The 569,291-nt window shown below is 32.2% G+C and overlaps 75 protein-coding genes, 3 long non-coding RNA genes and 10 other non-coding genes across 118 annotated transcripts; 39 read left to right on the forward strand and 49 right to left on the reverse strand.

Annotated features, from left to right (window-relative positions):
- Nucleotides 1-6,609: 6,609 nt before the first annotated feature.
- Nucleotides 6,610-7,148, reverse strand: LOC128388105 (histone-lysine N-methyltransferase SETMAR-like). The gene is made up of 2 exons (XM_053347462.1): nt 7,064-7,148; nt 6,610-7,010 (listed from the first exon to the last, which is right to left on the reverse strand). Exons 1-2 carry the CDS (start codon nt 7,146-7,148, stop codon nt 6,610-6,612), a joined length of 486 nt encoding a protein of 161 aa, XP_053203437.1.
- A 38,852-nt stretch (nt 7,149-46,000) lies between these two features.
- LOC128388002 (uncharacterized) lies at nt 46,001-62,194 on the reverse strand. Its single transcript, XM_053347328.1, has 4 exons — nt 60,932-62,194; nt 52,603-52,816; nt 46,809-47,123; nt 46,001-46,678 (listed from the first exon to the last, which is right to left on the reverse strand). Exons 1-4 carry the CDS (start codon nt 62,021-62,023, stop codon nt 46,404-46,406), a joined length of 1,896 nt encoding a protein of 631 aa, XP_053203303.1. The 5' UTR covers nt 62,024-62,194; the 3' UTR covers nt 46,001-46,403.
- A 3,218-nt stretch (nt 62,195-65,412) lies between these two features.
- Nucleotides 65,413-67,385, forward strand: LOC128387909 (7SK snRNA methylphosphate capping enzyme-like). Its single transcript, XM_053347195.1, has 3 exons — nt 65,413-66,479; nt 66,652-66,778; nt 66,852-67,385. Exons 1-3 carry the CDS (start codon nt 65,538-65,540, stop codon nt 66,899-66,901), a joined length of 1,119 nt encoding a protein of 372 aa, XP_053203170.1. The 5' UTR covers nt 65,413-65,537; the 3' UTR covers nt 66,902-67,385.
- Nucleotides 67,386-68,146: 761 nt separating this feature from the next.
- Nucleotides 68,147-70,027, reverse strand: LOC128387907 (serine--tRNA ligase-like). The gene is made up of 2 exons (XM_053347194.1): nt 69,848-70,027; nt 68,147-69,692 (listed from the first exon to the last, which is right to left on the reverse strand). The coding sequence occupies exon 2, from the start codon at nt 69,603-69,605 to the stop codon at nt 68,316-68,318; it is 1,290 nt and encodes a 429-aa protein (XP_053203169.1). The 5' UTR covers nt 69,606-69,692; nt 69,848-70,027; the 3' UTR covers nt 68,147-68,315.
- A 21-nt stretch (nt 70,028-70,048) lies between these two features.
- LOC128387910 (tRNA methyltransferase 10 homolog A-like) lies at nt 70,049-71,743 on the forward strand. The gene is made up of 2 exons (XM_053347196.1): nt 70,049-70,206; nt 70,393-71,743. The coding sequence occupies exon 2, from the start codon at nt 70,461-70,463 to the stop codon at nt 71,517-71,519; it is 1,059 nt and encodes a 352-aa protein (XP_053203171.1). The 5' UTR covers nt 70,049-70,206; nt 70,393-70,460; the 3' UTR covers nt 71,520-71,743.
- A 969-nt stretch (nt 71,744-72,712) lies between these two features.
- Nucleotides 72,713-74,947, forward strand: LOC128387915 (uncharacterized). Its single transcript, XM_053347204.1, has 3 exons — nt 72,713-73,612; nt 73,775-73,864; nt 74,037-74,947. Exons 1-3 carry the CDS (start codon nt 73,579-73,581, stop codon nt 74,600-74,602), a joined length of 690 nt encoding a protein of 229 aa, XP_053203179.1. The 5' UTR covers nt 72,713-73,578; the 3' UTR covers nt 74,603-74,947.
- Nucleotides 74,948-75,066: 119 nt separating this feature from the next.
- LOC128387914 (chymotrypsinogen A-like) lies at nt 75,067-76,126 on the reverse strand. Its single transcript, XM_053347203.1, has 2 exons — nt 75,780-76,126; nt 75,067-75,703 (listed from the first exon to the last, which is right to left on the reverse strand). The coding sequence occupies exons 1-2, from the start codon at nt 76,076-76,078 to the stop codon at nt 75,136-75,138; spliced, it is 867 nt and encodes a 288-aa protein (XP_053203178.1). The 5' UTR covers nt 76,079-76,126; the 3' UTR covers nt 75,067-75,135.
- Nucleotides 76,127-80,236: 4,110 nt separating this feature from the next.
- On the forward strand, nt 80,237-83,387 carry LOC128387912 (inositol polyphosphate 5-phosphatase K-like). 3 transcript variants are annotated; one of them, XM_053347201.1, is made up of 7 exons: nt 80,237-80,659; nt 80,944-81,437; nt 81,516-81,638; nt 81,765-82,157; nt 82,220-82,364; nt 82,428-82,534; nt 82,618-83,387. In XM_053347201.1, the coding sequence occupies exons 2-7, from the start codon at nt 81,409-81,411 to the stop codon at nt 83,318-83,320; spliced, it is 1,500 nt and encodes a 499-aa protein (XP_053203176.1). In that variant the 5' UTR covers nt 80,237-80,659; nt 80,944-81,408; the 3' UTR covers nt 83,321-83,387. The 3 variants fall into 3 exon arrangements, with proteins under 3 accessions (XP_053203176.1, XP_053203175.1, XP_053203174.1); XM_053347200.1 differs by having other exon boundaries at nt 81,037-81,437; XM_053347199.1 differs by having other exon boundaries at nt 80,238-80,659; nt 81,378-81,437.
- Nucleotides 83,388-83,898: 511 nt separating this feature from the next.
- Nucleotides 83,899-85,802, reverse strand: LOC128387913 (chymotrypsinogen A-like). The gene is made up of 2 exons (XM_053347202.1): nt 85,181-85,802; nt 83,899-85,092 (listed from the first exon to the last, which is right to left on the reverse strand). Exons 1-2 carry the CDS (start codon nt 85,477-85,479, stop codon nt 84,525-84,527), a joined length of 867 nt encoding a protein of 288 aa, XP_053203177.1. The 5' UTR covers nt 85,480-85,802; the 3' UTR covers nt 83,899-84,524.
- Nucleotides 85,803-87,012: 1,210 nt separating this feature from the next.
- LOC128388085 (mediator of RNA polymerase II transcription subunit 13-like) lies at nt 87,013-100,692 on the forward strand. 5 transcript variants are annotated; one of them, XM_053347438.1, is made up of 10 exons: nt 87,013-87,555; nt 88,267-88,335; nt 89,029-90,652; nt 90,836-91,150; nt 91,919-94,046; nt 94,432-94,563; nt 95,541-98,994; nt 99,300-99,458; nt 99,571-99,680; nt 99,804-100,692. In XM_053347438.1, the coding sequence occupies exons 3-10, from the start codon at nt 89,098-89,100 to the stop codon at nt 99,934-99,936; spliced, it is 7,986 nt and encodes a 2,661-aa protein (XP_053203413.1). In that variant the 5' UTR covers nt 87,013-87,555; nt 88,267-88,335; nt 89,029-89,097; the 3' UTR covers nt 99,937-100,692. The 5 variants fall into 5 exon arrangements, with proteins under 5 accessions (XP_053203413.1, XP_053203412.1, XP_053203414.1 ...); XM_053347437.1 differs by lacking the exon at nt 87,013-87,555 and having other exon boundaries at nt 88,028-88,335; XM_053347439.1 differs by lacking the exons at nt 87,013-87,555; nt 88,267-88,335 and having other exon boundaries at nt 88,691-90,453; nt 90,556-90,652.
- LOC128388088 (uncharacterized) lies at nt 100,683-101,858 on the reverse strand. The gene has a single exon (XM_053347442.1). It carries the CDS (start codon nt 101,407-101,409, stop codon nt 100,918-100,920), a length of 492 nt encoding a protein of 163 aa, XP_053203417.1. The 5' UTR covers nt 101,410-101,858; the 3' UTR covers nt 100,683-100,917.
- A 535-nt stretch (nt 101,859-102,393) lies between these two features.
- LOC128388087 (28S ribosomal protein S2, mitochondrial-like) lies at nt 102,394-103,728 on the reverse strand. Its single transcript, XM_053347441.1, has 3 exons — nt 103,556-103,728; nt 103,072-103,463; nt 102,394-102,993 (listed from the first exon to the last, which is right to left on the reverse strand). Exons 1-3 carry the CDS (start codon nt 103,590-103,592, stop codon nt 102,595-102,597), a joined length of 828 nt encoding a protein of 275 aa, XP_053203416.1. The 5' UTR covers nt 103,593-103,728; the 3' UTR covers nt 102,394-102,594.
- Nucleotides 103,729-103,872: 144 nt separating this feature from the next.
- On the forward strand, nt 103,873-106,547 carry LOC128388086 (tryptophan 2,3-dioxygenase-like). Its single transcript, XM_053347440.1, has 5 exons — nt 103,873-104,100; nt 104,741-104,899; nt 105,081-105,146; nt 105,218-105,827; nt 105,926-106,547. The coding sequence occupies exons 1-5, from the start codon at nt 104,032-104,034 to the stop codon at nt 106,156-106,158; spliced, it is 1,137 nt and encodes a 378-aa protein (XP_053203415.1). The 5' UTR covers nt 103,873-104,031; the 3' UTR covers nt 106,159-106,547.
- Nucleotides 106,548-108,724: 2,177 nt separating this feature from the next.
- On the forward strand, nt 108,725-110,265 carry LOC128388071 (synaptosomal-associated protein 25-like). Its single transcript, XM_053347424.1, has 2 exons — nt 108,725-109,284; nt 109,405-110,265. The coding sequence occupies exons 1-2, from the start codon at nt 109,201-109,203 to the stop codon at nt 109,954-109,956; spliced, it is 636 nt and encodes a 211-aa protein (XP_053203399.1). The 5' UTR covers nt 108,725-109,200; the 3' UTR covers nt 109,957-110,265.
- On the reverse strand, nt 110,203-110,989 carry LOC128388073 (protein lin-52 homolog). Its single transcript, XM_053347426.1, has 2 exons — nt 110,740-110,989; nt 110,203-110,567 (listed from the first exon to the last, which is right to left on the reverse strand). The coding sequence occupies exons 1-2, from the start codon at nt 110,867-110,869 to the stop codon at nt 110,293-110,295; spliced, it is 405 nt and encodes a 134-aa protein (XP_053203401.1). The 5' UTR covers nt 110,870-110,989; the 3' UTR covers nt 110,203-110,292.
- Nucleotides 110,990-111,279: 290 nt separating this feature from the next.
- Nucleotides 111,280-113,907, reverse strand: LOC128388079 (formin-2-like). The gene is given in 5 exon segments (XM_053347430.1): nt 111,280-111,853; nt 111,968-112,117; nt 112,191-113,446; nt 113,555-113,689; nt 113,692-113,907. Coding segments are annotated over 5 exon segments (1,884 nt in total). The 3' UTR covers nt 111,280-111,726.
- A 132-nt stretch (nt 113,908-114,039) lies between these two features.
- On the forward strand, nt 114,040-115,525 carry LOC128388067 (alpha-1,3/1,6-mannosyltransferase ALG2-like). Its single transcript, XM_053347418.1, has 2 exons — nt 114,040-114,248; nt 114,317-115,525. The coding sequence occupies exons 1-2, from the start codon at nt 114,182-114,184 to the stop codon at nt 115,501-115,503; spliced, it is 1,254 nt and encodes a 417-aa protein (XP_053203393.1). The 5' UTR covers nt 114,040-114,181; the 3' UTR covers nt 115,504-115,525.
- A 163-nt stretch (nt 115,526-115,688) lies between these two features.
- LOC128388168 (5S ribosomal RNA) lies at nt 115,689-115,807 on the forward strand. The gene has a single exon (XR_008325218.1). It is a non-coding gene; the product is annotated as a 5S ribosomal RNA (ribosomal RNA).
- A 1,970-nt stretch (nt 115,808-117,777) lies between these two features.
- On the reverse strand, nt 117,778-136,233 carry LOC128388078 (titin-like). Its single transcript, XM_053347429.1, is given in 13 exon segments — nt 117,778-119,474; nt 119,565-119,867; nt 119,953-121,096; nt 121,099-122,763; nt 122,831-123,163; nt 123,227-123,562; nt 123,623-123,958; nt 124,022-124,357; nt 124,421-124,759; nt 124,836-125,186; nt 125,270-126,411; nt 127,930-131,450; nt 133,874-136,233. Coding segments are annotated over 13 exon segments (13,536 nt in total). The 5' UTR covers nt 136,096-136,233; the 3' UTR covers nt 117,778-117,966.
- Nucleotides 136,212-148,567, reverse strand: LOC128388058 (titin-like). 4 transcript variants are annotated; one of them, XM_053347408.1, is made up of 2 exons: nt 147,104-148,567; nt 136,212-146,956 (listed from the first exon to the last, which is right to left on the reverse strand). In XM_053347408.1, the coding sequence occupies exons 1-2, from the start codon at nt 148,563-148,565 to the stop codon at nt 136,212-136,214; spliced, it is 12,207 nt and encodes a 4,068-aa protein (XP_053203383.1). In that variant the 5' UTR covers nt 148,566-148,567. The 4 variants fall into 4 exon arrangements, with proteins under 4 accessions (XP_053203383.1, XP_053203382.1, XP_053203381.1 ...); XM_053347407.1 differs by having other exon boundaries at nt 136,212-147,046; XM_053347406.1 differs by having other exon boundaries at nt 136,212-147,049.
- A 1,036-nt stretch (nt 148,568-149,603) lies between these two features.
- On the reverse strand, nt 149,604-156,106 carry LOC128388106 (titin-like). The gene is given in 4 exon segments (XM_053347463.1): nt 149,604-153,255; nt 153,258-155,275; nt 155,334-156,030; nt 156,083-156,106. Coding segments are annotated over 4 exon segments (6,387 nt in total). The 3' UTR covers nt 149,604-149,607.
- Nucleotides 156,107-156,443: 337 nt separating this feature from the next.
- LOC128388064 (uncharacterized) lies at nt 156,444-157,884 on the reverse strand. The gene has a single exon (XM_053347416.1). The coding sequence runs from the start codon at nt 157,869-157,871 to the stop codon at nt 156,444-156,446; it is 1,428 nt and encodes a 475-aa protein (XP_053203391.1). The 5' UTR covers nt 157,872-157,884.
- Nucleotides 157,885-159,300: 1,416 nt separating this feature from the next.
- On the reverse strand, nt 159,301-164,107 carry LOC128388059 (microtubule-associated protein futsch-like). Its single transcript, XM_053347410.1, has one exon. It carries the CDS (start codon nt 163,747-163,749, stop codon nt 159,301-159,303), a length of 4,449 nt encoding a protein of 1,482 aa, XP_053203385.1. The 5' UTR covers nt 163,750-164,107.
- On the reverse strand, nt 163,816-166,236 carry LOC128388107 (titin-like). Its single transcript, XM_053347466.1, has 2 exons — nt 163,931-166,236; nt 163,816-163,823 (listed from the first exon to the last, which is right to left on the reverse strand). The coding sequence occupies exons 1-2, from the start codon at nt 166,221-166,223 to the stop codon at nt 163,816-163,818; spliced, it is 2,301 nt and encodes a 766-aa protein (XP_053203441.1). The 5' UTR covers nt 166,224-166,236.
- A 14,657-nt stretch (nt 166,237-180,893) lies between these two features.
- Nucleotides 180,894-181,012, forward strand: LOC128388173 (5S ribosomal RNA). Its single transcript, XR_008325223.1, has one exon. It is a non-coding gene; the product is annotated as a 5S ribosomal RNA (ribosomal RNA).
- Nucleotides 181,013-181,767: 755 nt separating this feature from the next.
- On the forward strand, nt 181,768-182,823 carry LOC128388069 (laminin-like protein epi-1). Its single transcript, XM_053347421.1, has one exon. It carries the CDS (start codon nt 181,975-181,977, stop codon nt 182,821-182,823), a length of 849 nt encoding a protein of 282 aa, XP_053203396.1. The 5' UTR covers nt 181,768-181,974.
- On the forward strand, nt 182,820-185,471 carry LOC128388060 (laminin subunit alpha-like). The gene has a single exon (XM_053347411.1). The coding sequence runs from the start codon at nt 182,997-182,999 to the stop codon at nt 185,415-185,417; it is 2,421 nt and encodes an 806-aa protein (XP_053203386.1). The 5' UTR covers nt 182,820-182,996; the 3' UTR covers nt 185,418-185,471.
- A 6,480-nt stretch (nt 185,472-191,951) lies between these two features.
- On the forward strand, nt 191,952-193,778 carry LOC128388108 (uncharacterized). The gene is made up of 4 exons (XM_053347467.1): nt 191,952-192,345; nt 192,402-193,120; nt 193,186-193,432; nt 193,495-193,778. Exons 1-4 carry the CDS (start codon nt 191,952-191,954, stop codon nt 193,776-193,778), a joined length of 1,644 nt encoding a protein of 547 aa, XP_053203442.1.
- A 562-nt stretch (nt 193,779-194,340) lies between these two features.
- LOC128388174 (5S ribosomal RNA) lies at nt 194,341-194,459 on the forward strand. The gene has a single exon (XR_008325224.1). It is a non-coding gene; the product is annotated as a 5S ribosomal RNA (ribosomal RNA).
- A 76-nt stretch (nt 194,460-194,535) lies between these two features.
- LOC128388061 (serine/threonine-protein kinase D2-like) lies at nt 194,536-204,458 on the reverse strand. Its single transcript, XM_053347412.1, has 7 exons — nt 204,249-204,458; nt 199,937-200,341; nt 199,726-199,837; nt 198,991-199,653; nt 196,287-196,385; nt 195,678-196,079; nt 194,536-195,165 (listed from the first exon to the last, which is right to left on the reverse strand). Exons 1-7 carry the CDS (start codon nt 204,302-204,304, stop codon nt 194,785-194,787), a joined length of 2,118 nt encoding a protein of 705 aa, XP_053203387.1. The 5' UTR covers nt 204,305-204,458; the 3' UTR covers nt 194,536-194,784.
- Nucleotides 204,459-204,611: 153 nt separating this feature from the next.
- On the forward strand, nt 204,612-205,860 carry LOC128388080 (uncharacterized). The gene is made up of 3 exons (XR_008325213.1): nt 204,612-204,914; nt 205,116-205,539; nt 205,722-205,860. It is a non-coding gene; the product is annotated as an uncharacterized LOC128388080 (long non-coding RNA).
- Nucleotides 205,737-208,890, reverse strand: LOC128388070 (ras-related protein Rab-8A-like). 2 transcript variants are annotated; one of them, XM_053347423.1, is made up of 4 exons: nt 208,478-208,882; nt 207,470-207,759; nt 206,866-206,982; nt 205,737-206,058 (listed from the first exon to the last, which is right to left on the reverse strand). In XM_053347423.1, exons 1-4 carry the CDS (start codon nt 208,602-208,604, stop codon nt 205,969-205,971), a joined length of 624 nt encoding a protein of 207 aa, XP_053203398.1. In that variant the 5' UTR covers nt 208,605-208,882; the 3' UTR covers nt 205,737-205,968. The 2 variants fall into 2 exon arrangements, with proteins under 2 accessions (XP_053203398.1, XP_053203397.1); XM_053347422.1 differs by lacking the exon at nt 205,737-206,058 and adding an exon at nt 206,591-206,710 and having other exon boundaries at nt 208,478-208,890.
- Nucleotides 208,891-209,021: 131 nt separating this feature from the next.
- On the forward strand, nt 209,022-211,842 carry LOC128388068 (uncharacterized). Its single transcript, XM_053347419.1, has 4 exons — nt 209,022-209,929; nt 210,264-210,560; nt 210,664-211,323; nt 211,415-211,842. Exons 1-4 carry the CDS (start codon nt 209,906-209,908, stop codon nt 211,547-211,549), a joined length of 1,116 nt encoding a protein of 371 aa, XP_053203394.1. The 5' UTR covers nt 209,022-209,905; the 3' UTR covers nt 211,550-211,842.
- A 1,211-nt stretch (nt 211,843-213,053) lies between these two features.
- Nucleotides 213,054-213,172, reverse strand: LOC128388175 (5S ribosomal RNA). The gene has a single exon (XR_008325225.1). It is a non-coding gene; the product is annotated as a 5S ribosomal RNA (ribosomal RNA).
- A 1,772-nt stretch (nt 213,173-214,944) lies between these two features.
- Nucleotides 214,945-215,063, reverse strand: LOC128388176 (5S ribosomal RNA). Its single transcript, XR_008325226.1, has one exon. It is a non-coding gene; the product is annotated as a 5S ribosomal RNA (ribosomal RNA).
- A 14,294-nt stretch (nt 215,064-229,357) lies between these two features.
- On the reverse strand, nt 229,358-229,476 carry LOC128388169 (5S ribosomal RNA). The gene has a single exon (XR_008325219.1). It is a non-coding gene; the product is annotated as a 5S ribosomal RNA (ribosomal RNA).
- Nucleotides 229,477-229,557: 81 nt separating this feature from the next.
- On the reverse strand, nt 229,558-232,094 carry LOC128388066 (laminin subunit alpha-like). Its single transcript, XM_053347417.1, has 4 exons — nt 231,367-232,094; nt 230,584-230,820; nt 230,349-230,510; nt 229,558-230,267 (listed from the first exon to the last, which is right to left on the reverse strand). The coding sequence occupies exons 1-4, from the start codon at nt 231,769-231,771 to the stop codon at nt 229,698-229,700; spliced, it is 1,374 nt and encodes a 457-aa protein (XP_053203392.1). The 5' UTR covers nt 231,772-232,094; the 3' UTR covers nt 229,558-229,697.
- Nucleotides 232,095-232,676: 582 nt separating this feature from the next.
- Nucleotides 232,677-232,795, reverse strand: LOC128388170 (5S ribosomal RNA). The gene has a single exon (XR_008325220.1). It is a non-coding gene; the product is annotated as a 5S ribosomal RNA (ribosomal RNA).
- A 735-nt stretch (nt 232,796-233,530) lies between these two features.
- Nucleotides 233,531-234,126, reverse strand: LOC128388075 (uncharacterized). Its single transcript, XM_053347428.1, has 2 exons — nt 233,966-234,126; nt 233,531-233,883 (listed from the first exon to the last, which is right to left on the reverse strand). The coding sequence occupies exons 1-2, from the start codon at nt 234,023-234,025 to the stop codon at nt 233,686-233,688; spliced, it is 258 nt and encodes an 85-aa protein (XP_053203403.1). The 5' UTR covers nt 234,026-234,126; the 3' UTR covers nt 233,531-233,685.
- Nucleotides 234,127-236,028: 1,902 nt separating this feature from the next.
- LOC128388062 (glucose dehydrogenase [FAD, quinone]-like) lies at nt 236,029-246,637 on the forward strand. Its single transcript, XM_053347413.1, has 4 exons — nt 236,029-236,894; nt 237,015-237,407; nt 243,948-244,526; nt 244,792-246,637. Exons 1-4 carry the CDS (start codon nt 236,768-236,770, stop codon nt 245,607-245,609), a joined length of 1,917 nt encoding a protein of 638 aa, XP_053203388.1. The 5' UTR covers nt 236,029-236,767; the 3' UTR covers nt 245,610-246,637.
- Nucleotides 246,638-246,762: 125 nt separating this feature from the next.
- On the forward strand, nt 246,763-247,753 carry LOC128388072 (translocon-associated protein subunit delta-like). Its single transcript, XM_053347425.1, has 3 exons — nt 246,763-246,920; nt 247,056-247,172; nt 247,293-247,753. Exons 1-3 carry the CDS (start codon nt 246,869-246,871, stop codon nt 247,625-247,627), a joined length of 504 nt encoding a protein of 167 aa, XP_053203400.1. The 5' UTR covers nt 246,763-246,868; the 3' UTR covers nt 247,628-247,753.
- A 1,803-nt stretch (nt 247,754-249,556) lies between these two features.
- Nucleotides 249,557-249,675, reverse strand: LOC128388171 (5S ribosomal RNA). Its single transcript, XR_008325221.1, has one exon. It is a non-coding gene; the product is annotated as a 5S ribosomal RNA (ribosomal RNA).
- A 2,573-nt stretch (nt 249,676-252,248) lies between these two features.
- Nucleotides 252,249-252,367, reverse strand: LOC128388172 (5S ribosomal RNA). Its single transcript, XR_008325222.1, has one exon. It is a non-coding gene; the product is annotated as a 5S ribosomal RNA (ribosomal RNA).
- Nucleotides 252,368-252,512: 145 nt separating this feature from the next.
- LOC128388074 (uncharacterized) lies at nt 252,513-253,129 on the reverse strand. The gene is made up of 2 exons (XM_053347427.1): nt 252,955-253,129; nt 252,513-252,865 (listed from the first exon to the last, which is right to left on the reverse strand). The coding sequence occupies exons 1-2, from the start codon at nt 253,012-253,014 to the stop codon at nt 252,668-252,670; spliced, it is 258 nt and encodes an 85-aa protein (XP_053203402.1). The 5' UTR covers nt 253,015-253,129; the 3' UTR covers nt 252,513-252,667.
- Nucleotides 253,130-253,491: 362 nt separating this feature from the next.
- On the forward strand, nt 253,492-260,159 carry LOC128388063 (beta-1,4-glucuronyltransferase 1-like). Of its 2 annotated transcripts, XM_053347414.1 has the most exons (6): nt 253,492-253,510; nt 256,605-256,709; nt 257,212-258,360; nt 258,468-259,377; nt 259,442-259,668; nt 259,745-260,159. In XM_053347414.1, the coding sequence occupies exons 3-6, from the start codon at nt 258,181-258,183 to the stop codon at nt 259,943-259,945; spliced, it is 1,518 nt and encodes a 505-aa protein (XP_053203389.1). In that variant the 5' UTR covers nt 253,492-253,510; nt 256,605-256,709; nt 257,212-258,180; the 3' UTR covers nt 259,946-260,159. The 2 variants fall into 2 exon arrangements, with proteins under 2 accessions (XP_053203389.1, XP_053203390.1); XM_053347415.1 differs by lacking the exons at nt 253,492-253,510; nt 256,605-256,709 and adding an exon at nt 256,786-256,942.
- A 2,158-nt stretch (nt 260,160-262,317) lies between these two features.
- On the forward strand, nt 262,318-265,180 carry LOC128388163 (heat shock protein 83-like). The gene has a single exon (XM_053347539.1). The coding sequence runs from the start codon at nt 262,631-262,633 to the stop codon at nt 264,821-264,823; it is 2,193 nt and encodes a 730-aa protein (XP_053203514.1). The 5' UTR covers nt 262,318-262,630; the 3' UTR covers nt 264,824-265,180.
- A 135-nt stretch (nt 265,181-265,315) lies between these two features.
- LOC128388167 (scale keratin-like) lies at nt 265,316-271,976 on the forward strand. 4 transcript variants are annotated; one of them, XR_008325217.1, is made up of 7 exons: nt 265,316-265,886; nt 266,111-266,336; nt 266,420-266,498; nt 270,621-270,783; nt 271,072-271,262; nt 271,357-271,406; nt 271,493-271,582. XR_008325217.1 is itself a non-coding variant. In XM_053347544.1 (6 exons), the coding sequence occupies exons 2-5, from the start codon at nt 266,120-266,122 to the stop codon at nt 271,387-271,389; spliced, it is 492 nt and encodes a 163-aa protein (XP_053203519.1). In that variant the 5' UTR covers nt 265,316-265,886; nt 266,111-266,119; the 3' UTR covers nt 271,390-271,406; nt 271,493-271,631. The 4 variants fall into 4 exon arrangements, 2 of the variants coding, with proteins under 2 accessions (XP_053203519.1, XP_053203518.1); XR_008325216.1 differs by having other exon boundaries at nt 271,072-271,209; nt 271,493-271,579; XM_053347544.1 differs by lacking the exon at nt 271,072-271,262 and having other exon boundaries at nt 271,493-271,631.
- LOC128388165 (motile sperm domain-containing protein 2-like) lies at nt 268,114-269,455 on the reverse strand. The gene is made up of 2 exons (XM_053347542.1): nt 269,302-269,455; nt 268,114-269,135 (listed from the first exon to the last, which is right to left on the reverse strand). Exons 1-2 carry the CDS (start codon nt 269,343-269,345, stop codon nt 268,313-268,315), a joined length of 867 nt encoding a protein of 288 aa, XP_053203517.1. The 5' UTR covers nt 269,346-269,455; the 3' UTR covers nt 268,114-268,312.
- On the reverse strand, nt 271,973-273,557 carry LOC128388164 (choline/ethanolamine kinase-like). The gene is given in 5 exon segments (XM_053347540.1): nt 271,973-272,127; nt 272,205-272,921; nt 272,997-273,055; nt 273,058-273,221; nt 273,295-273,557. Coding segments are annotated over 5 exon segments (1,125 nt in total). The 5' UTR covers nt 273,402-273,557; the 3' UTR covers nt 271,973-272,049.
- Nucleotides 273,558-273,949: 392 nt separating this feature from the next.
- Nucleotides 273,950-275,400, reverse strand: LOC128388144 (negative elongation factor A-like). Its single transcript, XM_053347512.1, has 4 exons — nt 275,174-275,400; nt 274,822-275,058; nt 274,485-274,637; nt 273,950-274,392 (listed from the first exon to the last, which is right to left on the reverse strand). Exons 1-4 carry the CDS (start codon nt 275,213-275,215, stop codon nt 274,153-274,155), a joined length of 672 nt encoding a protein of 223 aa, XP_053203487.1. The 5' UTR covers nt 275,216-275,400; the 3' UTR covers nt 273,950-274,152.
- A 141-nt stretch (nt 275,401-275,541) lies between these two features.
- Nucleotides 275,542-282,404, reverse strand: LOC128388143 (transcription factor SPT20 homolog). Its single transcript, XM_053347511.1, has 7 exons — nt 282,230-282,404; nt 281,653-282,114; nt 281,315-281,559; nt 281,101-281,230; nt 276,618-276,862; nt 276,395-276,533; nt 275,542-276,304 (listed from the first exon to the last, which is right to left on the reverse strand). Exons 1-7 carry the CDS (start codon nt 282,269-282,271, stop codon nt 276,059-276,061), a joined length of 1,509 nt encoding a protein of 502 aa, XP_053203486.1. The 5' UTR covers nt 282,272-282,404; the 3' UTR covers nt 275,542-276,058.
- Nucleotides 278,450-281,059, reverse strand: LOC128388145 (activating signal cointegrator 1 complex subunit 2 homolog). Of its 2 annotated transcripts, none has more exons than XM_053347515.1 (5): nt 279,881-281,059; nt 279,538-279,765; nt 279,213-279,359; nt 278,877-279,114; nt 278,450-278,777 (listed from the first exon to the last, which is right to left on the reverse strand). In XM_053347515.1, exons 2-5 carry the CDS (start codon nt 279,650-279,652, stop codon nt 278,705-278,707), a joined length of 573 nt encoding a protein of 190 aa, XP_053203490.1. In that variant the 5' UTR covers nt 279,653-279,765; nt 279,881-281,059; the 3' UTR covers nt 278,450-278,704. The 2 variants fall into 2 exon arrangements, with proteins under 2 accessions (XP_053203490.1, XP_053203488.1); XM_053347513.1 differs by having other exon boundaries at nt 278,450-278,793.
- Nucleotides 282,405-283,273: 869 nt separating the features above from the next.
- Nucleotides 283,274-293,500, reverse strand: LOC128388146 (histone acetyltransferase p300-like). Its single transcript, XM_053347516.1, is given in 21 exon segments — nt 283,274-283,867; nt 283,870-283,963; nt 284,053-284,297; nt 284,394-284,558; nt 284,679-285,028; nt 285,099-285,300; nt 285,402-285,913; nt 286,001-286,192; nt 286,272-286,548; nt 286,640-286,866; nt 286,975-287,501; nt 287,605-287,769; nt 287,867-288,313; nt 288,394-288,551; nt 288,644-288,750; nt 288,833-289,583; nt 289,667-289,759; nt 289,853-290,908; nt 291,463-291,641; nt 291,770-292,167; nt 292,345-293,500. Coding segments are annotated over 21 exon segments (7,260 nt in total). The 5' UTR covers nt 293,148-293,500; the 3' UTR covers nt 283,274-283,555.
- Nucleotides 293,501-294,420: 920 nt separating this feature from the next.
- On the forward strand, nt 294,421-295,274 carry LOC128388109 (choline kinase alpha-like). Its single transcript, XM_053347468.1, has 3 exons — nt 294,421-294,479; nt 294,548-294,773; nt 294,849-295,274. The coding sequence occupies exons 1-3, from the start codon at nt 294,421-294,423 to the stop codon at nt 295,257-295,259; spliced, it is 696 nt and encodes a 231-aa protein (XP_053203443.1). The 3' UTR covers nt 295,260-295,274.
- A 105-nt stretch (nt 295,275-295,379) lies between these two features.
- LOC128388009 (guanylate cyclase soluble subunit alpha-1-like) lies at nt 295,380-352,176 on the forward strand. Of its 2 annotated transcripts, none has more exons than XM_053347341.1 (7): nt 295,380-295,720; nt 322,326-323,137; nt 326,246-326,418; nt 327,284-327,769; nt 350,232-350,375; nt 350,516-350,670; nt 351,027-352,176. In XM_053347341.1, exons 2-7 carry the CDS (start codon nt 322,705-322,707, stop codon nt 351,490-351,492), a joined length of 1,857 nt encoding a protein of 618 aa, XP_053203316.1. In that variant the 5' UTR covers nt 295,380-295,720; nt 322,326-322,704; the 3' UTR covers nt 351,493-352,176. The 2 variants fall into 2 exon arrangements, with proteins under 2 accessions (XP_053203316.1, XP_053203317.1); XM_053347342.1 differs by lacking the exon at nt 295,380-295,720 and adding an exon at nt 307,204-307,461.
- A 130-nt stretch (nt 352,177-352,306) lies between these two features.
- On the reverse strand, nt 352,307-357,345 carry LOC128388007 (guanylate cyclase soluble subunit beta-1-like). Of its 2 annotated transcripts, XM_053347339.1 has the most exons (9): nt 357,179-357,345; nt 356,945-357,018; nt 356,314-356,414; nt 355,239-355,400; nt 354,436-354,788; nt 354,079-354,320; nt 353,486-353,990; nt 353,258-353,398; nt 352,307-353,175 (listed from the first exon to the last, which is right to left on the reverse strand). In XM_053347339.1, the coding sequence occupies exons 1-9, from the start codon at nt 357,179-357,181 to the stop codon at nt 352,816-352,818; spliced, it is 1,941 nt and encodes a 646-aa protein (XP_053203314.1). In that variant the 5' UTR covers nt 357,182-357,345; the 3' UTR covers nt 352,307-352,815. The 2 variants fall into 2 exon arrangements, with proteins under 2 accessions (XP_053203314.1, XP_053203315.1); XM_053347340.1 differs by lacking the exons at nt 356,314-356,414; nt 357,179-357,345.
- Nucleotides 357,346-357,512: 167 nt separating this feature from the next.
- Nucleotides 357,513-359,115, reverse strand: LOC128388015 (protein pangolin, isoforms A/H/I/S-like). Its single transcript, XM_053347349.1, has one exon. The coding sequence runs from the start codon at nt 358,911-358,913 to the stop codon at nt 357,927-357,929; it is 987 nt and encodes a 328-aa protein (XP_053203324.1). The 5' UTR covers nt 358,914-359,115; the 3' UTR covers nt 357,513-357,926.
- A 40-nt stretch (nt 359,116-359,155) lies between these two features.
- On the forward strand, nt 359,156-379,863 carry LOC128388014 (G-box-binding factor-like). Its single transcript, XM_053347348.1, has 3 exons — nt 359,156-359,537; nt 359,784-360,694; nt 377,340-379,863. Exons 1-3 carry the CDS (start codon nt 359,459-359,461, stop codon nt 377,586-377,588), a joined length of 1,239 nt encoding a protein of 412 aa, XP_053203323.1. The 5' UTR covers nt 359,156-359,458; the 3' UTR covers nt 377,589-379,863.
- Nucleotides 379,864-379,886: 23 nt separating this feature from the next.
- On the reverse strand, nt 379,887-382,201 carry LOC128388017 (60S ribosome subunit biogenesis protein NIP7 homolog). 2 transcript variants are annotated; one of them, XM_053347355.1, is made up of 4 exons: nt 381,778-382,201; nt 381,534-381,674; nt 380,748-381,435; nt 379,887-380,598 (listed from the first exon to the last, which is right to left on the reverse strand). In XM_053347355.1, exons 1-3 carry the CDS (start codon nt 382,057-382,059, stop codon nt 381,319-381,321), a joined length of 540 nt encoding a protein of 179 aa, XP_053203330.1. In that variant the 5' UTR covers nt 382,060-382,201; the 3' UTR covers nt 379,887-380,598; nt 380,748-381,318. The 2 variants fall into 2 exon arrangements, with proteins under 2 accessions (XP_053203330.1, XP_053203329.1); XM_053347354.1 differs by lacking the exons at nt 381,534-381,674; nt 381,778-382,201 and having other exon boundaries at nt 380,748-381,292.
- Nucleotides 382,202-382,306: 105 nt separating this feature from the next.
- On the forward strand, nt 382,307-386,527 carry LOC128388012 (cholinephosphotransferase 1-like). Its single transcript, XM_053347346.1, has 7 exons — nt 382,307-382,899; nt 383,485-383,859; nt 384,003-384,134; nt 384,259-384,417; nt 384,570-384,695; nt 384,889-385,030; nt 385,656-386,527. Exons 1-7 carry the CDS (start codon nt 382,663-382,665, stop codon nt 385,895-385,897), a joined length of 1,413 nt encoding a protein of 470 aa, XP_053203321.1. The 5' UTR covers nt 382,307-382,662; the 3' UTR covers nt 385,898-386,527.
- Nucleotides 386,528-387,307: 780 nt separating this feature from the next.
- On the reverse strand, nt 387,308-387,380 carry Trnak-uuu (transfer RNA lysine (anticodon UUU)). The gene has a single exon. It is a non-coding gene; the product is annotated as a tRNA-Lys (tRNA).
- Nucleotides 387,381-387,847: 467 nt separating this feature from the next.
- LOC128388011 (uncharacterized) lies at nt 387,848-391,501 on the forward strand. Its single transcript, XM_053347345.1, has 5 exons — nt 387,848-388,427; nt 389,065-389,160; nt 389,229-389,929; nt 390,060-390,203; nt 390,602-391,501. The coding sequence occupies exons 1-5, from the start codon at nt 388,044-388,046 to the stop codon at nt 390,759-390,761; spliced, it is 1,485 nt and encodes a 494-aa protein (XP_053203320.1). The 5' UTR covers nt 387,848-388,043; the 3' UTR covers nt 390,762-391,501.
- Nucleotides 391,502-391,957: 456 nt separating this feature from the next.
- LOC128388016 (macro domain-containing protein CT2219-like) lies at nt 391,958-393,594 on the reverse strand. Of its 2 annotated transcripts, none has more exons than XM_053347350.1 (4): nt 393,356-393,594; nt 392,844-393,126; nt 392,568-392,776; nt 391,958-392,495 (listed from the first exon to the last, which is right to left on the reverse strand). In XM_053347350.1, exons 2-4 carry the CDS (start codon nt 393,077-393,079, stop codon nt 392,155-392,157), a joined length of 786 nt encoding a protein of 261 aa, XP_053203325.1. In that variant the 5' UTR covers nt 393,080-393,126; nt 393,356-393,594; the 3' UTR covers nt 391,958-392,154. The 2 variants fall into 2 exon arrangements, with proteins under 2 accessions (XP_053203325.1, XP_053203328.1); XM_053347353.1 differs by having other exon boundaries at nt 393,240-393,594.
- Nucleotides 393,595-393,730: 136 nt separating this feature from the next.
- On the reverse strand, nt 393,731-395,287 carry LOC128388013 (tyrosinase-like). Its single transcript, XM_053347347.1, is given in 4 exon segments — nt 393,731-394,417; nt 394,498-394,841; nt 394,938-395,029; nt 395,032-395,287. Coding segments are annotated over 4 exon segments (1,248 nt in total). The 5' UTR covers nt 395,279-395,287; the 3' UTR covers nt 393,731-393,852.
- A 204-nt stretch (nt 395,288-395,491) lies between these two features.
- LOC128388010 (ubiquinone biosynthesis monooxygenase COQ6, mitochondrial-like) lies at nt 395,492-397,438 on the reverse strand. Its single transcript, XM_053347344.1, has 2 exons — nt 396,011-397,438; nt 395,492-395,922 (listed from the first exon to the last, which is right to left on the reverse strand). Exons 1-2 carry the CDS (start codon nt 397,284-397,286, stop codon nt 395,600-395,602), a joined length of 1,599 nt encoding a protein of 532 aa, XP_053203319.1. The 5' UTR covers nt 397,287-397,438; the 3' UTR covers nt 395,492-395,599.
- A 300-nt stretch (nt 397,439-397,738) lies between these two features.
- LOC128388006 (putative uncharacterized protein DDB_G0277255) lies at nt 397,739-455,492 on the reverse strand. Of its 3 annotated transcripts, XM_053347336.1 has the most exons (3): nt 455,274-455,492; nt 431,532-432,105; nt 397,739-400,225 (listed from the first exon to the last, which is right to left on the reverse strand). In XM_053347336.1, the coding sequence occupies exons 2-3, from the start codon at nt 431,940-431,942 to the stop codon at nt 398,117-398,119; spliced, it is 2,520 nt and encodes an 839-aa protein (XP_053203311.1). In that variant the 5' UTR covers nt 431,943-432,105; nt 455,274-455,492; the 3' UTR covers nt 397,739-398,116. The 3 variants fall into 3 exon arrangements, with proteins under 3 accessions (XP_053203311.1, XP_053203313.1, XP_053203312.1); XM_053347338.1 differs by lacking the exons at nt 431,532-432,105; nt 455,274-455,492 and adding an exon at nt 400,295-400,420 and having other exon boundaries at nt 397,743-400,225; XM_053347337.1 differs by lacking the exons at nt 431,532-432,105; nt 455,274-455,492 and adding an exon at nt 400,292-400,412 and having other exon boundaries at nt 397,743-400,225.
- LOC128388018 (uncharacterized) lies at nt 400,554-403,835 on the forward strand. 4 transcript variants are annotated; one of them, XR_008325206.1, is made up of 6 exons: nt 400,554-400,691; nt 400,884-401,153; nt 401,469-401,565; nt 401,710-401,773; nt 401,950-402,188; nt 402,492-403,835. It is a non-coding gene; the product is annotated as an uncharacterized LOC128388018 (long non-coding RNA). The 4 variants fall into 4 exon arrangements; XR_008325207.1 differs by lacking the exon at nt 401,950-402,188 and having other exon boundaries at nt 402,492-403,068; nt 403,178-403,832; XR_008325204.1 differs by lacking the exon at nt 401,950-402,188 and having other exon boundaries at nt 402,492-403,831.
- On the reverse strand, nt 438,726-439,585 carry LOC128388110 (histone H3.v1-like). The gene has a single exon (XM_053347469.1). The coding sequence runs from the start codon at nt 439,185-439,187 to the stop codon at nt 438,726-438,728; it is 462 nt and encodes a 153-aa protein (XP_053203444.1). The 5' UTR covers nt 439,188-439,585.
- Nucleotides 455,493-456,374: 882 nt separating the features above from the next.
- Nucleotides 456,375-458,160, reverse strand: LOC128387992 (PCI domain-containing protein 2-like). The gene has a single exon (XM_053347315.1). The coding sequence runs from the start codon at nt 458,027-458,029 to the stop codon at nt 456,809-456,811; it is 1,221 nt and encodes a 406-aa protein (XP_053203290.1). The 5' UTR covers nt 458,030-458,160; the 3' UTR covers nt 456,375-456,808.
- Nucleotides 458,161-458,474: 314 nt separating this feature from the next.
- Nucleotides 458,475-462,706, reverse strand: LOC128387897 (uncharacterized). The gene is given in 3 exon segments (XM_053347182.1): nt 458,475-461,359; nt 461,362-461,679; nt 461,954-462,706. Coding segments are annotated over 2 exon segments (1,950 nt in total). The 5' UTR covers nt 461,621-461,679; nt 461,954-462,706; the 3' UTR covers nt 458,475-459,668.
- Nucleotides 462,707-463,176: 470 nt separating this feature from the next.
- LOC128387900 (zinc finger C3H1 domain-containing protein-like) lies at nt 463,177-465,534 on the forward strand. The gene is made up of 3 exons (XM_053347184.1): nt 463,177-463,314; nt 463,520-464,106; nt 464,157-465,534. The coding sequence occupies exons 2-3, from the start codon at nt 463,543-463,545 to the stop codon at nt 465,159-465,161; spliced, it is 1,569 nt and encodes a 522-aa protein (XP_053203159.1). The 5' UTR covers nt 463,177-463,314; nt 463,520-463,542; the 3' UTR covers nt 465,162-465,534.
- Nucleotides 465,535-465,684: 150 nt separating this feature from the next.
- On the forward strand, nt 465,685-467,457 carry LOC128387899 (uncharacterized). Its single transcript, XM_053347183.1, has 2 exons — nt 465,685-466,817; nt 466,914-467,457. The coding sequence occupies exons 1-2, from the start codon at nt 465,825-465,827 to the stop codon at nt 467,214-467,216; spliced, it is 1,296 nt and encodes a 431-aa protein (XP_053203158.1). The 5' UTR covers nt 465,685-465,824; the 3' UTR covers nt 467,217-467,457.
- Nucleotides 467,458-470,880: 3,423 nt separating this feature from the next.
- On the reverse strand, nt 470,881-474,093 carry LOC128387965 (integrator complex subunit 8-like). The gene has a single exon (XM_053347288.1). The coding sequence runs from the start codon at nt 473,837-473,839 to the stop codon at nt 471,257-471,259; it is 2,583 nt and encodes an 860-aa protein (XP_053203263.1). The 5' UTR covers nt 473,840-474,093; the 3' UTR covers nt 470,881-471,256.
- Nucleotides 474,094-490,149: 16,056 nt separating this feature from the next.
- LOC128387995 (uncharacterized protein DDB_G0271670-like) lies at nt 490,150-500,977 on the forward strand. 3 transcript variants are annotated; one of them, XM_053347320.1, is made up of 5 exons: nt 490,150-491,892; nt 495,549-496,187; nt 497,223-497,358; nt 497,590-497,749; nt 500,495-500,977. In XM_053347320.1, the coding sequence occupies exons 1-5, from the start codon at nt 490,905-490,907 to the stop codon at nt 500,816-500,818; spliced, it is 2,247 nt and encodes a 748-aa protein (XP_053203295.1). In that variant the 5' UTR covers nt 490,150-490,904; the 3' UTR covers nt 500,819-500,977. The 3 variants fall into 3 exon arrangements, with proteins under 3 accessions (XP_053203295.1, XP_053203297.1, XP_053203296.1); XM_053347321.1 differs by lacking the exon at nt 500,495-500,977 and adding an exon at nt 497,836-499,838 and having other exon boundaries at nt 490,166-491,892; XM_053347322.1 differs by lacking the exon at nt 495,549-496,187 and having other exon boundaries at nt 490,156-491,892.
- A 10,348-nt stretch (nt 500,978-511,325) lies between these two features.
- LOC128387983 (uncharacterized) lies at nt 511,326-515,639 on the reverse strand. 2 transcript variants are annotated; one of them, XR_008325202.1, is made up of 4 exons: nt 515,097-515,639; nt 514,669-514,993; nt 514,222-514,501; nt 511,326-512,861 (listed from the first exon to the last, which is right to left on the reverse strand). It is a non-coding gene; the product is annotated as an uncharacterized LOC128387983 (long non-coding RNA). The 2 variants fall into 2 exon arrangements; XR_008325201.1 differs by having other exon boundaries at nt 514,222-514,993.
- Nucleotides 515,640-516,478: 839 nt separating this feature from the next.
- LOC128387981 (U1 small nuclear ribonucleoprotein A-like) lies at nt 516,479-518,280 on the forward strand. Its single transcript, XM_053347306.1, has 3 exons — nt 516,479-516,883; nt 517,086-517,258; nt 517,375-518,280. Exons 1-3 carry the CDS (start codon nt 516,814-516,816, stop codon nt 517,789-517,791), a joined length of 660 nt encoding a protein of 219 aa, XP_053203281.1. The 5' UTR covers nt 516,479-516,813; the 3' UTR covers nt 517,792-518,280.
- A 122-nt stretch (nt 518,281-518,402) lies between these two features.
- On the forward strand, nt 518,403-520,725 carry LOC128387978 (MOB kinase activator 1B). 2 transcript variants are annotated; one of them, XM_053347304.1, is made up of 3 exons: nt 518,403-518,573; nt 519,347-519,741; nt 520,153-520,725. In XM_053347304.1, the coding sequence occupies exons 1-3, from the start codon at nt 518,560-518,562 to the stop codon at nt 520,416-520,418; spliced, it is 675 nt and encodes a 224-aa protein (XP_053203279.1). In that variant the 5' UTR covers nt 518,403-518,559; the 3' UTR covers nt 520,419-520,725. The 2 variants fall into 2 exon arrangements, with proteins under 2 accessions (XP_053203279.1, XP_053203278.1); XM_053347303.1 differs by lacking the exon at nt 518,403-518,573 and having other exon boundaries at nt 518,915-519,741.
- LOC128387979 (protein canopy homolog 4-like) lies at nt 520,654-521,843 on the reverse strand. The gene is made up of 2 exons (XM_053347305.1): nt 521,442-521,843; nt 520,654-521,335 (listed from the first exon to the last, which is right to left on the reverse strand). Exons 1-2 carry the CDS (start codon nt 521,572-521,574, stop codon nt 520,797-520,799), a joined length of 672 nt encoding a protein of 223 aa, XP_053203280.1. The 5' UTR covers nt 521,575-521,843; the 3' UTR covers nt 520,654-520,796.
- Nucleotides 521,844-522,157: 314 nt separating this feature from the next.
- On the forward strand, nt 522,158-524,138 carry LOC128387974 (protein lin-9 homolog). Its single transcript, XM_053347299.1, has 2 exons — nt 522,158-522,357; nt 522,477-524,138. Exon 2 carries the CDS (start codon nt 522,494-522,496, stop codon nt 523,886-523,888), a length of 1,395 nt encoding a protein of 464 aa, XP_053203274.1. The 5' UTR covers nt 522,158-522,357; nt 522,477-522,493; the 3' UTR covers nt 523,889-524,138.
- Nucleotides 524,139-524,283: 145 nt separating this feature from the next.
- On the forward strand, nt 524,284-527,539 carry LOC128387977 (protein odd-skipped-related 1-like). The gene is made up of 2 exons (XM_053347302.1): nt 524,284-526,465; nt 527,399-527,539. The coding sequence occupies exons 1-2, from the start codon at nt 525,792-525,794 to the stop codon at nt 527,511-527,513; spliced, it is 789 nt and encodes a 262-aa protein (XP_053203277.1). The 5' UTR covers nt 524,284-525,791; the 3' UTR covers nt 527,514-527,539.
- LOC128387982 (39S ribosomal protein L42, mitochondrial-like) lies at nt 527,527-528,434 on the reverse strand. Its single transcript, XM_053347307.1, has 4 exons — nt 528,267-528,434; nt 528,073-528,148; nt 527,823-527,989; nt 527,527-527,744 (listed from the first exon to the last, which is right to left on the reverse strand). Exons 1-4 carry the CDS (start codon nt 528,365-528,367, stop codon nt 527,675-527,677), a joined length of 414 nt encoding a protein of 137 aa, XP_053203282.1. The 5' UTR covers nt 528,368-528,434; the 3' UTR covers nt 527,527-527,674.
- A 59-nt stretch (nt 528,435-528,493) lies between these two features.
- Nucleotides 528,494-530,594, forward strand: LOC128387973 (integrator complex subunit 11-like). The gene has a single exon (XM_053347297.1). It carries the CDS (start codon nt 528,603-528,605, stop codon nt 530,424-530,426), a length of 1,824 nt encoding a protein of 607 aa, XP_053203272.1. The 5' UTR covers nt 528,494-528,602; the 3' UTR covers nt 530,427-530,594.
- A 1,600-nt stretch (nt 530,595-532,194) lies between these two features.
- On the forward strand, nt 532,195-533,641 carry LOC128387975 (procathepsin L-like). Its single transcript, XM_053347300.1, has 3 exons — nt 532,195-532,376; nt 532,432-532,584; nt 532,642-533,641. The coding sequence occupies exons 1-3, from the start codon at nt 532,263-532,265 to the stop codon at nt 533,410-533,412; spliced, it is 1,038 nt and encodes a 345-aa protein (XP_053203275.1). The 5' UTR covers nt 532,195-532,262; the 3' UTR covers nt 533,413-533,641.
- A 1,704-nt stretch (nt 533,642-535,345) lies between these two features.
- On the forward strand, nt 535,346-540,541 carry LOC128387969 (uncharacterized). Its single transcript, XM_053347293.1, has 5 exons — nt 535,346-536,493; nt 537,545-537,913; nt 538,244-539,398; nt 539,477-539,599; nt 539,868-540,541. The coding sequence occupies exons 1-5, from the start codon at nt 535,704-535,706 to the stop codon at nt 540,005-540,007; spliced, it is 2,577 nt and encodes an 858-aa protein (XP_053203268.1). The 5' UTR covers nt 535,346-535,703; the 3' UTR covers nt 540,008-540,541.
- A 3,227-nt stretch (nt 540,542-543,768) lies between these two features.
- Nucleotides 543,769-549,250, forward strand: LOC128387968 (E3 ubiquitin-protein ligase NEDD4-like). 2 transcript variants are annotated; one of them, XM_053347291.1, is made up of 11 exons: nt 543,770-543,960; nt 544,174-544,344; nt 544,550-544,749; nt 544,816-544,906; nt 545,044-545,240; nt 545,378-545,507; nt 545,827-545,904; nt 546,016-547,310; nt 547,406-547,634; nt 547,846-548,015; nt 548,099-549,250. In XM_053347291.1, exons 1-11 carry the CDS (start codon nt 543,892-543,894, stop codon nt 548,199-548,201), a joined length of 2,733 nt encoding a protein of 910 aa, XP_053203266.1. In that variant the 5' UTR covers nt 543,770-543,891; the 3' UTR covers nt 548,202-549,250. The 2 variants fall into 2 exon arrangements, with proteins under 2 accessions (XP_053203267.1, XP_053203266.1); XM_053347292.1 differs by lacking the exon at nt 545,827-545,904 and having other exon boundaries at nt 543,769-543,960.
- Nucleotides 549,251-549,764: 514 nt separating this feature from the next.
- Nucleotides 549,765-554,295, forward strand: LOC128387971 (protein Hook homolog 3-like). Its single transcript, XM_053347294.1, is given in 4 exon segments — nt 549,765-550,665; nt 550,668-552,124; nt 552,254-552,405; nt 553,573-554,295. Coding segments are annotated over 4 exon segments (2,364 nt in total). The 5' UTR covers nt 549,765-549,926; the 3' UTR covers nt 553,589-554,295.
- A 105-nt stretch (nt 554,296-554,400) lies between these two features.
- LOC128387976 (sepiapterin reductase-like) lies at nt 554,401-556,165 on the reverse strand. Its single transcript, XM_053347301.1, has 3 exons — nt 556,013-556,165; nt 555,082-555,812; nt 554,401-555,001 (listed from the first exon to the last, which is right to left on the reverse strand). Exons 2-3 carry the CDS (start codon nt 555,746-555,748, stop codon nt 554,745-554,747), a joined length of 924 nt encoding a protein of 307 aa, XP_053203276.1. The 5' UTR covers nt 555,749-555,812; nt 556,013-556,165; the 3' UTR covers nt 554,401-554,744.
- A 1,176-nt stretch (nt 556,166-557,341) lies between these two features.
- On the reverse strand, nt 557,342-563,912 carry LOC128387972 (dual specificity tyrosine-phosphorylation-regulated kinase 2-like). Of its 2 annotated transcripts, none has more exons than XM_053347295.1 (2): nt 563,321-563,912; nt 557,342-561,624 (listed from the first exon to the last, which is right to left on the reverse strand). In XM_053347295.1, the coding sequence occupies exon 2, from the start codon at nt 561,582-561,584 to the stop codon at nt 559,722-559,724; it is 1,863 nt and encodes a 620-aa protein (XP_053203270.1). In that variant the 5' UTR covers nt 561,585-561,624; nt 563,321-563,912; the 3' UTR covers nt 557,342-559,721. The 2 variants fall into 2 exon arrangements, with proteins under 2 accessions (XP_053203270.1, XP_053203271.1); XM_053347296.1 differs by lacking the exon at nt 563,321-563,912 and adding an exon at nt 561,789-562,393.
- Between the last annotated feature and the right edge of the window lie 5,379 nt (nt 563,913-569,291).

A 569,291-nucleotide genomic window follows, 5' to 3' on the forward strand; every position in this document is an offset into this window, starting at 1 on the left:
TTCCAACTTTCGGTAAAGTTAAACAATCTAATGAATTCGAAAAATATTCAAGTGCATTACTAGTTTGTCGTCGAACTCTCTGTAATGAACAGTTTTCTCCGAGCTCATTCTTGAAACATGAAAGTTCTTGCAGAAAAGGTTTAATCAAAGACGATTATGAGTTTCATCTTCATGAACAATTCAAACAGGGTGAAGAAATTAAAACTTTTCTCAATCAACCACCATCATTATCATCACAATTACCATCTCATCTTAAGATTGAAATGTTGAAAAATAAAAAACAACAACAAAATGATTGTCATCTTAAGACTCATGAAAAAAGATTTGAAGATAAATTTCGTGGATATGCTTATGCATTAATAAATCGTGATGAGAATCCCGATGATCCACTTATGGCTCCGAATATGATCAGAAACTTTTGTCCCAATTTGAATAATAACTATTGGACTTCGTATCAACGAGCCATCGATCCACATGCTCCAATATATGAAGGAGAAAAATGGATGCAAGATATTGGCTTCGATCCAGTTATTGGTCAGAAAAGTAAACCTGAAACTTACATTCGACCTTCAACAATCAAATGGATTGATTATACTCGGAAAAATCCAGTTCCAGACTATCTCATTCGAGCTTCAACTGAATGGCTGGAATATGCGAATGGACTGAAACCACCGAATCCAAACAATCAAAAGTTCCCAAGAACTTTTCATCAAGATGATCTTCCATTTGTTAGAATCGATGTGTTTGCTTTGATTTCCGAAGCTAAAGCTAATGAAATAATCTCTTCAATCAAACAAAACTTTCCTTCTATTCGTGGTGTTATTAGACCGAATAACAGTGACAATTTAGTGTCTCATTCCAGCTCGTCAAAGACGATTGAGTTCATCATCAACCTCATCTTCTTCATCATCATCATCATTTAAAATGAGATCATATGCAATGAAGCAAAATGAATCAATGAAAACTTATAACAGAATCACTAGAATTCAATTACCAGCGTTACCAATGATTTACGAACAGAAAATCAAGAGTAATATCAAACATCATCCGAATCCATCGTTAGTGTTTTCCATTAATATGGCATATGTTGGTATCTTTGAAGAGTATGAAAGGCCTGAAGGCTTATTCGAGAAGATCCGTCAACGTCCAGTTTGGATCGTAATTGTCAATGGAAGGCAAGAAATTATCTATGAAACTTTAGTTACATATCCAAATGTAGAATCAATGGAAACTCATCATCATGGTTTAAACCGAAATGATATTCGCTACGCTAAGAACTTACAATCAGTTCGAGACCAAATTGTTCCTTATTTAGTTGTAGCTGAAAAGTTAATTGGTTCCAATTTGATAATGCAACTAACTACCTTAGGGCTTTCTAAGAATGAAATCAATTTACTCCGTCCTAAGATGAGGGAAATAACTCAATATTTCTCGCCTTATAAAGGTAAAGCTTGTGCGCTAAGCTTAATCGCCTTGATCTTCGATCGTTTCACCATTGAGTCTGGTTCTCATTCACCAGCAGTGGAAGCTTATGTTTCCTGTCAACTTTATATGGCCTTTTGGCAAGAAATTGAAACTTTCTGTGAACGTATAAATGATGGAATTCATAATGCTAATGCAGATCTTACCTGTGGAAATCATAAGATGTCAAAGTTATTGAAAATCTTTTCCAAACGGGTTGAACAAAATCAAGCGCAATGGCCAAAAAATTGGCATTATTATGGTAATGAATATTATTCCAGGACAAGAAAACAACCAATATATGATGATCGTTGTGTATCTCCTGAATTGAACGATTCATATCCAGTTCCTGAAATGGACTTTGAGATAAAAGTTGTTTCTGATGATGATATCGAAGCCATGGAAGCACAATTACAATTAGTCCGTTTTAATGAGCCTCAATCAGCTGGATCAAGGAGATATCTTAATCAAGTTCCTGGGCACTGAAGGGAATCAAACTTAAGTTTGATTGTTGATCCTTGATCATCTTAATTTAGTCTCTTCAATATTCAATTATCAACTTTTCACTTTAATTAACTTTAGTTAATCAAATTTTTGTTTCACAATTTAATTATATTTGACTTTAACTTCAATTACAATTAATATTAATCCAGTTATAGAGTTAACTTTATGTTGATTAACTGATTAATTGTTCAATTGTCACTTTTTATTAATAATTTTGTACTTATTTATCAACAGTCTCAATGTCCAGACAAAGACCAAATGGTTAACCATATATGGTATCGTCTAATTACTTGTTTACTCTTATGAGCAATAATGGTTAAAGCTAAAGCTTTTGTCTAATGATGAAAAGTAAAAGTTAACTTTTTGGTTTTTGTTGCTAAGCTTAAAATCTTTCTTTTACTGTCTAAATTTTGTATTCCTTGATGTATAAACATCATCATCTTATTATGTTAATCTTAAGATTATCTTCATCTTCATCTTTATCTCCAATAACAAGAGTTAAAAGAGAAAGGGAAAAGAAATGGATTCTCTTTAATTGTATCCCCAAGTTTCCAATATATGTTAACCATTAACTGAATTCGAGTTGAGTTGAGTTTTGACTTCTTAATATTGTTCATCTTATTAAGATTTTTCTAAATTCTAATTACCACTCAATTCTAATGAATTTAAGTTCTTTTATTCAATGATTAAAGTTAATTACACCAACAATTAGTTAATTTTAAGTATCTTATTCTTTGTGAGTCCTGAATACGAATCTACATTTTGTAATCTGTTACATGTAAGGACAGATTGGAATCTCTTGTGAGAACTTGATTAATAACTAATCATTCAATTGAATTCGTTGTTATTGTTTTTACTTAATTATTAAGTATCCTAAGTAATTTGATTAGTTGGAATAAATTTACAATAACTTGTTTATATCAATTACTATCAATCAGTTAATTTGCTGATCTTTTTATATAACAACCTTCATCTCAATTTCAATCTTGAAATTCATCATTTCTCGGACTTTAAAGTCTTGGTTAATGACTTTAGTCTTAACCATTAATTACTTTTTGTTTATTCAACACTTACACTCAGCTCTTGCAAAGATTAATTATTGATAAAGCTTTAGATCAAGCTTTTTACCACGTACATTGTTAATCCAATATTTATTATTCGAACCATCGTCCAATTCGAGTCCAATAGAAAAGTTTCTAGAAGAAAAATTGGAATCAAAACTTGCGGTCCGATAAATATCATAAAATTTCTTGATTTTGCAGAAATGAGGATATTTCTCTTTATTCTTGGAACAAATCACGGTTGCTTTAGTAATATCTTCAACGAATTGCTTACTCAAAAATAGAGGTACAAAAGTCGGTACAAAAAAGCAATGTCCTCTTATATTAGGTAAGCCGATCACGTATTTCTGCTGATAAATAAAATTATGAAATTAATAATATTAATTAAAGTTTATAAAGTAACAAATAAACTTTCCATTTGAATGAGAAATCCAGTTGATTGTAGCTTTAACAATAAATCATTGGCTGCGAAATACTTCTTTTTACTTGTTGAAGTTCCATGACCAATTATGTTTCGTTTTGGAGTTTTTAGCGATAGTTTATATTCGTATAAAAAATAATTAATCTTGTCCACCTTAATATTATCCGTAGCCATTGATGATTCAGTAAACTGCTTTGGATTTTTGAGAAGAACATTACTAACTAAATGTTTCAACGGTTCTTCGAATAATTGTTCGTTGTGTTGTTGTAGTAATGCATTGACCAAATGGGTTAAATTTTCGTTTTTCAACTTATGCTTTTTTATTATTGTTGACTTGTCCATTTCCTAATATGAAATAATTAAATCGATAAATCTAACTAATTAAGATACTGATGAAATTTAATTTAGTTTGATATATACAACCTATTCTATTTAGAATTGTAATAAATTAAAAAGGTAAGCAATTTCCAAGTAATAAAAAGAGAGAAAGAGAGAAAGAGAGAAAGAGAGAAAGAGAGAAAGAGAGAAAGAGAGAAAGAGAGAAAGAGAGAAAGAGAGAAAGAGAGAAAGAGAGAAAGAGAGAAAGAGAGAAAGAGAGAAAGAGAGAAAGAGAGAAAGAGAGAAAGAGAGAAAGAGAGAAAGATACTACTGACATTGGGTTTGTAGTTGAAGGAAAAGAGAACATCAGTTAGATAGAGAAATAAGAATAGATTTGGTTAGTTTGGGTTCTCTTTTCATTGGAATTACAATTAATTAAGGGACCATTATGATCGATTAGTGATGGCCAATCATAACTGACCAACTAAATCAGCTAATTAGTTGATTAGAAGAAGATAAAAGTTGAAAATGATTCTTATTACAAGCCGATTACTCTCTTTATTATTATCTCTCGATTATTTCTATAGACATCTAATTCAGACCAAACTCTATCTACTATTGTTGGAAAGAATTTTGATTTTTTTCTGATGTTTTCATTTAGCCCTTTGGTTAATTGTATTTTTTTATAATTAACCATCGATAATATTGTGAGGGGATAAAAGTCACACAAAGGTATCATAACCTCCCTTCTCACCCCAATGTTATTATTTTTATTTGGAAGTTTTTCCTCCCAAAAACCTATTAATTTTGATTATCATTGACAAGAGAGGAGAAGTAAATGTATGTAGCTTTACTCCTCCTCTCTCCAGGGAAATTAACTTCTTTATGACTTTACCATTTCTACATTAAGCAGGGAAACTAAATTACTTTTAGGAGGGAGAGAAAGCATCAGGAAAGGTGGACATTATAAATGACCATCTCTCTAGGGAAAAGAAGGAAAAGTTTAAGATCGCATCCAATTAACTTTCGGGCCATAAGAAAGAGACTCTTTCTTTCTCTTTGTTTGGGGGTCAAACCTCTTTCTTTTGCTCTGTCTTTTCTCTTTCGCAATGGGCCGAATTGGCTATAAAAGAGAAAGAGAGAAAGACAGAGGGTTGCGAAGTCATTTACTGTCCAACATTTGCATCAGCAACATCAACACTTTGTTTTTCTTTCTCTCTCTCTCAGTGCTACTCTTCTCTCAAGAAGTTTATTTTAAGAAGTTTTATTTAAATATTTTAAATAAATAGTGTTCGCCACCACCCCAAATTTTGTGTTCCCCAGTTTTCGCCGTTATCACCATCATTGTGTTTCCCTTGTTTTCCCAAATCTGCCATCACCTCCAATCAAGTTTCCCCAGTTTCACCATTACCACAAACACTGTGTTTCCCCAGTTTCACCATTACCACAAACACTGTGTTTCCCCAGTTTCACCATTACCACAAACACTGTGTTTCCCCAGTTTCACCATTACCACAAACACTGTGTTTCCCCAGTTTCGCCGTTACCATCATCGCTGTGTTCACCAGAACCTCCCTTGCTGCCAAGCCATTCTACATGACGATACACCTCCCACAAGTCGAGATATTGTTTTAAATCTTTCTACACCGAACGAAGAGCAAAGGAAATCATCTTAATCAAATTTATCTCCTCACAATATTGACTATCGTTAATTGTTGGAGATATTTTTTCAAGAAGAAAAAGTTCAATATATTAAAAATGGATTGTTGTCCAGAATACTAATTTTATATTAACCAAAGTAAATTCTTTGGATGAAATGAAAAATTTGGCAGAAGTTTTATTATAAAAAGAATGAATTCGACCAACAGCAACAAAAGCATGAGAATAAAACTAGGAAATTTTGATGAACAAGGATAATTCCGAACCCAAAAATTTACTTCTACAATCCAAGAAGATAAATTGGAAACAAAACTCACAAGGTTTTCAAAATTTCAACAAGCAATTTTATTCAAATTAAAATTCTAATCAACTGTTGCAATTCAGACAAATTAAGTCGAACTATTAATTTTTCAATCAATGATGATTATTCTCATTTTTCATTTGTTTTTAAAATGAAAAAGAAAGACGAGGTTTATGATAGGAGGGTCTCCCATTTTCTTAACTTTTTTATCCTTTTTAGTTAAGGAGACAACTTTTTTTGGTAATAGATTTTGACATAGCCTATTCAAAAATATGATTTCTGAACTCAAAAACGGGAGATAGCCAAGGCCAAAGTGCGCAACTTTGCTATATTGTAGTGACCTGGGGATTTTTCAGATTACTACGATATTTGAGATTTAGATAGAACTTTATAAGGTCTACCAAAAAATATACTTAACATTAGTCTGTGATCAATAGATTTGCTTCTATTTTGGTCCGTGATCGTTGAATACTGATCTCAGGCCGATGAAACTTTTTTTATAACATGCTCTAATAAGGGTCTACAAAAATGAATTGAAATATTTGCGATATCTATCATATTATAGAAAAAGTTTTTAAACGATCCGAGGCTCAAAATACATGTAAAATCCCATAGACAAATTCTAAACATGGAAGAACTTTACTTTTCGAACTCTGGTAGGCTACTTATGATATTAAACACTATAAAAATGAGTTTGGAATTTTGATTTACTCATAATCGTAAAGCGTTTTTCTGGAATATCTGTTAAATGAAATACAGAAGTTGAAAAGATATGGTTTATATGATACATTTATGATGTATTAGGTTGTTTCATATGGTTTTGCACCTTTTTATTTCTTTATAACTTTTGTTCTAAAGGTCATATTGACCTGAAATTTTGTGTGTTACAAGTATTGACCTTTAGAATTAATCATGCGTGACCATCTATCGGGTAGCTGTTGAACACCAGTCATGTGACCTTCGCTATTAAGGTCATTTGCCGCTGTTTCCAAAGCTTGTTCGAATTCATCCCAATTTTGATGGTTGATTCCCTTGAGTCGCCTCTTTAATTGGCCGAAACAACAGAAGTCCAAAGGGCTTATATCGGGAGAATAAGGAGGATGAAACCAACATGGAACTTGTTTTTCTGCCAAAAAATCAGTAACTAGAGTTGCCTTATGTGGTCTCGCGTTATCATGAAGTAGAATAGGTCGCTCAAACGGCTTTCCGTCTAACCACTTCGGTATATACTCGTCAAGAAACTGTTTATAGACCTCAGCCGTTACAGTCGTTTTGGCGGGAGGAGCTGCCAGAAGCAAATTCCAAAGTAATCCATGGCCATTATTAGTAATCGTTTACCAGCATGAATATTTTGGGATACCTGAATTTCCGGTTCCTCACCTGAAAGTAGCCAAGATCTTGATTGGTTCCTATCTGGCGCCATGTAAAGTGCGACCCATGACTCATCAATAGTAACTGTTCTTTTTAACAGTGTTTTGTCCTTTGATAATCGCTCTAAATTGGATCTACAAGCTAAAACACGATGTTCCATTTGAGAAAACGACAAATCATGTGGAACCCATTTCTTCAAAATCTTCTTCATCTTAAGGTCATGGACTACAATCCTTTGGACGGTACTCAGTGGTATCTCTTCTCGATTGGAAATCGAGCGAAGACTCCAATGTCTCGATTCTTCGAAACAAACACGAATTTTTTCAATTCGTTCAATTTTTTCTGTTCGTCAACTGATCGACCAGTATTTCTGGATGCGATAACAGGGTAACCTTGTTTAATGGCACACATCCAATTTTGGACTGAACTTTTACTGGCGGCCTTATCTCCTAGCATTTTCTTCAATTGATCATGTGTATATCCCGCTGACCACGTAATAAGACACGCAAACTTACAAAAAACATGATGTTCCTGGTAATTAATTGAATTCACACAAATTTCACGAGTTTCCATTTTGACTATAAACTTAAAATAAATCACTTTGCAATGAAGGTTGAATAAGCTTCAAAATGACCTATCAACGGTTTTTGTAAGTTTCGGCAAACCCAAGATAGAGGGCGCCAAAATAGTGCAAAACCATATGAAACAACCTAATAGTTTGGAAATATCGCGCCAATTTCCAAAGTCCCTCCATTTTGAAAAGATTTTTTTTCTTACCTTCCTCCATCATGTTCTCTGCAATGCAAAATATGAATTAGTGATTATTGTTATAAATTGTGATCATAATTAACTCAATAAAATCTCAATTCTGATTAAAAACGATTGTGCATTCAATAATCTTTATTTACATATCATTCATTAAAGCTCTTATACATGCAATTCATTGAGATAATCAATCTTCTTTTAGCTTAGCTAAGCAAATGGATTCACAAGAGATGAATGATGATTATGATTATGTTTCGGCTACAGAAAGCTATTGGTAAGTATTTAGCGTTTTATGTTTATTATAAAATTGAAAACATTTTCAAACTAATTCCATTTTATTCTGTTCATATTTTAGCGAACACATCATGATCCAAACCAATCGTTTATTTTGTGCAAATTGTGGTGAAAATGGTATCACTAATGCGGTTTCAAAAGAATACTGTGCCAATCAAAATTCCACCATGCATTCATGTGATGAATTCCCACAGGTATCATTCAAAAATTTAACAAAATGCTACATTCACCAATTATGCCAAAATTTTGCAAGATGAAAATGCTCAAAAGGATTCTGTGACGCCTGTCATGTAAAGAATTGTCTCCTTAGTCAAAAAATGAAATGATTTTTCAACCGACCCCCCTATTCATCATTACTACTGACAAAGGTTGTTCTATGTGGAAAAATATTGTTTCAGAATATGGTGTTGATGATCAACCTTCATTATGCCATCGTGGCTACACAAAACGTGGATCTACAGCAAGCATTGGATTGATATCAAACATGCCTCAATTCATCATTCAAATGGATGAACTGACCATTAAAGCTTTAACCGAAACTATTGATCTCAAATTAATGTTAAGTATATCTTTTAGTAGACCTTATAAAGTTCTAACTAAATCTCAAATATCGTAGTAATCTGAAAAATCCCCAGGTCACTACAATATAGCAAAGTTGCGCACTTTGGCCTTGAATATCTCCCGTTTTTGAGTTCAGAAATGAAAACCGATGATATTTTTGAATAGGCTATGTCAAAATCTATTACCAAAAAAGTTGTCTCCTTAACTGAAAGAATAAAAGTTAAGAAAATGGGAGACCCTCCTTAACTAACTTTGTTAACTTACTAATCAGAAGGGTAAGAATATTAAAGCCATAAGAAGTAATGCTGATTAAGAAAATTTGAATGAAAAGGTGAAAAAGTTTTTATCCGATAAGGGGATATAACATTGAAAATCTTGTCCGTATACACCTGAACAAAATGGTAAACAGAACTTTACTTGAGATTACTCGTTGTTAACTATCTCAATAAGATCGAAAATTTTGGGCTGAAGCAATTAGCGCAGCAGACTATTTGTTAAATGGAAGGCCATGTTCAAGTATTGAGTTCAAAACTCCGTTCGATATTTGGTTCGATAAGCAATTTGGTTATTCTCACTTGAAAACTTTTGGGTGTATTTGTTTTGTTCATGTACCAAAATCACAAAGAGATAAGCTTAATTACAGGTCAACAAAGAATATTTTCATGGGATATTCAGATGATCATAGAGGGTATAGAGCTTATGACCCTGAGAAAAATAAATTTTTCGTCTCACGTGATGTCATTTTTGATGAGTACAATTTTCTTGAGAATTCAACTACTGTTGTTAATATTAATATTAGTGATCCAAAGTCTTGAGAAGTGGAATTAAATAAAATGGAAACTGGGGAACTTGTCGAAAGAACAGACATGATAGATATCATCAACTGTCGATGGGTATTTGTTACAAAAATCGTTCTAAATTCACAGTTCTCCTATGGTTAACATCTATTAGGCAGATTAGAATTCGAGTCTGACTTCCTATAGAGCAGTCGATATATCCATGAAACGGAGGGAGTATTTTAGCGTCTGTGGCAGACCTCTGACAAATCCATCACTTTCTCTATTTATAACTATCGAATCACTGATTGTCATTGTAATTGTCTTAAAGGCTGTAAACTGAGTTAGAGGGTATTGTTGTGAGTAGGGGCAAAGCCAACGCCTCTGGCGCAAACCAACTTTGTTCGTCCCCTTTTGCCTGTCCTTTCTCTTTCTTTCCCTCACCTGCTCTATTGCCTTCTCCCTTTCCTGATTTTATCTCTCCTTTATTATCATTTGATTAATTAAGATGATTATTTTGTTTTTCTTTTTTATTGAGCTCATTTTCAACTAATGATGATAACAAAGGAGAGGTTCAATTAAATTATACAAGATAGCAATATAAAAGTTTAATAGAAAAAGAAAGAAAAATTTCATTTGAGTTTTTTCTCTGTTAAGTTGTGCATTAAATATTGTGAATTTTCATAATTGTGTTTGTAATAATAAAAACAACAACAAAACAATCAAAAACAACAATAAAAACAATCAATAAAACAACAACAAATAAAATAACAACAACAATAACAACAATAATAAAAACTACAACAACAACAATTACAACAACAATAACAATAGCAAATAACAACAACAAAATAATAACAACAAGTAAATAAAAGTAAGAATTTGTTTCTCTCTCTCTCAATCTCATCATCTCTCCAGTTACTCTCTCTCTCTCTTAGTTCTATTCACTTTCCAAAGTGAGAGAGAGAGACCAAATTCACAATTTTAAATAAAGGTTTCACTTTGTATTTTAATAGATTCGTACTCTAACCAATACACGATACAAATAAAAACCAGTTGAAATAAGAGATTTGAAAAAATTACAATTATCTCCATCATCTCACTCATGGCTGTTTCCGCTTTTTATTTAACCGTCGTATTCAAATTATACGACGTAATGGCAGTGCTCATCAATGATAGTCCCATTTATCATATTCTTGCGACTCTCGTTAATTATCGATGCTCTCTCACTCCAAGGCTACAACGCATGAGTGAGAACATGATCTCACCAACAGATGGTCAATCCAATGGTTTCCTTTTACTAATCATTTTTTCTTTTCTTTTTTGTATTAGAAATGCAAAGATTGTTGGAGAGGTTGTCTAATGCCCTGGAGGATTTCCTGACGATCGGTCTCGATGAAAATGCCGAGACATTGATGAAGAGGATGTTTGGATTGATCACCAGACTAAAATGGGATAGGTCGACGTTGAGCTTTGTAACAAGCTCTGATGGCGAAGTCCAAGATGAATAATATCATCTTTATACTGATGCAATCACAAAGCCTTAAACGAGCTATGTATTTAGGGAACATAGATGAGACAGATTGTTACCACTCTCTTCAAATTTTCGAAGATCTCATTAATAATAGCTTGAACTCTTTTGATCAATGTGAAGAAATTAATCAACCAAATAAACGTTTCTACTCCTTTAAATCAATTGTCTCTTTTTTATTTATTTTTACTTGCATTTTCAAATATTAATTTTTTTACTTTCTTTTATTTTTTTAGTAATGGAAGCGTTTTATATATCAATCGGAAATAGTTTTACAATGTGGCTCCAAATGTTGCGAAGAGGCAAACCATATCAATCCGTATTCAATGCTGCTCAATAAAAAGAGATTTGGAAGCTGCTGTGGTTTTAATGATGGAGAGTCAAGTTTCATCAACTGATAATGAAAATTTAGAACAAACAGATAATCCTTATATTGTAGCCATAAATGATAATAGCATTGTTTTAAGTTTAAACGATCAAGAAGATTTATCACGAAATTTTTTCATTAGAAAATGTTTAGTTTATCGAATTAGATATACAGGGCTGCCCAATGGGTACTCCCTAAAAGTAAAAGCTTATAGCTTCTGAAGCATGTGGAATTTTTTGAAAATTTTTTTTAATTAATTCAAGTTTATAATTAAGTTAACGATAGAGATGTTCAAAATGAGACCCCTCATCCACAATAACCGTAGTGAGCCTATTACGATAATCTTCTTACTAATAATAACTGACTCAGTAAAGTCTTTTGGGATCTCTTTAATTGTTTCCGTAATGTTGTTTTTAAGGTCCTGTACTGTCTTAGGAGCAAGACTAAACACTTTATCTTTAAGATAGCCCCATAAAAAGAAATCGCATGGGTTGAGATCGGGAGAAAATGGAGGCCATTCTAAACCTGATCCCATCACTCTTGGGTAATCCAAACTGATAATTCAATCGCCAAATTTTTCATTTATGAGTTGGAAAACTTGTTCAACACGATGAGGTCTTGCACCGTCTTGCATAAAAATAGCTGATGACAGTACCCCTCACTTTCTAAAAAAGGAATGAAAGTGTCTTTCAAGATATACAGGTATTTTTGCCCTGTCACTGTACCATCTATGAAAATTGGTCCGAATATCCCTTATGCATTTATGGCACACCAAACTAGCACCTTTTTTGGATGCAAAGGATTAACAATAGTGTAGTCTTCAGGGCGTGACTTTCCCCAATATCGGAAATTTTGTTTGTTAACATAACCATCCAGTTGGAAATAAGCCTCGCCTGTAAACCAGATGTCTCGCAAGTTCCGAGTGTCATTATCAATAATCTCATACAAATCCTGTGCGAATTGGAAGCGCCGTTCAGTGTGGTCCTCATTTAGTGGTTGTGTGAGTTGTATCTTGTAACCAAATAGTTTACACTCTTTCATCATTCGTTGAACGGAACTTCTTGACAATCCCAATCGCTGACATGCCCTAACAACTGATGTTTTTGGCTCAGTAGCGAAAAACTTGTCAACGAGGTCAATATACTCTTCGGTCGTTACAGATTTTTCGTTCGATATCATCGCTTCTTTATTGTCCCAAAACACTTCCAGTGGACTTCCATTTGTCATACAGACTGAAAATTAATTAAAAAAAACACAAAAAACATAATTATTTCACTTTTAAACGTGGCAAGAAAAAAGGGTGTGTCACCTTACCTCTTTATGGTCTTTACATCCGGAGCATTAGAATTGCCATAGGTAGTCCTGTATGCTCTTTGCACTGAGACCCAAGATTGATCACATTTGATCACTTGTTCTACTAAAAAAATTCTTTCCTCTGTTGAGTATCTGAACATGATCAAAAATTCGAAATTTTTTCACCAAACTTTGTCAAACAAAACTTTAGCATATGGCCTAAATATGTACTAAAAATCACGTGACCAACTTCAGTTTGAGGGAAAATATATAAATTTACTTTTAGGGAGCACCCATTGGGCAGCCCTGTATAATCATGTATATGAATTGTTCATGAAAAGTTACATCTAAAAAGTCCGGTGCTTCACGGTGTCCCAAAGAAGTTGCGTTTAATTCCCAAGGGAAAAAAGATTTTTTTATTTTGATCAGATCGTTCATGTCATCGAGAGCTTTCGATTGATACCTATTTCATATAATTATTATTATTAATATTATTAATATAATTAATTACGAAAATCCCACATTTTGGCTATCCTCCTTCCAGGATTCTCTACAGACTAAACAAATTCTGTAGACTAGATGAAACTCATTTATATTGTGGATCATTTTTGGAGTTACCTGTTGTTACCATAATGAAGCTAATTTTCTGTAGAGTAAAATTCATTCAATTCAATGGTTAACATGATAATTCAAACGAAAGTAAACTCATTAATGCTGACCGCTGAGAATTTGAAATTATTTGTTATTTTTGCTTTTACCTTCTTAATAATGAAAATTCGTTATCTATTACGTAGGGTCTTGTCTCAATTAGCCGATCATGATTAAAATGAATCAAAATTTATTGATTATTGGTGAAGTTTAATTAAGTTGAAATCGTCAGGATATTAAAAAAATCATAACTTTGTGTTTACATAAATTTTGTTGGAAAATTGATAATTTGTTTTTTATTGTTCTCTCCGTGATTGTTTCTTGAACTTTCTCATTATCATGATAAAGTTTCAGTGATTTTTCTGCTTGTGGTTAAATTTACATTTTCATCCACATTGTTTCAACCTAGTGGCATCTATTCATGATGAATAATTCTAGGTAATTAATTCACATGTATTATATTCAGTGGGGAGGTTAGAATAATTTTCTAAGGGAAGACAAAAGCCAAGGAGGGAAAAGAAAACAACTTGAAAACATTGCAACGAAAATCATAATAATAAGATAATATTAGCATGAGAATTAAAAGAGAACGATAGAGATAAAGATGAAGGCTAGAAAATAAGGTTGAAAGTATGTTCTTGAAGGGAAATTTCTCATCAACAATATTCAGTTATTTTCTCCATCACCAGAAATACTAATACCAATTCATATTCTACACTCAAGTGATGGAAATAATATAATATGAGAATTGGTTACTGGGAGATGGAAGATAAGAAAGAGAAGTGGAATGAGGAGGAAGAAAATGTGATGGGGATGGAGAATCGTAAGTGCATAAAATTATAACGATTTATTTTTCTCTTCTGGTGGTAAGTTTCTCATCTCATTTTTGGCAAACCAAACGAGATGCAAAATATTGACCTGAAATCGAAATGATATTATCAGTTCTTTTTGTTCATGTTCTCTTAATAACGATTCAATTTCTGTTCATGGTTATTCCTATTAAGTGAACTTCTCACTCTAATCATATATTCATATTCTTTCATCATCATTATCATCTTCACTTCAATTTCCATGCAACTCCTCCTTTTTCCTCTCCTGTCGTAAACATTCATTTCGCTTTACTATTCATCTCTTTTTTTCTTTTCTTTTTTCTTAATATTTGATATTCAGCATCCATTTAAAAAGATGATGATGATAATCATCGATGCAAAATTTTCGAAGGCAAGAAAATGGAAGGTAAAAGATCATAAAATTGATATAATTAGAACTAAGGATAATAAATAATAGCATCAGTGGGTGGAAAAGTTTAAAAGTTATATTTCTACTCCTTTTCCTCTTCACTTTTCGTATTCTTGGAATTTTTTTCTCTCTTTTCATCGTTCTAATATCTTTTTCAATTCAGTACGAAAAGAGAGTCATGAAAGTTTAAAAAAATGACGAGGATGAGCATTAAGATGAAAGTCTCTCAGTTGTAGGTGACAACGATTATGTAATCTAATCGCTTGGAAAGTTAGTAGTTGATTGTATTCATTAAACTGTTTTCAGCAACAATCAATTGGAAAATTTACCTTGATACAGTTTCTTTCCTTTCTAAAAGTCATTAAATCTTTTATCATCACCATCATCATCACTTTCTCAATCTTCTTTTCTCTTCTTTCTCTCATTCTTTATACTTACCCTTTCTCCTTGATTATTTTCATCTTCTTCTACTTTATCACTAACTAATCTTACAGGATTACTGTTGTTTCTTGATTGTTGTTAATAGTCTCCATGTAATAGATTGATTTTAGTTAACTTTAGTTGATTATAATTACTTGAAATTTGATCAGCTAAAAGTTATCGCTAAAGGAAAATAAGGAGAGAGAAAAAAAACCAATAACATGATGTAAATCAATTTCAGTACCAATGAAATCATTCAACGAGTTAGAACATAAATTGAACTGAGAGTAAGGAGAAAATTGTTTATATGATAACAAATTACAAAGTAACAATTTGATTATCTTACACTTTCCTCAATATATCCAGTGATAGTTAATTGTTACTAAATCATAAAGTATACTTGTTACTATTGAACGAAAATAAATAAAAACAATCATTAATCTGAGAGTTTATTTCAAGGTAAATCTTTTGGAAAGTTTCACTTTTTCACCAATAGATTGCATTGTTGACAAAACTTAGAACAGGAATAAAAAAGTTCCTAAACTTTTCCAAGGATTAAGAGTAAGGATTGAATATTTTATCTATGTATTGTAAAAGATTAACACCACAGGAAATTATTGCTGGTTGTTCTGTGGCTGAAGAGGCTCAAATCTTAACATATTAGCAGAAAATATATCAATTTTGATTGAGTATTGAAAAAGATATTGAAAGATTGGACCGTCACTTAAACAAAAAAAAAGTTAATCTCTTGATAATGTTAATCCTTCAATATAATAATATCTTTGGTAACTTTAAGCGAAAGTTATTGCACTTTGAAAATTTCATCCATCATGTTATTACCACTATTATTACATGTTGAAATTGAGTAACTTTCATCATTACAAACATCATCATCATCATTATCATTGTAATTATTATTTCAATCATTACATTCAACAACTCACAAAATATATAATCACTGATACACTTAAATACTTTGCCCTATTTATACACATTTAACAGTGATTTATCATTACATTCATTATTATTATCATTATCAACAACAACAGCAACAACAACATAATCAACTTGATCATTAAAATAATCATCTGCAAATCATCATTAATATAATAAACATAATAATAAGCTATCAACATCATTTCCCTCCCTCAATCAACATCATCATTATGACATCACCTTCATCCTTTTCCTACTCTCATCGATGAGAATATCTTATTTACCTGAAATTATGGTAAAAAAAAACTAAACCATTTTAATCACAAAAATCTATCAACACGCGTTATAACACGAGCCGCAAGCTAAATTTTTTTGATTGATCTGATTAATTTGATTACTAAATTACCAAAACTTTGGGTTTTATGTTTACCAAGAAAACCATCAAATTTTCATAATCTTTCAATGGTTTCACTTTTTAAATCTATCAAACTGTCATGTTGATATCTTTCAGATTAATCAGCTGATAGTAAACATTTTCATAATGATGATGATAATCAGAGTAAACAATGGATCTTGATTTGTTGATAGACTATTTTTTACCATCATTTCCCTCAAATCTCAACAACAATAGGCAAAAACAGCAAACATCACTATCATAATCATCATAATCATCATAATCATCTTACACTCACCCAACCCTCTTCCTCCCTGGTTGCATATCAACTTTCACAGTGAAAAAATCAGCTCATTATCAATAATATTGATTGTGACGATTACATTGATTTCACAACTGCAGAAAAAAAAAGTTTAAAAAGATTCAATTTAGATTGAAATAGATTTAAATTGTTGCAATAATCATCATTTAAGAAGCAAGGAGAAAAAGTAATCAAAATTAAATTATTACATTAACACTAGCAATTAAACCAGCAAGTTCCATTAGGCCTCTGGTGATGATAAAGGTGGGATTACAATCTAATATTGTATTATTACCAACGATCGCAATTAAACTTTTGCAAAGGTATTAAAATGTTTGCAATTAAAAGTCAAGCAATCAACTGAATTACCTATGTGAATGAAAGAAGTGATTATTTCATGTTTACCTTTGCAAAAGTATTATTATCTTTTTTTGAGCCTTAAAAATAAAGGAGTGGCACTTACAAGATGAGAGGATAAAAATGACATAGAAACTCATCATTTTTAGCTTCTTCTCTTACATTATCATCATCATCATCATCATCATTACCTTTATTCATTTTCTCAGATTGTATTCAATGTGTAAGAATGATGATTCTTTGATTAGTTTTTTTTTCTTGTAAAAGTTACACTTCTACCTAGTTTTCTGTAGATATTAAACTAACTCTCAAAGTTTTTTAATTGAGACCCACCTCATGTAAAATAATGAGTCTACATTAAGCAAAGAATCAGATTTAATCTTAATTATTTATAAGCTAATTAGATTTTTCCTTATGATGCTTCAAGATTTACCATCCACTTAATTTTGTAAATTTTATTTCTCTCTCTCTTCCCAAATGATACATACATTTCATTAGTCTATTTATTATGTTAGCCATTTTTTTACCTTCTTTGTGAATATAATGCTCACCCACCATCACCACCACCACCACACCACCAGCTACGTCTCCACCTCTTTACTAATTTAACCTAAATGCACCATATGAATGGTTTATGACAATCAAGGAAACATATACGAAAACAAGAGTAAAACAATTAACTAATCACCTTTGAAAACAACGACTAATTCATAATGCAACTATTGGATTGTTGTTATTGTTTCAATTACAAGGAATCACAATGACAGGAAATAAAAGTGTTACCATGATAATAATTCATGATAAACTGTGAAAAACTTATCCCATTGGTGATACATTATCATTATAACCATTGAACAACAATAATAATGATAATGTTGTAATAATGATCAATAATCAATAATATCAATTGACTTAATCACTTGTTGTTATTACCATTATCATTATTATTAATATATGAGACACAGAAAACTGAATGCTCTTGTTAAGGGTTAAATGTTGATTTATTAATTGTGATAAACTTTTCTCAATGTTTTTAATAAGTTTTTTTTTTACTGTTGATAGAAAAGTTTATATTACAATTAAATGATTTATGGATGAATCAAAATTTCCAATCGATTATTAATATTTCAATCACATTTAAACTGAGCTTATTCATTGGTAAATCAATGAGATCAGATAAATTGATTACAATTAACGATGGAAAACAATCAAAGTAACATTAATAATAATGGGAAAAAGTTTACAAACAAAATTAAAGTTTCATAAGGAATCAACTTAAAAACAAAAAGATAAACGATTAATAATAACAATTAATTATTAATATTGATTTTTAAATTTATCATCAAAATCGTGAGATAATTAATCAACTAATTGTAATCAGTAATGATCAAGGGCAAGGGTAATGCTATTAATGAATTATCATTTGATTTCTTGTAAGTTAATTAATTGATTTTTTCCCATTGTCAAAATTGATTGTTTACTTACCAGGGAGTAAAAGATTTAATTTGATTACAATAATAATAATAGTTTGATTATTTAGTGGCAATTTACTGGTTATAATTAATCATTTAAAATCAATTGTAAACAATGAAAAATCAATATCAATTGTTGTCAATAAATGTCGATGATCAATTATAATAATAACTAACCAACTGATTAAACTAATAACAGTTTACAATAATCAAGTAAACATCATTATCTATTAATAGTATTAATATTATGTTTGATTGACCTTAAATTGTTATTAGTTCAACGATAATAAATTAAATGAATCAGCTGATAATGATTACATTTAGTATATTCATTCATATACACTGTAAATGTTTAATGATTTCAGGTAAAAATGACATTTCGACAAATACAAAATGTTACCTTTAGATTCAAGGTCAATACAATCATTTATTATTGTCAAAGTTGATGGTATTGTAGCTATACATATTAACATTGATTGTTAAAATCTAATGAACAATTGAGACGCAACGTTATAAGGGGTTCGATTGTATTAATAATAATAATAATATGAATGATTGAATCAATGGGGATGAGAATCAGGATGAAAGTAATGAAAGAATTGAAAAGACCCATGAAAATAATCACAAGTCAAGTACACAAGCATTAATAATGATAATCATATTAACTCGTTAACTGTTCCCAATGAAAAGTAATGTTAACAAATACATTTATTATCCAATGGTAGTAAGAGTGAACCTTTTTTTTTTGTTCTCGTCGATTCATTCACTTTCTCCGTGGGTGTATTATCATTAGATTCAAGGTATTACATAGACATGGAAGCAAATTACACACAATTGCTACTAACAAGTAGTCAGTCTATGAGTGTTGTTGTTGTTGTTGTTGTTTCTCTCTCTCTCTCTCTCTTTACATTTGACAAAAGTAAATCCATTGGAAGGTAAAAAAAGAAAATGAGAAAAGCAGATTATTCTGATAGAATCATTGGAATGGTAATATTGTATTACAATGGATTCTTTTCGGTGACTTCTGTAAACTCAGCAGAAAATGTCATCTCTCCTCCAATCTGTCAATGAGAATGCTGTTCAATGTTCATGAGATGCAAAATAAATGATCGTTTATATTGCATCAAGTTTTACTCTGATTTTTTCTTCTTCTACTCTCGAACTTTGTTTATTTATGATAATTTGTTTAACAACAACAAAGAGAAAAAAGTTCAATGATCGACTGATGAGAGTTCGTGATGAAAAGAGAGAGAGAGAGAGGGAGAGAAAAAAAAGTTTGGGAGTAAAAATTTAGTTATCTGAAGAAAATATTATCACTATTCTTTCATCATGTCAGATTATATGATGGAATCAGATTATTTTCAGAAAAATTTTCCTTCCAATTCTAAAACTTAAATACAATTTATTTATTTGTCTCTCTATTTCATTGAAGAGCCTGCTGAATCCTCCATGATCTCAGCTATCTGCTAGTTTATTTAAGCCTTGATCATTATCGATATTGAATTTAAGGTTACATTGTAATCATTTGATAACAGTTCATGTTCACCTTGTAGTATTTATTAACACTTTAAGCTTTACAGGGTATCTTCATTGTTCACAATTGTAAAGGGTCAATTGTAATTGCAATTGTTTCTCCTAAAGTCCAAAGAGTTTGGATAGACTTTTGATTTTAATTATTCTTTAGCTTGATTCATGTTCATGTAGTATTTTCATTTGTTAGCTTGTGATCCTATTCTTATAATCAAGTAAACTGAATTAAATTTTAGGTTAATGGTTAATTTATTATTAATGAGTTGATTAACTTTGAACAATAACTAAATGAAAAGATGATCAAGCTAATGTTAATTATTGTAGAAAATGAATTTCGCTAGATGATGAAAAATATTATAATTCTGAGTTTGATGATCAGTATAATCAATTTAAATTGATAAACAACAGTTAACTTTGAGCATTATCAATAATATTAATGATAATTTTTGATTATCCTTCATCGTGTAACCTAAATTATTATCATTATCTTTGATTACTATTAACCCTTTTTCATTTTTAGGGATTTTTTAACTTCTTTTTTTCCATTAACATTTCACTTTCATGATTCTTATGATTATGAACATTTCCCTTTGCACCAGAGATCATCATGTAATAGTATGTAACAACGGTAGTGTTGGTTACTTTTGGTAGAGATGAAGGTGATGGTGTAGGTACATGAAAGATTGAAGATGATGTAACAATAACTTGAGAATGTAGGATAGAATTCATAATGATAACATGAGAAAATTATGAAAGTAGGAAGAAAACCATGATGATTATGACGAGAGAAAAAGAAGAAGAGAGGAAGAGAAAAAACAAACACTCTATCGTTATTTCATATATATAAGAAAGAAGATCTTCTATCGAGTTCTAACCTCCAACTTCATCTTTATTTTCATCTTTCACTCTCTTCATCTTCTTGGGTTGGAATAGTGTGTCTCTCCATTAGAAGATAATGCATTATATTGGTTTGATACATGCTTTTAAACGGAACCCAACCGAGAAGATGTGGAGAAGGATGAGGATTGAGATGATGATAAGATGGGTAAGAGATGTAATAATTTCCAAGGCAAATCTAATTTAGACTCTATGCAAAGCTCTCTCTCTCTCTCTCTCCTTTTACACTTTTGCTCTTTTATTAATATTATCATTATATTATTTTATTCTGTATTATTATCAGCCCAAAAATACTGATCGTATTTAATATTGATTGTGTGCTTTGTGTTTGATTATAAATGAGCTAAAGATATCAAATAGTTGATGATGATGATGATGATGATGATGATACAGCCAATTGGGACTAAACAAAAGGGGCGAGGGTGGGAGTTGAGGAGGAAATGGGAATTATGGGTTAGTCTAGTTGGACGCGAGGGATAAAGTTTTTATTACAATTTTAGCTCCTCACTCGAAGAAGAGAGAGAATGAGAGATATACAGAAAAGCTCTGGGGATAGTAGAGGGAGAGGGTAGATTAACAATATAAATGAACTATTGATGGGTAGACAAAGAGACAAGGTAAAAGGCAAAGCGAAGACATCCAACCATCATCATCATCATCATCATCATCATAAGGAACATCAAACTCACGCTAATGAAACATTTAATGTTTTCCTTGAGGGCATAAAGATAACGATAAGAAACGTAATCACATGAGGATTTAGTTTTGCTCATACAAACTGAAAACTTGAACAAAAGTAACTCACAATTGACCCAACAAACAATCATGTTTTGATACCCATCATCCCTTACGGTTTGATTACTTTCAAATACTCCTCATGGATGTTTAAAAAAAACACTCAACTAGTAACAAAAATTTAAATATATTCTAATGAATAATTTTTCTTTCTCACAATAATTCACAAATTTCCATGTGTAAAAAATAAAATGTCTATGACATTGAGCACAAAACATTATGAAGAAGCCAATTAACTTACTATTACCATTATACATAACATATTAACATAGACATTTGAATATTTTTTGTTACAGGGAAAACCGTTAATGATGATTAAAGAGTAATTTAAAATGTAATAAATGATTAAATACTGCAAATGATTAACCTAAATATCATTCACATTGATAATGATATTGATTATGAGTATCTGTTAAAGAAAATGTTAACATGTTTCAATGACAATTTTCATAATGAATGGAAGAAAAATGTATAAAAAAAATCCATAGACTCTCATTGATTGTGACAAAACAATGGGCTATACGATAACAAGTAGATGTACCCACTTGACAATTTTTATATATCACAACATTATCATTGATTAAACTAAATGTTACAATCAAATTACGTAATTGATTATCATAATACTCACAGAGTATTGGGAAGGGAGAGACTGAGAGATTTTTAGTTGAAAATCTGAATTTGTGTAAGTCTGATCAATGGAAACTCAGTCAATCACATTGTCGCCTCTTTAATCAATTTAAAATTTTGATGGATTACATTTAGTCCAGTGTAATAATAATCACCGATGTTTAATATAAATAATGATGAGGGGAAAAGCCTCAATGCTACAGCCTAAGAGAGAGCGAATCATCAATGTCGATATTCAATATAATATATCAGCAACAATGTTCCAATATACATAATATTGTATTCGAGTAGAAAATTGAAACATTTTTTCTACGGATTTTGTCCTTTTTTTTTGTTCTATTTGCATTTTAGTTGATATTCTGTAGTCAAGGTTGTTGTTTATTATCATTATCCTCCTTTTCCTATGGCTACTCCTCCCTCACATCCTTCCAGCCGATTCTGTTGGACTTTATCAGATAAACATTATTATCCAAGATTTTACCATTGGATAAGCAAACCAAGGTTAAGGGCAGTTATCACTAGATAATCATACTGATGGACTTTAGAATTTATTACCATCATCATCAATGGGTGAGTCTTGATTAGTAAAATGAGTCATAATTTTTACTATGTACTATTATTATCATTGTTATGATTTTTGTATCCTTGGTGTTTCTGTATTATAATTTGATAAATTGAACATTATTATTAGTCAAGTTGATATTTAAAAGGTTATTATATTGATTGGTCTTGAATTTAGGCAGTAAATTAACTAATCAACTCATCAAAAGTTGGATAAGTTTTTGTTTTCCTCTCGAAAACTTTTTTTTATTTCTCGATTATCATCATTTACTTTATATATTGATTATCTGAGGGTTGATCTTTTGATTGTGATAACAATCAACAAAACAATAACTTGGAGTGATTAACGTAAACAAGTAATCAAAATAAACAATTAAATACTCTGATGAGTTAATTAAAAGCCTCGTTAATTTAGACTCTTCTTGCATTATAAATGCGATTCTCTCTCTCTCTCTCTCTCTATTTGGTTTATTCACATTTTTCCTATCAAATCTAATATATTTTTCTTAATTAATTAAACTACTTTTATCTTCTCTTCTTCAGAATCCTCAGAATCCTCATCTTATTAATATCAACTAAGCTTCCATCTGAAAATTCAATTTGATTTTCTCACAACTTTTCTTTCTTGTATCATTTTCTTATACCACTTGAACACTCAGTTCAATTTCACCATGATCATTATCAAGTGATACTTCAAGTTATTATTATCCATTTTTTTCTGTTAATATTTCAACAATATCGCTTCAAGTGTACATATTAAAGCTTTTTTTCTGCCCTCCTTTAAGATCTAAATCTTGAATCTTACAGATTTTCATCCAATCTTCATGGAGAAAGTAATAATAATCAACCATAATAGAAATATAATGATCATGATGATAAAGGTGGCGGAGGTAAAGGAAGGTGAACAATTTGGCCCTTGGTTAACCAGCGGAAACATTGAACATTGTAACAATCAAATTTCAATTCAGAGACTCATTGTGTTCATATATAAAAGATCAGAAGCCTCATGTATAATACAGGGAACACAATCTACTTTACCTTAAATCCCATTCAAACAAATTACTTTGTAACTATTATTGGCCATATATATGTATCTCCAATAGCCACAATAGTTTTATTATTCGAGCTAATTGTTAATATCATTAGTGACATAATTTATAACATATTCAAGAGGACAAATGTGTTGAAATATATTAATTCAAAATAAATATTGCATATATTTTATTATGAAATATTAATCAAACCATGATGATGATTTCTAATGATAATTTTTTCAAAAAATAAATCTCAATATATTCACATTGAAAAGTATTAATATTTCAATATCAAATGAACAGAGACCACAAATTTACATATGAAACTTTTTATTTAATTAAACTAATCTTATGAACCACAATTAACTTTAGGTTAACCTTTAAATAGGGATAAACTTACAAGGATTAATATACATAAGTATTAATCAACTTTCATCAAGTGCATATGATAATAAGTCTACATCCCAAATGAATATCGGAAATATGTATTTACATGAATATATCCGGAAATGGTTGGTTTTCCTTGAGGATAAATGATCATTATTTCACAATAGAGAGAGAGTAAAAAACAAAGTGACCATGATAATGATACCAAAGTGTTAGCATATGCTAATGATTTCGCAATTGTTGGTAATGGTCAACTGATTAGGATGTGTGCACATCCATAAGTTTGATGGTCAATAGTATTTACAGTAGATAATTGTAATTAAATTGTCCAATTGTTGTCCATTCATTTAATATGCTTACGCTATTATTATGATTATCATCATTCTTATATTAAATTACTGATTATTACTATTATTTACCATATACAACTCGAGTAAATTCAATATTTATATTATTTATATTGTATCTGTTTCTTTCAACGAAAACCCTTAATGAATTACAATTGAATCAACTGTTAATTAAATATAAACCAGAATAGATCCACACACACACACACACACACATAGTATTATCATTGTAATCACATTTTTACCAGAGAAAAAAATTATCTTCATCATAATCATCATTTGTATCACATGATTAGGATGTAGTTTATTACTTATTGGGATGAAACAATAATCATTTGTATTCACATTGACAATCTAATTGTTTTCCCTGGTCAAGTAGTCAGAGAGTGAGAGAGAGAGAGAGAGAGATGATGATGGTCAACAATATCATCTATTATAATTCTGATGCTGTTGTCTCATTAATTTTTTTCCATGATACTTATTATTGTAATGGTTCAATTGCCTACAGGGGTAATTGTCTTTATCATCTAATTAAAGTTGTTATTAGTTATAATTTAATCAATTCAATCGATCAATTATTCATCAAGAACAATCAACTGATTCAACAATTTGTAATATATTTTATTGTCTCAATGAAAAACTTAATAAATGAAATTTTTTTTCTCTCTAAACTAATAATGAATATACTTAAATTGTTGACTATTAATTTTGTTTTCATCCTTAATCATATTGTTCATGGTAAGGAAACACTAGCGGCGGAAATTGAATTAATTTAATTTTCATTGATAAATTGCCAACATGTTAATGTTTATATTTATATATTTGTACTAAATAAATTAATTTGAAGATGATGATTATTAATATTGATCTAATATGTAAAATTTTAATACAAAGTGAGTATTCAAATGTATTCATATATATATATGAACATTTAGATCGTACCATTAATATAATCAAAAGGTTATGATTAAAATTCAAGCAACAATCTTGATTTGATTTAACATTTAATTCATATGCAATCTCATTTCAAGCCAATAAAATGAATCAATTAAACTAATTGCTATGGTTTGATTGCCTGGTAAGATTAATTGTTTTTCATGAATGATTTTCAACTTTTCAACTAATCAATAAAGTTAATGAAAATGAATTAACATGATATTGCAGATTCACAGTTAATTTGACAGTTAAAAGTTGGATAAGAAAAGCAAATCAAACAATAATGTTAAGTTAATTTCTCCTCTAGATTGAGGAAACAATTAAATGTCAAGCCCGTGAAAGTGGATTATCATTTGTAAAGTATTAAATACATTAAATCACGAGGCAAATGATTAAAAGGCCGAAAAAACAATCAATAAGGTTATCAGTATGTGTGTAAAAAGTGTAATGATTATATTGTAATCAGCAGTAACAAACAACACGAATGACAATCCATTTAATAGTTACTATTGGGGAACTCTGAATATCCATCATTATCAGTTCATCATCACCACCACTCTTACACTCACTATTTAGCATCCTCATCCTCATCCTCATCCTCCTCTTCAACAGCCTTGTTGTTTTTTCATCTTTTTGTCAAATCATTTGTCTTACGATGTTTTCACGCTCCTCTGATCCCTCATGGTTTTTTTCTGATCCGATGATCCGTTGATTACTCATATATACTATTGTTATTTTTTTCTTTTCCTCCTCTTATCTTCATATATCGACTCATCCCAAGCTCATCATCATTCTTATCATCATCTTTTTCTCTTTCGTTTTTCCCTCTATTCTCATCATTTCTTGTTGATTATTTGATTCGTATTTTGTATTTCATCGAGTTAAACCTTTCCTTCCTCATCATCCTCCTTCATCCTTTTATCTTCTTACTGTGGTTACCTTTGGGTTGTTACTTTCTCTCCCTTTCTCATCTTCGACATCATTTCCTCTTCTTCTTCTTCTTCTTCTTCTTCTCAATCATCTTCCACCTCTCTATCAATCTATCTTTGGTTTCTTCTTGAAGGTAAAAATGGATAAACATTTTTCTCCTAATGGATTAAGGCTTTAATGCTTATTATTATGTCAAGTAAACATCTTCATCCTCATCAACCAAGTAGCTCTAATGGTCAAATCGTATGATTTGACTAAAAGATTTCAGAGTTTCTCCCAATTAACAAATAATCGTCCAATTATGATTTCCCCTTTCATCTGTTTGTCTCATCTCTCATCATTATCAACCCTTAACCATCAACCAATAAGACCAAAATGTCATCATACAAAATCTATTGTTCAAACAAGATGAAAACAGGATAACGGTAAAAGGGCAAAGGACAGAATCCACCTTATCTTTTCTGGACATTCAATTGTATCATTCGATCAACTGGCCAAATGTCAATCTATCCTTTTTATCCCATCATCATTCACTTTCTCAGCATCATCCTCATCCTTTATCTTTACGACAATTAACAATGCTCAACAATACCTTGTTAGTTAATCACATTAGGCACAAGAACTAACAAGCAACTTTTATCCAAATTGAGTCTCAACAAACAGAATGAAGAAAAGAGAGAAAGATGAAAACAATATAAATAATTCATCAAATTTAATTACAATTAAGAAGCCATGAAATTACAATTGATACATGTATTCATCCTGGTTCATCCTTTATAAAAATGAGCTTTGAAATGTGACACAATCATAATTAGATGAAACTTTGAACAACTGAAAAAACGTCAATAATTAATTATCCATGTTAATTGAACCAATTATTATACAATTAGTAGTGTAAACACAAACAATATAACAATTAAAAGCAATTAATAATTAAGATTTACTATGGAAAATACTTATCACTTTTAAAATAGAGACTAAAATGAGAAGATGAAAATGTTAATATTAATGAAGAGATAATTTTTGCTTTTTGTATCTATGGATTAAAAAAGTGATTAATTAACTTTTGATTTAACTTGAAGCTTTTAAAAAACTTTATTCTGTTAATTATCACATCGGACTAACCCAATTAAATGCTTGTTAATGTCCATAAGTGTATATATTAGGAGTAACACACAATTAGCATACTTTGTTAGTAGGGATGAGATTTTAAATTAACAGCAATTAACTATTATCATGATGATCAGAGTATTAGAAAAGGTTGAAAATTTATTAATAATTAATAGAGAAAATTTTTCCTCATAATTATTGAATTACCATAATAATTGAACTAATCAATCACAATTAATATTGTTCCATGAAAACTATACATATGAATGACAGATGAATTCATATTCCAATTCATGATTTCTCATCATTCTCATTTTTTTTTTAATATCTTGATTATCATTCTTATTCTTGAAAAGTAAAAATGTCACCATTGTCATTATTTTCTGTTCTATTGAAAAAAAGAAGAAGAAAATTCTCAAATGTCTAAAAAAATGAATATAATATTCTAGATAAACAATATTCATAGATAATGATAAAATTTTGGTTCATTCACCATGAGGAAATGTTTCAAATTCATTCATTCACTGAATTCATTAACATGGATCTTCTTGAAAAGTTATAACCGAAAAATATCAACAGAGATAATATTTGATAACTTTTGAATTTTTCAGCTAAAATCTCATGAAACATGAGGAACATAACAACAACTATCATTAAGGAATAAGATTTAAAAGAAAAGGACAATTTTCAAAGTATAGATCATTATATTTTCGAGTTAAGTTTTTAATAGAGAAACTTTTTCGAAAAAGTTTCGAATTGGATTATCTGGTTAAATAAGATAGAGATTGAACAGTTTGAGAAAAAAGTAATTCTCACAAGAAACTTATGATGGTTGGTGCATTATTATAAATTAAATCTCGATAAATTATCTAGAATTTTGATTCATTAATCAAAATGATAGCAGGAAATTTGCCATGTTCACAATTTTTCATCTACGATTTTCTGTTAGACGAGATAAAATTGATACCAATTGTCATTTCATAGTCTCTCTTTTGGATAGAATCTCAATCAATTGTCATGACCATCTTGGTCTGATTGTGTTTCCAGTTCTGCTTCAGTTTGCATCTTTTCAAGTGGACACATGAAATCACATGAAACTCTGGATCAACTCATTTAAAATTTTATCAAATGATCTGCATGTAAAATGCTAATAACTTGGTGAACAAAGTTCATACTCTCTCTCTTTGAAATTTCTCAATTTACTAGAGTTATTGCCTCCCTCAAGTTCATTTTCAACTCTCTTATATTATCTTCAGAATTTCATCTAGATATAAATATATAGAACCATCAATAACTCTTATTGTAAACTGAATAACCCATTACGATGAAAATTGTTTATTTCAAGTGGGAAGAAAAAAGTTTTCATTTCAAAGTATTCATTATATTTTCTATCAGTAAGATATCATCATGAGTCTGATGATTATTGTTATCTAGATGATTTTAGTTATCATGATGTTTTCTATTATCATCATCACTTATCATTGAGATGTTTTCATTTTTTGCTCTCTCATTGACTTGAGATTCGAGCTAATAATCATCATAAATGAATTTTCATCATCAAAACCACCATTACAACTGATCAATGAACTATTTTAAGAGAAAACTAAACTGACCAGTTGTTCATTAATTGTAAAGTATTATATCGGCTGATGTTCATGTTGTTTTTAATGAATAATAAAGTTAATACAATAATGGAAATCGGTTTCTGTGAATATGAATTCATTCAATTTATCACATAAGCTTTTAGTGCTCAGAGAAAACAACTCCTTGCAAAGAGATTCAATGTTCCCGTTGAATCGTTAATTTGATTATTCCATTGAAAAAGGATGAGATGAAAGGAAAGATAAGGAAAAGATAATATTCTGTCTTTTAATCTAATACCCAGAGTATTTTTGATGTTACAGTTACCAGAGAAAGTCTAATAATCTCAATGAGATGATTTAGATGCTGAAGGGAAGGTTAAAGATGATTCAGATATAAAAAGTAAGTTTTTCATTCACTCACTGAATAGATACATGAGATTCATGAATTAGTGTGAAATAAAATGAAGATGAGAAAGTTAACATCCCGATAATTGGATGAGATGACAATGAAAAATTAGCAACATCACGGTGAGCAATTATCAAGAGAGAGAGAGAGAGAGAGAGAGAGATGTTCGGAATACATGATATTCTCAGAAATGATGATGACGATGTATCTTCATCTTCATGATAATTTGAATTCTAGTTTTCAATTTTGTTTTTTCCCTGGTTTTCCAAGTGTTTATTCAGATGCCTACAACTTGGTGTCTAAACTTTTTTCTGACTCTGTTTACTGTTTCCTTTCAACATGATGTATAAGCATGATAATTTTTTTGAATGCTAATATTTAATCAGTCACCAGACAGTTTCTTACTTGACAGTCTGAATAATAATCATGTAATAGTTATCCTGAAGATAATGGTAATAATAATAATTTAACAATCATATTAATACTTCAATGATAATGGTAATTTAATAATAGCTTCTGTACTATCTTTAATATGGTTAATGAGATGATTATTTCTCATGAATTTGAATCATAAAAAAGTTTCTCTTTTTTCTTCATGATGAATCAGATTACTTTGGATAGTTTTGTGTCACTCTTTTGACTACCAAATGGGTAATAGAAAGTTCTGTGGGCCATTCTGAACTTTTTCAGATATAAAAGTTAATCGTCTATTTATCCTTATGGATTAAGACTTAGATTTACATGATACTCTGAGTCTTTGGTGCTTGAAATGAAATACAAAGTAACAGGAAAGGTAATAAGATAGTTCATGTAGATAAATTGATTAACTTTGAGTCAATTTAACAAAAGGTAATTTAGTACAATTAAGATTGTTATACTGCAGAATCAATTTAAAATTCAAAGTCTAACTTTCTGATCTAATTCTATTAAGTCTTGGCCCTTTGATTTCCCGGATTATATTCACTGAAATCAAATTAATCTACACCATTTGCGGAAATCATGTAAACTTATCTGGAGACAAAGTTTTCCTAGGCCATAAAAGTGATCTAACAAGAAGAGTTGTAAACAAAATTAATCGAGAGCAATTCATCATGATTAAGTTCAAAAGCTCATATAATCAAAGTGAATAAATTTACGCAGTTAGCAAATCTCAGATTTTCAGTGATAATAAACAGCTTGATTGCATATAATAGTTAATTGATTTACTTTATTAATTTATTATCAATTTGATTTCTTTCTGGTCGTACCCTAAACAATCAGTATTGCGATCAATGTTGACAATTATTTTAGGATATTATCAATATTTAATTACTATGGTCACATAAATAATCCAATAAAATTTTCATCTCATCTCATCAACATCATACAACTTTACAATATTTCAGCACAAACAAAAAGTCCCATTCAATTAATTACAGTTATCTTGAGGCTCATTCATCATCTTCATTTGAGGCTGAGCTCAGAGACTCTCATATGACACATTTAGTTTTCATAATCTCAGATACTTATTATTGTTACAAACTCATGTCGAAATTTAAAACCTCGGCGTTATTAATTCGTTCCGTTTCAAGTAGATAATATGTTCGGTAGAAAAGTTTTAACGAAAACAAGAATTACAAAAATCGAAAATAAAAAAAATCTTTACTACTTATTTTCTGTTATCATCATTATTTCAAGTCGCTTTTCTTAGTTATTATTGTCGAACAATTTTTTTTCTCTATCATTGTTTTTCATCAACTCAACTTTCATCTTCCCAGTTGAAATCAGCTTTTTTCATCATATTCCTGAGATATTTTCAAGTTTCATGAGGTTGATCATTCATGTATAAAACCAGAGGCAACGAAATTGCATTCACTTTCCAAAGATATTTCATCCGATTTTTTCTTGAGTCTTTTGCTATCATCATCATTGTACACATTCTTATTTTTTTCTCACTGAAAAAAAAAGTTCCAAGAGATAAGTAAAAGAGCAATAGGGAAGCTTTGATGGGTCTCATGGTGACCTCAATATTCTGGTTCAGTTTAATATATTTTAAGTAAGTTAGTTGAGTAGCAATAAAATTTCATGCAACTTAAATGAATTACATGAGAGTTGAGTCTTAAATCAGAGTAAAACAAACAAAAAGGAGGAAGAGTTGAAAGGGGAAAAGATTCAGTAAGATGAAGATAAATTGATGCGCTAACATGATGGTGATTACAGAAAAGGACAGGAGACAAAGATGACAATGATGATCATGATGATGATGATGGTGAGATGGAAAATCAACAATGAAAAAGTTCCAAGTAAGATTGAGAACTGTGTGTGTGTTTGTGAGAGAAGAGGAAACAACAAAAGACTCGAAAGATAATGTCACATATTCAATGGTCACCAGGGAATCCAAATTTTGTTATTTTGTTTAATAAAATTCATTCTTTTTGGACTCTGTCCAAAAATCTCATGAAATCCTTACTTTTCTCGAGTAATAAATTGTCTTTGAGTTTTCCCTCAATGGAAATAATAATATAACAGAAAATAATGATAATAATTTAGCAATTTTCCCTTTCCCCCTTCCACTCATTTCAACTCCGCCAATTCACTAGAATCAATAATTCAATCAGGATCATGATACTTTGCTGAGCAGCTTTTAACCATCTAAAATTGATTCAATGGACAATGTTCAAGGAAGCAAAACTGGTTAACCATATCTTTAGAGCACAATAAACTTTCAATTTCAAACGTTTATTGAATTTCGGGTTTTTCGTAAATTTTTCATTGAGAATCTTTTGGCATTCTCAGGATTGGAAATTGTAACACAGATTATCAGATCTTTTCATATGGTCAATTACAATGTATCCTCTAAGATATAATAGTAAATAATAATCAAAACTATTTAACACAATTTTCTGATCTAAAAGATTCGTTCCAGTTGATTAAAGTTTAGTTATCATGACCATGAACACATTTTCCGATAATATATAAAAGTTTATCATCTACATTAAATATTAAATTGAGCTTAGTTTATCACTTCATCATCAAGATAATATTGAATTTATTAATAATAATGAATCACCTGAGTATTAGATTTGTAGATTATTGATTGTTAATCATGTTAATCAGTTGGAAAGCCCATAAAATTAATCCACACTTTGGATTATCTTTAATAAATACGAATTAAGGTAAAATAATCAATTTCTTTCAATGTGATAATCCGTTTCTTATCTATTAATGTATTAAAATCTGAATACTCTCGAGTGATTAACTCTAATCATCAAGTGGAAAACCTTTACTATCAATTCTTGATTAATTATTCTCATCTACCTGTGTGTGGATTTTTTTTCCTTGTGATTCTGAGTGAAATAATAGAATCACATTGATTGGAAGGTTGATTTTTTGTTTCGAAAGTATTTCAATTGAATGGAAGAAGATGAAATGATTAAGAATACAAGACAAGAAGAGGAAGATTAAGGAGAAGATGAAAAGATGAAGCTGATTCGTTTACCTGGAATCGAAAGTGAATGTACAAAGAAAACCCAAATGATAATAATAAGAAGAGAGATAAGATGAAAGTGGTTGAGATAATCATCATTAACTTGGATAACAATTTAATCTTGATAATATTATAAGGTGATTAGTGTACGATTAATTGTGTCTAATCGATTTTGTTTCAATTAGTTTTGGGAAAAGTGATTCAATCAAATCAGTTTCACTTGAGCCTCATTAGAATAGTAAAACAAGAAGAAAACAAAATTACAATGAAAAGCAAAATACTATTAGAAGGTGGTAAAAGTACAAGAGTGAAAGAGAAGATGAAGATGAAGAGGAAGAGGTTGAGAAGGGTGGAAAAGTTACTCAAGGGTGTAAAAAGCAACTCCAAATCGTTGTTCACTCCATGTATAATGTAATATATTCACATGGTATATAAAAGTTACTGAACACCAACAGCTATTAATGTGAACATGAACATTTACTTAAGTAATATTTTCATATACACTGATTATTACTTTTCATTTGGTTGAACAACATTGATTTTTACATTGGAAATTTTTGCTTTTCTCATTTGTTTCCAAACTTTTTCATATTCTAAAAATCAGCTGATCATCAGATGAGTTTCAAATTGTTTGACAGTTTCTTATTTGCTTTGATAATCTAATATACAGTTGGATGTACATTAGATATCAAAGTTGATTAAATTAGATGTCCAAGTAATAATAATTGAGTAAATGGATGGTTGTGGTCATTATGGTGATCGGGATAATAAAAAGATACATGAATATGATAATGGGATAGTTACATCCGTCTGACCTAATTTACATTGTTTTCAGATTCACAAAAGTCGATGAGTTTTTTTTTCTCAACTTTTTTTTCATCATGAAATGTGTATATATTGTTGATTCAACTCATGGCGGTGATATAATGTATCATGAGATTGTTTTGAATGATTGATTATCACCATGTTGAAAGGACTGAGGATTTGTTTCTCTACCAAAACTGAAAATTGTTTGTTTATCATTACAATCTAGTTGAATGTGTATCAACGGAAGATGAAGATTTTTTTTTTCTTTTTCCATGTCCTTCCCTGAGTATTACTACTGAACTTTTCCTCCACCCACTCTTATAGTAGTGAATCATCATCAGAATCTATTGGACTTTTATTATCCAGGGAAAGGCTGAATTAAGAATTGAATTAAGTTAAGATCATCATGATGGTATAAGACTTATCACTTTAATGGGAAAAACTTGATCTCATCAATCTTAACAATCTCATCTCTTTGAGATGATGATGATGATTATCATTTTGTTGATGATAATCGCAACCCAATCAACAGTTCCGACTCCAAATGGAGTCGGAAAAAACGCCAAAATCACCAAACCGACTCCATTTGGAGTCGGAAGCTGTTTGGATGCGTTCCGATTCATAAAATTAGATTTTTTTTTCTTAAAATGAAAATAAAGTCAAAAATTTATGAATGAAAAATTCGAAAGAATATAAATTTATTGTGATATATATCAATTTTAACTGAAACAAGTTGGATCAAATATCATTGAAACAAGTTCATCTTCACTTTTGTCATTATTATCAGAATTTTTGTCTTTAGTAATATTCTTGTTCTTGTTACAAAGTTCTTTTGTCAATTTTTCTCGAATCTTGAATTCTAATGAATCGTCATATTCCATGATTTTCGATTTTCGAAGAATATGTTCTGTAAGAGAAAGACCTTAATCATTAGAAAAACTGTTTTATTAATTTGATTAAATTCTAATTTTTAAGAATTTTGTTCTTAATATTAGAATATTTTCCAAAATCTACTGACTGATGAGAGCTTTCACACGTTCGTGTCCGCGAATAATATCAAAGTCTCCAGAGAAAGGTCCTCCCAATGGATCTTTGAAACCAAAGATAAATGGGAGTGGGAATTTTTTGTGACTTTTTTCGTCTTTAGATTTCAAAAATTCTTGAATCTTATTCTCATCAATGTGTTTTTTACCTAAAGTAGCATTAGTATAATATTCCTTTGGAAAGCATTTATTTACAATTTGGTAAGCAAACGAGAATGGATTACCTTTAGCACACACAGCGGCAGTGCGATATTTATCAAGAGGAAGTTCTAATTTTCCTTCGATAAATATCTTATTCAAATGTTTCTGCTTGTAAGTTTTATCTTCCTGAGAAACTTTAGTTACAAACTCATCTTTCTGCTCACTTTTTTCTTCAATAACTAAATATAAATCTGCAATGATATCAATAACTGAAGATAGAGTTGAATAAACATCTAAAGGAGTCATCAATTTTTTCTTTTCCAGCAATTGGTTTACGTTTACTTTAAGTCTCTGATACTTTTCACTTGAGTCAGAATTTTGTGAAAATCTTTTCTCATCGATTGGATCATCATTTTTATCAGCATTTTCAATTCTTCTTTTGTCTGAATAATCATCAGACTGGCCTCCGTCACTAGCAACTCTTTCTTTTTCTTCTTGGAGACTTGTTTTCTTTTTGAATCTTTTTCTCTTGATTGGAGCCTCCATCTCTTCTAGATCCATAATGTCATCTTCATCATCACTTGAAGTTATTCCATTTTTTGTTTGCAAGTTTCTTTTAGGTATATTTGAATACTTTTTCTCTTTAACATTTGCAATGAAATTTTTGTATTCTTCTTGGTCCATGACTGTTTGAATTGGAAGCTCAAACTTTCCATCCAATGGCTTGTGCTGGATGAAACAGTTTTCACTAGCACACTTTACCATAGTAAGACAATCTCGCCATTCTGGATTTTCTTTTACTGAACTTTCAAGACTTATTTTTAAATCTATAGGAGTTACTACTCATAAGAATAAATTTTCAATTAGAGAAGATAATTAACGAAACCATTTAATAAGGATACTCACTTCCTGAAGCGATGATTTGACCTTGAATCCATTTACCACCAAGGAAAATTTCAAAAACATTAGCGAGATTATCAAAATAGTCATTAAACGGAAGAGAAAAACCAAATTCAGTGAACTTTGATTCACCAACATTAATGAGCACTGGCTGTTTAATTACTTTATAATTCTTGTCCGAAATATATGGCAGGAAAACAACATGTATATATCCTTGTTTATTGAGCTTTGTAAGATTTATCTCCAACTCTTTTGAATTTGATTCACTTCCTTTAAACAATTCTATTCTGGTTCTTTCAATCCTTTTACTTTTAATTACTGGGAATGATGATGAATGCTGAGGCACTTTTGTTTTTTTTGAATTCACAATTTGAGGAGTAACTGAAAACTGGCGTAAGCTAGAAAGAGACATTTTCACATTTGAACAAAAATTGAAACATTTCTACTAAAGGTAAGATTTAAATAGGTAAATTTGAAAAGTCTAAACTGGAAACGGAAATGATTTCCCAAAAGAATTTTATTCAAAAAAATTAATGACTCTGAAAGTTGAAAAAACCTCTTACATATTTAGGTAATTTTCTAAGTTTTTTCACTCAGCATTTGTGATTGGCTGAAAATTGATTAAACCAAGTTTATACACTTGTTGTTGTCATGTGGGGTTAGTAAAGAAAAGGGGAAAGAATCATTTGGAAAGATCAAACAAGTCTTGACTTGTGAACAAAAGTTGATCAAGTTTTCATTTTGATACACAAAAAATTACGAAACTTTCTTTTTATCTGATGAAAAGTAATGGAAAATGAAAAATTAAAAATTTAACTTGATGTATCAAGATTAAATTCAAATCAACTTTTGTTGAAAAAAAATTCAGATTATTAGAAAAATTCAGAAAATTGTAGAAAAAAATTCGATTTTGTGAAGAAATGATTCGAAATCAAAGGAAATTATTCCGAGGTATCAGGATTAATTCGCTTGATTAGCGAAATGAGATTCGGATTTTCTAGAATCATTTTCAATTGATCTGAAGTTATTCCAGCTAAAGCTAGAGATGATCTCATATCAATTACTTCATGTTCATAGGTAGATTTCTCAGGTGGAACAGATTCGGGTTGTTTTGGTAACGCCTGAGTCAAAGGATAATTTTCAACGGTATTTAAAGTTTTACTTATTTGTTCAGATGAATTTTGTTGAGCTGATGTTGATGGTTGATGAGCCAACTCATTTGATGAATTCGAAGCTTGAGTCTGCTCGTTGTCAATGTCAAGTTTACTTTTTTTCCTTTTTGGATCAATGAACTGCGATAAATATCTTTTTCTTGAAGTAGCTGCATCTTTCCACTTTCACTTGAAGTTCGACTAGCTACTTCGTTTCGGGCTGCAATTTTATTTTGGGATTGTTGTTTTTCAATCTCTACTTGCTGAAGGGCCAATAATCTTTCAGCTCTCTCTTCCTCAGGAGTAACTTTCATTTGTTCCTCAAGCTGGTCCTCGTCTTCTTGTTCTTTCGTTGGCGATTTTTTCGATGAACACGAAGGATTTTGAACTTCCATTGGTTGACTTTTTTCTTCACATGAAGGTTTCACATTTACCGGCTCCAATATTGATTTAACTTTCTCTTTTCTTTTCATTGTATTTTCTTCATCATTGAGCAATTTCTCCTTCTTCTTCTCATTTTCCTTTTCTTTTCTTTTCTTTCTCCTTTTCTTTCTCCTTTTCTTTCTCCTTTTCTTTCTCCTTTTCTTTCTCCTTTTCTTTTCTTTTCTTTCTCCTCTCCTTTTTCTTTTTCTTTCTCCTTTTCTTTCTCCTTTTCTTTCTCCTTCTTTTCATTTCTTTTTATTTCAATTTCATCTGGGAGATCAAGCATTTCGTCATCATTATCGAGATAGTCAATCGGTTCATTAGATGTGTTTGATTTTACTTCAGTCTCATCTTGAGCCTGTTCTTGGTCTTCTCCTTCTCCTTCAGCTTCCTCTTGATCTTCTTCTTGATCTTCGTCTTGATCATCATCGTCATCAGTTAAAGCTTTGTAAGCGTCATCTGCATTACAATCATTATCTTCAACGTTTTCATGAGTGTGTTGGCTCGCATGACTTGGAGCATGAACCAGAATCTTCATAAGCTTGGTAATTTGAATCCTTTCCAGCACTAATATCGACTACTGCAATTGACTTGATACTTGCGTCATCGTCACTAATAGGCTCGCAATATTCATTGTCTTTCTTTACTTTACATGTATCTGATATATCTTCAGAATAATCGTCAATCTCTTGCTTGATTGGCTGTTTTGTTTTTATTCTTGACTTGACGTAACATAGAGCCTTAGCGAGATTGCTTGCAAGCAGCTTCTCCATTGCATTATTGTAAGTCAACTTCCCTGACTTACGGACTACATGATCTGGAAAATAGTCGAAAAATTTAGAAAATGAATCATTTAAAATTCAAATCATTTGAAATATATAAAAATCTATTCAATTTGAAAAACTTACCATACAAAGCTCTTAGTCTAACGTCGCCAAGATTTTGTTCATATGTACCAGTGCATGGATTTGAATTCGGGTCTTGATAGCTCCAAATCGAGATCAAACCTTTGTTATTGCCAGAGCCTCTAATGGTTACACCAACAATCCAATGTTTAGGGAAAGCAAATTTAGTAATATTGTTGAGAATTACCGTTGGTTCCAATGTATCGGCTTGTCTCGCAGCTTTGATTGCCATTCGGTAACGTTTAATAGGTAGAGGTAAACATCCTTCTAGGAAAATAAATTTACCTTTCACAACTGTAGCATCATCAGATGGTATTATTCTCATCTTTTTAGACTCATCATAAACACTGAGCTTATATTCTGAAGAAGATGGTGAGAAAGCAGACGTTTGAAAATTGTTTGTAATTTTCTCGTTCATTGTTTCCAATACTTTGATAATTTCAAGGCCAAAAACCTGAATACTGGCATAGCAAATATTATCCAAAGCTGAATAGAGTTTTTGAAAGTCAACCTCCGAAGGAATCTTTATGTTTAAACTTTCATTTAAGTTGTTGGAAGCTTTCTTTGTCAAATCAAGTGAACACTCTGTGTCTTCGGCGCTTAATGAATCAACTGTTTGGGCTGGTTCTGTTGTAGACTTTGTTGATTTCTTTTCTACCGAACTTGATGAAGCTGCAACACTTGGACTACTTTGAAGTTTTGTCTTACTTTTGAGTTTAGTTTTTTCGCTCTTTTTGTCATTTGATTTCTGAGAAATTTCTTCTTTGTCGCTGAGCTTCAACGCAGTAATTGTGTCAATAACCATGAGAAAATCTTCCTCAGAAACTCTAGGAAGACCTTTACAATCAATCTGTTCCATTTGAAGACAATCGACGTTAAACCAATCAACCAATTTACTTTGGAAATTTTTAAACTGCATTTTTGAAGACATATTGTCAACAAAATATTTATAAGATTGTTTCAAATCTTGAGAATCATCTGAAAAAGAATAAAAATCATTAGAAATTTACCCGTACAATTTAAAGAAAATTACTCACCGGCTATTACAACAGCAAGGGCTGGTAATGGAGGGCAACCCGAAACCAAGACATTGATCAGATTTTTTTTGGAGGTTGAAAGGTTTTTCAGATCTTTTGGAATCATTTCATCTTTTACCTTGAAAACAAATGAAACTGTTTTTTCCTTTAAAATACGATCTCTTACACGAACTATGGCAACAACTAATTTCTCACCCATCATGAGATTAAAAAATGAACCGATGAGTGTACACTGATTGGGAATAACTCTTTTTAGTCGGGGAGTAAAAGGTGTTATAAGTCGAACAGTATATTTTTTTCTTTTAAATTTGTTTTCCATACAAAGTAAGAAGAAAATTAAAACAAAATTTAACAAAATAAAACAATTTATGAGAACAATAAATACAATTTAACAATTTAAAAGTCTTATCAAAAAAGGAAATTGAAAATTGATTAAATTCTACGCTTTTTTAATTGGCTGTTTCAGTTACGTTGCCATGGAGACAAGTTTCCATAGAGAACAAACAAAATATTCTATTCTTTTTCATGTCACGTGACAACAATGTGTTTCCTCTTTAAATATATTTGACTAAGCGCTTAATTTTTAGATTATTTAGTTTTCTATTTAAAGTAAATTGTGTTCATTGATTTATACAAAGTGATTAATTATTTGTTTGTTTATTATTTCAATGAGTAATCAGAGAAACATTCTACGTCGTTTTAAAAGACGAAATGAATACAATCAAGATTTATATTTATTCAATTTGAATGATTCTCAAGATGAGTTTAGTGACTCAAACTCTCAAATAAGTGAAAAGAGTCTGGGATCAACTTCCAGTGAAGATCATTTCTCATCTAGTTCCACAGATGATGATTCTTTTTCTCGCGAAATCGTTAAACCATCAAAGAAAGAATATTGTGAAGTGTTACTAGCCACTCTTCTATCTCATGCTGGCCTCAATTTAACATCATGTGAAATTGCCGTCAATCTATTCAACAGTTTCAGTACTAGATATTCGTCATCCCCTGTTGTCTTACCAAGTGTAAGATACTATTGGGATTCGAAATCTAAACAGAATGAAGTTAACTGTTATATTCTTTGTGAAAGTAATCACTCTCATGGACCATATTCAGGCGAGCCGAAGCTGTATGAATCATTTCAGTGCCATGACCAGCTAATCAAGCCTGATCTAAAGAAACATGACTTTTTTCTCCATTCACCATTGAGAAAGCAGCTTGAAAAAATTCTAACAAATTTACCAGCTAATTGTTGGATGGATGAAGAAAATCTTTCAACCGACGTTTCAAATTCTTCCCAAGCTAGAAACGTTAAGAAAAATTTTCTAGAAAGTGGGATAAAAAGGATGACACTAACAATCCATGCTGATGAAGTTGCTGTTGGTAAAAGTACTAATGTGAAAATTTTTCCAATTTTTTTCACAATTAATGAAATGAAATTCGAATTTCGTAGAAAATTTTTCTTTCTCGTAGGAATATTTATCGGAAAGAAAAAACCTCCTGTTGAGTGTTATTTAGGTCCTATTGTTGAAGATCTTATTGATCTTTCGCAAAAACCAGTGCATTGGAGTAGAAAAATGACGAATAATATTTATGAATCTTTTTCTGCGACATTTCATCTCATTTGTCTCATCGCTGATGCTCCCATGCGAGCATATCTTAGAAACACCAAACAATATAACCATTTGAATGGATGCGACTGGTGTCTCATCACAGCAACTTCAAATAACAGTGGCGCTAGACTCTATAACAATAAGACACAACGAGAGATTATTGACCTAAAAAGGACTAGACAAGATTTTCTCGATTACAAAAATTATCTTCTAAATCCAATACAATCGTCTCAAAGCCCCAGGTTCAATGGTTTGAACGGAGTCTCACCTCTACTTCTATTAGACGATTTTGATATCGTGAATGGTATTTCCGTAGAGCCGATGCATAGCATTTCTAGGAGTCTTCAGAAATTTGTTGATCAAGGGATTCTTCAACAACACCAATCTACGAGAATCTATTACCGGAATGTTGATCGTTCATTGTGTAAAAATGAACTTAGTTCTCGACTAACTTCTATTTCTGTTCCGTCAGAATTTACTCGTGTTCCTAGAGACTTGGATCAAATCAAGAATTGGAAATCTAGTGAATATGATGCTTTTCTTTCTTACTTTTTTTCCTACAACTGCTGGTTTACTGCAATGGAAAATTATCAAACATATGGCAACATTATCCAGAATTTACTTTCTCGCTCACGTTGGTAATGGTTCGGAAAATGAGCTACAAGAGATCAGAAATTTAATTGAAGAGTTTCAATCGGGCGTCTCAAGTTTCTATGGGCCAAATTTTCTATCTTATAACCTCCATATTCTGGCTCACATTTCTGATTCTGTGGCTAATCTTGGACCGAATTCTAATGTGAGTTCATATCCATTGAGGACTACATGGAAAAATCAAGAGAAAAGTTCATAGATATTCTCATATTGGACCATCATTGATTCGTTTTTCATGTGATTTCAAGTATAAAGAATTCAAGGCAACAAGATTAAACAAATGGAGTTTATCTGATAAAGAAAAAGATTTTTGGCTGCTCAGCTGATCTCGTTTCTCTCACAAAATCTTCGATTCAAATACAACTTTTCAACTAGAAGAAAATTGACAGATTTCATCAACGAAAACTTCAATGAATTTCGATACTCTTATGGCTCAAGTTTGAATATATAAGTTCATTCAAATATCAAGGAAAAAGATATTCAACTTCTTACTATTGTGAAAAGAAAATAAGAGATGATTCTCACATCAAAACCAACGACGGAAAGTTCTACGAGATAAAATATATTGTCGACATCGATTCATCTTTATATCTTTTATGTCATCTTATAATCACGAGTCCAGTTAAAATCAACTACGAAGGAGATACTGGAGTTTTCTCGTTCGAATTGAGCAATATTCATGAGATTAGAAAAGAGTGTGGTGATTTAACAATTGTTAAACTCAGTGAAATATCATCAAAGGTCATACTTGTCAAGAGCAAAGATTTTCATTTCACTTACAGATCAAATTATGTCGTTGAAATGTTTCTCGAAAATAAGTGAAAATAAAGCCAAAACTTCAAGCGACTAAATTCGAAAAAATGAGAAAAAAAGCTATTCGTTCATTCTGGACGCTATTAATGTTCTTTGTTTACATTTTGTGGATCAAGTTTTTAAATCAATTCAATTATTTTTGGTGACAATTCTCTATTTCTTTTCAATTATTTGTGATTATAATTCAATTATTTATTATTCTCTGTGAACTGAATAATCAGTGAAAACAATCAACTAATTGTGAATAAAATCAAAGGTAAGTTTGTGACATTTTCAACGTTTATTTGATCAACATCACTAACATCATTTGATCTTCTTAAAGATGGGCAATATTTTGTTATTTTTCTGGTCAAGTGGAAAATCAAAGGATTCAGAATCTAATCAAAGAGAAATTAATCATCATAAAGAAAAAGATTCAAATCGTCATGTTTACATGGATTATGATGAAGAATATCCAGAAATGGAAATAGACGAAAAATATGAGCACATGGATTATACGCTTGAGATTGAAAAGATGGATATTCACTTCACGGATCTTGGAATCTATTGAAAAATTTAACCTTCATCAAGAGATCATTTTCACATCTTATTCAACCGACAAAAGTACAATTACAATGAAAGAAACAATCACCAAAACAAAAATTAATTCTCTCAAAAAAATTTCTCATTTAATCGAATTTTTTCAAATCAGCTTTATTTTACTCTCACTATTTTTCTAATGTCTTTTATAAATTTTCCTAACTGTGTGATTTTCTAAGTGCCAATAATCAATTTCCTAGAATATACAGGGCAATTCAGCTACTTTGTTGGTTTTCTTTTCACGATTTCTCAAAAACTACTAGATTGATAGGGTCCATATTTCATCTATGGAAGTTTGGGTGATACTCACTTGTCATATTTCAAGGTCAAGGTCATAAAGGTTATTCATGAAAGAAGGCACTTGAAGGTCATTTGAAGAACTTTTTGAAAACTGGAAATTTTTTTAAGCCTACCTGTGATGTTTTATCATTCCTGTACTTACAGGGTCTGATGCAATTTGCTTTCTGTAAAAAGTTATCTAAAGTAATCGATTTTGTTTTAGCGCAATACCAACGTTGCTTTGTGATATTATTATTTTTTGACTTCATGACCAAGCTTAAAAAAATTTCTAGTTTTCAAAAAGTTCTTCAAATGACCTTCAAGTGCGTTCTTTCACGAATAACCTTTATGACCTTGACCTTGAAATATGACAATTGAGTATCGGCCAAACTTCCATAGACGAAATATGGACCCTATCGGTCAAGTAGTTTTTGAGAAATCGTGAAAAGAAAACCAACAAATTAGCTGAATTGCCCTGTATATGATCTCTTTTTATAAAATTTCTATGATAAATATCAAATTCTATTGTTGAAAAATTGTCAAATTCTGTGATTAAAAGCTTCATTAAGCTCAAAAGTGTTTTCCAATCTACCAGAATTTTTTCATAATTAGTCTTAAGCACAAGAGTTTTTTCGCTTTTTTTAATAATCGCCATTGTATAAAGATGGATTTTTTTCTCTACTTTTGACTTGTTTGGAGTCCAAAATTTTTCATCTAAAATTTTTCTGATTCAAAATGGAGTCGGATTTACCTCCAAAAGCCTCCAAATTTGTTAGTATGTTGATTGGGAATGACTTTTAAAGTTATTATTGAATTAGATTAACAATCAATCAAATTGTTAAACAATATAACAAAATCCATGTAATAATATATTGTTCATATTCCAATCATCTCTAATCATTGCCTAATTAATTACTCACAAAAAACACGACTACAAATTAAGTCTTTGATTTGTTTACCAATCGATAGTTTTGTTGATTAATTTTCTCAAGTAAAATGAGATCCATGAAATCTCATTGAAGTGAACACTTTATCATGTATTTATATCTTTCATTTTACTATGATGAATTTGATTATAATCGAGTAACTTTTTTTTTCTTCCAAGAAGAAACAAAGAAAAAGTTCTGATGGAAAATCTGTTCTGAATACATGAATGGGTGATAATCTGAATTGAAAATGGACGTGATATCTGTGGTTATTGGTGTAAACACCGATTTGATTGCCAGGATAATAAACGATAATAGTGATTTGTTAGTGATGATTATTAGGAGAATGAGTTTCCAATGATCTCCATTCAATCCAATCAGGATAAATCCCAATGAAAAGAAATTATTATTTTGCTTCTTGCAACCAATATCATCTCAACATCTTTCTGTCATTATCATCATCATCATCATGTAAAGAAAAAAAGTTCCATCAAGATGAAAATGATCAAAACAATATCAGATATCGATGATATTAGTTGCATTTCCTTTTTATTTCATCATTTCTTTCGCAGTTTGTGTACATTTGATACGGTTATTTTTTCATATTATCCCTTTTTTGTCCTCAATCTGATTCTGATGTTTATATGATTCCTTATTGGTTGTAAATAATAGTTGTGAGATGAACAGGAGATAAGCTTTTGAGTAAATGTAGACGAAATTTTATCTCGAACTTTTTTATCGTTTTTTCATCTTTTTTGTACATTCGTGTTTTCTTCGTACACCCCCGCATCTCTCTCTCTCTCTCTCTCTCTCTCTTGTTTTTTGTCTGGATCTTTATTTAGAAACCAAGATTACATTTTAACTTCATCATTGACCATCATCATGTTTCCATTCATTGGGATTTCAAGCGATTCAAGATATTACCTCAGTAGGAATAAGATACACAGCCTCAATCATTATCACATTTATGATTATGATGTTATGAAAGGAGAAGAAGCATTATATCAAAATGAGGCTCAACATTTTGGTTGACATTTACGTTATCAGGACAGGGAATTCTATCAATACAACAAATCACAATCAAATTGATACCATTATCAGTATTATAATCACCATTAGAAACACATTTAATGAAATACTATGAATAAAATGTAGTAAACATTTCAATTCAAGATTAGGAAATACTAGTACATGTATAACAAATTCATAATCCAAACGTTTTCTCAATAATTTAACCGACAATTTGCTCATCTATCGTCCAGTAATTCATTGATTTCCCATGAATTTAAAATGAAATTTCATCAATAACAAAAATATCTTGAGAATAATCTTTACATTAATAGAAACTTATTGGTATTGAATGACCACTTTTGACTGAATTTAACCTCAGAATAGACACTATTATTAACATTGTCTATGGAAGATGAATAAAAATGAATCTATTGATCCAGCAAAAAGTGTATTTCCTTTTCATAACCATCATTATCAACCAATATCATCACCAATTTAAACATGAATGTAAACAATAATAATAATAATATTAGAATAATATTTGAATCAATGACATTCATGAAGTCTTTGTATTCAATGTTGTTCATACTTCAATTGGAAAAATATATAAATTCAGTTGCTATTACATGATTTGTATTATATTATTTCATTTATTTCATCATATTTTTAAAATACAATAAATACATTACCTTTTTTTCATCAGGTTGGTTTTATCATTGGAAAATCAAATTATTCAAATTGAACACATTCTTTTTGTCAGAATTCTTGAAATTCTAGACTTTTCCTTTCAAAGTTGAAAACTGTCTCAACAATCAGCAATTAGCATGGAGAAAGTTTGAAACTGTCAATTTTATGCATAATTAAATTGAATAAAAAAAAGGATGAAAATCAATTTGTGTTTAAATTGTTGTCAATATGAATATCTGATCAAATTATTTGCGATATTTATTATTATTAATACTTCATCAACCATTTATTTTTTTTTATTTTTTTCGTTCTGAGAATTTGAAAAACTGAAACATTTCTGCTATCATTAATACACCTTAATCGGATTTCAGGATATTCTCATGTGATAAAACTGTACATTAATTGGTTATTCAGTATCGCTGCTAATACAAGTATAAAAAACTTAAACATCGTTGTGAAATTAGATGTTACCATGGAACAGGTAGAGATAAATGGAGGTGAAAATGATAAACATGATGATGAAGATGAAGATGATTTGAAAGGGAAAAATTTTGTAAACATTTTATAATTAGATTGCCCGTCATTGGAACTTGTGAATTCTGTTGAGCTTCCTTCGTCATTTTGAGGCCAATTATGGGAAAGTTGCTTCGCACCTAAAGAAAGTTTGTTATTGGGAAGAATTGGAATTAACAATTTAGGTCAAATTTTCATTTGGAAATTTTGTCTTTTCTCTTGAGATCAAAATTCAAATCAGCTGATTGAACAATAAAGATTCAAACTCACCTTGGAGAACGTGTAAAAATATGGAAGAAGGTTCAATATTAAATGGTGCACAGGTATAATTACCTGAACTATTGTAACGAGCATTTCTCAGGGTTAATCGTGAGATTAAGGTATCACTTTGAATAGGATCTTTAATCAGGCTAACCTGACCTAATCCTTCATTATTAAGATCATAGTTAATCATGCGATCATTGTGATACCAGAAAACATATGAAGGTGGATTAGGTGATTGTGATATAATACATGTTAAGTTAATTGTTGATCCAGCTGAAACGATTATATCATTTCCTGATCCGGCAATCCGTGTATAAGGAACTGGATTAAAAGTGATTAGAAAACAAGAATGAGAGAGAGAGAGAGAGAGAGAGAAATTAAATTCAAGATAAAATCAATAGAAATTTCTGTTAATGAGATTGAAAAAAGTTCAATCATATTAATAATCAAATGCTAATTGTAATTCACTTTTCTAGCAGTTTATTCACATATGTATTATTTAGGTAACAATTAACAGTCGTGATCAGAAAAATCAATTAACATTGAACCGTTTAATTAATACATTGAAGGGTTTAGGTAGTAATAAAAGTTTAATTGTAACTAACAATCAACAAGAAAGGAAAAAATTTATTACAGTTAACTAACTATCCTACCATTATGATGATGATTATGATTACTATTATTGTCTATTTCACCATTATGATTAAATCTGAACAATCGTTATTATTTTTGATCATTGTAATTGTTAATTTAGTTTGTGATCTCTATTGTTTTCCAATGATTTATTATCTCATTTCGTTAATTGAGTTGCTTGATTGTGATTTACCTTTTTTTTATATACAGATAAAATGTCACATTGTTTTATCAATGGGTAAGCCTAACTTTTAAGATGATCATTCATTTGAGACTAAATTAATCATTAGCTATCACTTTCATTGTTATGATTAAATTGTTACAATTAGAGATAAAGAGAGGAAAAAATTTGACCTCAATTTGACAGTTAAAAGTGATGCACATCAATCAATTGATTGTTTCCATGTTTACTGTTTATTTTTCATAATTAACTGATTATCATCACAGTTCTGACTCTGTTCAGGGAATTATGATAACGAAAACTTTTTCAGAATCTCTCTCTCTCTCTCTCTCTCTCTCTCTCTCTCTCGTGACTTTTGATTGTGATAATTTATTATTATCATCGTCATAATAATGTATTCATTATCATTGGTTTCAATTTTAATGATTCTTATATTAATGAATCATGAATACAATTTAATCCATTCCAATGAAATCTGAGTATTAATTTTTTTTTGCTTTTCTTTTCCATAAGTTTGATTTATGAACTAATACTATATTTCATGATGAAATAATTTTGACCAGAAAAACTTCAATAGATTTTGAAGTTTCCTCTTATGATATTTGTTTACATTCATGTTGATTTCTAGATGATAAATTGATTAACATGATGATTTTTGATGATGATTGAAAGATGAATAAAATTTATCGTCTTTGTTACTTGTAATGATATAACTGTCGGAAAATTATTTCCTTTGATTCTAATGATAAGTGTTCATCAAATTTAGGTTTTGAATTACAGATTATTATTATTATTATTGTCAGAATCTATTGGCTTTTTCCCCTTTTACTTTCATGGTAAATTTTTAGTTTTCATCATGATCATGATGATGATAGTGTAGAATTTGCAAAATGACAACAAGAATTTGAATTACATAATTCAGATTATTATTATTATTATTGCAGAGGAAAATCAATGAAATGAGAGTTTATACTTGGACTAAAATTCACCATGATTATTATTCAATGAATGAATTTTCTGGTTTTGGAATAAAAATTCTTATTATTATCATAATTCTATTGATCGTTTTCCCCATTCTTTTGGTCATGGACACGTTTCAATGAGAGAAGGTGAAAAAGTTATGTGAGACTTCAACATCAATTAAAGTTCTGGTCACTATGTGGTCACTATCATGATTAACATAATTTGAATTCTGCAAATTATGATGATGAATTTATGAGTTTAATTGTTTTCTATTGAATTTTTTTTTCTCGATTTCTCTTCCAATAAAAGACAAAGAATAGACTTTAACAAAGATTATTATTGGAAAATGTCAATGTTTTTGCTATTTGTTTTGAGGAAAAAGGATGAAAAGAAATGAAGATGCGGAAAGATGAAGAAGATGGTGAAAAATAAAGTCAGTTCTTTGTATTTAATATCAGCTATTTTTGTTCTCATCATCATCATGTTGTTATTTCACTCACTGAGAAGATGAAGTAAAAAGGAAAAGGAAAAGAAGGAGAGAGAAAGATGATAATGATGATAATGCTTTCTTTACTTTTCTTTTCTTCTCTTTTTCTCCATTACTCTTCCCCTTTGTTTTCATTATCTCAGAATGATGAAGCTGATGAAGATAATGACGATGAAAATGGTTCAATTGCATCGAAACTGAATTAGCTTAGATTGAGAAAAATAAGGAAAAGGAATAGAGAGTTAAAAAGGATGAAGATGAAAACAAGGATGAGAATGATAAAGATATGCTGTCATGGAATTGGCTCAACATAACAATATAATGACGAGGACAAAGTTTGTCACCATAAATTGTCTTCGAGCAAATTTACAATAACAAACTATTTAACGTGGAGGGAGTGGTAGAAGTGGTGGTGTTGATGATGACAATTGAGAAGATAAACATTTCGAAGAGAAAGAGAGAGAGAGAGGAAGTTTTATCGAACGAGATTTGGAATTTTTGCTTCTTCTTTGGATAAGGAAGATGAAGTGAGGCAAATGTATTCTAAAGGCTAGTTGTATGTCCTGAGTAGGATTCGAAGTGGGGATATTGATAGAGAAAATGAAAGAAAGTGAAAGTTTAAGTTGAAGGGATTTACACATCTATCAATGTGTAACAGTTATAAATATCCATCCATGAGGATGTATTAAGTGTGAATATGTGAGGTTGAGATAAAGAGAGCAAGGGATTGGATTCATTTTTCCATCTCATCTTATCCTTGGTGTTAATCCTTGTGATGAAATTGCTTATCCCCCTTCTTTTTTTCCTGCATAGTCTTAATCCATTTTCTTATTTCTCTCTCTCTCTCTCTCTCTCTCTCTCTCTCTCTCTCTCTCTCTCTCTCTCTCTCTCTACTTATCATCGCAATATCATCTTTGCCTTTCATTATTTTTATCTCCATCAAAACTTTTGGCTCATCAATAGACCAATTGTTATTTAGTTCCTTTGATTATCATGACAAGTTCAATCTCTCTTTCCCTTTACTACTCATTGAGACATAACAAACAAAAAGACCAATATAATGACAACAACAAGGTAGTCATGATGATCAGACTTTTACCTTATCCTCCTACACTCCGATCTTAGGGTTAATAGTAAAATATTTGACTTAAATTGATAATCGTTGGTACATTTTTTTTACTATTTGATTTGACACATTGTCAATCGACTTGCAATCAATTTGACTTTATCTGTTGACAGGAAGATGAACCTGAAATATGAACGGAAGTGATAGATGTGGGTAGAGTTTGATTGGTTTTATTTACTGAAAGAGGAGGAAAAGGAAAAGGTAAAGATGTAGACAAGAAAATGAATTAAAAAGGATGCTGAGGATAAAGAATCTGTATGATCAATCTAAAGGTAACAAGTAAAAATGATTTATTCAATTAATACGATCGATTGGGATGAAGGAAAATTAAACAATATCGATTAAGTTATCATCGGGATTTTGATAACCTATTGATTTGATACTCTTTTTAAAACAATTCAAAGTTAATCATAAGACGTGAAGTAATCAGACAATTAATTGATTATCTCAATTTCTCAGCTAATTGTATGTTTATCACAATCAACTGTCACATTTCAATTGTTAATCAAAGGAAAGTCAATTAAATCTGTTCATCTCTGTAACTGGCAGATTATTGAATCTGATTGTCGACGAAAAATTTAATCAGCTAATATTCAATCAACTAATCACTTTCTCTCTATTGTTTTAACTGTTACAAGGAAAAAAAAATCTAATCACAACAGTTACATTAAATCAATAATCAATTGGATCAATTAAATCCTGTGTTAACTTTGATTGAGAAAAAAAAAATCTTGTTATGATGATTAACTTGATTGGTCTGATGATGATATTGATTTATCTTCAATACAATTAACACAAAAGCTTTTTTTTTTCATTAACCATTATTGTTTAATCAATTAGGTTTAATTAAAATTAATCGTTATCAATTGTAAACGATTGTTTTACTATTCCGATTGAATATATGATTGAATTGAAAATGAGATTGAAAACTGATGATGAGAAACATTTTTGACAGTTGAATGAATAGATTTCAATTAGGAATTTGAATAATGATGATAATCATGATGATGGTGATGATCAGGGTGATGATGAAGATGATTAAAATGGGAGAGTGAGAAAATTTCATTCTCTTCCTATGGTAATCAAATTGAGAATGAAATGAAATGATGTTGGTAAATCTAGTAGGTTGGATCATTAATCAATTCCAGAGGTAAATGCTATTGACTCAGTAAATTGTTTCAGAAAATGAGTAATTTAAGAAGATTCTGAGAATGAACTTTTCCCTTGAACACCCAGAGCTAAAAATGGATCAACTATTTTCACCATGGTAACTGCTTCTATTATTAGTGTAGTTCCGAGCTGAACTTTCGCTGATCAAGTTGTCAAACTTTTTAGAACTTTTTTTCCCCCAATAAACCAGTTCGATATTTGGCTTCCATTCTAGAAACTATCTTGAATAATTATCGACACTAATGATTTGTAATTAAGTAATTGTTTGGTAATATCAATGAGATGAATAAGAATTAGAAAAAATCATTTTGGTTCCATTTTCAAAGTGATAATCATTGGGATACTTTCTGGTGATAATTGACAATCTTCAACCAATAATTGATAATCAACATGATTGATAGTTAATTGATTAACTATAATCAACCTTTTTTTTTGTCTATGTGTCAGTTAATTGTTAACTTTGATCATTAACTGACAACAATTCACTCGAGAATACTAGTCATTAATTTGCTTGGTGGAATAGCAAGAAATACAAATAAACAACTTGAATTAACTTTGTAATAAATTACAATTAGCATTGATTCATTTCAATTAATGTAATAAATATCCATTAATCGTAAAGTTAATTAATTGAAATTAATCATTTATCTTCAAGTTAATCATCAATATTCAGTAGCTGGAAATAATTAAGTTTTTTCAATAATTAAAATGGTAACATCAAATTAATCAAAAGTAAACCTTAAGAGGATTAACTGATTTACTGATTGTTACAGTAAATTTAATCGATTATCATTGTAACAATTATAATCACATTGAGATAATCTTATCAAGCGAGAAGATGAACAAAAAAAATCAATTCAACAATAACAATCAGTTAATTACACAATTTACCACAAAATTTAAATTTCCTTATTTGAATTAATATCCTTGATCAATGAAGTGAATTGTTTTACTACACTTTACTATTATTATTATATGAGACAATTAATTGACAACAATTGAGAAACAATTTCATGGTTTGTTTAACAATTTGAATTGACAAAAAAAACTGAACATGAGATCAACTAAATCAGATCAATTAGAGTCAATGATTAATTACCAGGTAAACATTTACAATGATTAAAAAAGTAACGGTTGTTATGATTAAGATCATTAATAGTTACATAGCTGTGGATGTTTTTTAGTGATGGTCACTTATATCATTCGAGTAATGGTCAAGATGAAAGGTTTGTATACTCACCAAGAACCTTTAGATAAAAATATTGACTTCGAGGAGGGTCAGTGTTTACTTGGCACTCATAGAGACCTTCGTCTTTGGGTGTGACATGTTTGATCTGTAGCGCCCAATCATTGGCCTGAAGTGTCCCATGTCGAATGATAAATCGTGAATCAGATGAATAGGTGAACAGTCCAACGGTCAGTAAGTGGAAATCACGTAATCTTATCCATGATACCTGAAGAAAAATAATGGAAACGAAAAGAGAGAGAGAAAATCAATCATTAAAAAAAAAGAATACATAACAAAGCAAATCTATTGTTTTCTTTTTTCATGATTAACTGTATCTTTATAATTGTAACATGATTAACAAGAGATCAGAATTGGATTCAATTCGGAAATTTATCCTCATATTACTTTTTTCCTATTCTTAATCATCCTAATCATCTCTGAGTATTTATACTCAGAGGGAAAATATCACTTTCAGGTTTCGTTCAGTTGATCATCATTTCTGTGTCTTTCTTTTGTTTCATTCTTAAAATAAGATGATCATAATGATGATGATAAGCAAGATAATGAAGATGAGGAAATCAGTAAGAGAAAGAGACAGAGACAGATAAAGGAAGATGATAAAGGAAGATGATAATTTAGATTATGAGTTTATTATATGTTACACATAGTTTATTATCTATGTGGCATCATAATCATCAAGGATGAGGATGTGGTTTTTGTTACCTCAGTTCTTAATGATAATTTTTCATCCTCATCCTTTTGTTATCATCATGAAACTTGAATTATTATTGTATTATTTTCATATACAGTGTAACCTTTACCATGGTGTATTTAGCATTCCCTGTTGGTTAATATTTCGCTGTTTTTATCCTAAACAATTTGTAATAACTTGATATCATGATACCCGATGATATTAATCATGCTTATGATTAAGTTTCTTTTAGCAACTTTTAGTTTCTAAACTTATTGAAACAATGCTGATTATATGGTAGCAATAAGCCAAATGGTTAACTCTATCTATAAGTTTTAATCGGCTATTTAATCTTGTGATCAACAAGATGATTGATTGAGTCCAACTTTGGACAATTTATTATTGATTGATTTGATAATGATGTTAATTTGAAACAATTAATATCTAAAAATGATTTTCTTTCAGCTCCCAAGTGATGCTGTTGATGGAAAAAAATTTTCTCCGATTTCTTTTTTTCTTGGCAGCTTATACTCAATAATTTACATCCCAATGAATTTCTCATTGGTGTTTTTGTTAAAGATTTCACCCTGACAAGAGAGGAGAGAGAGAGTCACATGTCACTCAGTGAGAAAAAAGGATATCCGGATGATGGGCTTATGATGAAGGAGAGAGAGAGAGAGAGAGAGGATGCATGGTAGATGGTGAATATGATACTGATGCAGAAACCATGGTAACTTCATCGATGAGATGAATTACTATTCAAGTTTATCAAGTTGATATCATCTTCATCCGATGATGAACTGAACAACAAAAACGTCAGTTGATGGATTCTGTCAATATTTTTTTTCTTCCTCATCATCATCTCTAATCATTTTCATCATCCTTTTTGCTTCCTATGGATCAGAGTAGGAAAAGAGAGATTGAATTATTCAAACTTTAGGAAGATTTTTTCAGCTTATCTCCGAAAGTTATCACAGTAAAGAAAGCGCAAAGAGAATGAGAGAGAGAGAGAAATTTTAAAATTCACTAAAAGTTCTGAACAATATAAGCCATTGATACTGAATGTTAACATACAATGGAAGCAGATTTTTATTCTGTATCATGTTTGTTAGAATAAATTTTATGTAAGATGAAGGAAAGATTTGGTTGAGATGATGATGAAAACTCTCGTGGAAAAGTTAAGCTAATCTAAAATAAACTCTTGTTCATTACAGGTCAATATAAATATTCCAGTTACCCTGTAAAAGAATCATGATTCTAACATGTTTAACAAAAGACATGAACTGAATATATTGGATGAACTTTTCACTTCCACTACAAAGATAACCCAAGCATCTTAAGCATCAGGGTTACAAAGATGATAATGATTAACCTGAATTGAATACAATGTAATCAGAAATGAAAAGTTGAAAATGAAAATTTATCAAGAACAAAAAAAATCAATGAAAATAGACTAGTGATCAATACTAATTGAAGTAATAGTTAATGATGATAACTTGAAAAAAAAGGGATAATGATGATCAGGGTGGAAGAAAAATATTATCAAATCAAAATTCTGAGCCATGATGTTGCTGATTATTGATTATTATTATGAGAAAATAGATTTTGATATCAAAATAATGATGATGATAACAATAATGATGTTGATTCCTTTCCCTAAAGTTAATAATGTTAACTTTGGGCTGTTAATTGCAATTGAGATATTAAACTCAAGAGAATTGATTAATTGAAATAACAGTTGATGGGCAGAAAAAAAAGTTTCCTCTCATATGATATCAATGTTGTATTGTAAAAGTTTGATATCATCAGAATTGTTGATTTATATATATGAATACTATCTGATCAACTCTCAATACCCATGGAAGAAAAAAAATTTTATACTCTTTTCAACCACCAAGAACTTTTTATGATGAAAATCATGATGAGTTGACATGAGATTGAGCTGAAAATGTTAAGGAAAAAAAGGTTTTCGTTGAAAAAAAAATAACATACACACAAACTCCCAAAGCTCAATGAGACACGAGAGTTAAATTGTGATTAACTGAATAATATTTATATAAAAAATGTTATTATAACATAAATATACTTGGAGGGATAAAGATAACGATATGGATGATAAACTGGAAGAGGATGATGGAGGTGGTGATGGTGTATAAATGCTGTGGAGTAAAACGAGATGATAATAATTTTCGAGTGAAAGTACAAAAAGATTGAGATAAGTTTTTTTTTTCTCATTCCATTTGATTCCAAATCGTTATGGAATCATGATTATCAGAAATTCATGGGAGTTAAACTGATAATGATGATCGATTAATCAATGATTTTCTCTACACCACAAAAGTTTCCAGGTCTTGCAAATATCTTTATAATATCTATGTTAATATTACCGTTATTTTTTGTTTCTATTTTTTTCTAACAAAAAAAACCTAATCTATTCAATCATGTGTTTTATTACTATGAGATCGTTTCCTTTTTTTATTATACTCATCAGAACAGTTTCATTATGATATTGATAATGATGATCTAATGAAAAAGTGACCCTGGTCCAGAAAACGGTATCATAATAATCAGATAAATTATCAGTTAAATTACGTGATAATCTGAATAAATAGTCTGAAAAAAAGTCTTTCAGTACAGAAGCCACAATAACAATTTCTATGAAACTTAACCAAGCTTGAAATAGATATTAGCTTAGATATTAGGCAAGAGAGAGAGAGAGAGAGAAAGTGATTCTTTGACAATCAAATAGATTCTGATGATGATGATCAATAGATGAAAATGATCATCATGATATTTGAAAGTCGACCGACAATCAATGAAACATGTTGTTTGTGCTGTTAAAGTGATTGTATTGATGCATAAGAAGATTTGATAAATTCAATAAGAATCATCATGTTCAATGTTCACAAAAAGGACTGAAGAAAATAACATGAGCCGCCATTTAATAACTTATATTGATAATGAAAATGAAAGAGAAGATGAGGATGAGGATGAAAAGGGGAAATGAATGGAAGATAAAAGTTCTATTGCTCTTTTCATCATCTTCCTCCTTCCTCTAGCATTACGAAACTGTTTAAATAATATAACAACAGGAATCAAAAAGTTCAATTGATAATGATAATAATCAACTATTGTATTGATATATATTTCAATGGTGAACAAATAAGTAGTGCAATTAAATTGCTAGTATCATTTTTATTGTTGATTGTTATTAAAACAACAATCAACTCGAAAAAGTCATTGGAAAGTTTTATTGGAAAATTTTACTCAGGTAAAACTGGATCATCATTGACACTCAATTTCTTATGAATTAAAGGTAAAAAAAAGTATATTAAGATATTGGAAAATAGGAAATTGGTTCATCCCGAATCTGTGGATTGAATTTACTTTGACTTAAGGCCAAAAACATGAAACATTGGGATAAATTTACCCGGTGACCTTTCAGACTGACCTGTCAGGTGAATGATATATGTATAAATAAATTGACAAACATGATCAGAGATTCAGAAAATATCATGGAAAAAAATTCTAAGAGGAGTAAAAACCACTCTGATTGAAATGCTTTTTTCTCCCTTCTCTCATGCAAGGTTGAAGTGAAGAAAAAAAGTTCCAACCGAAAATAGTTCAAGATAATCTGTCTTTTTTTTTGGTTAACTTTTTTTTCTTCATGGTTTCAACTACTGTCCAGTTTCAGCTTCTATCATTGTTATGACCATAAAAGAAGAAGAAAAAAAAAACTATATAAAACAGTCCCCATGTCATCATCATCATCATCGATCCACAATTTAACTGTAAGATTGTTTGTTGTTTTTGGTGCATTGATTTGGTGTGTCCAGAGTTAAAACAAACTAGATGACCATCAACATTACATTAGAATCATTGTAAAAGATACTTAGGAAAGCTTATACTGAGACTATGGTACAGTCTCATGGCAAAAGTTTCTGTAACTGCTCTCGAACATGTAAAAGTAAATTAACTTACATGTAGAGACTGAATCTGAGAAAATGGAAACTTTCAAGATTGACCCAATTTACTATAAGTTACATCAACCCTTTAATATTTATCATGTAAACAGGGTGAGAATTCATCGTCAAGAGTAAAAAAAAAGTTCTGGTCATCCCTTTAACTAATTCATGATCATGATAATATATTATCATGAAATTTGTTCCATTGGGAAAACTTTTGATTCCAAAGTTTGATTGGTTATAAATTGAGTTTTAGTGATGAATTTATATTTATTAAGGTTCTTTGGGTAAGTAGAAACGATTGACAATTTAAGATGGATTAAGATTTATCGTAATCCTAATCCATCTTAATTGTTGTCCAATCAATGATCAACTTTAAATTGTCGCCATTTATAGTAACAGACTTCTTTTTTATGTGACTTGATTGTAGAGCAATTAAAACTTATGAGAATCGATCAACAATTAACTAATGCTCTTCAATCAATGTTTTCACTTAATTGTCACTTTTAGTTTATTTGATTTTCTCTATTAAATTTTCTGTTTATTTGTTTGTTAATTTAATTGTTGAATAACTTTCAGTATTTTTGCCCTCAAGTTAAATTGTTGTTTCTTCCTATTAAATTGCTTGCAACTCATTTTAGATTCAATTTGATTGTAATAATATTATAACAATCAAACATCAATGGTATTGGTGTATTATATTAATTGGTAGGTACGTTTATGGTCAGTTAATTAAAGCTAATTAACTGACCTTTTATTTGACTACAGCTTAATTCATTAGGTACAATCACTTGATTATCGAGTTGACCAATTGAACCTTGTTAGCAATTAATGTAACCAATAGTTTATGTTTACTTTATTTGATGTTGATGATGCAATTAAATGCAATATCAATTAGTTTAATTGTCACAAAAATACACATTTGATCACAAGGATAAAACTGAATGACAAGTAATTTAGTTTGGGTTAATATTATCATTACAATTAAAATACAATCCAAATGATTAAAGGTACTATGACTACTTAAAATTTTAGCTTAATCATTTAAAACCAACTACAATTAATACAATTTGATTGGTTAATCAAATCAACGTTAAAATGAATAAGATTCTGGAGCAATTAAATCAATCAAGATTACTAATTATTGTGTCATCACTAAATTTGTTAATCAGATAAAAATGAAACTTAACTGTCAAGGTTAATTGTTAAATTGATTGTATTTATGAATTTAATTAGATGAATGTTGATTATTATGATGAATATTAACAAATTAATGTAATATAATTAATGTCAACATTTATTTTGGCAAAAAAAAAGTTAAATTAGTTTCAACAAATTGAGTTAATTGTTGCCAAAATTTGGTTGCTCTGTGATTATGATTTAGCTGATTAGTGTTATTTTTTTACATAATCACTTTGATTGCTTGATTATTATTATTATTATTATGGTTATAATTAAATTAACTGTCATCATTTGAATTGTGTGGGGAGAGCAAAAAAATTAAATCTTAATCATGTTAATCAAGATGATTTAAAATAATGTATTACAATCAAATAAAAAAAAAGGTAATCATGATTGCTAATAATCAAAATGATAATGGTAATCAAATGGTTATAATAATCATCATCATTTGATACAATTAAGATATTAAATCAATGATAATTGCCATAATCAGATTAAGATGTTAATCTTAATCACTATGAATGTTGATTCATTAATCAATTAGTTTTCACAGGTTAATTATCTGATAATTAGATAACTCTGATATTACTAATAATAAAATTAAATCATGATGATACTAAAGATGATCATCTTGATTGGTTTAATTTAATGTTAATTGTCAAATAAGAAATTAAAATGTTTCCATCAAAGAGGAAAAAGTTAGTCAACCTAAAATCAACTAATCAATATAAGTCTCAGATCAATAATTAATTATAGTAATTAGGAGAGTAGGAGTGAATTTAAAATTTATACTTCTCAAATCTTAATGATGATGATACATGAAGATTAAGATTTTATAATTGTTAGCAATTAGTTAAATTGTTTAAAATTAGAAATGAAAAGTTTTCCATTACATTTTCAGTCAAGTTAACTATTCATTGATGTTGATTTGTAAATCTGTCAACAATAACAGTTAATCTTAAATCATTTGAAACTGTTATGACACACCTTTAATGATGATGATGATGATGATGATCAGTATAATCATGATCATCGTCTGATGAGAGAGACGATGAACATTCAAAAATCAATGTGATGAATATAATTCAGACAAAATATCCCAATGTGATTCATTAATATAATTGAACTGTGTTACTTTCTCATGTCAGAAACTTATCATGATAGTAAATCAAAATTTTCCATAAATGATAAGTTATATTGAACTGAATGAATATACATGAATGTAGTATATTCACAAGAATAATAATTTTTGGGTGTAAACCTGAGAAAAGATAAAAAAAAGATACTGGACAACATGTGAAGAGAAACACAACTGACCAAAGGAAATGATGATGATTTATATTATTAGTTGAATATGATAACATATGATATGAGGATGAACAGAGAGAGAGAGAGAGAGAATTTTTTTTTCGCAAAATTCAGGTCAAATAACATTAATAGTGATCATTACTAATATTAGAATATAATTTATATTAACTGACCATTGGTCATTCCTCTATTTTTTGGTGAAAATTGAAATGAAAAAAAGGTAAATGACCAAGTCAATCAATTCTCATGAAAATATTTCAATGAAAATGTAAAAGTTGATCAATTGTTTCATTTTCCCTGTGAATATATTTTTAGATGTTAATAAGATTTAACTTTCTATTTCTCTTTTAACAAGTTATCATAATTTAAATGGCATCGAATTTGAAATTAAATTAGATTGCCAATTAAATTGCTTTGAAACTAAATGGTTGATAATAATAATAATGATTACTGTTGATCAGATGGTTAAATTGTTGAGGTTGAATGGATTCATGTTGTTTTCTTATGATGATGTAGATTAGAATAGGAAAAAGTGTTTTTTTCTTGCCAAAATGTTTCTAAATATAATGTTAGGTTTTCTTATGAGAAGATAAGTAATGTTACTCTTTGCCAAGAATGTTTTTTGGGAGAAAAAGGATGAGGATGGAGATGGAGATGGAGATGATGATGATGATGAAAGATGATAGAAGGAAACGTTTCGTCTATGGATGGGGTTTAGGTTCTAACCGGCAAGGAGAAGATGATGAAGAAGATGGAGAGAATCTCCTAAATTTTATATTTTTCTTCTGAAGTGAAGAAACTGAAAACTTCTTGTTCTTTTTCTTCTTTTCTCTCTCTTTCTCTTATCATCCTTATCATCTTTTCTTTTGTATTTTTCTGATGATGATCATTTTCTTGTTGTTCTTTTTCTTCTCAGGAAAATGTAAAATGCAATTGATGAGGATGAGAAGAAGAAAAATAAGAATGAGAATTAAGATGCCTTTCGAATTTGTAGAAAAATTTGTTCGCTTTTACTTTTTTTTTGTTCTTATTCAATTTTCTCCATGTTATTTGCTTCTTTCTCTTTGTCTAAATGTAACACTCATCTTCACTCTTCATTTGCATTTTCTCATCATCATCATCATCATTAAGTTGCTCAATTATCATGAACTTTTCGCCTGATTTTTTTTGTTATTTTCTTTCATTCATATCTTACCATTTTGTCACCAATTGGTTCAACTATACAATGAAGATAAACCGGAAGTCCTACTTGGGCTGTGATGTTTTTTGGAATTGCTTTTTCCTCCAGCATCCGCATCTGATTTAAGCTTGTTAGGCTTTCATGGTGATAAGATGATGATGATTGTGATGGTGATGCAGGGGGAGGACGAGGTGGTGATAAATTGTTACCAACTTTTTTATGATTTGATACTGGCGGTGATGCTTCAATTGAAATGGATGATGAGGAAAGTGCAGAAGATACAATTTTTGGTATCTGATGAGAGAGATTACCATCATCATCATTTAATATTATCGATTCTGAATCAGAATTTGAATAAATATCGGAAGATAGAGAAGAAGATGAAGAAGAGTAAGATTCTGTTGAAATTTTATTTTCTCTTGTTGTTTGAGGTATTATTGTAGGTGTAAATGATGAAGATGAAAATGAAGATGATTCAATTGATGGCACTGAGGTTGAAAAAGATGATGAGGATGCTAATGATGGTGTAGGTGGAGATAATTGTGAATAATAAATTTGTTGATTACGCTGAGTATCATAGGAAATATAAGTATTGAGATCTTTTTTCAATCTAACACTTAATTGTTGCTTTTGGGATGTTGGTGGATTATTATCAAGATAATTCCAGGTAAAAGAAGAAATTAAATTATTATTATTATCACTTGGTGATCCTTTTCTTGTCATTGGTAACGATATTGAACCATTATCGTTTTTAATTTCACCATGGACACTACTTGTAGATCCATTAGTAGATTGGCAACTTATTTCACTACAATTATCACTTCCTTTTGCACTTTCATCATTCACACCTTGACCATTACGATTATCATGATTTGAAGGATGAATGGTAAAAGGAGATGGTGAAAGAAATGGAAAATCAGTTGATGATGATGATGATGATGATGAATTAAGATTATTAGTACTACTATCACTTAAACCTCCTCTTCCGGGTGAACCTGAACACATCCCTGAAAGGTAAAGTAAAAGTAATGTTAATATTATCGGTGATGAGGTGAGATGAAACATTAATACACAAAATATATTTTCCAATGATAATTTCCAATGCATTTGATTGATACCATAATCGTAATCAATATTTGCATTCACATAATTTAAATTATTGGTCAACTTTTCCTTCTCAATGAAAGTTTATCATATCTGATCAGTGAGATTGTGATAACACCAATTCTCAGTTATCATGATTTATGATTCTTATTGTTTTCTCGTCGATAACTGGGACAAAACTAACTCTGTTCTACAACTAAAATCCTATTTCAACTCTCACTTCTCATCATTATCATCATCATCTCTCACTCTCTTTCTCTTTCTTTCTCATCATCTTCATCATCCAGGGAGTAAGATTTTCGAGTCCTACCAGCACCACCTATCGATTGTATTAAAGTTTACAAGTCTCTGGGTTTTAATTGTAAACTTTTTTTTTCTTTCGTTATGTTTATGTATCTTAATTAACTTTGTAATTAACTTTTTGTTACATCTCTGTTATGACTTAAATTGATTCTTCCTCAACAATTAATATTTCACTTGATAACTGGCAGAGAAACTGTTAATAACTCTATGGGAATTGATTGGTTTTTTTTTTCTTCACCTCTTGTTTCATTTCCAACCCAAATAGTTAGTTAATTGTTGAGGTAATGATGATAATAAGGTAAGGTAATTGTTTTCTTACCTTCTATTAATTTTTTTACCACTAGATTATTGTTATCGTATTGATTAAATTTTAAGTGTACCTGAGATAATAATTACTTTTAATTGCTTTACGTTATTATTTGAGAGTTTATCTAATTGTATTTTTAAACGAGAGCAAAAGTTTCAATCTAAGTGTTGATAAATTTCTTGTGATAATTTATTGATAATCAATATCTCATTTTCTAATCTGATTGTTAATCAACAGATCCAAATATTCAACTGATTAAAATGATTGTATAATGAAGAGATCTTAATGATTGGAGACGGACTTAGAACTGAACTGACTTGGTCAAGGTCATTTTGGTCAATTCTTGTCGTAGGTCAACTTCGTAGGCAAGAAAAAATTTCAATTCTTCAGAATTTAGAATCAATAATCAAAACTAATATTATTTATCAGAAGCTGAATTTTGATTCATCTTATTTTTCCGATGAAATTATATTGACCATTTATTACATTTGACCTTTTCTTTCAATAACTTTAAACGATCAATGGAGGTCAAGTTCATGTTTATTTATCGACTTGATAATAATAATCAGCTGATCAAAATTCAATCACAAGTTTATATTACAATTTATTTTCATGATCGACAATTTTTTTGTCAGATTATTGAATATATTTTCCAATTGAGTAGCAGAAATGTGAAGCCAAATCAAAGTCTAAACTATTCACTTAATTGTTAATGGAAAACAATGAAAATTAATTGTTTACAATTCTAAATTTATTAGAAGTCACAGTTTTCTTTGGCGAGGACCTTAACGGTTGACCTTAAATATTATTCTATTGTTGACCTAATTGTTAGAGAAAAAGGTCTTTTTGGAACTTGATAGTTGTGAATAGAGAGAATTGAAAATGGAAAGATAATGAATTGGAAATAATTAACATTGATGGAGATTGAAATTTTCAGAATGAAATTAAGTCTCAATGAAATGTGATATCATCATGATTATCGTTGTTCTGTCCGGATAATTTATGGAGAAAAAGTTTTTTTTTTCGATTCATGAAATAAGTTTTCACCCTCGAATGATAATATTCATCTCGAAAAGAGATCATGTTGCAAATTCATCTTGAGAAAAAAAAAAGTTCACAAGAATGGAAACAGAAAAATCTACAAAGAGACGAAAATGATTAAGATGAAAAGTTTTCAATTCTTCTCAATGAATAATAAGTTTTCCTTTCTTCCTTTATCCTGATATCATTTACGTAATTAGTTACACTTTAGTATAATGAGTGATAACGAATTTGTTAATGATGATGCTAATAATGAAAATTACGATACGATGATGGGAATGTGATGCTGGAAATAATAAAGAAAAAGGTAATCAGTGAGTAAATTTAAATCGTAATTGAAAGAGAAAGAGAATAGGGAAAATCTCTGTGTAGCTTATGTGTAACGTATCCATTTTGTTTTCATTCTCATCTTCATCAGTCTCATCATAATCATCTTATTGGCCGTTGAAAATTGCGTTTCAAGAAAAGCATCTTTGTCTTAAAGTGATGAGGATGGAAAAGTATGTCGGTGAAAGAGAAGCTTCTTCTTCATCTTCATCATCTTCTCGGACCAAATGAAATACTGACCTTGGATAATAACTTAAAATAGAGAGAGAGAGAGAGAGAGAGAGAGAGAGAGAGAGAGAGAGAGAGAAATTCGAAATAAAATATTGCCTTTTCCTCTGAGGCTCCCTGACGGTTTTCTGGGAGGATCAGGATGATGGAGATGAAAAAGTAGATGAAGATGAGGAAAAAAAAAGGAGGAAGATGAAGATGAATAAGACAGATATAGATGGATGAAATTGAAGAAGGAGGAGGAGGAGATGATGGAGAAGATGAGGATGATAGAGTATCACTCTTACCACTTTAGATTAAGAAAAGAAAAAGAAAGAGAAAAAAAAAGTTTTTCTCTTGATCAAATCAAATGGAATGAAATTAATTCCAATTTCTATCAATTGATTCAGTAATTCACAGGAGCAAATTTATTTAATTTACAGAATTTGAAGTTTACAATAAACACACAATCGAGATGAATCGTAATTGTAACACTTTGTATCTCTTATAATCAATGTTTACAGTTAGTTGATTGTTTTACTTTTCACCTTAAATCAAATACATTACAATGATTAAGTTGTAATTGATTTTTCTCCAGTCTCGATTAAGACTATCAGATGATATTCAATATTTATTATTGTAAATATCAAATTAGATAATTTAATTTCTGTTACAATAACTCATATGGTTAATGTTAATCATTTAAATTTTGCTATCTAACTGTGACCTTAATTGGTTAATCTAAATTTCCAATGATTAATTAATCATTATAAACTTAATATATTTTGTATCATTTTGTTTTTCGCAAATAAATTGCTTGTGGTTAGAGCAAAAAATAACAAATTAATAATTAGGTGAATTTATTTTTGCTGTTGTCAAAATTGTGACCATTAATTTTAACCTAGAAAATTGTTTACAATTAATTTTAATTGTTACTCTTTTCATACAAATTGTCCACAAAGTAAACACAAGATTCTGTCTATTATCAGCTTAGCAATAGCTCACAAGCAATTAATCATATTTCTAAATTGTACTATTGTTAATATAACAAACGATTAATTATCTTCCCTGAAAGATAATTAATTAAGATGATAATTAATTGGATTTAATTTGATTTCTCTTTTTGTGTCTCCATCTGTTGGCTTCATTGGTAACTACAAGTTCGATTCAATCGATGTATCGAAATGAGTCAAGCTGATTGATGAGAAGCCGAAACAAAAATTTTGGCGAAAATGAAATGTTATGAAAATGACGAAATAATTTCTACTTCTATTTGGTGATTAATTTATATTCTTAATTGTTTATTTTTTGTTTAATTTGTTTGTTTCTATTATGCCAAAGATCAGAGCCAAAGATGGTAATTTTCAATATGGAAATTATAACCGATATTATGGTTATCGGAATCAAAATGTTACCATAGATCCAAGGATAAGCTGCTTTGAGTCTTGTTGGTTTAAGGATCAACATGTTCTGGACATTGGTTGTAATGTTGGTCATGTTACACTGACCATTGCAAGAGATTTTAATCCTTGTAAAATAATTGGTATTGATATAGATGAGAATCTTATTGAAGCTGCCAAACGTAACATTAAAAACTATGTAAAAAGTGATCCGAAAGTTAGAGATTCTCTGAGGAAACGATTGGATATAAATGTGATTAGTAAACATAATTGTGGTCAATCAATTGAACCAATAAATGTCCAGTTGAATGGTGAAGAGAATGGAAAATGTGATGAAATTGATGCTAAAGGCGAGGAGAAAAATTTTCCCAATGGAATGGATCATCTAAATGGTGAAGCAATTAAATTAAACGATCATTCCAAGTCACCAATTGAATCTAATCTGACAACCGTTTCTACAGAATCAACTGAATTTGCTGTTTCAAGTTCATCTCAATCTCTTCCAATCAATTCTTCAACCCAATCTGATCCATCTACTAAAGTAAATCTAATTAGTCAATCTTCATTTGATGACGAATCGCCCACGTCTGTGAAAAGAATTAAATTAGATAACAGTAAACCAGTTGATTTCCCTCGAAATGTCAAATTCTTTTGCGAAAATTATTTCCTCGATTGTGACGATCTTTTGAACGGAGAGAAACCAGAATTTGATTGTATTCTTTGCCTTAGTGTAACCAAATGGATTCATCTGAATTTCGGTGATGAGGGATTGAAAAGAGTCTTCAAACGAATGTATCGTCAATTACGATCTGGTGGAAGATTAATTCTCGAACCTCAACCCTGGTCTTCTTACAAGAAGAAAAAACTCACTTCAGTAAGTAATTTCTTTCTATCATTAACGATTATCAATCAATCGCCGAGAACAACAAACTTGATCAACAATTAGAAAATGATTCTACTCTAATGTTTACACTCTAAATTTCAATTAGTTAATTTAACCTCTTAAATTGCTGATAAACTGACCAATTTATTTTCTCTCTCAATAGGAAATCACATTAAAAAATTACTTGTCAATCAAATTTAAACCCGATGATTTCAATGAATATCTTTTATCCAGTGAAGTTGGTTTCAGCTCTTCGGAACTTTTGAAAACTCCGATTCATGAATCTAAAGGTAATTAACAAGCCGATCAACAATTTATCATTATTAATATGAATTTACTAATTTCTCCCATGAATCTATTCAGGTTTTCAAAGACCGATTTTTCTATTCCTAAAGTCCAAGGAAAGTTCATAATTTTGGGTCATCCATGTTGCCATTTAAATTATCCTGCTAAACCAAAAAGTCATTAATTAATTTAATAAGTCATCATGCTAAAGTCATTATTCCAAATGCTCATGTTAATCATCAATTATTTCTCTCTTTCTCTATTTTTTTTGCATCTTGTTACTCTTGAAATTGAGAAACTTTTTCAAATGTTACATTTTCATTATCAAAAACTATCGAGAAAAAATAATCACATTCACATTTCACTTGTGCCATTGATGAAACAATCAAAAGTGATTAAAAAATTTTCCTAATTTAAGAAAATTTGTTTATTTCATGTAACTGAAATTCACTTTAATCAATACTCGAGACAATTAAGAAAATGATTGATCAGAATTTTTGAATTTCTCTCGGCTGACTGAGCCTATTTTGAGAAAATGAAGCTGATCAATTGACTGTTTACATCCAAAGATAAACAGTGATTGAGAAAAGGCGTTGATTAAGTTAATTAATTTTCTCGGGCAAGTATTAATTCTCTATTAAATTACCTTAATTATTGTCTACATCAACAGCAGATAATCCGATTGTTGTTCTCATTCCAAATGAACAATTTCCATTCGTTTTAATTTTCTCTCTTCTTGTTTTGTTTATCATTTCATTAGAAACCAATTGATGACAGAAAACAATTGACAGTAATTGTGGTTAATTATGATTTACAATTTCTTCATTTTTGGTGGTTCGGGTAATTGTTTGTTCGCCTTGGACAGAGAGAAAGGAGATGAATCATTGTTATTCGGTTTCTTATTCACCATGGTTTCTTTTTCCAATCGTATTGCTCCAGTTCTTATGAAGGAACATAATTTTTTTGTCTGTTCAACATCATCTTATCAACTTGTCTTCATGGAAATGCCAACTTCGGTTAAATTTGTAATAATCTGTAGTAAAGATTCAACCCGAACCAATGAGTATTACAAACAAGTGATCAGAGACCTTTATCGAACCGTTTATGTTGAATATCATGTTAAAAATCCCGTGATTGAGCCTCATGCAACTTCAATCGATTCAGATTTATTTCGGGAGAAAGTCGTCGATTTTTTCACTAAAATGTGACACAATTAATCCTTAGTTAATCTAATCCGTTCATCGCTAACTCATCGCTCTCGTTTTTTCGTGTGTGTATCTGTGGGACAAATGAAACCGAAAGAAAATCAAACTAATTGTTACGTTATGGATTTGTAAATGGTTCTTGTAAAAAACAATCGATAGCAAATATAATTGATCTCGAAAAGAGAAAACCTTTTTTAATCCTTTATAATAAAGACACGATAAATTTCACCGAACAATTTAATCTTGTCATAATCTTATTCTAGGAAAAAAAAATCAATTGTTAAACTACAATTTTCGGCACAGTTACAAATCTACAATCAGAAAATTTCGGTTCATTTCAAAAGCTTTTGGGTACTAATTGTTGCTCGAGTAAATCGGGAATTTTAAATGTTCCATCTTCTTGTTGATTGTTTTCCATTAAAGAGGCAACCAAAACATCACAATTAACTAGTGTTCCTTTAACAATTGAATATCCTTCTCGTCCCAATCTTTTAGTTGTATAATCGCGGTGATTAGCGACATGACCTGATGCCTTCCAGGTCGATGATGACGGCATCCAAACTTGAATCTCATATCTACTTGATTCGTTTGCTTTCAACATTTGACCTGAACATTTGACCAGTCTACAGGGTAGCCCAAGATCTTTGTATAACGACCAAGCAAATGAAACCATTGATTGAGTTTCTTGAGCTGATATTTTGGGCTCGTTCGGTGTTAAAGTGACACAATTTACTGTATGATATTGATTTAATGTCGATGAATAATTTGATCCAATTGATGAGAATCGCAAGGGTAAACGTGATGGATTAATTTCTCGCCTATTCAACAAACCGGCAAATGCTTCAAAAGCAGATTCACCAACCAAATGAATATAATTGTTCACTGCTTCAGCATCATCTCCTTGAGCAATTAACAAAGGATCATTGTAAATATTATCAACTCTCTCGGCATCACAGGCCTGAATTATTGCTGATTTAACAATGTCAAGACCAACAAAGGGAATATAATCAGCTGACAATAGAGATGATGAAAAGTATCGGGTCAAAGCGATAAACAATTTAGCTCCATCAGCTGTTATGAATTGAGATGCCGGTCCAATGATACTTGTATGTTGACCGAAATTGATATAAGCTAATTTAACCGAATCAAGTAGTTTGAATTTTGGTCGAGGTTTGGTCACTTCTTCGATGACGGTGAAATATTGTCCATCAGATCTCTCGGTGTCTTCATCTATTTCATTGGGTAATTTTAGAAGAAAAGAAATAACCTCGTCTTCCAATGGTCTTAATTCTTGTTCGATATTTTCTAAGTCTTTGGTAAGATGAGATAGATCGGGTCGAACATTTGTGAAATAACTATTGGTATCACCTAAATTGTCTTCGATTGTTCCCATAAAAGTGACCAAGTTCTCCCTTTTGGGACGCAATTCCAGAATCTTTCTCATCAAAGGTTGATAACTTTTCAATCGATCGACTTGAGATTTAGCTTCTTCCGGTGATGAACGAATCGAAATACTTTCCTCAATTCTTTTAACATAATCATCAACCAGATATTCATCTAAATTTACAATCACACGGACAGGAAATATATGACCTTTTGGAAGATTGGAGGTTCGGAAAAGAGCCATTGTCTCAATAGATTTTCAATAGAAATATTATTATCCCTATTTACTATTGTTTCTTTATCTTTACCAATCCAATTGCAAGAACTGTCACTGGAAAAGAATACAAAATAAGGTGAGAAAATAGAATAGAACAAAAAAGAAACAAAAAAACAATTACGATTAATCATCAAAATACTAAAAGAATCAACAATTTAGATTCAAATTGAATGGCGAGAAAAAAGTGAAAATGAAAACATAAACATTACCTTTTACCACCGGAAAACTGATGATGAACACACAAGACTAATTGCAGATTTAAAGACTAGAAAGTTAATTGATTTTCAGTTTAAAAGGCACAAAATTAAAAGACAATTAAGAAAATTAGTCAACAAAACAATTAGAATTGAAAATCAATAACAATTAACAGACTTTGATGTTAAGAGCCAAAAGAAATCAACTGATAAAAAATCGGCTTGGAAATGTCAACAAACCTGCTTAACATGTGACTCGGAATTTGATTGTTAACCAACATCATCAACATCGATCTTTGTTTTATCAGTTAATTTAGTTAATTTCCATTTAATTACATTTAATTTTCAACAATTAATTAACATCTTTGCTAAAGGTAAGTGTCTGATCAGTGTTTCATTTATTCAAATATTTACTTTAAGTAATCAGATTGAGTTGGTTTTTTTTTATTTACTCTTTTGTTTTTCTTTATCATGTTTTCTATACATTCACTGTGAGTGTAGTTTAATTAATTGTTATTTGCGTTTTGTTTTTCTTAAATTTGTTTAATTATCGTTTAAAGGTGGACACATTTGTTGGTGGAACAATTTGATTGATTGAGTATTGGTGGTTAATCAGGGTAAGAATAAAATGGGCGATATTGATGCGGTGAACAATGATGTCTCTTGTGATGAAGAGAAGGCGATTGGAAAGGTAAAGGTGATTGCTGAGCAATTGGGGATTTCGCTGGATGAGATTAAAGAGAAGAATATTTCAAAGAAAACATTGAAGAGAATGTTGAAAAATAAGGTTTACAATGAGACCAAAATTGAGAAACGTCGAATTCAAAAGCAGAAGAAAAAAGCTAAAAGAAAAGAGCTAAAGGAAACACTGGGAATCAATTTAAGTGAGAAAAAGAATCGACTGACCATGGATGAGTCACCAAATAAGGTCAATATTGCCATCGATTTAAGTTTTAACTCTATGATGAATGAGAAAGAATTAAGGAAATTGATGAAACAAATTCAACGTTGTTACTCATTAAACCGACGCTCTGATGGTCCATGTCAATTTTATTTAACCTCATTAAAAGACGAAATAGCGAAAGGGTTAATGTCCAAACAACCAGGATTCGATTATTGGGATATTCACCGGAAGGAAGAGCATTTTTCACAAGTTTTCAGTGATTTCAAAGAAAAAGGAACATTAATCTTTCTATCCAGTGATTCACCCAATTTATTACCCGATGTTGATGAGATAAAAAGACGCGGTGGTGACTATGTTTACATAATCGGTGGACTGGTTGACCATAATGTCCACAAAGGATTAACTCTTGGATTGGCCCAAAAATCGGGCATTCAAACAGCTCGACTTCCCATTGACCAGTGTATGGAACTATGTGTTTCCAAAGTTCTTGCAGTTAACCATGTTTTCGAGATCATGTTAAATGCTACCAATGGAATAACTTGGTCCGAATCATTCGAAAAGGTCATTCCCGCTCGAAAAGTAAAACAAAGTAATGCTCTTAAATCTCGAAAAAAACCTAAAAGTGTTGATCAAAAAGAGAATACGGAAAATGAAGAGAGTGACAAAAAATCCACCGCCACCACTTCCTTGCCCTCGAGCAATAACACGATTCCACCTCATCCTCCATCTCCATCATCATCTTTAGCCTCATCTTCACCTTCCTCTGAATCGTCTCCATCTTAATCGACAATTGTCTTAATTTAGTTTAAGACAATTGATTTCGATTGATTTAACTTGATAACTAACAAAAGAAACTGATTAAATTGTTCAACACAGTCGAAGTGCAAAAATTTTCAAAAATAAATTATTACATCAGTTTGGAAAACATTTGATTCGTAATTGTATTATTCATTTGATTGCAATTCTTATACCAACAATTAACAATAAATTAGCATAGTTGATGATAATTATTGATTTTCTTTTCTGTTTAAACAATAATCATAATCCAAATCAATTTTAATTAGTTGATAAGGTCAATACAATAATTTCATTCTTATTAATACAATTAATTTAGAAACTTCCAAACAATAACAATAAATCAGTTGAATCGAATTGTGATTTAAAAAAGTAACTTAATTGTTATGAGAAATTAAATAACTATCTTCATATTTGAAACAATAATAAAGAAACCAAATTAATTTCAATGAAATTATTAATTTAATCACTGATTCTAATTAAGGTCAAGGATAAATAATATTGTTATTTTTTGCCTTTTCATACAAATTTCTAGTTAATTAACGATGATTAAAGTAATCAATTAATTATTTAAACTCAAAATCGACAATCCAACCGGATTAGATTGAATTCAATCAAATTGGACAATTTAATCGTTAATTTGAATCAATTTCTTAATTGTAGCAAAAACTTTTTCGTCCACAATAGTTGTGTAAAACTTACTAACATGGACGAAGATAAATCAACAAGATTCTAAATCGATTGCATAATCTAATTAGAAGGGTAATTGGATTGTAATTAGATGTAATTTAACAGCATATTAACTCACTTTAAGAAAAACGAGAGAGAGAAACAATTAAGACAATTATCATCGTGATTCTATTATCATGATCACACCGGTTTTCTTGATAATCACTGGTAAACCAATAGAACCCAACAGAATCTCCCATATACGTAAACAGAATTTCCCGTTGATAATAATACTTTTTCTCGGCAAATTCATTCAAAAGAATATGATAATAACAAAACTAACAGGGTTTCCCCTGGAGAAGAATAAGAAGAAGCGAAAAAGTTAAGATTATCCAAAATGGCGATTCCACAAAGAGAAACTTATTAATCCGGTTGATAAAAAAGAGAGAATTTTCTTCTCCGTCTCTCTCATCATCAGAATGGATTTACCAACACTTTGTACCTCAATTATTATTCAATTATCGGCACACATCAAATTAAACCTCCACGAAATTTGTTAATTGTTACCATCATTAAATTGTTTACCTCTCTAAACATACAAACTACACATCATACATTTACCCTTTCGTTGATAATGGTTAATATGTTTCTCTTAACTTTTTCTTACGTTATAATTGTTGACGTAATTAAACAATTTCCCAAAATTTGTTGACCATATTCAATAAGAATTGTTTTGTATGTTATCAAATAGAAACAATAATCAACAATTAACAGCAATCATCAAGTTAATTCGGTTTTACCTTAACAATCAACAAAAAAGAGAGGGATAATTGACTAACCCAATGAGCTCCACCACTGAATATGTAACAATAATAATTAGAGAAAAGAAAATGAATTTCCCTCTCCCTCTCTCTCTCACTTGATTTAATTAATTTCGATCACATATATAAATATAACTCTTCTTGATTGTTACTTATTGTAAACTTGGTACCAACTGATCACCAAAAAATTCTTACTTTTAATTAGTAGTCACTAATTAGAATTTCAAATAACCGTTTAAAGAAAACGTAACCGTGAATAGTGATTACCCTTTTTGTTTTATTCTGTTTGGTGTTTTGCTTTTTTTAATTGTTATCGATTCATTTCATTGGATTTATCAACTTTCATTTTTCTTCTTTTTTCCCTTAATTGTGATTTTCGTTAACTGATTATTTCAACAGTTCTAAAGTTAAACTTATCGGTGTAACAACAAATCGTCAAAATTGGTTACGTTTTTTGGATTTTCTTTTACCTTTACTTGTTTGCTCTTCTTCCCTTCGTTACTCTGTTGATCGTTTTGGTTTGGCGATTGAAAACTTGTTCGTTATTCAATTAAATTATGATCTTTGTTGGAATTTGTTTGTTAATTGCCTGTAAGTTCAATCAAATTCTGTGTATAATTAGCAACATCTCTTTCGTGTTCCTTGTCCCAGCTAATGCCTAGTGAACACTTTGTTGTTTGTTGTTAATTGTCAAGTGAATTTGTGATGTTTCTTTTTACTAATTTACGTATTTCAATTGTTCATTGATTATAGTTGCTGGTCAATCAGCGGGTCAATCATGTCACTTACGAGAATTGGATTTATGTGCTGCTACTTTACTTGTCTTTACTCAGAATCCTTCAGGTAAATACATGAATTATCATCAATATGATTACTGGTTAATTCATCATTGAATCGTTAAGATGATCTAGTTGATTTATCTGTTTTTTTACTGTCTATTATTTGAGAAAACAATTGTTTTTATATTCTTTGTTTCCTTTTGTTTCATATTATTGTCTATTGTTATTATCGACAGGAATTGCTACTAACGATGCTGAATTGAATAAACAATGTGGATACCTAAAGGAAGCAGATCAATGTTTGAAAAATTTTACTCGTAAATGTACAACTTCACTTCAACGGGAATTGATCTCCTTTGTCACTGAGGGAAGTGTTCGTTTACTGACTGAATATTGTACCACTGGAAGCCAACTAAGAACTAGTTATCTTAAGCACGCTGATTGTTTGAATCAGGCCACTCAGAGCAATCAGAAAACATGCATCAGGGATTTACAATCGGCTTTGGAAACAGTTACACAAGTTGAATGGGATCAACGTATTCCTGCCGGTTGTTGTGCTTATCGACGATTCCAAGATTGTACCGAATCTCAAGTCGAAGCTAAATGTGGTAAAGAGGCTGTTGAATTTATGGACATTTTACTTCGAATGGCTTTATCTCGATTACCCGATATTGTGTGCCCATCTTATAATCCGCAAACAGAAGAGTGTAAAGCTTTGCTACCCGAATCTGGAGCTACACCCAAAGGAGCCAAAAGTAACAGTGTCCTCTCAAGGCTCTTTTCCGCCTACACTGGACTTTGATGATAATTGTACATGGAAAACTATTAAACTCACCCAATGGCCGACTCAAAGCTCATTTATTGGGATCTACTACACCTACATCTACTAGAGGTGTATCTCACCTCTTCGTTGCAAACAAATGCAACACTCGAATTGGTACTTATTGTTTTGTGCTTAAAGTGTACAGAAACGATCTGATTGTGATTCGTTTACATAAATATGATATTCAACCTTGCAACAGTTACTATTATTAATCTTGTGAAAAAAAGAAAGTTTCATTCATCTAATCAATTTCATCTCCAATTTACTATTAATAAATTTCATTTGTAGAAGTATCTAATTTTTTAATCCATAAATTCATTGCAATTGATTGCTTTTCTTATTGATTATTTTGTACATTTACTTGAATATTTGATCATTAAAACTTATCTATCAACTTATGAAAACTTTCTTGATGAATTATCGATTACAACTTTTGGACATTATGATAATTTTCCACGAAACATTTCTTATATTAATTGGAATTACAATGTTCGATTTCATTTCATCGATTATTATCTGATTTCTCTTGCAATGCTTAACTTTATCCATCGAAGGTAATAAATAATATCGGTAAAAACTGTCGGTTTATTACCACAAATTTCCGATCCCCAAGAAACGATTCCAAATAAAATATCCTTACCTGATTTGGTTCCTTTTCTTAGAATCGCAGGTCCACCCGAGTCCCCGAAACAACTAGCGATTCCATCACCACCGGCACAGATCATTCCTGGATGATACTTATTTCCATGGTGAAATTTACACTCATAATCATCATGACGATTTAAATTTGCTTTCCTCAAATAACCAGCACCGTAATTAACACCCCACCCAATGACTGTCAATCTACTTGGTATATAAACATAATTAATTGATTGATAGGGTAGTCGAACTGTGGTCAGGCCAAGTTTGACCAGTGGTAGATGATTGTGTAAGAAGATTAGAGCTAAATCATTATGATGACCATTCTCATTGTAATTAAAATGAATGACAATTTTGGAGACTCGGTGAAAGTGTTTCAATAGATACGATTTAGTTGATTTAGATGAAAGTGTTACCAAGATTAAATTGTTTGCTTTGATTCTTTGAGAAATGAGAAGCTTTTTTACAATAAAATATGATAATCAAGTTAATTGTTGAGGAAAACGATTTGATTTACCTGGAAACACAATGAGCCGCAGTTAGAACGATATTTGATCTAATTAATGATCCAGCACAATAATGTTTAAATCCATTGGGTGTTGATTTCTGAAGGGAAACCAAATAAGAGAAATGGTTAATTGTTGCTCTTGAGCCACCGACAATTTGTCCATTCATTAATGGTGTTGATTGTCTTACAAAGGAAGAATGATTAACTAATTGTGTTAAACTTGGACTTGACAATTTAACTGATAAATTGATCGATAGGAAAACAATTAAAAGAAAAGATGAGAATAGAAACTTGATCACAATTAACATACTTGATGATCAAAGATTTTCCTCTAATCAAATTAACCAAAGTCAACCTTAATCTAAATCAATCGAAATTGCTAATTGATTGATTTCTGTCTTTACTCATATTTACTGATTAGATCATTTTCACCCAAAAATAATAAGGATTATCGGTTGATCATCATAGGATAGTTTTTTTATTGATTAGCTGATTAACTTTAGTTATCTTAGGATTTAACTGTCAACTGGACATTGGTCACTGATCTTGTATGTCAACAATTTTATTGATCTTTTTGTTTTATCAATCATTATATTCATTGTCTTTAGGTTGTTGCATTTTCTCACAAGGTAAATGATGTTGATTATCATCATCATCATCATCGCCATTTCTGATTAGTGATTAAAAATCAACTGATTGTTAGGGAAGATAAAAAATACTACGTGACTCGAATTGTTTCCTTTGTGAAATAATTTGAGTAAAAAGACAGAGAGCTTGATCACCTTTTCTATAGTTAAAAGAAACTGACATGATAATTAATTAAAGTTAATCTCTCATGCAATTTGAATATTGTTTCATATGGAAGGACAATTAAGGGTCCAAACTGTCTCTCTCGAATGAGACTCATTCACTAAGAGTCGGGACATTGAAGAGAGAGAGAGAGAGAGAGAGAGAGAGAGAGAGAGAGAGAGAGAGAGAGAGAGAGAGAGAGAGAGAGAGAGAAGTTTCTCTTTCAAGATTTGGATCAAGAATCCTAATTCTCTTCATCTTTCGCTCGATAAGAAATGAGATCCTAATCCCACTGTTCCTCTTTCATTGGGCTTACCCAATACCCTGAGAGAAAGAAAGAGAAACAGACAGAAGACTAAAAGTTTCAAGGTGATACTTTGAGACTCCGTCTCATAATCAATACTAACTCGTTACTCTCTTTACTCCAAAAGTGAATGTACCCTTTTCAGGCCATCAACCTGACCTGAAGTAGGAAGGTACGAAAAGAGGAGGGAAAAAGGTAGAAGCAGAAAAAGAAAGAGCCAGAAAGCGTATACAAAAGATTGGATGATGATGATGGAAGAGAGAAGATGAGAGACGATGATTAAGTAAATTGCATGTGAAAGATGGAGAGGAAGGGAGGAGGTGATAAAGTTTCAAAAGTTGTTACAAAACATTGAAAGAGAAAAAGACTAGTGATGAAGATTCGCTAACGAATTCAAATATCATTTGAAATAATTAAACACCGAAAATCAAATGAATAAAACTTGAATAATTGAATCAAACAAATAATGGTTAAGCCTAAATAACCAGAAATGGGAAAGTCTTGCATCGATTCAGTTAATCAGTTAATTGACGATCTTGAGTTCGACGATTACAAAATGATTGATTACTCAGATAATTACACGAAACACGTTTACACGAAAAACAGGGACAATTTGAACACCAATACTTGAAATGATTATTCACAAGTCTCAATAAACCTTTGTTTTCATCTCTCTGAATTTTTTTCTGAATTTTCTCTTTCTTTCTGCTGCCGTAAGGTCACGAGTCGTCTTTGAATTTTCACCTGATTACTAATCATTGATAGCCTCGAGCTCACTTACTCTATGAAATAACCAATCGTTTCCTAGATTATCACCTACTACAAAAAATTCATTTGATTAATTTGAAGATTATATAACTAGACTTACTGCAAGCGGCATTGACGTCTGAGCGTGTTTGACTCAGAAAAGAGAGACTGAGAAGTGCGTGTGAGAAAGAGAGTTAAAGAAGGAGAAAGAGAGAAAAAAAGAGAGAGAGAGAGAGTGTGTATCACCAGTGAAGAGAAATCACTAATTTTTCGGGGTGGGCCAATCACCACCCCAAACTATACCGGTGAGCAGACCCATCATTTAGACCTATCTTGAAAATTTGGTGGAGATCGGGCTGAAATTGCGATCGCTATCGTTTAAGGCGATTTTTTTCGATGTATAGTCTTCGCTCAGATAATTAATAAATGACGGATAATATTAGATCTAATTTTAGGATATATCTTAATTTTAGTCAATTTTTGCAGGTAATTTAAATGCAGTTTTGATGGGAATTAAAAAAATTTCAATTACAGGGCAGTGATAAAATTCTTTGCGAGGCACAGAAGTTAGTCCAACGCATCTGAAGTGGTACCAATTGCAACAACTCTCACAAAAAATGACCTTGAATCCTGATGCCTTATTACAATGACCACAAAGCCATCGCTTTGATTTCAGGCTTGCAACTAGATCTTGCAGTTTGCGAATGCATCAGGTTCAAAATAGGACTCAATGATACCAACATTGATATCTTTGTTTCTGAACATTTAAAGAATGAGCGTTTCCAAGCCGTTTACATCGTCAGTTGTGATCAAGATCTGCTTACCAAGAATCGCTTCAGTATTCCGACTAAGATTGAGCCAATTCAGAACTCGAGTTTTATTTAAAAAGCAAAAAACAGCAAAATGGAAATGAATCAAGAAAGGAATTGTTGAAAGATTGCCATCTATTCAGAATAGGACATTGACACAGTATTGTGTAACAAGTTCGGATTTTGGTGTACGAGTTAAGGTTACTCTAAATGATATTTATACAATTCCTGATATCCAATTCGATTCGCCTTCAAAACTTTTTCATGGAAGATTGATGGGAATTCAACCGTTATCCAAATTCAAATTTACAAAGAAACTTACACCAAATCCATATTTAACACTTCAACAATTAGCTAATACTTGTGATGATTCAGTAATCAACAAGAGATATTTCAGAGAGATTCAGATGTAGCACTTAAGTATTCTGCTCACAATGGCTGTTTCCGTTCAAATGCTAATTATTGTTAAATTTATCACATATTTGGACAATGTAAAAATAGTGCTCGATCAGAATGCCACCGAGTCCACGAATGTCTATATTGTGATAATTCATCAGTTCATAGATTAACAGTTTGTTCAGCTTACCTACAAGCTGAATCTGAATTAGCTAGAAGCAGAATGTAATGACTGAACTCTTATTCACCATAAACTAATAAAAGTTCATTGAAAATTTCATCATCACTGTAATCTATCATAAACTATTCAACAATACGAAAACAAGATTAGAAATCATTTACATGTAAACTCAGTTAATCCTGAGGTGGCTAATCCTAGTCATTAAGGCTTTTAACTAATACCAGAATCGAATCCAACTAACTAAAAAAAAATAAGTCCAATTTAATTAAATGAATTGTCTTCGTATCTAATCACTAAGTTGACCAAATTATCTTTAGAAAAAATGTTTAACGGTTTAAAGCTAAAGTTTTATCTAACAAAGATAAACGTAAACACTTATAGAACCCCTACCCTTAGGGTCTGGGGTAAAGAAACTTGTAATGTTTTGATCCAAAGAGAATAAACTGAAAATTTCATATTCTCAATTTCACTTAATCGAATGAAAATCGTAAAAATTGATCATCAATGAGACCCAGTGCACTATTTCGAAAATCGCAAAAAACCGAGTTGGAGTGAGTCACTTAAGAATCTCTTCAATCTAGAAACTGAATGAAATTGTACTGTTCATATTCTCTATCATGTTAACTTTCGAGAAAAAAAATTGATCAACTTTATTTACGAAAATTGGTCATTATTAGTGTTTCTCTCCACGAGATAGCACCAGCAGAATTTGGGATTTTGTTGCAAAATGTCAATTCGTTTTCTAAATGAGGTTGGTAGCTAACGGAGAGCAATTTACAAGCTAAATTGTTTCAACATTTTAATTCTGTTAATTTAATTTCTTCTTGGTTTCCGACGTTTACCAATTAAACCTTTTCCTCGAATTGTCTGTTTTTATTCTGGTTGATTTTATTTATTAATCCAAAGTGTTTATTGTAACAATTTTCTTTTCTTTTCTTTTCTTTTCTATCCTTTCCTTTTATTTTTGTTTTCTTTCTCTTTCTGTTTTTGTGTTTCTCTTTCGCCATAATAATAATTTGGAAAAGAAAACAACTCAAAAGTATTTCTCCGAAAATTATTTCTATTCTTATTCTTCTTCATCTTAATCGTCAATCAATCGTCTAATTGAGCAGCGAAAAGAAACAAAAACGACAACATTAAAAGTCAACTTGTGTCATATGAAACTTGTTGATTATTCTTTTTAAACTGATTTAATTGTGCAAAATAATCTCAGTCTTCTAATTGATTATAATTCTCCAAAATTTGCCTTAAAGATCGAAGCGAACTAAAATCTCAACAGTACCTTCGATTAACCTTCACAATCACTTCTAACACAATTAAGATAATTGACAAAATCATTCGTGTAAACCTAATCTCCATTTACTTTGATTAGAACTGTGATCAATTGATTTGGAAAAGGCGCCAATATAAATTTTCCTCTATGATGTAATCAGCTGCTATTTGTGGTTCCATTTCAATTGAACATTTCACTTCTTGTTTTCTTTAATCAATTTCTATTCTTAAATCAACTTACTAAATTCATTATCTAATCAATTGGATTGGTCATTTTCCTTTAATTGTTCCTAACCTGTGATTGTGAACTTGAGGTCATTTCGATTTTATTTATTTAAATGACTACCTAAAGGTAACCTTTGTATCAACACTGGTTCCTCTTTGGGTTAATGTGAGTACTTTCATTTTGATTTAACTTCCTTGTTCAGATTTTTGATTTTCATTTCAACACAACAATTAACTATTAATATTACTAATTAGCTAGTTAATCAAGTTATTAATCTCTCTTCTCTATGTCTCTTTATTTAGATGATGACTTTTCTTTTTAACCAATGTTACAATCTAAATCTATGTAATAATTGATGATTGAATTTGTGACTTGATTCACATTGAATCATTCAATTAGAATTTAATTTTTTTTTTGTTCTCTTTAAATTGTTTATTTCTATTCTTTAGATTATCATCAAGTTATAATTAGCTGATCATATCTTTTTCTTGATATTTTATTTGCATGATAACTAATTGTTTATCCATTTTATTACCAAGCAGGATGATTAAGCTGTTATAAATTGTCGCTAGCCTTGAGTAAAGTGATTAAATTGTTACCCTGTCACAATCAAGGAAACACTTTAACTTGAACGTCAAGTTTTCAATTTCTAACCAGTGAAAGTGATCGTGTTAATTGTTTTCCATTGATTCAATCATCGCCTGTTTATTATCCAACTAGAGACACCTATTGATTAACTTACCTTTAATTAGCTCTTTTCGTTAGGCCTAATTATTTATTACGATGGAGGAGTTTTTCCAACTGTGAAAACCTTAGTGATTATAACTAATTCATCTTGCTAACTGTTTATTGTGTTTACATTTTATTTTATTTTTCTGTTTAGAATTATAATTCTACCTGTTTAACTCAACGTAATGAATGTTTTAATCATGGTTGATCTAACGTGAGTATCAACATCTACAATTGAAATGAACCTTTTCGCTTTCTCATTGATAATTTTATTCCGATTCTCTCTCATTAGGTTATTTCTTTTAACTTGGAACGTAAAAGACAGCGGTCCAGATAATGGCGATTATAGTGACCTACTTAATAAAGCATTTAATTCAGTTAATGGTACTAGAGAACCTGATGTAATTGCTATCGGGTATGGTTCGCAATTAATTGTTAATTTGACTCAATCCAATGGAGCAAAAGGTTCAATATGTTATAATCTTTTCATGTATTTCTGATTTTCTCCTTTTTTTTCTGTTGATCATTTCTGTTGATTTAGATTACAAGAAGTGGCTTTCAAGCTCATTGGACCTGATCCTTGGGTTACAAAGACTAAAGAGATATTAGCTGATCGTGATTATGTTCTGATTAAAAAGAATCAACTTGTTGGTATCTTGTTGATGGTTCTTGTCAAAAGAAGTGCAATTTTAGATTTTATTAACATTAAAATCGATTATACGAGAACTGGATTAGGTGGACTTTGGGGTAATAAAGGCGCTGTTTCCGTTAGATTTGACCATAAAGGGGTTGCCACTGTTTTAACAAATTCTCATCTTGCTGCCCATGATTACAATTTGGAAACACGAATCTCCGAGTACAAGAAAATAAATGGAGGTCAAACTTTTGAAATTAAAGATCCAGAATCGCGCTCATTACGAATAGAAGACCATGAGTAAGACTTGTCCCTCGAATCTAATTGAAATTGAATTTTAATTATTTTCTTATTCTCTTAAGTGTATCCTTCTGGTTGGGTGACCTAAATTTCCGTTTAGATGAATTAACTGGACAAGAGATTCTTCAAAAAGTGGTCTATGCTGATTTGACCAAAAACGATGAGGAAAGAAAGAAACAAATTGAAAATCTTTTGGAATATGATCAAGTAAGTTAATTGATTTTTCTCCTCGTTCTCAATTGTTCTGATCTATTATTCTTTCCATTCCAGTTATCAAAAACTCGAAGACTCGATAAAGCGTTTAATGGATACTCAGAGGCTCCTATTAGTTTCTCTCCAACTTATAAGTTTATCGTTTGGTCAAATGAATATGACCTGTAAGTAGAATCAAGAATTAGATGATTGAAATTGATTGTATTGATAACTATTGTTTAATTTACGAATATTTGTATATATTTAGTGGCCGAAAACCCGCTTGGTGCGATCGGATTTTGTATAAAGTTAGAGGATCAAGTGCAATCAAAGTTTCTCCGAATGAATATCGAAGTCATCCCGAGTTTTCTCAAAGTGACCACAAGCCCGTGACCAGTTTTTTCTCGCTGACCAATCCAACCAAATTGAAAGTTAAAAGGGAAATCAGACCCTCACCTAAACTCAAATTCGTTACTCCATCAGATTGGAGGATCCACCATGATGCATCTGCTTTTTACACCATAGATGATTCAGAAAATAGTGGAAAAACTTATTCTTCAAGAGATTCTACTCCAGATAGAGATTTAAATTCAACGCGACTATTGCGACGACAACAAAGATCCAATTCATTAGATTTGTCCTCTAAATTATCCGAATTCGATTGGATTGGATTATATCCAGAAAATTTTACCGATCTTGAAGAGCCCATTAGCTTTGTTTGGTCTAATCCTGAGCCAGTTCAATATTCTGGTACTAATCGACAAGAGCGGCTATCTACTTCTTCATCTTCTTCGTCCTCATCATCATCATTTGATCTTTTGGGCTCAGGTAATAATCTTCCCAATTCACCAATTTTCAAAGTAGATTTTTCCGAATTGGTTTTACTTAAACCAGGACGATTTCGACTTCTCTATTTCAACGAAGATGGACAACTTCGTGCAATGAGCGATCCATTTCCAATAATCAATTAATTCTCTACTCTTTTTTTTTCTATTCTTGACAAATAAAGTTATTTTAGAATTTATTTCAACTCAAAAATCGATACGATAAGATTCAAGTGTAAATCAATTACATTGAGCAATTTGATCGTCAATATATCAATTTCTTAATAGTAGCAAAAACATATTCGTTAACAATAGTTTGTAACACTTACTATTAACATGATCAGAGAATAAGAAAAAGCGGGAAAGGTAAGATTATCGAAAATGGCGATTCTTCAAAGAGAATAATATAAATCCGGTTGATATAAGAGAGAAAATACTTTCTGCCTTATTATGATCATCAAAGCAACACGAAAATTATTAATTGTTACCATCATTAAATCGTTCATCTCGTAACATACTCCATATACACTTATCCTTTTGTTGATAATGTTCAAGCTTTTCTCTTACAATAATTGTTGACGTAATTAAACAATTACCCAAAATGTTTTTATATCAAGTTACTAGAAAAGACAATTGAATTGATCACTGAAGAAAAAAACCAATTGACGAAAGTGAAAATGTCCAAGAGATTATTATAATATCTTAAGATCGAGAAAAGAGTTCTGTTCAACTTGAATCAGAGCTGATTGAAGTTGTAAAATTACCAGAACATGAAATGGTTGGCAAAGTCGCCACCGAAAAGATCCTTTGTACCTGATGTTGAATTGAAACCTGAGATAAACGATTTTGTCGAAGATCATTGAAAGTTGTGATTGATTATAAATCAGTTTTATCAATTTCTTAATAGTAGTAATTTACTCGTTTACAATAGTTTTTAACACTTATAACAAAAAGAGGGATAATTAGCTAACCCAATGAGTACCACCACTGAATATGGATAACGTATTCATGGCGGTTGTTGTGCCTATCGGCGATTCAGAGATTGTGTCGAATCTCTTTAAAAAAGAAAGTTTCATTCATCTAATCAATTTCATCTCCAATTTACTATTAATAAATTTCATTTGTAGAAGTATATAATTTTTTAATCCATAAATTCATTGCAATTGATTGCTTTTCTTATTGATTATTTTGTACATTTACTTGAATATTTGATCATTAAAACTTATCTATCAACTTATGAAAACTTTCTTGATGAATTATCGATTACAACTTTTGGACATTATGATAATTTTCCACGAAACATTTCTTATATTAATTGGAATTACAATGTTCGATTTCATTTCATCGATTATTATCTGATTTCTCTTGCAATGCTTAACTTTATCCATCGAAGGTAATAAATAATATCGGTAAAAACTGTCGGTTTATTACCACAAATTTCCGATCCCCAAGAAACGATTCCAAATAAAATATCCTTACCTGATTTGGTTCCTTTTCTTAGAATCGCAGGTCCACCCGAGTCCCCGAAACAACTAGCGATTCCATCACCACCGGCACAGATCATTCCTGGACGATACTTATTTCCATGGTGAAATTTACACTCATAATCATCATGACGATTTAAATTTGCTTTCCTCAAATAACCAGCACCGTAATTAACACCCCACCCAATGACTGTCAATCTACTTGGTATATAAACATAATTAATTGATTGATAGGGTAGTCGAACTGTGGTCAGGCCAAGTTTGACCAGTGGTAGATGATTGTGTAAGAAGATTAGAGCTAAATCATTATGATGACCATTCTCATTGTAATTAAAATGAATGACAATTTTGGAGACTCGGTGAAAGTGTTTCAATAGATACGATTTAGTTGATTTAGATGAAAGTGTTACCAAGATTAAATTGTTTGCTTTGATTCTTTGAGAAATGAGAAGATTTTTTTTAATCGGAAATAATAATTAATATGACAATCAAGTTAATTGTTGAGGAAAATGATTTGATTTACCTGGAAACACAATGAGCCGCAGTTAGAACGATATTTGATCTAATTAATGATCCAGCACAATAATGTTTAAATCCATTGGGTGTTGATTTCTGAAGGGAAACCAAATAAGAGAAATGGTTAATTGTTGCTCTTGAACCACCGACAATTTGTCCATTGATTAATGGTGTTGATTGTCTTACAAAGGAAGAATGATTAACTAATTGTGTTAAACTTGAACTGGATAGTTTAACTGACAAATTGATCGATAGGAAAACAATTAAAAGAAAAGATGAGAATAGAAACTTGATCACAATTAACATATTTGATGATCAAAGATTTTCCTCTAATCAAATTAACCAAAGTCAACCTTAATCTAAATCAATCGAAATTGCTAATTGATTGATTTCTGTCTTTACTCATATTTACCGATTGAACATTGAACATTCACATTGTATAAAAAATATAATCAGCAAGACTATCGGTTGATCATCACAGGAAAAACTCTTAAGCTTTTATTGATTAGCTGATTAACTTTAGTTATCTTAGGATTTAACTGTCAACTGGACATTGGTCACTGATCTTGTATGTCAACAATTTTATTGATCTTTTTGTTTTATCAATCATTATATTCATTGTCTTTAGGTTGTTGCATTTTCTCACAAGGTAAATGATGTTGATTATCATCATCGCCATTTGTGATTAGTGATTAAAAATCAACTGATTGTTAGGGAAGATAAAAAATACTACGTGACTCGAATTGTTTCCTTTGTGAAATAATTTGAGTAAAAAGACAGAGAGCTTGATCACCTTTTCTATAGTTAAAAGAAACTGACATGATAATTAATTAAAGTTAATCTCTCATGCAATTTGAATATTGTTTCATATGGAAGGACAATTAAGGGTCCAAACTGTCTCTCTCGAATGAGACTCATTCACTAAGAGTCAGGACATTGAAGAGAGAGAGAGAGAGAGAGAGAGAGAGAGAGAGAGAGAGAAAGTTTATCTTTCAAGGTTTGGATCAAGAATCCTAATTCTCTTCATCTATCACCCGATAAGAAATGAGATCCTAATCCCACTGTTCCTCTTTCATTGGGCTTACCCAATACCCTGAGAGAAAGAAAGAGAAACAGACAGAAGACTAAAAGTTTCAAGGTGATACTTTGAGACTCCGTCTCATAATCAATACTAACTCGTTACTCTCTTTACTCCAAAAGTGAATGTACCCTTTTCAGGCCATCAACCTGACCTGAAGTAGGAAGGTACGAAAAGAGGAGGGAAAAAGGTAGAAGCAGAAAAAGAAAGAGCCAGAAAGCGTATACAAAAGATTGGATGATGATGATGGAAGAGAGAAGATGAGAGATGATGATTAAGTAAATTGCATGTGAAAGATGGAGAGGAAGTGGGAGGAGGTGATAAAGTTTCAAAAGTTGTTACAAAACATTGAAAGAGAAAAAGACTAGTGATGAAGATTCGCTAACGAATTCAAATATCATTTGAAATAATTAAACACCGAAAATCAAACGAATAACATTTGAATAATTGAATCAAACAAATAATAATAAAAGAAACATAACATTTTGATCCAAAGAAAATTAACTGAAAATTTCATATTCTCAATTTCACTTAATCGAATGAAAATCGTAAAAATTGATCGTCAATCAAATTTAATTATCTATTTCTAAAATAATAACTAATTTAATTTAGACTGACAATAATAAACTTCCGAATGGAAAATTTGATCAACTTTATTTACGAAAATTGGTCATTATTAGTGTTTCTCTCCACGAGATGGCAGCAGCAGATTCGCTCAAGAGAATTTGGGATTTTGTTGCAAAATGTCAATTCGTTTTCTAAATGAGGTTGGTAGCTAACGGAGAGCAATTTACAAGCTAAATTGTTTCAACATTTTAATTCTGTTAATTTAATTTCTTCTTGGTTTCCGACGTTTACCAATTAAACCTTTTCCTCGAATTGTCTGTTTTTATTCTGGTTGATTTTATTTATTAATCCAAAGTGTTTATTGTAACAATTTTCTTTCTTTTCTATCCTTTCCTTTTATTTTTGTTTTCTTTCTCTTTCTGTTTTTGTGTTTCTCTTTCGCCATAATAATAATCTGGAAAAGAAAACAAGTCAAAAGTATTTCTCCGAAAATAATTTCTATTCTTCTTTTTCTTCATCTTAATCGTCAATCAATCGTCTAATTGAGCAGCGAAAAGAAACAAAAACGACAACATTAAAAGTCAACTTGTGTCATATGAAACTTGTTGATTATTCTTTTTAAAGTGATTTAATTGTGCAAAATAATCTCAATCTTCTAATTGATTATAATTCTCCAAAATTTTGTGATTTAATTTCATCATTTCACCACCAACATCATCATCTCTATTCTTTCTCAGGTTCATTAGCTTAATCAACTTTCATCTTTCTATCTTTTCTTTTCTGCTCTTTCGCTTCTCTCTCTCTCTCTCTCTCTCTCTCTCTCTCTCTCTCTCTATTTCATCTTTTTCTTTTCCTTTCCTATTCTCTTTCTAATTCTCCTTCTCTCTCTTTCAAAATCTTTTTCTGTTTAATGTTCTGTTCTACAATCACCGGTTTGCCTCTTACTCTGTACTGCCATCTACTGAACTGCCATTTTCTTGATCATCATCATCTTTTTGCTTCTCTTTCTCTTTCTCTATCTTCATCTCTGTCTAGAGACTCTTTCTTTTTCATTCATCTTTCTCTTTTCTCTCTCTCTCTCTCTCTCTATTTCATCTTTTTCTTTTCCTTTCCTATTCTCTTTCTAATTCTCCTTCTCTCTCTCTCTCTCTCTCTCTTTCAAAATCTTTTTCTGTTTAATGTTCTGTTCTACAATCACCGGTTTGCCTCTTACTCTGTACTGCCATCTACTGAACTGCCATTTTCTTGATCATCATCATCTTTTTGCTTCTCTTTCTCTTTCTCCTATCTTCATCTCTGTCTAGAGACTCTTTCTTTTTTCATTCATCTTTCTCTTTTCTCTCTCTCTCTCTCTCCCTCCTGCTCCCTCTTGTCTATACTCTGTGTTTTTTTTAATCATTTGTTTTCATTTTTTTGGATGTTAATTGTGATCTTTTCTTCTTAATTAGCCTATTTATGTGGTCGGTAAAATATCGGTTGATAACTTGGAATCAAGTTAATTTAATGGTCCTATCAAGGTAAGATTTCACTTCTCCCCTTTTGTTGATGTGTAAGAGTAACTTTAATATAAATGTATTTATTTTTTTCCATCATAAATGTTTTGAGCAATGTATCTCTCTCTCTCTCTCTCTTTCTATCTTTCTCTTTCTTCTATCTGTCTGTTTCTTCTGTCTTCTAGTCTGTCTATTTGAATGTGTAGCTATAAAGTGAGCTGTGAGCTTCAACATCTTTTTTTCTTCAGTGAGTTCATCTTTTTCTCTCTCTCTCTTCTTTCTCTTATTGGTTGATCTCTTTCCTCTCCTTTTATTTTTTCCTCTTTCTCTTTCTCTTCTTCTCTTCACTTTTCTCTCTCTCTCTCTATCAATTTTTTTTCGTTACCTTTACTGTCTTTTTCTCTTTTTCCTCACATTCACTCCTTTCTATCTTAATTCATCTTCTTCTTCCTCTTTTTTTTTCTCCTTTCTATTAATCTCTTATCATCATCTTCAGCTTCATCATATTTTCATCAACATCTTAGCATGTAAATGGAGTGTAAAATTGTGATTGTGTTGATAGCCTGTCCAGGCCAATTTAATTTATTCCAATCATTTGTTACACTTTTGTAAAAACAATATATTTCTCTCTATTTAATTTATTTCTCTTTTTTCTTTCTGTTGTATATATTTTTCCCCCCTTTCTTTCTGGACGCTCAATTTTCTTTAATGGTTAAGGTTATTCCAGTGATAGCGCGGCCAAGAAATACAGCCAAAGAGCAATTGCTCGCTGCTACAGAGAAAGATATGACCCATCCTAATATCACCAACGGTGCCAGTCTTGAGGATTGTTACACCAATTTTTTCGCTCTGGCTGATCTTTGTGGCATCAAATGGAAAAGGTTAACAACACCCGATACCTGGTTACCTTCGGCAACTGGTGATCCTCTTGATGATCCAGTGCTTAAAGCTTATAGCAAGTGTTTAGCAGCTGAGCTTCTTTGTGTATGGAGACGATTTACCAATAATAAATGTAATAGTGGTCCTCTTGGATCGGCTGATGCATCAATAGTAGGAGGAGGAGGAAATGCTAAAAACAATTCCGGTCAAGGAGATGGACATCCAGCTTATAGTAAAGAATTATGGATCTTCTGGTACAGCGAAGAACCTGATGCTGCTAAAATACCTCCAAATGAATTAATTGAAGCTGAACAGGGCTCATGGGAGAATGGACTTTCCTATGAATGTCGTACTTTACTTTTCAAAGCTTTCCACAATCTAATTGAAAGATGCCTTCTTTCTAGAGGGTTCGCTCGAATAGGTAAATGGTTTTTACAGCCATTCGAGGCCGATATACCTCCCGATAAAGGTTCCAATGCCAGTTTTAACCCTGACCTGGGTCCAGTATCTTCATCAGCTTCAACCTCATCTAGCTCATCATCATCATCTTCATCATCATTACCTTCACCTGATAAGTCCTCTTCAAGTCAACTTTCTTTCGCCTTTAACTTTTTTGTACATGGAGAAAGCACGGTTTGTGCTAGTGTAGATGTTCGAGTACTTCCGCCTGTTTACAGATTGACCCGGCGTAACCTTTTGGCTGCTCAGGGAACTTCGTGTGGCCTTAATGTTGTACTAAGTCCGTATGGTGTGGCTGGTGTACTAACTGGACAAACCTTCAAAGATTCTGACCAAACCACTCAAAGACTATTACAAGAATGGGAAAAGTTTTATCCATTGAATCTTCAAAGTTCTAAGTCTGGACAAAGTATTAGTGGAAATGCTAGTGGCAGTAGTTCAAATGGTCGACCAGCAGCCATGAATGTTACACCTCCTTTTTATGATTGTTATGACGATGTTTCTATTGGTGTTATTAATGAACCTATTTCATCTTCCTCATCTTCGTTCGCATTACCGTCTGTTATTGAAGTGAGTGTTGCCGGTATTAAAATGAAGTATCCATCATCATATGTTTATGTTGTTCCTGAAAATTTTACGAAAAAGACGGATGACAATAATTTAAAAACTTCGAAAGATACTCAACCTCCACAACAAAAGCAACCGGATCAATCACAATCACAATCACAATCCCAACCACAACCACAGACTCAACAAGTAACACAACAAAAGAATCAACAACAATCATCATCACATAATCCAATGGTAAATTTATTAACACCACCGAATACACCACCAGAATTACATCAATCTTACTTAGCAATCAATTCAAATCGTGTTCGAACTCCAATTTTATCACCCATTCAGTTACAAATACCTTCATCGACTTGCCGTATTAGGAATAATGCCTTCCAAGAGATGAATATATCTCATCAATCAAGTAAATCAATTGAACAAAATTCAAGTAAGTTTAACAATCAAAATTTATACATGAACATGTTTGACATTGACTCATTTTCAATTATTACCATTGTCGTAATAACTATTTCTAGTATGAATTTTATTTACGCTTTTGCCTTGTAAGCTCATTGAATTAATAATAATAATATTTTGAATTACAATTTTTTCTCCTTTCTAATTTTTTTAGCATCATCATCATCATCATCATCAACCACCAATGCAGCATCATTATCACCCACAACAACAATAACAACAACAACAACAACATCACCATCTTCTTTATCTACTACAACTGTAACATCAACAATCACCACAAGTACTACAACATCATCACCATCCATTTCAACTTCATCAAATTTAGGAATGACAGGAGTTTCTGGGACATCAACACCAACACCAACACCGAACTCATTGACAGTACCTTCAACTACACCATCGTCTAGTGCAACTAATACATCAAACGGTATCAGTGGTACTACATCAAGTGTTGTATCTGGCAAAGGTACGACTTGGATTATTCATTTTAGTGTCTTCTTTTTTTCTCTCTTGCTTCCTCAATACAATTCAACCATTTCTTTACTTTGCCTTAATTATTCATCCAAACACACATAGTCTGAATGAAGCATAAAACTGGCAACTTAACTTAGGAAACTCTTTTTCTTTTACCACAATTGTATAACATATTCAAGCGATAATATTTACTTTTATTGTTTTTGTTAGTTTCACATTAATCTCAATTAATGTTGAGTATAATTTAAATCTTGTAAAGAAAAAATGATTCTTCATTTGATTTAAATTATCAACGTTTCATGTGCTTTTAATTTATAACTCTTTTTCTTGGTTGTTTTGTCGCATCTAATAAGGCATTCAGTTTATCCTTGAATATTGAACTACTTCTCAATAGTAGACACAAGACTATGATGTGTGTTTGTCTATCTAATGAACAATTTTTTCATTATCTTTCCTAAAACACCATCTAATCTCAGATTTATTATTACACGAAAAGGTGGTTATATTGATACACTTTACTAGACTCTCTCTCTCTCTTTCTCTCTTAAATGTAACAATTGGTAACAATAATTGTAAAACTACCACTTATCACCTTAATAATCAATATACAAATCAATCTCAATTAGGTTTGGTGTTTCCTTTTGGCTCACTATTTTTCTCATGATAAATTTTAGATAAGATTTACAATTACCCTTTTATTTATTTTGTCCAATAGTTAACAACATTCAATTAATTGTTTTCTTTTTTTTCTAATTAATAGCTACTCCAACTACGAGCAGTTCAACGCTTCCAACCTCAGCTCTTTCAACGGCAAGTTCAGTTACAGCCTTAGGAGATGATCTTATCGCTGCTCTTGCTAAATGGGATTTCTGTGACCCTTCAGCTAAAGTATCTTGTTCGTGTCATCGGTGTAAAACGAAAAAGTCCAACAATCAATCCTCTGTTAACTCTAAATCGTCAAACACTTCATCATTTTCTGGTACTTCTGGAACTAACAAGAAGTTTGATAAAACTGACAAAGACAGACTTAATCAAAAAGCATCTAAAAATGTCAACCCTTTCCATCATCGACCAATGTTCTTTGAAGAGTTGGATGTTTCAACCGTTCAGGACAATTTTACTAATAATAACAGTAACAATAACTCTAACAATAATAATGATAATAGTAATAATAATGTTAATTCGTCGTCTACCGGTGCACAATCATCCACTTCGTCTTCTGCTAATAATGCAATTACCCAGCCACCATCAGTTCAACAACCAAAAACACCTAATTATCTGTATAAATCTCCTGGTATGAGTGGATTACCCTCAATACAATCAAATGCAACTACTCCAGGGGGAACTGCCATAGATTCTCCTCGTTCCTGTGCTCCTTTCAGCGATGGACCTGCATCAGGTGGTCCTGCCTTAGATGCGAGTTTATCTTCTATCTCACCTCACCCTGTTCGCGATGATAATAACATTTATTCACAAGAACCACCTTCCAATGATCCCAGCAAAGGAATTAACAAAAATCTTGACGGAATGTCTCCTCATCCAGGATCTGTGAAAGGCTCTGGAACCATTGATTCACCGGCAGTTGCTTGTGTAAATCCATGGACTCCAAGTAGCGGAGGAGTAGGAGGAGGTAGTGGTGGTGGTGGACAGCAACAAGGAAGACTAAATGAAAATGATACTAATCAACAACCAAATAATTCACAGAATGTACTTGATAAAACCGATGTAGCAACAAATGGTTCTAATTCCCTGAAAAGACCAATGCTTCCAGTTGACTCGAATGAAAATGATCTAAGCTGTTCCAAAAAGTTACTTTATGACTTTACTTGTATCGACCACGTAACAAATGTCTGGGATATACCAATGCCAAAAAATCGTAGGGTGATCAAAGGACTGAATAGAGCGGAAATCATGCGGGATACAAGTGATCATATGTTAGACATAAATTGCTATAAATCGAGGAGAGACCCTTATGAATTTAATGATGAAGAATTTCTTGATTTCATGAAGTGTGAAAAAATGGCGGAAGATGAAACAAATAAACCAAGCGATTCTACTTTACCTTCGTCTGGCGTTAATGATACAATTCGATCAAATGAAGCCGTTGTTCCAATATCTTCTGTACCAGTTTCTTGCGCTTCTCAAGATGATCAAACTGTTCCAAAAGAAGGACCAAAAAGTGCTGCTGCTGGTATGGATAATGCATCAATTGCATCTCCCAAAACTCTGAAAGTTTTTACACGAGAGGAAGATCTAAGAGTTAGTGATGCTGATCTGAATAATATTTTCGAATCAGATTCTGATGAAGAAAGTAGTTCAGAATTTTCTACACCAAATGCTCCTAAATCTAATAAAAGTCCAGGATTATCTCAAATGAATGGTAACACTGGATTACTGGCAGGATTAGAAGATTTTTCAAAAGGAAATAGTCGTAACAATGCATCAACCCTTGCAGAATTAACCATGATTTTCCCAACTCCACCCTCAATGGAACACAATACAGCTCCCTCGCCTTGTAACACTCTAGGTGGTACTGATATGACACTTATTGATGACAATGCCCGTGAAAAACTAGACGGTTACCCAAATAGTCCGACAAGCCTCGAAAACGCAAAAGATTGGTCTTATGTTTATAAACCACCAATTCAGTGTAAATTTCTTACTTCTTCCAAATATGCCCCTTTAACTGACGTCGCAAGTCTCACACAATACAAACCTCGCCCTGACTGTGTATATAAACAACAAGAGCCTTCATTGCCTTTTCAGACTGTTAAAAGTCAAACTAAAACTCATCCACATCAACCACAACATCCACCACATCAGATACAACAAAATCAACAGCCACCTCACTCTCATCATCCTCATCACCAACAAAATCATTTATACTCGTGAGTTGATAAAACTAATCTCATTTTGCCTCCAATTTTCATTTCTACATCATCTCTGTTTCAACCAATTCTCTAATTAGTATTTGTATTGCACAACAACGTGTCAACAACACAAGTAGTGACAGTTCATTTGTCAATATTTATCTGTCATTCCTACAAACCTGTTAAAGAGCAAAAATGATACACATTTAGTTTTAGCATTTTTATCCTTGAGTGTAGACACAAATACAATAAGAACACAAGCTGATAATTGAGAGATAATGTCTGTAAACATTTAAATTGTTAATTTTGTCTCGCTTATTTTTCTCAATTCATTGACCTGTTTCTTAAAAATATTCTCATCTTATTTGGAACATTTTTCTTTTCTTTTCTTCCTTTCTCACAGAGATAAACATTCACCGCATCCATCCCAACCAAATTCAGCAATTTCTCATTTAGGACCTTCCACTGGACTTATTCCACCATCTTCGCAACCCAATCAAACAAATAGATCTTCATCTGGCTATTTTCATCAATTGTACGTATTAATCGAATCATTAACTAACCATTTCAAGTGTCTAAGAAAAGAAAGAGCAAAAACAAAGAACAAGCCAAGTAATATTTTCTTCACTAACAAAGTTTATTCGAAACTCATGAAAGTGAACAGTAATCAACGAACTCATCAGCATCTTTTCTCCTTTTTCTTCTTTCTTTTTTTCTGCATCTCTGTTAATTTCTGTCTCTTTCTCTCTCTCTCTCCAATCTATTTTTCTAAAAGTCATTTGAATTTCTTTAAGGGAAAGAACATCTCATGTTCTCATGAATTATTTCTTACATTTAAGCTGAAAAGTCTTCAAGAGGCACAACTAGTGTCATATTTACATTGGATTTGCGCACAAAAATTTTAACAAGAAACCGCGTCAAATATTTCTTGATGAATGGATGAAGTATAAAAAAGATGAGAAGAAAGAAAGAAGAGAAAGAGAAAAATATGATGTTGATGGTGATGAAGATGAAAGAAAAAAAAATATAAGAAGATAGAGGAAAAATATACAGACTTTTTTTCCAGGGAGAAATGTTGGTGAAAAGCTTAGGAACAGATAACCAAGAGATGAATGAAAAGTGAAAGAGATTTTTATCCTGCGCAAGCCTCTCTCTCTCTCTTATTATCTTCCTCTGTCTGTCTCTCTTTCCCTTCAATAGAAGATGAAAGTAAACCTGATTGTGTGAAGTTACTGTTCAGGAACTCATGTTCAATAATTTTGCACGTGAATTCGAATCTTTTTTATGCTAATTTCCACTAAGGAATAATATATCAAGATAATTATCTTTTTCTGGCAATACATTCAAACTTATCATGATAATTTGTTATAACAGCTAATTTAATAATTTTCTGCCTCTCATGTTGAAAACTTTTACTTTTTTTTCCTGCTTGCATTGTATCAATTAAACATTATTATTGGCTCATAATTAATCATCTTTTTTTTTCTCATGTCAATTTGTACTCTTTTATAGCGGTAATAGCCAACAACAAAATTCAATGGTGCATCATCATCATGGTCATCCCGGAATGATGCCTCCTCATCAAATGAATTCTCATTTTCATCCATCACAACAACAACAAAGTCCCCATCATCATCTTAACCATCATCCTCATCATCATCCAGGACAGAATCAAAATATGGCTATGAGTCGTTTAAATTCTGGCCAATTTTCACCTTCACCACAAATTCATCAAAGTCCTCCAATCATGGGTTCAGGCATGAGAATCATGAGACCCGGACATCCATTAAGAGTCAACTATCCACCAAATCCACAAGTTTCCCCTTTCATGCAAGGTCACCAGCAAACACCCAATATGTACATGAATCCTCAATTTTCCAACTCTTACGGCCCTGGTGATCGAATGATGTCAGCAAATCATCCACACTTTTCACCTCTCATGGACAACAATGGTCCACAGCCTCCCTTTGCAAATCATCCTCCATACCACCATCAGATGCCTGGAAATAATTCCCCTCTTCCGGGTCACCATCCATCTCCCGCTATGGGTAACATTAACGGTCCTCTAGGATCACTTCCTTATGATGTTCATTCCCATCAAAATTCATTAATGCCAGGAAGAACGCCTTTACCTGCCACAAGTCCAGCCTTACCTACAATTCCAGATGCTCATTGTATATTGATCAATTTAGTTCTATCCGATTCTATGCTTAATTTGTTTAAAGATCATAATTTTGAAAGTTGTACTCTATGCGCCTGTAATGGTAACATCAAAGGATCTGATGTTGGTATTTACTTACCTGAATCCCTCGTTCCTAGTGAATCAGATGAGCCTCAATACAAGTGTACTTGTGGCTTTAGTGCAGTATCAAATCGTCATCGTAGCTACTTCGCTGGACTTTTCTATGAAGATGAATTTGAAATAACCGGTGTTGCATATGACCCCTTGGAAAGATTAGAAAAGAAACCTGTGATTAAAAGTGAGATTTCTATCAAACAAGAACAAAATGTTGATGGTAAAGAAATGGTTAATACAAGTACAAATCTATATGAAAATGACCAATTAGATGCAAGTTTAGTGGACCTTTTAAGGAGTCAATGCTCAACTCTATTTCCATCAAGCTCTTTATTAGCTAAAGCGGCGATCTTTGAAACTTTAAGGAATAGAGATGATGCTGATATGGTCAACATGGATTCATCATTATCCATCCCGGTTTTATTAAATTCCATGAAAGTGGTCACAAAGAAAGCTTTTCTCCTTCGTTCAAATGCACTCCAAAGATCGGATGGTTGTGAAATTGCTTATATAGCTTTAATTGCCCCCAAACAAGTTATGAACGGTATTCTCCCGAAAATGGCTATTCAACAACTCAATACCCCAGAAAGGTTGAATCGTAAAGCATCATGTTTACATGAATGGTCTTTTAACAATGGATATGTCGCTTCAAACAATATCGATGTCGTCAGGTTATTACGTAATTTGACTCCTCTCCTTCAAAAATCTGTCCAAAAGAAACCTCAGGCCATGTGGGAAGTAACTTACACAGTTTCTGGTCCATTGACGTGGAGGCAATTCCATCGTTTAGCTGGAAGAGGAACTGAAGATCAATGTGAACCTCAACCTATTCCATCATTATTGGTTGGTCATGACAATGATTGGGTAGCCCTGTCACCATTTGCCCTCAAATATTGGGAAAAGTTAATGTTAGAACCTTATTCAGTCACTCGAGATGTGGCCTACCTCGTGCTAGCACCAGATGACAGTTACATTTTATCTCATGTTAAAACTTACTTTAAAGAGTTGAGCACAACTTATGAGATGTTGAGACTGGGTAGACATTGTCCAATAGCTAAAGTGATGAGAGATGGTATCATGAGAGTGGGTAAAACTGTCGTTAAAAATATCGCCAATGAGCCGATCGATGATTGGTTCAATCAAATTGGCGATGGAAGTGTCGCTTCAAAGATAAAACTTTATGCAAGAGCCTGTAGATATTATGTTGCTCCTTATTTAAGTTCTCAGAATTTGGACAAATCTCTATTCGACAATTCAATACCTAAACCAGAATTTACTCCTGGAATCGCCAATGCTAATCGTCCACCAACAGCTTCACCACATCATCCACCTGATTCAATGAATACAAATGATTCCAAAGTTAACGATGACCTCAATGAAGGAATAGGCCAAGGTTCTAGTTACACAGCGTCACATCTTCAAGATTCATCTGAATTAGACGATGATCCCAACAAACAACCAGTAATTGTGATTTATATTGTTGAACCATTTACATTTGCTAATATGGACGAGGAAGTTTATCGACTCTCATGCCTTGGATTACTCAGATGTTATGCACAAATGTTGAACTTTTTACCGGAACATCTTCACAATAGTATTAATCTACAATTAGTTTCATTAGATTCTATTCTTGGTGTTGGTGCTGATTTCCATGGTTCCAGACGTCAAGATCAAATGAAAGCTTTAGCCTTTTCCGTTTTCAATCAATGTCGCAAAGTTCTGGTCCAACATTCTGTATCTAAATCTCTCACTGGTTTCGGTCCAGCGGCTTCATTAGACATGTTCCTTAAGTCCAAAGATCCAACATTATCAATAACTCGAGTTTACACTCCACCTTACATTTTAGCTCCTCTAAAGGATAAGCAAACTGAACTTGGAGAAATGTTTGGTGATGGAAGGGAAAAATCTCAAATCCTTTATTGTGCTTATTGTCTAACCGAAGATCAAAAATGGTTGGTGGTAACTTGTTCTAATGATAAAGGAGATTTACTTGAATCGACCTTGATTAACATTGAAATACCAAATAGGACGAAGAGGAAAAAAGCATCTGCAAAGAAATTTGGTCTGTACAAAATATTAGAATTCATTTTCTCGGTTATGACTGAAACAATTCAACCTTGGCGACTGGTTATCGGTAGAGTTGGACGTGTGGGTCATGGTGAATTACGTGAATGGAACGCGTTACTTAGTAAAAAGTCACTTCTTCGTTATAGTCGTTTACTTCGTGATAAATGTCGCCAATGTTCAATGATGACTCCATATGAGATTCCGTCAATTCTTTCAGCGTGTCTTGTTTCATTAGAAGCTGATACTGCTCTAAGAGTTTTCCCTGATCATTTTACACCAGATGATCGATACACTTCTTCATCTAGCAATTGTCACCTTAGTACACCTGAAGAAGCCTCATGTACTCATATCCTGGTCTTTCCAACTTCCGCTGCTTCCTCATCATCTCAAGCGGGTTTCGGTATTGGCGATGGAGGTATTGGCGGTATAAATGAAGATGATTTACTTCAAGCATTAGGAGCCGACGGTGGTACTGAAGATCTTCCGGTTGACGATGATCTCGATCTATTCCAATGGCCTGAAAGTCCCAACGATCCATCTCGAGATCCAGTTTTAAATCACCCAGACAGCCCAAGGCAATCAGGTTTTGATATGAATATGAAGGTGAGAAGAAAGCAAAAAATCAATCTAATCAAAAGTTTATTATCTAAAAAATCAGAAGCTAATCAATTATTATGATAAAATTTACTGTTGAAAGTAATTAATTACAATGTTTTCTTAACCATCGTCTGAACCTGAAGAAAAAGATAAAAACAATTACAACTAATCTTTACCTGTATATGTAATCATAAAAATCAGAAGATAGATTAATCTATAACAATTTAGAAAGTAGAGTTTCCGATAAAAGTTGATCAACTTTTTCCTTTAAGATAATTAACCACAATTATGTTTCAATCTCTTGTTTCCAGAGCTCATTCGGAGGTGATCTTGGCGATGATCCGACTAATTTACTGCAACAACCTTTAGCTTTAGGTTACTACGTGTCAACTGCTCAAACCGGTCCGTTACCCAAATGGTTCTGGTCATCATGCCCGCACCTCGCTCAAGTCAATCCCGCCTTCTTAAAAGTGAGCGATGTTTACTTGTTTCCGAAACTTTATTTTCCCTCTCATTTTGATGACCTCATTTATCATTCACTGTTACATTTAAATTAATATTCTCTTTTTCTCTCATCATTAGTCTGCATTACTTATTCACACACCATCAGTTCAACAAAATACCGACGACTTTAGCATGAACAACAGAAACTGTCATCCACTAGACTCTAATCTGACCACAGATGTATTGAGGTGAGTGAAAGTTGAAACTTTTAATTTCTTTTTTGTTTCATTTTAATCAACATGTCGCCTAATTAAATTATTTATTTATTTTTTATCTCTCTCTCCCTCTCTCTTTCTTTTACATCTATTTAGATATGTTCTCGAGGGTTACAACTCGCTATCTTGGGTGTCCTTGGATCCTGCCACTCACGATCGTTTATCATGTTTACCAACACACATTCAAATCTTAATGCAACTTTATCATACGGTCCAAGCATTAGTTTGAAATTAATTGAGGATTAGGAATTAATTCATTTTTTTCGCAATCATCATTATCCATTCTCCATTTGTATCATCATCATCATCATCTTCACTTTCACCTATTACGATACCTTTTGTTTTTCCTCTCCTTCTCTCTCTCTCTCTCTCTCTCTCTCTTTCTGGTCTTATTTTTTTCCCTTCTCATGCATCTATCAACATAAAATCCACAAAACAATATATCTTTCTCTCTCTCTCACACACACACTCTCTCTCTCCCTTTTCATTGGTCAACGTTACGATTATTATTTGATAAATGTAAATATATAAATATGTAAAATTAATTAATATATTGGTCCAAACAAAAATAAGATGAGAGTTTCTACCATGAAGGGTCTTGTTAAATGCCGATTACATGAGAAGCATAAATGGCCCTCGAATATTATTAAACTTTACACCTTCAACTCTCCCTCTTTCCTTTTCCGCTTCCTTTCTCACTCTTTCTATCCCGAAATCTTTTTTCATAATATTAACAATTCTAAACAATGAGTCATATCAGCCATACGAAATTGAAAGCATACAAATGGAAAACATTTCTCCCGCTGAACTATGATGATTAATCTTCTCAACAGGTCAATTCTACGACTAATCGAAAATCTTGTAAAATGTTCTAATTGACTCCCAAGTTTTCTCTCCCTTTTTTTCAAATTCTCCCAAAAATTATTGGGCGAATGCAATTGTGAAATAACGATAATATTAATAATAATACAACTATTTCATTTTATGCCAATAGCTTACAATTTATTAAATGATTACAAATTAATCATAATTTTTGAATGTTATGATAATGGATTTAACACCGATGATTATAATTTGAATGGTTTTTTTTGTTTTGTTTTGTGATTGATTCTCTGGAAATTGGATAAAGATTGTTATGATTAAAAGGTATTTTGGTTTTGTTTAAGGTAAAGGCTATGAATACATTATTTATATTTGGGATGAATTGGGTTTACCGGATTGGACGAGAACCAAGAAGAAATATTTCACCACGAATTCTGAGAGCTAAAGCAATATCTCGAGGGAAAATGGTCACTCTTTTAGCGTGAATGGCACAAAGTTGTGTATCCTCGAAAAGTCTTACCAGAAAGGCTTCGGCCGCTTCTTGTAGTGCAGTTAATGCAGCTGATTGGAATCTCAACTGAGCGAGAGAATAGTCCATGGCAATCTCTTTGACCAAACGTAAGAATGGATTTCTCGGGATGAGAAGATCAGTTCGTTTCTGTAATTTCCTTATCTCTCGGAGAGCAACAACACCAGGATGATATCGACGAGGTTTAAATTTAATCATGTCACGTATATCTTTCTTTCCTTTACCAATGGTTTTACCACGTTTAGCGGCCAATTTGGTTGCCAATGGAGTACCACTAAAACCAACACCAGTTGATTTTCTGGCCTTTTGTACTTTACTTGCATTTGATGAGAATTGTTTTGTCCGAGCCATATTAAATTATGGATGATGGGTGATGCCCAATGTCAGAAATAAATGAGAGTCACAAAAATCACGGATAGAGTTACACAAGACCAGAAACACTATGGTCTTAAAGAATTAAATGAAACTCGGGTAAACAAATTACCGAGGGAAATTTTACAAAGAATAAACAATTTAAAACAATATTATAGAAACTGGTTGATATGAGAAGAGAAAAAAAAATGAAAACAGTGAAAGATAATTTAATGGAAAAAGATAAATGAGAAACCGCGATCTTCGAAACAAATTGTCAATGAAAATACCAAAGTATCTCTGATAACTACACAAGAGTTTAGTCGAATTACGAATCAAAGTTTATTTAATTAAACTCGAACAATAATTACAATTAAAAAATAAGAACGTTAACTCATTTAAATAGAAAAGATAATTAAAGGTAAGTGAAGATTAGGTTTATAGAGAAAGAGAACAAAAGTTAACCATCACTAACCAGCCAATCGCAATTCGGCGCAGACTCAGTCGAATTTCTATGCGAGCGACATCTGTTGGTCGACCTTCGTCTCCGTTAATTGTCTCTTAATTTTATTTCTGTTTTTTATTGATTATAAAAGTGTTTCAATTATTAATAATTATTCAGTTAATTATATTTGAGTTGTTTAAGTTAAGGATCACGGAAATTTGAGACTAAAACAGCCGTAAACGAACAATGGAATCAACCTTTTCAAAGCGACTTTTCCTTTGTGAATCAAAACCAAGAAAATCAAATCAATCAAATTAAATCTTTAGGTTTAGAGAAATCAACCAGACAAAGAAAATCACGTTAATCAAAAAATATAAATTTAAACATTTTCGATGTTTCAATGGTTTATTTTCTCTCTTTACCTGAATAATGTTCCTATGAAATGGAATTAATCATCGATCCTCAACTTGAAGCATTAGCCATTCGGACTGAATGAGCGTAAATGTCATTACATTTGGACTTTTATTGAGTCCAATTGATTTTGATTAACTTTCATTTATTTTGTCTTCTTGATGATGATACAAACTGATAGATATTTACATTAAATGTTAAATTAATTGTTCTACTATTTAGATTTAGATTTGGGTTTTACTTATTTTCTCTTGGGGTTTTGAGACTGTGAAGGAAGTTGTTTTGTGTTATGTTGTTTTTTTTAATTTAATTGTCTCGCTGATGGTTTTCTATTCATCACCAAATGATTCCTTGCTTTCTGCTGATATTTCTTTCAAAATTTCTTCTCTCCTTGCTTTGCCTCTGAGAATTGCTTCTTTAAATAAGTCACAGTAAAGGTGAATTGCCATTGGTGTATCATCATTACCAGGTACTGGATAGGTAACTAATCTTGGATCACTATTGGAATCACAAATTGCTACACTTGGGATAAACATTTTGGCACAATCTCTGATTCCATCATGCTCAAGGAAAACATTATTAAAAGTAGACAAGAAAATGCATAAATCAGGTAACCTCATAACTTTACCAAAAAAATTTCTCGATCTTGTTAAGGTTGAAGTTTGATAATGACGACAATGAGCATATTCATTACACTCTTTGGCTACTTTTTCAACATATTGACCAGTCTAAGAAACAGGACAAACAGATTAAAGGAATAAAATGAATATCAGATGATTAAGAAATTGATTATAACTCTAATTTACCTCTTTATGATTAGAAACAAACAGTATAACACCTCCTCTAAATGCTATGTGAGCAGTGAAATTCAATGCATCCTTTAGACGGGCAACCGTTTGGTTTAAATCAATGATTGTAACACCTAATCGTGAACCATACAAGTAACTGGTCATATACTCATTAGTTGAACCATCTTTATGTCCAAGGTGAGCTCGAGAATCAAAAAGTTTCCTCAATGAAACCAGTGAATGAACATCAAAATAATCCGGTACATCTAATGGATCAATAATCATCGGCTCTGAATGAGAAACATTTCTCTCTGGGTCAACATTAACCGACAAATTTGGTGAACTAACCGAATCCAATCGATTTGTAGTTGAAAAAGAAACTGAATGAGATAACTTGTTTAATAAAAATCCTAAAAAGAAAAGAAAAATCAAATCAAATCAATTAGATTTTCCAAAACAAAGTCAATGTATTAAAATCAATAGAATTAGAAAAAGAACTTACTATTGAAAGCAAATGGCCGCCACAAAGAAAAGATCATCCTTAGTGATAAAAATCAGTAGAACATCAAAATCTTAATTGAAATGTCAAAGAAAAAGAATAATTAAAATCACAATTAGTGAAAAGAAATCAAATTAATTAATCCCAATTTGTTGTTTCCATTGTAAACACTTACATATGATTCCAATGTGTTAACATCCGCAACTCCATCTATCGAATTTTATTGTGACTTTTTAATTTTCGAAAATAAAATTAATCGATTATCAATAATTAATCGAATTAATTTCTTTTTCTAATCAAATGACGCAAAACTAATTCTTAGCTCCATCTATTTTAATCACGTTAATCTTTTCAAAACTGTAACTCTGATCAGTTTAACTTGAGTGGTTAATTACTGTTGTTCACTAATTCAGATTAAATTAATTGTCGTTTTGAATAATCAGATTTGTTTTTTTCTTCTATTCTAATTGAAATCCAAGATGAGTGCCGATCAAAATGGAGTACGAAGTGTACCCAAAGGAGGAATGCTCTATGGTGAATATTTAATGGTAAGTTTTCAAATTCTATTCTATTCTTTTTTGTTAATTTAAATTTAATTCTCTTATTTTTTTTGCTCCAAAAAATGTTAAACAATTTAAATTTTAAAGGTTACAGGTTAACAAATCATCAGTTATATTAATTATTCTATTCTCTTTTCATGTTCTTCCATCTTGTTTTGCTCCATCTTCTTCTCTTTCTGATTATGTTATAAAATGGAAGCAAATTTTTCCCCTTTTGGTTAAATATTTCGTTTTTACACCTTATAGTTTAATCTTGATTTTCTTATGAAGTAGAGTCTCAAGGTCTCTGTTTGAGTAATTTTCTCTCTCAAAATTAAAGTGTCTCTTTCTCTAACCCCCAATAACCTTGTAATTTTTCATCATTCGTTGAAAATTTGGATCGCTCATTTTTCCCTTCCCTAATTAAGACAAAAAGAAAACCAGATTGACCAGCCCCAAGTAATTTTGAGCCTACCTCTTAGCCGCCATTGTTTTTTCCCCATTAATTCTCTCTCTCTCTCTCTCTCTCTATCAAATTGGCTCCATGTTAATTTTTTAAATGTGACAATAAATCAACATCTCTCACTCATTTTAACTTTTTATGATCCAGTCGTTTTAACATATTTATTTATTTCTTTTCTGATTCTAGTTGGATCCATTGCTTTCTTGTGTTGAACCAGTAACTCGTTCGCTTGGTAAAGAGGTTCACGATGAGCATCTCTTTATTATTACCCATCAAGCTTATGAACTATGGTTCAAGCAAATTCTATTCGAATTGGACTCAGTCCGAGATCTTCTCAACAAAAAGGTACAGTTACTATTGGACAAAAATTTGACCCTCATTTTATGACACATCTTATGCATTGTCACTCCCTCGTTTAAAATACTTGTTGAACTTTAAAGGTCAAACAAGTACAATAAGTCACTTCCCTAGATGACAGTTTAATTGATGTTCTTTGACATTGTCTCTCTTTTTTGTTTTCTTACAGAATGTCAGTGAATCAAATATGTTGGTTATTACATCCCGCCTAAACCGAGTGGTTCTAATTTTAAAAGTATGTTACTTAACTGTTGATCTTTACGATGGACATTAGATATTAACTTTGACCTTTTTCTTATGTTAAAGTTACTTGTTGACCAAGTTAGCATTCTAGAAACCATGACTCCATTGGAATTTATGGAGTTTCGAAATTATTTGTCTCCTGCTTCAGGATTTCAAAGTGTTCAATTCCGTCTATTGGAAAATAAGTTAGGGGTTAAAAATGAACTCCGTGTTAACTATGGCAAAAACCATTACATCAATATTTTTCAAGATCCGAAGATTATTAATTTAATCAAAAAATCTGAAGAAGAACCTTCTCTATGTGACCTTATTCAAAGGTGGTTAGAGCGAACACCAGGTTTACAAGAAGAAGACTTTAATTTCTGGGAACAATTTAAAAACGTTGTAACTTCAATGTTAAACGAACAGAATAAAAACGCTGAAGCAGAAAATGATCCAAGTATTAGAGAGCAAATGATAAACGATGTCAAGCAAAAGGTCAAAACCTTTGACACGATTTTCGATGAGACCATTCATAATGGGCTAATAACTCGAGGTGAACGTCGCTTTTCCCATAAAGCTCTTCAAGGAGCCTTGATGATTTCATTGTACCGAGATGAACCTCGTTTTAATCAACCTTTCCATGTGCTCACTTCTTTAATGGATATTGATTCCCTAATCACTAAATGGAGATGTAAGTTTCCCCACAATCAGTGTAAAAATTGAAGGAATTTATTCTTTGATTACTTTGTTTTCATTAATTTCTAATCTTGTAATCTAACTTATCTTTAGCAAATCATGTTCAAATGGTACTCAGAATGATTGGATCACATCAAATGGGAACAGGAGGATCAGCTGGTTATCAATATCTTAGATCAACTTTAAGTGATCGATACAAGGTCTTTGTTGATTTATTCAATTTGTCGACTTTCTTAATTTCCAAGGAATATTTACCACTGCTGACTCCAAAAATGAAGAAAAAGTTATCAACTTTAACTCAAAAACAAGATTCTGATGAGGAATAATCCAATGATTATTGCTCGAAATGCTCACCAATCTTGTTATGGTTCTGTTTTTTTTTTTTTGTTACCGAATCAACTTATTTTTCCTCCATGATCAACGGATTAACCAGATCAACTTACAGTTTAAAAAGAAAAGAAAATCAATGGGATCCACTAAAAAAAACAAGCCCGGTTATGGATGCGTAATTTAAACCATCAGAATTTAAAATTTCTACCAATCAAATCAACTTCTAACAAAACATTGATTTAATATTAATCTTAATAACAATCAAATTTTAACCTAAGTAACTTAATCTTTTATTTCTACTTTAAATAATTAACAGGTTATCAACAATAATAATTGTGTAAATTTAAAGATAATAAAATTAAAACAATCAATTTACACAATCTTACCAACACATGATACAGTTAATAGTTTAATTAGCCAATTAATATTGATTGATTACAATATTTTCTAATTAGACTCTCGGTTGACCATAAGAAAATTTTCTCCCAAAAAAAAGGTTCACATGGTTTTCCAATTGTTGATGATAAATTGCTCTTGGAATGAAAAACTTGATTTAATGATGAAATCGAAACGACAACCGTAACCACAACAGCAATTAAACCTGGACCAACACCGAGATTGATTATATAATAATTAAACAATCGAACCCCAATTGGTAATTGTTTAACTCGATCCATAAAAAGAGAAACCTGAAAACAGTAAATTAAAATGAACTTGAATTGATTGAAAACTTACCTCCAATCGGAAGGAATCACTTTGATCCAGTAAAGTTAATCGATAAAGAGATAACCAAATTTGATTGTGATTTAAATTACAAAGTGAAAGAATATAAATTGTCAATTGAACAATTAGAAAATCGAGAAAAATATCAACTATAAAAAACCATTTATGAGCAAATGAACTGAAAAAAAGATCGTAAAAAATTGTAACCGATCTGAATAAATAGGAAATCAAAAGAAAAACAATTAACAAGTGAAAAAGTTTCTCGACAATTGTAATGAGTTGATTAATCGATTCATAGGAACGACGGAGATTTACAATTGAAGAGATCGAAGTTGATTGGTCAACAATCAATTGAATTCTCGACGACGAAATTAACTCTAATTGTTCAACGATATAATCTAATCCAGTTGAGATGAAGACACAAATGATTGATAAATTGTGAAGCAAATAATATAAATTGAAATAAGTTATATGATCTAATTTCAATGATAACTGAAAGATAATTGCTGGTGGATAAATTTTAAGTTCTGTAATAATTAAGAATGTGATGATTAACCAAATTGAGTTAATTGTTGACAATATGATTAAACTTTGGTTGCGAATCAGTTTGGATTTGATTTTGCTGTTTAACTTTGCTGCTTCTTGTTGATTGATTGACTTTTGATTGTTGGTAAATATTTTTAACCAAACTGAATCAATTTCAGGGTAAATTGTTTCGTAATTGAATTTAAATCCAGTGTAAATTATAATCAAATTAGTTGTTGATTTAAATAGTGATGCCATGACTCGGTTACCTTTTTCATCCAATATATTTTCACCAGCAATTAGAACGATCTTAATTAAATCCTTGATTGTTAGGATAACGCGAAGGGTAAAGATAATTAGACAAACTAAACTTGATGTTAAACTGATTAACTTAATTGTTAGTTTACTATTTAAATATTTAAATAAACTTATTGATTTGTATGTTTGAAAAAATGAATACGGTTGAACCCAATTAGATGGTACAGTTAATTGTTGTTCTTGATTAACTTTACAAGTTGAAAAATTTTGATTCAATTCTGATTCCATTTTAATTGTTGTTGTTGTTGTTGTTGTTTGAATCAAGTTTACAATTAAAATGAAATTAATTGTAACAATTTTCCAATAGTTTTCTAAAGATCATTATTAAGATTGATTATAATTGATTAGAGACATTAAATTGTGATCAGAAAATCAACTTTAATTGAAGGAAATTGTTAGAATTAATTATTTATCGATTGAGTCAACAATTAAAAGTAAAATCAATAAAAATTTAATCAATTCTAGTTTTGCTTTTGATTGTAATCAAAGGAAAGATGATTAATAATTTTTGTTGCTTCATTTCCTAAAGTGTAATCATTAAATTAGTTATCATGATTAGTATAAATTAATTGTAACAATTAATAGGATACACAATTGGATTATTAGATCAATTGGTATCAAGGTCACACCACAATTAATTGATCAACAATTTGTTTCAGGTTAACATGATCATAATAATAATTTTCATCTCTATTTGGGTCAAACAACTGATTTTAAACAAAAAGTTAAATTTGATTAATTGTGAGGATCAATTGTGTAACAATTAAGAGAATCAACTAAATTAACAAGAGAAAAACTTGACAAAAGGTGAAATTGTTTATTAACTTTATCTATTTACACCTTTAAACATCTTTCCCGATACTAAAGTGAAAGATTGATTAATAATCAATGATCACAATTCCAATTGTGTTGTTAATTGTTTCGTTTCAAATGATTAACAATCAACAAGGAATCAGGGTAACAACTAAATTTTGAGATGTTCCCCTACGAGGGCGTGTTCAGGTTTCCACTTTGATTGTTGGTGTTTTTTGTTTATCGTTTAATTGTTTTGCTTTTTTTTAGTTTAATTCTCAATTGACAAATAGCCTGGAGATAATTAAAGTGTTATCATGTGTTGATTCACAGAGAAAGCGACATTTTTAATCGTTGATTGTGATTCTAATTGTGTGGCCTTTAATTGTTTCTACTACGAAATTGATAAGTGATCATTTTGGTCTTTACCTGTTGATCATTTTAGTGGAAATTTTTTCTCCATCTTAATCTAATCCTAATTATCTTTACAATTCAAGATTTCGTTTGTGGTTTTTAATCAATTGAGCTGAATTCTTGATGAAATTCTGTGCCTAATTTCTTGGTTTCTTTGGTGTTTTTATCAATCATCTCTAAAGTGTTTGGAGAGTTTCTTTTTTAACTTAACTTATTACTTTTCTTTTTCTATCAATTCTATTTATTGAATATTATAAACAAAGAAAATGTCTTATCCGGTTGATGATCCACCAGCTCCAAGAACGGAAGCCGAAAGGCTACGAATGAGAGCAAATGAGATAACCGATGAGGTGAGTTTGTTTCTAGGCCGTTTTTAAGGTTTTACATTACAAGAAATACTTTTTGATTTCCATCGTTTAGATGATCTAATGATTTTATGATCTTTATTTTTTTTTGTTCTAATTTGTTAGTCACTTGAATCAACTCGTCGTATGTTACAATTAGTCGAAGATAGTAAAGAGGCTGGAATAAAAACTCTGGTCGCTTTGGATGAACAAGGTGAACAATTGAACCGAATTGAGGAGGATATGGATAAGATAAATGCTGATATGAGAGAAGCTGAAAGAGCAATAACTGGTATGGAACAGTGTTGTGGTCTATTCACTTGTCCGTGTGGAAAGAAGTCCGATTTTAAAGCCAATGAATCGACCTGGAAATCATCTGAAGATCGTAAGGTGATAAATGGTCAACCTGCTCGATCCATGGATGTTCGTGATGGAGGTGGACCAGTTCGTAATGGACCTTACATTTCTCGAATAACAAACGATGCTCGAGAAGATGAAATGGAGGAAAATTTAGTTGGTGTATCTTCAGTTCTTGGTAATTTACGTAACATGGCAATCGACATGGGATCAGAAATTGGTTCACAAAATGTTCAATTGGAGAGAATTAACCTTAAAGCCGATTCGAATAAATCAAGAATTCAAGGAGCCGCCGAAAGAACTCAGAAACTTCTCAAATAGATTTAGTTATTTTATCGAAACAATTTGTTGAGTCTCAAAATTAACGATCTATTTTCTTATCTATAAATTCAGTTTTACAGTAACTAATTGTCTTTTCTAATTATTAGTATTTAATCTTAATCATGTTACAATTGGAGTTATTTTTCTAGTTGCAATTTCTCTCCCTCCTTCTCTCTCTCTCTCTCTCTCGCTCACTTGCTCTCATTTCCTCTCTCTTCTTTGGGTTTTTAATGAATGAGAAATGTGTATTTTAAATCTTGTTTTATTGTTTGAAATTAAACAAGAAAATTTTTCTTATTTTCACCCGAATCGCCGTTTAAACATCGAGTTTGTGATTCAATTGTTATCTGTCTCTGGTTGATGATGATTGTCAAAAATATTCAAAATGATTCCACGATTAACTTCCCTCGATTCTTCAAGATCCAATTGATATGCGTAATCATTAATTTCTTGAATTTGCTCCAACAATTGAAGAGGTTTCGACTCACGGAAATAATAAATTGACTCATAATCTTCAGTTTCCAATCTATCCAATTCTGACAGATCCCATTCACATTCACCAAGTTTCCATTCGGGTTCACTTTTCTTGATGAAGTCCAACAAACCGGGAACTAAAATTCACCAGGTTCAAAGAGAGACAGAAAATTTTCAGATCCATTACAGATTTGCGAAAATTAGCAGAAACAAAATATCAGAACATTTGAAAAGAACAAAAAAAAACAATTGGTTAATAGAGAAATCGGTTAACCGAAAAAAATGAGAAAACAAAACAACGATTTTTACCTGGTTGAGGCCATAGAGTAGGTGAAGAACGATCTAGAGTCTCTTGGCAGGATAAAAGTTCCTCTTGTGTTTCACAATTAGTTTGAGGAGTTGGTGAGTTTACAGAGTCCGAATTGTGTGGAGCAGGCATTTTGCAAAAATTTAACAACGAAAAGAAAAATAATTAGGAAACAAAAGAAAAACTAAAACTAAACCACCGACACAATTTGAATCCAGAGAAAAACAAATGCGAGGAAGGAAAAAAGCAGCTGATGAATTTTTCCAAAATTTCAAAAGAACAAAAATTTTCCACCGCCAAGAGATGGCGCCAGATGCGAAACTCTAAGTTGAACTTACAATTAGTTTTCGTATTTAAACTTATTGAACCTTTCGATCATAAACAAAATGGATTAAATGATCAAACCATATTGTTGGAAGATGATGTTATATTTTCAACGAATATTAATCATTGAGAGAGAGAGAGGAAAAATCAATTCAAAAGGAAACATTAAAAGACTAAACTTGAAGCCTTTTCGTTTCTATTGGTAACCAATCAGCTGATTTGATTTAATTTACGTATTTATTGTTATTGATTTGGTCTCAAGTTTTGCAAGTGAATCATTTGATTGTTTTGTTTTGTTTGTTACATTTTGTGCTCCTTAATCATGCAAAGTGATGAAGAAGTTGATTTTCCTTCATATTCTCCAACAACAAACACACCACTTCAATTTCAAAACGATGAAGGAGCCGAACTGTTGAAAAAGTGTTGGTACGCTGGTGTCATGGCTCCGAGAAAAGATGACCACATGATTCTTGGTAATCAAATTTGCGACAATGATTTATTATTACGGAGATGTTTCCTCCATGGTGTCCATGCTTCTTCTTGTGCGTTAAAAAAGGAACCAATACCAAATGCAAGTGGACTATTGGCTAAATGTCTTTCCGTTGGTCTTTTTGTAGATAAAAATAATCAACATCCTAAAAAATTGTAAAAACCATCACATTTTCTCAAGAGATTTTAATTAATCCCTTTTTCGCTAATTTAGCCTTTAATCCTGAAGTTTTCTTCTTTTCCTCTTTGGTCACTTTCTGTCGGTTTTGTTTCTCTTCGACTACTTTCTTCATCTTATCCAACCTGTTAATAGAAAGAGAGAAACAATCAATATCATTATTGGAACATTCACTCAACAACAATCGAATTGATCAAGTTTTATTTAGTAATCAACTAAACAATTATTTTCTCACTTACTCTTGTTTGATTCTTTTCATTATTTCTCTATTGAAAATATCCTTAAAATCGTAACAAAAGGGAATCCAATTAGCGAAAAAATCCTTACACCAATCGGCCTCTTTATTACTTTTCGGTTTCCATCTGAAAAACTCCATGACCTCCGGAAATCTTTATAAAGAATAGAACAAAAGATTAGAATAGAAATTGAAATTTTCTCCAAAATGGTGAAAATTAACTTTACATTTCTCTACATTCTTTTAAATTGTCTTCTTGTTCATTTTGAAGTTTCAATCCTCTTTCAAGGAAACTTTCCATTCGTGATTTAAATGGTTCAATGTGATTTGATTCGGTTTCAGGATCTTCATGACTTATAACCTTCTTTATTTTCACTTTAACTAATTGTAAAGATGTGGCTAATTGTTGAATCTCTTTGGAAATATCTTCAAAATTGATTAAACTTGCTCGCTGTAAATCTTGAGGCTCAGGAACTGGTAGTTGGACCCTTGGACCTTGTTCGTCGAGTAGATCTTCGAGAACGATGTGCTTTTCTATGTACAATCTAATCACATAGTGAAGTAAAGTGATTGAACAATCAGCTGTTGATTTAACTTCTTTCAATTTTGGTAAAATTTCAAGACCAAATCCATCGGCTTGACCACGATCTCGATTACCACCATTCATATAATTACCAAGGGATAAAATGATGGCGAATATATTTTTCAATTCAATGTTGGTCATCAAATAGTCGCAAAGATTTTTAAAGTTAATTAGTCGACCATCTAGACTGGAAATGTTTTCAGCGAATTGTATCTCAAACATTAGACAGAAAACTCTTTCGGCAAAACATGGAATCTGAGATAAATCGTATAAAAATTGTTCGGGCTCTCCTAATGGAATGGAACTGTTACTTTTAAGGTGACCTTCGATTTTCTTTAATTCATCGGCTGTTGCGTAGACTTCGAAAATTTTCTGTAATTGTTCAGTGTCAACTATTGAAGTGTCGAAATTGTAAACAGCACTTTCAATCTCAGAGATTTTTAACTTTAAACTTGTCGTTAAGATGTTTATGTTATGAGCTCTTTTCGAGTCCAATAGATTAGCACGTTCTTTGGCCTTGTTACTGGTTTTCGAGGAATCGGTTGGTTTCTTTTTACGTTCAACTATTTGACGAGAGAAAAGTTTCTCAAATTCTTGCCAATCATCAGGAGATTCTTCTTCGAGATTTTCCCATAAACTTGATAATTTTTTCACATTCGATTCACTTGTCACTGGTGATGGTGAGAATTGATTCTGATGATGAGATGATTGACCTGCTTGTATTTGAATTCGCTGCCAATATAAGGGTTTCATTGCACTTTTAGGATTAATTTGAGGTTTTCGAGCAGTTGAATAGACTTGGTGCCAGCCACCCACAGGCGGTGGAGGCATCAAGATTTGACCACTTTGAGGGGGCGGTGGAGGAGCTGGAATTGACATGTTGCTCCGGTATGGACGAAGCTAAGGAATCATATAAAAGTAAAGAAAGGTAAACATAATTTGAATAAATGTTTACACTTAAGATGGAAATAGAAATGCAAGGTAACACTAATTAGCTAATTAAATTACCTGATTTTGTGACTGAGTATCGAATATTCCTGGAGGAGGTGGTGGTGGAGGAGGAGGTGGAGGTCCACCACCCGACCATGGCAGAGGCGGAGGAGGAGGAGGTGGAGGTGGCGGAGGCCCTGTTCCTGACCAAGGCAAGGAGGAGGAGGAGGAGGAGGAGGAGGTGGTGGTGGTGGTGGTGGTACACATCCGATCGGCCCCGGTGGTAATGGAGGAGGAGGTGGAATGGAAAATGAAGAAAGAGACACAGGAAGAGAGCTAAAAGGCAGTGGCGGTGGAGGTGGAGGAGGAGGTATTGAGCTAAAAGATGAAGAGAAAGGTGGTGGTGGTGGAGGAGGAGGAGGAATAGACATTTTGATTGGATTTTGAAATAAAAAGGCCGAAAATAAGACTAATCATTGATTAGAGCACAAAATCACTAAAAGAAACAAAATAAACAAAAAGACTTGAAGTCTTTTGGTTTCCAATGGAAACCATTTGGAGCCATCAGCTGGTTCACTTATACACGTCTCGGAATTTTCATCTCTTGTCATTTTATTTTCTTAATGTTTCAAATTAACTTAATTCAAGGATTGAAGTGATTTTAAATATTTTCAGATTTAATTGGGAATCTTTGTGAGGATAAAGATGAAAATAGTCTTTATTCATCCCGATCTTGGTATCGGTGGAGCTGAAAGGCTTGTCGTCGATATGGGTAAGAAATTAAAATTTTGTTCTCTTCTTTTTCTTTGTTTTTTTAATTGTTTTTCTTTTTTTCTTTAGGATTATCTCTTCAAAGGAAAGGTCATACTGTCCATTATCTGACAGCTCATCATGATCCAAGCCACTGTTTCTCTGAGATCAAAAATGGAACCTTGAAAGTGACCGAAGTTGGTGGTAGTTTACCTGCTAATATTTTCGGTGTTTTCATGGCGCTTTGTGCTTATCTTCGGATGATTTTCATCGCTTTCTCTCTCTTATTAAGGCCTAAATTTTCCTCTCTTGTAGATTGTGATCTAATCATTTGTGATCAAGTTTCAGCTCAAATACCGTTTCTTAAGATGCTTTATTTGTTTAGGTCTGAAAGACCAAAGATAATTTTCTATTGTCATTTTCCTGATCAACTGTTGACAACCCGAACCAATTTCCTTAAGAAAGTCTACCGAGCACCAATTGATTGGTTCGAGGAGAAAACTACTGGAATGGCCGATTGTATTCTGGTCAATTCTCATTTTACAGCTTCTGTTTTTCGTGATACCTTTAAAAGTTTGGACTCCGTTGAGCTTCAAGTTCTTTATCCAGTTTGTAACTTTTCGGCCTTTGATCGACCTGTCAAAGGTCTTGGGCCATCCGAAAGTTTTCCTCGTCTTTCCAAACAAGTCTCAACCATTTTCCTTTCACTTAATCGGTATGAGGCCAAAAAGAGAGTTGAACTTGCCATTTTAGCCTTTGCCGCTCTCAAGAAAAAACTATCAACTCAAGAAAAGTTTACCGGGACCATTCATCTAATCGTAGCCGGAGGTTATGATCCAAATCAAATTCAAAATGTTGAATATCACCAAGAACTTCAATCATGTGCTAAAGAATTGGAGTTGGAAGATGAGGTCACCTTTTTGAAATCACCTTCGGACGATGATAAACATCTTCTTCTGCACAGTTGTACTGCGGTGCTTTACACCCCAGAGAATGAGCATTTTGGAATAGTTCCACTTGAGGCCATGTACATGGGTCGACCTGTTATCGCTTGCAATTCTGGTGGCCCGTTAGAGACAGTTCGAGATGGTGAAACAGGTTATCTTTGTAGACCAGAGGCATCTCATTTTGCTGAGAAAATGTACAACTTTGTGACGGACAAAAGTTTATCTCGAGAAATGGGTCGAGAGGGTCGTGAACATGTTAAGAAAAATTTCTCGATTCAAAGATTCGATGAACAAATAGCAAGTGTAATAAACAAATTGGTTTGTCAATAAAATTTATGCAAAGAATCCTAAAGATTTAACAAATGGCTGAAACTTTGCACTTTTCGTTGAAGTAAATTTAAAAAATGCCAATAAATCAATTCAATAGAATCGAATGTTAATAAATATAAAGACTGGAAGTGAGTAGATTTTTAATCAATGACCAGTTTATAAAGACATTTATTAGCATCGCTTTCGTCTACGACCATACCAAGCTGAAAGCACCGGATCCCGTCCGATCTCCGAAGTTAAGCAGCTTCGGGCCGGGTTAGTACTTGGGAGGGAGACCACTTGGGAACCCCCGGTGTTGTAGACACTTTTGATTCTTTTACATTTACTTTTCGTTTTGTTGTCAATTGATTTGAAACTTTCAACCCTTTGATTGAATCGATTGTTTCATATTATTGATTTTCTTTAGTCAATCAAGAATATTAATCAATCTAATCAGAGATAATTTTCTTGATGAAACGAGAAACTCATCATATTCAAAATGCTCTTCTTTTCAAGCTTTTCAAAAGAAATTGAGTAAATTTTCTTGTGAACATATCGACTTATTATCGTAACCATGAGTATTATGAGAATTGGAATTTGTAATTTTCCCCCATCTCATTATGTCACAAGTTCAACTACAGTTGATGGCATATTCGCACCGATGATAAGACTCACCATCTCGTCTTTAATGACCGAAGTCAATTTAACGCTAATTAATATTGAAAATTGTAAGAATGAGAAATGCTTTAAGAACGGAACTTGTATTGGACCTTTGAGAGATCTACAGACTGGAAAAGTCGATTATATCTTCCAAACTGGTTACAGTACTCTAAAAGATTTGGGGACCAACAACTTGACCAGCGCTTCTCTATTTTCAGAAAACGCTTGTTACTTGGCTCATAAGCGACAATTAAAGTTGAATCTCGATTATTCAAATTTCTTTGATTTCGTCTATTCCTTTGATTTATATTTCTGGTCCATGTTTATTTCTTCATTTGGTTCACTATTAATTGTCTTGAGTCTCTTAATTAAACTTCATCAAAGGTCAATTTCAATGATCAACATTCTCTGGACTCAATTAATGTACATATTGTGTCAACATCGAGATAAACTTTTCGCTTTAATTACCAAGCGAAATCTAATTGTTTTCATTTTATCTCTTCTACTAATTAGTAAATTGTTTTCAAGTTCACTAGAAACTGGTTTAGTTTCGTATCATGATTGTATAAAACTAAATACACTCGAAGATATAATCGAGCACAATTATCAACCGATCTCTTTCTCGAAGATTGAATGTCGTCACGAGTTTCAAAGAGCTTTGGACTCTTTCAATGGTCGATTCTCGTCACAAATAACGATAAGAAAAATTCCCGATCTTCTGATGAGAGATTTGTATGAATTCATCAAACTTAAAGATCATGTGATCGTTTTAACTCAGGATTGGGTTCAGATGATCAAGAGCTTTGGTTGTTTTACTGATCGAGAATACGAAATGAATGAACCTTTCGAGAAATCCAACTCGCCAATATTCACCTCCCTTAAAGGTGTTCTAATCAACAAATATGGCGATCCAAGAATTAATCGAATAATAATCAGGCGAAGTTACTCATCATTCGAAAACGGACTGAGTAAAAACGACCTTTCGACGAAACTCTATGCGAGATGTTTAGGTGTCGACAGTTCACCGATTTCTTGTCTTGATTACAAAATGGAAGTAAAAGTTTCAGTGATTCCAATTACAATTAATTATCTTATTGCTCCTTTGCTAATTATGATCTCAGGCTATTTGATTGCTCTACTATTCTTATTGGCTAATCACCATTAACAATTAAGGATTAGGACAAGATAATTCGTTTCATGTAATACACTTCATGTACTATTGAACAGCTACTTTTGTTTACGGAAATAAACTTGAAACATTAAACTAATTGTATCGATTTAATAATTATTACAATGTTTCTAATTGTTGTCAAATCAAAATCAAGGTCATAGTTTTTTCAATGCCAAAGGAAAAATATAAAACAATTACTTTAGCTATCTTTCAATCTAAATGTTTAATAATTAATTTAGAGAATATTAAGAATCAATTCAAATAATTTCACATATTAATTGATCAATAAAAATTTAGCATTGTGAGAGTAAATGAGCTATTAGCATCAATCGATCAATATTACGAGTTATAATTGGTTATAATGTCATTTATTTGCATCTCTTTCGTCTACGACCATTTTATCATACGAAAAATATTATCGAGTTTAATTTTCCTGATACTTTTCGAGTGAAGCTTGAAATGAATGATATTGTAAATTGAATTTATTAATGATTTGGTTGGGAAATTACAATATTTATATAATTCGATAAAATTATTCATGAAGCGAACAATTAAAATTAAATGAATAGTGAAGATGATGATAATTGGGGAATGAAGATGATTTTAAATTGATGAATTTTGGATAAATTTTTTTTCTCGTGATTATTATGAATTTATTTTGATCGTGATTCTTTTTTGGGTCTATGCCAAATCTTAAAGAAATACTCATTTCGTCCCATGAGCTTGTGTTTGGTGTAACTTCGGACCACAGGGTCAACTCCAGCTTCTCGCATCCACGATGAAGTTTGCGAAGTTGTTGTAAACGATTGCGAAGTTTGATCTTCCCGTTCACCTTCAGCTCTCTCAAAGTATCTGAAGGTCGGTTCTTCATCGAAAGTTACAGTATGTGTAGTCTCCGATTTTGATTGTTCATCGATCCAATCATCTGAACCTGAGTCCTTACTGGTAATCACTTCAACGGTACAAGTTGATGACTGTTCACCCACCGAGCAGGAATAGACTCCAGCATCTTCGGTTCGAGCCTTGGCAATGATAAATTTTTGTCTCTTTCCGTCAATCTCAAGTCTAACTCGAGAATTGAAAGAAAGCTCTGTTCCATCTTTATACCAACGAACCAGAGCATCTCCTTTGGTCAGTCCAATGGTCAACTCGATTCGTGATCCTCTTGTAACGGTTAAATCTTCCAAACGTTGAGTAATTTCTGGTGGAAGCTCAATGACCACCAAATCAGCTGATGATCTTTCAAAAGTTTCCTCAATAATACAAGAGTATTCACCTTCATCGGCAATATGAGCATCTTTTATCAACAATTTACGATAAGCGGCCTCAATAATGGTACAATATTTAACTTGATTTTCGATGATTCGAACTCCGTCTTTCTCCCAATAGACTGAACCACTTTCTTGCGACAATTTAACCACAAAAAGTGCTTCATCTTTTTCTTTAACATCAACTTCGACCAATTTTTCAACGAAAAATATTTTTCCCGTGCTGATTGTGACCTTGGCGCTGTGGTCAATGCTTCCATTATCGTCTTCTACAATGACCTTAAAGTCTGTTTCGTCTTTTTCACGACTTGTCTTTTCGATTCTGAGGGTATAAACATTTCGAACCTCATCATGAATCATTCGAATCGATTTTGTCTCTTTCAGTTTTTTACCATTTCGATACCAGGTAACTCGAGTTGAACCTTTTGTCTCAACTCGAATTGTTAATTCTAAACTTTCACCCTCAGCTATGGTACAATCGGTGAAACGATCAGTGAAAACTGGTTCAGTTCTTGATTCCGGAGTAACGTCGAGGTTGAAACTAGTCTTAGCAACACCCCGTTCGTTTGAGGCCACAAGCTCATAAGATCCACTCTGTGTAGTCTCGATTGATCTAAAAGTGATCATTATCTTGAAAAGGGTCAACTCTTCATGAATTTCAATATGAATCCGTTTCGAGTCTCGAACAGTTTCTCCATTGAAACGTAAACTAACTGTTGGCATCGGATCAGCGGCCAAACAACAATCAAGTGTTACTGTTGATCCAGACGGAATAGAACGAGATCGAATCGGCTCGGTAAAGAAGGGAATGATTCCGTCCAAACTTAAAGTATTACAGATTGACGATTCACGGGACATACTTTGTCGAGAAATAGTCGTCGAAAAATCGGTTTCTAAAAAGAGAACGAAAAAAGTATTCGATTAATTTTCATCCACTATGAATTCGTTGGTCAGAGTAATTGTCATCTCCAGTAAAACCTCACCTTCAATGGATAGATCGGCCGAACAGGTCGCAAAACCAGCCGGATTCTTAGCGACGACAGTATAAGTGCCCGAATCTTCAAGATACGTTTCCTTAATTATTAATTTACAAACATCTTCTTCATAGACGATCTCAATATCCTCTGATGATTTAATGAAAGAAGTGTGTTTAAACCAGGTCACTGTCGGTCGTGGGTTACCGGCAATTTGACACCGGAAGGTGTAACTTTGTCCCTCTGAACAAGTTCCGGGCTCGATTTTCTTGACAAATGTTGGAGCTTCCAATTCCTCTGGTCTACCCGTTTCTAAAAGGAAAAGAAGAAAAAAATAATGAATCGAGTATTAGAACCAAACAAAAATCTGAACTGAAAGAAGATGAAAAACACTTACTTCCAAAGGTCGGAAGTCGCTGAATTTTTTCGTGAAGTTTTTCTTTAATATTATGAGTGAATTCAGCTGAATCGGTGAGTATGTGAGCGGGCACGAGACCCTCTTCTTTGGTCAATAGTTTTTTAACAAACCACCAATCGGTTGAATATCTTTCAACAAGATAAACTTTCTCACCCTCATAGATGGTCAGTTTATCGGGTGTCTCTGCGATATAAGATTCGGACGCTACAAGACGGACTGTAGCCTCAGACGATTCTTCAGTTATTTTATATTCTCCATGTTCAATTTTATTTGGTAATTTGATTGATTCTGATTCTGATGAATCTTCACTTCTTGTGGTGCGTTTAGAATGTTTTTTGGAGGAACTTTGAACATTAAACGATTCCTCGACTGTGTCACTTGATTGTTTCCTTCGAACTAGATATTCACCTTCAACTGAACTTTCTCCGGTTGAAGATTTTCTCCTGAGTCCAAATCGATATTCCGATTTGGAATCACGTCGTTTACCTTTCATCAATCGTTCGTACTCTTCTTCGGAAACTTCTTTTCGAATCGTTAGTTCGTCGCCATCCTCTTCAATTCGATAGCGTTTTTCATCGTCTTCACGCTCAATTTCTTCTCTATGAATAACCGATTCGATGGAAGAAGTTCTTGAATCAATCGATTTTTTACTTTTCGATCTAAGTGTGAATTCTTCATTTATCGAACTTGTTGACTTGGTTGAATCTCGTCGAAGTGAATGTTCAGCTTCGACTGTTGAATCGCTTGATTTCTTACGAGACAATTTAAATGTCGCTTCATCGTCTTCCGATCTTTTTCTTCCCATAGTCGATTCGTACTCTTCCTCTGAGACAACCTTTTTAAGTGTCATCTCTGCCCCTTCCTCGGTCACTTTATACTCAACCGACTCTTTTCGAGTTGGTAGAATGACCTTTTCCGACTCAGCGTCAAGTTCAACTGAAGGTTTTTTCACTCGAGGCTTTGGTTTACCAGGAAGTGTGAAACTTTCTTCCACTGGAGATCCTGGTTGTGGCGAGGGTTCGGTTTGCTTAAGAGTGAATTCTGATTCTACCGGTGCTTCAGATGATCTACGACGTTTGAATTTAAATTCCGTCTCTTCATCTTCGATTGTCTCTTTTACGATGGTCACTGGTTTTTAATCGTCGCCTCGACACTTTCCTCCGAAATTCTATACTCACTTGGTGCGATTTCACCACTTTCTCTTCTAGTTGATTGAACTGTTTCATTTACTTCGATCGATTTTGTTGAGCTTGATCTTCGAGGCGCTTTTGGAATTTTAAACGATTCGGCAACTGGTGAGGTCTCACGGGATTCCTCCTTTTTCACAGTAAATTCAGATTCTACTGGTTCGCCGGATGATTTTTTCCGTGGTAATTTGAACTTAGCCGATTCATCTTCGTCTTTTTTCTTGGTCTTTTTGACCTTTTTCGATTTTTCAAACTCCTCTTCAGATACTTCTTTCTTAATTGTTATCGAATCTGATTCTTCTTGAATTGAATATTCAGTTTCAGTTGGTGCTGTCGATTCCAATGTAACAGTTTCTTTAATTTGTTCGAGTTTAACTGATGATTTACGACGAGGTTTCGGCTTAGGTGGGATAGTGAAACTTTCTTCGACTGGTGATGTTTCTTTCGGCGATTCTTTAGTCACACTAAACTCGCCCTCAACTGTTGGTTGGTCATCAGATTTTCTTCGACCAAAACGAACAACTGTTTCTTCATCTTCGTCTTTTGGTTTCTCTTTACCAATTGTTATACTTTCTTTACGTCGAATTGGCGGTTTCATGGTTACCTCATCTTTGGCCTTAAATCTTTCATAATCTTCCTCAGATACTTGTTTCTTGATCGTCATTTCGGCAGCTTCTTCGGTAACCTTATACTCCGCTTGTTCTTGTTTAGTTGGTAACACAACAGTATCAGTTTCAGCGTCACTTTCAATAGGTTCGACTTTTGGCTTTGGCTTTTTGGCCAAAGTCAATTCAAATGAACCTTCAACCGGACTGTTGACCGTCGGCTCTGATTGAGGAAGTGTCAGTTCACCTTCAACGGAAACACTTAATGACGGACGTTTCAATTTGAACGATGCGTTTGTTGAAACGTCTTCGACTTTCGTTTCTTTTGGTGTATCTTGAGATGGTCTTCGAATTGTAAAAGCGGCCTCCGTTGGTTTGACTTCTTCTTTTGGAACTGAGGGTTTTCTTAATTTAAATGAGCTTTCGATTTCTTGTGGTTCTTCTTCTGGAGATTCCACTAAAATCGGCTTCTTAATCGTGAGCTCTGTCGATGCAACTTCTTCTTGTGGTTTTACCGTTTCTTGTGTAATATTTGGAATTGTGATCTTCGCTTCTTCAGCGATCATTTCTTTTTCGGCCGGTTTTTTGCTCTTTTTCTTTATTTTTATCTCTGTTGAAATTTCTTCGACATTCTTTGGTTCTACCGTTGCATCAACTTCACTTGGCCTTCGAACAGTGAATTGTGACGTCGATTCATCTTCCGGTTTGGATTCCGATGGTCGACGAAGTTTTATCGTTTCTTCTTCTGGTTGAGCTGATATTATCTCTCCGGGAATTTCGATCTCTTTTCGAATTGTTAATTCATCTGCTTCAACCTCTTCAGGTTTGGCCTGGACTTGTACTGTTGGACTTATGGTAATAGCCTCTTCGACCACTTCCTCGACCTTTTTAGTAACCTTTTTAGGCTTCTTTTTGATAGTTATCTCAGTTGTCGATTCTTCAATTCGCTTCGGCTGGCCAATAATTATGGCCTCCGCTGGTATAGATGGTTTACGAATCTGAATTGAAAAGAAAAAAAAACAAGACTTAGTCAAAACTTACTTGGAGAATTTTGAATCCTCTCACCTTGAATTCGGTTTCTATTTCTTCCTCTTCCGCTGGTTTCGAGCTAAACCTTCGAAGGGAAACTGATGTGGGTTCTTCTTCCTCGACTTCTGGCTTAGCAACCACTAGCTCACTAGGAACTTCGACTTCTTTTCTAATTGTCAGTTCATCAGCTTCTACTTCTCCCGGTTTGGCTTCGATCTGCGGACTAATCGTCACAGCTTCGGTAACAACCTCTTCATTTTTAACTGATTTCTTGGGTTTCTTCTTGATTGTTATTTCTGTTGTGGATTCTTCAACCTCTTTGGGTTTATCAGTTACTGTCGCTTCGACAGGTAATGATGGCTTACGAATCTGCGACAAAAGATAAATTTTCTTGAGAAATTCACAATCTGCAATCGTTTTGAGATTACATACCTTAAACTCAGCTTTAGTCTCTTCGTCCTTCTCCTCTTCCGGCTTAATACTTGGTCGTTTCAGTGAGACTGTGGCTGGAGTTTCTTCAATCTCTGGCTTAGCTGTTACAACTTCTCCAGGTATTTCGACTTCTTGACGAATTGTCAGTTCATCAGCTTCTACTTCTCCTGGTTTGGCTTCGATCTGCGGACTAATCGTCACAGCTTCGGTTACTACTTCTTCCTTTTTAACCGATTTCTTTGGTTTCTTTTTGATTGTTATTTCTGTTGTGGATTCTTCAACCTCTTTGGGCTTATCAGTTACTGTCGCTTCGACGGGTAATGATGGCTTACGAATCTATTGGAAAGAAAGTTTAATCAATTAATCTAATTTAATTGTGTTTAGCAAAAAACTTACCTTAAATTCTGCTTTTGTTTCTTCAGTTTCCAAAGGTTTATCACTTGGTTTTCGCAATGAAACTGCCACTGGTTCTTCTGTTTCTTCAGCTTCTGGTTGAGCTGTGATTAGTTCGGAGGGGATTTCAACTTCCTTACGAATCGTCAGCTCATCTGCTTCGACCTCTGATGGTTTTGCTTCCACTATTGGACTTATCGTCACAGCTTCGGTAACTACTTCTTCTTTTTTCGTAATCTTTTTAGGCTTCTTTTTAACGATGATTTCAGTTGTTGATTCTTCAACTTCTTTTGGTTTACTGACAACCTCCGCTTCGATGGGTTTCGATGGTTTTCGAACCTACAAAAAAATATAATATGAAAATTTACCCTCAAATTGTTGTAACTCACTCAGTCTTCTTACCTTAAACTCAGCTTTAGTTTCTTCGTCCTTCTCTTCTTCCGGCTTAATACTTGGTCGTTTCAGTGAAACTGTGGCTGGTGTTTCTTCATCTTCTGGCTTAGCAGTTACAACTTCTCCAGGTATCTCAACTTCTTGACGAATTGTTAGTTCGTCAGCTTCGACCTCAGATGGTTTAGCTTCAACTATTGGACTTATCGTTACAGCTTCAGTTATAGCTTCTTCTTTTTTAACTACTTTCTTGGGTTTCTTTTTCACTGTTATCTCTGTCGTCGACTCTTCAACCTCTTTGGGTTTATCAGTTACTGTCGCTTCGACAGGTAATGATGGCTTACGAATCTGCGACAAAAGATAAGTTTTCATAAGAAATTTACGATCTGCAATCGTTTTGAGATTACATACCTTAAACTCAGCTTTAGTCTCTTCGTCCTTCTCCTCTTCCGGCTTAATACTTGGTCGTTTCAGTGAAACTGTGGCTGGAGTTTCTTCAATCTCTGGCTTAGCTGAAACTAATTCACCAGGGATATCAACCGCAGTGCTGATCGTTAATTCACTAGCTTCTACTTCTCCTGGTTTGGCCTCGATTTGTGGACTAATCGTCACGGCTTCCGTAACAACTTCTTCCTTTTTAACTACCTTTTTAGGTTTCTTTTTCACTGTTATTTCTGTTGTGGATTCTTCAACCTCTTTGGGTTTCTCTGCGTCGACTTCGACTGAGGCTGGAAGGGATGGCTTACGAATCTGTACGGATAAATAAAATTTCTCAATTAAAATGAGGTAAAAATTGAAAGAATGAAACTTTGGCCTGATAAATTACCTTAAATTCAGCTTTTGTTTCTTCATCTTTTTCATCGGTAGGTTTTAGACTTGGTCTCTTGAACGAAACGGAACTTGGTGTTTCCTCTTCGACTTCAGGTTGAGCTTCTGGTTGAATCGTTACCTTTTCACCAGGAATGTCAATAGCAGTTCGAATGGTAAGTTCTTCATCTTCAATCTCACTTGGCTTAGCTTCAACCACCGAACTGATTGTTACAGCTTCAGCTACAGCTTCTTCTTTCTTTGGTGCCTTTTTAGGTTTCTTCTTGATTGTTATTTCAGTCGTTGATTCTTCGACTTCTTTGGGATGATCGGTTACTTTTACTTCGACAGGTAACGATGGCTTACGAATCTAGAAATGTTGTGAAAGAAACAATTTATTTCAGAAATGATTACAATTCTAATTGACCAGTTCGATCTTAGTAATTTCTTTACCTTAAATTCAGCTCTTGATTCATCTTCTTTGTCATCTTCGAGTTTTGTACTTGGTCTTCTCAATGAGATAGAACTTTTAACATCTTCTTCTGGCTTAGATTCGGGTACTACAACGAAATCAGTCTTTTCATCGACCAGGGAAACAGTTTCAATTTGACTGATTTCTTTTGGCCCTTCAGGCAATTTGAAGACAATCGGTTTGCTGGTTGTTTCGATCGAAACAGTTTCTATGTTAATTTCTGATTTCTTTTTCTTTATTACTTTCTTTTCCTCGACTGGCATTTCGTCCGGTCTTACGAACGATCCTCTTCGATCAGGTACACTCAAAGAGACAATTTCATTCGATTCAATTTGATCTGGAACTTTGAAAGAAATTAGTTTACATGGACTTTCCATTGAAGTAATTTCGATTGGTTTCTCTTTCTTTTCTTTCTTTTCAATTTCTATTGATTGTGAATCTATTGTTGGAGAAGCGAAAGATGACCTTTTACCTGGAATGGTAATCGACATTGAAACATCATCAGATATTGGAACTTGCTCTGGACTGATGAATGATTGTTTTCTTTCGGGTATATTAAAGTCAATGGAAACTGTTGATTCTTCATCAACAACTTTACTAGAAATTTGGAATTCACTTGGAGTGGTCAATGTAATTGATGAGCTGACATCTTCACTTGGTTGACCAATTGAAGGTTTCCTATTACTGTCAACAGTGAAGGAAACAGATCCGCCATCAACTGACTCAGTTTCTTGCAAAATGGGCTCATCTTTAACCATGGAAATTGATACTTCCTCTGTCGGCTGGTCATCAGGCTGTTTACTTAGTTTCAGTTTAACTTGACTAATTGTTTCCTCTTCTGGTACAGGTAATTGGACAACTGTCACTTCGCACGGTAAAGTGACCACAGTGGTCTCCAAGGTTTCCTCGAGTGTCTCTCCAGGCTGTAAAATAGCATCGCCGATAGAGAACCGGACTCTCTTCGGCTTGCTAACGGCTTGAGCAAAGAAAACCTCATCTTCACCCGCCGGTGAAATAATTTCCTCCTCGACCTTAGGTTTAATCTCCTCTACAATAACAACATCATCTTCGGGTACAATTTCCTTTGGCCTTTCATCAACCTCGAGTTCAGTGATCGTAGGACCTAAATTATGAAAGATAAAGTTAATTGTTCAAAGGAAGAAAAACAAAATCAAATTAGTAAATCAGTATAATTAACTTTCCAAGAAATTTTCTTGTTAATTAAACAAAATAAAGACACATAAATAATAATGAATTAAAAACAATGAGCAAAAACATGAAAAGCTTTAAATTGTTAAGGATAATCAAAAGTTATCCCATCATATAAATTGTTGTACCAAAACAATTAATGATCACAAATGGTCAAGGAAATGATTAAATTGGAAACAATTAAGGATTTAGCTTAATTGTTAGATGATTTTGGAAATTGTTCATTTATATCAATTGGAAGTTAAATTTGTTGGGAATGCAATCAAATGAATATGATGTTTGGATTGTCATAGTCATGGAATCAAAAGTTAATTAATTGTTGATTAAAAATTATGCGAGAAGCAGCGGATAAGTGTTATGAATGAAAAGCATTATGATTAAGCGTTGATTGTGCTGATTAGTTGACCATAATTAATATGATTCGGTGATTGTTTGGATTTTTTTTTTCGTTGATAACAATCAAAAAGTTTCATTATGAAAAATTATTATCATGGTGAAAGCGATAACAATTAAAAGCGATTGGTTATTTGAACACGTTAAAAACACACATAGAAAATGGTAACAATTAAGCGACAAGTAAATTTGATTAGCGACAGCAGCAACATGAATAAATCACAGCAATTAACAGTTAATTAATAAGCCAAGCCAAATGTGAACATGAAGCGATGAGCAATTAACATTGATGAATAAAAACCTGGATACAGAAAAATGAACAATCAAGAGAAAGAGAAAAAGTTAATTAAATTAAATTAAGTTAAATTGTTACAATTAAGATCGTTAGGTGCATGTAATGGACATTGGTCAGTATTTGATGAAAGGATTAGGTGGATAAGGGAAAAGGTTGAATTGAAGTAATAATTTTTTGGCGATTTGATTAAAGATCATTAAGATAATTAGGACACAAAGCAATTAAATAAATTATAAAGCGAAACATAAATTATGATATAGCTTAAAACACAGAGAGTTAATTAGCTTTGATTGTCTCAACTAAAGGACAATCAAATGTTTGCTTAATTGTTTCATATCTCAACAACTCTCATATTCACTCAAAACAATCAACAACAACACAACAACAATTTGTCAGCTTAATTGTAAGCAAATTATGATTAGTTAATTATGATGGAACCATAGAGGCAAAAACATGTAAGAGATAAACAGATAATATTGATTTGATGACAACAATTAAAGGACGATGATCAACACAAAATGATTAAAACAGCAACATTAACAGCACAGATAAGAGATAACAATTAGATTATGAAGCCAAGCCAAAGAAACGAAAGCAATCAAATTGATTGTTGATTTATTACAACCTGAAAGAAGAAAGTGATTAGAGTTAATTGTTTGAGTTGATTAACAGCGACATTTGGTTCAAATTAAGACAAATAAAACATGAAGAGTAAAATCTTGATCTAATTTTTCTTGGACTTACCTTCGTTTTGTGATTCGTCAACTTTGAACCGTTCACTGAATCGAGGCTTAGCTTTTGTGTCTTTCAATTGTTCGTTTGGAGACTTAATTTCATCAGGTATGAATTCAAAGGGTTCGATTAATTCTGATTTCTGATCGTCATCATCGTCGTCATTTGGTAGCTCGACACTAACTGAGTCTTGGTCAGTTGATGTTGGTTGTAATGGTTGACCGATTTGCGTTGACATTTCTTCGAAAATTGAATCAATGGATTGTTGTGGCTGAGACGGTGATTGGTCTTCATCTAAGTCCATTGGGATATCGACGATTGAATCATCATATTGAGTAGATTCGATTTGTACTGCTGTGATTTTGTCACCGACGCGTTTGAATGTTTGAATGATTTCCTTTCGTATTGGTTTACGATCTTGAGTAAGTTTTTCGTCAGGTTGCTCATCTATTTCAACGGATTTTTGGATAAAATCTGGTAGTGTGATCTTTTCGACAACTTGGTTTTCATCTGCCGATAGATATTCGGTCGATGTCGCTTTTTTCATGAAATCTCTTTCAGTAAGAGCTTTAGCTTTCTTTTCTGGAATTGGTGCTTCGATTGGATGTAATTTCTCTCGTTCTAATGTTTCGATTTCTTGAGCTTCTAAAGTCTTTTGAGTAACTATTCCAGGAGATGCCGAGGCAATGGAAGGTTGTTCCAGGTCAAGTTCTTCTTCTTTGTCTAACTTTTGATGTCTTTCAATGGACGCTGATCTCGATTTAATTAGAGACTTTTTCGGTTTAATTTTCTTCTTTTCTGGTTTAGCTTGATCACTGTTCAACTGTTCCTCATTCTCAACCAATACATCGATACCAATTGTTATCGCTTGTGTATCGCTGATTGAAGGTTTAATTGTCTCTGGTTGTGATTGTGTTAAAACTAAATCACTTTCAGCTTCAAGTGTTGTACTTATAAGACCAGAAGTCGTGGAAGTTGCGTTCAAATCCTCTGATAAAGATGTTTGAGCGTTGATTTGTTGTGACAACTGATCTGATTTCGGTAAATCAGATGTAGATTCTAATGGTACAGGTCTCTCAATAGAGATTGACCTTTGTTTCTTAAGATCAACTTTTTTCTTGAGTTTCTTTGATTCTGGTTTAGTTGATTGTTGAAGAGTTTCCTCCGATTCTCCAGGTACTGATGAAGTTACAGTTATACTTTGACTCGGAGTAAAATCGACCTTAGGCTTAGCACTTGGTGTCTCTTGAGAATCGATCTCTTGACCACTTTCGATTGGTTGAAATTCTTGTATTGATATTGTCTGTTTTAAATCACTATCTAGCTTTGGAATGACTGATTCGGTTTGTTGTTGATCGGGAAGAGTTAATTGTTCACTTTCAAAAATTTGTTTAGATTCAACTGTTATCGCTGATTGAGTTGAGTTAAACTGTTGAGCTGCACTCTCTTGAATTTCTCCATGAAATTCGCCCTCTTTTTCATATGAATCCTTCTGATTGATACTCACTGGTTGTTTCGATTTCAGTGTTACCTTGGGTTTTATCTTTTTCTTTTGTGGCTTGGACGTCGTTTCGTCGATAAGAGCATCACCCTCTTTCTCGACAATTTGATCAACTCGAGACTCAGCGAGTGTCATAGTTGGAATATCAATCGAAGTAGAAATATCGATACTTTCAGGTTTATCTTTAGAAAGGTCGGTTGGTGTTTCCTTTTCCATAATAACTGGTCTCTCGATAGAAATTGATCTTTGTTTAGTAATCGAAGTTTTCTTTGTTAATTTCTCTCTTCGAGGTTTGGGTACTTCGAATTGTCCTTCTTTCTCCAATGTTTCTTCATTTTCTATCGAAGCCAATTTGATCTCTTGTTCGGATGATCCAGAATCTAAATGGGCTTCATTTGGAATGGGTTGATGTAACTCACTTGTCGATTGATCAGCGATTGATGTGGACACTTGTAACGGGTGATGAACATCAGCCAGCGTTTGAGAGACTTTTTGATGATCTGGAAGATCGACATCTAAGTTTCTTGTTGATTCAATAGATTCGACTGTTGTTACTGCTAATGGTGTTTCCGAATCAACGGATGATGAGGCCAAATCTTTTTCTGTCTCTGGAACTGACAGTTTATCAACTGCTTCCAATGTAACGGGTCGCTCAACAGAAAGCGATCTTTGTTTCTTAAGATCAATTTTTTTCTTGAGTTTCTTTGATTCTGGTTTAGTTAATTGTTCAAGAGTTTCCTCTGATTCTTCAGGTACTGATGATGTTACAGTTAAACTTTGGCTTGGAGTAAAATCGACCTTTGGTTGAACCTTTTCTACTCCCGAATCAGTGATTCTTTCACCAGTTTCTATCGGTTGAGTGGATTGAACAGAAACAGCGACATTTGGACTGAGGTCAATTTGAGTGTTTGCAGTTTCACTTGGAACAGAATCAAAGTCACTTTCCTTTTCGAATGTATCTTTTTGAGCGACAATAAGCGATTGTTTCGATTTAATTGGTGGTTTGGCTTTGATCTTTTTCGTCTTTGGCTTAGAAGTTTCTTCGTCAATTATCATATCACCTTCTTTCTCGACTACTTGATCTACTCGAGATTCGGCAATAGTCATTGTCGGAAGACCGATTGAAGCTGATTGGGGTGATTCTTGTGGTGTTTCTAAGGATTTCGCCATATCGTTCGAAGGTAATTCGCCTGTTGATGCAATCACTTGATCTTTTTCATCTGTTTTATGGACTTCTGGGTGATCTAAATTTTGTTTATCATCTACAGGTAAATGTTCAGTTGATGTCGCTTTTTTCATAAAATCTCTTTCGACGAGAACCTGTGCTCTCTTTTCTGGAATTGGTGCTTCGATTGGATGTAATTTCTCTCGTTCTAATGTTTCGATTTCTTGAGCTTCTAAAGTCTTTTGAGTAACTATTCCAGGAGATGCCGAGGCAATGGAAGGTTGTTCCAGGTCAAGTTCTTCTTCTTTGTCTAACTTTTGATGTCTTTCAATGGACGCTGATCTCGATTTAATTAGAGACTTTTTCGGTTTAATTTTCTTCTTTTCTGGTTTAGCTTGATCACTTAACTGTTCCTCATTCTCAACCAATACATCGATACCAATTGTTATCGCTTGTGTATCGCTGATTGAAGGTTTAATTGTCTCTGGCTTAGTTTCCTTATTAACTTCCAGATCCTTTTCTGACTCGATTGTTGTGCTAATATGACCTGAAGCAGCTTCAGTCTCTGTTAGACCAACAATTGCCTTCGATGGAGTTGGAATTGTTTGGTCTAATGAATCAGGAGCAACATCGGCAGTCGCGGTAGAGACTTGTAATGAATGATGAACAGACTCAGAGATCGATTGGTTAATTGTTTTTGCATCAGGTTGATCAATATCTAATTTAACTGTCGACTCAATTGATTGAATAGTCGATATTGATAATGGTGTCTCAGAATCGATGGATTTAGAAGCGATATCTTTAGTATCAGAAGTCTCGAGTTTAGTTTCTGACTCCATAGTAACTGGACGTTCAATAGAGATTGACCTTTGTTTCTTAAGATCAACTTTTTCTTGAGTCTCTTTGATTCTGGTTTAGTTGATTGTTGAAGAGTTTCCTCCGATTCTCCAGGTACTGATGATGTTACAGTTATACTTTGACTCGGAGTAAAATCGACCTTAGGCTTAGCACTTGGTGTCTCTTGAGAATCGATGTCTTGACCACTTTCGATTGGTTGTGTTTCTTCAATCATTACTGGATGATTAAGATCACTTGCGAATTGTGGTACAACTGATTCAGTTTTCTTTTCCAATGGTAATGTTAATTGTTCACTCTCTTCAATTTTTTGCATATTCACTTCAGCGTTTTTCAGTTTGAGATCACTTTCATCTGAGGTCATCTCCTTTTCCACTTTCGGAATCGATTTCTTTTTGATCTTTTTGGGCTTGGCAATTGCACCATCTTCTTGAGATTCTGATTCTGCCGTTATTGGAATATCATCTTTTTAAGTCTTTCGGAACTTCAGGTATCACTGAATCAGAAATTTCTACGGAATATCTATTGGCTTACTTAATTGTGCTTCTTTCTCTTCTGATGGAGCTTCGTTTAATTTAGTTTTTTCATCTTTATCCACAGAACTTTCTCTTGGAACCTCAATGGCGGACTCATCACTTAATTGAGAGAGAGGCTTCTGATCGATGGCAATCGTTTCATCGACCTCTTCAATGTCCGGTTTACTTAATCTTCTGGGAACTCTGAACACGACTTTGCGTCCAGTGATCTGAATAAAAACTTTTTCTTTTGAATCGCCAACCTCGATTTTCTGTTCTTCAGTAGGTAATGATGGTTTTCGAGGTGTCATCTCAGGAACATTGAAAGAAATAATTTCTCCGGGAATTTTTTTCTTGATGATAACCACTGATTCAAGAGTTTCCATGCCAATTGAATCTTTTCTTTCGATATCTTTAGGAACTTTTTCTTCTGGAGACTCAATTTTCTCAGTTTCTTTTGTCTTTTCGATCTCAATTTGACTCGATCCTTCATCCATCGAAATTTCATCTGGACCTTTAGATTGGATTGTTACATCTTGGGATATTTCGGGCTCAGTTTGTCCCTGTTTATCAGGTTGAGCTTGAGTTATATCAGAAATCGAAGTCTTTTCTGGACTCATTTCCAAAGATTCACTATCTGAATGACTTGTCCTTCGAGATACTCTGAACAATACCTTTCGTCCAGTAATTTTCATGTGAACTTTTTCAATAGAATCTCCTAATTCTACTGGTTTATCTTCAACTGATGTATAGTAAGTTAATGTTTCAGTACATTCACGAATTTCCGGAATCACATCGAACGTTTCAATCTCTGGCTGACTCGCTCTTCGCTGGATCTTGAAAATAATTTTGCGTCCAGTTATTTTAACATGAGATTTTTCACCGAAATCACTGACATCAGTTGGCTGAGTGACAATTTGTTGGTCAGCATCTGATTTATCAATTGATTCACTCGCTTCACTTGATATAACATCAAGAGATGTTTGAGAAACAATTGTGGTTTCAGCCTTTTCTGCCTCTGGAACTTGCAGATCATCATCAACCAATTCAGTCGATTGAATTGATACAAGATCTTTTGGAATGATGTCCATCTTGGAATCTGCAATCTCACTCGGAAAAGGATTTAAATCGCCTTCTCGTTCAAGAGAATCTTTTTCTGATACAACAAGAGATTCTTTGGACTTTATCGGTGGTTTTGTTTTGGTTTTTTTCGTTTTTGTTTTCTGTGAGGGCGAAATCTCTTCATTCTCGAGAATATCATCTTCAGTTGGTTCTTTTGGTACCTGTTCATCTCCAACCGAATCTATTGGCAATGTGATCTTCTCGACAACTTGGTTTTCATCTGCCGATAAATATTCGGTCGATGTCGCTTTTTTCATGAAATCTCTTTCAGTAAGAGCTTTAGCTTTCTTTTCTGGAATTGGTGCTTCGATTGGATGTAATTTCTCTCGTTCTAATGTTTCGATTTCTTGAGCTTCTAAAGTCTTTTGAGTAACTATTCCAGGAGATGCCGAGGCAATGGAAGGTTGTTCCAGGTCAAGTTCTTCTTCTTTGTCTAATTTTTGATGTCTTTCAATGGACGCTGATCTCGATTTAATTAGAGACTTTTTCGGTTTAATTTTCTTCTTTTCTGGTTTAGCTTGATCACTTAACTGTTCCTCATTCTCAACCAATACATCGATACCAATTGTTATCGCTTGTGTATCGCTGATTGAAGGTTTAATTGTCTCTGGTTGTGATTGTGTTAAAACTAAATCACTTTCAGCTTCAAGTGTTGTACTTATAAGACCAGAAGTCGTGGAAGTTGCGTTCAAATCCTCTGATAAAGATGTTTGAGCGTTGATTTGTTGTGACAACTGATCTGATTTCGGTAAATCAGATGTAGATTCTAATGGTACAGGTCTCTCAATAGAGATTGACCTTTGTTTCTTAAGATCAACTTTTTTCTTGAGTTTCTTTGATTCTGGTTTAGTTGATTGTTGAAGAGTTTCCTCCGATTCTCCAGGTACTGATGATGTTACAGTTATACTTTGACTCGGAGTAAAATCGACCTTAGGCTTAGCACTTGGTGTCTCTTGAGAATCGATCTCTTGACCACTTTCGATTGGTTGCAACTCTTGTATTGTAACTGGTTGAGCTAATTCAGCAAATTGCGAAGCATTTTCCGGTATTTCAGTTTGTAAGTCACTTTCTTTTTCAAGAGATATCTTTGAATCTACAATCAATGGTTGCTTTGATTTCATTGTTGGTTTAGCTTTGATTTTCTGCTTTTTAGGTTGTGAAGTGTCTTCATCAATTATCATAACACCTTCTTTCTCGACTAGTTGATCTTCTCGAGATTCGGCAATAGTCATTGTCGGAAGACCAATCGAAGCTGATTGAAGTGTTTCCTGTGGTGTTTCTAAAGGTACTTCGTCTTGAGAAACATCACTTGTTACTACTGAGATCGCTTGTCCAATCGATTCAATCGATTGATCAGCTATTCGAGGTTTAACTTCAACACCATCGAAAATTGTCTCTGCTTCGTATGTTGATTGTTGACTAATTGTAGTCGAATATGTTGATGGTGATTCGACTACAGTGTCTTTAGGTGTTACTCTGATTTCTGGTTGAACTTCTGTTGGTGTTTCCATCTCCATAATAACTGGTCTCTCGATAGAAATTGATCTTTGTTTAGTAATCGAAGTTTTCTTTGTTAATTTCTCTCTTCGAGGTTTTGGTACTTCGAATTGTCCTTCTTTCTCCAATGTTTCCTTGTTTTCTATTGATACTGTTACTTTATTTGTATCAATTGTCTTTGTTGTCGCAGAAGCAGTTGATGGTTGAGGTGTTTCTATTTCTCCTTCTTTATCTCCGATTGTTTGTTGAGATCCTTGAATAGCGTCGAGTGTTGTTATGCTTATGTCACTTTTACCTTTTTCGATTACTGGTAAATCTAATTGAGACTCGGAGTCAATTGGTGTTTCTAAATTCGTTGGAACTATAGCAGGTTTCAGTGAATCGGATGCTTTGTTCTCTGGAATTGATTCGATTTTAGTTCCATCAGACTCTGGTGTCTCAATTGATTGTGTCATTTGTTTATTGAGCGAAGCTTTTTGCTTTCCCTTCTTTCTTTCTGGTGCTTTGGGTTGAGCTGATGACATTTGTTCTAGCTCATTAGAAACAGATTCACGTCTACTAAGAACTTCTTCAGATTCAATTTGCTCGTCCTTTATAAGCTCTGGTTGATCAATTTCTGATTTACTTGATCTTCGAGAAACTCTGAACAAGATTTTCCGTCCAGTAATCTCGACCTTAGCAACTTCGGAAGCAACCTCAATTTTCATTTGATCAGCTATATCATCTATTGTTTCAGGTTTCGACATCTTTTCTGATTCCACTTCAGGTACGATGGAATCTTTTGGTGCTGTTGATTCATCAATTGCACTTCCAGTGATTACAATTAGTTCTTGAGTAACGATACTTGGTTTGGCGATTGATTCTTTTCGTGCCTTTGGTAAGTCTAATGATTCATCAGTTTCCAAAGGTTTTTCTGATTCAGTTACTTGTTCAGCCGAAGTTGTTATCATGAGAGTTTCTGATGAAACTTCGACTTGTTCAGGTTGTTCAATCTTCTTTCGCTTTTCAATCTCGATTGTAACTTTTTCAAGTTTTTCTTCCGTAGGTAATGATGGTTTTCTTAACGGCATCTCAGGGACATTGAATGTTACCATTTCTCCAGGAATTTTCTTCTTAATCACAACAATCAGTCCAATAGATTCGATGACAGTTGAATCTTTTCTTTCGATTTCTTTTGGCGATTCTTCTTCTGGAGACTCAACTGTCTCAGTTTCTTTAGTCTTTTCGACTTCAATCGAACTCGATTCTAAATCAATTGAACTTTTATCTCGACCTTTAGATGTAATAGTTACATCTTGTAACAAATCTTGAGTTTCTGATGTTTTCTCAATTTCAATTTGTTCACTTGTTTCTGGTACAGTCATTTCTTCAGAACTTATTTCAATTTCTTGTTCAGATGATACACTCGATTTTCTTGGTACTCTAAATAAAATCTTTCGTCCAGTTATCTTTACATCGATCTTCTGATTAGCTTCATCAATCACATTTTCATCTTGAATATCATCGATTGGTGTCTCGGTCATTTGATCTGGAACTATTTCTAGCTCTTCGATCTCAGGCTTAGATGATGTTTGTGGAACTCGGAACAATACTTTACGTCCAGTGGTTGTGAGATTGATTGTCTCATCTGAATCAACAGTTATCGTGGTTTCATCATCTGGTTGAATGAAATCTGATTCTGATTGTATTTCTGTTGATTCAGTTTCTTGTTGATCTTTTCATGTGGGACTCTGAATAAGATTTTTCGACCTGCTGTTTTAATTGTTGTTTCAATCCTCGACTCATCAATATCAGTTACTTCCTGTTCTGGTTTTTTCTCAGCTTCGATTTGTTCATGAATATTTTCATACTCTTCGATTTCAGGTTGATCTGTTTTTTGTGGAACTCTGAATAGAACTTTTCGTGATGATGTTTGCACTTCAATTGAACTAGTTGTTTCTAAAAGCGTGTCGGTAGATAACTGGTCATGAAGATCTTCAGTTTCAGGTAACAGTTCTTCCGCCTCAATCTTTGTTTGAGACGATTCGTGTGGTACTCTGAATACGATTTTGCGACCGATTGTCTTGAGATCGACCTTTTCACTAATAAAGTTCTCTAAATTATCATCTGCATCTTCAGTTTCAGGAATCGATTCGAAAGTTTCAATTTCCGGTTGACTGTCTTTTCTTGGAACTCTAAACACAACCTTACGTCCAGAGATCTTCAGTTCAGTTTTTTCTTCTGAATCGATCTCACTTTCCAACGGTTGAGCGGTAGTTTCAGTTTCTAATAATTCTTCTCGTCCCTCTTCAGGATGTGATTCAGTCAATTCTGGTTGACTCAACCTTCTAGGAACTCGGAATAAAATTTTACGTCCCGAGATTTGGACGGTGACTTTCTCAATTGAATCGACGATATCGACGTGTTCTGGTAATTTTTCAACTTCGATCTGTTCTGATTCAAGTTGAATTGAAGTCTTTTCTCGACCTTTCGATGCAATACTAATCTCTTGGACACTTTCACTTTCGTCGGTTTTCTCAATCTCAAGAGTAGATTTATTTTCAGTTTCATCGATTGGTTTTTGATCTTCAGTAATCAATTGAATAGTTTTTGTTGGTATTATGATCTCTTCCAATTGAGTTTCATCGGTTATTTGCTCAGGGATATTTTCATCTGTTTCCACGATTTCTTGACTTGGTCCCTTAGGAACTCGGAACACAACTTTTCTTCCCGTTACTTTGACATTATTCACTTCGATTGATTCATCAATAACGGTCGTTTGTTCATCAAGAATCGATTTCTTTCTTATTGGAATCTCCGATACATCAAAAGTAACAATTTCACCAGGAATTCGTTTCTTGATCAGAACAGTTTCATCAGATTGAACAGTAATCGAATCTTTTCTTTGTACTTGTTCGTCGATTTTTTCTTCCAATTCTAAAGTTTCGACCTCTTGTTGACTTGATCTTCTCGGAGCTCTAAATAAGATCTTACGTCCAGTTATATTCTTAGTTACCATTTCGATGGTATCGTCAATATCCAAGAATTCTTGTTCAGGTTTCTTTTCAACTTCAATTTGTTCTGATTCCAATACAGCAAAAGTCTTTTCACGACCTTTCGATGCAATACTAATCTCTTGGACATTTTCAGTTTTTTGAATCTCGAGAAGCGATTTAACTTGAGTTTCATCCATTGGTTTTTGATCTTCAATGACTAATTCAATAATCTTCTTGGGTATGTTGATCTCTTCTGGTTGAGTTTCATCGATTATTTGCTCAGGAATTATTTCATCGGATTTGACTTCTTCTTGACTTGGTCCTTTGGGAACTCGGAATACTACTTTTCTTCCCGCTATTTTAACACTCATCTTGTCAACTGATTCACCGACCTCGATCGGTTGCACACTTGGCACCGATTCTCTTCGAAGTGAAAATTCAGGTACTTCGAATGAAATAATTTCACCAGGAATTCTTTTCTTGATCAGAACCGTTTCATCGGATTGAGCAGTAATCGAATCTTTTCTCTGTACTTGTTCGTCAAATTGTTCTTCCAATTCTAAAGTTTCGATCTCTTGTTGACTTGATCTTCTTGGAACTCTAAATAAGATCTTACGTCCAGTTATATTCTTAGTTACCATTTCGATGGTATCGTCAATATCAATGAATTCTTGCTCTGGCCTCTTTTCAACTTCAATTTGTTCTGATTCAAGTTTAATTGAAGTCTTTTCTCGACCTTTCGATGCAATACTAATCTCTTGGACATTTTGAGTTGTTTCATCAGGTTTATTAATTTCCAAAGCTGATTGAGCTTCGGTTTCAATAATTGGTTTTTGATCTCCACTGATAAGTCCAACTATTTGTTGATCAAAAGTTATTTCTGGCTTTGTTTCATCGTTGGAAATTTCATCAGTAAGATCTGCGATCTCGCATTTTTCTGCATCAAACTTGTGCGGAATTCTAAACAGTATTTTACGTCCTGAGGTTATCAATTCCGTACTTTCGGGAGATTTTTCCGTAGATTGATCTATCAAGACAAACTCATTTGAATCTCCAGCTGTAGCAACAGTTTCGATAGATTCAACTTCGGCTTGACTGTCTTTTCTTGGAACTCTAAACACAACCTTGCGCCCTGAGATATTAACATCAACTTTTTCATTCGAATCATTAAGAACAACTTCACATGATGGTTGTTCTACTAGTTCGGTTGGTTCTCGAGATTCTGAAATTATTTCAGCTTCTGTATCCATCTGATCAAGTCCTTCTGGAACTCGGAATAAGATCTTGCGACCTTTTAACTTAAAGTCAATTTTCTCAATTGAATCGTCGCTCTCAACTCTTTCTTGTTCTGGTAATTTTTCAACTTCGATCTGTTCTGATTCAAGTTGAATTGAAGTCTTTTCTCGACCTTTCGATGTAATACTAATCTCTTGGACACTTTCACTTTCGTCGGTTTTCTCAATCTCAAGAGTCGATTTCTTTTCAGTTTCATCGATTGGTTTTTGATCTTCAGTAACCAATTCAATTGTTTTTGTTGGTATTATGATCATCTCCAATTGAGTTTCATCGGTTATTTGCTCAGGAATATTTTCATCTGTTTCCACGATTTCTTGACTTGGTCTCTTAGGAACTCGGAATACGACTTTTTTTCCGGTAATTCTAACATTAGTCACATGTACTGATTTGTCAATTTCGATCGATTGCTCATCAGGAATCGATTTCTTTCTTAGTGGAGTCTCTGGTACATCGAAAGAAGACAATTCTCCTGGAATTTTCTTCTTTGTCACAGTTAGTTCATCTTGTTCTGTTTCTTGAATTTCTACTGGACGATCATCGAATATTTCAAAAGTATCTACTGGCGCCTCACTTTGTTCTTCAGTTTCACCGATTTCTGGTTTACTTAATTTTCGAGGTACTCTGAATAGTATTTTACGTCCAGTTATCTTCAGATTAATCTTTTCTATTGAATCGTCGACTTTTTCTGAATCCTCTCTAGCTGATGGATAATCGTTTGAAATTTCATCCACTGATTCTTGTAGTTCTTCATGCAGCTCAGTCTCTGATTGACTTGATCGTCTTGGTAATTTAAAGACAATTTTACGTCCAGCAGTTTTCACTTCGGTAGTTTCAATTGATTCGTCCATTTCGGAAGGTTGATCAAAAGGTAATTTTTCATCAACATCGTGCACAGTTTCTGGCATTGAAGTCAAATCAGTATTTTCCAAAACAGTTTCACCTTTTCTCTTTTTACGTTTTGGTGCTTTCGGGTACGAACTGTCCTCAGCTAATTTTTCAGTTGGAACTTCAATTTTGTCCTGCTCATTACCATCACTTACTTTCTCAGGTGTAAGATCAAATTGTTCAATTTCTGATTGACTTGTATCGCATGGAACCCTGAATAATATTTTTCGATCTGTAATCTTCACATTAACAGTTTCACCGATCTCAATAACTTCTGTTTCAGGCTTCCATTGATCGGTTGTTGCATCAGATTTCAATTCAGTTATTGATTTGATTTCTGATTCAATTTCAGGTCCAATGGAATCTTTTGGTGTTGTTGATTCATCGATTTTACTTCCAGTGATTACAATTAGTTCTTGAGTAATGATACTTGGTTTGGCGATTGATTCTTTTCGTGCCTTTGGTAAGTCTAATGATTCATCAGTTTCCAAAGGTTTTTCTGATTCAGTTACTTGTTCAGCCGAAGTTGTTATCATAAGAGTTTCTGATGAGACTTCGACTTGTTCAGGATGTTCAATTTTCTTTCGCTTTTCAATCTCGATTGTAACTTTTTCAAGTTTTTCTTCCGTAGGTAATGATGGTTTTCTTAACGGCATCTCAGGGACATTGAATGTTACCATTTCTCCAGGAATTTTCTTCTTAATCACGACAATTGGTCCAATAGATTCGATAACAGTTGAATCTTTTCTTTCGATTTCTTTTGGCGATTCTTCTTCTGGAGACTCTATTGTCTCAGTTTCTTTTGTCTTTTCGACTTCAATCGAACTCGATTCTAAATCAATTGAACTTTTATCTCGACCTTTAGATGTAATTGTTACATCTTGAGACAGATCTTGAGGCTCTGATATTTTCACAATTTCAATTTGTTCACTTGTTTCTGGTACAGTCATTTCTTCAGAACTTATTTCAATTTCTTGTTCAGATGATACACTCGATTTTCTTGGTACTCTAAATAAGATCTTTCGTCCAGTTATCTTTACATCGATCTTCTGATTAGCTTCATCAATCACATTTTCATCTTGAATATCATCGATTGGTGTCTCGGTCATTTGATCTGGAACTATTTCTAGCTCTTCGATCTCAGGCTTAGATGATGTTTGTGGAACTCGGAACAATACTTTACGTCCAATGGTTTTGAGATTGATTGTCTCATCTGAATCAACAGTTATCATGGTTTCATCATCTGGTTGAATGAAATCTGATTCTGATTGTATTTCTGTTGATTCAGTTTCTTGTTGATCTTTTTCTTGTGGGACTCTGAATAAGATTTTACGTCCTGCTGTTTTAATTGTTGTTTCAATCCTCGACTCATCAATATCAGTTACTTCCTGTTCTGGTTTTTTCTCAGCTTCAATTTGTTCATGAATATTTTCATACTCTTCGATTTCAGGTTGATCTGTTTTTTGTGGAACTCTGAATAGAACTTTTCGTGATGATGTTTGAACTTCTATTGTATGAGTTGTTTCTGAAAGCTTGTCGATAGATAACTGGTCATGAAGATCTTCAGTTTCAGGTAACAGTTCTTCCGCCTCAATCTTTGTTTGAGACGATTCGTGTGGTACTCTGAATACGATTTTGCGACCGATTGTCTTGAGATCGACCTTTTCACTAATAAAGTTCTCTAAATTATCATCTGCATCTTCAGTTTCAGGAATCGATTCGAAAGTTTCAATTTCCGGTTGACTGTCTTTTCTTGGAACTCTGAACACTACCTTACGTCCAGAGATCTTCAGTTCAGTTTTTTCTTCTGAATCGATCTCGGTTTCTAACGGTTGGTCCGATAGTTCGATCGGTTCTTGAGAATCTGAAATTATTTCAGCTTCTGTATCAATTTTATCTGTTCCTTGCGGAACTTTGAATAAAATCTTGCGACCTTTTATTTTTACTTCAACTTTCTCATCCGAAGCTTCAACTTCTAATCTTATATTTTTCGGTAGTTTTTCAACTTCAATTTTTTCTGATTCGAGTCGAGCTGAGGTTCTCTCACGACCTTTCGATGTTATTGTAATTTCTTGAGTCAGTTCAATGTTTTCAGTTTTCATAAGCGAATCGTCTTCAGTTTTGTCAATTGATTTCTCATCAGAAGTAATCAATTCAATTGTCTGCTGAATACTTGAAGCTTCGATATCCATTTCATCTGGTTCGTCTGGAGCTACTTCGATGTCCGTTTTATCAACCTTCTTTGGAATTCTAAATATTATTCTTCGACCAGAAGTTAATAGTTCTGAAGTTTCAACTGGCTTTTCCAGAGATCCCTCAAATTGTGTAGTTTCTTTTGAATCTTGTATTTCAGGAATCGATTCGAAAGTTTCAATTTCCGATTGACTGTCTTTTCTTGGAACTCTAAACACAACCTTACGTCCAGAGATCTTCAGTTCAGTTTTTTCTTCTGAATCGATCTCACTTTCCAACGGTTGAGCGATAGTTTCAGTTTCTAATAATTCTTCTTCTATTTCCTCTTCAGGGTGTGATTCAGTCAATTCTGGTTGACTCAACCTTCTAGGAACTCGGAATAAAATTTTACGTCCCGAGATTTGGACGGTGACTTTCTCAATTGAATCGACGATATCAACGTGTTCTGGTAATTTTTCAACTTCGATCTGTTCTGATTCAAGTTGAATTGAAGTCTTTTCTCGACCTTTCGATGTAATACTAATCTCTTGGACACTTTCACTTTCGTCGGTTTTCTCAATCTCAAGAGTAGATTTATTTTCAGTTTCATCGATTGGTTTTTGATCTTCAGTAATCAATTCAATAGTTTTTATTGGTATTATGATCTCTTCCAATTGAGTTTCATCGGTTATTTGCTCAGGGATATTTTCATCTGTTTCCACGATTTCTTGACTTGGTCCCTTAGGAACTCGGAACACAACTTTTCTTCCCGTTACTTTGACATGATTCACTTCGATTGATTCATCAATAACGGTTGTTTGCTCATCAGGAATCGATTTCTTTCTTATCGGAATCTCCGATACATTAAAAGTAACAATTTCTCCAGGAATTCGTTTCTTGATCAGAACCGTTTCATCAGATTGAACAGTAATCGAATCTTTTCTCTGTACTTGTTCGTCAAATTGTTCTTCCAATTCTAAAGTTTCGATCTCTTGTTGACTTGATCTTCTCGGAACTCTAAATAAGATCTTACGTCCAGTTATATTCTTAGTTACCATTTCGATGGTATCGTCAATATCCAAGAATTCTTGTTCAGGTTTCTTTTCAACTTCAATTTGTTCTGATTCCAATACAGCAAAAGTCTTTTCACGACCTTTAGATGTGATGCTAATCTCTTGAACATTTTCAGCTTCGTGAATCTCGAGAGCTGATTCGACGTTAGTTTCATCGGTTTGTTTATCTTCAGAAGTTAACTCAATTTCTTGTGTTGTATATTCAGTCGGTTTTTCCAAAAGCATTTCATTAGTTCCTAGTTCTGTCTGACTAGTTCTTCTTTGGACCTTATAGACAACTTTACGTCCTGAAGTTTTTACTTCGACAATTTGGTTTACAATTGAGGGTTCAGTTTCAGTACTCATATCTAAAGTTTCTTCCATAGATTCAATGAAACGTCGAGATACTTTGAACGACACCTTTCGGCCTACGGTTTTAACATGAACTATTTCTACGGTACTGATACTTGAATCATCCTTGTCTGTTATTCTTTCAAACTGATCTGTTACTTCTACAAAATCAGAGTCTGATTCTATTTCTTGAACAGATAATTCGAGAGGTTTCAACTCATCCGTTTCCAAAGGTTTTTCTGATTCAGTTACTTGTTCAGCCGAAGTTGTTATCATAAGAGTTTCTGATGAGACTTCGACTTGTTCAGGATGTTCAATTTTCTTTCGCTTTTCAATCTCGATTGTAACTTTTTCAAGTTTTTCTTCCGTAGGTAATGATGGTTTTCTTAACGGCATCTCAGGGACATTGAATGTTACCATTTCTCCAGGAATTTTCTTCTTAATCACGACAATCGGTCCAATAGATTCGATGACAGTTGAATCTTTTCTTTCGATTTCTTTTGGCGATTCTTCTTCTGGAGACTCAACTGTCTCAGTTTCTTTTGTCTTTTCGACTTCAATCGAACTCGATTCTAAGCCGATTGAACTTTTATCTCGACCTTTAGATGTAATCGTTACATCTTGTGACAGATCTTGAGTTTCTGATATTTTCTCCTTTTCGATTTCTGAACTAAAAGGCTGATCTTTATCCTTTGGTTTCTTCAGTTCGATTGTCGCTTGTACTTCGAGTTCCTTTTCATCAATATCTTCAGTGATATCGACAAACTTGAATTGATCTTTTTCCATCTCTAATTCTGTAGATTCTAATTTAGTTTTAGTTTTCTTTGAGCCTTTGGTCGTTATTCTTATCTCTTGAATAGGCTTGACATTTTCTTCAGTTGTTTCCGTCTTCTGATCAATAGATTTTTTATCAATATCCAATTCATCGGATGTCTCTCTTTCGATTTCATCAGAGCTAATCTCAGAAATTAGAGCTTTTTCAGGGCTTAACTCGAATGTTTCGATCTCTGGTTGACTCGATTTACGTGGAACTCTGAATACAACTTTTCTTCCAGTAACTTTGATACAAGTGACGCATATTGATTCGTCAGTTGTAATCGTTTGCTCATCAGGAATCGATTTCTTTCTTAGTGGAGTCTCTGGTACATCGAAAGAAGACAATTCTCCTGGAATTTTCTTCTTTGTCACAGTTAGTTCATCTTGTTCTGTTTCTTGAATTTCTACTGGACGATCATCGAATATTTCAAAAGTATCTACTGGCGCCTCACTTTGTTCTTCAGTTTCACCGATTTCTGGTTTACTTAATTTTCGAGGTACTCTGAATAGTATTTTACGTCCAGTTATCTTCAGATTAATCTTTTCTATTGAATCGTCTACTTTTCCTGAATCCTCTTTAGCTGATGGATAATCGCTTGAAATTTCATCCACTGATTCTTGCAGTTCTTCAGGAACTTCATGCAGCTCAGTCTCTGATTGACTTGATCGTCTTGGTAATTTAAAGACAATTTTACGTCCAGCAGTTTTCACTTCGGTAGTTTCAATTGATTCGTCCATTTCGGAAGGTTGATCAATAGACACTTGATTTTCTATGTTTTCTTGAATAAGTTCCAAAGTCTCAATCTCTTTTTCGTTACCTTCACACGGAATTCTAAAAACAATCTTGCGGCCAGAAATTTTCACTTTAGATATCACTATTGGTTCTATTACGTCAAGTTGTTGCTCGGTTGAAAATGATCTTTCATCGGATGAAATTTCAATTTGACTTGATTCTGATGTTATTGAGGTTCTTATTCGACCCTTGGACCGAAGTGTTACATCTTGAGATAGTGTTGTTTCTGGCGAAATCTCTGGAAGCTCATCAATTTCAGGTACAATGGAATCTTTTGGTGCTGCTGATTCATCGATTTTACTTCCAGTGATTACAATTAGTTCTTGAGTAACGATACTTGGCTTAGCAATTGATTCTTTTCGTGTCTTTGGTAAGTCTAATGATTCATCAGTTTCCAAAGGTTTTTCTGATTCAGTTACTTGTTCAGCCGAAGTTGTTATCATAAGAGTTTCTGATGAGACTTCGACTTGTTCAGGTTGTTCAATCTTCTTTCGCTTTTCAATCTCGATTGTAACTTTTTCAAGTTTTTCTTCCGTAGGTAATGATGGTTTTCTTAACGGCATCTCAGGGACATTGAATGTTATCATTTCTCCAGGAATTTTCTTCTTAATCACGACAATCGGTCCAATAGATTCGATAAAAGTTGAATCTTTTCTTTCGATTTCTTTTGGCGATTCTTTTTCTGGAGACTCAACTGTCTCAGTTTCTTTTGTCTTTTCGACTTCAATCGAACTCGATTCTAAATCAATTGAACTTTTATCTCGACCTTTAGATGTAATTGTTACATCTTGAGACAGATCTTGAGTTTCTGATATTTTCTCAATTTCAATTTGTTCACTTGTTTCTGGTACATTCATTTCTTCAGAACTTATTTCAATTTCTTGTTCAGATGATACACTCGATTTTCTTGGTACTCTAAATAAGATCTTTCGTCCAGTTATCTTTACATCGATCTTCTGATTAGCTTCATCAATAACATTTTCATCTTGAATATCATCGATTGGTGTCTCGGTCATTTGATCTGGAACTATTTCTAGCTCTTCGATCTCAGGCTTAGATGATGTTTGTGGAACTCGGAACAATACTTTACGTCCAGTGGTTTTGAGATTGACTGTCTCATCTGAATCAACAGTTATCATGGTTTCATCATCTGGTTGAATGAAATCTGATTCTGATTGTATTTCTGTTGATTCAGTTTCTTGTTGATCTTTTTCATGTGGGACTCTGAATAAGATTTTTCGACCTGTTGTTTTCACGCTAACTCTTTCAAGCACATCTAATGATCTTTTATCGTGTTCATCTTCATCAAGCATCAGATTATCTTCGGGTCCTGACTCAACATAGTCCACAATCTCTTGCTCACTGATTTCTGTTTCAGACGCATTTGATGAGACCATCATTCGATGAACTATCCTTCGCCCCGGAATTTTCACCTTAAGTTTTGTTATACTTTCAACATCTTCTTTATCTTTTTCATTTACAGATTCAATTTCTGATATTTTTCTGTCTAAACTTATTTCAATACTCTCTGAGTTCATTTCTATGGATGATCTTGACTTTCCTCTACTTTTTATTGTGAAAGTTTGAACAGAATCGTCTTCTTCTTCTGGCCTTAATTCAGTCTTTTCTTCAGTAAAATCTTGCTGACGAAGATGGATTGTTTCAGTTACAATCTGTTCTCTTTCGTCTTTAGCACGGAAAACTATTCGTTTACCTTTGAGACTAAGATTTACAGTTTGTTCAACAAAAATGTCAGCTGGATGCTCTTCTTTAGTCTGAGACTCTAACACTGTGGTAGTCAACTCAGATTCTACTCGAGAACTTGGTAATTTGAGCTCGAAAGTTTGCTCAGGAATCTCTTCAGTTTGTATTTGAGTCTCTTTCGAATCAGATATACGCTGCAAGCTTCGACCTGATTTTCGAGGAACTTTATAAATAACTCTCGTTCCCGGTATTCTGAGTTTCGCTTTATAAACTTTAACCTTAGCTGGTTCACTGGTTGTTTCGTCAGTAGTAGTGGTCACCTTATCATCCATTGGTTGATCTTCATTATCGGTAATTAAATCCGACATCAATTCATCTTTAATCATTTCCATCAATTCGGGAATCACTTCAGGGACACTTACCAGGGAATCTTCTAATTCATCTACAATTAAATCAACTAATTCTTCATTACGATCGGGTAACTTACCTTCTTCTATTTGTAGATCGTCCGTATTTCGATCAACCTCGAATCGTTCACTGAACTGTGGCTTCTTTTTGGTAACTTTTTTCTTCTTCGAATCTTTTTCTTTTTCTTTTTCTTTTTCTTTTTTCTCCTTCTCTCTACCTTTCGATTCAATGTCGATCTCCATTTCTGGTACAATCTCAATCGATTCATTGGATTCTGGTTTAATTGTGATTTCTTTTTCTTCTTCGTCTGGTAATTCAATAGAAATTGAATCTTGATTGACTTTACTTTGTGTTGGTGATGATGATGATGGAGATGATGGTCCACCGATCTCAGTGGTCATTTCTTCAACAATCAATGATCTTTGTTTCGATTCAATTTCAATCGGTTGTTTATCATCTGATTCTATTGTAATATCAACAATTGAATCTTCATATTGAGTTGATTCTACTTGTATTGATGTTATTTTATCACCGACTTTTTTAAATGTTTGAATGATTTCCTTTCGTATTGGTTTTTGTCCTTTTGATGATATTTCAAATTGTTGATCGATTGATGGTTGATAAGGTTGATCATCAGCAATTAGAGTTGATTGTTGAGTCAATTTAACTTCTTTTTCTAATAGAGTGGCTTCTGTAGTGACTCGAGCTGTAATTTCAATGGGTGTTTGATCAGCACTAATTTCATAGACATTTTCAAGTGCATCGACTTGTTGGTCAACAGGCTCACCACTCAAGTTTACACGTTCAGTGGTCACTGTTTTCATCAAGTCTCTTTCTGTCGTTTCTCTCGCTCTCTTATCAGGAACAGGTATTTCTTTCTGAACGACGATATCGCCCTCAAGAGTGGCCACAGCTTCTGTTTCGGTTGTTCGTTGAGGCACCACAGATGAGATCGCTGTTATCTCGGTTGGCTTTCCTATTTCGAGTTCTTCCTCTTTGTCAAGAGTTTCTGGTCTCTCGATTGAAGCTGATCGGGTTTTCGGTAATGACTTTTTGGGTTTGATCTTTTTTACCTTTGGTTTAACGTCTTCGACTAATTTGTCTTCCACTTCTACTGGTACATCGATTCCAACAGTGATCGCTTGAGTTTCACTTGTGATCTCGAATTGAACTGTTTCCTCTTTCGATGGGATCACATCAAGAGTTTCCTCTTTCTCGTAACTTTGTTTACGTTCAATTGAAATGGATCGAGATTTTTTCTTGGTTAAACTTTTTGTTGGTTTAACAACTTCGGGAATCACTTCAAGGTCCAAATCTTTTTCCGATTCAATTGAAGTACTAAACATCCCTGAGGCTGCTTGTGATTCAGTTAAACCAATAGCAGCTTTCGATGTGGTCGGAGTGGATTGAGAAAGGTCATCGGCTGCAATATCAGCGGTAGATGTTGATACTTGATATGAGTGATGAAGAGAATCTGAGATTGATGTAACGATTGTTTTCTCAGCTGGTATTTCGATATCTAGAGCAACTGTACCTTCCATGGTATCAGTAGTCGAAATGGCCAATGGTGTTTCCGATGGAATCGATTTTGATGCTTGATCTTTTGTGGTCTCACTCACTGGAAGGTCATCAACTGATTCCACGATATTTGTGCCAGTGCCCAATAAAGCTTCAGATTCAGTTAATTTGACATCAGTTCGAGCAGAATCTGGTTTATTTTCATCAATATGCCTGTTGAAATGATTGACTCCTGAATTGTCACTTGTATCGGAGTTTGATTGATCTCTGAAAGTTTTGTCGATGTTGTTTTAACATCGGGTTGATCAATATCGATTGGCGTTAATGTGTCGATAAGCTGGTCTGCGGTTACCGTTACAGAACCTTGAGAATCAATTGACAGTCTGGCCTGTGTAAGATTAGGTTTAATCGATTCCAAATTATCGGTTGATTCGAGTGATGTTGGTTTCTCAATTGAAAGTGATCTCTCTTCCTTAAAGCTGACCCGTTTCTTGATTCTCTTTGATTCGGGTAGATTATCACTTGGAAGGTGAGCTTCGGATTCACTAGGAACGGATGAGGTCACGCTTATGGCCTGAGTTTCGGTGAGTGAGACTTTTGGTTGTTGCGAGTCGATTGAATCAGCTACTAAACTTGATTCAGCCTCTGATGCTATTGTTGTAGTAACGGTCATCGATTTGTTAACCTTTGAATCGGTTTGAGTTTCTAATTGAACAGCTTCTGGACTTTGGTCTATCAATCCAATCGAAACCTCTTCTGATTCGACTCTTTGTTCAACGGTTCGTGGAATTTGTACACTGAGATCACCAATTAGCGTTAATTGTTCGATAGAAGTTGCTTTTTTCATCAGATCACGTTCGATAGTTTCTCTGGCTTTCTTTTCCGGAACTGGTGCTTCTTTTGGACCGAGACTAACACCTTCCATCGTACTGATTGTTTCGGACTCAATTGTTTTCGTCGCAACTAGTCCAGGAGATGCCGAGGCAATGGAAGGTTGTTCCAGGTCAAGTTCTTCTTCTTTGTCTAACTTTTGATGTCTTTCAATGGACGCTGATCTCGATTTAATTAGAGACTTTTTGGTTTAATTTTCTTCTTTTCTGGTTTAGCTTGATCACTTAACTGTTCCTCATTCTCAACCAATACATCGATACCAATTGTTATCGCTTGTGTATCGCTGATTGAAGGTTTAATTGTCTCTGGCTTAGTTTCCTTATTAACTTCCAGATCCTTTTCGGACTCGATTGTTGTGCTGATATGACCTGAAGCAGCTTCAGTCTCTGTTAGACCAACAATTGCCTTCGATGGAGTAGGAATTGTTTGGTCTAATGAATCAGGAGCAACATCGGCAGTCGCGGTAGAGACTTGTAATGAATGATGAACAGACTCAGAGATCGATTGGTTGATTGTCTTTGCATCAGGTTGATCAATGTCTAATTTAACTGTCGACTCAATTGATTGAATAGTCGATATTGATAATGGTGTCTCAGAATCGATCGATTTAGAAGCGATATCTTTAGTATCAGAAGTCTCAAGTTTAGTTTCTGACTCCATAGTAACTGGACGTTCAATAGAGATTGACCTTTGTTTCTTAAGATCAACTTTTTTCTTGAGTCTCTTTGATTCTGGTTTAGTTGATTGTTGAAGAGTTTCCTCCGATTCTTCAGGTACTGATGAAGTTACAGTTATACTTTGACTCGGAGTAAAATCGACCTTAGGCTTAGCACTTGGTGTCTCTTGAGAATCGATGTCTTGACCACTTTCGATCGGTTGTGTTTCTTGCACGATAATTTGCTGCTTTACATCAGTTTCTAATTTCGGAACGATTGATTCAGTATGTTGATCGATCGGTAAAGTTAATTGTTCTCTTTCAAAAACTTGATTAGATGCAACAGTGACAACTAATTGAGTTGTTATATCGATTTTGTGTGAAGATATTTCGATGGTGTCTTCCTTGAGGTCACCTTCCTTTTCGAATGTATCTTTTTGAGCGACAATAAGTGATTGTTTCGATTTAATTGGTGGTTTGGCTTTGATCTTTTTCGTCTTTGGCTTAGAAGTTTCTTCGTCAATTATCATATCACCTTCTTTCTCGACTACTTGATCTACTCGAGATTCGGCAATAGTCATTGTCGGAAGACCAATTGAAGCTGATTGAAGTGTTTCCTGTGGTGTTTCTAAAGGTACTTCGTCTTGAGAAACATCACTTGTTACTACTGAGATCGCTTGTCCAATCGATTCAATCGATTGATCAGCTATTCGAGGTTTAACTTCAACACCATCGAAAATTGTCTCTGCTTCGTATGTTGATTGTTGACTAATTGTAGTCGAATATGTTGATGGTGATTCGACTACAGTGTCTTTAGGTGTTACTCTGATTTCTGGTTGAACCTCTGTTGGTGTTTCCATCTCCATAATAACTGGTCTCTCGATAGAAATTGATCTTTGTTTAGTAATCGAAGTTTTCTTTGTTAACTTTTCTCTTCGAGGTTTGGGTACTTCGAATTGTCCTTCTTTCTCCAATGTTTCCTTGTTTTCTATCGAAGCCAATTTGATCTCTAGTTCGGATGATCCAGAGTCTACATGAGCTCTAGATGCTGACGGAATTGATTGAGGTAACTCAATTGTCGATTGATCAACAGTTGATGTCGATACTTCGTAGGAATGATATACCGATTCGGAAATCGATTGCACTGTTTGCTTCTTATCAGGAATTTCTAGTTCCAAGATGGCTACGTTTTCGATCGGTTGATCACTCGAAATAGCTAATGGAATTTCAGAATCGATAGAGGTCAGCGCTTGATCATTTGTGATCTCCGTTATCAGCAGTTCACCTGTGGCTTCCATAGTAATAGGTCTTTCGATTGACAGAGATCGCTGTTTCTTCAGATCAATTTTCTTTTTCAATTTCTTCGACTCTGGTTGTACCATCTTCGAAAGGGCAAATTCAGACTCTCCTGGTACAGAATCAGTTACAACTATACTTTGATTTAGAGTGAATTCAACTTTAGGTTGAAGTGCTGATGAATCAAATGAGGTTGGTAACGCCGATTCAGTTTCAGTTGCTTCCGTTTCCTGTACTGTTATTGTTTTGTTCAGTTCGTCAGATAATTTTGGTACAATCGATTCAGTTTTACTATCATCAGAAAGAGCTGTTAATTTCTCGCTTTCGAGCAGTTGCTTGAAATCAATTGTCGCTACTGTTTGTGGTAACATAGCTTCGAGTTTAGAAACAGCGGTTTCACTTTGTTCCATTTCGAGGACACCTTCCCGTTCAAACGAATCTTTTTTGGTGACAGTCAACGACTGTTGCGTTGAAGAAGTTGACGTAATCTTCAACTTTCTGACATTTGGAGCGTCGATAAGCACTTCACCTTCACGCTCAACGATTTGGTCGACCGTTGATTCTGCTACTCTTATTTCATTTGGTGTTTCAATCGATGCTGAGTAACTTTGCTCAGCTGGAGTGTCCAACGGCGTCTCACTATGGATCAGATCATTTTCCACGATGGACACTGCGTGTGTCAGTGATTCGATTGCCTCCAAAGCTTGACCCGATTCCATGGTGGGTGAGTGTTGGAAGGGAGATTCGGCTTCCAGAGTTGACTGTTGGCTGATTGTCGTTGAATAAGTTGCTGGTGCATCAACCAAAGTATCTTTGGGCATTACCCGTACTTCGGCCTGAATCTCCGTTGGCATAGCAGCTTCGAATATTATTGGTCTTTCGATCGATATTGATCTTTGTTTGGTGAGTGTATTTTTCTTTGTTAACTTTTCTCGACGCGCTGGTTTTATCGGCAAAGATCCCTCTCTCTCCAAGGTCTCCGGCCTCTCAATCGAAGCTGACCTAGTGCTCACTATCGGTTTCTTTGGTCTGATTTTCTTTGTTTCAGGTTTAATATCTTCGGCAAGATTTTGTTCACTTTCAACGGGAACATCAATTCCAATCGATGCCGTGACAAGGTCACTAGTAATTTCTGGTTGAATAGATTTCAACTTGGCTTCATCAGTTTCGAAATGTTTCTCAGACTCAATGAGAGTACTAATTACACCCGATGCAGCTTCCGCTTGAGCTAAATCGATTTGTGCTATTAATGTAGTTGGTGTGACCTGAATTAAGTCACTCGCTGCGGAATCAGCAGTTGATGTTGATACTTGGTACGAATGATAAACTGTTTCAGAAATTGACTGAGTGATTGTTTTGTGATCTGGAAGCTCGATATCTAATTGACTTGTTGATTCAATAGATTCGACTGTTGTTACTGCTAATGGTGTTTCCGAATCAACGGATGATGAGGCCAAATCTTTTTCTGTCTCTGGAACTGACAGTTTATCAACTGCTTCCAATGTAACGGGTCGTTCAACAGAAAGCGATCTTTGTTTCTTAAGATCAACTTTTTTCTTGAGTTTCTTTGATTCTGGTTTAGTTAATTGTTCAAGAGTTTCCTCTGATTCTTCAGGTACTGATGATGTTACAGTTAAACTTTGGCTTGGAGTAAAATCGACCTTTGGTTGAACCTCTTCTACTCTCGAATCGGTGATTCTTTCGTCAGTTTCTATAGGTTGAGTGGATTGAACAGAAACAGCGACATTTGGACTGAGGTCAATTTGAGTGTTTGCAGTTTCACTTGGAACAGAATCAAAGTCACTTTCCTTTTCGAATGTATCTTTTTGAGCGACAATAAGCGATTGTTTCGATTTAATTGGTGGTTTGGCTTTGATCTTTTTGTCTTTGGCTTAGAAGTTTCTTCGTCAATTATCATATCACCTTCTTTCTCGACTAGTTGATCTACTCGAGATTCGGCAATAGTCATTGTCGGAAGACCAATTGAAGCTGATTGAAGTGTTTCCTGTGGTGTTTCTAAAGGTACTTCGTCTTGAGAAACATCACTTGTTACTACTGAGATCGCTTGTCCAATCGATTCAATCGATTGATCAGCTATTCGAGGTTTAACTTCAACACCATCGAAAATTGTCTCTGCTTCGTATGTTGATTGTTGACTAATTGTAGTCGAATATGTTGATGGTGATTCGACTACAGTGTCTTTAGGTGTTACTCTGATTTCTGGTTGAACCTCTGTTGGTGTTTCCATCTCCATAATAACTGGTCTCTCGATAGAAATTGATCTTTGTTTAGTAATCGAAGTTTTCTTTGTTAATTTCTCTCTTCGAGGTTTGGGTACTTCGAATTGTCCTTCTTTCTCCAATGTTTCCTTGTTTTCTATTGATACTGTTACTTTATTTGTATCAATTGTCTTTGTTGTCGCAGAAGCAGTTGATGGTTGAGGTGTTTCTATTTCTCCTTCTTTATCTCCGATTGTTTGTTGAGATCCTTGAATAGCGTCGAGTGTTGTTATGCTTATGTCACTTTTACCTTTTTCGATTACTGGTAAATCTAATTGAGACTCTGAGTCAACTGGTGTTTCCATTGACACAGTCATTGGAAGATGTGATTGATCAGATAGAACCGAAATTGTTGTTCTAACTGTGGGTGAAGTTAATTGTAGTATTTCAACTTGATCAACGGGTTGAACTTGATCGACAATTACTGACGATTTATCAGGAATTAACGTTGATTTCGCGGAATCGCTCGTCGTTTTTTCTTGTACCGATTCATTTGCAGTCTCAACAAGTTCCAATTTCTCAATTGAAAGTGTTCTTTGTTTCTTAAGGTCAACTTTTTGTTTTCCTTTCTTTCGTTCCGGTGCTTTAGGTTGAATGTAAACAAGTTCGGTTTCACCAGGAATAGACTCAACTATTGATACAGCTCGAGCTTCGATGAAATCGACATTTGGAAGACTCGATGCTTCGGAAATTGGAACTGAGTTTGTTGTCTCAAGTGTTTCTATCGATGATATTGAGATTGATTTTTTCTCAGAATTTACTGTCGTGGACTCGCTTATTACACTCGGTGTTTGTTCAATATCTGCACCAATAGTAGCTTCAAGTGTTTGATTCGACGACATTGTGATAGCTGATCTTGATGTGATTTCTACTGAGCTGAAACCTTTCTGAGATTTCATTTGATGAACGTCAGTCTCTGATGGTCGAGGCTCTAATGATGAACTCATAGAACCTTCAATGGCAATAGAAGTTGGAATCTCAACTCGAGCTACTTCAACACTTGGTCGATCAATTGTCAAGGGTATTTCAAGGTTACCTGTATCAACATTTTCTATTCCAATTGCTTGATTTGGTCTTTTCTCGATAATTGACTCAACTAATTGTGATCCAATTGGTATCGCTTCTTGTACCAATGATTCTGGTTGTTCAACTGTTTCCATCGAACTCACCGAAATCGAACTCATTGGACAAATTGTTTCTTTCGCTTGTTCTTGTCTTGATTGGTCTGGTTTATCAATTCTTTCAACTGATTCAATTGTCTCTTTGGATTCAATTGTGAGTGATTTTTGTTTTTTAAGATCAACTTTTTTCTTCAACTTTTGTTTTTCTGGTTTAATTGTTGGAATCAATTTAGATTCGGTGTCACCGGGAATCGATGAAGTTACTTCAATCGCTTGACTCTCAGTCAAAGTGACATTTGGTTGTTTATCTTGAATATCGGTCAATTGGACGACCTTTTCACTTTCACCAATCTCAACTGAACTAATTGTTAATGCCATTGACGGCGAATCAGCTAATAATTTGGTGGCAGTTTCAGGTACAGAAGAATCAGAAATAGTTGCGGTTTGTTCAGTTGAAAAGAAAGATCCGATGTTTTGAGACCATCGAAACACTGGTTCGATCTAATTCTAGAACCGTACTTGGTAAATCAGTCTCTTTTTCAAGTGAACCTTCCGATTGGACAATAAGTGACCTTTCAGTTTTAACTGTTGATTTAACTGTTACTTTGGACTTCTTTGGTTTCTCAAAACTCTTGGGGAGTTCGGTTTCACAGGTCAAATCAACTCTCGACTCTGGTATTGTCGATGAAATGATTTCGATTGAAGCGGACCCTGGTTTTGTTTGAATTTCCGTTAATTGTTGTGTTTCTTGTGACGGAATCACATCAGATACGAGCAAAGCAGCTGATGGGCTGATCGCTTTGATTGCTTGAGCCTCTTTTGATTCAGTTATTTCCAAGGGAATCGTTTTCTCCTCTGATTTTGTTTCGACAACTTGTACACTTGTTACTGGAATAGAATCAACATCAGCTGGTACTAATGTGTCGACTTTTGGTTCGTCAATGGTTAACGGACCCTCGGTTTCCATCAGTTGTTTCCGTTCAATGGATAACGAACGTTTTTGAGACAAATCTTTCAACGATTTAGCTCGAGTTGTGACTTTGATTGGTTCTTTGAGTTGTGATTCTTTTTCATTGAGCTTTGTTTCATCAACAGTAACTGCTTTCGATTCAGTTATATCAATTGTTGCTTTCAGTTGGGTGACACTTGAATCTAAGGGTTTCGTTGAACCATCAATAGAGCCTCCAGTGATCACAATTGCTTCCGTTGTAACGATACTTGGCTTAGCAATTGATTCTTTTCGTGCCTTTGGTAAGTCTAATGATTCATCAGTTTCAAAGGTTTTCTGATTCAGTTACTTGTTCAGCCGAAGTTGTTATCATGAGAGTTTCTGATGAAACTTCGACTTGTTCAGGTTGTTCAATCTTCTTTCGCTTTTCAATCTCGATTGTAACCTTTCGAGTTTAACATCAGATGGTAATGATGGTTTTCTCAATGGCATCTCAGGGACATTGAATGTTACCATTTCTCCAGGAATTTTCTTCTTAATTACAACAATCGGTCCAATAGATTCGATAACAGTTGAATCTTTTCTTTCGATTTCTTTTGGCGATTCTTCTTCTGGAGACTCAACTGTCTCAGTTTCTTTTGTCTTTTCGACTTCAATTGAACTCGATTCTAAATCAATTGAACTTTTATCTCGACCTTTAGATGTAATTGTTACATCTTGTGACAGATCTTGAGTTCTGATGTTTTCTCCATCTCAATTTCTGAACTAAAAGGCTGATCTTTATCCTTTGGTTTCTTCAGTTCGATTGTCGCTTGTACTTCGAGTTCCTTTTCATCAATATCTTCAGTGATATCGACAAACTTGAATTGATCTTTTTCCATCTCTAATTCAGTAGATTCTAATTTAGTTTTTGTTTTCTTCGAGCCTTTGGTCTTTATTCTTATCTCTTGAATAGGCTTGACATTTTCTTCAGTTGCTTCCGTCTTCTGATCAATATCTTTTTTATCAATATCTAATTCATCGGATGTCTCTCTTTTGATTTCATCAGAGCTAATCTCAGGGATAAGAGCCTTTTCAGGGCTTAACTCGAATGTTTCGATCTCTGGTTGACTCGATTTACGTGGAACTCTAAATACAACTTTTCTTCCAGTAACTTTGATATCAACTCTTTCATTAGAGTCTTCAACTTCTAGGAATTCGTGTTCTGGTAATTTTTCAACTTCGATCCGTTCTGATTCAAGTTGAGTTGAAGTCTTTTCTCGACCTTTAGAGGTAATACTAATCTCTTGGACATTTTCATCATATTGTTCAATCTCAAGAACCGATTTCTTATCAGTTTCATCGATTGGTTTTTGATCTTCAGTAATCAATTGAATTGTTTTTGTTGGTATAATGATCTCTTCCAATTGAGTTTCATCGATTATTTTTTCAGGGATAATTTCATCTGTTTCCACGATTTCTTGACTTGGTCTTTTAGGAACTCTGAATACGACTTTTCTTCCGGTAATTCTAACATTAGTCACATGTACTGATTTGTCAATTTCGATTGATTGCTCATCTGGAATCGATTTCTTTCTTATCGGAATCTCTGGTACATTAAAAGTAACAATTTCTCCAGGAATTCGTTTCTTGATCAGAACTGTTTCATCAGATTGAACAGTAATCGAATCTTTTCTTTGTACTTTTTCGTCGACTTTTTCTTCCAATTCTAAAGTTTCGATCTCTTGTTGACTTGATCTTCTTGGAACTCTAAATAAGATCTTACGTCCAGTTATATTCTTAGTTACCATTTCGATGGTATCGTCAATATCGATAAACTCTTGTTCAGGTTTCTTTTCAACTTCAATTTGTTCTGATTCCAATTGAGCAAAAGTCTTTTCACGACCTTTAGATGTAATACTAATCTCTTGGACATTTTCAGTTTTTTGAATCTCGAGAAGCGATTTAACTTGAGTTTCATCCATTGGTTTTTGATCTTCAATGATTAATTCAATAATCTTCTTGGGTATGTTGATCTCTTCTGGTTGAGTTTCATCGATTATTTGCTCAGGAATTATTTCATCGGATTCGACTTCTTCTTGACTTGGTCCTTTGGGAACTCGGAATACTACTTTTCTTCCCGTTATTTTAACACTCATCTTGTCAACTGATTCACTGACCTCGATCGGTTGCACACTTGGCACCGATTCTCTTCGAAGTGAAAATTCAGGTACTTCGAATGAAATAATTTCTCCAGGAATTCGTTTCTTGATCAGAACTGTTTCATCAGATTGAACAGTAATCGAATCTTTTCTTTGTACTTGTTCGTCGATTTTTCTTCCAATTCTAAAGTTTCGATCTCTTGTTGACTTGATCTTCTTGGAACTCTAAATAAGATCTTACGTCCAGTTATATTCTTAGTGACCATTTCGATGGTATCGTCAATATCAATGAATTCTTGTTCAGGTTTCTTTTCAACTTCAATTTGTTCTGATTCAAGTTGAATTGAAGTCTTTTCTCGACCTTTCGATGCAATACTAATCTCTTGGACACTTTCACTTTCGTCGGTTTTCTCAATCTCAAGAGTCGATTTCTTTCAGTTTCATCGATTGGTTTTCGTCTTTAGTAATTAGTTCACTTGTTTTTGTTGGTACAATGATCTCTTCCAATTCATCGGTTATTTGCTCAGGAATATTTTCATCTGTTTCCACGATTTCTTGACTTGGTCCCTTAGGAACTCGGAACACCACTTTTCTTCCCGTTATTTTAACACTCATTTTGTCGATCGATTCACCGACTTCGATCGGTTGCTCACCAGGAATCGATTTCTTTCGAAGTTGAATCTCAGGTACTTTGAATGAAATAATTTCACCAGGAATTCGTTTCTTGATTACAACCAATACATCAGATTCGATATTCATCGAGTCGCGTTCTAATTCTTCTGCTTCGATTTCTGGTTGGCTTGTTTTTATTGGAACTTTGAATGTGACCTTACGTCCAGTTGGTCTCTTAGTGGCCATTTCAATAGAATCTTCAACTTCTAGGATTTCATGTTCCGGTAATTTTCAATTTCAACTTGTTCTGATTCGAGTTGAGCGGAAGTCTTTTCTCGACCTTTAGATTTTATGGTTATTTCTTGCACATTTTCAATCGTCTTCTCAATTTCAAGCTCTGATGTACCTTCGGGCTCTTCCTTTTGCTTCTGAACAGAAATCAATTCAATTGTCTTTTGAATTTCAATCTCTTCTGGCTGAGTTTCACTGTCAAACACTTGTTCAGGGGTCAATTCAAATTGTTCAATCTCAGGTTGACTGGACCTTCGAGGTACTCTAAAGACAACCTTTCGTCCGGTAATCTTGAGGTTAACTTGCACATCAGAATCTTCAATGTCCACTTGCTGATTATCTCGATCTGATCGTTGATCGGTTTTTATTTCTTCTTCAATGGATTCTGGTAATTCAGGTAAGTCGATGTCTAATTCAATGTCAACTGCCTCATGTCGCTGAAGCGATTTCATCCTTCCTTGTGATTTAATTGTTACCCTTTGGCTTAACCTTTCATTTCTATCAACAACATCATTTTCCTCATTCAAATCACCTTTACTATCAACTCCTTGATCCTCAAATCCTTTATCCAAATCCAATGTTGCTTGTCCAACAGATAATTGAATCTCATCCTCTTCATGGTCACTACCAGGTCTACTACTTCCTCTAGCACGCACACGGAATATGACACGCTTACCAGGAATATTAAGCTTGACCATTGATAACCAGGAATTTCGGTTGACTCGAAAGTTTCAATCCTCGGTGACTTAGCTCGAGGAATTGGAACTTTATAAATAACTCTCGTTCCCGGTATTCTGAGTTTCGCTTTATAAACTTTAACCTTAGCTGGTTCACTGGTTGTTTCGTCAGTAGTAGTGGTCACCTTATCATCCATTGGTTGATCTTCATTATCGGTAATTAAATCCGACATCAATTCATCTTTAATCATTTCCATCAATTCGGGAATCACTTCAGGGACACTTACCAGGGAATCTTCTAATTCATCTACAATTAAATCAACTAATTCTTCATTACGATCGGGTAACTTACCTTCTTCTATCTGTAGATCGTCCGTATTTCGATCAACCTCGAATCGTTCACTGAACTGTGGCTTCTTTTTGGTAACTTTTTTCTTCTTCGAATCTTTTTCTTTTTCTTTTTTCTCCTTCTCTCTACCTTTCGATTCAATGTCGATCTCCATTTCTGGTACAATCTCAATCGATTCATTGGATTCTGGTTTAATTGTGATTTCTTTTTCTTCTTCGTCTGGTAATTCAATAGAAATTGAATCTTGATTGACTTTACTTTGTGTTGGTGATGATGATGATGGAGATGATGGTCCACCGATCTCAGTGGTCATTTCTTCAACAATCAATGATCTTTGTTTCGATTCAATTTCAATCGGTTGTTTATCATCTGATTCTATTGTAATATCAACAATTGAATCTTCATATTGAGTTGATTCTACTTGTATCGATGTTATTTTATCACCGACTTTTTTAAATGTTTGAATGATTTCCTTTCGTATTGGTTTTTGTCCTTTTGATGATATTTCAAATTGTTGATCGATTGATGGTTGATAAGGTTGATCATCAGCAATTAGAGTTGATTGTTGAGTCGATTTAACTTCTTTTTCTAATAGAGTGGCTTCTGTAGTGACTCGAGCTGTAATTTCAATGGGTGTTTGATCTTGGGTAATCATTTCCCTTTCCAATTGAGTGCTAATTGTTTGGGACTCAATTTGTTTCTCGGAGACAATCGATGAAGTCGCAGTAACGGGTTTTGGTGTTTCAACAACGAACTGTAGCTCGGAATCCATCACTTCAGGTCGTTCAACTGAAGTTGATTTAATCCTACTGAGAGTTTCTTTTGGCTTGAGCTTTTTCTTATCAAGTTTAACATCATCAAGAACTTTTTCTGATTCGATTGGTATATCGATTGTACCTGAAACCGATTCAACAACGGACAGATTAACTCCGGCCTGAGTCTCATCTGTTTTCATTATTTCCAAATCGCTTGTAGATTCGAGAGATGTTGGTTTTTCAATAGAGAGAGATTTCTGTTCCTTGAAACTAACGCGTTTCTTGATGGTCTTTTTCTCGGGCACTTTGTCACTCGGCAGTTGAAGCTCTGATTCATTTGTAATCGAAGTAGTTACACTGATTGCCTGAGTCTCGGTCATTGAAACTCTCGGTCTCTGAGAATCGACAGAATCAGGAATCAATCCAGTCTCGGTTTCTTCATCAACTTTAAGCTCTTTCTCGAAAGGCCCACCGATCATTTTCAATTGTTCAGTTGATTGAGCTCTAGATAAGGGTTTCGATTCTGTGGTTATTTTAGCAGTTTTTTGGACCAATGGCACTTCTTCTGGTTGAAGATTTTCAGCTTCTAATGTGCTAATAGTTTGAGATTGGACGATTTTCTGAGGAATCATCGATTGAGTTGCCGATGCGGCTTTAGGTGAATCGATTTCAAGTTGTTCCTCTTTGTCAAGAGTTTCTGGTCTTTCGATTGAAGCTGATCGGGTTTTCGGTAATGACTTTTTGGGTTTGATCTTTTTTACCTTTGGTTTAACGTCTTCGACTAACTTGTCTTCCACTTCTACTGGTACATCGATTCCAACAGTGATCGCTTGAGTTTCACTTGTGATCTCGAATTGAACTGTTTCCTCTTTCGATGGGATCACATCAAGAGTTTCCTCTTTCTCGTAACTTTGTTTACGTTCAATTGAAATGGATCGAGATTTTTTCTTGGTTAAACTTTTTGTTGGTTTAACAACTTCGGGAATCACTTCAAGGTCCAAATCTTTTTCCGATTCAATTGAAGTACTAAACATCCCTGAGGCTGCTTGTGATTCAGTTAAACCAATGGCAGCTTTCGATGTGATCGGAGTGGATTGAGAAAGGTCATCGGCTGCAATATCAGCGGTAGATGTTGATACTTGATATGAGTGATGAAGAGAATCTGAGATTGATGTAACAATTGTTTTCTCAGCTGGTATTTCGATATCTAGAGCAACTGTACCTTCCATGGTATCAGTAGTCGAAATGGCCAATGGTGTTTCCGATGGAATCGATTTTGATGCTTGATCTTTTGTGGTCTCACTCACTGGAAGGTCATCAACTGATTCCATAGTAACTGGACGCTCTACAGATACTGAACGCTGTTTTTTACTAGTAGATTTAGATTTAAGCTTTTTAGCCTCAGGCATAACTTTCGATTCCAGGACTGTCTCTGATTCACCGGTTACCTGAGCTGTAATAATGATGCCTTGGCTTACAGCAAAAGCTATCTGAGATTGAGCCATGGGTTTCAACAAAGGAACCACTTCCTCACCCGTTTCAACAGTCTCTGTTGTTTCAATGGTCAATGTTTTGTTGAGCTCATCTGAAAGTCTTGGATAAACTGATTCGGTCTTGATCATCGGCGTTTCTGTGTTTGTGGTACTTTCGAGTAGCTGTTCTGATTCGATAGTAGCTATGACTTGAGTCGATGTTATATCGACTTTAGAACTTGCAAAATCGTCCTTCACCAATTCGAGGCTACCTTCTTTTTCGAATGAGTCTCTTTGTACAACGACTAATGACTGCTTAGATTTTATCGGTGGTTTTGCTTTAATCTTTTTCGTTTTAGGTTTGGAAATTGATTCATCGATTAAGGTCTCTGTTTCTTTCTCGACTAATTGATCAACCCTACATTCAGCAACAATCATTATCGGAAGCTCAATCGAAGCTGATTGAAGTGTTTCCTGTGGTGTTTCTAAAGGTACTTCGTCTTGAGAAACATCACTTGTTACTACTGAGATCGCTTGTCCAATCGATTCAATCGATTGATCAGCTATTCGAGGTTTAACTTCAACACCATCGAAAATTGTCTCTGCTTCGTATGTTGATTGTTGACTAATTGTAGTCGAATATGTTGATGGTGATTCGACTACAGTGTCTTTAGGTGTTACTCTGATTTCTGGTTGAATCTCTGTTGGTGTTTCCATCTCCATAATAACTGGTCTCTCGATAGAAATTGATCTTTGTTTAGTGATTGAAGTTTTCTTTGTTAACTTTTCTCTTCGAGGTTTGGGTACTTCGAATTGTCCTTCTTTCTCCAATGTTTCCTTGTTTTCTATTGATACTGTTACTTTATTTGTATCAATTGTCTTTGTTGTCGCAGAAGCAGTTGATGGTTGAGGTGTTTCTATTTCTCCTTCTTTATCTCCGATTGTTTGTTGAGATCCTTGAATAGCGTCGAGTGTTGTTATGCTTATGTCACTTTTACCTTTTTCGATTACTGGTAAATCTAATTGAGACTCGGAGTCAACTGGTGTTTCCATTGACACAGTCATTGGAAGATGTGATTGATCAGATAGAACCGAAATTGTTGTTCTAACTGTGGGTGAAGTTAATTGTAGTATTTCGACTTGATCAACGGGTTGAACTTGATCAACAATTACTGACGATTTATCAGGAATTAACGTTGATTTCGCGGAATCGCTCGTCGTTTTTTCTTGCACAGAAGTTGTAATCTCTTCTATGGGCTGACTTGAAGACACAGAAAATGCTACTCTTGTAGTTATCTCCATGGAACTAGTAATAGTTTCGGAGACCATAGTAGTTGGTAGGTCAAGTTCCCGTTCAAATGAGTCGCCTTGGGTCACTTGTATCGGATGCTTAGGTTTAATTGACCGCTTAGGCTTAACCGAAGTCGATTTAGCTTGGACAGATTTCGACTCAATCGGTCCAGATTCAATGAACGAATCAAGTGAGCCTTCAATGGCAATAGAAGTTGGAATCTCAACTCGAGCTACTTCAACATTTGGTCGATCAATTGTCAAGGGTATTTCAAGGTTCCCTGTATCAACATTTTCTATTCCAATTGCTTGATTTGGTCTTTTCTCGATAATTGACTCAACTAATTGTGATCCAATTGGTATCGCTTCTTGTACCAATGATTCTGGTTGTTCAACTGTTTCCATTGAACTCACCGAAATCGAACTCATTGACAAATTGTTTCTTTCGCTTGTTCTTGTCTTGATTGGTCTGGTTTATCAATTCTTTCAACTGATTCAATTGTCTCTTTGGATTCAATTGTGAGTGATTTTTGTTTTTTAAGATCAACTTTTTTCTTCAACTTTTGTTTTTCTGGTTTAATTGTTGGAATCAATTTAGATTCGGTGTCACCGGGAATCGATGAAGTTACTTCAATCGCTTGACTCTCAGTCAAAGTGACATTTGGTTGTTTATCTTGAATATCGGTCAATTGGACGACCTTTTCACTTTCACCGATCTCAACACTGCTTATTGTTAATGCATTTGCTGGGCTTTCCACCGATTGTCCAGCGATTTCGGGACGTGCTAATTTTATTTCCAAAGTTTTTTCTAACGTTTCAAATGTCTCATCAGTTGTAACTGATAATGACGTTGGTGTCGATTCTAAGGTCAGAATAGCACCTTGACTTTTATCTGGTATCGTTTCCGGTATTTCGGTCTCCTTTTCAAAAGACTCTTTCTGTTGGACAACAAGTGAGTGTTTCGTTTTAATTGGCGCTTTCACTTTGACCTTGGAAGTCTTTGGCTTCTCGATAATCTGAGTTTGTTCAATTTCACATGAAAATTCAACTCTAGATTCTGGTACTTGAAGTGAAACGACCTGAATATCTACCAGCTCAGTTCGAGTCGGCTCACTGGTAAAAATGTCAACTTCCTGTGGGGAAGGTTTAACATCAGATATTATCAGTGCCGATCGAGTATCAAGTGAACTGGTCGCTTGGCGTTCAATTACTTCTGGACTTGTTGGTATTGAAGATTCAGTCTCCATGATCGGTGCCATTGTTACCTGGAAGGCTAAAATTGGTGGAGCCAATTCTAACGAAGCTCGACATGTAAGTGGCTCTTCGACTTTTCGAAGCAGCTCTTTTTCCATTAAATCTTTGCGTTCAATGGACAGAGATCGTCGTTTTGGAACCATTTGTTTAACCGATGCTCTTCTAGTCTTCGATTCAATTGGTTCAAAAGTCGAAGTTTTCTCAATTGTCTTTGCTTCAACAACTTCGACACTCGATCTTGGAACTGTGTCAACAGCCACTGGGGCCAATGAATCGATGATTGGTGAATCAACCATAAGTGGAACCTCAGATTCCAACGTTTGACTACCAGCGATTGAAAGTGATCGCTGTTTAGGAATACCTTTCAACGCTCGTGCCTTTTTGATCGGAGGTTTACTTAGTTCTTTGAGTTGTGTCTCTTTTTCACTCGATCCCGTTTCGCCGACCGTAATTGCCTCCCGTGTGACAATACTTGGTCCAGCAATCGATTCTGACCTTGGTCTCGATAGAATTAATTTCTGATCCATTTCCAAAGGTTTTCCAGAATCGGTCATTTGCTCAGCCGAAGTTGTAATCATTAAAGTTTCCGATGAAACCTCGACTTGTTCCGGTTGTTCAATTTTCTTTCGTTTCTCAATCTCGATTACTGTCTTTTCGATTTTAGTTGTTTCCGGAATTGATAATTTACGAGGCAGAACTTCAGGTACATAAAATATAACAGTTTCTCCTGGAATCTTTTTCTTAATCATAATTGGTTTAGTTAATTGGATTTCGGTTGAATCTTTTCGCACCTTTTCAACTGGTTTAATCTCTTCAGGTAGTTCGACCGGAGTTGGTTCAGGCCCTTTTGTTTCTATCTCCAGTTCAGTTGATTCTAAGCGTATTAATGATTTTTCTCGGCCCTTCGATTTGATTGTTACATCTTGAGCTAATGGTGTTGTCGGTTCGGTTGGAATTACTTTAACAGTATCTCGTCTTGAAGGTCGTTCAGGAGGCTTAGGTATTTGTTGTAATTCGAGCGATTTTTGGCCCTTAGTGGGACTTTCGTCTTGAGTTTCTTCGGGAAGTTCGATTGGTAAAGGAATGGGCTTTACGACGTCAATCTCCATCTCTACGGATTCTAATCGTGTTAGAGATCGCTGCCTTCCCTTTGATTTAATAGTCACATCACGAACTGGAAACTCGACCGGCGATTCAATCGGTTTAGCTGCTGGTTCAGGTTTAGGTTCTAATTTTTTGTTTAATTCAATTGATTGTTGACTTAATTTATCATCAATTAAGCTGGTTGGTCGGTCCTCCATGGAAACCATTTCAGTCCAAGGCTCTTGTTTGGGTGAAGTTTCGACTTCGATTTCAGTTGACTCGAGTCGAGTGATTGCTTTCTGTTTTCCTGTAGATTTTAATGTTACTTCTTGAGCCTGGAATTCAATTGAACTTTCAATTGGTTCAATTTCTTGCTTACGAATTATTTTCTTTTCTTTCTTTTGTTTTTCTGTTCGTTTAAGTTGAATAATAGTTCCAGCTGATGAATCTAATGGTTCCGATTCTGGTAAGTCGGTGATGAGTCGAGTGTCTTCACGAGTTCTTGATGCTTCAAGTGTCTCAATATGTATCTCATGTTTTTCGCGACCTCTAGAAGATATTGACATTTCTTGTATCGACTGAAGATCAGATATGAACGGGAATACAAGTTGAGGCAAGGTAATTCCATTTGTACCAATGGTTGTAAAATGTTAGATAAATAACTTCGAGCAGTATCTTTATCTTGGTCAATCAGTTTCTCAGGTAAATCGACTTGTAATGGTACCTTTGTTGGAGCCTTTTCAACAGAGATCGATGATTGTTCAATTTGGACTACACTCGACTTTTGACCTCTACTCGATATTCTAACCTCACGAATTGAAGATTCTTCAGACCTTGATTGTAACGGCGAAGCCTCAGTTCTTACATTCGGAGAAATCGATTGACTTATGGTGATGGCCGCCTGACGACGAACCTCATCCGAAGGTTTTGCTCTTCTGGCGAAATAAACGAAATAGTCATTGGTGTTTCCTGTTCTTGGTGAGTTATTACACTTTTCTCGGTGACAAGGGTCAAACTTTCTTGATGTCGAAGGGACTTTTCTCGACCTTTAGACGATATCGTGAAGTCTTGTGGACCCATTTCTTGAGGTGCTCTCATTTCGGTTTGAATGAACGGTGATTGAGTTGTAACAATTTGATGAGATGAAGTTTGTAGATCACGATAAGTTGATTGTTCAATTAAATTTTGTTCGATTGATATCAATGTTGGTGCTTCTTGAGTTGTTCTCTGAACACTTTTCATCATTTCCATTGAGCTTTTTTCCAAATTTTGTTCAACTTTTGTTCGTCCTCGAGATGTTAATCTAAACTCTTGGTTGAAAGATTGATCGAGTGGTTGGAATGGTACTGATTCCGTGCGAATCAATGGACTGAGGGCTGACGAAATCGTTGCTGCAGCTCGTCTACGTTTCTCAAAGTCAGATTCATGAGTCTCAATGAAGGAAACAATCGACGGGAAAGTTGATTGTTGTTGACTAATCATTGTCATCGATTTCGTCTCATCAATTGGTACTCGGTGTTCAGTGATTAACATTGGTTGTTGAACTTGATGAACGGATGATGTTACCGGTAGCATTTCAATGTAATCGGGAGAGACGGCGGGAATCTCATGATAAGGTGTAACAATTTCAGAGATATATTGCTGATCTCTTTCTTTGGACGAAGTTCGAACTCGAATTTCTTTAATATAGAAAATCCATCGAGGTGATGGAATATCAACCGATGTAATAAATGGACCTAATGCTTTGGTGATCATATCAACAGCCATTTGCTTCCGTTGATCAGAAGCTGTTTTAAAGGTACTAACTGGAGGCATTTCCATAATGGTCACTTCGGGTCGATCAGTTGTTCGGACAATAATTTCTGCAACATTGAATATGTACATTGGATGGGGCAATGTCAGTTCGGCCTTGACCAAAGGCGCTAAAACTTGTTGGATATGTTGAGAGGCCTTTTCTTTTCGAGTCACTGTCTCGAAATCACTAATTGGTGGTTGAAGTACCAAAGGTTCTGGTTGATAAGCCGATGGATGAAATTGATACCGTTGATAAGGAAGGTCAATAGTCGATGATGATCTTGTTTCCAAGGACATTGTTCGAGTTTGTGGTTGATCCAATAGCTTTTGATCTTTAATCAAGCTTGATTGTTGGACTAAATTCGATTGAGCCAATTCTTGTTGACGAATAATTTGTTGATCAAATGTGCTTGTCGATAACAAATCGGGCAAGAATTTAGATTCACCTTGATCTGGATGTAAAACTGTTCTAGTTACAGTTGACTTTTCTAATCGAGTTTCAGATTGACTTCGACCGCTTGATCTTATTGTTACTTCTCTCGGAGTCAATTCTTTAGGTGAAGTAAATTGTTCCTGTTGGTTAGTTAATTGTTCCAATGAAGTTGAAACTTTGGATGCACCAAATTTAAGGGTCGATGTTTTCATGATCGATTCAGGTGATGTCGTTGATGGTTGTTCGGGTACGATTTCAGGTTTGATTGGTGATTTTATCATTTCAATTGTCGACGATTCTAAAGTCAACTCGCTTTGTGATCTTCCCTTTGATGTTAAGTGCACATCTCTTGGTGCCATAGGTAATTGAGGCGCTAATTGTTGCTGATCATCAGATACTCGATAGCTAATGATTGAATATGGAACCATTTTGTCAGCTCTCATTGTTGATTTGATCGCTGCTGAAACAGTTTCTCGAGCCATTTCTTTATCAACCTCAGAGTAATCAACTAATTGTGGACTTGGTTTTATTATTTGTTGACCAAATCTTTTGATTGTTGTTGATTCAGTGGTAAATTGTGGCAAAGCTTTTGAAACAAAATCTATTGGACGTTTTTGTGATTCAATTACATTGATATCGACAATATCATCTGGTGCTGATGTAAATTCAGTTTGCATGGTTGATGATTCACTTGATTGTTGGACAACTTTATCACCTAATTTCTGGCTTGATACTGATGTGATTGAGATTGATGTTGTTCCTTTAATTGTTGACCTTTTAATTGGTTTGGGTGGTACTTTTGGTGGTGATGATTCAGATATCGATGAAATTGTAATTTCTTGTGATGATGATTGTTGATTAAATTGTGAGTCTATTTCAGGTTGGAATGGGTAAGTAATTAAAGGTTGCACTTGAGTTTCCTCTGGTTGTTGAGCAATTAGTTTTGATTGTAATGGTTGCCTTGAGGGCATTTGTTTAACTTTTGACCTTACGGGTGCTATTGGTGAGGATTGATCAATAGTTAACGATTCTAATTGATTAATTGGTTGATCCTCTTGGTAAGGATAAGATACTTGAGGTGATGGCAATTGAATCGTTGAAATATGAGGCCGGAGGGAATCAATGATAACTTGAGCTGCTTCTTGTTTTAATTGTGGTGAATAATCAACTGGTACTGATTGAGGTTCGATCGGTGAAGGTCTTTCTATCGTCACAATTGGACTTGATTCGATTGTCGCTGATTGTAATTTACTATATGGTTGTTCAAATAATGTTCGAGTTAAATCAGTTCGTTCCTTTGGTTGACCATAAGAGCTCAGATGAATATCTTGACGATAATCTGGCCTTTGGGTAACATCGACAATCTCATTGATTGGAATCTCTCTTGATTCCGTTGTTATATCAATTTCTGAAGAATCGGTTAATTGTTTAAATGTTGATGTTCTTGAATCAATAGTTAATTCAATTGGGACACCAAATGGTTGTCGATGAATCGGTTTAATTGGCACTGGTGGTGGTTGGGGTTTTGGTTGAGTTAATTGTGATGGAATCATTTGTAATGAAGATAATTGATTGTCAGGTATTGGTGATGATTCAATAGCTTCACTCCATTGACTTGATGGTTGAACTGTTGAGGGAAAAGGTAAATCACTTGATTGAGTTGGGACAATCGGATAAACTAGTTGACTTGATGGCGTTTCAATTGTTGAAATGAGTTTCGTTTCTGGTTGACCTTTAGGTTGAATGGTCATCGACGGGTGAGTCGGCATTGATCCTTGAATGACCCTTTCAGAAGTGTAAATTGGTTTTACCTTTGATTCAACTTGAATCATTTGTTTATCTTGTTGTTGAGTAACATCAACAATACCTGTTTGTTTGGATGATGTTTTAATTGTGATTATCTCTTGTCTTTTAATTGATTCCTTGATTGTCTTCGGCCTTTCAATTGGTTTAACTCTTTCACTCCTAATTGTGATTAACATTGGTGGTGAACTGTCAACGATATGTGGAGGTCTTTGCCGTTTGATTAACTCAATTTGTGTCACACTTGTTTTTAATTCAACAAAATGTTCACTAATTAGATAATCTTGATTAACTCTAACCGGTAATGGATAATCAATAACTCGTAAATCAGGTAATTGTGTGCTGATTGTAGTGATTGGCGATTTTTCCAAATCTTCGGGTGATCTTTCAACTGTCTCGGTGATCATTATGGAAGATTGTGTTTCCACCTCTTCCGAAGGTTCTAATCGTGAACATGGCACTGATTCGGGTACCATTGATATCGAAATTGGTACATAGAAAACATAAGTTAAAACTGGAATTTCTAAAACAACGATTGTCCATGTGGTGGTCAATTGATTTTCTATCGATTCTCTGGTGAGTTTATCTTCTTTTCTTTTGATTGTGATTGATTTACTTTCTTTGTGCTGTTCTTTGGATGATCGCTTTTGACCACTACTTCGAATGGTCACTTCTCTGAACTCTTCACGAACAGTTGACGAAGGTCCAACCATTGGTTGCGATTGAATCGTCGAAACTGGAAGTGGACCATATTGACGTTCAATAAGAGCCATTGTTTCATATCGATTCAATTGGGTTGAATATTGTTGAGAAATGCTGATCAATTGAGGTGTGGGTTCCCCTGGTTGATTGGCCATTTGAGCGGGTAACATATCCTCGTGAATGGACATTACGATCCTTGGGAAAGGAAGTGAAGTCTCTGAACTAATTGGTGTATCTCTTTGTTGAATTACTTTTACTCCTTTAGGTTGAATTGGTGTTGATTCTTGTGGTGAACTGATCATCTCTTCAGGTCGTTTTGTTTCCAACCTTTGGAAAGGAACTTCGTACTCGGTGATTACAGTCAATTCTTCTGGTTGACCTGAGGTTAGATCTTGATCACCGATCAATGTACTAACTGAAGGTTTCACCGCTTTACCTTGAATTCTAAAGACTATTCGAGTCTCAGGAATCTCGATTGTCGAGATTAAATTTTTAAGATAACCTAAAGCATAAAGAGTATCAATATCGATAACTCCACTTTCACTCCTCGCTAATCCCGAAGGTGAGGGTATCACTGAGCTATAATCAATCATAGAGGTCAAAGGGCGACCGTGTGAATCTACGGGAACCTCTTGGAATCGATACTCATAAATTGGACATGGAACAGTGTAAACAAGAGTAGTTGGTTCAACGATTCGAGTTATATGCAAACTTGCACTTCTCTTGAGTCCTTTCGGCCTTTCTACTTCTTCCAATTCTTGTTCTGATCTTTCAGATAGAACTGAATCAGGTCGAATTATTTCCCCTGAAACTGTTTCAACACCGATTGGTGACAGTGAGACACCATTAATATCACTCATTGATGACCCACTTGGAGCGAATCCATAATAGATGAGAGGAGATGGAATTTCAAATTCAACTGAAAAAAGAGGCTCCTCAGATTTGGGTATTTCCTCGTCAGCATATAAATATGCTGATAGATCAATTAATTCGGGTGATGGAGCAATTAACAAATTGCTCGTTGACGAGAAGTCTTCAAATGTAAATGTAAATCGAGGACAGGATAATTCGAGAGTTGCTCTTTGGTAAGGTTGATAGATCTCTGGTACTCCCGATACCTGAGAAATTGTAGTTTCAGGTTGAAATTGGAATTGGGGTTTAATTTCATCGTTCTCATCATCGGATTTCCATTCCTCGAACAAGAAATTAACGATTGGAGGTTTTAATTCAATGACAACTTTATCCAATTTCTTTGGTACTTGTACACTCTCATCATCTTCAACATCGATTGATCTTCTTGTCATAATCGAAGTGGTTGTTTTCTTGGTTGATGTTGACTCCCAGTAGCTTTTTTTGGTTGATTCAATTGTCATTCGAACATCTTGATTCGGTTTATGGTCAACTGTAACGGGAGAAATTTTTGTCTTGGTGGTTAATTGTGGACTTACCTGTCGCTTTGTCGGTAACAAAGTCATCGAATCTTGAGTTATGAATCCTCGTTCATCCCAAGGTGTTGATTGCTGTTGTGGTGTCACAGGGAAAACTAGAAGCTGAGGTTTCCATTCAAGGTGAACAATTTGTTTCACTGGTGGTTTGGGAAGTCCAGTTGAGGTCAGTGTTTGTCCTGCATCGGCGTCGACCAAACCAACCGGCTTTTTGGGTGAATAGCGCATAAACTGTGATGAGATTGATTTACGTTCGGGTGATGCAGATGAAACTCGAGTTACTTGATACATTGATGATTTAGTTGTTGATGATGTCGTTGGTTCTGACCATGATGATGGTGTATGATGTGTACTTATCTTGGACGCTTGAGTTACAGGCTGTCGCTCACGTTGCCCATAACCATCAAACGGCAAAGTCGTCGTCTGTTGTGGCTGGTATTGTGTACGATCACTTAATGATATTGACGCTTGTGATGAGGGTCGTTGTTGAATTGTATCGTAATCATAAGCTGGTGTTGGTGAACTTTCACCAATTAACCTTTCGGACCAGCCAATTGGAGCAGACGGAGGTCGATTTCGATCTGGACCAGATGGAACACTAGACGTACGACTATGAATAGTATACGGTGTTTCCTTTGGTCCAAGGGATGAAGTTTTCGTCGATTTATAAGAGACAACTTGTTTCGTTGAACGACTCTGGGTGCTAGAAAATTGTTGAATCTCTTTAAGCTTTGACTGGTGCCATTGAGATGACACTATTGGTGGTATTGGTTCTTGTTGTTGGGGTGCATTTATTGGTTGTCGGTTCGAAATGGGAATCGATTCAATCACAATAAGATCACCTAATGTAGTAGCATCACCTAGTGGAGTGCTAATTGTTACCCGATAAGGTCCAACATGTTCTGGACCAACTCGATAAATTGTTAACGATGATCGGTTGTTTGTCGTTTCAATACGAACATTTTCTGATGGAGATATTTGGACTCCATTGTGATACCAATTTACCTGGAATGGAGGTTCAACTGAGTACTCGACGATTATCCTTGCAGGATGACCTGAAGGTATTGTCATTGGACCCAAGGGTCGATAGAAAGTGGGTCGTGAAGAGAAAGTTGCTGATCGAGATAAAAGGTTAGGTAAAACGGTAACAATCGTCGAAGATTCTTCGACACCATAAGGATTTGTGGCTCGACAAGAGTAAACACCCGAATGGTCAACCGTCACTTCTGTGATATTTAAAGTGGCATCTCCTGTTTCTGAGTTGTAGGTCATTGAGGTTCCTTCAGACTGATGAATTGGTGACCCATTGACCAGCCAATCGATTATCGGTGAAGGGAAGCCAACTACTTGGCATTTTAATTTCAAAGGTTGACCTGGACGAAGAGTTAGAACTGTTAGCTCCGATGAGAATCGAGGTTTTTCCCCACTCTCGTAAACATCAATCAATGATGACGCTGTGTTCGAGCCGTGTTTATTTACCGCTCTACAAGTATATCGACCTGAATCATCTGATGTCGTATTGAAAATTTCCAATCGGGAAACTCCTTCTTCGGAATTAGTTGTGATCTGATATTTAACCTTATCCGATGTGATCTTATCATTACCAATATACCAAGTGATCTCTGGTTTAGGTTGACCGATGTAATGTGTTTCTAAGGTCAATGATTGACCTTCGTTAACGGCATAAGAAGGAGGTGGAACTGTAAATTTAGGTTGACTCTCTTTAGGTTCACGTTTTGGTTCGGGTTTAGTTTTGATTGATTTCGGTTGGACTGTTGATTGTTGCAAACTGATTCCCCACTGATATCGTGAACGGACATCGTCGGTATCATCATCAGTCTCCATGATTGCCCTTTGGGGCCAAAGTGGAGGCTCATTTTGTCTCCAAGTTTCTGGTGTTCGAGGAGTTGAAACACCTTTTATTTTAAGCGATGCACTTGAACTCGCTGAGCCTAATTGATTCTTGACGATAACAGTATATTCACCGCTATCTTCAGGTTGAAGGTCAACAATGTCAAGTGTAATGAAGCCAACATCTACTCTTGTGGTGTACCTTTTATTGTCGGGCAATTGTCGCCCGTTACGAAGCCAAGAAACAATCAATTCTGTATCATAAGAAGGTTCAACTCGAGCTTCCAAGTGAACATTTTGCCGTTCAGTCAATTGAACTGTTGGTTGTGTCAAAGGTTGAATAAAATAGGGTTTAACTTGAATGGTACTTGAAGATCGGGAAAGAGAAACGGGTAATTGTGACCCTGATAGAGATAATTGAATTTGATTTTTATTCCTTTCATCATCATCAACATTTGTACCAATTGGAGTGACTAGAATACTTTTAGCGACTTCAGCGCGTTCACCTTGTTTGTTGATCGCAACCACAGTAAATATACCGGAATCGCTTTGTTTAACTGGCCTGATATCGAGAGCAGTGTATCCAAAGTGAGAGATAGCAGAGAATCGTCTATCTCTAATGTCCACTGGTACTCCGTTATGAAGCCAGATGAGTTCGATGTTTGAGCTTTTAGGAGAATATCGAGTCTCTAGATGAACACCTTCACCTTCGGTGACCACTTCAGGTCCAATCAGTGGTGAGGTAAAGGTCGGTTTACGTTGAAGTTCAATCTCTTCGATTTCATTTCTATTATATCGAGTTGTATCTTCTGTTTCCTGATACCTTTCAACCCAAGTTTCCGGTTGATTATCGTCGGTAAACTTGATCGGGCGAATTGGTGTTGGTTGATAATCAGGTGAATCGTATTCAATGAATCGTAATGTGGCCTGTGTAGAATCAGATCCTCGTTTATTAATAGCGACGCATTTATAAACACCAACATCTCGTTCCTCTGTTTTCTCAATGGTCAACGCAACGTAACCAAAATTGAAGAAAGTTTTAATTCGAGACGAAGCTTCCAAAATTTTATCATCTTTGTACCAGAAAACTTTCATTGTCGGATCACCTTGAGGTTCCAAAGTACCTTCGAAATGTACAGTTCGACCTACATGGATTCCATGGACATTGATAAGTTTCTCTAAGAATCGCGGTTCTGTTCGAGGTCCATCTTCCTCTGAAATTGACCATTGATACTTTCGACTATTATACTCAACTGGTGGGGTCAATTTTGACTCTTTACCTCCTCCAGGATAACCAGGTAACGATTCACTGGAAGTGACCTTTAAACGAGCTGTTGAAACGGCCTCTCCGTGTTGATTAAAAACCTTACAAGTGTAGTCCCCCGAGTCTTCAACTCGAAGGTATGAAATGTTCAAAGCAACATAACCAAAATTATAAATGATACTGATTCGTGAGCCGACAGTTAATGGCCTATTATTGAAGAACCATTTTACCGTTAGATGAGGATCGTCAACGGGTGATATTTGAGCCTCGAAATGAGCATAACCGTTTTCATACAATTTCCCTAAATCGATCAGTGGCTTTATAAATGTTGGAGGTGTTGTTGATTGTTGTTCAATTTGCGTTTTCGATGATAAAACACTGGTTGACACTAAAGAAGTGGATGAGAAATAGGATGATGAGGAGGGTGGAATTGGAGTCGTCGAGGGTTTTTCGAAAACATTGAGAGCCGCTGTTGTTGTACTTTCACCTTGACCGTTCCAAGCTCGGCAAACGTAAACACCAGCATCGATCTTTTTAATTCCCAAAATGGTCAGTGTAACATGGCCAAAGTTGTAAGTGGTCATTATCCTTGATGAACTTTCCAAGGGTTGACCATCTCGAGTCCATTCAACCGAAATGGTTGGATCACCTATTGGTACCAGGCGAGCATCAAAATAAGCTCTATCTCCTTGGACTAGGGTCAAGTCTCGAAGGTGGCAGGTAAAGGTCGGTGGAATTTGTCCAGAACGTGTCCAAGGCTCATCAGAATCTAACCTTCGAACTGGAGCAGGTCGAGTTATATGACGAAGATAAATTGTCTCACTAATTGGTTCAGATGATTGTTGATAATAATAATCAACACTTCTTTGTGAATGATGTGAAGACTGAGAGTATTGAGATAATCTTGATTCAGTGTTTGGTGTTCGTCGACCATAAATAGTTTCAGAATTTGGTGTTGGTGATCTACCTATTGATGTATATTCTGAGCTACTTAGAACATGAACTCGAGCTCGAGTTGCAGTACTTCCGGCTGGATTTTGAGCAGTACATTGGTACCAACCATCGTCCGATGGTGTTACCCCGTGAATGATTAAAGTCGATGTACCTCCACGAGTTTCAATCACTACCCTCGGGGGATTGGGATAAATTTGATGAGCATCTTTAAGCCAAGTTAAAGTTGGATATGGTGTACCCAATGAGCGACAATTTAAAACCAAATTGTCACCAGGTCGATGATATTGAACAGTAAATCTTTCGATAAATTTTGGTGGGACACATTTTTGAATCTCAATGACCGTTAGATTGACCTCAAAAGCTTCCTGTCCATGAATATTACGACAAATACACATGTAACGACCTGAATCCCTTTTCTCAACCACCGAGATCATAAGTGAATGTAGTCCATCCTCATTAACGACAATCTTATAATGACCATCATCTACAATTGGACTACCATTATGGTACCAAATGACCTCTGGATTGGGTCGACCAGAGACTCGACAATCAAATCTAATCAATTTACCCTCAGCAACCTGACAATCATCTGGTACTCGAGTGAAATGAGGTTTCAATGAACATTGAGCCATCAACGATGAAGATGATAACGATTCTTGATGTTGTTGTTTTAACGAGCTATCAATAAATACAATCAATTAATCATCTATTAAATCATTCAAGATTCATTAACTTTTCGTTGACGATCAGTTAACAACTAATAACAAACGATGATGATAACTTACCTGCTAATTGTTTGTTGTTGATCTAAATTGATTGGCTGATAATTGGATGTGAAATATTTTAAACGAGTCAATTCATCCATTGGTTCAATGATTAAATGTGATGATGTTACGATATGACCCAAATCATTTTCAATGAGCAAAGTATAATAACCAGAATCCTCTGGTAGAGCCATATGAATGTGTAAAATTGTGATTATCTGTTGATTTAATTGTTGAGATTGATCATCATAATCCTTTTGTTGCCAACAATTAACTCGAGTTGAACAGATCAATGGAGAACCATTTTTAAACCAGTAAACTAATGGTTTAGGATTACCAGTTAACTTCACTTGGAATGTAACATCGGATCCTTCAAGAATAATACCATTTTTAAGTTTACTAATTAATTTAGGAGCCATTAAGGGTTGATGATTAACTGTGGATGATTTAAATTCATCATTGTCTTCATCGATATTCCCATGAAATGTATTCCAAGCTAACTTATTATCATCATTAATCGAGCCGATCAAAGCTTGACGAAATGAGGAATCGTTGATTAAACCATTTTCAAATTGGTCAACATTGAACATGCCCTAAGGGAAGATGAAGATGAAACAACAATTATCAACATTTTCTGTTGTCAATCAAAGACTTTAATACAAAAATACTTACATCTTTATTCATTAGGCTGATATTATTTGAATGTTGAGACATCATTTGAATTGTCGTTGTTGTTGATGTTGTTGCTCTTGTTGATGTTAATTGTTGCTCTTGATTATTTTTAAATATCATCTTTGATGATGATGATTGAGATGAGAAATGTTTCTCAATTTGATTTCGCTTCTCCATCGCATCAAAGTGAGTGTGAAGGTTACCTAATGTCTTGCAATTGAAGAAGATTGGAAAACGGAACAAGAAATAAAGTAAGATGATAATGATGATATTAGAAAGATGATTAAGATTAGAAAGAGTTAATAAGGTTGACAAAGAAGATGTTGAGTAGGAAGCTTTGAAGATGATGATGGTGAATAACGAATACCAGAGAGATGGAGAAAGAAACTTTGGTTATTAATAGTTAACGGTAAAAAAACTTTTCCACTAACCACAGAAAACGACGATAGGGAATCAGCCTAATAGGTTATTGGATCTTTTCCAGGGACATCGTCATCTTATTCACTCTCTCTTTCTCTTTCTCTCTCTCTCTTCAATCTTCTCTTTCTTATCATCTTAATCTTCCAAATACTAATAATGACACAAATTCAGTTTTCAATTTCGTTCGGTGTCTTGGATTACTGCCTTTCGACATGTGTATGTATGTACAATCTTCATCACCAACGCATAAAATACTTTCTATTTCTCATCTTTTCTCTAACTTATCATCCTTATCTTCAATGTTTACTTGCACTAATCAGCATCGTCAACATAACATTTTACTACGAGTACACTTTTCCACCTTATATACATATTGTAACCTCTAAAATATCAATTGGAAAGCAATTGCCACCATTGAATTTTGTTCAAGAAAATGTACACTTTTTGAATTATCTCTCAATCCCAAGCATCCTGTACATCTCTAAGCGTGTAAATCATTACAATTTGTTTACAGTTAATTTACTAAAAAAAACTCTCTAGTTATTTACACCAACACCTAAAATCAAATCTTCACCTCAAATAACATGAACATGGAATCGGGATAATAATAGTAATTGATTAAGATTTTTTTCTCCGAAGTAAAAAAAAAATCCCTTCTAATCAAAGGCTCTTTACTATTACTATTATTATTTACGATTCTTATTGTGATTCTGTAAGAGTTTTCATTCATATTTATTGACAATTACGCTTCAATAACTACAGTATAGTTAATGATTACTAGTGATCAATGTAATCACTTGAAAATGTTGATCTAATTTAACTATTAGTTTAAATTTACTGTTGTAACTTTTATGTGAATCAATAAATCATCAACATGATTATGATTACAAGTTGATTAGTGTTACAACTCATCAAGCTGAATGTTTATTTTTGTAAGAAATTTGTTTTAATTGTAAATTGATTTGATTTGGATTAGGTTTATGTTAATTGAAACATTGTATTAATATAACATGAATCAAATTGAACTAATTTTTATTTCCTTGCTATCAGATGATTAGTTGATCAGCAATCGTGAAACTAAATTAATATTTCATTATTATTGCCAAATTTGGTTAGTCAACCAATTTGCTGATCATTTCTATCATTAATGATTGTGATGATTACGATTCTTTTAACTGCTAAAAATATAAATTGTCTAAATTGATTGTAAAGGATTAGATTAACTTGTTGATCATTTCCTAAGAATAATAATAATTAACAGAGTAAATTAAATCTCAAGGATAATCAAAGCAACACTTTCAGTCTCAACAATAACTTAATCATTTATAATGGTAGACAATTAACACAAGGATTAGTTAATTTTCTTGGGATTGTTTCAATTATCTCGCAATCATATGGATTTCTAAGTTAGGATTAAGGAAGGATTAACTTTAATCTACCACATTTCTAAGTTAATGAGTAATTGTGATTTTTTCGCAAAAAAAATTGATGATCAATTGATTAGATTATCAAAATTTAACTATTGATTTCGATTCCACTCTTCCGACTTTTTATCACCGAAACTAATTCCTTGAAACCGACAATTATATTAGCAATCATTGGACAAGATTATTGTGATTGTCAATTTTGATTATCCTTCGGTAATCAGCTGATTTAAGACTAACAATTAAAATTATTTCGGTCACTTGGTTTACTTACAGTTAGATTTTCAAGATGAATTTAAATGAATCATTGTAATAGTTACAATTAGTATTTCAAATTGATTTCCTTTTTCATTGATAACTTTTTAATCACTTTGTCACAATGAACACTATTTGAATTAATATTAACTCAAATCACAATTTCAAATCTTATATATAAATTTGGATCACCTGAACATTAAACACCTTAGACTTGATTAATCAAGCGAGTTGATTTTGAAACCATTAACTTGGCACCACAATTAACCAAATCACAGAGGGAAGATTAAGGTGTAAACTTGTTGGGAGAAGCAGCAATTAAATTTGTAACAATTTAATAAGCAAGGTAAGGTTTAGACAGAGAATTTAATTGTTGTTGATTTAATGTAAAGTAAATCTATGTCACCGTTTTTACATGATAACTCCAGAGTCGTTTCTCTATTAATGATACATTAGGAACTAATTTAACTTTTAAGTTATTGTGATGATTAAGATTATGAGTAAACATCTCTCTCTCTCTCTCTCTCTCTCTCTCTTTCATCATCTCCATCCTCATCTTTATCTAAGATGCGCCATCGACTAATTATAGCAAATGCTTCCTTCCTCTTTGGTTTTTATCCAAGAATTTTTTTACAAATGAATTTTTTTTTCAAGGAAAAAGATGAGAAGGTGAAAATAGACACTAATCATCATCTTTATCATCCTCTTTCTTTTCCTCTGTCTGCAATTCTTTTGCCTCTCACTTTACTGAGCCTCCCCCTGAACCTAAATATCTTTCTGATTCAGTTGGTTTGAAATTTTCGGGTTAATTTGTTTATTTGTTTCTATCGTTATTTTGTATTAATAGAAATTCACTGATATTGGATAATAATCAGTTATGGTTAACAATTTTATAGTTTAACGAGCATAAGGTTAATTTGTCTTCGTTCTGACAGTTCTTGACATTACAATCAGTTCCAACGATTATCTTTGATTACAGTGGACATTTTTTTTAATAATCAAAGTATAGTTAATTACTCAGACGTTAATCATTAAAAGACACAATTTATGAATTACTGATTGGCAAGATTAACTTTTTGCTGATTTACAGTTTGAGTGTGATTAACATCAGATTATGTCAATCATGTTGATGTTGGCTGATAAAATAGATAATTTGACATATTAAAAAGCTAGAATATCTTATTAAGAATTCAAAATTCGACCTTAAGCCATTTTAACTGGAGTATCACCAGCGATTTCATCTCATTATTAACTAAACTAAACCAAAGCCTTTCTAACAACCGTATTCACAATATAAAAATTAAAGAACTCAAGTCCACATGCTGATGCACGATATGTTGGCATATTGAAACGAATCTTGAAAGAAAAAATTGTAAAAATTCATAGATCATTTCACTTGTCGCAATGGTAAATCGTTTTTTAAGTTTTATAAGGACATTTATTGGCATCTCTTTCGTCTACGACCATACCAAGCTGAAAGCACCGGATCCCGTCCGATCTCCGAAGTTAAGCAGCTTCGGGCCGGGTTAGTACTTGGGAGGGAGACCACTTGGGAACCCCCGGTGTTGTAGACACTTTTTGCTCTTTTACTTTTCATTTATTTGAAACTTTCAACCCTTTGATTGGATCGATTGTTTCATATTATTGATTTTCTTTTGTCAATCAAGAATATTAATCAATCTAATCAGAGATCATATTCAAAATGCCTTTCTTTTCAAGCTTTTCACTAATTTCTCATAAGAGAAATTATAAGTAAACTTTATTTCAATCGTATCGGCTTGTTATCGTCTTTAATGGTCGAAGTCAATTTAACGCTAATTGACATTGAAAATGTACGATACTGGTCTAGTATCTATCATGAAACTAAATATAAAACTAAATACAATCGAATATATAATCGAGCACAATTATCAACCGATCTCTTTCTCGAGGATTGAATGTCGTCACGAGTTTCAAAGAGCTTTGGACTCTTTCAATGATCGATTCTCGTCACAAATAACGATAAGAAAAATTCCCGATCTTCTTATGAGAGATTTGTATGAATTCATCAAACTTAAAGATCATGTAATCGTTTTAACTCAGGATTGGGTTCAGATGATCAAGAGCTTTGGTTGTTTTGCTAATTGAGAATACGGTGTTTCGGTAAGAAGTGTTAAGTGGGTACTACAGTGTACAGGGTGGTAAGAAAGTTCGTGTGAGGGGAAATGGGGTTAGAGATGCGCAGAGAAACATTTACATTTCGAAATTCGGTTCGACCCCCATCCCTTTCACACGAATTTTCTTACCACGGTGTAGTTAATCATTAAAGGAAAATGCTCAAAAAGCAAAAATATATTCATTAGCTTTGTATAACTGAAGCTTACTAACAATTACGTAGAAAGATGATTTTTTTTATTGTTTTTTACGTTCAAAATCAATATCTGATGAATGACTTAGAAATTTATTGACTCTTACAATTGATCTAATTCAAAATTATGGACAACAAGATCTCAATATAAATCGGATTGTGACCAGTGTATCGATTAATGTGAGACCAATGAATTGGAGGATCGGGGTTTTGTTGTCTTTTTTATTCACCTTACAATTAAAAAAATCAGAGGCTATTAATCAAACTTATTCCAATATTGTCAAAGGTCTGGAAATCGGCAACTGTGAACCAGGTTACTATGGTTTTCCCTATTGTACACTTTGTGCCTGTGATCCTGTTGGGTCGGTCAATCAAACCTGTGACTCGAATGGCTGGTGTACATGTGCACCTCGATTCAATGGACCAAAGTGTAATCATTGCAGTGCTGGTTATTACAATTTCCCTAAATGTGAAGCTTGTAATTGTGACCCCGCGGGTTCTTATGGTGTAACCTGTCAAAATGGTGTCTGTCAATGTCGAGATAACTTCGAGGGTATTAAGTGCGACAAGTGTAAGAAAAACTTTTACAATTTCCCGATTTGTGAAAGTTGCTCATGTAATCCCGCTGGAGTTGTTCCCAATTTCACCAGTTCACTTAATGGTCTAGATGCTTGTGATGGTGAATCAGGTCAATGTGCATACGAGGGACCGGAAACTGATGATATCCGTGAAAATGTGCTTATGGTTTTTATGCTTTTGCCGTTGGGAACAATTTCAGCTGTGTTCCATGTGACTGTGATCTTGGAGGCTCTCGGAGTGGTCCTTGTGACCCACGAACGGGTTTATGTCAGTGTAGATTCAGAATTACAGGTATACGATGTGACCGTCCACAAAAAGCTCACTATTATCACACAACTTACCAGTATCTTTATGAACTCGAAGATGGTCATAACGTTCATTATGATTATAATGAGACCGTTTTTCCAGGTTTCTCTTGGAAAGGTTATGCCAAATTCTCTGACCTCCAGAAAAAGGTGATAATCGATTTTCCCATTGGTCGATCATCATTCTATCAGGTTATTCTCAACTATCATAATCCAGGAACAGAACCAATTGTTGGTAATCTAACACTTTTCAATAAAAACGAGCCACCGAAACATATCAATATCACTTTTCCCCCGACGAGTGCACCTAAAAAATACTTGTTATCGATGGATAAAACTTCACCTCTATATCTTTTCGCGGCTCAAAGGCCTTGGAAAGCATCTTTGTCCGCCGACGAGCCACTTTTAGTCGATTACATTGTTTTCTTACCTCAAGCTTACTTCGAGGCCAGTATACTTAGAGAAAATGTGACTGACACTGATCACTCGTTCACTGGTCCACCAGTTGCATTCAACTTTTCAACACATTTGGAACTTCCTATTGTCGACAAGGCAACTGCATTCTTGAAACATTGTGTTCAAGATGCATTTTATATTGACGATTCTTCACCTGAATTCTGTAAACAAGCTCTTTTCACCTTGACGACTGGTCTCAACAACGGTGGTGCTTTTTGTAGCTGTAATGCCGAAGGTTCAAAGGGATACACATGTAATCCACTTGGAGGTCAATGTGACTGTAAACCAAATGTCATTGGACGGACATGTAATGCTTGTCGATCAGATTATTATGCTTTCCCTGATTGTATACCTTGTAACTGTCCCAAAACCGCCGCTTATTGTGACCCAGTTTCTGGTGAATGTGTTTGTGCTAAAAATGTCGTCGGAAGTGATTGTGCCAAATGCGCACCATTAACTTACGGTATTGATCCCAAAATGGGCTGTAAACCTTGTTACTGTCACCCTGCAGGCGTCAAAGATCGTAATATTCATTGTGACCCTCAATTTGGTACCTGTGATTGTAAAGAAAAGTACGATGGTCGAACCTGTGATTCATGTAAAGCGGGATACTTTGACTTTCCTGTTTGTCGTGTTTGCGATTGTCCCTTTGATGGTACAACGGATATTTGTGATCGTAAATCGGGAACCTGTTATTGTAAAGAAAATGTCCTTCGTCCTAATTGTGATGTTTGTCAACGTGGTACCTACAATTTGGAGAAAAATAATCCCAAAGGTTGTACAAAGTGTTTCTGTTTTGGTACAACAGAAAATTGTCGAAGTTCCGAATTTAAAAGTGTTCCAATTAGAGCAACCAATTACACCAATTGGTCAACCGTTAACATCGATTTCACTGAGTCAGGTGAACGAATCAGTTTCTTGGAAATTGAATCAGGACCAAATGAAAGTGAATATAAGATAAATCCAAGATTATTTAGTCGCGGTGACACGTCCGATGTACTACCGAAAGCCGATACTCTGAGTAACATTTACTTTAAGGTGCCCAATGAATTCCTTGGTAATCGTTTGACATCTTATGGTGGATTCATAAATTATACGATTCTTGAAACTTCAAGCTCGAATGCCGAAGATACTGTAATTACACCCGATATAATTTTGATTGGACGAAACTACTCAATCGCACTTACTCGTGATGAACAACCTGGAGCACCAGGAATTAGTTTAAAGATGGAAATTGAACTTCTTGAGAGTAAATTTGTTCACCTTACCGATTCAACCTTAGTTTCTCGACCACAATTTATGACCTTACTTCTTGATTTACAATCGATTTACATTCGAGCGGCTTATTTCAAATCAATGGATTCTGTTACTTTAACCGATTTCACGATTGACTCAGCGCTTGATTTACCAAATATTAACGGATCTTTGGCTTCTCGAGTTGAACAGTGCATCTGTCCTCCCAATTACAAGGGAAGCTCTTGCGAGGAATGTGTCAGTGGCTATTATCGAGTTGCAAATGGACCTTATTTGGGCTCATGTGCTCCTTGTCAATGCAATGGTCACTCAAACGAATGTGATCCTCTAACGGGAAAATGTTTCAACTGTAAACACGAAACGGTCGGTGATCATTGTGAACTGTGCAAATCAGGATTTTACGGTAACGCTACTGTTGGTACACCTCACGATTGTCTCATGTGTCCTTGTCCAATGCCAAACAATTTCGCTGAATCTTGTGAGGTTCGGCAAAATGCTCGAATACAAACAGAAATTGTTTGTAACTGTAAACCAGGTTACAGTGGTCAAAAATGTGAATTATGTTCAGCAGGTCACTTTGGTTATCCTCGTGGAAGTTATTGTCAACCTTGTCAATGTAACGGCAACATCGATCCAAAGGATCCTGGTTCATGTGATATGTTCAGTGGTGAATGTATCAAATGTCTTAATAATACTGCCGGTCGATCGTGTGAATATTGTGCTGATAATTATTATGGTGATGCGATTAACCTTAAAAACTGTAAACCTTGTCAATGTGATCCTGATAATACTACAGCTGTTTGTGACCGTTATTCTGGACAATGTAAATGTCACCCAAATTTTATCGGTCATCAATGTGAATATTGTTCAGCTGGATTCTATAACTATCCCCAGTGTCAATCGTGTGATTGTAATCCCCTTGGAATCACTGATGACATTTGTAACCCCGAAAATGGTCAATGTAAATGTAAAACTGGAGTCGAAGGCGATCGATGTGACAAATGTAAACTGGGTTACTATTGTAGTGTAGAGAGTTAACCCTTCACTTCACTTATCAATTTTATTCATTTAAATTTAACTTTAGTTAATTAATCATTTTCATTTAATCAAAAATTAACTAATTACAATTAACAAACATTACAACTTTAATTAAACTTAACTAATCATTTTCTTTAGAAAAACAAATTAACTCATCTTTGATCTCTGACTTAATTGTCTGTTATCAATTAACAAGATTTACCAACGGATAAAAAAATATTCAATTGAATGGATTAAGTATAAATACAAATCTAATCAACAAATGTATCTTCAGTCTATTAATAGTTAACACTTTCAATCTAGATTCGTTTTCTCACTTAAGTGAATTTTATTCTGTGTTCTTATTAGAATTTCATTCTAATCATTGATATTTTCATTTTCTTCTATTTTAATAAAGTCTTATTCAACCAAGTTTATATCTTAAGACAATTGAAGTGAATTCTGTATACGAACTGTTATTACTTGTAAGTGTGAAGGGCAGGTAAGCATCTTGTGAAAGATCAGCGTAACTGTTGTTACTTTCTAACTAAAAATTACCATTAAGTTATTCTTATCTGGTTTTTGTCTCTATTGATATTGATTATCATCTCTAAAGAGAAGCCAGAATTAAAATTAAATTGATACTTTCAACAGTTGTGACTCTGTTTCAATTGATAGTTGAAAAGGTGATATTAACAAAGTAATAGTGACTTATGTCTTAACTTTACTTATTACTTGACAAAATCCCTTCACTATGGTTTTCCCTACTCTTTGTGCCTGTGATCCTGTTGGGTCGGTCAATCAAACCTGTGACTCGACTGGTCGGTGTACATATGCACCTCGATTCAATGGACCAAAGTGTAATCATTGCAGTGCTGGTTATTACAATTTCCCTAAATGTGAAGCTTGAAAATGTCCTGAAACCGCTCTCTATTGAGAACCAGTTACTGGTGAATGTGTGAATGGTAAAGATCACCCGGTGATCCTTTTAACAAGCAAAAGCAAGCCTTTTTCAAAAGCATGAAATGTTCAGATGGAAAGATTTTTCATCAATTAACAATAATAAGTAAAATATGATTAACAATTGTAAAGATTTTTTCTTATCCATCTAATATTTATCACTTTGTTTCTTTTTCTATTGATTGTGTTGTTTTTGACAAGGGACCTTAACATCAGATTATGGCAATCATGTTGGCTGATAAAACATAATTTGACATATTAAAAGCTAGAATAACTTATTATAAGAATTCAACAATCGACCTTAAGCCATTTTAACTGGAGTGTCACCAGAGTCTCTGGTCCAGAGATTTCATTTCATTATTAGCTAAACTAAACTAACCCAGTCAACCATTAACTTGTTTCATGAAAAGGCGCAAGTGCTCGTGAAATAAACTAAATTTTCAAGCGACAATTTCTGTGCACTTGAAGGCATGATCATGAAAACTTGTTCTCGCTTAGTAAAAATTCACTATTCGAGTTGATTTTTTAAATTTTTTTCGCGATTGAATTTGATGTTCGCGCTAATCTCTTTAAACGTGAATCGCGCGTAATTACAAGACGACCCCTCTTGACAATTTGTTCGATTGTGTTTAATTTGTTCTTCAAGAAGAACGTTTTAAAAGCTTCAATTGCTACCGGTTTTATTCAAATTTTTATTCGTTTTTTTTGTGACAAGAATTTTTTTTTCTTTAATTACTCACTTGATCATCAAGAATCGAGTTACTTGAGGTAAGTTAACTTGTTGGCTCTTGAAACATGTACCATGATAACTAATTAATTTTTTTGTCTCATCTATCTAGATAATCATGACATCATTAAAACGCTTACATGAAAGCGTGTCATTTGACTTTTCATGTACACGATGTAAAAGTGTTTTAAATGAAAGCATATTTATGCATTCATGTGCCAATTTGATGTGTTCGAGCTGTCATGACCATGGACATGAAAAGTGTATCGATTGTGAATTACCACTCAAGCCAGAAGATTTCATCAAGTTGAAAATTGGCCAACGATGTAAATATCATGACCAAGGGTGTGAATATCCTGCTCAATTCGTGTGCCAATGTATTCCTAATGGTCATGTATGTGGTGATCATCTACACATGCTACATTCTCATAGGATCGAGACACCATGTATCGCTAAGCCGATAACACTGGATCGTGATTTTCAAGCTACATGTGATCAATGTAAATCGTTTCTTGCATCTTTCAAAGTCAAGGATCAAGACAAAAAAGTTTGCTTTGAGTGCAGAAACGTTTATCCTGACGCCGAAAAGATAGAACATGATTCATGTAATTGGGACTCGATCATGAACACAGCATATCTCACGAAACGTATTTTAATTTGCAAAGTCAAGAAACTCGAGCTTTTGATCACAAAAAGTGAATTACTCCAACAAGAAGAATCCAAGAAAGAAGCTATTGAGTTTATTCTAGCTAAATGGAAACATGTAAAATCACAGACATTATGAAAGAGAAAGCTTGGTCAAGCTTTTAAACTTCAATAAAAGGTAAGCTTGTTACATGAAAGCATTTATCATGATTTATTGTTACCATATTTATTTTCTTTTCAGCTTTGTGAAAAATTTGAAGCTCCAACCAATAATTATATCTCGATATTGGATTGGATCAAAAAAGGTTTTATCCATGTGAATACCATGAATCAAGTTTCAGGTCTCATGAATAATTATCGTGACAGCATTCCTTCTTATCCAGCTTTGAGAAGTAGATTCACGTTCACAGAACAAGGAAACTCGTTTCTTGTCGGAGAAATAGGAACGTATTTTGAACCAGAATCGCAATCAACTCCACTTAAAGCCGGTAACACTGACAAGACCATCAGCTCTGAAAGTCAACCCAAGACTCCTGTTCAACTTAACACAAGTAATCATGAACCACAAGAACCTACACCATCAACATCCAAGAACACGGAGAGAAGACCTGTACGCGCTTTATTCATTCAGTCAACCACAGTTGCAGCTGATGATTCAATATCTACTGATATTTACCAAGATCGTGTTCCATGGCCGATAGCAGAACAAATGATCGATGTAAGAGACGATGTTTTTCATGGTGTTCAAGTAACTCGAATCTTTGATCCTTTTTATATCATGATGGAAGCACCGGAACTAGTACAAGATAGACTCACGATGCTACAATATATCAAGGAACATGAACATGAATGGGTAAAAGCTGAGAACTACAGGTGCGGAGATAATGTTATCGTTCATGATCAATACGAATCAAGAACTGTTTGTAAACGCGGATCGGTCAGGTTCATCAATACTGAAACAAATACTGTTAGAATTTATCTTCAAGACTATGGATTTGATATCGCGAAGTCCCCAGCTGAAATTGGTCAAATACCATCATTCAAGCCAACTGTTAATGCAACATGTTTCAAGGCCAAGCTCATGGATATCAAGCCATTGTCCAATTTTCTTTTCCCGACTGGAATTCGGAAATGTTCAAAGTTATTCTTGAATAACATGATCAAGAAACATGGCTCAAGAGTATTTGTTCAACGAAGTTACATGTACGCCGATGAAACTTTTGTACGTATCAAGTCAAAGATAGATGGAAAGGAGATAGACTGGGGCCAGGCTTTAATCGAAAATGGTATGGCTCTACCTCATAAGGAAAATTTCAGTTGTTTTGTTCCGACTAGAAACTTTTGTTGGCTTTGGCACGATCAAAAAAAATGCAAGCTCGGTTGCTGGAGAATTCATGATTGCCCTTATTGTACAGAGGATCATTCACTTCAAGATTGTAAAAAGTTTCATGAAGCTCTTGATAAAAATTGAATATCATGAAGCTTGATACACGTAATCAAAATTTCATATCATGATAATCCATCTGTACAAGCGTGTACATGATAAAAATGTTACTCTTTTTTTCAACTTTTTTACAATTCAAAATTTTGACGATTTAGATCACAACATGTTCATCAATAAATACATTCATTCATTCAAATATCATTTATCATTCGTTTATTTTCATGATCTCTTTACAAAGTTTTCAATGTAGGAATCATTAACATGTACTTATCATGTAACTGGAAAGTCATGATTTTACTTGTAATCTGATTTATTCTGAAAAAACAATCCGTTTTATCAACTCTTGTGATTGTTCGTATTGTTTTAACGTTACATTTAATTGTAGTTGTCTGATGGTTTGCACTTATCTCGAGAGAATCACTTTCACAAATTAGTTCAAAACATCTAGACAATATCATGTTATCATGAACTTGAATTAGCTCTGATATCAAATAAAATCTATCGTCAACCATGATACATGAATTCTGTGTTTTCATGTTCAAGTCGTTGTGAGTGGTTGTATAAAGTTTATTATTGTACTTAACCTTCTTATAACTCGTATATTCTGTGAGATCACCATCGATTCCATGTATTTCGAGATAGTTAAGTAAGTTGTAATCCATTATTCTTGATTCTGCTCCATGTACAATTAGTTTCTTTGAATGATCCAAACCAAAGAATATTTTTTCATGCTCATGAAGATCAACCAAATTCTCAAGATCTAGCTTGCAAGCTAATTTTATCGAGAAGAGGTTCATGATATTCTGAGCCGTATTTGAAAAACTTTTTACACGTTTCTTTATATTGCCCATTTCATTTTCCGACATGAAAGCAGAAATGGAGCAAGCTGGACCTAAACAACGTACTGAATCAATTAAATGTAATAAAATATGGCTATTGTAAGTACAAAATTCAAGTCCATATAACGCGTCAATCAGCTTCACGAATTTTGATAGTATCTCATGTGCTTGATCGAGTTCATGAAGAGAAACTGGTATGGTTTGAACAATCAATATTGCTTGAGCGAGTAGACCAAAATGTGCAAGATATTTAGTAGGTAGAATATTCATGAGAACCGGATAAAAATAATAAGCCATAAATGAACCATACTCATTTCCTTTCCAATCGCTCAGTTCAGCAAATGATCTTGGTAATCGTGGATGATCCGCATGAACCTTGATGTTTTGAAATCTTTTGTTCAAGTTTTTCATGTCTCTCGCTGACCCAATATAAAATCCTTTCCCACGATAATCGTTATTTAGCCATGCTCTTGTTATCAAGTCCTTCACCACTCCAAGATAGACTGCATGAAGTATATCAACAGAAAATCCATTTATGGAATCAAATGAATCAAGATCATGTAAGATACTATGAGATTTGATGGATTGGCTAACACTTTCCGCCACATTATTTCCTAAAGAAAAATCAATAAATTCTTGTTTATTTCTTTTGAGTGTTACCAGAATATTATCTTGTATGTGTCGATAACGCATAGAGCCCTTGTAATATACTCCTTCAACTTTGCACCAGTCACATCCAAATCTAGAATTATGTTGCTTGACTGATCTTAAGTATGCACGCATCGGAGCATCTGCGATGATACAAGTCAACTTGAACTTTTTCTTGATGATGATATTAGACTCGTTACATGTCCAAGTTATTCCAGAAGTTTCAAGAACTTTGAAATCATCGATAAACGGTCTTAAAAATGATATCGAGAATTCTGGTTTTTTCTTGCCATAGAATACTCCACATAGAAAAATATTTTGCTTTCGTACATGTTCAGGCAACTCGTTAAGTGTCAAGAATATCGGAAAAGCGTTGAGATGACTTGATTTAGATGTTGGCACTTCGTCGGTAAATAATGTGAATGTATAAGATTCAGTATCAACACGAGCTTGTCTTGATAAACTTCCATCTTGTATACTTTCAAGAATTTCTGTATGATTATTTACTTGAACATGATGATGAAGCTTAGGCATAACGAGTTCAAGTAACTTTATAATAGATATTTTGATGAAATATGAACCAGTCGTTAAAGATGGATGAAACAACCCACCGTCGCAAGAAACAGGCAAAAAGTTTCTCGGTTCATTGTAATAAGAACCATGTACATGTTTTTTGTCACAGATAAAACAATACTCCTTAATCAGGAAGTTAGATTTTCATTCCAGAATCCTCGCAAATTTCGGATTTTTTTCTTGGATCAATTCTTCCAAATAAATATTTATCATGTTAACAACATCATTAGCTTGAGATTTGGTTAATCCACTTTTCCAAATAAGATGACCTAGTAAACATTCACTTAACTTACTTAGATTAATCTCTGATTCATGAAACGTTGAACCAGATGAAGAAATTGAATCTAAGAGTTGACTTGGTCCTTGTTCTTGATGTGGTTCATGGGAATCTACGTGTTCATGAAATGAATGTGAAGATACTTCATCCAATGTTTCACGAAGCACTGAAATAAAATCGTTTCTCGAATTCACAAGAGATCGTTGATACGTTGATGAAGAAACTTGATTCATGCTGATATGATAGCTATTTTTACAAAAATTTAGGTTTAAATTGCTTGTTTACTTGACAATCTAATCTTGTTTCCTGTTATCAATTTCCTTTTCCCACCAAAACTGGTTAACAACACATGTAAATCACGTTTCTATTACTTAATTCTTGTGTGTTGTTTATGTATCATCTAATAAAAAGTGACCTTTCAAGCTTATCTCGTGATAGTTTTATGCTTTCAAGTTCAGTTAAAAGACCAAAAAACTACCGTAACGTTGTTCCAGCTTGGCAAAAAACGTTGGTTGAATTCTTGAACATGAAAGGAGTAAAAACAACCGTGGAAAAAACTACTAGGAAGAATTCAAGAAAGCCCGTTGCCATAAAAAAGAAAAAGGGTAAATCGTTACAACTAATAGATCTTGTAGACTCGCTTCCTGATACTTGTGAAAGTTACAATATTTTCGTTCTTGTGATTTCTGTGAATGCAATTGACGATGGCTTGATTCCATGTATCATCATTGTAGACAAAGAGAAAATTCAATCAATTATGAACGTAAACACAAATGGATTTATCAAGTTCGAGATCAGCGAGAAAAAGTTTTCTGGTAAAGTAGCTGCTATTTCAGGTTAGTTTTGAAACAACCATTCAAATTCATTATTCATGGAAATTCTATCTTTCTAGCATCTAGAACTCAACTTGAAAAGGTGTTAACTGAGTTTATTTCAAAACGTGAAAAGTTGATTGATGTAACATTGATTGAGCAAGATAAATTGATATACTCATGTACCTCGGTGATACCTATCGAACAAGCATTAGAATCAGAGATTCTAGTAATAGCTCTTCAACATCTCTTGAAAGAAAACGAAAACCTTAATCAAGATCTTGGAGACATCGACCAAACGTTGATAGAGCAACAAGAAGAGATGGGAAACACAACGAGAATTTATCATGATAACGGAGAAGCTACTTCATCAAGAACCGAAGAATTCTACGAGGTTGACACTTTAGTCGATCCATGTACAAGTAACAATGATGATACAGGTTTTCTTGATGGTAACCCGATCGTGACCGAGCATCAAACAGATGGAAAAGAGAGAATGAAAACCAGGAAATCTAGAATCAAGAAATACTTTGCTGATAATAAGCTTATGGCTAGAATCAAGAATGCTGCTATAGCGAAGAAAAAACAGAAAGACGATAATCTTAAAACATCGTTAAGTTTCCTTAAGCAAATGATTCCAACAATGAGATCAACAAAGCCTTATAAGCCCGTATTCGAGCACATGTTACAGGCCATCATGAACCTTGATAGTAAAATTGACGCAAATGAGAAAACAAAATCGAGAAATGCTGGTTATACGATTGAAAAGAAAATTGAGGTTAAGAAACTCAAAGATAAGGTACAAGATAAACAACTCTCATGTATGACTTGAATATTCATCCATGATCATGTTCTCTTTTTCAGGATATCGTTTCGATAGATGGAAAGATTGAGGTACCTTTATCCAGTTATGGTTATTGTATTCAAGCCGACACCCCTCATCTCATTGTATCAAGATTCTTTAGAAAATGTATATCTCGAGAATTGAAACAAGGAAGCGAGCTAAGTGATTCATTATCACTAGATAACTTTATTTATAAAATTGGATCTGAAACCTTGACTGGTAAAGAGAGACTCGATGATGGGCAGCAAATCATTGATACAATAATAAGTAAGGCAAATGTAAATTCATCTTTCACAAACTAATCATGGATCTATTTCCATTTCTTCAAGATCATGCTCATCAAGTACTTGAACAAGAATATGTCAACTTCAAGGAGTATCGAGAATGTGTTACGCAAATAGCAAAAGCAATTTATGACACGAATCGTGAAGACAGGAAAAGGCCAAGCTATAACGAAATGGAGCCAACGATTAACAAAAGGAAAAAAATTTCACTTGAATTAAGTGATGATGAAACCATTTTGGGTGAAAATGATCATGAGCTTGAATCACAACATGAAAGCACAAATCATGAGGAAAATATTCAAGAAAAAGTTTGGATATATCTAAATTAACATGAATACAAGGTCAAGCTCATGTTGATTGATGAAAATTTATAAATTTCTCACTAATTTCCACTAATTTTTTTCACTAATTTTTCGCTAACAAATTACTCTATTCGATTTATTAAATTAAAAATTATTTATGCATGAAAAAATTCTTTTGCGTTTGATTCGTAGCATAAATTCAAGACAAATATCGCGCAGAATGCATGAAGCAATTTCATTTAGCCAAAAAATTTGTAAGCGAAAAGTGCGCTTAATATTTATTTCTAGTTGGCGTTTACTTAACTAGATTCAAGTTTCTCGCTTACAGAGACAAAAAAGTTTGATGCTCGCAAAAACGCAGCAAGTAAATGGTTGACTAAAGCCTCTTTAACAACCGTATTGACTGATTATTCACAATTTAAAAATTAAAGAACTCAAGTCCTCATGCTGATGCATACTGATGAACGATATGTTGGCCAATTGAAACGAATCTTGAAAGAAAAAATTTTTAAAAATTCATAGATCATTGCACGTGTCGCAATGGTAAATCGTTTTTTAGTTTATAAAGACATTTATTGGCTTCTTTTTCGTCTACGACCATACCAAGCTGAAAGCACCGGATCCCGTCCGATCTCCGAAGTTAAGCAGCTTCGGGCCGGGTTAGTACTTGGGAGGGAGACCACTTGGGAACCCCCGGTGTTGTAGACACTTTTTGCTCTTTTACTTTAGATGTCCTCTTTTCGATTGTAACACTTTGATTCAGTTAGATGAATAAGTTTTCGAATTTGCAATTTCTTTTAATTTATTATCATCGTAAAAAAAGACATGGGAAATTTTAGCAATTGTATAAAATTAAAATGATGCACCAAGATAATAAGGTTTAATTGTTAGACATAGTTGAGAATTGAATGAAACTTATTAATCAATTGAAGCTCGAGTATATATTTAGATGAGATTTATCATTGTTTAAAAGTCTTGAGAGTCCAGTAATACATGTATAAGCTGTTTTGACAGTCTCAGCTGTTTAAGATAATTAAGTGACAATTTTTGAATGAAGTTGATTAACTTGTTGATCTTGATTGTAACAATTTGCTTTTGAAAACGAATGTCTTCCAGCGGTAGTTGTGTTCAAAAGGAAACTTTTAAGTGTTGAATTTAATGCTGATGTTATACTGGTTCGTTTTGGCTCATAGATACTATTGACATCCAAATTAGAGCCAATATTTGGAATGATTTCCGCTTCCTTATGGTGATGATACTTCTTGTGATGCCGATCAAAAGATGAGAATGAAAAAATGTGAGGAAGTGAACATCGTTTACGATTTATTTCAGCAAGGTTAGGCCTCTCTTCCTGGAAGATAAGTTGACTAGGGTAGATTTTCAATTTAATAAGATCAGATTTAACCTTGGAATCCTTGAAGAGAAAACAAAAAGAAGGAGAGAAAAAGATAATGATGAAGATGAAGATGAAGACGAAGTCGAAAAAGTAACAAATAGATAAGCAGGGAAATTATAAAGAGTGACCTTGGCGATTTGAAGGTCGCCAAGTAAATGGACGTTACTAAACTCGTGAAAATCAACTATATAAACGATGTAGATTAAATTCTATCAGAAACAATTATGATTATTGCATCAACTTTAATGATACAGGTTGATGCTGACATTGAACTCGAATATAAAACAACAAGGAATCAACGAAGATGAAAAAAAATCTCATTGGTAAAATTCATAGTAATTACTATTATCATCTTAACTATCATGAGATTAGCAATTGGATAACCTTGTTTTTTTTAATTTCTTCTTTTTCTGTTCATTGATTTAATTCATAATTTTTTTGCTTCTTCTCGTATCATTATTATTATTATTACATGAGCTCTGAGAGTTTAGTTGAGTTGATATACAACAATTAGTAAATTGTTTACTTACATCAAACCATAAATGACTTAATGCCTTTTCCACGGTCAACCTTTTCCTCGGTTTAACCTGAAGCAGGTTTTCAATGAGATCTTTGGCCTGGAAACTAATTGAATCCCAAGGATCGGGTGGGTAAAGAAACGATGAGGTTGATTGATGGTGATGATGATAAGGATTATTATTATTATTATTATTATGGTGATGGTCAGTCATCATTTCACTTTCCTCACTGAAAGGAAAAGTTCCCGATAGGCTCACATAGATTATAACACCGAGTGACCACATGTCCAGTGATCGATTATAAGATTTGTTCCTTAAAACCTCCGGTGCTAAATAGGCCGGTGTACCGACGATACTTCGTAGGAATGATTTTTCACCAATGATTCGAGCGAAACCAAAATCGCACAATTTAACCTGCCCAATTAATTATCGAATCAAAATGAAGAAAATTATGTTTATCATAATATCAACTTAAAGCTACTAATGATTTGGATTGTAAACAGAAATTGAACCTTACTGGTCAATATTCAATGATCATACTGTTGATCATTTCAACTGATTCAATTTCTTCATCAGTGATTAATTTGATTCTTCAAATTTTCAAGGGCAATTTGTACTTACATGAGGATATTCATCGTCTGAGGAGAGAAGCACATTTTCCGGTTTCAAGTCACAATGGACGATGTTCCTTGAGTGAAGGTACTTCAAGGCGATCAGTATCTGGTTTAGAATGATAATCAAAACGAATTAGAATTTGAAGAAAAAAAAAAGAAAACAAATTAACATGATTAGAGTTTGGATGATGATTAAGGAAGGATAATCACATTAATCCATTCATCATTATCACCACTGGTAATCAAGTTAATCATTTGGTGTTGAATTAACATTTAATTTAATTTACAAAACAAATTGTGGTTCATTGTATTTTCTTTATGCTTGTACCTTGAATAAAAATTAATTGTTACAATCAAAAATCACGATCAACTTGTTTGTCCATTTGCAAATGGTTTTCTTGGTTAATTTTAATTGCTGGAGTTTTATTTTTCTTACTGATTAACTTTAACTTGATTACTAGAAATGCTCATGGTCAGTTAATATTATTACAATTGCTTGTAAATAAACAATTTGATTGTGTAAAAAAGTTTCACAATCAACAGGTTATTTTGATTGTTACTGATAATTAATTGTGATCAACAATTTGCTGGAATATTTATTTTTAAATATTTTCCACCAATTAACCTAATAAACAATTAACTGTTGAAATTGTTTCTCAAATAAATTAGCAAAACTAATTGTTAACAATATTGTTTAAAAGGGTTAGATCAAAAATCTCATTAATCATCATTTAAATTGATTACAATTTAATATTATTCAAGGATTCGTATCGATCATTTGATTTTATTATTATGATGATTAAAGAGCAATTATAATCCACTAATTTTCTTGTTAATCAATTTAAACGAGACAATTTATTGATCATCGTCTTGATTACTATTTAAATCATTAACCTGATGTTTGTTTGTTTATTTGTTGATTGTCAGACATATTGAGTAACCTTGATTTAAATTGTTACTTGTTAATTTTGAAATACATACGACAACCATTGATGATTAATTTAAATTAGCAATCAAATGAGATGATTAGATTGCAATTTAACACTCAAACTGTTTGTATCTACCGTTCCTTGAAAAATCAAACAATTAACCTTCAACAATTTAACAAAAAAAAATACAATCAATGATGATCAAGATTCATTAAAACATCAAAACTGTCAATCCAATTGAATTAGCAAATATTTCTTAGCAATTGAAAATCCTTAAGTTCATCCGATTACCACAATTAGCCAATTTAAAGGGATTTGTAATCAATACATTTAAATCAACCTTTGATTGTTGATTCATCACCAAGTAGCCCGAGGGCAATTAGCTACCATTTTATAAGCTTGACCATAAAGTAAACACTTTCACGAGCACTTCTCTCTAGTCCTGACTGGACAACGGCCGATTGAAAAATGGACACTAGGCCAACAATTAATCTCAATCAGAGCAAATTGTTAATTAATCGCTGATTGAATAGATTACGAAATCACCTCAACAGGTAAGGAATTGATTCTTATACCTGAACGTTTCATGATTAAGTCACAATTAGTTTGATTTGATTTGAGAAACAAAATCTATGTTTGAATCGTACATGGTTTTTATTAAATTCAACAATTAACTATCAATAACATTGATTAATAAGTTAAACTAAATTTTAATATCCTCAATTTTCAATCAATATATTCAGTTAATCAATAACAATGAATATAATTAAAGTCACAAAGGATTAAGATCATTATCTGGATTAGTTAATGATATTTGTAATAATCGTTGATCTTATCGAGTGAAAAATTGTTAATGGAAACTTAATGTTAACGGTAAATAATTAAAGTTAATTGTAGATACTATTTTCCGGTTATCATTGATTGTGATCATTTTCTGAATGTGATTTTAATTAGCGACAATTTAACTAACCAAACTTATTGATTCGTATCAGAAAAAAAAACTTATTGGAGATAATATAATAACCTTCAATTATTAATAAATGTATATACACAATTAAATGTTAATCATTGGACCTTAATTATAATTGTTAACAGCTTAAATTATGAACAATTATCGTTGTTGTTTAAGTATATTGATTAACAATTATATAAAGATAATCAAAAGTGACAATGAACAGTGGGTACCTTAAGTTACCATTGTCACTTAATCATTTCCTGATTCCAATGTCAATTAATAGTGATCAAAATTAATGATTAATACCTTTTTCCAATCAAATAATTTATAGTTGATTAACTTAAACAAGCGATTGATTAACGATCATTTTTGAACAATTTAAACAGTAAAACAATCAAAGCGATTCATCAACAATTTAGATACAATAACCTTGTATGATTATGATTATTGGGTTAATCATTGGTTAATTGTTGAAAAGTAAAATATGATAATCAATTTTGATTTATCTAATTTAGTAAGACAATGTAACCTTTCAGTTGATTGTATTGGTTAAGGAAAATAAAATTAAATTGTTATTTATGTAATCGTCAATTTTTGTCAACCTAATTTTCAATTAAATTAAAATAAAAAGGTAAACAATTTAATTGATTGGCAAGAGGAAAATGAAAATATTATTATTAAATTAGTTGATTAGGATTTGATTTAGGAGAAAATTTCAATTGTTTCATTTGATTTGACGATGAATTGATTAACTTGATTAAAATTAAATCGAAAGGGATAAAGGAGGTTAATTGTTTGACTTTCTTTTGTAATTAGTTAATTGTTACCTGATAGACAAGAAATTTGGTCTTCTTTTCGGAAAGTCTTCTTGTATCTGATGATAGAATCATTCCCAACATGTCACCTTGAAGTTTCTCCATGACAACGAAAATCCTCTCAGGCGTTTCGAACATTTTTTCGAGATTAACTATTCCCGGATGTTTAATCGATTGTAATATAGACACTTCGTTTTTTAATTGTTCTTCTTGCTTTCGTGGGAATCGAGTTTTATCAATCACCTTGATTGCTATTTCACGGCCAGATTTACGATGGACACCACCATAGACTGTCCCATACTGACCTGAGCCCAATATTTCATCGGGGAAAATTTGATATTGAAGACTAAGATCATCGGTATTTGTTGACTTATTGTTGGGGTCATTTGGTGTCGACAAGTTAATTGTTACCGCTTCTTTTACCACGTGTTGAAATTCACCGTTCATCAAGGCTTCTCGAAGTGCCGATTCCCAAGAAGATGAACTATCATCAGGTTGACCACAGAAAAGGTCAAAATTTGAAGTTCGAAGTTCAAAACAGTGATCTTCAGTATTAGAACAAGGGATGATTGCGATTATCTCTGATAACGGGATCTCTCGATAATATTTAACCGAGTGATCATTTAGAAACATCGTCAATGATTTCGGTGTTAATCTCCAAAAGTGACGTTTTTCCTAATCAAATTAAATCACAAACAATTAACAACACACATTGTAATTGTCCAATTAATGGACAATTAAACTTACCCTTGGATCTCGATCAGTATAATGAACCATCCAGCCTTCTCGAAGTACTCGAATACTTTTACGACGTGAATTCCTCATTCGTTGAATTAAACTCATCAATGGAAGGTGACTCCTGTTGTAGTGTCAATTAGTTGATCAAATGATTAATCAAATTATCAATGTTAAGTAAATTTCACAGTTAAACGTTAATTGTTGTTTAATTAGCACTTACGTTATACTACGTTTACGATTTGAATTTTTCTGATAATGTCGATAATCAAATGTATTCTCATCCTCACACTTGTCATCATTTTCATCTTCAATTGTTTTCTTATCCTCTTGTTGATTTGATGATAATGATGATGTAGATGGTGTTGACGATAATAAAGATGATGATGATGATGACTGGTCACTACTTTGATCCCTATGGTCAAGATTATGGGTCACCGTTGGTTTGAATGTATCAACATAATCTAAATTACCGTTATCACCTTTGTCCACAATAAGTAATTGGTTAATTGTTAGATTATCAATTGAAGTTGATTCATCTTCGTCTTCCTCTTCATCAGCTAAATCATCATCATCACAATTATCATTATCTGGTAGATTAGCACAGATATTATCCGTTGATCCAGTTCTTAACCATTTAAATCACAATTAAAAGTTATTTTTTTTAAAAATCAAACAAATTTCAAACAATTAAAAATATAAATATAAAAAAAAATAAATGAATGAAAAAATAAAAACAAAGCAAATCAAATGTTAATTTAGTATAAAATCAAATGTGTTAATCAAGTTACTGAAAGTTAATAAAAAAAACATATATGATTAACAATCAACTGTCAAAGTTTGTGAACAATTTAATTTAATTCAATTGTTGATTAACAGTTAAGCCTTTTCTTGAAACAAGTTCAAGTTTGAGGATAAAAAGTTTTTCAACATTTTGTATGTGAACACAATTAGGTAAAAATAAAATTGATTCTTCCTCTACATAACGTTAATTGTAGTTAAGTTAATTGTAATTAAGACTTCCTTAAGACTCAAGAACAGTTAATTCAGTTAAACGGAAAACGAATGAGATAATTGTGATAATAATAATTTAAATCAGTTTCAAATTTCCTGCTGGTCCATAAGCATTTACCTTGTTTCTTATATTTAACAATTAACTATTTGTTGATTGGTGATTGTTACGTTGATTACAATTAACAAAATTTTCTAAATCACAATCTATTTTAATCACTGTTTACCATCGGAAAGATATTTATTGACAATTGGAAATTTATCAATTTTTTTACTGTAATTTAATCATCGTAATGACAATATTTTCAAGTTCAAGATTGTCGTTGATATTGATTAGCAATTGAATCAACTAATTACGATGATTTAATAATAATATACATTAACTGTAGTAGGAAACAAGGTTTTTTATATACAATTAGAATTGAAACTTTTTCCTTTAATCGTTAATTGTTTATCATTATTACCAAACAATCTGATTGTTGTTTGAGAAAACAATTAATTGATCAGTTTTTTAATGCTCAGGATTTTGATGTTGATTGTTGTTGATTAGCAAAATGATTAACTTACTGTTTAAAGTTGAGAAAATTGCAAAAAATTGATTTGATGTTACTGTTTTTCTGATGATATTTAATCAACTCAATTAACGTATTGACTAAAAAGCCTTGAGGGTTAATCACAATCAAATCGTTTATGGTTTATTAATAATTAACTGTTACCTGGTAATGATAAGTTATATATGTTAACATGAGTAAATGTTGTTAACTGATTAGAGTGAAAGTTAAATTGTTATCAATCAAATCATCAGAATCATTAATCTAATATTCAAGTAATCTTGAAATTAAATCAGTTCATTTACTAATCAACAACTAGATTAGAGCCACACAAGAATTAAATTTGATTGAGTGATTAACAAGAGTATATATCAAGATCAATGATGACAATTAAATCGTTAACTATTAATTTTCCCAAGAAACTTTTATAATAATAATAATCACGAACTAAATTAAGTAATTAACAGAAAATCAGTTTCTCTCTGTAAGATTAACAATCAAAATTAAATGATTAGAAAATGGTTTCTCAGGATGATTATGATTATCGTATTGATCATAATCAACAATTACCATGCAAAGATAATTGTAAAGTAATAGTTTTAATTATTAACTCATGCAATTTGTTAATTAATTTAACAATCAAGTTAAATCAGATGATCAGAGGGACTAATTTACTTTTGATATTAATCATTTGTAATCTTGTTAACAATGAAATGGTTATTTAATTTTCACAAACGAAACAAGATGATCAAGGTAACACAATCAGTAAATTAACAACAATCAAACAATGGTTTCAATCAAGTTAACAATTAATTACATGGGCTGTTTAAATTGTTGTGTAAAAATTTAGGGTTCAAGTTAATCAAGGTTATTAATTCACTTCTTTGTAATACTAATCAAGGATTAACCAAATATGAAGAGGGATTTATCAATGAATGATTACAATTAAATCAGTAAATTATTGAATAGTAGCTGTTAATTGTAGGCGATTGTATCATTATAAATCAATTGGATAACATTGAGTTGATTAAATTATTATTATTTCAATTAAGTCTCTTCAGGTTATTAACTTTAATAATAATAACAATCAAATCTCATCATCTTTTTTTTTTAGATAATCAAGAAAATGAAAAAGTATCAACCTTGATAATAGGAAAAGGACAACGTTTCTAACAATAAGTTAATTGTTGATAATTAACTGTTAACCATATGAAGGACACAATCTAATGGTCATCATTGAAGTTACAATGAAACTAGGAAGTGTTTGATTACAACAATGAGATAACAATTAATCAACAATTAGATAAATTTTGATCATCAACTTTTTTAGAGGTCAATTTAGCCCATCATCATCATCATCATTTACTAATTGTGATTATTAAATTGTTATCATTATCAATATGTAATCATCATAATAATTATAATAATAATAATTAATACAATTTTGTCAATATATTTTTATATTGCAATCAATTGATTGACTCTGCCCTTTGCAATATAATCAAACAAACTAGTTAATTGTGAGTGGGTAAAAGTGATTAGCTAAATGATTTAGGATAATAATATTATTACCTCAAGACATTAATTGTTGTTAATTGTTGCCTTTCTTTAATATATTTATATATAAAAATAAATTAACTATGAAAGGGGGATAATAATTATTAACCTCGAACAATTTAAATTGATTGGAAATATGTAGTTTACTATTGGATTTGATTAATCATTGATTGAGAATCAGCATGATGGTTTTTAACTCAATTAAATGGTAACAATAATCAACAAATGATTATCATGGTTAAATCTGGATTATTAACACTTTCCAATCCATGGACATTGTTTGATTGATAAAATTAAATGAAAGACAAATATACTGTTAATAACAATTTAAGTAATCATGATGATGATGATTAAATAAAACCCTTATCGGGACACACCTTAATCTTATAACTACCAATGCCCTTACCCTGATAATCGTTATTACGTCTGATTAACTTGGAAATCCCTGAAATCTCATTGTGAAGATTAAGATACTGGATAAGTAACCTTGATAATCCCTTAGTTGGTTTTTCGTGTATTATTAACTCAATTCAGTTTCTATTATAATTGTAATTGTAAATTGTAAATTGTTTATTTGATCATCATTTTCGATGAGGTAAAAGAATAGGAAAATTATCAACAATTTAATTTCTATTGTAATCATTATGTTGATGTTGTTATTATTATTATACAAGATTATTCAATTGATTGTTCAATTGATTGATTATGTTTTATTGATTGGGATGTTGATGGTTAATCATTAAGTTATGATTCTTGTTTTCATCATGGAAAATGTTATCAATCAATTATGGTAATTTGTTTGTGCTTAATTAACTGGTTAATCACTATCGATTATTATTACGCAATAATCTATGTAATTTTTTTGTCGCTAGTCAAGTTTGATTGTTAATTCAAGTTAATTTACTGATTGATTTTATTATATCATCTGATTGTTAGCCATTTGTGGGGCCTAGGGCTTAGGGGCGATTTTCAGGACAAATTAAAGGATGTTATTGATTAACGATTAAAACTTTTCGATTAATTATTGATCAAGAAATCATCTAATCATCTCATTGTCGGTGATTGTTTTTTGGATGATTAATTAACTAACTAATTTGATTGTCAATAGTTTTCACTAATTTCGTGACGAAAATTTGAAATTACGGAATTTCCAACGAAATCGTTGCGAAAGTTTCTTAACTTGATTATAGTTTCTTTCCGAGAACCAACAATCAAAAATGTTAATTAATCAATTTTACTCAATTGATGACAATCAAACTACGATCTCACTCGTTAATCACAACAACGAAATTAGAAACTTGATAATATGATGCACCTAACGAAAAGTGAATAAATTGACACAAAAGAAAATCTTAATAGTCTCAAAGTGAAAGATTAATTGACAAGTTTAATTGTGAACTAAATTAAATCACTTACCCGTTGGCTCGGTGAAATTTTTCATCCAATTTGGTTAAAACACAATCAGAACACATTTTGATATAAAATAATTTCTATCAACACCAAAGTAAAAACAACGAGAAACCACAATGGTGACAACAGAACTAAAAGATTAACTGACCAAGGGAAAAGTGACCACAATCAAGAAAACCGAGTAAAAACTAAACTGTGGTAATAATAATTAACCAGCGACTTGATAAGTAACTTGTTAAATTGAAACTTCGAATGTGAAAAAACGAGAAACCAGAAATGAGAATTACGAAAATAGAGAAAACGAGCAGCGCCATCTGGTAATTCGTTTGAAGGATATCCGGCATTTCTTTTCTTCATTAAATTAATGATATAATTAATTTCTGCTCACAATAAGAGACTTTTTTTCTAAGGTCAATGTTATCATTAGAGTTTAATTATTATTAGAAATTATTTCGATCACAATTATCGGGTAACGATCGACAATCTAATCAATGTCATTGTCGCATTGACAATTTCTTTCTCTTTCTGTGTCTCCCTTCAATCATCTGTTTTATTGTTTTTTTTTTCATATTCTTCACTTTGATTCAGTTTCATTTTCTATTCCCTGTTAATTGTTATTCAATGGTTTCATTGTTCTAATTGTGATTCTGTTTATTGTCCAACTTATCAAAGGTGATCTTCATTGATAATTTTCTGTCCATTTTAATGTCTCAAGTCTCTAAAATCAAAATGGCTGAGATATTGTTTTGTTTTGTTCTGTTCTCTTTTCTATTCTATTCTTTTCTATTTTTTTTGTTCTTTTTGTGGAATTTGAATCTTTCATTTTAATACAATTTTTTTAATGTTTTTTTTTGTTTATTCTCTTTGCTTTAGGTGATTTGCCAGAAAAGAAAATTGTTAAAACCAGGAAACGTTATATAAGTGATCAACTTTAATTGTGCTTTTTGCTGTTTTTCTATTTGTTATATCATTTCAATGTTATTCCATTTTTGTTTTGGCTTCTCCCTCTCACTATAATCTCTTACTTAATCTAACATACACACTTTCACTTGGACCCGCTAATTATTTTCAATGATTAACCGTGGTTACAATTTTCTATTTTCAATTTGCTCATTAATTACTGAGTTGCCCTGATGAATATGTTACATGTTTTATGTGTATTTGTCTGTTCCTTGGTGAATGAAAATGATGAAAGGAGCAACCATGTTTCAAGAATTTACTGGAAATAATTGTAACTAATTACGTTGGATTAGTTTAGGTTTGGTTTTAGGGGAAAAACTAAATTCAGGACCGAAAGGTAAATGATTACCAAGACGTAATTGTTGTCATTTTATTTGACCATCAAATTTAAGGTCATTCGTCCTTGTCAGTTCTCAATTCTTATTATAGTTTTCTCACTTTTCTTTCTCTCTCTCTCTCTCTCCTTCGATGACCTTTAATTCAATTTTACTTTCTAACATTAAACGCGGAAATTGAAAGTCAGCCTTGATCAACTTTAGGTCAATTAAGAATAATTTCCGATTGTTGGTATTAATAATTATCTTCATGATCAAGTAAAAAAAGACAAAATTTTTCCTTTCAATATAAATGATAATTCTGGGGGCCAGAATTGTTTCTTCAATGTAAGTAATCAACTGAATTAATTGAAAATCGCCACAATTTTTAATTATGGTTTTCTTTTTCTCTTCCAGGGATTCATCATACATTTTGTGCCAAAATTGAAGTCTCATGTCAACAGACAAAACCAACGACTCTTCTTGTAGTATGGCTCACTAACTCTAACTTGTTGTCCTGTTCTCATTGGATTCGCAGCATCCTATTCAAGAAAAAAGAAGAAAATCTCATTAGAAACAATGGAATCGAAAAAAAAGACAAAACATAACAAAAGTTGAGCGAAAATCATGCAATCTGTTAATTGGATCAATATCTAAATTAGATGAGGTGATAGTCTTTATTACCATCTTCAAGAAGTACTACTGAATCACAATTTAACGATATATAAGACTAGTCCTAACACCCTACAAGTGCATCACACTCCCCACAAATCCATCATATTCACCAACTTCTTCTCATCCCCCTTTAGTCCCAGTACCATACAAGTCCACCACACTCCCCAACCAGCTACAGCCCTGAAAACCCCTCTACTCAATATATTAGTGATTAAAGAAAATCCAATTAGGGTTGAATCTAATTTAGAGATTCAGATCCATGGAAAAAAAGAAAGTGGAAAAGGAAATAAGTAAAACTTTAAGAAAAGTTGATAACTAAGCGAATCCTTATCTCTAATATTAACTAGTTGACAGATCAACTTGTTAATTAAATTCAAATTGATTGCAATCAATCGCCTTGTTTGACTAATGATGTTAAAGATGAAAAGATATGCTAATATGTAGCTGATTTCCGCCCATTTTGTTAACTGAATAGATGATGAGAGAGATTGAATCTGTCAGATTAATGATGATTCCTACCTTCTGGTGTTGGGCGAATGATAAATAGAAATGATTGAAGGTCCAGTTGATTGTCCAATGTTGATTGACAATCAGTGAAGATCACATGTAAATAGAAAAGGTAAAAATAATTAGTAAGATATAATTGGAGAAATTGATTCAAATTGCAAACTAACCAATTTTTTCTCCATTTTTCTCTTAATGTCTCTTGTGAGAGTTACGAAGGCCTCTTCAACATTGATACTCGTTTTTGCACTGGTTTCCATGAATTTGATACCATATTCAATTGCTAACTGGAGAAAAGGTATAATAAGATGCCGAAGGGAAAATAGAATTAAATAAATCGCATGTTAATTAATTAGAAGAAATCAAGTTATCAAAATTATGGATAAAAGGAACAAGTGGAAAACAGAAACTCCTCTTGACAGAAAAACAAATGATGATTCAGTTGTTGGTGTTTAAAGAGAGTAAATTAATCTAAAGGATAATCGTTAATGTTTCAGGAATCACCATGTTATATGATCTGTACAAGATAATTAACACTTATTACAGGGAGGGAGAGAGAAAACAAATACTGAATCAATGTTCCTGATTTAGACTGAAAGTTTCAAGGTAAAAGGTGATTGGGTGTCATTGGTAACGATAGAATCGAAGTTTTTTTGGTTAAAAAAATCGGTTCTAAGATATAATTGATGATCATGGAAAAGTTTGATAACTGGTTTAGATTAATTGGGATGAGAAGTGTCAAGAAGAGGTCATGATGTGGTTTAGGTAAAGTACCTGTTCTCCTCTATCCTTTGTTACTTGTCTCTTATCTTCGATGTCACATTTATTACCAAGAATCATCTTCTCTACATCAGAGGCAGCGTGTTCTTCAATATTTCTAACCCAATTTTTAATATTTTCAAACGATTTCTCATTTGTAACATCATAGACAAGCATGATTCCCATAGCACCTCGATAATAGGCTGTAGTGATTGTCCGAAATCGTTCTTGTCCAGCAGTATCCCATATTTGAAGTTTGATCTTTTTACCTTCCAATTCAATTGTTCGTATCTTGAAATCAATACCTGATAGAGAAAGAGAAAAAAACAACAATCAGAAAAATGAGAATAAAGAAAATTACATTAAAAAAAGGTAAGAAAATAAAGAAACAAAAAACAAGGACAAATATTAGTTACAAAGCTAAAGAATGAGAGAGAGAGAGAAAGAAAGAGTGAGTGAGTGAGGGTAAAGGAGGGGTAGTGATTATTGTTATTGTACCTCATCATGTACACCATTAAAACCACAGTAATTTTAGCAATTAACATAATGATTACAAGTGAATAAAATGTAGGGATGACAATGATCAACAAATTGTGAATCCATTTGAAAACAAAGTGACCCAACAATCAGACTCAAGTTGATAATTTACATATGTACAAACCAGAAAACTAAAAACTCGGAAAATAAGAGGTTGGGTATCAGGTGTACAATTACAATCAACAAAGACACACAACCACACTCACACTCACAAACTCTGTTGGTGTTGTAAAGAGAGAAAGAGAGAATTTGGAATTTTGAATAAAATGTCAACAACAGCGAATAGAATAGAATGTGTGAGATGAGGTTAAAGAGAAAAAAATTTTAGAGAAAAAAAAATAAAAGTTCAACAAGTAGAGAACAAAAATTGTGGTGTGTATGTGAAGAGATAGGAGATGGTAAATGGTTGAATCAATACTACATGATAAGGCTAAAAAACAACCAGATGATGATGACGAGAAGGAAAAATGAGAAATTAAAACTTACCTATGGTGGAAATGAAAGATTGGTGGAATGCATCTTCCGAGAAACGGAATAATATACAAGTTTTACCAACACCGGAATCACCGATTAACAACAATTTAAACAAATAATCATAGGTTTTACTGGACATGATTAACAGTTTGATATATTTATATATTTATATAAAAAAAAGAGCTAAAAAGAAATCAAGTGTTTGGTGTTAGAGGAATGATGATGATGAGAAGATGATGATGATGATGAAGTTGATGATAGTAATGATGGTGTTGAACCTGTAAGATACTGAGAGCTGAAACCAAGCCCTAGAAAGAGGGAGAAAGAGAAGAGAAAATATTAACGACAGGGTAAAGAGAAAGAAAATTAAATGAAGACAGAGGAGAAAAAGCTTATGGGAGGAAAGAAGGGAAAGAGAGTAAAGAGAACAGAGAAAGAGAATAGGATAGAAAGAAAGAGAAAAAGAAAAACATAAACAAATGGAAGAGAAGAACAAATTCAAATTCTATTCTTTTTGAGATTTTCTTTCTTTTTCCATTAAATTGTTGATTCTTTTTCGCAATTGTTGTGGTTTAATTTTCTTTTTTCTTTATTAATTCTACTGTTTTTCATTAATAGAATTTTCTGGTTAATTGCTAATTATCTCTCCTTCCAATTTATCCAAAATTTTTTATTCTTCTTATTGTTGTGGTTAAGTTTTTCTACTCATCCATTGATTAGAATCAATTAATTCTCAGTTATTGGTTTTCTTTTCTTTCATCTCCTGGTAATTTGTTTCTCTGTGAATTTAATTATCATCAATTTTATCAATTATCATCATCTGATTAACGACAATTAGTGTATACAGTTAATTTCGTGGAAATAGACAAAGTTGATTAACATTTAATTTCAATTTCTCTTGTGATTTTGTTTCTCTGTGTTTTTTTTGTAAACAATCAAATCTTTACTCTTTGATTGAGAAGTTTTTTGATCGTTTTGGAGTTTAATTGTCATTTAAATTATTAACTAAATCTTTAATTAATGTTAATTATCCAAAGAAATTAATGTTGATTAAATCACTTTGACAATTTTCACTGTTTCTATGTCAATATTTTTCCAAAGGTCTGTCGGCTTTGATGATTAGTGTTTCTTATTTGAGAATTGAAATGTTATTTGATTGTTTGTTTGTCGAAAAGATTATCACTTAACTAATTGTTCCTAATTTAATCTAATTTTTTTAACATTTTTCCATTAATTGTGATAACATTTAATTTCCTCTCTTTGTCTTCCTTTTCTCTGTGCTCCCTCTGGTTTTTGTCTTCTCAACATAAACATCATCTCTTGTTTACTTCATTTCTGTCTTTAAGGATTCTCATAGTGAAACATTTTTGTTTATGTCATGTTGAGTTAATTGTATTCTCATTTACTGAGCTTTTCGTTTTCTTCATTAAAAACACCAACATGAATAATGATCAAGAATCTAAGGTGAGTCTTTGTAATTTCTATTTTCCATTTATTTCAATATTTCATCGCATCCAGTGAAAAATGAAAGAGAATCTATGTCTTTCTCTCTCTCTCTCTTTTCATCTCTTTGTTGTGACACTTTTTCTCTCGGAGACTTTCATCTCAATCGTATTCATGAATAATCTTAATTCTGTGTGGTGATTTGTTATGATCATGATTGTGATTCACTTTCGAATCTCTTTATTCTATTTTCTATCCTCTTGTCAGAGAAAAGACATCGAAAAATGTCTATATTTTGTTCCTTATATTTTATTAATGATTCTCTTGTTTTCTATTATTTTCTTACCTTTTCTAGTTACCAGGAAATCCAAATAGCTTCCATGGCGGTGGTGATCCAACGGCTTCCAATGAATATTATGAGGATGTAGAAGATGTTGGTTCAGGTGTTGAAGATGATGCACCTGAGAGCTTTCAAGCTCTGAATAGATCTGAGCCTCCATGGGTTACATTTCCAGATTTACTGAGAGTTCCAACCAGTTCAGCCAATAATAATTCAGCAACTGAAGACGATTCTCCGGAAAGTTTATCATTTGCAGCCGCTCAATCATTCAGATCAAATGATTTAACCAACCAATCAAATTCATCTGGTTATGTGAGTCTATCAAATTTGATACTCTAAATGTTATATTATTGTTCAAAGATGAGAAGAAGAAGAAAAAATCTAATCTATACGTTTATCTTTTACTTTAATATAGAGATCAGTTACTGCCAATCCATTGAATTTGACATCATCTAATAATAATCATGTTCCATTTGTTGGAGGAATATTGAAAAATCGTCTCTCCCATCCTGATGTATCCCATGTTGGTCAATCAAATTTAGTTAGTGCCTCATCCAGAAATTATCAAAATTCTAATTGTTCCTCATCACCAAGACATGGACCATCATTCACTGATCCCTCTGGAGTTTCATCTTCAAGCAGTTCAAGGCCACTTCCATCATTACCTGCTAATTCACAGTCTTACAATTCCTCAGGTCGAGCTCATCATCATCCAGGTTCTGGTGACAATGATTATGCTAATCGTATTGCTCATCATCCACATCGCAGTTCAATCAATAGTTTGAACCTTTCTTCCGCTCTTTACTCATCCAATTCATCGCCATCATCCATGGCTCCATCATTAGCCCAATCATTAGTTCCCATTACTACTGCATTAACTCGAGTTCAGTCTTCGGTTGATTCTCTTAGCCGACAAGTGAATGAAAGATTGGATGCACTTGAGAATCGGCTTAATAATTTAACTGCGTCTTCTTCTCATGATACTGTTAATTCATCAGACTATGTCATCAACCACCACCATTTAAGAGACATGTCACCTGAATCTCTGAAAAGTTTCATCAATGAACAGAAAAGGGTTGGTTAATTACTCCACCATAATCGAAATCAAATGATTCTAATCTACTTTTTATCGATAACTAGTTAAATTAAATTTTCTCTTTTTTCAGGAGATGCACAATGAGCGTCGAGCATTTTTACTCTCATTTGCCGAAGCTTTGAGAAATGCCGCTGAAACATCTAATCGATCTTCTTCATCATCGTCATCAGAACCAACATCATCAACTAAACTGAATGGACTTTAAATCAACAATCATTTTTAATCATATTTAAATTTCACTTATGTTTGATTGCATTTGAATGAAAGAACAAGTTATCTCTATGGTTGAATTTTGATAATTTCCAAATCAATTGTTTCCACAATTGACAACGAGCGAAATCAAAATACATCTCACTTTAAGAGAAACTTTAAAAATTGATTGTCACTGAACTATTTGAATTAGAACCAAAATGCGACCAATGGAATGAACAAATTGATTGAAAACCAAAACTGTACACGAACAACAAAAGACGAGAATTAAAAACATTGATTTATTAATTTTAAGCTTCAACATCAAGAGAGGGATCGATGAATTGAAATTCATCATACTTCATACAGAAATTGGCATGATTATCTTTAAGGTGAAAATGAGGTTAGAATGTGAAGCAAAGTTGAGATTTCCATGCGAAAATAATGGATGATATTCCTGCCGGACAAACAATTAGTTCGTCAAAAATTGACAAATTTTACGAAGTTGTGCCAATTAAACCACAATGGTTCACCAAACACTCATGATACTTTATTCAGATTAGTAACAATCGCAATTACTATTTGCATTTACGCATAAATGTTATTAAGGCCACAATATTGAAAGATTTTTAGATTATTAACAGTTGAGATTATGAGACAAAAAAAATGAAAATAAGTACATGTAATCGTAAATTTGAACTGTTCGGAGGTCATTTCTTTCTAACTTTGTGCGGCAATTATTCCCTGGTGGTTTTCTCATGTAAAAAGATGTAATAGAATAACATTGTAGATATTAGAATGAACAGAATGATGATGGTTCCGTTATGATTTCCATGTTCGTTCAGCACAATCGATTCATTCCAGTCTTTTCGTTACACAGTTTCTTTTTAATTGGTTCGTTTCCAACGTGAAAGAGTAAAAATTGATCGAGAAGCTTTCGCAAAGAGAGACGATTAACAATTAAGTCAATTGGTAATTTAGTTGGTTGTTAATCGTTTTCAATTTCCAATGTATATACAATAGTTCAACTAATCTGATGTATTCCACTAATTAGATTTAATTGGTAAATTAAGTGTTGTTGTTTGTCTTGATTTCATCATGATTTAATGCTATTCAATTTGATTCTTTTAGTGACATCTATTGAGATGAGAAAGAGACTTAAAGTGGAAATGTTTTTTTCATCCAGATATATTTCGATAATCTTATTTATTAATTGATAAATGTCTTGGGTACACCGGGTAGATTATAAAGAGAACAAGTAAAATATCAAGAGTTTCGTCACCATAACTAACGAAGATAATCAAAACTTTAGAGTTGATAATTGGCCAAAACTATTCGAGTAGTTTTTGTGAATTTAACGTTTCATTCATCAAATTCACTAATTGAGTTTATTTAATTACCAAGTGTATTAACAATAAGTGCACTTATTACGATATTGTCATGGTGGAAGGATAGAAAAACGATAAAAATCAGGCAAGGGAAAGTTTCAAATAAATGAAAAGTACAAAAGAAACAAAAAGTGTCTACAACACCGGGGGTTCCCAAGTGGTCTCCCTCCCAAGTACTAACCCGGCCCGAAGCTGCTTAACTTCGGAGATCGGACGGGATCCGGTGCTTTCAGCTTGGTATGGTCGTAGACAAAAGAGAAGCTAATAAATGTCTTTATAAAACTGTTGACAGTAAACAAATGTGAATTAATTAATTAATATATTGATAGATTGAAAGATAGTTAAAGTAATTGTTTTATATTTTTCCTTTTTCCATTTACAATATTATGACCTTGATTTTGATTTGACAACAATTAAAAACATTGTAATAATTATTAAATCGATACAATTAGTTTAATGTTTCAAGTTTATTTCCGTAAACAAAAGTAACTGTTTAATAGTATTACAAGAAACAAATTATCTTGTCTTAATCCTTAATTGTTAATGGTGATTAGCCAATAAGAATAGTAGAGCAATCAAATAGCCTGAGATCATAATTAGCAAAGGAGCAATAAGATAATTAATTGTAATTGGAATCACTGAAACTTTTACTTCCATTTTGTAATCAAGACAAGAAATCGGTGAACTGTCGACACCTAAACATCTCGCATAGAGTTTCGTCGAAAGGTCATCTTTACTCAGTCCGTTTTCGAATGATGAGTAACTTCGCCTGATTATTATTCGATTAATTCTTGGATCGCCATATTTGTTGATTAGAACACCTTTAAGAGAGGTGAATATTGGCGAGTTGGATTTCTCGAAAGGTTCATTCATTTCGTATTCTCGATCAGTAAAACAACCAAAGCTCTTGATCATCTGAACCCAATCCTGAGTTAAAACGATCACATGATCTTTAAGTTTGATGAATTCATACAAATCTCTCATAAGAAGATCGGGAATTTTTCTTATTGTTATTCGTGACGAGAATCGACCATTGAAAGAGTCCAAAGCTCTTTGAAACTCGTGACGACATTCAATCTTCGAGAAAGAGATCGGTTGATAACTATGCTCGATTATATCTTCGAGTGTATTTAGTTTTATACAATCATGATACGAAACTAGACCAGTTTCTAGTGAACTTGAAAACAATTTACTAATTAGTAGAAGAGATAAAATGAAAACAAGTAGATTTTGTTTGGTAATTAAAGCGAAAAGTTTATCTCGATGTTGACACAATATGTACATTAATTGGGTCCAGAGAATGTTGATCATTGAAATTGACCTTTGATGAAGTTTAATTAAGAGACTCAAGACAATTAATAGTGAACCAAATGAAGAAATAAACATGGACCAGAAATATAAATCAAAGGAATAGACGAAATCAATGAAATTTGAATAATCGAGATTCAACTTTAATTGTCGCTTATGAGCCAAGTAACAAGCGTTTTCTGAAAATAGAGAAGCGCTGGTCAAGTTGTTGGTTCCCAAATCTTTTAGAATATTGTAATAAGTCTGTAAGATATAATCGACTTTTCCAGTCTGTAGATCTCTCAAAGGTCCAATACAAGTTCCGTTCTTAAAGCATTTCTCATTCTTACAATTTTCAATGTTAATTAGAGTTAAATTGACTTCGGTCATTAAAGACGAGATGGTGAGTCGTATGATCGGTGCGAATATGCCATCAACTGTAGTTGAACTTGTGACATAATGAGCTGGGGGAAGATTACAAATTCCAATTCTCATAATACTCATGGTTACGATAATAAGTCGATATGTTCACAAGAAAATTTACTCAATTTCTTTTGAAAAGCTTGAAAAGAAAAGCATTTTAATATGAAGATTTTCCTATTTCTCCAGGAAAATTATAACTCTGATTAGATTGATTAATATTCTTGATTGACAAAAGAAAATCAATAATATGAAACAATCGATCCAATCAAAGGATTGAAAGTTTCAAATCAATGAAAGTAAAAGAGTCAAAAAGTGTCTACAACACCGGGGGTTCCCAAGTGGTCTCCCTCCCAAGTACTAACCCGGCCCGAAGCTGCTTAACTTCGGAGATCGGACGGGATCCGGTGCTTTCAGCTTGGTATGGTCGTAGACGAAAGAAGTGTGAATAAATGTCATTATAAAACTACATATAGTAACCAAGCGTGGCATCAATGAGCCGTCGAAAGCAACAAAAAGGTGAAAATAAGTTGGTGAGTACAAATCAAAGTGAAACATAAGTTAATTAGTTAATTTACTCTTGAGATTGTTTTTATTTTAGTCAAAAAAATTGAAGTTTCCTTTAATTAATATGTTCAAATTTATAGAAGCGGCGATTTTAATAATTTCGTTGAGTGTAATCGTAATTATAACAAGAAAGTAAATTTTTATCCTAAAATTTGTTATATTCTTTTATTTTTGTTTCTTCGAAATCGTTTTAAGTCTTATTTCAGATCATAAGCAAACAGGGTGAGAGAGAAAAAGATGAAATGATATTAAATTTACAATGTAGTTTGTGGTTGGAAATTTGTTCGATATTTTTGTTCGTCTAGAAAACTTTTAGACAGTTGGACAAAGATTAACGGCATTTCCAGAATTTTTACAATCGAAGACCAGATCAACATTGATTATTTGTTTACCCTCACTGACAGCGGGTCGATTGTATTTAACATTCTTAATACAACCAATATAAGGAGGAGGTAAATCGGGGAATTTAGTTCGATAACCATTTGGTACATCTCCCAAGTACATCGGCGTTACTGTATCAGCGACATTGATACCTCCAGGGCCGAAAATAAGACCTGAAGCACTTGCACCATTAACGGAAACAAAATGAGCATTTTGAAGTTTCAGCACTTGAATCGAATGCCAAGAACCATCGCAAACGGAGATATTGCTTAGCAAAGTCATTATTGAATCTTTTGGTCCAGCGCCATTATTGATCGAAGCAACGACTCTACCATCGACCAATTTAACGATCAAATAATCAGTGATTCGACCTTTATCATCTGGATTACCGAAAGAGGCTGCAAGTAAACCAGAATTGTTTCGAGGTTTAATCATGAAATCGAATTCGATGTTACTTCCGATTCTAAATCTATCGTAACAACTAAGGTAACTGTTTTGTCCATTGAAGAAAGTGCCCTCCTCAATGGAGTCCGAACATGGCGGTGCGTTGTAGAACTTATTTCCAGAGGTCAGTCCAGTAGTGTCTTCAAGAGAAACTGCCATTCCACCAATGATAACATTGCGAATACAACCTGGGAAAGAATGGGTTATATTGAAGAGTAAACTCTTGATTCGTTCAGCACCAGATTTCGGTAGACCACCGATGTAAGCGGGTGAAACGATGTTCAAACTTTGTGAGTTTCCAGGAGCGATTCCGGTCAATTTATCACCATTTGGATAACTGATTGTACCTTCTCGAGAGGAGAGACTGAAAGTGGCCGAGTGCCAAGCACCATCATCATATTGATTATTTAATTTACTCGCACCAATGGTCATCAAACCACCACCCAAATTCCAGGTTAGGTAAAGTTGACCATTCTTCATGTAAACGGCAAATAGATCAACATATTGAGCATCAGTAAGAATCAACATGATACCTTGAGCACTTTCATCCTTATATTGAGGATAAGTACGGAATTCGAGTGTCACAGAAGCTTTTGTCTGCATGCTGCCTATCGTTTCAGAGGCCAACTTAATCTCAGCTCGAGAATCTTCACTGCTGAAGAATCGACGTCCATGGGTAGCAATCGATATCTCTGGATAGTTTGGATCAAGGGGAAGAGCACAAGGTGATTGTCTTCTTGGCGCTGGAGTTGTTGGCTCTGGTGGTGGAGTTGATGTGACTTGAGTTCGATTGACTTTTCGAGATTTTCCATCACTGACTATTTTGCATGTTACCAAAGTAGCACCTTGAACTTTTGTCGCTTTTCTTAAGTCTTGGAACTTATCATGAACCACTGCATCTCCAATACACCCAATGAATTTATCGGAAATATTGAAATCTTTCAGAACTGTCGCAAATGTATTCGGTGCTCCACCCATATAGAAAGATCCTGCTGGTATATTCAAGTCAACGGGTGCGCTAAGGTCCAAATCAACTTCAGTTTTATCATCAATGTCCAGTCGAAGTTGATAGGAATTCCTTGTGGCCATAACATAGTGCCATTCATTGTCATCATAACGGAAACCTGAAGATTTAATTGTTGTTCCAGGATGAGTGGTTAAAGTGAGAGTTCCGTCGAGAATATAAATGGCCATGAATGAGTTCGAAGGTTGATCGGGATTTGTTGCAAAGAAAAGTAAACCATCGCTTAAATTGGTACGGAATTTGAATGAAATCTGAACTGATTCAAAAATCTCAATAGAAAGAGGCATCTCAATGAATCCTGGTTGATCGGGTTCAAAAACGGCTTCACGAACACCCGAATCAGGACAACCTGTCATCACTCCCGGAGTCATGGTTGTATTACTGAGCGAAACGGCTTTAGCATCAATGCTAAGATCACTAAGACAACCTTCAAAAGGTATTTGTGATACTTCAGGTAAAGAGTGTTTAGTTGAATAACCGCCGATGTAAAGGACTGGGTCAAGTTCGAGGGTTGTTTGTGATCCACTTGTTTGTGACCTCATTGGTTCACGACCTCGAATGGTCAAAGTAACATCTCGATAAGCTCGATCGAAAACAATTGTATGTTTATTACCATCGTTTATCTTGTCAGGATATTCAAGTGAAACATAACCGCTTCCTTGGTCAATGATGACTCTTGGTCGACCATCGTTCAGTTGAATTGCTAGATAGTCGGTTGGACCAGTTAGTAGTAAGATGAGTCCCGATTTAGCGTAAGTTCGTACGTCCACTGAAATTGGTGAAGATGAGACTAATTTAGAAGTGTCAACTGTCGTTGTAGCCCAACCTCGTCCAGAAAAGTGCAATTCCTCAATTACAGTTCTATTGGGAATAAAGTCTCCAGTGAGATATTTAGCTCGTTGATAGTTGAATAGACCAAGTGGAGTATCACCAAGGGTGAGATGTGCCAATGAACCACTGAAACTATTAACATTAATTGTATCTGGAACAACATAATCATTTGGAATTGATCCCAAGAATATTGTTGATCGTTTAGAGTTAAGGTCAAGTATCGATGAGAATCCGTCAATATGTCCATGAGTTACAATCTCCTTATTATCCTTATTAACTGTTATTTTAAGAGTTTTACCAATTCTCTCAACAATTAGGTAAGTCCAAGTGCCATCGTTGACCCTTGTCTCGGTTTCTAACGATTGTGGTCCACTTCCAAGGTCAAGAACGACACGAACTTTACCTCCACTCAGCAATATGGCCATGTAATCATCGGTTGTTTCAAAATCTCGTTTATTCCTTGAACCTCCATTGTTCGTAGATCGAAGGTTACCAATAATGGCCAATAGTCCTTCAGACTCAGTCGTGTTAAAGTAAAGTGATAACTTATTGTAACTTCCAGAGCTCTCCAAGTCTTCCGGTTTTCGCAATTGTGAAAACGAACCTGGTTGGATCTTCATCGCGATGTCAATTCGATTAGATAAATCTCGAGCTTTGCTAATCATCGATTTAAGACTCGTTAAACTTGATTTTGAATCATTAATTCGAGTCAACATATTATCAATTCGACTTTTAGAAGCTGTAATTTTGTCCGTGATGCTGCTCTTGTAATAAATGCCGGTCATTGTGCTGCTTTCGTGCAAGTCCATAAACGCTATTCTCTCCTCGGAATATAACTGTTTGGTTATGTTATCAATTGATTTCGCTTCCAAACTATATTTTTCGGCTCGAAGAAGAGCATCAAGAGCGATTTTAACGACTTTTTCTGATTCGGATGTAATATTTTCGGCCTTTTCAATCGAAGAGGTACTTTCAAGAGCCTTTAAATCTTCGTCAATTCTTTTCATTTTTTCACCTTGTTGATCAATTCTGGATTTAAGTTCTTTTATCGTATCATTATATGGGGCTAATTCCCTCGTTCCAAAAGTCAAAATTTCAGCGTGTTGTGTACCAGCTTCCGTTCGGTTACCTGTACTGGCTGTTCGAGATGCTGAGATTTTATCTCGAAGTCCTTCCCATGGTTTTTCCGCAAGTAAATTAATCGAATTGGTCAATGATAATTCAGCTGATTCAATCGCCTTTTCAATTACTTCGTAGGCGGTTGCAGCTTTCATGGTTCTATTGATATCTGCTTTTCGAATGGCCTCCAAAAAGAGCGAATCAAGATCTTTAGCAGATCGATCAAGATTGTACGAGTGCTCCGTTGCTCTTGCTGTCAATTCTTTCAGCTCAGAATCTTGAAGCTCTTCCGGATTAAACATTCGTTCTTTAAGAGAATCCTTAAGACCATTTAATCGACCACTGATCTCAAGAAGATCCGTAAACGATTCATCGGTACTCTTAATGATCGGCTCAGACAAATCGATTTTGATCTGACATTCTTTCAGATTATCGATAATTCCAGATTCCATATTTTTCATTGAACTACTTCGAGGAATGATAATCTCTTTGATAGCTTCCCGAGAATGGTTTAACCCTCTTTGGACATCCAGTGCAACGGTTATTGAAGAGATGATCTTCTTATTTGCATCATTAAGAACCGATTCAATTTTTTCCATTTGTGACCTCGATTCGTTCAAATTTTGCTTCTCATCGATATAAGGAGAGATAAAATCTGTAGCTCGATCAAGACTAGAAATTGTCTCATCGGTTTCATTTGCAATCATAACTACAAAATTTTCGAATTTGATTCGATCGATAAAATTGAAATAGTTTTCCGCTTGTGAGGTCATCGATTCGATATTTGGATCGTTAATCACTTCATAGACCAAATTATTATCCGTGTCATTTAATTGTTTAATCAATTTGTCCATTTCAGCTTTCACCTTTTTGATCATTCGTCGGACATTAGTAGCGTTTTCCTTGGTTTCGTCAACCTTGATGATAACACTATTAGCTAGTCGAGTTAACCTTTCCTGCCATGGCGATAATAGATCAGATTCGTTTGTCAATTTGTCCAGGGAATTTTCAACAGGCGAAAGGTCAATGGCTTTCGATGCTTGATCAAAATCTTCACGAACTTTATACAATTCGGCTACTCTGTTGTTCAAAGTGGCGAATTTCCTCTTTGCATGAACGCCAGAAGATGAATTACTGAAATCGTTTAGAATTGGGACAATTTCTCTCTCAAGTGTATCTGTATCATTGAGAAGTGCATGTTGACATTCACCGCACTCTAAACAGCCTTCGCGATCAACGAACACCCATCTCCAGGGACATTTGTCACATTTTTCACCAACTACACCAGGTAAACATTCACAGTGTCCAGTTTGCTGGTTACAAACTGCTCCCCGTGAATATTTCTCGACGCAACCACAAGATTCACATCCGGCAGTTGAATATTTCCAATATCCTGCTTCACATTCATTACATGTTCGTCCAGTGGCACCAGGCTGACAGTAACATTGACCAGTTTCCATGTCACAATCGTAACCTTTTGAGGCATTGGCACAGTTGCAATCAATACAACCTTTACCTTTATTGAATCCATAATGATTGGGTTTACATGAATCACAAGAATCACCGATAACATTTGGGTGACATTCACATTGTCCAGAGTAACGGTCACAAACGGCTGTACCATCAGGATCACATTGACAAGGTTTACAGTTTTTAAGGTTAATCGCATCACCATAATAATCATCAGCACAATATTCACACGATTGACCGGCAGTATTATTAAGACATTTGATACATTCACCACTGAACATATCACATGAACCAGGATCCTTTGGATCGGTGTTACCGTTACATTGACAAGGTTGACAATAATTTCCAGGTAATAAAGGATAACCAAAGTGGCCTGCTGAACATAATTCACAATTTTGACCACTGTAACCTGGTTTACAGTTACAAACAATTTCTGTTTGTAGTCGAGCATTTTGCCGAACCTCACAAGATTCAGCGAAATTGTTTGGCATTGGACAAGGACACATGAGACAATCGTGGGGTGTACCAACGGTAGCGTTACCGTAAAATCCTGATTTGCACAGTTCACAATGATCACCGACCGTTTCGTGTTTACAGTTGAAACATTTTCCCGTTAGAGGATCACATTCGTTTGAGTGACCATTGCATTGACAAGGAGCACATGAGCCCAAATAAGGTCCATTTGCAACTCGATAATAGCCACTGGCACATTCCTCGCAAGAGCTTCCCTTGTAATTGGGAGGACAGATGCACTGTTCAACTCGAGAAGCCAAAGATCCGTTAATATTTGGTAAATCAAGCGCTGAGTCAATTGTGAAATCTGTTAAAGTAACAGAATCCATTGATTTGAAATAAGCCGCTCGAATGTAAATCGATTGTAAATCAAGAAGTAAGGTCATAAATTGTGGTCGAGAAACTAAGGTTGAATCGGTAAGGTGAACAAATTTACTCTCAAGAAGTTCAATTTCCATCTTTAAACTAATTCCTGGTGCTTCAGGTTGTTCATCACGAGTAAGTGCGATTGAGTAGTTTCGTCCAATCAGAATTATATCGGGTGTAATTACAGTATCTTCGGCATTCGAGCTTGAAGTTTCAAGAATCGTATAATTTATGAATCCACCATAAGATGTCAAACGATTACCAAGGAATTCATTGGGCACCTTAAAGTAAATATTACTCAGAGTATCGGCTTTCGGTAGTACATCGGCTGTGTCACCGCGACTAAATAATCTTGGATTTATCTTATATTCACTTTCATTTGGTCCTGATTCAATTTCCAAGAAACTGATTCGTTCACCTGACTCAGTGAAATCGATGTTAACGGTTGACCAATTGGTGTAATTGGTTGCTCTAATTGGAACACTTTTAAATTCGGAACTTCGACAATTTTCTGTTGTACCAAAACAGAAACACTTTGTACAACCTTTGGGATTATTTTTCTCCAAATTGTAGGTACCACGTCGACAAACATCACAATTAGGACGAAGAACATTTTCTTTACAATAACAGGTTCCCGATTTACGATCACAAATATCAACCGTTGTACCATCAAAGTGACAATCGCAAACACGACAAACAGGAAAGTCAAAGTATCCCGCTTTACATGAATCACAGGTTCGACCATCGTACTTTTCTTTACAATCACAGGTACCGAATTGAAGGTCACATTGAAGATTACCATCTTTGACGCCTGTAGGGTGACAGTTACAAGCCTCACAGCCCATTTTGGGATCATAACCGTAAGTTAATGGTGCGCATTTGGCACAATCACTTCCGACGACATTTTTAGGACAAACACATTCACCAGTAACTGGTTCACAATAAGCGGCGGTTTTGGTACAGTTACAAGGTTTACAATCAGGGAAACCATAATAATCTGATCGACAAGCTTTACATTCCCGTCCAATGACATTGGGCTTACAGTCACATTGACCTCCAAGTGGATTACAAGTGAATCCCTTTGAACCTGTCGAATTGCAGCTACAAAAAGCACCACCGTTGTTGAGACCCGTCGTCAGGGTGAAAAGAGCTTGTTTACAAAATTCAGATGAAGAATCGTCTATGTGAAATGCATCTTGAACACAATGTTTCAAGAATTCAGTTGATTTGTCGACAATTGGAAGTCGCAATTGATTTGGTGTGAATGATTTCTCAGCAGTTAAAAGTAAATAATCAAATTGAACACCACGATCTTTGGGTGGGATCGTAGCTAAGGTGAACTCTTTGTTTTCCTCTAAGACACCAAGTGGCTTTTTAAACTTGATTACTGATCGACAGCCATTTTTACTCGGACAATGGGCAATGTTAAGTGTCGCTTGTTCTGGTGGTGATGTTGGTGTACGTTGGAAGGTTAATTCAATGTCGAACGATGGATGATCAGGTTGATAATAGTGAACAATTAGTTGATAGTTTTCTGTTCTCGGTGCAGTTCCAACAAGTTCAACGGTTCGATCTTGAATGTCTGATCCTTCAATAGCGTTTGTTGAGACAGGGGAAACTTTACCCCGCTGACCGAAAGGTATTTTCGTCGATTCAGAATTCAAATCATACGACATATTCAAACATGTAAAATTACGCATGATACAAACAAGTGAAGGTTTAACATGATCAATGTTCCAATCAGATTTTGGCAAAATACCAATCCAAGAATACTAAAAGTGGCCTCACCAATTTCGTTGTTCAACTTGACGCTAACAGGAATTGAGCCTGATTCGAGGTGAAATTCAAATGGAGCAGCTTTTTCGTTCAAAACGATGTGTCGACAGGGGAAAGTGTATTGACACATTGGTACTTGGAAGGGATTATTAACTGTTCCATTGATCGTTTTAACTTCAACAGTTAATTTAGCAACTTGACCTATTGGCGGTGGATTAGTGACCCGGTAAACATAGGAGAGGATTAGAACATATTTTTGAGTTTTATCCACTGCCATATCGAAAACGTGCTCCCGTTCGGTATCAGATAAAAGAGTGGCATCAATGAGAAAAGAGTCTCGAGTATCAGCACCTTCAGCAGGTAAAGTGGTCGATTCTCGGTCAGGATATTTAATTGCGCTTGTCGGAAATTTGGTATAATCATAATGTCGACAAAGTTGATAGTTGGCAGTTGAAATGGTACAAGCGGCAGTAACATTTTCTCTAAGTATACTGGCCTCGAAGTAAGCCTGAGGTAAGAAAACAATGTAGTCGACTAAAAGTGGCTCGTCGGCGGACAAAGATGCTTTCCATGGCCTTTGAGCCGCGAAAAGATAGAGAGGTGAAGTTTTATCCATCGATAACAAGTATTTTTTAGGTGCACTGGTCGGGGGAAAAGTGATCTTGATGTGTTGTGGTGGCTCGTTTTCATTGGAAAGTGTTAGATTACCGACAATTGGTTCTGTTCCTGGATTATGATAGTTGAGAATAACCTGATAGAATGATGATCGAACAATGAGAAAATCGATTATCACCTTTTTCTGGAGGTCAGAGAATTTGGCATAACCTTTCCAAGAGAAACCTGGGAAAACGGTCTCATTATAATCATAACGAACATTATGATATTCGCCTCGACCATCTTCGAGTTCATAAAGATACTGGTAAGTTGTATGATAATAGTGAGCTTTTTGTGGACGGTCACATCGTCGACCTTCAATTCTGAATCTACACTGACATGAACCCGTTCGCGGGTCACAAGTACCACGCCAAGAGCCTCCAAGATCACAGTCACATGGAACACAACCGAGATAATTACCAACGGCAAGAGCATAAGTACCATAAGCACATTTTTCACAGGCTGTACCAGTTACCAATTCCTTACATGCACATTGACCTGATTCACCATCACAAGCATCTAAACCATTAAGTGAACCAGCACGATTACATCGACAAGGTTCACACCCTTGAAGGTTTGAGGTTCGAAGATTTTTATAATGAGGTGCACAAGTATCACAGTAACGGCCAATTACCCGTTCCTTGCACTCGCACAATTTACCAGAAATAATTTCAGAGCAACCAGGGAAATTGGGAACAACTCCAGCGGGATTACATGAGCAACTTTCACAAATCGGGAAATTGTAAAAGTTTTTCTTACACTTGTCACACTTAATACCCTCGAAGTTATCTCGACATTGACAGACACCATTTTGACAGGTTACACCATAAGAACCCGCGGGGTCACAATTACAAGCTTCACATTTAGGGAAATTGTAATAACCAGCACCACAAAGATTACACTTTGGTCCACCAAATCGAGGTGCACATGTACACCGACCAGTCGAGTCACAGGTTTGATTGACCGACCCAACAGGATCACAGGCACAAAGTGTACAATTGGGAAAACCATAGTAACCTGGTTCACATTTGTCACATCGATCGCCTCCGAATCCAGGTTTACATTTACATTGACCATTTTCGGTGTTACAAATGTCATCAGTGGTTCCAAGGGGATTACAATCACACGATTGACACTGGGGATAGTTATAGAATCCAACTGAACAATAGTCACATTGACGACCGGAAAATTGTTTCCTGCAGCTACACTGACCATCAGTCCTGTTACAATTTGGTGAATCAGAACCAGCAGAGTCGCAATTACATCGTTGACATTCAGGGAAACCCCAATAATCTGGAGCACAAGAGCCACAGTCTAAACCAGAATAAGCATCTTTACAGGCACACTGACCACTACCAGGATCACACAATTCACCAACGGTACCATTACGATAACATGGACATCGAGGACATTCAGGTTCTTTATAATAACCATAAGCACATACATCACACGCTGGAGCATTGATGAAATTATCTCTACACTGACAAGTACCGGTGCCCGAATCACATCCTCCAGTTTGACTTGTTTTCGTACAATTACATTTAGTACAAACATCGGTGGCATTAAGTGGACGACCTTCGGCTCGATAAAAGCCAAATTTACATTCGTGACAATTGTGTCCAGTTGTGTGGTGTTTACAGTGCATACAAACTCCTCCGCCAGAATATTTACCATGAATGTCCATTGAAGTTCCTTGTTTTTCAACCTCTTCATCGAATTCACATTCATGGGAGTGACCATTACAGTTACACTTTTCACATTCAAAGGGATTGTCCGGTGTAGCGGCTCGCCATCTTTTCTGGACATATCCGGTTTTACATTTTTCACATTGAGCACCAGCAGTGTTGTGTTGACACGCACAGTTCAATTTATCGGGATGATTTTGATCGGTAACATCACAAGTCTCAGCGTGACCATTACAAACACATCGACCTCCAATGTTAATATCACGAATACTGTAAAAATACTGAATTTCAAAACAGGAAGAAAAAAGATTCGATAAAAAATCAACAATAATTCAAAAGAAAAAAAAAGTGAAAACTTACTCGTCGAGTTACTGTTTGGTCAACATTCAGTAAATGTCCAAATGTCGTTTGTGGCCTTATAAATCTAAGTCGTACATTAGTGGCTTTGGTAAATTCTTGAAGAACCTCAGAACTGGTGAAATTATCACCACTTGGACGTTTTTCAATCAAAGAAACAACCATCTAATTAGAAAAGAATAAAACATTAATAATTCTAATTAGAATCGTCAATCGAATCGTAATTTAAATAAATTGTCGTTCGCTCACTTCTCCGTTTTCCAAGGGAATTAACTTTGAATATTTGGTCTCACAAATTACTTGGTCATCTAACTTTAAAGGTCGAACACTTTCTTCGCCGAATTGTTTGATACATTCTTCACGGGAATCAGCGAAATACATCCAGGGCTTAAAAGATTTACCACTGTCGGTAGATCGCTCGAGAACCCAAACGCCTGGTCGAGGTGAATTAGCCATAGAAATATAAACATATGCTACATGGAATTCCTGTTGATGGAACAAAATTATTCGTATTAATCAACAAAATAACGAATTCTAATCAAGATAATCACATCACCAATCCCTAATCATAGTCTTCTTATTAATATTCAGTTGGGTTAATTAAACAATTTACCAAATAACTGATTGTGTTCAATTAGCAAATCAAGTTTAATCTTGACATTATTAAGTATCAATAATAAAAATCCAATCGTTTAATCAGTAAAATTTAATCAACTCCAATTTCTTTGCTAATTTATCATTAAAATGTGAACATAATCTAGTGATTGCTAATCTCTTATTCTTATGTACATATGATTAGTGTCAAAAAGACTCAATCAACTCAATAAGGTCTAAGGTTAACCTTATGACCTGAGAACTGTGATAAGGTTAAAATGCATATACTCAATGATAAAATATCGTCATCATGATAAAGTTTAATTGGAAAACGAAATCAAGTAACAATTTCAATGACGTTTGTCTGAGTTGATTAGTGATTAATGGAAAATGAAAGGTTTAAAATTAGCATGATAATCAATAAGAATTGAGTCTATGATTTAATCCATAGTTACACTTTATTTTCCAATGAAAAAAAAGATGAAAACTTTTCTCTTAAGCAATTAACTAGCTAATCTAAACTAAAGATACACTAAACATGTTGACTGTTGGTGAGAAATAGACTTGGCATTTATCCGAATTGTTAACGTAACATCCATTTCCTTTGAGCGTTTATCTTCATCTTAACAGTTAAGCTCATTTTTCCTCCATAGACTAATCTTACACAGAGAAGAGAGAGAGAGAGTCTGGTTGAAGTTAAAATTAACTTAAATGGTTCAAAATCCTAGAATCTTAATAATTAGAATGATAATTAGATGAGTTTTTCTTCTGGTTTAGATGCGAGTGAATTTGCACCGAAAGGCAGAAAAAAAAAAGATAAACAGAAAGAGAGAGAAAGGAAAAAAGAAACGGAAATGGAAATGAAAACATTTCGAGAGATGAAAATTTCTTGGATATTAACCAAGTTTAACGAGTTTCACATTTTCAAACAATTAACTAATCCTATCATTTAAATTTACTCTAGTATTTAAATCAGCCTATCGATAGGGATAAAAATATTAACTCCTTTTTGAAAGGAAAGGATTGAGATTTAGGATTTGGAGCAAAATTTTAATTGTTACTTATTTTGTTTCAATTTTTATTCCTAAAATTTATTGATAATTAATCAATAAGAATTGATTATCTTGAGGTGGTTAGAGTTTTAATTAGTTTGTTTCGGATTTAACTTACCTGTCCTAAATCAATTGTTAGATTAACTCGAGCGGCTTCAGGTCCTCGTGACAATGGCGGCGATTGCCACCATTTGGGTGAGCCATCGATTGCGAACTCAGCTGGATGAGCTTTCTTTGGGTCATTGGGGTCACAATAATCACAAGCTTGACCCTGAACAACTTGACCCTGATTATGATCAATATTATTGTTATCTGTCCACATAGAACCGATAATTTTACAAAAAAATTCTTTTCCAACTTTTTCACCACAAGTTTCGGTTGCATGGATTTTCCGACCTTCGGCAATATTGAAATAAGGTGGATTAAGAACTTCCGATTGTGTTAATTGTAAGGTGAATAGAAGAGTCAACGAGATCACAATTAACCAATTCATTGGTCTCACATTAATCGATACACTGGTCATCTTAATCCGATTTGTATTGAGATCTTCTTGCTGTCCACAATTTTGGATTAGATCAATAGTAAGAGTCTAAAATTAGACTCAAGCAATAATTATTACACAGATTTAGAAAAAAAATTGACTAATTAACTAAATTAATTAAAGTTATTAAACTATTCTAATTGAGATTAGCTGATTGTTTGACCACAAGAAAAAATAAACTACAAAAAAAAGACTTTTATGTAAAAAAGTCCATCGAGATTTAGCTTAACATCTCGTTAGTAAAACAAAGTTAAAATTAACAGAGAGATGGAGATGATGAAGATGCTGATGGGGGAGTCATTGGTGTTCTCATCCTCATCTTCATCTTCAGACAAATTTAGAGGAGAAAAAGGAAAGGGAGGAGAAGAGAATGAGAAAAAACAGAGATACTGATAAAAGATGATCTAAGATGAAGAGAATTTGAAGGTCTTGAAGATGAAAAATATAAGAGAGAAAGAGAGAGAGAGAAAAGAAAGAAAATTTATGTCTCATCATTTGTCTTTCGTTTTCTCTTTCTTCGTCTGCATCTTTATCTTCCTCTTCCTTCTATTCATACAGAGATTTTTCTTTCTTTATCTTCCTTTCTTCCTCCAAGATGATACTGTTTGTCCAAAAAGCTTGAGAAAATGGAGAAAATACTAATAATACATTTGGAATGTCCATCGGTCTTTTCGCTTGACCAGCAACAATGAGAATGACCAACACACTAGGACTTTTAGGTTATTCATCTTATTGTTTGGGTTTTAGCCTTAAACAACCGTACTTGTTTAACCCTTAGAGGCAAAAGTTATCTGATCCCAGGTCAAATAGATGACCTTAACTAAGGAATAAATAACAACTTTTTTGGTAAAAAAAAGAATCTTGAAATTTTTGATAAAAAAATTGACTAGGAAACAATTAGTTGATAATCTGGATTAAAGATAACTTTTCTATCATTTTGATTAGATTTATCTAATCTTTCATTTCCAACAATTAAGATCAATGAAACAAAAAAAGGATGAAGACCATTTAAATAGGGGATTTCTGATTTATAAAAAGTTTTGCAATTAATCGGTAAAAGTTAAAAGAGTAATTAAGTCTAACCCAATAAAAAAAATTACTAATAATATTGAGATCAAATGATAAAATTCTAGTTGAATTTTTAATGAGAAGATAGCTTATTAGGTTAGTATCTTATTGTGGAAAATAATGGACTTTCTCACCTCACCTTTCTCTATTACTAATTAATACTGTTAAATGTTAAAATGTCATGTTCGAACTGCGGAAGATCGAGGTAAAAAGTGCAAATGAATTCATGGGGGTTGAGAAAAGAGTTGAAAGGTTAAACTTTAGAAAAGTAAAAAAGAATCAAAAAGTGTCTACAACACCGGGGGTTCCCAAGTGGTCTCCCTCCCAAGTACTAACCCGGCCCGAAGCTGCTTAACTTCGGAGATCGGACGGGATCCGGTGCTTTCAGCTTGGTATGGTCGTAGACGAAAGAAGTGTGAATAAGTGTCTTTATAAAACTACATGTATAGTAAACAAACGTGAATAATATATTGAGAGATGATTAGAGTTTGTTTGTTTGTTGTTTTTGACAATTGTTTTATTGTTTTCTTTTTCATTTGAGAAACTATGACCTTGATTTTGATTTAACAACAAATAAAAACATTGTAATAATTATTAAATCGATACAATTAGTTTAATGTTTCAAGTTTATTTCCGTAAACATTTAGGGAAATTGTAATAACCATAAGCACATACATCACAAGCTGGAGCATTGATGAAATTATCTCTACACTGACAAGTACCGGTGCCCGAATCACATCCTCCAGTTTGACTTGTTTTCGTACAATTACATTTAGTACAAACATCGGTGGCATTAAGTGGACGACCTTCGGCTCGATAAAAGCCAAATTTACATTCGTGACAATTGTGTCCAGTTGTGTGGTGTTTACAGTGCATACAAACTCCTCCGCCAGAATATTTACCATAAATGTCCATCGAAGTTCCTTGTTTTTCAACCTCTTCATCGAATTCACATTCATGTGAGTGACCATTACAGTTACACTTTTCACATTCAAAGGGATTGTCCGGTGTAGCGGCTCGCCATCTTTTCTGGACATATCCGGTTTTACATTTTTCACATTGAGCACCAGCAGTGTTGTGTTGACACGCACAGTTCAATTTATCGGGATGATTTTGATCGGTAACATCACAAGTCTCAGCGTGACCATTACACACACATCGACCTCCGATGTTAATATCACGAATACTGTAAAAATACTGAATTTCAAAAGAGCAAGAAAAAAGATTCGATAAAAAAAATCAACAATAATTCAAAAGAAAAAAAAAGTGAAAACTTACTCGTCGCGTTACTGTTTGATCAACATTCAGTAAATGTCCAAATGTCGTTTGTGGCCTTATAAATCTAAGTCGTACATTAGTGGCTTTGGTAAATTCTTGAAGAACCTCAGAACTGGTGAAATTATCACCACTTGGACGTTTTTCAATCAAAGAAACAACCATCTAATTAGAAAAGGATAAAACAATAATAATTCTAATTAGAATCGTAATTTAAAGCAAATTGTCGTTCGCTCACTTCTCCGTTTTCCAAGGGAATTAACTTTGAATATTTGGTCTCACAAATCACTTGGTCATCTAGCTTTAAAGGTCGAACACTTTCTTCGCCGAATTGTTTGATACATTCTTCACGGGAATCAGCGAAATACATCCAGGGCTTAAAAGATTTACCACTGTCGGTAGATCGCTCGAGAACCCAAACGCCTGGTCGAGGTGAATTAGCCATAGAAATATAAACATATGCTACATGGAATTCCTGTTGATGGAACAAAATTATTCGTATTAATCAACAAAATAACGAATTCTAATCAAGATAATCACATCACCAATCCCTAATCATAGTCTTCTTATTAATATTCAGTTGGGTTAATTAAACAATTTACCAAATAACTGATTGTGTACAATTAGCAAATCAAGTTTAATCTTGACATTATTAAGTATCAATAATAAAAGTCCAATCGTTTAATCAGTAAAATTTAATCAACTCCAATTTCTTTGCTAATTTATCATTAAAATGTGAACATAATCTAGTGATTGCTAATCTCATATTCTTATGTACATTTGTTAGTGTCACAAAGACTCAATCAACTCAATAAGGTCTAAGGTTAACCTTATGACCTGAGAACTGTGATAAGGTTAAAATGCATATACTCAATGATAAAATATCGACTTCATGATAAAGTTTAATTTGAAAACGAAATTAATGGAAAATGAAAGGTTTAAAATCAGCATGATAATGTATAAGAATTGATTATCTTGAGATGGTTAGAGTTTTAATTAGTTTGTTTCGGATTTAACTTACCTGTCCTAAATCAATTGTTAGATTAACTCGAGCGGCTTCAGGTCCTCGTGACAATGGCGGCGATTGCCACCATTTGGGTGACCCATCGATTGCGAACTCAGCTGGATGAGCTTTCTTTGGGTCATTGGGGTCACAATAATCACAAGCTTGACCCTGAACAACTTGACCCTGATTATGATCAATATTATTGTTATCTGTCCACATAGAACCGATAATTTTACAAAAAAATTCTTTTCCAACTTTTTCACCACAAGTTTCGGTTGCATGGATTTTCCGACCTTCGGCAATATTGAAATAAGGTGGATTAAGAACTTCCGATTGTGTTAATTGTAAGGTGAATAGAAGAGTCAACGAGATCACAATTAACCAATTCATTGGTCTCACATTAATCGATACACTGGTCATCTTAATCCGATTTGTATTGAGATCTTCTTGCTGTCCACAATTTTGGATTAGATCAATAGTAAGAGTCTAAAATTAGACTCAAGCAATAATTATTACACAGATTTAGAAAAAAAATTGACTAATTAACTAAATTAATTAAAGTTATTAAACTATTCTAATTGAGATTAGCTGATTGTTTGACCACAAGAAAAAATAAACTACAAAAAAAAGACTTTTATGTAAAAAAGTCCATCGAGATTTAGCTTAACATCTCGTTAGTAAAACAAAGTTAAAATTAACAGAGAGATGGAGATGATGAAGATGCTGATGGGGGAGTCATTGGTGTTCTCATCAAAGCGTAATAGCAAGAGAGAGCACTTGAATGAATTGAAATTGAATTTAACCATCGATGCAGTTTTATCTCTCCTTATCGATACATTTCATGAAGTGCTGTCTCTTGTTATTACTCTTTGGATGAAACAGAGATGCTGATAAAAAATGATCCAACCTGACTATCTATCATTTTGATTAGATTTATCTAATCTTTCATTTCCAACAATTAAGATCAATGAAACAAAAAAAGTTTGATTTCTGATTTATAAGAAACTACTTCATTCGATTTATAATATACATAGTATATTTAGAAGAAATGATTTAGTAATTAATTGCTCATAAAATTAATAAGATCAAATGATGAAATAAAATTCTATTCAAGTTCTAAGTTTTAATAAGAAGATAGCTTATTAGGTTAGTATCTAATTGTGGAAAATAAATGGACTCTCTCGCCTCATTTTTCTTTACTTTTCATTTTTTAAATGTCATGTTCGAACTGCGGAAGATCGAGGTAAAAAGTGCAAATGAATTCATGGGGGTTGAGAAAAGAGTTGAAAGGTTAAACTTTGGAAAAGTAAAAAAGAATCAAAAAGTGTCTACAACACCGGGGGTTCCCAAGTGGTCTCCCTCCCAAGTACTAACCCGGCCCGAAGCTGCTTAACTTCGGAGATCGGACGGGATCCGGTGCTTTCAGCTTGGTATGGTCGTAGACGAAAGACAAGCCAATAAATTGATTTATAAAACTAAAAAACGATTCACCATCTTGACACTTTTCTATCCTTCGTCCATTTTACTTTCAGCACTTCTTCGTTCCTATGTATTTGCTTCACGAAATAATAAAAGGTTATCTTTAAATAACGTATGGGGAATAAAAATGAGAACGATTTCAGCGAATGATTTCTCGAGAACCAATCATCGGATTAACTTTGGATTTGTAAGACAATGTTTATCATAGTCTTTTTGTTAAGGCGAGAAAAATTTATCCGAATGATTCACACGGAATGAAAATATCGAAGTTTGAACGGAGCAATGTTTTTATATTCTGTGCGAGCAACGCTAAAACCTCATAGGAAAATTTAGAGGGCGCTCGTGATTCCTTAATTTTAAGGCTAAAAATCGACTTAATTGTTTATAATTAATAATCATTAAGCATTTTTGTTCCAATTTTAAATGCAAAATTTTTTAGTAGGTTATTCTTCAAGTTTTAGAAAAGATAGAATAAATTGGACAAGAAATAGGCTCAGAACATTAAATCAAAGTTATGTCATCCGACTAATAGAGAGAACCAGATAAAAAATAATTAAAAGCTATTGATTTGTATTAAATACGGTAATCATTTAATAGACACTACAGTCTATCTGTGTGCGAAAATCTTGTACTTATGTGACTTCTTTCACGAGAAAATCATTATCGAAAAAAATTCTCATTTTTATTCCCCATACGTTAATAGAATTGCCAAAATATTTATAAACTGCTAATTTCAAGATAACAGTAAGTTTTTTGCAAATATCTTAGAATTGATCATCACCATCATCCTCAATACCTCTTCATGACTATAACTGAATCAGATAATAGATTGAAATCACACTGATCGATCCTTATTCATGATTTATTGCTGATCTTCTCAAATTGTTCATTGGTATAAGTTTTCAGTGTCAATGCATGAATTGTTCCCATTGTATCTCCAAGCGCACTATGGACCATTCGATGACGTTCAAGTAATGGTTTTCCTTCAAATTGTGATGAGACGATGACACAATTAAATTTAGATCCACATCCACAAGAAAAATCTTCAACAGTCTAGGTAACATAAAGAAAATGAAAAAAAAGAAAATGAATGAGCAAAAAGATTACAATTGATCATTTCCAACGGAATACTCACCAAATGAGTTGGTTTCAACTTTTCTTCAATCAGATTATGAACAAATTCTTGAGATACCATAATTAAAATCAACAACAATTAATCAAAATTGTGAATAATTCGTTACGAAAGATAAACAACAACAATTAAGAGCTAAACTAACAGGATAAGAAAACCAAATCAAACCGAAAACAAGAGGGAAAAACATATGATCCGAAAAGGCGGTTAATTCAGATTCGATTTGAGAAAATTTTCAAATCGAATCAAAATCAATAATCTTAATAATTTGAACTAATAATAGAAAAGTAAGTTACGAATGATGAAAAATTATAATGATTTGCGATGATTTTCAAAGATAATCAAACAAACCAAATTTGGATTAACTTATTATCCTAAACAATTAGTGAGTAATTTAAGCTCAGTGTATCAAATTAAATCAAACAAATTGAACAATTAAGCAAATTATTGTGAAGAGAGAGCAAGAAAAAACTGAAAACAATGAGACAGAAATAAGATAATCAATCAATTAAATAGATAAAATCAGAGCAATTACCAAATCATTTGGATTACCATGAAATCAGATAATAAATGAGATCTAAATTTAAATTGTTGAACTAAATCATTGGAAAATTAATCCAATATTCACGGTCAAATTAAAAAGAAAAACTAAATTATCTTTTCTATTATCATGATTAACTAATCATTTCCCTCATCTTTCACAATAACAAACATGTTAACAATCAACAGATTAGGAAAATATTAAAGTTAATTGTAACCAATTGTGACCAAACCTTAATCTTTACCTTTTGTTGATCAATTGATTTGATTTGAAAATTGTTATTATTTGTTGATTGTTAAAAATAAATTGTTATCATTTTTAAGGAGGGGGAAAGGTAAAGATTAGGATTATCAATACAATAATCATCTTCATCTTCATCATATTGATGATAATCAAGATCATGATCATCATGGAAAGTGAACTGAGTTCAATGTTCAGTTAATCAGAATTGATGAATTTAATTTTTTACTTATAAACTGTTAAACAATTTAAAACTTTCGTTTATTGTTTGAAATCATAATCACTAAATTATGACGATAATAATAAAAGATACAATTTGACGACACTGAAAGTTTTAACTCTAATTGTTATTAAATGATTATAATTGATTTGATTGAAAGTCACGGCAATCAAAATGAGTGAAAGGATTCACTTGTTAATTGTTAATTGATTGATATAGAACAATAATATTTAATTTCTATTTCTAATTGTTGTAGAGTATTTATTAATTGTTACCATTAAACAGCATCTCAACCAATATAATTTCATTTAAACTCTCTAATCATGATTAAGATTACTTGTCGATTATCCTTACCTCTCAATTTACTTTTAATTGTTTATAAATAAATACGTTTATGAACTGGATTAATTGTTCATTTAACCAAATTAGCAATCAATTAACTGCGACCTCTTAATTTTTATGGTCAGTTAATTTTCGCGCTTTCTAATCTGATTAGATGATTAATATTTATTTTGATGATGAAGACAGTTAAGAAGATGCTTTAATGATGATAAATAGTAACAATTAACCAATTGATTTATAATTTACTGATTTACGTTTAATTGAGAAAATAATGAGTCAAGATCAGCACGCAACTGATGGAGAGATGATGTTGTTGGTGCGAAACAGACAATTGAATATGAGAGAGCGAAGCTAAAAAAAGTTCTCAATTTCGACGAAAACTTTTATTCCTCATCATCATCATCTCTCTCTTTCTCTTTCTCTTTCTCTTTCTCTTTCTTCTCCTCATGGTCTCATCATGTTACTTTTCATTCTCAGATGCATCTATCCTTTTATCCCTTCTATTCCTTTGGGGATCGATTAGGATAATCTTCTTATTAGCTCGATTCTTGCAAAAAATGGATTCAGTGTGAAAGATGAAAGTAGTTTATCCTAATCGATCCCCAAAGGAATAGAAGGGATAAAAGGATGGAGGATAGATGGATAGATGGATCTGAGAATGAAAAGTAAGATGAAAAGTAACATGATGAGACCAGGAGGAGAATAAAGAAAGACAGAAAGAAAGAAAGAAAGAGAAAGAGAGAGAGAGTGGGCGAGACAAAGAAGAGATGATGAGGAGGGAATAAAAGTTTTCGTCGAAATGGAAAACTTTTTTTAGCTTCGCTCTCTCATATTCAATTGTCTGTTTCGCACCAACAACATCATTTCCCCATCAGTTGCGTGTTGATCTTTACTCATCATTTTCTCAATTGTTTCTCCAATTTTTTTTTTCCTTCAAAATGATCATTATTATAATTTTCTAAACTGTGTCCAGTTATGTGTAACTTATTAATCATCTGATTAACTGAATTGTCCATCACTCGACTACTAAACACCGAGCAAATCATCATCACCGATTTAATATCTCTCTGTGTCTCTCGATAATCGGATAATTTTCTGTTCTTCTTTTGCTAATCTGTTTATTTCTCCTTATTTATAATCATCATTGTTTCACCATTGGATTCTAATCAGTGTGTTCAACTTTAATACATTGATCGTTCTCCCTGTGATTTACTGATTCTCGTTAAATTAACTTGCAAATTGAAATCAAATAACAACAATCAAGAGAAAAGCGAAAAACAAAAGTATTTTGTGTAACCGGATTAACTTCATGTTTCACTTATTGTGGATAAAAACCCGTTAATCTGTTTTTCCTTCATGTTGTGACCCATTGATCCACATGGATCGGATTCACCTGATAAATTATATTATTTATTTATTGTGATTAATCTTTGATTGATATTTTTAATCCTTTTCTTGAATTATGGTTGATTTTACTCCTGTTTTACCTGCTTTACTTCCGCTTGCAACACTATTATGGATTCGAGCTGCTGACCATTCGGTCAGTATATCAAGAAATAACTGGGAACCAGAATATGATTATATTATTGGTAAGTTTGTTTTTCTCAACTAATTGAGATTCGAGGTAAAAGTTTATATAAAATATTTTTACCGATATTATTACCTGAATATTGTAACTAAATTTAAAACTTATTTGTGTTTAACTAAAGTGGGTGGAGGATCAGCAGGAGCTGTTCTTGCCAATCGATTATCGGAAAATCCTGGATGGAGAGTGTTACTTTTAGAGGCGGGGGGATCGGAGTCCATATTAAGTGACATTCCCATAGCAGCGGCAACTTTACAAATGACCCCGATTGATTGGGCCTATCAAACGGAGCCACAAGAAGCCTCATGCTTTGGATTAATTAATCGACGAAGTCGCTGGCCTAGAGGTCGTGTATTAGGCGGCTCATCAGTTCTAAATTACATGTTGTACGTTCGAGGTAATCGACGAGATTATGATACATGGGCAAAGATTGGAGCCTTTGGATGGTCATGGGAAGAGGTTTTCCCCTATTTCCTTAAATCGGAAGACAATCGAGATCCGAGTCTTGTATATAACGGTAATTAATTTTTCTCATCTCAATTACTTCAATACTCTCAAACTTATATATGAAACAATTAATTATATTTTAAACTTAATCAACTGAGAGTAAATATTAACATTACATTGAAAAGAGTTAACAGAAAGTGTTGATTACATTGGTTCGTTATATTTAGTTTATTGATTGATTGATTGATTATTTATAGTTGATTGTGATTGGATTTGATTAAATGAGTAAACGTGACAGGAGAAAGAAAAATTAACTTATTATTAAGCTGATAATAATCGTTAATATTAGTTGTTAACAGTAAATAGTGAATCTATTTAATCGTGATAATTGAATTGATTGTAACTATTTAACTTCTCTATGAAGGTTAAACTCTAAGGGTTTTCTGGGCCAAGTTAATAACGAAAGGGCTTCTATTTACCACTTCTAATAAATTGGTTACTCTTTAAATTATTATTTAATCATCATCATCATCACATTATCATCAACGTATTTAACAATCAACACAATCAATTTAAAGTTAATCAATAGAAAAAGTAACCCTAACATAAAAAGCAAAGTTTCTACTTGACAACCGTTTAGATGAAATAATTGACCTCAACCTTCAACCTGATTAATGTTTATTAGCATTATTTTATTATATCGTTTTGATTGTTATCATTATTATTAAGTTTACAGTTATTACCATTATCATCTTTATCATAGTCAATTACACTGTTGTCAGATCCACAAGATTCACATTAGATTTCAGTATAAAGTAGCTTGAGATTAATTTGACTGGTAAGAAAAAATAATCGTTACCACAATTATTAATCATATTTTACTTGTTATTATTATTATTTGATGGAAAATCCTTTCATTTGAACATTTCTGTACCGTTATGAATACATTGTATGTATATAAATATATATTAATACAATTCATGTGATGAAATGTGATTAATTTCATGATAAGGATGATTGAAGATTCAGTTCTCTAAACTTGATTTCAGAAAAGTGAAGAGGGTAAAAACCATCTCCATCTTTTGTAGTAAGATGACGATACAGAAGAAGTGATGATATTGCTGATGAGAGAGAGAGAGAGAGAGAGAGAGAGAGAGTAAGTGAATGAGTGAATGAGTGAATTTATGCAAAAACGTTGGAAAAGAAAAAATTGAAAGGGAAATGCAATAAACAAGATCAATCGAAGCAAATCGTTGATATTGTGGCCTTAAGAGCGATAACGAATGATAAAAGGTCTCGATGAGCCGGTTAAAGGTCTTCACTTCTCAGTCTGTTAATTACAACACTCTTGTGTCTTTCGCGCTAACTGATGACTTTTTTTTCATACGTTTTGCGTTTTTTCCCCTTCAACTTGTTGAGGTAAGAAAAAGAAAACACAAAAACACCAACTAAATACAACTTGTAACAAAAGATTTGCAGAAACAACAATGAATTAACCGTTATAATTGTAATCATAATAATACAGTTAATAACGTTTCATTGGTTATCTCAGGATAATAATTATATTGTTTTGTGCGATGATCGTTCATACGAACCAATGCTAGAAGGATATGTACTTATTGTTATCTTCATCTTCATCATCATCATTATCCTTCTCATCTTAATCTTAATCTCCATCATCGTTTTAATCTCAATCCAATTGATGAAAATTGTTCACAATTCAAAACGATTGTAAGATTAATGAACAAAAAAAATAGAATTAGAAAAATGGTTTCATCTAATTTTAACAATCACCATGCAACTTGTTCAGTCTTTTTGATTAACTGTTAATTTGCTTACTGATTGTTTGTGAGTTGATTTGATTTGTAGTATTTATGCTTTTTTCTTATTAACTACCGCTGTTTATTTGTCTACTAATCGTTAGTAATTGTTAATCATTGATTCACCATTGATTAGGAACATGTGAATAATGATAATGTGTGATTGATGGATAATCTTTTTGCTTAATTTACTGAATGGTTATAAATATAATCGTTGATAAACAATCAATGTTTTTTTGTACTCACAATCATTTACCTCAATTGTTTGAATCATTTAAAGTATTGTTTGTTACCATCAAACATTGTTAATCAACTCTAATTGTAATCAGTAAATTGTCAGATTGTCTTTAATCATTTGCTTGCTTATTTTATCAATCTTATAATTGAGTAATTTTTAAATCAATTTAACTCATTTCTGAGATTGATACCTTTTTTTGTGCATGTCAATCAATTACTTTCAAATTGTAATAGTTAATCAATTGATGATAATCATTAGTATTATTTATTATCTAGTTAATAAATTGTGGATTAGTTTAATTATGATTAACGGACAGCTAAGTAAACACTTTATAATATTTAAAGGTTGAGAAGTGGGTTATAAGTTAATTGATTAACTGTTGTTAATTGTTGTTACTTGATTGTTATTGGTGTTGATTTATTATTATTATTTTTTTCATCAATATGTAAATAACAATAACAACAATTTATTATTGTATTAACAAAACCACATGAGGTTAACTATTAAATCAATGAATTAAACTAATGACGATAATGAGAATGTTAATATTAAGATGATTAAAAATTCAATTAAACAATGTGAATACTTGATACAAACATTAATAACTCAAATATTATAATAATATCAAGTCTATCAACAATTAAGAAACAATGATTCTGTTATATTCTCAATTAATACTCTAATTGTTGTCTAGATTACATCTTAATCTTAATATAATATAATAGTAATATTTATGATGATGATGATTGTAAATTAAATTATGAATGGGACAAGAAAGTAACGGTAAATCTTTAAATTGTTGATTAAACAAGAAAATAAAAAGTTTCACCATTTAAATGGTAAAAGGTTTTACTGTTCAGGTAAATCTAATTTTGGAACATTTCTAACTTCGTCCTCCTTAAACAAATAGTCAACCAAGTGAAAAGATTAAACAAGAAATTAACTAATGTAGTTAAACCAGTTTTCTTGTTTATGTCCATCAGTTTAATATCATTATAACCTTTGAACTTGATTATTATTCATTATTATTAGTTTATCAAGGAGGAGGAAGAGAGGGAGAGAGGATGGAGAGGTATTCTCATGATGATGATGATGATGATGATGATGTTCATGGTGAAGAGATGATGATGCTAAGTCTGTATAAGAAAAAGAGACGAATGATGATCGACCTATTTTCCTTTTCTTCAGCTTCATCGTACATTAAGATGAAGGAAGAGAAAATAGTTAATTGCAAATTGAGACCAAACTTTTAGGTATATTAGATAATGAACAGACTTAATTGATTGTTATTCTTGAGTTTTAAGTCCATTTTGAAAGGTGAATTTGTACCGTTAGGAAAAATGATTATGATCAATGTTAATCTCATTTGATCCGGATCATCTCTCAGTCTAATTATTCTGGTCATCATTGACCTATTGATGATTTATTAACCGTTAAAAATAAATCACCTTGAGATATATTAATATAAGTTTCCGTTATCTTTAGATATATATAATATGATTGAACTTAAATTGAATTGATTATTAATCAGATAATTAATGATCCGTGTCATTTAATGAGTTACCTTGATATTGAATTTTTATGTAATATTTAGGTATCATTAAATTTTCATCGAAAGTAATTGTTTCAAAAATCATCCACATTAAGATTATCATTAGAAAGTGTTTATTTTTTTCACCAGCAAAGACAATTGGTAACAATCAATTATTGTTGTGATTGATCAATTGATAGGAGGATGATGATGATGATGAGGACTTATTGATTATGATGGTGATGATGATGATGATCTGATCAATCATGATTAATTTCATGATGAAAAACAAAAACAAAAATAAGATTGAAAGTTAATTGTGATTGTTGCAGGTTAATCAATAACAATAAAGGTTATTGAAAGTTAATTTTTTTCCCACCTAAATCATGATCATTTATAATTAATGGTGATGATTAAAGTTTGAGATAACAATCAGCGAACAAATTTAATCAATAATGTTCTGGTTAATTGTTACACTTAAACAATGATAATCAACGGAAGAAGAGAGAATCAGATGAAACCTAAAAGAAAGACAATCAAATTGATTGTGATATTTTCAGTCAATGGCCTTTCTAATTAACATCTAATTAGCTGAATAATTGATCATGATAATTTCCAGACTCATTAGGACTGTCTATAAATCGCGATTTAGGTCAACTTTTGCTTTGAAAACTATTATAATAGATCATCTATTTTATCCTAATCCATGTAATTACTATTAAAACCATTATCCGTTATTAAGTTGATTCACTTTCTCATCTTCCTTTTAATCATCATAACCACATCCACGCGGATATAATAATAATAAAAGTTAATAGTGATTCTAATTAATTAGATGTCACATAAACAGCAAAGCCCCCTGAAGGCAAATACTTGTTATTTATAATTAAACTGATTGTTATCAAATTGCTGCTATTTATAAGTGAAAAATGAATGATATTAGGCAATAATAATTAGTATTTACAACAATTAGTAATGATTGTGTCTGTCAATCTAATTTTAAATAATAATGGATAAACTCATCTCAAGATTCTGATGATAATAATGATCTCTCTCTCTCTCATTCTTGATATTTTGTTACACTTATTAGGTCAATATTTAGGTCTAATAGATTGTTATGTTTGCTACTCTATTTTAATAGCACAACAATTAAATTAAATTGATGATAAAGTTGAGAGAAAAACAATCGAGGTTGTTATCAACAAAACAAAAGGTACCAAGTACCGTTGGAAATAATAATAATAATAGTTTCAAGTGATTTCTCATCATCATCATCATCATGATTAACCATCACTTTAATAAGTTAAGTTAATAATTGTAACTTTAATTCCTAACGATTGATTTTCGGTTGAGGCCAAGATCAACTAACAATACAAATTAGTAATTACAATCCTAATTATCTTCACCATGAGAGCGATAAATTAGAAAAATGAATGAAACTTGATGATCAGAATGATGAGAGTTTATCATTTGCCAATTTGATCAACTTGCAATATCGTTGAGATAATAATCAAAATAATTGATAAAATTTCATCAAATTTGAAGGTCAATAATAAGTGTTAATTTATCATAATATCAACTAATGAGTTAAATTGGTTCGTATTTTTTTTCCAATAAAAAAGTTAAAGTATAATGATGATGATGAGGATGAGAAGTGAAATTTTTCATCATCATGATGATCATCATCTATCTCAATTAAATTGTAATACCATTATCATCATTATGATTATTATTATGATTGTTATGATGATTCTTATTATAGTTACTTCATCATTAGTATTGATAGAGTGGTAAAGTTGAGGCGGATTAGTGATTAGATTGGTTAAGTTTAAAGACTTTATCGTTATTGAAGCAACGATGAAAAGTAATTTGATTTGTTGATTAATTTATAGTGTGATTATCATGATCAATGATTAGATTCATTGTTGATTAACATGATAATTGAATTGAGTGAGGATCACATGACATACTTTTCATTTCCAGAATTAAAGTATAACATGATTACATTAATTACTTTTAATGTTTCAACAAAAGTTTCATTCTCCTCATAGAGAAAGTGATGAAACTTTCTCATATTCTGATGGATAATTTTTCCTCTGATTTAAGATTTTCGTGTCTCCCTCTTAATTGTCATCATAACAATTTACCGTTAACTTTTCTTTTATCTCTTTATCCTTTTATTTTTCCAACTAAATCAGATTTAAAACCAATTAATTGTAATTGCAGTTTTGATTTATAGACGATTAATATTGACGCGCCCATTTGATGTTGATGATAAACTAATTTGATGTTTAAAAAGTGAAATTTTCTGTTGATTGGTGTTGATTTTTTATCGTTTAGATCATTTTTGCTTCTCTGCTACTGTTGTTGAAAAATGTTCAACAATCAAATTTAAATTCGGATGATGCATTTATAATTAACACGCTAAAATTTATCATGTAACTTTCATTTAAACTGGTAACATGTTGCGAGAATTGTATTGATAATGTATCCATTTTACAGTAAATTTTACCTAAAATCATGTTGATCAGGACGATGAAGGCTCGATAGTTAATAAGAAGTGAAAAAATTAACGATAACTGACATTTTTCATTTTAAATTAGGAAACCTTTTTGTATCTAAATTTGAGGTTAAACTGATTAACGGACGATTGAACAAGTTGATGATGATCAATTCGTAACTCTTTCATCAGCCTCATAATCAGCTTCATCATTTTCGTCATCATCATCATCATCTTTTTCTGTTACTTATCTTCATCTTCATCAGTTGAACAGGTTAAAAAAAAAGGTATTCACTTTCAAGTCTATTAGGGTAAAGGCCTGACAAACATGAAGTTGATCACGTACAATTAAAGCGTTTACTTGTTCATAATCATGATTAGTTAGTTGTCCCCGTCATTATCATGATCATGATCAGTTATATTTATATATTATCAGTTATTATTTTGCACTTTCAGTTGAATAAAATTAATTGTTGCTGATGATTTACCTTTTTTTTTGTCTTCTCTTTTGTTTTTAACAGGTTATCATTCAACGGGCGGCTATTTAACGGTGGCAACTCCACCGGATGCAACACCAATCGCCACAGCGTTTCCTGAAGCGGGTAAACACTTGGGTTATCCCAATATTGACCTTAATGGTCCAATTCAAGCGGGTTTCGCTATTCCTCAGGGAACTATTCGTAGAGGTGCAAGATGTTCAACGTCTAAAGCCTTCTTGCGACCAGCGAGGAAACGGCCTAATCTTCATGTTCTGACCTTTGCTTATGCAACTCGAATACTTTTCAATGATTTTAAAAAAGCCATCGGTGTTCAATTTGATCGCTTCTCATTGACCCATGTTGTTTATGCTCGTAATGAGATAATCATCTCTGGTGGATCAATTAATTCACCTCAACTATTAATGTTGTCCGGAATTGGTCCAGCGGAGCATCTCGCCTCCATGGGTATACCTTTGGTCGCTGACCTTCCGGTTGGTGATAATCTTCAAGATCACATTTACCCCGGAGGCATTCATTTTACCATTGATGCCAAAACTTCACTCATTCAAAGACGAGTTGTAACTTTACCGAACATTTTAACTTACTTTGCTAGTGGACGAGGTTAGTGACCACAATTAAATATCTATTAACATGATTAACTAATCAGCAGTCAAAATCAAACAAATCAAAACAATTTATTAGGGCAAAGTCACAAAATAACCAACCCTTTCATAAGGGTTATTTGAAATTGAAGAGAGTTTTTTTTCACCTTTTGCTAGTTAATTGTTGATTGTTGTTTTGATTTCATTTGATTGAGATTATTGTTTATTATTTGTTGTATTAATATTTGTCTTGCATTTGTTTTCTTGTGTCCACTTATCAACAGGTCCATTGACCGCATTAGGAGGTGTTGAGGGTTTAGGATTCATAAAATCCCGTTACACCAATTTCACTGACGATTATCCTGATTTTGAGATTCACATGTTATCTGGTGGACCGACGTCCGATGATGGACAAACCTTTCGTCGAGTACAAGGATTCACTCGGGAGATGTGGGAACAAGTTTACCGACCTTACCTACCTTATGACACATTCTCCATGTATCCCGTCTTGTTGAGGCCAAAAAGTAGAGGTTACGTGCGTTTACGTTCAGCTAACCCTTATGATCCACCAATAATTGACCCGCGTTACCTGACGCATCCAGATGATATTCTGGCCATGGTTGATGCGATGAAAATTTCAATAGCCGTTGGTTTGGCTCCGGCTTATAGAGAAATGGACTCAAGGCTGTTTGAGACCGTTTTTCCAGGATGTGAGATTTACACTCTTTGGAGTGATGAATATTTGGCCTGTGTGGCTCGTACATATACAGCGACAATCTATCACCCGGTGGGCACTTGTCGTATGGGTGCACCTTGGGATAAAAGATCTGTAGTAGATCCTTATTTAAGGGTTCTCGGCGGTGTTAAAGGCCTTCGAGTCGCCGATGGGTCAGTTATGCCCAACATTATTTCGGGTAACACAAATGCACCCATTATAATGATCGCCGAAAGGTTGGCTGACTTCATTAAAGGTCAACAATTACCACCAATTAACCCACATATACCGGGCTCAATTAAAAGAGCCTCAGTAGGTTCAACTAATTACGAGTATGTAGAAAATATAATTAATAATCTAGTTAATTTGAATAAAGTCAAGAAATAGTACGAATCATATTAGGTTAAAAAAGGTCACTTTTTTGTTGTGTAATTTGTGTAACCATTGTCACCATTCATGTTAATCATCATAATCACCAATTATCATCAACAACAAAACTTAAAACCACCACAATCAACATCAGCCATCGCCATCTCATCTTCATCCTCATCGACGCATTTTTTAATAATAATAATTCATCATCATCGTCGTCATTACCTTAATCATTGTTTTTCAAAAGCACAATCAACAGCCAACAATCACCACAAAGAGCAACAATCAACCATTTACAAGAAAGAAAAAAATTGTTTATTGTTGTCATCTTATCTTATTTTTTTCTCTCTCTCTCTCTTCTTCTCCACCATCATCATCATCATCCTCATCCTCATCATCACCACCACAATCACCACCAATTAATGAGACAAACAACAATAATAGAGATGTCATTTCATTCTTGCCACAATCAAATCAAATTGTCACTCAAACTTTTTTTCCTCTCACCTTTCACTTCAACCTTTAACATTTAGACCCAAGGCTTTGATAAACTGGAAAAGTGTTCATGTTGTTAATTGTTAACAGTTTTTTTTACTATTCTCTTCAATCAATCAATGTTATATTTTTCTCAAATTCTAAGTAACTGTTAACTGGACAATTAATTGTCTTCTATTATACCAGCTCATTGATTAACTTTAATGTTTTCACTTTTCCCTCTCGACAATTGATGTGATATTTTATTATTTTTTTTCTAATTGGGAACAATAACCATTCATTCACTTTTTTTTAATAACTTTGTACATTTAACTATTTTTTTCAAATAATTAATGCGAACATGAAATACAAATATCAAAATTTGAATCACATTTAAATTGTTTTCCTAAATTATTAATTCATTTCAATTTCAACGCAAAAACAAATCGAGAACAAAGTTTAAGCTTCAATTTAAACGATTAACTTTTAATCTTCACCTTGATCATATTTTCTATTTTCAATCCTCTGATTACAATTAAAGAAGAAGATCTTTATTCGTTGGAATTTATTCGTTCAAATTAATTTTCTTTTAATTCCATGACAATTAAAGTTGATTAGATTGTCGATCACAAGTTTTACCGTTGAAACAAAAAATCGTGTGAAGATTGAACTTAGAATACGGTCCCTTTTTCTTTTACGTGTACAAGTCATGTTGATGAAGAATTAGAATTTTATTTTGTCGGTAAATTGTTTTCTTTGATTCTCTTGACTGTTTTAATTGTTGCAATTAATTTTTGATTATGGCTTTTGGTAAATTAATTTTAATCTTTGCTCTTACAGCGGTTTGTCAGGGTAAGTCTTGGGTTTGGATTTGGGAGACTTTGTGATTTTTTATGTGTCTTTTTACTTGTTAAATTTTCATTAGATTGATTTGATTTTGAGATTTTGGTTTTAATTTTTGTTTTCTATTGTTTTATTTTTTATTAGGTTGTCAGATTGGTGATATTAGTTCATCCAGTTATTCAACCACTGATGGACTTGTCATCTCAGAAACTGCCTATGTTGTTAATTTCAACGTTGCCTGTAAAGACTCAGCTAAATCTGGTAAGTTGTTTAGTTTTGCATGTTGATATGGGGAAAAAAGAAATTTTTTCACCGGTTTTATTTAATTCAATCATTTCTTAACTATTTATTTGTTTCTCTTGTTTTTGTTTTGTTAAACAGACTCTTTGGTACTTTTTGCTGACCTTGGAGAGGGTAAAATTTTACCTGTAGCCAAATCAGATGATGGAAGCCGATTCCAAATTTCATGGACTTCTGAGTTGAGTAAATCATATTCAAATAGTTATGAGATTAAAGTTCATGACGAAGAAGGTTTGAGCAACTTGAAAAGAGCCCAAAGGAAGGAAAGTAAAGAGGAAGTTACTCCATTATTCAAGATTAACTTCTCTCACCCTGGTACTTACCGAGGTCCTTGGTTCCAGACTGAAATGATCGCTTCCGTTATTTCAATTCTTGTTTGGTGGGTCGCATATACACATAAATCTAAATTGGATTAAAATCCTTACATAATATAAATACAATTAACAAATTTATATCTACTAATTTCATAGGTATCCAAATTATTTGAATTTAATAAATAATTACTTGATGACTTGTTCTCAATTAACTATTTTCCTACCAAATTTCTATCAAATAACTCGAATCAATCAAATCTTAATTCATTTAATTTCCAATTTCAGTGTCGATCAATATTCTTAATGAACTAAGAATCATTATGTTGACAAATTACTAACTTCCTTTTTCCCTAATCATTAGTATTTTGTTACAAATGAATCGAAATCGATAGTTATTGATATTAATCCTCAGATACATTTTCTAACTTTTGATTTCGAGTAGACAATTAAAAAGAAATCAAGTTGATACCATGAGTTCGATGCGAATCGGTGTTTGCAATCTTCCACCCATTCATTTTCTCACAAGTTCTAATCAAGTGAGTGGTATTTTCGGACCGATCCTTCAAGTGGGAATTAAGGCCATGTTGACCTCTATCAATGTAACGCTTATCCCCACCGAGAACTGTATTCTCGAGTCATGTTACCCTAACGGAACTTGTAACGGACCCTTTTTCGATTTACAAATGGGAAAAGTTGATTATATTTTCCCATCGGACCTCGACTTAATTAGTGACCTGGGGACTAATTTGACGACAACTTCACTTTACACAGAAAACGCTTGTTACTTGGCTCATAAGCGACAATTAAAGTTGAATCTCGATTATTCAAATTTCTTTGATTTCATCTATTCCTTTGATTTATATTTCTGGTCCATGTTTATTTCTTCATTTGGTTCACTATTAATTGTCTTGAGTCTCTTAATTAAACTTCATCAAAGGTCAATTTCAATGATCAACATTCTCTGGACTCAACTAATGTACATATTGTGTCAACATCGAGATAAACTTTTCGCTTTAATTACCAAACGAAATCTAATTGTTTTCATTTGGTCTCTTCTACTAATTAGTAAATTGTTTTCAAGTTCACTCCAAACTGGCCTAGTATCTAAACCCGAGTATATCGAACTGAAAACTTTAGATGATATTTTAAGATATGATTATAAACCGATCTCTTTTGCGAGAATCGAATGTCGTCAAAGATTAGAAATGGCCTTGGACTCGATCAATCGACGACATTCATCTTCAATTAAAATAACCATGATGCCCGATTTATTGATCGATGATTTGTATGAATTCATTAAGCTGAACAAACATGTAATCGTTACATCAGACGATTGGGTTCGAGTTATAAAAAGTGTCGGTTGTTTAATGTTCCGAGAATATGAACTAAATGAACCATTCGAAAAATCGAAATCACCAGTGTTCAATTCATTCAAAGGTGTTTTACTCAACAAGTACACGGAACCGATAGTTAATCGAATAATAATTCGGAAAAGTTATTCAGCCTTCGAAAATGGACTTGGACATAATGGACTTACGACGAAAACTTATGTAAATTGTTTAGGTGTTGACGATGCGTCGATTTCGTGTCTCGATGCAGAAGTAAAAACCAAAGTCTTAGCGATTCCGATAACTTTCAATTATTTATCGATTCCTTTTTTAATTATGATTTCTGTTTATTTGATTGCTTTTATAGTGATGATGAAAAAATGCAAATACTTGGCAAATTATTTGAACAAAAATAAATGATTTGTAACATTTTATTGTAAAAATTATCGATTGTATTTAAAAATGAACAATTAATAAACTATTCAGACAATTATCATTATTTCAAATGAATTAATATGATAACGGGCCAAGATTATTCGAGTACGTGATTTGAACGTCCAATCATCGATGTTACCAATTAATAATTTAGAGAATTGAAATCATCAACAAAAAAGAGATTGAACAACAAAAGTAGATACGAAAATCAGCCACTTAAACGATGTTAAGAGAAAGGGAATCGATAGAAAAGTGCAAGAGCAAAAAGTGTCTACAACACCGGGGGTTCCCAAGTGGTCTCCCTCCCAAGTACTAACCCGGCCCGAAGCTGCTTAACTTCGGAGATCGGACGGGATCCGGTGCTTTCAGCTTGGTATGGTCGTAGACGAAAGAGATGCTAATAAATTGATTTATAAAACAATTTACATTATGACACCTTTCGTCCTCGGTTCACATTCCGACAAATTGAATTGATTAATTAGTTATAAGGTTCATTGTTAAAAAGTAAAACAATCAATAGAATGATGAAAAATCTTTAAATCTGAATTAAAATGAATTTAAATTACATTTAGGGAAATTGTAATAACCAGCACCACAAAGATTACACTTTGGTCCACTGAATCGAGGTGCACATGTACACCGACCAGTCGAGTCACAGGTTTGATTGACCGACCCAACAGGATCACAGGCACAAAGTGTACAATTGGGAAAACCATAGTAACCTGGTACACATTTGTCACATCGATCGCCTCCGAATCCAGGTTTACATTAACATTGACCATTTTCGGTGTTACAAATGTCATCAGTGGTTCCAATAGGATTACAATCACTTCCGGTGACATTTTTAGGACAAACACATTCACCAGTAACTGGTTCACAATAGGCAGCGTTTTGGTACAGTTACAAGGTTTACAATCAGGAAACCATAATAATCTGACCGACAAGCTTTACATGTCCGTCCAATGACATTGGGTTTGCAGTCACACTGACCTCCAAGTGGATTACAAGTGAATCCCTTTGAACCTTGGGCATTGCAGCTACAAAAAGCACCACCGTTGTTGAGACCAGTCGTCAAGGTGAAAAGAGCTTGTTTACAGAATTCAGATGAAGAATCGTCGATATGAAATGCATCTTGAACACAATGTTTCAAAATTCAGTTGACTTGTCGACAATAGGAAGTTCCAAATGGTTTGAAAAATTGGCGAATGAAACTGTACCAGTGGCAGTAACATTTTCTCTAAGTATACTGGCCTCGAAGTAAGCCTGAGGTAAGAAAACAATGTAATCGACTAAAAGTGGCTCGTCGGCGGATAAAGATGCTTTCCATGGCCTTTGAGCCGCGAAAAGATAGAGAGGTGAAGTTTTATCCATCGATAACAAGTATTTTTTAGGTGCACTGGTCGGGGGAAAAGTGATATTGATATGTTGCGGTGGCTCGTTTTCATTGAAAAGTGTTAGATTACCAACAATTGGTTCTGTTCCTGGATTATGATAGTTGAGAATAATTTGATAGAATGATGATCGAACAATGAGAAAATCGATTATCACCTTTTTCTGGAGGTCAGAGAATTTGGCATAACCTTTCCAAGAGAAACCTGGAAAAACGGTCTCATTATAATCATAATGAACGTTATGACCATCTTCGAGTTCATAAAGATACTGGTAAGTTGTATGATAATAGTGAGCTTTTTGTGGACGGTCACATCGTCGACCTTCAATTCTGAATCTACATCGACATGAACCAGTTCGTGCATCACAAGAGCGCCGCAAGGAGCCACCAAGATCACAATTACAAGCTTCACATTTAGGGAAATTGTGATAACCCGCACCGCAATGATTACACTTTGGTCCACCGAATCGAGGTGCACATGTACACCGACCGATCGAGTCACAGGTCTCATTGACCGATCCAATAGGATCACAGGCACAAAGTGTACAATTGGGAAAACCATAGTAACCTGGTTCACAATTTTTGATTTCCCGACCTTCGGTAACATTGGAATAAGTTGGACTAATAACCTCTGATTTTGTTAATTGAAAGGTGAGTAGAAGAGTCACCGAAATCACAATTAACCAATTTATTGGTATCATATTTATCGATACACTGGTCATCTTAATCCGATTTAAGATGAGATCTTCTTGCTGTCCACAATTTTGGATTAGATCAAAAGTGAGAATCAACAAATTTTCAAGTCATTTATCAGACATTGATTATGAACGTAAAAAACAATCAAAAGAAATAAACTCTTGTAATACTTTTGTAATTGTTAGTAAGCTTCAGTTAAACAAAACTAATTAAGCAATTAGATTTTTGCTTAAAACATTTCTTTTCGAGTATTTTCCCTTTAATGATAAACTACACTCAAGTACCTACTTAATGTATCTTTTTTCACTATCTATTGGCTTAGAAGCCAGTGAAGGTTAAGAATCAAAACCAATTATTCGTGCTCACCTTTTTCTACATTCAACATGGGAGATCGGTTGATATCGATAATTGTGCTCTATTATATATCAATACATGTATATCTTCGAGCGTATTTAGTTTTACACAATCCTGATACGAAACGAGACTAGTTTCTATTGAACTCGAAAACAATTTACTAATTAATAAAAGAGACTAAATGAAATTTTGTTTGGCAATTGTAGCGAAAAGTTTATTTTGACACAAAATTTACTTTCACTGAGTCCAGAAAATTTTGATCATTAGGATGATTTTTCATCTGGGGTAAGATTACGAATTTCATATTTCCAATAATACTCAGAGTTATAATATTGGTACTTTATGATAGAGGAGTTTCCTCGATCCTCTTTATAAAAAATTCATAATTTGCTAATAACTTGAAAAAGAAGATCATGATTATGTAAAATCCAAAAATTTCGGACCAAAATAATATGAAACAATCGATCATAATCAAAGAGTTGAAAGTTTCAAATCAATAGAAAAGTGCAAGAGCAAAAAGTGTCTACAACACCGGGGGTTCCCAAGTGGTCTCCCTCCCAAGTACTAACCCGGCCCGAAGCTGCTTAACTTCGGAGATCGGACGGGATCCGGTGCTTTCAGCTTGGTATGGTCGTAGACGAAAGAGATGCCAATAAATGTCTTTATAAAACTAAAAACGATTCACCATTGTGACACTTTTCGATCCTTCGTCCATTTTACTTTCAGAACTTCTTCCTTCCCATGTATTTGCTTCACGAAATAATAAAAGGTTATCTTTAAATAATAGAATTGCCAAAATATTTATAAACTGCTAATTTCAAGATAACAGTAAGTTTTTTGCAAATATCTTAGAATTGATCATCACCATCATCCTCAATACCTCTTCATGACTATAACTGAATCAGATAATAGATTGAAATCACACTGATCGATCCTTATTCATGATTTATTACTGATCTTCTCAAATTGTTCATTGGTATAAGTTTTCAGTGTCAATGCATGAATTGTTCCCATTGTATCTCCAAGCGCACTATGGACCATTCGATGACGTTCAAGTAATGGTTTTCCTTCAAATTGTGATGAGACGATGACACAATTAAATTTAGATCCACATCCATCAGAAAAATCTTCAACAGTCTAAAATAAAAAACGAAAAAATTAGAAATAAAAAACAAAAATGAAAACTCAATTATCCATCTCAATCTGAAAACATCATCAACACTTACCAAATGTGAAGGCTTCAACTCCGCGTCAATTAGATTATAAACTACTTCTTGAGAAGGCATAGTTTTAATTATCAATCAGCAAATACGACAAAATTTAGTCAAAACAATGAAGAAAATAATTGAAATTCAATCATTAAATCAAGAAATGAGAAAGAAATTGAAAAACAACCGGAGGCGTTTCTTTGTTTTCATCTTTCAACCGCCAAATTTGAAAAGAAATTCGTCAACCCGATCAAACGATTCATCCAAATGATGAACAAAAAATCAAAGAAAAATTTCAAAACAATTTTAAAATATTCTTCATACTATTTCAATTAAATTAACAAAATAATCCGAAACAATTAACACAATTTAATCAATTGTTTCGTAGATTTAATAACAATTAAAAGCAACGCCATCTATCAATAATGAAAGAATACAAATGAAAATTATCAAAATGATTAAAATGATTAAATTGTACTTTTCAATGTATCTAATCAATTAGTGTCCAATTTAATGTATCAACTATCAATTGCCTAACCATCAAGTGATCATCAATCAGTGTAATTAATTTTGAGTAAGTAAATCATTTAATTCATGATTGCTGATGATCAAATTACAATTGATGTAATATGATGATTAACAATTAAAATGTATTTCATTGATTCCAATAATACCTGAGAGTGTATTAAGAAATGAAATGAGACAATTTAATACAATCAACTTGGAATCGATTCAACAATTAGTTACATTGTAAATGAATCAAACAATTAGCTTACAAATTAAAGATGTAAATGTGAGGCCTTAACCCTGAGAGTAAATTGGAAATGATGATAAAATTGATTAGTCAATTAACTGGCGGTAAATTTATATTCTTTTTCTGTTTTTGATAACAACAATTAACTTTAATTGTAAATTGTTGGAGAAATTTATTCTATTGAAATTCAATTGACCAATTAAACGATAATTGTAACAGGAAATTGGTCGAAAATCATTTAATAAGGTTACAAATCGAATAGAGAACTTATTGAAAAGTTGAAAGTTCGATAAACCTTATTTTCGATTTTTGAATATTATTATTATCGGGATTATCTTCCGGTTAAGAAGACAATTGATGAATCACTTAATAGTTATTGACCTTATTAGAGAGATTAACTGAAATGATTAATGGAAACAAAGAGAAAACAAAAAGTTCATCAATGACCTCGATTGACACAGAAAAAGAATAGTAAAATTAAAGATAATTAGATTGTAATGGTGACCGTTAATTACGAGATAAACAATCAAAAGAGGTAAAAAGTATTGAAACAATTAGGAAAAAACTAATTAATTAGTAGTAATTGTTATGAAAACGGCGTAAAAATTAAGTGAGAAATGTGAAAATCCATTTTTTAATTGTTTGTATTTTCACAGACTTTTGTTTGATTTGATTAGTTATTGTTTCCAATTTAATTGATTACAACAATTAACACGTTGATGGTGGATTAATTGTTAATTCTAATAACTAGTTACCGGTTTAAACATTAATCTTTCTGCTTTCACTTTTGATTAATTGTTCAATTTTCTGTACTAATCACCACAATTCCTGTTTAAGATAATCATAATAAAGAAATTAATTAGCAGTAATTTCAATAGAAAATGTTAATTGTTAACAATTCTTTTGAGCAATTAGTAAATTCAATTCAAATAGAGTTCGATATTGATTGAAAAAGAATAGGAAAAACTCCTTATGGAAAATTGAATAAGAAAAAAAGAATAAAAGAAAACAAGAGAATCAGGTTTTCTCATGATTAACTAATTCCATCATGAACTTGATCAAATTGAACCTTTTCTTTAAAGTTAATTTACTTTCACATGATTAACATGAATCATCCCTTCCGATAATCAATGAATTAACTTGACAAGATGAAACAAGAAGAAAACAATTTACCTGAGATACGAAAAGTCATCAACCATCACTGACCATCATCATCAAAATGAACTTTAATCAATCAATGATCAAATTGATTCTCACCTTAACTTCACCTTACAATCTAATTTTTGCTGATTAACTCATCAAATTGACTCATCATCATTAACATTGTTAATTTCGCAGTTGAATCAGAATAGTAAATTCAATTGTCCATCAATATGATTGTATCTCTTTCTCAATAATAACCTTGATTGTAACTTGATGATCAACATGAAAGCAGATGAAGTTTTTTTCACCATCACCATCATGATCATTGAATGAAAAATTCTGAACCTCTCAGATTTTACCTTCAGTTGTTCAATGGATCGTAATTATCATTTATTGTTTAACGATCATGATGATGATTTATTTTAACATGAAAGTATTGTAATAATGGTGATTATGTCAAGGTAGATCTCCAATTGATACCATGAGGTAACAGACAAACTGATTGAGAGTAATTAACCAAAAGTAATTACCTGAGAATCTCAAAATCAATTAAACTAAAAGTCTTGAAATTGAATTGTTTCAAAATTATTACAAACATAAGTTGTAAACATTAATGATTGTCAGTTGATTGCTCGAATCATGGTAATCATAACGATCAACATGATCATAATTTTAGTACATAATGATAATAGAAATCAGGAACATTAATTAGAAATGAACTAAACTAATTAGAGATAATAAAAAAGCAACACCCTTAATGATAGATTGTAAAAATCAATGAGAATTGAATATGATGACAATCAAATGTGAGCATAGATTTAAGACTCAGTTGATATGCAAAGCAATTAGTTAAATTGAATTGTTTAAAAATCGCAATTTATGAGATGTAAGTGTTTCTTTTTTCCCCTTTGTCAGAGAAGAAGAAAATTTAAATGATGATGAAGATAATGATGGAAGACAAAAGCGGAAACCAATGTACATGTTGATGGTTGATCATGATGATGAGAACAACATTTAATCACCAATTCCATTAACTAAATTAACCAAACGGCTACTTTTATATGTATAGAAAAAGAAAATGGTAACATCGGTAGTAAGAAACACTTATTACCATTAGTAAGAAACACAAAGAATGATGAAGAGATAATGATGTTGATGAGGTTGTTGTTGGATCATTAATATGATGGTGATGATGATGATTGAGAAAAAGATGAAGATGAAATTATTCAGTGAAAATAAGAAGGAGGAGATGAGGGGAGAGAGAGAAACGATCATCATTTCCATGGTTCCACTTTGGGTAACGACCTTGTTGCCATCAATCCTTTTCCACTGGTGGAAAGGCACCGTTGCCATATCATCAAAATTCTTGCAAAATTATTTACCCTCAAGGAGAAATAATTCTGAGTATCTTTTTCTCTTACCTTGTTAATAGAATTTTCATCATTTTTATGTTCACCGAGAAGAAGTAAAAGAGAAAATCAGTAAAAAAAAGAAACAAGATAGAAAGTAGAAAGAGAAAAACGACAGAAGAGAAAAAGAGAGAAAGAGAAAAGAAATCAACACATAAGAAGCTTTTTCTTTTCTTCTTCTCTCTCCATCAAAACATCAAATTCTATTCTCTTTTTGATCAGTTTGTTTCTTTTTTGTTTCTTCTTCTTTTGTTTTGATTTTTGTTTCTTTTCTTTTTTTCTCTTCTTCTCTAAATCCAAATTCATTCGTCGTGATTAATTAATCTCAATTATCCATCATCTGTTTATCTTCTTCTACAAAGAGAGAACATTTTGTGTCTGTGTTTTTCTTTTGGTTCCTTTGGTCAACTAAATCATTTGCTTTTTGGTGATTCTTTTGCTTATCATCTGACCAGTCATTCTAAAAGGTAAGAGAAAAAGAGAGAGAATTAGAAAAATTAAAGTTAACCTGTTCTCTCTTTTACCTGATTTATATTCACCTTTTGGGTTTCACTGGTTTTATCCTTTTCTTTTCGTAATTTTTGATTGTCTTTTTTTTCTTTTTGGGTTTTAATTAATTTTCCTAATTACAGTCTAGTCTTTAATGTCTTGTGTCTTCCTCTCTCCATCATCTGATCATCGATTTAATTGTTTCCCTCTTGTAACAACCATTTTTCTTTTATTTAACAACATCCACATTTTACCTTCTCTTTTCTGTTGTTCTTCTCTCACTCTACTCTTTCAATCATTTTTTATTCTATTCTAATTTATATTCTCTTCTTCTTCTTCTTCTTTCAATCCAATCAATTTCCATCTTTACCTTTTTATCCTCTTAATACTTTAATCCAGTGTCTTTTCCTTCTTCAAATTAATTCTAATCCTTTTTTATTCTTCTTTTGTGTATATTTCTTTCTCTCTCCATTTCTTCAGGTATCCACAATGATTTTCTCTACAGCAAAGCTCAAATTGGTTTAGAATTTTCTTCTCCTTGGAAATGATGACAACAATTTACCAATTTCTCCATTGGATGTAAGACCATCAACTATATTTATAAATACTGTTTATTTTGATGTTCTCCGATTTTACCTGTTGTTAATTATTATCACCAATCATATAATTTATATAACATTCCCCTATTTTCTCAAGACAATGATGTTAACAATTAACCTACGTTAATCTACTACCTGATCAATGCAATCAATTATTACTCCAAGTGAAACATTTTTCTATCATCAACTGCTTATTAGACATGGTTAAACTACACCTGGTTCTCTATCAAATTGATTGACTTTATTGCTTTCATCACTACTATTATAATAAAACAAAAACGACATAAAATCAATCATCATCAACATCTCTCTCCAAAAAATAGTGAAGAGAATCGCCAACAAAGTGATCATCAACGACATCATCATCATCATCATCACACTTTCATTCTAAGATCCGTTGTTAAATTCAACTGATAATTGGAAATAATCACAAATAATCAAGGTGTTTGTATCATTATACAAGTTGATTATTATTATTATTATTTAATACCTTATAAGTTTCATCTGTGATCATAATCGTCCGAAAGTTTTACTTGCCTTTAAGTTATAATCTTCTATCAACAATTTTTATCTTCCTTTGAAATAATACAACAGTTTTTGTTATTATTTTCTCTTCCATTACCACCATCATCGTCCTCAGCATCATCTTTATGATTTTTGCTTATTTATCTACCATAAATTTTTATCACCAAAGTTAAGATTATTTCAACTTTCGCCACAAAGCAACATTGACCGACTTGAAACTACAATAGAAAAGCCTATTTAAACTAAAACGAATATATATTTATGTGTATATATTTCACTGAAAAAAATCACTCAAAAGCCAAATTGTACTTCAATCTAAATCAGGATGAGATTATTATCATCTTTTGGTCGATTAGATTCACGTAATCTTCTCAAACTCCTCATAACAATTAACATTGTTCTCGCCTTCTATCAACTTATATCATTCCATTTTTACTCTCCACCAGAAGCATGTATATTGAACATTCGACCTTCACCTTTAATTCAAGATGATTCTTCTTCCAAGGTAAATTAATATACGAAAAGAAAATTAATTATGCGTGTTAAATGATAACATCCTCATAACTCATTTCATCAATTAATCATTTGTTCTTTAATTTTTCCTTTTTACAGCAAATTCTTTCATCACTACCAGACGATTCTAAACTGTTGAGATTTTCATCCAATACTCAGATCACTAATGGAGGTGGTGATAAGAGTGAATCTGCCGCAGTGGCCGCTGTTGGTGCTGCTATGATTGCCTCAGAGTCTCTCGATTCACCAACAGTCCAATTAACTTATAAACCTAAATCTCCCTGGTGGATACCGGAACAAAGGGAAAGATACATTGTGATAAGAAATTATATCCTGCCAGAGGCTAAGAATCCGAACACTTATCTACAAAGTGCCAATGAAACTCTGGATGAAAACAGTGTTACACTAACAACCCAAGGAACATTTGAATTTTTAAATCACGTTGAGTCTCTTTGTAAACGTTGGGATGGTCCAATTTCCGTTGGTGTTTACGCACCAGGTGAAGATATACTCTATTCATTGGAATTGATCTATTTCATGAGAAGTTGTCGTCATGAGTGTGTTCTTCATAATGTTACCTGGCATTTGATTTACGATGTCGGTCATGGACCTGATAAAGACAATGTTACCTTTCCAGAGGATTATGTTAACAAAATGTCTTCCACAGGAACAGCAGAATTCAACTGTCAACTAACATATGACGACTTCTTTAACAAACACAAAGATCTTTATCGAGTCAACAATAAGCTTCCATACCCGATTAATGTTGCTCGAAATGTTGCTCGACTCAATATTAAAACAAAGTACCTTTTGGCCTCAGATATTGAACTTTACCCAAGCCTTAATGTAGTTTCAATGTTCAGAGATCTTTTGGAACGAGAGAAAAATAATTTAGTGCCATTAGTGAACCGAAATGTGCCTCATGTTTATGTTTTACCCATTTTCGAGGTAAAGGCTGGTCTTGACCCGCCGTTGACCAAAAAAGACTTGATCAAAATGGTCAAAAAAGGTAAGATGACAAACCTTAAATTATTCAATTTCTCATGAATTAACTTTTCATTCATCTTTTCCAGGCGATGCAATTTTCTTCCATAAATGGGTTTGTGATATTTGTCAGAATTTTCCTGATCGAGATAAATGGATAGAATCAGTTCCATCTAATGATTCATTTGATATTTTCCGATCTGCTAAAAGAACTCATGCTCGAAGTACATGGGAACCGCTTTATATTGGAACCAATGCTGAACCTTTGTACGAAGAGAAATTATCTTGGGAAGGAAAACGAGATAAAATGTCTCAGGTAATTATCACCGCATCATAGAAAAAAATTCAATCGAATGCATAAACTAATTCACTAATTCTTTACTTCAATTTAGATGTTTGAAATGTGTTTACTTAATTATGATCTATTGATCTTGAATAACGCTTATTTGGTCCATGCTCCAGGAATCAAACATATTGATCACGCAGATGATAAAAAACGACTTCCGTTCATTAAGCGGAATAATCAAGTCTATACAACAGTGATCTCCAAATTAAGACGAAAGTACATTAAAACTGGCAATAAAGAATGTTAAAGATGATTAAGCTAAAGTTGTATTTAAAATGAAGCGAAATTTGTGAAAAATTAATGAATTAAAAGAGTCTTTTATTTGAATCAAAATGTTTTTATTTAATGATTTCTAACAAAAAAGGGTTGACATTAAATGACAATTTTTGTTTTTTTTTTGGAAAAAATGAAATTGAGAAAAGATATTGAAGTGAGATTTTCAATAAATAGAAAAGGAAAAGGAAAAGAGGAAACAAAAAACAATCGAAAGTAAAATAATTAGTCAATTTATGGTGATTAAAGAGACTAATTGATTGATTGTAGGGAAAGGGTTGAGAAGAGAGAAGAGAGAAGAGAAAAGAGAGAAGAAAAGAGTAATGATAGAAAAAGGATACTATTGATCGATCATCTTCTGTGTTCTTTCAATGAGTATGATTAATTATAGAAATTTTAAAATTTGACTAATCACCTGATGCATCGGCATCACTAATGCCGCACGCCGGCAACTTTACCACCATTACACCCACTTCCAAGATCTTCTCAACCACACGACGTTTCTAGACGAATGATTTTGTGGATCTTCAAAGAGAATCCAGAACAGTCAAAAAGTAACATGACTAAACCAACGCTCTTATCAGCCTCGATCTTTGTCTCAAATTCTCTACAAATGATCGATTGATTTCGATTCCGCCATGTACCATGCGAGCTTTCCTCCATGTTGGCAGACCAACCATTGACTTGTGACAATACAACATGGAGAGGTAAATTAGAGATTGCCCGAGCCGAGCACATCTTCATCACCTTGCATAGAGTCCTTACCTCACTTCTTCCCTCTTCTCCTTGTCTCGGAACTGCTCATCCCTCATACCTTCAATTGTTGGACACACTCACTGGTTCCACCAATAAACACTGGCTTCGAACTCGCTCAACAAGCAGAGGCTACTTGTTCCTTTGATTCACCGGTAATGTTTGATTTTGATTGTCCTTCATTCGAAACATAATCAAGAGAACACATCTCATCACCAGAAGCTGAGATAAAATCAAAGATCGGCGATTTCAGTTCTCGTGACGTTTGTTTTACTCTTTTCATAAAACTTTTGTAAGCTTTATCCGTCTCTCGAACAATTCGATACACCGTTTCACCAAACTCTTACGGATAACTTTCAAGATCTTATTTGTAACATTTCTCGGGAAATGTTCAATGGTAAATCTTCAGAATCAACCACACCCTTGAAAGTTGAGATATTCGAATGAGATCCTCAATTGTCCATGATGAAAACCCGACGGACATACAATTTGATATTGTCTTTTGTTTCTATTTTCAAAAGATCGAGCTCGTTTTGGTACAAATAGTAAAGCTCGAATTGAGTTGACCTTCAACAGAGAACTGCCAAATGTTCCTCCCAATCATTGGTTAGACTTTATAAAATTCACCATTCAGATTGGGTCATCAGATTCATCCAGTGGCCACCGGGCCTCGGTCATCTTTCTTTCTGTCCTTTATCCTCATTCAACACTACCTCGTCTTCTTTCATTTTCTCGCCCATCGACTTCAACAGCAACCGGTAATAATGATTTCATCACCTCTTTCTCATCGAGATAGTCATTTTGGTCATCTTTTCCAAACACGGCTCGAACAGCATCAGGTGAATGAACCACCAGCAGATGACCATAAATCATCGCTTGATGTAACAACCCGATCAGCGACCAGCCGACACCAATTGACCAAATATCGGCACCGGCTGAAGAGCCCATGCTTTATACCAGATTTGGCATGGTACCAAATTGATTAAATCAGCTTTGGTCATACCACCAGTATCATTGGTTGTTCTCTTGTTTGGAACAATAATGTAAAGATTTACCAGAACAGAAGCATCGATAATCATAACGGTTTGTCACATCAGAATTGATCAACCCCAGCTGGAGAAAAAGTGTTGATGATGCGTGATCAACAATGAGCGATCAGCTGAAACGTTTCAGCATCCATTAGTAGCGGTCACCAGGCATTTTAAATTCTTCAACCAACAAAAAATCGGTTTTTTAACACAAAACAGAAAACACTTCACAGACAGATAAACTGATCAATAATTAATCAATAGTAAATGGTCAACAAATTGTCAGTTTAGGACGAAGAAATTAATTAGTCAATTAACATTAGAATTAATTTAATCGCAGTTTGAGACAATAGACTGAAAGAGCATGGTGAAGAGTGAATGAATTTTTCAACAGGAACAGAACAACTTTTTTCTCGAATTTTCTGTAATATTCTAGGAGTTTTTTTCCCTTTTCTTTCCCCTTTTCCTGTTATTGTTCCTCTTGCGCCACCTGGGTAACTACTTATGTAGAAAAGAAAAGAGAATTTGAGAAAATTCGAGAAAAAAGTTGTTCTGTTTCCTGTTGGAAAAGTTAAGAGCAAGAGTATTACCGATTTAAACTCTCATTCACTTACATGCTTTCTTTCAGTCTATTGTCTCAAACTTGCGATTAAATTAATTCTAATTCTCTGTTAATTGACTAATTTTCTTTGTGATCTTTTCTCGTCCTTAAACTGACAATTTGTTGTTGACCATTTACTATTGATTAGTATTATTGATCAGTTTATTTTCCTTTGTCTGTAAGAGTGTTTTTCTTTTTTTGTGTTTTTGCTTTATTTTCTTGTGAATTTAAAAAAGCCGATTTTTTTTTGTGTTCAATTTGTTGAAAAGAATTTAAAATGCCTGAAGAACCAATGACCGCTACTAATGAAGATGCTGAAACCTTTTTGTTTCAAGCTGAAATCGCTCAGTTGATGACTTTGATCATCAACACTTTTTATTCTAACAAAGAAATTTTCCTTCGGGAATTGATCTCCAATTCTTCTGATGCTCTTGACAAAATCCGTTATGAGTCACTTATCGATGCTTCTAAGCTTGATTCTGGTAAAGATCTTTACATTAAAATTGTTCCAAACAAAGAGGAACGAACCTTAACCATTATTGATACTGGTATTGGTATGACCAAAGCTGATTTAATCAATAATTTGGGTACCATTGCCAAATCTGGTACTAAAGCTTTTATGGAAGCTCTTCAAGCCGGTGCCGATATCTCTATGATTGGTCAATTTGGTGTCGGTTTCTACTCAGCTTATTTGGTCGCTGATCGGGTTGTTGTTACATCCAAGCACAATGATGATGACTGTTATACTTGGGAATCATCTGCTGGTGGTTCATTCACCATTAAAAAGACAACCGATCCTGATTGTGTTCGAGGTACTAAAATTGTTTTATGGTTAAAGGATGACCAAAATGACTATCTCGATGAGAAGAAAATTAAAGAGGTGGTAAAGAAACACAGTCAATTTATTGGTTACCCGATTAAGCTTGTTGTCCAAAAGGAGAGAGAAAAGGAAGTGTCCGATGATGAAGGTGAAGAGGAGAAAAAGGAAGAAGACGAGGAAAAGAAGAAGGAAAATGATGAAGAAAAGAAAGACGATGACGAAGAACCAAAGGTAGAGGATGTTGAAGATGAGGATAAAAAGGACAAGAAAAAGAAAAAAAAGGTAACCGAAAAGTACATTGAAGACGAAGAGCTTAACCGAACCAAGCCCCTTTGGATGAGAAATCCTGATGACATTACCCAATCTGAATATGGTGAATTTTATAAAAGTCTAACCAATGATTGGGAGGAACATTTGGCAGTTAAACATTTCTCTGTTGAAGGTCAACTCGAATTCCGAGCTTTACTATTTGTACCAAAACGAGCTCCATTCGATCTTTTTGAAAATAGGAAACAAAAGAACAATATCAAATTGTATGTCCGTCGGGTTTTCATCATGGACAATTGTGAGGATCTCATTCCAGAATATCTCAACTTTATCAAGGGTGTGGTTGATTCTGAAGATTTACCATTGAACATTTCCCGAGAAATGTTACAACAAAATAAGATCTTGAAAGTTATCCGTAAGAGTTTGGTGAAACGGTGTATCGAATTGTTCGAAGAGGTAGCCGAAGATAAAGAGGCTTACAAAAAGTTTTATGAACAATTTAGTAAAAACATGAAACTTGGTATCCACGAAGACACTGGAAACCGAAAGAAGATCGCCGATCTTTTAAGATTTTATACTTCAGCTTCTGGTGATGAGATGTGTTCTCTTAAAGATTATGTTTCCCGAATGAAGGACAATCAAAAATCAATTTACTTCATTACCGGTGAATCAAAGGAACAAGTAGCCGCCTCTGCTTTCGTTGAGCGAGTTCGAAGCCGAGGATTCGAAGTGGTTTACATGGTGGAACCAATTGATGAGTATTGTGTCCAACAATTGAAAGAGTATGAGGGTAAACCTTTAGTTTCCGTTACCAAAGAAGGTCTTGAACTTCCCGAGACCGATGAGGAGAAGAAGAAGAGGGAAGAAGATGTAAAGAAATTCGAGACTCTATGCAAGGTGATGAAAGATGTGCTCGAAAAGCGAGTCGAAAAGGTAACAATCTCTAATCGTTTAGTTACCTCTCCATGTTGTATTGTCACAAGTCAATATGGTTGGTCTGCCAACATGGAAAGAATAATGAAAGCTCAAGCTCTTCGGGACACATCGACCATGGGCTACATGGCAGCGAAGAAACATCTTGAAATCAATCCCGATCATCCAATTGTAGAGAATTTGAGACAAAAGATCGAGGCTGATAAGAGCGATAAAGCCGTTAAAGATTTAGTCATGTTACTTTTTGAAACTGCTCTTCTCTGTTCTGGATTCTCTTTGGAAGATCCACAAAATCATTCGTCTAGAATTTATCGTATGATTAAACTTGGTCTTGGAATTGATGAAGATCTTGTGGAAGTTGGTGGTGGTGGTGATAAAGTTGCCGAAGCGGAAATGCCAGCATTAGAAGGTGATGCCGAAGATGCATCAAGAATGGAGGAAGTTGATTAAATCAAATTTTAAAATTTCTATAATTAATCATACTCATTGAAAGAACACAGAAGATGATCGATCAATAGTATCCTTTTTCTATCATTACTCTTTTCTTCCCTTTTCTCTCTTTCCTCTTCTTCTCTATTCTCAACCCTTTCCCTACAATCAATCAATTAGTCTCTTTAATCACCATAAATTGACTAATTATTTTACTTTCGATTGTTTTTGTTTCCTCTTTTCCTTTTCTATTTATTGAAAATCTCACTTCAATATCTTTTCTCAATTTCATTTTTTCCAAAAAAAAAAAATTGTCATTTAATGTCAACCCTTTTTTGTTAGAAATCATTAAATAAAAACATTTTGATTCAAATAAAAGACTCTTTTAATTCATTATAAAATTTTCTCTATTTTGGTTTACATCTAAATTGATTATCCTAATTTTTAATCGATTTGGTGAGAAATTCGTCTTATCAGTTTTTACTCATGAGTCTGAGACGAATTTCGAAACTCTTAAGGTTAATGTTCATTCGGACATTCGGTTCGATTTCTTAATTGAGAAAATGATTGTTAAGAATGAAAAAAATTCCCGGTTAAATTTAGACTGACCATTAAACGATTGTGTGTTTATCCTTGAGGCTTAGATGAAGCTAAAAGTAGAAAGTAAGAGAAGGAAAAAAAGTGATGAAGATAAAGATGATTCGAAAAGAAAGAGAAAGAGAAAGAGAGAGAGATGAGAGAAGCCCTTTCCAGTGAGAAGAGAGAGTAGAGGGAGAGGAGAATCTACATGAAGTGACCAAGAAAGTGACCGTTGATTAAGGGGACGCAACCGAACTCGGGGTTTCCTTTTTGGCCTAAATTCAATTTCGGGTCAGAATCTCTCCCACTTTATATAAAAAGATTTCGCATCGAAGGTCATTACTTTATTGCCCTTCGTTATTCTCAATCCATCAGTTGCTCATCACAATCAAATTCACATTTCGTTTCAGTGTCACTTGAGTTTTGTGTGTGTTCTGAGGTCATTACATTGGATTTAATTCCCTATTAATTGTTCATCATCATCTATTCGAGCTTCCAATCCAAGGTAAGTTGTTAAAAACGAAAAGATAATTAATAAACCATTAGAATCTAACGAGACAATTTTGTTCCTCGTTTTCTGTTAAACCGATTGTTGTGACTAATCAATCACAATCATGATCAAGTTAATACTCGAGAGAAGGACAATTAGTACCATAGATTAGAATCGAATGAAATTTACTAAATAATCTTTCATATTATTTTATTTCCTTTTCTATTTTCCAACAATAGTCTAGAATTATGAATCGTCAAATCGCAAATATTTTCTTCGCGTTTTTAATCGCGTCAACATTTTACCACGATTTCGCTGTTGCCTCGCGTTTGAAGAAGAAAATCCTTCTGAAAGGATTAATCGGCGCTGGATTACTAGTTAAATACCTTAAGCCAAAGAAAGGAATACTTCCTATTCCTCTTCCAATGCCATTGCCAATTCCAATTGAATGGGAACAACCACCAAGTAAATATTTCGCCTTCTTTCAAAACACCTTAAATTTACCGTTAGATTAACTCTTTTTTTCATCTTCTCCATTTTGATAACAGTAATCGTCCACCCAAAGCATCACCATGTTCCGATTCCTCAACCAGTACCAATGCCCGTTCATACTCCAGTTCATGTTCCGTAAGTAACAGAAACCATTTCTTTTTTTGCTCAACTAATCATATGGACTTTGTTACCAAATTATCATCATCAAGACTTGAGAGTTAATTACAAGAGATTAGATCACAATTAAGATGAAAATCTGAGCGAAAATGCCAAAAAAAGTTCAATATTCAAACAACACTTAGTCTAAAACACTCAGAAAAAAGATAAATTAGATAAAAACAATTAACTTAAACAAATTAAACGATCAAATTGTTTATCAATAATAAAGGACAACATTAATTAGTCAAGATGATCCAAAATTAGGTCAAAATGAAAAAGATTATCAAAAGTAAATTAAGATAAAAACGGTAAACATAATCAGCTGATTTCCTCTAATTTTAAAGGATTAACCGATGTTCTTATAACAATCAAAATCTCAACAGTTAATTTAGTTCAATTGAAAGTAAATTTCCAAATTGTACCTCTTAATCAAACGAAATTGGATTAGGTCACTTAAGGGAAATTAAATTAACAAACAAAAAGATCAACTAATCAACTTATTATTTAGAAGCAAAAAAAACCATAATGATTACTAATTATTACTCCATAAAAGTGTATTAGTTGTTTTCTTTCAGAATAGAAAATGAATTATTGAGTTTATCTAATTGCTGATTATTCTTAAAAAAGATCATGTCCTTGATCTTCATGTTAATCATCTTATTCCGTTATAATGCGATTAGAGAATTTATTTACCATCAAAATAACGGTTTCTCCTTCAATTCGGTGACCTTATTTCACTTTTAACCTCATCGATCGTTTACTTTTCGTTTTCTTTTTATATTTAGAATTTTGATTATTTCCATTTACCTGTTTAATTAACTATTCTAATCATATTAACATTCACTTTATTTATATAATTACCTTTCCTTCAGTTGCATAACCAGTTTCAGGGTAAATGAATAGACGATCAGAACAATATCTTTTTTCACCTTCGAACTGAGTTGATTCATATTCCTAATTCAATTCAGTTGATTAACGTTGAATTTTGTTCATCTAAACTTTTCCCCTTCTAAATTGATTGGAGTGAATTAGTTAGATCAGTTAATCAGTCGTTTGTTGTCCGAGACAATTTACTCTGATTTCTTTGAAAATTAAGATCATGCTAATTGTGTGTGGTTTTATTAATAGTTTTAATTGTTAGCTCTGAAGGTAGACACTGATTGGTGCAATTAAATTGATATGATTAAAAGTAATCACTCTTTTATGATTTGATCAATTTCTTATGTTAACCTTACCTTGGTAATTAGTTAATTAATTGAGTTTGATTTACCTTCCCTTGGATAAATTTGATTACCTTGATTGTTGATAATTGTTTCTTGATTGTTTGTGTCCTTTAAATGTGTAACATTGTCAATTGTTGATTTTTAATTGTATCGAGAAACTTAAATTAACCACAGAAACAAAGTTATTATTTAACAAATTCATTGATTAATCGTCATCATGATTTAAATTTAATATTTGAACTTGACCAGGTTCAAATTGTAATGATTTAAATTTAGTTCAACGAACTGAATTTACTCTGTCTGTCTGTTTCAATCAAATGGCAAATTAGTTTACAAATAACAATCAACTAATCAAAAAGTTTGATGAATTAATTTTCAATTAAAGTTTATTTTGGTTTCATCAATTAGTTAATGAATTGCTTGTGAATGAGAAAATTTTATCATGAATAATGAACAGTTAACATTTAGAAATCTGATTAATGATTGTATATCAAAAGTAAACAATCAAGAAAATGGAGTAGATTTTAATTGTTAACAAGAGATGAGAATCATTTTCCAATTTCTTAATTATCTTTGGAATTGTTGGAAATGTTTAATTGTTTTCGCTGTGAGTTCCTTTGAATATCCTGCTGATTGAACAAATTGTTCAGTTGTTGGACAATTTTCCAATTCACAAGAATCCATTCCAACTGAATTTCCACCCAAATAAGTTGGAATATTATCTTCATCAACCAATTCTCGAAGACCTGATCGATCAATGGACATCATTTGATTTCGAATATATTTAGGGAAGAAAAATTTAATCACATGATACATAAGTCGAAATGAAGTTGTCATCTCGATAAAAGCGACCCAGGCCAAAGAAAGAGGATAATGTTGAGTGTAGATGGTTAAAATTTCCTTGATGAGACGAATGTCCACCGATGGATTACGACAATCGTAGATGAGAGCGAATCGTTTATCACTTTCGATAACTCGATCTCTCATGGTTTCAGCGACCCAAATGAAATGTTGTAACACAAGACTGTTCAATTCTCGAGGTCCAGTTTGGGTCGAAAGTCTAATGAACAGTAAAGGATGACCAAGTTTATCATAACCGTAAGGATGAAACATCCCGTGGATGTGAAGTTCACGGGGAAATGATGTCGCCTTTAGGTCACATAATGAGTTTTCTTTTCGCCAACGGCAATGAGCTTTAACAGATTCAAATGAATCATGAATATTCCATGAGTGTGACTCTAAATAGGAAATCATGGACATTCTCTGACCACCACGAATAATTTTAGCATCATTTGGATCATATAAATGTCCATTGGTGGCGATTTCTTGTAAACACAATTCACGAAGAGAATCAATTGCCTGATTAACTTCCTCCTCTTCTCGAGTTAATCTGATCCATGGTTAATGATGATGATGATGATGATAGAATAGGTAAATACATACAAAAGTAATTAGATAATTAGCAAATCAAATTTCACTGAAACAAAATGATAACTGTAAATTTCACTTTAAATGCTGATATAAATTCACTTGGATCACTTAATGGAAACACTTACCTGGTTATGTTTGATTGAAAGTTGCTCGCAATTATCTCAGTCATGATTGTTGAATTTACTGATTTACACGAGAAAAATTTCACTCAATTTGATCGCAAATTAAGTTAATCACTTGTTAATTATCAAGATTAGTTCTGTTAGCTTTTTATAAGACTCTCGATTATATATAAACCAGCGACTCGCTAATGAGGGAGCTTCGAGTTGATTTTAATGGAAACGGGGGCTTTGGCTTGTACGATGGTCAGTGCAACTTTTTGAGAGAGAAAGTGAGAGAGGAAAATCGTAACAATATCTCTTCATGGTTACAATTATCATCATCAGTATAATCTATGAAAGGTAATCGTGATTATAACCGGAAAACCTTAATCAATTAATCCCTTCGAGCGATCAATGAGTTCCTTAGGAGAAAATGATTACAATGTAGGTTAAGGTCTCCTAATGGGTTACCCAAAAACAGAATTAATTTAATTCTTTCTTGTCGAATTTTTCTCTTTAGTTTATTTTCTTAATTGATAAAAATCCATTGACACGATCCTGAGAATTGTCCTTCATCTTGTTCTTGAAGAAGAAGAAAAAAGTTCCAACTCTGAAAATAAAAGATAAACAGGTAAACATGAGTAAAAGTGATTGAAGATGATAAAACCAAATGAACGTAATGTTTATCTGAACAACTTTTCGTATTCGGGTTTTTCTAAATCAGGTCGAGGAACAAATTTTATCGGTTTACAATTTATCCACAATTATCATCAGTTCTCGATAAGCTAATGTTCAACAATTAAGAAAAACTGAAACATTTACCATCAGAAAGATAATCAGATGATTTCCAATTAACGCTTTTCATCAGATATCAACTTTGCTTTTCTTCGGGGCAATTGAAGGTCATTGATTGATTACCTTTGTTCCAGGATAATTAAGTAATTGAGACTCACTTAATTAACTGATGAAGATGATTAGAAACATTGTTTACATTGAATAAGAAAATGTAACATCCGTTATGTCGAGACCTCCACTCGACTATCAAGGTTGGAATAGACGTTTTTTCTCACTCTAAATGGTTTCTTCTAATGATCGATCATTAATTTAGAAAAACAATTGATTAATAACAAGGTTCCAATGACCATTAGTGTGACCATCAAGTACAATTAATGGTCAACCTTTTATCCTGAGAATAAGAAAAGTTCTGAGACGTTCTGAGTTTCGTTTATCAATATTTAGATTTTCTATTTATTTTCTGTTCGTTGTACTTGAGAATCTTGATTCTATCGCTTTTCGTTACGAATTTTAATTCTAACTAATTGTCTTGTATTGATTGTTTTTAGAAGTCGAACACCTTCATGTGATCGTAATCCTGAATCTACTTTTGAATTGAAAGGCGAATTGGTTTCATCGCCGAAACACTCATCAGCTAAACTATTCCTTCAACCCTGTACTCAGAATATTCTTCATCTAACTAATCACATTGTCATGGATCCATATTCAAGAGTATAAACAAATCCACCATTTTCTTTTTCTAATCCTTCCTTAATACCCTTGCTTTGCTTAGAAAATGACTTAATTGCGTTTACATTAAGTCACTTTGATTCGCTTTCGGTGTTTTCAATACTTTCCTCTTGTAATTGTCTCAAAATGTGTAATTGATTCATCGATTGTTACTATTTATTGGAAAGTATTGGATTCACTTGAGGTTCCTTTGCCTGATCTTGTCACCCTTTCACCATCAAGTGCCTCGAGAAAGAAAACTAATGACCGGCACTTTTTTTTCGGTTACAGAGTTTGGCCTCTAGACAAGATCGGGACAAAGGAGTGAGACAATTAACAAGTGCTTCCTCAAATAATCATCATCAAATTGAAACAAATCAATATCAATACGATCAAGCTAACGGTCAACAATCATCACCAACTAATTAGGTGTTCAATCAATCGATGAAACTTTCACTTAAGAATTCATTTCATGATAATTTGTAACTTAATAGTCTTTCATTCAAGATCGGATAATCAACAATTTAAGTTGGAATTTATTAATCCTCTAACTGTAATTATCTTTTCTTACTCTAGAATCCATCATCACTCCAAATATCTAGTATCTGATAGCTTCCAATCACCAGGTAATTTGATGTTTTGTTTTTCATTTACTTTCCTTGTTTTAATTTATCTTTGAACGCTAATGATTTATGTCCATTTCTATTTACAGAGTATCCCAGTTACAGTGGTTCAAGTCCTTTAGCAAGTTACAGTAGCTCGAGCTATGGAAACAGTTATAATGGCAATAACTATGGAAACTCCTACGGAAACAGTTATGGTGGAAGTAGCTATGGAGGAAACTATGGAGGAAACTATGGAAGTCTCGATGAAGGTTATGGTGGATCCGATGGATATGGAGGGTCTGATGGTTTCGGCGAGTCTAGTGGTTATGGCGATGACAATGGTTACTAGTTAATCATGATTTCTAATCAATAAACTGTTATCCATTTGTTCAATCATCTTTACATCTCATCTCATCATCTCTTGACCACCGTTGCCAATCATATACACTTTTGCCATCTTCAACCTTACCACCAAGTCCATCATCTTCATCGTCTAAAGCCAATTAAATTAAACCTCATCTTCATCATCAATGTAACCCCACCATTATTATGATTTATTAAAATCAATAAATACACATACGAAATGATTAATTTGCTGATATTATTAAATTTATTTGAAAAGGAAACTTTTTCTACAGAATTTGATAAACAAAATAAACGATAATCAAGGTAGATCAGGGTAATTGTTGAGAAAATATTCCTTGAGGCCAACATAAAGATCGAGTCGGAAATTTGCTTCTTCCTGGAAAAGAAAATGAAGAGAAAGAATTTTAATCACAACAATTAGGGATACTTATAATTATGAGAATTGAGAATTACCCATAGGATCATCATTGATTCTTGATCGATTCTTGGATGGCAAAGTCTCCACAAACAATTAACCATATTAGAAATCATAGAACCAAAGTCGGTCTCCTTGATTAAGTTAATTGTCTCATTCTCTAGATCATCTGCATCCAATGATTGCAACTGAATCAACTGATTACAATAATGACGAAGAAAAAAAATCCTTCGATTTGGAGATGGATAATAATCGACCAAATTAAATGGAGTTGATTGTTTTTCCTTCCAACGATTTGAAGCAATTTCACTGAAAAAAGTCACAATATCACTCCAACGATAATGGTAATCAGAGTATTCATAATCAATGAGAACAATTTTATTCGCTGGATCTTTAATTGTTGCTCCATGTTCGATACTTTTTCTTTCTCGAATTAGTATATTAGATCGGTTAAGATCTCGATGACAGAAGACAACTTTTGATGGAATAGAATCAAGAATTGAAATCAACCAGTTAATTTCTCGAGAGTAATTAAAGGAACACAATCTCTCCGACCACTGATTTACTTTTGATCCAGAACGATAATCAAGCAATACTGAATTTGATTTGAGATTTGTGATCATTGAGAGTAAATAATTGGGCAGATCAACGGAACGAGAAAAGGGTAATCTTAACGAGTGAATCATCGCCATTTTTGAGGCCAAAATTTCAAACATCGATGGTCCTTCATATTGTTCACGAGTCGGTGTTGTCGACTATCGATGATTAAAGTCAAATCAAGTTCATCAAGTAAGTTAATTTTCATGATGGAATTGAGTTGATGTTCTTACCTGAATAAACTCTTCGATTCTTCCACCATCAAAGATTCCAATTAATTTGGGTCCTAAATTTTCTCCGAAATAATATAACTGATTAGAACTTCTCGTTCTCTCGATTCTTTCGAATCGGTTGTTCCTTTGATGAAAGAATTGCCATAAAAACGAACGATAACTTCATTCGAGTTCGAGTTGTGGTCAGTTATCCAACATCGATAGATTCGATTACTTCGACCCTCTCTAATCACAGAATTAAATTCAAGTTCGAAAACAATCATGGTAAAAAATTTAATTCGATTAACAATCAACTTACTTGATTCGTTCAATTGAAATTTCCTCTGGACTTGACCAGCCTAAGAAATCTGAACACAATTTAATTATCTGTTGATGTGCGATTGAATCATCTGATTGAGTCGCCATTGATTTAGTGATTGTCCAATTAAGTCAATTAAGAGACTCATTTTATACAATATCGTCTTCTTGGTTTAATTATCACAATTTAAATCACTATCAAGCTAGTCAGTGAAAATAGAAAGGTAATAAAAAGAGTTGACCAATTTACTTTAAGATTTTTTTTCTCAAACTAAATTAAAGTTTAATTGTCACATTTTTCTTGTTGTTTAACATTGCAATTGATTTATTGATCAACTGATTCATGATCAACAAGTTTTTTATCATGTTAAATTAATGTAATTAAGTAAAAAAAGTGATCACAATTTAGGAGGATGTTAAGTAATATTAAATCAACAAGAAAACAAATTAAACTTTAATTTGCTGATTAAATTTTTTCTTAATCATAATTTCATATGATTTAATTTTCCTTTTCCCTTTCAATCTAAATTAGTGTAATTAATAGTTCAAGTGAATATCTAAACATAATTGAGAATTTATATCGAGATTTGAATTGAGACCTTGAAGAAAAAAAAAAAGAAATGAATAATAAAACAATCAACTGATCAGACATGAAATGAATATTAAATTAGATTTAATTACTGAGTCATCGATACAAATTCAGAGTTTTACTTCAAATAAGATTTGAATAATTAACCTAATTAAATATTCTTCGAACTTTATCATAATCGATGACAATTGAATGATTTCGCGACATTTACTTTTTCTTAATTGTTGACGATTCTTACTGAAAACATCTCGTTAACGCTAAAAAATTTATTCATTGCTGGAAAAGTTGATTATGTGATGATAGAGATGAAGCCTGCTGTTGTTTCAAAGAGATGGCCATTAATGTTTTATTAGATGTAAGAGTTGAAATGATTGTTTTCTGATTTGCTTTCCCTGATTTTATATTTGTTATCAACGATTCCATTAATTGGTTCATTTCGTTCATTAGTTCAGCTTGCGACTGGGCATCTAACGTACCTAACGTAGATTGGTTTGTTTGTGCCCCTTGAATCTAATAAAATAGAGTAGAAAATGTGTGAGTTGATCAAATTGTAGAGAAAAGTAAATCACCAATTAAAACTATTATCATTTTAATGATCTTACTTGTTGTTGAATATGCATTTGCTGTCCTTGGGGTTGTTGTTGACCACTCATGACCACCATTTGAGGCTGAATCTGTACACTGGATGCTACTGGTATAGGGACTTGTTGCTGGGACTGTTGGGGCATCATTTGTGGTTTATCTGCAGGCTGAGTCTAGAGAGATGAAGATATAAAAATTGAATAAAAATCTGAATTAATGATCCAACTTGTTGAATAGGTTGTCGGTAGTTAAGTTCGTGTTTTCTTGTTACAGAATCCTTGATACCTCTGACCCAAGCTGATCTGCTGAAGAAATAAGAACTTGATACAGGATAAGATATAACACTTGGAAGGTCACCTTTTCTTGCTGTGTAGTTTTCTGTGTCGATGTTTGCCTGTTGGACGAGGATTTTACTGTTTGTTTCCTTTTCAGAGCAAATTTTGATCCTTTCTTCAAAAAAGCGGCCATCGTCTTTCGATAACATTTCATGATAACATTCAAAATAATTTTCAGTTGTTTCCTAACTCGTTGCATCGATTGATTCAGTCGCCGTATATCACCAGTTCCAAGTTGATCCCGTTGAGACACTTGAACCTAAAAAAAGATAAAATATAAAAGTACAGACCAAACATTCAATTAGAAACAGCAACTCGACAATCAAAACAAACGGTTAACAAAAAGTGACAGATATTCTTAGGGCCAAATTTACCTCAAGTTTTGGTTCTATTTCAGAAGTGAAAATTTGGTCCATTGGTCGTGATTAATAATCGAAGATTTTAAATAGTAATTACCAAGAAAATAGAAGAAGATGGGTTAAGAATTCGTAAAAAAAGATGACAGAGAGTTTCAACAAAGAACAAAACTTTTTTTAAAACAATTTGGTTTTCGGAAAAAGCGGAAAGAGTGAATCGGTAATCGTGTTTTCCGTACGCGATTCCGGATTTTAACCGGAAAAATTCGAGTTTGTTTAGAGCTGATTAAAGTAATATAATTAATAGTTCGAGTGAATATCTAAACATAATTGAGAATTTATATCGAGATTTGAATTGAGGCCTTGAAGAAAAAAACAAAAAGAAATGAATAATAAAACAATCAGCTGATCAGACATGAAGTGAATATTGGATTTAATTACTGAGTCATCGATACAAATTCAGAGTTTTTACTTCAAATAAGATTCGCATATTTAACCTTATTAAATATTCTTCTCTTCGAACTTTATGAAAAACGAAAGAGAGCTAATTTGCGTAAATAACGGTGAAATTACATTCACCAACTCTCTGATTTATCGATTGATTGAATTTAACTCCTGAGTTTATGTAAGATTTTGCATTATCAGGTGTACGTTGCAAGAGCATCTCCATGTTAAGAGCGGTGAGAATGGAATCAAGATTGGAACTTTGAAACATGATTTTATATCGAATAGAAGGAACCACAAAAGACTAAAATGAGAACATCTCGATCTTCGGGCGATTTGGACGTTATTCGCATCCATCCAAACTTTCTCGATGACAATTGAATTTCGAGACATTTGTATTTGTTGAGTCTTAATGGTTCTGCTGAGAACATTTCACATCAACGAACAAAATTTTATTCGTTACTGGAAAAGTTGATTCTGTGCCTGATTTTGAGATGATTGAGATGAAGCCTGCCTTTGTTTCAAAAAGGCGGCCATTAATTTTGGATTAGATTGAAGAATTGAAATGACTGTTTTCTGATTTTGCTGAGATGTTGGAGATTTTAACATTGCTATCAACTGTCCCATCACTGAATTCATTTGTTGAGATTGCGACTGGGTACCTACCCCACCGGACCCAGATTGGTTTATTTGTGCCCCTTGAATCTAATAAAAAATAGAGAAGAAAATGTAAAAGTTAGTTAAATTGTTGAAAAAGTAAATCAACGATTTAAACTATTGATTCAATGATCGTACTGGGCGCTGTGAGTACGGTTGAAATGCAATTTGTTGAGGTTGTTGTTGCTGTTGTGTAACTTGTGATGGAGTTTGTTGTTGTTGTTGCTGGTTTGATGGTGGTTGAGGTGGAGTTTGTTGAGGCTGTTGAGGGTTAATTCTAGAGTGTACAAGAAAATAGGAAATAATTAATGGAAAAGATTCTTAATAAGAGCATCTCATCAACGAGCGAAATTTTACTTACTGTTGGAAAAGTTGATTCTGTGCCTGATTTTGTGATGATTGAGATGAAGCCTGCCTTTTTTTCAAAAAGGCGGCCATTAATTTTGGATTAGATTGAAGAATTGAAATGACTGTTTTCTGATTTTGCTGAGATGTTGGAGATTTTAACATTGCTATCAACTGTCCCATCACTGAATTCATTTGTTGAGATTGCGACTGGGTACCTACCCCACCGGACCCAGATTGGTTTATTTGTGCCCCTTGAATCTAATAGAAAAATAGAGAAGAAAATGTAAAAGTTAACCAAATTGTAGAGAAAAGTAAATCGCCAATACAAACTAATTATTTTAGTGATCGTACTTGTTGAATCTGCATTTGCTGTCCTTGTTGTGGTTGTTGTTGACCCCTCATGCCCTGGATTACTCGAGGCTGTACACATGCTCCAGGTAATTGTCTTCTAGTTACAGAATCTCCTGAATCCCTGATGCTTGTGACCCCAAGCTGAGGAGCCCCGGAAGGTGCGACACTTGGAAGGGGCACCTTTTTTTGCTGCGTAGTTTTCTGAGTCGATGTTTGCCTGTTAGATGAGGATTTTACTGTTTGTTTCCTTTTCAGAGCAAATTTTGATCCTTTTCTCCAAACAGTGGCCATCGTCTTTCGATAACATTTCATGATTGAATTCACTCTTTTGCGATTCCCTTTCGACGATGGAAAGTTCAAAATCAATTTCAGTTGTTTCTTAACTCGTTGCATCGATTGATTCAGTCGCCGTATATCACCAGTTCCAAGTTGATCCCGTTGAGACACTTGAACCTAAAAAAAGATAAAATATAAAATTACAGAGCAAACATTCAATTAGAAACATAAACTCAACAATCAAAACAAACGGTGAACAAAAAGTGACAGATATTCTTAGGGACAAATTTACCTCAAGTTTTGGTTCTATTTCAGAAGTGAAAATTTGGTCCATACCAAGAAAATAGAAAAAGATGGATTAAAGATTAAAAAAAATGAAAGAGAGTTTCAACTATTTCTATCAAAGGACGAGAGAAAACATTGTTTATAGTGATTGGCGATATTATCGATAAATATCATCGATATTTTGGATTCGATTTATAATCGATATAAAAAAAATATCGATATACAATTCTCTTTCTTTTTACTCTCTCTTTTAATGCGATTTTTCGCGATTTTTTTCCGTTTCCATCATTTTACTCTTTCTCTTACTTTATTCTGTTTCTTTTTCTCTGTCGCTTGAATATCGTCGATGATATTTTTTTCAAATATCGCTCATCACTAATTGTTTATAAAACAATTGGTTTTTCAGAAGAAGCAAAAAGGAATCGTAATCATGTTTTCCGGTCGCGACTTCGTGATCTGTAACCAGAAAAATTCGAGTTTGTTTTCGGTTCAGAGCTGATTAAATTTAATTGTCTATCTTTCGAAAATTAATATTATTAAATTCTCAATAAGAGTAAATTCAACCACGTTCCATTAATGGATAATAAAAAAGTAACGAAAATCACCAAATCGATGAGGATCATCTCGTAAACTAATTACTCGACTTCAACTCTCAATTTAATTGTTTCTCAATCAATGAAAAGATTTATCAAATAAATAAAATGTTTATCAAACAAATATCAGGTCTGAAATTTGTGTTCTTTTCAAAGAAGTTCTGATAAAATTGAATATTCTGACGATTCGATAATCAATCTCATCTCTTTTTGTCTCTTAATATCTTTTGAAATGAACAGTATTGGGAAATATTCACTGGTAAGATTTGAATGATTGACCGAATGTAATAATCAAGCTAAATAATATTTAGTTCATGTAATGAAAACTAATTTGATGTAATAAAAACTTAGAACAATATATTGAATGATAAACAAAAACAGTAGGGAAATTTAACTTTCATCGCTGAGAAAAACTATGAAATGAACAATTAGATATTCAAAAGGTGATTTTATGTTTGATGTGTGATTTAAAGATGTTTGTTATTGTTTATGTTTATTACTTGTTAATACATGGTCAATATATTGTATGAATTAGAATAGATAGACAAAGAAAGAAATACAATTAGATAATGAAAGAAGGGGTTGACGTTTTTGATTAATCAATTAAACCTAGGTTGTTGTTGTTGTTGTGGTGGTTGTGGTGGTGGTTGAGGTGGAATTTGTTGAGGCTGTTGAGGGTTAATTTTAGAGTGTACAAGAAAATAGGAAATAATCAATGAAAAGATTCTTAATAAGAGCATCTCATCAACGAGCGAAATTTTACTTACTGTTGGAAAAGTTGATTCTGTGCCTGATTTTGTGATGATTGAGATGAAGCCTGCCTTTGTTTCAAAAAGGCGGCCATTAATTTTGGATTAGATTGAAGAATTGAAATGACTGTTCGCCGCTCATGCTGAGATGTTGGAGATTCTAACATTGCTATCAATTGTTGCATCACTTTGTTCATTGGTTCAGGTTGCGACTGGGTACCTACCCCACCGGACCCAGATTGGTTTGTTGATGCCTCTTGAATCGTATAAATAGAGTAGAAAATGTAAGAGATGATCAAATTGTAGAGAAAAGTAAATCACCAATTAAAACTATCATCATTTTAATGATCGTACTTGCTGAATCTGCATTTGCTGTCCTTGGGGTTGTTGTTGACCACTCATGCCCACCATTTGAGGCTGAATCTGTACACTGGATGCTACTGGTATGAGGACTTGTTGCTGGGACTGTTGGGGCATCATTTGTGGTCCTCCAAGTTGAGTCTATAGAGATTAAATATAAAGATTGAATAAAAATTAAAATCTGAATTAATAATCGAACTTGTTGAATAGGTTGACGGTAGTCAAAGTCATGTGTTCTTGTTACAGAATCTCTAGAACCCTTGATGCTTGTGACCCGAAGCTGAGGATCTGCTCAAGATATAACACTTGGAAGGATCACCTTTTCTTGCTGTGTAGTTTTCTGTGTCGATGTTTGCCTGTTGGACGAGGATTTTACTGTTTGTTTCCTTTTCCAAGCAAATCCGAGCGAATGTGAATCTCAAAATAGTGGCCATCGTCTTTCGATAACATTCAAAATCATTTTCAGTTGTTTCCTAACTCGTTGCATCGATTGATTCAGTCGCCGTATATCACCAGTTCCAAGTTGATCCCGTTGAGACACTTGAACCTAAAAAAAGATAAAATATAAAATTACAGAGCAAACATTCAATTAGAAACATAAACTCAACAAGTAAAACAAACAATGAACAAAAAGTGACAGATATTCTTAGGGACAAATTTACCTCAAGTTTTGGTTCTATTTCAGAAGTGAAAATTTGGTCCATTGGTCGTGATTAATAATCGAAGATTTCAAATAGTAATTAGTAAGAAAAGCGGAAGATGGATAGGTAGAAGTAGACGGATTAAAAATTTAAAAAAAGTGACAGAGAGTTTCAACAAAGAACAAAACTTTTTTTTAAAACAATTTGGTTTTCGGAAAAAGCGGAAAGAGTGAATCGGTAATCGTGTTTTCCGTACGCGATTCCGGGATTTATAACCGGAAAAATTCGAGTTTGTTTGAAGCTGATTAAAGTAATATAATCAATTGTTCAATTGAATATCTAAACATAATTGAGAATTTATATCGAGATTTGAATTGAGACCTTGAAGAAAAAACAAAAAGAAATGAATAATAAAACAATCAGCTGATCAGCAATGAAGTGAATATTAGATTTAATTATTGAGTCATCGATACAAATTCAGAGTTTTTACTTCAAATAAGATTTGCATATTTAACCTTATTAAATATTCTTCTCTTCGAACTTTATGAAAAAACGAAAGAGAGCTAATTTGCGTAAATAACGCTGAAATTACATTCACCAACTCGCTGATTTATCGATTGATTGAATTTAACTGCTGAGTTTATGTAAGATTTTGCAATATCAGGTGTACGTTGGATAAGCATCTCCATGTTAAGAGCGGTGAGAATGGAATCAAGATTGGAACTTTGAAACAGGATTTTATATCGAATAGAAGGAGCCACAAAAGACTAAAATGAGAACATCTCGATCTTCGGGCGATTCGTATCCGATCAAAAATTCTCAATGACAATTGAATTTCGAGACATTTGTATTCGTTAATTCTGACAGATTCTTGCTGAGAACATCAACGAACAAAATTTTACTCATTGTTGGAAAAGTTGATTCTGTGTCTGATTTTGTAATGATTGAGATGAAGCCTGCCTTTGTTTCAAAAAGGCGGCCATTAATTTTGGATTAGATTGAAGAATTGAAATGACTGTTTTCTTATTTTGCTGAGATGATGGAGATTTTAACATTGTTATCAACTGTCCCATCACTGAGTTCATTTGTTGAGATTGCGACTGGGTACCTACCCCACCGGACCCAGATTGGTTTATTTGTACCCTTGAATCTAATAGAAAAATAGAGAAGAAAATTTAAGAGTTAATCAAATTGTTGAGAAAGTAAATAAACAATCTGAACTATTGTTTTAATGGTCGTACTGGTTGCTGTGAGTACAGTTGAGGTGGAATCTGTTGAGGCTTTTGTTGCTGCGCCAGCATCGTTCTTTGTTGTTGTTGCTGCTGTGATGGTGGTTGAGATGGAATCTGTTGAGGCTGTTGAGAGTTAATTCTAGAGTGTACAAGAAAATAGGAAATAATTAATGGAAAAGATTCTTAATAAGAGCATCTCATTAACGAGCGAAATTTTACTTACTGTTGGAAAAGTTGATTCTGTGCCTGATTTTGTGATGATTGAGATGAAGCCTGCCTTTGTTTCAAAAAGGCGGCCATTAATTTTGGATTAGATTGAAGAATTGAAATGACTGTTCTCTGATTTTGCTGAGATGATGGAGATTTTAACATTGTTATCAACTGTCCCATCACTGAGTTCATTTGTTGAGATTGCGACTGGGTACCTACCCCACCGGACCCAGATTGGTTTATTTGTACCCCTTGAATCTAATAGAAAAATAGAGAAGAAAATGTAAAAGTTAATCAAATTGTAGAAAAGTAAATCACCAATTTAAACTATTATCATTTTAATGATCTTACTTGTTGTTTAATCTGCATTTGCTGTCCTTGTTGTTGTGGTTGTTGTTGACCACTCATGGCCACGATTACTCGAGGCTGCACACCTGATGCTACAAGTATCTGTCTTCTGGTTACAGAATCTCCTGAATCCCCGATGCTTGTGACCCGAAGCTGAGAAGCTCCGGAAGATGCGACACTTGAAAGGGTCACCTTTTCTTGCTGCGTAATTTTCTGTGTCGATGTTTGCCTGTTAGATGAGGATTTTACTGTTTGTTTCCTTTTCCGAGCAAATTTTGATCCTTTTTTCAAAACAGTGACCATCGTCTTTCGATAACATTTCATGATTGAATTAACTCTTTTGCGATTCCCTTTCGACGATGGAAAGTTCAAAATCAATTTCAATTGTTTCTTAACTTGTTGCATCGATTGATTCAGTCGCTGTATATCACCAGTTCCAAGTTGATCCCGTTGAGACACTTGAACCTAAAAAAAGATAAAATATAAAAGTACAGACCAAACATTCAATTAGAAACATCAACTCAACAAGCAAAACAAACAATGAACAAAAAGTGACAGATATTCTTAGGGACAAATTTACCTCAAGTTTTGGTTCTATTTCAGAAGTGAAAATTTGGTCCATTGGTCGTGATTAATAATCGAAGATTTCAAATAGTAATTACCAATAAAATAGAAGTAGACGGATTAAAAATTCGTAAAAAAGATGAAAGAGACTTTCAATCATTTTAAAAAAGAACGAGAGAAAAAATTGTTTATAGTGATTTGCGATATTATCGATAAATATCATCGATATTTTGGATTCGATTTATAATCGATATAATTTTATTTCTTTTTAGTCTCTCTTTTAATGCACATGCGATTTTTCCCGATTTTTTCCGTTTCCATTATTTTTCTCTTCTTCTTACTTTATTCAATAAAGTTTATTCTCTTTCTTTTTCTCTGTCGCTTGAATATCGTCGATGATTTCTTTGTTTTATAAACAATTTGTTTAAAAAACAATTGGTTTTTCAGAAGAAGAGAAAAAAGTGAACCGGTAATCTTGTTTTCCGGTCGCGACTTCGGGATTTGTAAACAGAAAAACTCGAGTTTGTTTTCACTTTAGAGCTGATTAAATCTAATTATCTATCTTTCGAAAATTAATATTCAATTCTCAATAAGAGTATATTCAATCACTTTCCATTAATGGATAAGAAAAAAGTAACGCAAGTCATCAAATCGATGAGGATCATCTCGTAAACTAATTACTCAACTTCAACTCTCAATTTAATTGTTTCTCAATCAATGAAAATATTGGATTTTCATCAAACAAATATCAGCTTTGAAATTTATGTTCTTTTCAAAGAAGCTCTGATAAAATTGAATATTCTGACGATTCGATAATCAATCTCATCTCTTTTTGTCTCTTAATATCTTTTGAAATGAACAGTATTGGGAAATATTCACTGGTTAGATTTGAATGATTGACCGAATGTAATAATCAAGCTAAATAACATTTAGTTCATGTAATGAAAACTAATTTTACTTTGATTAAAATCCGACTAATGTCCATCAAAGATTTAAAGTTAGTAAATTTGATAAGATTAAAATCATTCAACTTGATTAATATAATAATGTACATGGAAAATTTGAGGAAAAAATTTGATGTAATAAAAACTTAGAACAATATATTGAATGATAAACAAAAACAGTAGGGAAATTTAACTTTCATCGCTGAGAAAAACTATGAAATGAACAATTAGATATTCAAAAGGTGATTTTATGTTTGATGTGTGATTTAAAGATGTTTGTTATTGTTTATGTTTATTACTTGTTAATACATGGTCAATATATTGTATGAATTAGAATAGATAGACAAAGAAAGAAATACAATTAGATAATGAAAGAAGGGGTTGACGTTTTTGATTAATCAATTAAACCTAGGTTGTTGTTGTTGTTGTGGTGGTTGTGGTGGTTGAGGTGGTTGAGGTGTTTGATACCATTGCTGGTTATTTGATTGTATATGTTGTCCTGGTTGCACTTGCTGCATTTGGATTTGTTGTGGTTGTTGTTGAGATTGTTGTTGCTGCTGTTGCTGTTGTTGTTGTTGTTGCACCAGCATCATCCTTTGCTGAACCTGTTGATGTTGATGTTGTTGTTGTTGTTGTTGTTGTTGCTGCTGCTGGTGCTGCTGCTGTTGTTGCTGCGCTAGCATCATTCTTTGTTGTTGTTGCTGTTGTGTAACTTGTGATGGAGTTGTTGTTGTTGTTGTTGTTGTTGTTGTTGTTTCTGTGATGGTGGTTGAGGTGGAATTTGTTGAGGCTGTTGAGGGTTAATTCTAGAGTGTACAAGAAAATAGGAAATAATTAATGGAAAAGATTCTTAATAAGAGCACCTCATAAAAAAGCGGACTACTAAAATACTTACTGTTGGAAAAGTTGATTCTGTGCCTGATTTTGTGATGATTGAGATGAAGCCTGCCTTTGTTTTAAAAAGGCGGCCATTAATTTTGGATTAGATTGAAGAATTGAAATGACTGTCCTCTGATTTTGCTGAGATGATGGAGATTTTAACATTGTTATCAACTGTTGCATCACTTGGTTCATTTGTTGAGGTTGCGACTGGGTACCTACCCCACCGGACCCAGATTGGTTTATTTGTGCCTCTTGAATCTAATAGAAAAATAGAGAAGAAAATGTAAAAGTTAATCAAATTGTAGAGAAAAGTAAATCGACAATTTTAAACTATTATCATTTTAATGATCATACTTGTTGTTGAATCTGCATTTGCTGTCCTTGTTGTGGTTGTTGTTGACCACTCATGCCCACCATTTGAGGCTGAATCTGTACACTGGATGCTACAGGCATTTGCTGTCTAAGGACTTGTTGCTGGGGCTGTTGGGGCATCATTTGTGGTTTACCTCCAGGTTGAGTCTATGAAAAAAAGCAATAACAAAATAAAAAATAATGTATACGTTCAAAGATTTAAATAAAAAATGAAATATTATTACAGCTATTAGATGAAAGTATTCAGGTCGAAGCTGTCAAACTTACATTAGGTGAAGCCATAGGCATAGTTGGAGGTACTCTTATAAACCTAGTTTGTTGAGGTGTTTGTGGTGTTGGATACCACTGTTGATTATCAGTTTGAATATGCTGTACAGGTTGCACTTGTTGCATTTGAATTTGTTGAGGTTGCTGAGCTTGTTGTTGTTGTTGTTGCGCCTGCTGTTGTTGCTGCTGCTGCTGTTGTTGTTGTTGCTGCTGAGCTAAGAGCATCCTTTGCTTTTGCTGTTGTAAGATTTGCTGTGCATGCATTTGTTGTTGTTGTTGTTGCTGCTGCTGTTGCTGCTGAGGATGAGGCTGCATGCTCATATGTGGTCTAGGTGTTTGAGGTTGTGAACCTATAAAATAATCAAGAAAAAAATTAGTTCATTTTGAACGAAAAGACATTTATTGTGATTCAATCATTACCTTGAGGCACAGATTGTTGTGTGTAATTTAGCATAGGCTTTCCTTTTCCGTAAGGATTCTGTTGAGACATGACCTGTGGTGGCTGTAGAGACGGTTGTTGATGTTGCTGCTGTTGACGTGCGACAGCAGCTTGCACTTGCTGCACAGCCTGAAGAGCGCCAACAGGTGGAGGTGTTACAGTAGCAGGTTTCATGTAATGTTGCTATAAATATCAAGGGAAAAAGATACAGATTAGTAAAAGGTATTCGATAAATGATTATCAAAGTTAGAAAATGTTTAATCTTCAGAGAGCAAAAAACGTACCGGTGTTTGCGCTGGTGATGGACTATAATCGTGTGATGGAGCCGAAGGTTGGGCTGATTGAGAAATACTTGTCATCGTTGCTATTCTCCTTCTTAATATTTGGTGTTGTTGTAATTTTTGTTGTAATTGCTGTTGTCTTAACTTATGCTTAATGTTCAAACAGTAAGGAACTGGACATTTCTGTTCATTGCAATGTTTAGCATGATAACAACATAAAGCGATAAGTTGTTTACAAATGGGACAGCCTGTTGCACCACCCCCTTGGCTGGCCATTCCTGGTCCAGATTGATTAGTTTTACGTTTACAACTCTTAGCATGCTGTACAACTCTTTTCATCTTATGACAAGAGGGTAATCTACAATTAGCGTCACGACATTGACAAGCATGGACCAAGCTCTGAATACATCTTTGGATGGAAAGTCTCCTAGATTCACCAGGTGAAGTAATTGTTGATCCACTCGAACCATCTCCATGGTTATCAAGTTCACCTGATCCACCGGCAATTGCAGCACCTGATTATGAATAACAGAAGATTGAATGAGTTAATATAAAGATATCTTTGGATGTAAATAAAAAGGTGAATGAAACAAGTAACTTACCAGCTACAGCACCGTCTCCATCAACACCACCAACGAGATCACCAAAACCAAGTTTTTCCATTTTATGATTATGACCTTCGTTATTGTAACAGGTAACACAGAGGTCAAAGTCTTCACACTCTGTACAATGGTATCGAGTCTCAACAACGTGTCTTTTACATTTATTACAAGTATATACAAATCCACCATTACCTGAATAAGAATGAAAATAAAAGAAAAACAATTAGTTTAATTCTGATTAGAAACAAAAACTTGATTGCGATAAACTTACCGCTATTATGAAGTTCATAAAGTAAGGCCATGGTAGAAAATTTGGCCCGTCGAAGGGTCGAAAATTCAAAATGCTTCTCACGAGCCATGGTGAGAAAAGCATCTCTACCATCCATTAAATCACAATTTAAAGATTGATCAGGATCGTTAATTGGAGGTAAACTAGCAGCTGATTGCGTCGAGTGAAGTCGAATGACAAAGAAAACCTCCTTATGCTTTTCCATTGTCTGATAGATCTTATTTATTAATTCTTGTTCCCATTGAAGGCTAGAGTTGGCCTGTTGAAAGAGAAAACGTTGAATCGATTGATTAGAATTAACGAAAAAACCAAACAAGAAAAAAACTCATGCAAGAGAAATAATTATTTACCTGAACAACGGCAAGTTGATTAGAACCACTTTTGTGTCTCGAATGAACGTTATTCTTTCTTTGTTTTTGTTTTTTATTCGATTTTTTACTACCACCAGATTTCTTTTGTTGTTTAATTTGATTATTACAACCATCTTTACTGTTGGAGTTTTTAGAATTAAGGCTCAAAACGTCAGAGGGTTTACTACAATTTCCATCAGCCTTATCACCGCACTCACTCATTGTGTCTGTAAGAGTAATAGAAAAGAGAGTTAGGTAAAGTTAGAATTCCAATTATTGTTTACATCTTATTCTTGTAAGAATTTGAATTTAGACAATTTTCTCTCGTATCTTACCCATTGACTCGTCATCAGTAGGATTACCAGAATTATTAAAAATACTATCTTGTTGAGGAGTTGATGGTTCAGCTGGAGGAAAGACTAATTGTTGAACTTTTTGTTGCTGTTGTGTTGCTTGTTTCTGCTGTTCCATTTCAATCTCTTTGATCGACTCTTCAATTACATTAGGCCAAAAATCGCCTTCAAAATAAGGCAATTCAGTGGCTGACTTAAAACCATCTTCTGTGGCTTGTTTAAGGATATCTTTGTAGTCTAAAACGATTCTTTCAATTATCCCCTTGTCCAACATTTTCTTATACCATTCTTGTAACCTTTTTGGTTTAGGAATCTTTTGCTCAGGCGGATGACAATGGAAGATATAGTCATCTCCTTCGGAAGGAGGACAAGCCCAAATATGAGCCATTGTGTACCCTAATTGTTTAGTATAGTCAAGATATCCTAATAAAATCTCGTGATATACAGCAGTTCTGTATTGCTTAGGCCGGAAGAAATGAACCGAATCAAGATAAGCTATATATACACGCCTGTGAACAGAAAAATGAAATGATGAAAAAAATGAATTAGATGATGAACATAATTTAAGTAGAAATTTGAATGAAAAAGATGGCAAGTTATCAAATATCATACCTTGAGTTCGGTGGACCAGCATCAGAGCCATATTCTTGGACATGCATTCCAAAGAAACAAACATCCACACCATTAAAATCTTCGAAGGCAAATAAAGCCTTAGCACGATAGGGAAATGTACTGGGTAATTCGACAGGACCAAGTTCATTATATTTAAATGCGTATCTGAAATTAGAAGAAAAAAGCAAAAGTTAGAATAAAATATTAAAATTGAATAGAGAAAAAAAAGAATAGTGAAAATGAATTAGATAAAGTTAATTACTTTTGTTTCATTAAAGATTTAACTTCAACAATTTTCTCGGAGCTCGAGACAACTCTAATGGAAACTTCTCCAGCTCCTGTTTCCTTTTTTCTTAAAAATGTGTTAACCCGATTCTCAATGTAGGAACCTAATTTCGATTGCGGTAGTCTTTTAGCAGAAAACTTATTCTCTTTCTTCTTTTTGCTCTTTGCTTTTAGACAACTATCACAAACGAAACCTTCAGGCCAAATTTGGTCAGTGTGAAGAACACAGATTTGATGTAATTTTCGGGCACACTCTTTACATTCTACAAATGGTTCGAGGTCAATATGATTGTTTTTACATTCGATGAACTGATTTTTAGGAATAGTCTGGGTTCCAACAACTTTTGAATCAGGACCTAAGCCATCGCCTATTGTCACCGTATCACCAGGAATTTCATGGAAACATTTTAAACAATAAGTAATCCTAGAATGAGACAGAATAATAAGATAAAATATTTGTTTAAATGAAAAGATAACGGATAACCAAACAATCCCAATACGTACCTATTTTGATAATTCATATATTTTGTATCTCTGGGAATTGTACATAACTGTTTACCATAACAGCAGAGAACCTGAGGATGAAAAACATGTTTTCTGCCACAACAATAACCTAACCCTTGCATAACAGGATCTATTTCTTGTTCAAATACTTCGGATAACTGTAAAGAAAATGAAAAGATTCGAAATTAAAACCGGTAAATATAATATTTCTTACGATGGTGAGTTCGAAAGAAATGAAAAACGAACTTACTTTGGTACTATATCTATACACTCTTGAAGTTTTCTTATTATACAGCCAAGCATTATCAAACATCAACCAAACGTCATCTACATACTGCCATGGATCTGAATATTGACCTGTAAATGTAATGAAATAGTAAAATGGTTAGTATAAAAAATTTGACAACCAAAGTAAAAAGTCAATATGCTAGACATTTACCTGTATCAAGCTTCCTCTTTATTGTTGATAAGTCCATAGGCTTCTTAATAATGTCAAAATAATCAGGTATTTGTAACAATGTGGGATCAACTGGTTGTCGGAATGGAAGTGATTCAGGGTCTTGGCGATACAATTTCTCTAATGTTGGCATTAGAGCTTGCCGAAGTTCGTCTGGTTTGAACACTTTTCTCTGTCGAGTAGAGTTAGATTTTGATATTGTAGATGAGATAGCGGACGGTGTAGATGTTGTGGTTATTGATTGTTTAACATCATTTTCAATTTTCTCTATCGGCGTTAAAGCAGAAGATGAAGATGAATTGGGAGGCTTTTGATCGGTTGTTGTAGATATGGAATCTTCAGGCTCCTCTTTCTTAACTTCAGGTTTAATACTGTTAGTCATTGATGTAGTTGAAATCGTAGATGTTGTTGATGGTTCCATCTTCACTAAAGATGGTAGATTATCATCACAGGTAGATACCGCTTCTTGTTTCACAACAGTAGAACTAGTTGAAGGTAGACCATTGGTTGTTGATGTCAATGAACACGTTGTTGTCGATAAAATATCGTCCAAAGGTTCACTTTTAATAACAACCTGTTGTTCCATAGGTTGCATTTGAGATGGAGGCCTATTGAGTTGTTGTTGCAACTGTTGTTGCTGTTGTTGTTGTTGTTGTTGCTGCTGCTGCTGCTGTTGCTGTTGCTGTTGTTGTTGTTGTTGTTGTTGTTGATGATGATGATGGTGATGATGATTCTGTAACACAAAATAGTGAAAAAGATTAGTTAAATCACAGTTGTAAAGATCAAAATTTGAATTAGATGGAGAAAATAGTTTACCTGTAAGTCTATCATAGACTGTTGTCCAGATTGTTGTATTGATTGAGGTGCAGTTTGGATTGATGATTGAGATGTTGCTTGTTGAGGTGGTGTCTAAGGAAGAAAATGAATAATTGTCATTAATTAGCAAGATGAAAAGTATCAAGCGAAGGATAGAAGAAAATGAGAAATTGATTAGATACTCACTGTCATCGAATTCTCAATCGCTTCACTAGACAATCTATTCTGATGAGACTGAAGGTTTTGATTGGGTAATGTTTGTGGTGTTAAAGTTGGTACTGATGCACAACGAGGAGGTGGTGGAGTCGCTGTTGATGCAAGAGGTTGAGGTGTTGTTGGTTGTTGTTGCAACATTCCTGATAAAGTTGTACCATTATTTGAATTGGTAATGAAATTATTATTTGAATTGGACCTAATCTGAATTTGAGAAGTAGCTTGAGCTGGTGGACCAGGAGGAGAAATAAAATATGAGCCCGGAGGTAATTGATTAGATTGAGATGGAAACCTATTAGATGGTGATGGTATTGTCACATTTGGTGGTGCACCGGTTGAATTGAGTCTAGCCCTAATTGGTTGGGTTGGTTGTTGTTGGTTGATGGGTTGAGGTGTTGGTGGTCCTGTTGGGGTGGGAGGCTGGAGTGGTGTTTGCGCTAACATTTGTTGTGGTCTTAAAGTATTAATTTGATTAGGATTCACTTGGAGTGAATTAGGGGCTTGAACCGAATTCGCAGCAGCTTGTTGTTCTTTTCTCTTCTGCCGTTTATCTTCCAACTCTTTCTGAATCTTATATATTTTCTCGGCTAAAAGATGATAATATTCTTCTCTGGAATTTGCCTTTTCATACATGTCACCTTCTACTTTACGAGCATATCCAACTAAGTTAACCATTCGACTATCTTTGACCGCCGATGGATCTGGAGTAGGGAATATGGCTTGAACTATCTTTTGCACCAAGTGATTACGAAGCTCCATGGGCACAGACGCATGCCATTCTTTAACTTGTTTAGGGTTTTGAAGTTGATCTGTAATCTGTGGAAAACCTTGTATTCTTGATGAGATTTGTCCTGGAGGTGGTGGTGTACCAGTGGGATTATTATATGGAAGACCCAATGCTTGATAAGCTTTTTGCATTCCATCATTTGTTGATTGTTGCAAAAATTGAGTCGATTGAGGTGGTGGAGGCGGGGGTTGTGATTGCGGTTGCTGTTGGGGCGGCTGAGCATTAGGAAGTTGGGAATTAGGCTGTAAATAAAGAAAGAAAAAGTAAAAAATTAAAAATAAGCAAAAGACAAAAACGAGTAAAATCAAATGGAAGATGAAGAGATAGTAAATATTTTGTAAGTAAAATCATGTACGATGTTAGCACACGAATTGAGATAATGATAAAAGTTATTGTAAAGAAAAGGTGAAAAATATTTTCCAGTAAAAAGAAATCAAGTGTTAAAAATAAATGAATATTGTTAACACCAACAGGTTAAAGCCTAATTTCAAGTTTTGATTGGGGCGCCAATAACATGACAACGTAACACATTGATGTTGTGTCACAAGGTTCACAAACAAAATTTAACCAAATATCAATATGGATTAAAATGACACACGTACAAGTAACAACACAGATATTTACATCATTATAAATATAAAAATGGCGAATGATAATAAAATTGTCATTCAAGGTATCAACTGTTGATAGGCGATTCAAACTATTTAATTGACAACGAAAACTAGAGAAACACTTGTGTGTTTGTGTGTGAAGTAAGGAGAAAGAAAAAAACATAAAATCAATGGTAAAAACTTACAAATTGAGCCTGTTGATTAGGTAAGGGTTGGGTTAATAAGAGTGTGGCGACCTGTTGTTGTCTTCGATCAGATGCTTGTTTTAACGGCAAACAGACAGGACAATCAGTACGTGTACAGTTTTTCCAGTGAGATATAATTTGCCTGGAGCTTGCACAATGAGATACTTTACATTGTTTACCTAAAAAGAGAGACACAGAGAAAGAGAAAGAGAGAGAGAGAGAGAAACATGAGCAACAATGGAAAAAAAACGTACGTCTTAAGGTAGAAGGAAGTGAAAAACACTCTAAATGAAAGGGTTATTCTTACCATCGTTACAAGTCTGCATATGATTAAGAACATTCTTCATTGTCCTACAATGAGGCAGCGTACAAGGTCTCTGTTGACCTCCGGTACCATTCTGTTGTTCTTGTTCCCTTCTTTGACATTTATGGGCATGAAGAAGTAAAACTAATTGTTGTTGGATAAGTTTTCTTTTTTCAGCTTCGGTTGCATGTCCACCACCGGGTTGATTAGGTTGTGGTGTTAATTGACCAACAGCCTGTGGAGAGTTTTGCGGTTGGACTTGAAGTAATTGAGATCCAGGTTGACTTAATGACTGAGATGAAGGGGGAGGTGGAGGAGTGTTATATCTAAATTGGCCCTGCTGTGGCATTCTGGCTTGTCCTTGTTGCTGTTGAGGCTGTTGGACTTGTTTTTGGTTGTCACTGTCAGAGAAGGAGAAAAAAGTAAACAACAAAGATTAGATGAGAATAGAACAATCAAATTAAGGTAAAGTAAAGACACAAAGAGGTAACATAAAGTAACTTGAGATAAAATGACAGGAACAACGGTAAAGGTACAGAAAGGAATCAAGAATGAGTAAGGTAAGTGAATCAACATACGCGTACAGAGGTGAACCAAAATTTTGCTGGTGCATGAATTGTGTTGGTGACAACAATTGCATATGGGTTTGTTGCTGCTGTTGAGGTTGTTGTTGCTGTTGTTGTTGCTGTTGTTGCTGCTGCTGTTGTTGTTGTTGTTTGATATTGGGAGGATTTGTGTATCTAAGTTGATTTTGTAAAACTGGTCGGGATCCCGGCACCATTCCACTAATCATTTGAGGCTGAATGGTGGTAGGAATTAACTTCTGTTGTACATTGGGTGTCTGAGTCTTGGCTTGAAGAAGTTGTGACAATTGTTGATGATTTTGAGCCGGCAGTGGCGTTTGTTGATTAGGCTGTTGCTGTTGTGGTGTTTGTTGTTGGTTTTGAGGTTGGGGAGGTGGTGGCGGTAAACTGGTGGTAATAGAAGTAGTATTTACAACATTCGCCGATGAAGATATCCCAATATGTGATATTGGAATACTAGAGTTTATTAGAGTAACATTGGTGGTTGCCAGCAAAGAGCCATTGTTAGTTAAGGAATCACAGGCGCCTGGAGCAGTTGACGATGAGGATAATGTTGAGGCAAGTTCATCAGGTAGATTATTTTCAAGATCCCATAATTGTGAATCACTTGGACCAAGTAAAGAATCAGTAGAATCACTTAATTTTAACCTTTTATTGGGCGTGGGTCCTGGTCCGGGCATACCATTACCCCCACCACCAACACCGCTTGACATATTACCAGACCCTGATGAGCCAACAACCGAAAAAGAAGTTGACACTGTACAGGTTGGACTGACCGAAGATGAACTGGTGGCCATGGTGGTTCTCCCCTCTCTCTCTAAAGCTAAGAAAAGAGAGAGTAAGGAGAGAGAGAAAAAAACAGAAGAAAGGAAAAATAGAAAGAGAGATAGATGAAGTAAGAATAGTCTTTCTTTTTTCTTTTTATTTTTTTTTACTTGGCTGATGCTCACAATAGAGAAAATCCCTTTCTTATACAATATACATCGCACTTTTTTTTCTTTTCTTTCATAGATTAAATTTACATAATAGAATTGATCGTATCATAATTAATTAATTGAAACAAAAAAATATTAATAGAGTTTCACAAATAAATAAGAAATTAAATAGTAAACAATTTACATTTCAAGTAGAAAGAGAGTGAAGAAAGAGACACCAAAAGAGACTCAACTCAACTTTGATAACGCTTTTTACAAGCATGCGCAGAGCGATTGGCTTATGAGCTGCAGAAAAATTCTCATGGCGTCAGCCGCCATTTTAGACTAGAATTTTGTCCCAATTGATTAATATTTTTGTTCCAAACAATTTCAATTAATTGATAATATTTTCTCTTTCACCTCTTTTCTCCTCTTCACCTTGATCGGTTTACATTTGGTTAAAGTTCATCTCTGTTATTGATCTTGAGAAACTGATTGAGTTAATAAGCCGATTGTTGATTTTAAATAATCCAATCAAAAGTTTTTGCGGTTAATATAAATTCTGAGAAAAAAATTATTAATTTTCTTTCTTCTTGTTTTATTTTTTGGAGAATTGGAGTTTTTTTCTTGACTTTTTTTTATTTAGAATATTTGTCTTGGAATTGTCGAATAGGTTTACTTTATATAAATGAGTTCTCTTGGAAATGAGATGAGAGTCGTTTGAAATTCTGGTTTGAAAATCGTTCAATAAGTTCAGAGCTCAGGGCTACATGTTTGAACCTCGTTCTTTTTCAAGTGGCCATTGTGATTGAATAAATTTCTGTCAAGAAAAAGATGAAATTTGCCATGTAGAAAAAGTTTTCTCTCCATCAAGTCTTGTAATCCAAATCAGTTTAATTAAAGCAACAATTTCAGACAATTTGACAATTATCATAAATTTTCATTCTGGTAAAGCAAAATGACTTTTATTTTGTTCTGAAATTGAAAATTCACAAACAAATGCAACGTAAACAATTAACTTCAATATTTACTTTAAAAGATTAACCAGATAGCTGAAAATTCAAGAGTTAATTCAATCAAAAGTATTAATAATTAATCATTTCCACAAACAATTGCGCTTTATTTTCTTGAGCTTAGTTGCTGCCGAATCTATTAGATGGCTGCATGCTCTTCATTTTCTATGGAAAAAATAACCGATAATTCAACCGGTAACCGGTTAGAATAACCGAGAAAAAGTAAACAATTAAACTTTTTTTGTCACGTAAATTTAATTCTGTGATTAGAGAAGGTCAAAGTAATCGAATCTATCGATGTTGGATCACTGACCACAACTCGAACTCGAATGAAGTTATCGTTCGTTTTTATGGCAATTCTTTCATCAAAGGAACAACCGATTCGAAAGAATCGAGAGAACGAGAAGTTCTAATCAGTTATATTATTTCGGAGAAAAATTTAGGACCCAAATTAATTGGAATCTTTGATGGTGGAAGAATCGAAGAGTTTATTCAGGTAAGAACATCAACTCAATTCCATCATGAAAATTAACTTACTTGATGAACTTGATTTGACTTTAATCATTGATAGTCGACAACACCGACTCGTGAACAATATGAAGGACCATCGATGTTTGAAATTTTGGCCTCAAAAATGGCGATGATTCACTCGTTAAGATTACCCTTTTCTCGTTCCGTTGATCTGGCCAATTATTTACTCTCAATGATCACAAATCTCAAATCAAATTCAGTATTGCTTGATTATCGTTCTGGATCAAAAGTAAATCAGTGGTCGGAGAGATTGTGTTCCTTTAATTACTCTCGAGAAATTAACTGGTTGATTTCAATTCTTGATTCTATTCCATCAAAAGTTGTCTTCTGTCATCGAGATCTTAACCGATCTAATATACTAATTCGAGAAAGAAAAAGTATCGAACATGGAACAACAATTAAAGATCCCTTCGAATTTTTTCTTTCGTGCAATCAGTTGATTAAATTGTAATCATAGGCTGAAGATGAAATTGATGTTTCGAAAGGTAAACAGTCTTACTCGAAACAATTTATTCTGTAAATTAACTTGAGACATTCCTTAATCTCATGAAATCAGTTATTTCATGACTGAAATGTCTCGTATGTGGAGCCACCGATGTAACTGAAACTCATTCCATATCAAATCAATGAATGAATTCAGTGTTATTCTGACTTCCAAGTGAATCACAAGAACAACATGGATTGGATTTTATATTAACGCTAATTATGATTATTTCGTTATAATTCACGTGGTTATTTTAATTATCCTGTCAATCGTTCAATGAAAAACTTAATCAATTAAGTTAAAATTAAAAAACAGTCAATCATCAATTAAAAATGTTAACGGTGTTAATTCATAAGTGTCGTTTACGTCGTGAGTCCAAGACCAAAAGGACTTTTTAATTGTGACTCGTTTTCTCAAGGATAATTAAGGTAAAAATTATGATTTTTTCTCTAACATCTATTTTCACCCTTCATTTAGTTGATTTCATTAGTTTAACTTGAATGATTCGTATCTTTAATTACAAGAATTACGCTGAAAATTAATAAACATCATGGAAATGGTTTGAAACAAGATATTCAATGAAATTGCGTTCGAAACTTGAAAAGTTTTTTTTTCGTGATAAAAACGGATTAGAATCGGAATGGATCCTTTTAATGACCTGCCAGTAGGTAATAAAGATAAATATACTAGAGAGAGAGAGAGAGAGAGAGAGAGAGAGAGAGAGAGAGAGTCATTATTGGCACTTCGATCATTGATTAAACTATTATCATAATTATTTCAATCATTGATCATGTGAACTCGTAACTTTAAGTTCAACAGTTCGAGTGAGAAAAAGTTGTGAGTTGGATTTCCGATGCCTTCAGATCAATATCTCTTTTGACTTACAGAACTTATTTATCATGTAACATGATGACCAGATTACTGGTCAGTTAAATAACTCTGAGTAAATAAAATACACACACGCTCACCAATACAATCAATTGTTTCGGTGAAATATTTTTTTCTCATTCAACATAACAGTTATTTAATTAATCATTTGTAAATTTTTTTTCTCCTCTTGATTCAAGTTCATCAATCAATTCTGAATGCTGGAGTAAAAGTTTATATTCCCCTTGCAATGAGCAAAAAAAAGTTCGAAACTCAGAATTTCAGGGAAGAGAAAGAAGAGGAAATTTTTCATGGTAATGATGATTTTCAGGTACAATCATACATCTAAAAGATTATCTATCATTCACTGAATTCGTTATTAATTTTACAATTCATCCGAATGAACTTCAATTATTCACCATGAATTTTTCCTTACATGAGAAAGCAACTACATGTAATTGCTTCAAGGCCGAAATATGATCATCATCATGGACACAAAGAATGAATCAGAAAATGAATATAAATATTTTCTTGATATTCCTAAGAAAAAAACTGAATGAAATGTCCAGAATTCATTCATTAGCTGGAATTTGATATAACTTTTTTTTTATTCTTATTCTATTAAGTTGAGAACAAATAAATTCCGAGTTCCAATAAAAAGTAACAGTAATACTTTCATTTTTCATAGCACTTTCTCATTCATGGTAATGCCCTGAATCTCATGTTAATTCAGTGGGAATGATTAATTTCCGGTTGATTTATAGCATTTGAATCTAAAAGTATAACCCAAATAATCAGAGACAATCAAAGTTTAAAAGTTAATCACTTGTGACAAACAGAAATTAACGAAACAAAAAAATCAATTGAGCAAATTAACTGACGATTGTTGAATGTTTAAAAGTAATCATGAACTAATCAGCCAATCAATGAGTTGAGTGATTTATAATTAAAATGAAAAAAAGTAACAATCTTGTTAATAGTTAACAAAATGTTCACAAATTGAATGATAATTATTATCAAATTGATTGATTATCTTGCTCCACTAATAAAAGTGTTAAATATTAATGATGAAAACAAAACTAATATACAATTTTAATGATAAATGATGAAGATGATAATAATTATCCAAATAATGGTGATGATGATCATTAATAATCAATGGATGAGGTAAAAAAAGATAATAATTCCAAATGATAAAACGATATCACCAAATAAAAAGGTAATCCAATCAACAGACTAATATATAAATCACCCTGGATAATAATCCCCATGTCACCTTTGGTACACTCATATGATTATCTAATAACCATAGGAAGTTGATTCCACCCAATGAACACCAGAACTGAATCAGAATAATTCCAAAAATTTCAATTTGTTCTCTCATTGTTCTGATCAATGTCCCATAACATGAACAATTTCAATGTTCTCATGGAATAACATCTGAGAATCAGAATTTGATTTATCGATACCATTTGTCTCTCTCTTTCATTATCTTTACCCTCGGCGGATGGAAAGTTTATTATCTCCATCTTAATGATCACTTGGGTTCCTCTTAGTTTCAGTTTCCTTATTCATCATCTTCATCCTCATCCTCATCTTCCTCTTCTCCAACCCCCTCTTTCCAATTTCCTGTCAACATATTCGGATAACAATATATTCCATTAACCTTGATTAGTTTCAAAATCTACTCAGAACCTGATCATGGTAATTTTTTCATTCTCTCATCGGTGTATATCTGATATGAAACAATATCATTTAATATCATCATCATCATCGTTATTATTATCATTTAGGAATAAAATATTCTCACGATAGCATAAGATGAATATTATATCATGATAATCATCCTCATCGCCAAATAAAACATGATGATGGAGAAGAAAAAGTTTGCATGTTTACTTTAATGTTTAATTCTGATGAGATTTGATAGTTAACCTGATTTCCATCGATTTCATAATCTAGAACCTTTTCTATTCAACTTGTTCTTTGTAAATTTACAATTCTGATACTTGAATAATCTGATATTCTTATTGTTTCCTAAGTTCTTTGTGTGTAGATATTTCTGTCGATTGATTGAATTCGTGCCTCTTTCTATTATACAGACTGTTGTTTCAATCTGCCAGAGATTCAGTGACTCTGGATGGAAATAGAGTTTACTAGGAATTAAGACTCACAGAGGTGAAGATTATTGAGAAACATTCAGGAACATTTCATGTTCATCTGAGTGGAATAGGAAAAAAAATGTTCTGACGGATTTGAAGTAAGAAATCATATCGATGGAAATGAAAAAAGGTCAAATAATGTACAGAATTAGTGAGAATAATTCTGAAAACTTTTCTTTTCTCTGGTTCTTTTTTTTCCAGTCGAAAACTATAGAATTATTATCATCATCATGTTCTTATCATCTTATTATATCATGAAGCAAGAAAGAGAGAAAAAGTTTTCATCTGTAACAATAATTCTGATGATAAAAGTTCTGATATTGTTTTTCTTCTGGTTGACTTTTCATTTCAGAATCAAAAACATCGCCTTAGGTTAAAAACTGTGAATCAACTGATCAAAACTATCATGAACACGATAATGTTACCATGAAATTTTTTCTCTCCCAAATAAGAAAAAAACTTTACTGATCAGCTAAAAAGTTTCATGTTCAAGAGCTTCATGTTATCCCCATCGTATTTTAATTCACCATCATGGGTTTTGAATTTGTTTCAGAATTTGTCTGAGTAGAAAAGTCAAATTGTTCATTCATTTCAAAAAACCATCACGATTGAATAACTTGATCATCATCATGAAGCAAAAAGGAGGGAAGAGGAAAAATTTAAACACTCAAATTAAGCCTACATGATGATGTAGATAATGAGTCATCACCATGAACATAATCATCTATCACAAAATCCTCATGCTGGTCAATTTTTGCAGACTCATTGAATTTAAACATTTATTACTCTTAATCAGCATGAATATCATCATCTTGATTGTTTCCTGGCCAATTCAATTTTTTAAACAATTTACTGAACAATATCAATTCAATAAACTGGAAAACTTGACAAATTGTTGACTCAATGATTTAATTATCAGTTGACCAAATCAAATGGTCAAATATTGTACATTCAAGATTATCATCATAATGACCATCACATAAATGACCCCATCCTATTAATCAACCCAATCATCTTAATCATCATCACAATTAATATCATCTTTAACCCATTTAACCCGATTCCTGGAACCTTATTAACAGTTGATTGTTTTTAATTAACTTGTATTCATTTGAAATGGTCACTTTTGTGGATGACATTGTTTTCCCATCTTCATCATCATCATCATTTATCATCTTAAGCTTGGATAAACATTATGAACAATAATATAGTCTTAATGTTTCATGATAATGATCATCATCATGGTAAAGATGATGAGATTAGAATTTATTTTTATCCAATCAAGACTCTGTTCTGTATATTTGTTGACATTAAAAACTGAAGAAAAATTTTCTCGAGTATCATGATGATGAAGATAATTATCCCCATCATCCTTGAGATAATTTCTTACCTGAAAATTGTGATTAACAGGAAGATAATGATGATAATCAAAATGGTTTAATGGTTAACACGTAAAAAAAACTAATATAAATATAAAATCAAATGAGGATCAATTTTAATTGCCAGTTTAACACATAAGAGTTTTTTTTCATCCACCATCATAATAATAATTAGTATGCTAAGGTGAATCTCAGCCATCGCTATGATAATGGTCATTATCATAGGGATGAAATAAAAACTGACCATTATTACATTTATATCTGTAATTTTGATATTGAACAGAAAGATAAACAATAAACTTAATATTGTCATTAAGTTTTTATGAGTTTGAAATTCAGTTGAAGACGACAATAGTTACATAAACATCCTGATGACCAAATAAAAGCAAACAAATAATAACAATAAAAAAAGCTTTTTGTTTCATATCCCTTTGGTCATTATCATCATCATGTTATCACCATGATAACGATAAAAATTAGCCATACCCTTGACCAGTCAGAGTGTGAGAGGGATAATTATACTTTAATGGATTGAAACTAATTATTATTATGTATGTATGATATACCATTAGACTGGGAGCCTCAAAATTTTGGTTTAAAATGACCACTGGGAGTTGGACAATGGACATAATCAGTATGGATAATCATGAATTTAAAAGTAAAGACTCAGTGGACTGTTGAACAATTAGACAGAAAACAATTAATAACACTTGAATTATCATTATTTCATCATTGAGAAAAGATAAAACTATTAATTGAAGCAGAAATTTTACTTTTTCTAGTGTAACAATTAACTCACCTAATCAACGATATATTTGCTCAATTTATATTTGAATATATCTGTATTATGTTCACACATGAATATAATTGAATCAATATTTTCAATTATACTGATTATTAATCAGCTGAGGATTATAATTAAAAGCAGTTGATTAACACAGTTATTCACTTAACCTGACAAAAACATGATTCTGGTAACATGGTAATTTTATCCTCATCATCAACATCATTATCATGTTTCAATATCTAAATCAACAATAATCAAATTTGATTACATGATAATAAAATTAAGCCTCCTAATGATATTGATTGATAATCATCTTGGCTTGATTATATTAATTAGGATACAAACTTTGATTATCCATTAATTTTCATAATAATCAACATTAATTGTCTCTCTCTCTCTCTACAAGTAAATTCATGATTTATTTAACTATTACAATCAGATTAATTTTCTGATTAACTTAAACCAAATTATCAAAATTTTCCATTTTGATTGTTGAAAATCAACTGATCACATTTATCTTTAATTTAAAATTATTAACCATGATTAAGTGTTGGAATATATTAATGTACGAATTGTAAGATGATAAAAATAAATATGCAAATGCCTTCAGGGCAATTAGACTCTCTCTCTCTCGCAATGTAATTTATTGATTGTTGTCAACGTTTCTAGATAAATATACTACAATTGTGTGACAGGTTGAACACTAATTAGCTGACACAAAGAGTTAATTCACTTGATTGTAATATCTGAATTAAATGCCGTTGGGAAAGAGTGTGAATGTGAGATTTCATGATGAAGATTCAAAGGTGAGATTGAAAAAAAACTCTTATCGAAAACAATGATTAAAATTAATCTACAATTAATATTGTAAACATTTTAATTTGCTCCATTCACAATTTATTCAATTGGTTAACAGCAAATTGTTATTTAAATTATCAACTAAATTGTTTACAATTAGAAAAAGTTTTTTTTAAACTTACAAAAAATGATTAGATTACAACTTTGATAATCTAAGAAAGTACATCATCTATTATTTAGATTTAATTAGTGATTAAATTATCCTTACAATCTCATGGATAGTTAATGAAAATGCCTTTGAGATATTGATTAGAGTTAAACAATTTAGATTAGGATAATGATTAATGTTGATTAACCTTTTTTTCCTCTTCATCTCGTTTTCTTTATTGATTGTTGTTGTCATTTTCAACATATTACAAGGTAACAAAGTTTTCCATGGGTAGAGAGAGTTGTTTAAATTCAATTAATTCTGAGTTTTTCATGATGATGATTCTCATTGTTTCCTATTCCCTTTGATTAGGTAAATAACTTTATTCATTGTTATTCAGAGAAAAGTAAAGCTAAAGACAATTCTCAGCGATTTTCTCAACGTTACTCACAATCTTTCAGAATTTTCTTGTATTTATATTGTTATTGTTGTTTCAGGATCTTTTTCAATAACAGACTGGGATGGATGAGTTTCTTTCTCAAGTCGATTCTCCCCTGAGTTCAATATGTCAAGTTACAAAAAGGTTCATCCATTACGGATTAGGGTTTCATCCATTGAACCTGAAGGTTTTATCATCTTCCTCTCATTTTCACCTCTCATCCCTTTTTCACTCCTACCAAATTGTTCAGTCTGATGTGTCCAAACAAAATGTGATGCCCATACCTGAGGATAGTTAATCAGTTGACAATATATACTAGTATGTGTGTGCAGTGTTATATATATAAGATGGATGAATAAATATCTAATACAAAAACAATGGACAATCAAATGTCCCTTGATAGATTGGGACATTAGGTAAAGTTAAGATGAGGATAAAGAGGATGAGGTGGAAAAATAGGTGATGGTCAATATGGTTGGTAACAAGTTAAACTTGACCAATGTGACACTATTTTTGAATTAATATTGTAAGTTCATCACATGGACAATTTATTTTCACTTAAATTTCAACGTTTCCTAGGAAATTAATTCAATCAAATCAAATGATAATAAATTAATTCCAACATCAGTTTGATGATATTAATCAACTTCACTCTATTTTCCCCCTTCAATTCATTGATTATTATCATGTTATCTTTTATTATCAATTGATTTCGTGTTGATAAAACTAGAAAAAGGAAACGGAAATGAGTGTAATTGACACGAAAAGTAGGAGGTGGGAGGATGTGGGTGAGAATAGCAATAAGCTTAACTAAAAGCAATCAAAATAATATTAGTGGTAAATAAAATATCATATTAACACTTGAAACTGACCATTCGGACACATTTAATATTGATAAAAACATTCCCAATACCTTAACTCATGAATCTAATGTAATAATAATGATGATGAAAAAAATAAGGAGATAAGTTTATGATAAATTATTACAGAATTAATTTTCACCAATCAAGAGTTGGAGTTGCAAAAAAAACACCAATGAATCTTGATGACAATTGATGATAATGATGCAAGAAACCAGTGAATATAAATTAGATTAATTAATCAATAAATTAACATGATAATCATCAAGTAGTTAAAGTTATTACATTAAGTGACCCAGTTAATGATAATCATCCATTGATCTGATCACATTTAACTATTTACAACTAAACATCATCTTTATGCTTTATCATCATCATAAAAGTCATCCTAATGTCCAGTCTTGTCCACTAGATTTTTTTTAATGGACCGTTGATTGTATTGTTATTCCTGTTATTATTATTGTCCGGTTGTCCAGTCTGTTATATCATTATCATGGTTATGATTATGATTATTATGATGATGATTAAGATTCTTATCATTGGCATAACTCATCTGGTCAGTGAGAGAGGAGGAGTAAATGTACTAATCTAGATGACCTTGATGTCCATTGTGTGTCCAGTTTATTCATTCATCTTCATCCTTCCTCCACATTCACCTCCTTAGCTGAATCCTTTTTCCTGAACCACTGCCATAAACCACCAGCACCCTCATTTATATCCAAGTTATCATTCCTCTCTCTCTCTCTCCCTGAATCAAGTCTTGGAAATAATCATAATGATAATATACTGGACATTCAGTGGACTCCATTAACCTCCAACTTTCATAATGGATCATATATAAAGTTGTATATTTCATTACTATTATCGTATTTATATTCAATCGTTTACTCAATGAACATTATTTTCATCATGGAAAAGGCAAATTTGTTATTAATGACCTACAACAACAATCACGATTAATTATTAATATATAAACAAAAATATCAGCTTATGATGAATGTTGAATTCATTTCAATTCTGAATAATTGTTCAAATTAATCTCTGAGATATGATTTTATTTTTACCTTTCCCATGAAAATAAATCTCATTCAGTTTCAGTTTCAGTTGACTGGACAATTTGATAAAAAAAAAAGGATCAATTTTGATGATGAAAACAAAAGTCAAACTGTAACAATTTAATAATCATGTTAATATTTGTGAAATTTAAGGTTCATGGAAGCGAAATGAAAAATCATCATGATTAGTTGATTAATTCATAACAATTCATTTGTTGATCTATTTGTATTTTCTTTGTGTCTCTTTATTTTTAATTATCTCATTGAAAATACAATGATTGCATTTAGAGAAAGAAAAAGATTTCTGTTGGAAAATTGTTATGATAATTGATTCACATCATTAATGGTAATTAATTAGCTTCAAATGATAGTTAAATATTATCATCATTATCTCATACCAAGTGAATAATGATGATGAATATGAATCAGGAACAGGGTGCAAGTCGGAAGGTGGAAGGTGGAAAGTAAAGGAGGTAAAAGTAATAATAAAATGCTGATGTTGTTTAATCAATTAATAGATAAAATAATAGTCACAATAATGATGATAACATATTTCAAGTCATTCATTAGGCAAGAAATTATTAAATTGTGATGATAAAAATAAACATCATCATGTAAAAGGATGAGGATGAGGAAGGTGGAAAATATTGAACTACAATTTGTTGTCCTTTTTCCCACTCAGATATAATTTACTCTCAATTTTTACACAGTAAATATCAAACAGTGATAATAATAATCATTGTAAAATTTTTCGGCAACACAATCTACACTTTCCGCTGCTCCTCCTACTCTCCCCACCGTAACTCACCTCATTTCCACTTTCCACCCTCATCCTCATCCTCACTCTCTCTCTCTCAACTTCAATATCTCACAATCATCATCCGCTTTTTATTTGCACATTTTCATCACAAATTGAATTTATCTCCTTTTTCAATGAACAAAGTGGGATGATGATGATGATGATGGTGATAATGATGAAACATGAGGAAAAAGTGAATGATAAAATAAATAGTAAATTCTGTGAATTTTTATTTTATAACTGGGAATTCAGAGATAGCCCAGAGAATTGTTATTCCTCCTCCCTTTTACCTCCATCTTCCCACATCATCCTCTTCATCTTCATCATTTTCAATTGTTGAATTTAAATGATAACAATACAAGTAATAATAATAATAATAATAATCACCATCATGATAATAACAATTGTGATTCTCAATTTCAATGAATGGGTTCCAATGAATTACGTGGATAGAATCATAAGCTTAACACTGGTCTTCTCTCTCTCTCTCTCTCATCATGATGATAGAAATAATTTTCACCAAGCTCTGAATGAACTTCAACCCACCTTCACTCCGACCTTCTTATTTTTATCATTTAAACTTATTATAAACTTTTGGAACAATTTGAATAGTTAAGATAATAATAAAGTTTCAATTTAGTTGAAGTAACTTTTTTTTTATATGTCAACCTGATTGTCGTTTATTGTTATTGAAAATTTTTCAGAACTTTTTTGTTCACCTTGAAACTTTTTTTTAATAATCCTTCAGGTAACATTAAATATAAATTGTAAGCAATTACCTTGAAGCATTTGTCACAACCATTTTCATGGTACATAATTGTTTGAAAGTTTGGTAAAATTATATTACATTGTTAATTGTTTTGGGTGATTAGGATCCATTAGTAATCATTAACCTAATCAGTTGATTAATTTGACTACTGATGGTAAAAGTAAATAAAAACTTCATTAACTAATTAACAGGTAAGCAAAAGGTGATGGTGATAATAGTTGTTAGTTTTGATTATTGGATCAAAAGTTCAGTACATCACAACTTAACACCATGTAATAAGTAATGATAATATTAATAGATGTAATTCTGAACAATCATAATAATATATAAATGAATAAGAGATGAAGAAAATTAATCAATAAGATGAAAATGAATAAGAAAAAGTAAATTATCATTTAGGTAAAATTAAATTCAACATTCTGATTTCAACATGATAATCATGAAAGTTGAAAGTTATTGTTATCAGTTAACGAGTCAACAGAATGAACTTTTTTTTTGTTCAGTGTGTATATTAATATTATCATGTATTAACATGGTTTCTTGTTATCATGATTCAATAGGAGTTATTATATTACCACAGAGGTTGAGAGAAAGTGTTGTTTGAACAAGGGTGGGAGGTAAAAAATAACCCACAGACAATGAAGATGAAGATGAAGATGACGATAAGGATGATGATGATGAACACAATAACAATAATAATAACAATGGTTGAATATGAATATGGTTATGTTGATGATGATGATGATGATGATGATGAAGGGTAAAGGTTGATATTATTGTTGTTGTTTCAGTTTTCTGGTGTTATCGTAACCATGGTTACCTTTGGTTGATCCTAGAATTATCAGCCATGTATTATATTGTATTATTATCGTTCAGTACAAAAGGTAACAAGATATTATCAAACCACATGATATATTTATTTGATATATAAATTTCCAATGTCAATTAATTGTTGTGAACCATGGAAACAACAATTATCCTCAATACTGTCAGAATAATTAGGTTTATGATCAATTAGAACTGATTGAACAATAAATCAACATTTAATAATATTCACGATAAGAAAGATTTGACAACTTTGCCCAACTATTTATTAATTATTGATTGTATTGCTCTCCTGATTGGTTACTATTTATTCCATCATCAATTATTATCACAAGTGATTTTCATCTTAAGTTAATGTTAATATTTTGTTAGTATTTTAATTAATCTATGTGATAATTTTTACCGAGGGAATACCAATTAATGTAGAAATTAGTTAATTGTCTTTATAAAACGGTTATCGTGTCATCTTTGCTCGGAATAAAGTTTGTGCTGTTGTGATAAATAAGATCAATAACCTGTCTGGCATAGATCTTTCAACATTCGCACTTTGAGTGAATAAAAAACTGGCGCATCGTGATAAGCTGAAATAGAGTTGAGCCATCTTCAAGCTGTAGCTTGTCAGTAGGTTGGTATAATTCTCTACATTTCCTCTCTTGTGCGTTCAAGAGCTATAGCAAATTCGAAATTGAAAAATCAATCCATAATATTTTATTATCATCAGCAGTGAATACAAAGATATTGATTAGTATAAGTAGCGAAAAACTACGAGTAGCAAGGAAAAGATTGCTTCTGGCTCACATGACATTTCTAACTCAGGTAGATTTGTGGGTCAGTTTTTTTCACCACCATCATCAACATCACACCTACAATCTTTCTCTCTTTTTTATTGAGATTAATAAACTTCTCTCCTGTTTCCCCTCCCAATGAAAGAACTGGGCGTAAATCTCCCTCTGAGCTTATATTAAGTTCCTTGACAGAGGTTGGTCCTGTGGAGATTTTTAGCAATATGTGAGGATTAGAGACAAGGCAATGTCTCGTTGGTGTGAGCAGGATGTTCTCCGCACTAAGGATGGAGTGGTTGCTTGGGCGCAATCAGTTGGGCTACTCTCTAGTGGGGTTCACCGCAACAAGGACCTTCCATCGCCCTTAAAACAACAAAATTGCAGCTCTCATTTCTCTGAGAGAAGTCCTATGCTGGGGACGATCTTCTCTTGTATGAAGATCCCACTCGACAAGGCACTTCGACTCATGTTCAAAAGGACCTGTGATGCTTCATTTGAGGTGAGTCAGAGGGAGACTGGTATTAGCGCTCGAACCACCACCGAGTGAAATCGTGGCATTCGGGAGCCCATAACAGTGGCCTTTTTAATATATCAGGATAATCGCGAGAAAATCGGTGGTCCTGGCATCGTGGTTCAGGTGGACAAGGCCAAATTTGGTCGTCGTAAGTATCACCGTGATCGTCCAATCGTGGGTCATTGGGTATGATCCAGCACTGACTGTTGGGATCCAAAAATGGATAGCATCTAATATAAATATGAGATTAGATTTTTGTACCTGTTTCCTTTCTTTCAATCGATTCCCGAAAGTTATAGTTCTCATAATCATTTCACTCGAATTACTAAAATGGTGTTGATTTTTATCTTCAATTCACTTCATTTGTTGTCGATAGAAGTAGTGATAAAAATGGCCGGGTCTGGGAAAAAAGAGCGCGAAAATCACCAGACTGAGAATAATTAAAGGACAATTAATTTAATTAATGAACACTATCAATCACGTATGACATATTTTTTTAATTGGGGTTGTAAACGCACAAAAATACAAATCACTGAAAAGTAAAAGTGATGGTCCAATAGATTTTTTGATTTTTTGATGACCAAAACATCATGGCATTGAATTAATATCCATTTTAATGATTCAATCTCCTCTTTGGTCAAGATATTTTCACCATGTGAGTTTGATGAGAGAGAAGCAATAAGAATGTGTATTTTTCCTGTTAATGGTCTCGCTCCAAAGGAGAACCTGATGGTGAGAATAATATGTTGATTATAATCAAGCAGTTTAAACTATTGGCACAAATAACTTACCTGTTATTTAAATAACCTTTTTTAACAATTAAATTATTCGAATTGAATGAATTAGATGTGATGATGATTCTAACACTAGAAAGTTAATCTAACTGAAACCAAATTACAAGTGACTCAAAGATCATCTTTTTACTTCAACAACCGTTTTCTTCAGAAAACATAAACTAGCCAGATGTCATCCATTGATGAGTTGCAGAAACTGTCAAAAGACAAAAGTTATAACATAGAAGTGTTAAATTTTTTCCTCAACATCCTGTTTGTATATTCTCTTTTGAAACAAATGATTAGGAAATGGTCATTAGCTACTTTTCTGTTTGCCAAAGATTTTTTTAAAGTATAATGGTACCGTTGTAATTAACAAATAGACATTTGGATTATTGATCTTCAACACAAATCAATATACAAACAATGAAACAAGTCATCACTATTACCAATGATGTATATAATGTACATAAGTGATATTCACTTTATAATTCTAATATTTTGCGTGATTATTGAGATGAATTGAAGATAAATACTGCGATTGTATTAACAATATTGAAGTGACAAAGACTGAGTTGCCCCAATAACCTTAATGATTAAACCTCATAGATATATTATACATAATAGTCAAACATAGTCATCATTAACGAAGATGCATACAATGTATATACATTATATCACTAATACATTAATGATAGTCCCAATGTAATTCTATTATTTTGAGCGATTATTGTGATGAAGTGTAGATTAATACTGCTATTGTATTAACAATAATGAAATACATGTGATGCCTTCTGAACCATTGAGATTTAAGAAAAGATAAGACCATGGGATTCAGAGGATGAAAGATACGCTATGAATAAGTCAGATAGAAATAAGAATTAATAATGTAAAGAAACTGGTTACCCGATCAGTTTTCTTTGTTCAATCAGGTAACACCTATCACGTGGTATCTGGTTGATCTGATTGGATAAATTTTTGTTGAAGATGAAGAAGATGAGGGAGAAGAAAATCTCCCTCACCGATATAATGGTCGAAAAACGGCCATTTTTCCTTATGGAATCGGGGTAGAGTTACCCAAGTGCTACTATTATTTTACTTATAATAAAGTGACCTTTTTTGTTACCAATTGTGCAAATTGGCACCCTTACGGGGATACAATTCATCTTAATGTTAAATAATCCACAAAGTAGAGTTGAATTAACTTAATTTACAGTGTTCAAATGAATAAATAGTGACTAGATTTGATATATGAATTGACTAGAAATTGTTAAATTAACTACTAAAATTACCATGGTGAAGTTAAACTAACTTAATTACAGTGTTCCAGTGAATAAACAATGACTAGAATTCTTATTATGATCGACTAGAAAATGACTAGTGATTATTAACGTGAAGTTATCGAAGAAAGTTTCTATTAGAAACAAACAGGTTGTTGTGTTTGAAAATTTACCTACTGAGAATTAACTTTAACACTTCAGTTAACCTGATTTGGTTACGTGGCATCAACAAATTGACACCTCTGAGATCACAGAAGGTGATCGGTAATTTTTTGTCATTAAAAAGAAACAACTCTAAGGAATAAAAAGTAAGTATTTTTATCTTTTTATCAATTACAAATTCATTCCTCGAGACAATTTTACATGATATTATATTTCAAACCTGAATAAATTCAGTTTGATCAATTTTACAATCAAAATTCAATCAAAATTGGACAGATAACAATTGAAGCATTAATAAAATTCCATGTATTGTTCATCTGTTTCAACTCATATTACAATTAACCTCATTAAATACCTGGTATTGTAATAAGAAAAGAAAATTTTCTTCAAATAATTAATAGGATATACTGATGTTACTATTTATTTTCATTGTGGCCACTGTATTTCTAATTGGGATGCTGATGATGACCCGTGGATAGAGCATCTTAATGTATCACCACTATGTGCCTATATTTATCTAATGAGATGGAATCAATAAATCGAAGCCAGGCAAAGTTTATATATGTCTTCAAGATCATTGAATCCACCGCCAAGACCTTCATCAGATTTATCGAGATATATGTAAAGTATGTCTTGATAATGAGGTTTGTCTTGTATTCTCACCCTGTGACCATGCTGTTGCATGTTTTAAATGTGCTATTTCTTTAGTTAGATGCCCTTTATGTAGGTGTCCAAGAATTAAGGCTATCCGGACACATTTCATTGATTAATTATTTAACTGACATTTTTCTACTAAAAAATTTTTACTCCTGATTTCATCTAATTAATTACTGTAATAATTCTGTTTAAACCATTTATATTTACATTTAATTAAAAGTGATTTAACTGTCAATTAACCAAGTGTCATATTTAATTGGTTTCAGTCTGGTGTTTTTTGTTCTCTTTTTGTCCCAGACCGGGCAGTTTTATCACTACTCATAGATCGATTAAAATCTAATAATATTTAGTGTTTTGTATTATGAACTTCAATGCTTTAAAACTCTCACCCTTTACATGCAAAAGAACGATGTTCTGATAAAATAAATGAGTTTTTCGTAATGAATATTTAATACCTAACGATTACATTTAATACAAACGATTTCTAGCTAAAATTTAGACTTTTTATTTTTATTTTCAGTGAAAAACTTTATAAAACTTAACGAAAATTCCAATCTGGCTTCAGCCTGAGCTAATTGAGCTAGAACATGCAGTTTTAGACTACTGTGAAAGTGATTATGATGTCTCTACTTTTTGAAGGTGACATTTGATCCATTCTTCGACTTGATTAACTGTTGATCAGTTGAGTTGACTTACCTTTTCTTGAAAGTATAGCTGATTAATTCTGATTGAGTTTTAATATTTTTCAATTTTTCTGATTTTATTACGATGAAAAATTGAGTTCTCTACATCCCTTATCACCCTCCAAATGAACATTTCATGATTTTCTTTTTTGAACTCCCTTTCTTCTTTTTTTCCTCAAAATCCTGATTTATCATCATTTCTATTAATAGTTGATAATTGTATCATTTATAGTTCATCATGATAGCTGAGAAATGAAATATTATCAAAGCTAAAAGGAAAAGTTTCTCATCTAGTTCAACATAAGGACGATAGTTTAAGGAATGGATGAAGTGAAATGGTGGAATGAACTCACCAACAGGTTTTACAAAATGAATTTAACTGATTTTCCATCACATCTTCGGCGATAATTCCAAGTTCAGATCTTTCACTGTAAAGTAACCTTAAAATTCTGAATCATTAGATAAACAGTATTTTCTTTGATTGTCACTTTTATTTACTACCAAAGAAAACGGTAGAGAACCAGTTTCAAGGTAATTGTTAAATAATAAATCAGGGGTATGTTCAATTGTAATGTTTATCGAGCCTCGAAAATGGGGTAAAGGAAATGATGAGAATAGTGTTGTCATCATGAAGATAATCAATATAAAAAGACACGAGATGGTCAATGAAATGTTAAGAAAAAAAAGTAATAATAAGATGGTCAAGATGTTGGAAAGTAAAGTGACCAATCTCTATCAACGATTGTGGGCATTTGGTTATCCAAGGTAAAGAAGATAACAAAATATCAAATCGAGAACAAGATTATTATTATTATTATTATCGTGAAATTGAATTGAATGTTTCTTCGAGAATGAGAATTTTCAATAATTTTTTTCCTTCTTATTTCAATGTTACATGCAAAGCGTTTCTATTACCTGAGATAATAATAACCATTCAATTGTTAGTGAGGAGGAATCAATGTTTGCAGGGTTGAATGAATAATATGAGATAATATTTTTCTGAATAAAATTCTGCCCATGATGTTACTTTTCATGGCGGTTTGTTATCTATTTCCATTAAATATGAATATCAATCTTTCTCTGATGTATATATATCATTATCTTTCAATACAATGAACTTTTATCTTCATGATAATAGCAGATTATACAACTTTTTATATATTTTCTATTTCAATTCTGATCTATCGAAATTACTGAATTTTCCAACTTTTATTTTATCTCTTGTTTCAGAGCTTTTATCTCATGATATTATCTTTCCACAAGAACATTAGATTCTGAATTTAATTATCATTTTTATGTACTTTTTACCGATAATCATTATCACCCTGAAATCTTTGACAATATTATATATATAAATCAATATAAATTTGATCTTGAAGGTGTAAAGTCACAAAATCAAGTCACTCATGATGTTATCAAGACTCTCTGAGTTGATTGATTATAATTGAACATGATTATCAGTTGAAATTGGAACAATCAATCAATTTAATATCAAAAGTTGAATATAAGGTATGAAATATTTCAGGAAGAGTGAGAGAAGGAAATTTCAACTGAGTAGGCAGTCAAGGTGGGTGAAAAGTTCATCTCATGAGTAGGATTTCATTTCACATATATCACCTCGAAATCTTATGATTTATTAGAATTTTATATTCATGGTTAGCCCATGGAATCTGAATTCAGTAATGATAATCGTGATGAAATTTAAGAAAAAAAAATTCACAGGCTGAGTAATAGTTTTTCAGTTTGTTAATATCCAAACAATATCTTACGGAGTTTAGTTAAACATTACCATGAATCTAAAGTATTATTTGACATTTCTTCATGATAATCATGATAATGATTACTAAGAATAAAAGAGAAAGAGAAAATTTTCCTCTCCTTCTTTTTTCTGACAAATACATAGTAGTTTTTACCTAAGGATGGCAATGAAATGAAAGAATGGATTTCAGAATTTCTGTTGAGAATTCAGATAAGAATCGTATCTCTCTTTCTTTTCTTCTCTTTATTCAAAACTGCAAGTTCTGATAATAATAATATATAAGAAAAAGAAAGAAAAATTCTGATGATAGCAAATTTTTCTCTAATTTCTTCTCCACCAGTGAATCACCAAATTGTAATCATGATGGAGATAAAATTCTGATAATAATAATAACCATACCTTTCCCTTTACCCTGAAACAGAATTCCCAAATTCTGTCAAGGATAACTATTCACTTTCTCCAATGTAATATAATTAATTTTAACTTCGCAAAAAGAAATGAATATTTTTCCATATTATCAGTATATTCACAATTTACACCCATTCCTACTCATCTTTATCATTTCATGGTTCAACTATTTCATGAGTTGATTAAAAAAAAAGGAACAAAACTTTTCAACAAAACTTATATCCAAGGCAAAAGATAAGATTCCCAATTAATAAAATTCATCATTAATTTAACTAATTTTCAAAGACAAAGTCTATTAGTATAACTTAAATGAGAACATGATAATTTAAATTACAATTAAAAGCTTAAGTCCAACTGAGTAAGATAATTAAAGATAATCAGAGAGTCCAAACTTTAAATTATTCAAAAAAGTTTAGGAAAATTTTTTCTTCTCATTTAATCAGAATTTAATTGGAATTTGATAACAGCGAAAACAATGTTGATAAGTTTATCTAAGGAAAGCTGACATTTTATTCAGGATTTTCATTGAATTTTCTCAGTCAAGTAACCATGTCCTAGAGGGTGAGAGATTCACAAAATCTGTAAGATTAACAGCATGATAAACATTGAGAGTTACTCTTGAGCTTTATCATGGATACCCCCATGATATTCATGATAAGTTTTAGAGATACAATATGAACCCAGACTAGAAGTAAGATTAAATTAGATCACATGGTGGGAAGGAATTTTTTTTCTTATCTACCTGAGTTATTCATGATGATGATATTATTAATATCATGTAAACAGATTACAAGGTTACATTTATATATATATGATATTATTATTATCATCAGGATGATGGTTATTAATTCATGTTCAGGTTGATATTTTTTTTTCCTGATCAGGTTCAGTTAATAATAACCAATCAGTTTTTCAATTCAGACCAATAACTAGTATATAATATAATCAATATTATCTGTCAGGTTTAAAATCAACAGTTCAGGTAAACTTGAAGTTGATTAACTTTGAAAAGGAAAAAGTAATTAACTAATCATTACAATCATGTATTCATATATCAACAATTTATTACATTTTGTATATGATTAAAGTTAACCTGTTATTATTTAATGTACTTATTAGATATATTGTCAAGTTCTGATAATGTTACTCTTTCAATTCTGTCAGAACTTTTATTTTTTTTTTGAAAATTTTGTTATCAAATGTTACAAATGTTTCATATTAATAACTTTTTTTTTACTATTTACATGGTAACCTGATTAATTGCCGTGACTTGAAACAACAATTAAGGCAAACAATTGATTTGAAAAGGATGAGAATAGAAAAATCAATTGATTTCATTATTGTTAATCAGAATTGTTGAGTCACATTTAATTAACGTAACTTTAATTGTACCAGAATTCAGAATTCAGGATTCATTTGAATTTTGCTTTTTTGCTTCTTCTATCAGAAAGAAGTTCATTCCAGAATCCATGAAATTCATGCACCATTTCATCATCATCATCATCTCCATGTTTATTATCAACATCTTCACAGTTAAATCATTTCAATCAATGAGTTAATCAAGAGTCTGGGTCTTTTTTTTTGTACTCACTTGTTTATTTACCTTGATATTAGTTTGATTCAATCCTCATGAGCTCATGTTGTTCAATTATCATGCTGATTTTACCTATGGAAAGTGTTAATTGTTGTGTTTTTTTTGTTCTCAACTCAATCGTAGCTTGATTCAATCATTTTGGTTTACCTTTCGTCTCAAGTGTGCAGTGATTGAAGGTAATTGTAGCTAATTAAGTTCATAGAATCATCTTAATTAATCAGGCTAATAAGCTCAACGATTGTTATTGATTATTGTTCCCATGTTAATCACTTATATATAAATTATTTCAGTTAATAAGAAAAACTTTTCTTGTTTCTTCAACTTCCTCTTCCTCCCAATACTAATCACTTTGATGGGTTAAACCCTTTTGCCTTGATAAACCAGAATAATCATCATTTTAATCATCATCTTGTTTACCACCAAGGAAAAAAAGTCAATCCAATCTAATGTACTTTTCTTAGTGTCTAAATTAATTGTCTTGTCCATTTAATTTAATATAAGACTTTTATCAGAAAATCAAGTTCATTCAGATGATGATGATGACAATGGATGCAGACTCATCTTCATCTTATTTAGTTTAATCATCAAGATTAAATGTCACTAACATGATTTGATTTACTATTTGATCAAGAGGAAGAGAAAAAAAGATTTACAATTTAATAACAATTTAATATTGATCCAAATCAACACAGAAACTAATCAGTTATGGTTTTTACAGTTAAATGATTTTAATATGTGATCAAATTGCAATTAAGGATTAATCAATCTTATCAAATCTTTCCAATCATCTTTGAGTTATTATTATCAACAGAAACTTAATCATATCTCAGATTAATTCAGTTTAATTTGACTTGATTAAGATTTTAATTGCTCATTTAGATTAAATATTGGCAAACAATTAGATTAAATGTAAACTGAGACTTGAGATTTTGATAAACAATCAATACGAAACCATGATGATGAAATGAAAGTCCATGAAATTATTATCAAATTACAAATTAATTGCTATTAACCAGTAATCAAAGTAAATATCAAATCAAATTAATTGCTTATATATTATTAATTGTATTTATTGATTCATCTATTCAATCAAATGTACGATTAAAAAGTGAGAAAATTATGGAAAATGAAAATTTCCTTACTTTATTCATTTTTTTTCGGGAAAACATGATGATGAATCAATATGATTATCATTTTGAGAATATAACGAGATGCCTGAGGGCAAATGAACTTGTTACATGATAGAAAATTTGAACCTCATTAAGTTTACAGAGAGTGTCAGAGAACCAAAAAGGAAAGTGAATCAAAAATCAGAATTGGAATTCGTAACTTTTTTTTCTCTGTCAAGTTTTCGTTGTTTATATTAGTATAATAATAATAACAAATATGAACAATTTAATGTCAACATTGTCACATGAACAGAATCGTCTTCATCCACTTCATCTCCTCTCATCATTTTCATTTTGATCACAACAAAAATTATGTAATAGGAACAAAAAAATTCACAGTAAATCAAAAGTGATCATCCAAAATTCAGCTACAGTATCTGATCAGCTGAACTTTTCCATGTGAATTTTTCCATCTTCCAGATGACATATAAATAAACTTCCTTTATCATTGTTTTCTTTTATCATGTTGTTGTTGTTTTTGTTGTTGTTTACCAATAATAATAATGATAATGACGATGACGATGATGATGATGATGTTGATAACATGATGAATTCAGATTCCCTAGAGCAAATAACATAAACTCAGTCAAATGACTTGAAAGCATCAAATTTCTTATCATCTGATTGTATTATATTCAACCACGGAACATTGAGCAAATAGTAAATATTAAGTCAAAAGAAACATCAAAAACCTCCTCAACTTCACCCTGAAGAATAATACTAACACCAACACCACCATGAACAGTAAATTATACAAGTCGAAAGGTCAAAAATGATTCATATGAATGGGCTGAATGAACATTGACCAAGCGGCAACTTTTGAAAAGAAAAAAATTAAAGAGAGAGAGAGAGAGAGACTCATGTTCAGGGGATAATAGTAATTGTAAGATGGTGATTAGAAATCACGTTCATGATAATCAGAATTTTAGTTCTCTCAAGTTTCATCTCCTCATGATCTTGCTAAACAAAAGCGATTATAATACCAAATTTGATATCCAAACTTCATCGTGAATTTCAATTCACCATGTGTGTCAGTATATTGAGATGTAATTGGAGTTCAATTCTCGGAGGAAAGAAAATTACACAGAAAAAAAGGTAAATTCTGACTATCAGAATACTTAGACTGATCATGAGGAATAATATCAATGGATAACATTTCAATCAAACAGAATTTTTAATGAGAATTTTTCTAATCCATGAAATACCTTTTCTCTCACTTATTTTGTAGATTATAGCTATTAACATCATGGTGGTATTCGCTTAGTTGATTGGATATTTTTACCATCTAATTAAAAGCTAATCGTTGAAGTAGTTGAACAACATTCTGTTGAGTTTTCATGTATTCCCTAGAATATATGAATGAGAGATTATCATGAAATTGACTCATGATTTAAGTTTAATTTTAGGATTTTCTTTCATTTCGTTTTCTTCCAGCTATCAGTTTGTTTAAAAGTAAAAAAGATTTGAGTTTCAAATCAAAATCCATCAGCATCAGAAAACTCAGAATGATAAAGTTATCATCATGGGAAAAGTTCTGATCAGTAAGAAATGAATAAAAAGAAATGCCTCCCAATGAATATCATGAGTAAATGTTGAAATATTGACCATTATAAGTGATGATTCAGGGGAAGGGTCAGTAAAATATTAGGAATCAACTGTTACCTTTTTCTGTTTCAATGAGGAAAAAGAGATCACCCTTAAAATTTAATATCGATACAATTTCTTGGTCGTTTCTTCATTTATTTCCTCATGATTCCCATGAAAATCACGTTTATTTCAACAATATCATCTTCTGCCTAAAGATTATCATCATCCAATTCAAATATTCACAATAATTCCCATAAGAAACGAATGATAAATATAACTTACAATTCTCATGCCAAGAAGAAAACAAAATAAAAATGATTCTCATGAAGCTGAAAAAAGTTTCCATCAAGTGACCCATTCGACTATCATCAACTTGATCATCTTCATCTCCATCATGATCATGATAAACAAGTAAACAATCAAATAAATAGATATTATTAATAAAAGATTCATAATATTATCATCATGAAGTCTGTGAAAAGTAGCAAGGAGCAAGAAAGCCCCATCACCATGATCAACTGAATTTTGGGAAAAGGAAAAAAAATTCCAATGAAAAAATCTGAATCCATGAAAATAGTTAAAAAAACAAAACCAGAATCTGAAATACAAACACAATTTAATTTGATTATTTGCTGATAAGTTGTCACAATCAATTTAAAAATGGCTCCAATAAACACAGATAAAAATCATTGTGAGTTACAACAATTTATCAATTGTCACCATTAAAACTAATCAATTATCATGAGATAATAATAGTTTACATCAAGTTATCTGATACTTTAACTAAATCAAAGTTATTACCCAAATATGAATATATAGATAGTAACGAAAATTTCGTTATCATAATTTAAGGGAAGAAAATTTTTTGGTAACTTGATGAATTTCTGTCATAATGTCACCATTAGATATATGAGAACATATTAAAAATTATCATCTCTTCCTGAAATGAATGTTCAGTTCAAGAATTAGTCATCTTTACATGATCATGATAGATGTTGATGGATGAGTTTGATTGAAAGTTGTTCCAATTTTTTTGTTCGGTTCCTCTTTAATAATAATAATACATAACTTTTAATGACATAACCTACAATCAACCAGCTGTTTCAATTCATTCATTTACCCTGAACCATGATGGTCATCATGATGGAAAACATTTCTATCATTAAAATGATGACCATGAGCCGGAATATCAAAGCAAAGTAAAAGTCCAAATGAAAAATGAATAAAAAAGATTCACAGGTTTACCATGGAGATTGTCTGAATCTCATATTCTATGAATAATCTTTACCTCCCCTGAAAACAATGTTATCATTTAATATGTCAGAACTTTTTCCCATCATAATAATTCACAATTCGGTAAATATTCTCAATCCATTCTAAGCCATACAATCAATTTAGATCTAGTGATCAAAGGTCATGATGATTAACCATCATCATTAAATTGATTACCAGACAGAATCATGATTATAATATTATCTAAGTTCTGAAAATTCTGAATAATTTTTTTTTTCATATAATTCCTTGAGATAATCATAAGATTCATCCTTCATTTTTGTAGATCTACCTTGTTATTAAATTGATGCAAATTGATTGTGGGAATTAAAAGATTACCTTTGATAATGATTGATTAACCAGATCATCAATTGAATTTCATTTTTGTCTAAATCACTAATCATTAACTGGTTGATTCTGTTGTATTTTTTTGCTGTTAGATGAGTTTAAGGAAAATTGTTTCAGCTAATTTTTTTATCTAATTTCAATTTTTTTTAGTTGAAAACTTATCATCTAATTGCAACAATTAAGGTTTATTATGATTTAGTTACAAAGCAAAACTTGATGTAACATAACCAATAGAAACTACTATTAGTTTTTGTTGTTGTTGTTTTTCAAGTTAATGATAATTATAATGATATTGTTGTTTATGATGATAAACAATTGCAATCATCATCATCATCATTATCATCGTCTTGTTTATTGCAATATTGACCTGAATTGCAAGAAACAATTTGCAACAATTTCCGTTTTAATATTGGATAAAAACAGAAACCAGAAACAAACTTGTTAATCAATTTAGCCTCTTGATTATCATGACTGAAGATGGCAAATCATGATGATAATGATACAGATTCAGATAAATTATGAACATGATGATAAGCAAGGGAAATGCTGAAACAATCAACTAGATGAGAGAGAGATGATGATGATGATGATGAAAAAGTTTGGAACTTTTTTTTTCGAGTGAACAAAAAAAGTTCATACTAATGATTCATCTACAAGATAATGAGAAGTTATCACAAAGAAGATATTTAATTTCTTAAGAAGATATTATTTCATTTCCTATTTTATTATTATCATCATGTTCATCATCATCTCCATCAACAGAAACACAATCATTATCATCTTCATCTTTTATTAGGGAGAGGGGAAGATGAGTAACTATTATCTCTGGTTTCTTGTAAGTTACAGTCGATAAAATCCTTTTGCCTTCAACAACTGACTATTGAATACACCTTTGGGAAGATGATGGAGTGATAGAGATGATGAAATGGGTGAAAATGATGATAATGAGAGAGAGAGAGAGAGAGATTCAGATAGGGAAAAAAGTTCCATGTTAAAAGTTATCCAACCGGAATGAGGCTAATTAATTTGTTCATCATCATAATCATCTTCATCTATTAAGAATCTTAATTCTAGATTCAAACGAGGGATGAACGTCTTAATTAGTAATATGATGATTAGTAAACTACAATATAACAAAATCTTTGCAACCAAATTTTATCATCATCTCCATCTTACCTTCATCATCCTTTTTCTAATCATCATTTTGACTTCGTTGTTGATGAACATATTTTATTGCATCTTTCTAATCATTATTTTATCTTCCTACTCATTCTCTCTATCTAATTACCCGAATCAAAGCTTGTCATCCTTTTCTATGAACATTCCCTCATCCTCATCCTCCACCCACTGAACTTTTATCATCTTCTATCCTCCATCTTCCCTCCCACTGTCTTCCCTTATTCCTCAACTCCTCAAACGATTCTTTCTCATTCTCCTTCTTCTTCTTAATTTACCACTCTCATCTTTTATCATCTCTCTCTCTCTCTCTTTCTTTTATTTTTCATTTTTTTCTCTTCCATAGTATATCATCACCTCCACCCTCCCACCTCTTGCTCACCTTTACCATCCAATTATCGTTTAATTGGACTACACAGAAAACCAATATCATTTTCCTGATCATCTTCGGGTGGACTTACATCCTTCAGGCTTTTCAATACACTTTCACCACCACCACCACCTCCATCATCACCTCCTCTTCCCCTTCATCATCATCACCCTAAATTCTTATTATCACCCTGAACATCATTATCATGTTTATCGATTCTCTCACCATATTCTTTTTTCCTTTTTCTCTGGTTCCTTTTTTTTCGTGTAGAAAAGCAAAAAAAAAGTTCAACAAGCAAACGCACATAGACAAAAAAAGCATCTTAACCAAAGAGTATAAGATGAAAAAAGGTCCTTTTATCATCCCTTTCATCATCTCAATCTACTTAATATGCTAATCTTATGATATATTTATATCTGAATATTATAAGGTCATTAGATAAGGTGGCCCACCCCACAATTCTAAGACTCATTTTATCATGAAAATCATCATGAGACGTAACATAATTTATTCTGAATAATTTTTATTACATTTGAGAGTAAAGAAAAGTTGAGAAAAGGTAACATACTGATAAAAGAATTCATCAATTCTGTCTAAATGATATTCTAATGAGTATTATCTTCATTTTAAAATTCTTATATAATATATTACCTGGGGAGAGAAAAAGTTAAGAAAAAAAAGTTCATGATAATAATCAGCTTTCCTCAAATTGATTCAGTTCTCATTTGAAAAAAATTTCTCTCTCTCTCTATGGTGAGGAAAAAATTTCCATAAAAAGAAAGAGAAAAAGAAAGGCAGAGAAACAATAATAACACCCATGTAATGATGATAATTTTACATGGGATACATTAGATTAGATTACATTAGATTATATATTAAAGGTATTAGCTCACTTCCTCTTCCTCCTTCATCATCATCACCTTGATGTTTAAATTTGCTTCTAGTCATTCAAGTTATCATTCCGTCAGAATTTCATTACTCCTGGACTTTTTTTCAACCTGAACAATGAACAGTAAGCTTACAGGAGCAATTCCCATGCTGGAAAAAATTACTTGGATAAACTGAGAGTGAAAGAAAATGGATGACGATGGAAGATGATGATTATAATGATGACGATAATAAGAGAAGGAGAGGAAAAAAAACTCATAACGAAATTTGATATAAGATAAAAGGTTCAGTACGAAAGAGGTAAATGATAATCAAGGCTGAATATCATGATCTTCGTGAGTGGAAAAAAACTTTTGAAACATTATAATGAATACGATGAACTTTCGTTGCCCACTTTCTACGTTCTAATGCAGTCAAACTTTAATGGTATAAAATGTTCATGCAAATATAATGAATCATCTGGAATCTATTGTTATTTTGTTTCAGATTCATTCAGATATCATGATAATAGGATGAACATTAAGTTACCTTGTTTCAATTTTTCAAATTCTATTTTCTCTACATTTCAATTTCGGTATATATTTTGTTGACCATTTTCATGATAACTGAGGAAAAGAAAGTTGATCATGAAGAAAAATCCAAGAATTCCTAATACTAATTCTGTTTTCAACCAACAATAACAAAAGAACTTATCGATTTTTTTTTCTTTTTTCTATTCCAAAGGAGACATCGGATTCTCTTCAAAGGTAAATATTATCAGAAAATAGTATAAAAATAGTTACATCATTGGAGAAATATTTTCGTCACCTTCATCCTTTACATCATCTTCAGTAAATTTTCATGTAATTAGGATGACAAAACGATAAAAAGACCAATAAGAAGCCGGTGACCGTAAAACACAGAAGCATTTCCAATTCAGAGAATCAGGGGAAAAATTCAGTTCAATAATTTATTCCTGAAGTCCTATTGACTTACCTGGAGAGCTTGTTATTTATTGTGTCCAATTTAGTGAACTAGTGATTAGTTAATTGTTCATGTGTGTGAATAATAATATTATTCATAAAGTGTGACCTTGAAATTTTCATGATTTGATTCTCAATGAATGATTAACATGATTGATCGTCAATTGAACAACATGGAGCTCAATACTGTAACTAACACAACAACCGCTACTAAAAAAGTTCACATGAAAACTGAATCTTCAGGAAATATTTCTATGAATAAAAATCCAACCACAACCCAATCATCATGCTCTCTATCATCTTCATCCACCACCACCACCACCACAACAACAACAACAACAACAACACCAACATTTAAAGTCTCCAAAAGGTCAACCCTTCATACTCAAAGCTCATTAACTTCAGAGATGATGAAAAGTCTGAGAAAACCTTCACCTTATGAAGATTCTGGTTCAGTGAAAAACTTATCAGCTGATCCAAAAGATTTGCTTATTACCATGAAAATATTTTGCAAAGCGATTCCATTTCATTTTATCTGTGATTCTAATTTAAATATTGTACAATTAGGCGAAGGTAAGATCATCTTAATTTATCTCTTCCCCTCAGAATTACCCTGTATTTAATTGAGATTAGAACTTTTTTCAAATCTTAACGATTGAAATGCAAATATCAGAGTATCAAAGGCTAGAATTTACATTTTTCCCCTCATATTCATGATAAAGTTCATCTGATTTTGAATGAACTTTTTTTCTTCTTATCATTTCAATAGCAATTAACTGAACTCTGAACACCAATATCATGATAACCTTTCAAATCCTTCCTGATGCATTAAGATTGATAATCATTATCTACATTTTCATCATTACCTTAATCATCAAGTATCATCATTATCATCATGATATTACTCAATTCTGATGTTAATTTCATACTTTTTTCATTCTGTCTTCTTATCAATTTATGGTAATTTTCATAAAGATAATCAGATATTGATCCTTAATCATTATCATGATAATATAAACTGGTTAATGATAATATCTAATCAGCCAAGTAATCAAAAGGTTAACCATATTCAAATTACAACATTAATCATTGATCAACAATTAATCTATATGGTTATATCATTAGGAAAAAAAATTTCAACCATCAACAATTAATTTTGCCCATAAAAAATTGCCTTAATTACTTGATTGATTGTTTCAACAATTTACTTGATTCCCAATACAATTGAACCACTAAAAGTCAATCAATAGGCACCAGCAATTTACTTATTAATCATAAATGTATCTCGACTCAAGCAACAATCAAATCAATCACAATTATTACATGAATTTTTTACAGCAATTAACTAGATCAACTACTAATGTAATTTCAATTGTTGCTCTTCCCCTCTCTTGATTAATCAATCACCTTAAATGCTCATCTTTTACATGATATCTTAATCAATACAATTTATTGATTCTTAGGGTTTATTCAGGTTTCGATTTTTTTATTCGAAGTAGAAAAAATTTTCTTCAAAAAAGTTCAATATGTTCATATGATAATAATCTGACAGAATTGATTGAGTAGCTTATTATTATCATTAAACATGAAAATATAACTTCTGAAAGAAAGTGAATTATGAATTGATAGATAAAAGTTTGACATTTTCCTTAGAATTTTCAAATTTCAAATTCAAATTCTTTGAAAAACTTTTACTTTCCATCTTCTTTATTAATAATAAAATTCTCATATATATTGTGATACAATTTATTACTATTCCATGAGATGGTCATAAGATATGGTTAAAAGGATAGAGAACCGGAAACGGAAGAAATGAATACACATAGAATATTCCAATAGATATGGTTCATGAATGAATAGATTCAGTGTATTCATCATCATCATGATGATTGTTAAGTTAAACCAATTGTGACTTGTGACAATTCATAACTATTATTATTACTACTGAAACCCAACACTGAATATATTATCATGATGATTATCATTGTTATCGTTATGTTATTAACAAGTGAATCCTAAAAGTATCTCATGTAACTGTGACAAGAATTTTTTCCTTCTACTCCTCATCTTTTCCTCTCTCACTCTATTCCAATCTGATCAACTTTTATCATCTTCATCTTTTTTCCTGTTGATTGACACAATTCACAGTTCATACAATTCTCTCTCTCTCTCTCTCTCTCTCTCTCTCTCTCTCTCTCTCTTAGTGTTACTGAAACTTCCAGTAGTAATTCATCATCATCTCAGGTTAAGATGATGGTGATGTGCGATTGGATGAAGATGGATGTGAATGGAACAATTTTTTTTTCTCCAACAATTCTGACAATAAGTCTAATATAATATTTCAATTGATTAGATTGATGATCAGCTGTGATTGAAAAAATATCCATAATCAAGATGTACTTACATAAGTAGACATAATGGACAATTAAAATAATGGACATAAGTGGACATTCAATAATATTAATTGATTTAATGACTTTCTTTCATTATATTGTTGCTCATTTGGGATAAATGGTTTCAAGAGATAAAGAGTTTCATTGATAAGAATTGAAAACTATGGGTGATGATGATGGTGATAAAGATGAAGATGAAGATGATGGTAAATCAGATGGGAAAGAAAGAGAAAAAGAAAGATGAAGATGAAGATGATAGAGATGGATGATGAGCCGTGAAATCAGATAAAGATTCAAGCATCTGCCTGGTTGATCTCTTCAATTCCAAGTCTTCATGCGAATCATTTCATCCAATCCTTTAGACTTTTCCCCCCTTATCACATGTATTCCCTTATCTTCATCCCTTCTTTTCCTTTGTCTTCTCTTTCTTTATCTTCATCATCACCATCTTTATCTTTATCCTTATCCTTATCTTCATCTTTATCATCTTCCTCTCGCCTTCCTCCTTGACAATCTCAAGTCACCAGAGGAAAAGAAGCTTTGTCAACTTGATTGATTCCAAGTGTCACAGAATTTTTCTCTTCCTTTTTTTCATCTTTTCTTTCATCCTCATCTTTTTATCTTCCAGAGATTGAATAGCCTTCAGAATTTCATCTCATATATATACAAGAGGGAGAGATAACAATATTCACCTTTAAACAAGTCTATTCTCAGAACTCTCATTGAATCTCTATTGTGAATTACAGATTACCTTTTGTAATATTTTACCATCAGTTTTATCGGTATTAATATTAAGTAATTCTTTAAGTTTACTCTAATTTCATGATACAATTACAAGGATAATGTTGATGGTGCAAAGAAAGTTCAATTCACATGATTTAACCTGATTAACTTTTTGACAAATTGAATATAATTCACTAATTATCCTTACAAAAAACTACCCACAACTAACCTTACTGATTATCCTTCCCACTGAATCATTGATCAGAATTTCTTGATTAATACTATCAGATAATTAGATCGAACAAATAATCAAGTTCATTAATCTGTAACTTAAGAATAGAACGAATAAACTTTCGAATAAATTTTCCATCTCTTATTACATTTTAATCGGAAAAAAGTACCAATGGTCATGAGAAGAAGATGAATGTTGAAATAGAATCGAAAATCAATCCAACTTTCTCTCTTTTCTTTCTAATCTGATAAAATACAGGGTAATAAATCTTATGGTGAAACCTAATCAGCTGACCTGTGGTCATTTTACATGTTCCTTTGTATATTTTTCCAGGTCTTCTTCGGATTTTTGGTGGGGGTAATCGAGCCTATGGAACTCAAATTTCAAGTTACTTTGCATTCAAAGATCCACAAGTAGATAATGTAAATTATCAATCTCTTGTAACCATGGCCAATATCCCTTTCATCATTAAAGTTCTAGACCCGGAACTGGAAACAAAGCCAAAGGTAAATTTCAAACTCGAAATTAAAACAACGGTAACGAGTTGATGTTCTTATTATATTCATGATGAGGGAGAAAAAAAGATTCCAATCAACTGTCAGAATCGATTGAAGAATTTTCTTGAAAGTTATCATTTCTTTCCCATTATTACATCATAATAATAATCAATCAACGGTGGAATTGGTAGATAGAACAAAAAATAATAAGTTCTAAACGTGATGATGATAAATAAATAAAAAATCGAGATAAAAATACCTGTAAGTCAACTGGGAGACTTTTTTATTTCCCTTGTAACTTTCATTTCCACATCAATGTTATCATGATAATGTATGAAAATAGTTTAACTTTTTTTACTTTTCATGATCAACATCATGAACTTTTATATTCACTCAGAACTTTTTTTTCCAACTCATTGGGAAAAAAAAGTTACATTGGTCTTTTTTTTCATTCTCTTCCACTTAGATTATGGTTACTCTCTATTACCACCATCATCATGATAGTTTGCAGTTCAGTCACGAGTTTATGTATTACTTTGATATTGCATTTGCAAATTTTAGTCTGTGAGTTCATGATAATAGTAATCAGAATCATGAATGCTTTATGAATTTGAAAGGTTTTTCATAAACATTGATTTGATATCTATAAGATGTGTGAATGGTGCAAAGTTAATCAGATTGATTTTGGCTCAACATTTGATAATAGCATTTGCATGTTGATTGAATGTGATCAACAATTTAATGGTTTCATCCTGAATTCATGATAAAATCTAATGGTATTATAATTTGTGTCATGATTTTGTCTCTCATCCGAACGATACAAAAATGGTTTATTCGTTTGTCCTTCTTTCTTTTTCTTCGTCTTTCTCTTTAGAATCTCGAGTTAAAAGGTCAAATTATACCTTGTCCAGAGTCGAAATGCCTTCTCTTCCTGAGTTCCCCTCTGGTCGATGGTTTAGATTCACTTACCTCTCGAGGTCTCTACCTATCTGATATTCCGATTCACGATGCCACCCGGGACATTATCCTAGTCGAGGAACAGTCTCGAGCTCAGGAAAGTTTAAAACGACGAATGGACAAACTTCGTGAATCCATTCAACAAGCAAACGAAGCGGTTGCCATGGAGAGAAAGAAAAATGTTGACCTTTTAAATCTAATTTTTCCCGCTCAAGTCGCCAAGAAACTCTGGTTATCTGAACAAGTTGAAGCTCAACAATATGATGATGTGACAATGCTTTTCTCGGACATTGTTGGTTTCACTGCCATCTGTTCAAATGCCACACCCATGATGGTGATCAACATGTTGAACGCCCTGTATACCCAATTTGACAGTTTCTGTGGTGAAATTGATGTTTACAAGGTAAATTTATCTCTCTCTCTCTCTCTCTTTTATCAATCATTTAATTTAATAACATATACAGATGATAATCAAAATTATTATCAGGTAGTCAAAGTTTCAGGATAAACCATCAACTCCCTTTGAAATTTTTTACATGATAAAAACTATCATCATAACCTCCAGCATTGGCTCAGATTGGTTGAATGTTTATCTGTATCAAATGATAATGATAAATATTATCAACCTGAAGATATAAAAATATATATAATATTTGAAGGGGAAAACTGAGTAAAAGATTAACCTACATGGGAATCAGTTGAATCGATTGAGTTACAAACTCATGACAATTTGAGTAAATTGAAAACAAATGCCCTCAGGGGAGATTGAATTTTCATCAATCTTTTTTATTCTTAAACCAATTTAAATGTTGTTTTCAGTTTTCTTATAAATGTTGTTATCTTTTTTATTTTTGTTACATCTTCTATTTCTGAACAGGCAAAATTCAGGTAACCCGAATTCATGGTGAGATAAATAGTATACATGATTTAAAAGATGAAATTGAATTAAATTGATACACGTAATCCTTTGATTAGAAAGCAAGTTAATTGTAACTAAATTGGTTTGTTATAAATAATTTATTGAAACTTTTTACACCTCTTTCAACTTATTAGGCTATTTGATGGACATTACCAGTGGTCAAGCTTTAGTTTCTTTCCTTGTAATAACCATTGATTACAACTTCATGTTACCTGTAAAAGGATTTCATCTCATTATGTTTGATTTTTTTTTCTGCTGAATTTCACCTTTAGTAACTAATTCTTCATGATATCTTGTTATGTCTTCATGTTATTATAGTGATTTTCATGGTGACCAAACAGGTCAACATGAACATGAACAAGGAAATAAGAAAATTGTGAATCAAGAAAAAAAAGAGAATATTATTTCACTTGAAGTTCTAACATTCAATTTTGAGAATCGATTTCATTTCATTTATATTTATATTAATATCTATTTATACAAAGTTACTCCAATTACTCAGTTGGAATATGAATCAATCAGTTATCAGAATCAATGAACAATCAATAAAATCACAATTATTTCATCTTTTCATCCGATTATTTACTTAACTAATGGATTAGCCAAATGAATTAAAATAATCTCTAGAGCTGGTTTTTTCCCCTCATGATAATCTCTCGATAGTTATGATTATTGAGCTGAATTGAGATTGACAATTAATATGAATGAATTGAAAACAAACAACTGGAATAGTTTTTTTATCCGAAAAAATTAATCAACTTAATTGCAATGAAATGTGAAAATCTTAATTCAATTTCATGCTGATCCCCAGAATCTAGTTCAAACTTCATGATAACTCATCTCAATGTAATATTCAAAGTCGCTGAATCTCAGGGAATTAACATTATTACATTGGGAGAGTTTAATTTAATAACAACAGAATCTCATCTGACAGTATCAATGAAGTTGAGGGGAAAATTTCATATCAATTTCATCATGATGATTTATATAAATATCATGGGATTGCAATTGAATCTCACGATATTATCATGCAAAGAAAAATGAGTAAGAAAGAAAAAAAAGAAAAAAAAGAAGAAGAAAAAAAGTTCTAATTCTATTCAATTGTTATTATTATTATCGTGAATATATAAATGTTTAGTAATCGTCGGGAAATGGGAGGAAAGTTATTCAATCATCAAAATGATTTCATGATGAGTTGAAAGGGGGAAAAAAGTTCTGTCAACATGTTCACAGAATTATCTACAGTTAATCATATCATCACCACGCTATTGAATGGAAATGTTTACTAACTGTAAGTGAATGGATGCGAGTTGTTGTTTGTATAGCAAAGGTAAAAATATCAGGTAACCTTAATAAATAACTTTAGGCTTTTTTTGTTTATTTTCTTATACAATATACACATGGAATCATCAGAATATTTCATGATTACCGTTTGGAATACCTTTTATCTTACCCCCTGGATCATCATCTCAATAAGCATCATTCAGATTATATTCTAGGTGATTTGGGTTGTTGAAGATTTTTTTTTCGCCATCTTAATTCATCTTCTTCCTTACTCATCAATTCTCTCCATTCTGATCCATTATCATGATAAAAGTTCCTCAATGATGATTATAAAGAAGGGAAGAGTTTCTTTCTCTTTCTTTCTCTTTCTTTCTTCATCATGATTCACATGAAATTGAACGCCATGATGCTATTATGAGAGGGAAGATACCATGAATTCCTTGTCATAGGAATGGAAAGATGAAATTTTTTTCTTTCTTCCTCATCTTCATGTATATTTTTCGTTCTCTCTCTCTCTCTCTCTCTCTCTCACTCTTTCTTTCTTTCTTTCTCTTTATCTATCTTCATCTTGATAATATTAATAAGCTTCCATAATATGATAGTGAACAAAAAGATGATTAGGAAATTTTCATCTCCTCATCAAGATGAACACTAATCATCATGATTATCACAATGAATTCAAAGTCTAATATTATACTAAGAATGTTTTTTTACCTCCTCCTCCTCTTCACACTCATCACCATGAAATTCAGCGTATACACTTGACCTTATTACAACCATGATTATTACTCATACTTATGCTTTTTTTCCGATCCAAAGAAAAAAAAAGTTCTGGTAATAAGTTTCCTCTGTCTCTGTATGAACAATGAACACAGGAATTGAAAATGATAAGAATGAATTATCATGTAATTTCCTCTAATTACTTTTTCATGAGTCAATTTTTTCCTCTCTCTCTCTCTCTCCCAAACTCACACCAATTCAAGATATTAACAAACGATAATTCATTGTGTTAGATTCCCATGTAGTGTTAACTGAGTACATCAACAAGTGATCTGAACTCTATATAATATTTCACAAGTAACAATGAATATTATTCAAGTTCAAAGTTGAAAGTATATATAAATTTACATGATAATTGATTCCAGGTATTCACTATCACCATAGTGAGTATATAAAGTAAACCACGTTCATTATTCTTGTGATAACTTGTCAAGAAAATCAAAATGCTAAAATTATCATATCCGCATCCCCATTAATTTGAATATTAATAATATATACCAACTAGGATTCTCCCAGCATTCAACTCCAAACAAACAACAAATTCATCTTGAAAAGAAACATATTCATATGATGAATTTCAACATGAACATGAAATCAGTCTTTCTATTTTCATCACTATTATGATTTGGAAACAATTTAAAACTTTCTAATTTTAATTTCACCTCAACAATTAGTTAATTGTTGTGCTTTCTTTCACGTTCATTTAAAAATTTCTATTGTTAAATTCTTAACCCACTCCCATAACTATAGTTATAATTTCTTAATTGTTAACCTCAACAAATCAAATTGATTAGAATCCTAATTAATTGATCTAAATAATTAAGAGATTATAATATCCCAACTTAATTAACCAATAATAATTAATCAAAAATCTTAATCTATATCTCAAGATATAATTATAGATGGAATTAGTTTAACACAATTAACTAATTTTCTTAATTATATTAACCTAAATCTCTTCATCTTAAGATGACCAAAAATTGGTTACAAAAGTAAGAGACCCGATTTTCTCTTTCTCTCTATCTTTCTTTTTACTTTCTTTTGTTTTTTAGGAAGATGTATTGTTAAGCCTACAGTTTATCTTTAGTTCATCTTTATCTTAACCATTTCGGTTAACCATATTTTCATCATTGACATAGAGACAAAAAGTTACTTTGTAATAATTGTTTAACTCATCACTAATGTGATTAATTTTTAATTTGATTTAATTGTGTTCCCCAATTTAATTGTTACCCCTTCCTCATCATTAATTGATTCCCCTTTAAATTGTTACCCCCTTGTTCTTTATTCTAAAAAGAACTAATTTTTCCCTTTGTTCTTTAGTCGTTGTGATTTTCCCAACTATTCAAGTTGATCTTATTTTCTCTACAACGTACTCTAATTAAAATTTCAATTAAGTTCCATCTAAATCTTTAACAGTTAATGTTTAATTGTTACCTTGAATTCTAAAGAATTATCGAGTTTAAATGCAAGTGCTTAACATTGAGATCAATAGATCAGTAAGTAAAGTGAAGTGACACAATCCTAAAAGAATCTTGTATTCGGTAAATTTTGTGGGACCGAAAATCTTCTGTTTCCCTTCCAAGCCTAAAGACTTAATCTGAGTTTCATCTCAATCCATCCGAGTTTCATCTCAATCAATCTGAGTTTCGTCTCAATCTTAATCCATCGATCTAAGTGATCATCTAAACCTCATCATCTCAAATTTTCCCCCACAAATTGGCGACCCAGGCAGGATTGTGTTCATTTCTCCCCTTTGCTTATTCTTTTGATTTACTCAGCGTGAAAACGTTGTTTCCAGTGTTTTGTGTTTGTGTTTTTCTGCTCATCCAAAATTCTTTTGAATTATCTCCATCCATCCATCCATCTAACTCTCAATCAAAAATTCCACGGAATTAAATTCAATCCATCCATCTAAATTTCAATAAATCCATCCATCTAAATTTCAATTAAAATTCTACTGAATTATCTCCATCCATCCATCCATCCATCTTTCCATCTAACTCTTAACCAAAATTCTATTGAATTAATTTCAATTAATCCATCCATCCATCTTTCAATCAAAATGCCTCCTAAGCGTTCAAGAATCGCTGCTATTACTCGTGTTGCTGCTGCTCGTGCTGCTAAAGCTGCGAAAGCTACTCGTCGTGTTACTACTACACCCGAACCTGAACTTTCTGAGGATGAAACTCTCATCCCATCACCTCCATCTTTTAATGATATTCAAACCCCGGTCAACCCTCGACCACCCACTCGTGTTTCTACGATAATTTCCAAACCCAAATCTCTCAGAGATCTCACATTCAACGAGATTTCGAACTTTTCCGTCTTTGAATGTTCCAATTCCAATTGTTCTTCGCCATGAAACGACTTACTGACATTGTGTCAACTAATTTTCTTCTTGGAGAAAATCTCACTCGAAGAAATTCAATCTCTTCCTATTGAGGAAATAAAAAGCCAAAACCTCCCAAATTGGTTAACTGAATTCGTATTCAAAATCTCTGCCAGAGATCCAAATTTCATAAAAACATTGGAAGAGAAAACGAAATTATTTTCAATCTCTCCCACTCAGAACTTTATGCTCTCTCTCTCTTGGTGTTCTCTTAAAATAAAGAACATCTTAAATTCTCTGGTGCAAATATTACCGATCCATCACTCCATCAATCTCTCCATCTGTCAATTCAAATGACAATCTAACACCTTCAACTTTCTTCGAGTTAATGAAGCAGTTGAAAACGGATCCTCATGTACCTGAATTCCGTTCTGGTGAAGACCCTATTCATGGTTGGTCAAAACTAAAGATCGTTTATCCAAAGAAAATGGATGACGAAACCTGATTACGACTTCTCCAAAAGTCTATGGCCCATGAGATAAAAACAAGTGCCACTGGTTTAGACGATATTACCAATTACCAGGAATACGTTGATGCCTCTTCGAAAAGCTAAAGACCCTGAAAGCCAATATTCAGCGGACTTCGAATTAAGAAATTGTCGCTACAATCCTGAATTTCACCCTGAAAATTCTTCTCAGACATGCGAAGGTTGGTAACCAAAGCGTTTGGTCCAACCAACGATTCCTCTTTCTCAATCTTGTTCTCCAACACATCCTCGAAATATCAGAGATGATATTTATACTCGGCATAAATGATGATAAAACAAGAATTTATAATCATTTAATCTCGCATTCATTTTGATTACAAAATAATCAAAATCGCCAAAAGTTCAGAAATCAACCTCGAAAAATCCCAACTCAAATCAATCGAATGAAAAATCTTCAGTTGCTCGAATGTTAAAAACTAACAATCCCCATTACTCTAACTCTAACTCTAATTATAAAAGAGCCCAAAACAGTTCATCATCCGCACCTAAAGATGCAAAGTTTTGCAACTATTGTAAAGGTGATGACCACACTATTGATGTTTGCTCTAAATTAGCCTACCGAAAAGCTCAAGAAGCTGCAGGAATTAAACCCCCTTACCAAAGAAAAGATCAGAATTACCCTCGTCAACAATTCAATCCCACCGTTACTCAAACTAATCTCGCTACCCTAGTAGGTCAAGATCAACCAACTCCTCAAGTACAACTTCCTCCTCAACCGATTAATACAATAGTTACCGTTCCCCAAAATCTTACTAACCCAATTCAGTTTGATTACCGTCCTCCCTCTCCTCCCGAACCAATGCAAAGTGGACTCCGTGGTAATGTTGGATTTGCCATATCTAAGGATATCAAACAAATCTCGCAACTCGGTAATACCGCAATCGCCCACATGCCCCAAGTTAACTTACTCTCTGTCTCCTGATAAACCTGAGTTCAAGAAGGAAAGTTCTAGTTGATACTGGCGCTTCTGCTTGTGTGATTGATGCTGGTTTAGCTTCACCTTCAAGCTCATGTTATTCGAGTAAATCGAACTCTAAAAGGAATTGCATCCGAGTTTATGTAGACTTTTGTTTTTCTTACGCTATCTTTAAGCATGACGGAATGGATGAATCAAGAATCATCAAGTTCCAAATTTGTGACAAATTTGAGCCTGTCTTCTTATTAGGAAATGCTTTTCTTCATGTTTTTTATATGACACTAAATTCAGATGGAAATGAATATAACATTTCAGTGAAAGAAAACCCCAATTCTCCTGAATTAACCAATCCTGATTTTACTTCCGATTCTGTACTCTGATGAAACTGATTTCATCATCGAAACTTCTATTAAAGTTACTGGTAATGCTGCTCTGATTACATCTGGATTCTAATCCAGTTCCTCATCTCATTCGGCTTCAACAATTAATCCTCCCTCCAATCATCATCCAAATCTAACAACAATTAACATTCACCCTGATAATCAAAAATTCAAAAACTTTCCTCAACAATCACTAATTGCGCGGTGTATGCTAACTAGTGAATCTGAACTTAACGAATCTAAAATTCAACCTCTTCTTGACAAAATTAAGTCGAGAATCAATCCAAATCTCAATCCTCTCAACAAGATGAACTTTAAAACTTTTGAAAGTTATCAAGACATTTTCTCAACATAAAATGATCTTGGATTTGTCTCTTCAACTGTTTGCCCAGTTAAAATTGATCTCGAAGATCAAATCATCCGTACCAAAACCGTACAACTGTAATATCCATCGTCGTGGAGTTTTCCGTGAGATCATTAATGACATGATCGAACATGATCTGATCGAACCCTCTGATGCTCTCGGAGGTGCCCCTTCATTATTGGTTCCTCGATCAGATGGTACCCATCGAATGGTGACCGACTACCGGTTACTCAATAGACTCACTAAAATCCCAAAACCCGATGCCCTGAATAGACGATTGTCTTGAAGTCGTCGCGGTGGTAAATTTTTCAACCTTTTGACCTGGCACAAGGTTACCATCAAATTGAGCCTCCTCCGAACGAGAGAAAACCGCTTTGTAACACCTGATGGTAAGTACCAATATAAGCGACTCCTATGGGACTTGCTGGTGCTCCCTTTATCTTCCAACGCTTCATGAATAAAGTTCTGAAGGACTTCAGTACGTCAATTGTATTGATACTTTGACGATATCCCTGTTGTTGGTGTAACTTTTACGATCTCATCAATAATACTAAATTGGTATTAGATCGATTAAGAAAATATAACTAAAGGTTAAACCAGAAAGTGCCACTTCGGTGAAACCGAAATCTATTATTAGGTCATCTCGTCTCAGGCGAAGGAATTCGTCCGATCCGAAAAGGTTCAAGCCTTAGTGAATCTCCGTTACCCTAAAACTGTTCGTGAACTCAACCTCTTAGGATGTTATAACTACTTCCAGGTACATCAAAATTATTCATCAATCGCTGCCCTCTATCGTCTAATTCCAAAGAAAGAAAATTCAAAATTCTCCTGCTGATAAACAAGCACTCGATTCTCTCAAATCATCTCTCATCAATACCACCTCTTGGTACATTTCAATCCCAAACTCCGTCGAAAATTCCGTTGACGCATCTGATGTTGCTGTTGGTGGAATCCTATTACAGGAAGACGAAAATTCCGAAGACTTCAACCTGAAAATCCCATCGAAACCGTAAGCCATTGGCTCCCATTTCATTCTTTTCTCAAAATTATTGAAACACCAACTTCATTACAGTGTTTCAGAAAAGAACTTTAGCAATTCTTGTCGGTGTACAAGCAGTCACTATCTTGATGGTGAAAATTTTCTAATTGAGACTGACCACCATGCCCTGTGTCAGCTTCCAAAATTAACTTCAAAAACTCTCGTCTCCAAAGATGGTCTATTATGCTCATCTTATAATTTTAAGGTGATATATAAAAAGGTCTAACCCATCCCCTGACTGTTTCTCCTGTTATCAGTCCGAATGGGACCACAGAAAACAATTGACCCTGAGGAAGAATTTTAGACAAAGTTTTCTTAATATATCGAAGACCCATCCGATCATCACTATCATGATATTGGATTAAATCTCATCAATCTATCGTTCGAATCACCTCTCCTTGATTACGAACAAATCAAAGAACCTCCTCTCATTCTTTACTCCATCTCTTCAGAAATCGCTCATCTTCAACCTCAATCAAAATCATCTCCTCAAGAATTTTCCTTAGAAGGAAAAGTTAGAACTTCTCAGAAAATAATCCTGATATTCAATCAATCATCTCTCAGCTCCAATCCAAATTAATCGTCTCTAAACGATATGTCCTTAAAGACAATCTTCTCATCGAAAAGACTCTCGAACCCTTTGGTACTGACTTGTAATCGACCCCGAGATCTTAAAAGAGATATTTAAATTAGAGCACGAATCAACATTAGGTGGACATTTCGCCACAGAGAAAACATATTTGAATATAGCCCAAGATTCTGGTGTAAATTTTATATGATGAAGTTAAAAGTTATGCGAAAATTGTTTAGTCTGCAATCTATCGAAACCCTCCAACATCATCTATGTTGATCCCTCCATCAAACCAATCCCTCAGCAAATCTTTACCCGCTTTGAACTCGACGTTCAAGGGCCAATCACCATTGGAAATCAAAAGAAATACATCCTCGTCATTGTCGATGTTTTATCGCGATTTGTATACGCGAAATTAACCACCAATCAAACAGCTTCAACTGTAATTAACTTTCTCTCTCCCTTCTTTCATCTCTTCGGTTTTCCAACTCACATACAAACCGACTTAGGTACTAATTTCACCTCAGATGAATTCAAAAGGTTCATGGATAAACACGGAATCATTCATGATACAAGTACCCCGTACCACCCTCAATCCCAAGGAATAGTCGAAAGGAGTAATAGGACTATTGCCGAAAGACTTCGTACATATGTTTGTACCCAAGGAACAAAAAATTTAATTTCCGCTCTCCAAGCATCTTTATATGCAATTAACTCATCCATCCACAAAATCACTCGCTTCAGCCCCTATTTTCTTGTTTTTGGTCGCGAGCCAAACAAACCCCTTGACAATTACTTATCCATCAACCACAATTCCCCAGTGACCGTAAATGAAGCTCGAAAAATTGCTTATGCACGGCTTAACTCTCAACAACTCTACCAAGTTAACCGAACTAAATCCCTTCATCCTCACTCTCCTTATGCTATTGGAGATTATCTGTTAGTAAAAAATGAATCTCAGGATTCATCAGTTTCAAAAACCCGTAATCGCTATCATGGCCCATACTTAGTTTGTGGTCTAAAGAAAGGTGCACTAATGCTCTTAGATACCTTAAGCTTTAATCTTCATTGCTAATGTTTCTAACACTAAGAAATATTCAGGTAAACTAACCACAGCAATGATTAACCTCAGAGATAATTTCTTTAATCCCGACTCATTTTTAGAAAATGAAAATTTCAATTCCCCAGAAATTGAGTTAATTACCAATAACCAATTTCAATCACTCAGTGATAATAATTATGATCAAGATGAAAATCAAGAACCCGATTTTCTTTCAAATGAAGATTTAAACAACTCAATTAACCCTAATGAAGATGAAAATCTAAATGAACTAATCCAAAACTCTCCTCAACCAAATGACCAATTTCCCCTAATTAACAATTCAAATTGTAACAATCAGTTAATTGATGATCACTCTGGTGATATATTAATTGATAAATTCAAGAAACCAAAAAGAAAGTACCGAACATCTGATCAACAGATTATTGATCAGCCCAAGTTAATTGTTAACAATCAAGAAAAAATCTTAACTCGACAACAATTAAAAAACAAAAAAGTTTTTGTATTGTTTAAATTGTCATTGTTAGAAGAAGATAATGAAAATATTTTTCTAATTAATTTCAATTGTTGTTCTCAATCTAATCACTACAGTGATAAGAATCAAAAATTTTCTCAGAAAATTAATTTTGATCAACCTAATCACTTTAATGATTTTAATTTTTCGAAATTCGAAATTAGATCAACATCTGTGAGAAAGAAAAATCTTTTCTTTTTTAAGTTAACCATCTCCACCGAAGGCGTTAGTTTCGCTAATTACCTTTACCCGCCTTCGTCTTTGTCTTTATCTCAGTCAACCCATTGGTCACATCGAGTTAACATCTCTTCACTTGATTTCATTTTTCTTTTCAACATTGAAAATTGTTCATCGTCTGATTTGATCAAATCTTTAGATTTATTTAGTTTTCATCTCTTCATCTCACCTAAATTTCCTTAATTGTGAAAAATTAATTAGTTCAGTTAATTGTTTCAATCAAAATTTTCATCTCTTCATCTACCAAAACAATCAATCGCCCTCTTCATCAGTGTTGTTATGTTTCCTCAATTGACTCAAAGTGTTTTCCACTTCAACCAATTTAATCATCTCCATCAAACTCTAATTAATCATCCATCTCATCTTAGCTTTAAAACGCTAATTAATCTCGTGATAAAAATGGACAACAATTCTAATTCACCACCCACACCTTCTAGTGTATCCGCTTCCTTCAACAATCAACGTGCCAACTCTCATCTCCTTAGATCAGTGATTCCTAATTGTGGTTACGAAAGTGATCCAGATTGTTGGTACGTTCCAGGCCCAATTGACAATAAACCTCAACCAGAATTTCCTCTTGTTAACCTTGACTCTCCACCCAGAAAAAAGATCGACCTCAAAGTTGTTTCCTTCCGTTCACCGCTCGTTCATCATCAACCCCAATTAAAACGTTCGATTTCCGTAGAATCTCTGGATTCAATTGCCTCATCTCATCCCAAACAATTAAAGAAAATCACTCTCAGGAATCCAATGGAGGAAGAAAATAAAGGTAAGGTCGTTTTCCAAGTACTCGTGCTGAACCTTCTTCTTCTTCTGATTTTCCTAATAAATATCCGAAACCCTTTGAATATCCAATAACTTACAGCAATGAAATTCCTGCTCCTTCCGTTAGAACTTCCTCTCATGCTTCGATTGAAAATTCATGAAAATTAAAGGTCAGTTCTGAAAATGAAACTTTTAAAACAATTAAAGAAAAGTTCGAAGGAATGATTCGTGAAAAGATTTATTTGAATCTTTATCAAGATGAATCAATTTATTCTATTCCTCTACCAAAGATACCTAAAGGTATTTCAAGAAATTCAATCACCCATGAGAATTTAGACACCTTCATCGATGAAGTTCGTTGCTACTTTATGAACAAATCGCCTTCACCCCTCGAATGCAATTTCTGCAATCATTGGTATTGCACTAGATGTATCATGTTCATCCAAAATTTAATTGCAACCCTTAAACTATCACCCAAATCATCCAACCAAATTCATCTGTCTATTCCCAATTGTCTTAAGAATTTCGCATCATTAGATGATTACCCTACTTATGGATTCGTTTGTTATTCTCAAACTTATGTTAATTATCGAAGTTGCAAATTCAATTGCCGTTACACTCTCTGTACTAGCCAGCTCAGTCCAAACTTATTCGAAGCCCATGAATCCCGATGCAGGTTAGGATTATTCAGAGAGGAAGTAGACCTCAACGCTATCCCACTCTTTCATCATGGTTCTTCAGTACAAGAACTTTCCAACATCACTCCCAAGCGTCTAATTAGTTTCATTCCGCCACATGTTAAACTAGCCCCTCAGCCTAAAATCTCATACTCAACTCATGAGTTTGATTTCGAAAAGAAATTCGAGTTGTACGCTTGTTTACTAGTAAACAAGGAAGAAAATCCAAATGACCCTCTCTTATCGGACACTAACATTCGTTCTCATGAATCTTAGATTAGTTTTTGGGAAACTTTAATAAAAGAAAAGACCCACTCTTCCCCTATCCGAAAATGAAGAATTCGTCCGTTCAGTAGGCTTCCTCCTGTTCTCTTATGCACCCGCTGCATCCTGACCTCGAACTACTTGGTCAACCAAGAAAAATCCAATCCTCATTACCTTCTCACCGACTCAGAAGAATGGTTAAAGTTACGAGAAGGAAAGGCAAACGCGATCTGCCTTGTTCACCCATCAGAACTTCCCTGATGCTGGTCATCCAATCACTCTACACCACAATTGACCCTCTTTCTAGATTAACCCAGGAAGAGCAAAAAGAAATTAAAAATAAAATCAAAGAATGGTTTCCATCTCTTCGAGAATTGGTCACCTTCACCCAAGACTCTAATACATCCAACCCGCTCCGACTCGAGTACAGAGTCAACAGAAAAATAAAGCGGCCGTGATCTTCAATTCCCTAGTGGAACAACAAGTTGAAGACCTTAACCCTGGTCAACAAGAACTTTTGACCAAACAAATTCGTGACCACCCTGATCCATCCAACGTCTATTCCATTAATGCTGCCTACGTAAGAATCTACAGATTCAGTCCAGAAGGAGTTCGAAAACTCGTTCATCAGCCAGTATGGATCACAATAATTGACGGAAATTGTGAAACCGTTTATGAGACCTTCGTCCATTATAAAGACGTTCATTCCATGGATACTTATTATCATGGACTCAAAAAGGAAGACTTGAAATTTGCTAAGCATCTTTCCTCAGTTAGAGATCAAGTTCTCTGTTATCTCGCCTGTGCCCGAAGAATTATTGGTGCTGGTCTTATAACCCTCTTCAAAAGTCTTAACCTTACCCCCGACGAAATTGACATTCTTCGACCAAAGATGCGAGATGTCACTATTTACTTCTCTCCCTACAGAACTTCACCCGCTTCATTATCTCTCCTAGCCTTCATTCTCTTTTCAGGCTACACCATTAGAGCTCAACCTCATTCACCCGCCATCGAAGCTCTCACCGCCATGAGAATGTATATGTTTTTCTGGCAAGACATTGAAGAAAAAGTTCTGGAGACTGGACGTGGAATTCATAATGAATCCATTCAACATTATGTGAGAAACGATAAAGTTTCATATCTCCACCGAAAACTAAGTGATCTAGTCAAAGCTCGGAAAGCCCGTTGGCCAATCGATTGGAGTTATTTCCAACATCACCGAGAATCCCCTGAGTACTCAGAATTCACTTGTGTCTCTCCCGCTCCATCACCTCTTCCATCATCATCATCATCATCTTCATCATCAACTTCATCAATCGATGAACCAAAATCTCATTTCACCTTATTCAAAATCGTAGACCCTCCGAATCAACCAAGAAAAGAAAACAATCACCCCGTAGCCTATCAGCTCGGAAATGATAAGAAAATTTATTCATTGGTTTCAACCAAGGAAATGAAAAGCCCTTCACCCAAAATTCCTCCTCATCGTCAACATCTCCACCTAATTCAGCCCGACAAGAACTTTATATTAGTTCTCTAATTTCTGATCCACCTTCAACCTTTGGTTCTCTCAACAGCTCACAAGATCCAAGGAAAAATCCCACCAAGCCCGACTACTCCGACTTCTTCCATTACACACCCACCGGTTCATTACCTCCGTCCCCGAATCCATCACCACCAAATCAAAATAGGATTCCAAAGGAAACCTGAAGAAGTATCTTCATCAAAGTGCTGGGGACTGAAGGGTAGAAAACATGAAATCCTCAGTCTTTCTTTTCATCACTATTATGATTTGAAACAATTTAAAACTTTTCTAATTTTAATTTCACCTCAACAATTAGTTAATTGTTGTGCTTTCTTAATTTCTTTTCATTTAAAATTTCTATTGTTAAATTGGTTAACCCACTCCCATAACTATAGTTATAATTTCCTTAATTGTTAACCTCAACAAATCAAATTGATTAGAATCCAATTAATTGATCTAAATAATTAAGAGATTATATCCCAACTTAATTAACCAATAATAATTAATCAAAATCTTAATCTATATCTCAAGATATAATTATAGATGGAATTAGTTTAACACAATTAACTAATTTTCTTAATTATATTAACCTAAATCTCTTCATCTTAAGATGACCAAAATTGGTTAAAAGTAAGAGACCTGATTTTCTTTCTCTATCTTTCTTTTACTTTCTTTGTTTTTAGGAAGATGTATTGTTGCTTCAAGCTTATCTTTAGTTCATCTTTATCTTAACCATTTGTTAACCATATTTTTCATCATTGTCGAGACATAAGACAAAAAGTTACTTTGTAATAATTGTTTAACCTCATCACTAATGTGATTAATTTGGTTAATTTGATTTAATTGTGTTCCCCCAATTTAATTGTTACCCCTTCCTCATCATTAATTGATTCCCCTTTAAATTGTTACCCCCTTGTTCTTTATTCTAAAAAAGAACTAATTTTCCCTTGTTCTTTAGTCGTTGTGATTTTCCCAACTATTCAAGTTGATCTTATTTTCTACAACGTACTCTAATTAAAATTTCAATTAAGTTCCATCTAAATCTTTAACAGTTAATGTTTAATTGTTACCTTGAATTCTAAAGAATTATCGAGTTTAAATGCAAGTGCTTAACATTGAGATCAATAGATCAGTAAGTAAAGTGAAGTGACACAATCCTAAAAGAATCTTGTATTCGGTAAATTTTGTGGGACCGAAAATCTTCTGTTTCCCTTCCAAGCCTAAAGACTTAATCTGAGTTTCATCTCAATCCATCCGAGTTTCATCTCAATCAATCTGAGTTTCGTCTCAATCTTAATCCATCGATCTAAGTGATCATCTAAACCTCATCATCTCAAATTTTCCCCCACATGAATTTTTCATCACATGAATACGATATTAGATGTAACTATGATTCAACTCGCCTGATGATATATAAAAAATACTTAAGAATCAACATCTTACATGGTAAAAAGATAAGGTGAATGTCAACATTTTCCTTGTCACGTTCAATGGAAAGAAATAGGAAAATAATGAGAGAGATCTTGAGACAGAATTCATGATAGAATGAGATAAATATCAAGATGTATTAATAATGGAAAAAGAAACAAACAATTCTAATATTTAGTAACAATGAAGAGAAAATAAAAAAAATTTCTATCAGAACTTAATTCAAATTGGAACAGAAAAATAATAATAAAGTTTCAAATTTTCTCTGACAATTTATATTGAATTTTCATCTCCAATGAACTTTATCATTAAATCATCATGAAGATTAATAAATTATCATTTGATAATTATACTCAGGTTTTAGTCTATTGATAAATGGATAAACTTGAAATCTATCTCATGTTGAACGAAAATATTATTCTGAATATGCAAGGTTATTGATTCAGTTTACTTTTCTCTCTTTCTTGTCATGTTCATGATGAAAAAATCACTCGATATCATGAAGTTAACAAAGATATATTTATATACAACTGTCGAGAGATTTTGTTATTTATATTATCGTCATCAATTCCATGATAATAATCATGAAATTTCATGAAAGTAGTTTATGGAAATCTTGAAGAGAGAAAAATATAACAAGAAAGATGGAAAAGAAAACCTAACAATCTCTCTCATCATTGATCCATCATCATGATTATCGTCATTATGAACATTCACAGAACTCTGTAATTGAACATTATCGTCATTATTAATACATACTCATGGTTTTTGCGGGTATTTCTGAATCACCAGATATACTTTTTATTCATATTCACTGTTCAATAGTAGATATATATTATTATCTGATCAGTATTCTGATTATCATAAATGTTCATTTACCTTTAGTATTATTAGTTTTACGTTTTACTTTCATGTTTCTGATGACAAATCATCATCATCATGGTAATCATATTGTCTTTTTCAGGGAAACATTTTTTTCCCTACCTCGAGGTAGAGGAAAGAAAAACTCGAAACAATATCAACAAGAGAAGAGAAAGAAAAAAGTTCCTTCTCGATGAATATTCAGTTTCTGACAACATGATATTATATCAGGATAAGATTTATTTCCAAATATATGTACATATTATAAAATGAATAAGTAATCGTTTCAATATTATTACTATTGAATAGCTGGACATCCAATGACCAATGTAACATGTTACAGGCTAGAAATTTTCCTTTTTTATTTTGATACATTTTCTATTTTTTTTTCTTACCCATGGTGATCATGTTAGAAGAAAATCCAAAGAGAATGTTTTTCTTTAGATTTTATTTTATTTTCTTCTTTTGTTTTATTCAGATTCTTATTCACATTGCGCCTGGAATTTATCGTCAGAATTTGAATTGATATTCAGAGATGTGGAACTTTTTGTTTGTTTGTTTATTTGTTTCACTTTCTCCTTCTACTCTTCTTGATACACGATAAAATTGTGAATTAACATTGACAGGGTAACATTATATCATTTCATCCGATATTAGATGAAAATCAACAAGAAATTGAGAGATGAGATTTTAAATTAAAATGGATTCATGATTTTCCACCTTCACTTACCGCCATCTCTTTATCCTCCTATTTCGTGTAGTTTTTCATGTTGAATGTTTTGTAGCTTTTTTTTACATTCAACAATTCCCCTGATAATCAATGATCAATATTCAAATACCATTATCTCAGAATACTAAATCAGAATCAAAATCAATCTGATAATCATCATACTATTATGATTATTAGGATAAAATGTTGTTAACAGGTTAGTTTTAAACAACAACGATAACCCTGCATGGATAATGATAAACAATTGACATTACCAGTGTATCATTAACCTAAAATCAAGGTGATGAGGATGACAAGATTGATGGAAGAGTGAATGAGAGAGAAAGAGGGAGAGGGTGGAAAAGGTTACAAGGTGGAAGGTGATTGAAGAGTAAAGAAAATGAATTTATTGATTCATTGGTTGAGCTAAAATCCATTGGAATGGAGTAAGAAAAACAAGTAATCGTGTATTCATCAGATACATTCAGAGTTTCATGTTGAACAATTTTATTGAGATTCCGAATTGCAATTCCAAATGGTGAAGTCAAACTTATAAATAGATACACGGTTCATATGATTTGTGAACAGGGTGGAAATCTCAATCTTCTCAATGGAGGTTTTTCCTCTTTCCTTCAGCAATTGTGAATACACCAAGAAAATTGTGACTGATGGAAATGAGAATGATGATATTACCATGGGTAAAGTTGAACCAATTGTCTTCCATGTTTAGTCGCCCATAATGTAATATTGCTGTTTCTTGGAGCATAGACAGAAATGCTCACCATTAGATATCAGTATCTTCCTTCTCATCCTCATCAGCATCTTCTTTATCTTCATAATCTTATTTGCCTTCTTTCTTTTTTTCGTCTTCATCTTTTCCAATTCCGTATGAATATATTTCACCTTATCTCGAGTCGGACGAATAAAAAACATGAACAGAACTCCCACTCCTTCCCAGTTTCAGATATCACCATAAAGAAGATAAGAATCAAAATGGAAAATCAGAGAGAGAGAGAGAGAGAGAGAGAGAGAGAGAGAGAGAGAGAGAGAGAGAGATAAAATATCAAATACTGTTTTTTGTGTCGATTTTTTTTCCTCCTACATGATACAGAATCTGTTCAGAACTCTTTTTTCTTCTCTGTCTTATCTTCTTGACCAACATCTCATATTTATTCAAAAGAAACTCAAGTGAATTACATCTCAAGAGTTTCAGGCTCATTTCAGATTCACCTTAATATTCATCATTCAATATTCATATCATCAAGCATCAAGCAGATAACAAAGTGAAGTAAAGTCAACAGTCACCAATATATGTACATAAATACACCACCAAGTTACACTTGGAATCCATCATCAGATGAAAGCATCATTATCATGAAAAACGAAAACCTCTTAGTCAGAACTTTTTTTTCACACTTAAAACTCCACCATTGAGGCGAATGCCTCTCTCTTCCTCTCCATCCTATGAATACTCTTGATCCAATATATACACAGATAAATATCATTACCATCACGATTGTCAGAGAAATCAAATGAGAATTATTTATGTAACAAAATTATTTCCAACGAAAGAAAATTCGAAAGAATCTGAATAAGTTCTTGAAGATTTTCTGCTCTTTCTCTCTCTTCGATCTATCTCTTCGACTGAACATCTCATGATAAACTTGCTATTCTTTCAGGTAAAAGGTTTTTTTTAGGTTAGTCTTTTATATGATTTTCTTATCTCTTCCATGCAACATTGAGTTGGAACTTTTTTCCTCTCTCTTCAAACCAGGAAACACTTTTACTATTCAATCCAATATTCTACACATTTTCCTCCTTCCACTATCCACCTGACTCTTTGCTTTCATAACTTTTACTCTGTGTGGTGTTTGTTTACTTGGTGAGTTTACAAGATGAGAATTTTTATTCTCTAAAATTTCGTTTCTTTTCCTATCGAAATTTTTAAATGAATGTTTTGAGAGAAGAAAAAATTGATCGAAAACTTTTCATCTTCATAGAAAAAAAGAACAAGAACTTTTTGCTCTTTAACACTTTGCTACTATTCTGCAATCATTTTCATCTTTCTCGTTTCATTCCAACCAGGAAAAGTTCAGTCTAAAGAGAGATAATATCGCTCGATGCTGTCTCTCTCTCTCTCTTCGATCTATCTCTTCGACTGAACATCTCATGATAAACTTGCTATTCTTTCAGGTAAAAGGTTTTTTTTAGGTTAGTCTTTTATATGATTTTCTTATCTCTTCCATGCAACATTGAGTTGGAACTTTTTCCTCTCTCTTCAAACCAGGAAACACTTTTACTATTCAATCCAATATTCTACACATTTTCCCTCCTTCCACTATCCACTCCGACTCTTTTGCTTTCATAACTTTTACTCTGTGTGGTGTTTGTTTACTTGGTGAGTTTACAAGATGAGAATTTTTTTATTCTCTAAAAATTTCGTTTCTTTTCCTATCGAAATTTTTAAATGAATGTTTTTGAGAGAAGAAAAAAAATTGATCGAAAACTTTTCATCTTCATAGAGAAAAAAAAGAACAAGAACTTTTTTTGCTCTTTAACACTTTGCTACTATTCTGCAATCATTTTCATCTTTTCTCGTTTCATTCCAACCAGGGAAAAGTTCAGTCTAAAAGAGAGATAATATCGCTCGATGCTGTCTCTCTCTCTCTCTTATATCATGTTGTTTGATAACTCTGATTATAATCTCATGATGATTCAAATAATATCCTGAATCATTCCCCTGTCAATATTGGCTAATCTGCTTTTCATCTGAAACTTTCATCTTCTGTTTACATCAAATCTTATTACATAATCAATGGGTCACTTATAACTTCATTCATGATACATGATACTTGATAAAGATTCAGAAATAATAATGAATATTCAGATTATCGAGATAAAATTTAGGTTCTCAGCATAACTATTAATATTAGACAAGTGAAGGTTAAACGTTAGTGTATTAAATTAAAATCATCAGTGAAACTTTCATGAAGTTTTTTATTGTTGTTTGTCAGACCCGTGGTTTGTTGAAATGGGAATCGTTTTAACAAAAAATTCCAAACTAAATTCTTCTTTCTCACTACTCTCTTTTCTTTCTTTCCTCTCTCGTCCCATTCTTTCTCATCTCTTCCTTTTCTTTCTTTTATCTTTTCTTCTTTCTTTTTCTTTTCTTCTTCTCTCGTCTCTTTTTTCTTTTCATCTTCTCTCTCTTTCTTCCTTTTTCTTCTTCTTATTCTCTTTCTTTTCATCTCTTCTCTTTTCTCCCCTTCTTCTTTCTTCTTTCTTCTTTCTTTCTCTCTTTCTTCTTCTTTTCATCTTTTCATCTCTTCTCTTTTCTTCTTTCTCTTGTCTTTTCTTTCTTTCTTCTTCTTCTCTTTCGTTCTTCTTCTTTTGAAATACGCTGTAAAATTAACTGCGCATGCGTACACAAAATCTTTGATTCAGAATTTCTCATGAACGGCTATTCAGATTTTGTTCATCATTTTTCGCTACTGTAGTATTTTCCGTCTATTTTTTGGTACCTCAACATCTCATAGAATCCTTTTATCTTGAGCTCAATCTTTACCCAAAATTTGAGCTTATCTTATTCAAGTTTGTAGATTGTCTAACTATCAGATGGACAATCAATTTACCTATTGATTGATTCATATTAACAGTTAACAATTAATGGTAGGTATTAAATTCACAATCAAATAAAACAAATTGATCCTTCAATCTTGTCAATCCTTTTTCTGTAAAATTTATTCATTCAAAAGGTTGACAAGATTGTTTTTTCTCCCACCCAAACCCTTGATGAAGATTAATCAATATCACTTAGTCACTAATCTCACCAGATTAAATGAGTAGAAACAACTTAACAATTAATCTTAACAGATAATTATTATTATTATCATTTTCTAGAGGGGGAAAACTATCATTTCAAATTAAGATAAATGCTCAGGGAGTGAATGGAGAGACAAGAGATAATCAATTTTGACCAACAACGATAATCATGATCATATTTCAATGATGATCATCATTATATTATAATCAACTTTTCTAGCCCAATACAAATTACTTTTTAATCATCAGATCAACAATTTAGTCTAAGTTGTTGATACCAAAATGATAATAGTATTATTATTATTATCACTGATTAACATGGTAAAGTAATAGATGGAAAAGTTTTGTGACAAAAATTTCAGTTTCAATTGAATGATAATCATTGAGAAATATTATTTTTTTTCAGTGAATCAACACTCAGCTAGTTGTTAGATGATGAACAAGACTATTAAATTGCTGGTTAATCCGATTAGAGTCGCAATTCAATTGGTATAAGTACAGAGTGAGTTAACAAGTAGATAGATAATATATCTGAATAACAAGAATTGGAATCAAATCCTTGCCTTTACTTTATCCTCAACTTATTTTCAGGGGAGTTTATATAAAGTTGAAACTCGAAAAAAAAAGAGGATGAGGATGAGGATGATGAGAATGAATCATTTGGTGATAAATAAAGTTCACCATGGAATTGAAAACGATAAAAATAAACTTCCAAAGGGGAGAAAATGAGGCGAAAATTTTGATTTTCGAATTCTCACTTTTCTCTCTCTCTCTCTCTCTTCATCATTTTCACCTTCTTTCTTTTTCTTCCTCCTCATCCATTTTCAGATACTTTATTTTTACTAATAGTTATTTCAGAATCATCATCATGATAAATTCAGTCAATGAATTGAAAGCTCATGATTCACTTGTCATGAGGAGGGAAAAGTATCAACACTTTTGATTTTGTTTCTGAAAATCTGATATAAGATGAAAATATTATTATTTTATTATCGATAATCAGAATTTAGGTTTTAACGGAAAAATTTTCTTCCATTTTCATTCATTGAACTTTTTTCATGAGATATTTTTCTTTCAGAATTTGTCCCAATCCCCCTTTTCCCTGTTTCTATGTCAAATTTAATCAGTGATAACTTGTTGTCTTTTTCATAGCAAATTGAATCAAAATGAAGAAAAACAAAATCTGATACAATTCTTGTGGTTACAAAATAATAGATTAGTTGAATTCTGGTGAAATCGATGCATTGAAATTCAATTGAGTAATTTCATCAATTCAGTGGGTGGTGGTTATAATAGTTTAAGCCTGAAAGATAAACAAAAAGTTCAATGTTTAATTGGAATTCATTGAGTAAACAATTTATACTCATTAACCTTTATTCAACAATTGATTGTATCTTATAAACATTGATGGTTACATCTTATTGTAAATATTTGGTTTAATCAGGTAGATGATGATGAAGACAATGATAATCATCATCATGATGATTTTACATAGTCATTCAGTTATAATGATGATAATGAGTATGATGATGAAATATACTGATTGAAACAAAAGATTCCAACTGACCGGCAATCTAATTTCATGGTAGTCTGATTTTATTCACGTTAATCCTTTTTTATTCATACTCTGAATCTCTCATCATTTACATGATAAAATCATACACTTCCATTACCATCACCACCTCATCACTTTTATACCCTGGAAAGTTTCACATGGCTTTAGGTGTGATTGTCAGTTGATGGTCAAATATGATAATAATAATACCAAATTCTGTATATGTACAAATAATCAACACGAATTGATCAATAATTTGATTAGTTAATCAATTAGATATAATTTTATCTCATTTTACTCTTGATTATTTGTTCAGATTGAAACTATTGGTGATGCTTATTGTGTCGCTGCTGGACTTCATCGTCCAAGTGATTTCCATGCCCACCAAGCTGCATGGATGGCGTTGAAAATGATCAATGCAGTTAACACAGTTTTATCACCCACCGGGTCACCATTACAGGTAATTAACTACTAATTCATTGATTGTTAAAGGCTAATTGTTTAGGTCAATTTAATCATAAACAAATTGGTGCAAGTGATGGTGATGATCAGTTTTCTTTAAGCATCTCGTATATATTATATGTTATTCAATTATTCTAGATGAGGATTGGACTTCATACTGGTTCAGTTTTGGCGGGAATTGTGGGCATTAAAATGCCTCGATATTGTCTATTTGGAAATAATGTTTCCCTTGCAAACAAATTCGAGTCTCGAAGTGAACCAATGAGGATTAACATAAGTCCAACAACTTACAAGTAAGTGTCCCTTACGTTCAATATTACATAAGTTCAATAGTTTTAGATTATCAATTCATCTATCATGATTATCATTATTGTTATTGAATAGATTATTAGAATAACGATATTAAAATGAATTTGTATCCATCGGTCAACGACCAATTCATTTATATAATGTTATTATCATGATCAAAATTGATCACCATGAAAGCTAAACAAATACTCATGTTACTATCTGAATAATAATTTTGAGATGAAATTATTGTTATTCATTGGATTATCTTTATTTTTTTTGTTTGTTTGTTTCTTTCATTGTTTCTGCTCATTTACCTGAATTATATCCAATCAATTGATCTACTTGACATTTCCTTAAGACTTTTGAGTATCCGTCCTGGTTTCAAGTTTACCGAGCAATCTCGAGAATGTCTTCCACCCGGTTTTCCACCGGAAATTCCTGGTAACGGTTATTTTGTCGACGATTATAAACACACGGGAGTTGACCTTTCAGCGCCATTGAGTGAACACATTTCTCGAGCTTTGATTGATAACCAGATCACAATTGGAACGATCCAACAACAAAATCAAGATGTAATCGATATTATCACCGGTGCAGCAACAGCAACAATTAAAAATGAAAAGGTAAAACAATGTGATGAAGACAAATCCACCATCAACACCATCACTTCAACACCAACACCAACATCAACATCAACACCAACACCGAAACCAACAACAACACCAATCACAATATCAACACCAACCGGTTGTCCAATGTTTTCAAGTTCATTTAAACCAATGAACATTAATTTAATCAACAAGCCCAATGAGAGTAAAAAATAAACTCATTCAACATCTAATCAGTGACAATTAACTTGAAAAGACATTGTTAAACTACAGAAATCAAGTGAAAACAGTTAAATCAACTAAATTATCAACTAATTAAACACTTTCATTAACAATCTTCAACTTATAACTTGTTATTAAACCAATGATAAAAATGGAAACATAAAAAATGCATTAGCATTATATTATCAATTACAGTTACCTGATTATATGATAACGATAATATCACTATCACTCATCTTCATCTTCATCATCACCAACACTATTATTATTATTATTACAATAGCTTTTATTACCAATTGATTAGTTTTACTTAACTTATTAATCACTAATCAATAGCAATCATGATAATAAAAGACAAAGAATCAATAAAATCAAAGGTTAATGCACCGTTAATGGAAACACCTTAGATAGTAACAATTAACTGGACACATGAATACACACACAATTTAATTAAATGTTTTTAGGGTTAATTATCATTAATTATGATCAACTGATTTATCTAATTGAATCCCCTTTGTATCAATAAATCCCTTTAAATGTTATAACGAATCCTTTACCCTTAATTTTAACTGTTACAATTAACTAACTACTATTAATGATTAAACTTTTATCCTAATTCTGTATCCATATAATATTTACAAACCAAATCAAAAAGCTAATTGTTTTAATCCCAATAATTAAACAAACTAAAAGTTATTCAACTGATTAAAGACAATTAAAGATCAAAGTATAATAACTTGTTAATCATTTTGTTTAAAATTGATTGATTTTCATTTTTAATTACAAGGGAATTAATTAATTTTATAAACTTTTTTACACAATTAGATTTAACAAAAATGTTAATTGTCCCACTAATTACAATTAAAAAAATTTTACGCCATTTAAATTAACAATAATAATTTGATTGATATATTGCATCTTAATTGTAAAGGCAGTGTGAATGTTAATCATTTTAAATAACCACTAAAACTACAACAATTAGTTAATTGATCCTAATTGTCATCATGTTTTTTTTTCTTGTTTCAATATAATACAACTGTCAGGAGTAGTTTAATTTAGTTAAGGTTAAATTGTTGCGATATTAATTTGAATAGCTGTTAACACCTTAATCAAATTGCTGAGATCATGATACAAATGATTATTGTTAATTACATATAATAATTGTAATTGTTTTGGCTTCAGGGTTTAATTGTTATATCACATTGTGCATTTTTGTCAATTGTTTTGTTGCTGTTGTTTTTGTTGACTAGTCAAGATGATGATGATGGTCAAGGAAGATAGTGGGGGGGAGGTGGGTTAGGTTATCTATTGGTCAGTTTAATTGGTATTGTCCTTGTTTTCCTTGTTCTCATCATTTATCATATTCACCTCCTCATCTTCATGGGCGGTGGATTCTGGTGTGTCCGGTTTTCGTGATAAAAAGTAAACCATCATTGGGTCAGTTTTACCTTTCATGGTAACTGGACCCCGAAGGGTGAAGACAAAACTGTCATCTCTATTGTCCTCATCTTGGAGTAACTTGTAAGCAACCTCGGAGACATTAATCCTACCCGGTGATCCGGTTGTTTCGGTTCGACTGGTTAGATTAACGGTATTACCAAAAAGACAATAACGTGGCATCCGACGGCCGATAACTCCGGTCACTACTTCACCTGAATGAATTCCAATAGTTACTTGCTAAGAGGAAGATAAAAGAAAAATAGTAAAAATTGAATGAGAAACAAAAGATGAATGAATAAATTGGAAGAAATTAACTTACTACTTCATCAATGTCTTCGGTTTTTACGGTTTTCGATAAGTCCATAATGTCCAAGGCCAATTTAGCGATACAACGAGCGTGCGATGGACAAGGTTGAGGTAATCCACTGACCGCCATGTATTTATCACCAACAGTTTCAACCTTTTAACATGAATACATGTAAACAAATTAATATTATTATCCAATGAGAAAAGTAAATTCGAAAAGTTCTAAACTTTTATTTCTTACTTTGTAAACATTTGGATTCTTTTTGGGATCAGTTAGAACATCGAAAGTTGTATAAATACAGTTGAGAAGTTTTACGATTTTCATGGCTCCTTTGGCATCAGAATTTTTGGCACAAAATGAACTAAACCCAACGATTCCACTGAACAGAATAGTAACCGATTCATACTTTTTAGCATTAACGGGTCGCCCGTGTCGAAGTTCATTGGCCACGGAAGGAGGAAGAACTGAATAGAGAAGACAATCAGTTTTCTTTTTCTCTTCTTCTAATTCTCGATAAGTTTGTTGAAGTTTATCGGTTAAAATTTCCAAATTCTTGGTCAATTCGTATTCAGCCTCAAATTGTTCAGAAAGTAGAACCAAATCTCGAGTTGCATCATGAAGTGGAATATCATCAAGGTATAAACCTTGATTGTTCAAATCTTCAAGGTTAACAACTGAAGGTGAACACAAGAAAAGGACCAGGTCATTTTCGGGTACATGTAACATTTGTCCTTTTAACCTTAATCTAATAGATAAATGGGTAGACCACAAATATTTACATTGAAATGTTATATTTACGGATGTAGGTCACTAGGTAATGAGAGGTCACTTACTTTACACATGATGTTTTGAATGGACAATTGTTGCTTGGAGCATTGGTTGTTGTTGTTGATGATGATGGAGATCGAGTGGAAACCATATCGGTAATAGTTCTTAGGACAAATACCGTATTAATATGAGAGAGAATGTTATTAAAGGTAAATTCCATGTGAGGTCGAATCATTTCAAAGACACTGTTCACTCGGCAAGAAGTCAATTTAAGCGCTGGTAAAACACGGGAGATTGATGAGCCAGCCTATTGTCCAGCGATTAATAGATATTGAACACAATCACCAAATCGAAAACACCAATTGGTTAATAAATTATTCAACTTAAATCGAAATCAGGTATTAGAATTGATATTTGCTTACCTGTTTAACTTTCAAATTAGAGTCAAAGATGAGGTGAAAGGGAAACGCTTTACAAAAAGTGACCGGACTTATCCGATTGTCCAGATTAAGATATTCAAACTCTTCGACCAATGGTTCGGCTATTCGTTGACCATTAGAACATTTCTCTTTGATACTAAACTGGACATGGTCCATACCATTTTCTTTGGTGGCAATTATTTCAACCTCAACTTCCGTTCCGTGTAATTTACTGGCCACCGCTTTCACTATACCGATAACGATATACTCGAGGCCAGCGCGTTCAGAATAATAATGAAGTATCAAAGCACCATCTTCAATACGTTCAGTACAACGGAAACTTGGAGCTCTCATACCTGGATAACAATTAACGAGCACAATTAAGATTTACCAAATAATCAATTCAATTATCACTAAATGTTATTCATAATTTATAATAATAATAAAAAATTCTCAAGAATTAAATGTTTCGTGTATGATTAACTAGCTTTTCATATTTAATTGTTACCATTTGATCAAAGGTAAATGAGACGTTAACAATTAAAATAAATGGGTTAATAGTATTTCTTATGATTAAATTGTAATTTACTTTCATGTTCAACTTAATAACTTTAGTATGAATCAACTTGAATGTTTTCCTAATGAGAACCAATTAATTAATCATAATCTAAACTGATTCGAACTCTTTTTTCTCGAACTTAATTAAAATGGCAGATTTATCCTGTTATTAATTGTTAATTGACTAACATGCGATCTGTTGTGTAATGTTGTATAAAGATCAATATATTATCGGTGACGATAATTACCTGGATAAATTGTCGCTAAATGGTCGTGAAGAGCGTCCAAATTCTGGAGAAAATCTCTGGGTGTGGCTCCTAGAACTTGAAGAATTTTATCGTAACCCGATTCTTGGCAGAAATCGAAAAACATTCGACCGAAAAGTTCCAGAATTTCATTCGCAGGAATTTCTGTTGATAAGATGAGAATCACATTGAGATTGGAAATACTATCAAGACACACAGAGAATTAACTGTGAATATTAGTAAATAGATAATCAAAGTAATGGTGAAAAATCAGCAATCGAATGAAAAAAATATTAGTCAAACAGAAACTCGAAAAAGTTCAAGATAATCTTAATGACACTTATCATGTTCATGGTAAATAAATAGTCTGTTTATAAACAAGAGTTGATATTAATTTTTTATCATCTTCCAGGGTAAGAGTATGGACCTTAACAGGGTTTTTTTTATCAATTCATCTCATGAACTTGATAATATCAACATAAAGTTTTCATCATCCTAATGGATTCTCTTTCCTTCATCATCATTTTGACGATGAAAATGAAATTCTATCGTAAATTGTTGAACCTCTTTGTTTTTCCATTTCTCTATGTGAATCCAGAACTTTTCAGTTGATCATCTTATTTATTTTTTCATCAACAACAATTTTTTACTTCTTCAGTTCATCTTCGTCATTCACTTCATGAAATGAAGTTCAGATTTCTTATAATTCTTGTTAAACTGAGTAAAATAAATGAGAAAGGAAACAAATATCATTGGTAAATTTTTCTAAAGGTGACAAGTTATTAATTATCGTTATGATTTATCGTTGATAGAAGGTTAGGAAAAATTGGAGAAAAGATAAAAACTCCAAGTAAATCTCGAGTTTTCTGTTCACGAAACTTTAGTTTAGTTTTTTTCTCTCTTCTCTTAGAAACCTGATCATGTTTTTCCATTCGAAAAGGTGAAGATTTTCATTAGAGAAAAGGATAAAAGGAGATCAGTGAGTATGGAAAATGTAACATAAATGAGAAAAGAAAATAATCGAAGAGAGAGAGAGAGAGAGATGATAATCTAATAAGAATTCGAAACATTTACTCACTCAGAACTTTTTCGGCAGCTCCAATGAGATTGTAAGTGTTTTCATCATCGTAAATCAATCGAACCAAAAACGAACCTTCCATTTCGATTTCAGCTTCCTTCCTACAAAGAATCAGATTCATTCGATGGTCAATTAATTGGTCAATTAATCAAGACTTTAATATTCTCAAGTGTCTAAGACAATCATCATCTCTCATCAAATCACTCATAACAATTTCCAAATGAAATTATCATTAACCAAAATTTCAGATAATCTTGATAACCGATAATATCATTGGATATCTCAACCAACCTCATCAACTCTCAAATTGCAGTTAAATTTTCATGATAATTCAATGGATAATCTGAAATATAAACAATCTAAACATAATATATTCACTAAATCATCATATCAATATTATTGATTGTTTGATTATACTAAAAAAAAGGGATTACCTTAAGTCGTTGATTGTAAATGTACAAATTGTTTGTTTACTTTTCTTATATCAACAACAGTAAATAATCATGCGAATGTCACAAATCATTTGATTAACTTATCAAACTAATTAAAAGTTAATTGTTGATTAATAATCTAATGATAATCGTAACAAGAGGAAGGAAAAGGAAAAGTTAAATTGTTACAATTTACTTACTTAATTGTCTCCCAAACTTCATTACCAAAATTACGGATAACAAGAAGTTCCAACGCATGATTAACAAATCCGTACTGATTGTTGCAATTAAATTAAATCAGATGAAATGAAAGAAAGAGACAAAAATAACAATTAATTAGATCGATAGAAACAATTAATATGAGAAACCTAATCAAACATTTGACAAATTTGGTGAATATATTGATCAATGTAATCGATTAATTTGATGATTACCATTTTCGTTTAGTATTTGGATGGATCAGAGAGAGAGAGAAAGAGATTATCTCAATCGGGATTAATTAGATCACTAAGGAGATGGATTAACGATCCAAAGAGTGAAAATGTCAATGAGAAACAAATAACGGACACACTGAGATAATCGTAGAGATTGATAATTAATTGAATTAATCACAAAATTAAACAACACGAAAGGAGAGAGAGAGAGAGGAAGAGGAAGAGAAAGAGAGATGATAATTATCACAAAGTAATTAAGAAGAAAATCAAATAACCGTTTGAAGATTAAAACAAGTGAAAGATAAACAATCCTTTTATTTTTCCTCTTCTCTGGTGGAAAAAGATAAAGATTTTTATTTTTTTTTCTCTTTTACTTAAAAGAAGATGGATTAAGCTTTACAATTTAAGCGAAATTTATGATGATGGTGATTAAAGGTGAGAATGATGATGATGATGATGATGATTAGGCGTTGATGAGATACGATGATAATTATTACAAAAGAAAAAGACTTTCGAATGGATAAAGTTCTAAGTTAGATCATGATACATGTAGAATTCGTGGTGGTGGTAAAACTGTGTGAGAGAATGAGAATGAAACGAAAAAGAGAATTTTCTTGGTCGAAGGTGAGAGAGATAGAAAAAGAGAGAAAGAGAGAGAGGGAGAGAGAGAATTACATGCGTGATCATTTTATCTCATTCTTTTTTTGTTTGTAGTAGAAATTCAATGAAATACTTTGATTGGAAAACACTAGATGGAAGTCGCATTCTCTTCTGAGAATCGTATGCACTTTTTTTTCCTTCGACAAGGTTTACACCAACTCGCCTGTTGCTCCAACCCGAATCGAGCTCGACACTTTTTCTGTGAACCTTCACCTTCGCTGGTTTTTTCTCGATTTGTTTTCTTTTTCTTTTTCCTTATGGCATAATTGTCTTTGGCGGTCCAACATGGATACTGCTCTCGATGAGCATCACGTGCTGATTTAGCTTTCTCATAATATTTGGCTTGTTCTTCGGGACTTAACAAGTGCCAATTTTTACCTAAAATTTGATTAATCGTTGCGGACTCTTTACGAGTACTTTGAGCTGCAACAGCGGCTCGATTTTCCTTCATGTACAACATGAAAGCGTTTAAAGGTTTCTTAATATTGCTAAAGTTGATTAGACTATTATGTTGATCACCATGATCGTGTTGATCACCAGAAAGTGAGACACGATCATGTTGATCAATACGATCATTTGAATCAACATTATTACGATCATGTGGCTCTTGTGAATGATGATGATGAGAGTGGTGGTTAAGGTTATGATGGTGGTGGTGGTGGGGTGTTGACGATGAGAGGATAGATGATGTTGAAGATGAAGATGCAGAAGATGCTGAAGATGTTGATGAGGTTGACGATGAAGATGGAGGTGGTATTAAACTTGGATGGTGAAGATGATGGTTAAACTGATGATGATGGTGGTGATGATGATGATGGGGTGGTGGTGGTGAATAAAACAGTGAACGAGGTGGTAATGGTGGATGAGCAGGAAAATTTGAATGAAGATAAAGCGGAGGTGAGTAAAAATGGTAAGCCGGCGGAGGAAACCACCTAGAAAACGAGAGGGGAATCCATTTGTGAGCCGGTGGTTGAAGGTAATGGTGGTAAAGATGCTCGGACACGAGACGATCTTCCTCACCTTCATATTTAAACTCAATTATTTCATCTCTCGAAGCAAGCTCATCATTAGACATCGTGGTCAAGGTGAGAGAGAGAGAAAGAGAGAAACCACAAAACAACAACAAAACACTCTCACAATGAGAGAGAAAAACACAAGAAAACACTCAGTGAGAGGGAGAAAAGAGAGAGAACCAAAAAACACACAAAGAGAGAGAGAGATCAAGTTAAACAAACAACGAGGTTCAAGCGTCGCGTTGCCACTGCCGATTCCGGGCAAGCAACAGGGAGACACTTGAGCTCCCTCTAGTGCGAGAGTTCGCCGCATGCGCAGGGAATTATCATCATCTTCGTCATCCTCATCATCTGATCATCTTCTTCATCATCATCAGAAGTTGTAGAAGAAAAAAAAAAGCCGATGATGATGAAGATACGTGAAACCTTTTAAGGGATAATCCAATATGATGATTATATTGGATTTGGAGAGACAATCAACTTAATCTTCTCGTTATGATGATGATGATGATGAAAGGATGATGATAGATGAAGATAAGGGATGAGAGAGAGAAAGAGTGACTTTCATTATTAATAATATGATGATCGTAATTCCCATTGATATGATATGTTAGATGGACCAACAATTAAACGATTGGTAACAATTATATCAATGGAATCGCAATCAACTGATCAGTTGATTAAATGTGAGTTTGTTTTCATTTTCTTGTCTCATTCATAATTAAGTTAATCTACTTTTGTAAATTGTAATCCATTCAATTAGTTGATAGTTGTGTTTTTAATTAGATTTGAATTTGATTCTTTTCATTTTTTTTTCTTCTTGATCTTGTTAACAAGTTAATCAAATTAAATCTCATTTGATTTACTAAAAACCTAAATTGTTTGATAACAATTTAATTTCATCATCAAATTTTGATTGTTTGTTTTGTCAGATTCAAGACTGTCCTCTGATCATCATCATCATCATCATCAAGTTAATTGTGATCACAATGAATTTAATCATATTGATCAGCAAGAAATTAGATCATCGCCTACAATTGACTGTTCAACGATATTTAAAAAAAAGTTAATCAATCAATTAGATTCAAATGATTTACTAATACAAACACCGAAACTTATTGATTGTTATCAGTGTTTCTCTGAGGATAATTTTAATCAGCCGGATAATCTTGTAGATGGATTAAATGAATCATCTTCATCAACAAATCTACACAATCCAGTAAATCATTATCATGATAATCTAAATTCAGGAAAACTATTCCTACAATTATCATCATCGTCTTCATCTTCATCTTCACCATCATCATGTTCACCCTCACCAAATGAAGGTACAATCATTTCAACATTAAATCAATCAACTGACCATTGGCTACCAATTGAATTAACATCATCATCATCAGAATTAAAATCAACAACAACAACAAGTTCAACATTAAATTGTCCTGGTTCATCAATCAACCAATATACCAATAGTAATTTTAACAATAGTAAATTAAGACGCAATCATCATCATCATCATCATGAGGATGTTGGTGAAAGTGGATTAAGATTAGATAATAATAACGATTCAATTGAAACTCGTTCAAATGATTGGATTAATAGAAACCAACCAATTGATCAACCTAATCAACAAGGTCAATCTAACCTTCACCATCGACCTGAAGCCCAACAACAACAACCACCACATCTTCAGCAACGTAAACAACAAAGGCGATTCAGAACAACATTTACATCACACCAACAATTAGAACTCGAAAAGTCATTCCAATCAACTCAATATCCTGATATTCAAACTCGTGAAGATATCGCAGTTCAGATCAATCTAACAGAGGCTCGAGTTCAGGTAAAACTATTTTAATGATACACTTTTGTAACATTCTCATTATCACAATTTCCCCACCAATTCACACCTATGATTATGATGAAATTCACTCTAAATATCATCATCGAGTTTCATTTCAACAGGAATTGCTAAGGAATCCTCAAGGGGATCAGAGAGATTATCATCTTTCCATAGGCCTTGTTACATTTACTTATTATAACTTAATGTACTTTTACTCAAGACGATGATTCTTTCTGCAAGGTCAAGCCTCTGGTCAAGCCTAAATTAGCTTAAAAACTCTCTCACTCTCATATTATTTAGAATAGAACCTGTTCTCTGACCCTCTCTCTCTCTCTCTCTCTCTTTCTTCTTTCTCATCTTCTTCTCCCACTTTTCCTTATCTTCACTCGTAACGTGGTTGCTGTTAATAACACAACACCATCTAGTTAGTAAATCCCATCAAAAATGACCATAATCCATAAATATAATCTATTGGTCAGTTTACTTGATCATCTATCAAAAAATTAATAGTTAACCCGCCAAAACGTTTGTAGTATTAATACTTACAAGGTGATCTTACCTATTCTAACTCTTTCTTTTCTTTTACCTCCCATCAACATCACCACCACAATCACTACCATTACCACAACCATCTCCTCCTCTTCCTATTTTACATTCACCAAAATTTGACCTGAAACGTGACCTGAAACCTAAATCTCTCTCTCTCTCTCTCTCTCTGCCCAGCGAATTGATTTCAAGCAATTTATCTGATTGATCAACACACAAGATGTAATATGTATTTGCATTGATGTTCACTTGAGAGAAAGAGGAAAAAGAAGACAAAAAAAAGATCATTTTTTGTTTTTCTTTTCTAATGAAGTAAATAATAATATTGATGATATTTGATGATTGTACTTTGTGTGGCTTTTTATTGAGCATTTTCTTTCTTTCCACTTCGCTCTTCAAATCCACCCCACTCTCTCTCTCATTGAGCCTGCTCCGGATATAGGGTAAACTACATACATCTCAAGACTCACGCTGATTTCAACTCCATTAGTTTAACCTACACAGACTGTTGATGTTGTTGTTGCAATGCCATTGGTATTGTGAGCATCATCATCATCACTTGTTAGAGGTTATTTGCAAGATGAGAGAGAGAGATTCGAATTCAAGTCTAGAGAAGAAAAAAAACTAACAAGTAAAAGAGGAAAAGTCTCTCCAAGAGTTTGCTCATTTTCTTAATCATCTATCTTTTTCTCTCTCTCCATCTTCCTAGTAAATAGACTTCAAGGGGAGTTTCTCTTTTCTCACCAACAACATCATCCTCTAGGTAATCATCATCATCATCGTTACGAATCATCACGATGATAAAAACCATTCTCTCTCTCTCTCTCTCTCTCTCTCTCTCTCTCTCTCTCTCTCTCTGCAGAGTCTTCCCATTCCGAGGGAAAAAGTTGCTAAGGTTAAGCTCTATGTGTAGTTGATGGTTGAAAAAAATATACTATTTATTAAAACACTTAAAGTATCAAATTTGTTAGCTTTGAATTGATGATAGAGATGATAAGATACACAGTTTTCTCTCTCTTCTATCTTCCAGATCAGCCTTATCCTCATCATGAACATCATCATCATCACCAGGTACAAATGCTAAGGTGTGTTCAGGTCACCCTGCCATTTATAACACTCTCATTTCAACCTCTTCTCACTTTATCAAGTCTATTTAAAACTTCATCAATAACAACAACAACTTTCTTACTTCATTTTTCATCCTCATCACTATCATCATCCTCACCTTTCTTATAAATTTCTCTTCTTCATCTTTACTCTCTCTCTCTCTCTCTCTCTCTCTCTCTCTCTCTCTGCAGAGTCTTCCCATTCCGAGGGAAAAAGTTGCTAAGGTTAAGCTCTATGTGTAGTTGATGGTTGAAAAAAATATACTATTTATTAAAACACTTAAAGTATCAAATTTGTTAGCTTTGAATTGATGATAGAGATGATAAGATACACAGTTTTCTCTCTCTTCTATCTTCCAGATCAGCCTTATCCTCATCATGAACATCATCATCATCACCAGGTACAAATGCTAAGGTGTGTTCAGGTCACCCTGCCATTTATAACACTCTCATTTCAACCTCTTCTCACTTTATCAAGTCTATTTAAAACTTCATCAATAACAACAACAACTTTCTTACTTCATTTTTCATCCTCATCACTATCACCATCCTCACCTTTCTTATAAATTTCTCTTCTTCATCTTTACTCTCTCTCTCTCTCTTTTTTTATTCCAATGTCAATATCCTTTTCAAGGTTCTTCCTTCTTTCTCCACCTTCTATTTATCATCCTCATCCTCATCCTCATTTATCAATTGTCTTATTTGCCTCCTTCCTTGAAAATCATTAATTTAATTCATTAAATTAATCATCTTGATTTACCTCCATTTCTTGACTGATAATTATCACCATGAATCTTGATACATTGTTATACAAATTAAACTTGATTAGTAAACTGCTAATCAAGTTAAATACTGTTTTCTTGTGCTAATTTAAATAATAACTGTTATGATTACTTTCATGTTACATTAGTTTGACCCAGAAACAATTGCAAGTAAAGCAAATTAATCAAATCTCAAGAATAGTGAAAAAAAATCAAATCAAATTTAAGATCAATCAATCATAATCATGGAGATAAAATGAATGAATAATATTGCAAATAGTATATTTTGAAATTACAATTAATTTAGCATCATTTTATTTGGAATTGTCATCATCTTTCATCATCAATTGTCATCTTTATAATTAAATTGTGATGATGATGATAATTTGATCAACTCATTTGAAGAAGAGCAAAAAAATGAAAAAGTAACAATCATAGACTGAGAATGATGAGAAAACGTGTGACAATATAAAGAAACATGAAATACTCACTCACCTGAATTGCAAACCTTTATAATCACCATCATGATTATCATCATTAACTATTATTATTATATGATTATTGCCACAATTATCATGATTATCGTCAAATCGTCAGTGCAAGTTTACTTGTAACAACAACACAACAAATGAGAAAAGATGAAGAAAAATAAATCATAAAAATAAACATTTCCAGGTAAATTGCAGTAATCATAATCAGCTCCCAATGATGATGATGATTAAATGATGATAACACTTGATATATCAGGTTGGATGCTCTCTCTCTCTCTCATCATCATCATCATTCAAATTGTCTTCCTCTTTTGTTACCTTTTCCTTTTCTGTTACATACTCACCTTTGGTCAGTCCATCATTTGCTTGACCCTTTTGCTGTTATTAAATGTAATTGCAATTTTAGTTTTCTAATCATTGAAAACATTTATCTTTCATCATCATCATCATCATCATCATCATCATCATCCTCTGTCATCATAATCATCAACAACTTGATCATGTTGATTTGCTTTTTTTTTCAATTGCAATTGAAATGAGGAAAAAAAATAGTAGCGTCATTAGTTAACGGTAGTAATCAATTTGTCGCAAACCGATTGACTTGATTATTTGATTTGTTTCAAAGCCGATTCACCAATTAAAGCCAATGACTTTTACTACATTGTTAAATTGTTGTCTTAACTGTTAAGATGATTAAAGTTGATTAAGAAAAAAAAAGTTACTGTTAATTTGTTTGATTTTCATTTGCAGTGTTTACCGTTTCATCAAATACACTTTACGATTAAATATCGTATCGTTAACCACTTGAAGTTAATTTATTAAATCCACCGACCTCTTAAGGTTAACAATCAATCAATCAATCAATAGTTAACCGCTAATCAACATAATAATCAACACAAACACACAATCAACAATCAATGTGACTTTTTTTTTCAATTCCTCATACACAAAATCAAATCAACAAGTTGAAAAGAAACTTAATTTTTAATGGAAAATCATATTAATCTGATTAACTTTCAATTAAATTGAAAAAGCAAACAATTAAAGAGTCAATTATTTATACAATTGATAACTAAATTAAATGACAAATCCAAACTGATTGTTAATGAAAAAAGAAACGAAAGAAATACAATTCATATACTTTATCATTTCCGTAATTAGTTAATTATCTTGATGAAAGAAATGAGAGTTGATTCATCATTAATCATTATCAATTAATATGTATTGTTAATGAGAATTAATTCAATTGGTTTTTACTCATAACAATCAAATTAAAGCTCATCTTAACAATCTAACCCAAATAATCAATTGTATAATAATCGTTAACGTTAATGGTTACCAAAGTAACTTATGGATGACAATCAGTTGATTATTATGGCTTCAAGTTGATTACAATTATCATTATAATTCACTATCTTTATTGACTTTATTATTACCTTTAACTTAGGATTGATGATTAATTTGATTTAGTTTACTTTCCATCTATCAACTTTAATAGTCAGCTAATCATCATCATCATAATTAGTTTAATTATCACTGTTATTTTCAAATTTTGTTGTTGTTGTTGTTGTTGTTGTATTGATTGTTTATCTAATTGTCAATGAAAATGTTGGTGATTTTTTCCTTTCGTATTTACAATTATAAGTTGTTGGTTAAATAATTTGGCTAATTAACTAATTGTTTACTTGACTAAATCATGATCAAGGTTAATTATGTGGTTTTCTGGTTAAATTTGGGTTCATTTTTCTGGTCAATTGTTACCAATCATCATCTTAATATTACCTCTTAATGTAAACAATTTAAATGTCATCAATAAACAATCAACATTATCATTTGGAAGATAAGATTTATCATCTTTTTGTGTCAAGACTTTGTCTCTCTCTCTCTCTCATCTTTATCCTCATCTTAATCATCAAGTGGTTTCAATAAAGATGATAATGATCATGATGATGATTTAAATAACAATTAACTATTAACGTTTGAAAAGGTTACGTTAATAAATCATTTGTAGTTGGAGTAATTTCTTGCCTAATTAAATTTATATTCATTGGAAAAGTTGAGCTATTAATAATTACTTTTATTACATTTTATTAATTGTAACAATTAAGCTGAAAGAGAAATTTTCTCAATTACAATTAAAAAAAAACCGAAGACTTTGCTCAATTTTATCCAATCACAAATGATGAACGTTACAATTATCATACGAAATATAAAAACTTTCATCTTAATCATAATCTAATTATCATTATCGTGATTAGTTGAATCTCATGCAAAGTAAAAAAACAGACTAATTGAAAGTCTAACAATTAACAAATGTTACGTGTTAATTGGTGATAATTAGAACAATTAATTAGCCTTTGGTACATAATTTGCTATATCATTAGATAGGGAAAAGGTTTAGTTTCTTTTGGAAAGAAAAGTTTTCTTTCATTCTAATTATTTCATTGGCTAATTTGAATTGAATAATTGTTTTACTAGCGAGAGAGAGAGAGAGAGAGATGATGATGATGATGATGATGATTATGAGAGAGGACTAAGAGTGGGAGGAGGAAGAGGAGGAGGTGAGAGGAGAAGGTGAGAGATGATGGTTGAGTTAATACTGATGCGGTTGGTTAAAGTCAATGTTATCTTGTGGTTTAGTAAAAGTAATAAGATGTAAATGTTTTGCTTTGGGAACATGAATATCAACATTGTATCATCATTATCTTCATCATCATCATCATCTCTATGATAATCAAGGTCTATTTGACAGTTTCTTTGCTTCCTTTACCATGAAACCAAGAAAGAAAGAGGAAATGACTGAGGGAAGATGATGAAGATGATCCTTTAAGATAAAGATGATGATGAAAATTTTTTGGTAAAAAAAGCAACAACCAATTTGTATTACACTTTTTTACATTGAGAAAAAAAAGACAATTTAAAATTATGATTGTTGTTGTTGTCATTAACAATATAATAAAAAAGACAGAGAAGAAGATGATGGAAATTTAAGAGAAAAAGAAAGAGAAACAAAGTTATGAAGATGATGATGATGAAAATGATGAGAAATCTTGTTCATCCGTTCAACAAAAGCGCCTTTTTGTTGAGTTAAAATGTTTGAAAATTACTGGCAACCACTCAACCTCAATATCCTTCCTCTCCCTCCCTCCCACTCACCCTCTCACTCTCATCATCATCATCTTCATCTCTATCTCCATCTTCATCTTCTTCTCTCTTCTCTCTTCTCTCCCTAATCATCATCAACATCAACATCTTGTAATTTTGTTTCTTTGTAAGATGATGATTTTTGATCCTTGTAATAAGTTTGTGTGTTAGTTTTGATGACCGGAAATATAGTGCTGATGAATTCCGGAAGTTAATTGAAGAGACTCATCTTGTTATCTTGAACATAAATAAGAATGATCAAGTTGGAGTTGAAGATGAGAAGGAGGATGGAGATAAAGATATTCGAGTGAGCTGAATACATTTTTTTCTTCATCTTTCTCTCTACAAATGAGGATGATCTTCATCTCTCTCTCTCTCTCTTTTCTTTCTTCGATCTTCTAACAAGTAAGGTAATAATAACATAACAACCTCTGTATTTAACTGTAAGAAGATAAAGCGTGTTAAGATGCTTATAATCTGCTCTTCTATTTTGCTTTCCTTTTCATCATCATTATCATCATCTTCTAATCATCATCTTCATCTTCCCCTGACCGAGTAAAAAATAAGCCAGAATTGACAGAGAAAAGTTGAACAACAACAAGAAAACTAGATCTTAATTCATCAATATCATCGTTATCCTCCCTTCTCATCTCCATCCTCATCTTCCTCCTTATCCACCAGCAACAAATAACAACACCACCACCACCTCATCCCCTCCTCCTCCTCATCATCCTCATCCTCATCTTCATCTTCTTCCCTGGCCCCACAAGAAGCTTCCACTTTGACACACAAGTAAAAAAAAATATAAACTACTAATCTCACAATAAACACATAATTAGATGGAAATACTTAAATTCAGATAATCATCATGATAATAGTTGAACATAATTTAACTAATTTACATTTTTCCACCGCATCACTTATCATTATTATTAACAATTATCTTCATCTTTATCCCCATCATCTCAATCATCATTTACCTTTCAATTGTAAACCAAAAACTCCCGAGACCCATTATTATGTACCATCGTAAGTACATGTTACGTTACTACGAAAAAAAAAAATTTCGCCAAAAAAAATCATATCAATGAGCCAAAAGAAAGAGAAACATAGAGGATGATAGGATAACGTTAGTTCTGATGAAGATGATGGAAGATAGAAACAGTAGCTGAATGACATAGATGATGAAGATAAAGATGATGAGGATGATAGTGAGAAAGATACTATTTGATGTCGTTATTTCGTGAGAAGAGAAACAAAAAAGTTCCAGATCAACATAAACATGACTGATAACATTAAGGATAAGCTTATAATTAGTTAATTGTAGGATTGATGATGATGATAAGAAGGATGATCCTAAGGTGGTTAAGGTGAAGACGAAGATGAAGATGAAGATGATTAAATGATATGAGAAAAGGAGATTCTCATTTTACTTGTGATAATCTAACGTGAGGTGTTACAGTTTGTTAATTGCCGACGTTGGTTTAATCATTATTTAAATTGATCTAATCCATCATGAAAAAAGTGATTGAGACAAAGGGGAGAAACTTTCAAAATTGATCTCAATCAATCTGATTGATTGATTAATTACAAACTCTATCAGTAATAGTGGTGAACATTAAGTTATCCTTTTTGTTTTTAATTGCTGTTCATGTGATCGTTAATGATTAAGGGATATAATTAATATACTAAATACTAACTCTCTTAATCCAGTTATCAATTTTAACTTAATTTAGTTGTTCAATTGTTTACTGTGTGTGTGTGTGTGTATTAGATTATTATATTACTACATATAAGTTGTTTTTCTTGTTACCTGATTGTTACCAATGGCAGTTTCCTTTTAAATTAATCAAAGTACAACAATAACAAAGTTGTTAATTGTTACCAATCATTATGATTGTTAGATGATTAATTGTATTATCTAACCATTGTTAAGAAAACAATTTATCAGAGATAAGGAAATGATTAAGAAAATCTTATATTCAGTTACAATGGATCACATTGGATCTTAAGGTTATATCTCAACAAGAAGTAAAAGTTACCTGGAAGAGAAAATAATAAGATGATGAGAATGAGAGTGTTATCATCCTCTCTCTCTCTCTTCTCTCTCAAGATGATAATCTCTTGAAAACAAGTATATTAAACAATAGAGATTCAGTAATCTCAGGTCATGTTAGATTATTGGAAAGGAAGAAAAAAAATCCTCATGATATCAGATTCTTAGCCTGAGAGCCTCTTGAAACTTTCAATGGTTGAAAACCATTGATATAGTTTTTCTAACTGTTACAATTAACTTAATTACCGAAACAATTTACTGTGATATTTAATAAAACACTGGAACAATTAACTAATATTAGATGATTGAAACAAAACAATCGGAACAATAGTTTGCACCATTGGAATGGTAAGAAACAAGTGAATTGATTTTTAATTGTTAATAGTCAATAACGTTGATTAGATTTAATTGATTAACTTTCCATCTTAATTGTTGTTGTTATTGTTTCTCTTGTGATTGAGTTTTTTTTTAATTTGATAGTTAATTGCATCCAGTTAATTGTTATGATGTGTCTATCATTTTATATTTTGTCGTCTCGTTTTGCTACCAAATCAAATGATTTAGAAATAGTTAAAAACCGGAAATTAGTCAATTAATCAAGGAAATTTAATGGTAAACAATTAATCTTTATTCAACAATTAAGCTAATATTTTTGCTTCGTCCATTTTAACAGACATGACTGGTGAAATCAACAATTAACACAGTTAATTGTTTAACTAATTGTAAACATAATCAATTACATGATTAGTTAGATGATTATTAATCATGATAACAATAACATCCGATCAGTTAATTGTGATTAAAATTAGTAACACTATTAAGGATTAATTGTTTACTTTTAATGTGTCTGGATTTTAATACATAACAATAACAATCAATGAACATCAATCAATCAATCAATCAAGTTGAAGAAAGTATATAAAATCAGAATAGGAAAGAATTATTTTTTTCGAAATGTTCTAAAAAGTTCAAATTTATAAGCTCGTCAATAATTGTTAAGTTACAATCTTTTAATGAACTTATCATTGACCTGAGGGGATGAACAAGAGGAAGAGGAAACTGAAAATAAGGATAAAGATGATAAAGTTTGTTTTTAGAGCTCGAAAATTTTGAATATTCAAAACAAGAGACATAAAGATAAGTCAACTTAAGTACGAATCTTTAATGCGATTAACTGACCTTTTAAATGGCCTTTTGATGGTCAGTGTTGAGTAAAATGAGAGACCCACCAAAGGCCCGATCACTCCGGAAGAAAAATAAAAAAGAGAGTTCGACTTCAAACTCGAATCATCTTTCTTGTCCTTGGAGTGAAAAGCGAGAGCAGGAAGATGAACATCTTGATAAGCTGATTAAGTTCAGCTCTTTTTCACCTTCGACCTTTTTTTCGAAGCGAAGAAAAAAAAAATAGAAGAGAGAAAAAAAAACTTTTCTCTTCCTCTCTCTTCATAAGTTACCTTGCACTCTTTTGTTGATATTTTCCATCGCCCCCACCCCACACCTAATACCTACACAAAAATGTATATTGATTACCTTACAAACTGATACTGACGCTGTTTATTTTACCCTGAGGGTAAGAATGGAAACAACCACGACGACTTCCCACTGTAAACGTAATATGAGACAAATAGTGATAACAATAATAGACGAAAAGAAAACAATCCGCCAAAAAAAAAACGATCGATTCTCGTCCCTTTGTAGTAGAAGAGAGAGAAAAAAAAAGTTCTACCTTTTCTTTTAAGAATCGGCAGAGACACACCGAGGGAAGGGCGATGTGGTGTTAACACTACTTCGTGTGGTGAGAGGGTTAAAGTGGGAGGTCACTTTTAATTCTGACTTTGTTCACCCCCGACCCACCCTGACCTACAAACCGAACCCTTTTGATACCTTTGTAATAGATGAAATTTCATCATATAATTATAATAGTTAAATTTATCACCATTATCATGATTCTTATAATCACAATTGTCATTGTGTTACCTTTTGTCATGGAATCTATCAAACAGATAAGAATAGAACTTTTTTTTTTACTTTTTTCTTCTTATTTTTTTGGGAAATTTTGTACTTTTCATTGATAATGCACTTGAATGGATCGTTAATCTGCTTGAGGCAATGTTATGTACTATATTGTATGAATGTGTACTCGGATAAACATACGCATCTTTTAGCATCCTCATCCCGAGAGGATTATCATCTATTCAATTATTATTATTATCCAATCCCATTGAGTAAATATAGAGGTGATACTTGAGTCAATTTTATGGTTGGTTGATTTGTTGACATAAAACTAACGCATGGAAAATAAATATTGTATTAGATGATTAGGATAATATTATTATTATTTGTCAATTTATTTGATTTACAATTTTCTGTGGTTTAAATTGTTGCTTTTTAATTGTTATAACTGCTTTTTTGTGATAATTTATCGTTTTCTGTTTTTTTCTCTTTTTTTCCTCTGCTTTTTGCAAATACTGTTGTTCTTGTTGATTGTTTGAAATAATCAATTGATTAGTAGGAGAAATAACTAATCAAATGATTGCAAGTTTATTTTTATTTCTATTATGATAATGAGAATAATTATCATTATGATTGTGATTATGGTTGTGGTGTTGGTGATGAAATTGATTATGAGGAAAAAGATTTTTATTAATAAATTTGAAAACAGAAATTGTATTGAAATAATTATATGAATTTAGATGAAGGTGAAAAGATAAAGATGAGGATAAGATGAGGATGAGGATGAGGATAGTATTTCTAATCCGGAGCTTTATTAATCTTTAACTCTTCTTTGTTTCTCTATAGGAGTCTGACGATTATGATGATGTGGATGATGATGGAAAATTATTATTTCTGTTAAAAAGTAAAGAGAGACTAAGAATCAAAGAGAAAAAGAAAGAGAAGAAAGAAAGATGAGAAAATTTGAGACTGCAAGTTTCCTTTCATCGATGGAAGATGATGATGATGGTGATGAAGATGATAGAAAAGAATAGTAATCATAATAAGCTAAGATGAAGACTAAGAGAAGAGCAAGAAGGATGATGATGAAGAAGAAGTAAAAACAAGGTGCCAAAATTGTTGCCAAATTTTGCGCTAAAAAACGAGACTAAACTTTAATCAGTATTCATGGTTCCTCTTTTTACTTTGGTTATTTCAAAGTAGAAACAAGATGATGATAGAGAAGAAAAAAAAAAAAGAAACATGATGATAAATGGAGAAAGGGTATAAAGAGAAAGAGAGAGAGAGAGAGAGATGATGATGAAAGGTAAATAGAAGGTGAGTTGATAATGATAATGATGATGATTAGAAGATAAAGAGAATCTAACAAAGTAAGAAAGTAGGTGAGTCCGTTAAAAGGATCATATTGATGATTAGAAAAAGAGGAAAATGATTAAAACGATGAAGATAAAGACCAAGATGAAGATGAAGATGAAAAATGTTACACTTTAAGATATTGTTTCTAAAATGAACAACAAATGAAATCGATGAAAATTAAAATATAAAAAAAAGATGAAAATGTTTATCTTTTCATCAATCAACATCCTTGTTAAGGTTAAGTGAAAGTTAACGACAACCTTTTCAAATGATTTAACATGAACGTGTCCAAAACCATATGATTACTTTTGTTTAAGTTAATTGTTTGCATTAACTAATCAAGTTGATCCTCCAAAGTAAATAAAAGTTTTGAAGATGAGACAAAAAGTAGGAGGAAAAAAAAAGATGATGAAGTAAAAGAGATGAGTTAATATTTCATTTATGATTTTTCAATGATCTTGATGATTTTTGCTTCTTCATCATCATCATCATCATCATCCACTCATTCAAACATCATCTTCATCATCCATAACTTTAGCTTGTTGTTTATTATTTTTTGCTGTTTGTTTGTTTATTTGTTGCTCAATGAACTTGTGGTAGACCGTTTCTTGTTCACGGACAATTTAACCATTACGGTCAATGAGATTAAATAACATCATCATGATGATAATCATGATAATCAACAGCATCAGGCAAGAATGCAATCAACTGTAATTATTAACTGTTGCTGGTTTTTTTTACGCTGCTAAATGAAAACCATTCAAAATCATAGGTGTAATAATGATGATTGTTGATTGTTGACTTGAAACGATAAATCTAAACAATTTATATTTATATTTATTGCTATTAATTTGATTTACTCGAGTCTTTGTATATAATATATTTTTCCTACTTTAATCAACCATTTAATTAATCAAATTGCAAATTGTTAATTGCAAAGGGTCAATAGCTTTTTATGTGTATTAATATATAGTTTTTCATATTAACGAAACAATCAACGAAAAAATTTTTTTTAACTTCTACAATTAGTTGACCATGAAAGAAATTAATATTTTAAAGTAAATTGTTTCTCTACAATTAATTTGTTTCTCTAATTATAATCAAATTTATATTTTTATGTTATAGTGGCAGAATAATTGATTTACTTTTGACACTCGTAATCAATTGCAATTAACTTTGAAAACTTTTTCTCTGACAATCTTACTTTTCATCAATTCTAATTATTGATCAGTTTGAAACACTTACCTTTTTAAATTATTACCATTGATGTGTTTTTTTTGGAAAGGTAATCATCATCATCATCAACGTAACCATCTCGTCAACGTTTGATTGTTAAGTGTTGAAAACGGAAATGATTACATCGTGCGGCAAACGGCCTTCAGGCCATGTTGTTTATTGTAATTTTGTGACCTTTGGAAGAAAAAGAGAGAAAGAAGAAGATAATGATAATGATGATGGAGATGATGATGAGGATGATGAAAGTTAAAATGATTATTTGAATGATTGGGAGTTACTCTCTCTCTCTCTCTCTGCTTCGAGTGAGTATAATTTGTTATTTATGTGTTTTCTCATCTTCTCTTTGTTTATGTGCTCGTTTTTTACCTTTACCTGGGCCAACCTTTTACCTTGCCCGTTTACTCAATTTCCAGTATCTTCATCATCCAAGAAAAAGGTACCTAAGAAAAACCTAAGATTAGTTCAAATATTTACAGAACCAAACCCAAAATAGACAAGGTAAAAAAGTCTATCATTTGTTGTTGTTGTTTTTGTTTCAATGGTGATTCAATACACGATTTGAGAAGAAGGTGAAAAAAAGATGTGAAGAGATTGTGATGATGATAACGATGTTGATGATGATGGAGAGGGAGATTTTCTTTTGCCCGTAAGGTGAATAATGAAGATGATTATGATGATGGTGATGATGATAGGCGCTGATTTATTTAGCTAATTTAGATTAACAAGCCTACTCTCTCTCTCTCTCTCTCAACTGTTTTCTTTGCAAGGAAAAATTGATGGTCCATAATTTTTACAGAGTAAAATCATGATGAGCAAACTGGAAATGATGAGAAGGAGGATAAATATGCATTAGATTTTTTTCTCACTCTAAACAAGGTGGAATGTATCTTTATCATCATCACCATCATCATGATCATCATCATCTTCATAATGATTATTTACCATGATATTGAATTAATACTCTTTTTAAAGGTTGTCGTTAACTTTCACTTAACCTTAACAAGGATGTTGATTGATGAAAAGATAAACATTTTCATCTTTTTTTTATATTTTAATTTTCATCGATTTCATTTGTTGTTCATTTTAGAAACAATATCTTAAAGTGTAACATTTTTCATCTTCATCTTCATCTTGGTCTTTATCTTCATCGTTTTAATCATTTTCCTCTTTTTCTAATCATCAATATGATCCTTTTAACGGACTCACCTACTTTCATACTTTGTTAGATTCTCTTTATCTTCTAATCATCATCATTATCATTATCAACTCACCTTCTATTTACCTTTCATCATCATCATCATCATCATCTCTCTCTCTCTCTCTCTTTATACCCTTTCTCCATTTATCATCATGTTTCTTTTTTTCGTTTTCTTCTCTATCATCATCTTGTTTCTACTTTGAAATAACCAAAGTAAAAAGAGGAACCATGAATACTGATTAAAGTTTAGTCTCGTTTTTTAGCGCAAAATTTGGCAACAATTTTGGCACCTTGTTTTTACTTCTTCTTCATCATCATCCTTCTTGCTCTTCTCTTAGTCTTCATCTTAGCTTATTATGATTACTATTCTTTTCTATCATCTTCATCACCATCATCATCATCTTCCATCGATGAAAGGAAACTTGCAGTCTCAAATTTTCTCATCTCTCTCTTTCTCTCTATCTCTTCTTTCTTTTCTTTCTTTTCTTTCTTCTCTTTCTTTTTCTCTTTGATTCTTAGTCTCTCTTTACTTTTTAACAGAAATAATAATTTTCCATCATCATCCACATCATCATAATCGTCAGACTCCTATAGAGAAACAAAGAAGAGTTAAAGATTAATAAAGCTCCGGATTAGAAATACTATCCTCATCCTCATCCTCATCCTCATCTTATCCTCATCTTTATCTTTTCACCTTCATCTAAATTCATATAATTATTTCAATACAATTTCTGTTTTCAAATTTATTAATAAAAATCTTTTTCCTCATAATCAATTTCATCACCAACACCACAACCTCAACCATAATCACAATCATAATGATAATTATTCTCATTATCATAATAGAAATAAAAATAAACTTGCAATCATTTGATTAGTTATTTCTCCTACTAATCAATTGATTATTTCAAACAATCAACAAGAACAACAGTATTTGCAAAAAGCAGAGGAAAAAAAAGAGAAAAAAACAGAAAACAATAAATTATCACAAGAAAAACAGATAACAATTTAAAAAGCAACAATTTAAACACTAACCACAAATTGGAAAACTTTAACTACACCAGAAAAAAACTAATTAACCGAAGGGAATTCATAATTTACTTCATATTATTTACCATTGAAACAGAAAAACACAACTAATTCATATACAGAATTCAACTGAACAGTTTTTATGGTTCCTGTTGTAAGAGATGAATTATCATCCTCATCCTCTACAATCAATAAGTTTAATCGTCTCTGGGTCAAAACAATCATCATGAATCACAAAAGGAAAACCAAATGATTGTTACTCTCAACAATTTCAATTCTGATCAATTAACTAATTTAGATTAGAAAAAGAATAGAAAATAATAAAAAAAAATGAACAATTCTAATCATCGAGAATAACAAGAAAAAGAAAAGAAAATTTTTTACCTTCGTCATCTGAACTCTCAGATTTCCCTCAGAATCTAAATTGTTAGCACGCAATCTTAATTTTCGTTACTTTACCCTTCGTTAGTAACCTATTATTATTATACGATTAGTGTATTATATCAATATTATTATTAACCATTAGCATTATTATCATTCCGGGTGATTAGTAGTTAGCAATAGATATTATTACCTTTTACATGAGAAGTAAAAAAAATAAAAACTTCAATCTCCTTTTCATTAACATCATCAGTCAAAAATTAGCTTCAAATAATAAGCATGATGATGATGGTTTGATGATAACGATGATAAGATATCAACTTTAAATTTCCATGGTAACTCAGAATTCTCAGAATTCTTGACATGATCCAAGAAAAGAAAACAAATAAAAGTAAAAAAAAATTCTGTTCTTTTCTATTTGTTCTGAATAAATAATACATTTACCTGTTCTCATCATCATGGATATTCATACTATTTATATCTCTGTGAGAGAGTAACAGTAACGTACTGATAAATTATCAAGGTAAACAGGTTGTTTAGATAACAATGTGTTGAGATGCTATGATGATGAAGATGATGATGATGATAAGTGTCCGCTTGAGATTGAAAATACAATGATGATGATGATGATGAAGATAAATATAAGAAAATTTTGGAATCTGAAAAATCTGCTTAAGTTTTTTTCTCTTTACTTTTCCCTGGCTATTCAAGTAGCCTTTTCACACTTGACTTACCTCGGACGATTAAGAAAGTACCCCTTAGGTTTAGTATCTTTCTCTTTCTTTCTGGTCAGTTACTTTCACTGAGAGAGAGAGAGAGAGAGAGAGAGAGAGGAGAACTGACCATAGAAAATAGAGAGAGAGAAATAGAAACAGAAACAGAACCCAACCTACTGTTGAGTTTGTCTTCCTGAGCTTGTTTGGAAAGAGCAAAAGGAAAGACTCTAGATGATGATGATGATGGAGAAAAAGGCAAAAATAACAAGACAGAGAAACAGAAAGAAGATGAAGATGAAGATAAGAAAGAACGAGAGAGAGAGAGAGAATTTTCTCTTGAAGAAAAAAAAAGGTAAGAAAATGACTGTAGAATTGAATATATATTTTGACTGGAACAATCTTCATCTTCTTATTTATCATCATCATCTTTTTCTTTCTTTCCTTTTCTCTTTCAATGTAAACTTATTCACCTTGTTTATACATAAATATCATCTTCTTCATTCTTATTACCTGAATAACTCACGTTTCTAAAAACCTTAAAATGGTTTCTCTTTTTATCCTCAATCTTATTATTATGTCTAAACTTTTTTTCTTCCTCTTTCTTTTTCGCTCTTATTTCTTGTACATTTACGTTCCCGTTAACACACAAAACACAACTGAAATGGCCTCAAGGTTTGGTTTCAAAATCGTCGTGCTAAATGGAGGAAGGAGCAACAGCAGCATCATCATCATCATCGACAACAACAAGAGAACCACTTTCATAAGATGAATGTAAATATTGAATTAAATGGTGATGAAGATGATGTCAATGATGGTTATGATGATGATGATAATAGTAACGATAATAACAGAAATGACAAGTCAAACAATCAAAGTAACGCCAATCAATCAACCGTATCTGTTGTTGTAAACGAGTTGTAAATTATCATTATCGGGTTTTAATCATTTCGTATCATTTACCCGTCCACCTCTTTTTTTCCCGCTCTCTGTCTTGGTTCATTTACACAGGTAATTCATACTCATTGGAAGGTAACAATTGGCGATGATAATAATCGACCTCCCGAGAAACGAATCATTAGTTAACGAAACGATTCACATGTGATTAGATTGTTGATCTGTTGATCTGTTTTTCTGTGTTTTTTTTTGCTTTTGTCCACTTTTTTTTTCTTTGGTCTTTGGTATTCGATTGGATGAACTGACCGTTGGACAATTTTTAGGTTTAAAAGTGGACAAGGAAGTAAATTGACAGGAAATTTATGAGAAGACATTGATTGGTATTGGAATTTGTTTTTCTCTTTGGAAATTATTTTGAATGACCTGAGAGAAAAAGAAAGAGACACAATTAACTAATTATGTTCCTAATCAGTTATATTATTCAGTGGACATTGATTGACAAGGTGATGATGATGATGACCACAACTTAGATATATGCAAAGATGATTAGGTTAAGAGTGAGAAGCAAAAAAATGTCTGCTCACCAAATGGATTTGCAAGACAAGAAGAAAGTGATTAAAGTAACAATAATGCTAATATATAATGAAGAGAGAGAGAGAGAGAGAGAGATGAAAATAAAGATGAAGATGATGATAAAATAGACAGAAAACTAATAACTCAGAAAGAGTCAACATGTTAGCAAAATGTTTGCAGAAAAAGGAAACTTTGAAAACTTTGGGTCAGTTTAAGGGAAGAGAAAAAATTTTCTTATACTAACAATGGTCATCGAAGTTTTTTTTGAGTTACTTAGCCTTTGACATTTAAAGGGGAAAAAAGATAAAGAAAGAGAGTTAAATCTTCCTAAGATGATGAGAGGGTGGATGACGAAGTAAATGGACGAAAGAAGACCACTGATGATGCAGAGAGAGAGAGAGAACAAAAAAGGAGGAATTTAAATATATGACCATTGGCTAAAATCTTCTTAACTGATTAGCTTTATCCTTATTACCTGATGAGCTTTACGAGGATAAGCTTGACCACAAGTAAGATTATTACTCGGACAACAAGTTCCTTTTGCTTATTGTTTGTTTGTTGTTTTTTTTTTCCTCCACTTTTATTGTTATGATGATTGTTATGATTACCTGAGCGAGTGAATAACTACCTTGGCCTTTTACTGGACATTGTAAGAGCCTCGAAGGAGGGGAAAGTCATTAACGGTCAAGAATTGGTGATAACCTTTATCTACATGGTAAAAGCAAACGTATTTTAATTATCAATTGCAATTAAATTTTCCTGCTCGTAATTTATTTAATTTATCACTTCTACCCAACTAATCATCTTGATTGATTAGGAAATTTGAATATCGGGTTTAATGTTACCTGATTGTTTTAATTGTAGTTGATTAGTTTATTTATAAAAAACGCAATTCCATTCAAACGTAGCATCAAATTATTTAACTTTTTCAATTGGTTATTTTATTTTAATTGTGTCAATTTGATTGTTATTATTGATAATTGTTAACTATTATTTCCCTGTTTCAACTTCTCATCGATTATCATAGTTAATTGTTCTGATATCGTTCTGATTGTTGTACAATACTTTTAATTTGTTATTCGTTGACTATGAAGACATCTAGTGATTGAGAATCAAAGTAAATTGTTAACAACAGTTTCTCTTTGATGATTTGTTAATTGTTTGTTGAGTTTCAAGTTTAATTTCTGTTTAATTGTGAAATTTTTGTCTATCAACAAGACAATCAAATTGTAATTTGAAGCTGATTGTTGTTATTGTTTTAATTTACTCTTTTCAATCACCAATAATACAACCATTATAATCACCATTGTAATTTGATTATCATTAAAATTAATCATCTATTTCCTTAGGAAAAGTTTTCCTAATGTTGTTTTCAATTGTAAATTGTGTAATTTACTAATTGTGGTTATTGATATTCTCAACGATTGATTAATTATTTAGGTGATTAACTTTGTCTTGTAACATCGGCTATCACAAGTTAACTAGGTAAACTTTTCATCGATAATCAATGTAACAATTAATTACACAAACCAGTAGACAGAATCAACAATCAATTGTTAATTACTCTTAAGCAATTAAAAGTTTAAATCAGTCAATTTCTATTAAATTTTGAGTGGTCATCCAAAGAGTGGACAAGTTAATCAACCAACAATTAACATCTATGACTAAGTTTTAGCTTCTAGATTGAGATGATTTAACTAATGGTCACTGATTAATTGACTAATTTAGGTAATTGTTTAGGATTAGAAAACATTTGTCTGTTATTATGGCGATGAGTTTATTAGCACTTTTGGATGATTAAGGGTCTTTGTGACTTTGATATGTTTTACAATTTACATGTTAAGTTGGATGATTAACTAATATAAATAGAACAATTAAGATTTTTGATATTTGATACACGAGGAAGAGAAGGGGAAAAATAATATGGCTAATTGATTAGTGATCACTTTCTTATTAGATGGTCGGAGAAATTTTTTCTTTCCGCTAAAAGAGCTCTGATTATGGAGCTTCGATTGTTGCTGTTATTGGTTTCATCGGTCGTGATTAGATTGGCGTTATTTTCCTGTGAACTGCAATTAGAATTGGAACCTGAGGCGGAGGTGAACAGATTCAGTGACGATGATCGATTGCTCGTAACTGTATTAGCGAGTTGACTTGAGTTTCTTTCCGATGACTTTAGTCTGTACAGTTCACCTTCCAGTTCAGCGACGGTTCTTTGTGAGGCTTTGAGTGAATTGTCAAGAAGATTAATCAATTCCCTTTGTTCCTTAATCGTTAATCTTTGAGCTTCCAGTTCATTTTTCTGAAGATCTCTTTCTGCTTTTAGGTTATTATTCTCTTCTCTCAGAATTCCAATGTCTATTTCCAATTTGAGACGCATGTTTTTCTCCAATTTTTCCATTCTAGTGAAAGACATAGTCAACTCTTCATGGGCCGCATGAACTTTTTGCAATTCCAATTCAAGCTGATGGAAGATTCGTATGGATAGAGTTTGTTTTCCATGATGGTGGAGATGAAGATCACAAGTGAGAGAAAAAAAAAGAAGAGGGAAAGAGAGAAGAAAAGAAAATGTTATAGATGATTGACACTGAAAGAGAAAAGAGAAAAACTCACTTTTTGTAATTTGCTTGTTCTCAATGAACAATTGTCTAAACAAGGAACATCTTTATTGTCCATCCTTTGGTTCTCGAAGTAACTGTAATATCGCTTCAACATTTCGTACTTTTGTACCTCCGCCATTCTCATATCGGTCCCCATGCAGTTCAAATTGTCGGACATTAAAGGTAAATATCAATTCGTTTAAAACAACAACAAAAACAAGAGAGAAAAAAATAAACAACAAATTTTTGTATCGATACTTTTACCGATACTTGATCACTTTTTGTGTTGATATTTCTTTGCGTGTTGTCGGCATTTTGTTGGAACGGAAAATATTCACAAAGAGAAATAATTTCACGACTCATGTGACAAATGCCGAGACTTTTAGCAATTTGGGTGCGATCAATTTGTCGATTTTTCGCCAAAAATTCCAACTTGTAGGAATATCGATTCTGAAAACAGCTACAAATTTTTTGTATCGATATTTTTGGTTCTTTATCATTTATTATACAAATACGGGTATTGCTTTTATTAATTATGTTTGAAAAGAAAAAGCATCAGTGAGAATTATGGAAGAATTAGTTAATTAAAGAGCATCTTCATCTCTTAAATATTCCCCGACGTCAGATTGATGGAAAGCAACAATTGTCATAGGATCAACTCGACGACAATCAGTGGTTGATTTTGCTGTTGTTCCGAAACCCTGGAAATGATCAGTTGGTGTAGGTAAGAAACAAAGGAAAATGATTAGTAAATTCATTTGTGGATTGAAAATTCCATCATCATTATTGTTCAACTTACAAGAGGAACATCACTCATTGAATAAACGATAACTCCTTGATATGCTGGGGTGTTTTCGGTTATCCTTCCAAGACCCGATTTTAAAACATGATTACCATAAAGGAATGATTGTTCTGCTGATGGTTTAAGCCAAATTTTGTACTAAAATTTCAACAACAAAGAAAAAAATTAATGTCAGCAATCTGATTTTACTCAATTGAATAAAAATTGTCATTTCTATTCAAAGATAGATTGAAAAACTTACCTTTGCATATGGAGCAATATAATCTAAACAAGTGATTGTCAGGCGAAACTTTTTACTATGTGTAAATTTACCGAAACAGGTACCAAAGGAGATGAGATTATCTCTGGACACGGATAAAGCTAATTTCATCAATCTCTCAGAACAATAATAAATTTTATCATTGTGTAAACGAAAACAGTATTTATCATCTGATCGGTCAATCAGTAATTTAGTATTCTCACCAATATATTTTACCAGTTTACCAAGAACAAGTTTCATCTCCTCGTCAGTTAACGGCCTCATTATGGACTAACAATTGACTTTCACTAAATTCTCACTAAAAATAATAATTAATTTATCGAAAAACAATCAACAATTAAGACAAAAACAAAGAAGAAAAAATTGAAATTCTAATTTAGATGAAAACATGTGCTGATTATCATGTGGTTCGATTAGTTCTCCTGAAGAACAAGAGATGGCGCCACTTTTTTTCTCAATTCGGTTGCATGAATTTGATTCTGTTCACTAAAATGTTAAGTCTCAAGTTGGTGATGAATTTGATGATGATAAAGAAAATGAATTTGTTAATTTTTTCTTCTTTTATCTAATAATTTAATTGTTTCTATTTAAAGGTCGTTTTGCCTTTACCAAGTTCCCATCGGTGTAAGATATTTATTCTATCCAGTGATTGTAGTTTCGTTTTTTGTAATTAGTGAATGTGTTTCTATTTCTATACATATAAAATTGTAGAATAGAAAAAAAAATCAAACTTCTTCTTGGTCTATTGGGGGTTAAAGGAGAAGAGAAAGAAAAAAGAGAGAGAGAGAGTTTTAGAAAGAAGAAAAGGAAGAAAAAGAATAAATTTCTTTTTTCTTTTACTATCACCCATCATCACCCATCATCACCATGTTACTCTGTGGAGGAGATATTTTAAATGAGAGACAGTTACATAGGTTAACTGAACATAAGTATAGATCTGCAGGTAATACCCTGTTGGATCCGGTGATGCAAAAATTTTGGAATTGGTTCATCACAAAGATACCCTTATGGATGGCACCTAATCTGATGACTCTTGTGGGTCTAATTGTTAATGCGGTAACAACAATTATCTTAGTACTTTATTCTCCAGATGGTAAACAACCTGTAAGTATGAAATTCTTTTCTTTTTTTTCAGCTTCTATTTCCTCTTAGAATTTTTTGCCTTCATTCTCAACCCATTCTCTTATAGTTTGGAGACTTTAGCTTGAGTAATTTCCTCTTTTTCTATTCTACTCTTATCATATGATTCAAGTATTCATTTATTTGTTCCTTTTCTCTCTTTCTCTTTCTCTTCTTATTTGTTTCTTGTCTCATTCTCTCTCTCTGATCGGTTGTCAAGCGGTTTCAGTGTCATGCTCTCCGAGGTTATAAGTTTTACTCTCAGTTGAGAGCGTTAGTACTTTGAGCTTTGATTATGGGAGCAAAGCCATCGGTTGCTAGGCCTTGTCAAAATATCTCAATTGTTATTGCAGGCTTGCTTTTCGGTCTTTCTCTCTCCCCCTTCTGACCAGCTGATGCTCACGCTACAAAGCGAAAAGATAATTTAAATCGCCTCTTCCTTGGCTTATTCGCTACCGTAATTGAGCATCTTACACGTGAACTTAATCTACTTGGAAGTAAAATCCAATTGATAATAGTATCACTAACTCTCTCCCTCTCACTCTCTCTTATTTTTTATCTATTATTTAGATACCAGGGTGGGCATTATTATTTTTCGCCTTCGGATTATTCATATATCAAACTTTGGATGCTACCGATGGTAAACAAGCTCGTCGCACCGGTACAAGTTCACCATTAGGGGAATTATTTGACCATGGCTGTGATTCCATATCAACAGTTTTGGCGTCAATAGCTACTTGTTTGACATTTCAATTAGGTTACTATCCTGGTTGGATGTTCTATCAGTGTATTGCTGCATCCTTTTTATTTTATCTTGCCCATTGGCAAACTTATGTATCCGCAACTTTAAAATTTGGAAAATTTGATGTCACCGAGGTTCAATTTTCAATTATTTTCTTCAACATTTTGACTGCTTTCACAAGCCAAGGCTTTTGGGCAACCAATGTAAGTGTAATAATGTCTAAGATGTTTACATTTGTACTTATATCAATGAAAATGCTTCACTTATCTATTTGATATTAATCTGAAAAGAAAATCCCATCACCTCTTATATTAATGTTTCATTATTTTCTCTTTTTCTATCTCAGGTACCTGGCTTAAATATTGAGCTAAAGATATTACCTGCAGTGGCAACAGCCATTGCCCATGTAATTGTTGCATTCAATAATTTTTCAGTAATATTAGCTGGTGGTGTTGGTAAAAATGGATCAACCGTTGCAGTGAGTAAACTTGAGCTAACCATTAATTGGCATTGTTGTTTACTCTATTTAATAACCTTAACCTCGTTTACTGATTTCTCATTTTACTCTTATTTTCTCTCTCTCTCTCTCTCTCTTCTCACAGGGAACAAGTGTTCTATCACCTTGTATACCTATTGCGATCGTAATTGTACCCGCTTTCATAATTTACCAGAAATCATCGCCTCATCTTTTCGAGGAGCATCCGTGTCTCTACCTGATTACCTTTGGTCTTATCATAGCCAAAGTAACTAACAGACTAGTGGTGAGTGAGAAATAAAGACTTGAAAGAAAACCTCTAACTGGCAAACTCTCATGTTATAAATAGAATTTTGATTAATCGTCCATAATTCCATTTCTTTTCTCTCTCCCCTCCCTCTCCTCTTGACTAAATTACTATTATCATACACACAATAGGTTGCTCATATGACGAAGAGTGAAATGGACTATTTAGATACTGTTCTTATTGGTCCAGCAATGCTTTTCCTTAATCAATATTTTAATAATTTTCTTCCTGAATACTTTCTCCTCTGGGTAGCATTGGTAAGTTAATCAAGTATAAAACAAGGGAAACCTTACATTCATACACACACACACACACACAATTTATACACACGAACCACTTCAACAAGAACACATAATATCAATTTTCCGAGAAAATTTTTTTCTTTCTCTTCGTCTTCTCAATACAATAATTTCTAATTGATTTTCTTTTTGTCTTCTATTCTTTCCCTAGTTATATACCTTGGCCGATCTCATTCATTATGCTGTTATTGTTTGCCGACAAATTGCTAGCTTTCTCCATATAAATATTTTGACGATTACACCAAATGCTCCTTCCTGGAATGCCCAGAAACATAACAAAGGCTCACTAAATGGTAGGGATAAAAAATATAATCTACGGCAAGGGCGACATCAATGAGAAAGAAAGAAAAACACCAGAAGAGAATTGAAAATAAATAAATTGGTGAAGATGATAATTAAATGATTATAAAATAAAAGAGATGAAGGTGATGCTGGTGTTCCTGATCAATGGTGCAATCAAAAAAATTAAAAAGCCACACACCAAAAGAGTAAGAAAATTAAACAAAACAGTCAACATGAAATTAACTATAAAAACAATTAATTGAACTTCCAACACAATTTAAAAAAACCTCGATGGTTGTAAGTACAATAAACAAGTCAATGAATCGATAAAAAAAAAATTCTTTTCAAATATAATATAGTTAAACAATTTACTAATTGTTACACATTGATTTACACTTTCGATTTTGTTGCTTTTCTTTTAATCTCAAATGATTTGATGCCCTCTCTCTTTGCCTAAATTATTATTTTAATTTTCTTTTTGTTTTGTTTATTAATTGGAAACGAAAACATTTAACCAAATGAAATTTTAACAATTTTTATTAACAAACAATTAACTTTTTTTAATTACTATTTATACATATATAAGTTAGAGGATCAATTGTTTTTTTCCTATTCTTTTGTTATTGTTTGTTTCAGAACAAGGAGATTCCACCTCAGTGTTAATACCTCTTTTTGATCATCTCGTCGAGGATGAGGAAGAGCATGAAGATAATCTTAAAATTGATAGAGTTAATATTGATGATAATGATGATGAAGATGATGATGATGATGATATAATCTATGATGAGGCTAAGCTTAATCGTGTTGTAACTGTTAATGATGATCAACTGACCCCAACAGCTTCCGACAATTGGTCAGTTCAACAATTATATCCATGAAAAAAAGCGAAAGACTTTGAAAAATTTTGTTAATTGTCACAATTTATACACTTAATTGTAAATTTTTAATTTCTTATTTATATATATTATTATACATATTGCCTGTAATTGAGATAGAGAATTGAGATTTTTACAATTAACAATTAGTATTATCATATAATGACCGATTGAAAATTGATTGAAGAGACAACAACGGGAACAATCAATTTAATTGTTGTACTCTAATCAAATCTACTTAAATTTGTAAACACGGAAAAACAAATTGATCATCATCGTCACAATTTAAGGCTCTACCTCTTTTCCTATCCAACAATCAATTTAAATTGCAAATCAAAGGATTAATCAACTGCCTCAATATCATATATCAAACTTAATTGTTGTAATTTAATTTTAATTGGAATTTAATTAATTTTTTTTCTCATCTTCTTCCCTTTAACAATTTATATTGTAATAAGCTTACCAGTGATAATTAAGCAAAATCCATCCAATTACCTCACTAAACAATTAGTTTTAGTTAATTGTCCTGTGTACAAAATTTGATCACAATTAACAAATCAAACAAAAAATTATGACTTTTATCAAATTAGTTGCTTGAAAAAAATAACAATTAAATTTATATTTTCAAATCAATTTGAACTGAAATTAATAGTTAACAATTAAAAGATACGATCTCATAGATTATCTTATGATTTAATTAAATTGTCAATTTAATTGTAAAAATAAATTTTCACTTCTCTAATTGTTAAAACTTTGATTGACTTTTTTGTTGTTGCTCTTGATTGTGATTGTCAATTGATCTGATTGATTTTAATCATGTTTTCACATTGATCATCATTAACATCATCCGTCTCATCATAATCATCATCATTTACAATTATCCTAATTGTTAGTAATCAACAGATGAAGTTGATTAATCAATAAGCTTATTCTGTATAAATTGACTCGTTAGAACCATCCAATTGATTAGTTAGGTTCACTTAATTAATGATCAATAATCAAAACGGTTATTTCATTGATCATCAAGTAAACTTGAACAATATTTAAATTATGTAATTAAATTGTTAATCTAATCAGCTCTTCAGTTGAGGATCTCAATTTGATTAGTTGTCATTTGGTTTTCAATGGAAAATCAATGGAATAATAGTTAGTTAATTGATTGATCAAGAAAATAAAGGTAAGTTCGGTGGGAACAATTAAAGATTAACTTTGGAATCTCGTTAATTGTTACCAGAATTTGAGTAAATGGATTTAGAATTTTGGACAATAGGTGGAGCTCAATTGAGTTTATTCACTTTTTGGGTCGTTTATTTTTCGGAATCAAAAGGAAAACGATAAAAATTTAATTCGAATGATAGAAAAACAATTAACAGAAAAGTTTTTCTGTTCGGTGAGAACAAAAAGAAAGTTGTTCGCCCGGTCAGGGGCTCGAACCCTGGACCGTTAGGTTAAAAGCCTAACGCTCTACCGACTGAGCTAACCGGGCAACTCATGAGGGTGGAGTAATTAATTTTCTATACAAATTTAACCATAGATAATTAGGTGAATATTTGATAATCAATTCACAACATTCGTTGAATTTTGATTGAAAACTCAAAGTGAAACCAATACAAAAAGATTCCAATTGATATCTCGTTCTTCAAGTTCAGCTCACTTTCTTTGGGAACGAGTTTTTCTTGTTAATTGTTGTTCAGAATTAAACATTTCTATGTTACTTTTTCCTTGTTTTCTTTCACTAATTGTCCATAAAACGATTCCAATAATCAAGAATAATTGTAATTGAGAAAAATATCACAAGTTTCTAAAAGTTGGGTAAGTGAATTCTCTAAGTTTCCAATTGTTGGAACATTTTTTTCTTCGATTTTGATTTTCTTTTTGGGTTTGAAAAACGCGCTTTTCTTTTTTCTCTCCCTCCCTTTGCTTTCCCTTCGTTTTGGTGAAAAAAGAAAATCAAAATTTCTAGTTACCAATTAATCCTCTTGGAAGCGATTGTGATGTTTGTGTTTTCTTTAATTTTATTGTAACAATAAATAAAATGATAACAATTCTATGGTAATTTATTTCAATTCCCTGTTAATATTGATCTTCCTTTTTTTGGAGTTTAATTGGTTAACAATTTGGATCAATTATCAATTTGGAAAAGGGAATAATGTCAATTTCTACTGGTGATGATGTTGGTGAATTGTTAATTCTTGCTGGCCAGGCATTGACCTCATCTCTTTCTCCCAGTTCATCTGTTTCTTCATCATCATCTCCATCAACAATTAACATTACCACCACTTCAAATACAATTAGTGGTTCCCGTGTGGGTAATGTAGTCGTCGGTGTAAATAACAGTAATCCAACACTTCGACAGTACAGTAGTTCTCATCAGCGTCGTTTCCACCGCCGGTTTCCTGCTATCGATCCTCATGAAAAACTCATTGATTGGTATTCTTGTGCTCTGGTAGCTGATATTCTTCTGCAAGGTTATCTTTATATTAGTGAAAATTATTTCGCATTCTACTCTAATATTCTTGGTTATAAAACTCAGGTAAGTTACATTTATTATCTTAATGATTTCCACCATTTTTTCTTTACCCACTTATCCATCTTCTTTTAAATTCAATGTACAACTTGTTCGAGAAAGAGAGAGAGAGTCTACTAGATTATTCACTTCGAAAGAAAAATCTATATATACCCAAGTTTGAATATTGTAGAATAGAAAATCCTTATAACTTGACTTTTTCTAATTCATCGAGTATTTCATGCTTAGTAAAATGTTTTAATTCGAATAGTATTTTTTACAGTTCTCTTTGTTTTTTACCTTCCCACGTAAATTCTCATAGAAAAGTAACCGTTCTAATCGCCCACTCGAGTTTGATTATACTTAAATTCATCTCTCGATTAACTTGTCTTGTAATTTAAGATGAATTTTAATATTGCTAGAATATTTTCTTTCAAGTTCAAGTTTATTACTTTCTCAGTAATTAACAGTTAATTTTGAACATTTAACTTTTTGATTAACTTTCTTTCTCTCCTTCTATTTTGATCCATTTGTGAAAATACTGTTAGGAGTCAATTTTACTCATTCTAGAGAATTAACTTAATTATTTAACAATAATGAATATTGATACACTTTTATTTTTCATTAACTGTCACTAATAGAAATGATTCTTTCCAATTTTCAGCTATTGATTCCAATTTGTGATGTGATCTCAGTGACCAAGGAAAAAACTGCCAAAATATTTCCAAATGCAGTTGGTATATGTACTGATCAAACTAAGGTAAATTAATCCAACCAATTAACCAACTATCTCTCTCTAATTGCGATATTTTATTCTTATTCGTTTAGTATGTTTTTGGATCTCTATTATCTCGAGAATCAACTTTCCGATTGATGCAAGAAGTATGGAAGTCAACATTGATTCAAGTCGTCTCATTGCCATACTTTTCTCCAGTTATTCAATTGGATAAGATAATTAAACGTAATGAAAATGATATATTAATCGAAAAGCCCGAGGAAGTGGAAGAAGAAGACGATGAAGACGATGACGACGATGATGAAGAAGAAGAAGATGATGAAAACACTGAAGAAACAGAATCAGCAGTTTCTTTGACATCAGAACCATTAAATCCAACTAAAAATATCAATAACAATAACTCCAGTAGTAATAGTGGTGTTAGTAAAAAAATTAATACTCAATCAAGCTCAGGTCTAATAGTATCCAATCCATGTATTGAGACACTTGATCCTGAAACAATTAAATTAGTCACTTCGGAAATCACTTCGATCCAGAAAATACTTTCAACTACTCACCACCAACGACCAAATGTAACAGATTCCTCTGGATCAGATTCTGATGCCAATAGAGATCCAGTTGTCTACCAGGATACATGTAAAACTTTAATTAATGACTCGACAACATCAACCAATTTTAGATTATCACTGAAAAAACGTCAATCAATTACGTTAACTCATTATGGATCAAATTGGATAATTAAAGCAAAAAATTGGTTGACCACTACAATTAGACCTTATCAACGAATCCTATGGTAATCATCAAATGCCAATCTCTCTTCCTTATTGATCATTGACTTTTTGATGATTCCAGCTTATCAACAAAATCGGATTAATTTAATTTTCTCTTTTTGGATTATTTATTTCTCTTTCTTATCTTGACAGGAATCAAATAACGGATACAACTCGTTTACTTGTGATGACAACAACTCTCCTGATTATGCTTTTCCTTTCTGCTTTGATCTTCTTATATAGAGTGGAACAAGTTCACAGTGAACTGTTATCATTACAACAAAACACAGAAACCAAGTAAGTAGTTTGTTCAATCATGAAATCTTACAAAAAAAAGAGGAACAATTTACCCCAATTACTGAAGAGAAATCAAACTTGACAATCTTTCATGATTGTCCATTAACTTGATACATTAACAACAATCAGAACAGCCTAAAGAATCAGCTGAATCTAATATCATGATCACATTTCCAATTTAACAAGTTGAATCAGTATTTACCTGTATAAATGATACAATGTTACACTTTCTGTTAACTGTTATTTTCAATTAACTGATTGTCAAGTTTTTTTATTGGCAATTGATCAACCGAACATTTTATTCAACTTTGTTTAACTTTTTATACTTTTTTATATTTTGTTGTTATTCACATTTAATTATTGATATTTTCGTTTCTCTCTCTCTTTCTATTCTTTAGTGATTTTAATCAAGTGCAATCAAAGCAACTAGAATTACGCAAGGAAATCAAAAGACTCGTTAATTCATTGGAAGAGAAAACAGCTGAGTTGAGTTTATTAAAGGAGCGAATAGAGGAAATACTTAACTCATACAGTCATTTATCAACATGTTCAACATAATATGTCAACAATTTAAAATGAATTTGATAACTGTTCAATGTTATTCAATTCACTGATCCGGTTGAAACATTTTTCTCTCTCTATCTTTTTCTTATTCTTTCTCAATATTCTCTCTACCTCTTTTTACATTAATATCACTCCCTCTCCCTTTCCTTCTCACTCAACGACTCAGGCGAATTGTAATCAATCTCTATCTCTCTTACTTTCTCCCTCTCTTTCAAATCTCTACTGACGGTTTTATTTTACAGATCTGAGAACATTATTTGTCTATATTATTATTATTATTATTATTACCAATCAATCTTTACTTGATTGTCAATCATCATGACAAAAAAAATGAATGTTTTAACTCTGTCACTTCTGGAATCAACAAAACTACTCAAAGCCGAATGAACCAAAGACAAAAACAAATTATCGTGATTGTAACAAACTCTTCCTGATCATCATCATCATCATCATCCTTCCAGATAAATCATCATCATGAAGATCAAAATTACTGACCATAGCAAATGAACTGTTTATATGAGTTCTCATCATAAAATCGGACATCAATCATATACAAATCTGTTTCTTTTTTGCAACTAATCAAATAGGAAATCAAAAGAAACAACAACATCAACAACAAAACGAAATCAACGTAACATCCAATCAAAAATCCACAAAATTTTATTTGTTTATTTTATTAGGAAAATGATAATTTATTATAATTGATATAAATAGATATCTCATCATAGTGATAATCACAATTAGATTAACAAATTACTCGTCATCTCTGCAAATTGACAGTGACACATAACCAATAAGTGTTGATTCAAACAATAGATTAACATCCTAACAATTCACTACTTATGGATTTTAATTGCAATTATATAAACAAAGAAAGTTGTTGCATTGTGATGACAATCTAATTGAATCATTAGCACTTATTTATGATCAGGTTATTAAGCAAATATCGTTTATCAATGTTACTAATTGTAAAAAGAAAACTTAACTTGCCTTAAGATGACGATGTTGTTTTTGTTAATTGTGATTTCACATTGGAAACATAATCATCATAATCATGTTACTTGAATTTAAATTCAATTTGAAACAAAAAATTTGATTGAACAATAATCGTATCAGTAAAAATTAACTCATACTGATAACAATTAACTGTTTTGTTTTTGTTTTTAATTAAAATTAAATCACATGGATGATTTAAAATGAAAACAAAAATTATCTCCCATTTGAAGTTTATTTGTTGCAAATTGTTGATGGAAATGATTAACTAATTGGGTTATAAAGATGAGAATCAGATCAAAATTTTTGGATAATAACAATTAGAGAAAAGGAAATGATCAGTTGATCAATAACAATGGAGTCAATTGATCACCAGTTTTGTGGGAAATTGTTGCTACTCGGCGGGGGCAGATGACGGGACTGCGGTGGCCACTTTTGTGGGGAAAAAGTGAGGCATCAGCTTTCGGTAGGCTTCGATGTCCGCTTCCATGAAGAGACAGAAAATGATTCGGTCTATCGATTGGACATAATCGACCTCCTTATCCAGCCATTCACGAACAGCTCCTAATGCGACTTCAGCTGCTTTCTTATTAGGATATTGATAAACTCCAGTTGAGATACAAGGGAATGCGATACTTTTTAAATTGTTACTCTTCATTAGTTCACAACAATTAGTGTAACAGCTTCGCAATAGATCAGGTTTCTCACCAATTGGTCCAACAGTGTGAATGATATCTAATCAGGAATAAGATTAATTATAACTAATCATGGATCTCATGATGTTTTTTCAACATGAAATGAGCTTACATTTAGCTGGTAATCTGTAACCACCGGTGATTTTTGCTTCTCCGGTGGGACAACCATTTAGTAGTTTACATTCACGTTTTAAAGAATCGATACCAGCGGCTTTATGAATGGCACCATCAACACCACCGCCACCGGCAAGTTTTTTGTTGGCCGCATTAACTATACAGTCAATTTCAAGAGTTGTTATATCGCCAATGAACAAGGAAACTCTGGATTAACATGAAAAACATTGAATAACATGAGATACAAAAAGGTAAACAGATCGACTGATATTACTTGTTGTTGATATTTTCGTTGTATTTATATAGTTCATTTGATGGTTTAGAGATGTGATTTGCGAGTGCATACAATGTCCACGATGTGATGCTCGATAGTTCAACGAATTTACTTCCGCAAGAATAAATTTTCCTCTTCGATTGAAGATCCATTCGTAGGTATCTGTCCTTTTCTTTGTTCACATCATCTTCTAAGGTTCTTCTTTGTCCATCGGTAAGTTCCATGTTTTCGCTCATCTTATTCAACCAATTGGACTAATTAACTTTACCAAATATCAATTAAACTAAATTAGAAAAGAAAAATTGACAAAAAAAAGAAAACTTAAATTAGAAAACTCTGTTTACAAACAAAGACTAAGAATCGGAATCAACATCATGAGTCCATTAAAATAGTAACCTTGATGTGAAGATCAATCAACGAGGTGAGACCACGAGTTCAGGTCGACAATTTAATCTGATCACAAGTAAATTTTCAACAATCAGGAAGGTAATAATTAAGAGTAAAACAATTACCTTGTTAAGAAAACAATTAAAAGGATAAACAAACAAACCAAAAATGTTGACTTGACACAAGAAATAAAAAAGATTATGATTAAATCGTTAATCCAATTTAAATCAGCTGCTGGATAAGATGGAGGTCAATTTAATCGCGATTAGTTTATTTTAATGAGAGTTAAAGCTAATTATTAATAGATTTGTTGGAAAAGGGAAAATAATTTAGTGAAAATTAATCATAAACATTAACTATCCTTAGATTGGGAATATATATTAAAATGAAAGAGTTGTAACCAAATTTGAATTAGAAAACTGGTTAAGACGTAATAGAAAATTTTGTTTAATCAGAAATTAGAAAATTAGTTTAATGATTAAGTCTAATTAGATATCGAATATGTGATTGATAGTTTTGTTTATTAGGTTTGCGTTTTTGTTTATAATACTTTAAGGAAATTGACACGTTGAAAGTGAGTTTGTTCAATTTAATTTTTGGAGTTGATTGTTGATTGTGATGGTTAATTAGATCGTAGTAATTTAAGGTTTCTACGTTCAACTAGAAATTTTCGGTGATTCATATCTTGGACAAAAGTTCGCACTTTGCGTTGAACTTCGAGGCCACGGGTCACATTGAAACCCATCTTTTCAAACCATTCGATTGGTAAATCCAATGGGATTGGTAAAGGACGATTAAGATTCATTGAAAGTGACCTGGTATTGGGGAAATCGTGATCAACATTTAACTCGTCATCTTCATCTTCATTTGTGGCTGAAAATTTGGGGAAATATTTTTTCAACAATTGTCGCGGTAATTTACGTAAACGGCTTTCCACTTTATTGGAAAGGTCGGACTTTTGATCGGCTATATCATCGTAAGTGTAACATAAGGGTTCCTCTATCGTTCTGAGTATATCACCAACACGAATATTGTAATGGTCAAGACGAAAATTGGGTGAAATTGTTTCGATATAACCACTTCTGGTCAATTGATTGCCATCGATGGCATCCAAATGATGAGGATGCGACAGTTGCCATTTAGCATAAATCCGATCAATATTAGCATGATGAACGAAAAACAAAGCACTGTAAACAATAAAAGGACGAAAGTTGAATAATTAATTATTCTGATCGACAATCAGTAACTAGGGAAATGATTAACTTACTCTACAGGTGAATAATGTTTACTAAAGTCACCATAATTACCACCGACACCGTAGTGGATGGAATTGTGAAGTGTATGCTCAATATTTGCTCTGAAATCATCAAATGTTGATGAAGTTTGAATGAGTGAAGTGATGAAAGCGGGTGAATGCCAAGATTGAATAGTGTCACCACCGTTCCCCTGAAAGTCACGTTTCAAACAGGCACGTTGAGGATAATTGATTTTGATGGCAGAAAGGAAGCCGTTGGTGAGACAATAACCAGCGGCGGGATCACCATTACCACCGAAAGCTTCGGCTAGGAAAACTTCAGAACGATGAGGAGCAATGAAATCGGCAGCACCATCCTGATTAAAATCGAAAATAAAACTCATTAGAATTCAAAGAAAACTAATCAACTTTCAATCTATTTTTCTTTTACATTTTTCCTTCTAATTACTTACCCAATATGGTAGAGTTAATTCTGGATTAATTGTTCGCATTTGTTTCTCAAAGTCCCAGAGAAAATATCGATGCCAAACCAAGAATTGGGGTAATCGTGAATCGTAACGAAATTGTCGGCATGAATCGCGGCTAATTGATCGAAAATCCCTTTAGAATACATTTGACGAAAAACCCGAATATATTCAGACCATTCTGATTTCGAAAGAGACAAGAAATTACGACGGATCTTTAGATCGTCACATTCACTTGCAACTCCAATAGTGCCAAACAAACAGGCCAAAAGAACGGCGATTGTAAGTTCAAAGTATTGATGAAACAATTGACTAATTGTTGGCTTCATGTTGAGAGGAAATTTTAACAATCACTAGAAAAAACAAATCAAAGATCAGGACGGACCTCGAATGGTCAAATGAACTTCTAAAGAGCAAAGTCAAAACTTTAAGTACTTTTCTTTTCTTCCTTGACCAAAAGAGATTAACGACTAAACAGATTAGTCAAAGTCAGAAAATTTCTAATTTGATTGCAACAATTAAGAGGGAAAATTTTTACAAGATTAAAGATTGAGAAAAAAAATATTAATCACTTTAAAGTTAACATGATTGTGTCTGTTGATTGTTTATACATAATTTCATCGGCTAATCCATTTTACTTGGTGACATTTTCACCTTGAATTTGCGAATCGGACTAATTCATTTTTGATTAAATTCAACTTATTAAATGCTGTGAATACATTTGATGGCAGGTAAGTGAAAAGGTCTTGCATTGTTTGGATAGCGGTCATCATGGGTATTAATTTCAACTGTCGTTGCCGTTCAACATTGTACAGAACTTGATTTAATTGTTCACAACTGTGTTGATTGTTTGAGAAAATATCTTCACCAATGGATAAACTATCGTGTAAATATTGTCCAAGAATCTCAGCATCACCAAGACCCAAATTCAATCCTTGACCAGCAAGTGGATGAACCCGATGAGCAGAATCACCTGAGAGAATAAGGAGAAAATAATTTAAAATAGATTAACAACTAATCCAATTAAAATAGATTGTCATTTAAATGGGTTAATAATTTACCAATAAGAATACACTTCTGTCTATCTCCACCCTTAATCTGTCCCACCATCGATGGGAGAGTTGTACCAAATTTAAGGGGAAACGATGCTCGTGAATTGGGCTCCAATGACATGACCTGAGGGGGATTAATTCTTGGAATAGTTGATGAACTATCTAAAGGTAAAATCTTTTCAATAATCGAATCAGTGGTTTGAGTGAGAAATGAAAGTATCGATTGATTGGCTTGTAAGGATTTCTCCAAGAAAAGAGCCTCATTTAGTGTATTGACAAAAGCTTCATCTGACATTTCCATTAATCCATTGACCTGATTCCTGGGAACACTCAACACAAACGAAGCGAAATTATTAGTTAATGGTAATAAAGCTAAGATGAACTTGTTATGAGGGACAAATCGCTGATAAGCGACATCATTTTCATCCAGATCACTTTCTTTAGATATTTGAACGGTTCCAACAATAGCTGATTGATTGAGATCCAAATTGAAATAGTTAATTTCAGCTGATTGACGGACAAAAGAGTTGTAACCATCACATCCAATTAAGAGACTAGTGGTTATCCTTGATTCATCGGAAAGAGTTAACTCAACTGTTGTATCTCCTGGTAGAGCTTCAATTCCAACCAATTTAGAATCAAATCTAATTGAATCTGATTGAATTCTATTTCTCAAAGCAGAAAGTATGATATCATTTTCAACTACATAGCAAACATAGTCTTCATTAGTTAACTGAGAATCTTTGATTAAATTATCCATAAATGAGATCCTTTGAGGTGTAAATGTGATTCCTCGAGAATATCGATTAGACCAAACATGCATTGATCGAGTTGGTTTGACAAAAGGTTCCAATAGATTCCAAACACCTAATTGAGTGAGATATCGTTTACTGGCAAGAGTTAGGGATGAGACACGATTAGTTAATATTCTCTCTTGATTAACCAATTCACCAAGATTTAGAGGTGACCTATTGGGTTGACTTTCTAAAAGTAAAACTGATCGATCGGCAAGAAATTTGGATGATTGAAGATGAAGGAGAAACGATAGACCAACAATTCCACCTCCGTTAATGACAATGTCATAATGAGGTAACCTTTCAACCGACATTGAACTTACACTCAATGAATCAGAAGAAGATGGCGAGTTAATTGTATCATTTTTCACCGGTAATTGTTTCCCATTTGAAGATGATTCAACCAAATTCTCAGTAGTTATCAATGTCCTACTAATCACTTGATAAGGTCCAACATTGACTTTGATTGAATTTCGAAGACAATTCAACATCTTTACCAATACAAATATCGATTAAAACTCTTAAACACAATGATCACAAAACTATAATTTAGAAATTAATCCAATAAGATGAATATTTAGAAAAATTGGTCAACAATTAAAGAGGAAAAATTGATTAACAATTAATTACTTTTGTTCTTGGATCAATTTTCATTTTCAAGATAAGAAAACAAACTAACATGTGTTCACTTTGCGCGGTAAATTTGATTTGGTTCGAAGAGAAAAATTAATTTAATTTTCTTCTCTTCGATTGTTATAATCAATTAAATTTAGTTTCCAGAAAACTTTCAATGTAAAACAATTTATTCTTGATAAATTATCGAATCATTTTCAATATTAACAGAAAAATAAAGGCTTCAATTCAGAGGAAAAGATTCACTGGTCACATGAGAAATTTGATTTTAATTGTACAAATTAATTAGTCTAAATCAAAGTATTGATTCCATTTTATTTGGTTCATAGAAAATAATAATAATAATTAATTCTTTACACAGTTGATTGATTTGATTATAAATAAGGAAAGAGAAATGAAAAACATTACATGACAGAATTAGATGAATTATTAATATTACAAAAGAAATTAAAACTAATTTGAGAAAAACAATTAAAATGGTGGAAGAAAAATTAAAAATTAAGGTTAAGTTAATAATTAAATTGTAAACAAACAAATTGATCATTACGATCATTTCATTGAGAAAGTCTAATAATAGTAATGTAATAGTTATAGTTATCAAATCAACACTTAAAGGATTAGTTGATTGAGTTGAGAATGGAAAACAAAAAATGTTAGTAATTAACATGTTGATTGATTGATTGGTTGATTATTTCTGTGAATATTTAAAACTTGCTCCATGTTGTTGATTAACATTGAACTGATCCTTACTCGAAGCGCCTCGGGCCAACATTTTCCTAAAGGCTGATTTAAAGTTGTCATTACAAAGAGCATAAAGAAAAGGGTTAATTGTTGAATTAAAGTAACCTAACCAAATGGCCATAGTGTGAATGAAATGATTGATACATGAACAATAAGCTGTCACAATGAAGACAATTATATAAGGTAACCAGCAGATCATGAAAGCACCAAGAATAACACCTAATTGTCGAGCTGCTTTTTTCTCTTGTCGAAGTCGAGAAGATTCAACTCGTCTCATTACATTTCGATGACTTTGAAACGATGATGGAGATAATTGTGAAAAAGAACCATGAACATGAACATGATGAGAATCACCAGTTGATTGTTGATTAATTACATGATGATGATGATGATGATTGAAACTCGACCCATTCTTATGATTAACTGTTGGATTATTATTATTATTATTGTAATCACTTGGGGAGATAAATTTATCTCCACTCGAAAAGGATGATTGAAACTTTGAACGACAATTCGATGTCCATTTTGATTTTGGACAATTACTTTTACCATTAACACTATTGGTCAATCCTTTTTTAATCTTTCTATTTGTGGTTAAATTGTTATTATTATTACTATTTTCTTTATAACCTAATCCATTGGACGGTGAACAATCAGTTTCATCACAAGATATTGAACTGGACAAATGGACATCATTAGGTGATGATAATGATACATTAGTTGATGGAGATGATGTTGATTTCCCTCGAGATCGATGGCACAATTTAGCTGCTTTACTCTTTAATCGGCCCATCATCATTTTAGAGGAAGAAGTTGATTGTTCATTATTAGAATGATAATATTTACTATTATCATGAGAATCATTTTTACTACAAATTGTTATATTATTCATATTTGTGATAATATTACTGTTATTGTTGTTGGCGGTGATTGTATTTGTGGTGTTGGTTGAGTTAACAGTTGATTGATTGTTGATACAATTGTTTGAAGGTTCAATGTATTCAACTTGAACATCAACATCTTTATAATCCTCTAATGAGTAAGCCCGATTACCTGCTTTAAGTACAATCAATTGTTTATAACGGTGAATATTATCATAATCTGTTAATCCATCTTGTTTAATTTCAATTGGTATTTCTAGATCACAATTGGCCTCGGAAACAATTTCCTGAGTAAATGTATCACTTGATGAACATCGGTCAATATTTTGATTGGAAAGTTTTAAAAGTCCACTTGGTACCAATGAAGGTGAACAATCAACCGATGATGAGGATAAACCAACGTTAACCGAAGGACAACAAACGGATATAATTCGAGGGTCATTATTAGTAGTACTTGTTGACCATTTGGTTCGTTTACTTGACCAAGTTTTCCGATAACTTTTACATCGATTACCAAAATGATGAATTGATTGTGGTGTTAAAGAAGATGATTGTCCATCATCTCTGGACATCGATAATCCCTCGCCCAGTCTACTTGCACTTGAAACACTACCTTTAATACCAGTAAGATGATGACCACCACCACCACCACCGCCATGGCTACTTGATGATCCGCCGATATCAAATTTACCTCGTCTCTTGATTTCCTTGTAAATCTTATAATAAAGTATCACCATAAGGGACATTGGAATTAAAAAATTAACCACCGATGTGGTTACCTTGAAAATTTTATCATCGGAAAATTCAGTCTCACAAACTGTCCCAACGTGCTTACGATTACCAAAATTGTACCAATGGTGCCAACCGATTATCGGTATAATCCAACAAGCGGCAAGTAACCAAACAACGACGATCATACCAAGAGCCCGTTTCTTGGTTCGTTTGCATAAATATTTAAGTGGACTTTTAATTGACCAGTAACGGTCAAGACTAAGGATAAGCAGGTTAAATATTGAGGCAGTTGAAGCAGTATAATCAATGATTAACCAAAATTGGCAAACAATTAAACCAAATATCCAATCACCGGTTAAAACGTAAGCAGATGAAATTGGCATCACAATTAAACCAACAATAAGATCAGCAATTGCCAAGCTTAATATGAACATATTACTAACCTGTAAGAAGAAGAAAAAAACCAAAATTAGATTAAACAATTAACATGATTAATTCAATTTTCTCACAACATTAACTCAGCTGATCGGTTGACCATGTGATCAACATTTTCCCTCACTAATTGTTTTCTTTGTTTCCTCTTCAAGTAACAACAACAAAGTAATTTATTAATAACAATTAACTTCAATTCTCCTTCCATCAAAATAGTTAAACATTGTAATCGAGTTAAAATTAATTTTGATTAATAGAAAATTAGAAAAAATGATTCTAAAGAAAAGTAAACATTTAGAAAAAAAAGTGAAAAAAGAACAATTGAAATTGTGATTTTCCATTTTCTTTTCTTTTGTTATTATTGTTTGTCTGCTCTTTCCTCCAATCTTCTTGTTTCAATAATTAATTGTGATTCCATTGTTTCTTTAAAATTTCTCTGTGTAATCAAATTATCATCTAATGAACGATTCAATTTTCGTAAGTAAATTTAACAATCAACTAAATGGTAACAATTTGTATCAATTGGTAAATTTTCAATTCTCCATTTTTCTATAGACAATGTTAGGCCTAAGAGAATGTCAATTTATTTATATTACTTATTGTTTCCAATGTGTTAATTTTGTTACAATCTTATTAACTAATGGTAATACTATTCTCTTTATCTTGTAGATTGATTCTAAAAAGCTAATCAACTTCTCATCCATTCCAATTAAATGTAAATAAAACATTTAATTTAATCATTTTATCCATTAATTTGTTGGTACAAAACATAAATCCAGTGTCTTCTGTTACTAATTCAATTTCAATAACTGATTTCAAGCTATAATGTGACAATAATACTACCAGCCAATTAAATCAACCATAAATAATCCTGATCATAATCATCATCAAGATAATCAACAACAATCAAAACCTTAAAAAGAGTCAACAACGAGAATGGTGAAAATTAAGCTTATATATTATGTTACAATTGATGATAATCTTCATTAGAGTAGATTTAAATTGTAACAACTAATCCTGTTAGTTAATTACAAATCTAATTGAATTAGAAACAAGTCTGAAAATGTCTCCCAATTAGGATAAGAAACAAATTTAACAAATTACATTACGTTAAATCAACACTCAATTCATTTAAATAGCAATTCGATTATCATTTAATATGAATTGTTCTAATTCCAAAAATAACTTGAAGATTCCATTCAATTAACGATAATATTCATGTTTAATTTACTAATTACATGTTTTATTAATTAGCTTGTATCATTATATCAAAATGACAACATAAATTGTACAGAATTAACTTCATCTTTCCTCAACAATTTACAAAAAAAACACTCACATCAAGTTAAAGGTTAGTAATTAACTTGTCATTTAAATTATGATTATAAGTTTCATGTTATCATTAATCTTGAAACCAAGTGATTAACTCGGATATTGAATTATTTCATGATTAGAATCCCTGAAAATAATTGTATCTCTTTACTTTATCATTTAGTTTGGGGAAATGAATCAACCGGAAGATGTTCAATAATCTCATCATGATGGAATCAATTTCCGAGGTAAGAAAAACTCTGATAATAATTAATTTCATTCAGTTTTCCAACTAATTATCTCATTAACAATTTAACCTAAATATCACTAATTACACTGACTTTCGATTAATTGACAAAATATTAATAATTTTACATTTCTCTTTTTTATTCAATCATTTGAATTGATAATTTTCTGTCAACAGTTTTGTCTTCATTCTAACTATATGATAATTGAAATGAATTGAAGAAAATCGATAATATTTCATATTATCATCATGTTTCTTTACAATTTATCTTCTCCTTGACTTATTTCAACAACATGAAATTATGATGATCATCATGTTATGAGTAATGATCATACGTATGTGCAAATTTCTTTTCACTCTTGATGATATGATGAAAGTCAATAAACAGAATGAAAAAGTTCATGATGTTCATGAAGGTAACTGATTTTCAAAGTAACTTTTATATATTTTTTTCTTAGAACTTTATCTTCCTCCATTGTACAGACTATTACATGATGTTCATTATCATCTCAACTGAATTTCATTTCTCATGTTTCAATGGAAAAAATATTGTTGACAAAGCATCTTGACTAAGAAAAGAGAGAAAAGTTCTTACGATAATAGAGTAACATATCAATTCGATCTCACTGAAGTTCAGTACATTCTGAACAGAGAGTAAAAACATTCTCTCTTTTTTTTCCCATTCTAACCTAATCTTTTCCTTCTCTCTAATGTTCTAGTTTTATAATGGAAATTCAGAGATTGGTTCTCATCCATAATAATTCTGGTATCGGTGCTCATGAAGATTCATAACTTATACGTTTCTTTTTCATGTAATGATTCCGACTTTAACTTAGGAACAAGATGATTCTCACTCATTCTTATCCCAATGCTCATCAAAATCTTCCTGTTCTATTGCATGATTTATCTAATAATCTAAAATTCCCTTCCTTGTTTACCCTGAATACTAACATGCTCATTATTTACCTTGAAATTTCATGAAATTCGGAGGCTATTTCTTGATGTTGATCATTATAATTGTGATCAAATGTTGAATTTCAACAAAAAATTTAACTCTGAATCCTTTGTTTGCTCAGTTGAAAAGCTCATATTCTGAACTTCCCCCTGAAAAAAAAGTACATCAACTGAAGAGCAAGAAAATCTCATGAGAGATGACAATTTAATCATATGAAAATTAAGTTGAAATGATTGTTATCATTAAATGTCAATGGATTCAATTGTTTGTAAAGGAAAAAGTTTCTCAAATATTCCCAATGATTTACTCATGAAAATGATGATAATGTTGATGAGCCAAAAGTAATCAATTTGCTTATTCATATTAACATGATATAAATAATAGTCTATATTATGATAAGTCAAATATCTTGAAATAACTCAGGGGATTCAATATTTATCTCTTCAACAGGATTATAAGGATTTCATGATAAACTTTCACGATTCCAAGTCAATATATTTTTTCCGCCATCGATTCAGTCATCATCATGGTCATCGCACAAATAAATGTTGATCTGACCCAAGAAAATGAATTCCATTGGATTGAAACTTTTCAAACAAAGAAAAGAAGAAAAAACTCTTCAGACTTTGTATCTAATATTATCTTCACCTGTCATCATCATGATGATCATGAACTTCTCTCTCTCTCTCTCCCTCTCTCCTCTGTCCAGAATTATTTGCTTCCAGATCACAGATTTATCTTGTAATATTCAGTCTCATGTTAACATGTAATGAAAAAACAAAATTCTATAACCTTGCAAATCTTATTACCTTAACATTTTAATCTTCCCCATGAATTCATGATAATGTTCATTGACATTTCAATTACATGTGACTGAGGAAAAGTTCATATCATGAATACGATGGTGGAAATGTTCAACTTTCTTTATTATTTTTCCAATAGAACAAAAAAATATTCTCATTCCTAATCTAATCTGTAATTCCCTGATATTCATGGTAATTTATTATTTATATATTATCATCATGTTCAATTTTATGATACTTTCAATTGTAAAAGTTGATTGTGATTAAATTTTTGATTAACCTTAGAAAAGGTAAAAATATGAATTTCCAATTGAATTATGCTGACAGATTAACATGGTAATCATAACATGATTTAATCTTTTTCCATCAAATTTGATTGTTCAACAATAAAATCAAACTTGATTCATTTAGTTAATTCTTGTAACCATTAAATGTATTTTGATTGACTGTTTAACTTTGATTACTGAGTTTTTTGCATCTCTTGTCTAATGAACAATTAGCTTAATCATTTCAATTGTTTACTTTCACTTGGACAGCTTAACTAACAGTAATCATTTTGTATGTAACTCTCAATGAATTACAAGTCAATTGACAATTTAATCAACTGTTAACAAACAATCAACCAACAGTTAAAACCTTGAACAAGTGAAAACTTGAATATACAACAAAAAATAATCTTTCATGATGATATTTTTTTTCCGCCATAAAGGTTTGAATTATATTCTTGTTTACCAACCAATTGAATTTCAATAGAGATGTTATCACTTTGATGTCCATGAGGATGAAATTTCATCAAGATCAACTGAGAATCAGGGAAGGAAACATTTACATGATGATCGAGTGAAAAGTAAATATTGAACCTTTCAAACTGGTTCAGGTTTATCGGTGAGCGATTCTCATGAAGATGATGAATATTTATTTCCAATTCTTGAACAATTATTGGTTAAACTGATTGGTTGACCTTTTCACCTTATAAATTGACGATTAGTCAGCATAAGAGAATTAATATCGAATACAGAATTTTCTTTTTTTTTCGCCTTCGGAAATCAATTCTATCGAAAAGTGAATCATCGCTTGTTGTATTTGTATCTTTATTGTTACAGAATTTATTGAATTTTGTTATAATATTTTATCCTCGGTTACCAATTGAAACATTTCAAACTCTGGAAACTCTAATATAATGTTATCAACATTGAAATGATCAAATTCTACTTATCACCAAGTTCCAACTCTGAATAGTTGCATCTTCAATCCCATGAGCTTAAAGGTAACAATTGTTTTCAGGTGAAATATCAGATTCTTTTTCCATGTTTACCTTTCTTTATTTGTAATCTATTTTCACCTACACTGATTCACACCAATTCACCTCGAGATAAAAGTAAGTCACTGATTCTGAATCTTCTTTATGAACAGAATCATACATCTTTTATTGTTATCATAATACTAATGTATCCTTTTAAATCTCTATTCATTCAGATCAGAACTTTATCAATCATCATGATTTGAATGATAAATTTTATTCTTTGCTCTTTTTTTCAATATCCCGATAGCATTGCATCAGTTTCAGAGTTACATTCTATTGGGACGAGAAAAGCTCTCTTCAAAGTACTCGAGTTGGATTCTGTCATGCGAGAATTGAGAGATAATCCCTTGGAAAATTTATTCCAATGAACAATAACTTTTGAGATAAACAAAGGGAAAACGATTCTTACATGATAGAGTTCAGTTTGAAACTGAATTTTCTCTCAATAACATTGAGAATTGGGCAACAGTTCACTTGAGTTCAAAGGTTATGCTCAACTCATCGGTCTGTGAAACGGAATTCTAGACATGATAGTTTAATTAAATTCACCTGAAAACCTTTAACGATTCAATTGTTAGTTTCTGTGATTCAGTTTGAATTTCATGGTAAATTTCATCATTATAATAGAAGATGAAAAGATGAGGATAAATGAGTATCATGAATGTGATTCCCACCTTTTACTTCCTGTCCCCTTTTGTGATATAATTTTTTCAATTGTAACAATTGAATTTCAAGAATTCTGAGACTTATCAGCATTCTCATGATAAATCTGAATTCTTTATGTAACATGTAAACGGATATAAGAAAAATTCATTTGCAATACAAATGAATTTACAACTTGAATTCCTATTTAAATTCCGATTCTAACATTTTCTTAGCAACATTTCCGTCTCAAAATAAAGAATTCAGGTGAAAACTAAGACTTTATCATGTAAAACTTTCTAATCAGAGAAATACTTGAGTAATTCAATTTAATTTCCAACTGAAAATTCAACAACAATAAGATTCAGATCAATTGTGAAATCGCAATGATATTGTTCATGATATTAAGATTGTGATTCTAATAAGCATTTCAATCAGCTGATGCTGGTCATGAAACTCATGATACCCATTGCATGAGTAACGGTGGCGATTAAATATTGATATAAATTATGTCACGTTCAAAATAATTGACAATAATTAAATTAACACGATGATTAGTTTAAGTGGTTTTATTAATCAAATGATTTGAAAGTTAATCAGGTGAATGTGAACCTTAGAATGACTGAAAGGATATTCTGATTACAATTCTAAATTCTCAGTTAATCTTTTCTTCTTGTTCTCATGGTTTCAAGTTTCTCCATGCATCAGCATAATTTCAAATTAAATTTCGTGGTACATTTTCAATGGATTTGAAAAGTTCTGGTTTTACTCTGATTCAGTTAGGTGGTAAGAATTGACTTCTAATCAAATATTGATATTGATTGGAATATCTATTTATCTTTGTGGCTTAAGTGTCTATATGAAATTGAATATGTTTTTATCATGTGGAAATTTGTTGAGATAAAAGTTCTGAGACGTGGGTGGAAATGAATTGATGAAGATTGTTAAGAAACTTTATCAAGAAACTTATCGACGGAATTTTTTTGTCGAACGTTTCAGAACTTTTCTCTCTCTCTCTCTCTCGAACTTCTCATGTTCCTAATGTCAACAGGGCATTTTTATCGGATAAAGTTTGAGAGAAAGAAAAATTAGTCATCATGAAGATGATGAGTCTCATGAATCACTCGAGTGTATGAGCTTCAGAGATGTTCATAGATTGAATAGAATCCACATGAAGAGAAAACTCTTGATAACTGAAGATGATGATGATGCATGAATAATCTCAAAAGATGATCACCATAAACCTATTGAACTAAATTCGCATTTTTCTTGGAATGATAACAAAAAAAAGTTCCAATTCACATTTACATTAAATTGAATCGATAATGAGAAAGGAAAACGTCGAGTTCATTACTATTATATTCATCAGGTTCCAATGGCGATAAACTGTAATGAAATTTCTCGATTTTGGGACAAGATCGATGACTGATCACCGAAAAAGAATCTATCAAAATGTTATAATATGTTCACATAATCGAGATTCAATCAAGTAGAAAAAGATTAATCGTTCTAATATTAAAAGTTAAACTCGGTGATTAATCAATGGAATGAATTTTAAAATCGTGATTATTGGACATTTGCATAGAAAATACTCCAAGGAAATACTCACGATTCCTCGATAAGTTCATTCATCGAGAATGTATTAATAGAAAGTTCAACGCATTTATCATTCGTTATTAAGTTTCAAGATTGTCTCTCGAAAATCATGTTGATCTAATCTCATTTGAGAGATAATTCCATATTGTAATCGACGAGATAATCTAATAACTTTCATCCAATAAATTTCATGTAACTTTTCATGTTCTTATCATGAGTTGGTTGAGAGAAAACATCAAATTAAAAGTTTCTTCATATTGATTAATGATCAGTTGTAAGAATCTCATTGATTAATAATAAGCCAATAGATGTAAATATTAACCATTTGATTACATTAAGCATAATCAAGATGATCAAAGAATTTGCTGAAAAAAAGTTTTCTGGATTAATATTTGTATTAGATAATTAATGCTACCATGATGATGGATGATTTTTGCATCAATCAACAATTTGGTTTAATGATTTAAGTTAATTGCTAACAAAAATCTTCCAATTTGAATTGGTAACGTTCGTCTAAATTACAATTCAAGTGGAACTGTTTTTTTGTATTTATATTATCAGGGAGACCAGTTAATTCATTGGGAGTAGGAAAAGTTTACAGGGGGTTTCATGATGATGATGAGACTGATTTGAGATCATTTATCATTGGAGATCCACACCCAATAAATAACAAATAACACTCACTGATGATCATGATAAGATAGTTTGAATAATATTCTTGATGTTGATTGTAATTCATTCAAGTGTTGATGATATTATTTCCTGATTTGCATAACTAAACCAGCATTACATTGGGTTGGTCATCATTCTGAATTCATTATTCCACTAATTCAATGGTCAATATGACATGTAAATGGAAAAGTTTTTGTTTTCCTCTCATTTTCACTCAATTTCCATGCAGAATTTGTATTCAACCTCTGTAACCAGAATTTTCTCAAACTTTTCTCACAACTTTATCATTTGTTTTTTTCTCCTCTCAATTCTTGAAGAAAATGTCCTTGTTGATAATCAACTGATAGAATAAAATAATAATAGATTATGATAATAACTACTAATGTAATTAACTTATTTTCCATCAGAGTTTAAGGATGAACAGGTTGATGAATGAAGTTCAGTGAATGTGTTACTAAAAGATTAATGAATCAAATCCCATGTAAATCAGAGGAAAAACAGATGAAGATTAACTGGAACTTTTTTCTTGCTGCTTATCCAAACGAATCTAAATAAACCTACTGGACAGAAAAGGTTTAAATGATATCGAGTTCACTTATCACGGATGATGAACTTTACTCAGCACTTAATCTCATGATATATTAGTTGATTCATTAAGAATTCGTATGCATAAATTGGTTACATTGTCACCATCAGTTCCTGGGAAATTACTGATAACTTTTACAGTTCATTTTAGTTTTGTCAATTTCTTTTCGCTTGATTATTCATGAGCTATTTTCAATTGTTGAACAGAAAATTTCAATATTCCAAATGAGTAAATTATTCTTACAGGGAGTGAGAAAATAATAATAATCTCTTTTTTATTCAATATTAAACTGACCAATCGAGATGAACTATTATGTAAATTGAGATACACGAAAATGATGATTACCTTAACAATTGACCTCAATAAACTCGTTATAAGGGATTGGGTCAATTTTTACATGAATTTCCCTGAAATTGAATGGAGAAAATGAAATTTATGTTAACTTTAGATTATATTAATAGACCTTGTATTCCCTTGAGCTGAATAGTTTCTTGAATTACCATAAGAGTTTAAATTGGAGGGAAAGAACTTGATGTTTCGAGTGTTGAAAATTACATGTAATGATTTATTGGGATGAGGTCACTTTTGGAATATATATTAGAATTTTTCTATTAAATTTTCAGTAACAATTTTTATGTTGTGAGAATTGTAGCTCTCTGAATACCCTTTGTGGGCTGTTGAACAAAATAATTACAATTTACGTGAATTTTCAATGTTAGAAGTGGGATAAGGTGGAAATTTATTCATTCACCCTGAATATTCATGAATACTTAGATTCTTGAAAAGCTGTTAGTGAATAAGTGGTTGAGATAATTATGATGATACAAATAAACAACAAACAGGATAACATACCCTGAGAATTATGAATTACATTGATTCAATTTTGAATAATGATAATGATGAAATTGAAGATCAGATAATAACATGATAAGATGTAATCAAGAATCTTGGTTAACTCATTATCAACATTTTCCCATGAAAGTAATTAAAATTGAACCATGAATAAATTGAATAGCATGGTAACAATTTAGATATAAACAATTGGTTATCTAATATTTTGTTTTTCTTGTGAAAAGCTGAAACTCATGAAGAACCATGAGTAGTATGAAAACCTCCGCTTCTGAGCCAGAAGCGGAAACGGAAATGGGGGTGGGGATCAGAGAACGTTCTAGAACATTCTAGAAAGTTCAATGAACTGTCTGGGATGACGTCAATAGTGTCCTTGAAACCATCATTCGATGTTAGGACTAATGAACTGAGTAGAATGACGTAATAAAAGATGATGCAATAAAAATAGGTATAAAAAGCACTAGTCTTTGTTAGTTAACTATTAGTATCAAAATGTGGACAGATCAAGTTGTGTTTAATTATGGTGCAAGTGGTCTAAAAGCCAATCTAATAATTGATATTGTTAAAAATGAAAATTTGACAGTAAAGATAACTGAATGGGCGCATAGTGCACCAGCAGGATATGATGAAATCGATGGACCAAATTGGACTGTTGTGGTCTCTTTCGTTACATTCAAACGTTTAAAAGCTCTTGTTGACCAAATAGATTATGACAATCTCCCGAATAAATTGACATTTGGCCATGTTAAAGCGGATTTGGAGTTGATGAAGCTACTGAAGAGCAAAGAATTCTCAGAGAAATATGAATCTTTCTTGGTCAAAAATGATTTAATATAAGAATAAAGTTATTAAAAAATGTATAAATACTTGTAACAATTTATTTAATCGGTCAATCATGAGTGATCTAGTCTACGTTGCTGCTTTTCCTCGCTCTAACCATTCTCATAATCTTTAGGTATTATTTCATCATCTCTTTTGTTCAAAATGAAAATAGCTAATCTCGTGTCATTATGGGACTATGGTCAAAAAATTCCTCTCAACAATCGAATGAAAAAATTCAATGCAGATGTAATAAAAAATGGTCTACAGACTCTTCTAACATTTGAATCAGGAAAAATTATTGCCACAGGATGTAAAACAATAAAACAAGCTCGTGTTCATGTTCAATCTGTTTATCCAGGAGCCAAATTTATTCGTATTGTTAACATCACAGCATCTGCTTTTCTTAGAAGTAAACCCAATATTGAAAATCTACCTGGAGTGAGTTATGAACCTGAAATTTTTCCTGCATATATTTGGAGAAAAGATAAATTATGCGTTGTTTATTACTCAACCGGAAAGTTAATCGTTACTGGAGCTAAGTCTTACAAAGGGTTGCAAGAGATGTTCAATGAGTTCAAAACTCTGGTAGGTATAAAAAGGGAAGTGAAACGAGGTGAAAATTCATTATAAATCAAGCGTTCAACATGTCAACATTAAACTGGTTATCGTTAAATCCTATTAAAATCAACAAGTACAATTTAACTATTTCATGGGGTGAACTCAGAAATGGTGAGATTAGATGTGCAAGAGTAGATCTACGTGAGTTCATCGAAGACAAACCTACATTGGCTGGTGTTAATCTAACTAGACGTGAACTCAGTGGACTTGGTGATTTCTGTAATTCGAAGATAGACGAAATTGGAGCCACGGAAACAATAGAAGAACTAACAATCGAAAACAATGACAATGGAATTACTCTATCTAAAAGAAATCGGAGACTTTGTATAGATAAAGTTGTTGTTCCAACAGTAAATGCTCTAATCCCTGGTGTTGTTTACTTAATGGAAATGTTATCACCTGTAATCTACTCGTCAAGGACTCTAAAGGCTCATTATTTTTGCAGACGTTTTATCTTAGCAACATTGATAAAGGAAACCGGTCGTATTGATCAACCTTGGAAAGAAGAAGAAATGATTATCAACGGAAAACTAACGAAAGAAAGCTCTAATCAACTCATAACTAATTCTGATCAAATATGGCAAGACTATGCAAGTAATTACATCAACACGATGGCCACGTGAACACATCCCAAGGTTATCTTTATGAAAAAACTCAACGGTGACTTCTTGAAGGGATTGGTTGATGCTCATACTGAGAATCCCGCCCTCTTGCGGTCTTTACTGTATATGAACCAAATGTTTAGTATAAATAAAGAGAGTCAATGTTAGTTGACATCAGTTCATTAAATCATCATGGAATATATTTGTTGTTACTTTGATGCTCAAGGTTTCTATTACAATGATAAGTTCTATCCTCGTGAGTTTGCTATCCATAACAAGACGGGTACTAGTGTTTTCAGCGTTGATCATGGTATCAAGTACCAAGACCTATCTTGGTATGAAAAACGATCAGCCTCCCACTGCATGCGAAACCTTCACGGTTTGCCGTTCGATGCCAAGCGAGGAATAAGCCTCACCGCTATGAAGACTCTTCTGATTACATTTTACGAGGCTAATGTTAACCCTGATCAATATCTAGTAGCCTGTAAGTCGAAAGAATCAGAGTCTATCCTTAGCCTTTGGTATTCCTAGAATCAATCTTGAAAGACTTGGTGGTACTGGAATTCATTGAAATCAGTTCTACCCTTGTTCTCCATAATGGCCCAGGTAAGTGTAGTTTAAATGCCGTTATGGGAATGAGCAAGTGGGTCGAAAAGGTAAAAACCTGATTTAATTGACTTTAAAAGAAAGATTGTTCACCGAGAAAAGAAGACAAAGATCGTAAAGATGGATGGCCAGACAGTTATGGAACACTTGTCTAATTTTGAAAAATTGAAATGAAAAATAACAAATAAACATGATTCATTATAAAATCTATTTGCGTCACCTTTTACTATGTTAGTTGCCGGTCCAACGGGTTGTGGAAAACTGAATTTGTTAAACAATTGATTGACAATTCAAAGATAATTAGTAAACCTATTCCAGAAAGATGTGTATATTTCTATGGTGAATATCAAGACAAGTTCAATGAATTTCAAAATGTTGAATTTATTCGCGGTTTACGGAAGACACGATAAACTCATTAGGTAAAAACCAACATGGATAATCATCGATGATTTAATGCATGAGTCAGCCAGTTCAAAACTAATCTCAGAATTGTTTACAAAAGGAAGTCATCACCGAAATTTATCAATAATTTTAATTGTACAAAATTTTTTCATTCGCGGAAGTGAGAGTAGAAATATCTCACTTAACTCACAATATATAACCTTATTCAAAAATCCACGTGATCAATCAATAGCAACAATTGTTGCTCGACAAATGTTCCCTCGTAAAATAGCCAAGTTCCAAAAGATCTATGAAGATGCTACGTCACTCCCTTACTCTTACCTTTTTATTGACTTAAAACCTGCAACACCAAATGAAGTTCGACTTCTATCAAATATTTTCACTATACCAATAATAGCTTATCAACTATGATTATATAAGATTAACTAAACTAGATAAATTAAGAAAATGTCAGTCAAAAGAGCGATAAAAGTTTTACCTACTCTACGTCAGTTGGCAAAGACAAAGCAAAAGTTAAAAAGAAAGAAAATACTGGCTAAATGTCCTTGTCAGGTTTATACGGTTTTAGGTGACATCTCAAAAAACATTCTTAAAGGAAAGATAAAAGTTCCACCTAAAAGTCTAAGTAAACTCAAATTGTATAAGACTCAAATGAGATCATTGGCACGAAATAAAAGCAAAGCTAGTATGCAAAGGATTTTGAATCAAAAAGGTGGCGCTCTTCTTCCATTACTACTCAAACCAGCCTTATCTCTTTTAGCATCTTTAGTAGCCAGTAAAATAGCCAAATGAACACAGTGACCCGTATGTTGCTAGTTCCGGAGGATCGTTTCAAGGACCCAACTAATGTTCTGTTGAAATCATCTATCCCAAATGACAGAAAAGTGAGATTAATTAATAATCTTAAAATTCGTGACCTTGACAAAAAAGAAGATAAACGTAATCTATCAACTATTTTGAATTCAAATCTATCAGCTAATCAAAAACAGGTTCTGATTGAAGGATTAATCGGAAAAGCAACAATGAAAGTTGATACAGGTGTTCAAGGTGAACAAGAATTACCAGTCATTCCAGACGAGTCAACACTAGCTTTTCAGACCCCTAAATCTGATCTATCACCATCAGATAATGATACAACAATGTTAAATTTAGATGCATGGACAATGAGTGATAAAACACCATCTGTTGAAACACAAAGTCTACCTACAACTCTTTTCGATTTACCATCAACAAGTAACACAACGAAACCCTCGAGAGCTAAAAGTGGTTTATCTCTAAATATTAGGAATAGCTCAAACGATCTTGAATTAGCAATAAGGAATATACCAAGTTTAGTCTCATCAACAAATAAAATAATAAGGGACGATGGAAAAGTGTTTGAAAGAAGTAATCTGTCTGATATTGTTAAGTATCTATTGAGTGAGACAGGTGGCGCTAGAAAACCTGATGGTGCCGGTTATGTTGTTGAGGTTATAAGAACTGAAAAGCCTGAGCTGCTAAAGCTAATTAAAAATCCATTAGTATCCAAGAGAAAAGAGTCACAAACATGGGATCAGCTACAGAAAGCATCAGAGAAGGTTACATATCGCCGGAGAGCTCGGGAAGTTTCGGAGGAGTCAGACGACTTTTCGAGTTAGTTAAAAATAGAGCTAAATTATCACAAGTTGAACAATGGTTGAAAAGTCAAGATACTTATGTTTTATTCAAACAAGTACGTAGAAACTTTCCAAGATTACCAATACTTGTAAATAAACCATTCGAACAATGGCAGATTGATTTAATGGACATTTCATGGAATCATAAAGACAATGATGGAGTTCGTTATCTTCTTAACATAATCGATTGTTTCAGTCGTTATGTTTGGTGTGTCCCTCTCAAAACAAAAAACTCTGATGAAGTTGCTAATGCTATGGAATCAATTCTAGTTAAAAAAGCTCCTGAAAAAATCCAGAGTGATCAAGGAAAAGAGTTTCTAAATTCAAAGTTCAAGGATCTATGTAAAAAGTATAATGTTAATTTCTTCACAACAACAGATGACGCAACAAAGTGTGCAATTGTAGAAAGGTTCAATAGGACATTGAGAACAAGATTATATCGTTATCTCTATTACTATAATACAAAAAGATATATTGATGATCTTCAGAAGATTATTAAATCATATAATAACTCATTTCATCGAACTATTCAAATGTCTCCTAGCGATGTTAACGATGATAATAAAGTTCAAGTTCTATTGAATATAAGGAAAACACACCCAGAAAATAAAGCCAAACAAAAGCCGTTTAAAGTTGAAGATCCTGTAAGGATAACCAGGCGTAAAGGAACATTTGAAAAAGGATCAACCAGTAATTTTAAAGAAGAAATTTTTTACGTTACTAAAGTTAAAGAAAACGCCCCAAGGGTATATCTATAAATTAAGAGATTATGATGGGAAGCGATCACTTCAATTTTTTATCATTATGAGCTTGCATTAGCTACTGAGCCTCAGACGTATAAGATAGAAAAAGTTCTTAAAACTAGAATTAATTCAAATACAAAAAAGAAAGAATATTTTGTTAAGTGGTTAGGATATCCATCTAAATTCAATTCGTGGGTGCAAGATGTCGAATCAATATGATGAGTATTTCATCGAAGCTGTTTCAAATGCTTCAATGGATCTTTTCCCTGAAAATACGTTAACCAAGTTTACTAATCGTCTTCAACAAAACATCAACCTTGAAGGTGAATGGTTAGTTGGAATACAAGAAATTTTCTACCCAGTTGACTTATCACCATCAAGAAGTGTTATAAGTGGAGTGATTGTGTCAGCATTTGGTGAACATGAATTTCGAGTTACATTGACGGAGACAGATGATATTCAAAAATTTGTTTCAAAATTCAATGAAACAATGGAGCGATTATTCAAAAAGAAAAAAGAAGAGATTATTATTGAACCACCAAGAAAAAAACGTTATACTCTTAAACAACTTTCCGATCTACCTGATTCAGAATATGAAATTATTGGAAGTGATAAACTGGAGGCCGAATTGAAAGACATCATGTCACAGTTAAAGGATGATGAAGTCGATAAAACAATTCCGTTGAAACGTCTGGTTGAACTTAGGATCTCAAGTCTTAAAAGAGATAAAGAATTGGGTAATAAGATCAAGCAAATTGAAATTTTACACAAGTCAATAGAAACATTGAATCTTGATATCAAGAACAAAGAAAATTCCATCACTGAATTAACCAAAGCATGGTCAGACAGAGGAATCAAATTGGAATCAGCTAAAGGAGATGAAGAAAGTCTGAAACTTCGTATTACCGAACTCAACAAAAAATTGGAAAAGGCTGAGAATGATCATCATGAAATGGGTGACAAGTACAATTTACTTGTTATCAAACATGATTCACTAGAAAAAGGAAAAAATCGAATTTCTAAAGACAAAGAGAGTCTCGATATTGATCTACAAAACTTGAATGCTGAAATCGGAACAAAAGAAAGTGAAATCGAGGTGTTGAAACAAAAGTTGAGTACAAGTGAAAACGATCAACGTTTAAATGATGCTGAAAATGAGAAAGTCAAATGTATCAAAAAGTATGAAGAAATAGTTAATGAGAAAGATAAAGTTGATTTAGTTTTGAAACAAAAGGTAACAGAGATTGATGAATGTCAAAAACAAATAACAAAACTACAGGAATTAATAAATGAAAATAAAAAACTTCAAGATGAAATAAAAATAGGGAAAGCTGAAATTGCTATCGTACAGAAAGAAAAAACTGATTTGAAAGCTAAAGTCAGCGAACTTGATGAAAAACTAAAAAAAGAAGAAAAAGATCACGAAGAGATGATTGCAAAGTATAATCATTTGATTTCTGACTACAAGTCTTTAGAAGTTGATAAGAAAAGAATTGCTATGGAAAAAGAAAGTCTTGACCTTGATCTCCAAAACCTGAATGCGATAATTTCTACCAAAGAAAGAGAAATTGAGTCACTCAAAAAAAGATTAACTGATGTTGCTCACCCTCCAGCCGTTATTGCAGCAGAAATCGAAATGAATCGATTCAAACAGAAGTATGAAGATTTGGACAATGAAAAAAAGAAACTTGATGGAATTTTGCTACAAAAAAATTCAGAGATTCAAGATTGTCAGTCAAAAATCACCGACTTACAAAATGTGATGGATGCTAATAAAAAGTTACAAGATGAGATTTCAACTATAAGATCTCAACTTGATAAAAGCAATAATGATAAAACAAATGTTGAAAAGGAAGTACGTGATTATAAAACTAAATTAAGTAACTCAGAAAATGATTTAATCCAAACGAGAAAACTGTTAGAAAATACTAAATCGCAACATAAAAAAGAAGCAAATCTATTAAAGGAGCAATTGGAAAAGTTTATTGGACAAAAAAAGGTGAGCAAAGATAAACCAATAGAAAAAGATGGAGATAAGCCGATCAGAATGGAGTATTCTGGTGGATTCATTTCAATTTTGAGAGGATGGCTTGGAGGTAAAAAAACTACACCAAAATTTTATGACTCATCAGTTGTCAGCGCTCTTGGATTTTTGAAGATCCTTCCAAACTACTTGCGGTTGAAGCAAAAGTAACTGCGCCTCGTGCTGCGGACCTCACTGCTAGGTCAAGTCTCTTATTTGTCTATTCTGATATTGTTGCTCCTCATTTTGTTGGTGATAAACTCGCGAGAGTGTTAAAATTTTACCTCTCAAAAAGGTCAAAAACATGACATGGTCCACGAAAGATTTACTAAACCATTTTATTATCCTGTAAGAACAAATAAAATAGAAGATGTAAACTTCATTTTAACTGATGAAGTGGGTAATCCAGTTGAATTTGCCTCTGGACGAGTATTAATTGGTCTTCATCTGAAAAGATTTGTATAAGATGAAACAAATAATACATTAATAAAAATTAAAATGCAAAGAAAAGTCTATTGTCCCCTTCATTCTGATTTTAGATCATTTTACAACTCCCAAGCTGGATCAGGTTTCTCTGATATCGAAGTATTCAGAGGTGCACCTTATCAGAGAGGATATGGTATTGGAAGTCTCATCTCGAGATTTGCCTTACCCGTTTTAAAATTTTTAGGGAAAAGAGCGTTAAAAACAGGAATAAGTGTTGGTCAAGATGTGTTAGAGAAAAAGAATTTTAAACAAGCTCTCAAAGAGAGAGGAAAGGAGGGACTAAAAACTATTGCTCAAGATACATTGTCAAAAGCTGGTAATCTTCTAAATCAATCTGGTAGAGGAATCAAACGGAAAAGAAGAGGGTATAAGAAGGTAAAACGAAGGAAAAGAGACATTTTCAATTAATTATGGAGTATCTTCACCCATCATCCGTTCCCTCATCAAAGAGTGAACTTTCTCTCTTCAAAGTTCCACCTACACAAGTCGCAATTGATTCAACATATGATGTTGAATATAGACCTTCAGCATCTTTAGAAAGTGCTACTGTTCATGAAATTAACATTCCAGCATCAGAAGACTTTACTGATTTGTCACAAACGATGTTACATCTTGGCCTTGAAGTCCTAACTGATGATAACGTTAAAGTTTCAGATGATAAAGTTAAATGTGTTGAAAATTTCGCAAACTCAATTTTTGATCAAATTGATTTTTTTCTTGGTACTGTTAATACATCGCAGGCTAACAATATGTATCACTATACTTCTTACATTGAAGACTTACTCTTCCGTCATCCTACCAAAGCAGATATTAGTAGATATGATAAATCAGTTCACATAAAAAATAATATTGAATTGTACTTTAGATTACATTTACCAATGTTAACACAAGACAAGTTATTGATTAATGGTATGCCTTTAATGTTTAGATTTACGAGAAGTCCACGTAGTTTTCCTATTATTGCTGAAACTGGTTCATTCAGAATTAAATTAACGAAACTTGCAATTCATATGAAACGAGTTAAACTTTTCCCTGACGCTCAAACTGGAATCATATCAGCTTTGAATAATTCAAATGCAAATTATTTTATCATAAGAAATGAAGTCAAGAGCTTCTCGTTAAGTAAAGGTCTAAGTTCAGCAACAATGGAAAATATCTTCGCTGGGATTTTACCTCGTCGATTAATCATTGGATTTGTTGAAGAAAGTGCTTATTCTGGAGACATAAAGATGGACCCGTATAAATTTGAGAATTTAAAAATAAAACAAATTTCTCTTAGTGTCGACGGAAACACAATACCGAGTATTCCATATCAACCAGATTTTCCTGATAATTGTATGAGGGAGTATGTAAATTTATTTCGTGTTCTAGGACAAGACGAAGGAATCCTCAAATTGACTTGTCTTATGATGATTACAAAAGTAAAAAAACATTATTTGCCTTTGACATTGGTGGAGCTCTTGGTGGTGAGTCAGGATCTTTATCATTGTTAAAAAGAGGTGCAATTAGATTAGAAATTAGATTCACATCGGAAACAACAAAACAATATAAGATAATTGTATTTGCTCAGTTTGATAATTTAATTTCAATCGATAAAGACAGAAATGTTTACCTAGATTACTAATGTTAACGACAATTGATATTACTAGATTACTCAGGAAAATATCATATTTTGGTGGTGTTTATCCAATCAATCGTTTACCATTAATTTCAAAAACCAAGGTCTCTGATAATTAATCTTGATCCTAGTTACAGACCTGGATCACATTGGGTTGCAGTGCACTTTTATTCTAATGGAACTGCCTTTTATTTTGATTCTTATGGCAGACAGCCGGAGGGGAAATTTTAACGTTAATCGAACGGTTTGCACCCAGAGGATATGAATTTTCAAGGATGAAGTATCAAAATGATTCAACTACATCTTGTGGTTACTTTTGTGTGTTATTTGTTATCATGGCTGATCAGAAAAACAAGTTTTTAAAGTTGTTTGAGAAATGTAAAACAGAAAAAAATGAAAAAACCTTGAGTTACTTAATAAAGAGCTTTATTGATTAATCTTGAAATGCCCGTAAGCGTAAGAATTTATTTTATCGTTTAACAAATATCGTTTATCTTCAAATGGTGAGATGGCAATTTTTTCATTTTTATACATTGAAATTTTATGATTTTCAGATCCTATTCTTCTCGTTATCTCTTTATGACATCTCTCTTCATATAAACTCCGTTTGTAGTCGTCAAAGCTCATTTTTTTTTCCACAACAGCTTTTTGTATTCCTTTTGCCCTCTTCTTCTCCCCTTTAGATGATTTAATTATATAAAGCTTGGGCTTAATTGCAATAACTTCGTGTATTGCGTCACCTGTCATCTCATCTTTTAAACAACCAATTTTTTTCTTATTCAAATTTGAATAGAGAGGATGAGATTGGTCCAAGTCACTGAAATCCATAATGTCCTCAAAATTTTTCATATCACCAATTAGTGAATTGGTCTTGATCTCTAGAATGAATGAATCTGTATCAGAGTAGACCAAAGTTACATTTTCTTTATAAAATGATTTGAAACGATCATAATAAAGTTTGTAGACATGTAATTTCGATAACTCTAAAACACTAAATCCAGCAACGATAGCTTTGTCCATCAATACTTTTTCAGGTTTTTTCTGTATCAAAACTTTATCTTCATTGAGTATTTTAAATCTTTGACAAAACGGATTGGCTATTTTTTTAGTAGCAATTTTTTCACTCATTACTAAATCAACATTTACATGTTTTCTTTTGTCCTCCATAAGTTTTCCATAGATACTGTTGACAAAAAGTTTATATAATGATGATGTGAATGAGTCAACAGCTTGATGACGTTTCAATGTACAAAAGTCAATGTAAGGTTTTAACCATGCCTTTTGCTTGAATGTTATCACTCGATGAATCTTATCAACAATTAATCCATTTTGTAAGTAGAATTTTAAATTACGATAATGTAAGACATATCTTTTACGAGGTAAAAATGTTGATACAAGTTTTTCTGATGATGATGGTTTAGTTCCTTGCAGGTTGAGCTGATCAAAGAGATTAAGAGTGTATGGGCTCAACATATTTTTATCAATTTTCATCCGATGAGGTGCCATTGGGAAATCATTATGAAGCTCATGAAGAGATTCAGGGTAAATAAGATCGAGTTCTAAAATATAACCATCATCAGCATCATCTTCTGTATTGATAATCATTTGAATCAACTCAAACTCATCCGACCAATTGAACCACTTGTAAGAGCTAAACGGTAATACATCAATCATTGCACTTCCATAAAGATTATTAACATCAAAGTATAATAAATGAATTTGATCACCGCCATCGTAACATGGTGTCTCAGGATTATTAGCGATAGCATGACGTTTAGCAACAGTTGTGAATCCACCTCTAATTCCATTTTCAATCATTAATAACATATCAATTTGAGTGAAAAGTTCAATTGATATTTTCAACATTTTAAGTGCTGCAGCGAATGATAAACCAGGACAAGTCATATAATGAGGTGGATCGATTCCAAAATCACTTAAGCTTGTATCGCGAAAGTTTTCAAAAACAGCTGCTAACATATAAATGTCTACTTTCAGATACAAATCAATCAGATCTCCTAATTTTTCACATTTGAATTGTGACCAAATTCTCTCTAGTCTTTGATACATTTCATCACTAATGTGTGAATCATTAAGAGATGAATAGAATAGCTCCTTAGCAGGGAGATTGCGTTCATCAAACTTATCAATTCCAGTTAGATATTCGTATGGAAGAGTAGCTTTACCCATCAGATCTTTTAAATCAAGATCAAACCACTCTTGTTCTAGAAACTTTTTCTTGTCATCAATTGATAAGTTTTTACTCAATGTATCGAGAGAAGCAGGTAAAAATCCATAAGAATCTAGGAAGGCGAACTCATCCACATACCAACCAATGTATTTTTCCATAGTTGTGGGTATAATTTTGAGATTGTCGGAGAATGATGAGCTGTTGATTGTGTCAATGATAATGTGACCATCATAATTTTTCAAATTGTGGAATATAATTGGAATTCGCGTTGGAATTTGATAATTAACATTACAATTATTATGAGCGGCACCTCTGAACTCTCCAGTGAAATGATCATGATCAGCCACTCGATCGTCTCTTAATGGTTTCTCACATATCCAACAGTTGATAGCATTTATCATTTCACCTTCAATTTCACTCGTCATCACTAATGGTTTTTGAGCTTGTTTAGTGTACAAAGCAGCATTTATCGCTGACTTTTTAAGATTTTCAAGAAAGTCAGGGATCAAATTTTCACCATGTTTAAATTGTTTATCAATTACTTTTTTGTTCCAATCAACAACAATGTAACCATAACTACAAGGTAAATGAACAAATGGTCTCTTAGGATCGTTGGTTGGAACATTAAGACATTCAAAGTCACAATAAACGATGATCGGGTGTTTGACCTCTTTTTTAAGATCTTTACGTTCGCAAAAGTTCCTCCTTGGTTTATTTTCAGTTGGAAACGGCATGACAATTTTTTGCGCAGGTTTAGTTGAACAATCCATCAGATGATTGTCTAACTGCCATTGAAATCGGAAACCAGAAAGACATCGCTCGCAATGAGCTCTATGCCATCCACTCCTTCGGTTCAAAAGTCTTTGAAAGTTTGAAATTGTATAGTAATGATCATCATACCAAAATAAACGGACATGGTGAGGAGCTTGTTTGTTACTCACTCGCAGTGGTACAACATACTTTTGATTTGTATCATATGTGAAAACACTTACACTTATTTCATTTTTCGATTCGAATTTGGTGATTTGATCAATGTCAACTTTGCCTCTGAACTTCTGGAAGTTGTGGTGGTTTATTAAATTATTATATTGGGTTATTCTTGATGGGTGACTTGGATTGTAAATACCACATAAAACACTGTACATGAAACAATCATTGTCACATTCGATTGTTATTATACACTTTTTACTTATCAATTCCTGGGGTAACTTTTTTGCAAAGCAACCTCCGCGATGTGGTTTATATTTTGCAATCCAAATAGTCATCTCAGGAATGTCCATTATCCAGAAACCACTACCCTTTTCAGTGAACTGTTCGATTATCTCTTTCATTTCCAAGAAACTTTCATCTATAGAATGAAGAATATCAGTTGCTGGTAATAGTGATTTGAATATTGATGGAATATTTGTTTCGACTACTTCATCTATACCCACTTTTTGGAACATCACATTTAAGAAAATCATGTATTTTACAGGACCTAGTTCCTGTAACGATGAGAGAAGTAGATTATACAGTTGAAGTTGTATCCTCTTTTTCACAAGATCTATGTCAATTAATCCATCTAACTTTCGTTGATAAACACGAAAAACTTTACGGAAGGCTGAATGTTTAAGAGTAAATGATGATAATGATTCCGATGGTCTAGGTAATTCCATAAGTGATTGTGATGAACATACATTTTTATGGGCATTGAGTCTGTATCTGTTGGAAAAATAATGTCTACAGGATGGGCACTTGAATTTCACTTTTTCTTTGTTTTTTGTTGGCTTAACTTTTTTAATATCACTGATAATTGATTCTTGTTGGAGAAAAATGTCCATTCGTCTATCCTCTGTTGAACTACACTCATGTGATAAATAGTCGATTAATATTTCTGCTTCAAATTGACAACTTGGACAAACAAAAGAGTCCTTAGATTTTTTAGCTGGTGATTGCTCAAAAATGTCCATTCTTTTACAACTACCCACACAACAATGATGAGATAAATAATCCCCGAGATTAGAATATGAATGAAAGCAACAAGTGCACTTCATAACCTGAAAATAGATAATTAGTTATACATTAAAAAATTACACGATGAATGAATGAGAAAGGAGATTAAAATTGATTTCAATATTTAATAATTTTGTAAATAAAACTTCCAGTGAGTTACACCTCTTTTCAATACAGAAATGGTTTCATTAATTCTTGATATAACAATAAAGTTTTTAGAATTTTTAACTAATTTTCTTTTTGCTCTTTCAAGTTTGATTATTTTCCCATAGAGTTCGATAATTTTAGATTTAACTCTTCCTCGCATTACAACTTTCCTCACTCTCCTCTCTCTATCGATAAACTCTTCCCAAAGTCGCTCGAATCGCCCTCCGTCCAATTCCATAGGATCAAAAGAATAGTTATCTATGTTGTATCTATTCATAATTTGTTCAAACTAAAACAAAAAAATTAAATATTAAAATCAATTTTGATTACAAAAAGTTAAACTTACTTCATGAGATAGTTCCATTTTTCTGGTACAGTTAACTTACAGTTAGATCCCCAAACACTAGAAATAATGAAACATGAATGAGAAAAATTTTTCAAGATCTCGGGTTTTATATCATCCTTGACCGTTAAATTTATCATTTGAATTACAACCACTCACCGTGCATCATTTAATTTGAGGCGGAGCTTAACCTCAGCAAGTTTTTCCCGGGCTGGTTTATGTATTTTATGATCAATGATTAAGTCAGGTCTAAAATACCCTCGAATGGAATGATAATATTGAGTAACATCTTCCACATTGCTATTCCATGTAGAAAAACAATAATCTATTTGTTTAACTGTAAACAATCCTTCATATTTTTTGTATTCAAAAAAAGCTATCTCAAGAGAAAAAGCGTATTTAGTAAATTGAAGGTTCATCTCTCTGGAATAACTATAGTTTTTTATTGATGGAATAAGATTGACTGGCTCAAAATAAGGTCGGATTTTTGGCTCAATGTGCCATCCACGATTTTTAAGTTCCTCACGCTTTATCCGTTCCATACACCCTGGTTTTCGAGGTTGACGATCACCATCAATGTCAATACCAACAACATGTAACATTATATTCCGTATTTTAGAAAAACACAAACCACAGTAAACACACATCCATTGCCATTGCCAATCGTTGTTACCTAAATTTTCATTTACTAAATAAAAAACAATGAAAAATAAATTTTTCTCATAAATAAGAACTCACCATATGGAGATGAAATAATCCGCATTTTTGGTCTAAATTTTGGCGGACAGGCACGATTTATTAAAGGAAAAGGTCAAATTCTTTTATACCGAAACACGGATTTTCAAACCGAAAATATCATGAGGATGACGATTTTTCTTCATCTTCTAACCTTTCTCTCACACACTTTAGGTATATCTCATCACTAAACATGATTATCAATTGAAGTAAAAACCTGAGAAGGAAATTCTATTTATCCTGATTTTGCACACGGTACCGAGTTTAAAAGAGAGTACAAATAAAAGTAAAAGAGAAAATTTTTAATGAAAAACAAAAAAGGTATTGCATACCGATTGCAAATCAGATTTAAATATGATTTGGTATATCAGGGTGGTAACGATTTATATTTTCTTTTATATATTTACGTTCAAACTTTTTGTATCCAATGTATAATAAATAATCAAGATAGTTAATCTCTGATTTGATCCACATATTTTCCCATTCTGACCGTCCATTGAATCGCATTTCGATTTCCAATAGTTTTTTGTGCCCAAATATTGTTGCATAATCATTTATAAACTGTTTCTTTTCCTCGGTCAACCACTCATCAGCTGCGTTTTTCATTGTATGGAGAAGCAGCCAAAACTTCAAGTCGGTCATGACGGGAACGTTTTCGATGTTTTCCTGAAATAGGTAAAAAGAATATTGTTGAATTTATAAAGTAGAGATTATTTAAACTTAAAGCAGAAGAGATAGATAAACATACCATTATTTGTTGATTTTGAATTTAAACGTACTTTCCAAGGTATAAATTTGCTTTGATAATTTTCTTTGGCTTATTTTTTCTTTTATATTTTTTTTCAAGGTTTTCTTGAAGAAGTTATCAAGGAGCTCGCGATTGTGAAATAAATAATCGAGATAATAATATTAATTCTCATGTTAAATTTTTAATTGATAAGGTTTTAGTAAAATTTTAATCAGTTCGATAGATTTTTCTAGAAAACACACATTTTTTTAATACAAATGAAATCTTCCCACAGTTGTTCATTGTAATAATCGATCTCCGTTTTCAACCAAAGGTTTTCCCATTCATCTTTATCATTTGTTTTCAGCTGTATCTCCATTGTTTTGATTGAATCAAAGGTAGATAGGAATGATCGATACATCGAATGCAGTTCTATGTGATTGTATTTTACCACTGCCTTCCTTATTTGAAAAAGAATTTTCCAAAACGAGTCATCGTTAAGGTGAACAGTTTTATATGAAAAATCCTAAAAAGAAAAAAGAAAAAAGAAAAAAAGAAAAAGAATTGATATTAAAAAGATTAGAGGAAAAAGAAAAAAGAAAAAAACTTACCATTTCAAAGCTTTAATATTTGTTGAAGGTTTCTGAGAGAATGATAAATTCAAAGTGGAGTAAAACGATAATTCACGCTTCTTTTTATTTAATTTCATCACTTTATCTTTATTATCCATCATGCCTTTGGCACAGAAATTAGTTACATTCTAACTCTTTTCATTATAAGTCTTTAATCCTATCCCTAGGGGATAATTAAACTTATTGCAACATCTTGATAGATTGAATCTTGATTGATATCATTAAGATGGTTCTTTATCATACCCTGAGGCTTTATTAAAGAATTGCAGATATTATCCTTGGGATAATCGTAAATATCTAAAGTAATAATTCATTGATAAGTTCCAAGATAAAAATGGTTAACTTAGTTGCTTAGAGTAAGCATCCACCCTACACCACGTGGAGGTGTTAACCTTGTAGGGCACCTGAAAAGAAAAGACAGAAAAAACAAAATGATGAGTAAATAATAATTACTTATGAACTGTCCCAAAATGTAATTTATTTCATAAAACTTAAGGCATTTATAGCAATGAAATTTAAGATTAAAAAAAGCAAAGAAGAATATTAAGAGGGTAGTAAAAAGATATGAATAATATTAAAAGTGCATAGAAAATAGAGAATTAAATCAAAAGTGTAAAGTTAAAACTGTTCAAATTCGTAAGTATCGACTGTTTCGAATTCTACAAGTTTTTGTTAAATGTTTATTGAATTTATCAACAATATCTTCTGGTAGTGCCGATCGTAATCCAAAGTTCGGATTTAATACTGCTATTCGTGCCCATGGATCCTTCAAAGGCGTTCTTTTTCTATCACGAGCTTGAATTTCGTCGTACTCTTTACGGGCAGCACAAACACTAGCCCAAATATTTGACAATCCTTCCCTTCCAAAGATATGTCTGTTAACCTCCTCTGCAGTTCCATAGCTTTTATAACAATAACCACATTCAAACATATATGGATGAGCTGCAATATATTCATCACTAAACTGGGAAGCATCCTTCATCAAGATTACTTGCGATTGATCAATTTCTTCCCATTTTTCTTGAGGGAGGGCATTAATTTCTTCCTCTGTAATTTCCATACAATCGCGTTCAGGAACGAGGAAATCTTTATTGTAGTTGATTCTAATATGTCGTCCCCAAGGAGTAGATACACAGGCTGTCCTTACGCCTTCGAAATAAGACATGTTTCGATGTCTGATGACGTGTTTTGTTTGTATCTGAAATGATTTCGTAAATAGTAAATTGTAAAGATTTATCAATTTCCCACTTACCGCAAGAGGTGCATGTCTTTGAATTAACTCAGCTCGACCGCCTGTATAAGGTTCATCTGTAGCAATGAGTGGTGCATCAGCCAAAGCAGATCCGTTTCGTCTAGTTCTTGCATTAGTCGTGGTAATTCTAGCCCTTCCAGCTGAGTTCCTTGGTCTTAAGCTCCTAGAGGTTCCTTCGATCAGATCAGTTGATGGCGAAGCTGTAGCATCAACATTATTGTGATTAACAGTTGATGAAGTTGTAGTTTGAACATTATTTAGATCAGCACCATCGTTTGGACTTGCAGTAGACGTATTGATTGTTAAATGGTCTGAACTCTCTTCGGATTCTATCGAAAATGAGAAATGATGAGAAACTTAATTACCAAATCTGATTGAGATGAAATTCATAACTATCAATACTATCACTAGTAGTCATCATTTGACACCCTAATCATCTTTCGCTGATGAGTTGAACATAATCTATTATTGCTTCATCAATAAGTTAAGGTAAAGGTTCTATTGTCATAAAACCTATTTACCAAATCTGATTGAGATGAAATTCATAACTATCAATACTATCACTAGTAGTCATCATTTGACACCTAATCATCTTTCGCTGATGAGTTGAACATAATCTATTATTGCTTCATCAATAAGTTAAGGTAAAGGTTCTATTGTCATAAAACCTATTTACCAAATCTGATTGAGATGAAATTCATAACTATCAATACTATCACTAGTAGTCATCATTTGACACCCTAATCATCTTTCTGATGAGTTGAACATAATCTATTATTGCTTCATCAATAAGTTAAGGTAAAGGTTCTATTGTCATAAAACCTATTTACCAAATCTGATTGAGATGAAATTCATAACTCAATACTATCACTAGTAGTCATCATTTGACACCCTAATCATCTTTCGCTGATGAGTTGAACATAATCTATTGCTTCATCAATAAGTTAAGGTAAAGGTTCTATTGTCATAAAACCTATTTACCAAATCTGATTGAGATGAAATTCATAACTATCAATACTATCACTAGTAGTCATCATTTGACACCCTAATCATCTTTCGCTGATGAGTTGAACATAATCTATTATTGCTTCATCAATAAGTTAAGGTAAAGGTTCTATTGTCATAAAACCTATTTACCAAATCTGATTGAGATGAAATTCATAACTATCAATACTATCACTAGTAGTCATCATTTGACACCTAATCATCTTTCGCTGATGAGTTGAACATAATCTATTATTGCTTCATCAATAAGTTAAGGTAATTCTATTGTCATAAAACCTTTACCAAATCTGATTGAGATGAAATTCATAACTATCAATACTATCACTAGTAGTCATCATTTGACACCTAATCATCTTTCGCTGATGAGTTGAACATAATCTATTATTGCTTCATCAATAAGTTAAGGTAAAGGTTCTGTCATAAAACCTATTTACCAAATCTGATTGAGATGAAATTCATAACTATCAATACTATCACTAGTAGTCATCATTTGACACCTAATCATCTTTCGCTGATGAGTTGAACATAATCTATTATTGCTTCATCAATAAGTTAGGTAAAGGTTCTACACATAAAACCTATTTACCAAATCTGATTGAGATGAAATTCATAACTATCAATACTATCACTAGTAGTCATCATTTGACACCCTAATCATCTTTCGCTGATGAGTTGAACATAATCTATTATTGCTTCATCAATAAGTTAAGGTAAAGGTTCTATTGTCATAAAACCTATTTACCAAATCTGATTGAGATGAAATTCATAACTATCAATACTATCACTAGTAGTCATCATTTGACACCCTAATCATCTTTCGCTGATGAGTTGAACATAATCTATTATTGCTTCATCAATAAGTTAAGGTAAAGGTTCTATTGTCATAAAACCTATTTACCAAATCTGATTGAGATGAAATTCATAACTATCAATACTATCACTAGTAGTCATCATTTGACATCCTAATTATCTTCCGCTGATGAGTTGAACATAATCTATTGTTTTATCACAATCATTGACATGTGGTATTTGATTTATAAGGCAAACTCACCGGTAGAATTAGTGTCAGCGGTTGATGGTCCAGTGATTCGTTTTTCCAAACGCGTTTGTCGGGCCGCTAGCAGTGCATTCAAACGAGTTTCTGCTTCTCTTATCTCGTCATCCTCGTCTACATTTTGTTGTGGAGCTTCCGGTTGGGTAGTTTGTGTCGGTTCGTCCTGTTGATCAATGTCTATTACAGAAAAAAATGTTCGTAATTTATGTTTATAATCATATTCTCAATGTATTATTGTAAAAGAAAAAATTGTCACCACGGTGGTTTGAACCCAAGTCATTGCATCCGCAAGTCTAACATCTTACTATTGCGCCACAAGCAAGTTTTTAAAATTTTTGCGAAAAATAAACAAGTTTTGTTCTTTTTGATTCAATAAAATGCTGAATCATGGGTTTTTTACAAAACGTGAGGGTCGCCCCACTCAATGCAAACACATAATAATAATCAATATACAAAAGACGAATATAATTCACTGAAATTTTTCATGAAAAAATCACTTACGTGAATCATTGGATTCATTTGTAGTTGTGGCTGTATCGATATTGTTTAAATTCTGGTCAAATACCATTCCTATAGGAGTATAAAATAAATTATGAATCATGTTATCATGTTTGCTAATAATTAGACAATTGTAATTTACATACCCAACATGAAAAGGTAGAGAATTGGGAACCTTATCAAATACATTTTTATTCAGTTCGATTGGGTAATAATTTGTCAAAAAACAACAAAAATAGCTAGAAAATTACTTGAGAAAACTTCAAATGAAATCAAATGTTAAATGTAAACAAAAAAATATCGGATCTGTGAAATTCAGATCTCGGATTCGTTTTTTCACCGATTCCGGGAAATTTGAGTTTTTTGTGGAAATATTTAATTCAGAATAAAATTCTTTCATTTTCTCTTTTTTTCCCCCACTTCCGCTTCTGAGTGGCTCAGAAGCGGAGGTTTTATTACTACTACCATGAATTCATGAGATAACCTTTTCTTTTGCCTATCACCATGAATTCTGGCTGGCTGATTCATGTTAATCACCTTTAATTACAAACAATAAATAAAACCATTAAACTTTTACCAATAACAATAAGGTAAATTGTTACCATTAAACATTGTGACCCTTCATTGATTGACCTTTACCATGAAAATCTAAATACATTAAGATACATGATAAACATTGAATACAATTAACCATTAAGAGATTCAGTTGATTAACTAACTCTAAACGTGTATTGTCATAATTGATAACCAACATTGTTTACTCTAATTGTCAATAATCAGATCGATACAAGATTAACTTATGTTGATTAATATGAATTATGATTAGTGTTGACATGATTGTTTGATTAACCAATGTCATCACAATTACGATGTCATTGTTAATAATCAATAATCAATCAAGTATAACAGAGCTAATCGATTGAGCTGTAATTTCAATAGATAACATTGTGATCAAATTATTAATTATTTATCGATTTGTACAGTTAATTAACTTGATCATCTTTTTTGAATTTCTTTTTTTGCCCAACCATCAACCTTTTCCTGAACTGAAATGAAATGAAATAACAAAAAAGTTCTGGACTTCCTGTTGATATCATGATAGTGTCATCGACAGAGGTAACTCCATGTATTCCTGATTGTTTCTGATAAACTGTCTCATTTTATTGTAATCAATTGATGATTGACTCTAATTGAGACACTATCATTATCCATCAGTATTATTACCGTTACAATTTGTTGCTATTATCGTTTTATTTACCTCCCTGTGATTCAGATTTCGTAGTGAAAAAAAAACCTCGGAAAGTTCTGATAATGGATAAAGATAATGGAACAATTTTTTTTCTTCTATTCTTTTTTGATTATTTATTATTGCTACTCGATAATATTGTTCATTCGTTACTCACCCTCTAAGTTTCATCCATGGGGGTGAAAATCAGAATTATAGTTCGATACTCACAAGTAAATAAAATACTAATGACAAACATAATTCGAGGTAATAAGAATTGTAATGGTTCGAGATTTTCTCATCCCAAACAACATTATCGTCCAATCGTTATTGTTCAACATTAGTTTAGGTAATTCGATCAAATCGAAATGTACTAAATCTGTTTACTTTGGCTTATCATGTTCACCATTGTATCTTCCACCTTCAAGTCTCGAATCTGTTATCATTAGAACTTTTCGTTTTCTTCTCTCAAAATATTCTAATTATTTTGGATCTTCTTCCATTGATTAAACAACTTAATCATAACAATCAATTTTCTAGACACTGATGATAATTAGATTGATGGTTAACGATTACGAGTTATGATGTTAACTGTTTGTCGGTTTGATTTTAATTCAGTTTGTTAAGATTATAAAGAGATTTTATCATAAGTTGTATAAGCAAAGAAAAAAAAAGTTCCAACTACAATAGAACTTTTTTTTTGTTCATCCAAATTGAATAAAGAAAAATTTTCCACCCTCATTGACTTCATGATGAGATGATTTCATTACATGATAAGAATATATAATAAATATGATGACTGAAGGGAAAACCCGAATTCACCCTGAAAATAAATGAGTTGATATGTTTGCAATGAAATTTATTTACTTTGTTCATTGAGCTCAATGTGTATCAAGTTGATTATCATCGTCATTAAAATACGTTACCTAATTAACTGATTAAGTTTCAAAATACTAATAATAATAATAATAATAACTTACGGTTCTCAGTTTCCTCTCAGTTCGGATAACATGAACCACCATTGCGTTACCAAAAAAAGTTATCAAACTTAAACTGTACAGTCCAAATCCTAACGGTATTATCATCCCAAGATTGTCTGAGTAATCGGATGATGAAGATTTAGTTGATAAAAGGTTCGAGTGGTCATCGAAAAGGTCTCCGACACCGTCCCCACCGCCCCTGAGTCCACTTTTAACACCCACATATGAGTCACTTAAACTTTTATTGTATAAATCATATGGTCCATTTAAAGGTTTATTAGTTGAGCTAATTGATTCCAGAATATGTTCACCAAATTGGTCAATTATGCTAATTGTTGGTGATGTTGACGATAAATTAATTGATGTTGGTGATGTTGATGATGAGATTAATGATGATTTAGTTGTAATCATAATTGAAACTGTTTTTTTGAGTTAATTAATTGCTAGTTAGTCAAATTTTGGAGATCACTATTATCACAGATTAATTTGAATCACTCATTATCCAATCTCACGATTTTAATTGTGGTCAATATATCATTGATATTCAATACGATTCAGTTGGTCATTTTTAATTCTGATTAAAAGATAGAGATTTAAATTCAATTAGTAAATGTTAATTGTCAACGTAATGATTTATCTTATTGAGAAATCCTTTTATCAATTGGGATAATCAATTTAATTTGATTGTTGATTTAGTCTCTTTGCTTGATTGTAACGGTGATAACTAATGATATTTAATTGTTCAATTGATCATCAATTATCACTTACATAATATTGATATAAATGGTTAATCAGTAACAATTTAACTGAATCAATCTGTTTGTGTATCCACATTGATACTTAATCTGAATCCATGTAGTTTTTTAATCAATTGATTGGATTAACGAAAGTGATTAAATTGAATTTTCTTCCGTGATAATTGTTAATAAAAGTTTATTTTAACTGATTAATTGATCTAATCTATTAATACGTTAACATTTAAAAGTTTTTTGTTTTCTGAACCATGTTAATCATGTTAACGAACAACAATTAAATGATCGTCATGTTTATTACGAGTAATTAAATTAACCTAACAGATAATATTAGAAGATTATTAATCTAATCAGCATTAAATTCATTTTTCGAATCAATTTGTTGATTTATTGGAAATTATCATGCGAAAATAATAATAACTTAATTATCTCCATTCAAATGATTAAGTTTAATCACTTGGAGGCTTGATTGTTACGATTAAAAGTTTCAAACTTTGTGTAATTAATTTTTGGTAATCTTAAAATTGGATTAGGATAAAATCAATTTATCTAAATTGTTTCCTTTTGTTTTTTACCGTTATTTTTAGATACGGAATCAATTGAATCGATTATCAATTAATCATCTGGTAGTTTAATATTATCCAGGAAAACAATCAAAACTACCGAATGAATAAAAAAAACATTCACAATTAGATTAGTACTTTGTTATGGATTCTAACAATGGTTAATTATGGTTAAATGTGTACGAATATTTAATAATCAATAGTTATCACTGTTAATTAGCTCGATTTGTTATTGAAAGAATCTCAAGTTTTTCTTAATCAATTGTGTCGATACATAATCAGAGACACAGTAATCACATTTACGTTTGTTACATTTGTCACATCAGTCTAACCCCTTAAGCTAACCCTTTGACTCTTGACCCTTAAATCTGACTCTCGTTAGATTGTTGTTAACCCTTTGTGTTGTGTTAATTAAATAAGTTTGATTACTCTTGAGCGACTATTCCAGTTTAACAACTAGTGTCAACCCTAACAATCAACATTGTTTCATAAGCTTTAGACGTGAATTTTGGTTCTAATTTTGTAATGGATTGAGTTGATTTCTTGATAATAATAATCAATGATTAGTAATTTTTGCGATTTGGTGATCACAATGACGATGATTTATATCCTTATGATTTTTCTTTTGACTGATTGTTTCAATTTTCTCATTGAGAGTTGAAACAAAAGTTCTAATACATTATCAGAACTTTCAAGATTGATTAGTATCTATTGCTTCTCGACTTCGAAGCTTAATAATTATTATTATCGATATTAGTTGCTGAGTATTTATTTCTTTCTTTCAACTGGTAGATTTTTTACTGAGAAGAAAATCTTTTTGTTGTTCTAAACTTTTCGATTTTAGTTTTTTCTTATTTTTTTCGATTTTTTTTCTGCTGACCTTTGTAGTAGGTTAACCAACCATGAGTAAGGTTCTGAGTAATCTCAGAATCTGATTTAGCCAGTGGCTAGTCAACGTTCACAGTATTCTGAGTTTTCGTTGGTTTAATTGGTTGATAAAAATTGTTCGTGACAACATTTTAATCAGAATTCTGGTTTCAAGGTGGTGTAAAGTTCACTGTGAGTCGAAGGTGAGAAGGAAAAAATTGATTTTGTGAGAGGTGATTTTCTTGAGAACATCTCAATTCACAAAGAATCTGATAGAAATCATGAGAGTTTTTTTCATCTACAAAGTGAAAGGAGAGAGAGAGAGAGAAAAAAAGTTCTGGTGGTTATCACATTTTATCGAGTCTTGAAATCAAGTCAAAAATAAAAGAGATAAAGTTGAAGGAAAAGGCGAAATGTCAGATTGATTGAGATCGAAAAAAAAGTTGTAAGAAACTTTTTTCCTCAGAATAACCTTATTGAAACTCTTCATGTTTCCAAAATGAACTCAGAATTTTGTTCCCACTTCCTTTTTCTTTCTCTGGTTAATGATGTTGATAATAATGAGGATGAGATGGTGATGATTTCAGAAGAGTAAATGATAAATGTTTACCTAGAGAGAGATAATCAAGAGATTTATGAGAGAACCCTGAACATTTTCTATGTCGAAAATGTTTTGGATTTTTTTTGAGTTAAAATCGTGAATAAGAAAATGAAGTTTAAGTTGAATTTTCATCATGTATCTCATGAAGTTACAGATATTGGCAAGAGCACTTGAGTCGACTTTATAGAAAAAATTGAAAATCTCATTGAAACCAGAACTTTTTGGAGATTTTTTCTCCTACTCGTCTCATGTATCATGTTCATCATTCTTTATCTGAATAGGTAATTCAACTTCATCAGTGTGAAATCGTGCATGGAAATAATATCCTTCCCTTTTCCCTGGCTGTCAAAAGTTTGATTCCATCTGATGAATGAATGATGACTATTGTTTTCTCCTATTTTTTTTACTATCATCAACCCATGAAAACGGGTGAGCAAAATAGTAAATGAAATGATCTGAATGCAGAAAAAGTAACAAAATATTCCATTCATGGTAAGAAAAAATATCCAAGTTCATCTAGTTCTCAACTCCCATGAGAGTACAGGATAACCTTCATTCAACTTGTAATAATGTTACAATTCCCAATCAACATATAAGAGTCAATGACGAGTCAGAAATCGAGCCACCCTGGCCACATTGATTCGTCGTTGATTCAAAATTTTTTGAGCCCGATTGACTCTATTTTGAGCGCTCATGAGTCAATTTTGATAAATTTTTGATTCAAATTTTGAATGAAAATTGAATCGAAATTGACTCAAAATTGAATCAAAATTGAATCAAAATACAGTCGAATGTAAATCAAGAAAGAGATTTAAATATTCTGTTATATCGGATCTATTGATTTTGAATCCAAGAATGTAGATCAAAATTTTATCACTAACGGAAGAAAAACTTTCTATTATATTTGATCAAAATATTTCGATTGATTAATCAAATTATCAACGATAAAATATCAATGAACGCAGAATGAATATTTATTTAGATAAATTGATTAGAGATTTTGTATCTTCAATAATTTATCTTGAATCAACTATATTTGAAGTTTAAAAGCTCGAATCTTGGTCTATCATCAAATAATATAATTGAACTTTAATTCAAAGAAAAAATATCGAATTTAATAGCAAAAAATAGATTTTTGATGAACGATCTTTAAGAAGTTATAGAATTAAATCAAAAATCAAAACATTCTGAGTTCCAAGTACTATGAGAAGAGTCCTGTGAATTTTCTTGATCAGATAAATTGGGATCTATTGAATCTTTATCTTTGTTATAGGAAGTTGTTTCTTTGTCATTTTCTTCGGAAATGTATCTTGATCCATCATCATCGATATTATTGTCGTCGTCATTATCATCGATAATAGATTTTCTTGTCAATTCAGCGTTTCTAGCACAAAGTTCTTTGACCATCCGAGATCTCACTTTGTATTCTGCAGCTGCAGAGTACTTATAAATTTTGGCTTTGCGAAATACATGATCTAATGATAGAAACGGCTTGTTAATTTGATAAATTTAATTGATTTTGGATCATGAAACTTACTCATAAATGCTCTTACTCTTTCTTGACCCAGTTTATAATTGAAATCTCCTTCCATTCGGGCTGTAAAAGGCTTTTCAAAACCCCAAATGAAGCTCAATGGGTATTTGAATTTTTTAGATTTATCGATTGTTAAATATCCTTCCAAATCTTTTTTATCTAAGAACTTTTTACCTAGAGTAACATTCTCATAGTAATTCTTAGGGAACGCTATCTTCACAAGTTGATAAGCGAAAGATGGCGCTAAAGAAGGAGTTGAATTTCTGATAGCTTCATCATAAAGATCCAAATCAAACCGTATGACACCTTCAACATATATTTGATTCTAGAATATAAATCAAAAGAGTTATAACTTGCCTTTTTGTTATTTACTGGATAATTACCTTGTTACTGCTCTTGTAAGTACAATCTCTTTCCGGAACAACATTTGATATTTCAGAGTCACTCTGATTATTATGATCAATATATTTTCTCATTTCATCTATAACATTGATTATTGATATTAGAAATGATCCGATTGTATCATATTCAGAGAGATTCTTTTTTCGTTTCAATAAATCAGTAACTTGATCATTGATACTCTCTATTGATACATCGGCAACTGATTTATCTAGACAAACGTTATCAACTTTACGTTTTTTTGCTCTATTCTCTGAGCTCTCATCATCTTTGGCAACACCATTTTCGTTGGAGTTATTGATCTTTAAGCTTTTCTTGTGATCTTTTGTCTTTGTTTCAAGATGATCTGAGCTTTGGTCACTTTCATATTCACTATCAGTTAGAAAACTGTTGCTCAATGGCTTGCTCGATCTTTGCGAGTTTGGCTGATCATTTCTTTGATCTGGTTTATCCTTAAGGTGAGCTTTGTCAATTATCTCATCAGATTCCAATAACTTTTTGATCTGAAGACTTGTTAATACGCGTTGCGATGGCACATCGTTTTCAGAATCAAGAGGACAATGAATGAGTTTTGTTACTCCTTTCGATAACCTTTTGATCTTTGGAAGTTTTTGCCAGCATTTATTGGATGTCGTATTTTCATTTAAACTAACTTTCAAGTTCAGAGGTGAATCTAGAGAAACGAGATAAGTATTGTTATTAATAATCATTAATTTTGAATTGTTAAAGAAACATGGACTCACCTCCGGTTGCTATTATCTGAGAATAAAACTGGTGACTCCCGATCTTGATCTTGAAGCAATTCAGCCTTTTATCAGTGAACTTAGAAAATGGAAGTTGAAATCCGAAATCCAATAGATTAGACTCATTCAACTTGACGACAAGAGGCTGCTTGATTACTCCTTTGTCTTCGTCCAAAATGTAAGGAAGAACAACAGCGAAAAGGATACCGTCTTTCAGTGGTTGAGTAAGGATCGAAGAGCTTTGATCATCGGCTCGTTTTTCCAAAAGAGTACTTTGACTCTTATCAGTCTCCTCAATAGTTGTCGTTGGGTTTTGCACTTTTTTAGAACTTCCTCTGGATTCACTTGCTGATGCGATCACTGTAACTAGATTTGTAGCGTTGTTTTCTTTAGATGAACTGATGTTGTGTTTTTTAAATTTGCCGAAAATATTAAGATCTTTTGCAGAAGCAGTTGACTTTTACGAACACTTGAGAACTTTGAACATTTTTGTTATCGAAGATCTTTGACTATTTTGAGTACTCATGATGAAAACTTTTGATCAATTAAAGTTAGACTAAGAGACACAATTGAATTAATGCTGGGAAATTTGAAAGCCTTAGCTTTTATTATAAATGGAACAATTATCTAGACAGTAAATGGTTAACTTTGATCAACTGAGATCAAAAGAGTTACAGATTTTTTTTGTACCAACAAAAAGGGGAATGTTAATTGGATTAGAAAAATTGATTGAATTGGAAAAAAATTAATTTGGCTAACTACTATTGGTTAGAAATGTAACAGATGAAAATAATTAGATGAGAAATTAATTTTTTTGTGCTTTTAAATGTTGAAATTTTTTCTTACTTTTGTAGATTTTGATTTTTTTTTGGATTTTTCACTTCAGTGGTTGTCAAAATGTCAAATTTGTTTTATGAAGATTTGGGTTGATTGGCTGCAGAAGCAAATAGATTTTGTAACAACAATTGATTGGCTGGATTGCTCAAGAAGGCAAGTCTCTGGGGAATAACAGAGGCAATATTTGTCACAGTTGCTTGAGAAGGTGCCTTTCCATTTCCTTTTCTTTTCTGTTTCCGTGTGAGTGGAAGAACTTTTATCTTGATTCAATTCTCCGCCGCTGTAAACTTTCTTGATTTTCTTGATTTCAGAATCTGATATATCAGAACATTTTCTCTTGGAGGCCTTTGTTTCTTCTCGGATTTTTTCATTATCCACAATCACGTGATTAGAAGTCACCACTGCCTCTGTTGAGGTTGAAATAATAGACGTAGAGCCGATACTTGATCCAACGCCTGAGTCGTTGATTTTAGATCCTGTTTTCTCATCGTTTTTAGATGAGTGGTTTGATGATTCAAGTGTAAGGTTGACTGGTGAGAGACTTAAAGTAGACTCTGAGAAAGCTGAAGGTTTTGCTGGAGTTGAAGTGATTTGCGAATCACTTTTTAGAAATTCACCGTTTTTTTCATTAGGAGATTTACCAAATACCGCATTGAATTCAGTATCAGCAGCAGCCAAACTTTCAGGATCAATCTCATCCATTGCTTTCAAGAAGTCATCATGATCATCTTCAAATAAATCTTCTTGATCATCATTTCGATATCTTTGGTCATCAGAATCAGGAAGATCTTCTAATACAATTTTTGCATCACTATCAGAACTTTTTAAATTTTCATCTTTCTGTTTTTCTTTTTCTGCTTCACTTGAACCCGAACTAGACGGTTGGTTGAGGTGTAATTCAGGAAATATCTTGTTTCTTTGAACCAATATTTTGACTGGCTGAACGAGTTACTATATTTGATCGATCCATTGAATCCTCTTGAATTGCTCTAATAGCAATCATACTGGGTACCTCACAGCCCAAATCAACTTCGTTTTCTTCATTATTAGGCTCATGAGCATCCTCATCGTTCTTGTCTTCTTGTTCCTCCTCTTCTTGTTCCTCTTCTTGTTCCTCTTCCTCTTCTTCTTTATCTTCCTCTTCTTCCTCTTCTTCTTCCTCTTCTTCCGCGTCATCGTTTTCGTCTTCTTCTTCATCAAAATCTTCGTCTTCAGTTGTTGTATCTTTTCCACCTCCAGATGATCTTGGACTTCGGCGAACGATGATTTTTGTTCTTTGGTAATGCATTGCTTTACAGACTTGATTTCCTAAATGACTAACAGTAAATTGGTCATAAGATTTACGGCCACATTTTCTCATAGTGTGATCTAATGATTAAAAAGTAAAAAAGATCCAATAAGAGAAAAGACCACATAAATTGATTTTGGATTTAAACTTACCCATCAGAGCATCAAATCTTGCCTTTCCAAGTTGATAATCGTATTTTCCGGATACAGGGTAAGTCAATGGCAAGGTATTGTTCCAAACCGATAGTAAAGATTTATTGTTACCTTTTCCAGCAACCGTCACACCAGTCAACCAATGATTTGGAAAACAAAATCGTACAAAATTTGCTATGACAGTAGTTGGTTCACGATCTTGGATATTATTTGGAAGAGATTTCAAAAACTTTTTGTATTTTGCTGCTTTAATCGGTAGAATTCCTTCGATGAAAGTTATCCCACCTTGTTCCTTAGTCTCATCATCCTCAGATATTATTCGTAAATCTTTCGCTTCGTTAGGTTGATTTTTTACTTTGGAACTTGTTTTAACCTTAGATTTGGAATTCCCAAGTTCTTCGATTATATTTAACAAACTCGATTGAATCTCGGTTGACTCTCGACAGAACCGTTGAATAGTTTCTGAAACTTTCATTGATTCACAGAATATCTTGAGATTCTTTGTTCTTTCTTTGGTCTCGTTTATGAGATCTGCGGATGATTTCTTTTCATCGGGTTCGTTGAATAAATTTCTTGAAACAGTAGCTGATGTTGAAGCTCCTCTAGAATTTGATCCATCATCTATGTTAACCACCTCTGGTTCAATTTCAATTCTTACCGTTTTCAGTCCTTCTATGTGCTGAATGAACGAATTGAATTCAATCTTGGAAATCGGCTTTACCGAAAATTCTTTGCTCTTTACCAAACAAGCATTCGAAAGCGAAAGCCAATGCATAATTTTATTGGGAAGATGAGGGGGTTTTGGAATTTTGTTCTTCGAATAGAAGATCTTATAACCAGATAAAAGATCTTTTGAGTCCTCTGGAAAGAAAAAAACATCAATTTTTTGTTTCTTATTAATTGTTAAACTTACCTCCAGTTCCAACGATCATCGCAGTTACAGGTTTATGACCTAATATTTCAATTTTGACATAATTGTCAAAATTAACCTCTAAAGGTTTTAGATCTGTTGGTATTAGCGATGAATCAATTGAAAAACCAACAGGTATAGTCACTTCTTTTCCGCTCTTCTCTTTCACAAGAAACAGAGCAATTATCATTTTCTCGTTCATTTTTAAGTTGCAATAAGATCCCACAATTGTAGATTGATTTCTCAAGTATCTCGATTTAGATCTTAATTTGAACACGGGAGAAATTCTAAATTGATGAACTTTCCGCTTTGAACGAATGTCCATGAAAAACACTTAAAACACGTAAAACTGATTCAATTTTTTAAGATTTCAGAGCACAATGGTTGTTAAAACGTGGTAAAAGTAATTTGATGATTGTAACAATTAAAAAAAATTACATAATCGATTTCCGATTCAGATAAAATTTAAAAAAAACTCTTTCCGCTGATAAGATTAAACACTTATCAAAGCTAAAAGAGAGATAAAGACTAGTGGTTTCCATGGGAACCAAACAAAAAGAATAGAACAAATTAAATGTTCTATTCTCTTTAAGAAGTGAACACATGTTCTCATTTATTCTTTTTTTAATTTTGTTCTCTTCAAATTAATTTGATTTAAATTCGATTTAAATTAGATTTGATTTGGTTTAAAGTAAATTAAATCAATTAATTATTTTTTGTGTTTCTCGTAAATTAATTAGTTTAATCTCTTCAATTATGAACAATAATTTCTCATTAAGAAGTGTAAATAGACATCGTAGATTTCAACATCTCTCTCATCACTCATCTTATATTGATGATCTACCAGATTATCATTTAAGGAGTTCAGATGATTCTTTTTCTTCAGATTGTGAATCATTGATCAGTGATTCGTTTCTAAGTGATGATCAGGCTGAAAATTGTGAACAATTTGATTGTGAAAACAGTAATTTTCTAAGCAAAAAAGCTTACTGTGAAGTGATCATTTCTGCTATTTTGAGTAAGGCAAATCTAAGCCTTTCATCAGCTCAACTTGTTGTTAACCTTTTCAACAATGTGAATTTAAGATTTTCAAGTGATCCGGCCCTTTTACCAAGTGTTCGCTACTTGTGGGAAAAGAGAGCAAAGAAAAACTCAATCGGTGTTTACATAATTTGTGAGAAAAAACATAGCCATGGACCGTTTTTCAGCGAACCTAGATTCTTCGGATCTTTTATCTGCGAAGAAAGAGAAATTCAAGCCGAACTGAAAAATGACAAATATTTTCTTCACATTGGACTTCGAAATCAGCTGGAAACATTTCTACCAACTGTACCGGATTCACAATGGGTCGAAAATCAAAGATCTGACCAAGAAATGATCATTGATATTCACAATGCTAAATTATCAAAGAATTTCAAACAATCACGTCATTTTCATTCGACTGAAACTAAGATAATCACCTTAACAATGCACACAGATGAAGTTCTGGTTGGAAATAGTTCAAGTGTAAAAATCTTCCCAATTTTCATCTCCATCAATGAGCTCAAACCTGACTTTAGGAGAAATCATTTTTTTCTTTGTGCATTGTTTGTCGGGAAAAATAGACCACTGGTGGAAAGTTATCTTGGTCCTGTTTGCGCTGATCTTAAACAACTTGAATCTGATCCAATTATCTGGAAAAGTAGATCAGGAATACTATGTAGAGCAACTTTTCACCTTATAGCGCTTGTGGCTGATGCCCCTATGCGAGCTTTTCTACGAGGAACAAGACAGTATAACCACACATATGGATGTGATTGGTGCTTGATCTGTGCGACGACAAATACAAGACGATCTCGACATTTCTCAATCAAAAGCTACAATGAACTAGAATCATTGAAACGGAAGCATGAAGATTTCAAAGAGTTTGATAGACTTAACTCAGAAGATACTCTAGATGTTGATACAGATCAAATAGAAAGATTTCATGGAATTATCGGCTCTTCTCCATTGTTAAGCTTGGAAAGTTTCAATATTGTTGATGGTGTTCTGGTCGAGCATATGCATTGTCTAGTCTTGGGAATTTGTCGATCATTGATCTTACGCGGATGGTTTGGTGAAACTTCCAGAACAATTTTTGAGAAGAACGTTGACAAATTAACTTTGAAAAAAGCTCTTTCTTCAAGAATCGTGAAAATATCGGTTCCTTCAAGTTTTACTAGAGCACCAAGAGATCTTGATCAGTTGAAATATTGGAAAAGCTCCGAGTATGACGCTTTCATCGTTTACTATTTTCCAGGTATAATCAAAGGTCTACTCAGATTGAATGTTATAAACAATTTATTTTGTTTCATCAAAATATTTCAACTTTCGCACTCTGGTCCTGTTGATCGAGATGTAATTGATCAACTGAGAAATTTAGTTTCTGAGTTTCAACATGGAGTTCAAGATATCTATGGGAAAATTTCATGAGTTATAATCTTCACATTCTCTCTCACTTACCAGATTCAGTCAATAATCTTGGACCTACGAGGAACATATCGTCATATCCACTAGAAAATTATATGGGCATTTTAAAAGATAAAGTTAGAAGGTCCTCTAACATTGCCCCTTCACTTGTCAGGATTTTCATCAACGATTTTCGCTACCAGGAAATACTAAACTCGATATCAGATTGGCCATTACATGAAAAAGAGAAAAAAGATCTTGGATTCCATTCATATTTACTTGATGAAAAACCTGATCAATTAACTTCGTTAAAAGAAACCTTGTTTCACGAAGATGTCAATCTAATCAAAGAAAGAATAATTAACATTCTTGGCCATTTACCTCCAGATGAAATTATTCTCTTGAAATCGATTTCGATCAATGGTAAAAGATTCTCAACGAAAGATTATTCTAAGGATAAGCTGCGATGTGATTCAATCATAAAATCGGAAAACGGTGGATTCTATTTGATTCATTCCATTTTCAAATATGGAGATACGTTATTTTCCCTCTGTGAAAAATTTCGAACTTCACCATTCAAAGTCTCATTCAAAGGATTGACCGGCTCATTTGTATTCACTCTTTCACATTTATTCGAGATTGAAAGTTCATCGAAAAAAGATTCAAGCGATATGATCTGCATTAAGCTTAATTCTAAAGTCAAAAAATGCTTCATCATTAAGAGTACGGAGCTTTCTCATAGGTATTCAAAGGACCTCATCGTCGAACCTTTTCTTTTCAATTTTTGACGCTATCCAGGTGTTTTGACTTACCAAATTCACGTCGCTCATTTTTTTCTACTAGTTTTATCTTAATTTTCAGATCAAATCATTGATTGATCTATTTTTTCTTATATATTAGTTCAATTGTATCTACAGAACCAAAATTAATTGATTTCTTCCTCCATCATAACTATTTAATTCAAAATTTGGTGTTCAAAGTGTATCTCTGGTGTATCTTCTTTCTTTGGCTTTTCTCTTTGATATTCGTTCCAGTTTCTTACATTCTCTTTCTGCTTCAAAGTTCAGTGTTTTTTATCCATCACAAAACTATCAACACAGTTCATCATCTTCCCTTTATCATCTTATATCTCTTGATTACTTATAATTGAATTAATTATCTTCAACAGTGAAAATGTCTAAATGTAAGTAACAACTTGTTTGATTTTCATCCATCGGCTTTTTTTAATTCATTTCAAATGCCATTTTCTCTTTCATCAAATAGGTAAAAATTCTGATAAATCTCCACCAATTACAAAGATCAGCAAGAACTGTGGATCAATCAACAAAAGAATTGTGATGAAAATTGTGATCAAAGATAAAAAGAAAATAACATCAATTAAAAGCCATTTTCGACCAGTTAAAAATTATGGAGGAAAAGAAAACAATAATGAAAATTGTTTATACGCCAAGTTCAAGAAATCAATTAATACTGAAGATGATCCAGACATTGAAACAATGAATTTTTCTCAAGAATACCAACCAATGGATACTAAATAGTTTTTCTTTCAACATGCAAAATTCAAAATTCAAGATTCAAATATCAATCATTCTTGAAAATCAATAATCAATCAAATCAAAAATCTTACTTTTACAGCTCAATCAGATCTCAAATTTCTATTATCAATTGTTTTTCTCATCAAATTTTATCTTTCTAATTGTCCATTTATATCAATTGTGTTTATGTGAATAGATATTCAAACAAAAATTTCCAATATAATCATTTAGATCAATGATAAATTTCCTTTGATAATCAGCAATTGAAAAGCTTTTGTTTACATTTCTTTCAAAACATAAACAAAACTCTGAACGCGCGATCTTTGAACCTTTGAATATGATTACATTTCAATTAAGCAATTGAAATTTTCCATTTTCGTAGAAAAGTTGATCAATTTTTTTGACTCTTCATTGATTCAAAAAAAAATCACCACGATTCAAAAAAAAATTTGACTCCAAGAAAGCTCAATCATTGACTCAATGATGATTCTCAAATTGATCAATCGGAGTCTCAAAAAAAAAATATGTTGATTGGGTTGTTGAGAAAGAAAATATTTGAAACTTTTTTTCTTCTGATCTTTTCGGTGAAAATTCTGGTCACTATAATGGTCAAGCTCCCATGGTAAGATGATAACGTGAGGATAATGATTTGAGTAAAAAAAGAAAATAAATTGAAAACAAATGGATAAACAAATTTTACCAAAAAAAAGTTCCATTTATCATGACCTTGAATTACATGTTGATACATTCAGGATGAAGTAAGAAAAAAAATCGCGAATTCAAAATAAAAAATATTCAGTAGACTATCAAGAACTCGTAGTTCCTGCACCATGAAATATAATCGTTACTTCAGACTCATTATTATGATGATGATCGTTGATTTTAATAACAAGGATGAAGAAAAAAACGAAAAAAAAAGTTCCAAGGATAATTCAGAACTGAGAACATCAAGAATCATGAGAAAAAAACAACAATTGTTATAAATCATGAATTAGTATTAATAAAACGTAACAAATGAGAATCAGCTGAAGTAGGAAAAGTTCAATCTCTAATATTATCATGGAGAGCAGAAAAAATGAAATATTAATGTGATAAAACTAATTCAACATTATCTAAGCTCTGTAAACATCATATTATCGAGATGAGAATTCATATTAGATATTCATGGTAATCAGTTATAAGCTGTAACTTTTCAGGTCAATTTTCATGGAGAGACGAGGTGATTATTCATTATTATTAAAAAGCGATAAATTTACCATGTAAATTAAATTTTCACATGAAAACTGATCAATGAGTAAACAAAATTTTCCCAATTCTAATTTCCGAATAAACTAAAATTTCCTTCAATAGACATCAAAGGAAATTCTCATTAACGAGAAAACTATTAGTAAAAAAACTTGATTCCAATTCCAAATGAACAATAAACATCATGATGAATATCATGTAATAGTTACAGGGCGATACAAAAACAACACAATGTACATGGTTCACTGTTGATACTCAGTTGATGGGTAATATCAATACATCAACAGAAAAACAAAGTAAATAACCTTGAGGATTTTTTTATAAAAATAGTTGATGTTTTCATGATGATTACGATGTTGACTTTTGGTCTGTTCATTAATAATTACTCAGTTTCAGGAGAAGCAAAAAGAAAGAACTGAATTCAAATGGAAATTGAATTTTATCGTAATTAATCTGATATCGACTTATACAAATATTGCCTTCTAATATTAAAGCTAATAAATGAGAGCCTTTGGTTCATAACTAATTTCATGATATTCCATCAACATTGAACTTTATCGCAAGGTGAGTTTAGGTGGATTAGTAGATTCTAATAAAGTCCTTAGTAAATACCATTAAATCATTTACAGTGTTTGTACCTTTCACATTTTGTCTCGAACCCTCATTGTATCTGAACTTTATTGTGTAAATATCAACATCTCATCTGATGAACGATATCAAAGGGAAAAAAACGGATTAGGTAAGGAAAATTCAGGAAATTCCGATTGAATTTAGCGATAAATATTGGAAATGTTGGTTGATGATGATGATATTAGAATGATTAAAGAATCATTAGATAGGAATTATATTGATCAAAGATATTATCTTATTGATTGTTAGCTTTACTTTCGTATCATCATCATTACCGTCACCATGTTGATTGGATTCAGCTAAGATTTCAAGCTTTCCCATTTAATACTCAATTGAGGATAAATATTATGATCAAGATGTAGGATGATGGATTCTTGAGTCATTACAGTCTCAGGGAATCATCTTGTTTTCAATTGATTCAGCTATTGATTGAATCACCTTTATGATCATTTCAGTCACTCTGTTCATTGAAATCTTCAAAGCGAAATTAATTTCTGCTTTTCTTACAATAAGCATCTCGTTTTATTTATCATAATATAAATGGTCAATTTGTTACGTTCATAATGTTTCAATTCCGTAAAGATATTCAGGATTAAGGAAACAAAAAGATCTGACCTGGAAACGAGCATGAATTTGACTTAATACTTTGTTGATAATAATCACTCCAAGTTAATTGGTAACTTTTCAAAAGTTATCTACAATTTTTTGTTCTTATTATGGTTGATTTGAACTTTCGAATTCAGTTTTTTTGTTCAAATTTGAAATATTTTCAGAACTTTCTTCCTTTTTCAATTTGCATTGCAAATTCGTAGTTCTCATCAAACACACTCCCTGTGAACATTTCCATGAGCTTTTCCAACTTTCACTCTGTTTATTTATCGTTATTATCACCATGATATTGTTATATAATCTTGAATAATTTTCTCCGAGTTTGTAAAGTCAGTTTTATTCAGTGGTTATCATGGTTTTATCAAAATCTATGAATCTCTCTCTCTCTCTCTCTCTCTCTCTATTTCTTCAAGAATATTTATCTGAAATGTAATATTTTCACCGTTCAATTGTAAATGAAATTCAGTCTATCTGCTTGGTTACACCATGGAAAATGTTTCCAATATTGTTACATCAAAATCTGTAACTTGATCTACAATTTGATTTATTAGTCTTGACAATTTAAGTTACAATTTAATAAATTGGCTGATTGATAATCGGGTTTGACCTTATCAATGATTGTATCAGATTATTTGGGATTTATCTTACAATCATGAGGACGGAAATACTTTTATCATGTAAAATGAATTTAATATTAAAAAATTTCTAACTTTTGTTTTCACAATTTCGAACCACAAAGATATTAAAAGTTTTTCTTTTCTCATTGACAAAATTTTTCTTCTATTAATATTCCCTTCTGATAATATTATATCATCATTAATCATCATAAATTCAATTTAATCTACTATTTTAGTTAACCAATATCATTCATTTCAAAGTATTGATACAAACAGTCAACTCAATATAATCGGTTCATTAAATTTAATTTTATTTCCGCTTCTCATTCAACTGAACAGATTATTATAATAAACTATCAAAAATACTCAGTTAATTAAATCAACTGTCTTCGCTTTCGCTCAGCCATTTTCATTCTCAACAATCATCAACGTGACAAACGAACGTTTCAAGACAGATTTTTGCTTATTTGGAATATCAAAATCAAGCTCTATCTATTTATAATAATTCTAATATCCTGAGCCATGGAACTTGACTCTTATTGGGAATGCAAGTTAATTTGCAATTTTTCCTGAATTCTTGAGTCTTTCCTTTCACCGCTATCCTTTCATTCACCTTTATTTCACTGTTTTCATCCAAAATTATTATCCAATTGATTATTGATTAGTATAATCTAACTTGATCTAAACTAACCTAAGGTACCTGGATGAAGTGGAGCCGAAATCGAAAGAAAGAAAAAAGTTGGTGAAACTCAATGAGCATCAATACTGGTGAGATCGGTCTTCTTTCTTTGGATAGTTGGAGACTCATAATGGTTATCAGGGGAAAAAATTCAATAATAACAAGATTGTGGTGGATCATTAACATTCAGCTGAGTTACTGAATTATATGATTCATCCCGAATAACATTAACTACTGATTCGATAAGAACAATTTTTTAAATAATAGGAGAGATCTCTCTCTCTCTCTGATTGTTGTTACTGTATTATCATGATTATGATGTTTTATTATTAAACCAAACACAATTGGACCGGAAATGCTTTCCAGCCAATAGCCATTAGCTTACATGGTGAACGGTGAATACAAGATGATATTGTAATTTCCATGGCTTTCGATTCTTCAATATTAACTCAGTAATTACTTTGGAGAGGGCAAAATTCCATGTAGATATAACAATAAGAATTGAAAATAAATATCATATATCATGAGAAAAACTGAAAAAGTTGATGGTCCGTTTTTTCCCAATGGTAGAAATCGTAGCTTGAGAAAGTGCGAGTTTCAAATTTTCAACATAACCACTATCGTGAAATAAATGGTTTTATAATGATCTCTGTTAGTTTACAAACTGTTGACCTGAGCAAAGTTACAAAAACCTTAGGATAATTAAAGTATTTATGATTTTTCATTCATTTTAATGATTATATCTACATGATGATAACCATTTTCCATCATGTAAATCGACAGGCTTCATTTCCTATCATAAGAAATTCATAATTCATGATATGTTTTGCTTTTATCTGATGATGAGATATTCATAGCATTAGAATAACAAAACTTGAAGCGATTATTGGTTGATGCTAAGTAGAAATAAAGGAAAATTTCTCACTTTTTTCAGGAAATTTCATTCTTATTCTACTTTATCATGAAGCTATTATGTAGACACAATGGTCAGTCTCTTATGACTTTTTCTCTAAATATCCTTGTCATTTGTTTGCTTCTCTCATATAAATCATAAATCGAGAGATGAGATAAAATATCATCAGAATTATCTTTCCCTATGAGTCTCTTACTCCAAAATCTTTCATGATGATTGTAATCCTCATACAGAGTCTTTCAGCACATTTTTATTTTTGAGACTGTCGTAATAATAACTGTACAGGAACCATTTTAGTATCGAAACGCTGAGAATGAATTCGGATTTAATTGTATATGATAATAGTCATGATTATTTCATAATAACAGAAGAATAGTGACCAATAGGAGTGGATTAATTTTCTAAGAAAGTTGATTGTCTTATCGTTGAGAATAAATAAAAAAACGTTAATTTCGTCAAGTTTTCTTATAGAAAAAGTTCCACAAGAGTCATTTACTCCACATGAAGTAGGAATTAGCTATCCTGATGATTGATACATTCTTCATGATACTTTGTTCATAAAAATCATTCATGAAATTTTCTCTTTCTCAAGTTTTTTTCTCCAGCTAATCTCCAACTCGGAAGCCACATTATTTGTGTTCTATTTGTTACTTGCTGAAAAAACAGTCAGAATCTCAGAGGGAGGTAAAAAATACATACGACTAAATTGTTCCATTGAAATTAGAACTGAATTATCTCAATGAATTCAGAACAAATCATCGATTGTAAAGAGAAATTTTCATTCCATGATAAGTACTCATCTCCCAGCGATACAAAGCAAAACTAAATTGATTGTTTGTTCCAATTTCTAATCTAATTCCTACTCTTTTCACGAATTCAATCATGATCATTGGAAGATTATAAAAAAAATTGCAAATCAATGAACTGAATGAACTTTTTTTTTCTAATTAATTGTCAACATTGAGTTTTTCATTGTTACAATTAACCTTCATCCTTTTTTTTCAATAATTGTCATTTCTTTCCCATGATCATTACTATTCATTCATCATAATATAACCATCATTAAAATAGGGGTGATGCCTTCAAGGTGAATGCTAAAGGAATGATAATTATCATGAGTAGCATGATGATGATATTAATATATTTTCATCATTAAGATAATCAATGTTACTCAAGAAAAATTAATCTCGAATTAATTATTAATATAATCAGGGACTGTTCAAATTAACTTGAACTCGAACGAGTCAACCCCAAGAACCTCAGATTGAGTAATACAACAACTTTATCAACCAAAAACAGTTGACAATTAACATATGATTATAATGACAATTAGATGATAAAGTTGATTATCTCATCAATTGTTGATTAAATAAACGAGAAACTCATCAAATTATACGATGAAGTTGATTTTTTTTCTCAATCTCATCTTTTCATGATCCAGATAAATGTTGATAATATTTTCTCACTCCAACATTATCTTCAGAAGATTATAACTTTTTTTCATCTCGCTGTCGTACTAATCTTTTCCTTCCTAAAAGATCATGGTGATCATGACAATTCAGATAAGTATCTTTTCTATCTTGAACTTTTACCAATGGTAAACAAAAGCTCAGTGGGAATTGAGCAAAATTATCATTGGGAAACTTTATTATTACCTTAAATATTCATTAAGAGCAGTAAGATAATATTATATATTAGTGTTTATCATCAAGTTAGTTGAAAAGTGAGGAAGTTTTTGGATGGATAATGTTCATTGAATCAGTTTCATTGGTTATATTTATGAAATAATATCACTTTGACCATCATGATAATCATCAATGACTTTTCACTTCAATTCAACATCAGATACAATATCAATCAATCTCAAAGAATCATTTTCTTGACTCCTCTTCTCAATCCTTTATCATAATTTGATCACCATTATCTATTCAACTGAACAAGTTTAGGAACCAAAATCCTGAAAAGTTCATGATAAGATAAGATTTGATTCAATAGATTGTATTAAATCAACTTGAAATTTGGTTTATCCTTAAACTCACCAAGCTGATAACTTTTCATAGTGATAATAATAATAATAATAATAATAATAATAACGGTATAAGATGAAATTTTGTCCACACTAAGATTCAAAGGGAAACTGAATTATGAGCTCAGTTCATGGAAAAGATTTCAGGGTGAAAATTACATACTCGGTTTTGCAAGAGCCTCTACCAGAATCTATAGAAAGGTATATAGCTCATTTCAAGTGTAACAATCATCACCATTTAATAGAAGACATAATATATATACTCATCGTCATGTGGCTCTATGAACTTTTCCATCCATGAAAATGAATTCATGATAAGTTTCAAAAATGACAGAAAACTACTTTATCAAATTCAAGTCGAAACCATTTGAAAACTTTAACATTAACTTTGAGTAAATGTTTATGTTCAATACTTGAAACTTTATCATGGTGATTTCACCCTGATTTCTGATCAGATTTCAGTCTAATCTATTCAGATCTGATGAGATAAATTTTAAACATTAATTCTGAGGTCGAGATGTTGGCTAATAAATCATGCTAATTGCTCAAGTAATGTGATTAAGACATTTACAAGTTAAAGGATTAATCAAATTTACTCAAAGTAGATTGTCTCAAATTCACAAGAGTTAAATTACTTATTAAATTAAATAGGAAAATCTGATCTAAATTGAATTAAACTGATTCGGATTCTGAGTCGAAAGGATTGAATTGATATATTAATAGATGTATCTTAAAGTACCTTGATGAACACTGATGAAATTTCATGATGAAAGTGTTCTGATTTATGATTGGAATCTAATTTATTACCGATAATCAATGATAATGATTTACAATTGTCACAATTAAACATTAATCTTGGTTAACTGATTAAAAGGAGTTTGATGTTATATCAGGAAGTAATAGAGACAAAATATCATGGAATCAATTATTTCATGAGCACAATTTTGATGATTAATCATTGATTTCAATAAGATGATGATGATAATATTGTTTACTCAGAACCATCATTATGTTGTAATAGACAAAAACTAATCAATTCTTTCATTTTGTTTATCATGATTGATTTTGTTTTTCTGGCTCATTTTCAGTATGAATTTTGTTTCATCTCAGTTCACTTCATGGTGATATTGATGCTCATTTATGAATCTAATTTCATGAGACTCAAATTAATTAACTAATGACAAGGAAAAAGATACAGGCGAAAATAAGTTTAACTCTGTTGTAAGAATCGTTACAATTAATTCATTGGTCACTTGAACAATTAACAGTTAGTTTGAAAAATTGAAATTCTAATAGTTGTTGTTAAGCTGATTCTTTTGGTATAATAATTAAAATAATATCTGATTAATTGTTGTTTTTAACTCTTGAGTCTCAGTTGATTGTAATTATTAATCATTCAATTCAATTCTACCAGTGAAACATTTGAATGGTTAAATTATTCCGCTTTTATTGTTTATTTATGAATTTAAAACAAATCATGTAAATTGTGCCATTAAATTCATGATTAAATGGAAATCGTTGATTGTATTCAATTTGTTAAATCGTCATTTAATTAGTAATATGAATTGGAAAGAAATATTTTCTCCTCTGATTACCATGGTAATTTCATGATGGAACTTGAGATTTGCTATTAAATTCAGAAGAAATTGTTTTCCAACTCAACATTTCAATATTTATGAATGAAAATTATTCATTTTCATCATTAAAATTGTATTTATTTCCAACAGCATGACGTTTAATCAATTCATGGTTGGAACTGAATCAAACATTTCGATGATGAAATAAATTACTTTGGGTGTAACATTCAGCTTCAGATTTTACCCAATGTATCATTTTCGCTGAGTAGATGAATGAACTTTTTTGTTTTAAAACAAAAGAAAATTGTGAAAGATAATTATCTTTCACAATGAACTTACAAACAATTAGTTTCCAATTAATCCTGTTAATTGTTATTCATCTTGATCAGTTCCCGCTTTCCCTTCAAACACAATATATTGGCAGCAAAATTTATATTAGAAGAGCTCAAGCAATTAATCCAAATTGTTGCCAATTTAATCAAATTTTCAGGCAACAATGAAACATGAATGAGGGAAAATGAATGGAACCCAAATTCAGTTCAATCTGAAACCCATGGGAGCGATTCCCTGAAAGTCCCACTGTTCATCCTTCGTATAGTTTTCATATTATTTTCATCAATGGACTCAACCAATTGCTGATTAACACTCAATTAGTTACATAACAAGAAATTCAATGTTATTAATTTATTCAGTGTTCTTTCATGATAAATAATTTATCGCCAAGAATAATCCTGAATAATAATTAGACAAAAGTAATTTTATATCTTCTTGATTATTGGATCAAGTATGAGAATGATAATAAGTCGGACTAATCGATGAACAATTCAGAATTACCATGAAGATGATTAATTGAAAACTCCATTCAAATGATTATGATTAAAGAAAAAAATTTTTTCCCATCTCATTATTTTTTCAGAATCATGACTTTAACCAATATTTTATATTATATTCGTTGAATCTAATCATGTAGATATGATTTTCGTTAATATTATCAATAGATTGCGAACTTATCGAATCAAATGATTGGAAACAAAAGGAGAAGAGAATTCCTATTCTTTTCAGTTTCATGATGATAGATATCATGTTCAACTAATGAGAGTATCATGATGATGGTCTATAGTTTGGCAATTAAAGATTAAGCAGATTTAATTTACAGATTTGCTAATGATCTGAATGGAGGGAGGAAAAGGAAAAGGAAATGATGGAAAAATAGAAGGAAAAAGAAGTGAGAATTGATTAAGAAAATGAGTAAAGTGAGAGGAGGGTTGAGAGTGGACACTGGTCAGGTAAATGGATAACAAAAAGGTCATTTAATCAGGGATTTATTTCGCATGAGAGATATTGTGAGAAAAAGTTTTCTCACAATCGCTCATTCATTTTTCCTATTTTTCCTTTTCATTGATGAATCAATGAAGAAATTTCCTCATGTAATTGTGAACAGTTCTAGTAGATTCCCTGGGGTTTGTAAATAATGATCATCATTCTGATTATTATCAGATGAAGATTAAATCTGAAGATTGAAGATGTTGATGATGATGATGATGATGATTATCTTTATATTTCAACTGTTTGTAACAAGTTAAACTCAGTTAGTCTTGAGAAAATTTCATCATCGTCATCATGATAATACTTGTTACAATGTCATCGCCATCTTGATATCCATTGAGTTCTGATAACTTTTTATTAGGTGATTTCCTCTTCCACCATGACCAATACACTCATGTTGAGTCCTTTTTGATTTCCTGGTAACTGATAATCAATGTTACCTAATATACTTTCCCTGTTTCATTGTATTCAAACTCTAATAGTAGTTGAGTTAATGACAATGATTTCTGTTCATAGATCATTTTGATTAAATCAAGTTAATTAACTCTCTCTCTCTCTCCCTCTCCCTCCATCTCTGACTTACATCATGTTTTTGTTGTTGTTGATGATGATTCCAATTCCTGATATCTGATAAAGTTATTATTAGATACACATAATAAAAGGTAAACGAAATTATCATTTGCCTTTCAATGTCTGTGAATGGTCATTTCGATAGCAATGAAAACCCAGTCAATAATATCATTTTGATTTGCTATGGGAGTGGTTGGTGGAAGCAGTCATGAAAAAGTATATCTAATGACCACTAGAATCATTTGACTCTTGAAAATCCTCAAATGGGTCAGTTGATTAATCGAATTCATAATTAGTATTCTTATTGATCTTTCAATAGGTTTTTCGATCTGTTAACTATCAACTAATTTTGACTTATTGTGAAGAGAAAAAGAAACAAAAAAAGTTTCATTCTGACCAATACTCCGATAATTTATATAGAAATTTACTGAATAGGACTGTTCATGAACATGGAGATTCTAACTATTAACTAGTAACTATTGTCGCTACTAGGATTAGATAACAATAAGAATCTCATGTTGATGTAACAAAGATGAGAACGATAATAATAATGATCAATACGAATTCAATTTCTATTGAGTTTTCTATTTACTCAGTTTGTAATTTCTAAGAATCAAGAATTGATTCGATTCATTGAATCAAATTCAATGTTTTGTCAATCTGAACAAAGAATTGACAAACTTTTAACTTTAAATTGATCGATTTAATCTTCCTACTACTTTAAAGTTTGATTAAAAAAATCAATCAATTGACAATAAACTCACCAAACGTTTCACTTAATCTGAGACTTTATCATATTGGCGGATATAAAGATAATAACTAAGCTTAAATTGTTCAAAGAAATGCAATTAAACATCAGTATCATCAAAGTACAATCAACTAATCAATCAAAACAATCAATTGAAATGAATGAAAAATGAGAACAATAATCATAATGATTACCTTAATTATCCTTGAGAGAAAATGGTTAACGATTAAAAAGTCCTTTGGTTCCAATATCATGTAAATGACACTTGAATTATCACCGATAACATGATGAACTTTTGTTGATTGTTGGTATTGATTGTTTTCATTAAAATTATTGACTCGGCAATTGGTACGATCATATAAACACAATTATAATAAAATCCATGGTCTCTTCTTGTTATTCACTTGCAAGTCAAAATAACACTGAATTCTCATTCATTGATTTCTCATGAAATGAACTTCAGTTGCGTCGGTGGCTCCACTTACGAGTCATTCCACCCATGAAATGAGTCATTTCATGAGATGAAAATTCATTTTCAACATATTAACAAATTAAATTGTTCCAATTGATCAGATATAGTTGAAAATAATTAAGAAAAACAAACTCATCGTCTGGAGAGATAATTCTGAATCCAGAATCATGACCATTAGATTAGGAAAAGAAAAGTTAATTGTTGTTGTTTGTCATGTTACACACACAAATTGATATGAATTGTCATTAATTTCCTTGCCAATTAAATTAAATCCAATTAACTTAAACGTCAATAGTAATTTAATATCAATATAATGATCATTTTTCTATTGATAAACAAAATAATAATCATCTTTTTCTGACAGAAAATTAATCTCAATGCTTATTTATTAGAGTAACTTAATTGTTAACCGTTTTATTGATTATCACATCTTAATTTATGTCATTGATAATTGAATCAAATTTAATGTGTCTAACTGATCAGTTCTGTTTTTTTCCTGGTTAATCAAATTGTTTCTCTTAATCACTGGATCAATTGTTCACTGCTGATTCATCCATGTTCATTTCGCCTCAGGCAACTTGTCGATTTTGATATTTCCTTTTTCTTTTGCTCACCTTGTTTTTGTTTAGATTTATTTTCTTTTACATCATTATCATCATCTCTCTTCCTCTCACAATCATCATCATCTTCTTCTTCCTTTTCCTGTTCATTGCAAGTTTGTTTTCTTCACTTCTTACCTTTACTTTATGGGCTCTTGAGAAGGTTTTTTGGTGGAGGAAAAAAAAATGATGACAAAATAAATATACTTGTCAACGGTGGAAGCTTATTGTCATAATAGGAACTGTTTGCATCTCTGTTATTTTTATTTCATTTTTGTTCTGTTGAAAAAATAACGGTAATCAGTTAAATTTGATGGTTCTCTGCTTCTCAAACATGATGGTGATAACGGAGGAGATGCAGAGAAATAGGTGATTAATGATGATTTAGCCATCGCTTGAGGGGATTTTATGCAAAAAGATATACATATTGTGTTATTATTAGTAATGTTAACAAGAGAAATAATAAAATAGTTTGTGAATATGTAGCATGATGTTGATATGATTACATGAAAAATACAACATTTTTCAAGAAAATCATGATAACGATAATGATTATGATCATTATCAGAAAGTATTCAGCTCTGTTGGTTTGGAGATTGTTTCTATTATCATGATTATTTCACTCGAATTATAAATTTTTTTCTTTCTTCTATTTCTCTCAGGATGTTTGGGTTAACGGTGGAAATGGATTTTGTTTTGACACAACTAATTTCTGATGGGCAAGTGAAATGTATCCCTTAATTTTACCCTCGAAAATTAAATTTGCTAGAATACAATTAACCTCTTCTATGGAGACATCTTCTTTACGTAAGAATTTAAGAATCACTCGGAAAGCTTCAATTGGAACTTGATGTGTTTTCATGATGAGACAAACTTTTTTGAAAGCATTTCTATAAGCGATTATCTTTAGTTTATCCAATATCAGGTAGATTCCAAATTTCCAGAAAAAATCTGAATAAGTTTCCAAAGCATTGACCAGGTCACTTAGATTTCCTTGTTTAACTGCTCTGGCAATCGGGGCAAAGGGTAACAAATGATACTTTTCAAGTAATTGTTGAGTCGGCATAACACCAAGGAGCATTTTCACCGGTATAAGGAAGATTAAGATGAGTCTCTTGTTCTTTAAAGATTTGGGATGACAATTAGCGAAAGAATAAGATAAAAGTTCATCGGCAGTCTTATAATCTGAATCGAACATATTTTTCATTCCAAGATAATAATAGTAGGTCACCTTTTGAGCTTTGGTAAAACTGTCCATCATATTGGTTGATGAATCTAATGCTCTAATTAAAGGTCTACAAAGGTGAAGCTTGTTAACCCTAAAATATATTTTAAACAATTGATTAATCAAATTCATCATGGCAACTCTTTTAGTACGATCAATTGAGGTTCGGTTATCGGTACAAACAGCTCGGAATAAAGCCATCAATGGTTCAGCCGCTTTTTCCAGATACTCATTTGGAATATATAATCCTTCCCTTGATTTACCAGAGTTTTTATGAGCATTTTGTATATCAGCAGCGATCGCTAATAACCTTAAATCACGAGCCATTAAACAAATAACTGGGGCCATCCAATTTTCCTCCTTCATCACTGCCAATCCTTTACTCAAAAGGGCAACACAATTACATTGCTCTTTGTAGGCATTTATGTAATCACCGTTAAACAACAGGAAACAACAATGGATATGACCAAAGACAATTTGAGACCAATTAGGATTGATTCTACTGTTAATATAATTTTGATTCACTTCATTCATTATAATTTCACTGGTCGCATGTTCAGTGTCCTGGTAGGTCAACATACGAGACAAAGCGCTACCCCGCTTTTCCTCAATATAAGAATGGACAAGGTTAATGTATTGATGGAAATTCATCATGAGAACAATAAGATGATTTAGAAAAAAAAACAATTAAACACTAATTTATCTAAGTTGATTAAAAATTAAAATTGAAATGCAAACAGTTTAATTGAGTGAAAAAATTTTCTGTTTATTTTTGTGTTTCCCCGGTTATCACTTTTTTCGGTTATTCTAACCGGTAACCGTTTTTTCATATCCGCGGTTATTTTTTTCTATGGAAAATGGTAACTTGCTGCCATCTACTAGATTCGTTAGTAATTAAATTCGATTAAATTTTAATTTCAATTGTTTGGTCAAGATAATTAATTACTTTCTGATTAATAATTTAATTACAATCAAATTTTGGATTTAATTGAAGTTTCTATTTCTTTATTGGTAGACAGTGAGAAAAATTTGTTTACCTTGGCTGGAACAGTTTGGATTAGCATAATTAGTAATCGTTGCAATTGATGATTAATATGACTTTTAATTGTTGATTAATTGATTGTTTTATTTACTATTAATTGAGACAAAAATTTATATTACAATTAGAGTAAATTTTGTTTTAATTGTTTGTGTGCAATCAAAGTCATTAAGGGTTAAGGATTTTTTTTTCTTTTCGGTTTTTAAATTGGGTTTTTATGATGAAAAATATTTTCGATGATTAATTGATTTACTAAATTGGTTAATTGGAAATAGTATTTGATACAATTAAGATAAATTTTCTTGAGATAATTTAAATTATTTTCCCATGTGTAATAATCATTAAATTTTCAATCCAGTTACTTAATTTAATTTGGTTTTAACTCCATTAGATAAGTTGACTAGTGGTGATGATAATTTGTGCTTTTTTTGTTAATCAACTTTAATTGTTGCTTTTTAATTGTGAAAATTAATTTGTTAATACGATTGACGCACAAATTATTGTCCTTATTTGTTAATTACTCTTTACCAAATTAATCACTTTGTAGTTTATTAAACCCAAAGGCACCAGAGATTCAGTTTCATATGTATTAGACAAAAAGTTTGTGATCATTTGTGTTAATTGTAATGGACAACAATTTGAATTGTTCAGTTTGTTAAAATAATGATTAGAATCAGTGAGAATCAATTTTAAGTAATTAATTGACTAATTGGCTCTTCTTTGAAATCATAGTGACCATCCATCAGGTTAATTGTTTAGGTTAAATTGTTCAAGGTTTACCATACTAATTGCATACACTGTTTAATTGTTAACTTTTAAAGTTAAATCCCAGATAATTAACTGCTTAATTTAATCCAATCAATGATCATTTTGAGCAATATCTTTGATATCAATTCTCTGGGACCAGCAACACTATTGATCAGTTGAGATGATCAACTTAATTAAAGTTATGATGAACATAAATAGATGAATAACAATTGAAGATTTGAAATGAATTTGATTTGTGCAGTTAATTAATTGTTTTACGATGAGATTTTTAAATTATCAATAAAGTCCATTTGTTGTAATTATTGTGTATAAGTTGATGGAAATTGATTAAATTTTTGAAATCAATCAATTGGAATTGTGAGTTTTCCTGGAAATACCAAAGTTGAACATACAATTTGATGAAGACGATGATGATGATGACGATAAAATTGATAACAATTTAATTCAATTGAATCGAATTAAATTCTTAAAAGAAAATAATGGAAATTAAACCGTCTCAGCGGATAACAATTCCTTAATCATTCGGACCATTCGTTTCTCATTTTCTGGTGTTGATTCAGCGCAATAAATATTATCCACACATTTGGTAACCTCTTCAAGTTTGTGAGGCTCCTCTTTGTAATTAGAATTCTTAATTATATTGTAAAGTAATTTAAGGTAAGAGAAACGATTCTCATCTCCAGGTTGAATATTATTCAGGTGAGAAACAAGTATATCAATCATGACTCGAACATCGTTATAATAACAAAGATTGGCCAGATCAGCGTCTTCGAAGACTTCGGTCAACAATTTGTGTACAGCGTTCGGACGATCACATGTTTTCATTGGTTTACCAAAATAATTAATTAACAGGGTTGGATCTTCTTCCCAATTAAGGTAAGAGACTAAATTTTCAATAAGGCATTTAACATTTGGCCTCATTTTCAAAGCCTTTAGAACCAAATTGGATTCATTTAGATCGAAGTGTAAATTGTAGGCCAAAATTGGAGGTATACTCATCTCCGGTGGTATTTTATGGTCAATCTTGTTTCCTTCAATATCTTCACCTTCAATTAGATTTAATTGACTGTTGACAAATTTTTCGTTTACATGTTCATACATGTTAATTGGTGGCTTTTGACCAGAACCAAAAACGTAAGTAAATAATATGGAAGCTTTTGACCAGCGTTCGATATCATCTCGATGGTTAATCATCTCATTGGCCAAAGAAGCGGGTAAAACGGTTGATAGAAATGTATCTTCAATCATATTATCATTAAGACGAATGATTTCCATTAGAACTGAATAAAGTTGCATTTTCAATGATTTTTTGGTCTCCTCATGGAAATAGCTGATTATCATGTAAACGTTGTCACAATTGTTTGTGAACATCGCCTCTCGACAAATTGTTGGATTTGCATTTGCCAACAATTTAACCATCTCAATTAAACTAGTCTCCATTTCCTCGTCATCGTGAATTGGCCAACCTCTTTGCTGTTCATCGGCTTTACAAATCCATAGTTTGTCAAATAATCCTCTTAATTTGATGAGATCCGATGAGTTTTTCATCACCAATGGAGATGGACATTGGTCAACAGCTTCCAGTTTATTAAATAATTGGGTCATAGGTCCTTCAATTAAGGGCATTTTTTCACGAAGAAAATTTATCACAGTCTCAATGGTAAGTTTACACATCCCATGACTTAATTCAGTTGATACTCGAACTCTTTCAATTAATTCTGCCGCAAGGGAATCATCAATTTCAACTGTTGTTATTTTTGTTGACTCTTCACCTAAATTGGATTCAATCAGTTCAATTGGTTCACTTGATTTTGGTGATGGTTCAAATAAATCAACCTGAACACCAAATTCAGATTTTTCAACAGCTGATTTAAGGTTTAACCGATTATCATGATCGTTGATTTGTAAAGGTTTATCTTTACTCTCGATATTATCAAGTCCATTTTTATCGGGATTTTGTTGATTGGAATTATTTTCTATCCTTCTCTCAACTGAATCAAGTGTAATCATTTCATCGGTTGAAATTCTCATTGGAGATTTATCCTCATCACCACCATTAGTATCATGATTTGTTGATAGAGTTGTGATTGTTTTCTTACCCTGTTGACGACTGATCACTTCACATCTTAATTGTGTTAATTTCACTTGAGCATGATTGATTTGACGAGTTGTGATGATTTTGGATCATTGTGGTCGGCATCCAGAACCGATATAATGGTATCAATCAATTCTAATAGTTTAAGATCATCTAGTGAATCGGATTCCGTATAATTGGCTGGAATGTAGCCCAATTTACCCTTAGAATTGACAACATATAACCAATCACCTCGAGGTTCAGTTTGTTTAATTATGATAAATCTTTCACCGCCTGAACAATGTAACACTTTAAGATCCGTTGCTTGATAATCGTAAATGGCCTTGACCAGAAGAGAAGCCATTGTAATGAGAGAGTTTAACAATAATATGACAATATCAATGGAAAAGAAGAAGAAATCAGCTGGAATGAGAAAAGTCGAATTAGAAAAGAAACAAAAGTAAATAGAGAATAAAGAAAACAGTTGGGATAAAGATGGCGACCGATCGGAATATTTTCGATGTTTCAATGATTACTCAGAGAAAAGAACCGAATCAAAAAGGTAAACAATCAAATCAGGAAAACCACAGTTAATCCAAAAACTTGTTTTCTTTTATCTGTTTGTATTAATTGTCATGTAACCATCGAGAATGAGATTGGGATGAACAATTTAACAATAATAATCATCAGCACGAACCATTTGAGGTGGAAATTGATTCATTTATGATTATCGGGTGAATGTTTGAATACACATATTGATCAATGATCAGGTTACAAGTCAATTTCCAAGGTCACCAGACAGTTCACTCGAAAGGTTTATCAAAGACTAGGAGGTGGAGGAGGAGGGAGAATATTAAACTCTCTCTCTCTCTCTCTATAAGATGAGTGGGGTGGGAAAATAATGGTAGAGGAATGGATTATGGGAGAGCAAAGGAGATGTCTGTTGGAAGATGGAGATAAGATGAGAGAGAGAGGGAATCTATTGATCGAAAGTTACTCGTGTGAAATATTATCAGTGGAAAATATAAGATGCGGTTAGTTTAAAACAATGGAAATCACAATAAATCACAAAAAAGTGAACACAGTTGATGTTTAGGAGAGTTAATTGTTTTTAAAGATGAAGATGATTTGTTGTTGGTTGGAATATGATTAAAAACTGGATTGTCTTTAAAACTTTTCAATGTCATTAAAAGATTGACGATTCACAGTTGATCAATTACAACATTAGTTATGAAGCTAATTGTTTGTAACCAAATCTGATAATAAAATATTAGTTGACAAACTTCAATAAACAATAACATTTGTTTTAGGTTAAGAGTAGATATTGATAGGCGTTCTTGATAAATTGTCTCTTTCTTTTTGGAAAACAAAAATCAAATAGATAAGTTAAAGAGATTAATTAATCTACTAGTTAATTTCTATTGATTAATGATGTAAAATTGAGTATTCTTATGATGTTTCCATTGTTATTGTTGTAATTTTAATTGTTCCTGGTTCGCTGGGATTATCAATGGATCATGAATTTTGATTCATTGTATATCTTTCCACCAATTAGCAGGGATACCAGTCAACATAAATGATGCCAATTAACTTTAAACAAATTTAACCATTTACCAAAAAAATCAATTTTAAATGTCAATAAACAACAATGTGAGATGAGATCAAATTAATAATTAAAGTTGAGAGACAACAACAATTAACAAAATCATTCGAACCATTTGAATGTTTATCAAAAGATGAAAAGCAAAAGTTTCAAACTGAAATCATCAAAGAAATCACTTGATATACGTTTAAAGTTAATCTAAATTGTCGAGGAAACAAATTTAATCGTTAAATAATCACCTTAAATTAACTTTCAATTAGAACAATTAAAAACAAACTGGTTAAGATTTTTGTCTTTTCCTCTCTCATGTTGATATGAATTTCCACTAATCCAGATGTCAGCACATATTCTTTTTGGCGGGAAATTCAAATTAATTCTCAAGGGTCATAAGTTTAACTTCATTTTCACTTTTCAAATGTTGTGTTGATGTTCACCTTTAATTAGACTTTTAATTGGTAAGTAATTTTTAATTGTTCTATGAATTTTATTTTAATTTCGATTTTCTCATTGATCTTGAACTCTTGTTACGCATCTTGTTGTTCGTCTTTGTAAATCTTTTGACTTTTAAATCTGTTTAGTGACAGAAAAGTAGTCAACATTTTCCAACGGTTTTTATTTGATTTTTTTTGTTTCTTTTGTTTTTTTTTCTTAATCCTTTAGTTGGGGTAGAATTTTTATTAATCATGTCCTCCTTATCATCGGGTATGAAAACAAGCTTCAGTACCAATTCTTCTCTATATTCAACCCCCTGTCAATCACCTGGTTCATTGGGATCTCTTGACTCAACTCGTCTTGATAGTTTACAATCAAAAGAATCACTGACAACCCCGGGTCCAAGTGAGAATAGTGGATTATTGGCAATCCAGTTAAATCAAGAAAATTTTAATTCTATTGGTAAAAATGGATCTCGACCAGGTTCATGTTCATCTGGATCTTCATTTAATAGTGTGAAAACATTGTTACCACCGCCATCATCTTGTAAACCAGATCAATTTAACCAAACCAGAACACAAGATGATCCCTCCAAATCTTTTAACTTTACAAATACTATTTGCTGGCAAAATTTATTCCAATTACGACAAGATTTAACCCTTAAATTGTCCGGATTGCGACAACAAGTTCAATCAATAGTTCATCAGTTGGATGAATTAGAGGTTGAAATGTGTGATCGACTTAATTCAATGGGTCAACAGATCAACTATGATGTTGAAGGAAAATCTTTAATGAATGGAACTGTTAATGGAACTATTAATGGAGAGGTTAACGGAGAAGTCAATGGAACTTTTTTAATCTCAACAATTGGAGAGACAAAAAATCTAATCCTAAAGAGCTTCGTTGGAAACAATTAAAAAAGCTTATTGAAGTTCCGGTCATTCAAAAGCTTCCAGCAATGGCAAAAGGCTATTTAACAAGACGACTTATGACAACATCTAAAGTGAAAAATTTAATCAAGACAATCAAAGACACAATTATCTTACTAGATAATTATCGAAGTGAAGATCAGGTTGCCCAAGAAGAGATTGACTTTCATCGAAGGTTAATGGTACAATTGGAGAAATCATTAGCTGATTTTCATGATGTTTTCTTTACCGAAAATAAATCAGAACAAATGAAACTAATCTCACGAACTCGAGAAGTTGTCATTGACAGAGCCTGGCGTCTTTCAACTGAGGCCCGAAGACTTCAGGCCGAAAAAGCGAAGAAATTTGTTCACGATAAAAGGAAAGATTCACCATTGTTGTCAAATCCATTGAGAAATTTTAAACAAAGTAAAAAAGATGAACCAGAGGAGAAACAAGATCAACAAGAGAAAGAAAAAAGTTCAGACAATCAACAAATCGAAATGTCAAACGATAAAAACTCAGTAGAATTGAATGAAAAATCAAAACAAGAGGAGAAACAACCTGAGTTAATTGCAACTAAATCGGAAGAAAAACACGAGCAGGATGTGGAAATGAAACCGATCGAAGATGATGTCACAGAAGCCGAACCAAAGCCGAAATCAAGGGCCAAAGCTAAACCAAAAGCTCCTTCCAAACCTCGCAAAGGTGCCAAGACTACAAAGAAAGTGCCATTAGCCAATGAATCCGAATCGCCGAGCTGTGATTCAACATCTCCATCATTAGCATCCTCTGATTCACCAGTGCCAACACCTCCATTAGAACCTGCACCATCTCTACCACCGACAATTCCCGAGGCATCAAAAAGTGCAGAATTAACCAAAGAAATTGCCCCGAAAAGGGCTAAAAGAACCGCACCAGCCAGTAAACGAGTTACTCGAGCAGCGAAAAAATCTAATTAATCCATGACAAACACTTAACGAATGCAAATGAAAATAATAAGCTAATTACTTTTGGCTATTAATTATTCCACTGAACTATTCCTCAAATGACAATTAATATTCAACTGAAGCCCATGACTGACAAATCTACATATGCTCCATGGTGACAATTAGATTTGAATGATTTTTTCCTAACAATTTATATATACAAATTTCTCAATCAAATTTTCATCTTTATCTCTTGCATGGAACAAGAAAAACTTAATCATTAGCTGAATAATTATTTCTATCGTGAAGATAATTTTAATCAATGAATTTGATCTAATTATATTTAAACAATTCTCAAGTGGATGTGATATTTTTGTAATAAACTTTTCCCTTTTAAATAATTGAATCATTTCCTTAATTATAAGTGTAAATTTGGTGTATTCTTAAAACGAAACTCATCTTAATTATCTGATTTGTATTCATTGTAATTCTTCAGAAAATTGATTTTCCTCTAATGTTCAATGTTAATTTTAATGTTCACAAAACCAAACAAACGATCAAAAAGTGTAAACAACAAACAGCAATTCTCATTGATGGCACGATTTGTACATTAACAATTAAGGATAAATAGTCGAAGGAAAAAGTTGCAAATCAACAGTTCGACAATAAGATGTTGATTAAGTGAATCAACTGCAAATGAAAATCCAAATGACAACTAATTTGAAAGTGGCTGTTTACTCAACTCCTCCATACTCGACCTGCGATTCTCACCATTGTATTGGACCTTTGGCCTCGTACACATATAGAAGGCTCTCATTGGTTAACCAATTCAATTACACGATCGTCGGCCTACGAACTGCTGATTACGGTATTTGTGATGGAGATAATTGTTCCGGAATAATTGGTTTCATTCAACGAGGAGAAGCGGACATTGCCCTTCACTCTTATCCACTGTCAGCGGTACCTTCGCATTTGAACGGGATCACTTTAGGTCCAGTTTTGGATGAAGTTTCTTGCAACATATTCTCATCACCACAAAGTCCGTTAATAATTCGTGAAGATGTTCTCAGATCGATGTCGATCTTTTCCTCATCAAAAGTTATCATCTTCTTTGGATTTCTATTACTCCTGTTATCCTTATTTCCATTGTCTTTACACAATTGGACACGGAAATCTAAACCAAGGCCGAAAACGATTCTTGGACCATTGGTTTTCACTTTTTTCGGTCAAGAAAGTTCATCGGTTGCACTTTTAAGAAGAAATAAATTCTCTTCAATCCTTTTACTGTTGAGTTTCATCTCTTTACTTTTATCCATAATCTATTCAGGCTCATTCACCACCGATTTAACCTCGTTGACCCAACCAAAGCTAATAGATTCTCTGGACGATGTAATCGAAGCGTCTAAACATGATCATTGTGTGGTTTCATTTCTGTCGTCAAAATGTTCACCGGTCTTGAAAAGCGGTACATCAAATGTTTATCAACAGGTTCGAAATGTAACTATCTTCGGTTCGTACTCGAAGCTTTTACCCTTGATCTTAGATCAAGTCGGGAAAAGAAAATCCTTAGATAATCATATCAGCTTATCTACGATTGAAGAATCTGATAGATTACGATTGACCCTTTGTAACACTATTTATGTTAAATCTGGACATTGGTATCGATCGCAACCTCCATTCTCAGCCCCAGTAAGTATTGGCCTGATCAACGCAAATCTATCGAAAGCGCTTAAAGATCGTGTTCGATCAGTAAATTATAGACTATTTGAATCTAATCTATTCAAGGCCACCGACGATTATTACAAACATCATCTGTCCAAATTTCTTGACCCAATCGATGCCGGAGGCTGTTTACACAAAACTGCTCTCCGTCACAAGAATAACCTTTACGAGGTCTTCGGGTACCAAGCGTTAATTTTTGGCAATTACACTAAATCGTTCATCTATTTTGGCCTCGGCTTGTTAATCACAATCATTGTATTCATGTTCGAGTGTCTCTCAAAGTTGATTGTTAAACCATCCATAATGAATGATTTACCAAATGAAAACACTAATAGAATCAAAATCATCACCAATCGCAGTAATTGATTCAAATAATCATCAGCTGATTAGATCACAATCAAGTCTCTTTATGAGAATAGTTAATAATTGTAATGACCATTAAATTCAGAAAATTCCCTCAGAATAAATGATTAATTGTTTGATAGAAACAAAGATTAATTTAAGAATAAAAAGTTAATTTAATTCTTCAGGGTGTTGGATTAAATTATCATCTATGTAACAATTTAAACTATTGAACAAAAAGTAATTAAAATATCTAATTAAGGAAAAACAATACATATAACTTTTTGCAAAACTAATTTAAATTAATTGTAATCAATAGTTTTCTCATATAAATAAAAGTTCAATTCAAATGAATATTTATTTTTTTCAAACAATTTATTGATTGTTCAACCAAGAATTAAAATAACTTCATTGATTTCTATTAATCTTATTATTAATAATCTTCTCGTCTTAATTGTAATTACCAACAAACCAAATCATTAGGGTTGAGAACGTGCTAGTTAATGGTTAAAGATCATTATTTTAATAGCAATATTTATTGGATTTAATGTAATTTGTATTCTTGGTTTAAATTGTTGATCAATTGGATGATTAAAAATCCAATGTTGATATTAATTAGCATCACGATCGTAACAATTTAAATCTATTAACATTTCTCTCCAAACAAAAGCATCAAAACTAATCCAGTACATTAAGAAGACACTTGAAACCATTGGAATTGGAATCAGAGTAATTTGTTGATTGTAATTGCGATGAAATTTAATGTTACGATTCTAACAAGAAATAATCCTCCGATTCTTTATTATGATAGTTCGAGAAATCGTTTCGGTGGATGTTTGCGTTCGATTGGGGTCAAATATTTGGCCTTATTGAATTCGCTGAATATTAAAATACTTACTGTCGATCGATTTGAGTTTGGCCTTTGTAAGAATGCAGCTAATTGTACTGGTGCGATTGGAATGATCCAACGAGGTGAAGCTCATCTGAGCTCTTATCCTTATCCGTTGAATTTGATTCCTTCAAGTGTTAACGGGATCGTCACTGGGCCAATATTCAGTGAGAATTCGTGTGGAATCACATCGGTTTTACCGACTACCGAAGTGGTTCGTGAAGATGTCCTCAAATCGTTGTCAATATTTTCGCCTCCCATCGTTTTGGCCTTGTTTGGATTTCTCTTATTACTTTCATGCTTATTTCCAATGGTTATCACGTATAAAGGATCAGAGTTTGGAAATTTTTGGCCTGTAATCGCGACCCTGTTGGGTCGAGGCTCTGCTTCTTATTATTTCACGAAATTTCATCTCAGGTCAATCTTTTTATCGACAAGTTTTATTACCCTCTGCATTTCTATCATTTATTCAGGCTCATTTACCACTGATCTAACATCGACCCAGCCCGTTAAAACAATCGAGACGCTAAGTGACATCGTAAATGCTGTTGAAAAATCGGAAGATGTAATCTACTTAGTACTCGGAGTCGGTAGATGTAATCATCTTTTACATGCTAGAGACTCGATTCATGAACGCGAACTTTTAAAATGGCACAAACAGCCACATCTTGGAATTTCACCCAAATAGTTACTTCCCATTCTCCGTCCAAAATAATTACCATTGACACCAACACTGAGTCAGATTGTTTTCGAACTGCTGTTTGTAGTGTGATTGAACCTCCACTCAATGAACCTTGGTACAGATCAGTTGTTCCGTTCGAGGTTACACTTAACATTTGGCTTATTAGTCGATCGCTGCCCAAAAAAGCTCGCGAAGAGATTATTAGAATTGCCTACAGAGCACTAGAGGGCCAAATAATCATTCACAACGAAGGTACTTGGGCTCGATTGATAAGTGAATGTAATGATCCGACAAGCGGCTGCTTTCACCGAACTGCGTTCCATAAAAAGCCGACCTTATATGAGACCTATGGCTATAAGCCGTTAAGTCTTCAAAACTTCTCTCAATCATTCGCCGACTTTGGATATGGAATATTGTTTGCTACAATTATCTTCGTCTGCGAAATCATTACAGGTCTGATAATAGACAATAATCAACGAACACAATTAACCTTGATTGAAACAATTTCTCAAAAAAATTAGCAGAAAAAACCGCAAATAAAAGTTGGTAACAATTAATTGAATAAAAGTCACGGAATCAATCTCACTGATTGCAGTTTCAATTGATTTCAGATTCTGGATTATCACAATTACTAATAAAATGATTATAAACTGAGAATCGATCAACTATCCTCGTTTTAATTAACTTATTTGACGAGTAATTAGCTTTGTTATTTTACTATGATAAATGTATCGTATTTAATTACGTTGGGCGTTTTTTGTCCACTAGGCTATTTACCTGAATATTAATACTGTATCTTAAGAACTGAATCTCACATGAATGTAAACTTGACAAGAGGACTGAGCAGAATTGAAGTGCTTGACCTTACAATTTTCAAGGTTATTGTGGCCATTTCCTGAAGGAAACGTTGAAATGTCATTTAAAGGTCACCGGATGAGAGAGCATATCAAATTAATCCTAAAACTTGAAAAAATTTCTTCAAATGACCTTCAGTGCGTTCCTTTCAGAATAACCTTTATGACCTTGACCTTGTAATATGACAACTGAGTATCGGTCAAATTTACATTCTTCCTTCGTGATATCTACTCTTAATTTGTTTACTTATTCATTTAGATCATGAATCTACGGTCCAAGAAGGTTGCTGATGTAACTCCCTTCAACTTTTATCTTTTTTATTTGTCTTTACAGGAAAAACAGCGAAAGAGTCAAAAAGTCATCGAAATCTTCAAGGTCATCTTCCTCAACTGGACGTAGAAATATAGTGAATACAAGAGATCAAACTAATGAATCAAATACCCAAAAGTGCAAATTTTCTAGTATCAAATAAAGTTAGAAGATCGTTAATGGTTGAGGTCTAATAGCTATCAACACACTTATCCTAATGTTTGTTTAAATAATTAGTTATCTTCATTAATCAAAATCGACAGAAAGGCAAGTCAAACTCAATTAATTAAAATTCATTTCAACACTTTGAACTAATGGACACCATCGATAAGTGTTGAATAACCAGACCTCCAACCATTAACGCTCATCTTACCAAGTTTTCATTTTTCATTTCATTTATCTTTTTATTATCTCTAGATGGAAGAGCTAAGGATAAAGAGCCCACGATTTCACTTTCAACTCTATTCTACAACTCTAATCAGCTTTTCACGATTACTCAAAAACTACTTCAGCCATAGAATCCATATTTGTCTATGGAATAATGTAATGCTCTAAATGAATAAGTAAACAAATTAAGGGTGGATAATACGTGTTCAATCAAATTAAATTCGACATTTGACTGGTTGAACGAAAGTGTATTTATACATAGAGTTTAGTAACTCCATCTGGTTTATCTTGGCAAACCCTAGTGAATAAAGATCTTAAGCAACATCAGAAATAATCCTTGACAATTAGTTTAATCGTTAAATCACCAAGCATTTGTAGAAAGTTTGGAGATTATCGGGATACTCACTATCATTAATATAGATAATTCTGGACTGATCAGATGCGCTTGCAATTCACAATTAAATCCAATATTTTCTTCTGTCTATTGTTTGCTTAAATTAACATTCTCTTTTAGTTGAAATCATTTCAACCCGAGTGATGATTAAAATTAATTTCTTGTTCTCCACTCAGTGTTTAGACATTCAATTTCATTTTCTGAATACATTGAAAACTAAGTTAATTAAATTCGATTAAAGATGATAAATCCTCTTATTATAATTATTAGTTACATTAGTGCCACTTTTGAATAGATTCATGGCTAAGGTTTTGATAACCTTAAGGGTGAACATATTAAATGAGCTTTTGTCCATTGGGGAATTGGAACATTTTGTTTCTTATTCTTCTTTACTGGAGAAATGGTCAATATCGGACTAGGTTTGCGTTGATTTGATCAATAATGTTGAATAATTTAAATTAAGATTGAATGATTTTTAAATGTTGATGAAAGGCGATGGTGATTTCGTGGATGTCGATCTTGTTATTACAATTTGATGATTGGATAATTTACAAATATTTTTTTGCTAAAGTTCGAAAAAATTTTCCCTTCCTTACATTAGCTGCTTCGGTGAGAATATCTTCCGAATTATTTGCATTAAGTTCTGATTGTCCAATCAATTGGAGAGATTTATTCTTTCGATCGATTTCTCCTCTTCTTGTGTGAAGGTTAACAAGATATTCTAAAATGGTAATGTCCCAAAAGGAATCATATAAATCGTCACAACTATCGTTGCAAGATTTTTCGCTTAATCCTTTGAAAATAAGACCATAATTCGGCTCCTTGATCATTTGATGTAGAACTGCAGCTTGAGTGTGACAACCTAATTTAGTGGAACAATGGATCATTCGTTGGATAATTTTCTCCTCTTCGGGATAAGTTCCAAATACGGTGAAATATTCTGTGGTTATTATCATGAGAGTTAAATAGCTACTCATGGCATCAGCATATTGACCTTCGATGATGGACAGTTCAGCTTTACAGCGTAGAAGATTAATTTCATTTGGTTTGAGGGATAATCCTTTTTTAATCAGAATTTTAAGTGTGTCAAATATACTGGCCAAGTTTATGTTAACTGAACTCGATGGTAGTGAGGTGGGCCATTGGAAGGTGGGTAGTGGTAAAAGTGTCAATTCCACTCCAGAAATGTCTCTCTTTAGATTGAGAATTTTAATTAAACAAGAGGTGAGAAGGTTAATGTGAGAAGAGTTTTTTAGTTTCTTGATAAATTGACAGAAAATGTCTAAACTCCAACTCGAGGGTGGAAGATGAATCGGCCTTTTATTTACGGACATTCTGTTAAAATCGTAGGGGAGAACGTTGCAAATTAAATCCCATAAGTCTTTCGCTTTAATGGGATGATGATTGGGAGAATCGGTGCTTGTTAAAGATGAGAGAAGTGATGATAAACGGAGAAGTGGATGTTTCGAATTGACAAAATCTTTCAATGTAGATGGACTTGATTCCAAGAGGAAAAGGCAACAAAGATCAACCAATTCTAATGGTAAATCGGCTAAAAGTTTCTCATTACTTAGAGTTCGCTCACATTTAGACAGTAATTCCAAGATTCGTCTCTCGTCAATGTCATTACTTTCAACGTGATGTTGTAGGTCAGTTTCGAGAAGTTCAAATGTGATAATATCGGCTAAATTGGGAAGGGAGGCTTGATAATCTTCTAAAAGGGAGAGATACAAAATTCTGGACTCGATGTACATTTTAGCTCGACGAAGTTCAGCTGCTTTAGCCAAAGCGATGTGACACTTGTTGTATTGCGAGGGAGGCAAATTTTTGAGACAATGTGCATGAGCCAAGGGAATATCCCAGTTACGATTGATCATGAGCGGAGGTTTAGCCACTTTAGGAATTAGATCTTGAATTGCTTCGGGAACTGTTGCTTCCAAAAGTAAAATTTCGGGATCTTTTTCTATCTCATCGTCGACAGCATCAATTTCACCTTCTTCTTCACCTCCATCATGAGAGCTTGTGATTAAACAACCAGTCCCATTTTCTTTGACTTTGGTCGTTAATGGTTCTATTATATCAGGAATCAATTCTTTGAGACCATTTAAACGGCTCATCAAGTAGAAGGAAAATCGACGGATGTTGTTCTTTTCAATATCATTGGCACATTGACTGTAGAATGAGCTGAGTTTGGTAGAAATTAATTGAAGGTTTACTGTTCGCTCAACGAAACTGAGATCACATGATGTTCCTTTCACGGCATTTGATAGACACTCATCGAAATAGGTTTCAAATGACTTGGAACTAGTGTCTTTCGTGGTAATCTCACTACACAATTCTTTAGATGATTCCAGATATTGAGATAAATTTTTAAATGTTTCGGTTTCGTTTAATTTGGCTGGATTGATGGAACGAAAATGTTTATCTGATTGAACGTAATTCTCATTGAAAAAATACCATTTTCCAAGCTCATAATGAACGATATCGAATAAATTGGAAATGTTTAGCTCTTTCACTTTGGTCCAATCACATTTGATTGTTGAATTTGAATCGAAAAAACTTGGAAAACAGTCAAGTAATGGTTGACATATTGAAGAGTTACTTTTATCTTCGAGAAAATTTTCCAAATTATTAAGAGCTTCAGGTGACAATTCCCTCAACTTTTTGAACATACTTTCCAACACCTCAATGGGAACATAACAAGGGTCCAATTGTTGCATCATCTGAGGTGGAATAGATAATCCTCTTGGTCCTCTAGTTGGATAAGAAAGTCGGATAATTGATCTCAACACCCAACGGAAATATTGTAAATGAACTGATTTAAGAACCGAGATCGGTGGATTTGCTGATTCAGTGAATTTAATCAGCTCTTTTAACAAAGTATACTGCATGGTAATCGGTAATTGATCTTCTAAAATATCCAAATCAAATTCAATAAAGGCTCCAACCTTTACCGATAACAATTTAAGAAGATCACTTCCACCAAGAGAACCATTTACCGAACCATCAATTGAAGCATTATTAAGAAAATTGATTATCAGGTCAATTGGTTTTCGATCATTTTTCTCATTTAAATGTTTTTCCAATAAATTGGGATGAAGAAGAAATTCAAACCAAAGATAATTTGCCATGAGAGATAATTTATATATATAAAATCCCAATAGACACAAAATAAACAAAAAATTTTTTCCAAAGAGAAAACAAAATCAAAACAACAACAAGAATATCAAATATTCACCAAGGAACAAAAACTTCTCACATAGATGACAATCGTAAACTCAAAGGATAATCTAACCAATGTCAATGTTGGATTATTAATCAAATCTCAAAATTACAATAAACAATTTAATTGTTGACCAGAAAGTTAATCAAAAAATAAAATCCAAACAAATGAAGCAAAAACAATCATCACATGGAGAATGAGGTGCTGCCATCTGTGGATGGAAAAAGAAACTAAAAAGTTGTTGACTAAATAAGTCGATAGATGTCACGACTGAGCTAATCATTTGACCAGAAAATTGAATTGAATTAAATTAAAAGATAATCAATACAAATCAAATTATTGTAATTTCTTATTCTTAATTGTTTTATACTAACGTTGGAGTGGAAGAGTCGGATAATCTAATAATGGAATCATTGGAATTAAATGTAATTTGGTGAAAAAGAAAAATATTTAAATGAAAAGTTTAATTTGATTAAAGATTTTGAGAATGAAACTTTTAATTGTTTGGAGTTTTACTTTTGATTTAAAGTTGATTGTTGATTGTTGGACAAAATTGATCAACTTAAGTAATCATAGTAATGTCAATGAAAACAATTTCAATCAATATGTTGAGTATCAACCGATTGTTATTAATTTGATTTCCAAGTAATTCAGATAAATTGAATCAAACTGAATTAAATTGATTGTCTTCAACAATTAGATTTACCAAGTCAACTAATGATAACTTGAACTCCAGATAAAAGGCAGAAAATGACAAATCAACTAAATTATGATAAAAAAAATTGTGATCAAAGTTACAAAGATGATGATAATTGATAGTTTCAATATTCAATCAGAGACAATCAATAAATCAAAAGCAATCAATTTAATCATTGCCACCATAACAATAACAACATGTTATTAATCAATCAACAACAATCAAAACCAAAAAGTCTAATCAACATGATTATCATTAAATGAGTTATATAAATTGTCCCGAACAACAAACAAATCATAATAATAATCAATGTAACCAAATCAACTAATAAACAATTGAAAATATCAAATAAATTACAACAACAATCAGTTAATCACTTTTTACCTGTAAACACATTGATACTTAACAGAATTGATGACAATTTATCTAATCATCACTTTGAAATTGTTTCAAATGACATTTATGGAGATAATATATTTAACCATGGTCCATATAAATGCCATCAACAACAATCAAGTGAACAACAATCAGTTAATCATGACGATTAACACAAAAAAAAGAGACCACGAGCCATTGAACATAACCATTGGTTCAGTTGAGTAACAATTTCTCATCCTGATCATCATCATCATCATCGTTTTCATCATCTTCATCAATTATCATCCTCATCCTTTTGTTTACCTGTTAACAGAAAAAAATCATTTCAAATTGTAACAATTAAAGTTAAATTGTTAACAATAGATCACAAGAAACACTATGGACTATTTTCATTGCCATATTATTATTACTGTTATTGCTTTTTGAACAAGTTTACAATTTAAATTGATTAAAAGAAAGTTTAATTTTCTCGACACAATTTAACACTATTAACTTAAATCATCATCTTCCATTGTAAATGATTAACTTTTATTACTCTTCATTTGATTGTTATGATTGTTAATGGTTTCAACTTATTGTTATTATGATTACAAGATGATATTTAAATTTACACTTGGATTCATTTTATGGTTACAATTGTGATGGGTAAATATTATTAGTTACTTTTTTAACTTTGATTGTTTGTTGATTGTTGATTGTTGATTATTGGATTAATGGATTAGAAATTGAATTGATTAACTCGGAAAATTGACAAAAAAAAAATCTGGGAACATTAATTATCATAATTGTTGTAAACTTTTTCGTGACAATCAACTAACAAACTTGTAAGTTTAACTTTTGTCTAATTCTGTTGTATTATCAACAATTAACGACACATTTAAACACATGGTATTTGGTGTTTACGTTAATTGTATTCAGCGTGAAAGCAATTAAATCCCATTAACCAATTTAAGAAAGTTATTGTTTAGACAAACTATTAATTGTTGCTCTTTGTAATTGTTGATGGAAAAACAATTTATAAACAAGTTCGATAGCGAGTTCGAAATCAATTTAAACTGATCAAGTTTTCAGTTCCAATGAATTACAAATTGTCAACAATTATGGTTCTTCTGATTGTTACAATTACATAATCAAAGGTTAATCATTTTCAAAGTGATCAAATTGTATAATCAACATCATGTTCACATCATCAATGATCCCCATCAGTTATCATCCTTTGAAATCAATTAAATTGCTATTAGATTGCTGATGATCTTAAATGAAAATATGTTACAATGTTTATCTTAACATTCAATAAACAACATTACACAATAATAATGATGATAATCAAGTTAAATCATCATCATCATCATCATCTCTAACTCTGTCTTCGCAATCATGATGATATTTCCAGGATTCTAGAAAATGACTGAATTCACCAAAAAAAACCTCAGGAAAAAAATCCCCATGAAATTTTCATTCTCATCCTGCTTTTCCTAACAAATAATTACTGTTGATTTAGATTCCTGATTTTCGGATACAATTATAATACAATTTAACCAACTATTAATATCATCATCATCATCATTATTAACATTTGATATAAGTGGGAGTTGATGATGGATTTGAGTCATTTTCCCCCTCGATGATGAAGATGCTACACTGATGAGGATAAGGATGAAGGAAAAAAATTGATTCCATGAAAAAAAAGAGATTAAAACGAATCAGAATCCTGAATTCTACCACTAATTTAGATTTAATCATAATGGAAATATGAACAAACCCTTTTATCCAAACATTTTCTTCCCGTTGTTATTTAAATTAGCTTAATCTGATTTGATTTACATATCATAATCATCATCATAATCAATGATTTAATCATTTAATTCAATTGTAATCACAATGATATGTTGTCGTTTGAAAAATGTAACTCATCACAATTTAAGAATCAGAATGAAAAAATGACATCTTCATGTTGACTTAATAATTGCTTACAATAAAATTAAAATTAAAATCAAATCAGTTGTGTCTCATTGATTACTACGATTAACTCTTGATTCAGTTTAAATTGTTGTGATTGAATTTATTTCATTTGATGATCCATAATAACCATAGGGACGACAATTAAATGTTGCTTCATGCTGATTATTTTGATCTCTATTTTGATCATTGCAATTGAAACCTTTTTCCTAAATTATAAACTATGTTTCAGATGATAATTAAATGTTAATTGTTCAATTTGAAGCATTTACAATCAAACAAAAAAATTCAAGGTTGATTGTTTGTCTATCCAAAATTGTTAGTTACCTTTTCTTACTTACGGATTGTTAATTTAACGTTTTTATTGATTTATATTAACAATTTACAACAACTCAAAAAAGAGCAACTCAATTAAAAACAATTAGTTAACTGAAAGATTGTAATAGTAATAGTTGAAACAGATTAATTTACAATCAAATCAAATCAATGGCGAGCAATTTAAATTGTTACAACTTTTTTTTTCTCCAACAGAAAAAAAGTAAAGAAAATTTTATATTTTTATCCGTAGGTTTGAATTGAAAACGAGAAGAAAAAAATTTTCTTCCTTAATTTTAACCAGAATTTTTGGTTCTAAGGTGTAACCAATTCATGATTAAGCTTCTGATGATTATCTTGATTATAATAATATAATTACAATTACTACAAACAAAACAATCAAATGATTAGTTAGTTAAATGATTATCACAGTTGAAACCTTTTCCAACAATCAACAATCAGGTAAACAGCAGCAGGTAAAAAATACTAAACTAAATTCAAAGTAAGTTAACTATAAAAGTCACATTAGATTAATGACTAAATTTAATTACTTTATGACTGTTAATCTAATTCAATTTTGCCAAACTAAATCAAGAATCTTAAGAATAAAGGAGAAATCGTAATAAAATTGTAAATTGTTGGCTTTTCATTTCATAACAATTAGTAAATCAGGTTATAAATATTTCAAGTTTGGTTGGGATGAAACAAAAATTGATCGATTTCATTTGATTGATTATGATAAACAAGTAATTTCATTAAATCCGGTTAAAAGGGATGATGATTAAGCTTAACTAATGATTAGTAAACATTGTTACAGTAAATTGATTGTTGAATATTAGTAAACTGTTTTAATAAGGCTAATACATATAATAATCAAGTGCTAATCATCATCATCATCATAATGATTAGGCAACAACAATCAAAGTTAATCATGTTTATCAATATGGTTAAGCTTTGTCATCCAAATCATTCAGAGGATTATCATGATATTATCATGATGAAATAATGAGCGAGTGACTGATTATTGAATAAGAATCAAGTTCGACAAAGAAAAAAGTTGATATTAGAACTTTTTTGTTTTTTGTTCGACTTCGAATTTGTAATTTCTTTTTTTTCTCCTTTTCATTTGCAAGCTTGATGACAAATTGTTTCAGGTTAATTAGGTTTCAATTGCGATGATGATCATAATTGATGATGGAAGATAATTGGGTTACTATGGTTAATATAAATTGTAGTTTCTTTTTCATTTGTTAATCTTCATCTACATGTACATGATAAGAAGAGAGATGATGATGAAGAGAAGAAGATGATGAAAAAAATAATACAATCGAAAAAAGAAAAAGTTTTTTTTTTCTCTTACATTCTCTTTCTTATCATCATCATCATCTTTTGTTGTTCAGTTGAAGATTCAGATATAATATCATATGAAATGATGATAACAAACACAGAGATATAAAGTAATCAATCTCAGCTGATTAAACAACATAAGGTAGATTCTTGATACACTTTTAACAACTGATATGAGGCAGAAGATGAGGATGATATGGAAGATAAAAGACAAGGAATGTTGAGAATGATGAAGATGAGGAAGGAAGATAAGGTGGAAGAGGAAATAGATGCTTGGGGTGGTGGAAAAACAGTTAGACACAGTTAGAAGGAGACTCACGGGTGATGGAGAAAAAAATTTAATATAAAAAAGAACTTTTTTTTCATCCTCATCCGCATCTTCTTCTTCTTCTTCTCATCACAATGAACACACACTCGAAGGGTGGGAGTGGGTGGTAGAGATGTGGAACTGCAGGTTAGGGTGTAAGATGATTCTCTCCTGGGAATGAATGTTAAAGATAATAAGCTTGAAGGAATGATAGTAATAAAAGAAACTTCAACAATCAGTTTTAATCATTGGAATTTAATAATAATCATCTTGAAAAGAGATAAATTTACATTGGAAATTGGAGACTAAAAGAGAGAAAGAGAAAGTTTGTTTCGAAAAAATCGAACTGTTCAATTGTTTCTTTTTTGATTTTTTCGATTTTAACTTTTTTTTTTTTGTCAAGGATTAGGATTAAGTAGATGGATTAACTTTTGATTGTTATTGTTATCTAATTGATTGTTATAGGTTTTCATTGGATGATGAATTTAATTTGCTGATTGTTATTGTAACCAAAAGTTTTCATGTTTTTTTTAATATAAAAAAAACAGTTACAATCAAATGTTATCATCATAACATTAAGCCTCATGATGGTTTCCGTTGTTTTCATATCATCATCTTTTTTCATCCTCATCCTTTTGTTTATCATCTTCATCATCTGATGTCTTGTTTGATTTTTTTTCTTGTCTCTCTCTCTCTCTCTCACTCACTCATTCACTTTCTCTTAGACTGAGATCTTCTATTTCATATGTAGTTTTTATATTAAGCTTTTAGCTCTTTTTTCATCACCAAATGAAGACAAGGAAGAAGAAGATGAGAGTGGGGTGGGTATGAAGATGTAAGAGGTGGAAAGAATAAGACAAAACCTCAAACATTGAGAAGATTTTTCTTTCTCTTCCTTCTTTCAAATTCCTATGTAATATTATTGTTATTATTTCTCTCTCTCTCTCTCTCATCACCATCATCTCCATCTGATTCCTAGAAGTTCATCTCAATCTGAAAGTCAAACCTATTACTTTCCACTTCCCTCTCTCCCATTTCATCAAAAATAAAACAGAATACGATTGATTTGATTGTAAAGTATTGGCAAGTAACAATTGATAAATCATAACATGTTTAAGAAATCAAATCAATTGATAAAACTTATTATGCAAATGTAAACACGACAATTGCAATTAGATGAAAATTGTGGCAGAAGAAAAAAAATCAAATATCAACCTTCATGAAACTAGAAGAGAGAGAGAAAGATAATCATTTTTTTCATGATAAATTTACACCAAAGACATTGAAAAGTTTCAAGTAACTTTCTGATTCCCGATTCACTTCACGTTCAAAGCATTTGTTAATTTGTGCTCGGAATCAGAAAACAATTGCAGTCGAAAAACCCTCTCTCACCCTTATAATACCTTTTCCCTCCTTTACACTTCACCAAAGGCACCAAGGGAGCAGAGGTACCACCACCCTAACCATGACCTCCACCCACAAACATGACAAAAACAACATTTCAAGAATATAATAATAATCAGAATCATATTTGTATCGGTAAGTGATAACCTTTCAATGAGATAATAACAGTTATCCCTTGAAAAAAAAGGTTGACTTTCAGAGTTTGACAAGTTGCAAGTGGCTTGGGCTTCTTATCATCTTGATGATGATGATTAAGATGAAGTTAGATATCTAATGACACAAGGTGAAGATGATTGGAAAACAAAAAACGGAAGAAGATGCTTGAAGAAGCAAATCTTATATCAATCGAGAAAAAAAAAGTTACTTCATCTTGTTGTTGTTGTTTTAAAGCTTTAAATGGATGATAAGATATCAGAGAGGAAGATGAAACTTGCAGAGAGATAGAGAGGAAACTTGATTTTCTTTGCTTCTCTTTTTTTTCCTTCTTCTTCCTCCTCATCACTTTCCATCCTCATCATCATCTTGATGTTGTTATTATTGTTGTTGTCATCATCAAACTTACGCTGTGATTCATTTTCAAGTAACAATTTAACAATCATATCAACATTAAATTGCTGTTGACATTTCAAGATGAAACTCAGGCCAAAAGGTTATCATAAGGTTATCATTGAAACTTTTTTTTTCTCTCTCATTCTGTTCATTGATTCTGATAATATTATCCTGCTATTAACAGATATTATCATGTTAACATATTCTGTTGAGCAGAAAAGATGAATGCAAGTAAAATGTGATGAATATTAAAAGTTCATCGATAAACAAGTGAACTTATGGATTAGGTCAGCTCGATATTTTCTTTCATCGAATTTGTTTCAGAACTTTGTTCTCTTTCCTTTCTTCTCTTAAAATGTATCGATAAGAATATGAAAATGTTCCTGATTAATATGATAACAGAAAGATAAACATACTTATCTCTCTCTCTCTCTCTCTTTCTCTGTGAAGGAAAACTAATCTTGTATCTTCATCTTCACCTTTCGAGAGGACGACAAGCTTTAAGTTGAGAATGGAGATGATGATGATGATGATGATGATGATGAGAAGAGTAAAAATAACATGGTGGTGGTGGAAATGTTCAAATATTGAAACTCGAAGAGGAAAAAAGTGAAACCATTGTGAACTAATTGGAAGAAAAGTTCATAAGAGGTTATCATCATCTTATATTTTCTTGCTCTTTTTTTCATTTTGATACTCATTCTTTTCCATCCTCATCTCTTCATCCTCATCCTCAACAAACAGCCAAACTTTATTTGATATTATCATTTGTGACAAGATATCAAGATCATCTTAAGATCACCTTCATCAGATACTTTAGTTAAACATTTTAACCAACATCCATTATCATCAATGATAATCATCCTCATCCTCATCTTCATCTCCATCTTCATCACTAAGATAACAAAATGATACAATATCAAGATGAAAACTCTGAAAAGTTTCAAATACAATCAACTGGATCACAAAGTGATCATGTTGATTATGATACATTGTGATACACAGACATATGGATCTACATGGACAATTAGTATCATTTGAATCGTAAAAATAAATTGTTTCAAGATGATTACTATCAGAATTGAGAGTTGTGTTGAAAATAACGGTAAATTTATCATTATTTGTATTCAAATGGTGAAAATGTTCACAAATCTAAATATTATGAAAAGTTTAACCAACAATTTAACAAGGGGAAAAAATAACAATTTAAATAATTGTCATTGGTTTATGAATGTTACTTTCTTTGGGAATATTAAAACATTCATATTATGACAATTTAAATTGTTACAATCATTATCATGGATACAATTTACATAAGTTATCACCATGTAATTCACCATGTATATGGTTTGTAATAATAATATTAAAAGTCATCACCACAAATCTCAAGGTAATCAGTTGATTTTCAAATCAAAATTTGATTCCACTTTTTTTATGGTTTATTTTCACCAAGGTTATAATTTGAACATTAAATCAATGTAATCAAATGTATCATGTAAAAGTTTATCACTGTTATTATGCTCAATATGATTTGTTGAAATTGTTCAATAATCTGCTGATCATTTTACCATCTTAATCCTGACAATTTAAGCGCTGATTCTGATTCTTTTGAATAATCAATGGTAAATGTTTGTGGCTTTAAAGGTAAATATCTCTTGGTGATGGTAAACCTGATGGTTACCTGGTGAAAAGTTTGCAGAGAAAAATGATCGAAAGAAATTGTCAATTGTCGAGCAATCAACTGACTAGAACTTTTTCCTTATTCGATAAGATGGAAATTTATTGTTTCTTGATAATAATAATCATCGATGATTTGAATGTGATCATCAGGATTATGGTCATCGGTTTTTCATGGTAATTGTATTCAGAAGGTTCAGAATTTTCCAATTTTGTAAATTGAGGATTAATTTGAAAGTGAAGATTATTCAAGATTCTGATCAGAAAATAAAGGAATTTTTTGCAATTCTCTCTCTCTCTCTCTCTCTCTCTCTCTCTCTCTCTCTCTGACATTGTCCATCAATTAGCTTGTAAGAGTCTGTGGCTCGTTGGGATGATAATGATGATGACCCATAGTAATGATGATCAAGATGATGGACAATCATTTAGAGAGAGAGAGGAAGAAAAAATAGATTAAGAAAATGAGAGACTAAGAAAATGACCTCATGTTAATGTCCAGTTTGTTGTGTCCATATCAAAAATGTAGAAAGGGAGAGAGATACATAGATAAATAGGCTGACCAATGGTCATTGTAGCAGATGCCTTGATGATTATATCAAATTATGTTAAGCAGAAAATGAGAAAAGAAGTAGCAAAAAAAAAATAAAAGCAACAGAATCGAAGCCTAAATTATCACAATCATCATGATAATCATTAACATGAACATTTTGAGAAAGAGGGGAAAGGAAGTGATAATCTGACCATAGAGTGACCAATATAAACCTACCCAATGGACAAAGAAAATATCGTCACCATTTCATTTGTAGTTAGACATTTTTATTAGATAATAAACCTGAGAAACCCTTGAATGGTCAACCAATGATGATAATGGTGATGATTATTATCATGATAATCATAACAATCAATAAACAATCAAAATCTAACAAAATATAACAACAATAACAATCAAATGTAATGATAACGTTACAACGATATAAAAATTAGCTTGAAAAACTGTAACCAGATTAAACTGACCACAGACAAGAAACAAATCTCGATAAACAAAAAGTGTCACCATATTAATGTCATATAAATCTGATTATATCGATTAAATGAGATTACGAATTACTTTAATCTCTGTAAACTTTTCTCAGCCACTTTACACTTTCCACTTTCACCTTATCATCTATTTCATCATCATTTCTATCATCTTGATCACCTTACAGCTCGTTAGTTGGATCAATGGGGTTTTCAGCTGAAAATGATCTGTTAAAGGTTCAATTTGTGTGGATATAAAAAAGTGATAGTTTATTATTATGATTATTGGGAGTGGGAGGATTGGGAAGGAGTGATGAAGATAAAGATGATGATGGAAACATGTAGCATCAGCAACAAATACACTTCCAAATACAGGGAGGGTAAAGAGAGTGAAAAAAAATAGTCAGCGGAAAATATTGGTCACTTAAGGCCACACAAAATCTTTATGAGGAAACCTTGTTGTTGGAAATACTAATAATCAAGAAAAATTGGTTTTCCATTGGAGTTTTTTTTTCTCTTCCAACCAATTTAAGGCTATTAAGATAACTTGACATCTACAATTTGAACACAGAGTGAGTGAGTGGGAGAGTGGGAGTGGTGGGGTGGGCAATCTAATAATAATGATAATAATAATAACTCTCCTCTCTCTCTAAATGTGTAATAACAACTCTCTAACTCTGAAAGAAATGAAATAGTCAAAATCTCTCTCTCTCTCTCTCACTTGTCTTCCTCTTCTTCTTGGTGTGTCATGGATATTAATACATTTGGTAGATTATAATTTCAACATTTTGCTAAGATTAAGGTGACAAAGTTAACGGTAAATTGTTGTCTTCATTTTTTTCACCTTTCTCATCACCTTGTCGCATTGATAGACAATAGATTGCATCGTGATAGATAATAATTAGAGTTGCAAAAACTTTTTCGAACTCTGAAAGTCCTCAGAGTTTTAGAACTTTTTCTCTCTCTCTCTCTCTCACTTTCGATTTGTAAGTGACACTTAATTTCCTTGACTGATCGACAATCATAAACACGTAGTTACATTAGAACTTTCGATTTTTACTCTCGAGTTGTTATTCGCCTCCTTCTCCCATTTTAAGGTTACACACAAAGTTCTGAACATTTCGAGTTCTCCCCTTATAACTGTTGTTACTAATATTTCCCAATGAGATAAATATTACATATCGAGAACATGATTTTGCTTTTGTAATAAAATGTAAATTTACTCTTCGCCATTTTGGATGACAAACTTTTCCCTTCATCATCAGTTTTTTTATTTATTAATTCAAATTATAATCTTGATGTAATCTTGTTCAGATGAGATATTAATAAGTGCGGTTTAATTTGATTGTCAACTATTTTCCAATTTAAAAAAAGAAAATACAATTAACAGTAACTACTGATAACTTGTAACAATCATTAAATTGTTATCTAGGTCAATTTGATTTAGAAATTGTTATTATTATTGCAAAAGCTTTAATATCAATAGTAAATTGTTAATGATCATTTAATTCAATTTCTGTATAAACTCATGTAAATTTTAAGTTTGTTACAGTTAAATGAGAGAGTCTAATTAAATTAATAGGATAGAGTAACAATTTAGCACAATTATTTTTGCCAAATAATCAATTGACAATTGTGAATATAATAAAACATATCGCAATTAATTGGGAACATTGAAATTGTAAAGACAATGAAAACTATTCAAACAATTAAGAAAAAAGGTTTAAACTATTAATACAATCGTAGTAACAATTAACAGCAATCAAATACTATAATGAAAAGGTAATTTGATTTGCAATTAGTTAACAACAAAAAGCCAATGAAGTGATGATTACAATTGAATATATTCAATAAAGTAAATTGATTATCAACAAAGAAATGGTTACAGGTATCAATTGCATTTCCTGTGATTAAAGATGCAAATAGTCAGTGATTAGCATTTAAATTGTTTATCCCAACAGGTAAATCAGTTTCTCCAGGTGTGACAGGAAGGGAGAGAGAGAGAGAGACAACAATCAATGTTAACAATTAAGGGATCGTATCTAATGACAGGTAAATGATGTAAACTCAACAGCAACTTGAAAGTGAGTCCAAGGTAAAGCATATGAAAAGTATTGTCAATGTAAACCTAATACATTTTCACATATGTACTTTTATCCAATAATCATAATCATCATCATATTATGATTAATATTATGACTATAAATACGCCTTAGGCAAAGTTTAAGTGTGTATTCAATGACGATAATAGGATGAATAAGGTGAGAGATCATTTGAAAGAGAGAGAGAGAAAAGTGAATAAAAGGAAATCAGTTAAAGGTATTTAGCGGTATTTAACTTCTTGACAGGTTTCATTTTCTATTCTTTTCAATGGTTGTTTTCATCTTCATCCCCTTTTGTCATCATCATCTTCTTTTCATTCTCATCTTCTTCTGTGTTTTTCTCTTTCTTTTCTTTTCTTTCTCTCTCTCTCTCTCTCTCTCTCTCTCTTTCAAATTCTCAGGTGAGTAAACATGCATAGAGAAGCGCAAAGTGAACAAAAAAGTTGCTTCCATTGAAAGAAGTGGGTGGAAGATGATGATGATTCTGATCTTCATGGTGATGAGGATGCGGAAAAGATGATGATGATGTGATTGTTGCTTTTGTTGATCATTAACATTGGTAAATGATAATGAGACGATTAGTTAACTTAGTTTGATGATTTGTTTTTTTTTGCTTCTTCATGATTAGTTGAACAAAAGTTTTCTCTCAGCTGATTTAACCTACTTAACCTATTGGATTGCCTTTGATTAAGCAAATTAATTTTAATGATGATTAGTATCTGGATAATGATGATGATAATGATGATGATGATTATGCTTAAAGATGATTGAGTTGTTTCATCAAAAGGTTTCACAGCATTTTCAAAACAATGGGTTGAATGAAGAGGAGTGGAAGTGGGTGGAGCGGTGGGTATGATATTAATCATCTAATTGGATCAAACTGGATTCAACTAATTGGATATCATTAATTGTGTAATAACTTTTAATAAGCTCTATGATTTGACTAACATGATAATCAGTAGATGTAATCAAGATTATCACCTGAATATATTAGTTTACTTTTCTTCAACTGAGATTAAGTTTTTGTTTCCCTCTGATTGTTGTTTTGCCTTCAAAGGTAATTTACTAATTGTTAGGGAAAATATTATTCGCCATTCAACTAATTATTATCAATCATTTTCATCATCAACTAGTTAATTGTTAACCCTTTTCATCAAATACTAATCAATGGTTTAGTTACAATTCGCTGGTTGCTGCTTAGTAATTTAAAAGATTATAATCTTAATCAGTTGGATTAATTACTTAGAGAAAAAGTTTTTTATTCTTGGAAACATTTAATTGGACTAAAAGTTTATATCGAATTTGTTTTTCGAGTTATTTTTATGTTCTATTAATAATTTGGTTTTTCTTCACGATATCATGATGAATATCATGATGAAGATTTACCGTTTACTATGAAAAAGGATTAGTCAGTTTTGAATAATTGATTTAAATCTAATGGAAATGGATTAGGGTTGAAATAAAAATGGACCAAAATTTAAACCTTAAAAGCTTCTTAATGTTTGATTTTTAATAATTGATTCGATTGTTAATGAATAAGAGTAAATTTGTCTATCGAATTGATGTGAGGAAAAAAATTTAGAACAAAACAAAAAGTCGAACTTTTTTGTTCTCAATTTCGAAATAAAAATAAAGAAGATAAATGAAGATAAACAGTCTCTAAATAGGGATTAGTGAGAGAGAGAGAGAGAGAGAGAGAGAGATGAGGTTAGAGTAATTAATCCTAACATATTGGTTCATCATGAGATCTGATCAAAACCTCAACCGGATTAACTTTGCAAGATAAAGATGAAGATAAAGAAGATGAAAAAAAGGAAGATAAACTTTGGAATATGTTGTAATAATGTCGCAGTAAAAGTCATTCATCCTCACCCCTTGTCTCTATCTCTCCTTTCATCATCATCATCATCATCATCCCACTTTTTTATCTTTCCGTTTATTACTACAACTATTATCCCAAGAAACTATTGTCATCATAATCATCATCATCAACTAATCCTGTTGACAATGATAAGCATAATAATAATGGTAAATGATAATATCCCTTCAATAATATGATGATAACTTTTGATCCCAACAATTAAGTATTATGTTAATCACCCCACTAAATGGTAACAAAAAAAGTTACAAAGTTAACAACAAGGGATCAGATTAATTTTCTTGATTGTTAACTATTACATAAAGAACCAGGAAAAAAACCACAATTAAATTGATCATATTACACAGATAAAAAGAGTAAGAAAAAAAATCAAATGAAAATGAAAATGAAAATGAAAATCGAGAAGTGAAAAAAAAACAGAGAATTAGAACTTTTTTTCTGCAAATTCGATAACTCAAGTTAACGATTTTGATGAAACTTGAATTGCTTGTTAATCACTTTCATGCATGGGACAGCAATTAAATGGATACCAAATGTACCAAAGAGGATACAATTAGTGTAACAACAACAACAATTAGTAAATAATAAGAATGAAAATTGAACGGGTCTCGAAAATAATAGAACCAGGAAAAAATATCGACTTTCGACTTTTCGATTTACAATCAAAGTGTCCAAAGTTGAAGGTTATTATTGTCACGGTTGCTTTTCAAATTATAATCTCTATCATCATCCTTATCATCTTGATATTTATCCTCATCCTTTTAATATCTTTTGATGGTCCGTATCAAAAGAGATGAAGGTAAAAAAGATTCACAATGTTATGGGATTTTATTATTACCAATATAATGTAACAATAATATTCACATGATCAGGAAGATTATTATTGTTATTATAAACCATGAAACCTGTCTCGACTCACTCCTCATCTTCCTCATCACCATTATCATCCTCATCATCATCATCTTACTCTTTCTCTGCCACGTTACTCTCTCTCTCTCTCTCTCTCTGTGGATAACAACTTATGATCAATGGGACAGTTATTTTTTCATCTTCTCTCTCAAAATGTTGTTTTATTTTCTGTGGCTTTTAACTTCATCATCTTCATTATCCTCTCTAAATCAGCCTCGAAATGCAAATGTCCAAATTGTTACCGATTCGGTCTTCGTGTGGTTTGCTTAGTTAGAGAATGAGATGTTCAAAGTCTCGGAAAAATCAAATTTTTTTTCCATCTCTGAGGTGATAACTTTGGTTTCGAAATTGATTCTGAGTCGAATTTTATTTCATGATATAATATCTCGGAATCGTCATGAATTTAAATTAAATTTAGTATTGAGTTTAAATCAAGAGTTTCCAAATTCTTATTCAATTGAAATTTCATATTACTCAATTTATTTCAGATAAATTTCATCATGAGTTATATATTCACGAAATTCATGGTGTTGAAATTCATTGTTGCATAATAATAACAAGGAAAACTTTTTATCTAATACTGGACTTGATTGCCTGATGAATCAATTTTGAAATAAAATACTGATAAATAATGAAGATGGAACATCTTTACTTGTAATTAAGTTTAATTATAAACATTTCGATTTAATATTCATATTGCATTGAATCGGTTAGAACTTTTTTTATTCTATCGAAAAAACTCTATCCCCCTTTTGTTGATATACTTTTGATCATGATCATTATTTCATGAGGAAGGGGAAAAAGGAAATGGAATATGAAAAATGATAACTTAAAGGTATTGTTTTATATTGAATTTTATATTGAATTGGAAAAAAAGTTCTGTCATCATCTTAAGTTGCTTTTTACATTAAAAAAAAGAGAGTAAAAGTGAAGATAAAAGGATGAAGATGAAGAAAATGAAGAAAGGATAAGGTTACTTTCTTGTGGGTGGAGGAGGAAGAGGAAATGATGAGAGAATGAGAGAGATTGAGAAAGAAGAGTAAATGAAGATTGAGAAGAGAAAGCAAGTAGCCCAATTGAGGAGTTGAAGATGATAAAGAGAAATGGGAGAGAGAGAAGATGAGGCTTAAGAGTGTGGGTAAGATGATGAAAATGATGAAGATGAAGATGAAGAGGACGAAGTGTGTGTATGTGTAGTGGCGGTGGGAAGTTATCATTTGCTCTATAAAAATGAACAAGTAGGAAGAGGAGGAGGAAACTTAAGTTTCTCTTTTCTTTTTCAAGAGGAAAACCAAGAGAGAGAAGAGAAAAGTAACTAGAGAAAAAAAGAGCAAAGAAAGAGAAAAAAAAGTAACCACGCCTAAGAGAAGAACTCAATCCACCAATGGGAGTTGATAACCAGAAGATGAAAGAGAAGAAAGAGAAGAAAAGAAAGAAAAATGATGAAGATGAAGAAGAAGAAAAGTAAGTAACTGAATTAACTCAACCTCTTCTTCTGTGTTTCTCTCTTACAGAGTAAACTCGAGTCAGTCTGTTCCATCTTCCCACCTTCCCCTTCATCTTCATACTCATACTCATCTTCATCTTCATCTCTCTTTCTCTGTCTCTCTCTCTCTCTCCTCCAAATATACTGTCATCCTCTTTCTTTCTCCTCTTTCTCCTCTTTCTTTTCGAGAGACTTGGCAATAAAGTTGAACACAAGGAGTGTAGTCAAGTTACTCAACAGACTTTTTCTTGGGAGTCACTATTTTCTCAATACTCTCTTTCTTCATCTTCATCTTTATCATCCTTCTCTTTCTCTCTTATCATCATCATCATCCTCATCATCTCTCTCTCTCTCTCTCTCTCTTTCTCTGTCTCTCTCTAAGTTATTCACTTACTTTTCGACTTACAGAGTTACTTTTCAAGTCCGTTGTCAGTTCACTTCTTGTTGGCTTGTTACGAGCAGTTAGTTTACTTAGTTAACTACAATCAACTCTAGTTAATTGTATTGTATTGTAATCATCATAATCAACAACATCATCATTATTATCAACAACAGCGACAAACAATCAACCTCTTTCCTTTTTTTCTTAATGGTTAAACTTAATTACCTTTTTTCTTTTAAATTGTTAATCGTAAATTTTAACCTTCGAAAACTTTTCTCCTAATTGTTACAACTTTCGAAACGCTTTTTTTTTGTTCTCTTTCTGTTGTTCATGATTAACTTTTCCTTGTTGATTGTTAAACTTTCCCAAACTAATTAAGATTGTTCATCATCAGTTATGAGATTATGACTGTTAATTACAATTAGATTGACAATCAACCGACAATCAAAGTTGTTGTTGAGAATTTGTTGATTCCAAAAATCTTTTCTTCTTTTTTTTGTATAATCGAATTTAAAATTTTGTTCTTTTTCTTTTGGACTTTATCGTCGATCTCCCACCAAATCAAATGGATAATAATGAAATTACTCGTTTAGATTCACCTTTATCATCTTCGAAGGCCTCACCCATTTCATCGCCCGTGTCCATGATGTCACCCAACTCATCGAACCCATCGACTCCACCTCAATCAGCGACAGGATTTTCTGACCCTGATTGTGGCCTACCCTCTAGTCTATCACCTACAGCGACACCCACCTCATCATCATCATCACAACCTCAACAGCAACAACAACAGAATCACCATCATACCCATCATCATGTAGTACCAATGGACGTATCATCCTCATCCGCTCAAACAAATTTAACAATTAATGGATCTTCATCTTCATCCTCATCCTCATCTTCTTCCTCCTCTGGTCTACCACCAACAAATGGATCAACCGGATTGATATCCGGCTCAATCCATGGTTGTTCATCTCATCCACTCCTTCACCCTGGGCATCCACTTCATCCCCACCATCACCATCAATCCAACAATAATAATAATAATCAAACCAATAATAGTAACAATAATAATAATAGTAATGGTCAACCTCCTCCATCAGGTCATCATCCCTCATCATCCTCATCCTCATCCTCTTCATCTTCCTCATCTTCATCACCCTATTCAACAGCTAGTCACCAGCATCACGTTAACTCATCAACACCTTCCTCTTCATCATCAACAACAACAACCACCGCCGCAGCAGCAGCCGCAGCCGCAGCGGGTCTATTTCATCCCTCTATGAGATCAGTTTATCCTTCACTTTTCACCTCAGTGTCACTCACCAATCCAGGGAAAGATTCATTTGTCCCAAATTCACCAATGTGTGTACCTCTCTCAGCCTTTTATGGTTCCGCTTTTGGACCCACATCAACAAGTTACGGTGCCAATAATCCACTTTTAAATGCCCACCGAACCGCTGCCGTAGCCGCTCATCATTTATCATCATCACCGGCTCACCATGCATATGCTACCCAAATGAATCTATTCAACAATTATCTCGCTCATGCAGGTAAGTCCATTAATACACTTTCAATATTTAAACCATCAAACAATAACAACAGCAAATGATTAATGATATTAAACATCAACAAGAAAAAAAGATCCCCAACAATTACAAAGTCTCAGCGTTGAAAGATAATTCAATTGAAATTACTTGGTGATGATGATGATAATGATAATCATTATTATCTATTCATTATCTAATCATAACAGTACATATTCATCATCATCTTAATTGTCTTGTTCCCTTCATGTAGTTAAAAGTTTTCACCCTTCCCAACCCACTTCACTTAACCCACTCCGAGAAAAACTCCTTAGCATGTTTAAAGTTTAAATCGATCATTTTTTCAATGGAAATACAGAGAGAGAGAGAGAGAGAGAGAGAAACAACTAATGTAATCTAATAGTCGCAGTTTAATATCGACAATTTAACTTATCATCATCATCATCATCTTGTTAAAAGCCGTGTTAAATGATTTAGTTAAAAGATGATGAAGATGAAGATGAAGATGAGGATGAAATACAAATCATTGGTTCGGATCAATGAGATCGAGATTTTCAAATGATGAAGAAAAAAAAAGTTTATCCTTCTCTTGTTGATATTATTGTATTGTAACTGCTACTCTTTTACTCCTCATCACTTTCATCATTTATTTCATTTGCTTCATCATCTTGATCAGATGATGATGATGATGATAATAATGATAATAATCATCTCTTTGCGCTCTAAATACTAAGTAAATAAAATTTAGAATCAAACTTTTTTTCTGCTCATCTTCATGGTGACTTCACATTTCCAATGTTACATGATATTTATTATTATCAATATTCAACTCTCTTTCATAATCATTATCATCTTACTATGTTGATCAATGTTTCTTTATCATCTCATTGTTATTAAATTAGTTAATAAATTGATTGTTATCAAAAAGTTAAATAATAATTTTCTTCAACTATTGATCATTTTGATATAACTTTCCAGACGAAAAGAGATTAACTTGAATAGGAAATTGTTTCCATCATTGTGTCTTATTGATTTAATTGCTCAAGTTAATCTGTTAATAATCATGGACATTTAATATCAAGTCGAACTATTAGATTAGAACTTTTCAAGTTCGATAACTGAATAAAAAAGACCAAGAGAAACTTTGAAAGACTCATTTTCCATTCTCAATGTGTAATCTTATATTTCTGATCAATTGTTGTTGTTGGTGTTAAATAACAATCAACAAACAACATATATATGATTACATTGATCACTCCCTTGGTAGAGTGAGCAAATTTCAATGGATTCAACTATCATGATGATCATGAGATTGACCAATGAACCAATGTCAATGTAAAAGATAATGTTGATCATAACATGAGCTTTGAAAATACATATGAAAATTGATGCTACTTAATATTTATATTACTTTGTTTTTGATTATGATTACTACTTTTTGAATACTCTTGATGGTAATGATAATGTTTATGATGATGATAAGATAAATGTAAAGTGTTCCAACTGAATAATAACAATAATAATAATGATAATCATGGTGATAAACACATTATGATAACAAGAAACTTGAGATAAAATTTTACACTCGAAATGTTATCCATCAGAAACTCTGAAAGGGATGAAAAACATGATGATGATGATGATGATGATAAGGATTAGGAAGAGAATGATCATTTTTCTTCATCTTTTTCTTTCTTCAGACAAAATTCTCAGTTCTCATGGTGAGTGGAATAAGATGGGTAGAAATTCAAAGTGAATATGGAACTTTTTCTCTCTCTCTATTAAAATGATACTTGAAAATGGAAACTTTTCCTTTTCTCTATTCTGATAATCTTGATGAGGAAGAAGTAAAAATTGTGGGTGGGAAGGATGAAGAGGAGGAGGTTCAGTGGGATGATAAGTAACATTTTGACTTTGATTGTGTGTCAAGTGTGTTGAATTTGAAGTGAGCCAAGAGAAGATTGAAAATGATGGTGAAAGGATGAATATGTTATAATACATGATGAAATTTGATTCTCTTGTTATTTTAACCCACAGGCAACATAATCTCATCAATGTCACTTCAATTTTATCCAATTTAAAGCTTTGACTTTTGTATATTACAAACCCTTTTAGCATCCTCATCCTTTATCCAAAACGATCTATACATTTATCATCATCATCATCTTCATCTTCTTACTTTTCTTACCTTGAACCATTAACCTTTTGATAGCGAAAACTTTATCTGATAAAACTGATCACTCTATTAACTGAACAACTTATGATATCCAATATTCAATTAATTGACCATAAATGACCAGTAAGATATGGTCATTAGCTTTATCTTTCCCATCATCTTCTTCTCTCTCTCTCTCACTCACTATGACTCCTTCAAGCCTCATTCATTAGTATCTTTGTGACACCCGTGGTCACTTTAATTTACCTACAAACTTACCTGTAAGTTGAGAGAGTTAGTCTAAATTAACAATTTCTAAATCAGTTTATTATGGATCCTGTTTACTTGAATAGTAAAATTAACCAACTTAGTTCTTACCACAGGTAACTTTTCAACTAGAATTCAGTTATTATATTAGTTCAATATATTGACTTTCAGTTTATTTTGATAACGAGGATTGTATTAGTATATATACAGCTGCGAATATGCAAATATTAAGTTTCATCCGCATCTTCATTTTCATCTCCATCCTCATCTTTGTCTACGTGTTGTAAACAAAAGTTTGAATTGCTTTCAACCCGCTTGGATCTTTGACCATAAGATAAACAAACTTTAAGATTCGCGTGTCAACCGCATACCCACCCCACTCCAATACCACCCACTCTCAGACCATTATACTAACACACACTCGGCGGTGGACAGATTGTTTTTACCACTCTGACTCTCTCTCTCTCTCTCTCTCTCTCTTGTATTGATAGTTGATATTTGCTCAACTGAAAACTTAACTGTTTCAATACCCAAAGTTGATTGTATTTAAATCTGAAAGTATCAACTAAATAAACAATCATATAATTAACCTATTGTTGTGATTGTTGTTGTTGTGTCGATTGTCAAGTTAATTGTATTGTTACACATTTGATTTTATATCTGTAAATTATTTATTTATTGTTTGAATTGAGTTAATATGATTCTCATTTCAATTGAAATACCATTTTAATAGTTTTATATTTTCATTAACATAATTTATTAACTTTTATTATCAAATGGTGTTAATAGGATTGTCAATGTAATTGTTATTTTTATGTTAACATTTGATTGATCTCTTGTGATTAACTGTTAATGATTCAAATTTCATTCAAATTTAAGGATTTTCTTACAATATAATGACAATTTTATCTGATAATCAGTTAATTCAATGATTATTTTTCATTGAAAATTACACATTTGATGGTTAAATTAGTGAGATAAATGATAATGACGATCATTGAAAATAGATCATCTCATTTTCTGGAAATAATTAAAATGATAGATTCTAAATGATGATTACATTGTGATGATTAAAGATCGCGGGATAAATGATGATGATTATTAATATTTATAGAAGAATTTGATTGTTGTAATTACGTTGGAATTGTTTCAATGATTAACTGTTCGATTTAACTAATTGTAATCATCTTCCTCTTTTGTTTCATCTTCTTCATCCTCATCCCATCTTCCTTGATATTAGGACGTTCATGGATGGGAGTTTCATCTGATGATGCTAAGAATGGTGGAGGAGGTGAAGGTGGAGGAAGAGGAGGAGGAGGAGGAGGAAGTATAGTGGGTGGTGGGAGTGGAAGTGGTAATATATCACCAACAACTTATCGAAATTTATCTTCCAGTTATCAGAATCATTTGAAATCAACTTTTCTCTCTCTGTGTAATAATCCATCAGCTGCGATCGCCGCTGCAGCAGCGATTAACAATTTAAATGCTTCGGTAATGAATTCAGTTCATAATTCCAATGGTGGAAACTCAGAGAGAGGTGAAAGTGTGGAGACAAATGATTATGAGGATGAGGGAAGAAGATCATCATCAGGGGGTGGAGAGAGTGGATGTGGAGGAGGAAGAAGAAGACGAAGAGTAAGTGAGAGAGATGAAGAGACAATCTCATCAGGAAACGGAAATGTTGATCTGGGTGGAGGTGTAAATAGATATTCAAATTCAAATCAAAATCCTAATAACATAATTGTAAACTTAGGCTGCAATACAAATCATAATCACTCAAATCATTACAATTCAGAGTCAACAACAACAATTAACATAAGCAGAGGATCAACTTCATCACCAAATTATTATTACAATCATCATGTTCATCCAAATAACAGTAAGATTATTATTAAGATTCAATTTTTTTTCTGAGTAAATCAACTGAATGAAAAACAATCAGGGTGAATGATGAAGTGAAACAATCAATAGGTAATCAATTGATTTCTAGCAATGAGAAGGATGAAAATTTTTATTCAATGAGAAGTTGTATTAATGAATGAAATTGGTGTTCAATGGGTTATGTTACTCACTCGATTCTCTTGGGACTTTATTTGTGTCTCTCCATTTATTCACCTTCGACTTTAATTGTTTTACTGTTTCGTCCTCATTATTTGCGTGTCCAGTTACCGTCTTATTCTTTGACGGTAATTTGACGGAATAGAGGAATATTAGAAACGGAGTTAATCTCTTTCTGTATAAGGTCATCTTCCGCTCTTTTGGGCAATGTTTTGAGACTTTCTTTCTCTTCGACTTACTAAGTTACCTTTGCTCTTGTCACTCTATCATCATTATCATCATTTCTCTATCTCTTTCTTTCTCTCTCTCACTCACTCACTCTTTCTTTCTTTCTTTTAGCTTCCTTTGTTTCTCTCTGTATGATCAGTTAGTAACTTAATTGCTTCGTTACTCTACTTTACAATCAACAATATATTCAATTGTTCAAGTATATGTTTACTGTTATCATCTGTTGTCATCTCGTCATAAAAAAACAACATGATGATTATGTTCATTACGATTAATGATCTTTACTTAAATTCAACAACTAATTAATTGTTTCTCTTTTTTTCTGTTTACTTTCGCGTGAATAACAATAATCTGGTTTATCCGTTATTTCTCAACATTTCACTTGGAATTCATCTCGTTACCTGTGAACTTCAACCTGTGCTCACCTTTATTTTCAATTCGTTACTTACACCAACTCTTTCAATGTCTTTTTTCAATAACTTTTATCAACTTCATCCTGCTCATCATCATCATCCAGGTAAAATAGACTTTCTCTTTCTCTTTTCTCTTTTCCATTTCCATTTCCTTTTCCATCATCGTCATGGTCATCATCATCTCTTTGTTTCTCTCTTTACTCTTGTCCATTCAGCTCTAGCTCGACCTTGGTCATGTCCACGATCACCTAATCAACCATTGAAGTGTCCACTGTGTTTCATGTCACTTGAAGGAGGTGATGTTACCTCTCATTTCGAGGAGGAGGTGAAACAATTAGAGAACCTGAGAAGGTAAATTTCATAATAAACTAAATTTTCATTTGATTTTTTAACAATCTCTAATAAGCTATTGAGATATTGTATTAAATCAGTGGTCACTCATTTTCCTTTCAGATGCTATTTACTTGATCTCTATCAGAGTAAATCAACTCATAAAAAACTTTCCAATAGTTTCTTGTTTGTCCTTTGATTTAAACCTAGAAACTTAATCATTAATAACTATTTTTATAACTAATTTAACAGTCATATTAACGAATGGGAATCAAAAGAAAATAATTTAAATGATGTTGACGTAATCAAAAAGGAGATTAGTGATAATATACCTGGTGATCCATTCAAAAGATCAAGATTACATTCAGATAACAATAATATCAATAAGATTCCTCCATGTACAAGATGGCAGGTAAGTTAATCACTTTGTCTTATTTTCCTGTTAATCTAATCAATTGATTGTTATTATTATCTCTCTCTAATTATCCAATCAATCAGACATATCAAAGAGTTAAGCAAAATCGTCACACTCGAATATCGGGAATTCTAAGGACTAAAAGATACGATGAGAAGATAAAATTGGAAGATGTTTGTGCATCATCTTCATCCTCATCTTCAATTCTCTCTCTTTCCTCATCATCCGCTTCTTCAACTCCCACCACCGCCACGACCATTTGTAAGCCCGTTAATCGAGGGATTTGGACAATCGTTGATAATCATGTGCAAACTTCCGGTTCTTAGATAATATTAGTTACTTTCAATTCAATTTCCTCTTTTCTCACTTTAACTCATCAAGTCCAAAATCTCATCCAATTGATAAACAATTAAATTTGTAATATTTAAAATCATCAATTTGATGATAGACAAAACAAAAGATAATCAGATTATCAGCATATTCCTAATTCTGACTGAGTCATGTGTCCAGTTTCATCTTCAATTGGTCACTCATCTTCATATACTCATGGTGAATCTTCATCGTCATCATCAACTAAATTGCTACCAACTTTAACTCGGTTCTCAACATATTGACGATTATTATTATTATTACTATTAACTGTTACCCCTTCAACTATTAATTATCATGATTAACTGTAAATATTTAGATTGATCAACTGACCATTTCCTTTTTTGCCAAAATAATTAAAACTTTGGCTGAAACTTTCAATCGTAACAAACTTTCATTGTAATAATTACATGAAAAAAAAACACTAATTGATTGATTAAAAAAAAGATTAATTAATAAAATGGAAAATTTTAAGTTGATAAAAAGTTTCAGTTGACTAATTACAATTGAATATGGATCAAGTGTTACTGAGATTAACGGATAACAGAAAAGTAACTTTGTAATCCGATAGATTTTAAAATGATGAGATGTTGAATAGAAAAGCGGAAGATGACCAGATGACCAGAGAGAGAGAGAGAGAGAGAGAGAGAAGGATTAGCTTTGATTTTCTCTTTTGTTCTAACCGTCAAAGGATTGGAGGGTCAACCGGAAGGTCAAGGTGACATTCAAAGAATTAAAAACAATGGTATTAGATTTTAAGCCTTTTGTGGTAACATGAATTGTAAAAATGTTTCAATGAATAGTAAACAATTTAAATAACTGGTCAGTTGCCAAATTTAAGTAACTTTTCAGGTTTTGTCACCTTCATTTTAACGTATAAACCAGATTATTGTTATTCACGCGAAAGTAAACAGAAAAAAAAGAGAAACAATTAATTAGTTGTTGAATTTAAGTAAAGATCATTAATCGTAATGAACATAATCATCATGTTGTTTTTTTTATGACGAGATGACAACAGATGATAACAGTAAACATATACTTGAACAATTGAATATATTGTTGATTGTAAAGTAGAGTAACGAAGCAATTAAGTTACTAACTGATCATACAGAGAGAAACAAAGGAAGCTAAAAGAAAGAAAGAAAGAGTGAGTGAGCGAGAGAGAGAGAGAGAGAGAACGAGAGAGAAGGAGAGAAGGAGAGAGAAAGAGATGATGATGATGATGATAAAGTGACAAGAGCAAAGGTAACTTTGTAAGTCGAAAAGAAAGAAATTGTTGACCAAAAGAGCGGAAGATGACCTTATATACAAAGAAAGAGATTAACTCCGTTTCTATTATTTCTTTATTCCGTCAAAGAATAAGACGGTAACTGGACACGCAAATAATGAGGACGAAGCAGTAAAACAATTGAAGTCGAAGGTGAATAAATAGAGAGACACAAATAAAGCCCCGAGAGATTTTAGTGAATGAACCATAAACCATTAAACGCGGAATTCATTATCTCAAGGGATCTGACATTTTCTTCATCATCTTCGTCTTCTTCTTCTCTTCTTCTTCTCTTCTTCTTCTTTTCTACCTTGTCTTCATCATCATTACCCTCCTTTTATTCATAGAGATCTTTTCTCGATTTACCAACATTTCACTTGGAATTCATCTCGTTACCTGTGAACTTCAACCTGTGCTCACCTTTATTTTCAATTCGTTACTTACACCAACTCTTTCAATGTCTTTTTTCAATAACTTTTATCAACTTCATCCTGCTCATCATCATCATCCAGGTAAAATAGACTTTTCTCTTTCTTTTTCTCTTTCTATTTTCTATTTCCTTTTCCATCATCGTCATGGTCATCACCGTCTCTTTGTTTCTCTCTTTACTCTTGTCCATTCAGCTCTAGCTCGACCTTGGTCATGTCCACGATCACCTAATCAACCATTAAAGTGTCCACTGTGTTTCATGTCACTTGAAGGAGGTGATGTTACCTCTCATTTCGAGGAAGAAGTGAATCAGTTAGAAACCCTGAGAAGGTAAATTTACATATTCGATTAATTTAAATACATTTGATTCGATAACAACCTAAACCCACAAACTAAATCTATTAACACTTATTTCTAATAATCTAATTAAACAGTCACATTAATGAATGGGAACTAAAAGAAAACAGTTTAAATGATGTTGACGTAATCAAAAAGGAGATTAGTGATAATATACCTGGTGATCCATTCAAAAGATCAAGATTACATTCAGATAACAATAATATCAATATTCCCCCGTGCTCAAGGTGGCAGGTAAGTTAATCACTTTGTCTTATTTTCCTGTTAATCTAATCAATTGATTGTTATTATTATCTCTCTCTAATTATCCAATCAATCAGACATATCAAAGAGTTAAACAAAATCGTCACACTCGAATATCGGGAATTCTAAGGACCAATAGATACGACGAGAAATTAAAACGAGACGAACCTTGTCCTCCATCTTCATCTTCATCTCTATCATCAATGTTTTCTCTATGTTCATCCCCTATTTCCTCTTCCTATTCTTCCTCATCCTCATCATCTTCTTCATCCTCATCTTCTTTTTCCTCATCATCCTCATCGACTCCAACTCCAACTCCAACTCCAGCGATGACATCATGCAAACCCGTTACTCGAGGTATCTGGACAATCGTTGATAATCATATGCAAACGGAACGATAAGTTTGTCCAAAAGTTTAAATTGTTACTTTTGATTTTCCTTGTAATCAACTCGATCTCTTTTATTAACAATTAACTGCCATTAATCAATTTTGCAGCAAAAAAAAGTTAACCCCTAATTGTAATTTTAAATAGAAATCAAAATAAATAATTAGTAACAATCAAAAACAAGAATCATTAATACTTAAGTTTTATACTCCAACTGATCAATGAGATGGTCAATGTCTCTCACTATATAAGTTAAACTCACTGAGAAAAATATTATTTGTATTGACCATCAGATGATGACCATTGGATTGTGGTCAAGAAAAGTATGCTCATGGTGATAATGATGATGATGAGTTAACTGGACTTTTCTGGTAGATAAAAATATTCAACTTGACCAGAATATGAATGTAGCAAAGTGGAAAGAAATGACCAGTGATCAACGTTAGTATACTGACCAATGTGTTGTTATTTGTATTTAGTAAATGTGATAACTTGAGATTTTTTTTTCTCTCTTATTGTCCATTCCAACACTGGTCAGTCATCATCATCATCATAATATCAAAGAAAAAAAGTTGCTTAACTGGACACAACTTAGAAAGTTGTGATAATATTATAAAGGTTAGTTTGTTATTCGGATCATATTTGCTTCCCTATTGTTCATATTCTTGACCAACTGGACATTTACTAAAAAAATCCAAGATAACATTTGATTCCTATTCTTACTCACTGAGCATTAACATCCAAGACTCTCGAGACTGACCACATAATCATAGTCAACAATCATTATGATAATACAACTGAATAGATATTCACACCAATTAATTGATTGTTAATCTTTAAAACCATTTAAACAACAACAATCAGTAATTAAACTCAGGGATTGAATTGCTATCTGATAAAATAAATCAAGAGATTTGAACAAGATGAATTGATAGAAATGAAATAAATTGTATTTTCATGGTAAATATTATATCCATGATTGGATGAGAGAGACCATGAAGATAAGGAGGAGTGAGTAGGATGATAAATACAAATGAATGAGGATCATTGAAGATATATATTCATTACTCTTGAGGCGGAGGAAGATGAAGATAAGAAAGACAAAGTAAATCCTATGGATCAAAATGGTTCAACATTTGAACATATTGCCATGCAAATTGTACTGATAATACCATGGGGATGATGAAGATGATGAAGATAAACACGTAACTGTTACAATAACGTTGGAAGATAAGATATTAGGAGGGAGATGAAACAATCTCCAATTGACTAACATTTATCTTGTTTCTAAATTTATCTAAACGGTTGATAAATAATGATTATAATAATATCCAACTAATCAGTTATACTTTTCAAGTCCCAATACGATTAACTCAAAGCTTTACTTCAATTTTCACTCCCACTTATTGTTTGTCTCTCCGATCAGCTTATCATTTTCATCCTCATCTTCATCCTCTGGTTAAAACCACCACATGGTTAACACCATTGATTGTGAGGGTCACACAGTATAAAAGTCTAAACCTTTTTTTGTAGCTCATTTATCACAAGTAGACACACACACACATAACCACCTCATCATCATCATCATCATCCTTCTCATCCTCCCTCTTCTTCATCTTCTAACAAGAGCAATAATTTATTGTCCGAGTTTAAGAGATGAACCACAAAAGGCCTGATTGTTACACGCGTCGACAGTCACATTACCAAGTCGAAGGAGGGAGTTCGAAGAAGATGGAGAAAGAGAAAAAAGAAACAGTATTCTCTCTCCACCTCTCTCTCTCTCTCTCTCTATCAGAACGATCATAATTTTCTCCCGCGCGATCATCATCTCTCTCCATTCGATATGATAAGCAAATCGAAGCATAGCCAATAACCAAGGGCAAGAATCTCACTCGAGGATTTAATGTTAAGATTATGATGTAATAGCCAATTTCCACCCTCAATATCATCCTGCCCTCTCTCATCTCTCTCTCTCTCTTTCTCTCTCTTTCTTGCTCTCTGCTTTTGATCCATCAAATATATTGTGACAATTTTATCGCAACAAATACACACAATTATTAACCACTAATCACAAGCAGATTTTGTGGTCTGTATCGATAAGATAATACAAAGATTTTTAAATTGTTATCGGTAAGAAAAATTAACATGTTAACATTAAATCAACAAAATGAAACAATCATGAGGCGATTGGTGATTACTCTAGTAAGTGAGAAGGAGAGAAAGAGTAACAGTTGCAAATTGTAAACAATTAACTAATCAAAAGTAAACGATAAAAGAAACATCAACAACATTCACCTTTGTATCATTAGTTACTGTTCATTTGTTACCTCGCCTCAAATTATCATTGATAAAAAAAAGGAGTCATGATAACAATAAAAGGCACTTAGTAAAATCAACTCCCCCAGAGGAAAATAATATTTACCTGGAAAATGTTTTTCCTCTTCCTCCCATAGACATTAGTTGATTATCATTGATACAGTTTAACAAAACATTTTTCACAAACTCAACCAACCTTTAAATTGTAATAAGAGGACGTAACGATAACGACGATAACAATGGAAAAGCATATTCATCATCATCATCAGCATTTCTCTCTCTCTCTATGTTCCTATTGTTCAAAGGTGTGACTGATTCCCTTGTACCATTGAATACCCTCGACTCTCGACATGTTGCCCAAGAAATAAAAAAATCATTCGCGTCGAAAACTCGAGAGATGAACAACAAAAGTAAAACCATCTCGTTGACTCTTCGACCACATATAAACACTAACAACACACATCGGCACTTCGGCACTTCTAAATATCGACATTAAGAGAGCAAAAAAAAGACCATCAGACCCCCAAGAGGAAGAGAAACTTTCGATCAAAAGTTATCAATGAATATTAAGAGAAGAAGAGAAAAGAAAACTTTTTTTTCTCAATAGGATTCGAAAGATCAAAAAATCGAAAATGTTTTAATACCATTATACTTATAATATTATCTCTCTCTCTCTCTTTTATATTATCATTCCCTCTCATGAATAATATAAATCAAGCTTGTTAGGCTGTTGATGATCAACATCATCTTGATCCTCATCATTTTGACTCTCAATGGTTAACAACAAACCTTTTCAAATAGTAACAATGATCATAATAATAATAACCAATGATGATAATTTAATATCGTTCAACTGTGAAATTTGGTTTCGTCTTTTTTTTATATTCGTGATTTGGCCTAAACACCAATTGACATTTTACTATTGACCAATTATACGGTGATTCCATATATGTGACAGGACTCAATGTTGTTGTTGTTTTTCTTGTTGTTGTGTATCATTGATCAACATATTCAAGGGTATTCACAGGGTATTCAATTGTAAGTATATATACAAAATGATTGCAACCTCTTCATCTGATAAAACGTTAAACTTTTCAATGGCTTTCAAGTTATTATGTTTCATTGTTATTATTAATCATTCATCAGCTTTTATTTTTTAAAGAGGAGGAATTAGTTTTATCATCATCATCATCATTGTTATTGATTATGATGGATTCTTGACATTATTAAAAAAAGGTAATAGGTTATCAATACTCATCCGGTGGTTGGATTTTTCTCTCTGTATTTATCCCACCGGTGGTTAAGAGGCTTTTAGATTAGCTGAGAATCGGTTTATACACTTGAAATTTTGTGTTTTTTCTCGGTCCAATCAAAATTGATCAAAATTTGTCATCATTATCATCATCACTTTGCCTACGGGTTTGTGGCTGGTGTGACTTTCGATAACAATAAGTGGCCTCAAAACGGATTTTTTGTCATGACCACTCGATTCGAGGATCACAAGTTTATCCTCGATCTCGAGGTTAATCATCTAGACTTAATTGTCGAGGGTTAAAAATTGTAACAGGCAATTTATACGTTTGATTTGATATTTGATTCCATGATGGGTTATATCATAATCATCATCAATCTAATTGTTACCATTTTTTCGTGTTGATTGTATTATTATAATCATTAATTTTTCCTTCACTTTGATTTATACAACAATTAACGTGTCACTTTAATTTGCCTTTGATTGTCTATGTGTTTAAGATTGTTACAATTGTCTAGATGAGGCTCAATCTAAATTGAGTTTTCCTTTGGAGCGTTAATTGTTAACAATTAATTATATCACATACCATGTTAATTAACTTGACATTAATGACTTGATAATCATTTCATCAAAATGTAATTACATTTTGATATTTCATTATAATTGTATCATTATTATGATTATAGTTTCATCATCATCATGGTTACAGTTAGTTAATTGTTAATCTCTCTTACATATAATGATTAGCCTAATGGTAAACGTTAATTGTATTCAATTTGATTGTTTTCCCCCTCAAACATAATACTAAGGATCAAATGATCAAATTGTAAATCATTAAAATCCAACAATAAAAAATTTCCAACTATTAATGATTAGTGATCAAAACTATTTCCATACTTAATCCTATTTCAAAGAGATTAAGGTTAATCATGTTAATCAGTTTAACCCAATCATGTAAATAAAAAAACAAGCAAATCTTAATCATAATTATTATTTGAGATTAACTTGATTATGATAATTATCATTGTTACTCAGGGAATACAATAAAATATTAGGAAACAATTGTAATCAATGTTAAAACCACCATCCAAGAATAAATCAAATGACAATCAGTTAATCATGATCATTATCATGTTAATATAAAGTCCCCTGTGATTGAAAACAATGGTTAGTTTATCAGAGGAGCCAAAAAAACTTCATTTTTCATCATCATGATGAGAGAGGAGAGGAAGACAAAAAAAGAGGAACAGGAAGATAAATGAAAAGTGGTGACATTTTTTTTCCTTTGATCATTTTAATCCTCATCACTTCATCTCGATTAGAGGATGAACATGATCGGTAAGTGATACAGATGATGAAGAAGAAGAAAAAAGTTTCGAAAAAAAGAAGAAGATAAAATAAAGAGTTACTCTCTCTCTCTCTCGAATCCCCACCCTACTCATCTTCACCCTTTGATGATGAAAAAAAGCATTTTAAAAAAGTATCATCACTTTCACCCGACGGATGAGGATGAGGATGAGGAAGATAATGTTGGACGCACTGGTTATGCTCCATTAGCCAACGACATGATGATGACTTCACGTCATCAGCATCATCATCTTTTAGGATAATGGTTTTAGAGAGATGATGAGGATCAGGATCAACCCTTTTTTCATCCTCATCCTCATCCAATGTTATGTTTAAATGTTTTAAAATCATCGTAACCTTATTTTAACACAGTAGTAGACTATTTATCCTCATCTTGATCATCATTTTCATCCCAAGCTATTAACTTAAATGTTTACTAGTGTTTCCTTTGAAATCCATTTTATCCCATTCCAATTATAATGATGATGATTGTTATTGTTATCATTATTATTCAAACATAATCAACAGACAATCAACACCATAATCATCATCTTTCCTTTCACATTATTATTATTCATCCTCATCCTCATCATCTTCAACCTTCTTCCACTCCATTGATTTTCTCTTGTCTTGTTTTTTTCTTTCATTTCTCCAAAGATGATGAACATTTTTTGTCATCATCATCATCATCCTCAACCCTTTGCATCTTTGTTCATGACAACAACATGATCATCATCATCATCATCATCTTGTTGTTGTTGTTGATGCTGATGGAGATGATAAAAGCTACTTAAGATGATGATGATTGTCTTGATACTATTGTTTCTTGATGACTGATTCCGTTTACTGATTGTTTGAATTTTTGGTAAATATCAACAATTTCAATTTGATTGTTGAAACTTTTCATCTTTGAATACATAAGAGGAAATAAATTCACAACAATTGAATTGATTGTTGTGAATGGGACAAAGTTAATAGTAAATTTTTGCTTCTTCATTTGATTTGTGTGTTGCTGATGATTAAGAAAACAATATAACTCAATGTTTATACATTCATTTTCCTTCATTATCATTCATTTCTATCATTTAATAACAATACAATCAGTTGATTATCATCATCATGATAATGGTTTTTAATGTTAATCAATGATTATTGTGTCATCTCATTTTTTTTTGCTTCATCTTGAATACTATTAAATTATCATCTAATTTGATTGTAAATAATGATGGTTATTATATTGATAGTTTTCTTGTTATACTGATTAATTTAATTATGATCATTTTCAATGGATAAATAAAATGATTATCATAAGGTGATAAAGATTATCCTTGTTATCATTTGGTTAACCTTTAGTGGTCAATGGTCAAGTAAACATTGAATTGAATAGATGTCATGATATTTAGATGAGTGTCTATTGTTATCGTTAATTTAATTATATCCCAATTAAGCCAATCCAAATATTATTGATTGTTTATCATCATCATTCAATGATTATCATTATTTTTCATTATTATGGTTATCAAAAGTTTCCAAATGTTAAATGAGTTAAATTGTTGTTTTGTTTAATTATTTTGTTGTTGTTGTCATTTCATTTACTTTGATTGTCATTGTCAATCTTAATTTATATTGATTGAGTTTTAAATCAATCATGATCAGTCAATTGATGGACTGAATCATCATCAGGTTTAGGACTGCAATTAATTGTCAAATAGTTAACAAGTAAATCAAAGTGTAAGTTGACATGTAAATGATAATTTGAAATCATGAATTGGAAATGAAGGAAAATGTAAGAGGAAGATGAAAAATAATGATGAAAACTCAGGAAGATAAATAAAAAAGGTGAACCTATGGTGAGTAACATGATGTTTCCTTGTAAGTATCATGATGGATGAAGATGAAGATGATCAGAATGATGATAAAAACTAATCCAAAATCAAAGCAAATTTCATCTTCCTCAGTAAATGTTCAACATACACTTTGATTGTTTCACCATTTTCATCAATCTTTGTCTTCCTCATCATCTGATCAGCAAAAACTTAACTTGAAACTGTCTCTCAGTTACATGTAACCATTAGAATCATGATAAGTTTAAGGAAAAAAGGAAATTAGAACAAAAAACAGAATTTTTTTCACTTCTCCCAAATAAGCATCATTTCCTTATCCTTTTCATCCTCTCCATTATGCCAACATCATCATCATTTTGTCAATCATCCTTCCAGGTTAAACTGTAGGTATCATCACCAGAATTGTTAATTTAAATTGTTACCAAATCAAGTTTACAGTTGAAATAAATTGAATGCGAATTTATCATCATGGAAGAAAAAGTTTTTTTTTTCTTTAAAAAAATTGAAAATTCGAAGTAAAAAAAAGTTGATACATTCGCTAGACAACAAGAAGATGATGACAGTTGATGATGAAAACGACAACCACAGAAGAAGAAGATGAAGAAGATGAAGAAAAAGATGATGAAGATGATGGTGATGAAGACAAAACTATCGATGATGAAAAGATTGGTTCAAGTGCTCGAAAGAAGATGATGAGCAAGATGAAACATTTTCTTGTTCTTTTCTCTCTCTTTTTGATGGTTATCATCATCTTCTTGATCCTCATCATTTTAATCCTCATCATCATCTCATCCATTGTCATCATCCAATGTAACATATGATTAGATTGCATTTTCATCTTAAATCATATTCATAGGCTACTATTATTATCCAAGCACTAGATTGTCAAGATGATGAAGGAAGAGAAAAAAAAAGTTCTAATGTATATTTTACCTACTTTAATGTATCATGATTATGATTAAGTTGATTGTGATCTTAATCTAACTACTTTTTTTTTACATTCGATGATCAATTTTGATTGTTGTTCAATTGATTCCCAGTTGATTGTTATGTTTTCCTTGAATCAATTGTTTTGCTTTTCCCGACAATTTCCAGGTCAATGGTTAATCGTAATTGTTTATCAATCGATGATCAATTTTGGAAAAAAATTTGGATCCTAATTGTTACAACAATTAATTATTACTGACAAAAATCACTTACAATTTATTAATAATTGCTTTAATTGTAAACAATTAGATTAATATGTTCAATTATCATTATGTGTCTTGTTGTTGTTGTTGTTATATTCATAATCATGTTTGAATTACTGTTTGTTTTTCATGATTAATTAGATTAACTTAATTTAATCAACCAGGATTTAAAAATAACAAACAATTTACCAATCAACTGTAACTGGTAATGACTTAATTTGATGTTAATTTTTTTTCTGCAAGTTATTAACGGTAGCAATTTACAATTTAATTAACTAAATTGTTTTCAATCATTTGAATTGAAAAGTTTCCAGTGAAAAACAAAATGATCACAACGAAATCAATTTAATATCAAGTTGATTAATTAAAATGAAATCTAATTGTTAACAGTAGTTAAAGTTTATCATAACCTTTACCCTTTTCCTATTAATCTAATTAACAAAGCTAATCAATCATAATCAACAACTTAACTAATTAACCAAATTACTGAGACTAAATTTGGGAAACTAAATTTCAACAACAATCAACAATCAAGAACAAATTAAAAAAATAATCTTTTAAAAACCTTTTGATTAACTTTGGTTCCAACAACAACAACAACGACAATTAAATAGCAAATTGAGAAATTATATTAAGATGATTAATTGTTACAATTAAACCCTAGAGGATTTTCACTGTGTTTATTTGTTGTTGTTACACTTTAATTGTAATTACTTTTCCTGTATTAATGTGTTGATACATAAATCATTAGTAACAATGATAAACAATAACGGTAACAATCAAAATCGATGATTAAATTTTTACCAAGGGAAACATTGAACAATCAAGTTGATTGTTAAGTGTCCGTCAAATCAAATAACAATCAATGTTTAACAGTTGATAATAATTGTTACAGACTTGATTGTGTAAGATAACAGGATGAATAAAAGAGGAAGAGAGAGAGAGAGAAACATTCGAGAAAAAAAAAGTTCTAAAGAAGTTAAATTCGAGAGTTCGAAACAATATCTAATATCATCTATACTATTAGAAAGGTAACCATGAAATTTGAGAGAAAAACTTTCCACTGATTAATCAACCGTTAATTTTAAATCACTTGGAAAGTGTTTAGATTTTAATTTCTCCCACTGATTATCCTCATCCCGACTCACTTGGTCTGTCAGGTCAAATTTAATCAACTCTTAAACATTTCGACTTGACCAATGGACAGAGACAAAAGGAAAAGGTCGTAGAGATGGAAAAATATGAAAAAAAAGAGAGAAGGAAAAAGTTTTCGATTTTTTCCCCTTCACATATTCGATAAGTTCTAAATTGCAATTCGATGGATTCTGATTCATCCAGTTCGTGGCAAAATGTTATTATATTGTTGATATTAAGTGTCAATGTTTCATGAAAACTAATCCATCATCAAGAGTAATAACAATTTGAGGTTAGTTTCCAATGGGAGTGTCAAGGTAATAATAATAATATCAACTGGGCAAGAATGTTATTAAATTGTTGTAAAGATGATGATGATTATGATTAGTTGATTGGTGATTGAAACAGTTGAACAATAATAATAATAATAATCAAATACATGTTCACTTTATATATATAATATGTTGGCATAAAAATAAGTAATAATAAATGTCCATGATGATGGTTATGTCCATTCAATCATCAAATTAAATTGTTGGACTCGAGGTGGACATTATTTTCTGTGTCATCACAATCAAATCCTTGATTGTGATCTTATCAAAACAACCACCTTATATTTGATTGTTAACTTGATTGTTGTTGATTGTTGAAACACTTCAACGTTTCTTATGTCAATACCAATGTGCTACCATTCAACTTCATCTCTGTGTCCAGTTTTTGGTCAATTTCAATTTCTTGCTTTTCTATCAAAATTGACCAATAACTTTTTTTTTTCATCTTCTGGACAAACAGTTATATCTATCAAAATATTAGCTTTTTATCATCATCATCATCATCATCTTCTTCATCATCTTCCTCATCCCTTTCATCATCCTCATCAATCAAGCATTTAAATGTTTATATTTTACACTTAATTGTGGTTTGATTGTTATCTATTATTTAATTTTACTTTATCAACTAATTAAAGCTGATTGTTAATTGTAGGATTATCATTGATTTAACCAAATTAACTTAACTGCTCATCTAATTTAATTGATTGCTATCATTTTTTTTTTGCTTCTTTGGTTGATTATGATTTAATCGTTTTTCTCAATCGGATTGATTTAATTCCTGTTGAAAAAGAAAAGTTAATCGTAGCAATTTAAAATTTTCATTTTCTCGCTATTTAAAGTAATCAAATAAATTCACTTGATAATCATTCGGCAGATTTTGTTTAATTGATTAAATCACATCATCAAATATTATATTTGCAATTAAAAGTTAATGATGATCAATTTTAATCAGGATAATAAAAAATAAAATATAATAATACTGATTGTAAACAATTAATCATTTAATGTGCTAATATTTAAAACTTTTGACATTTGTATGTTAAAAAGTATTACAATTAGCTAATTGATTAACTAAATAAAAGTTTGGTAAAATCAATTTCCTATTTTCAATCAATATGATTTAATAATAAAATAACAAAAGTCAAGTACAATTAAAATCATAATCCAAGATTAACTTTAGATTAACAATTGAAAGGGAAAAGTTTTAATTGTTTCAAGTAAAACGGAAAACACAATTAACTAATCATATGATATCATCATCTAATGGAGACAATAATGATAAATATAATACTTTTACTGACCAATGGTCAGTTATAAATAAATGATGACCAAATGTTAGGTTAGTGAAGGTCAGTTAAGGGTTAAGGTCAATCGGAAAGCCTTTTTGTCAAAATCTAATTTAACAGTTAATCCAATAGAGGAGGAGAATCGAGGTGGGGTGGGTTTAAGAGTAGAAGATGAAGAAGATAATTTTATCTTCAATTTCATCCTTTAAATGATAATGAAGATGATGGTTAACCACCATCACCATCACCATCACCTCTCTCACTCACTCTCTCTATCTCTCCTCCATTAATTGAGATTCACTGACTGACCAACAACAGTTATAAATCAAAATGACCACTATTAGTTATCCCTTAGTCCTTCAATCCTTAACTCCTCCCTTCCTTTACAATCCTCCATCTTCATCATTATCATCATCATCCTCCCACTCTCCATACTTTTATCATCCTTCATCATCAACCTTTTCTCCACCTCGTTATCAATATATATCAACTTTCAACTCTTTTTATCAAAGCCCAAAAAGGTCACCAAAAACTAACTGTTTATCCTCATCATCATTATCATCACTTTCCAAGTCAAACATTTTCACCTCATTATCATCATCATTATTTACAGATGATTGATGATCATCAGAGAGTCACTATCATCATTAAAGTCAAAGGTGTTCAATCCCAATTATCATCATCATCATCATCATCATCATGTAACATTAATCGTAAATATAAACAACAATTTGTTACGAAACAAAATTTACATTCTGAATCATCGGTTTACAGTTATATCATTTATCATCCTCATCCTCATCCTCATCAATATCATCTTGTCCATAATGATGATAAAAGGACATAGGAAAAAAGTGATAACGTTTTTTTTTGTCTCTTCCGCATCCCAATCATTTATCAATCTCACTTTCCACTTGCTTTAACTTCATCATCAAAATATGAATCAAAACTTTTCCCACTGCGGAACTTTTTTTTCAACAGTGGAAACTGTTTTTCCCACTCAGTTATCATTTCATTTCAAACAGATTGTTTATCATTTCTCATGGTGGGCAAATAAAAAAATCCACCATCAATTCATATTCATGGTGATAACATAATCATCCCAATTCATTCATTCATATAACCTTAATAGTTTCATTATTCAAGTTTCACTTTCATCGGGTCTCAATGGTTACCTTATTTTTTCATCCTTTTTTGCCTTCGGTATTTTGCTCTCTCTCTCTCTCATGATTAATTGATTGTTTCCAGTGTAATTAATATGAATTAATTACTTTCCATGGTGAAACGATTTATATATTTTATTGCTCAGCTTTTTTCCAACCATTCAGAAGTGTAAACAATTAGATGAATCAACGATCTGTAGTAATCACATAGAGAAAGAAAGAGAGAGAGAGAGAGAGAGAGAGAGTGTTAAATTACTTGTGAATCAATGGTTGACTAACAAGCTAACAATTAATAATTGGCTAATTAACAGATTGAATGGATGAATAAAATTGTTAAGAGTAATCAATAGAATCATCATCATGATAATAATCATTTGAATATAATGTTAACTGGCTAATGTCTGTTAAGAAGATGATAAAAGCCAATGTATTTGACCAAAAGTGACCAAGAAAAAAAGTCGACCTTTGATATTGTTGTTAACCTTTCATTTTCCCCCCTTTTTGATGTTATTGCTTGACCACATTGGAAACCCAGTGAACCAACAAAAGTCCACACAGTTATCATCCTCTCTCTCTCTCTCTCTCTCTCTCTCTCTCCTCCTCCTCCTCCTCCTTTCCACACCTCTTTTAATATATCACCTAATTTTCAGCTTAGTTTCCTTTCATAAGCTAAATGAGTTCAACCTTTTTTTCACACTTTGACTTTTGTACTCATATTTATTTCATTATCGACTCTCTCTCTCTCTCTCTCTCTCATTTATCTTCATATTCTCTTTCTTTTTTATCATCCTTCTCATTTTCCACTCTCACTCCGTCAATAATCATAATTGCAACCTTTTTTTTCTTCTCTTTTTTGATCTTCTTTTGATTTGCAGCACAAACTTGAAAAGAGCAAAACCTTAAACCTTTTGTGACATTCGCATCTTTTTATTTTCTTATTCTTTTACCAATTGACCTGAAGATGAAAAGGACACAGGTAAATGTATGTATATGTACAAACATACTGTGTATGTGTACACACTCACTCACAGGTTAGAGGTTTAAGGTCAAACAATAGGTAAGTTTAAGTCTTTTGAAAGTCGAGTTACTGAGACTAACTTGACGATGAATAGACTTATGGCCTGTGTTACTGTTCAACCTTGTTTTCTTTTCGACTTGGTGAGCCTTCTTCCTATCCAGAAAGAGAGAGAGAGAAACGAACACAAAAAAATAACCAGAGAAAAAAACTTAAGGCCACTTAGAAGTCAAACCTTATTCAATAATATCATTATTTCTCTCTCTCTCATCATTATCATCTTCTTCTTCCTCAATCTCGCATCCTTTTTTACTTCCATCTTCTTCTGAGTGACTTATGTGTGTGACTTTTAACGTTTATAATATCATTTGTTTGCTATTCCCTTATTAAACATTGGCTTATATTCATTTGTCGTCAACAATTTTTTTTCTTCTTCTACTCCTATTCAAAAGGTAAATTCACAAAGAGAATTCACAATTTTGTTTAGGATGAAAAAAGATGATGAAGAAGAAGACGAAGATGTGATAAAAGGTACGAACCGTGAAAGTGTTTTTCAATGTTTAAAGTGAAGATGATGATAAGAGTATAATGAGATGATGATGACCGAAAGCACCTCAGGAAGTGAATACACAGAGTCTGTTGTTTACGTCCCTGTTCAGGTTGTTATTTATCCTCCTTCTTATTGGATTCAATCGTCATCTGGCTTACTTTTCATTTGATTTTCTCTTCTTCTTTTTTTTCTACAAAACAAAAACAACTCACCGTTTACCCAAGTGGTGGTTAAGAATAAAAACCAAGATGGAGAGATGCAAGAGTAACCTTTTCGTTGGAATAGAAAGAGAAGAAAAGAGAAAATAAAAAAAAGAAATAGGTAAACTGGGAAAGAGATTCAGGTAAATAAAGTATTAACTGAACGTAGAAAAGAGAGAGAGAGAGAGAGAGCAGTAAAGTCTCTCCATCTTTAACCATTTTCGCATTTAACTGACTGTTCTTTTCTTCCAGGTAACCTGTACGTTTCCAATATCATCTCTTTTGGTAGTCACTGTAACTTTGATCTTCTCCACAAATAAATCGTTGACTCAGTTGAATAACATTCCAAGTGTATAGGTTTTCTGTTTATCAAACCTTATTACCTATACTCCATTTTTTACCACTTAGAGAACGAGAGAGTTGAGTAGAAAAAGGCTTTCTCATAATAACATTATCACTGTCATCATCATCATCATCATCATAATCTAATAGAGCATTTGATATTTTGTTATCCACACCATCCAATGAATCACTCTGTAATTAATAATAAAGTGTTTCTATCTGAAAGAAAAGAGAAAGAAAAAAAAGATTAAAGGTTAAAATTGGATAACAATGAAAAAAAAGGTGAGATTAATTTTAACATGAAACTAATTATATAACTCACATTGTATTTCCTCTGTTGTATCACTTTGGGGATGATTATTTGTTTGATTTAGATGATGATGTTGTTGTTGTTGTTGTTCTGGTGGTGGTGGAGTTGTTTGTGTTGACACTTTGTTAGATGATTGGTTAGTTTAACAGAAGAAAAATTGATCATCAGGATGATCAAGTATAAAAACGGAAGAGGAAAGATGATAATGGTAACTTGTCGCCTTCCTCTGTAATCTGAGATTTTTAGATTATTTTTTTTGCTGCTTCTTTTTGTATCTTGTTTTACTCATTAGTTAATCTTGTTCTTGATCACCATTACTATCATCACCTTTAGTCATTGACATTGACACCAAACAGCAAAAGGAGACCTTCTTATAGATATAATCTGTGGTGGTGGTGATGATGATGTGTCTTTGTAATGTATTATTTACTATTGTCCTCCATTAGTATCAATATTCACAAGTTGATCTCTCTTTGATTATATTGGATAGATAAGCAGTTAATTTGAATGTGAATACCCACAGATTTTGGTTGTAGTGTCAGAGAAGTTATCACATTATATTTTTCTCTGTTTTTTTTTGTTCTCTTCCATTTTTCTTTCCATTGATCTTCATCGTCTTCTCTTTTTTTTCCTTCTTCTTCTTTCTCGGCACTATTTCATCTTGATCCGTGTTCGTTTCTGATGTTGGCTCCTTTTCTTTTTACATCTTGTATCTGTTTAGTTTAATCTGTTGTGTTACTTTTTGTGTTGTTGTAAAAAGTAAATAATTCAATCTGTTATACAGCAATCACATTGTTACTCTGTTAGAACTGTTTAAGGTTAATTGTAACAACAGAACTGTATTATTATCACTATTATCAATGTCATCAGGCTCATCATGTCATTTAGATGATGGATCATTATTGTTATCAAACAGTAGTAAAGTTTAGTAGTAGTCATCTAGTCATCACGGATCATCACCATCATCATCACCTTTTACCATAATCAGCCTCCAACAGATACTATTAAAAATAAAATATTAGATAAATACAACAATTAAAACTTACAATTAGTATTTTATAGAAACAAGAAAAAAAATTAACAAAATAGGATTGAAATCCAAGCTTTTTTCCTTCATTTCTAACGTCCAAACAGAATTCAATCTCCATGAATACAAACAAGCGACATTCAGAATTTCCTTAACCTTCGACCTTAATTCACCTTAAAAAAAAAGATTCCAAACAACGAAACAATTAACAATCAATTTAACTGATTAATCAAAGAGAAAATGAAATTTGGAAAAATCGAATATGTCTAATGCCATCTAGTGTTTCTCCAAACAACTAATGGAAAATTTCGTGTGAAGGAAGAGCCTCCATCTCTTGAGAACTTTTAAAACTATCAAGACCCAATGAATCAAATTCTTTGTTAAATTAATTCTAATTCTTTGGAGAATTAAAGATTTGAATTTAATTCGGTGAATTATCTGCGGAATTTATGGTGAAAACTTGACGGTGACGGCGAAAAGCAAAAACGAATCGTGAGGGTCGAGAATTGTTTTCTTTTGGATCGGATTTGGATCGATACTTTGAAAAAGATACTCTGGTTTCTATGGTAAAAAATAAAAGACCGGGTTGTTGGTTCCAATGTTTTGTTTGATTGTCAAATTTATTTTTATTAATTAACTTTTAATTGTCGAATATTTTGTATTCAATTTACTGGTGGAAAGTTTAACGTTGATCTCACAATCATGTCTGCTGATATCAAACCGAATCATACGATTTATGTTAATAATCTTAATGATAAAATCAAGAAAGAAGGTAAGGTTTTCTTTTTTTTTCTCTTCCATGTTTTTTTTATTCTCTTTCAATTGAATGATTTTTGTTATTCTATTGCTTTTTTTCCTTTATCACTTATGTTTTGGTTAATGAACTCTAATTGTTTATTTTTCTAATGTCTTCTATTTTTGTCTTCTTTTTCTCTACCTCTTTCTACCATTTTTATCTCTTGACTTGTTTACAGCGTTGAAGAAATCCTTACAAGCGGTTTTCTCACAATTTGGACAAATTTTAGATATTGTGGCGAGCAAAAATCTCAAAATGAGAGGACAAGCTTTTATAATCTTTAAGGAAACTACTTCTGCTGCTTCAGCAATGAGATCAATGCAAGGTTTTCCATTCTATGATAAACCAATGGTAATAATTGGAACTTTTTTTTCATTACAAACAATTGGGATTTCTCCTTTTAATACTATTCTTTTGTCTTCCCTTTTCTTCATATTTTCCGTTCTTCTTTTCTCCTCTTATTTCAGAGAATACAATATGCTAAATCAGACTCAGATGTAATTGCTAAAATGAAGGGAACTTATGTTGAAAGACCAAAATATTCTAAACCAGATGAACCAAAACGCCGTAAAAAGGAAAAAAGAATTGGAATCAGTGTACCTGGTCAAACAGTTGGTGGAATTCCTCATTCAGCATTAGTCGAACAACCTCCAAACAATATTCTATTCATTACCAATCTTCCCGAAGAGACAAATGAAATGATGCTCACAGTTCTTTTCAATCAATTTCCTGGTTTTAAAGAAGTTCGATTAGTTCCAGGTCGCCATGATATCGCTTTCGTAGAATTTGAAAATGAATTTCAATCTGGTGCGGCTAAAGATAATTTACAAGGGTTCAAAATTGCCCCAACCAACCCGATTAAGATCACTTTTGCCAAAAAATGAAAGATACCAACTCCAAAAGAGACCAGAAATTACACCATAAACCACATCTCACAAAAGGAAAGGAAGAGAGAAAAAAAAACCTCAACGAAATATCCAATTTTTACATATGAAATTATCCATAAACAAAAATATTATAAATCTTTCTCTCTAAACAACCATCATAATTGACCAACTTTCCCAATGTGTTAATTATCTCACTTTAACTAACAATCCCATTAACATTAACACACACCAAAGTTACAACTAAAAATGGGAACCATCAAGAAATCACCAAACTTCAAATTTGATGGTAAACAAAAAAAAACCGAGAGACTAAAAAAAGAAGATCAACTTAAACAAGAAAGAAAGTGAATAAACCTTTAAATAGATTTATTCCTGTGTATTGGTGTGTTCCCTATGTGTATCTAAACCCTCACATAGAAGAAACAAAAACAAAACAATTAAATTAATTACCCTAAATAAAAACAAAAACGTAAACAATTAACCAAAGTGATTGAATTATCCATTCACATGTAACGATAACGATATTATCTGGATATCAATTGGATCCTTTTCTAAAAAAATCTGTAACCGAAACATCAGTTGGTTGTTGTTGTTTTGTTTTCCTTTTTGTTGACAATTTGATTTTATTTTTTTCTTTTCTTTTTATTATGGTAACAATTAATTACAATTAAAGGTTTACTCATCATCACACTCAATAGATCAACACTCACCTCTAATCATCTACCAATCAAAGACTGATCATTGTAATTGCGAAAAGGCAACGGAATGAGCTTCTTATTGTAAGTAAATTGTGTTTATCTTTCAATTTCTTAATTGTTCATTATTTTATCAGGTCTCAGAGCTCTTAAGATATTATCATGATTAGTGTTTTATATTATTAATACTTTTATAATTTTCTACTCTTTCTCTCCACCTTCTATGTTTTTCTTTCATTTTCTCAACCTTTTTCTTCTCTCTCTCTCTCTCTCTCAATTCTCTCTCATTTTCTATTCCTCTTCCTTTTCTCTTTCTGTTCCCCTGTCTCTCATTCAGTTCCTTTCATTATTCAGCTCTCTCTTTTTTTTTATAATTCTCTTCCTCTCTTCTTCTTTTTCTTCTCTCTCCTTCTCTTTCAGTTTACAATCATCATGTCGCTCTGTCTCTCTCACTCTCTTTCATTTTCTCCCTTCCTCATTTTCTTCTCTCTCTTATCTTTCATACTCGCCCACTCACTCAAACAACTTTTTGCTTTCATTTTTCATGATACTCATTATCGTCAAGATCATTCTCATCTGATTCCAATCACCAAGTTTGTTTCCCTCATCATTGTGATATGAGTATAATGTGAGATTCAATTTATTGTGAATCATATTCCTGTTACAATTGTAGTTGCATTTAATTAGTTTTGTTTTGTTTTTATTTGTGCTCCAAAAACAAAAGTGTATCAAACAATCAACCAACAGAAAAAGTCTTAGCGGAAACTAAAGTTGTTTATGACAATCACTATTATGCCATTATCACAGCATTTAAATGATTTTAGTGATAAATTTTTCAATTTTCTCGTCTTTTCCAGTGGAAGTCGTTCAAATAAAACGTTTCGTCCAAAAAAGACGATACCTGAAGGAACCCATCAATATGATCTAATGAAACACGCTGCGGCCACTTTAGGCTCAGGGAATTTACGATTAGCTGTGATGCTACCGGAAGGAGAAGATCTAAATGAATGGATTGCCGTTAATATCGTTGACTTTTTCAATCAAATCAATATGCTTTATGGAACAATCACCGAATTCTGTACGGAAGAACGTTGTCCCGTCATGTCAGCTGGACCTAAATACGAATACCATTGGGCCGATGGTCAAACAGTTAAAAAGCCGATCAAATGTTCGGCACCCAAATACATTGATTACCTAATGACTTGGGTCCAAGATCAATTAGATGATGAATCACTTTTTCCCTCTAAAATAGGTAAACAATTAAACTCTCTTCAATCATGATAACATATTAACACCAATCCAAATAACAATAACATTTAAATTGTGTAATCTACTTACATAAAAAAAAACCTAATCATCATCACCTTCATAATAATAATAATCTCAATTGTTAGAAATTAATAATTTCTTGAACATTTGTTGTTTCCAAGGCCATTCCGTTGATTTTTCAACCATTTAACCATCAACATGTTTCTAACAAGTACTTGAATTGATTACAAAATATGATTATGGTTAACTGAATCTCATGTAAATTCATCATCTTTTTGTCAATTTCCTTTTTCTGTTCACATTTTCACCTAACATTTTATATACTTAATCATTTGATTACTTTTCTCTTGGATCAATATTATCATCTTTTCTCTCTCTCTCTCTCTTTCCTTAGGTGTGCCGTTTCCTAAAATCTTTTTATCCTCAGCAAAGACCATATTGAAACGCCTGTTCCGTGTTTATGCTCATATTTATCATCAGCATTTTGAAGAGGTGTTCAGATTAGGAGAGGAGGCTCATCTCAACACAAGCTTCAAGCATTTCATTTTCTTTGTCCAAGAGTTTAATCTGATTGAGAAAAGAGAATTAGCTCCATTACAAGAGTTAATTGACACTCTCTCCTCCAAAGACAGTCAACATAAACACCATCATTCAAAATAGTAACAACAATAATAATATGTGATATATTATTATTTTTCTCTCCATCCTTTGCATCCACTTTCACGTTCTACAAAACAAACAATTACTATTAAATCTTATAAATATATATATGAAACAGAGACAAACAAATAAACAACTAAAAAAAAAAGTTCTATATGTATGGAAGAAACTGTGATCCATTTTGATCCATTTTGGTTTCCGAAATGTCGACGTTAAATTATTTGTGCTTGATAAATTGTCAATTTATAAAATTCATGTTGTATTGGTCCATGAAAAGTTATTAAAAACAAAAAGTTATATTATATGATTGATGAAAAAAGGATTGAATCTTGAATCGTAACTCGGATTTGTCTTGATTGTTACTCTTGATAACAAATATCACAATTCCTGTTTTGGTGAATCTGATAATCTTTCTTGTTTAGGTGATTCAGTTTCTTTCCCTTCAAATATACAAGAGGAATCACCTTTTCGCAAAGCTCGATCGATACATAAAAATTTCTGTAAAGATTCATCCTGATGATTCCAATACCAATTTTCAACATCATCTTCATGTCGTTCCAATAGTAGTTCACATTGTGTCTTTAAATTTGTTACTTCGGCTGAAGGTTTATCCCAAAGTTCAAATGGGATTCCCAAGTCAACTTTAACTCCTTTATCAACTAATCCATGGAGAGTTTGAAAAGTTTGCGACATTCCCTTGGCAAATCTGGTTGAATCTTTTCTCTCCTTGTGAATATTATATTCTAAAAGTCTTTCACAAATTCCATCCAATGATTCAACTAACCTTAACTCTGACTGTTGATACTTTTTCCTCTTCTTTTGTTTACTGTCAAGAGAATATCCAACTTCAATGACATCATGAGATTTACCAGTTTCTTTTAACCTTTCCTCCAATTCAAGAACAAAATATTTACACGCTAAATATGAATAAAAGCAAAAAAGATTAACCAATTACTCTCAAGTAAATAACATTTAAAGTGAAAAAGAAAAACAAAATCAACAACTTTCAATCAAAGAATTTACCTTCACATTGACTTGCATATTTGACTCCATGTTCCTCTTCCAGTTCACCTTCAAGACACACAAAACCAAAAAAGTCAAGGATCAGAAGACCAACCAGGTAGACACTTAAAAGGTTTCCAACAATCGATCTCATTATCTAAATCATATAAATCAAATGAAATGTGAAAAAAAACATAAGACAGGTAAGTAAATGACAATCGCTGATTATGTCACTTTTTTCACCGGAAAAAAAAACAATCAACCGCAATTCCAAATCAATGGCAATCCATTAAAACCTTCTAATTAATTCCATCAATCTGTATTTAAGCCAAATAGCTTAGTAAAACAATCAAAAGATAAAACTAAATGAAGGAAACAATTAATTAATTATCACAATCAGATAGCAAACATACAAATCCAAATGGAAGATTAAACAAAAAACGAAAAGTAGAAGAAAAGTAACACCAGATGGAGACACTTTCACTTTCTTTTTTTCTAATTGTAAATGAAAAGAATTAATTATTTTTTTCCCCTTTTCAAGAGAGAAAATAATTAGAAAATTGGTAAAATAATAGAAAAGCTAATTAATTATCAATAATTAAAAAGAATAATCATTTAATCAGTCAATTGGAAAAGAAAATCAATTTTCATATTTGGCGCTTCACCTTTTAGAATATCGGTTATGTATCGAGTTGAGATTCGATACTTTGTACGCCCAAAGGTTCTTTGTGAGGAATCGGATCCATGGCACTCATTTTCTGCCTCCGTTTTTGATTTCACTTTTTTGTTTATTAACACAATTTGATTAATTAATTATTTTTCACCTCATTAACTTGTCCTGTTAATTATTAATTGTTCATCTACAATTTCCTTTGAACCTCTTGTTTTATTTTATTCTAAGTGTTACCTACCTTTTTCTTACCTTTATCTTTCTAAGGTGTCGTACAGTTTTTCTTTTCTCCTCTCATTTTTTTTCTTCTTCTTCTTCTTCTCCCTTATACTTAACCACCATTGACAAAATTTACATAAATATTTTTTTCTTTTCACTTTAACCAGTGATCATCTCTTTCATCATGAATACTAAAAAGAAAAAAGCTCAAGAGATTGGTATTCGATTGCGAACTTTGCTTAAATTACCTAAAGCACACAAATGGGTTTGCTATGAATGTTTTTATGGTAACATTGATCAACCTCTTTTCCTTGGTAAAAATGATTTTCAAATTTGTCTAGAGGAAACGTTTCCCCACTTAAAGACTCGTTCTCTTAAACGAGCAGAATGGGGTAAAATCCGTCGTATGATGGGTAAACCTAGACGATGTTCAGAATCTTTTTTCGCTGAGGAAAGAAATGCTCTTAATATGAAAAGGAAAAAAATTCGTATCCTTCAATCACAAAAAGTTGTCGATATTGAACAATTTCGTGATCTACCTGAAAATATCCCGTTAAGTTTGGTAATAGGAGCAAAGGTAACAGCCATTTTAAGGAAACCTCAAGAAGGACTTTTTATGGGAACAATTGATGCAGTTGACATGACCAATGGAATGTACAGAATAACATTTGATCGACATGGTATTGGTACTCATTCAGTTCCAGATTATGAGGTTATTAGTAATGATCCTCCAACTCACATTGCCCTATCATCATTCCAATCTAAAGTGCGGCCACGATTACCTATGTTTGCATCATCTAGATTTTTACAAATTTTGGGCAATCAAGTTGCTCAAGCTCTAAATGATCGGGATCCACTCTTAAGTAGCCCCATATCTCCAAGTCAAATCAAACAAGAGCCACATTATTCATCTAATGCCAACAACTACGAAGACGAAGGAACTCTTGGTGGCTTTCCAATTAAATTTCTCGCTCTCTTAGTTAGATTAACAAAAATATTGAACATCAAGAAGAGGACAATTTTTGAATTGAAAGCTATGAACACCGAGGCGGAAAAGATGAGATCCCTTCAGGAGCCAATAACTCGCGGTTTTAAAAAGCAATATGCATCTCTAATATTAACATTAGAAAAGCTAAACAATTCTCTTGACGAGCATCTGAAAGCAGTTCAATCATTTACAGCTGAACTTTTTAGATCTCAAAATTTACCTTCAGTAGCTGAGCCTAATAGCACCAAGGAGAAACATCTTCGCCTCGCCAAGGAAATAATGACCAAAACTTTACCTTCTGTTGATGTGAAATCTGAATCATCTGTGAATCTCATCACTGAACTTTTAGGTTTAATGTTACAACTTAAAAGTTTTGCTGAGATAGAAGTTGGTTCACAAGAGTTACAATCTCTTGAAAACAGTTTAAAAGATTGTAAAAAGCTGATCAGTCCAAGTAATCAAAGCCATTTCGATAGCCAAGTGCAAGTGCCTATTGTCTTCATCCAGTCATCATTAAGCCATCTCGGAAATCTTGGTGCTTTTGCAGAATCAGCTATTATATGCAACAATAACAATAATCTTGTATCCTAACAAAATTACATGTTGTAAACAGAATGGCAACAATCAACAACAATCAACATACCAATATACACTGACATATACACAACCATAAACACACACATACATACAAACATCTTCAAAGCGAAAAAAACAAAAGATACAAATTGTCAACACCATCAAAAACAACAATCACACTTACACATATAAACATTACACCAATCAGCAAGAAAAGAAGAAACAAAAAAAAAGTTAATTAAATCAAATCTAATTCTCAAGAGAATACACAAAGTTGTATCATAATATTTTTCTTCCCCTTCTCTATCCAATCGGATAAGTTGAACAATTTTTACCATGTCATCGACATCAACAATTCTTAATATACAATAATCATGTTGAGTCCCAAGAATCATAAAAAAAAGGTAAAGGAGAACAAAGAGAGAGAGAAATTTTCTCCACTTGAATGTCTCTCTTATCTAATTGTCGTACATTTATATCAACAATTTACAAAGAAAAAGAAAACAAAAAATTGAACTCGCCCTTAATTCATGGAGGTCCAAAGAGGAGACTAAGGTGGGATCCATAAAAAAAGTTAACTGATAATCCATCGGTGGATAATAGATTAACGAGAAGTGACTTTTGTTGATCGGCCAATTAGTTGACAATCGATTTCACAACAAACATCAATTGGTTAGTTGACAATTTAACCTCCCACTGTTTGGGTTAACCAATATATTAGAGAAAAAGGAAAAACTAAATCTCGAATCAATTACCTTTGCTACTATCTGACAATTTGAGTGATAAAACTTTTCTGTTTTATCAATAAAAAACCAAAGTTAACCAAGACTAAGAGATGATAAAATAAAAAGGATGGTCACCAAGATGAGAAAGACAAGGAAGATGATGATAATAATATCCTGCTGATGTTTATACTTGATGATTTGAATGAACTTTTACCAGATTAATATAAAATTAGCTTGTTAAACGATTGGGACGCTAATTGGCCAATAACAAGAACAAACAACTTACGGTGATTTACTAACAACGAGTGGGCCTTTTTTCTTGATGTTATGTGTAAACGAGATGATGATATTAATCTGATTCCAAGACCTCCCAAAGACATGAAGATGATTCGTCCTCATCTTTTTATCATCTTACCTTTAACTCTCATATCTTATTTTCATCTTAAAATCTTCTTCTTCTTCTGTCCTTTTTTATGATCTCTTTTTACAATCCTCTTTCTCTTCCTCTCCCTCATATCGTCATCTCTCTCTCTCTCTCTCTCATTCTCTCTAACGACATTTTATTTCACATAATGTTCACATTGTGACGGACAAGTTGACTCTTTGTCCGTCAATCAGTTAACGCAAAGTAAGGCTTGGCTTCAGCCGGCGGGCTTGAAATTATCACCATGATCGTGGTGGAGGAGGAGGAGGTAAAAGAGGAAAAGGAAAAGCAATAAGGTAAAGAGGTGGTCATTCAAGAAGTGATCAGTCAACAACGGTAACCAGTTAGTGCTTTTTTCTGTCACAATCTTCCTCCCTCTTCCTCTCTCTCTCTCTCTCTCTCTCTCTGCCCATCAAAACCACCAGCGGGCATTTACACCCTCAACTCTAGGATATATACTTTTTTCCCTCTCCGTTTACCTTTTACAACTTTGATCTCGATTCTTAAACTAGAATATTTTTTTTTCTCTCCTCGTTACTTTTTCCATTAGTTCGTAACTTTTTGTTCTTGTGGTTGTTAACAGTTGATTGTTGTTTTCCTCCGTTCACAAGTTAACAATATATTTTCCATTCTCTGTAATTGTAACAATAAGTTATAAAATAATTAAATCACTTATTAACTAATCATCTAAATTGTTGACACTCTTATTACAAGTTTCCAATTTTGTCTTTTTTTGTTTCTAATTTAATGATCAGGTAAATTATTAATCATGATCTCAGAATCATTTCAAAAATCATCTCATTCACCTCAACAATTAAATCAAGTTAATTCACCAGCGATTCCGGTGAATACATTTCCTTGGTTCTCAAGTTACTTTCAATATTATTTTTTCTGGCAACGTTTTAACAATTACAATCAATTAACATCAAGCGAATTACTTAATTTAGAATCAGCAACAAATCGTAAGAAATTTAATTTCTCAAAATTAGCTCAATCAGCATTGGAAAAAGATGGAGTCGAGGAAAATGTTAAATCGTCGACATCAGAATCCTCAGTGAAAACTGTTTCTTCATCATCTTCACCCTCGTCATCCTCTTCATCATCATGTTTATCATCACCTTCATCATCATCATCAACAAGTTCATCATTAAGAGATCCATTTATATCTTCAACAACATGTTCCTTGCCATCAATCAATCACAATAAACCAGCAACAACAATTAAATCAATCAACCGTCAATCCGAATCGTCCAATAGTTCAAACGGTAAAAAGTGTCGCTACAATAGGCCAAAACGGAGCTTCACATGTCGATTTTGTTCCCGACAATTTACTAAATCATATAACCTGATGATCCACGTTCGCACCCACACCAATGAGCGACCTTACAGTTGCGACACTTGTCACAAAGCCTTTCGGAGGCAAGATCACCTTCGAGATCATCGGTAGGTATCAACTCATTTTCCCGTTTCAATAACGATAATAATAACAATTAACTTGGTTGGTGGCAATTTACTATCAAGATAATAGTTAATTAACTCAAGTTATAGTAAATTGTGTTGACAGATCGTTAATTGGATTAGCAAAATTTTACCAAAATATGAACATAAATACTTATGATTTTTGTCTAGTTGATTTTGTTTCATTTTCACTGAGGAGCAATTAATCAAATATATAAATAATTTAAGACTAAATATCTTAATTAGTGACAGTTGAAATTCTTGTCACACCCACAAGTATTTTCCAATTAGATTTAATTAATGATGATAATAATCGCAACTATAATGATTAGACTAATTTCCTCGTTCTCTATGAGTTATTTAACTTTCCAATATGAGGTATTATTTATAAACTGGTTTAACATTCAGTTTTTGAGCAATTAAGAGTAGACAGTAATTAGAAGATCGTATTGATTAGAATTTGATTAAGTTGAAACCACAAAGATTTACTGATCAATCTGAAAATCGTATTACACCAATCGTGAAATCCAATGACACTTAAAACATAATTTCAATGTTAAATCATCAGATTGAGATTGGAACATAATTTCAAATAAATCAGTTAAATCTTTGATTAGTTATCTTAACCTGTCAAATTTTTCTCATAACTGGCCTGAGGTAAATTTGTTCATAATCAGTTAATTGAGTTATCAATTCCACTGTATAAGTTGAATGTGATTTTATCCGCAAATATCATGATAACAATTTACCACCAACTTTGATGAACATTAGGAAAACAATTTTCTCATCTTCTCATTTATAATCACCCAAAGAGTTGATTAAATGTTGCAATTATTTTCTTTTTCGCATCTTTGATCCAACTTGATGATTTTTCCTTTGATTGTTGATTATCTTAATTTCCTTCTTTCTAAATTACAGATACATCCATATGAAGGAAAAGCCTTTCAAATGTAATATTTGTGGAAAAGGATTTTGTCAAAATCGCATCTTAACTGCTCATCTTGCGACTCATTCACAATCAATTAGATTCTAAGCTCAACAATATGTCAGAACTTAAAGTTCATCTTCAATTAATGATTAAACTATTAACTTTTTTTCCTACAAATTGATACAACTTGATTTCTTTTATCATTTACAAATGTTAATCAAATTTTCACTCCATGTTTACAGTTGTAGTATTGGCAAGGATTTTGATTATATTCCCTCTCGGTCTTTATTGTCCCAAATTGTCTTTGACATTAATTTCCTTCGATTGAAGAATCTCCTGTAAAATTAAACAGATATAATTGGAAAATAAATTTTTGTTTCAAAGAGAATAAAAATTTAAGTCTAATTAACTAACCTGTGGCAACTTTGCTCTATCCAAAATCGTCTTGATTGATGAGTGATTCTGATTAACTCTTCTGCAGTCAAATCTTTTTTGAACATTAGATCGTTAGTATCTTCACGAAGTTCCAATTTCAAAACTGAATCTTCTTCCTTTAATTTGGTCTCAACTTTCGGTAAAGGCTGAAAAAATTAGAATAGAAAATCAAATTTAAAAATTAATAGAAAAATTGACCAGAAAAACAAAAGAGAACAATCAATCTTACCTTAGTATGTTCATAAGGAAAAGACTGCTCAGGATGGAGCATAACTATAGTCTGTCCATCATCTGTGAGAGAGATTCTAAAATCATCAAAAACAAAACGAAACAAACGATAATCAATTAATCAAAATCAATTCTAATCAGAAAAAAAAGTCAAAACAAACCAACAATCACAATAGATTGTGACATTATACTTACTGTATTTCACTTTGACTAAATGATTTAGCCGAAGAAGATGATAGCCGACCAGGTAAACATCTTAAATTAAATAATTGTGAACATGTAATTCTATTAAACATGATTAATTAAATTGATTAAATTCCATAAACAAACAAATGTGAAAACGTGAAGAAGAAAAAAAATCAAAACAAATGACCGATTAATCTTTTCTCAGCGCCATCTATCCGATAAAAAGAAAACTTGAAATTCTATTTATTTTCTCATTCCAATGTTTATGTTTATCTACCGGTTACACTAATTGTCAAGTGTTTCTCTAATTATAATATCTAATTGTTTTCTATTCTAATTGTTACAATGAGTGAAATTAAGGTAACCCCTTTAGGTGCAGGGCAAGATGTTGGTCGAAGTTGTATCATTGTGACAATTAATGGTAAAAACATTATGCTTGATTGCGGGATGCACATGGGTTATAATGATGATCGTCGGTTTCCTGATTTTAGTTATATAATTAAAGAAGGACCTGTAACTGATTTTATTGATTGTGTGATAATCAGTCATTTCCATCTTGACCATTGTGGTGCTTTACCCTATTTAACGGAGATGATTGGTTACAATGGACCAATTTATATGACCCATCCAACAAAAGCTATTTGTCCAATTCTTTTGGAAGATTTTCGTAAAATTACCGTTGATAAAAAAGGAGAAACAAATTTCTTTTCTTCTCAAATGATTAAAGATTGTATGAAAAAAGTGATCGCTGTTAATCTTCACCAAGTAATCCAAGTAGATGAACAATTGGAAATTAAGGCTTATTATGCTGGACATGTTCTTGGCGCTGCCATGTTTAAGGTTTCAGTTGGTCAACAATCATTTGTCTATACGGGAGATTATAATATGACACCAGATCGTCATTTGGGTGCTGCTTGGATTGATAAATGTCGACCTGATATACTAATCACCGAGTCAACTTATGCCACCACCATAAGAGATTCTAAAAGATGTCGAGAACGTGATTTTCTACTTAAAGTTCACGATTGTATTGAGAGAGGAGGTAAAGTGTTGATTCCAGTTTTCGCTCTTGGAAGAGCACAAGAATTATGTATTCTATTGGAAACCTATTGGGAACGAATGAATCTTAAAGTACCGATATATTTTGCGATTGGATTAACCGAGAAAGCGACCAATTATTATAAAATGTTCATCACTTGGACCAATCAAAAGATTAAGAAAACGTTTGTTCAACGTAACATGTTTGACTTTAAACACATTAAACCCTTTGATAGAGCCTACATGGACAATCCTGGTTCCATGGTTGTCTTTGCTACTCCGGGAATGCTACACGCTGGACTGTCCCTTCAATTGTTCAAAAAATGGGCTCCGTTTGAAAATAACATGGTCATTATGCCGGGTTATTGTGTCGCTGGTACTGTTGGACATAAGATTCTTGGAGGAGCGAAAAAGGTTGAATTTGAAAACAAACAAGTTATCGATGTGAAAATGTCAGTTGAATACATGTCTTTCAGTGCTCATGCCGATGCCAAGGGTATCATGCAATTAATAACCCAATGTGAACCTGCTAATGTATTACTAGTCCATGGAGAGGCAACTAAAATGTCATTTTTAAGTCAAAAAATTAAGCAAGAATTAAATCTTGAATGTTATATGCCAGCCAATGGTGAAACAGTTTCCATTCCAATTAAATTGACAGTTCCTGTTGATGTTTCCCGTAAATTGTTGAAATCAACCCTTCATAGACCTTTAAGTGGAACAGAATTGGAAGTTAAAAAACCTCGACTTCTTCATGGAACTTTGATAATTAAAAACGATGAATCGGGAACAACTTTCCAACTGATTGAACCTGATAAAGCGATGAACGAAATGGCAATTAAACCTCATCAGATACGATTTACCTCCTCAGTTCGTTTAGAAGATACTAAACGTCGACCAGCTCTTCAATTGTCCGAAATTATATTTAAATATTTAAACTCTAAACTTCGTGATCAACATACAGTTACCTTTTTGAACGACGCTTCAATCATGGTCTCATCGATAATGCTTCGAGTCGATATGACCTCCGAAGATGATTATAAAGATGTGTACATTTCATGGGCAGATATCGACGAATCTCTTGGTTCCTATGTGGTCAGTCTAATCCAAGATGTTCAAAGAACTTTATAAATCACCAATAATTAATTACAATTGTCATCAACCATCACCACCATCATCATCATCATCTAAATTGTAACAATAATAATGTAAACAATTGTCAAACAACGACAAAGTTTTTTTTTATATCATCACCTTTACGATCGGATAAACTAACAGAACAATCAATGAAAAACAAAACATGAGTCCAAGTTGATTTGCTAATTGATTATAATTACTATTTTAATCATCATCTCATATCTAATACTCTTAGATAAATTATTGTGATTAGCAATTAATTTACCCTTGATCCAATTTAACTCGGAAAACCAACTAAACCACTATTGGAGAGACAATCTAACAACAATTATCATTTTATCAACACAATTAGTTGATAATGGTAATAATTATAATCTATGTAATTTGAAGTCCATTCAAGTACAAAAAGATAAACGTGATTAGAATTGATAATACAATTAACGAGAAAATATAATTATAGATTTGGAGAATGACCCAAAAGGAATGAGAAAACTAAATTGTCTCTAATATGATTAAATGGCAAGATTATTATATAATTTCCTATGGAAAACAATTGATCTTTTCCCCGTTTAATTAACTAACCTTTCCTCTTACTAATTAAAGTAACAATGATCAGATGATTAGTTACCAAGGCCAACAATTAAAGTGACACACTAAAAATAATTTAGGTCACTAGTTAATTCCCAAAGTCTAATTACCATGATCATTGATCACCTTTTCATTTCCAATTACAACTGATTATTTTTTACCTTTTCTCATAATTTAATTTAATTGTTCCTCTCTCTCTCTCTCTCTCTCTCTCTCTCTCTCTAATTATCATCATCATTATAATCAAAAATCAATTAATCACCAAATACTATTGTCCAATCAAAGTTACAAAATAATAATTGTAACATGAGGTTGATCGGTAAACAATTAAGGGTAAAATTTAATATCAAATCAAGTTGAAATTGATGAACCTTATTGTTGGTGTAATTTAATTGATTGTCTAGGAATTAGTTTTAAGCTAAATTAATATAGATTAACGTTTAATTGTCTCAAGAAACAATGATGAAAATTAAATCGTAATCAGAGCATATCATTTGATCTCAAATTGAATGTAATTGACAATCTAACTGCTTTTTAATCCTAATTAGTGATGTTAATGATAATCATGATCATCATTAAATTATTATAATTACTGGCCTTAAGTTGATCAGGTTAATTGTAATAATTTTGTAGTTTATCACCATTTAAACAATTAACTAATCATCATTAGGATTTATTTCAACCATCGGAGTTAATTTCATCCAAGTTGATTGTTGTCAATAAAATTTTCATCATAATCTTTAAGCTAATTACAATTTAATTACGATTAATTTAATTGAGATGAATTAAATTTGATTGTTGTCCAAACTATGAATTGAATGAAATATTTTCTTAGGAAAAATGATCAATCTAATATTAATAGATTGGAAACTTTCATAATTAGTTAATTGCTAAGATTTTCCTTAATTGTTACCGCAATTTAATCATTCACTTACTATTAACATGGTAACAAGTATTTTTTGGCAAGCAATTTATTGATTTAATTGTTGATAATCTGAAATACAATAAAAACACCAATACAATAATACAAGTTAATTAATATATTGTACTGTTGATCAATACAAATGTGTTAATTTCTTGAGTTAATTGTTTGTTATTCTTATGATTTAATCAATGATTAATATAAAGCAATTAATAAATGATAAGAAAACAAATAAAGACACCAAATTTGATGAAGATGCACAAATAGTATTACAGTTAATCGTTGACAATTAACTTATTGATTTGATTGTAGAAGGATAAATGTTTCCAATTAAATTGTTTCTTCCGTTGATTTTACTAATCATTGGATTTAAATGTTCACAATGTTTAAAGTTAACAAACACTGAGCTTGATACTTACTGGAAAAGTTACAAGGTAAGAATTGAATCTGAAATGGACAAAATTAGTTAATTGTTTTCGCAATTAAAAGGCCCAACATGGTAAACGATTTACTTTCGATGCCGATGATTATTTCCGTAAACATGCATTCGGAATGAATCTGAACAAAATTCTGGAGCACAATACACACGCTGATTTGGGACTAAAAGGTTATAAGTTAAAGTTGAATAAATTTGCCGATCAAGTGAGTAGCAAACTGTAGATATGGAAAATGTGATTCTAATTGTGATCTAATAATTAGACTACTGGTGAGATGATTAAACGTCGAACTGGCCTTTCCTCGACCAAACTACAATCCGCCTCTTTGAAAATCTACAAACCAAAAAGTTCAATGTCAAAGGTTAACGTTGTAAATTCAAGTGAATTCACCTTTGACTGGAGGTCATATGGAATTGTTAATAAACCGATTGACCAAGGTGAATGTGGTGCTTGTTGGGCTTTCGCTGCAGCCGCGGCTATTGAAGGACAATGGGCATTGGCTACAGGTCAACTGGTCAATTCTTCCGTTCAACAATTGATTGATTGTTCTTGGTCAACTGGGAATGAAGGTTGTGCCGGAGGTAATATGTTAGGTGCCTTTTTGTATCTCGGAGAGGAAAAGTTTGTCAATGGTCAAGATTATCCTTACCTTGGTAAAGACTATGTTTGTCTTGATGGTAAAATCAAATCTAAATATGGTAAAGTCAAATCGATTGGTTTTATCGATTCACTTAATGAGACTCAACTTGCTTTAGCGGTACGAGAAATTGGCCCGATAACTGTCGCAATCGATGCTGGGTCACCTTATCTCATGTTTTACTGGGAAGGTATTTACGATGACCCAGATTGTACCACGGCGGTCAATCATGCCGTCACGATTGTCGGTTATGGTACTGATTCCAATGGTCAAGATTATTGGATAGTTAAAAATAGTTGGGGCTCTGATTGGGGTGATAATGGTTACATTAAGATGCGAAGAGGTGTCAATCTTTGCGGAATTGCCGAAAGTCCAATTTACGCGATTTTATCGTGATTAAGGCCAAATTCAGTTCCATGTTAATCAATTAGATCATCTATACATTTACAATTCTAATTATATTATTATTATCATGGTTATCTTTTAATGTATTCAAATGATTAACAGTATCTCAAATCAGTTGAGGTCACATTGAAATATTAATGATTTTGGTCAACAATTTATTGATCTAATTGATGACAATTAAGAGTAATAAAACAAACTAACTATAGGTGTTAATTGATTATGTTGATTGTGGCTTCGTTTTTATCTAATTATCTGGTTAGTCAATTGATAAATTTTTGTTAATTTAAATCAATAGATTTAATTTCCAATTCAAATTAACTCAATCATTTGTAAGGCTCAGCCATTAATTAATCTAATTTTCATTTGCAATTCCAATTGAAAACTAACCCATTGATTTGATCACGCAAACAATTAACCAACTGAATGTAAATTTAATACAGAACTTTTTTTATCCACTACGACTAATTCACTGGATATCTCAAGAACTAAAAATCACATGAATATCAAACTTGACCAGAGAACTGAACAGAATTGAAGTGCTTGACTCAACGATTTTCAAGGTGATCGAGGTCATTTCCAGAAGGGCGCGTTTAAAGGCCATTTTAAAGTCTTCGTGTAAAAAAGCATATAGAATTACCCTAGCAAATCTATTTTTGAGCGACTATGACGAAAAGATTATAAGATAATCATGTTTCACTCCAGAAACGATTCAAGGCTCAAGTTTACAAGAAAAGTCTGTAAGTCAGAATTCATATAACTTGGAATTATTCGGAATAAGAGAATCCAAATGAGCTCGTTGGAAATCATATGGAAAATCATGAATATGAACTTTATCAGTTTGTTAAGAAAATGATTCATTAGTCTATTAGTTTATTTCTATCACAAATTTACCTTTCTAACATGTCCAATAGACGATCAGTACTCATCACACGTGTAATTGAATTTTCAAATTTTCGATCTTTTTTATTTGTGGTCCGATCGACAAAATTTCATTTCGGTAATCAGCATAACGAGTTGTGTCAGAAAAACGAGTAAAAATTTTTTGGTTAATGGGGATTTTGATTTGCCCCTTAACTAAGGTAAATTAGCAAATGTTGTTGATATTTTGGTGACTTTTGCGTGTTGATTGTTTAATAAATGATAATCAAAACAGTTACAAGTTTGATTGATTAATCTGAATAACAATTTATCTTTGGTTGTTGATGTTTTTTTTAATTTGCTGATGATCAGTTGAGCTCTGACAATATTTCAACCTGTATATTGTTGTTATAAAGGTTTGATGGAGAGTCTCAGTGTCCAATCAAGCCAACAATTAACTTGACATGTTTCAAAAACTATTTAATTGCGTGATAAAAGCAAAGTAAATTAAGTATCATCATCATAATCTAAATCAATTGTTGGTTTCGGTAAAAAGAAAGACAAATTTTCTGTATATACATGTATGATTGATATACAGGGTCATTTGTATGGTCAATATATCAAAAAATCAACCTGATTATTGGACAAAAACAAAGCGATGGACATTGGTCAAATTACTTCATGTAACAATTAACTAACTAACTCTCATTCTCATTCTCATTCTCTCTCTCTCTCTCTAACTCTTAATCTTTAATCACCCTGTATTGATCATGATGATTGTCACAATCGCTGAGACAAATTCATTTGATTCTTATCATTGAAACGACAAGAAATTAAGATTAATTTTCATGAGATTGGGTCAACTTTAGATTGACCATCAAGAGCATGTCAGAATTGTGGCCAATTTAATGGTTGGTTGATTATTAAGTTCTAATTGTAATAATTGATAAAATATGCTCATCATCCTCCAGAGAGATGCAATTGGGTGGAAGAGGGTGGAAAGTGAGTCAGGGAGGGAAAAAGATGAAGAGACAAATGAATTCGAAAGGTAAATTGTCATTCTAATGTCACACTGATTGTAATCACTGTGATCTAGTTAATTGTTTCATTTGAAATCGATGCTTTTCCACTGATAAATTTTGTTTATTCTGTATGATTGAAACTAAATCAGCGAGTAATTAACTTTTAATCATGTTCAATTGGATCTACCAACACTGCCACTTACCCCAAGTTAATTGTTATCACATTTGATGGTAATTTATGGTTAATTGTAGTTGAAAATGTGACAATTAGAGTTGATCATGGTTATCATCTAGTAATAGCTGATTAGTATCAACTCGTTAATTGTTGTTGTTGTTGTTTTTTATTGATCATCAATTGTGATTGTTGATCTTGTTTAATTTTTTCGCACTGTTTTTGATATTATGAACTTGAATCAATTAAATGTTGACAATCAAAATAACCAATATGAAGTTAATTACAATGAAATTTTCATTGATTGTTTTGTTTTTCATGTTACAATCAACAAATCACCAAAATGTTTCAATTTAATTTGTTATTACAATTACCATCAGCCATCGGATGGAAGTGCAATTAAAATGCCCATAGGAATCAATTTAGTAATTGTTATTGTTGTTAACGATATCACCTTAATTGTTAATTATTTAGTTACCAATGAAAATGGACATCGTAAGTTAATTGTTACTCAAATTGATAAACAAATTCAATTATCTTCATCATCTTCATATTTTTATCTTAAATCATCAACAACTTTGATGACCAATAAATTATTTTCTTCAAATTATCTTAATCACAATTTAATGTGTCCCATAATTTTAATCATCATCACCGCATCACTTGTATCAGCATCAACATCATCTTCATCATCAGCAACTCCATCATCATCATCATCATCATCTTCATCCCCATCGATTGCAATGTCCACCACAACCAATGGTCAACCAACAGGACGACGCTTGAGAAATCAATCAACATCTTCCGGTTTAAACATTAGATTGACCCAAAATAATGACCTAAGTTCATCTTCCTCATCATCTTCGACATCATCATCATCATCATCTTCATCTTCATCATCAATTAATCAAATCATATCACCTCAATCAATTAACACTTTCTGGTTGGTGGCAATTATATTCAATGCAACTTTGGCTGGTTTATTTTTCCTCATCTTTTGTTATTTGTGTTTAAAAAAATGTAAGAAACAATTTCAATTAATTAGATTGTCCTGATTAATGCTTCCAGTGTGATGATTACTTTTAATTGTAACAGTTTTGGTGTTTCTGTTTATTTGGGTTGATCACGAAACAATTAACAAACTTGTAAATAAAATTGATTACAAGACTTGATGATTGTGTTGGCGTTTCAATTAGATTATTAGTTATTAGAATTAGAAATTAACTTTTTTTTTTATTCCAAGAAAATTAAATTACCAAGGTTACCATTAAATCACTGATTGGGACCGATAATTGCTCGTAATTCATGTCAAATCATAATAGGAATTAAAATAATTAGAATCAACAGTTATGATTAACAATCAGCATGGGTCGTAGTTAATTGTGTTCATTAATCGTCTTACTAATTTACTGTCATTCAAATTGTCAAATCAATTGAAACACGATTGGATAACCAATTCTTAATTAGTGATTAAATTTGAATCAATGTTAATTTTTAGAGGAAAATTAACTTTGGGTTTAAATTGTTTCTTTCATTAATTTCTTGATTAAAGCTTTTCATTATGTATTATCTGTTTTTTATGTTGACCTTATTTTAATATTGACCATTAATTGTTAGGAAAAAATCAATTAATTTAATTGAATAATGCAAACAATTAAACCAAATGTACTTATGGTTTAACTGACCAAGAGATTTTTATAATTAAAAATAAGGTAAATGAAAGTTAAATGATCATAATTAATTAACAATCAAAGGTTAACTCACCCAGAGATTCAGAGAAGATCAAAACAATTAGTAAATTGTAACCATAAGGTTAACAACATTAAGCAAATTAGTAAAAAAACAACAACAATCAACATAATTAATCAACCAACCGTATCTTAATTAACCAGTTACATTGTTTGTAAATATGTTAATTGTAAAAGTGACCATTGAATTCATAAGTAATCAAAAATATTGATGATCAGTAATCAAATTAAATCTGATCAAATTAATCTTCTTAGAATTGAAGTTAATCCCTTGAAAATTTCTCTCTCTCTCTTTGATTGTCCTTCCAATGGTCAACAATTAGCTTTACAATCAAGGAAGATACGATTAGGTGACCACTATGGTGACCCTTTTTTCACCCGTAAATCGATGGCAAGAAATGATCATGAATTCAATGGATCTCACTTGAAAAATGAACAACCGCCTGGGGCAAGTTCAGTTTACACAATTCCAATGGACAAGAATTTATTATCAGTTGATAGTAATAATAACAATTTAATTAGACAACAATCAGCTTTAAATAAATTTAAAGCCGCCGGTCGATTAACTGGACATTTGGTGACATCTTCAAGTCCAATCCAAAGTGCGAAAACTTTGAGTACGTTGGACAGTTTCACCGAAAGTGTCCCCTCGAGTCCAGCTAAATACGATCCACCTCCCAATAGATTACAAGGTAAGTCAAAGTTTAACTTTCGATTTTTTTTATTTCATCTTCTTCTGTACCTTGACCATTAACATGATCAACTCTATTGTCCATAATTAATTATTCATTAACTGTAATCATTTACAGGTAAATTCCCATTTAATCAATTCTATTGTATTTCTGTTAACAATGTCAACGAAAGGTCTAATTACTGATGTTAATGTGAAGCAATTAAATAAATGTGTCCTTATTTTTTTTTCTGTCCCTGGTTCTGGTCAATCTCATTTTCTGCTTTCAAATAAATAGGAAAATAAATTAACTTGAAATTTTTTCTTCCTTCTCTTAATTGTTATCAATTAGGTCCAATTGATAATCTAAAATCAGTAGTGACCGATGAAAATATCGGTAGAGTGGTCAACTTTACGGGATCCAATGTTGACCCAACGATTGTTACTCAAGCTGCCAAATCATTTTATGTTGACCAGATGAAAGAAGCCAATAATCAATTGATTATCAATGGTCAGCCAACATCATCATCATCGACAACTATTAAGCCCGAGGCAATGGTCAGTTGCAATAAAATTGACGGGGAATTGATTAAATCTCATCATGCTCATCCTGCTCCTCCAGCATCATCTTTATCCTTTTCATCAACATCTTCAACCACAACAACAACAACAACAACACATCTCGTTGGTGGAGGTGAAATGAGTACAACGAAAACACCGATCGAGTCCAAAAATTTGATAGTTGATCGAATTGTAAATTATGTGAAACCAGTGAACGATGAAATTAATTGTGATACTAAAGATGAAGGTGATGATAATCAACGACAATCAAAGCAACATAAACACCGAAGCAAAAAAGCACTTGCAATGGTCAAAGATTTACAAAGTATCGGCTCTCGAGTGGTCACCAAGTTACGACAAACCTCAGTTTCTATTCAAACTTCACCGACAATTTGGTTCGGAACAGTTAATGTTAAAAATGATCCATCGATCGCCTGGGAATCGCATCCAATTTATTCTGAACCTTATTCACCAAATCATGATACTCGATTGGAACGGAAATATTTTATCTACTTGGTGTCCGATGCTAATCCTTATTTTAGGAAAAATTGTATCGGTAAAATTACTCTTCCTACGAAATCGGCTTTGACCTTATCTCAGCTTCGGGATATGCTCATGAAGGCCGAAGATTCCTCATTGAAAGATATTCTCAAGAAAAATCGTTCTTTCCGATTCTTGACTGAAACTTATCGATTTGTTGCTCAAAATGAGGCCATTGCTCCGATTGATCAAGTCTACCCGACCCAGGGAATCTTCATCAAATTAAGTGCACCCGATTATTCAATAATGTCGAAATCGACTGATCATTTAACCTTCGAAAATCTTGATTCATTTTCAACAATTAAATCTTCCGGAAGTAAAAGTAAACGAACCTATCGGGACGATGCTAAATTTGCTTCTTTCATCAACATTTCGGAAACTAATCCAGATAAAATATCGTACAAAGGTAAGAGGAAACAATTAACTGATTTGATTGGTTGTCAATTCTATTAATAATTAACTTTTTCTATTCTAAAAATATTAGATCATCAAAGTAATTCAACAATTAAACAGAAACGAGTGACAGTTAATCCTCAACAAATTAAACGGGAAAAAGTTAACAAACTTTATCAAAATCAAGAATCTAATTCTGAACAAGTATCTACAAGTGAGTCCATTTATTTTAATTGTTATCAAATATAAATCCATCTAAATGTTCAATTGATTCCTTGTTAATTGTTCATTTCCATGGATAGTTGATTATTGCAAAAGATTAAGATCTCAATCCTCAATTGGAAGTGATTTATTGTCATAATACCATTGAACAAAAATTGAGTAAATTAATCAGACCATAATTGAAATATTCGTAGCAATCACCAAGCAAATTTAATTGTTTACCTGTTAATTGTTATCTTATTGGTCATCTCTTTCTCTAGGTGACCCTCGTAAAAGGTGCGGTCAGTGCAATAAACCCGCTATCATGGGCTGTGGTAAATGTAATCATGTCTTTTATTGTAGCATCAAATGTAAAAATATTCATTATTCTGATCACCGAAGTACTTGTTCAAGTGAGTAATTAAATCAATTAATTTGCTTCTTATTCTTTAATTGTTGTTTAATTGTCTTTGTTTCTTTCTAGAACCCCTTGGCGATTTTAATCAAATGTCCAGTCAAATGGTAACTTGACCATTGTATTGATTTTGAAATCGATTTGATCGAATCGATTATCTCATCTGTTGACCGATTGAAATTGTTGAAACTTTTTTCTCCCTTGTAACTGGACAATGGTCAAGGGTCAATGGAAAAGTACAATTTAAATTAGAAAATGTATTTTCTTCAATTGGAAAACATTTTGGATAAAATTGATGAGCGAAAATTAATTAAACAATTTGGATCTTTTTTCATTCTTTAATCATCTTCAGCAGATTTTCACTTGTTGAGATCAAATTAATTGGCAAATCAATTAAATTAACTAATTAAAGCGCTTTTTGTTTTGGAAAATTTTTTCTTAATTTTCTTGCTTGTTAATTGTAAAGTTTAACTAAATGTAAACAATGCGAAGATTTTAATTTCCAAAGCAAACAATTAAACAAATACATTTCATTTTGAATTCTTCTTTTTTTGTTGATTCAAACCGATGGATGTTAATTGTTAACTTGAAACATTAAATGGGAAAATAATGTTTATTTAATTGGAAATGATTGAGTTGCAATTAAAACGAGTGTTTAAATCTGATTTGGTTTTAAGATTTCGAGTTTAAAATATAGAAACTTTTTTCTTTTTAAATTAAGAATTGATTTAACAAAATCTCGGCTTGAGTCTACGATAAGACCATTTATCTTCTAAAAATATGTCCAAAGGTAAATCGTGAAGAATCATGAACAAAGGCCAAAGTTTAAGCGCAGTTATCATGTTATCGGCGTTTTTCATAACATCAAGCTGAATCTCGGCCAACTCTTTGTAATGATCTCTCAAATCGATCTCTGGTTTTATCGGTTTACCAATATCTTCAAAGTCTTTATGCAAAAGATCCCAAAATTCTGGTGAAATTTCCGTTTTATTAAGTCGGTTGGCGAATAAGTTAATTGTGATTAATTGGTCTGCAAGATCTTCTGGTGGAGTTTTATAGCATCTGATTTGTTTAGGTTCGATTACCTCATCTTGATGACGTTGTTGGGGATGAGAGTTTCGATTTTCATAGATATTGTTTCCATTGGTCGGTGAGGTAATTTCATGATCACTTTGATGATTAAATTGTTGGTAATCAGACTCTTGTAGTTTTAATTGTTTCTGTTTTGTCTTTTTAGTTTTTGTTGATTTGTTGGGATTAGTTGAAGTAACTATGAAATGTTTCTTTTCATTTCGATAGCCCCATTTGTCTTGGAAAAAGTAGCTGAGATCAATTTCATTGAGCAGATCGAAGTGAGGCCATTTTTCTCGGGCTTGGTTGGCGTTTTCGGAAGATTTCATGATTTCCAATTGAATGTTGGCCAGTTTTTTGAAATATTCTTCAAGAAAATCAGTCGACTTGGTTATTTTACCCTTTCTTTTTAAATCACGACTAAGAACAATCCAAAATTCTGGTGAAATTTGATTTGTCTTCAAACGCTCAGCGAATAGAGAGATTAGCAAATGCTGTTCATCAACGATAACTGGATCTGGAGTATAAGGTCGAGGACTTGGAGTGTGATTAGTAATAATATTACCGTTATTTTTGCTCTTGTTTTTGGTCTTTTTGGGTAATTCCACAGTATAAGGAGCCTCTTTCTCTGGTGATTCAAACTTAATGAGATCTCCAATAGATGTTGATGACCAATGAACGTTATTTTTGGCTTCAGCTTTTTTATTTTTACGCTTTTTCTTTTTACTAACACTCGGTTGTGCTTCATAGCCGATGGCACCGTTATCTTGACCATTGTTAGAACGTGAGGCATTTTCTAAATTGTCGGCTAATTTTTTACCACAAGAACGAAGAGATTCATAGAAAAGAGTTTTCCACTTCAATTTAGAACTTGGTGCAAGTGGAGATGAGAATGCGGTCATCTCATAGGAAACTCTTTGCCAAAATTCATCCTCATTGGTCTCATTCATATATTGTAGATTGTTAAAAACAGCGGTGACTAATTGTATCTCTTGTGAGCTGAGTTGTTGGTGTAAAACTGAGTGTCCAATCTTGAAAGACAACATACAACCATTCATTTTGATACATAGATCACCTTGTTGTTGGTCAGATGATGGTGATGAAGTGGATGCAATTTCAGCTGATGAATTCATGTGTGAATCTTTGGCTTTAGAATGCAATGGATTAGGTAACAATGATGAGCTTGATTGTTTAGAGTATGGCTTTAAATTACAACCTCCAGTGTAGCAAATTGTTTGCGGACCAACTTCAATACGAAAAATATCTGGTCCAAGTGGTTGATTTGATGGATAAACAGTGACAGTCATGTCATTGTCAACTGAGATTACCTCTGAATAGCAAACAGTGGTCACTTTAGAGAGACAATCATTAATTTTGGAAGAAGTTAAAAAATCAGGGAAAAATTTTTTCTCTCGTAAAAATTTTTGACAATCTCGCCAAACGAATGGAGCAATAGTTTTGGTGGGTTGAGTCATGTAAATAGGACCTTTATAACCAATCATCTCTGTTAAATAAGGTAAAGCACCAGAATGGTCAAGATGATAATGGCTTATGATGACACAGTCAATTGAGGTATGAACAAACTCGGAACCAATGAGACATGAAAAATTAGGTAACAAAGAATCACCAAGATCTTTACCACCATTTTCATGGTGACCATTGGAGATTATTTTTTCTTCAGAAGGTGACAAATTAAGGCCACAATCAAGGAGAACATTTTTACCTCCTATTTTCACCAAAGTTGACGATCGGTTAAAATCTTGAACACCAAGTAAAGGGGTTACCTTGATTTCAGACATCATCTTATCAATAATGCCAGTCATTAAATGTTGGTTAAAATGGAAAACGAAAACCGTTAAAAACAAGAACAGCCAAAAAACAGCAAATAAAAGCCAAAGATATTACAAAGATTCGATAAAGCAAAAGATGGAAAACTGGAAACAGAGAGAAAACTAAACTGAAGTGAGAAAATTGTAAGAAAACAACAATTAAAAAGAGAACAAATAAAAACAAAAGAGATGACCAGCAATGGACCAGAAACTTATAACGATATAAAATATTCTTCTTGCAAACAATTAAAAACAATAGTGATGAAGATGTCAAAAGATTAATCACAAATTAGCAATCAAAATTGTAGAAAATTAAATTAACCGAATGAAGGAGTTTCTTTAAAGATGAAAATAAAGATTAAAGTCCAAGATGTTGAGTAGAAGGAGGAGAGATTCTTTTCTCCCTTTTCTTCCCCGGGAGACAAAAGAAAAGCGCGAAATTCAAAAAACATTGATTATCAAATTTTCGAATAAAAAATCAACAAGAGTAACTTGAAAAATCAACAGTTGATCTTAAATTCAATTCAATTAACTCAATTACTTCCAGCTAATCAACCAACTAGAATATCTCTCAATTCAACTGAGTATATGAAGGTGAGCATGAAGATCATCAGGTAAATCTAACTATCAATTAAATTGTTCCAAATGGAGTAAAGTCACAGCGTTGAACTATGTTTTCGACTTATGTGACCTTAGAATATTTTTCGACCAAAAACTTTAATAATTAAAAAAAATCACCAAATGAAACAGAGAAAATCGTTAATTTCTCAAATTAATCATCAATATTTTTTTGAATTTCGTTCAATTGAATAGTCGCCAAGGGAAAAGGGGGAAAAAAGAAGCTCCTCCTTCCACCACAACATCTTGGACCTTAACCCAATTTTCATCATTTGATTTGATAGGTTTTACTTTGTCATTGTGATATTAAATTGTTTTAATTTTATATAATTGTGATTTTGTTATTTGTTAAGTATTAGTTTAATTATCAAAATGGCCGATCAACAACAATCACAATCTCAACAGCAGCAGCAACAACAACAACAACAGTCTAACAAGGATGTAAATTGACGTTCCATCTAAAATTATCTCCTTTTGATAGAATCAATTTTTCATCAATATTATTAAAGAGAAAATTGTTAACAATTTAATATTCTCTTTCTCTATATGTATATGTTTTGTTTCAATTAATTGTTTACTAATCATTTTGTTTTCTTCTCTCTTTCTCTCTATTTTCTCTTCTGTTTATTTGTTCTATTCTTTTTCTTGGTTTAGGTCTTTCAGCAACACAATCGACAAAGGTTATTGCGACTTAAAGTTATCGAAGGTAAAAGCTTGGCGAAAAAAGATCTTTTCGGAGCCAGTGATCCTTATGTGAAAATTGATTTAGTTACACTGGAAGATGATAATGTGATTGATACAGTTACTACCAAGACTAAAAAGAGGGTAATCATTTTGTATTGATTAACTTTAATTTCTGTCATTTCTTTTTTTGTGGTTCACTTTTTCTCTCACTTTAACCATTTTGTTTTTGTCTCTCGTCATCAACATTTGATTAGTTTACCTGATAAATTTGATGTGTATCACTTTCTACCTTTTTTTCTTATTTATCGTTTTTTTTTAATTCTCTTTTTCATTCTTTCCTTTTAAGACACTTAATCCTCAATGGGACGAGGAGTTTATATTTCGTACCATCCCAGATGAACATAAATTAATCATTGAAGTTTTCGATATGAACAGAATAACTCGAGATGATTTTCTTGGTATGGTTGAACTTCCCCTGAATAACATTCCCACAGAAAATGCTGAACGTGTAATTTCATCTAAATTATACATCCTTCGTCCGAAAAGGTTTGATTAAACTTATCCTAATCCATTAACCATCTTAACAATTAAAACTCTCCCTTCCCATATTAGTCCCAAATTCAAGGTTCGAGGACAATTACGATTATATATTGCATTCCTACCAAGTGAAGGTGAAAATGGTACATCTTCAGAGACAAGTGAGGTAAGTGTGAAAACAAATGATTAGAAAAGGAAAAAAAAGTGTATATACAAAACACTAATTGAATCAATTACAATACAATTACTAATTACCGTTATTTTGATGTAACAAAATGATGATCTTCTTTTTCATTCCAACAGCCAGGGTGGGAGGTACTCGAAGTTGAAGCAAATGGCCACGAAGAACAAGCAGTCCAACCAGTTCGCATTCCAACAGCGTCGATTGATAATCGCCTTTCACCTCTACCCCACGGGTGGGAGGAAAGACAAGATGCCAATGGGAGAACCTATTATGTTGATCATATTAACAGGATTACCCAATGGCAAAGACCAACTGAGTAAGCATTTTATTGATTTCACAGCAATTAATTATGTAATGACAACAACGATTATTTCTACTTTAATTTATCCTTAATCATTTATAATATCTATTGATGATTGATTAATGTGTATTCTGATTGTTTCCTATTAATAGACAAACAGGACAAACTACAGGAATTGCTCATCAAAGAAGCATTGATTTAGCTCATTGGTTTCGCCGGAGAGTTCATATTAGTAGTGACCCTGAAGAAAATCAGAATAATCTAGAAGAAAGTCCTCCTCAGGTATATATTAATTTAATTCTATTTCTGTCCGATGTTTTATATTTGTTGTCATGAAAATTGATTTGATTTAATTAACACCAATTTTATATGTTAACTTAACCGTGAATCGAATTTTTTTTGTGAACAATCCACTTTTCAGTCTATATTATCATGTAATTTCCTTCGACTCAGTGTTCAATCTTTGTTTCTTTTTTTATCTTTTTTTTTCATCTCTCTCCCTTTCTCTCAATTACCTTCGTTTACTTGAATTAATGTTTATTTTTTTCTTCTCTTTTTTATCTTGGTGTTTATCTTGGTGTTTGTCCATCCATGTATTAAGATATCGGAATCTCCTCTTAACCAGCCAAGCTCAATTCTCAATCGTCATTCTAAGCAAACCCACCGTCGACTCTCAGAGGTTTTACCCTTTAATTCATTTGTCTTTTTACCACAATCTTCACTTAAGTGTTTTTTCATTTGCTTTTTTCTCACTAATAACAATTATTTTATCCATTTCTTTTATCAACAGCCCGTGTCTAATGATGATCATTCTCGAGAGAGTACTAGTCGTGATGGTAATGAAACCGCCCGTTCCTCTAATCCTACCATAGACAATAACGATGTGGCTCCATCATTACCTTTATCAACACCTTCAAGAACAGATTATCAATCTTCATCATCGTCCTCATCAATCCCAACACCACCAATAGCCAATGTGTCCACCACTTCAATAACAGCAACTTTAACTCCAGATACTGGAGGAGGAGGAGCGACTTCATCAGCTACACCAATTTATAGCAATGATAATAACAGTGATAATATGATAAATAATAATAATTCCAATGCAACTGCCTCAACATCAAATGATGATTTACCTGAAGGTTGGTCTATGCAACTTGCTCCTAATGGTCGTACATTTTACATCGATCATAACACCAAAACAACAACCTGGATTAATCCTCGAAACGGAAAACCATCCCCTCAACCTCGACCTCAAGTATCCGCATCTCCCTCAATGGGAACATCAATTGATGATGTTGGTTCACTGCCAGACGGTTGGGAAGAGCGAGTCCACTCTGATGGTCGAATATTTTTCATCGATCACAATACCAAAACAACCCAATGGGAAGATCCTCGACTTAATAATCCCGCAATCGCTGGACCCGCAGTTAGATATTCTCGTGAATATAAGCGAAAGTATGAATACTTTCAATCTAAATTACCGCGACCCTCTAACGTTCCAAATAAATTGGAAATTAAAGTGAGCCGAGCCAACATATTCGAATGCTCTTATAATTTTATCTCCAACATCTCTAATGCCGATTTACTTCGAACTAAATTATGGATCGAGTTTGACAATGAACAAGTTCTCGATTATGGAGGAGCTTCTCGTGAATGGTTTTACCTTTTATCCAAAGAAATGTTTAATCCTTATTATGGACTTTTTGAATATTCAGCGGCCGACAATTATACTCTTCAAATTAACCCTAATTCGGGAATGTGCTCCGAAGATCATCTCTCTTATTTTAAATTTATCGGTCGAATCGCGGGAATGGCCGTTTATCATGGTAAATTGTTAGACGCCTTCTTTATCCGACCTTTCTACAAAATGATGTTATCTAAACCAATTAGTATAAAAGATATGGAAAGTGTTGATTTAGAGTATTACAATTCATTAAAATGGATTATGGAAAATGACCCCGCTGATCTTGATCTCAGATTTGTCGTAGATGAAGATCTATTTGGTCAAATGCAAGTCCACGAGCTTAAACCTGACGGAAGTAACGTTTCCGTTACCGTCGATAACAGAGCTGAATATGTTGAGTAAGTAATCAACCAATTAGCTAATTACATTGTATTGTATCTTCATCAACTAACAAATGGACTAATTTATTTCTTTTTTTTTTACTTCTCTCTAGCCTTGTAATTCAATGGAGATTCGTTTCACGAGTTGGACCTCAAATGAATTCATTCTTGAAAGGATTCGATGAAATTGTTAGCCTTAATTTGATTAAAATATTCGATGAGAATGAATTAGAATTACTTTTATGTGGAATTGGTGAAATAGATGTTAACGATTGGAGGAAACACACTGTTTACAAAGGAGGTTTTCATGCAACACATATTGTTATACAATATTTCTGGAGGGTGAGTTGACTGAATTTCAGAATTTAAATTAGCTAATTGTTACGCTTAGACAGTTATTCATATTCTGAAAATCTAACTCAATAGTAGAAGGTTCAATTTGAGAGCAAGTTTTTCGTCTCAATATATTTTCTTGTTCTTGTTTTGTTTATTCTGCTTTTCTCTCATCATTTAGATCACTAATTGTTATTTATTTTATCTTTTCCTATTCAAGGTTGTACTTTCCTTTTCAAGTGAGATGCGTTCACGTTTACTTCAATTCGTAACTGGAACTTCAAGAGTACCAATGAATGGATTCAAAGAGCTTTATGGTAGCAATGGTCCTCAACCTTTTACTATTGAAAAATGGGGAACACCAGCTAATTTACCTCGTTCTCATACATGGTAATTAGTTAAATATTTACTCATAATTATTGCAAAAGTTAAATCAACACTAATTGCTTCTTCTCTCTCTCTCTCTCTAATAGCTTCAATCGAATTGATTTACCACCATATGAAAGTTATCAGGAACTAAAAGATAGAATGATAAAAGCAATTGAAGGATCTGGATCTTATGGTGGTGTTGACTAATTAAATATACAACTTATTTCATCTCTAGAAACATAATGTTGATTATAATTAGAGTATTGATACAATCGGAATCATTATCATGGTGATAAAAATTAACGATGATAACAAAAAGGATTATTCATTGATTCCTATTCATTGTTATACTTTTCATATCTTTCAATGTCAACCCAATCAATTATGTTGGAGCAAAACAATATAACAGTATATATATCAATCTTGATTATTACTAATTATTGTGCAATTTAATTAACAAAGCAAATAATCACCAAAATGGAATTTAATTTGAATGCAAAAAGAAAACAATGGAAACAAAAAAAAAGAGGAAGGAAAAAAGGACAAGAGAATAACAATTACCATAAATTCACACCCTTCTTGATGAAAGCATCATAATTATCGTCATCATTATTGTCATCATCTCCACCAACAATTAATCAAATTGCAAAATCTACTACGAGAACACACAAAATGTCCACAATTACATTTTAAAGACTTCTATTAATCGATTGTACTTAAAATGAGAAGAAACAATTGTTGCCTTTTTTTTCTTACTTGGAACTTGGTTCTCATCCTTTTACACAGACTGTGATTTCGTTTTTTACCCTGTTCCTGATTTTCCACCATCAATTCCTCTCACCAATCAACTAATTGTTAACTTTGTTTTTTTTTCTTTCTCCCTCTCTTCTTAATTCAATTTCAATTCGATTTCAGTCTTGCTCAAATCAGAAAACATCACAACTTTTTTTCTCCTCTATGTTAATCACAATCACTAAATGCAAAGAGACCTGAACACATTAATTCAATTCTAAACAATTATCTGATTGCTATTGTTTTTGCTAAATACACTTCTCAATCATAGAGAAACAAAAAGAGTAAGAAATGATTAGGAATAATAATTGATCAATTGCAACGTGAAGAAAATTAAAAAAATGTAAACCTAAATCACTTACCCTGGTTTTGGGTTTAATCTTATTTTATGTACAAATCAATTAATGTAAAAAGATTATTTCCCTAATTGGTTTAATTAAATTGAGTGTTTATATCACAGTAAATTGATTGTATCAACTTTGGTAAATCGGATTTACAATTAACTTGATTCATTCGTTTACTTTTCACAAGTTTCAATCATTTCAAACTGATGAATTCATCTAATCATTTCCATGGACAAGATACGAATTGCGACAATTAACTCAAATTGAAAAATTCTCAATCACTTCTTAATCACTCGAATCCTCATTTGATTTTCCTTAATTACGAATTCGCTTAATCATAAAAATCATCTAATTTTGGTAAGATTGAAATTCGTTTATTAGTATTGATGCTTTACTAAAACACGTGATTCTATTGACATTTCCAAGACTGAAATCATTAAAAGTTCATTTATCCCATTCAAATAATTGAATCGATTGGTTAATAGAGGAAAATTTGATTATTCCAAGTCCTAACAATTAATATTTTCAATTTCGATTGATTTTTTTTTTCTTGCTCTTGTGCTGCCATCTAGCGAGTTTTCTATCAACTATGTTTGTTTTCCTTCTTCCATCAGGTAAACATTTATTTTTTCATTCTCAATGTTTAGACATTAATCTAAACTCATAACCTTGATCGGTTTTGCTGACAATGAATTAATTTAGTTCATCATTAATTGTAAAATTTTTCATTCTTTTTCCTTTCTAAATTATATGTTTGTTATTAATCTGTTCCCTTTATCTTTAGGAAGTGAAAATAATGTTAAAAACAACGGAAAGTTTGGTTAAATGGTTGGAAACATTTGATGGTATAATTGATCATAGTGTTTCCATTGATCAATTATGTGATGGTTATTTAATTGCCCATGTACTTTCATCGATTGCTCCAGATCATTTTAATGGTGACTGGTTATCCAAGATCAGAGGTGATATCTCACCGGACAATTGGAGGTTAAGAATAAGTAATTTGAAAAAGGTTTTAGATAAAATTGTTGACTGGTATACTGATATTCTTAATCAAGCCATCTCTACGTGGATAAGTTTACCTGATATTAATGTGATTGGTAAAGAGTGCAATAGTGAACAATTAGGTCGACTTTTACAATTAGTGGTTGGTATTGCTGTTCAATGTGACAAAAAACAGGAATACATTGGTGTTATCATGGGCTTGGCGGAAGAGGTTCAATTGGTTGTGATGCAAGCCATTCAAGAGATAATGACAGTTGGTAGGGATCGTGAAGCGTCAATGTCAATGACTTTCCCCGATTCACTGAACACAGATCAGATTCAAATATTAAAAGATCAACTTCGTAAAGTTATCGATGAACTATCAATAGCCAATGAGGCCAGAGAACATTCTGACCAGCGAACCTTTGAGATGGAGAAAAAGTTCAACATGTTGAAAGAGGAAAAAGAGGCGTTGATCCAAGAGAATGAAAAATTGGTACAAAAGTTAAGGTCCGATGAAATAAATCGTCGAGGAGACCATCGTGGGAAAGAATTGGTGATCCATCGGATGCCAGTCTCAAAGATAGACATTATAATAAGCTACAGTTGCGAATTGAAGCTTTACAAGAAGATTTGTACAAAATGGAGACTCATAAGGAAGAGTATCGAGCCAAGAATGAGATTCTTGAGAACGATTTAATGGAGTTACGCTTGAAGAATGAAGATCTCCAACGGAAAGCTAAAGAATCTCGCTCTCTCAAGGATGAGCTTGATGTACTTCGCCATGTCTCCGAGAAGGTGGAAAAATATGAACAAATGATCGAAGTGTACAAAAATCGTCTTGAAGAGATGTCCGATCTTAAGAGACAAGTTAAAACTCTTGAAGATCGACATAGTCAATTGGTTAAGACAAATATTAAACTGGAAGAGGAATTGAAACGATCATCAACCCTGAAGACTCAAATGGAAATGTACAAGAAACAGGTTCAAGATTTACACACCGAAGTGGCCGAGCAAAATTTGCGTGCAGATAAACTTGACTTTGATTTTAAAAGGTTACAAGATAAATGTACTAACATTAGACAGGAGAAAGAGAAATTGATCCAAGAAAATGATCGGCTTAAATCGGAATTAACTCAGTCTCGAATAAGATCAGAAAATGAATCGCTTCTAAATGAAGATATAATCGCCAAAGATGCCAAGTGCCTTATAAATGAAATCAACCGTCAAAGATTGGATAGTGGTGAAGATATTCGTGAGAAGGTGATTAAATTAGAGCACGAGAATCAAGCCTTACAAGAGAAATTAAAAGATTCAGATAATGAAAAAGTGATACTTTTACAAGCCAATTTGGATGATGCCAAAGAAAGGATAACCGAATTGGAATCAGAAAATCGTAATCTTAATCGATCAATATTAGAATTAAAATCGCAAATCCAAGATCTTTCAGCTAGCGGAACAATTTTCTCACCTCCAATTAACACCAATTCTCCAACTATTGCCACTCACACCGCAACCACCACCACAGTACCAATAAAACCAACGAGTAGCAATTCTCCAGGTCAAGAAGTAATTGAAGAGATGCCGCAAGATTTGGAAACTGCATTACGACTAATTAGTGAGCTACAATTATCAGTGAGAAAAAAGGACCACGAAATGTCCGAAATGGAAACAAAGTATAAAAAATACGTAACAAAAGCTCGTCAAGCGGTTCAAAGCCTCGAACCTTTAAGCTTACAATCACCAATCTCACGAATATCATCTTCCTCTTCTTCCTCCTCTGTTGGTACCAATTCTAATGGCGGAGGTGGTCCAATGTCAGCACCAGTTCCTAACCTTTACTATGGTGAAAGTAACAATTCTCTTTATTTAAGCGATGATATAAACGAGCTGAAAAATAATCTACGACTTAAAGAGAGGCAAATATTTGATCTTGAAAAAGAGCTAATCAACTGTAAGGCTCTTAAAAACATGGAAGAAAAATTGATGACAGTCGCTTTTCACAATTTGGTTTGTAATTCTAATTATCTTATCTTAATTACTCTTATATCGTGAACTTGTTAACCGTTTTTTATATTGTAATTTGCACTTTTAAATTAACATTTTTTTCTCTCTCCTTTTTTTCACCAAAAACTACAGGCAGCTAATGTACAGCGACGGGCAGTTAGCCAACGAATCAGTAATTCCAGGTCACCATCAAGTTCATCACTTTCAGCTGAATGTAACTCGTTCCTGAATAAACAACGTAAAGCACAAACCAGAAGGTTAAATCTCGCTGGTGTAACTCCTAGGTTTGTATTCAAATCAACAGAATAATACTAATCATCATCATCATCATCATGATAACAATTATAATCATAATGATAATAATGATAATTTATGGTCAATTGTGCTTTACAAGCGTAACCACTTTTTGTTTTTCAAACAACACCAACATTATAAAGGCAAATACACTCACACACTCAAAACAAGTTAATTAACCAACTAACTAACTAAACCTTGCAATTGAATTATTCAGTAGTGAAGATATTAGATGTTAACAGACTGAGAGAAAAAAAAATTAGATAAATTGTTGAAAAAGCAGAACAAGAAATCAACTAACGGAGACTAACAATTTAAACTAAACCGGATAAGAGTTGCGAGCTTGTTTTTTTTTTGTTTGTTTGATTGTTGGTGTTTCCTTGTTTTCACCTTTAATAGTTGAGTTAATTGTCTCGTAAACAGGTTTAATTTATATTAAATTCAGTTCATCATATTATCATTGATTGAAATATTCACATGAATCAACTTTTTATTAGAGACTAATAATTATGGTTAACAAATAAGAGCAATTTAACTGGTCGGTTAAATTGTTCATCTATTTTTTACTGTTTGTTGATTGTTGACTAGTATTTAATATATTGACTTGTCGTTTACTTTTAAATCATTATCAGCACTACATTTGTATCATTATTATATTGTTATTATTATTGTTATCATCGTCTCTAAATCAACAATTTAATCAAACATCATCATCACCTATTGTCAAGGCAAACTTTTAGTTTCCATCCGATTCAGTGAATCATTTGAATTTAGATCAACCTTAATTATATTAACCAGCTTTAGCTTTTTTTTGTTGTTATATTTAAGCTTAATTGTTGATGTTTATCATGAAAGCGAAAGAGGCAAACAGCAGCTTACCAACAATTTACTAATCATTAGACCGATTGTGGTAATCATTTATTGATGTAAAATCATCTTCAATTTTATATTTATATTCACACAACATTACACCTCTTAACCTTAATCACCCACCACCAGCAATCAAATTTGATTGCTCTTTAACTAGATTAGATTGACTTTTGTCTTCAATTTGATTCCCTCTCTCCCTCTTAATCATCGTTGCATATCTTGATTTAGATTTTAAATTATCATGACTAATATTAATTTTCTCTTTATTTTTCTCTTCTTTCTTTTAGTGAATTATATGAATAATACTTTGTCACAACAATTAACTAGCAATTTACATTTTTGATATGATTTCTTGAATGTTAATTTATATATAAATCAATGATCAGATGAATTATTTTAAATGATGACGATGATAATTACCAAGTAACTTTCAAAAATTGGATATTCCTAATTGCCTCTCTCTCTCTCGCTTGATCTGGATGCATGGATGGATTAAATCAATTGATCAGAATCACAATTAAGGCATCTCCTCATTTTCTACTCTCTCTCTCTCCTTAATTGCTCTCTCATGCAAATTTAACTCCAGGATAACGATGATTATGATTCCAATTTTCAACTAATGATGATTAACTGTTCGCATGTGATTCCCTTACCTCTCACCACCTTTTGGCCTTGTTGAGACAATTTATTTTCTATTACAATTATCATCATCATCATTATTATTACTATTATAATTATTACAATTAATTAGTTACCCCCACTAATTATAAAACAACACACACACACCTAACGTATATACAATCATATGTAAATTAAGTTTGTCGATCTGGTAATTTTGATTTTCCAACCACAACATTCACAGATTAATTTACGAGAAAGTTAATCATGATTAACTTTCATTATTTCTCATCAAGATGGATAATATTTGTGTACAGCCCAATGTTAAATTAACTGGTTTAACTCAACAATTAAATGAATTATCAGACTAATCGTCAATTATTGAACTCGAATCGAACATTTTCTTGGTTTAATTTTGTTTTTCTTCCGTTACGTTTGATCTTTAATTGTAACAATTGTTAAATTGTTATTGATGATGAAGACGATTCCGTTATTAGTCAATTTTGCCATTCCTTTTATTTGATAATTTCTTAATATCACAACATGAATCATTTTCTCGTCTTTTTTTCATCTCGCAACTTTTGTGGTTTTTTTTTCTTCAACAGAAATTGGTTCACAAATACATGATGAATACAAGAACTTTTTAAATTAGCTTGATTAACACAATCATTTTGAGTATCTCTTTCTCTCTCTCTCTCTTTCTTTTAATTTCCTTCCTACTATTTGAATCTCTTTCTTATTGAACACTGAGCAAAGAAACAGTAAAAGCACAATTAACGAAACACAAATGTAACAACACAACTTTTTCTCTGTGTTATTTTGTCTATTTTATCGACTTGTATTATGGCAATGGGTCGAAATAATCGATATGAGCTCCGTTATCATAATTGTCATTCTCCAGAATTTGTATCATTCTCTCTGCACTATCCTCTGGATCAAGAAGATTATCCTGATTCTGAAAGAAATCAGTTAAATGTCCTCGATTCGCCAACATCATGGCCATGTCAGTTTTCAATGGGCCAGGAGCATAGCTGAGGACTCGAGTAGCAGGATCTTCAGAAGCGACTGATTTGAAATATTGATCTCGAGCTGCTTTCACTAAGAAAAAAAAAACAAATTATTATTATAATTAATTGTATGGCAAAAGAAAAATAAATTTACAAATTTTGGTTACTTACTTGATCCATAGAGAGCTAATCCTTTCATTGGCTGTATTGCTGCCAATGAGGTGATATTGATGATGTTTCGCTTTGGGCAGTTTCGGAATGATCGTAAAAATGATGAAGTAATTATGACGGCTGAAGAAAAGTTGACTCGGGCATATTCATTAAGCTCAGATATAGCACGGGGAGTATAACTATCTACCAATTGGTCAGGATCATTAAGAGTTCCTGCATTGTGAACAAGAATAACTTGATCATAATCTTGTCTCTCATGTTCCATGATAAAATCTAAGGCAGCGAGATTGTCATAATCATTTAATTGACCAGGAACTGGTTGAATATTGGCTATTCCAGGACCTGTTCTCTGTAACTCTCCAGTGACCTGAGCAAGATTAGTAGTGACCCGTGATAATAAAAGAAATGAAACTTTGGCAGATGAAGGTGAAGTTGATGAGGAGAGTAACGATGATGATGATGAAGATGAAGATGATAATTGGGGCTGTTGAATAGGAGTAAAATTATGATACTGATGAAATCGAGTGGACAGTTTAACAGCTATTGCTTTCCCAAAACCTCTAGAGGCTCCAGTGATAATGATCAACACTCTATTACCCCACCAACTTTTAGACTGTCCAACCGTCTCATCTTGACCAGAAGATGAAGAGGTTACATCGCAAGACATTATGTTGGTTGAGCTTCAACAATTGACGCCACAATTTGACACAATTAGAGTACAACTGCAGATGCTAATGGACACAATCCAAGATAAGGAAAGAAAAAGAGAAGAGAAAAAACATAGATAAGAAAAAAAGAATTAAAAGAAAAAAGCAAACAGAACAATATCAAAATGGACGAAATATAAGATGATGGAATAAAATTAATCTTCTCAACGGTTCTATCCATTTGTTATTCCTTGGAAACAGAGAATCAACATGATAAAACTTACCCATTATGGTCCTAAATTGGAGTAAATTGTAAATTAAATCGATGGAATAATGGAAAATAACAGACAATCAATTTAATAAACACGAATTAAAGATGAGAATTAAATGAATTTTGACAGATCTGTCAAAAGAACTTCAGCCGACAGCTGATGGAAAAGCCGAACAACCGAAATTCGGCTAACATGGAATTTAAAAGTTCCAAACTAACATATGTTATTTTTATTCTTTTCTCCTCATTAATAAATTATTCTAATGATTGTGTTTAGTTGAATTTTAATTAACAGAGAATTTATTGGTCATCGTAAAAATTTGTTCCTTTTCTTATGAAGAACAACAATTTTTGGAGAGAAATTAAATTGTTGCTCCAATTGATCAGTTCAATTAAAGCCTATGGATGATTGTTTATTCAATTTTCTCGTTTTTGGTTTTGGTAAATTACAATTCCAATTGTTAAATTAATATTTATTAAGGTGGTTTGGATTGGTTGATTGTTTCACTGGATTGTCAACTATTTTTGATTCTGTGATGCTTTTGATTGATTGTTACTTTTGATTGGTATAAACATCAGGATGTTATTGATGCCATTGGTGTTGTTATTGATGAAGACGATGAACTAAAAGATATTGATCTTATTGATGTTGTTCCGTTGGTTGAATTTTCTTTTTTGCTCTTGCTAATCATCTTTGCTGATAGTACAATTAAAAGACTTACTAGAACCACACAAAGGTAAACAAATACAATTGATTGAGGATGCGAATACCAATCGGAGGTGTAACTAGACTTACGGAATTTTCCTTCAGGCTCATCGATATATGAGGCGAACGTCAAATTATCATCGTACTCATATTCTGAGAGATCACTCATAATACAACGAACACTTTTGATTGGAGTAAATCAGGAATCTATTAATCAATGAAAAAAGACTTTCCAATCAAGACAAAGAATCAACAATTAACCATAGTGACATTTACACACACCAATAGATTCTAAGTGAGTATAAAATCCTTTCAGATGAATTATAATTAAGTAAATTTATATCAATCAAATCAAAGCTGAGAAAATGGAAAATGTTACTAATCGTTTTTTATTATTCCAAATATTAATTATTTTCAATTTTCTTCTTGATTAGAAATAACCTGAAAGTCAAAATATTGGATTTAAATCGCTGATTAAAAGGTTTCCACGCTAATTATCCTTCTCTTGATCTCTTTAATTTAAGATGTTCACATGATGATTAGAAATTAATTTGGTTGTTTGATGCGATCTTCATATCTGATTAATGAATTTCATTCTTATCAACCGATTGGAATAAAATTTGAGAAGCAAGTGAGTCAATTTCGATTGTTGGTTTTTTGTTGTTAATTAATTGTAATGTGTACAAGATTCAATCTTACAAAGAGAAAGAAAAAAGTTAATTAATAAGAAATCGTTTTGTTTTTTTTACGTTCTTTCTTCGTCTTCGTCTTCTTCTGTATCTTTTACCTTCATATCTTAGACTCTTTTCTTGTATTGATGTTTCATTTTATATTGAATTCGAAAAGGGTAAGAAAAGGATGATGAAAAGGTGATGAGATAAAAGGTAATGATGATAAATGAAGGAAAGGGTTAGTTTAAAGAGAGAAAGAGAAAGAGGAATAATGATGATGAGCAACTGAATGAGAATCTACATGAAGCTATTATGGACACCGAGTAAGTGATTACCAGGTAACCAATTGTTATGTTTGTGTCTTTTGTTTTCGTTGAATGATGATAAAAGATGCGGATGAGGATGTGGATGTGGATGAGAGAGAGAGAAGATGAAAAGATAGAAGAGATAAGAAGAGTTTTAGTTGATGATGTTGGTGTTGTGGTTGTTATGTTGTTGACTATTATTCGAGTATTTTTACTTTCTTTCCAATGAATTAGAAGCAAAAAATGCTTTGTTTTTCTTTCAGAACAAGATCAAAGAAGAAAATTTTTTGACTTAGATTACAATGATGATACAATTAAAAAAAAACAAACAAGCAAAAAACAATGTGAGCTTGTTGGTTGTTGTCAGAGTTTCTATCATGTCGATTTGTTGAATTTGAGGAATCAGAGGGAGAGAAAATCTCATTAGATTCAGTGTAGATTCATCTGGATCCATATTGCTGCCTAAAAAAAGCATCATGAAGTTGATTTAATGGTGGGAATGGGATTGCTGGTGAATTACAAGTTTTGAAGGAGGAAAAATAAGTTGCTTTGTTGTTGATTCGGTTGGTGGTTGTGTTATGCTACATGGAGACCTTGTTGTTGTTTTATCGTCGATATCGTTCAGTTCGTCGATGTTGGTCATTTGTTTTTTGTTTGTTTCGTTTGTTTCATTTCTTTTATCTTCATTTTTTTTCAATTTATTGCGACAATTTTACCCCATTTCTTTTTTTTGTATGTCATCATACAACGGGTAAAATGAGCGAGGGACAGGATAGAGAGTGAGAGAAAGAAAGAGGTGGAAAAGTGAGAAGATATATTATCATAATAATAATAAAAGAGAGCGCTTTTGGGTCTTTCCAAAAAAGGATGAGATTCGGCCTCTCAAAAGTGTATTTATACGATGCATGTGTATCATGTCCAAAACTCGGTCAAGTCGATCTCCTTTTTCTTTCCTTGCACCAAAGGAGTTTCCTTGAATGTGTATCCAGTTTTATTTAACATGTTAATCGATGATGATGATGATCAATTTTTCTTGATACTGATTCTAAATGCTGCAAATGATGCAAAAAATGATAACGGATGAAAAAAAGAAGATGATCATTATGTTGATGGTAAAACTTTTTTTAAAAATGATGAAGGTGGTGGATGCTCGAGGTGGTGATAAAAAGTTCTCAAGTTTTAGTGGCGTAGGTGCTGTTGATGTTTTGAATAATGATGATGATGATGATGATGATGATGGAAATGATGATATAGGCTAGATAAAACCAGAACGGTTTTTTTTGGAGCAAGTTTGGTTGAGGTAAGAATGGAATTGCAATTGGGTCTAAAGAGGGATCGTCGTATATATATTTATATATATTCAAAGAAGACCAAGAAGATTGAAGATAAAGATCAGGACAAAATGTGAACATTTTTGTTTAGCAGATTATAAGTAAAGATTATGGACAAAAATGCGATGTGTACACGTTTCAAAATGTACGCATGATGAGAGTAGTGGTGGTGATTGTGTGGTTACGGTGGTGTTGTTGTTTTGGGTAAGGTTGAATTGATGACGATGACGATAATTGTGATGATTCTTCGTACGTGTTGATGTTGATTCACCTGTTACACTTTTTGCTTTCCAAATACCTTTTCTATTCACCATCATGAACAAAGTATGGTAATAATACATCATGTTCACGTTACATGTCAAGACAGAAGGTGGTGAATGGTGACAAAATGTTGATCGGGTGTTGCATGATGTGTGTGTGTTTGTTAAGCTACAAATAAGTATGATGAGATGAGGATATTGATGAGGATATTAATAAGTCAATGAAAAAACGACGTAGTAAAGTGTGGCAGCAGAAGCGGCGGTGAATTACGAGGTTGACGGCAGTAATGTAGCTGAGAGGACACAATCATAACTTGTCATCCTTTTTTTTTTGTTTTAATTATAATCTCTTTTGAATTATATTAGGCTAAATTTAGGTTTATATTCACGTTTTCAACTCTCCTCGGGGAAAAAAACTCTCAGTTTAATGCAACGGGGACAAAAAGTGTTCACTGGCGTTTGTGGCCATTAATTGGTTGATTATTGTTGTGCCGCACTGGGGATGATTCACTAACAGCTGAATTATCACTATTGATTTGTGGGGGATGTGGTAAACGACGACGAGTAAGCCAAGTATGTTTAAGAGCCTCATGAGGTGTCATCCGTAACTCGGGATCCCATTCAAGGCATTTCTTGATAAAGTCAATGAAATGCTCATCATCACAGCCTTTTAATGCCGTTGACCAATCTCGTGAACCTGGTGGGCCTCTTATCTTCCCACGTCGGGAGCGTCCTCCATTTAATAAAACTGTACCATCGGAAAGTATATTTGGTTGACAGTAACGGGGATAACCTTTTGAGTTGATGAATCTTTTCACTCGAGAAGATTGTTTCAACAGCTTTTCAGGTGGCATACCAAGTAATTCAATAATACAAGCTAATTGATCATCCTCATCTTCACCGGGTAAAAGAGGTGATCCGGTTGCTAATTCAGCTAGAATACAACCAAACGACCACATATCAATGGGCATACCATATTTACAACCCAGAATGACCTCCGGGGCTCGGTAGAAACGAGATTGAATGTAGGTGTAGACTCGTTGGGTTTCAAAGCAGGAAGAGCCAAAGTCAATAACTTTAATCCCACTTCGACCTTGTTGTTTGAGGAGTACATTTTCAGGTTTGAGATCGCAATGGATAATCTTATTGTTAAACAAGGCTTCCAAACACCTTAAAATGGAGTAAGCAAACCGACGGACTAATTGTATACTAAAACCTTGATATTTGTTTTTCTTAATTAACTCGTAAAGGTTAACACTAAGAAGCTCAAAGGTTATACACATATGATTACGGAATGTAAAGTTCTCGTACATATGTATTATATTCATGGTATTATCTTTATCTTGTTTCCTTAGATGATCCAATATCCGAATCTCTTCTTGAGCTTGACGATGGAAACGTTTCTCATTTCGAACCATTTTTAAGGCCACATGCTGTTGAGTCTTGTGATCATAAGCTTTAATCACTTGACCAAAGCTTCCTTTTCCAATGATCTTTAACATCTCATATCGATAAGCAATATGATCATGGAGAACATGTAAATATGAACCATGTTCATCGTCAAAACCACAATTATTGGGAGCACCGATTACACTGAATCGTTTTTTAGCATTGGCACCAATGAAATATATTTGTGAATAACCAAAGATTTCATGATGCTCATAAGCTGATAATTTGTATGAATAAAGTTTCATCACTTGTTCAGGTGTAACCACCAAAGGTTTCGTCTTACCTTTATAAGGTACTAAACCTACTAAATTGGACGTTGATCCATTACCATTATTATACTTGTTTAGACAATTGTTATAACTTTGCTCTTCATTTTCTATATCTTGACTTGGTGTTGACTGAGCATTACCATTGTTATCATTGGTACTATTTGAACCATGAGATCCACTAGATCCATTGGAGCTTCCATTATGGGTTCCATTGGAATTACATCCAGAATCATTTACATCAGGTAAACCATTATTATTATTATTATTATTATTATTGACCTGGGCACGAGGTAAAACAATCTCACCTTGACCATGCATAACAACCGAGATATTAAATCCATTGATTAAACAATCGGCTTCAGCAGAGGAATAATCAACTGTCTCGGAGATACCGTTATTATCACTGATGTTGTTCAATCCATTGGATGAACCTTTATAAGATGAGCTTTTGATGGGCGGCAATAAACCGGAACTTGGATTACAATTTGAATTAACTAAAGAGGAACCATTCTTATCCGAAATTTGAGGTAAAAATGGACCACTAGTTGATCCATTCATATTAGTAATTAGCGAGCGAGTCCGTGAGAAAGGCATCTCAAATCAATTTAATTCTTGGTTTAATCTAATAAAATCACTGTGAAAAAAAAGATAATTTAAACGGTAAAAGAAAAGAAGAAGAGAAAAAAGAAATGAGATAAAAAAGCAAATTAATTATCAAATTAAAAAGAAAAAACAACAATTAGATAATATGATATAAGAGAAAGAGAGAAAGAAAAACTAAATTGGTTGTGTTATTACCACAAGAAGGAAAAGAGAAACATTGAAACACAATTGATCCAAAAAAGAGAAAAAAACACATTTAAACACCTGAGATATACACTTTAAACACTATTTAATTGATTGTTGATTAGAAACTAAATTAAATTAATTAGAAAAATTGAGAAAAAAAAACTAATTGTGAAAAAAGATAAAAAAGTTAAAAAGAAAACGAGAAACAAAGGGATTGGTAAAGATGCTGAAGAAAAGAACTGGTTAGGGGCCGTATGACCATATCGCTTGGAAAAAGTTCGGTCACTTAGTAGACGGTCCCTGTTCTCTTCATTGTCTAACCTTTGGATCGCTTGTGATGAGACCTTTTCCTCGAAACGGGCTCATAGATGGAGCCACCAAATGGTCTTTCTTTTTGTTTACTGTCGATGTTTTTTCTCTTTCTTTTCCTCTGTCGTCTTATTTTTGAGAGAGAAAGAAAGAAAAAGGTGAACACTAAGTAGAATAGTAATAGTAGAGTAGTTACCTAGGACCTTACCCAAAAAAAGAAGAAGAAAATCAAAACAAATGAGATAAGAAATAAAGGGCGAGGCTGAAGGAAGAAAAAGTGTCAACTTTGTTTTTCGAGTTTCGAATTGTAATTGAACTTTTAGAACCTTCGAACAATTTGGAGAAGAAAAAAAAGTAAAAAATTCTCTTTAACAATAAAATGATCTCTTCTATTGAATAGAAATTAATTCCTCAATCAGTTGATTATTGTTTCTAATTCTTCTAATAATTGTTCTCATGGAATTGGAAATTAATTTCATTTAAACTACTAATTGTTTCTAAATTGTTGCAATTGATAAAACAAAGTAAACGTCAACAATTTTAACCTTAACTGTTTCACCTTATTGATTAACCAAGCAACAATTCAATTGTTACCATTTGACAATAAATATTGAGTAAATTAGTTAAATCAGTTAGAAAGACAATAGAATAACAATTTTCTTAATCACAATTAAGAAAATAAAATTTTCTTTTCTTTTTCCCTTCATTATCATCATTAAACCGTCTGATTTAGATGAAGGATAAATCAATTTAATTGATTGGAATATAATGATATTCTCGATCATATCAACAATTAAGGAATAAGAAATGCAACTTGATTAAAACGATTATGATTAACTAATCAACATGATGTTATTCATCTTAAAATCTAAACATAGATTAATCCTAATCCTCAATTTCCAAGTAAATCTTCAAGCCTCAAGCTAATCCGTTTTTCCAAGAAAATTCAACTGATTAATACCGGAAATTTTTCCTCACAGACTAACAATTAAGCCTCCACAAAGAAACAGGTAGATTAATTTACTCCAATCAATGGATTAACTTAATTGTGAAAAAACATTGAAAATCATAGAGATGAAAAAACTAATCAATATAATGAAATTTAGGTTATCAACAATCAAATTTAAAGTGATTAACACACAATTAAACATTTGGGTATTCACATGGACAGAATTCAAAATGAATCGGATTAACTAATGATAGAAAAGGTTTAAATTAAAAGTGAGAATTACCTTTTAGTAACAATTGATTGAGATTGTGATCCAAATTATTGATTAGTTTAAAATGAATTGATAATCACAATCATATGGATGATCATAATTTAATTAAGGTGTCAAGTCTTATATCCAATTAAATGTACACAATATTGATTATGGTGAACACAATTTCCAACAATTAACCAACAGGGAAATGAGAGATGAAACAAAAATGATAATCCAATACAATTAAATCCCACTGATGATTAAAAAAAATTTTCTCTCTCACACAAAATGATTAAGATGATTGCAGATTAATTAAAAGTTTAGATGATTACGATTACCACTGAAATTGTGAATTGTGAACAAAAAAAATGAAAGGTAAATTGTTATTACGTTGAAACCTTATATCTGATGGTTTGTATAAAAAGCACTCATATTGTTGGAAACTTAATTGTTGACAAAATTGACTGAGAATTAATTTCTTTTCATTCAACAATCAATAATAAAAATACAATAACAACAAATAATAATAATAGATTGTAAATGTTAGCGTATTGAGAGAAGAGACTTTTTTTTACCTTTACATGGTCTCACTTTTCTTTCTCTTACGATTTATCTTCTTCTCAATAAACCATCATCATCATTTCATCTCTCTCTCTCCTTCTCTCCCTTCTCTCCCTTATCATCATTATCTTCATCATCATCAAGCTTCAACAGATCATGATGATCAATAATTCTGAGCATGGCTGTTGACCTATTCAACCCTTATTTTCTGGGTTATATTCAACCTTTAAGATGGAAAGACAGTAAAACCGACAGAGAAAAAGAGACTAACCACATTCTCTCTTTCTTTACTGTCTTTTTTCTCTCTCCCTGTCTATCTTTCTCTCTTCCCTCCCTTCTCTCTCTCTCTCTTTCTCAGGTCATCATCATCTTCAGTCTGAGTTCATTCCCTTTGCTTCATCATCATTCTGAATTTACTTCCACCCTCTTCCTTCTCCCTCGTCCTTCTCTCTCTCTCTCTCTCTCTCTTTGTCCATTAAAATAGAAGATGAAAGTTTCTCCCTTTCTCCCAACCACCTCCTCCCTTTTATCTTCTCTCTGTTAAAAGTTTCTCTTTCCTCATCCTCTTTCACCGGTTCCTTCATCTCTCCATTCAAAGGGCATGTCTCTTCACTTTATTTGGTAACCTACTTTTCGCATCCTCATCTTTTTTCATTATTTTTTTCTTCATCTTATTCAATCCCTTTTATATCATCATTATCATCCTGCTATCATTTCATTATCAATTCTATCACGATGCTCATTACTATACTATTCCCATTAACCAATCACTAATTGTCGTCAATGAATCAATCATAATGCTAATTACTCAATTTATCTTCATTTTTTATCAATAAACTTTTTTTTTGTTCAGATTTTGCTGAACAAAATTTCATTTTCCAGGTAAAAGTTATCATGTTGCTGTTTTTGTAATCAACATTTTTTTACTTATTACAACTAATGTGTGTGTGACATTTAAATTTGATTGTGAAGGTTAAAGACCCTTAATGATAATTGTGAAACCTTAACTGTTAGGTTAATGAAATTGTCTCTCTCTCTCTCTCTCTATTTCTGTGTGTGAATGTATCTCATTAATAATAATCATCACCTAACAATTAAATGTTTTCAATGATTAAACAATAGAGATTGTGACAACTTTTTTTCCATACAAAGATCAATGATCTTAATGTTAGTTAATCAATGATAATTCATATCAATGTGTTATTAGCTCAGGTAATCAGGACTAAACAATTAAGAGAGAGAGAGAGAGAAGAAAAATTTTATTAATGAAAATTGTAAAAAGAAAACATTAAAACGATGATTAATTATAATTGTTTGTTTGTTATTAAAAGAAACGTAAACGTAAGTGATAAGTTATATTATTGATTCTAATTATAATCATGATTGATCAAACTGATTGTTACTATTATTGTTACGATGTTTTTTAGAGGCAACAAATTGTTTTGGCAATGATGATGATGATGATGATATAAATCATAATGATTCATTGAAATAGGAAGTGATAAAATCAATTCAAAATCAATGTTAATTTTAGAGTAAAAAAATCATAATGAAAAAAAGGTAACTATTTACAAAGGTGTGGTTCCTATTATTGTTATCGTTAAGGGTTCTAATAGCGACGGTAACGATGATGATGATGATGGCGATAATAATAATAGACTGAATGATTTGAACAATTTAATGTTTGTATATTTGATCACAATTAAACTACAACAAAATCAACAACCTACAACAATTTGGAGTATATTAAACCACCAACGTAAAAGGGTTAAGCCCAACCAGAAAATTACCTTTCTCAGATTCTGTTCAATTCTCTCTCATCGAACAATGACCTTTCAACCACCTCAATGAAGATGAAGATAAGAATCATGATGATAATGACGATTATCATCATTCTACTCATTTTGTCTACTTTCTCTCTCATTCTCTCTCTTTTTTTTTCTTCCACCGTGTGTACATACACACTTTTCGTTGTGACTCATTCTTACTTAACTTTCACTTTACCTTGAAGAAGAAAACATTTTACTCTTTTTCTCATCATCGTCATCATCATCATCATCTCTCTCTTTCTCATTCTCTCTTTTTTCTGCCATTTTCATCATCATCTCTTTCTTTTTTTATATTCTGTTCATCTTCTTCTTGGGGTTTGGTGGCTTTTCTCAATTCATTTTGTGAACTTATAACTTGAACTTTTCTTGTGATGTTGGTGGTGTTAGAATATGAAAGAACTGAATTTGGATGAGAACAGAATTTTCTGCGCCAACTCAGGCTTATCTTCCTTTCTTTCTTCAACCTTTTTCATCATCATCTCTCTCTCTCTCTTCTATGGCGGTTATTAACCTCATATTGGATCCATTCTCTTCCGTTTATATCCTTCCCTTTGCTTCTAGGCTTTGACCTGATTTCAGAATCTCAATGCTCAGAGTCTCATGTATATTATACTTCCCATGGAAATAGGAAGAGAGAAACAAGAAAAAAGCTGAAAAGGAGCATTTTCAAGATGATCATCAGAATGATGATGATGATGATGATAAGATGATTGTCTACAATAAACAACATTAAATGAGGAACAATTTTTTTGTTCAACTTAATCTGTTGTCTTATCATCTTCATACTAAATGGAAAAGGAAACAACAATCAACAAGAAGATGGAAACAAATTAACTTATCATGTTTTCTCATTATTATTCTTGAATTAAATTTAATTCAGTTCCTATGATTAAATCATTTATTTCCATGTTTCTCCCTACAAAATTATTGGTACAATTAACTAATAAACTTTGAAGGTTAATTGTTGTTCATGTGTTTTTCACATTAATCAACTTTCCTCTTGTTGGATTTTTATTTCCATTAATTGATTATGATTAATAAACTGTTAGTTAATTGTTGTTATTTATATGAATGAAATTTAAATCTCATATTAGAATACAGATTAATTGTAACTTATTAATCTCAATCAATTAATTAATCTAAACTGTTAAGTTGCTTGTGTGTCGTTTAAGCTTAGGCGAGTTGGTTGATTAATCAATAAGGTTTCAACAATTAAGGTTATGATAAACATTGATGATTAACTATCTAGAAACCAATTAACTCAACTTGAATCAAATTGGTGATTAACTTTTACTTTAAATTGTTGTTAAAATGAATGAGATCCAGAAACAAAACAAATGGATAACAATCAAAATCAATGATAATAATTCAAATTTAATTGCTCGATTACAATTTCGCTAATTGTAATTATCACTTCCTTCCGAGCCTTAATTTTTTCTCGCCATTCACTTGATTGTTACAAGAGTAATTAATAGTGTTAATTGTTAACAAGTCAACAATTAATTACGATCATAATTGTTGGCGCTCTTTTTGTTTCTCCACAATCACCACGCCTTTTAGTTTATCATTTGTTTTGATTTTTTGATTGATTGTGATTAATTGTTTTCTTTTATACCATTTGTATCACTTGTTGTTGTTTTTCTAATTACAATTATAATTAGTTAATTGTCATGTTAGTAAGTGTTTCTGGTTAATGATGATGATTAAATGTTCCAAGTGTTTATATCTCATGTCAATCAATTGGAAAAAGTTTCAATTCTGTTGTTGTTATTGCGAATTGATTAACTTTACCTTGTGTTTTAATTTCTATTAATTAACTTAATTTTTTTTTCTCTATTCTATTTGTTAATTGTCAGCAATTTTCTATTCTCAAATACTTGATTGTTTCAAGATCATTTGATTACTTTGGATCAGTGGTAATCCTTTTCGATTTGTTAATCTAGTTCATCAATATTTCTCATGTTGAGTTAATCATTGGGCTTAACAAGAGGACGTTGTTGACTTGATTAACTTGATTGGATTTAATTTACAATGATTTGATTATAATAGTTTAATTCATTTGGTGATTCTGGTTTGTATTCAGCTTTAACAACAATTCAAGTGTAATTATCTTATTGTTATTGCTCACACTTGAAATCAATATACTCAATGATTAAGGGAAACAGTTAACACTAAACAATTAAATTGTAAATATTTACAATTGATCATAATAATCAAAGGTAAACAAAAGTCAACAGTTAACTTGATCATGTTTAATATCATCAAATTGTTACCATTAATTTTAATAGTAAAGAGGAAAAGACGATCAGTGACAATTAACTGATCGTGTTGATTTAATATCGATAACAATCAAGTGATTAAGTAGCAATTAGAAACAACGATTTACCTTAATTGTTTCAACTCACGATTGATTTAATACTATTTTCAAGTGAGTCTTTTACAATACAATCCAATTTAAACTTATGTTTTAATTGCTAATTTTAATCAACAATTAGTAGAGAAAAATAAATCAACCTTAATTAATCTCACAATCCATTTAACTGGATTTACTAATCACTCAGGTAAGTATTATATTCTAACAAATTAATACTAATTAACTTTCTAATCATATGTTAATCATGATCTTGATTTTAGTTTTTTCACTGAAATCGACATGATTAGTTGATAATATGGTTAATTGTTGTAATCGGATAATCAATAATCGTGTTAAATATTAAAGTGAAAGTTAACCTTAACCTTTGATTGTTAATTATCATGTTTTGATTGTGTTTATGTTAAAACAATCAAATTAAGGTCACACAAGTAAGCAAAATGAACAATTTTTAATTGTGAACAATTAAAAAATGACCAAGTTTAAACAACAATTGAACCATAATTACAATTGCGTTACTTTCTATTTCCAAGATAATAACAGTTAATCATTGAAAGTTTATATTGATTTTAATGAAATCAAATTTAATTATTTCAAATGTCATTTAATGTTAGGTCAATATGAAAATCAAACAGAAACCAAACAAAAACAATGAAAAAATTGAGGACAAACTGGGAATTGTCAATCAATACAAAGGTAAATGAAGATGAACTATCATCATCTACCTTTACATGGGCTCACCTTTCATCATCATCATCATCATGTTGATCATCATGTTGATCATCTTCCACCCACTGGAATCCATCATGTCAAGGACATTTCTCAATCTAACCTGATTTTCATCCTCATCCCTCCCTCTTATTTCATCATCATCCTTGTCCATCATTCACTTAAATCATCCTGGTCATCATGTAATCAACTTAATTAATTATCACCAGTGTTAATCACTCAATCTGATTTAATACCAGGAAATATAAGAGTGAAAATCAGATAAACTATTTGATTTTTTTTTCTTCTTCGACTCTTTTTGTTTTCTAATTAAACGTTAATTTAATTTAATTGTTGTTATTGTTTTTTTTTGTGTTTCTCATTCTGATGATTATGTTTTTTGATTGTTATCATTTCGATTGTGATTAACCCTTATCTCTCAATCATTTCCTGGTGGTAAATAATAATTATCATTATCATCATAACAATTAACATGAAATCAGAATCTGAACAATGGTGGATTAGTTTATTA

Source organism: Panonychus citri, unplaced genomic scaffold, assembly GCF_014898815.1.
Source record: "Panonychus citri isolate SS breed McGregor unplaced genomic scaffold, ASM1489881v1 Contig00095, whole genome shotgun sequence".
Classification (NCBI taxonomy): domain Eukaryota; kingdom Metazoa; phylum Arthropoda; class Arachnida; order Trombidiformes; family Tetranychidae; genus Panonychus; species Panonychus citri.

Bases quoted from the DNA above. Each gene is read 5' to 3' on its own strand.
- LOC128388105 (XM_053347462.1), bottom strand. From the start codon at position 7,148: ATGGCGCCAGATAGGAACCAATCAAGATCTTGGCTACTTTCAGGTGAG. The intron at 7,011-7,063 runs GTAAACGATTAC...TGCTTCTGGCAG, and splicing joins ATCCCAAAATATTCATGCTG to CTCCTCCCGCCAAAACGACT.
- LOC128388002 (XM_053347328.1), bottom strand. From the start codon at position 62,023: ATGCATTGGAAATTATCATTGGAAAATATATTTTGTGTATTAATGTTT. The intron at 47,124-52,602 runs GTGAGTATACAA...CTTTTAATCCAG, and splicing joins TTTTTATCTAAAGGTTCTTG to TTCCTTATACACGGATTGCC. The intron at 46,679-46,808 runs GTGAGTTTGAAT...AACTTTCTTTAG, and splicing joins ATTTTTACACGTTCTCCAAG to GTGCGAAGCAACTTTCCCAT.
- LOC128387909 (XM_053347195.1), top strand. From the start codon at position 65,538: ATGCCAAAGATCAGAGCCAAAGATGGTAATTTTCAATATGGAAATTAT. The intron at 66,480-66,651 runs GTAAGTAATTTC...CTCTCTCAATAG, and splicing joins AGAAGAAAAAACTCACTTCA to GAAATCACATTAAAAAATTA. The intron at 66,779-66,851 runs GTAATTAACAAG...GAATCTATTCAG, and splicing joins TCCGATTCATGAATCTAAAG to GTTTTCAAAGACCGATTTTT.
- LOC128387907 (XM_053347194.1), bottom strand. From the start codon at position 69,605: ATGGCTCTTTTCCGAACCTCCAATCTTCCAAAAGGTCATATATTTCCT.
- LOC128387910 (XM_053347196.1), top strand. From the start codon at position 70,461: ATGGGCGATATTGATGCGGTGAACAATGATGTCTCTTGTGATGAAGAG.
- LOC128387915 (XM_053347204.1), top strand. From the start codon at position 73,579: ATGATCTTTGTTGGAATTTGTTTGTTAATTGCCT. The intron at 73,613-73,774 runs GTAAGTTCAATC...CATTGATTATAG, and splicing joins AATTTGTTTGTTAATTGCCT to TTGCTGGTCAATCAGCGGGT. The intron at 73,865-74,036 runs GTAAATACATGA...TATTATCGACAG, and splicing joins CTTTACTCAGAATCCTTCAG to GAATTGCTACTAACGATGCT.
- LOC128387914 (XM_053347203.1), bottom strand. From the start codon at position 76,078: ATGTTAATTGTGATCAAGTTTCTATTCTCATCTTTTCTTTTAATTGTT. The intron at 75,704-75,779 runs GTAAATCAAATC...CATTTCTCAAAG, and splicing joins GCGGCTCATTGTGTTTCCAG to AATCAAAGCAAACAATTTAA.
- LOC128387912 (XM_053347201.1), top strand. From the start codon at position 81,409: ATGAATGTTTTAATCATGGTTGATCTAAC. The intron at 81,639-81,764 runs GTATGGTTCGCA...CTGTTGATTTAG, and splicing joins CCTGATGTAATTGCTATCGG to ATTACAAGAAGTGGCTTTCA. The intron at 82,535-82,617 runs GTAAGTAGAATC...GTATATATTTAG, and splicing joins TGGTCAAATGAATATGACCT to TGGCCGAAAACCCGCTTGGT.
- LOC128387913 (XM_053347202.1), bottom strand. From the start codon at position 85,479: ATGTTAATTGTGATCAAGTTTCTATTCTCATCTTTTCTTTTAATTGTT. The intron at 85,093-85,180 runs GTAAATCAAATC...CATTTCTCAAAG, and splicing joins GCGGCTCATTGTGTTTCCAG to AATCAAAGCAAACAATTTAA.
- LOC128388085 (XM_053347435.1), top strand. From the start codon at position 89,020: ATGGTTAAGGTTATTCCAGTGATAGCGCGGCCAAGAAATACAGCCAAA. The intron at 94,047-94,431 runs GTGAGTTGATAA...CCTTTCTCACAG, and splicing joins CAACAAAATCATTTATACTC to AGATAAACATTCACCGCATC. The intron at 99,681-99,803 runs GTGAGTGAAAGT...ACATCTATTTAG, and splicing joins CTGACCACAGATGTATTGAG to ATATGTTCTCGAGGGTTACA.
- LOC128388088 (XM_053347442.1), bottom strand. From the start codon at position 101,409: ATGGCTCGGACAAAACAATTCTCATCAAATGCAAGTAAAGTACAAAAG.
- LOC128388087 (XM_053347441.1), bottom strand. From the start codon at position 103,592: ATGATCTTTTCTTTGTGGCGGCCATTTGCTTTCAATA. The intron at 103,464-103,555 runs GTAAGTTCTTTT...TTTTCTTTTTAG, and splicing joins GCGGCCATTTGCTTTCAATA to GATTTTTATTAAACAAGTTA. The intron at 102,994-103,071 runs GTAAATTAGAGT...CCTGTTTCTTAG, and splicing joins TTGTTTCTAATCATAAAGAG to ACTGGTCAATATGTTGAAAA.
- LOC128388086 (XM_053347440.1), top strand. From the start codon at position 104,032: ATGAGTGCCGATCAAAATGGAGTACGAAGTGTACCCAAAGGAGGAATG. The intron at 105,147-105,217 runs GTATGTTACTTA...CTTATGTTAAAG, and splicing joins GAGTGGTTCTAATTTTAAAA to TTACTTGTTGACCAAGTTAG. The intron at 105,828-105,925 runs GTAAGTTTCCCC...ACTTATCTTTAG, and splicing joins CCTAATCACTAAATGGAGAT to CAAATCATGTTCAAATGGTA.
- LOC128388071 (XM_053347424.1), top strand. From the start codon at position 109,201: ATGTCTTATCCGGTTGATGATCCACCAGCTCCAAGAACGGAAGCCGAA. The intron at 109,285-109,404 runs GTGAGTTTGTTT...CTAATTTGTTAG, and splicing joins CAAATGAGATAACCGATGAG to TCACTTGAATCAACTCGTCG.
- LOC128388073 (XM_053347426.1), bottom strand. From the start codon at position 110,869: ATGCCTGCTCCACACAATTCGGACTCTGTAAACTCACCAACTCCTCAA. The intron at 110,568-110,739 runs GTAAAAATCGTT...GGTGAATTTTAG, and splicing joins TACTCTATGGCCTCAACCAG to TTCCCGGTTTGTTGGACTTC.
- LOC128388067 (XM_053347418.1), top strand. From the start codon at position 114,182: ATGAAAATAGTCTTTATTCATCCCGATCTTGGTATCGGTGGAGCTGAA. The intron at 114,249-114,316 runs GTAAGAAATTAA...TTTTTTCTTTAG, and splicing joins AAGGCTTGTCGTCGATATGG to GATTATCTCTTCAAAGGAAA.
- LOC128388058 (XM_053347405.1), bottom strand. From the start codon at position 148,565: ATGGAAGGTACAGTTGCTCTAGATATCGAAATACCAGCTGAGAAAACA.
- LOC128388064 (XM_053347416.1), bottom strand. From the start codon at position 157,871: ATGAGTGTTAAAATAACGGGAAGAAAAGTAGTATTCCGAGTTCCCAAA.
- LOC128388059 (XM_053347410.1), bottom strand. From the start codon at position 163,749: ATGAGTTCGATTTCGGTGAGTTCAATGGAAACAGTTGAACAACCAGAA.
- LOC128388107 (XM_053347466.1), bottom strand. From the start codon at position 166,223: ATGTCAATATCTTCTAGAGGTCGCGAAAAACATGAGATACATATTGAG.
- LOC128388069 (XM_053347421.1), top strand. From the start codon at position 181,975: ATGAATTGGAGGATCGGGGTTTTGTTGTCTTTTTTATTCACCTTACAA.
- LOC128388060 (XM_053347411.1), top strand. From the start codon at position 182,997: ATGGATAAAACTTCACCTCTATATCTTTTCGCGGCTCAAAGGCCTTGG.
- LOC128388108 (XM_053347467.1), top strand. From the start codon at position 191,952: ATGCTTTCAAGTTCAGTTAAAAGACCAAAAAACTACCGTAACGTTGTT. The intron at 192,346-192,401 runs GTTAGTTTTGAA...CTATCTTTCTAG, and splicing joins TAAAGTAGCTGCTATTTCAG to CATCTAGAACTCAACTTGAA. The intron at 193,121-193,185 runs GTACAAGATAAA...TCTCTTTTTCAG, and splicing joins TTAAGAAACTCAAAGATAAG to GATATCGTTTCGATAGATGG.
- LOC128388061 (XM_053347412.1), bottom strand. From the start codon at position 204,304: ATGTGTTCTGATTGTGTTTTAACCAAATTGGATGAAAAATTTCACCGA. The intron at 199,654-199,725 runs GTAAGTTTAATT...TAATTTGATTAG, and splicing joins ATACTGATCGAGATCCAAGG to GAAAAACGTCACTTTTGGAG. The intron at 196,080-196,286 runs GTAAGTACAAAT...TTAATTGGGCAG, and splicing joins CAGACGATGAATATCCTCAT to GTTAAATTGTGCGATTTTGG.
- LOC128388070 (XM_053347422.1), bottom strand. From the start codon at position 208,604: ATGTCCAGTAAAACCTATGATTATTTGTTTAAATTGTTGTTAATCGGT. The intron at 207,760-208,477 runs GTAAGTTTTAAT...TTTCTCTATCAG, and splicing joins ATCTTTCATTTCCACCATAG to GTATTGATTTCAAGATACGA. The intron at 206,983-207,469 runs GTACTTTACCTA...CCTTTTCTCCAG, and splicing joins CAAAGGATAGAGGAGAACAG to TTAGCAATTGAATATGGTAT.
- LOC128388068 (XM_053347419.1), top strand. From the start codon at position 209,906: ATGAATAATGATCAAGAATCTAAG. The intron at 210,561-210,663 runs GTGAGTCTATCA...ACTTTAATATAG, and splicing joins AATCAAATTCATCTGGTTAT to AGATCAGTTACTGCCAATCC. The intron at 211,324-211,414 runs GTTGGTTAATTA...CTCTTTTTTCAG, and splicing joins TCATCAATGAACAGAAAAGG to GAGATGCACAATGAGCGTCG.
- LOC128388066 (XM_053347417.1), bottom strand. From the start codon at position 231,771: ATGACCAGTGTATCGATTAATGTGAGACCAATGAATTGGTTAATTGTG. The intron at 230,821-231,366 runs GTAAGTTAAATC...TTCCATCAACAG, and splicing joins TAACAATTGATTTAGGACAG to GAATTCCATGTAGCATATGT. The intron at 230,511-230,583 runs GTGAGCGAACGA...TTTTCTAATTAG, and splicing joins TTCCCTTGGAAAACGGAGAA to ATGGTTGTTTCTTTGATTGA.
- LOC128388075 (XM_053347428.1), bottom strand. From the start codon at position 234,025: ATGGTATCTCAAGAATTTGTTCATAATCTGATTGAAGAAAAGTTGAAA. The intron at 233,884-233,965 runs GTGAGTATTCCG...TATGTTACCTAG, and splicing joins AGTTGAAACCAACTCATTTG to ACTGTTGAAGATTTTTCTTG.
- LOC128388062 (XM_053347413.1), top strand. From the start codon at position 236,768: ATGGTTGATTTTACTCCTGTTTTACCTGCTTTACTTCCGCTTGCAACA. The intron at 236,895-237,014 runs GTAAGTTTGTTT...GTTTAACTAAAG, and splicing joins AGAATATGATTATATTATTG to TGGGTGGAGGATCAGCAGGA. The intron at 244,527-244,791 runs GTTAGTGACCAC...ACTTATCAACAG, and splicing joins TTACTTTGCTAGTGGACGAG to GTCCATTGACCGCATTAGGA.
- LOC128388072 (XM_053347425.1), top strand. From the start codon at position 246,869: ATGGCTTTTGGTAAATTAATTTTAATCTTTGCTCTTACAGCGGTTTGT. The intron at 246,921-247,055 runs GTAAGTCTTGGG...ATTTTTTATTAG, and splicing joins TCTTACAGCGGTTTGTCAGG to GTTGTCAGATTGGTGATATT. The intron at 247,173-247,292 runs GTAAGTTGTTTA...TTTGTTAAACAG, and splicing joins TAAAGACTCAGCTAAATCTG to ACTCTTTGGTACTTTTTGCT.
- LOC128388074 (XM_053347427.1), bottom strand. From the start codon at position 253,014: ATGCCTTCTCAAGAAGTAGTTTATAATCTAATTGACGCGGAGTTGAAG. The intron at 252,866-252,954 runs GTAAGTGTTGAT...TTTTTATTTTAG, and splicing joins AGTTGAAGCCTTCACATTTG to ACTGTTGAAGATTTTTCTGA.
- LOC128388063 (XM_053347414.1), top strand. From the start codon at position 258,181: ATGAGATTATTATCATCTTTTGGTCGATTAGATTCACGTAATCTTCTC. The intron at 259,378-259,441 runs GTAAGATGACAA...CATCTTTTCCAG, and splicing joins GATCAAAATGGTCAAAAAAG to GCGATGCAATTTTCTTCCAT. The intron at 259,669-259,744 runs GTAATTATCACC...ACTTCAATTTAG, and splicing joins AACGAGATAAAATGTCTCAG to ATGTTTGAAATGTGTTTACT.
- LOC128388163 (XM_053347539.1), top strand. From the start codon at position 262,631: ATGCCTGAAGAACCAATGACCGCTACTAATGAAGATGCTGAAACCTTT.
- LOC128388167 (XM_053347543.1), top strand. From the start codon at position 266,120: ATGAATCGTCAAATCGCAAATATTTTCTTCGCGTTTTTAATCGCGTCA. The intron at 266,499-271,356 runs GTAAGTAACAGA...TTCTTACTCTAG, and splicing joins CATACTCCAGTTCATGTTCC to AATCCATCATCACTCCAAAT. The intron at 271,407-271,492 runs GTAATTTGATGT...TTCTATTTACAG, and splicing joins TGATAGCTTCCAATCACCAG to AGTATCCCAGTTACAGTGGT.
- LOC128388165 (XM_053347542.1), bottom strand. From the start codon at position 269,345: ATGACTGAGATAATTGCGAGCAACTTTCAATCAAACATAACCAG. The intron at 269,136-269,301 runs GTAAGTGTTTCC...ACCATGGATCAG, and splicing joins TTTCAATCAAACATAACCAG to ATTAACTCGAGAAGAGGAGG.
- LOC128388144 (XM_053347512.1), bottom strand. From the start codon at position 275,215: ATGGACCAAATTTTCACTTCTGAAATAGAACCAAAACTTGAG. The intron at 275,059-275,173 runs GTAAATTTGGCC...ATCTTTTTTTAG, and splicing joins AAATAGAACCAAAACTTGAG to GTTCAAGTGTCTCAACGGGA. The intron at 274,638-274,821 runs GTGACCTTCCAA...TCATCTCTCTAG, and splicing joins AAACTACACAGCAAGAAAAG to ACTCAGCCTGCAGATAAACC.
- LOC128388145 (XM_053347513.1), bottom strand. From the start codon at position 279,652: ATGGCCACTATTTTGAGATTCACATTCGCTCGGATTTGCTTGGAAAAG. The intron at 279,360-279,537 runs GTGATCCTTCCA...TAATCTCTATAG, and splicing joins AAACTACACAGCAAGAAAAG to ACTCAACTTGGAGGACCACA. The intron at 278,794-278,876 runs GTAAGTAAAATT...TGTACACTCTAA, and splicing joins CAGAATCAACTTTTCCAACA to AATTAACCCTCAACAGCCTC.
- LOC128388143 (XM_053347511.1), bottom strand. From the start codon at position 282,271: ATGGACCAAATTTTCACTTCTGAAATAGAACCAAAACTTGAG. The intron at 281,560-281,652 runs GTAAGATCATTA...TTTTTCTATTAG, and splicing joins AAATGCAGATTAAACAACAA to ATTCAAGGGGTACAAATAAA. The intron at 281,231-281,314 runs GTAAGTAAAATT...TGTACACTCTAG, and splicing joins CAGAATCAACTTTTCCAACA to AATTAACTCTCAACAGCCTC.
- LOC128388109 (XM_053347468.1), top strand. From the start codon at position 294,421: ATGGCTGCATGCTCTTCATTTTCTATGGAAAAAATAACCGATAATTCA. The intron at 294,480-294,547 runs GTTAGAATAACC...TTCTGTGATTAG, and splicing joins GATAATTCAACCGGTAACCG to AGAAGGTCAAAGTAATCGAA. The intron at 294,774-294,848 runs GTAAGAACATCA...AATCATTGATAG, and splicing joins GAATCGAAGAGTTTATTCAG to TCGACAACACCGACTCGTGA.
- LOC128388009 (XM_053347341.1), top strand. From the start codon at position 322,705: ATGATTAACATGATTGATCGTCAATTGAACAACATGGAGCTCAATACT. The intron at 350,376-350,515 runs GTAATTAACTAC...CAATTATTCTAG, and splicing joins CCACCGGGTCACCATTACAG to ATGAGGATTGGACTTCATAC. The intron at 350,671-351,026 runs GTAAGTGTCCCT...CATTTCCTTAAG, and splicing joins ATAAGTCCAACAACTTACAA to ACTTTTGAGTATCCGTCCTG.
- LOC128388007 (XM_053347339.1), bottom strand. The intron at 354,321-354,435 runs GTAAGCAAATAT...GCTGGACAATAG, and splicing joins CTAATTTGAAAGTTAAACAG to GCTGGCTCATCAATCTCCCG. The intron at 353,991-354,078 runs GTAAGTGACCTC...TTTATCTATTAG, and splicing joins TTCAAAACATCATGTGTAAA to ATTAAGGTTAAAAGGACAAA.
- LOC128388015 (XM_053347349.1), bottom strand. From the start codon at position 358,913: ATGTCTAATGATGAGCTTGCTTCGAGAGATGAAATAATTGAGTTTAAA.
- LOC128388014 (XM_053347348.1), top strand. From the start codon at position 359,459: ATGTTAGATGGACCAACAATTAAACGATTGGTAACAATTATATCAATG. The intron at 359,538-359,783 runs GTGAGTTTGTTT...TTGTTTTGTCAG, and splicing joins AACTGATCAGTTGATTAAAT to ATTCAAGACTGTCCTCTGAT. The intron at 360,695-377,339 runs GTAAAACTATTT...AATGGCCTCAAG, and splicing joins TAACAGAGGCTCGAGTTCAG to GTTTGGTTTCAAAATCGTCG.
- LOC128388017 (XM_053347354.1), bottom strand. From the start codon at position 380,912: ATGTCCGACAATTTGAACTGCATGGGGACCGATATGAGAATGGCGGAG. The intron at 380,599-380,747 runs GTGAGTTTTTCT...ATCTTCCATCAG, and splicing joins GAACAAGCAAATTACAAAAA to CTTGAATTGGAATTGCAAAA.
- LOC128388012 (XM_053347346.1), top strand. From the start codon at position 382,663: ATGTTACTCTGTGGAGGAGATATTTTAAATGAGAGACAGTTACATAGG. The intron at 384,418-384,569 runs GTGAGTGAGAAA...TACACACAATAG, and splicing joins AAGTAACTAACAGACTAGTG to GTTGCTCATATGACGAAGAG. The intron at 385,031-385,655 runs GTAGGGATAAAA...TGTTTGTTTCAG, and splicing joins TAACAAAGGCTCACTAAATG to AACAAGGAGATTCCACCTCA.
- LOC128388011 (XM_053347345.1), top strand. From the start codon at position 388,044: ATGTCAATTTCTACTGGTGATGATGTTGGTGAATTGTTAATTCTTGCT. The intron at 388,428-389,064 runs GTAAGTTACATT...TCCAATTTTCAG, and splicing joins TTCTTGGTTATAAAACTCAG to CTATTGATTCCAATTTGTGA. The intron at 389,930-390,059 runs GTAATCATCAAA...TTATCTTGACAG, and splicing joins CCTTATCAACGAATCCTATG to GAATCAAATAACGGATACAA.
- LOC128388016 (XM_053347350.1), bottom strand. From the start codon at position 393,079: ATGAGCGAAAACATGGAACTTACCGATGGACAAAGAAGAACCTTAGAA. The intron at 392,777-392,843 runs GTAATATCAGTC...ATGTTAATCCAG, and splicing joins AACGAAAATATCAACAACAA to AGTTTCCTTGTTCATTGGCG. The intron at 392,496-392,567 runs GTAAGCTCATTT...ATTCCTGATTAG, and splicing joins TTACAGATTACCAGCTAAAT to ATATCATTCACACTGTTGGA.
- LOC128388010 (XM_053347344.1), bottom strand. From the start codon at position 397,286: ATGTTGAATTGTCTTCGAAATTCAATCAAAGTCAATGTTGGACCTTAT. The intron at 395,923-396,010 runs GTAAATTATTAA...TTATTCTCTCAG, and splicing joins ACAGAAGTGTATTCTTATTG to GTGATTCTGCTCATCGGGTT.
- LOC128388006 (XM_053347336.1), bottom strand. From the start codon at position 431,942: ATGATTACAACTAAATCATCATTAATCTCATCATCAACATCACCAACA. The intron at 400,226-431,531 runs GTAAGTTATTAT...TTCTTCTTACAG, and splicing joins CTGAGAGGAAACTGAGAACC to GTTAGTAATATGTTCATATT.
- LOC128388110 (XM_053347469.1), bottom strand. From the start codon at position 439,187: ATGAGAAAATGTGGCCGTAAATCTTATGACCAATTTACTGTTAGTCAT.
- LOC128387992 (XM_053347315.1), bottom strand. From the start codon at position 458,029: ATGATGAATTTCCATCAATACATTAACCTTGTCCATTCTTATATTGAG.
- LOC128387900 (XM_053347184.1), top strand. From the start codon at position 463,543: ATGTCCTCCTTATCATCGGGTATGAAAACAAGCTTCAGTACCAATTCT. The intron at 464,107-464,156 runs ATTAATGGAGAG...TTTAATCTCAAC, and splicing joins ATGGAACTGTTAATGGAACT to AATTGGAGAGACAAAAAATC.
- LOC128387899 (XM_053347183.1), top strand. From the start codon at position 465,825: ATGAAAATCCAAATGACAACTAATTTGAAAGTGGCTGTTTACTCAACT. The intron at 466,818-466,913 runs GTAAGTATTGGC...AATCTATTCAAG, and splicing joins AACCTCCATTCTCAGCCCCA to GCCACCGACGATTATTACAA.
- LOC128387965 (XM_053347288.1), bottom strand. From the start codon at position 473,839: ATGGCAAATTATCTTTGGTTTGAATTTCTTCTTCATCCCAATTTATTG.
- LOC128387995 (XM_053347320.1), top strand. From the start codon at position 490,905: ATGGATAATAATGAAATTACTCGTTTAGATTCACCTTTATCATCTTCG. The intron at 497,359-497,589 runs GTAAATTTCATA...CTAATTTAACAG, and splicing joins CAATTAGAGAACCTGAGAAG to TCATATTAACGAATGGGAAT. The intron at 497,750-500,494 runs GTAAGTTAATCA...CCAATCAATCAG, and splicing joins CTCCATGTACAAGATGGCAG to ACATATCAAAGAGTTAAACA.
- LOC128387981 (XM_053347306.1), top strand. From the start codon at position 516,814: ATGTCTGCTGATATCAAACCGAATCATACGATTTATGTTAATAATCTT. The intron at 516,884-517,085 runs GTAAGGTTTTCT...ACTTGTTTACAG, and splicing joins TGATAAAATCAAGAAAGAAG to CGTTGAAGAAATCCTTACAA. The intron at 517,259-517,374 runs GTAATAATTGGA...CTCTTATTTCAG, and splicing joins CATTCTATGATAAACCAATG to AGAATACAATATGCTAAATC.
- LOC128387978 (XM_053347303.1), top strand. From the start codon at position 519,267: ATGACAATCACTATTATGCCATTATCACAGCATTTAAATGATTTTAGT. The intron at 519,742-520,152 runs GTAAACAATTAA...CTCTTTCCTTAG, and splicing joins ACTTTTTCCCTCTAAAATAG to GTGTGCCGTTTCCTAAAATC.
- LOC128387979 (XM_053347305.1), bottom strand. From the start codon at position 521,574: ATGAGATCGATTGTTGGAAACCTTTTAAGTGTCTACCTGGTTGGTCTT. The intron at 521,336-521,441 runs GTAAATTCTTTG...ATTCATATTTAG, and splicing joins ATATGCAAGTCAATGTGAAG to CGTGTAAATATTTTGTTCTT.
- LOC128387974 (XM_053347299.1), top strand. From the start codon at position 522,494: ATGAATACTAAAAAGAAAAAAGCTCAAGAGATTGGTATTCGATTGCGA.
- LOC128387977 (XM_053347302.1), top strand. From the start codon at position 525,792: ATGATCTCAGAATCATTTCAAAAATCATCTCATTCACCTCAACAATTA. The intron at 526,466-527,398 runs GTAGGTATCAAC...TCTAAATTACAG, and splicing joins GATCACCTTCGAGATCATCG to ATACATCCATATGAAGGAAA.
- LOC128387982 (XM_053347307.1), bottom strand. From the start codon at position 528,367: ATGTTTAATAGAATTACATGTTCACAATTATTTAATTTAAGATGTTTA. The intron at 528,149-528,266 runs GTAAGTATAATG...TGATGATTTTAG, and splicing joins TTTAGTCAAAGTGAAATACA to AATCTCTCTCACAGATGATG. The intron at 527,745-527,822 runs GTTAGTTAATTA...TTAATTTTACAG, and splicing joins ATAGAGCAAAGTTGCCACAG to GAGATTCTTCAATCGAAGGA.
- LOC128387973 (XM_053347297.1), top strand. From the start codon at position 528,603: ATGAGTGAAATTAAGGTAACCCCTTTAGGTGCAGGGCAAGATGTTGGT.
- LOC128387975 (XM_053347300.1), top strand. From the start codon at position 532,263: ATGTTTCCAATTAAATTGTTTCTTCCGTTGATTTTACTAATCATTGGA. The intron at 532,377-532,431 runs GTAAGAATTGAA...CGCAATTAAAAG, and splicing joins CTTACTGGAAAAGTTACAAG to GCCCAACATGGTAAACGATT. The intron at 532,585-532,641 runs GTGAGTAGCAAA...TCTAATAATTAG, and splicing joins TGAATAAATTTGCCGATCAA to ACTACTGGTGAGATGATTAA.
- LOC128387969 (XM_053347293.1), top strand. From the start codon at position 535,704: ATGAACTTGAATCAATTAAATGTTGACAATCAAAATAACCAATATGAA. The intron at 536,494-537,544 runs GTAAGAAACAAT...GTCAACAATTAG, and splicing joins TTATTTGTGTTTAAAAAAAT to CTTTACAATCAAGGAAGATA. The intron at 537,914-538,243 runs GTAAGTCAAAGT...GTTATCAATTAG, and splicing joins ACCTCCCAATAGATTACAAG to GTCCAATTGATAATCTAAAA.
- LOC128387968 (XM_053347291.1), top strand. From the start codon at position 543,892: ATGGCCGATCAACAACAATCACAATCTCAACAGCAGCAGCAACAACAA. The intron at 543,961-544,173 runs GTAAATTGACGT...TTCTTGGTTTAG, and splicing joins AACAACAGTCTAACAAGGAT to GTCTTTCAGCAACACAATCG. The intron at 544,345-544,549 runs GTAATCATTTTG...TTTCCTTTTAAG, and splicing joins CTACCAAGACTAAAAAGAGG to ACACTTAATCCTCAATGGGA.
- LOC128387976 (XM_053347301.1), bottom strand. From the start codon at position 555,748: ATGTCTTGCGATGTAACCTCTTCATCTTCTGGTCAAGATGAGACGGTT. The intron at 555,002-555,081 runs GTAAGTAACCAA...TTTTTTTCTTAG, and splicing joins ATTAGCTCTCTATGGATCAA to TGAAAGCAGCTCGAGATCAA.
- LOC128387972 (XM_053347295.1), bottom strand. From the start codon at position 561,584: ATGCCTTTCTCACGGACTCGCTCGCTAATTACTAATATGAATGGATCA.